This window comes from Symphalangus syndactylus, chromosome 13, assembly GCF_028878055.3.
Source record: "Symphalangus syndactylus isolate Jambi chromosome 13, NHGRI_mSymSyn1-v2.1_pri, whole genome shotgun sequence".
Taxonomy (NCBI): Eukaryota; Metazoa; Chordata; class Mammalia; order Primates; family Hylobatidae; genus Symphalangus; species Symphalangus syndactylus.
Window position 1 is genome coordinate 71,487,044 of NC_072435.2, and position 558,128 is coordinate 72,045,171.

The 558,128-nt window shown below is 39.3% G+C and overlaps 2 protein-coding genes, 1 long non-coding RNA gene, 1 other non-coding gene and 4 pseudogenes across 14 annotated transcripts; 5 read left to right on the forward strand and 3 right to left on the reverse strand.

Moving 5' to 3' along the window:
* Window positions 1-8,344: 8,344 nt before the first annotated feature.
* On the forward strand, window positions 8,345-9,649 carry LOC129460242 (reticulon-4-interacting protein 1, mitochondrial-like; annotated as a pseudogene).
* A 928-nt stretch (window positions 9,650-10,577) lies between these two features.
* On the forward strand, window positions 10,578-10,682 carry LOC129461296 (U6 spliceosomal RNA). The gene has a single exon (XR_008650454.1). It is a non-coding gene; the product is annotated as a U6 spliceosomal RNA (small nuclear RNA).
* Window positions 10,683-204,544: 193,862 nt separating this feature from the next.
* On the reverse strand, window positions 204,545-208,612 carry BBS10 (Bardet-Biedl syndrome 10). 2 transcript variants are annotated; one of them, XM_063615090.1, is made up of 2 exons: window positions 208,132-208,612; window positions 204,545-207,669 (listed from the first exon to the last, which is right to left on the reverse strand). In XM_063615090.1, the coding sequence occupies exons 1-2, from the start codon at window positions 208,326-208,328 to the stop codon at window positions 205,779-205,781; spliced, it is 2,088 nt and encodes a 695-aa protein (XP_063471160.1). In that variant the 5' UTR covers window positions 208,329-208,612; the 3' UTR covers window positions 204,545-205,778. The 2 variants fall into 2 exon arrangements, with proteins under 2 accessions (XP_063471160.1, XP_055095446.1); XM_055239471.2 differs by having other exon boundaries at window positions 204,545-207,756.
* A 3,112-nt stretch (window positions 208,613-211,724) lies between these two features.
* Window positions 211,725-433,596, reverse strand: OSBPL8 (oxysterol binding protein like 8). Of its 10 annotated transcripts, none has more exons than XM_055239472.2 (24): window positions 433,153-433,596; window positions 359,248-359,356; window positions 332,400-332,436; window positions 323,001-323,138; window positions 282,330-282,400; window positions 274,465-274,542; window positions 271,615-271,716; window positions 269,425-269,628; window positions 266,386-266,470; window positions 264,352-264,523; window positions 262,186-262,423; window positions 261,410-261,594; window positions 258,336-258,417; window positions 257,914-258,012; window positions 255,996-256,092; window positions 244,031-244,129; window positions 240,612-240,709; window positions 238,706-238,795; window positions 236,805-236,941; window positions 234,997-235,182; window positions 234,571-234,658; window positions 218,631-218,736; window positions 216,551-216,653; window positions 211,725-215,953 (listed from the first exon to the last, which is right to left on the reverse strand). In XM_055239472.2, the coding sequence occupies exons 2-24, from the start codon at window positions 359,287-359,289 to the stop codon at window positions 215,821-215,823; spliced, it is 2,670 nt and encodes an 889-aa protein (XP_055095447.1). In that variant the 5' UTR covers window positions 359,290-359,356; window positions 433,153-433,596; the 3' UTR covers window positions 211,725-215,820. The 10 variants fall into 10 exon arrangements, with proteins under 10 accessions (XP_055095447.1, XP_055095450.1, XP_055095448.1 ...); XM_055239475.2 differs by having other exon boundaries at window positions 323,001-323,129; window positions 433,153-433,571; XM_055239473.2 differs by having other exon boundaries at window positions 264,352-264,519; window positions 266,382-266,470; window positions 433,153-433,556.
* Window positions 287,968-288,591, reverse strand: LOC134732195 (large ribosomal subunit protein uL11-like; annotated as a pseudogene).
* Window positions 433,597-433,640: 44 nt separating the features above from the next.
* LOC134732196 (uncharacterized) lies at window positions 433,641-445,031 on the forward strand. The gene is made up of 4 exons (XR_010115102.1): window positions 433,641-433,846; window positions 436,008-436,071; window positions 440,912-441,025; window positions 444,925-445,031. It is a non-coding gene; the product is annotated as an uncharacterized lncRNA (long non-coding RNA).
* A 36,015-nt stretch (window positions 445,032-481,046) lies between these two features.
* On the forward strand, window positions 481,047-481,999 carry LOC129460434 (large ribosomal subunit protein eL8-like; annotated as a pseudogene).
* A 5,656-nt stretch (window positions 482,000-487,655) lies between these two features.
* On the forward strand, window positions 487,656-501,653 carry LOC129460243 (14-3-3 protein theta-like; annotated as a pseudogene).
* Window positions 501,654-558,128: the final 56,475 nt, after the last annotated feature.

Below are 558,128 nucleotides of genomic sequence, written 5' to 3' on the forward strand. Positions count from 1 at the left end.
ATACAGCAAATTTGGGTCATGAAGGTAGATTGCCAGCTGTTTCCAAGAATAGTTTAATTTTCATTTTTAAACACTTCTTCTTTCCAACTTTTAGGTTCAAGGGGTACATGTGCAGGTTTGTTAAATGGGTAAATTGTGTGTTGCAGGGGTTTGATATACAGATGATTTTGTCACCCAGGTAATCAGCATAATACCCAATAGGTAGTTTTTCAATCCTCACCTTCTTGTCACCCTCCACCCTCAAACAGGCCCCAGTGTCTATTGTTCCCTTCTTTGTGTCCATGTGGATTCAATGTTTAACTCCCAGTTATGATAAGAGAACATGTGGTATTTGGTTTTCTGTTCCTGCTTTAATTTGCTTAAGATAATGGCCTCCAGCTCCATCTATGTTTCTGCAAAGATCATGAGCTCATTTTTTATAGCTGTGTAATATTCCATGGTGTATATGTATACCACAGTTTCTTTATTCAGTCCACCACTGATGAGCATCTAGGTTAACTTCATGTCTGTGCTATTGTGAATAGTGTTGCAATGAACATACACGTGCATGTGTCTTTATGGTAGAATGATTTATATTCCTTTGGGTATATACCCAGCAGTGGAATTGCTGGGTCGAATAGTAGTTCTCTTTTAAGTTCTTTGAGAAATCTCCAGACTGCTTTCCACAGTGGCTGAACTAATTTACATTCCCATCAGCAGTGTATAAGCATTCTCTTTTCTCCCTGTAACCTTGCCAACATCTGTTATTTTTTGACTTTTTAATAATAGCCATCAAAAATAGTTTTCAATTTAAAAAAACTAGCAATGGTCATTGTTTTCTTTGAAACATGGGAAACTTTCATTGGATATCTTTCATATTATTTTTTCTTCTCATGTTGAAAAATGCATTTTAGATGCTTCTGATTGATTCTGCCTTTCCAGATTGGTTGGTGTTGCAATGACTATGCAGATGTCAGTGAAAGTGTGGGTGGTCCATAAGCCCTGGAACATGATGTGAAGTCATTACTTGCTTTTTGTGTTGTTGTTGTTTGTTTGTTTGTTTTTGAGAGGGTGTCTTGCTGTCACCCAGGCTGGAGTGCAGTGGCGTGATCTCAGCTCACCGCAACCTCTGCGTCCCAGGTTCAAGCGATTCTCCTGCTTTAGCCTCCCAAGCAGCTGGGACTACAGGCGGCTGCCACCATACCCAGCTAATTTTTGTATTTTTAGTAGAGACGGAGTTTCACCATGTTGGTCAGGCTGGTCGTGAACTCCTGACCACAGACGATCCACCCACCTTGGCTTCCCACAGTGCTGGAATTACAGGCACAAGCCACCGCGCCCAGCTGCATTACTTGTTTTTGATGCTCAGCTGTATCGCTTCCCATCTGAAAGGAAAACTCCTGTTTCCTCTGTACTTTACTCTCAACACTCACCCCACTTCACTGCTGACATCAAATGTACTTTGCTGCTGTTGTTGTTGTCGTAGTTTTCCCACACCAACTGATTCTCCAACTGTCTGGACACCAACTAGGTGTCCCACAATTCAAATAAATTCTGACACTACTCCCTGAGCTTAGCCCAAACTCTTCAGAAGAAGGGCTCAGTCCTGCAAGACTGCCCCTACTTCCTACACCAATTCCAAATCAGCTGTGCTTCTGACTGACCAGCTATTAATTGGAAGTTCCCACAACCCCTACCCCCGTGCCAACCTCAGTTTTAATAGTTTGCTAGAACTGGCCGGGCATGGTGGCTCACGCCTGTAATCCCAGCACTTTGAAAAGCCAAGGTGGTGGATCACCTGAGGTCAGGAGTGCAAGAGCAGCCTAGCCAACGTGGTGAAACCTGGTCTCTACTAAAAACATAAAAATTAGCTGGGCATGGTGGTGCTCGCCTGTAATCCCAGCTACTTGGGAGGCTGAGGCACACGAATTGCTTGACCGCAGGAGGCAGAGGTTGCAGTGAGCCGAGATCACGCCATTGCACTCCAGCCTAGGCAACAGAGTGAGACTCTGTCCCCTCCCCACAAAAAAAAAATGCTACAACAGCTGGAAGAACTCAGGAAAAAGTTTACTTACCGAATTACCAGTTTACCATAAAAGGATACAACTCAGGAACAGCCAGATGGAAGAGACACATAGGGCCAGGTACGCTAGAAAGGGTGTGCAGTTTCCATTCCCTCTTCAAGCACACCATGCTCCCAACACCTCCCCGGGTTCCACAACCTGGAAGCTGTCTGTGAACCCTGTCCTTTTGGGGTTTTACTGAGGCCTCATTCTGTAGGCATGATTGATTAAGTCATTGACCATTGGTGGTTAAGTCAATCTTCAATCCCTCTCTCCTACCGCATGTAGGGGTTAGGGGGGCTAAAAGTTCAAACCCTCTAACCACATGGTTAGTCCCCCTGGCAACCAGCCCCCATCCTGAGGCTATCTAGAAGCCCCCAGCTGCCAGTCATTCATTAGCATACACAAAGACATTTATCACTTCAGTGATCCCAGTGATTTTAGGATTATGGATTTCTGAATTAGTTTGTTCTTGCATTGCTATAAAGAAATACCCGAGTCTTGGCAATTTATAAAGAAAAGAGATTTAGGCTGGGCTCGGTGGCTCATGCCTATAATCTTGGCACTTTAGGAGGCCGAAGTGGGTGGATTGCTTGAGCTCAGGAGTTTGAGATCAGCCTGCGCAGCATGGTGAAATCCCATCTCTACCAAAAATACAAAAACTAGATAAGCTTGGTGGCTCATATCTGTAGTCCCAGCTACTCAAGAGGCTGAGGTGGGAGGATCGCTTAAGCCTGGGAGGTTGAGGTTGCAGTGAGCTGTGATCACACTCCTGCATTCCTACCTGGGTGACAGAGTGAGACCCTGTCTCAAAAAAAAAAAAAAAAAAAAAAAGAAGAAGAAGAAGAAAAGAAAAGAGTTTTAATTGGCTCACGATTCCACAGGCTGTACAGGAAGCATGATACTGGCATCTGCTCAGCTTCCGGGGAGACCTCAGAAGACTTACAATCATGGTGGAAGGTAAAGCAGGAGCAGGCATGTCTTACATGACAGGAGCAGGAATAAAAGAGAAAGGGGAAGTATCATACACTTTTAAACAACCAGATCTTGTAAGAACTCACTCACTATCATGAGAACAGCACCAAGGAAATGGTACTAAACCATTAATTCATGTGAAATCTGCCCCATGATCCAATCACCTCCCACCAGGCTCACCTCCAACATTGAGAATTACAATTCAACATGATATTTGGTAGGGACACAGATCCAGAGCATATCAAGCTGTGTGCCAAGGGAGTGAAAGGAAAGTGACCAAATATATATTTCTTCTTATTATTATTTTTAAAAAATAGAGATGGGGGTCTCATTATGTTACCCAGGCTGGTCTTGAACTCCTAGGCTCAAGCAATCCACCTGCTTTGGCCTCCCAAAGTGCTAAAATTACAGGCATGAACCACCACGCCCCACCTATGTCTTTTTCTTTTACAGCATCCCATACTCATTAGATTACATGAGAAAGTCCAATATGGAAATAGTTAAGTTGCTCCTCTCTTCTTCCCAAGAAAAGTATCAAAACCACATTATTGCACAGGGGAATTCTACCAAATCTTTAAAATGCAAATAATTCCAGTTTCATTTAAACTATTCTGGAGCCTAAAAAAAGAAGAAAAGCTTCCTAATTATTTTTATGAAGGGAATATAAAATACATAACTGACAAAGACTACAAAATTTACAAAAGCTAAGGCCAGGTGTGGTGGTTCATGACTGTAATACCAGCACTTTGAGAGGCCGAGGTGGGAGGATCACTTCAGCCCAGGGGTTCAAAACCAGCCTGGGCAATCGAGGCAGACCTTGTCTTTACAAAAATTTTTTTTTAATTAGCCAGGCACAGTTATGTGTGCCTGTAATCCCAGCTACTTGGAAGGCTGAGGCAGGATGCTTACGTGAGTCCAGGAGTTGGAGGTTGCCATGAGCTATGATCATGCCATTCCACTCCATCCTGGACAACAGTGTGAGACTCTGTCTCAAAGAAACAGAAAAGATACAAAGTCATAGACTAGTCTTTCCATTAATATCAATACTAAATAAATTATTTATAAGCAGAATCCAATGGCAATTTATAACTATGAAGGTTTTTTTTCTCCTATGAATATATGGATGGCTCAACTCTAGAAAAATCTAATAATATTTATTGTCTATCAAATGATCATCTCCATGGATGCTGAAAAGGAATGTGACAAAATTCAACAATGATCCTAGATAATAAAGAAACTTTCAATAAAAGAAGTGTTGACCATAAAGCCAAACTTCATAAAATATTTAAAGAAGTTTATTCTGAGCCAATATGAATGGCCATGGCTCAGGTTACAGTTTGGTTTTAGACACTGGGGAGTGGGGAATGCTTGAGTGAAGACAAGGTGGGTTGTGGAAGCCAAGGTTCTTGTTTTGTAGATGGAGCCTCCAGGTAGCTGCCTTACAGAGAATAGAATGTATATATCTCTTTTCAGAACATAACGGTGTCAGATTCTCATTTAATCTCTCCTAGATCTGGGAAAGACCTAGAAACAGAAGGATATTCTTTGCAGATACAAATTTCCCCACAAAAGACAGGTTTGCAGGCCATTTCAAAATATTTTAAGAAAATATATTTTGGGGTAAAATATTTTTATTGCCTTGAGGATCTGCTATCTGTTATGTGATGCTATATCAGAGTTGGGTTGGAATTTGCTATTTTATTGCCAAAGCATCTGTTTTATCAGTCTTATGCTCTGTATTTTAACAGTAATGCTGGTCAGTTAAGCCCGAACTCCAAAAGAAAAGGGGGTATAATGAGGCATGTCCAACCTCCCTTCCCCTTCATAGCCTGAAATTTAGTTTAGTTTGTTGTTGTTGTTTTGAGATAAGGTCTCATTCTGTCACCCAGGCTGGAGTGCAGTGGTGATCATGGCTCACTTCAGCCTTGAACTCCCAGGCTCTAGTGATCCTCCGGCCTCAACCTCTGGAGTAGCTAGGACTACAGGCATGTGCCACCACACCCAGCTAATTTTTAAAAATTTTTTGTAGAGTTGGAATCTTGCTCCATTGTCCAGGCTGGTCTCAAACTCCTGGCCTCAAGCTATCCTCCCACTTTGGCCTCTCAAAGTGTTGGGATTACATGTGTGAGCCACCCTGCCCAGACAAATATCTAAATTATTTGACAAAAAATTTGATTACTATGAAACCACAAAAATTCTAGAAGATCCAAGGGCAGAATTTTTTTGTAACCTTGGAGAAACAAAAACTTTCCACTAAAAACTTATAGAACATTTAACTATATGATAGAGTAAATTTCCTGAAGACTATAAAATACCAAATTGATTTAAGAAGAGCTAGAATCTGACTAGAGCAATAATCATTAAATAATTGAAAAGGCACTGAGCACTTATGGGGGCCAGCCTACGAGATGCTCTCAAATAAACTTTTGCCTCCTACTATCAGGCCCTATGTAGCCCCCTCTCTGAATCAGGGCTAAATCAGAGCTGGCCCAGTGACCAATAGAATAAGAAAAAAAGTGACAGTGTGTGACTTCCAAGCATAGGTCATTAAAAGACATTGTGCTCTTTTTAACTGCTTACTCTAGGGCAAGCTTGTTCAACCTGCAGCCTATGGGCGCATGTGGCCCAGAATGGCTTTGAATATGGCCAACACAAATTCATAAACTTTCTTAAAACATTATGAGATTTTTTTCTTTTTTTTTTTTTAGCTCATCAGCTATCATTAGTGCTAGTGTATTTTATGTGTTGCCTAAGACAATTCTTCTACTTCCAATGTGGCCCAGGGAAGCCAAAAGATGTCTTCCCTGCAGTCTAGGGGAAGCCAGGCACCATGCTATGAGGACACTCAAGCAGTCCTATGGAGAGACCTATGAGAAAAGGAACAGAGGTTCCTGGCCAATAGCCAGCGCTGACTTGCCAGTCATGTTAGTGAGACATTTTGATCCACCAGCCCCAAAAAAGCTTTCTGATCGCTGTGGCCCCAAGCCAATATCTAAGTGCAACCTCGTGAGAAACTTTAAGCCAGAACCACGTAACTGAGCTGCTCCCAAATTCCTGACTCACAGACTCAATGAGATAATGAATGGTTATTGTTGTTTTAAGCCATTGAGTTTCGGGATAATTTCTAACACAGCAATAGATAAACAATACAGAACTCTACCTCTAAAAAAGGCACTAAACCAATACAGCTTTAATAAACTTCTTTTGGGCCTTCAAGAAATTGACCAAATTTATGCTACTTAAACTCTTCTAGGGCAAAAAAAAAAAAAAGTATTTCTAATGCATTCTGTGAAATAAACATAACTCTGCTATCAAAACCAGACGAGGTATAGAATCCAGACAAGTAACCACATAGAGAGATAGCCAGAAACCCAGAGAGACAAGCAATCAAACATTTAAGCTATCTCAGTTATGACAATACGTACAGGTATCTTAATTAAAATATTTGTAAAGTTGATCCAGCAGTGTATTAAGATAACAAAACATTATAATTAGAGTTTGGTTGAATTATTTCATCACTCGAAAAATGTATCATTGTAACTCACTACATTAGAATATCAATAAAGTTTATAACAATATCAATAGATGGTAAAATAAAATCACTTGATAAAATTCAGCAGCAATTACATTGACCACATCTTAGTAAACTAAGATTAGAAATAAACCTGGAAAAGGGTGAAAGCAGAAACTCAATAAGTCCAACGCATAATGTGAATCATTCAAAGAATTCCTATTTAAATTAGAAGAAAATCAAATATTTCCTCTAACAATATTATTATTGAAAAATTGTCCTTGAAATTTTACCCAATTTAATTAACTGAGAAAAAGGGAAATATTAAGAAGGAAGAAACAAAACTGACTTTGAGAGTATAGAGTTGAAACTATAGAACTAAGTCTATAGGTAAAATTAATCAAAAAAAGCAAAAGAGAGAGAGGTTAAGGGAGTTTAATATGGTGTCTCAATATAAGGTCAATGTACAAAAATTAAAGAAATAATAAATTTGGAAATAACATACAAAAAGTCTCATTTACAACAGCAGAAAAGTATAAAACACTTAGGAATAGAGATAACAATAAGTGAGTACACTTGTACTAAGAAAACTAGAGTGGCTGGGGGCAGTGGCTAATGCCTGTAATCTCAGTACTTTGGGAGGCCAAGACAGGAGGACTGCTTAAGGTTAGGAGTTTAAGACCAGTCTGGGCAACAAAGCAAGACCCTGTCTCTATGGAAAATAAAAATAAATTTTACAAAAATAAAAATAAATAAAAGTCAGGAAACAACAGGTGCTGGAGAGGATGTGGAGAAATAGGAACACTTTTACACTGTTGGTGGGACTGTAAACTAGTTCAACCATTGTGGAAGTCAGTGTGGAGATTCCTCAGGGATCTAGAACTAGAAATACCATTTGACGCAGCCATCCCATTACTGGGTATATACCCAACAGATTATAAAACATGCTGCTATAAAGACACATGCACACATATGTTTACCGCGGCACTATTCACAATAGCAAAGACTTGGAACCAACCCAATTGTCCAACAATGATAGACTGGATTAAGAAAATGTGGCACATATACACCATGGAATACTATGCAGCCATAAAAAATGATGAGTTCATGTCCTTTGTAGGGACATGGATGAAGCTGGAAACCATCATCCTCAGCAAACTATCGCAAGGACGAAAAACCAAACACCTCATGTTCTCACTCATAGGTGAGTATTGAACAATGAGAACACATGGACACAGGAAGGGGAACATCACACTCCGGGGACTGTTGTGGGATGGGGGAAGGGGGGAGGGATAGCACTGGGAGATATACCTAATGTTAAATGAAGAGTTAATGGGTTCAGCACACCAACATGGCACATATATACATATGTAACAAACCTGCACATTGTGCACATGTACCCTAAAACTTAAAGTATAATAAAAAAAATTTTTGAAAAGGAAAACTAGAAAACTGTTTTCAAAGATATAAAAGACATGAGTAAATTAAGAGAGACATAAGTTTCTGGAATGGACAAACAAACTATGCAAAGACTTTACATCTTTCAAATTAAGGTATAAATTCAATATAATTCCAAACAAAATCTTACCAATTTTTTGCAATGACAAGCCAACTTGAAAGTTTATATGCAGGCAAAGAGATTCTGGGCCAAGGTCGTGGCAGCAGTCGGCAAGCGTTCGATTCTCTGGCATTGGATTGCAAGTGGTGTCTGCTTGTTCCACCGAGGGCTCCCAGGACAGGTCTGTCCATTAGTTTAACTTCATTTTCGAATGCTCCATTTTGCATGCTCAATTTTGAAACTAGCCCGTGTGTTTGGCAGAATTGGACTGAATTCAGGGGTGAGAGTTTGATGCAGTCCAAGTGTATTTGAATTTGAGCATGCAGTTCAACCAGTGTTTACAATGGAATCTGAAGACTTGTGTACTTAGAAGAAACGCAGATACGTGGTTTGCTTCTGGAGAAGCAAAGTTGTCCAAAAGCCTTCCATTAGAAGGATTTGTACTACCTCTCCAAGGAGCACTGTCATGCCTGCTTGGGTGATAGATAAGTATGGGAAGAATGAAGTACTTCAATTCACTCAGAACATGATGATACCTATCATACACTATCCAAATGAAGTCATTGTGAAAGTTCACGCTGCCCGTGTAAATCCTATAGACGTCAATATGGAAGTGGTTATGGAGCTACAGCTTTAAATAACGAAGCTTAATCCTTTATACATGAAAATCAAAGGAGAAGAATTTCCTCTGACTCTTGTTTGGGATGTCTCTGGCATGGTGATGGAATGTGGGCTTTATGTGAAGTACTTCAAGCCTGGAGAGGAGGTCTGGGCTGCAGTTCCTCCTTGGAAACAAGGCACTCTTTCAGAGTTTGTTGTAGTCAGTGGAAATGAGGTCTCTCACAAACCCAAATCACTCACTCATATATCAAGCTGCCTCTTTGCCATATGTGGCTTTCGCAGCCTGGTCTGCCATAAACAAAGTTGGTGGCTTGAATGACAAGAATTGCACAGGAAAACGTGTTCTAATCTTAGGCGCTTCAGGCGGAGTTGGTACTTTTGCTATACAGGTGATGAAAGCATGGGATGCTCATGTGACAGCAGTTTGCGCTCAAGATGCCAGTGAATTTATAAAGAAGCTTGGGGCAGATGATGTAATTGGTTACAAATCTGGAAGTGTGGAAGAGCAGTTGAAATCCTTAAAACTGTTTGATTTCATCCTTGATAATGTTGGCAGATCCACTGAAACATGGGCTCCAAATTTTCTCAATAAATGGTCAGGAGCCACCTATGTGACTTTGGTGAGTCCTTTCCTCCTGAACATGGACCGATTGGGCATAGCAGATGGCATGTTGCAGGCAGGAGTCACTGTAGGTTCGAAGTCATTAAAGCATTTCTGGAAAGGAGTCCATTATCGCTGAGTGTTTTTCATGGCCAGTGGTCCATGTTTAGGTGACGTTGCAGAACTGGTGGATGCGGGAAAAATTTGGCCAGTTATTGAACAAACCTTTCCTTTTTCTAAAGTTCCAGAAGCCTTCCTGAAGGTGGAAAGAGGACCCACATGAGGAAAGACTGTAATTAATGTTGTTTAAATAAAAATGCAGTTTAGTGATTTAAAAAAAAGCAACTTTATATGAAAGAGAAATTGGTTGGTAAAAGCTGCCTATTTTCGGAAATTAAAAAAAAAATGGAGAAGGGAACCTTGTCCTACCAGATAATAAAACATGCTATAAAGCTATAGTAATTAAAACAGTGTGGTATCAGTGCAGAAGAATAGTATCAACAAATAGTATCAATGTAACAGTAAGTTCAGAATAGACATATGTTTAAATCATAATCCTGTTTATAATACAGGAAACATTTCAAACAAACAAAAAATGAACTATTAAATAAATTGGTATTGAAATCATTGGAGATTCATCCAGAAAGAAAACTATACTAACATCCTTGCCTCAAAGTATGCTATAAATGTTAAAAACAGAACTGTGAAGAAAATATGGGGAATACTGTATATTCATAATCTTGGGTGAGGAAGACCAAGAAAAAGATATGCACTTGACCACATAAAAATTTAAAATTTTGATACTAAGAAAGAGATCATAAATGATTTTTTTTTTTTTTTTGAGATAAGGTCTTGCTCTGTCACCCAGGCTGGAGTGGCACAATCATGGCTCACTGCAGCCTGGACCTCCCAGGCTCAAGCAATCCTTCCACCTCAGCCTCCCAAGTAACTGGAACTACAGGCATGCACCAACATGCCTGGCTTATTAGTGTACTTTTTGTACAGACAGGGTCTTACTTTGTTGCCCAGGCTGGTCTCAAACTCTTGAGCTCAAGCGATCCTTCACACATAGCCTCCTAAAGTGCTAGGATTACAGGCATGAGCCACCATGCCCAGCCCATAAATAAAATTAATAGACAAATGACATGCTAGGAAGAAAAGAATTTGCAACATATTTCATAGACAAATATTAATATTCCTATTATACAAAAAGTTTCTATAAATCAAAAAGAAATATTTACCATCCTAGTTTAAAATATGAACAAAAGGGTGCTCATTTTGATAACATACATACTAAAATTGGAATGATACAGAGAAGATTAACATGGCCCTGCACAAAAATGACTACAAATGCATGAAGTGTTCCATATTTTTTCACTTATTTCTAAAATTCTAAGGAGCATAAATTGCTTGAATCTTTAAAATTGAGCCAGAGGTAATTATATATCATATTATTATATTATACATATAGATAGATATAGATATACATATAGATATAGATATAGATATAGCTATAGATATAGATATAGATATTTGAGATGGAATCTCTCTCTGTTGCCCGGGCTGCAGTGCAATGGTGCAATCTTGGCTCACTGCAACTTTCGCCTCCCTGGTTCAAGCAATTCTCCTGCCTCAGCCTCCCGAATAGCTGGGATTACAGGCACTCGCCACCATACCCGGCTAATTTTTGTATTTTTAGTAGAGACAGTGTTTCACTATGTTGATCAGGTTGGTCTTGAACTCCTGACCTCAAGTGATCCACCTGCTTCAGCCTCCCAAAGTGCTGGGATTACAGGTGTGAGCCACCGTGCCCGGCCTATATTTTTATATTATAAAAACATTAATAATAACAACACACTGATGTTTAAAGGGAAAAATAAATATAACTTAAAATGTAAAGTTATTTCCATTACCTTTTTCTCCAGATTCCCTAAAACAGTGATTTCTCCCACATGACCCCAACTTCCTGTTTTGAGCAATGGAAACTTTCTTCAAACAAAAGCTCGTGCAGGATGTCTCTGTGAAATGCTGATGAGTGGCCAGGCTCGGTGGCTCACACCTGTAATCCCAGCACTTTGGGAGGCCAAGGCAGGTGAATCACCTGAGGTCAGGAGTTTGAGACCAGCCTGGCCAACATGGCGAAACCCCGTCTCTACTAAAAATGCAAAAATTAGCTGGATGTGGTGGCATGCACCTGTAATCCTAGCTACTGGGGAGGCTGAGGCAGGAGAATTGCTTGAACCCACGAGGTGGAGTTTGCAGTGAGCCAAGATCATGCCATTGCACTCCAGCCTGGGCAACAGAGAGACTCCATCTCAAAAAAAGAAAAAAAGTAATGCTGATGGAGTGAGGAGCTGATCTGGTTGAAACAGGAAACCTTCCTACCTTACTGCCTTGAAACTCCTACAACTCAGCTAAACGTTTTTGCTAACCCTCACCAGAGAATTCCCTTGGTTCTTTCAACTACTGAAACCCGGGCTTGCAACAGATTTTCATTCAAGTTTAATTTAGAGGAGAACACACAATAATCCACCATCTGTTAATGTCAAGATATTGGTATACAGTCGACCCTTGAACAACACTGGTTTGAGTTGCACAGTTCCACTTAGATGTAGATTTTCTTCCCCACTGCCATCCCTGAGACAGCTAGACCAACCCTTTTTCTTCCTCCTCAGTCTACTCAAGGTGAAGACAACAAAGATGAAGAAGAACTTTATGATGATTCACTTCCATTTAATGAATAGTAAATGTATTTTCTCTTCCTTTTGATTTTCTTAATAACATTTTCTCTAGCTTACTTTATTGTAAGATAACAGTACATAATCCATATAACATACAAAATATATGTTAACTGTGTGTGTTATTGGTAAGGCTTCTGGTCAACAGCAGGCTATCAGTAGTTAAGTTTTGGGGGAGTTTAAAGGTATGTTTGCCTTTTTCCTTTTTGAGACAGAGTCTCGCTCTGTTGCCCAGGCTGTAGTGCAGTGGCTTGATCTTGGCTCACTGCAACTTCTGCCTCCTGGGTTCAAGTGATTCTCCCACCTCAGCCTCCCAAGTAGCTGGTTACAGGTGTGTGCCACCATGCCTGGCTAATTTTTTTTTTTTTTTTTTAGTAGAGATGAGGTTTCACCATGTTGGCCAAGCTGGTCTGGAACTCCTAGCCTCAAGTGATCTGCCTATCTTGGCCTCCCAAAGTGCTGGGATTACAGGTGTGAGCCACTGCACCCGGCTTAAAAGTTATATTTGAACTTTTGATCGTGTAGGGGTTGGTGCCTACACAATCCCCTAGATACTTGATTGTGTATCATGTATCACAGGTATCTACTGTATCTACTGTATTTTATAGGTATCAAAGCAACAATGCAATTTATTTATTAATTTATCAAATACTTTGTGTCTTCTATAAACCAGGCTGTTACAAATACAATGGCAAACAAAACTGGCAAGATCCTTGCTAATAAATAAGTGAATAAACAAATTAGTAGCAACAAAAACAGTAAGAAATAAATAACAAGATAATTTAAAATCATAGGCTGGGTGCAGTGGGGCATGCCTGTAATGCCAGCACTTTGGGAGGCCATGGTGGGAGGGTCACTTGAGCCCAGGAGTTCGAGACCAGCCTGGGCAATATAATGAGACCCCATCTCAACTTTGTATTAAAAAATAAAAAATAAAATAAAATAATAGTAAGTGCAATTAAAGAAATAAAGTCGTATGATATTAGAGATGTCCATGAAAAAAATGAAATAAAGTAAGAAATTAAAATAGGAAAGTAAGAAAATGACATTGGATTTGAGTAATTATTATCAAATAATAAACCATTAATTTATAAAAACATATATATGGGCAAAGAGCAAATACACACAATAAAGAAGAAATTAAAAAGAACAGTATAAAGAGATTCTCCACTTCACCAGTGGCAGGGAAATGCAAACAAAAATATTATAAACTACTGCATGCTTACTTTAGAGGAAGCATAGAACAGTTCAGAAGGCTGCTCTTGTTTCTGACACTAATTGCATTCTGACCCAAAACAATAATGGCCACGGTTTGGTTCACCTGGGTAGCACCTGCTACTCATAGAAGGATTTCTATCAATCACCCCTGCTGTCACTGTTTCAGTTTGTGAGGCATGTTGTGACCAGGGCCAGCTCCTTGGGCAATCTGTTTCACACAATCACAGCAAATTGAGAGGCACTGGGCAATCGGAGACACGGGCTGAGATTTAATTCTCATTGGTATTCAGGTGAGCTGGGTGAGCCCTGTTCAAATCTGCACTCTTTGTTCTTCAAATACAGAACAAGAGTGGTAGGACAGTAGTTGGCAAAGCTCATTAGGATGTGTCACAAAACCTGAAGTATCGCCCTTTCTCTTGAAAACTGGAAAACGGTATCTGGTCACAAGGCCAGCAATTAATGTCAATCTGCAGAAACAAACAGCCAAAAACAAAAACAACAATGTAACAACAAACAAAAAACAACAAAGAACAGAGGCAGAGAAACTGATAATCACACCTTCCCCAATTAATGTTGTCTACATGCTAATTTTTTTCAATTAAATTTATCCTCTAATTCAAATTGACAATTAAAAGGTAAATCACCGTTAGCCATCCTACTGGTACACATTGTAATTCAAATACTATCTACAAATCAATGTTTAAAGAAAAAAGTGATCTTTTATTTATTTTAATTTTAATTTTTTCTTGAGACAGAGTTTCGCTCTGTCACCCAGGCTGGAGTGCAGTGGTGTGATCTCAGCTCACTGCAACCTCCGCCTCCCAGGTTCAAGCGATTCTCCTACTTCAGCCTCCCAAGTAACAGGGATTAAAGTGCACGCTGCCACACCTGGCTAATATTTGTTTATGTTTTAAAGCTCTCTTGAGAAGTGAGGAAACATATACTACTGATTTTTTTTTTCAGAATGAAGGAAACAGGCTAAATGCATGACAGCATTCTATTTCTAGACTCTCCCATGTCCCTGCTCCCTTCTCCCAGAAATTCTTAAACATGCACAAAGGAGATACATACAATGATGTTCACTAAAGCACTATTCATAATAGTGAAAATGAGGAGATAACTGCCCATCAGAATGGAAAAAAAGGTTTAATCATACAGATTATTATTTAGCAGTTTTTCAGAATCACAACAATTAAAAAGGGCTTGCCATGTGCCCTGCCCTGATGTGAGAACCTTATGTATATTCAGTCATTTTATAAGAGCTAATGAACTCGAAAGTATCAAATGCTTAAAACTGTGCCTGGTCCATAGTAAGCACTTAGAAAATCTCAGCTGGCGGTTTTTACCTTGTTTTTAATGCACTTTTTTTTGTACAATATCATCATTGTAATACCACCTGCATATTGTTATCCCAATTGAGAGAAAGGAAAAGTAGGACACAAAGAGGTTAAGCTACTTGCCCAAAGCATTTGCTTTCTTGGGGTTCAAAAGCAGACAAGAAATCTCCAGCCCAGAAGCTTCCTGCCAGAAAGCCACAGGCCAGAAGGCAGCACCTCCTCCGAAAGTTCAAGAAGGGCCAAAAAGCTGCAGCCCAGAAAGCTCCTGCTCCAAAGTCACGTGGCAAAAAAGCATAAGAGGTGATTATAAAAGTAAATGAAGGTTCTTTTTGGCATGCCGGCAAAAAAAGAAACAAACAAACAACAACAAAGCCATGATAGAAATCCTTGGTTCTGAGATTATCAGTATCCTCTCCATGCATACTATCTTTTTACATTCTTCTTCCTTTCTTCAGCTTTCCCATGACCAATGATAAAGCACAGATTTTGGATAGTAGTCAAATAAACTGGACAGAAAGTAATAAAGTTCTTTCTGCCATCATCTCCCAGAAGAGTGAAGAAATGAGGAAAACACAGTGAAACCTCATTATACAGCATCTTCCTACAGATGTAGTGGAACCAATCCCCTCCCCACATGCATAGCACCCCCTGTTATAGCACAGAGCAGAGATCCCCCCGGCATTCTATCAGAGTTCAGATGGATGTATTTTTCTGAAGGATGTCTAGGCAGTGTGACTTTGCATTCTGCCCAGGGAGTGAGGAATGTGTGTGTGTGTGTGTGTGTGTGTGTGTGTACATGCATTTGAAGAAGTTTCCCCAGATGATTCTGACCTCCCTGCAATAGACTATAGGATCAAGAAGCCATAGCTTTCAAAAAGTGTAAAATCACATTTACAGAAGCATCACACTCCAGGAAAGGAATGTCATTTCTGATTTGCAAAGCTCACAGGAAGGGAGAGAAGACTTTCATCTGTCATTCCTTCAGATTCTGAGGCAAGGGACCTTGCTACATCTGCTGAGAGAAAGCCACTTTGTTCATCTTGAATTTCCATCACCATCACAGACAAGCTGTAGGCCAAACTTGTTCTTTCATTCCCCTATCATCAGATAAAATAATCTAAATTAAACACAAAGATGTTAAATGTAAATATTCATACTCCCAAGCCAACAATGTAATGTGATTTGTGAAAAGAGCTATTCTATATTGATCATAAGCCTCTAGGTGAGGCCTGTGAGGAGGGCATGGGCTTGGGGCCGGGGTACAAGCAATGGTTTTCATATCACGGAGAACTGGGATGCCATTAATCGTGTAAAATAATCATTCCAAGTGAATGTATGGTAGGCCTGCATTAGGAGTTAGAGACCAGTCTGGGCAACATAGTGAAACCCCGTCTCTGTTAACAAAAAATAGAAAAGGTAGCTGGGCATGGTGGCATGCGCCTGTAATCCCAGCTACTCTGGAAGCTGAGGCAGGAGAATTGCATGAACCCAGGAGGCAGAGGTTGCAGTGAGCTGAGATTGTGCCACTGCACTCCAGCCTGGGTGACAGAGCGAGACTCTGTCTCAAAAAAAAATTAACAAATAAAAATAAAGATGCTAAACAAAATTAAAGATAAGTTACAAAAAAAAATAATGAATTCCTTTGGTCAGGTAAAGTTCTCTCATTCATGAATTATTAATAATGATATCTAAAAATGTTTTTATCTCCAGTGCCCAAAGCACTGAGCAGTTGAATTCCAGTTTCTCCTCAGACTGCCTTGTTTTAATAGACAGAAGATACTATAGAGCATCCATTTCCCACACAGAGAAATAAAGGCACTTGTACGTATCACCTTTTTTGTCACCATTTGAACCACTAAAATGCTGTTCGAAAATTTAGTGATGATCAGAATCTTTTCAAGGGAAACCTTACAAAATATGGATGCCCAGGCATCACCCATCTCCCAGCTATGTGTTCAGACATGGTGGGAATGAAAACCCACAGCCTATGAAGATGGGGTTAGGCTTATTCTTCGCTCTTTGTGGATGTATCATGTCTAGATTTGCTCAAGTTTTCAGCATTCTTAGGGGCACTAACCTAAAAATCTCTTGGAAGTTTGCAGAGGTTATAAGGTTGAACTCAGTGTAGCTGTCCTCCAAGTTGCATACCCCAGAGGGAAATTTATAAGTCCATATAACAGCATCAGAGAAAAAAGGAAGTTGGTCATTTGGTGAACACTCCATTAACGACCGTTATTAACTTCTTACTATATGTTCTAGATTGTAATAGGAACTGGGAAACATGGAAGAAAACTCTCAGGCCATTACTTAAACAAGTACAATTAGAAAATAAGATATTAAAAAATCATCTCAAGCTTCTTGATTTCTGTATTGCTAAGGGTAGAAACCCACCAGAAGGATTACTTTGTTAAGAAAACATCATGGAGGCCAGGTGCAGTGGCTTGCGCCTGTAATCCCAGCACTTTGGGAGGGCAAGGTGGGTGGATCACTTGAGGTCAGGAGTTTGAGACCAGCCTGACCAACATGATGAAACCCTGTCTCTACTAAACATACAAAAATTAGCTGGGTGTGGTGGTGAGCACCTGTAGTCACAGCTACTCAGGAGGCTGAGGCAGGAGAATCGCTTGAACTTGGGAGGCAGAGGTTGCAGTGAGCCAAGATAGCTCCACTGCACTCGAGCCTGGATGACAGAGTGAGACTTTGTCTCAAAAAAAAAAAGAAAGAAAGAAAGAAAAAGGAAAAGAAAAGAAAATCATGGAATTTTTTATAAACCAATGAGTTACTCTTAATGGGAAAGACTGTGACAGGAGATCTAAACTACACTGCATATTCAAAGATTGGGAAGCTTTGGTTTTCTCAGGATCGCCTACAGGCTGAGAGGCTTAGGAATCTTGGGATTTAAAGAAGAGTTGAGAAAAAGTTTCTAGGATGCTGTTATGTATGGCCCTAAAGCAAAATAACCAAAGAGAATTTCAGGGGCAGGAATGGCTGAAGAAATTCAAAAACTGTGGTAGCTAAAATCTGTGTGCTGTGACATCCTGCTCTACAATAGGCCTGTGTGAGTGGTGCTTAGTACCTGATGGAGGGGGGACTATGTCAGCAATATTGAGAAGACAGCAGCTGGATCAGGAACAGGAGAGGAAGGGCTAAGGATTGAGTTTATTTGATGTTAAGATTAATATTCACTAGGACCATGAATCCTTTTAAATATTTCTGCTAATGTTTTAGAGTGAATGACCTGAATTTTTAAAAAGGTTACCATTAAACTGACACCTAACTATGTATGTTTCTAATATGAATTTTTATAATATCAGATTCTAGAATAAAGTATAATATATCCAGGAGGAGAGGTAATTGAGGCCGTGGACTCTAAACTGAAGCAGACCTGGGTTGAAATTCTGGCTCTTGGCCTTCATTTTCTCATCCATTCACTGTTGTGAGAATGGAATGAGAGGTTCTAAGTTTCAGCGCTAGCACGGCTGGGGCATGGTAAGCACTCAATAATGGGAATCATCATTATTACCTTTAATGGGTTCATGAGAAATTTCCTTGGATCCAATTCTGAGACATTGCAAGAATTCCTTTGTCAAGATGTTTATACCATCAGAAAGATAATTATTTTTTCTTAAAAATATTGTTTTATATTAAAAACTTATAACTAGTGTCAGGGCTTTTCTGATTGCAAGTAACAGAAACCTGAACTTAAACAAGCTTAAGGGAAAAGGGAATTTATTGATTTTAACAAGGAAAACACCAGGGGCCTTCAATCTCATTGGATAAATGAGTTCAAAAATGTCAAGAATCCCTCCCTCTCTCTCTCTCTCTGTTTCTCTCTCTCCCACTCTCTCTCAGTTCTACCATTTTCTGTTGGAATTTGGCATCAGACTGACCCTACCCATGTCATGGTCACTGTCACTGTCAGGCTTAGATTGCCCAAACTTGATATTTAGGAGAAAGAGACCTTCTCCCATTTGTTCTCACAAAAGTTTCATAATTGAGTCTCATTGACATCAAATGAATCATGAACCCATCACTGAACCCACCCATGGGCTAGAATAGTGGGATACCCTGACTGAGTAGGCCTGGGACACATGCCCACCCTTGGAGCTAAGGGGAGGTGACTTACTCATAACACATGGATGGAGAGTGAGAAGGGAGTGGGAATGAAGGTAAAATTTTTTTACCCTAAAAAAATTCAAGTATTATCACAAGAAAAATGAGAAATGGATGCTGTGCAGACAAAAACACAGACATTCACAAAAACCTTGAATGGCACTGGTCTTAGAGGAGAAGGACAACATTATGTACCACAAGCACATAATGAATAGGACTTGACAATGGACCAAATCTGTGTTGTGGAAGGCACTTAATAATGGCATTTTTAGGTGGGGCACGGTGGCTCACACCTGTAATCCCAGCACTTTGGGGGGCCGAGGCAGGCGGATCACAAGGTCAGCAGATGAGACCATCCTGGCTAACACGGTGAAACCCCATCTCTACTAAAAATACAAAAAATTAGCCAGGTGTGGTGGCAGGTGCCTGTAGTCTCAGCTACTTGGGAGGCTGGGGCAGGAGAATGGTGTGAACCCAGGAGGAAGAGCTTGCAGTGAGCTGAGATCGCACCACTGCCCTCCAGCCTGGGCAACGGAGCGAGACCCCATCTCAAAAAAAAAAATGGCATTTTTAGCCATCCATGTTACTGTAACTAATCTTTTAAAGAGAAGATGCATCAATATGCACTCAGTACATAGCCTATTATATCCACTATATAATAAATGTTTTTTCTAGGTTTCTTAGTATGTCCTGTTTTTTGTTTTGTTTTGCTTTTTTGTCTTAGTCCATTTTATGGTGCTATAATAGAATACCACAGACTGGTTAATTTATAAACAATGGAAGTTTATTTGGCTCACAGTTCTGGAGGGTTGGAAGTCCAAGAATGAAAGGCTGCATCTGGTGAGGGCCTTCTTGCTGCGTCATAACACGGTAACAGGTACCACATGGTAAGAGAGCATGTGAGAGCAAGCAAGAGAGGGCCAAACTTTTATAACAACCCACTTTTTATAACCTGCATTTATAACAAATTCACTCTTAAAATAACAAACCCATTTCTGCGATAATGGCATTAATTTATTCATGAGGGAAGCATCCTCATGACCTAATCATCTCTTAAAGGTCCCATCTCTCAACACTGATGTATTGGGGGTTAAGTTTCTAGCATATGAACTTTGGGGGACACATTCAAAGCTAGCAGCGTCTTACCTTTGTATTTATTTTTACTTACGCTATTCTAGTAGGAAAATTTTTTTTGTGTCTCTCCACATGAAGGATAAATATTTTTAGAGGCAGCTAAAATAATTTTCTCCCCTTGAAGCACAGATTTATTTCCTTTTTAACCTCTTTTTGCCTTCACTTTTCGTATCTCCATGTATTCTCTCAAGACTCATATATTCAACGTGTGGTAAGAAAGATACCACTAAGAAAAGATAAACTGCATCTAGTTATTATGGCTGACAGATCTATGAAATTATAGAATGTTGAGCACATTACAGTTGAGGAAAGCCACAGAATGTTGGTAGAATTCAAGACAGGAGCGTATTGGTGTGTTTGGAATGTATATTATTTTATTCTGTGATGGCATAATTCTCTGTGCATTTGTTAACAATTTCTTTTTTTAAGCTCAGTGGCAAGAAGAGTTTCTTGTTATACGGTCATAATGTTGAAAATTGTAATATATGCTGCAAGAATGCCATTCCAGTACTGTGGAAAGAATTCCTCTTTCTTTTGAAGTTTTCAGGAATCACAGTTCAAGGAGAACAGAGAAAGGTGAATAAGGAAGCAAACCGAGCCGACATATTTCCTTCAGCTCAGGACTGGCCAACATGTTTACCTGGTACAAAGAACAGTGCCAGATGACAATCCTACAGAGGAATTTGAAAGAAAATCTCCAGGGAAGGGTGAGATTTGAAATGCAGTCAGTGAGCCAACTTCTGATAGCCCAGGCGGCCAGGTCAACTACAACGCCTACAGGTGAGGTTGGGCTTCACTAATAATACCTAAGCCATCAAAATCACCTGGAGGAAAATTAAAAAGTAGACTCCTGGTTCCACTGCAGATGCATTGAATCCAAATGCGGATGAGGCAATGAGTCTGTGCCAAGCACTGTTCTAGGCACTTTTATTATTCTGGACACTATTATTATCATAGTCCCTATTATTTTATTAATTCAACCATTGCATTTGTCAGGTATTGGCCCCTTTCTATAGGTGAAGAAGCTGAGGCTCAGAGAGGTTGAGTAACTGGCATCGAGTCACAGAGCTGTGACTCCAACCAAAGTCAGCTTCTAGTGCATTTGTAACCCTTGCACTCTGCCAGAACCGCAAATGAGGCAATGGAGACATACTCAAACTTGTAGTTGTGTTATTTTTAAAATAATAAATATTATTATTTAGTGCCCAGAAACATGTATTCTTTTTATGATGCCATTTATTGCACATGTAACCTTTTTAGAAATAAACTTTATTTTTAGAGCAGTTTTAGATTTTCAGAAAAATGCAAAAAATTGTACAGATAGCTAGGTCCCATACATACTGCACCCAGTTTCCCCATTGTTAACATCTAACATTAGTATATTTGTTACCATTAATGAATCAACATTATTTAGAGTCAGCAGAACTGTATGCAAGACTCAAGGTTACCTCTTATGGCTTGAGTGGTCTTGGAAAAGAAACATAAGCTGTTGAATCTTAATTTACTCATCTCTAAAATAGAAGTAATAATAATAAAGATTTTGGCCAGGTGTTGTGGCTCACACCTGTAATCCCAGCACTTTGGGAGGCCAAGGCAGGCAGATCATTTGGGGTCAGGAGTTCAAGACCTGCCTGTCCAACATGGTAAACCCTGTCTCTACCAGAAATACAAAAAATTAGCTAGATGTGGTGGCATGCACCTGTAATCCCAGCTACTGGGGAGGAGAATCACTTGAACCGAGGAGGCCAAGGTTGCAATGAGCCGAGACTGTGCCACCGCACTCCAGCCTGGGTGACAGAATGAGACTCCACCTCAAATAATAATAATAATTTCACAGGGATATGTTGGTATATTTGAGGAGAGTCCCATACCCACACTCTTCTCTTGCCTACCTCCTGTAGAGGCTGAATTAGCTCCATTAGGATTCCTAAATCTGATAAAGAAAAATGTGGCTATCTGCAGGGAAGTGGTTTTATAATACCGAATTCCAACAAGAAACATATTGGCACGATGAGGCACAAAGGCCAGACAATAACAGGGAGCACAGAGGAACAGTGAGCATGTGCTTCAGCCAGAAACTTTCTAGAAGCAGCAGCAAGGAAGGAGTGGGGCTCCACATGGCCAGTGTCCTCTTCAAAGCTCATCAATCTGTTAGAGTCCCTCCCCTTTCCTAAGGAGAGGAGCTGGATGGGGGGCAGAGGCTGGGAGCTCAATGCTAATGGTGATTGGACACCCCTAGTAGTTAGATTTACACTTAGGAATTGACCTACATGTGTGCACTCAAATGAATGTGTCTGGTACAAGTATTCACCAGAAAGGCACTTGCTCCAAATAACTCCTTCTACAACAGGTACTCATTTTTATTTTTCATCAAAGACTGCTATATTTGTTTCAGAAATAGTCCAGTTGCTAACAGTGAGTAGGCATTTGTGTAAGGTTGTAAAAAAAATGTTTTGAAATGAATCTCTATTATGACTACAGAAAAGACAATCAGATTAATTGTGTTCATGGACGGCATTTTACTGATAGTGATTTCCAAAACTGGTTCATCAACAGAGTCATCTTTTTGAAAACAGAGTCCTGGACGGGTGTGGTGGCACACGCCTGTAATCCTAGCACTTTGGGAGGCCAAGGCAGGTGTTCAAAACCAGCCTGACCAACATGGTGAAACCCTGTCTCTACTAAAAGTAAAAAAAAAAAAAAAATCAGCTGGGCATGGTGGCGGGCACCTGTAATCCCAGCTACTCAGGAGGCTGAGGCAGGAGAATCGCTTGAACCTGGGAGGTGGAGGGAGGTTGGAGGTTGCAGTGAGCCGAGATTGCGCCACTGCACTCCAGCTTGGGCAACAAGAGCGAAACTCTGTCTCAAAAAAAAAAAGGAAGAAAGAAAATACAGAGTCCTATGTTCCACTGGGTCAGAACATCCATAAGTGAGGCTGAGGTCGCTAGAGAAATTGTTGAAAAGTGCCTTAGGAACGCTGATAATCAGAGTTTGGGACTCATTGGTGCAGACTGTGTAGAGGGACATTTAATACTGAAATTTGATTTTGGGTGAAAAAAGTAATTTTTCTTCCCCTAAAAACCATAGTCTTGAGTTATTAAAATGTACAAAAAGATTTTATTTATTTTATAAGCTTTTCTGACTTTGAAAGTCTTTTCAAATGAGTAAAATATTTTAATCTCAGCAAAACTATTATATTCTATACTTTGGCTATTAAGCATTAACAGACAAGCTGCTAGAAAAGTTAAATCTTTAAAAAGTTTGCGATTTGTGCTGCAAATGCTAAACCTATGTTTTTATCTTCCCTATATATACTGATGTTTTCATCCTGCTTCCTGAGAAGGTATACTGTTTGAACAGACAAAAATACAGTTATTGCCTAGCCAACATTAAAAATAGGAACATGTCTGAAATTCACATACTCATATGCCTCCGTGCACTTCCTGTACCCACCTACTGCTTTCTCTAGTTTCTATCCCTGGCTGCGGAACCAGCCCATCCCTTTCCTAAAGAGGCTTCTCTGTTGCTACATATCAATGCAGAAACCATTGATGCTGCTTCTGTGTCAGCAATAATGCTCTGTCTTTCCTACCTCATTCAAGGATCCCAGGATTCTTTTTGAACAAGAAAGAAAGGTTAGTCCTCCCCACACTTCAGTGGGGCAAGGAGTCAGTATTATTTTGAATGAGGCCCAGCATGAACTCAGCAGATTCATAGAGCTGGTCAGAGTGGCAGGTGAATCAAAAGTTGAGTTACAGGCCAGGTGTGGTGGCTCATGCCTGTAATCCCAGCCCTTTGGGAGGCTGAAGTGGGAGGATTGCTTGAGTCCAGGAGTTAGAGACCAGCCTGGACAACATAGTGAAACTTGTCTCTAAAACAACAACAACAAAAATAAAAAAATTAGCTGAGCATGGTGGCACTTACCTGTAGTCTTAGCTACTCAGGAGGCTGAGGTGGGAGGATTGCTTGAGCCCAGGAGGTTGAGGCTGCAGTGAGCCATGCTCACACCACTGCAGAGTGAGATTGTGTCTCAAAAAATAAATAAATAAAAGTTGAGTTACAAATTTGTTTCTATTGCTTTTTTTTTTTTTTTTTTAGACGGAGTTTCCCTCTTGTTGCCCAGGCTGGAGTGCAATGGCACGGTCTCGGCTCACCTCAACCTCCACCTCCCAGGTTCAAGCAATTCTCCTGCCTCAGCCTCCCGAGTAGCTAGGATTACAGGCATGCACAACCATGCCCGGCTAATTGTATATTTTCAGTAGAGATGGGGTTTCTCCATGTTGGTCAGGCTGGTCTCCAACTCCCGACCTCAGGTGATGTGCCTGCCTCAGCCTCCCAAAGTGCTGGGATTACAGGCATGAGCCACTGTGCCTGGCCTCTATTGCTTTTTTTATTTAATTTTTTTTTTAATTCAAGAAGAAAAATCAGCCTTATGTCTGCCAGTTTCTATTCTATTTAGCAGATTTCTCTTTGCTTTGTTCTAAATATACATAATTACTTTTTCATTTTCATACTCATTCTGAGAAATCTGAATTAATAATTATTTACTGAGTGCTATATCAGCTAGCTATTGCTGCATAACAAATTTAGCTGGTTAAAACAGCAAGTACTTATTTCACTCATAATTCTGCAGGCTGGTTGTGTAGTTTTTCTCTAGGTTTGCTTTCCTGTTCTTTGCTGGGCTTGCTTATATTGTCTGTGGTCAGCTGGAGATTTGACTGGAAGCTGGATGGTCTAGGATGGCCTTGCTCACATATCTGGTAATTGGCAGGTTGTTGGTTAGGAGCTGGCTGGCAAGGACACTTCATACTTTCTCCTTTTATCTTTCAGCATGCCAGTTTGGGCTCCTCCACGTGGAGATCTCAGGATTTTAACCACAGCAAAAGAGAACAAGGCATAATGTGCAAGTCTCTGCTTGCTTCTTATTTGCTAGTCTCATTTTCTAAATCAAGTCACACAGCCAAGCCCAGATGCAAGGTATGGTGAAATAGAATCTACCTCTTGGTGGGAGGAGATTCAAATTCACATCGTAAAGAGGTATGCTTACAGAGATGGGAAAAAATTGTGGTTATTTTTGCAATCTACCACCAGTACATAGTTTGTATGAACCTTAACATTTTAGAAATATAGACAAAGCATCTGCCATTGTTTAATGGCTGGATTGTGTGTGTGTGTGTATATATATTATATATAATATATAATTTATATACGTATTATATATAATATATAATTTATATATGTATTATATATTATATATAATTTATATATGTATTATATATTATATATAATTTATATATGTATTATATATTATATATAATTTATATATGTATTATATATTATATATAATTTTTATATGTATTATATATTATATATAATTTTTATATATTATATATAATTTTATATTATATATAATTTCTATATTATATATTATATATAATTTTTATATTATATATAAATTATAAATTATATATATTTATATTTAATTTATATATAATTTATATATAACATATTTATATATAATATAATATATTATATTATATATAATTTATATAACATATATTATATACACACACACACACACACACACACACACACTTTTTTTTTTTTGAGACTGAGTCTCACTCTGACACCAAGGCTGGAGTGCAGTGGTGTGATTTTGGCTCACTGCAACCTCCACTTCCCAGGTTCCAGCTTCTGCCTCAGCCTTCTGAGTAACTGGGATTACAGGCACTCACCACCGCGCCCAGTTAATTTTTGTATTTTTAGTAGAGACAGGTCTTCACCATATTGACCAGGCTGGTCTCAAACTCCTGACCTCAAGTGATTCGCCCGCCTCAGCCTCCCAAAGTGCTGGGATTGCAGGCATGCACCACCATGCCTGGCCTGGATTGTATATTTTATTTTAGCCTTACCTGCTGATTGAGTTGCAAATCAGGCAAGTCGAAAAAAAAATCCCATTCGACAACACAAATCCTACTTTTTTTTTCATGATTTTAGTTTTCAGATTACCTGTAGAACTTGATGCCACACAGAGCAGTTGCAGTTGGACCAAAGTGTGGTGATTATAGATGGGGTTGGGGTGAGGAAAGGCTGTCCGTGGGCTGTCAGAGTAGGCTTCTCAAGTTTTAAGCTTCCATGATGCCACCATGGACTAAAAGTTTGCAGAAACAGAAGGAAAACAGCAAAAATGCTTTATTTTTCTATGAGAGCAAATAGATCTGGCCTCGCTGGGCAAAAAAAACATGTATGAATAATTTAGTGAATGGGCATCTTTGGTGACTGATGGAAAAGGGATTTAGCTGAGACCCAATCCCTGGGTGAGAGACAGAGAGTAGTGAGTCAAAACCTCTAGAGAACAGTCACAAAGAGAGCTCATTCTCCATGTAATAATGTCTGAGAATCCTTCAGTGTGAGGAAGGTAGTAATTCTTTTTTATTTTTCTGAGACAGGGTCTATGTTGCCCAGGCTAATCTCAAACTACTGGCCTCAAGGGATCCTCCTACCTCAGCCTCCTGAATCACTGGGACTACAGGAAGGTAGTAAGTCTACCACTGTGCCCAGAAAAGTAGTAAGTCTAATAAACCTGGACATTATGCAGCATGATCCTGTTTTTACTTTCGTCGTTTATAATGGGGGAGAATCAGGTTGTGCTAGGGACGTTTTCTCCCTACCTCGTCCCTTCCTCCTCACCCATGAACAGGTTCTATGGATCATGATTCTTAGATAATATTCCTCACTTTCCCAAATGGCCTGCTCATGGTTATCTCTTCCCATAAGGCAATGAAGTGAAAATAGACATTAGCTGTCAGCTGTCAATCATTTTTTATGAAGACCCCCAAGATGAGCACTGAAGAAATACTCCCCTTTCTGAAATACAGTAATATTCAGCTTTGCTTGGTATCTTCTGAGCCAAAACATGGCTTAAGTGACAAATAAGTAACAGGGTGTTGCCTGAATTTTCCATATGCCTCACATTTTGGAAAAGCCTAGGAGAGAGGAAATAACTGTTAAAACATAAACATTGAGAGGGAACTTACAGTAATGTGGATCAGTGCCCTAAGCTTATAAAGGGGCCTTGGCCACTATTGGTTCCAAGTGGAAAAGCAAGACCAAAAAGTTAGGCCCAGGCCAGGCATGGTGGCTCACTCCTGTAATCCCAGCACTTTGGGAGGCCAAGGTGGGTGGATCACCTGAGGTCGGGAGTTCGAGACCAGCCTGGCCAACATGGTGATACCCCATCTCTACTAAAAATACAAAAATTAGCTGGGCGTGGTGGCACATGCTTGTAATCCCAGCTACTCGGGAGGCTGAGGCAGGAGAATCACATGAACCTGGGATGTGGAGGTTTCAGTGACTAGAGATCACGCCACTGCACTCCAGCCTGGGCAACAGAGCAAGATTCTGTCTCAAAAAAAAAAAAAAAGTTAGGTTTTGGGCCCCTCGGCCCCTCCTCCACCAGAGCTCTCGTATCTGTTATCTGTTTTACACATTGGGATTTTGCAAAATGTTTCTTGTGATGAAAGGTTCCTAATGCTAAGACATCATTTTGTAGATGAGGAACTGGAGGCCCAGCAAAATGTGGTGACTTGCTCAAGGTCACAGCAGTTGTCATTTGCTGAGCTGAGGGCGGAACTCAAATCTCAATCTCTAGTCCAACGTACTTTGTTCTATAGCATGCCATGTTCCACTTCTTCATATCTAAGCTGGGCAACTTCCTTTTAGTAGATTCTCACTCACAAGATATTAAGGATATTGCCAAAATGCATAGCACAAATCAGAAGATGAAAACTGTCATTTCTTTTTTGAATGATTGCTACAATATGATCTGGGTCCTGGCTTAGAGTTCTTACTTTGCCTTTCAGAAGCTGGGTGACATAATATTTCTCTGTTGCTCTTTTCTCCCTATAAAATAGAGACACTGAAGTTCAAGTGAGTTACTGCTCAGTTTTTTTGTAAGCAAGAAGATAATAAATATAGAACATTGCAGTGATGATTGATTTATTGCTTTAATTGTACACAAAAACCCCACTTAATATTCATGGATTGTAAAGGCCTTCACCGAAATGAGCACTTCTGGAAAAACTGAATATAAGCATCAAAACAGTCACCATTTATCTGGTACATAGCTTGAGTTAATTAGACAATGATCAAAGGATTCATGTTCTGTCTGCAAACCATGCACTCAGAGGTGCAATGAGAATTAAGGAATGAGCCTTAAGAAGTCATTCAACCGTTCCGAATCTTACAAAGCCTGCAGTACTAAAGGAGTACTAGAGAAGAATCCACTGGTTGTCTTTTAAGTGGTAAAGCAACACAAGAACCAAGAACTTCAGTTGGTCCTGAAATTCTCTGCTTCCATTTAAGAGCTGCTTCTAAATGTGGCAGCTCTCCCACTGCCTAATTAAAATGCCTTCCCAGAACAGCTTCAAATCTGACAAGGGTGAATAGTTGCCAAATGGGCTTCTTTCTTTGCTGGATCTGTAGGTAATTTGCCTCCAGCTAACAAGAATTGGCACTAAACACCAAAAGTGGGATAATGAAGGCCTTTGGACGCTGGGTAAGGACTGTTCTATGATGCTCAAGTGTGGAATGAGCACTGTAGTGTGAGCCCAGATTATTTTGTCCATAAACTCGGCAACTGCATGTTGGGCAATTCTATGTTACAAGGTAGCCCGAATGTTACTCAGATGAACAGTACTCTAGTGTGTGCGATGGTTTCTAGTTTATTTTGTGATGATGTACAACATCCAGATTATGTTTCCATTTGTAGATCAAGAAGAAAAAATAACCATGGGGCAAAGGACTAGTGTTGGGAGATTTGTGTTCAGGTTCTGGCCCAGTTATTGGTTCTCTTTTCTGGATTAAACTTTGGGCTCCTGTTTCCTTGTCTGTGAAATAAATGGTGGGAGACAAAGATAAATTAAGGATTTCTAAAGTACATTTCCAGTTCCAACAGCTTCTTACTTTATAGCTAAAGGTAGGAAGAACCAACAACTTTCACTCTTTGGATTAAAGTACTCTACGTATCAAATCCCAGTGGGTTTTAAAATTATACTGAATCTAGGCCAGGCACAGTGGCTCATGTTTGTAATCCCAGCACTTAGGGAGGCCGAAGTGAGAGGATTGGTTGAGGCCAGGAGTTCGAGACAAGCCTGGGCAACAAAGTGAGATCCCATCTCTACAAAAAATTAAAAAATTAGCCAACCTGGTGGGCTCCCTTAGCCTCAGCTACTTGGGAGGCTGAGGTGGGAGATTGCTTGAACCTGAGACGCGCAGGCTGCAGTGAGCCAAGATGACATCACTGCACTCCAGCCTGGGTGACAGAGCAAGACTCCACCACATACACACACACACACACACACACACACACACACACACACACAATCAGCAAACTTTGAGTAAAGCAGATTCCCCCTCCATTCCTCCATTCCCTCTATTATGTCAGTGGGCCTCATCCAATCAGTAGAAAGGCCTTAGTAGAAAAAGACTGTGGTCTCTCGAGGAAGAAGGGAATCTGCTGCTAGACTGCATTCGGACTCACAACTGCAACAACTCTCCTCTAGGTCTCCAGCCTGTCAGCCTACCCTGCAGATTTTGGATTTTCCAGCCTCCACAATTGTGTGAGCCAATTTCTTAAAATAGATCTCTCTCCATCTCTTTCTCTCTCTCTCTCTCTGTGTGTGTGTGTATGTGTATATATATATATATATAAAAATATGAGGAACCTGTCTAATAAAAATATATATATAGTTAAGGAGCTTGTTCATTAAATACAGGTATTATGTATTAGAGAGAGATTTATTTTAATGAATTGGCTCACACAATTATGGAGAAACCAACAAGATGTGTGTGTGTATATTTATATATAGGTTTTAGTTTGTGTACTATATATATCATATATAGTATGTGTATATATATATAATGTGTATATATTATATATACTATGTTGTGTATACATACTCTGTGTAATATATACCATATATATGTGCCACGTAAACATGAATTCTCTTTTTCTCCCAACACAGCCTTAGGAGGTAGATATGAGGAAACCGGTTCACAGAGGTTAAGGAGCTTGTCCAAGTGTACACAGCTAGCAAGAGGTAGATGCAGAATCATAAGAACCACGCTGTCTCCGTAACACATGTGAAGACTCTTAGTTTATGCCCAGAACAGAGAAGTTGCTCAATATTAATTCTCTTCCATTTTCCTCTTCCACTGCCTTTTGTCTGATTACTCAGCTGTTTCTGCTAATGTCAGAGCCAGTGAAAGCCACAAAGTGTCGTACCATTCAACTTATAGCTCTTGTGCCATCAGGAATCTGCTCCAAGGTGATTCATGCTGTGACATTCTAGCCAGAAACTGAATCTGAAAGCAGCGACTACCTGTTCCACCACAGGATCTTGGGTTGTCTCAGTTTTCACGCCTACTAGCGGTCAGTTATGGGAGTGTGGTGATCCACTGAACACGGCCACAGCCTACACTGCTGAATTCATCCCCAGAGCCAACCACAAGCCTGTGCGTTGGAATGCACACCTCATTGCCTCCACTTTCATGGTGTAATTTAGAAGTGAGAAGGAAGAGTGGGTAGTGGTCTGAACCTTCCTTTCTGGCTTGGTGCTGCTCAGAGAGGAAGCTGTCTTTCTCATTTGGTTGTCTTGGTTTGGGAGCCGTAAGAAGTGGCACAAGAACCAGCCTCTCTGTGTTCCTTCTCTCTTCTCCTTTGAAACCACGGAAGAGATCTGTTCCATTAGCACAAAGAATGCATTTATGCATTTTAAGTGGTTCTTTGGCAAACCAGAGAGCTGTTCTATGACAGGCTACAGACATTGTCTGCAGCTATTCATCAGATTGATAGGTGTCCTTATAATATCGATATCCCCGAATGTAACTTCATCTCCTTGTAAATTCATCGCAGTGGGGATGCTAATGTTGGCACCAAGCTATTCTATAATTTTAGGGGAAGAGGTTTTGAGAGTCCTCTGCAGTTGGCATAACACATGTTATATCCATGCTTGGATTTTGATATACTGAAATAATTTAAAATTTGAGATAATTCTACAAAGACTGGTTTATTTCAAGTTGATTACTTCCAGGCTTCCAGTATGTAACATAGGCACCATTATCTTTTTAATTAAGCTGTTGCTGTAAAACATATTTTAAAAAGGCTATTTAAAACTTTAAGACTTGTATTACACATTTTTATGGTCTGATGCAATGAACAATGTTTGGCATCTGTTATATTGTATCTGCAAACACGGTGTATAGCATGGACAAAGTTACAAACATTGGGGCTTTAACTCCTTTCCCGTCTCCTGTCCCTCCATTCTTCCTAAATGATACCAAATTCTTTTCTAGTCCACAAACATGTCATTCTCTTTCATGTCTTGCATGTGCTGTCTCCTTGGTCTACAACAATCCTTCCATCCTTCATCCCCCTCCTCCTACTACACTTCACAAATTGCTGCTCACCCTTTGACACTCAGATTAAATGTCACCTCCTGCAGGAAGCCTCTTATGATTTCCTACACTACTTCCTTGGAGCTTAATATCTATTTCCTATAATTTTCCAAAGGCATATAAATTCAAATAAAGTTATCCCTAAACTGTCTACCAAGCAATCTTAGAAGACATGTAGAGAGCTTGAATGAAATCTGTGCCTGCAAGAAGGAAGGATGTGATGAGCATAGACAGTTCTATTCAAAGCCTTGAGGACAAAACAATATCCTCCAGGATTCTGCTTTCCCCTAATACCCAGATGGCAGGACAAATACCAGACTCTTGGAAGAGGATTTGGAAAGTGCTGGAAAACAGAAAAACAAAATTACCCTTGATCCAATTATCCAGTAATAACCTTTGTTGATGTTTAGTAAATTTCTTTGTGTTTTGTTTTGTTTTCTATATATGTGTCTACAGACACTTTGGTTCTCTCTATTCCTGAGGCCACAGGACAAATACCCACTTCAATCAAGCTCATTGGGCCTTGTCTTTTTTTAGTAAAGTTTTTACTGAAGTGTAACTTACATACACAAAAATTCACACACAAATCCAGTGTACAGATCGATTACTTTCTTTTTTTTTTTTTTTTTTTTTGAGACAGAGTCTCGCTCTGTCGCCCGGGCTGGAGTGCAGTGGCGCAATCTCGGCTCACTGCAAGCTCCGCCTCCCGGGTTCACACCATTCTCCTGCCTCAGCCTCCGAGTAGCTGGGACTACAGGCGCCCGCCACCGCGCCCGGCTATTTTTTTGTATTTTTTAGTAGAGACGGGGTTTCACCGTGGTCTCGATCTCCTGACCTCGTGATCCGCCCGCCTCGGCCTCCCAAAGTGCTGGGATTACAAGCGTGAGCCACCGCGCCCGGCCCAGATCGATTACTTTCTACAAAAATAACATACCTACGCAACCAGCACCTGGATGAAAAAATAGTGTTTTACTGATGGCCTAGAAGTCTTCCTTGAGCATACTTTCAGTTATTACCTTCCCTCCAAAGGTAAGCATATGCATACTTCTCACACTAGGTTATATTTTTGCCTATTTTGGAACTTTGCACAAATGTAATCATCCAGTATATGTTTTTTTATTTGTTGGGCTTCTTTTGCTCAATGGTAAGTTTATGCAATTCATCTATGTTGCTGCAGGAAGCAATAGATAGTGTATCCTCAGGTAGTATTACATTTTGTGAATATACTACAATTTGTCCATTCATTCTACTGTTGCTTGCATTTGGGTTGTTTTCAACTTTTGGCTACTATTGAGACAGCAGGCTAGTTGATTCCCTATTTTAAGACAATCTGGAAGAAAAGGACAAAAGCCCCTAACTCAAGCTGTAGCTTATCTAACTCTCAGCCAGTCAGTAACAAAAGACCCAAGAAGCTATTAATGTCAAGCTCCTATTTCAGGGGGCTAGGGACTTCCTCAGAGCCCTGCATGTGCAGTTAGGCTTAAAACTCTAACCTAAAGTTACCCCTTCCTCATTTTAATGCTAAAACTCATGCCTAGAGGTGGAAATTTAAAATGTTAATGCTACATACAATGTATGAAGCAGCATGCTGAGCCACTGCACACGTACTAGAAAAAACCCTCCTATACATGTCCTGATGGAAGCCCTACTTATAGAAAGATGATATAAAACTAACCTACACACCACCCTGGGGAGCAGCCCATTCCTTTTCCCTTATCAGTGCTGGCTCCCTTGTGCAGAAGCTGAAATAAACTTTCCTTTGCTGTAATGTTTGGTGATTTCTCTTGATTTCTATTCTGGGAGATTGCAAGAATCCAGGGCGGTGGTAACATGACAGTTAGTACTTCTCTAAAAATTCTTGAACATGTTTCTTAATGCATATATATATATATATATATATATATATATATATATATATATATGCATTTCTATTAATACCTAGGAGTAGAACTGCAGGGTCATAGAATATGTTTATGTTCACCTTTTAGTAGATTCTGACAAATAGTTTTCCATTGTATCCATTTATGCTCCCATTAGAAAATCAATTGCTCCACATTCTCTCCAACACTTCATATCTTTTTGACGTTAACAATTCAGGTGAGATGTATTTCATCCCAGTGTAAATGCATTTCTCTGATGTCTTTTCTTATGTCTATTGAACACTTGATTATTTTCTTTTGTGAAGTTACTATCCAAATTTGTGGACCATTTTTCTATTGGATTATCTATCTTTTCATCATTTTTTACTAGTAATTTGCTGGATGTAAGTATATCAAATATCAAGGCTGGGCACGGTGGCTCAAGCCTGTAATTCCAGCACTTTGGGAGGCTGACGCAGGTGGATCACCTGAGGTCAGGTGTTCGACACCAGCCTGACCAACGTGGAGAAACCCCGTCTCTACTAAAGATACAAAAATTAGCCGGGCATGGTGGCACATGCCTGTAATCCCAGCTACTCGGGAGGCTGAGGCAGGAGAATTGATTGAACCTGGGAGGCAGAGGTTGCAGTGAGCCGAGATCATGCCATTGCACTCCAGCCTGGGCAAGAAGAGCGAAACTCTGTCTCAAAAAAAAAAAAAAGTATATTAAATATCTTCTGTTACACTATGACCTGCCTCTTCACTCTCTTAGTGGTATCTTTTAATGAACTGAATTTAATAATTTAAATAAAACCCAATTTATCAATTTTTTGCTTTATGATTAATAGTTTTGTGTCATATTTTAAAAATCTCAGCTCTCCTCAAGGATATGATCATATTCTGTTTTTTTTCCTAAAATCTTTGGTGTTTTGTTTTTCACTACTTTTGTTTTTTATCTTTTGTTTTTGAGATGGAGTCCCACTCTGTCACCCAGGCTGCAGTGCAGTGGCATAATCTTTGCTCACTGCAACCTCTGCCTCCTGGGTTCAAGCAATCCTCCGGCCTCAGCCTCCCAAGTAGCTGGGATTACAGGCGTATACCACCACATCTGGATAATTTTTGTATTTTTAGTAGAGATGGGGTTTCACCATGTTGCTCAGGCTGGCCTTGAACTCCTGACCTCAAGTGACCCACCTGCCTCAGCCTCCCAAAATGCTGGGATTACAGGCATGGGCACCACGCCCAGCCCTTTCACATTTAGATCTGCAATCCAATTCAAATGATTTTTATATATGGTATGATGTAGGAGTCAATATTTATTACTTCCACATGAATATTTAGTTGACCAGACCATTTACTAAAATGTTTTCCCTTTCCCCGCTACACTCAATGTCATACTGACTATAAATGAGTGATCCTGTATGTGTGGACCAAGACAATGTCTTTTAAGCAACCCCCTCGCAAATATGCATCTGCCTGAGATTTCTCAAATGTTTGGCCAGCTCAGAGCAAGGAATTGGGTCCCTAAATCTGTTTCCTTCCCTGTGCTCTGGTAATAGTTAATAATATAGAATCATTTTTTAAATATCCTGAACTTAAGACACTAAAACTGTCAGCTTAGCCTACTAGGAAGAAATCGAAGCGGCACCTAGTAAAGTCTTCACATATGTAGCTATTATTATCACTGTAATAACCAACTTGGTTTCTCCATAATCCCAAAACCATCTCAGTCTCCTACAAATGATTCTTTGTCCCAGGCCTACTCTACTCATATTCACCTAGACTGATTTTTAATTAATACTAGATAAGTAGCTATTCACTTTCCTATGATTTGTTCCCTAAAATTATACATCTAATCCATATCCATAAAACACTAAAATTTCACATTCCCTGATAAAATAGAACCATCAAATTAAGGATGTTTGTCATGACCAATCTGATTTCAGATTGAGGAAGGAAATACAGGTATCTACTGGGGTAAGGCAGATGGCAGGTTATTGTTCACACCTAAATATGTCCAAGGTATAGGAGATCACTCATTTCTTTCATGTAAAGTGTGCTAGGGTCTGTGATCACAATGTAAGTCCCGCTATAACCTTTGGGATTGCCTCAGGGATGGTGGCTTCCCACAGGATCAAGCAGTGAGAAATAACGGACAATTCTCTTTGGCTCAAATTAAGATCAAAATGTAACTCTTTTTAAAATAAAATACAAGACTAACCCAATCAAATTATCATTATTATTTTATTATACTCTAGGTTTTGGGGATACATGTGCAGAACATGCAGGTTTGTTACACAGGTATACACATGCCATGGTGGTTTGCTGCACCCATTAACCCATTATCTACATTAGGTATTTCTCCTAATGCTATCCCTCCCCTAGCCCCCCATGCCCCGACAGGCCAGTGTGTGATGTTCCCCTCCCTGTGCCCATGTGTTCTCACTGTTCAACTCCCATTTATGAGTGAGAACATGCAGTGTTTGATTTTCTGTTGCTGTGTTAGTTTGCTGAGAATGATGGTTTCCAGCTTCATCCATGTCCCTGCAAAGGACATGAACTCATCCTTTTTATGGCTGCATAGTATTCCATGGTGTATATGTGTCACATTTTCTTTATCCAGTCTATCATTGATGGGCATTTGGGTTGGTTCCAAGTCTTTGCTATTGTGAACAGTGCTGCAATAAACATATGTGTGCATGTGTCTTTATAGTAGAATGATTTATAATCCTTTGGGTATATACCCAGTAATGGGATTGCTGGGTCAAATGGTATTTCTGGTTCTAGATCCTTGAGGAATCACCACACTGTCTTCCAAAATGGTTGAACTAATTTACACTCCCACCAACAGTGTAAAAGCATTCCTATTTCTCCACATCGTCTCCAGCATCTGTTGTTTCCTGACTTTTTAATAATTGCCATTCTAACTGGCATGAGATGGTATCTCATCGTAGTTTTGATTTGCATTTCTCTAATTACCAGTGATGATGAGTTTTTTTTCGTATGTTTATGGGCTGCATAAATGTCTTCTTTTGAGAAGTGTCTGTTCATATCCTTTGCCCACTTTTTGATGGGGTTGTTTTTTCTTGTAAATTTGTTTAAGTTCCTTGTAGTTTCTGGATATTAGCTCTTTGTCAGATGGATAGATTGCAAAAATTTTCTCCCATTCTGTAGGCTGCCTGTTCACTCTAATGAATAGAATCTTTTGCAGTGCAGAAGCTCTTTAGTTTAATTAGATCCCATTTGTCAATTTTGGCTTTTGTTGCCATTGCTTTTGTTGTTTTAGTCATGAAGTCTTTGCCCACGCCTATGTCCTGAATGGTATTTCATAGGTTTTCTTCTAGAGTTTTTATGATTTTAGGTCTTACATTTAAATCTTTAATCCATCTTGAGTTAATTTTTGTATAAGGTGTAAGGAAGGGGTCCAGTTTCAGTTTTTTGCATACGGCTAGCCAGTTTTCCTAACACTATTTATTAAATATGGAATCCTTTCCCCATTACTTGTTTTTGTCAGGTTTGTCAAACATAAGATGGTTGTAGACATGTGGTGTTATTTCTGAGGCCCCTGTTCTGTTCCATTGGTCTATATATCTGTTTTGGTACCAGTACCATGCTGTTTTGGTTACTGTAGACTTGCAGTATAGTTTGAAATCAGGTAGCGTGATGCCTCCAGCTTTGGTCTTTTTGCTTAGAATTGTCTTGGCTATATGGGCTCTTTTTTGGTTCCATATGAAATTTAAAGTAGTTTTTTTCTAATTCTGTGAAGAAAGTCAATGGTAGCTTGATGGGGATAGCATTGAATGTATAAATTACTTTGGGCAGTATGGCCATTTTTATGATATTGATTCTTCCTATCCATGAGCATGGAATGTTTTTCCATTTGTTTGTGTCCTCTCTTATTTCCTTGAGCAGTGGTTTGTAGTTCTCCTCGAAGAGGTCCTTCACATCCCTTGTAAGTTTTATTCCTAGGTATTTTATTCTCTTTGTAGCTATTGTGAACGGGAGTTCACTCACGATTTGACTCTGTGTTTGTCTGTTATTGGTGTATAGGAATGCTTGTGATTTTTGCACATTGATTTTGTATCCTGAGACTTTGCTGAAGTTGCTTATCAGCTTAAGGAGATTTGGGGCTGAGACAATGGGGTTTTCTCAATATAAAATCATGTCATCTGCAAAGAGAGACAATTTGACTTCCTCTTTTCCTATCTGAATATGCTTTATTCCTTTCTCTTGCCTGATTGCCCTGGCCACAACTTCCAAAACTATGTTGAATAGGAGTGGTGAGAGAGGACATCCTTGTCTTGTGTCAGTTTTCAAAGGGAATGCTTCCAGTTTTTGCCCATTCAGTATGATACTGGCTGTGGGTTTGTCATAAACAGCTCTTATTATTTTGAGGATATGTTCCATCAATACCTAGTTTACTGAGAGTTTTTAGCATGAAGGAGTGTTAAATTTTATCGAAGGCTTTTGTGCATCTATTGAGATAATGATGTGGTTTCTGTCATTGGTTCTGTTTATGTGATGGATTATGTTTATTGATTTGTGTATGTTGAAAGAGCCTTGCATTCCAGGGATGAAGCTGACTTGATTGTGGTGGATAAGCTTTTCGACGTGCTGCTGGATTCGGTTTGCCAATACTTTATTGAGGATTTTCACATTGATGTTCATCAGGGATACTGGCCTGAAATTTTCTTTTTTTGTTGTATCTCCACCAGGTTTTGGTATCAGGATGATGCTGGCCTCATAAAATGAGTTAGGGAGGAGTCTCTCTTTTTCTATTGTTTGGAATAGTTTCAGAAGGAATGGTACCAGCTCCTCTTTGTACCTCTGGTAGAATTTGGCTGTGAATCTGTCTGGTCCTGGGCTTTTTTTGGTTGGTAGGCTATTAATTACTGCTTCAATTTCAGAACTTGTTATTGGTCTGTTTGGGGATTCGACTTCTTCCTGGTTTAGTCTTGGGAGGGTGGATGTGTCCAGGAATTTATCCATTTCTTCTAGATTTTCTAGTTTATTTGCACAGAGGTGTTTATGATGTTCTCTGATGGTAGTTTGTATTTCTGCAGGATCAGTGGTTATCTCCCCTTTATCATTTTTTATTGTGCTGTTTGATTCTTCTCTCTTTTCTTCTTTGTTAGTCTGGTTAGTGGTCTATATATCTTGTTGATCTTTTCAAAAAAGCCAGCTCCTGGATTCATTGATTTTTTGAAGGGTTTTTCATGTCTCTATCTCCTGCAGTTCTGCTCTGATCTTGGTTATTTCTTGTCTTCTGCTAGCTTTTGAATTTGTTTGCTCTTTCTTCTCTAGTTCTTTTTATTGTTATATTAGGGTGTCAATTTTAGATCTTTCCCGCTTTCTTCTGTGGGCATTTAATGCTATAAATTTCCCTCCAAACACTGTGTCCCAGAGATTCTGTGTCCCAGAGATTAGCTGTGTCCCAGAGATTCTGGTACGTTGTGTTTTTGTCATGGATTTCAAAGAACTTATTTATTTCTGCCTTAAATTCATTATTTACCCAGTAGTCATTCAGGAGCAGGTTGTTCAGTTTCCGTGTAGTTGTGTGGTTTTGAGTGAGTTTCTTAATCCTGAGTTCTAATTTGATTGCATTATGGTCTGAGAGACTGTTTATTATGATTTCCATTCTTTTGAATTTGCTGAGGAGTGTTTTACTTCCAATTATGTGGTCAGTTTTAGAATAAGTGTGATATGGTGCTGAGAAGAATGTATATTCTGCTGATTTGGGGTAGAGAGTTCTATAGATGTCTATTAGGTCTGCTTGGTCTAGAGCTGAGTTCAAGTCCTGAAAATTCTTGTTAATTTTCTGTCTCATTGATCAGTGGGGTGTTAAATTCTCCCACTATTATTTTGTGGGTGTCTAAGTCTCTTTGTAGGTCTCTAAGAACTTGCTTTATGAATCTGAGTGCTCCTGTATTGGATGCATATATATTTAGGATAGTTAGCTCTTCCTGTTGCATTGATCCCTTTACCATTATGTAATGCCCTTCTTTGTGTTTTTTCATCTGTGTTGGCTTAAAGTCTATTTTATCAGATACCAGGATTGCAACCCCTGCTTTTTTTTTTTGCTTTCTATTTGCTTGGTAAATATTCCTCCATCCCTTTATTTTAGCCTATGTGTGTCTTTACATGTGAGATGGGTCCCCTGAATACAGCACACCAATGGGTCTTGACTTTTTATCCAATTTGCCAGTCTGTTTCTTTTAATTGGGGCATTTAGCCCCTTTACATTTAAAGTTAATATTGTTATGTGTGAATTTGATCCTGTCATTATGATGCTAGCTGGTTATTTTGCCCATTAGTTGATGCAGTTTCTTCACAGTATAGACGTTCTTTACAATTTGGTATGTTTTTGTGGTGGCTGCTACCGGTTTTTCCTTCCATATTTAGTGCTTCCTTCAGGAGCTCTTTTAGAGCAGGCCTGGTGGTGACAAAATCTCTCAGCATTTGCTTGTCTGTAAAGGATTTATTTCTCCTTTGCTTATGAAGCTTAGTTTGGCTGGATATGAAATTCTGGGTTGAAAATTCTCTTCTTTAAGAATGTTGAATATTGGCCCCCACTCTCTTCCGGTTTGTAGGGTTTCTGCAGAGACATCCACTGTTAGTCTGATGAGCTTCCCTTTGTGGGTAATCCGACCTTTCTCTCTGGCTGCCCTTAACATTTTTTCCTTCATTTCAACCTTGGTGAATCTGACGATTATGTGTCTTGGGGTTGCTCTTCTCGATGAGTATCTTTGTGGTGTTCTCTGCATTTCCTGAATTTAAATGTTTGCCTGTCTTGCTAGGTTGACGAAGTTCTCCTGGATAATATCCTGAGGAGTGTTTTCCAACTTGGTTCCATTCTCCCCGTCACTTTCAGGTACACCAATCTAACATAGGTTTGGTCTTTTCACATAGTCCCATATATCTTGGAGGCTTTGTTCATTCCTTTTTCTCTAATCTTGTCTTCATGCTTTATTTCATTAAGTTGATCTTCAATCTCTGATAACCTTTCTTCTGCTTGATCGATTTGGCTATTGATACTTGTGTATGCTTCACAAAGTTCTCGTGCTGTGTTTTTCAGCTCCATCAGGTCATTTACGTTCTTCTCTAAACTGGTTATTCTAGTTAGCAGTGCCTCTAACCTTTTGTCAAGTTTCTTAGCTTCCTTGCTTTGAGTTAGAACATGCTCCTTTAGCTCGGAGGAGGCTTCTGAAGCCTACTTCTGTTCATTCATCAAACTCATTATCTGTCCACTTTTGTTGCCTTGCTGGGGAGGAGTTGTGATCCTTTGGAGGAGAAGAGGCGTTCTGGTTTTTGGAAATTTCAGGCTTTTTGCACTGGTTTTTCCTTATCTTTGTGGATTTATCTATCTTTGGTCTTTGATGTTGGTGACCTTTGGATGGGGTTTCTGTGTGGACTTCCTTTTTGTTGATGTTGATGCTACTCCTTTCTGTTTGTTAGTTTTCCTTCTATCAGTCAGGCCTCTCTGCTGCAGGTCTGCTGGAGTTTGCTGGAGGTCCATTCCAGACACTGTTTGCCTGGGTATCACCAGTAGAGGCTGCAGAACAGCACAGATTGCTGCCTATTCCTTCCTCTGGAAGCTTCATTCCAGAGGGGCACTTGCCAGATGCCAGCCAGAGCTCTCCTGTATGAGGTGTCTGTCAACCCCTGCTGGGAGGTGTCTCCCAGTCAGGAGGCACAGGGGTCAGGGACCCACTTGAGGAGGCAGTCTGTCCCTTAGTAGAGCTTGAGCACTGTGCTGGGAGATCTTCTGCCCTCTTCAAAGCAAGCAGGCAGGAATGTTTATTAAGTCTGCCGAAGCTGTGCCTTCAGCCGCCCCTTTCCCCAGGGAGATGGGAGTTTTATCTATAAAACTCCCTTTCTTTCAGAGGCGGCCTGCCCTGAGAGTAGGAATCTAGAGAGGCAGTCTGGCTACAGCGGCTTTGCTGAGCTGCGGTGGGCTCCACCCAGTTCGAACTTTGTTTACACTGTGAGGGGAAAACTGTCTACTCAAGCCTCAATAATGGTGGACGCCCCTCCCCCCACCAAGCTCAAGCATCCCAGGTCGACTTCAGACTGCTGTACTGGCAGTGAGAATTTCAAGCCAGTGGATCTTAGCTTGCTGGACTCCATGGGGGTGAGAGCCACTGAGCTAGACCACTTGGCTCCCTGGCTTCAGCCCCGTTTCCAGGGAAGTGAACGGTTCTGTCTCACTGGCATTACAGGTGCCGCTGGAATATGAAAAAAAAAACAACCCTGCAGCTAGCTCAGTGTCTGCCCAAATGGCTGCCCAGTTTTGTGCATGAAACCCAGGGACCTGGTGGTGTAGGCATCCAAGGGAATCTCCTGGTCGGCTAGTTGCAAAGACTGTGGGAAAAGTGTAGTATCTGGGCCAGAATGCACCATTCCTTACAGCACAGTCCCTCACGGCTTTCCTTGGCGAGGGGAGGGAGTTGCCTGACCCCTTGTGCTTCCGGGGTGAGGCAATGCCCCACTCTACTTTGGCTCATCCTCAGTGGGCTGCACCCACTGTCTAACCAGTCCCAGTGAGATGAGCCATGTACCTCAGTTGGAAATGTAGAAATCACCTGCCTTCTGGGTCAATCTTGCTGGGAGCTGTAGACCGGAGCTGTTCCTATTTGGCCATCTTGCCAGCCCAGATCCAACCAAATTATTTTAAGTATGAGAGAGGGCTCAGCCTCCTGGAAAAATTCTAGATCTGGGTGTGTTGAATACATTTTCCTGTGCCAGAAACTATAGACCCATGGATTTCATGAAGTAGATCTATTTCTAAAAGGAAAGATGAAGACAAATTCAGTAAAAACAGCTAACTTTTATTACCCATCTCTCATATATGCCAGACACTGGTGTGTATACATCAACTGCTTTATATAAATGTATCATGCAGTCCTCAGGCATACCCTAAAAGGTAGATCTTATTGTCCCCATATTACAGTTGAGGAAACTAAGGCGACTCCACAGATCCAGATCACCCATACAGGAATGGAACTAGTTGGTGAGTTGGTCAAAGAAGGATTCTCAAAGGAGAGTTCTTAAGAATAACAAGACAGTGAGATCAGAGAATCTGAGGGTCTACTCGACAAGAGTGATTATTTCTCTGAAACTGGGTAGGAATGGATTTAATTCAACCAAGTAATGTGGAGTGGAGCAGATCTCCTCAAGGAAAATAGTCCATGTTGGTAGAAGCCTATATAGGACCCCAGTGCTAGATTTGAGGATGGAAATGGTGTTGCAATCTTGTAGGGATTCTCATCCCCCAGAGTGGCATCCAACTCTCCTCTGGAGGGATGAACAAAATATCTTAGTAACTTAGCCAGTGTCCCTGGCATAAAGGCTTTCCTTAGCATACTGGAGAGCCTCATGTCCTATGAGCAGACAGACAGACAAAGAAGAGAGTTGAGAGCAGCCACTGCACAGGAGACCCATGGTGTCCACCTGCCAAGAAGGGAAGGAAACCATCTTTGGGAGAATGATGAATCCAAGCTGGCTTAACGTGGAGCCAAGACGCTGGCTGCAGATTCTGTGCTTTGAAACTTCCTGTAAATATTTATTGAGAGATTTGTCAGCATCTCACCAGATCAGGCTTGGAGACCCTCTACCAGGAGAATCCCTTCCAAGGTTCAACTTCTCCTGGGCAGGCAGCTGGAATAGTTTTCCCCCAAATTTCTCATATAAGAACCAGATGGTAAGGGATATTAACAAGCAGCATTGTTCCAGCATATCAAATATTCCAACTGCAAAATAGGACTTGTTTCTCTGGAGACAATGAATTGAGTTCACCCAATCTTCTATAATAAGGTTCTGTGGAGAACCATCCCTAATAAATCAGGAATACTGATGAAGTGGCCCAACAGGCTGATGCTAGGAAAACTGGTAGGGAAGGATGGCTTTCATTCTTCCATGTTCATAAAGCAAACTCTTCCAGTGTTTACATTCCTGACTCCCCTCTTTCTGAACATCACAAATACAGGTGGGGAAGTGGGAGTGGAGGATGGGTGAGAGGGAAACAATGGGACGAACAGGAGAGAGAGAGGGAGCAGGAGATGAGAGCAAACAGGGTAAAATTCCAAATAAAAGAGAAATTTCATGGCTAAATAATGCTTAAATCTGTCAGTTAAGTTAAAAATAAGCCATTAACAAATTAAAAAGAAATTATGAGATAAATGATGCTTATTTTAAAATTAGATTTGAAAAGGAATATCGAAAAACTGAAAGCAGCAATTCAAAAGAGAGTAAAGACTAGACCTAAATATTCTAAATTAAGATTTGAATTTGCAAAAGCAAAATAAAATAAATATTTATAATTTTTTAAAAGGCTGAGGGCTAGAGAAATGAGATGAAATCTTTGAAATGGAAAGCTATACCATTAAGATGGAGCTAAAACCCAAATTTTTTTTAAAAAGAAAAAAATTTGTCTAAATTTAATTTTAGAAGTGAAAGAAAGTTAAAAAAAAAAAAAAAGGAACTTATAAAAACGAAAGCTCAAAACAACAACAACCTGCCCAGCGAGGTCAGACAAGAGAAGCTAGGAAAGAGGAAATTCTTTGGACAGCCAGACTTTCCTCATAAAAAATTTTCCTGAGGCACATCCCTGGTGGTTGGTTTATTTTTGGCTGGTTATGTCTTCATTTATGCATACCTCCATTCATTCATTCCATAAATATTTATTGTGCCAAGACCTGGGAATTCAATGTAAGTAAAGCAGTAAACTTTGCCCCCCATGAAACCTATGGTCCAGTAGCAACATTTTGTGATGGGAGAGAAGACAGACATTACACAAATGATTACACAGGCAAATTATTAATTACAACCTGTAGTGAGAGTTATGAAGAAACAACCCAGGGGGCTCTAGGGAGTAACTGGCCTGGCTATTGATTGTATGTAGGTTAGGGATGCTCAGGGAATGTGTAGATAGGCGGACACCAAGAAAGTCTCTCTGCAAACATATTTGTCCTGAGATCTGAAAGATACATGAGGAATTAACTGAGGCAAAATAGGGGTGGAGCTGGCCAACATATGTCAAGGGACTGAAACAGGAAGGCTTTGGTGCATTTGAGGAACTAAAAGAAGGCTGTGGGCCGGGTGCGGTGGCTCATGCCTGTAATCCCAGCACTTTGGGAGGCCCGGGTGGGCGGATCATGAGGTCAAGAGATTGAGACCATACTGGCCAACATGGTGAAACCCCGTCTCTACTAAAAATACAAAAATTAGCTGGGCACGGTGGTGCGTGCCTGTAATCCCAGCTACTCGGGAGTCTGAGGCAGAATTGCTTGAACCCGGGAGGCAGAGGTTACAGTAAGCCGAGATCGCGCCACTGCACTCTAGCCTGGCGACAGAGAGTGACTCCATCTAAAAAAAAAAAAAAAAGGCTGTGGCTGGAACAGACAGACCTAGCAAGGAAGAAGTGTAAGATGTGGTTGAAATGGATGGTAAGGGCCATATTAAGAATTTGGTCTTTATAGGATAATGAGAAACCATTTGTTTGTTTCCTTCATGGCACTAAAACAACTAAAAAATGTTTCATTTATTTGTCTGTTTACTTTTTTGGAGGGGTGGGTGGGGAGTCCCCTTCCTTAGGGGCAGAGACCATATCTGTCTTGAGCATCATTGTATTCCCAGCTCCTACACAGTGGAGAAGCAGTAAATATCTTGAATAAATTAATAGGAAGTAATTTTGGAAGGGCCATGACCAAAGTCCAAGTCTCCTCCAAAGCCTATGCTGCTTTCAGGATGCTTATTACTACCTTAATAGTTTGCTTTGGGTCTATCTGCTTATAAAAATGGTACATGTTGGATGTCTCAACACTTTTGCTATTATTAACATTGCAGGTGGCTGGACGGGGTGGCTCATGCCTGTAATCCCAGCGCTTTAGGAGGCAGAGGCGGGCAGATCACCTGAGGTCGGGAGTTTGAGACCAGCCTGACCAACATGGGGAAACCCCGTCTCTAATAAAAATACAAAAAATATTATCCAGGCATGGTGGCACATGCCTGTAATTCCAGCTACTTGGGAGGCTGAGGCAGGAGAATCGCTTCAACCCAGGAAGTGGAGGTTGCAGTGAGCTGAGATCGCACCATTGCACTCCAGCCTGGGCAACAAGAACAAAACTGCGCCTCAAAACGAAAACAAAAACAAAAAACATTGCATGTAGGTTAGCCTCTGAAGTATTGGTTACTTTTACAAGTTTTGAGAATTACTAACAATTAATGACAGCCTTCCATGATAGTAGACGGCTGTCATTGCTGGTTATTGGTGACAGATTGTACAAGTGGAGGAAGGAGTTGATTGTTGGCTGTTCATGTGCCCTGACATTCTGTTCCTGAAGAACTAACACATGCGGTGATCAACTGCTTTCCCACCAACAGTTTTCAACAAGTCTCAGAGAAATCTTAGTAACACTTTGAGTCTTATTAAATTTTCCCCCAGGCAGTGGCGCACCTAGTGGATCTGACACCTGGAACAGATCAGTTTTTAACACCTTCACATTGTATAAAGCAAGGTTATTTTTAGTAATAGTCATGTAATAATCAGGAATGTTACTTTTTTCTTGAGTTTTTCTTTAATTTTGAAATAAATAACAATGTTAAAAGAAGAATAAATTTCAGTTTTGGAAACATTATTTTAAATTAAATAAACTATGTCGTGCATTGAACTAAAATTTGCACTTACCAAACAAAAATATCACACTTTGCATTTTGCACTCTTTATCACTATTTTGAAGTTTTTTTTTTTTTGTAACAGAGTCTTGCTCTGTCACCCAGGCTGGAGTGCAGTACTGTGATCTCAGCTCGCTGCAACCTCTGCCTCCCTGGTTCAAGCGATTCTCCCGCCTCAGCCTCCTGAGTAGCTGGGATTACAGGTGCCCAACACTACACCTGGCTAATTTTTTTTTTTTTTTTCAGTAGAGATAGGGTTTCACCATGTTGGCCAGGCTGGTCTCGAATTCCTGACTTCAAGTGATCTGCCCGCCTTGGCCTCCCAAAGTTCTGGGACTACAAGCACGAGCCACCACACCCAATTTGAATTTTAGATAGAAGTAAAAAATTCAGCGTGGTCACAGAGAATGTCAGAATTGAAGTCAGTCAGGTCTGGTTTCATTATTTTTAAATTCTTTATACTATGATTGTTTGTTTCAAATCTACTTGTTTAAATGAGGAATACGTAGTAACACAGGGGTTGAGGATTCTAATTGCCTCTGAAATAAGCTCAAATTATTCTGAGCTGTTAGGAATGTACTCTCACAAAGCTCTTTGTAGCTGATTCTATGTGGAGTAGGGAGTGTTGGGTAGGTGGGGAGCTGTAGGTGTAGGGTTGGGGTGGGGCATGTGGAGATGGGCAGCAGCTGTGAGTTGCTGTGGATTAACTTTCATATAAAATACAATGCTATGAAAGGATAAGTATGCTAATTTGAAACTGACATACATTTAAACTTCACAGTAGCCACAGCAATTGTTTAAAACTTAAACAAACAAAATATTTTTTTGGGGAAAAAGTATTTTATCGCTGACACTGTTTAGAATTGCTGATAGGTGATCATAAAAAACAGACCAACTTTTTGAATTTATTATTCAAATTATTATTCTCATTAAATCCTCTGTACAGAAAATGTACTCTTTTACTGCTTCAGGAAGACTGCCCCATTGTGAGGCCGTTGGTATGCCACTACCCCCAAAGACTATAAACAGTTAAAACATATGCCAGGTTTGGCAGCTCACACCTATAATCCCAGCACTTTTGGAGGCCAAGGCAGGAGGATCGCTTGAGGCCAGGAGTTCAAGACCAGCCTGGGCAACATAGCGGGACCCTGTCTCTAAAAAAATTTTAAAAATTAGCCAGGTGTCATGGCACGTGCCTGTAGTCCCAGCTACTTGAAAGGCTGAGGCAGAAGGATCACTTGAGTCCATGAGATTGAGGCTGCAATGAGCCATTATCAGGCCTACAGCCTGGGTGACAAAGTAAGACCTTGTTTGGAACACAAAAACAAAATAAAACAAAAAACCCAAAACCAGTTAACACAACAACAAAGTTCCATCAAAAATGTCACATGTTATTTGAAAAGTAAAGAGCTTTCCCAACGTCCACTCTGGCTTTTAACAGTTTCTAAAATGAAGCCTGCCCTCTGTAGAAACTGCTCAGCTTCCCCCAAAATAACTTAACATTCTATGTATTTCCTGAATAAAACTAATAAATCAAATACCAAACAAACAAACAAAAAAAGAAAATATTTTTTTTTGTTTTCTTTTAATTGTTTTTTTTTGTACTTTGGAAAATAATGGAAAATCTCCAATAATTATCTATGTATGTATGTATGTATGTATGTATGTATGTATGTATGTATGTATTTAGAGATAGAGTCTCTGTAGCCCAGGCTGGAGTGCAGTGGTGCAATCTTGACTCACTGCAACCTCTGCCTTCCCGGTAGCTGGGACCACAGGCGTGCACCACCACACCCAGCTAATTTTTGTATTTTTAGTAGACACGGGGTTTCACCATGTTTTCCAGGCTGGTCTTGAACTCCTGACCTCAAGTAATCCTCCTGTCTTGGCCTCCCAAAGTGCTAGGATTACAGGCATAAGCCACTTCACCCGGCCCGGTCCTCTATTTTTAAAAAGCACTTTGACAAACATCTTTATGTGCTTATTCACTTATTTCTTAAAGACAAACTCTTAAATGTGGAATTGCTGGGTCAAAGTACACACATTTTTTAGCCTGGTGTGATGGCTCACACCTGTAATCCCAGCACTTTGGGAGGCTGAGGCAGGTGGATCACCTAAGGTCAGGAGTTCAAGACCACCCTGGCCAACATGGTGAAACCCTGTCTCTACTAAAAATACAAAAATTAGCCAGGGGTGGTGGTGCACACCTGTAGTCCCAGCTACTCACGAGGCTGAGGCAGGAGAATTGCTTGAACCTGGGAGGCGGAGGTTGCAGTGAGCCGAGATGGCGCCACTGCACTCCAGCCAGGGTGACAGAGTGAGACTCCATCTCAAAAAAAAAAAAAAAAAAAAAAGTACTCTCTATTAACAGGACCTCAAACTCAAACTAATACATTGGTTTCATGATATTATGGATTAAATAGTGGCTTAATGTGAACTTCAGGTTATATATTATATATAATACTATATAAAATATATAAATTTCAGCTTATATATATATGAAGCTGTGAATTTCAGCTTTATATTTATATTTATGCATGCAAATAATATGGTTTACATGGAGAAACATAAGTCCTACATAACCAAGTTTTCAATAAATAACCAAAACAACTGAAAAACCAAATAAATGCCAGAATCCATACAAAGGGCTTAGAACAGTACCTAGCATAGTAAGAGCTGAAGAAATGCCAGCTATTTTTATGCTTGGCTATCATCACAGTTATGATTACAAGTCTCATTGCAAAGGTCATGGGCACAGGGAGGTCATTTACTGGGGCCATCCATGCAATGTATCATCAATGACCCTAGTAGTTTGGAATTCTTTAGGACTGCTATCTGGAATAAACATGGGATTCTCTTGCTAAGGAGGACAGGGAGAATGGACACTGGAGCTGTCAGCTAGTGACGCTGCCACATCAGGGCTTGCACCACTGGTGAGGACTTAGGCGTTTTGCCTCTGGGACAGGCAGAGCTGCTGTGAATAAGACTTCTCACCCGTGGTGTGTACCTAGGTGGTACCTTATTTTACTTTCTAAGCCTTGGTTTTCTCACATGCAAATAGAGATAATAATAATGCTTGGTTCTTCATAGTGTTGTTGTGAGAATTAAATGAGACACAAGGCAGCTTAGCATGGCACCTGGCCCATAGCAGGGACCCAGAAAATATTGGTAATTATTATGCATCCAGTTGGGCTGATCTTCTTGGCATTTATTTTTTGCCCAGATTAACCGATTTATCTTTCCCACAATTTACAAAAAAGGAACATGCCCTAGAAACAGGTCAGCTCATGGTGAGGCACAATTATCTAAGAAGGTCACCTTTAAAGGTATTTGAATAAAACTTGGTATCTGTAGGTACAGAGACTGGTCTTTTGCCATCTGTCTCCATAGCTGTCATTTATTTTTTCCCCCTTTTGTATAACTGGGCTACTTCATTAGACTTAATGCCCACTGAAAGTGACAGCTGCCAAGTGCTATTGTTGCTTCACATGGTTCTTGACAGCATTGTGAGCTCATTTTTTCACCTGCTGCCAAGCTAAAGAATGATCAGAATTCGCTTTTTGTTTTGTTCCGGCTTTGGTGTTCATAAATATGAAAAGAGGCGTAGTGTAGATTCAGGGCGAAGTCAGTTTTTTAAATGATGTGAAGGCTGACTTTGCATGCACATGAGAAATGGTGGGCGGGATGCCTGGCAAAGGAGGCCAGGCAGGGAGGTGTCACCTCTGGCTTGGTTGCCTGGTCCTGTGAAACACCTCTGTCCATAAGTAAGCTCTTGGGTATCTGACACCCTCAGACAATACCCCTAACATCTAGGAACTCAGCAAGGAAGAACTTACAGAGCCCAGGTCTGTAAGAAGTCAACCATCTCCTAGTTCTGCTCTGACTTTAGGTACTGGCTCTAGCAATGTAACTGAGTCCTAATATTACACCCCTGACCTTAGATCTCTGATATTCCAGTTCTTCTTCCAAGATTGAGTGCTGGCCAGGGCCCTATCCCTTCAAACAGGGACTGGGATCCTACTCGACTGTCAGCTCTGTGGCTGGGACCCTGCTAATTCATGCCAGAATTTTCTGATGCCACCAGTGGTTTGCCACAAAATTCTGTGTTATTGTATTCTTCCTAATTTCCTGAATCTACACCTCTTGCTGACTGGTTTAGGTAACCGCCCATCACCTGTCTCTTCCTTACACTCACTGGAGCTGTGTTTAGCCAGCCTGCCTCAAAGCCCATTCCAATTCGGTTCAGCACCATGGACCAGGAGTAGTTACAGGTCCTGGACTCTCTAGAATTTTTTTTGCCAGTGCGTATCAAGTGTCAATTTTGACATGGGCCCCTACCCAAGTCTGTCACTAGTTATATGACTCTGGATAAATATCATAACCGAGAAGCCACACCCCATGTTACCTATAGGGACCAGGTGATAAGATAGATCAGTCAAACTGGCTGGGGATCTGGGTGCAGTGGCTCACACCTGTAGTCCCACATACTCTGGAGGCAGAGATGGGAGAATCACTTGAGCCCAGGAGTTCAAGGTTGCAGTGAGCTCTGATCACATCACTGCACTCCAGCCTGGGCCATAGAGCAAGACCCTGTCTCTAAAATAAAAAACAAATGAATAAAGTAAAAAATAAAAGCCAAACTGGCTGGGTATGGGACACAATAAACTAGATTGTCATCTTCATTAAACCGGATGGTTATTGTGACGCCTCTTGTTGCCAGGTCTCCAGATTTTCAAAAGAAGGTAGAAAACCAAGTGCACACATGTGTGTGCATGTGTGCATGCATGCCATCTTCTGTTTTTTCAGTCTTCACAATGAATTCATACTCTAACTGAGACTGTACAGGCCAAGTTTGGCCTGTGAGTTGCCAGTCTGCAAGTGATTCATCATGACCTCTCTGTGCCACAGATCCTCCTCTGTGAAAAAAAGGATGCTTTTCTGCATAAAATGTAGGATTCCCTCCAGCTCTGACATCTCTGTGATTCAGTGACTCCTCTCCTTGACTTATCTCTAGCCCTTTGGGGACTTCCCTGGCATGGGTGTTCCTTTGGAAATTGGTAATATACTGCCATACTAGGTCACTGTCTCCCTTCTCCTCTCTCTGTCCATTCTCCCTGCAGCTCCTGAATGCCTCAGGAAGATTTCTAAAAAGCTGTTCTAGTCGCAGCTTGGTAATGGATACTCTAAAAGTTGTTCTCCATGGCTTGGTAGTCCAGTTTACTTAATGCACTTGCTTTTTTATGAAAAACTCTTGGGTTTGTTCCAGGTGACTCTGTTCTATTTCATGAACACAGAATGCATTCTTCTCTCCCCAGCCACATTTCTAATGCTGTCTGTTGAGAGGAAGAGTCTGAACAGCACAAATCAATCATAGCGACCAGGGTAACCACTGAACATAGTTTTGAGAATTGAGATGACTCACTTTTCTGGGTTCTGGCCTGTGGGATTAAGGCATTGAGCTCTATGGTCGCTAGTGTAAAAGAAAAACCTGGAGACACTTCAGAATGAGAGGACGTTAGAATGGAACTCTTCCTGCCTCTGTTTCAATGGAGGGGACGCTGTGATAGACGTCAGATACCACAGTGAGTGAGACAGGCACTCCCTCTCCTAATTAGAACATGTAAGAGGAAATGTCTTCAAGAATCTGTTCCACAGTCCTTGAACTGCTACAAAAGATCAAGACAGAGAGAAAGGCTGGGGTGGGGTGGGTGTAGTGGATATTGCTGAATCCCCTTCAGAGCACTTTGACCAGTGGCCCCACCGTCTCCCACCCACCAGCTCCTGAGAGTTTGTCTCCTACAATTCTCAGCCACCCCCTTCATTGGAGAATTGCCCATTGTCAGACAACTTTGGCCTGCAAACCTTAACCCTATTCGCAGGAGGAAATAAACTGAATTCCTTGCCCCAAAGTGGGACTGTGTTTGTCATGTGCTTTGGGCTGCAGAATTTTCCCTGTAGAATGAGACTGAAGCTAGTCTCTAGCTGCGGTCTTGCTTGGTCTGCAAGTGCTGGACCCCCCCGCTCCCCGCCACCTTCCCCCCCACTTTATCCTTTTCCTCACCGCACTTCTAATGAGAACACTTCCTCAGTAAGTCACTTAAACAAGAATCCTAACTTCAAGCTCTGCTTCTAGAGAGACTGACCTAAGACAGAGGAGGTGCACCTCCTGCAGAGTGGCTGTATACGTTGAAGACAGGGACTTCATGGCAACTACAGGCAGTGCTTTAAGTGCTCCCTGCAACCAAGAGAGAAAAACGGCTAGTGCCTCACTCAGGCTTGAGGAAGGAAAAGTGAACTGTGAATGGTATCTTGAAGCTCTAGAGGCAACTGCCTCAATGGTGGAACCAGCAGCGTGCTGCTGCCTAGAGATGGGCCTGATTCCATATGGTAGGGAGATAAGGGATCCAGGAGTGTCTCATGGGCCAGTGTGGGCCAAGAAGAGCAGTATGGGGTGTTAAAACATTATTCATGACACTTGGTAGAGATGGTAAGGAAGACTGTATTTAAGGGAGGTGACTGTATTTAAGGGAGGATAGCGACATGGATCAGGACCACAGAAATGGGGTCTTGCAGTGGGGGAGAGAGAATGGACTTGACTTCCCTTCCTCCCTTCCTTCCTTCCTTCCTCCCTTCCTCCCTTCCTCCCTTCCTCCCTTCCTCCCTTCCTCCCTTCCTTCCTTCCTTCCTTCCTCCCTTCCTTCCTTCCTTCCTTCCTTCCTTCTTTCCTTCTTTCCTTCCTCTCTCTCTCTTTTCTCTTTTTCTCTTTCTCTCTCTCTCTCTTTCTCCCTTTCTCTTTTTCTTTCTCCTTTCCTTCCTTTCTCTTTTCTTCTCTTCTCTCTTCTCTTCTCTTCTCTTCTCTTCTCTTCTCTTCTCTTCTCTTTTTCTTTTCTTTTTCCTTTTGACAGAGTCTTGTTCTGTTGCCCAGACTAGAGGGCAGTGGCGAGATCATGACTCACTGCAGCCTCGAACTCCCCAGGCTCAGGTGATCCTCCCACCTCAGCCTCCTGAGTAGCTGTGACTACAGGTGCATGCCATCACTCCTGGCTAATTTTTGTGGATATGGGGTTTGGCTATATTGCCCAGGCTGGTTCCAAACTCCTGGGCTCAAGCGATTCACCTGCCTTAGCCTCCTAAAGTGCTGGGATTACAAGCATGAGCCACTGAGCCCAGACTTGGGCTTGACTTTAATTCCAACAAGGACAAGTGGGGATTTATAGCCACGGAGCAGGATAGGAGTTAGTGGATGGAAAGTGACTAAGAGGAAAGATTAGGTTTAAGGGAGATTCTTGCTAGATGGACTCAATAGAATTCTTGCTGAAGGTATGCTGGGTGCAGTGGCTCCCGCCTATAGTCTCACCTATTTGGGAGTCTGAGGATTAAGGATCACTTGAGGCCAGGAGTTCAAGACTGTATTGTGCCATGATTACACCTATGCATAGCCACTACATCCCAGCCTGGGCAACATAGAGAGACCCTGTCTTAAAAAAGAAAAAGAAAAAAAATTATTCTTGCTGAAGGCAGGCCAGGGTAAGATATTGAAGGTGGTCAGATACTCAGTGTGGAGAATTTTCACTAACCTGACTTGGCAGGATTCTTGCTCTAACTGGATTCTACAAAGACAGAGAAGGAAACCCAAGGTCTGGCCTAGTCAGAAAAGACCCAAAGGAGCCTGACTCAAGCTTGGCCAAAGAAGAGAGCCTTTGTCGGGAGCTCTTTTTGGTCGACTAGGCTGCCTGGAGGAGCCTATGTATCTTAAGGTGAAGAAAGTGTCACAAATGGCCATTGAAAGAGTTCAGAAAGTGCTGCCCCAAAATACGTGACATTGGCATATTAATTATTTTGAACTAAAGGCAACTGAGAACCAGCCAACAAAGGAAAAGCCCTTTACTTTCCCCTCAGCTGCCTAAACTAAAGCATAGGTTTTCTCATTTAAAGGAATTTTATTTTATTTTTTGAGACAGTCTCACTCTGTTGCCTAGGCTGGAGTGCAGTAGCGTGATCTCAGCTCACTGCAACCTCTGCTTCCCAGGTTCTAGCGATTCTACTGCCTCAGCCTCCCAAGTAGCTGGGATTACAGGTGCCTGCCACCACACCTGGCTAATTTTTGTATTTTTAGTGGAGACAGGGTTTCATCATGTTGGCCAGGCTGTTCTTGAACTCCTGACCTCAAGTGACCTGCCCGCCTCAGCCTCCCAAAGTGCTGGGATTACAGGCATGAGCCACCACACCAAGCCTAAAGGAATTTTCTAAAGACATTTTTATTACTAAAGATATCAGTACCAGAAGGAGAGCTACTCCTAGACGACTTTTCTCACCCGAGAGATGCTTATCTGCACCACACAACAACCTTTATTCACCATACATTTCCTCTCCTCTTCCCATAATTTGTCTCCATCCGTCTTCCCACCCAGAAATTCTAACCCCTATTCCTCTCTGTAGCTCCTGATAATATATGAGTTTCAATCATCTGACCCCTTCCTTGAGTCTTATATTTTTGTGGGTCTCCTGTGTGTGCAGACACAATTCAATTTTTTTTCACCTGTTATTCTGTCTTATTTCAGTTAAATTCTTGGACCAGTCACAGATTCTAGAAGGGTAGAAGAAAGTATTTTTCCTTCCTTGCACCACCCAAAGAAGAACACTATCAGCCCAGGTCAAGGGAAGAGCAAGAAACTCTAAAGAACCCATAAAATCTCCCACGAGAAAAGAATCAACTGCTACCCTCTCTTGGTCTCATCTAAGGATTCCCACTTTAACCATTACCAAGTTCAGCCAAGTAACAGTATCATATTTCCTTCCTTTTCCTCCCTCTGCCTATTTTGACCCCAGCCAGAGAGAAATCACAGGTGGCACAGCTGAGCTGGGAGAAAAGAGAGAACAGAAGGATCACAAACTCCTTCCACATGCAGGCTTTCGACACAAGCCCAGGCTGGAGAAGAGGTGATGGTTTAATCCTGATTTCACGTTTGGATTTTTTATTATTATGTGAGACCAACTATATTAACTTTCTAAAATAGGATTGTTTTACAACTAGAAGTGACTAACACTGAGAGTGGCCCAAGACTCTCCATGAACAAGAGTTGTCTCCACTGATCAGAGTTTAAAATGATGGAGCAAGACAAATATAGTGTTTGGATCACATTCTATGGGTCATGCTTGTACAACATATGGTTACATAAGCACAGAGCAGCAGCGACTTCCCACCGCTTCCCTAAGAGAAGCCCTGTACTGATTCTGTCAGCTGCATTCTCAGCCTTGGCTCCTGGGATAAAAATGTCCATTGGATGAGGATCTGAAACATCAGGTTCTGAAACTATTTGTCTGGGAAAGTGCCAGGTGACTCAGAGCTGTGTAATGTAATGAAATGAGTCAGCTCATCTCTCAATGTGCTCTAAATGAATCTGCTGCCTTTAAAATGGTGGCAGCCTTTCTCCATGTTCCTGCTTTGGAAAAAAGTATGTTCATTCATTCATTCATTTTTGAGCAGCTATCGGGTACTGAAGATTTAAAAAACCATGAAACACAGGCATAAGCTGCAATGATACAATCTGCTTTGTGCTCTTCTTTTAGTGCAGAGGAGGAAATGACTCTAACAGAGATGGTGATTAAAATGAGGCTTCATCAGGAACTGCTAAAATTGGTAGATCTCAACCTCACTGGTGCGTTTGGAATCACCTGAGGTTCCTTGAAAATACCATGTTCCTTGAAAATACCCTTGAGAGATTCTGATTCATTGGTCTGGGCTTCTGCCTGGGCATTAAAATTTATTTAAAAAATTCCCCAGATAATTCTAATGTGCAGTCAAGATTGTGAACCCTGCCCACATAAACATAACAAATCTAAGTACCAAGGTGCCAAGACGATAATAGGTGTATTAACATTTTATTTTTATATGAATTAGACATTTTCAGCTTACGAAATGAAAGCCAGGGATAAATATTTTAATGTGTGCATGAGCCTTTGAGAATCTTTTGTATCCCTCTTCGGATATCTAATTTATTAATAAAAGAAACACTAGCATATGTTACCACCTATCAGAGAGCACATTTTTTCCAATGATCCTTATAGATTATCATTTTTCACTTTTCTGTGAAATCTATTTTTACTAATAGACTCTGGTTTTGAACTAGTCTATAAAAACAAAGCTCATACATTAAAATGTTGAGTAGAATAGTAATAAGACATATCTATTAGTTCATAAGAAACGATCTTTTAACTTTTCTTGGAGGCTTCAGTATCTCTGATGCAATAGTAGAGGCTGCCTTAAAAACTAAAATAATATTCACTTCTGCTGGATCTTTGAGTAAAATATAAAATAAAAAAAAGAAAAAAGAAAATCAAATAATAATATACAAGATGCCAAAACATTCAAATTAATTCCCCAGCTTGCTCCTGGGTGTCATAGAAAGAAAAGATGAAAAAAATTCCAAGATTTTATACAAGTTTACTATATGTTTTTGTTTTAAAAATCATATTAGAACTAAAGGTGAAAATTAGTCAGTTGTAACTTCTGGGTCCATCACTAGCCCTGTAACTTGTTTTACACTCTGAAGGCAAATGTCCAGTGTGAAATAATACCAGGAACTTACCTCAGGTAACTTCAATTGTTTAAAAACACCCACACTCACATGCACCAGCGTCCATGTGGCAGCCACATGTGGGAGTGATTTTTGCCTATTCCGTCAGTAACATTTAGAAGGGGTAGAAAATTGATTTTTTGCCTTTTTATATCATCATGTACATTGTCTTTAACCTATTTTTTAAGTTCCTTAAATCAATTTTTTCTCCCCATCTCTCTAATTGGTGTTTTCTTTCTGATTTTTTGTTTCCCAGTCTCCCTTCCTTTCCCTCCCCTCCCCTTCCTTCCTTCTCTCCCTCTTTCTCTTTCTTTCTTTTCTTTCTTTCTTTCTTTCTTTTCTTTTCTCTCTCTCTCTCTCTTTCTCTCTCTCTTTCTCTCTTCCTCCCTCCCTCCCTCCCTCTTCTTTCTCTTTCTTTCCTTTCTTTCTTCCTTCCTTTCTTTCTTTCTTTCTTTCTTTCTTTCTTTCTTTCTTTCTTTCTTTCTTTCTTTCTTTCTTTCTTTCTTTCTTTCTTTCTTTTGAGTCTCACTCTGTCACCCAGGCTGGAGTGCAGTGGCACCATCTCAGCTCACTGCAACCTCTGCCTCCTGGGTTCAAGCAATTCTCGTGCCTCAGCCTCCCAAGTAGCTGGGACCACAGGCGTGCACCACCGCGCCTGGCTAATTTTTGTATTTTTAGTAGAGATGGGGTTTCACCATGTTGGCCATGCTGGTGTTGAACTCCTGACCTCAGGTGATCTACCTGCCTCGGCCTTCCAAAGTGCTGGGATTATAGGCGTGAGCCACTGTACCTGGCTCCCAGTCTTTCTTTCTATTAATCAAACTGTATTTTCAGTGATAATAGTGGCTCCATCCACTCACTTAGTCCAATCTTTCATTCATTAATCCACTATTTGTGATATGACAATTAATTCTATTATAATCAAGTGTCCTGCTGCAGATAATGGCTTGTGACATCAAAATTTTGGAAAGAAAAAACTTGTTGATTTCTTTACTGATAGATTGAGTATCTTGCTTCATATTCCAACTCTCTTTGAGCAGAGTTTAATCAACAGGGTAACTTCTAGGTATATAACAAAACCCGACACTAGCGTCCCTGGGCAGTCTCTCTTCACACCTGCCACCTTCTCTTCACCCCTACTTCTCACTAGTCCCTTTCACCAGGTGGCTGGGAACCTGTGATAAACCAGAGTAAAATGCTTAACTACGTTAGGAGGTTGGAGATTCCGCATCATAAACTGTTCCTCTGTTTTCAGCAGGTATTTCTTTTTAAAATTCTTTCCTCCATTCTTTTTTGCCTTCCCCTCTTTACTCCCATTGTCTTATTCTTCTGTATATGTTTTTTTTTCTTTTCTTCCTTCCTCTTTCATCCATCTCCTGTACCAACCTATGTCACAGCCAGAGATCTTCGGGCATTATTGACCGTCACCGGTAGCCCCAATGCCTTCTGAGAAGTCCCTCGCCTGTCAATTCTTTCAGCACAGAATAATGGAGGGCTGAGACACTTAAAGAGGTAAGTCCTGAAAGTCACAGGGGTGCCAGGGGGAAGCTATGCTCTGTGAAATGTGACCATAAAAGGATGCAATGGATTTTCGTCACAGTGGTTTCTGAGACTGTTTCAAACGTGAATATCCCAGAATGTTTGAGGTATTGGTATAAAGGCCACTATTTTGAAATAGACAGTTCGAATTTGCATGTATGTCAGAAGGAAAATAATTAATGTGCGGAGGTTCCCTGTCATTCCCTTTCATCTTGTGCCAAAGTGAATTCTGAGTTTTTCTATTTGGCTTTCTGCCCCATCCCCGAGGTACATCTAAGATCTTTTTCTGATGGAGAACAGGGAGATAAGGGGAAAGAGAAGAGAAACACTACCTCAGAGAAGAGTTTTCCTAGGAATTGATAAGACGTGAAGCAGTAGCTTCTGCAATGAGGGAGGAAGTACAGGAGAGGGGAGGAGGATGACGATGGGCGATGTTCATATCTCCCTTTGTGGTCTTGGTATCTCCTTCAAAGTATTCAGGAAATGCAAGTAAAGAATGTAAATTATTAAAAAATTTCTTTGACTGTGACACTGCCCTGAGGCTGAGCAGAGTGATGGCTCCATAAATTGCATAGATCTTTGCTAAACCAACTAAATAACCATGATTTCTAGTCTGGTTGATGAAATCCAGTCTTGTTCCATTATCATTACACCTTGTATATAACATGGGTGACACAAGCTACAGCTCATCAGACCAAGGACAGACATTTCAGGTCTTTGGTTGATTCTTGTCCTTGAAGTCTTCAGGACATAGGGTGCTCCTTGCTATTTCTTACTTGCCACAAGTGGAAATGGTTTCTTAATAATTATTCCAGAAAATTCTCACAATCCCATAAATGAAGAGTAATATTGATACAATTTCACTCATCTATCACCATTATGTGTGCTAAAAAATAAAAGAAAGTTTTAAACCATGACTGTCACAAACCTCTTTTGTCATTAAAAAAGCACTGTTATGAAAATCAACATTGTATATCATGTTCTTCAGTCCAATGCTTTGTCACTGGAAGGCAGTTGCCAGCCTGGGCAACATAGCAAGACCCCATCTCTGCAAAAAATACAAAAATTAGGCAGGCCTGGGAGGCTGAGGTGTGGGGATCACTTGAGCCTGGGAAACTGAGGTGCAGTTAGCTATGATTGTGCCTGTGATTGTGAATGGGCGACACACAAACCTGGGCAACACAGCAAGACCCTGTCCCTGTCTCAAAAAAAGAAAAAAGAAAAGAAAGGCAGTTGCCAAAATATTTACCATAGCGTGGCAATAAAATAATGCAAGTGTTCTCTACCATGGGAGTGAGTTGGTGAGATATCTAATGCTGGTAAAGTAGATTCCAGATTGTCCCTAACAAGTGTCCTCCCTCTCCTCACCTCTGTCTCCCCAGGATTCAGGCGAGTCTGGAGGCCTAGTGGGGTCTAGTTTTATAAGTGACCAAGGAACTCCCGAGGTCGAAAGAACTCATCCTAAGGCAACAAAGAGGCAGACAAGCTGGATTTAAGGACAACAGCAAGTCAGAGGAGAGGGGTGATTCTGAGTCTCACACAGGATCTGTCATTTAGATTTTACTTTAGATTCCTATCTGATCCCTAGAGTAAGAGAAGATTGAAAAAAAAGTGAGTAATCCACTAAAAGAGCTTTTGAGCAGATGCAGCATCCTCATGTAGTTTCTATTGTTTTGGCCACAGCAGGAGGCAGCACCTTTAGCTCACACAACAGGGTCCTTGACATCTGGCACTGCTGTAGGCTTTTTTGGAGACCAGGAGCACTGCTAATACCTTTGTCTTTTTGGTGGAGGCAGCAAAGAGAGGACCCATCACACAGCAAGCCGCTGGAAAATAAGGAGGAAATGGCTGGGCGTGATGTTCACACCTGTAATTCCAGCACTTTGGGAGGCCGAGGTAGGCAGATCACCTGAGGTCAGGAGTTCAAGACCAGCCTGGCCAACATGGCAAAACCCCATCTCTACTAAAAAATGCAAAAATTAGCTGGGTGTGGTGGCGGGCTCCTGTAATCCCAGCTACTCGGGAGGCTGAGGCAGGGAGAATTGCTGAACCTGGGAGGTGGAGGTTGCAGTGAGCCAAGATCATGCCACTGCACTCCAGCCTGGGCGACAGAGTAAAACTCCATCTCAACAAACAAACAAATAAACAAAAACCCCGGAGGAAATGATGGATGAGTTGAGAAGCAGAAGGAACAATTCCCCTCAGAAAAACACTTCAAAAACCCTGGAGTCACCCTGGAGCCTCTTTCTCTTGCACCCCATACCCAACTCACCAGTACACCCTGTTAGATTTCCTTTAAAACATATTCAGAATCTGACCACTTCTCAATACCCTGCTGTACTGGACCACCCTTGATGAAGGCACCATCATCTCATTGAACTGTTGTAGCAACCTCCTAACTGGTCTCCCTGCTGGCACCCTCACCCCACTCTGGTTTATTCTCGCACGGTAGTCAGAGTGATTCTATTGAAACAGAAGTCAGTCCAAGTCACTCATCTACTCAAAACACTCCAGTGGATTCCTATCTCACTGTCAAGGAAAGGCAAAGTCATGAATGACCTTCAAGTCACTACAGTGCTCTTCAAGGGCCTACAGAATATTCTTATCCCCTCTCTCCTGCCTACCCTTCTGAATTCTAACCTCTATCCTCTTACCTACTTTGCTCCAGCTACACTGACCTCCTTAATGTTCTTCAAACAGGCCATGTGTGTTCCAGCCCCAGGGCCTTTGCATTTATTGTTCCATTTGCTAGATCAATTTCCTATTAGATATCCACATGGCTTAGTTGCTCCATTATTTCCTTTCTATATTTGCCTAAGAATCACCTTCTCTATGAGATTTTTACTGGCTGTCCTATTTAAAACTGCAAAGCCCCCAAAATTCACACTGCCTGTATCCCCCTTCCTGGCTTTATTTTTAACCATAGCATTCATCACCATGTATATGGTGCATATGTGTGTGTATGTGTGTGTGTATATATATATATATATATATATATATATATATATATATATATAATTTTTTTTTTTTTTGAGACAGTCTCACTCTGTCTCCCAGGCTGGAGTGCAGTGGTGCCATCTCGGCTCACTGCAACCTCTGCCTCCTGGGTTCAAGAGATTCTCATGCCTCAGCCTCTCAAGTAGCTGGGATTACAAGCGTGCACCAGCACGCCCGGCTAATTTTTGTATTTTTAGTAGAGATGGGGTTTTTGCCATGTTGGCCAGGCTGGTCTCAAACTCCTGACCTCAGGTGATCCACCCACCTTGGACTCCCAAAGTGCTTGGATTATAGGCGAGAGGCACTGTGCCCGGCTGCATTCTATATATTTTAGCTATTTGCTTTGTTTTTTCCTTCTTCTCTCCCACTGAAATGAAAGCTGGCAAGAATTTTCTTTTCTGCTTATTGTTATAGCCCTTGTCCCAGAAAAGCCTATAATATGTAATTGAATGAACAATAATAATAATGCAAATTGGGTTCTTATTCTATGCCAGGCACTCTGCTCATTTATACATTATTTTATTTAATCCTTACAACAATCTTACTAAATGGGTTGGACACATCAGTCCAACCTTTGCCTTGTCTTCGCGTGGTCTTCTTCACTATGTCTCTCTGTGTCTTCTCTATTGCTAGACAGGGGTAATAGGCAAGGTTCACACAGAACAATGCAACTTACTGTAGGTATTTCAAGCAGAAATAAATTAACACAAGGGATTCCTAATTTGGCACCCACTGTGGCTGCCTGACCTCCTTCATGCTCTGGAGCTCCACTGACACATCATCAAGGTAATGTCATTTCCCATTCTTGGAAGAAGAGCTCTGATTTCCCTGACTCACACTCTCCAGCTTGGTTTTAGTGACAATCAAGAACAATCCCTACAAGGGAGCTGTCACTTCTACTCAGACATTTCTCCCAAAGAGTGACAACTTAACTGTGGGTTCTTTCCCCTCTTGCTTGTGAATTCTAGGCACAATGGTACATATTTTAAGGAAGGGAAAAAGCAGAAATCCGAGCAGAAACTAAATGGGTTGTGGTAAAGATTAAATAAAATAATGTATAAATGAACAGAGTGCCTGGAGTGTCAGGAGTCCTCAAACCAAACCAATTTCAGTGATTCACTAGGAGTACACACAAGACTCAGGATACAGTCTTACTCAAGGCTAAGATTTATTACAGTAGAGAGTACAAAGTAAAATCAGCAAAGAGAAAAAGCACATGGCATAAAGTCTGGAGGAAATCAGGTGCAAGCTTCAAAAGTCCTGAGTCACGTAGGATGAGCTTAATTCCTCCAGCAACTTATTGTGACAACACGTGTGAAATGTTGTCTATCAGGGAAGCTCATTAGGGCCTCAGAGCACAGGGTTTTTACCAGGGGCTGGTCATGTGGGCACTCTCTGTCTAGCATGTACTAAAATGCCAGACTCCCCAAAGAAAAACAGGTGTTCAGCATAAATTGCAATTTTACAAACAGTCTAGGCATGATAAGCCTCCCTTATCATTTAGGGAATAGTAGGAACCCTCATCAAATCTAAGTTACCAGACACCAGGCAAGAGTAAACCCTGCCATCAGGCCTTTCTGAGAATAGTAGTCTTGGGCCTGCTGTGTAAACTTCCGCACAGTAGGTACGCTGTTATCCTCACTTTGTAGATGAAGACAAAGGAGGCTTAGAGTAGTCAGCTAGTTACTTAGCTGGCAAATGGTGGCACTGAGATGTAAACACAGGTTTATCTGACTCCCAAGCCTGTGCAATCATCTGTGAATTGTAATACACTGAAATTTTATTTAAAAAATTTGAGAGTTACTACATTTCAGTCAAATAAGTAGGTATCTTCAGAGAAGTGAGGTGCTTTTTCTTTTCTTTTCTTTTTTTTTTTTTTTTGTTGTTGTTGAGACAGAATCTCACTCTGTCACCCAGGCTGGAGTGCAGTGGCATGATCTCAGCTCACTGCAACCTCCACCTCCGGGGTTCAAGTGATTTTCCTGCCTCAGCCTCATGAGTAGCTGGGACTACAGGCACACACCACCATGCCCGGCTAATTTTTGTATTTTTAGTAGAGACAGGGTTTCACTTTATTGGCCAGGCTGGTCTCAAACTCCTGACCTCATGATCTGCCTGCCTCAGCCTCCCAAAGTGCTGGGATTATGGGAGTGAGCCAATGTGCCCGGCCTTTTTTCTTTAAGTCATTGTTTGAACTTCTTTTTAACTTAGGCTTGGTAAGCCTAGGAAATGCAAATCATATTTAATGAATGCAGGAAACTTTGTCGTGAATGAGGAAAGAATAAAGAAACCAGTGTGCTATGGGTATGAATCCTTAGAAAATATCTAAAAATTGGCCAGGCGCGGTGGCTCATGCCTGTAATCCCAGCACTTTGGGAGGCTGAGGAGGGTGGATCACCTGAGGTCAGTAGTTTGAGACCAGCCTGGCCAACATGGTGAAACCCCCATCTCTACTAAAAATACAAAAAATTTAGCCAGGCGTGGTGGTGGGTGTCTGTAATCCCAGCTACTTGGGAGGCTTAGGCAGGAGAATCACTTGAACCCGGGAGGTGGAGGTTACAGTAAGCCGAGATCACACCATTGCACTCCAGCCTGGGTGACAAGAGTGAGATTCCATCTCCAAAAAAAAAAAAAAAAAAAAAAAAGAAAAGAAAAAAAGAAAATGTCTAAAAATTACAAGAGATCAGGGAGACATTATTTGTCCCAGATCCTGGAGGTAATAGACAAGGTTCACACAGAACAATGCAACCTACTATAGGTATTTCAAGCAGAAAGAAATCAACACAAGGGATTCCTCGTTTGGCACCCACAGTGGCTGCCTGACCTCTCTCATGCTCTGGGGCTCCACTGGCACATCCTCAAGGTAATGTCATTTCCCATTCTTGGAAGAGCTCTGATTTCCCTAACTCTCTCTCCTCAGCTTGGCTTTAGTGACAATCAAGAACAACCCCTACAAGGGAGCTGTCACTTCCACTCAGACATTTCTCCCAGACAGTGACAATTTGGCTGTGGCTTCTTTCCCCCTCTTGCTTGTGAATTCTAGGCACAATGGTATATATTTTACGGGAGGGGGAAAAGCAGAAATCCTAGCAGAAATATGAGCTATATTCTCTTCCCTCTGGGTTTCATCTGTTCAGTGTTAGTCCAGAATCTGGTAATGAGAATGAAAGAAAGGACAAGATGAACCATGCAGAGTGCAGCAACACCTTCTTGTTCTCAAGTCACAGATGAAAAAAAAAAAGAAAAAAAAACCGTTCTGATGAGAGGTTCGCGTAGACTTGAAAGGTCTTCACTAGATTCACTTTGTGCTGCTTTCCCACAGCCCCACTGTATGATGCTTCTGTCATTGTAGTCACCAATGGAGCTTACAGGAACCAATTTTCCCGGCCCTGAGCTTCTCTTCCTCTTCTTACCTCCAGTCTTTTGTTCGTTTTGCTACTTTTAGGTCCACAACAGCTTAAGTCCCCTAAATTTTCTACATGTCAAACATAAAATTGTAAATGACACAAAATTTAATAAGGAACAAAGTGAAAAACAGAAGTATAACATTAAAATTTAGTGTTCTCTGCTGGGTCTGGTGGCTCATGCCTATAATCCCAGCACTTTGGGAGGCTGAGGAGGGTGTATCACCTGAGGTCAGGAGTTCGAGACCAGCCTGGCCAACATGGCGAAAACTTATCTCTACAAAAATACAAAAATTAGCCAGGCGTGGTGGTGCATGCCTGTAATCCCAGCTACTCGGGAGGCCAAGGCAGGAGAATTACTTGAACCTGGGAGGTAGAGGTTGCAGTGAGCCAAGATCATGCCATTGCACTCCAGCCTGGGTGAAAAGAATGAAATGCTGTCTCAAAAAAATAAATACATACATACATAAAAATAAAATTTTGTGTTCTCTGTGGATTTAGTATACTCCTTAAAATACAAAAACTGTATCTCAAAGTTAATGAAATATTTGTATAATCACTGGCTCCAAGGGCCATATTGAAGACTGAGTGGGTAACCTTCATCACAATCTCCAAGCCCCTCAAGCTGCCTCCTTTGTCCTCAAGATGCCTAATATATTTTTTTCTTGCTGCAATAAGTTGATTTGCTTCTCCCCAGAAGATATGTCTAAGTACTAACCCCTGATACCTATGAATGTACTCTTATCTGAAGAAAGAGTCCTCATAGATATATTAAGTTACAAATCTCAAGATGAGATCATCCTGGATTTAGGGTGGGCCCTTATAAGAAATAATTCAATGGCAGGTCCTTATAAGAGAGAGCAATGAAGAAGACACAAAGAGACACAGGGAAGAAGACCATGTGAAGAAAAGGTGGAGGTTGGACTGGGGCATCTACAAACCAAGGAATTGCAAGCATCGCTGGCAGCCCCCAGAAGCTGGGAGAGAGGCATGGAATTGATTCTCCCTGAGAATCTCCAGAGAGAAACAACCCTGCTGACACCTTAAATTTGGACTGACTTCTTAGAGTTTGAGAGAATAGAGTTCTGGGGTTTTCTCTCTCTCTCTCTCTTTTTTTTTTCTTTTTTTTTTTTTTTTTTGAGACAGAGTCTCACTCTGTCGCCTAGGCTGGAGTGCAAAGGCATGATCTTGGCTCACTGCAACCTCCACTTCCCAGGGTTCAAGTGATTCTCCTGCCTCAGCCTCCCAAGTAGCTGGGATTACAGGTGCACACCACTACGCCAGGCTAATTTTTTTGTATTTTAGTAGAGACGGGGTTTCACCGTGTTGTCCAGGCTAGTCTCAAACTCCTGAGCTCAGGCAATCCACCTGCCTCGGCCTCCCAAAGTGTTAGTATTACAGGCATGAGCCACCACACCCGGCCGAAGTTCTGTTGTTTTAAGCCATCTAGTTTGTGATAATTTGTTAAGGAAGCCCTAGTGTGGCAATGGAAAGGAAACCTAGCATGACTGTCTCCATTTTGCTCCTAACCACTTCCACTTCCCCACCTGCAGTGACATCTTTTAGGTTAATTGCTTTTGCTTATCTCTGCACATAGGCCAAGCTAACTATGGGAAGAATTTAGTTTCTTATTTAACTTGAAAGTAGTACAATAATAGTCCCATTCGAAAATTAACCCCCAAAGAGATAAGAAGAGTATATACACAAGTCACAATGTTGTGTTAAAGATTTATAGGAGCATTGTAACTTGACCAAGGACAAAAAAGCTTCACAAACTCCCCTTGGACTTTCAGTGCTGCCCAGATGTCTGTGGTCATCAGTCACCTCTTGACCTCAAACCTCTCCCTCTTTTCCCTTTCCCTAACATAAAAGGAGCCTAAAATTCTATTAACTTAAGATGGTCCACCATCTTCTTGGTTTTCTGGCTCTCCAAATGGTCACTTTCCTTGCCCCAACACCTGCTCTCTTGATTTATTGGCTGTCATACAGTGAGTAGCACGAGCTTCGAACTTGGATACACAGGAAACGAGTACGCTTGGTCATCTTTGCTGTTTTTCTATTGTTAGAGCCCACTCTGTACACCCATTATTACTGCTGCAGTTTCATTATAATAGGGGTTGGCATGCTTTTTTTGTAAAGGGCCAAATAGTGAATATTTATGCTTTGTGTGCCATTATCTGTCACAATTTCCCAGTTTTGCAGTTGTAGTGCAAAAGTAGCCACAGACAATATATAAATGAATGGGTGTGGCTGTTTCCCAATAAAACTTTATTTACAAAACAGGTGGTAGGCCAAATTTACTGATCCCTTAAAGGAAAAACTCTTCCGTCTACACTCTGAACACTTCTGACACCATATTTGTGAGGGTTTTCCCCATGCCAACCAATTCTCCAACTCTCTTGACACCAACTAGGTGTCCTACAAATAAATTATGACAGTACTACCTGGAGTTAATGCAAACCTCACAGGTTAAGAGCTCAGTCCCACAAAAGTGCCCCCCACTTCAGATGCCAGTCGCAGGTCCCAGGTTGTCACTCATACTTTTGACCAATTGGCTGTAGATCAGGAGTTCCCACACCTCCTCTTCTGGTTTGATAATTTAGTATAATGGTTCACAGAACTCAGGGAAACACTTACTTATGTTTACTAGTTTGTTATAGAGAATACAATAAAGGATACAGATGAACAGCACAAAGTGGGAGGTTCCAAAGGGTCCCAAGTACATGAGCCCTATCCCTGTGGATCTAGGGTGTGCCACCCTTCTGGCACATGGATGTGTTCACCAACCCAGAAACGCTCTGTATCCTGTCTTTTAGGAATTTTTTTGATGGCCTTGCTACTGGAAAGAGGCCTCCATTCAGACCCAAAGAGAGGTACTTGGACCTTGTGCAAGAAAGAATTCAGGGTGAGTCTGTAGAGTGAAGGGAAAGCAAGTTTATTAAGAAAGTAAAGGAATTAAAAAATTGCTACAAAAAAGAATAGGCAGAACAGTAGCATGGGCTGCTCAACTGATTATACTTGTAGTTGTTTCTTGATTATATGCTAAACAAGGGGTGGATTATTAATGAGTTTTCTGAGAAAGGGGTGGACAATTCCAGGAGCTGAGGGTTCCTCCTATTTTTAAACTATATAGGGTAAATTCCTGACGTTGCCATGGCATCTGTAAACTGTCATGGCACTGGTAGGAGTGCCTTTTAGCATGCTAATACATTATAATTAGCATATAGTGAGCAGTGAGGACAATCAGAGGTCACCTTCATCACCATCTTGGTTTTGGTGGGATTTGGCTGGTGTCTTTACCACATGCTATTTTATCAGCAAGGTCTTTGTAACCTGTATCTTGACCTCCTATTTCATCCTGTGACTTAGAATGTCTAACCTCCTAGGAATGCAGCCCAGTAAGTCTCAGCCTCATTTTACCCACTCCCTATTCAAGATGGAGTCGCTCTGGTTCAAATGCCTCTGACAGCTTCATCACATAGGCCCAATCAATTATTAACTCAGTGTCTAGCCCCTCTCTCCTTCCCGGAGGATGAGGAGTAGGACTGAAAATTCCAAGCTTCTAATAATGGCTTGGTTTTTCTGGTGGCCAGCCCTCATCTTGAAGCTACTCAGGAGCCAACCAAGAGTTGCTTCATTAGAACGACAGATATTCCTATTACCTAAGATATGTAAACAGATTTAGGAACTCTATGTCAGGAACCAGAGGCAGAGACCAAATATTAGAACACAAAATGCTCCTAGCACCTCTATTACTCAGGAAATGCAAGGGTTTTAGGAGCTCTGTGCACTAAAACTATGTTACAGCCCTGAATTGTAATGTTTTAGCCTGAGATCTTGGTGGCCCATCTCTTAGCAGTCCTCCTAGAGTCCTCTGTGTACCATTGTAACCATAATAAGTTCATTGCCTGATGCACATGGCAAGTCAATATACTGTGACACAAGCAGAGAAAGAGGTTTAATCTCAGGGCCACAGAACAAGGAGATGAGAAAGAACCTCAAATGCATCTCCCAGAGGAGTTTGGGACTAGGGTTTTTAAGGGTTTTGGAGTGAGCTAAAATCATTGTTTAGTCAATGAGTGCAGGGTGAAGTCATGGGACAGGGAGATGAAGAAGCTATATTCTCATGCTGATCCCATTCCTCTGGGGGGTCTTCAAACTGGCTACTGGAATTTGGGGTCTGAAAAACATCTTAAGCAATCCTTAAACAAAAGCCTTATGATTCTAATGTCAGAGAACCTGTCTATAGGAATAACAGGGATGAAATCAATTCTTAAACAGTCTTAAGACCCTAATGTCAGAAATCCTACCTATAGAAACAATGGGCATTCAAATGGTCAGTATCTAGTGCTATGGTGACTTTTAGTACCAAGGAAGTGGGCCAGAGTACAGCCTGACTAATGCTTAAGTATAACTATATTTCTGTCCAGAAACTGGTATGCAATTTTTATCAACCCTGTGGGGATGGTTTTACCATTTCTCCCTGAAGGATTAAGAAGTCTTCATGTAAAAGAATTTCTGATGGCTTGTTTTGATTTCCCAAATTCTCTGATATAGATTTGCTTTGAGTTCCTATTTTCACCACTGGTTATCTTAAAATAATCATCTGACCCACTTTATTTCCTATTTCTCAGTTAAAAAAATTTCAGTCACGAAATATCCTTTTCTTTTTCTTCTTACATCCTACAGACCCTTTTTCATAGTGGATTTGTGGAACTAATGATAGACGTATTTGTGACTGGCATTTGATTGCACTGAGCTGTCAGCTGCCATGAAGTATGCTTCAAAGTGTGTGGGTGGCTTCAAACACTCAGGCAAGCAGCCTTGCAGCTCCACACTGCTGAGTGGAGGAAATGACAAGAAAAGAAAGAAGGAGCTGTTTATTTTACGTAACTTTTATTTTAAGATCAAGAACAATGGGAGTGGGGAGGGGAGAGAGACACAGAGAGAGATGGAGTCTTCCAAAACAATAAATGATTATTCGGAGGCAGGGGGAACAATGCAAAACATAGTAACAAAGAAAACAGAATTTTGTACCAGTAAACCAAAATCAGTTATTTGGTCTGTATAGGACAGTGGAGCTTTAAAACACAAGTGTCAATGTGAGAGAAGAAGATTTGTTTGAATTCAGAAAGAAGTATTTGGGGTTGAAATGGAAAGTGAGCTAGAACCCTTCACCAAAAATCTGAGACAAATAGATAGACTCTGATCTACACAGTTCATCCTCTCTTTGATTGTCTAGTTTAGCTCCTATATTAATTTCCTATGGCTGCTATAACAAATTACCACAAACTTGATGCTTTAAGACAATAGAAATTTATTCCTTTATTCTCTCATGGTTCTGGAGTCCAAAAGTCCAAAATAAATATCACTGGGCTGAAATCAAGGTGTCTACAGGGTTATACTTCCTTTGGAAGCTATAGGGGAGAATCTGTCCTTGCATCTTCCAGCTTTAGTGGCTGTTGGTGTTTTTTGACTTGGGGCCACATTACTCCAATTTCTGCCTCTAAGGTCACACTACGTTCTCCTCTTCTGCCTTCCCCTCTTCTGATTATGTCAAATCTCCCTCTGCCTCCCTCTTGTAAGGGTATATGTGATGGTGAAACTGCCTTCATAAAATTAATAAAAAGCTGCAAATTAAAATTATGGTAGGGCCCCAAATTTTGCTATTTTTCTTTCTCTCTGACATTTTCCTCCCTCATACATTATTGCTTGCATATAACCATTTCAATAAACAATAGCCACTAATAATTGATTATCTTCCTATCCTAGCCCCCAGCCAGGAGGTCTGCAATATTAATGAACTTGTTTTTCACTTAAAGAACAATGATCCTTAGCTCATGCAGACCACCTCAATGACTTCCAAAAGCTGGATTGGCTGAGGGGTTGAGCAGCTTTGACCACTGGGTATCTCATCTCCTGAAAACCTTTCTGCTAAGGTATATGATATCCCACCATTGTTTCCTAGCTTGCTTTTCTATAGTAACTGGCAGTCACAAATGCTATTGTGAAACCTAAGACGGGTCTTCAAGATATTTTTCAGACTTTGCACACAAGTGAACCAACTGATACCAACTGGACCAGTTGCCCTTGACCCCAACCAAGGAAGTGATTTGATTGGTCCTGTTATTCCCCTGCCTTCCTGAACTGACTCCATGCATGAAGACAGTTTCAATTTCATCCCCAGTGCATCAGCAGCACCCATTCCCTAGCCCCCTGCCTGCCAATCCATCCTTAAAAATTCTAGCCTCTGAATTCTTGAGGAGGTGGCTTTGAGAAATATCTTCCATCCTCCTTGCTCAGTTGTCTTGTGATAATTAAACTCTTTCTTTACTACAACACCTGCTGTCTCAGTGTTTGGCTCTATCTGTGCAGTGGACAAGAACCCTGTCAGGTGCAACAATGGCCGGGAAGGCCCACCCAGTTAAAGGCTAAAGACTTTTTTTTTTTCCTTTGGCCATATAAGATAACATTCCCAGGTTATAGGGATTAGGATGTGCCTATCTTTTAGAGGACTATTTGTTCATCCCACGACAGCCCCCAAATTTATACTCACCACCATCAACAACAACAACAACAAAAGACAAAAGCAGTGCAGCTCAGACTCAACTTCCTCAGAGAGCAGCAAAGCAAGCCCCTTTGAGCAGGGTAAGAGAGCAGAGGAAAGACAGTTGGCTCAGTTTACCAAATATTTCAACCACATACAGTGTGTCAGCCCATCCGTATAGACTGGCTGCCCAGACATTACATGGTTGGCCTTTTCTTTAATCAGGCTCCTATAAAGGAGTGCTTATGAAAATGACCTAAGAAATGCAAAGGTTGGGTCATATTTCAAATAGGCAGAAAGTCAGAAAAATTTTTTACATGAACGTGTTTCTAAGAAAATAATTGTTTTATGAGAGGCCGAGGCAGGCGGATCACGAGATCAGGAGATCGAGACCACAGTGAAACCCCATCTCTACTAAAAATACAAAAAAAAATTAGCCGGGCGTGGTGGCGGGCGCCTGTAGTCCCAGCTACTCAGAGAGGCTGAGGCAGGAGAATGGCGTGAACCCGGGAGGCAGAGCTTGCAGTGAGCCGAGATTGCGCCACTGCACTGCAGCCTGGGTGACAGAGCAAGACTCCGTCTCGAAAAAAAAAAAAGAAAATAATTGTTTTAAAATATGGTCACTGGAGACCCTGGATTCAAGGCATAGGGCTCATGGTACTGATACATATCCACTCATTCCTCTTGATTTAAACATACTTATAAAATTATACAAAACCAGGAAGCACTTTAAACTACTCCTTGAACACTTCCACATGAATATCCTGTCACATGCACCTCAACCTCATTATGTCCAAAACAGGACACAATACCTTTCACCAGGAACTTGTTTGTCTTTTTTATTCCTTGTTATATCTTGACAGCAGCTGTGTTAACCTGAGATAAATTAGCTTTGAAATTGAAAACCCTATGAAACTGTGTAAAAACTTTAGTATATGTGCACTTGTGCCTTTTTCAGGGGAGATTTCCATAGCCTTCATCAGATTCTCCCTGGAATCTTTGGCCTCAAAACAGAAATGAAAGCCAGCTGTGGCATGGCACTCAGCCAAGTCTGAATAAACATTCGCTGCATAGTGCTGGACATTCTCAGTAGAGAATGTCCACTGCTTTATTTGCATGCATTTGTGTATTGTCATAAATTTTCAGGATGGCTGATCAGGGCTTAGGGTTCAGTAAGTCACTGTAAGACAAATTCTGTCACCAAGTCTTTCCCGCTAAGTAGAGGTACATGTCTAGGATCAAGTATAAAAGCAAGGTCTTTACCTCTCTGAGGAAATGAATTTTGCCCTTGAGAATAAGGGAGCAAAGGACCATACTGAGCATCTTTTCTGTATTTAAGGATTACTTTGATATGCCAACATCTATCTAATAGACCTTCTTATTCTTGGAATGGCTTGTCCCATCCCCTCCAACTTTGCTTAATTCATCCTTCAGGTATCAGCTTAAATAAATACTTCTTCCCCAGTAAAAGATTTCCCTGATCAACAACCCTGGGAAAAGACCACAAACTCAAATTTTGAAATATGGGTCTGGTTTTTTACTGAAGATCTCCATGCAGGAAAGTGAACTGGATCACCAGCTAGAAGCTGGGGACTTGGAGGCTATCACACTTTGCTCTTGACTCTGGAAGACTCCAGTATTTCCCTCCAATCCCATCCCTGCTCGGAATCACTTTGGCATCCACAGGGAAGGGAAGGCTGGTGCTTAGCAGCAAATAAATTTCAATAGTTTATTACATTTGAAAAAGAGATTAAAATGGACATTTTGAAAACAAAAACAGTCACAGTACTCCTTAGGAAAACTAAGGAAGACTAAGGACACTATATCATTGAAAACCATCATGATAAATGTTTAAGGGAATAAAACATTAAGGATTTTCTCCCCACTGAATTTTTAATTTTTAGAAACTATAAAGTTCTATTGATTTGGAGGAACTGGTTTCCCCTTCACAATATATTCTTATATCAGTTCATATTTTTTGCTTATGGCATTTATTACAATTATAATTAAATAACACATTTATATAATTTTATGTTTAGTGACTTTCTTTTGTTCTTGTGCATAGCTTGGTAAGAGCAAGAAATGTCTATCTTTCGTATTGCCTGACAGTGCCATGCACATAGTGGATGCCAATAAATATTTGATAGATGTAATGGAAGGATTAATTAATATAGAATTATGATTGTTTCTCTTTCCCACTGAGAGCTGTCCTTTGACCATACCAGTTAATTATTGAATATGATTTCTTTTTTAAAATTTAGTCCTGGGTGTTTCAAATGAATATGATTCTTGAAATGGGATTATTCTACATAGCTCTTCCTAAAGCAGGGCTTCTCAATCTCAGCACAATTGTCATTTTAGACAGGATAATTCTTTGTTGTGGGTGTCTGTCCTGTGCATTGTAAGATGTTTAGAAGTGTCTCTGACCTCTATCTACTAAATGCCACTAGCACCACCTCCCCCAAGTTGTGACAACCTAAAGTGTCTCCAAACATTGCCACATGTCCCCTGGGGGGCAGAATTGCTCCCCACCCCCACCGAGTAGAAAATCACTTATTAAAGAAAGAAGAGATATTTCTGAATCTGGGACACAATTCCCCTGGCATGACGTAAAAGGGGAAAATGAAACTGTAGCTGAATGCCCTAAAATCGAGGCATCTGAGGCAATCTTTGCCTAGGTGTTTTGTTTTGCTTTGCTTCCATTTACTGTAATACATCTGTACTCCAAAAAATTATTGGTTTTTATACTTTGGTGTGTTTTTTTAAAGTATTATTTCTTAGTTTCTTTCTGCAAATACCTCTAGAAAAATTCCAGTTTTACCTCTGTTGAACTAAGAGGAAGAAGAATTTTATTTTTTAGAAATTCAGCAGGACAGTTACTTGACCCTGAGACAGATGGAAACCCAGAAAAGATCACAGAATAGGGGGCAGCTAGGATGTGGTTTCTGAGATGTCTGAGCCACTCTGCACAGTGTGGTTAGGGATTGCTTCTGACAGCCTCCTTTGGACAAGCAACAAACCACATGGAAAGGTGACTGGAGCTACCAAGAGTCACATTCTTCAGAGGGTAGATGCTAGAGGTTACTTAGTAATATCTGAGTTTTGTGTTTTATCAGTTCTGGGTCTTTCTAAACAAAGCATCAAAGAAAGGGAGAATTTAGAGGGAATAATTTTTTTGGTTGTTTTTGCTTTAAAAATTAATGACAGCCGTTTCTGCATCCTGAGGAGCTATAAAACTCCTCTCCATAGAAAATCTGTTCAATTCTTTTTTTTAGGAATACATGAGGAATAAAGTTGCAAACTGAACACATGCTACAACTCAAAGGTAGAAAGACATGTAACTTTAAGACAGTTATTTAGTTTCCAACAGCTGGAAGTCAAAAGCAGGATATTGATTTCTCCCTCCTCTTTGCATTTCCTCCTGCTACAAACCTAATTCTCCCAAAGGCAAGCAGATACCTCTGGGAGAACAGAGAAGAGGCCATGTATAAAATGATAAAAGATAAAAGTGGAAGTTATCATATTAATTGTAAAAAGCACAAAATCAATCCTTGTTATTTCCATTTCACTCATTAATGAGCCTTTTAGCTGTGAAAGGCAAGGCCTACAGACAATATTGTACATTCAGGAGGATCGGACAAGGTTCAGCATCATAAAGTTGAAGCGCTTCCTCCTGGGGTAAGGAAATTTTTTTAATGTAAAACAACTTCTATCCTCATCTGGATAGATACAAAAAGTGGAACTTACATGAAAGAGGAAATGGGAAATGAAAACCTGGGGAGTGAGGGATGTTGTTAAAGAATTCATTTGAGCAAACAGCAACTCATGAATTGGGCAGCACCAAATTGCAAGTGGTGTAGGCTCCACTGAAGGGGCCTAGGGGGAAAGTGCAAGAAGCAGATGGCAGGGGGGCTTTTATAAGGTGAACACAGAAGCAAGGCAGAGAAAATATTTGATTGATTAAACTAGAACAGTAGCCTTAAAGTCCCTAGTTAGAGGTTAGTTGGTGGTTTCTAACTGGTTAGACTTACATTTCATTTTATTGTTTTCACCAACTTGGGTTTTGGTTTCTTTAGTAGCAACCAAAGGCACTGGAGCCATCTCAGCATAATGGCCTCCCAATTAAATCTTCTTTAACAGGGGAATCCTTAACAATTTGGTGGGAGAGCAGGCCTGAGGGAGAGGATGACTACCAACAGGGCAGTCTTCATGGGAGTGAAGACTAGACTACAGGAATTGGGGTGTCTGATGTCTGACTCCCCACTGCTGACTCTCCATTGTCACCCTGTGGCAGTACTACTGTAGAACATAAGGGTACAACTATGGTCCTGTTTGAGGATAAAGTAGACCAGAAGGAAATGGAGATTTTGTGATAAAATGACCAGAGGCCACTGAGAAGAATCTGGGAGCAGGAGTTTGGGGTGAGAGCTGACAGGTAATGACTAGGACGGGTGTCTTCCCCAACACCAATCCAGATCCAGGTCCTTCCAGGTCTATGTGAAGGAGATATAATTTTCTCATGTTAAATGTGAGTGTGGTAGATTCAAAATGGACCCAAATTCTTTGTCACTCCCCACATTGAGAAGGGGTGTTTATTTTCCACAGTCTTGAATCTAGTCTGGCCCTGTGACTGCTCTAACCAAGAGAATGTGGTGGAGTAATGCTGGGCCAATACTGAGCCTAAGCCTTGAGAGGTCTGGCACCTTCTGCTTTGTAGAACCCTGTGTCACCACGTGGCTATGGTTCTAGAAAGAACACATGAAAAACCACATAGAGGCCAGGTGACAGTGTGAGGCTCTGAGGTGGGATGGGGTTCAGGACACAGTGCTCCAAAATATGACTGGAGGAGGCAAAAATGCCACCACAGATATGCTTCTTTGGCATGAGGATTATTTTGAGCTGATTATTTTGAGAAACTGTGGACACAGGGGAAGCTCTGAAAATAAGGGTAAAAGTACCCCTGTGTAAGAAAAATTTACCTCTCTAAACAAAATCTCCATTTGAAAGGGTATCTCCAGAGGGATCATGGTGATGGAAGGCAGAACTAGATTGCAGCTCTGACTCGAATGGACAGAGCAGTGTGTGGAGGCTCACATCAAGAATTTTTGCTCCAGAATGACTGCAGGAATGAATCAGGAAACCCGGAGGACCCATAGACCCTCTGAAGGATGCTGATTGCTCCTGTGGGACCCAGGAGACACCCCAAATACTGTGCTGTTATTAACAGCTGAGAGACCCACAGACAGTTCACATCACAGGACTCTGTGCAGACAACCTTCCCTGCCCCCTGCCAGGCCCAGAGCCTGGTAGACTTGCTGGGTGGCTAGATCCAGAAGAGAGATAACAATCACTAGAGCTTGGCTTCCAGGACGCCACATCCAGAGGAAAAGGGGAAGAGTACTACATCAAGGGAACACCCTGTGAGACAAAAGAATCTGAAGAACAGCCTTCGGCCCTAGACCTTCCCTCTGACAGAGTCTACCCAAATGAGAAGGAACCAGAAAACCAACTTGTAATATGAAAGGGTGTCTGCCTCTGTACCATGAAGAGAAGGATGACTCGGAATCACTAGAAACCCAATGGAGAAAGCACCAACTTAAATCTGCATAACAAACCTAACCCTTGTTTACTATGCTTTTCCTGGGCATCTCCTCATTGCTGCCCCCTACACACACACACACACACACACACACACACACACCTTCTACAAAACAAACTTCTACTATTTTTTCTGTTGTTAATCTGTCTTGTTACAGGGGTCTGTCTCAACTAAGAACCATGAAGGATAGAGGAAAAATTATTTTTCCTGTCCTACAGATGACATAGAGAAAAAGAGTAACCTGTACAAATCCAGCCTTCAATCCATCCTTGCCAAGGTGCCAGACATGTGAGTGAACCATTGGTTATTGCAGCCTGCTATGGTTTGAATGTGTCCCCTCCAAAATCCAGGGGTTGAAACCTAATAACCAATGTGATCGTATTGAGAGGTGGGTCCTTTAGTAAGTGATTAGGTCATGAGGGCTTCTTCCTACGTGAATGTAATTAAGGCTCTTATAAAAGAGGCTTCATGCAGCATTAGACTCTTTTGCTCTTCTATCTTCTACCAGGTGAAGACATATTGGTCCTCCTCTCTGGAGGATGCAGGAACAAGGAACCATCTTGGAAACATACACCAATTATGCCAACACCTGGATCTCGGACTTCCCAGCTTCCAGAACTGTGAGAAAATATATATTTCTGTTCTTTATAAAGTACCCAGTCTCAGGTATTTTGTTATTGCACTGCAAACAAACAAAGACCATAATCTCATTGCACCTGCATGAGACTCCAAAAGAGATCAGCAGAAGACCTCCTGGATGACCTCCATCAATCCACAGAAGTATGAGATAGTGGTTGTTTTAGGCCACTACGTGTTGGGGTGCTGTGTTACCAGCTGAAACAGTGGGATAGGGCTAAGGTTATTTTACTTGGATTATGGGGGCAGGGAAAGAGAGCATGGAGTATGGTGCCCCAACTCTTACATACCTCCATCTAGAAGTGACAGGCAAATTTTCCACTCGTATTTCATTAGCCAGAACAAGGCACCTTGCCACACCTAACTTCAAGGAAATTATGCCCAGGAAGAGAAGAACATGGTGGGTATGAGTGATATCTACCATGTCATCTGTAGCAGCAAAGGAGAATAGGGAAAGGCGTAGGTTTGTAATGATTTGTTGTGCCCAGTCATGATTCATTACCTAGGGCTGGGCACATTGCAGCCCTGAACACAATCAGGATTCTTCATTGAGGATAAAGGCAGGAATAGATACTGGGTTTACGCCAAGGTAGAGCTGGGGTGAGTAACAAAGAGGTTGCAATGGCTATCACCTGTACCTTCAACCCCACTGACCCTCATCTACCAATTTTGAGCTCTCTCAGCCCTTTACTTTCAGTCCATATATTTGGAATTTGAGTTTGGGATGAGTCTGGATGGGGAAAAAGGGAAAAGAGAGAGGAGAAAGGAAAAGGGTAAGAAAAGAGATGTGCTCAGGAGTAAAATAAGAGACAGCTTGAGTGCTCCAGACTCTGACTTCAGCACTTTCAGAACCACTTAAAGGAGAAAATAATTAATGTTTACACAAAAATGTCAAACTGAAAGACAAAAGGAAGAAAATGTTTTCAAAGAGGTAAGAAAAGTGTGGCAGTCTGGGTGGTCTGGTTGAAAGAGGAAAAACAATGTTTTTGTCAAGTTGTGCTTTGAAGGAGTCCTGGTGGAATGGAGTGGAACATTCTGATCCAAGGCTCAGACAGTGCACGCCCCACTCCTTATCCAGTATTCTAACGTACTTGATAGCTTTGTTCTTTTCCGTCTTTCTTCTGAAGTTCCCAACTCAGTCCACAAATTCTTCCTTTTTAGTTAAAATTAAGTCCAAAATAACAACTCCCCTTGTCATTTCTATATTAAGCAGAAAATGACATTCTAGAAAAATGCTTACTCATTTTCAAAAGTCTTCTCATTTATTGTCCTCACAAGAACTTTATTTATTATCCTTATTTTACTTGCTAGGAAATCAAGGCTTATAGAGGTAAATTTATCCAAGGTCACAACATATCTGAAACTAGAACTGTTCACCTTTATGGTCCACTGGTTAACCACGATGATATTTTGACTTCCAAGGATTTATTGGATGCATCGCTCTTAATTGAACCTGGGATCTAGAAATTTTCTGGCTAGCTCGGACAGCATTTGTTGTCTGATTGGGGAATACAACCTCTGTTTCCTACTTCTAATGGAACTGCCTTTAGCATCCTCCCACAACTATGTCATTTTTGCTTTCTCTCTACTTTTATCCTTATCCAAATGTTCTCCACTGCACTCCCACCTAACAGTTACGGGTTTCCACATATGTGGATATCTTCTCGACATACAGCGTTAATCTCTTTCCTCTCCACTCTAGCCTGTTTCTTTTGATAAGTTATACCCATCCGTGGCCAAGTGCACTATGATGATTCTACTCATTCAGCTCTGTGATACCTATTAGGTATATTTCCTTCCTTATACTAAAGCTTCAAGGTCACCTAGTTTTTACCCCCGTTCTGCTGTCTCTCCCACTCTAACCTCTCCACATAAATCAGATTACCCGCAATGCCTGCCCTGGGCTTGAGTCAAATCTGGATGCAATTCATCCTCACCCCTCCTTGATTGTCAAATCCATTGCTTTTGTATTTGCCGGTGCCTCTGGGCTCTTAACCTAACTCGTTTTCTGTCTAGCTCTCTTGATTAGTGACTCAGAGTTGCTCTCCTAATTTTGTCTATTCTATAATAACGAAGGCTTCACTGAAGCATTTGATGGTAATGAGAACTGCCATTAGTTATGAGTCTACCATGTGTCAGCCTCTGGGCTAAGTACTTTGCAGGTATTATTGCATTTACTCCTCCTGAGAAAATTGGGGTTATTTCCTTCATTTTCTAGAAAGAAACAGGCAGTATCAGTGCTATAGGATATCCTTTACGTTTTAATGACTGCTCTAATGTGGATATCTAGAACTTGCTAGGACCTTTACCTTTAGTATTTCTTTTTTTTTTTTTTTTTTTTTTTGAGACGGAGTCTCACTCTGTCACCCAGGCTGGAGTGCAGTGGCGCAATCTCGGCTCACTGCAAGCTCTGCCTCCCGGGTTCACACCATTCTCCTGCCTCAGCCTCTCCGAGTAGCTGGGACTACAGGCACCCGCCACCACGCCCGGCTAATTTTTTTTTTTGTATTTTTTAGTAGAGATGGGGTTTCACCGTGGTCTCGATCTCCTGACCTCGTGATCCGCCCGCCTCGGCCTCCCAAAGTGCTGGGATTACAAGCGTGAGCCACCGCGCCTGGCCAGTATTTCATTTGATCTTCCCAACAGTCCTGCAAACTATCTAGGCCTCCTTATCTCTACTTTTTCAGAGGGAACTGAGGAGGCTCGAGGAGCTGAGGTCGATTGTGAAGCAGGACTAGATTTAAACTCAGGTCTTCTCTCCAGCCATGCTGGCTGGCTTGCTGGTCCCATTTCAGGACCTTTGTTCCAGCTGTTCCCTCTGCCTAAACACTCTTCTCCCATATCCACAGAACTCCACTCCCTTTCTCATCTCCACCATGTATTTGCTCAAATGTCACCTTCTCAGTGAGGCCTTCCCTAAACACCCTATTAAAATTGCACCCCACCCACCTCTCTTCCTCACTTCTTCATCACTTTATTTTTCTCCATAGCACTTATCACTATCTGACATACCACACATTTGACTTACTAGAATGCAAGTTTAGAAATTGTAGGACTTTTTGTTAGTTTTTTTCACTAGCATGTGTACATTCTCAATAAGTATTTGTTAGATGAATGAATAAAAACTGGTCTAATCCCAAAGCCCATTCCCTTATCACCATAATATACTCAGATCCTTTGTGTCCATCGTATCTTTTTTTACCTTTGTGGTACTTTGTAATGCTAAATAACTTTTTAAAGTAAAGGCTTAAATTCAAGCTTATCTTAGAAAAGAAAAAACCAAGTCCAACTTATACTGAGCTTGGAAACTCTGCTAGCAACAGTTCTTGTCTTTATCAAAGAATGTTTATTATGTGTCCTCCTGTATGTAATGCTTTGCTGTGTACTGTACAGAAAAATTAAACTGGATTGTTCATCTCTGGCTCCACCTCACCCTCCAGTTGGCTGCTCACTGGGAGAGTCAGCACTGGTACAGATGAACAAGTAGAGTACACATTTTACATACAACACAAACCCAAATCACAGGTAATTAGGAGCCAATATGTGTAGGGCAATCAGAGAGAAAAGTCATGAGAGTTTTATTAGTAGACAGGATGAGGTTTACAGAAGTCATCCAAAAAGAACTTTTCCATCCAAAATGTTTCTCAAGTGGACATTGCTGAGAAGCAGTTTATCTCACAAACATCAGCTTCTTCTAAAAATTTATAGTTTAGTTCCTGGATACAAACATTTTTTGACTGATGAAGCTACAATAACCATGGAGCTGGACGGAGAAATTGTGCCATCCTTTGTCCTTGGGAAAAAAAACCATCGTCTGTGGTACCACCATCACGTCCTGATTCCTCTGATCATGAGATTATGAGAGCCATGTGGGTGGAGAGAGAAGGAAGGCTCTGGGGCCAGTGACCCTGAGGCAAACTATCATGTCCTTACCCTACAGGAAAGAGGAAAGAGAGAAATGAATACAAGGCAAGAAGTTCTGCGCTTAGAGACTTAAGGAAGGTATAAGATGCTGTGAAAAATTTTTGGTCCTAACTCCCTTATCCTCCTGGTCTACCATATCAGTGTTCTTTGAGAAAAGGAATGGGTTCATCCAGAAGAAATTTATTCTAAAATAAATTCCTTAGGTTCTAGTTCTAGATTTTTAACAGTTATAGCCAAAAGCTAATAATTATGGCCATCACAGTTCTTCTTGCACCAAAGTCATAATACTCTAAAAGTGAGTTTGCCCAATTACTTGTGGGTCAGAACTAAAGCCAATAAAGGTTTTGAAAAATGATGTTTTCAAATAAAAAATACTTGAGCTGTAAACTATTTCCTCATGATTTCACCAAAGAAATGAAGACAAACTATAACATATTTAAATTACAGCCTAGTATTAGGGCAAGAGAAAGCAGTCACTGAGTGTTGTCCAGACAAGCATTCAGAGAGCAGTGATAGTGTTATTTATTTATTCTTATTTTGCTACCTATTGAGAGAAAGATGTGTCAATTTTCATGTCATAAATAAGTTATTGAGGCTGGATGCAGTGGCTCAGGCCTGTAATCCCAACACTTTGGGAGGCCGAGGTGGGCAGCCTTGAGCCCAGAAGTTCAAGACCAGCCTGGGCAACATGGAGAAACCCCATCTCTACAAAAGATAAAAAATTAGCCAGGCCTGGTGGTGTGTGCTTGTAGTCCCAGCTACTAGGAAGGCTAAGGCAGGAGGATCACTTGAGCCTGGGAGATTGTGTCTGCAGTGAGCCATGACCCTACCACTGCACTACTGCCTGGGCAACACACATACACACACACACACACAAAAAAAAAAAAAAAAAAAAGAAAAGAAAAAGGAAAAAGAAAGAACAAGAAATTTAGCATAAAATACACATTATTGTATCTGAGCAGAACTTTGAGAGCAAAAGATCTCTTATAGCCTAATTACAATGAGACCAGTTATGCCTCTTGACCCCCACATTAGTTATGATCTTCAACTTACGTGGCCACTTGTAACCCCAACATATGTAACTAATTTAACCCAATATTAGTTACTTTTTTGCATAACAACCACCTGTAAACTACTAAGCTACTGGCTTAACACAACAACCTTTAATTAGGTTCACAATTCCTTGGGTCAGCAATTTCAGCTGGGCTCAGCCGAGCAGTTCTACTGGTCTTGGCTGGGCTCACTCATGATGAGTATGTGGTCATCTACTGGGTAGGCTAAGTGGCTCCACTTCTGAGGCTGAGTTTGTCTAGGTTAACTTTAGCTGGGACTGCTCATTTCTGTCATACATTGTCGTGTGACTGTGAGCAAGCTGCTTAACCTCTCTGGTTCTCTGCTGGATCATTCACATCAGCATACAAATATGCTGTTATTTCTCTCTCATCGCCACCCCGCCGCCCCAAAAGCCCACTCTGATCATTTTTATAGCAAAATCCTTTTTTTTCCTAAGCAAATTAACACTGGAGCAAAACTCTTTTTAAAAGGGGTCCGTACTCACTGACTTCAATTCTGTTTTTCCCATTCTTAGTAAAACCCACTCCAAAAGGTTTTAGCCCCCATTACCCTGCCCAAACTGCTTTAGTCAAGGCCACCAGTAACTTTTCATTGTTAAATCTAGCAATCCATTCCCTATTCTCATCTTTCCTGACCCATCAGCAGCTTTTGACATGTGTCATCACTCCCTTCTCCTTGAAACACTTTCTTTACCTGGCTTCCATACAGCACATCCGCCAGGTTGCTTTCCTACACGACCAGCTTCTCCTTCTAGGTCTCCTTCGCTGTTTCCTTTTCATCTTCCTGATCTCTCAATATCAAAGCCTTCCAGAACCGTTTTCACACTTTTCCCCTCCCCTCCTCCTCTTCTCTTCTCCTCTCCTTACAACTTCCTTGGTGAGCTCATCCAGTCTTCTGGTTTTAAGAATCATCAGTATGCTGATAACTCCCAAATTTGTATCTCTAACCCAGAACTCTACCCAAAATCCAGACTTGTATATCCAATTACCCATCAGGTATCTCCACTTGGATGTTGTATTTTCCTATTGTTGTTGCAACAAATTGTCACAAACTTAGTGGATTAAAACACACATTTATTATCTTATAATTCTAGAGGTCAGAAGTCCAAAATCGATCTCACTGAGCTAAAGTCAAGATATCAGTAGGTCTGCATTCCTTTCTTGAGGCTCAAGGGGAGAATACATTTTCTTTTCAGCTTCTAGAGGCTGCCTGCAGTCCTTCACATGTAGCACCCTCCATCTTGAAAGCCAACGGTGGCCGGCCAAGTCTTTCTCACATTGCATCTCTCAGAGATACCAACTTCCCTGTCTCCCTCTTCCACATTTAAAGACTTGCGATTACATTGGGATATACCTGAATAATTCAGGAAAAATCTGCTGATTTTAAAGTCGGCTAATTAATTCTATCTTAATTCTATCTGCTATGTTAACTCCTCTTTGCCATGCAGCCAAACATATTTACAGGTTTCAGGGATTAGGACCTTGAATGGCCCCTTTGGGGGCCATTATTCTGCCTGTCACAGACTTCTTATAGTCCTGTCAAATGCAACATGTTGAAACTGAATTCCTGATTCTACTAAGCCTGCTCCTCTTTAAGTCTTCCTCTTCAGTTAATGCCAACCTCACTCTTCCTGTTGGTCATTGGTCATCCTTACTCTTATCTTTCTATCTCATGTCTAGTCTATTAGCAAATCCTATGGACTTTACCTCCAAAATATAACCAGAATCTGATGGTTCTCATCACTTCCAGTGCAACTATCCTGGCTCAAGACCCTCTCATTGCTCTCCCAAATATTAACAGTTTCCAGAGCTCTCAGGTTATGGTAATAGCCTCTGTATTAGGCTGTTCCTGCATTGCTGTAAAGAAATACCTGAGACTGGGTAATTTATAAAGAAAAGAGGTTTAACGGGCTCATAGTTCTGCAGGCTGTACAGGAAGCATAGCGACATATGCTTCTAGGGAGGCCTCAGGAAGCTTCCAATTGTGGTGGAAGGTGAAGGAGGAGCAGGTGCATCACATGGTAAAACCAAGAGCAAGAGAATGAGGGGGGAGGTGCTACATACTTTTAAATGACTAGATCTCATGAGAACTCAGTCATTATTGCGTGGACAGTACTAAGAGAAATGGTGCTAAATCACTCACAAGAAACCGCCCCCATGATCCAATCACTTCCGACCAGGCCCCTCTTCCAACACTGGGGATTATACTTTAATATGAGTTTGGGCGGGGCACGCATCCAAACTATAACAGCCTCCTAAACCATCGCTCTGGTTTCTACCCTAGCCTACCAGCATCTCATCCCCAGTCCACCAAAATATCATCTATTCTCAATATAATCCAGATAATGTTATATATTCATACATACACACACGCATATGTGTGTGTGTGTGTGTGTGTGTTTGTGTATATACATATGTATTTTTTTTTTTGAGGCAGAGTTTCACTGTATCGCCCAGGCTGGAGTGCAGAGGCATGATCTTGGCTCACTGCAACCTCTGCTTCCTGGGTTCAAGCGATTCTTCTGCCTCAGCCTCCCAAGTAGCTGGGACTACAGGCACCCACCACTGCACCTGGCTAATGTTTGTATTTTTGGTAGAGACGGGGTTTCACCATGTTGGCCAGGCTGCTCTCAAACTCCTGACCTCAGGTTATCCTCCCGCCTTGGCCTTCTGAAGTGCTGGGATTACAGGCATGAGCCACCACGCCCGGCCCCAGATAATATTTTTACAATAAAAGTCAGATCATATTATGTCTCTGTTCAAAAACTTACCAATAAAAATATTTGCTAAAGATACATGTGATAAAGGACTGTTATCCAAAATATAAACAGAAATTTAAAACTCAGAAATAAGAAAACAAGCAGCCCAATTTAAAAATGAGCCAAAGACCTTAAAAGACACCTCACCAAAGAAGACATATGGATGGCAAATAAGCATATGAAAAGATGCTCTACATCATATGTATTATAAGGAAATGAAAATTAAAATGACAAATCAGATACCACTACATATTATTAGGTTGGCCAAAATTCAGAACATGGACAACACCAAATGCTGGCAAGGATGTGCAGCAACAGGATATATTTTTCTCTACATCACTCGTCACTTTCTAACTTATCAAATAATCCCCACAATCATTCATTGCTTGTGGGAATGCAAAATGATGCAGCCATTTTGGAAGACAGTTTGGCAGTCTCTTAGAAAACTAAACACACTCTTTACCATGAAATCCGGCAATCACACTTCTTGATATTTACCCAAAGTTGAAAACGTATGTTCACACAAAAACCTACACACAGATTTTTATAGCAGCTCTATTCATAATTGCCAAAACATAGAAGCAAACAAGATGTCCTTCAATCGGTGAATGGATAAATAAACTGTGATACATCCAGACAATGAATATCATTCAGTCCTAAAAAGAAATGAGCTATCAAGCCATGAAAAGATATGGAGGAAACTTAAGTGCACATTAATAAATAAAAGAAGCCCATCTGAAAAGGCTACAAACTGTATAATTCCAATTATATGGCATTTTGAAAAAGGCAAACTATGAAGCCAATAAAAGATCAGTGATTGCCAGGGATTTGTCGGGAGGGATGATTGAAGAGGCAGAACACAGAAGATTTTTAGGGCGGTTAAAATACTGTGTTTGACATAACGTGATGGACTACATGTCATTTTTCCAGACCCATAGAGTGTACAACACCAAGAATAAGACCTCATATAAACTATGAACTTAGGGTGCTAATGATGTGTCAATGTAGGTTCATCAATTATAACAAATGTGCCAGTCTGGTAGGGGGTTGTGATATAGGGAGGCTATGTAGGTGCAAGGGCAGATAGCCTGTGGAAAATCTCTGTACCCTCCTCTCAATTTTGCTGTGAACCTAAAACTGCTAAAACAACAATAACCCCTCCCAAGACTTCTCAGTTTCGTGAAAGCTGACGTCTGCCAGGACCACAGGATCTGGCTCTTCCTCCTATGCCTCTGACCTCTTCTCAGGCTCCCCAGATCCATGCTTACTTCCTTCCACCCACAGGGGCCTCCACACTGTCTGCAAAACTCCAGGTACCTCCTCAGGGTTTCTGCACTTGGCTGTTTGCTCTTGTTGCCATATTCTCTGGCCAGGCATTTGTGTGGGTCTCTCTCTCCTCTCCCTCGACCTTTCCTGAGAAATCACCTTCTCAGTGAGGCTTGCTCTGTCCATCATCCTATGTTTGAAATTGCACCTCGACACAAGCACATTCACAGAACCCTCTCATTCTTTATTGCTTTACTTTTCTCTATTACTTATCACTTTCTAACTTTTCATATAATTGATGTATTTATATTTTTTTTGTCTCCTTAGGAGATCAGAATATACCACCCCAAAATATGCCTCTCTAGCATACAGATTATTTTAAGCTGATTATTTTGAGAAACAGCAGACACAAGAGGAGCTATAAAAACAGAGTAGAAGTTACCCTTTTATAAAGAAGATTTACATCTATAAAGGAAACCTCCATTTCTGAGGGTGTCTCTCTCTGTACCATGAAGAGAAGAGTGACTCTAAACCACTAGAGATTCTTATCAATGGAAAAGGCACCAACAAACCTGACTCTTGTTTACTGTGCTTTTCCTGGTTACCCCTCCATAATGGCTCCCCCAACTCCCTTATTTCTTCGTTCCAGCAGACAATGACATTTAATTCTGAATTCAAAGGTACCTCTGTGAGACTTGCTCATTTCTCTAGGAATTTCCCATGCATATACAAGATATACAAGTTGGCCAGGTGCAGTGGCTCACACTTGTAATCTCAACACTTTGGAAGGCCAAAGTGAGAGGATGCTTGAGCCCAGGAATTTGAGACCAGCCTGGGCAACATACTGAGCAATATATTACTATATGGGCAACATATTACTAAAAAAAAATAATAAAAAATTAGCCAGTCATGGTGGCAGGTACCTATAGTTCCAGCTACTCAGAGGTCTGAGCTGGGAAGACCACTTGAGCCTGTGCATTCGAGGCTGCAGTGAACTATGGTCACACCGGTGTACTCCAGCCTGGGCAACAGAGTGACACCCTATCTCAAAACAAAACAAAACAAGCCAAAAAACCCCCCCACAACCCCACCAGTTAATAAACTTACTTATTTTTTTCTCTTGTTAACCAAGAGTTTGCCCCAACTAGGAATATAAAGGGTAGAAATAAAAATTATTTTTTTCCTACCCTACATCTCTCACCACTACATGGTAAATTCCATGAAGGCAAAGAAGTTTTGATTATTCTTAGTTCTTAGGCCAGTAGTAGACACTTAGTAAATATCGGTTAAATAAATGACTGTATTAGTTTGCTAAGAGCTGTCTTTAGAAAGCACCAAACACTAAATGGCTTCAATAAGAGAAATGTATTTTCTCACAGCTCTGGAAGCTAGAAGTCCAAGGTCAAGGTGTTGGCATGGTTTGTTCCTCCTGATGCCTCTCTACTCCTTGGCTTATAGATAGCCATTTTTTCCCGATGTCTTCACATGGTTTTTCCTCTGTACATGTCTGGTCCAAATGTCCTCTTCAGGCCGGGCATGGTGACTCATACCTGTAATCCCAGCACTTTGGAGGGCCAAGGTGGGCAGATCACCTGAGGTCAGGAGTTTGAAACCAGGTTGGCCAAAATGGTGAAATCCCATCTCTACTAAAAATACAAAAATTAACCAGGCATGGTGATGGGTGCCTGTAATCCCAGCTACTTGGGAGGTTGAGACAGGAGAATCATTCGAACCCGGGAGGCAGAGGTTGCAGTGAGCCGAGACAGCACCACTGCACTTCAGCCTGAGCAACAAGAGCTAAACTCCGTCTCAAAAAATAAATAAATAAATAAAAATAAAATAACCGAAAAAACTCAAATATCCTCTTCTTATAAGGACACCAGTCATATTGGATTAGGGACTACCCTAATTATCTCATTTTAAATTAATTATCTCTTTAAAGATCCTATCTCCAAATACAGTCACATTCTGAGGTACTAGGGATTAGAATTTCAACATAAGAATTTTGAAGGTGTACAATTTAGCCCATAACAATAACCCTGCCTCAGTTTCTTCATCAGTAAAATGGGAATGATAGGAATAGTAACTACATCATAGGGTTGTTAGGAGAATTCATGTATGTAAAGTGCTTATCAGAGCCTGCACAAAGCACTAAATAGATGTTTGCCATCATAATCTCTACCATTGTTGCTGGTTCCTCTTTTTTTTTTTTTTTTTGAGGCAGAGTCTCACTCTGTTACCCAGGCTGGAGTGCAATGGCGTGATCTCGGCTCACTGCAACCTCCGCCTCCCGGGTTCAAGCAATTTTCCTACCTCACCCTCCTGAGTAGCTGGGATTACAGGCACCCGCCATTATGCCCAGCTAATTTTTGTATTTTTGTAGAGATGGGGTTTCACCATGTTGGCCAGGCTGGTCTTGAACTCCTGACCTCAGGTGATCTGCTCGCGTCGGCCTCCCAAAGTGCTGGGATTATAGGAGTGAGCCACCGCGCCTGGCCTGGTTCTTCTCTTGTTACTCAATGAGCACCAAACATTACCCCTCTTAAAGTTACAATAATATTATAATAATACATTGAGAATATGCTGTGGTCTAGCAATGAAGACTTATGTAAACACTTGCCTCTTTATATACTGTAAAAAGGCCCTCAGTGAGTTAGGGTCTTGCATTTATTGCTACTGAACTCTCCAGGTATGTATGTTGATCATAGAATGTACTTTCCTTCATTATGCTTATTTTTATTTTAGATGCACACATGGTAATGTGGACAAAGGAACTAAGTTTTAGACACTCATGTGCTCAAAACTAACCACAAAGGGCAGACATAGATTAGCTAAATCCTCATGACTGACAGGGTTTCACATTCCATTGTCATTTGTTGTTGGATTTAGGTAATGACCTTCAAGTCTAAAAATGACACCATTCTTTACCAGTTTGAATATTGACACAACTGCAGACCATCGTAATCTTATTTCAGGATGTTAAAATCCCAGTATTCAGAGCATTTGAAGCTGTGCAAATGTCTTTCTGGGGCACATAAAAATATCAAAGTATTATCATTGGTTTTATTCCCTCACTGCCTTGTAGCATATACAAACTGAATCTCAGAGATGCCAGTAAACTTATTTCCATTTCTATATCAGTGAGGCCAAAAGAGAAAAAGAGTTATTATCTGGAAGTACACAGTTGGGGGGGCAAACCTCAGACTTACACATCTATGAAAATTAAAGTGTCTCTTGACAAGATAGGTCAAATATCAATGATGTGTGGCTACTTAGTGGTCAATCTAATTCACTCACTAATAAATATGAAGCACCCCATAGTCAGTTTTACAATAAACGGAGTCACAGCTGACTGTTTGTCTTTGATTAAGTATCATCTTTGCTATTTAATTCAGTTATTTCAGAAAGAGTTTTGACATTTGACTCTAAATAACACACTTTATTTTGTTGTTTTTTGAAAAATAAAGGTCTCTCAATGTCTATCTCCTTCCATTTCAACCCTTTAATTTATAAAAATATGGTATTTCATAGATGTGACTTCTCTTGATCTTAGCAACAGTCATCTTATTAGTAATACTATGTGTTCTACATTGCTTACTCCTATGTTGACTGTGTTTTGTAAACAGAGAGCTATAATAGGTATTATGAGGAATATTAGAACGGTGCTGTCCAGTAGAATGTAGTAGTGAGATAACCTTCTCTCTTCCCTCTGGAGGTATAATAACTGAGTCTGTTGAAATAAACTGACAGTAGATTGACAGGAGAAAAGGTATACAAGTTTATTACATGCACAGTGACATCACAGGAACGTGACTGTCCAATAATCCAATGAGATTCAGAAGCTTAAATAACCTTCTTAATACGGGAGAGGGAAGTGCGGGCTGTAGGCATTTTAGAGAAAAAGTTAAGTGATTTTCAGGGGAGATGAATGAGCCCAAAGAACAGACAATAGCCTAGGAAAACATTCCTCTGGGCTCTAGGTCTGGTGTTATAACTAGTCTTCTTCCCTGTTCAATGAGGTTATAGGGAGGGGGCTCAAGACAATTGCATTCCTTCTGAGGGAGCTTTCCTTCGTCAGATAAAGAAACTTCAGAGAAAGCTTGTCCCTGTGGGATGGCCTGGAGGGCAGGAGGAGTTCAGAGAGACCTTGGTTCTGAAGCTACTTTTTAGTTTAAAGTACTCACCATGTCAAAGTGCCATGCTTTGGGGTATGATTTTCTGAGCCCCAACAAGAACCCTCTGCAATGACAGAAATATTTTGTATCTATACTGTCTAACATGATAGCAACTAGCCACATGTGGCTATTGAGCACTTGAAATCTGGTTAATGCAAATGAGAAACTGAATCTTTTTTTTTTTTAGACGGAATCTCACTGTGTTGCCCAGGCTGGAGTGCAGTGGCACAATTTTGGCTCACTGCAAGCTCCGCCTCCCGGGTTCACGCCATTCTCCTGCCTCAGCCTCCTGAGTAGCTGGGACTACAGGTGCCCGCCACCACGCCCAGCTAATTTGTTGTATTTTGTTTAGTACAGACGGGGTTTCACCATGTTAGCCAGGATGGTCTTGATCTCCTGACCTCGTGATCCACCTGCCTCAGCCTCCCAAAGTGCTGGAATTACAGGCGTGAGCCACCGCGCCTGGCTGAAACTGAATTCTTAATTTTATTTAATGCTAATTTATCTTGTTTGTTTGCTTATTTATTTTGAGATGAAGTCTCGCTCTGTTGCCCAGGCTGGAGTACAGTGGCACAATCTTGGCCCACTGCAACCTCCGCCTCCGAGTTCAAGCGATTCTCCTGCCTCAGTCTTCTTAGTACCTGGGATCACAGGTGCCTGCCACCATGCCTGGCTAATTTTTGTATTTTTAGAAGAGATAAGTTTTTGCCTGTTGACCAGGCTGCTCTTGAACTCCTGGCTCAGGTGATTCTCCCACCTAGGCCTCCCTAAGTGCTGGGATTACGGGCGTTAGCTACCGTGCCTGGCCAGCTTACTTTATTTAGTGTTAATTATTTAAATTTTAAATATTTGAAATTAAATAGTTAATGGCTACTGTACTGGGCATTGCAGTTCTAGAACAAAAGTAGCCACTAGTTTTCTGCCAGAACTTAGAATCCAAATGGATTGTGTGCAGAAGTGGGTGGCCGTCAAGGAGCATGGTTTGAGAACAACTGCAAACTATTGAGTAAAATTTAAAATCATACTAAATATATATAAAAGTTGATATTATCTAATGGAGTGAATTGAGGGAGATGAGGTTAATTCGAGGAAAACTTGCAGAGAAAATGGGATTTCAGGAACTGCTATGACAGAGGAGGAGCAGACAGAAATGAAGAAGGGGCTAACAGGTGTGGAAGATATGAACCAATAAGGAACAGTCGATGAGAGAGAGGGAGGAGGTTCACACCCATACTCATGGAAGACTCTGAGGCACAAGCAAAGCAAATGTGGTTACTGACCCTGACTGAAGCCATTCTTGGATAGTGTGGACACTGTAAGGGAAAGGTGACTGGAGAAGAAGAAAATAAACCAGAGAGAAAAACATCACGTAAAAAGTAATGTTCAAGTGCTTTGACGTGCCACAGCTTTCATTGTTTCCTGTATTTCCTAAAAATGGTTTCAAGTGATAATAGAAGATTAGCCTGTTTATACATAGAAATGTTTTATTTTAGGCCATATTATCTTCTGATATTTAACTAATAGCTTTAAAATAAAACAAATCATTTGAAGTTGATAATCTTTAAGGATATAAGATTTTGTTTGAAAAGAACTTTTAATTTGTTTTCTTATTTTCTTGCGGTCTTATAAATACTCAAAGGTGTCAACGTTTCCAATGGACTCTTGGATTCAAATAAAAATATATTGGAGGCTGCGCCCAGTGGCTCACATCTGTAATCTCAGCACTTTGGAAGGCCATGGCAGGTGGATCACTTGAGATCAGGAGTTCGAGACCAGCCTGACCAACATGGCGAAACCCCATCTCTACTAAAAATACAAAAACTAGCTGGGTGTGGTGGCAGGCACCTGTAATCTCAGCTACTCAGGAGGCTGAGGCAGCAGAATCGCTTGAACCCGGGAAGCAGAGGTTGCAGTGAGCAGGGATCACGCCATTGCACTCCAGCCTGGGCTACAGAGCGAGACTACATCTCAAAATAAATGAATAAATAAAAATATAGTTTGGGCACGGTGGCTCACTCCTGTAATCCCAGCACTTTGAGAGGCAAAGGCAGGTGTAACATTTGAGGTCAGGAGTTCGAGACCAGACTGACCAACATGGTGAAACCCTGTCTCTACTAAAAATACAAAAAAAAGTAGCTGGGCCTGGTGGCTAATGCCTGTAGTCCCACCTACTTGGGAGGCTGAGGCAAGAGAATCACTTGAACCCAGGAGGCAGAGGTTGCAGTGAGCCGAGATCACGCCCCTGCACTCCAGCCTGGGCGGCAGAGCAAAACTCCTTATTTTTTATATATATGTGTGTGCGTATATATATATATATGTGTGTGTGTGTGTGTATGTGTATATATATGTATGTGTATATATAGATGTGTATATGTGTGTGTGTGTATATATATGTGTGTGTGTATGTATGTATGTGTATATATAGATGTGTATATGTGTGTGTGTGTATATATGTATGTGTATATATAGATGTGTATATATGTGTGTGTGTGTATATATATGTATGTGTATATATAGATGTGTATATATATGTGTGTGTGTATATATATATATGTACATATATATGACCTCCCCAAATGAATATTTAGGAATATTGATCACTAACACCCAAAGTTCATCTGTTTCATGTGTTTCCTGTTAAGAACATTCTTTTTATTTTTATTTTATTTTAGTTTTTGTTCATTTTGCTTTTTTGTTAGTCAATAATCTTAAGTATGTGTAGAACACTGTAATGGGCACCTGGGAAGATAAAAAATATATAGAAGACATAGTCTATAATGAGATTTTAAAAACCATTTACTTATCTGCATATCTTTTTATTCTTGAATAAAATTTTACAAGACAGATATAGCCCTATGCTTATAACATTATAGTATGTTGGCACACACAAAAAATTGAGCTAACAGGAAATGATTGAGTTTTCACAAACATCAATGTTTTACTGTGCACACGAAGACACTGAAAAAGAAATATCCGGCCAAGAGAGAGGTGAGAAAAATCAGTGTTTAACATTGCAAAGGATTTGCAAATGTGCAAAAGTTTAAATTTTTGCAAATTAAAAACATGAGAACACAACCTGCTTAAAGTTTTCCTTACAAAAATTCCCTCATTTGAAATTCCCTTTCTTCCTCTAAATTTTAGGCCAAAGGTAAAGTCATAATAGAAACAAATGCAGATACATATCATTTAGGAATAAAAATATGGAGGGAAAAAAGTATAAAATGAAGCTTGAAGGCGGTTGGAATTTATTTTCCCCTCATCCCTTAAAATGTTGAAGACATTGCATTCTATTTCAATATAATGTATTTAGTGTATTAACATCTTCACCAATTACACTAAGCAATCTGACCTGATCTCTAGTTAAGATAAATGCTTTTATGGTGATTTCCTAATGTCATTACTATTATATACAACACAAAAAACAAATGTGGTGGTTATTCTTGATTGGATCCTAGATTTAAAAAACAGAAAACAAAAAAACCCTCAACAGGGCATTTTAAAGACAATGGAGAAGATTTGAACATTGGCTAGATATTAGATACTTTTATTATATTAACGTAAAACCTCTTTGGTGTGATAATAGAAGTGTGATTATAAAAAAGAATGTCCTTTCTCTTAGAAGACACATGGTGAAGTACTTGGAGATGAAGTCTCCTGATGTCTGCAATATACTTTCAAGTGGCTCAGTTTTATTTATTTATTTACTCGAGACAGGGTCTCACTCTGTCACTCAGGCTGGAGTGCAGTGGCACAACCATGGCTCCCTGTAGCCTAGACCTCCCAAACTCGAGTGATCCTCCTGTCTCAGCCTCCTGAGTAGCTGGGACCACAGATGTGTGCCACCACACCCAGCTCATTTTTCAATTTTTTGTGGAGACAAGGTCTCACTATGTTGCCCAGGTTGGTCTCCAACTCCTAGGCTCAAGTAATCCTCCCACCTTGGGCCCCCACAGTGTTGAGATTATAGGCATGAGCCACTGCACCTGGCTAGGCTCAGCTTTAAAAAGAGGCACATTGCTATGTAGGCAGATAGGAGGCAGACAGACGGATAGACAGACAGACAGAGAGAGAAAGCAAATGTGGCAAATGCTGACAATTATTGTATGCAATTAGTGTATCCAAGCCATCCTGTCCTAACTCTTGCCATGGTTGGGACAAAAATGCAAATGAAGACTATTCAGCCACGTGCCTAAATACTTAAAGTTTTATAAGGCAAGTTAACAAAATAAAAAAAGATATACTAACTGTTACTTCGACCACATATCTTCATAATAACTTAGAAGCCAAGATCATATTTAAAATTTGCAAACTCCTGTAAGATTTATGCTAGCACACAGCAATGCAAGGAGAGCCAGCCTCCAGTCATCTGGCCAGGAGCTGGGTTTCCCTTCTCCTCCTAGCCCTCAGTCCATCCTGCACATGTGTGTGGACACCCCAGTTCATGTGTTCAAACACCATCCATACTACAGTTCCCCACTCCCACTCCCACTCCCACAGTTGGTCCTTGGCCACCTTTTGGTCTAGGAGTGTGCATAGCGAATATGGTCTAACCTCAGGTAAGCAGACTCCAAAAAGATGAAAGTAGCAGGGATTCTATACTCTAGGATATCTGAATCATGAAATAAAAATAACAAGGAGAGGTGGGAGATAGGCCCCAGATGGACATGCCTGTCAGCCAGAATATTCCCCAGCCTTTGGCGATGGGCAAAGCTGAGGACAAGCAAAGGAGATCTGTAAAGTGTGGGGCAGTACTGGATTTAGGTGAAGTGATATGGATTTTTGTTGAATGTATTCTTTCAATTTTTTTCCAGGTTTATTGAGGTATAATTGACAAATAAAAATTATATATATTTAAGCATACAGTGTAATATTTTGATATGTGTATATATTGTAAATGCGTGCCACAATCAAGCTAATTACCTCACATCGCGCGCGCGCGTGTGTGTGTGTGTGTGTGTGTGTGGTGAGAACACTTAAGATCTACTCTTGAGGGCGTGGTGGCTCACGCCTGTAATTCTAGCACTTTGGGAGGCCAAGGCAGGTGAGTCCCAGGAGTTCCTTGAGTCCTTGGCAGGTGAGTCCCAGGAGTCCTTGAGCCCAGGAGTTCCAAACCAGCTGGGCAACATTGTGAAATCCTCTCTCTACAAAAATTAGCCACGTGGCATGTCTGTAGTCCTAGCTACTCAGGAGGCTGAGGTAGGAATATCGCTTGAGCAGGGGTGGTCATAGATGCACCGAGCTGTGATGGCACAACAGCGCTATAGCCTGGGCGACAGAGCAGGACCCTGTCTTAAAAAAAAAGCATACAATGCAATATTATTTGCCATAGTCATCACGCTGTACATTAGACCTCCAGAACTTACTCATCTTAGAGCTGAAACTCTGTACTCTCACCAGCATCTCCCCATTTCCCCATCCCTCAGTGCCTGGCAACCACCATTCTGCTCTGCTTTTGTAAGTTTGACATTTTTAGATTCCATATATAAGTGAGATTATGCAGTATTTATTTTTCTTTCTCTGCCTGGCTTATTTCACTTAACATAATGTCCTCCACATTCACCCATGTTATCCTAAATGACAGGATTTCCTTCCTTTTTAAGGCTGAATCATATTTCATTGTATTATACACACACACACACACACACACACACACATATATATACCACATTTTCTTCATTCATTCACAGATGGATGCTTAGCTTGCTTTCAAATCTTGGTTATTGTAAATAATGCTGCAATAAACACAAAAGTGCAGATATCTCTTCAACATACTGATTTCATTTCCTCTGGATATATACCCAGAAGTGAGATTGCTAGCTCATATGGTAATTCTATTTTAAATTTTTTGAGGAACTTCTATACTATTTTCTATAATAGCTATACCAGTTTACATTTCCACTACCTGTATACAAGTATTCCCTTTTCTTCACATCCTTGCTAACACTTGTTATTTGATAATAGCCATTCTAACAGGTGTGAGGTAATATCTCATTGTGGTTTCGATTTGCATTCTCCTGATAATTAGTGATGATGAGCAGTTTTTTATATTCCCCTTGGCTATTTGTATGTCTTCTTTTGAGAAATCCCTATTCAGTTCTTTTGCCCATTTTTTAAACTAGTCATTTGTTTTCTTGCTTGTGGAGTTGTTTGAATGCCTTATATATTTTGGTTATTAACCCATTATCAGATATATGGTTTGCAAATATTTTATCCTATTTCATAGGTTGTCTCTACTTTCTGTTGATTGCTTCCTTTGCTGTGCAGAAGCTTCCAAGTTTGATGCAATTTCATTTACCTAAAAATAGGTAAATTTACCAATAAATTTTTATTGTCTAGGATTTTGAGGTCAGATCCATATGGTTTTGTTCATATCATTATCCAAACCAATATTCATATGCTTTTATTCATATCATTGTCCAAACCAATGTCAGCTTTCCACTCATGTTTTCTTCTAGTGGTTTTACAGTTTCAGGTCTTATGTTTAACTTTTTAATATATTTTGAGTTAATTTTTGCATGTGGTGTGAGATAAGGGTCCAATTTTATTTTTCTGCATGTAGATATTCAGTTTTCCCATGACCATTTATTGAAGATGCTCTCTTTTCCCCATTGTGTGTTCTTGGCACCTTTGTCAAAGATCAATTGACCACAAATATATGGATTTATTTCTGGGCTTTTTATTCTGTTTCATTGGTCTGGATGTCTGTTTTTATTCCAGTACCATACTATTTGGATTACTATAGCTTTGTAGTCTATTTTGAAATCAGGTAGTGTAATGTCTCTTGCTTCATTCTTCTTCCTCAAAATTCCTTTGACTACGAATTTTAGGATTGTTTTTTATATTTCTTTGGAAAATACTATTAGAATTTTTTATAGAGATTAGATTGAATCTGTCTTATTTTAGGTAGAATGGACTTTTTAACATATTAATTTTTCAATCTATGATCATGGAATAGCCTTCCATTTATTTATGTCTTCTTCATTTTCATACATATTTTATAGTTTTCAGTGTACTCTCTTTCATTTTGGTTAAATTTATTTCTAAATGGTTTTGTTTGGTTGGTTGGTTGGATTTTGTTTTGAGACAGAGTCTTGTTCTGTCACCCAGGCTAGAGTGTAGTGGTGTGATCATAGCTCACTGCAGCGTTGAACTCCTGGGCTCAAGCAATCTTTTTGCCTCAGCCTCCCAATTATCTGGGACTATAGGCAGGGTCTTGCTCTGTTGCCCAGGCTAGAGTGTAGTGGCACAAACATGGCTCGCTGCAGCCTGAACCTCCTAGGTTCAAGCAATCTTCCCTCCTCAGCTTCCTGAGTAGATGGGACTATGGGTGTGCACCACCATGCCCAGCAAATTTATTTTTATTTTTTGTAGAGATGAGGGTTTTACTATGTTGGCCAGGCTGGTCTTGAACTCCCAGGCTCAAGCAATCCTCCCACCTCAGCCTTCCAAAGTGCTGGGATTATGGACTTGGGGATTCTTTTCTTAATTTCTTTTTTGAATAGCTCTGGTTAGTGTACAGAAATGCAACTACTTTCTGTATGTTGATTTTGTATCCTGTAGCTTTACTGATTTTGTTTATTCTAACAGGTTTTTTGATGGAGGAGTTTTCAGGGCTTTTTCTATATATATTATCAGGTTGTCTGCAAATAAAGACCATTTTGTTCTTTATTTCCAATTTGGATGTCTTTTTTTTTTATTGAATAGAAGTGCTGAAAGTGAATATCCTTGTCTTCTTCCTGATCATAAAGAAAAGCTTCTAGATTTTTAACATTGGGTATAATATTAGCTATGTGCTTGTCATATATGGTCTTTATTATGTTGAGGTATGTTCCTGCTACACCTAATTTGTTGATTTTTGTAATTTTTAAAAATTTTTATATAGAAATGGGGTTTCCCCATGTTGCCCAGGTTGGTCACGGACTCCCAGGCTCAAGTGATCCACCCACCTTGGCCTCCCAAAGTGGTGGGACTATAGGTGTGAGCCACCACGCCCAGCCCCATAATTTGCTGAGATACCTTTATCACGAAAAGATGTTGAGTGCTCTCCAGTGGTTTTTCTCTACTGAGATGATAATAGGATTTTTGTGCTTCGTTCTGTTAACATGGCATATCACATTTATTGATTTGTATCTTTGCATCCCAGGGATAAATCTCACCTGATTATGGTGTATGATTCTTTTTACTGTGCTGTTGAATTTGTTTTGCTAGTATTTTGTTGAGACTGTTTATCAGGGTTATTGATGTGCAATTTTCTTTTCTTGTATCTTTTTCTAGCTTTGGTATCAGGGTAATTCCGGCCTCATGACTTGACAGAAGTACTTCCTCATTTTCAATTTTTTGGAAAAGTTTGATAAAGAATGGTGGTAACCGTTCTTTAAATGCTTGGTAGGGCCAGGCATAGTGGCTCACACCTGTAGTTTCAGCTCTTGGGGAGGCCAAGGCAGGAGGATGGCTTGAGGCCAGGAGTTTCAACCCAGCCTGGGCAACATAGTAAGACCCTGTCTCTATAAAAAATACATATATATATACTTTAATTAATTAATTAATTTTATTTATTTATTTTTGAGATAGAGTCACGCTTTGTCACCCAGGCTGGAGTGCAGTGATGCGATCTCGGCTCACTGCAAGCTCCTCTTCCTGGGTTCAGGCCATTCTCCTCCCTCAGCCTCCCGAGTAGCTGGGACTACACGTGCCCACCACCATGCCCGACTAATTTTTTTTTTTTTTTAGTAGAGACGGGTTTTCACTGTGTTAGCCAGGATGGTTTCGATCTCTTGACCTCGGGATCTGCCCGCCTCAGCCTCCCAAAGTGCTGGGATTACAGGTGTGAGCCACCGTGCCCAGCCAAAAAATTAAAAAAATTGTTAAATACTTGATAGAATTAATCAGTGAAGCTATCAGGACCTGAGTTTTTCTTTGTTGTGAGGGTTATTGATTACTGATTCAGTCTCCTTTCTTGTTACTGGTCTGTTCAGATTTTTACTTTTTCATGATTTAGTCTTGGTAGGTTGTATGTTTCTAGGAATTTATTCAGTTCTCCTAGGTTATCCAATTTGTTCAAATATAATTGTTCAGAGTAGTTGCTTATGATACTTTGTTTTTCAGGGGTATCAGTTGCAATGTTTTCTTTTATTTTTAATTTATTTGAGTCTTCTCTGTTTTTAATTAGTCTAGTGAAAGGTTTATTTATTTTATCTTCAAAGAAAACCAACTCTTAGTTATGTTTATCTTTTCTATTGTTTTCTAGTTTCTCATTTATTTCTGCTCTAATCTTTATTATTTCCTCCTTTCTGCTAACTTTGGTCTTAGTTTGTTCTTTTTTTAGTTTCTCTTGAGGTGTAAAGTTAGGTTGTTAATCTTAATGTAAGCATTAATTGTTATATACTTCCTTCTTCAAAATACTTTTGTTGCATTCTTCGTATACAACTTTTGGTATGTTTTGTTTCTTTCATTTTTGTTTGCCTCAAGATTTGTTTGTTGTTGTTGTTATTGTTTTGTTGTTATTGTTTTGTTGTTGTTGTTGTTTGAGACAGGGTCTCACTCTACCACTCAGGCTGGAGATTAGTGCAGCCTTGACCTTCTGGGCTCAAGTGATCCTCCCACCTCAGCTTCCCTAGTAGCTGGAACTATAGGTGCACACCCCGCAACACCCAGCTCATTTTTTTTCTAATTTTTTGTAGAGATCGAGTCTCAGTATGTTGCCAGGCTGGTCTGGAACTCCTGGGCGCAAGTGATCCTTCCACCTTGGCCTCCCAAAGTGCTGGGATTACAGGAGTGAGCCATCGAGCCTGGCCTCAAGATAAATATTTTAATTTCTTCTTTTACTCACTGGATGTTCAAGAGTGTGTAGTTTAATTTCCATATATTTGTAAATTTTCAAATTTTCCTCCTGTTAGTGATTTCTGGTTTTATACCATTGTGGTCAGAAATGATACTTAATGTGATTTCAGTCTTCTTAAAATTTGTTAAGATTTATTTTGTGGCCTAACATATGATCTATCTTGGAGAATATTTCATGTGTGCTTCAAAAGAATGTATATTCTGCTGCTGTTGGGTAGAACATTCTGTATATGTCTTTTAGGTCCATTTCGTCTATGTTGTTGTTCAAGTCTGCTGTTTCTTTACTGAGTTTCAGTCTGGATGATCTACTCATTGTTAAAAGTGGGGTATTAAAGTCCTCTACTATTATTGTATTTCTGTCTATTTCTCCCTTCCATTCTGTTAATATTTGCTTTCTATATTTAGGTGCTCCAATATTGAGTGTATACACCTTTTAATTATTTTATCTTCTTGATGAATTGACCACTTTATCATATCATAACCATCTTTCTCTGTTGTAATAGTTTTTGACTTAAAATCTATTTTGTTTAATATAAGCATAACAACCCTGCTATCTTTTGGTTACCATTTATATAGAATACCTTTTTCCATCCTTTCACTTTCACCCTATATATGTCCTTAAAGTTAAAGTGAGTCTGTTGTAGGCATTATACCATTGAGTCTTGGTTTTTTATGCATTCATCCATCCTCTCCGTCTTTTGCTTGAAGAATTTACTGCATTTACATTTAAAATAATTATTAATAGGTAAGGGCCTACTACCACTTTGTTAATTGATTTCTGCCATTTTGTTAATTGTTTTATAGTTCTTTTGTTCCTTTCTTCCTCTTGTGCTATCTTCCTTTGTGATTTTTTTTGAGTTTTTGCTGGAGTCCTTGGCTGGACTGGCCTGGTGCTTGGAGCTTGAGTCCTCTGAAGCAGGACTGGAGCTTGAGTCCTCTGAACCAGGCCTGGAGCTTGAATCCATGTGGTTGGTCAGTGTGGAGCTTGGCACTACTGGTGCTAGTCTGGAGCCTAGGGCCTTGGGATCAGCATGGAGCCTGGGGCCATGGGGGCTGGCCTGGCACTGGGGCAGCTTGAAACCTGGGTACACAGGGGCAGGCCTGAAGCCTGGGTTTGAGGGGCCAAGCATGGGACCAGGGGACACAGGGGCTGGGCTGGACACTCAGGCTATGGCAGCCAGCATGGTGCATGGGGCCATGAGAGCCTAGAGCCTCAGTTCAAGGACAAAGCTGATGCTAGGACAGGCTTGTACCCTGGGTCCATGGCGAGGGGGCAGTCACTTAGTGACAGGGTTCATGAGGGCAGGCCTGGTGCTGGGGTCAATGGCAAAGCTAAGCGCTCACTTCACTCTCCTTCCCCCACGCAGAAGGTATCTCCCTTCACTCAATGCTGCATGGGCTTGGGGAAGGGGTAATGTGAGAAACTGTTTTTCCTACTCTCTTCAGAGCATGTTTTCTTATTTCTGTGCTCTGCTCTGGTGCTGTGGTCTCTCATCTGCATTCCTTAGCTCTTGTGAAGGTGTTTCTGAGCATGAATAGTTGTTTGAATTTACCTTTCTATGAGGGTTGAGCACTGGAAACTCCTATTCCATCGTTCTGCTGATGTTACTCTGGAACCTGTCTATTCTTTCCATTTTTAACCTTAACATTTTGGGATATTTTTTCTAGTCCTTTTTCTACCTTTCTAAAAACCCATTTTGCATTACTTAAAATTAAAAAAAATTTGTATTATGTTTTTTTCACTTAGTTTAACAATAATCACTTATCACATGATCAAAATCTCTTTGCAAGTGTTATTTTTCATATTCATAATATCTACTGCTGTGAGAGTACCAGTATATTGTTTTTAATTTCTACCAAGATATTGTTTCTAGTTTTTTGCTTCAATTATTAATGCCATAATAAATATGTTTGTATTGTTTACTTCCAAAAATCGAGCCTTTCACATGCAAGCATGTCAAGGCTCTTGACATATAATGACAAAGTGCTTTCTAGAAATCTGTTTATGATATTTACATAATGTTTAAAAGCATCTGTTTCAGGAAGTATTATGGCAATCACTGTGGATGGTCTTAACAACCATCTTAACTACTCAGTGGTATGCTGGCTCTTCCTCCTTTCCCTCCCAAAATCCTTGCTTTGTAGCTTTTGCCAATATCTGCAGTATAAAAGCTCCCACTATGGCTGATTTCAAACTACTAAAGTGGACACCACTAAACATGGATTTGAGGACAGAGACTAACATTTGGCTTTTGAGAGCTGATAGAAGCTGGCTGTAGCAGGCCATTGAACTTCTTTTTCTAAAAACCCACATATCATATCTCACACTCTATTGAAGCTACAGTGCCACTAATCATTTCCATGTAGGTGAGACTTCGGTGGAGAACCGTTACATGCCATCTACTTGACAGCACAGATGGTGGCAGAACAGGGTGGTTCTGCAGCCAGTGATTTCCTGATTTGGCATCTTACTATACCTGTATTGAGGATAACAGGAGTGGTAAAATTGTTTCTGCAGTCAGCAGTACCAACAGCAGCTTCCTGATTTAACATTTGTGGAGGCTGCAGCAGTGGCTTTCCCGTTCAGGCATAGGGAGCTTCTGGGGCCTGGATTTTGTTCCTGCCTGCTCAGCCTAAGGACCAGTGACTACTTTACAGGCTTTCCTAGAACCCAATCCCCTATGTTAAATTCTCTCATATAGAGTGAATTATATTGTGTGCAATTGAATCCTGTTCAATACAAGTCCCAGTCTATGCATGTTTTACCACTTCCGGATGTCCAAAATTGTACTCAGTTTAAAATAGCCTAGAAAAACTTTCTGTAGGAGAAAACTTATAATTTCTATACAATAACTTGAATTTTTAATTTCAATTAAAAATGAATTGGTCCCAAGGCACTAGGCACCAGACTAGCACCAGTAGTGCCAAGCTCCACACTGACCAACTACATGGATTCAAGCTCCAGGCCTGCTTCAGAGGACTCAAGCTCCAAGCACCAGGCCAGTCCAGCCAAGGACTCCAGCAAAAACTCAAAACATCACAAAGGAAGATAGCACAAGAGGAAGAAAGGAGCAAAGGAACTATAAAACAATTAAAATGGCAGAAATCGATTAGCAAAGTGGTAGTAGGCCCTTACCTATCAATAATTATTTTATTTTTGTAGAGACAGGGTCTCTTTATTAGTCTGTTCTCATCCGAGACTGGGTAATTTATAAAGGAAAGAGATTTAATGGACTCACAGTTCCACATGGCTGGGGACGTCTCACAATCAGGGTGGAAAATGAAGAAAGAGCAAAGGGACTTCTTACATGGCAGAGGGCAAGAGAGAGCTTGTGCAGGGGAACTCCCATTTATAATACCATCAGATCTCGTGAGACTTATATTCACTACAACAAGAATAGCGCCGGAAAGACCTGCCCCTGTCATTCAATTACTTCCCACTGGGACCCTCCTATGACATGTGGGAATTATAGTAGCTACAATTCAAGATGAGCTTTGGGTAGGATCACAGCCAAACCATATCGGTCTCCTTGTCTTATCCAGGCTGGTCTTGAACTCCTGGCCTCAAGTTATCCTCCCACCTGGGCCTCCCAAAGTGCTGGGATCACAGGCATAAGCCACCATGCCCAGCCACAACTTGAATTTTTTAAAGTAATATTATATTGAATAATAATACTTAAGATTTTTGCCTTCTTTTTAAAGAATACCATGAAATATAGATAGTAATAAATATGAATTTTTAATGTACAAAAGTCTTCAGAGATAAGAGTCCAACATATTTCAAAGTGTATTCTTTAAATTGTCTAATTTAGAATTACTGAGGCTTTTGTCCAATGAACCCAAATCTCTAGAGGTGGAGTCCAGGAATATCAATTCTTATAACACTCGGAGATGTGCATCTGAAAGTTTGAGACCCATTAATCTAGTCTAATTTTTATCCTAGTCAGAAAATGTATCAGCAACATCTTCCAACAGATATCCCAAGCGAACCATCCCAACCCAGCATCCCGGAGCAAGTCAATCTCTACTTAAACACTTCAGTAAGGCAGATCATGAAAGAATACTCATTCTATTTTCAGATGACTCTAAATTCTAGAAAGTTCTTTCTTAATATTCTGTACCTCCAAACAGAATATTGGAGCCCTGAGTCCCTGGCCAAATGCCATCTCTCATACTTTTTCACACAATACCCCTCCAACCTCGATCAGTGCCTTCACCATCTGAAAGATCAAGAACTACAAGCCTTGGGAACCCACCTTCCTCCTCATCAGGCCTAAGCCTGAGATGGAATGGCTGCTGGCCTCAGCCGCTGCCTCTGTTTCTGCTTTAGAGAAGCTGATATTTCTACAGCCTATGTTCAGGCTGACTTCGGAGACCAAAAATTTTATTCCAGGAGATTTTTGTTAATCTAAGCAGCTAGCAAGAATAACTCCTAGCCTGGGCAACATGGTGAAACCCCGTCTCTACAAAAAAATACAAAAATTAGCCAGGCATGGAGGTGTGTGCCTGTATTCCCAGCTATTTGGGAGGCTGAGGTGGAAGGATTGCTTAAGCCAGGGAAGTGGAGGCTGCAGTGAACTGAGGTCACACCACTGCACTCCAGCCTGGGTGACAGCAAGACTTTATCTCAAAAAAAAAAAAGGCAAGAATAGCTTGTAATCCCAGCACTTTTGGAGGCTAAGGAAGGAGGATCGCTTGAGACCAAACTGGGCAACAAAGCGAAACCCTATCTCAACAAAAAATAAAAATAAAAAATTAGCAGGTCATACTGGCATGTACCTGTAGTCCCAGCTACTTGGGAGGCTGAGGCAGGAGGATTGCTGAGCCCAGGAGTTTGAGGCTGCAGTGTGCCGTGATTTCATTCCAGCCTGTGTGACAGGGCAAGACCCTGTCTCAAAAAACAAAATGAAACAAAAACAAAACACAGACACACACACACACACACACACACGTGTAAGTGCTCCCTTATCAAACTAGGCTAATAGACCTCTCAGGGTGAGAAGCTGAACATTTAACACAGAGGCAGAAACCACAGGCCCACTTTTTTTGAGAGCTTAAACGGGGAAGGGTCTGCCAAAAAATCATTTCGTTCCAGCCATATCCTCAGTTTTGGGGAAAAATGGAAGAGGAGTGTAATTCTGAGCATTCTGAGGTAGTTCTAGATGCAGTTACTTCTGCTACTGTAATAAATAAATCCCCAAATTTCAGTGACTTAACATAGTAACTCTTACCTTCATGGAGGGCAAGGGCTATCGGGGTGGGGCATAGTCACTCTGGAACTCAGGCTAACGGAGGCCCCACTCTCTGAAAACACATTGCTTCCAAGGTCACCATGAATATTAGCATTCAGCTAGCAGATAGAATGAGCCAGTGGTAGACAATTTTTAGGTTCATCCTCGAACATGCAGTAAACTCATGCATCACTTAATGATGGGGACATGTTCTGAGAAATCACCTTAGGTGACTGCATCATTGTGCTTACACAAACCTAGGTGGCACAGCCTACTACACACCTAGGCTAGATGGTATGGCCTGCTGCTCCTAGGCTGCAAAACTGTACGGCATTTGACTGTACTGTGTAGGCATTGTAACACAGTGGTAAGCATTTGTGTATCTAAACACAGAAAAGGTACAGTAAAAATATAGTATTATCATCTGATGAAACCACTGCTGTATATGCATCCCCCCATTGACTGAAACGTCATTATGCAGTGCATGACGGTACATCACTTTTGCCTCTGTACAATTCATGGAACTCAGGCATGTGGCCACACCTGGCTTCTAGAAGAACTGGGAAATGCAGTCTGTTTGCCAAGTAGGAAAGGAAAATAATGTGACTCAACCTCTCCAAGCTTCCATCTACTATCAGACAGGCATCTGCAGGTTGTGTGAGTAATTATGGTGCCAGCCAGTCAGTAGACAAAAGCAAGAGGCCTCTAGCGTCTTTATTTCCTGGAGTGCTCTATGAAACTCTATTCTGCCAAATGTGCCCACGGATCTCTTAGACCCTTCCTTTGGTCTTCAACCTCCATAAATTCCTGAGACAAACTGAACACTTTTTTGAGGAATTGGTATTGCTGCCAATCCCTTTCAAAAGTACTTCATGACATCAATTGTTATTGTTAGACCCTGCGTTTAAGCCAGTTTTATGGTATTCGCTGTGTACGTGTCTGGGACTGTCAGATACACATCTTCCTGAATCCCAAGACACGAGGGCGGAGTCCCTTACTGTCTTCGTAAGGGAAGCCTTAGTGAAATCAGGTGTCTGATCCTCTCTGTCTAGGAAAGCCCTGGGGTAAGGTACCAGACCTTCTGCATTTCCTCAGCACTTATCTCAGCACTGTCACTTAGCAGGCACCCAATATAAGTATGTTATGTTGAATTCTATTAAATTGCTTCGAGGTTTAACAAGAGTCATTTAATTCTGTAACTCTCTCCAAGTGAGACAGGTTCTCGCTCTGTCACCAACGCTGAAGTATAGTGGCGCAATCACAGCTCACAGCAGCCTCAACCTCCCAGGCCCAAGCGATCCTCCCATCTCCACCTCCTGAGTAGCTGGGACTACAGGTGTGTCACCCCACCCGGCTAGTTTTAAAATTTTTTGTAGGGGCTGGGTCTTGCTATGTTTCTCAGGCTGGTTTCAAACTCCTGGCCTCAAGCTGTCCTCCCACCTTAGCCTCCCAAAGTGCTGAGATTACAGGTATGAGCCGCCATGCTTAGCCTCTCTCCAATTTTTTAATTGTAATTTTTATTGAGATAGTTGCAGGTTCACATGCAGAAATAATGTAGAAAATCCCTTGTGTATTTGCTTTGTTTCCTCCAGTGGTAACATTTTGCAAAACTATAGTATACAGACAATCAGGATACTGACATAGATACAATCCACCAGTCTTATTCATATTCCCTTAGTTTTACTTGTACATGTGTGTGTGAAAGTGCTCTGCAATTTTATCACCTGTGTAGGTTTGCACGTCCACCACCATAACCAAGATGTGAAATAGTTTCAATGCCATAAGGATCTCTAGCATTGTCCTTTTCTTTTCTTTTTCTTTCTTTTTATTTATTTATTTTTGAGATGGAGTCTCGCTCTATTGCCCAGGCTGGAGTGCAGTGGCACGATCTCGGCTCACTACAACCTCTGCCTCCCAGGTTCAAGCAATTTTCCTGCCTCAGCCTCCTGAGTAGCTGGGACTACAGGCGTCTGCCACCAAGCCCAGCTAATTTTTTTTTTTTTTTTTTGTATTTTTAGTAGAGACAGAGTTTCACCATGTTGGTCAGGCTGGTCTCGAACTCCAGGCCTCAAATGATCTGCCGACCTTGGCCTCCCAAAGTGCTGGGATTACAGGCATGCGCCATCTTGCCCGGCCCATTGCCCTTTTCTAACCAAACTCACCTCCTTCCCACCCTTTCACCAAATCCTTAGCTCCTGGCAAACACTAATTTGCCCACCATCTGTAACATGTTACCTTGTAAAAATGTTGTATAAATAGAATTATACAGTATGTAACCTTTTGGAATTTTTTTTTTACTCAGTAATTCCCTGGTGAGTCAACCAAGTTGTTCTGTGTACTAATAGTTGGCTCTTTTTTTTCTATTGCTGAGTATGCTATGCTATGTATGAACCACAGCTGGTTTAACCACTCATCTGTTGAAAGACATCTGAGCTGATTATAGTTTTGAACTATTACAAATAAGGCTACATATTCATGTACAGGTTTCTTCTATTTTTTATAGTTCTAGTTTTTAGGGAAATATTGTGACTGAAACTATCCATCAACCCTCATAGTCTGAAAAGTCCTGGTGCCCTCAGTAATAGCTACCTCTCCTTCCCTTTGCCACCGCCCCGCCGCCTTTTTTTTGGCAGCGCCTTCACTCCACCCCAGCATAGAGTTTAACCTCTCTGGCTTTATCTTCTTCATATGTCTTTTGTTGTGAAACGTTTATTTAGTAGTCCAGTTTTACTTTGTACCTAATAGACTTCGATTTGAACTTTATATCTCCTTTCTCTTGCTCACTGCTTTTTTTCTGGATCCTGAAACTTTTTTGCCCCACCCACTCTCACACTGAGCTCCCTGTGGGCCCCCGAGGTCCTCACTCTGGGCTAGGCCTCACCAAGGGAAAGAAGGTCAGATACATTCTTGCATTTACCTCATTATTACCAGGCAGAAACTCCTACTTTAGCCTGTTCATGGACACTCAGGAGACACCACTTTGCATAAGCCACTAGGTCAAGATTTACTCAGTTTACCAATATTATTTTGTACCTGTACTTATGGAATACCATAGTTTACTTTGGAAGTAGAGCTGAATTCTGCATGTGCACAAAAAGACCATGATAGAGCAAATATTACCTGTCTTAGTTCATTGGGGCTACTGTGGCAAAATACCATAAACTGAATAGCTTATAAACAACTGAAATTTACTTCTCATAGTTCTAGAGGTTGGGAAGCCCAAGATTAAAGTGCCAGCAGATTTGATGTCTAGTGAGGCCTTATTTCCTGGTTCCATAGATTGTGTCTTCTTGGCGTATCTTCAAATGGTGGAAGAGCAAAGGAGCTCCCTGGGGTGTCTTTTGTCAGGGCACTAATCTCATTCATGAAGACCTTGCTCTCATAACTTAATCATCTCCCAAGAGGGCCCAGTTCCTAAAACCATTACACTGGGGGTCAGGTTTCAACATATGAATCTGCGGGGAGGGTGGGGGGGGCAGGTAGGGAGGGAGACACAAACTTTCACACCATAGCAATACCTAAAGTATATAATTAATACTAATAAAGGCTGGGCTCAGTGGCTCACACCTGTAATCCCAGCATTTTGGGAGGCCAAGGTAGGGGACTTGCTTGAGCCCAGGAGTTTGCAACCAGCCTGGGCCATCACATGGCAAAACTCTCTCTACTAAAAATACAAAAAAACTAAGCCAGGTGTTAGTTGTGGCATACACCTGTATTCCCAGCTACTTGGGAGGCTGAGATGGGAGGCTCACCTGAGCCTGTTCGTCAGAGGCTGCAGTGATCCATGATGGTGCCACTGCACACCAGCCTGAGCAACAGAGTGAGACCCTGACTCCAAAAAAAATATTTTTTCTAGTACTAATGTAAAGGAAGGCTCTAGGGATGTTCCATAGTCTCTATTCTTGTTTTTATACAGGATATAATTCACTTAGTTGCCTATATGAAAACCTAGAAGGTAAGGTTACTGAGGGACACCCTGATAGGACAAGATTGTTCTTACCACCAAAATAACGCAGGGATCTGATGTCCAAGCTATGGTGAGAGCCCTGCTCATGTGTCTGCCCGCCTAGTGCATACTGCCAGTCGTTATTGCTGGCCTTCATGTATATATGCTTGCTGGTAGAAGAGCTAAGACTGGCTTGTCTGTCATAATATAAAAGAGTCTTGGAAAACGGTCAGGGTCCGGGGTCTAAAACCCCTCGTGGCCTTTGGAACACCAAGCTCTGTGCCAAAGGGTGGAAGGCTGCCCTGCCGCACCACAAATCTAAGCCCAGAGCATAAAACCCCTCGTGGCTTGGATGGAATCCAGGGCTCACGACATAAAGCCCCTTGCGGCCTCTGGAATGTGCACAGACTTGCTGGTTGCTCTCCCAGGCTCATAAACATGTTCTCCACTGTTTCAAGCAGCAGAGCATATTCTATATGCGTCAAAGAAAACGCTAAACCATCACAGCTACACTTGATGCACTACTACCTTTCTACCCCCACATCCTCACGTCCTCACCACCTGCTTCTTTGTTTGATCACCAATAAATAGTGTGGGCTCCCAGAGCTTGGGGCCTTCACAGCCTCCATACCAGCGTTGGTCCCCTGGACCCACCTTATGTACTCTTAACCTGTCTTTTCTCATTCCTTTGACTCTGCCAGACTTCGAAGCCCCCATGGCCTGGTGTTGGGTCTGATCACCCCAACTTTAGCTTACCTAAGAAATATTATAATTGTTTCAGATGGCCCCTGCATTACATGAGGAGGTAGGGCAAGAAAGAACAGTGCATACCTACTTTCCCTAAGCTACCTCCAATGATTCACTCAACACCCAGCAGTAGAATTCTCTCCTTCAGGATAGATGTGAAGGCTGGATGCAGTGGTGATAACCCAGCTGGCTCCAGCTTCAGTTGCTTGTTCAATGGGAAAGACCAAGGCATGAAGGTGGCCTCACAGTATCAGATTACCAAGCAGGACGTGCACCCCAGCAGCCCAGCCTGTGGCCAGGGCCATGTCCTTCTGCTGATCAAGTGAGAGATGGATATAATATTCTAAAGATCTGAAGTCAGAGATGCTGAAATTAAGAATAAAAAATGTGAAAGTATAGAATAGGAGTCTTGTGGCTTGAGAGCAATTCACATGAAAAAGATCTAGGGCTTTTTGTTAACAAAAAGTCCAATATGAACAAATAAAAATTTAAAATTATAATAGTTCTGAATAGAAATGAATTCTCTTGGTCCAGGATGGAAGGCTTCAGCTCAGTCTTGAAGGAAAAATAACATAAGACTTAAATATCTAGACAAAGATGAACAGAGACAGCACTCCCAGTGGAGGGAATGACATGACTAAGCTGTGGTGGGATGCCTCTGACATAGACAGGAAAACATAAGAGATCCGCTTGACCAGTTAAGGAAATATCTTCTGGCTATTACCTCCCTCTGTAACAGATAAGAAAATGGAAATAAACTATTCTCACTGCTATGGTCTGAATGTTTGAATATCCCCCTGTTCCATGCCTCCTCCCCCAAATTCATATGTTGAAACTTTATCCATAATGGGATAATATTAAGGGTGGAGTCTTTGGGAGGTGATTAGGTCATGAGGGCTCCACCCCCATAAATGGGTTTACTGCCCTTCTAAAAGGGGCACGAAGCTGGGCGTGGTGGCTCACACCTGTAATCCTAGCACTATATAATATATATATATAATATATATATGTATTTTAAACAAAACAAAAAGAGGCACGAGGGAGCTTGTTCCCTATCTTCTACTATGTAAGGACACATAGGAGGCACCATCTGTGAGGAAGGGGTCCTCACCAGACACTCAATCTTTTGGCACCTTGGTCTTGAACTTCCCAGCCTCCAGAACTGTGAGTAGTAAATTTCTATTGTTTATAAATTACCCATTATAAGCTATTTTGTTTAAAAAAGCCCAAATAGATTGAGACATTCACTACTGAAGGGTCCCTAAACTTGTAGAAATTATTTCCCAATAGTTTCTCCGCATTTCAAAAAATAATGAAATTCTTACAAAAGAGATCCAAGTTGCTTATTTTAGTTTAAACTCACAGTGTTATTTTTATGGCTACAGCAGAGTGACTGTGTGCTTATTCATTAAAATTCCCAGAAAACCTTAAGCCTTGATAAATTTATACTTCAGGTCTTTGGATTTCTCTTTTCTTGCCTTGATTTTAGGTATTGACTGAATGTCAATATCTAAATGTCAAGTTGAATATCAGTCAGAGTTGGGGAACATTAAGTTGCTGTCATGCTAAAGGCCTTAGGCTGGGAGAGGGGGGATTAAAAGATGATTTTAGATTATAGGATAGGGGTTCATGAAAGCATCTCTGAAAAAAAGTCCAAATCACCAAAAGCTGGATTATCCGTAAGGAAATCTCATTAGAAATGATTTTAGCTGGTGAGTCTAGCAGTTAGGATAGTTGCCAAGTTATTTGCTTCCATGAGCAAGGAATTTGAAAAATTGACTTTAGATGGTTAGTCAGTCACTGATGCTAATACAGGGATCTGCCAAAGAATCTTTGAGGCACAGAGAGCCACATGGCTGCAGAAGGCCTCAATCCAAATTCTCAAAATGTTAGGAAAATACATGAATAGGACTAGTAAATATACTGTTTATATTCCTTAGAGGTAATATTAACTATTTTTTTTCTGTTGCTTTAGGAAAAGGCAAAAATAAAAGAGATGCCAGAAATGTATTACTGTAAATAAACACCACTACTGTTTGTGAAAAGATCAATCATTCACTCAACAAGCATTTATTAAGCATCATCGTTAAGTTCTGGAGACACAAAGATGAATAAACCAAAGTTTTTGCCCTCAAACAGCTCATAGCTTAGAGCAGAAGACAATAATTGCAAAACCTTTTATAGGGCAGCAGCCCCCAACCTTGTTGGCACTAGGAACTGGTTTCCTGGAAGACAATTTCTACATAAAAGAATTAGGGGGGAAGGGGTTTGGGGATGAAACTGTTCCACCTTAGATCATCAGGCACTGGATTCTCATAAAGAGAATGCAACTGGCTGGGTGTGGTGGCTCATGCCTGTAATCCCAGCACTTTGGGAGGCCAAGGCAGGTGGATCGCCTGAAGTCAGGAGTTCAAGACCAGCCTGGCCAACATGGTGAAACCTTATCTCTACTAAAAATACAAAAATTAGCTGGGCATGGTGGCCTATGCCTGTAATCCCAGCTACCCAGGAGGCTGAGGTAGGAGAATCACTGGAACCCGGGAGGCAAAGGCTGCAGTGAGCTGAGATCTCACCACTGCACTCCAGCCTGGGCGACAGAGCAAGACTCCATCTCAAAAAAAAAAAAAAAGAGAGAGAATGCAACCTAGATCCCTTACATGCACAGTTCACAATAGGGTTCCCACTCCTATGAGAATCTAATGCCACTGCTTATCTGACAGGAGGCAGAGCTCAGGCCGTAATGCTCCCTTGTGTGCCCCTCACCTCCTGCTGCACAGCCCAGCTCCTAACCGGCCATGGACCTGTGCCCAGCTGCAGCCTGGGTGTTGGGAATCCCTGTAATATAGGGGCTATCATGGAGCCGAGCATAAAGCATGGAGAAGGCACAGAGAAGGAAACAAGGTTGGAGAGGATAGTCAGGGAAGGATTGATAGAAAAGACCTTTGGACTGCATCTCAGAAGATGAAGAGGAGTCAGCCAGTGCAAGCAGTGCATTCTGAACAGGGGAAAAGCATCCCGAAGCATCCCAGAGCATGAAGGTATGCAACCAATTTCACAACAATTCAGTTAATAAGCTCTACATAGCATAACTTTTTTTATTTAGATGTTTCCTTTTTTAAATTTACTTTTCTTAATGTTTCAGAGAAAGTGTGTGGGAGTAGGGTTGGGGTGTTACTCAATGGACGGCCAAAGCAATCTACCATTATGGAGTCTAAAGTACTCGCAATGAGATCTTCTGAATGTAATCTGCCAACCTTGTTTCCCTAAGGGAATCTTTGGCAGAACTATATAAATTAGATCATGACCATTAGAAAAATAGCATTTTAAACTCTGGTCTTTATATCAAAGAAAAAAATATTCTTTTTGAAAATCACATAGTCAACTTTTGACTATTCAGAGAAATCAGGCTGAAAATTAGGATGATGAAACCAGGAAAAACAGGGAAAAGGAAAAAGGAAACAACAGATAAATTTTTTAAAAAATTAGAATAAAGTAGAAGAATTAAAATCAAGCATTTTTTTACATTAACTGTGAATGGACTGAATTTGCCAATTAAAGTCAGAACTGAGTGAATTTAAGAAATTAAAACTGACCTGGCCAGGTGCGGTGGCTCACACCTGTAATCCCAGCACTTAGGGAGGCTGAGGTGGGTGGATCATGAGGTCATGAGATTGAGACCATCCAGGCTAATACCGTGAACCTCCATCTCTACTAAAAAAAAAAAAAAAAAAAAAAACACAAAAAATTAGCCGGACATGGTGGCACACTCCTGCAGTCCCAGCTACTCGGGAGGCTGAGGCAGGAGAACCGTTTGAACCTGTGAGGCGAAGGTGGCAGTGAGCAGAGATCGTGCCACTGCACTCCAGCCTGGGTGACAGAGCAAGACTCCATCTCAACAACAACAACAACAAAAAAAAAAAAAAAAAAAAAAAAAAAAAAACGACCTAAATGCTATTCCTAAGAAATATTTGAAACACAAGGACACAAAGGAAGTTGGATATTAATTGAAATGTGTAAGTTATCTCAGAATGCACATTTGCTCATAATTTTAACTTCTTTCCTCCATCAAACTTCTTGCTTAAAATGAAGTTATAAAAATCAAATTAGTAGTTATAAGTACTACTAATATTCATCTACAACAAAATTCTCTAACAGAAATATAAAGAGTATGTCTTATAGTCAGGGTTTATTGAGGAATATAGAAATTACATTTGATAGTTCTACAGAGAAAATTTAATACAAGAAATTGGTTACACAAGTGTTGGAGGGATGAAAGAACAATAAGAGATCAATGAAGTGACGGAGATAATAATGGCAGGAAACAGCTGCCACTACTATGGTTGGGGAAGCAAGAAAAAAGTTGGGGATCTCAGAATCTACACGTTTGGAAAAGAGATCATGGCCTTGGGTCTTGGAAAGGGAGTGCTGCCCAGCTGGTGCTGATGCCTCACAAGGGTTGAAAGGTAGTTGATTCTGGGCATACCAGAAAAAAGCTAGACTCTGTAACCAGCTGTCCCTGCTGGGATTAAGGGCTGTTTCTGGAGTGATACTGATGAATAGAGCAAACCTAACAGGAAGAAGGAATTCCCTTTTCCTTGTTTTAGTTCATTTGCACTATTATAACAAAATACCCAAGACTGGGTAATTGATAAAGCACAGAACTTTATTTTCTTGCAGTTCTGGAGGCTGGGACATCCAAGTTCAAGGCACAAGCAGGTTCAGTGTCCAGTGAGAGCCCAGTCTATGCTTCCAGAATGACACTTTCTTGCTGCATCCTCTGGAGAGAGGAATGCTGTGTCCCTACATGGCAGAAAGTGGAAGAGCAAAGCATGAAGCCTCTTTTATAAGGTCCTTAGCCCATTCACAAAGCAGGGTAGGCCTCATGACCTAATCTCCTCTTAAAGGACCCGTCTCTTAATTCTATCATGTTGAACATTAAGTTTCAACACCTGTATTTGGAGGGGCACATTCAAATCATAGCACCCCTCTTTCCACCCTTTTTTATAACATCTTCTCTTGGCAGAGCCCAACAAGAAGCCAGCTAGTAAAGAAGGGTGGATTTGGAGTTGAGTTATTATAGGTAAATTACCAGTACCGTCCATCCCTATATGTGTTCACACATGAAAACAGATACTCCTCTGTATGTTTGAACTTACAAATCTCGCCACTAACATCTTTATGCTTCTGCCTGACAAGATGCAAGTACACTTGGTACAAATGAAGACGCTCCAACACCCGTCTCCTCCCCAAAAAAGAGGGCACGAAGTTACAGGAGTCATGATATTCATTTATGGCAGAGGACCACAGTATTTCTGAAGGTTGTTAATTCTACTTCAGTCATAATCGCGCCTGCCTGTAGAGCATAATATAAAGACTGTATTATAAAGTTAACCAGTAAGAGGAAAAAAGGAGGAATAAACAAAGAAATCAGCCAGGAAGAAAATGTACAGAGCTGTGACAATCTTCATTCCTGTGTCTTCTCCAAATTCGTCGTCGATATTTTTACCTTATGAAGTGGCCCACATTTACTCTCAAAGATCTGAATCCTCCATTGTCCTTTCTTTATTTGATTGCAGCTGTGTTTTTCATCAGCTTTTACTATTGGATAAGGTCTAAGGGGAGCCCCTAGAGACGCCTCTGGCTTCCAGACATAGGCGTCTCTGCCTCCCTGCATGGCAGCAACCCAATTTCTCCTGCATAGTTAGGATCCATCACCCCAGCCAGTTAGGTAACTTCTTTGCCTGTTGACCTAAGATTTTTGAACACTTAATCCGCTGCTAGTCAAGAATTAAATGTGTGAAATTTTACTCTATTTACAAGCTAACAAGTTAGCTTACCACAGTTTTGTGGATACTAGCAGAATAAAAGTCTCCTTGATCAGACACAAAGGATTGTAATAAGCAAAGGATTGTTTATTACTCAGAGGAATAGCAGTGGCCAGAGCATCCAGCATTTTTCACCAGTTCTCTGAGCCCTAATTCCCACAGAACAGTATGAAGAAGGCCAAATGACACACGCACACAAAGTGGGTTTCGTTACAGGAGAGGAACCCTGCATTTAGGTAATTTGAATCTTTTCTAATAGCCAGTGAGCATGTTCTTTGTTCTGAAGAAAGACACTATCTCTGTTTTCCAAAGCTGTAAAAAAATGTGATGTTTAGGTCAGGCGCAGTGGCTCACGCCTGTAATCCCAGCACGTTAGGAGGCCAAGGTGGGTGGATCACCTGAGGTCAGGAGTTCAAGACCAGCCTGACCAACATGGTGAAACTCCGTCTCTACTAAAAATACAAAATTAGCCAGGCATGGTGGCGGGCGCCTGTAATCCCAGGTACTGGGGAGGCTGAGGCAGGAGAATCACTTGAACCCGGGAGGCGGAGGTTGCAGTGAGCTGAGATTGCACCACTGCACTCCAGCCCGGGCAACAAGAGTGAAACTCGATTTCAAAAAAAAAAAAAAGTGATGTTTCTTCAAAGGCAGAAACTATATCTTCCAACTGTTCACTATATAATCACACTTGAGAAGATGGTCTAGAGCAAAGGGCAGTCAGTGCCTAACTTGCAATACCTGCAGAAACCAAGAGAACTTTGAAGGATTACAGCTCAGCACTGCTTACTTTATATCACTGTTTGGCTCAGGACACGCCACCCTAGAATGTCCTCTTTGGCATATTGATTATTAGCTGTTTATTTTGAGAAACTGTAGATAGCAGAGTAGCTCTGAAAAGCTGCCTTTCTGTAAAATAAATTTACATCTACAAAGGAAATTTCTCTGAGTCAAGGTATCTCTATCAGGAAGAGATTATTTAACCCAAGCTTGTCCAACCCACAGCCCAGGATGGCTTTGAATCCAGCTCAACAGAAATTCATAAACTTTCTTAAAACATTATGAGATTTTTTTGCAATTTTTTTTAGCTCATTAGCTATTTTTAGTGTTAGTGTATTTTATGTGTGGCCCAAGACAATTCTTTTTCTTCCAATGTGGCCCAGGGAAGCCAAAAGATTAGACACCCTGATGTAACCTATATCAGGTTACTCTGGAGACAACATTTATTACCTGAGATCTTTTTCTGCATAACAAGGCAAGCTTTATTCACCATGCATTTCTTACCCTCACTCTCCTGTAACCTATTTCCACCACCCAGTAGAAATCCCAAGCTCCTGTTCCTTTCTGTAGGTCAGATTGTTTTATTATATAAGCTTCAATTATCTAATCCTTCGAGTCTCATGTCTCTGTGTGATTCTCATGCATACGTAATATAATTGAAATTGTTTTTCTCCTATTAATCTGTCTTATGTCAATTTAATTTGTAGCCCAAAGAACCTGGAAAGGTAGGGAGATGCCATTCTCCCAACCCCAGCTACATTAGGAAACAGATACATAATAGACTTGCTCCAAGAAAATTCACTCTGTTCATTACCGTAGGTTTATCCTTAACCCTAATTGTTTCCTGGTGAAAATAATGGACCACATGGAACTACAGGGTCTTCTTTATCCTAGAGAAAGTGTCTCTAAGTCTTACAACACTAAAACTTGGCCAAGTAGCCTTCTTTGCACCATCCCTTTAGGACCACACCAAAATTGTAGGTATGGCAAATAGGATGAGGCAAAAACAAAACAAAACAAAGTCCCCCAAAAATCTAACCCAAAAAAGAAAAGAAAGGAATGGAGTAGACCTGCCCAGAGCCAAATCAAAGCCACTTCTCGTCACTCCTTAGAAATCAACAACCATAACCTTCTAGTTGGCCATCAGCACTATCTCCTCCCTAGAGAAGACATTTGTGGTTTCTGTACCACTTTTCCTAAACTCCAGATATTAGAAAATAATCTCCATTTACCCAAATCAGGAAGAGGAAAACATCACCTTATAGAAGAATAAAAGCTTCTTCTATCAGTCATTTTTCACCTTGTAGTTCAAGGAGCTTCACTGAAAATAGGACTTCTATCATGTTGCTGAGAGAACATCTGGAGAGATAATTTAAAACTGGGATTGTCAAGATAACACCACCCATGCATGTACCCTTTTGGACAGGGTATTAATTCATTGTGGTTGGTCTGAACCCGCTGGGAGCTGAGTTCTACATCGAAAGGCATAATAAGATTGCCTGACTTTCTATGTGCCTGTGTCATCAATCAACTCTGTGGTTGATGAAATTACATAAAATAATCAGATAAGCCTCTGATGCAAAGATCACAGTGAGAAAAAGTAGTGAAATGAAATAGAGCTAGCACAAATTCATTCCTTTGTATAAACTTTAACCCAGAGAGCTTGTGAACCCAGGGCATTGTCATCCAATATCGGGATTTAACATTTATAAACAAACACTGGATTATAGCCATGCTAAAAGGTAAATATTCCAAGAGTCTCACAACGTAGAGTCACCTTAAACATAATTAGTTTCAGGGGTCACAAACTGACGATGGGCCGTGTAGTATGTAGACACATTGTGGGGCCTGCAGTTTGGATTATTTTTTTCAAATGGAATTTGATAGCATGTTTAAGAACCAGAAGGTTTTAGGGGGATGGGGGAGGGATAGCATTAGGAGAAATACCTAATGTAAATGATGAGTTAATGGGTGCAGCAAACCAACATGGCACATATATACATATGTAACAAACCTGCACGTTGTGCACATGTACCCTAGAACTTAAAGTATAATAAAAAAAGAAAAATAAATAAACTTACATACATACATACAAAAAAAAGAATCAGAAGGTTTTACATAAAAAATGAAGATTTCTACCTTCTCTTGAAAAATCAAAAGATTTTTCAACACAGGACTCACATTCCCGCATGAAAACTGCCTATTGGTCTGGGTAACAATGCTGCTCTTTAGAAGAAATATGCACAGACTCGCCTCCTCCCTCTTGTGTCTCCAATGCAGAGGCCGAATGCCAGCCACTATTTGTCATGATACCGTCACTATTTTCCTAGAGCTAGGGGGGAAATGAAGGGCTTCTTACACTTGGCCTGTTCTCTCATGCATATTTTTTTTGCCCTGCCTCTGTAGGCATCTGAGTGTAGGGCCTGATTTGGTTGACAGTACCCCATCTTGATGTGGTTGACAGTACCCCATCTTGATGTGCGGGTCCCCATATAACATCTCCAAGTACCCCATCTTGATGCGTGGGTCCCCATGTAACATCTCCAATCTATGCTTAATGACAGGCACTTCGCCGTTCCTGAGGCAGCCACCTGCATCTTTAGTTAGCTGTGAACATGAGAGAATTCTTCATATTGAACTCAAATGTGTCTTCCTCTAGCTTCCCGTGGTCCTAGTACTCTTCCTGGAGCCATACACCGTAGAGAGCACTAACAAATAACAAATACTGTATTAAAGTTTGTAAAGGACCTAGCTCAGTGCCTGGCATGCCATAGGTGCTCCATGAATGTTGTTGCCTTCCCTGCTTCTTTTTTTTTTTTTTTTCCATTTCGCAACTTTTCAAAGAACATTTTTTGAGTGCCTATCAGCCGTGTGCAAGACATTGTACTGGGAGCTACAGATAAAAAAAGATGAATAAAACACAGTCCCTGAATCCTAGACATTTATAATCTAGTAGACTGAGACTGATCACAGTGCATTCTCCTACGATGCTGAGCAAAATAGATGCACAGGACAGGACTCCCAAACTAGGATGGGACATGCTACTCGATTTTTAGAACTTATTTAGTTACATTTATTGTGGGGAAGCAGGGGAGTCCAGGTGTGCAGTATGAATACAGTCTAGTACCTAAAGGCTGGTGTGTCCTTTGGGAAAAGAATCACACCTGCCCATGGCTCAGTGAAGATAAATAATCAATTTGGCTTTGTATTAGGGGATTAAGACTAAAGAGACTTGGTATCAGTTGGAACACACCTTCTCTACTACTTTCATTTGGAAATCTTAGGAATGTGATACATTCTGAGATGGTAGCAAGCATAGTGAGAAAAAGGACAAAGAGAAAAGGGCCCCGACCCTTTTTTAGTTTTGGTAGTTTACAAATAACATGGAAGGTGGTTTCGAGGGTAGAGAGGCACCAGAGGCAGAGGCCGAACTTGGGGCCAGAGGTCAATGCGCCCGCTGAGTGGGGTCCACGTTGCCCCTCCCCCACCCCAGGCGACCTTGTTTCCTATTAGCTGGGGCCTGGAGGGTGACCTCAGTTTGTGACCTGGGCAACTAGAGAATGTTTAAGGTAAGGTAATTCACTTTAAAAGGGGGAATTCTGAGAAGTGGAGGGGATACGAGGGTTTTTGTGGGGGTGTTTATGTCTGTTTTGTCTTTTGTTTTTGTTCTGTTTTGTTTTTGAAACGGAGTCTTGCTCTATCACCCAGGCTGGAGTGCAGTGGCGCGATCTCGGCTCACTGCAGCCTCTGCCTCCCGAGTTCAAGCTATTCTCCTGTCTCAGCCACCTGAGTAGCTGGGATTACAGGCATGCCCTACCACCCCTGGCTAATTTTTGTATTTTTAGTAGAGACGGGGTTTTGCCTGACATCAGGTGATCCACCCATTTTGGCCTACCAAAGTGCTGGGATTACAGACGTGAGCCACCATGTCTGGCTTTGTGTTTTGTTTTTTTTTTTCATAACTCCGTAGAGAGTGCCTCTGCTCCACTTTACAGGAGGAGAGGAGGAAGCCTCTTGTTTTACTCTGCCCCAATTACCCTTGCCAAAGATTTCTGGCAAAGGACACAAAAGAGGGCAAGAGCACAGCCAATCTGAGGAGCAGCACTAGGCAGATGAGCTTCCTGGCGTCGCAGAGGGAGAACCCAGACCAGGCCAGGTGCCACAGCCACACGCTGCACCCAAGGCTGTTTCCCAAAGTGGCACCTGCAAGGCTGCGGGTCCTGGACTGCTGGGCTGTTGAAGGACATTCGTGCACTGATAGAATGACACCTTCAAAGGAACAGAGCTGAGCATGCAGGCAGGGGTAGATTGTGTGTCCGTGTGCACACTCTGTCTCCTGCACTCCACCTTTCCATCCTGGATACCTATACCGCATAAAATGGGTAAGTTTTTGAATTTAAAAGTCAAGGTCACAGACTTGCCTAGTCCTAAGTATTTTGTTCCGTATCTTTTCAGGGTGGATAAACTGCCCAACCTTTGTATTTGAACCATTAAGAAAAATGCATCTCAGGTCTTTTTAGAAATATATATAATTTCAAGAGTCAGGATTAAACTATGAATAAGATTGATGCCCACAAAGTGAACACAAATCTTAGTCATCTCTAAATAAACTAGATTCTACATTTGGATCTAGAACAGGGAAAGCGAGGAGTCTGGTTAACCACATCTTATCCAAACTCCTCTAGAAGCTTATGTTCAAGTGCTACACTTGAAGAGGCATTTTAACTATTATTATTTTTCTTATATCTCTTCCTTTTCCAAATAGGAAAATTTGAGTTACTAATCAAACTGAAACTTGTTTCAAAGCTGGTAAACAGAATAGTGAATTTGCCCAAAACATGTCATGTGGAAAAGGAATGGAAATTTGTTGGTCTTTGTCCTAGGAAGCATATCCTATAAATCTCTCTCACACAACTAAAAGCACAAGCACATGAAGATATATGTACTAGGATATTTTCTGAAGCATTATTTTTTTCTTCTGTTAAAACTGTTAGGCCCGGTGTGGTGGCTCATGCCTGTAATCCCAGCACTTTAGGAGGCCGAGGCAGGCAGATCACCTGAGGTCAGGAGTTCAAGACCAGCCTGGCCAACATGGTGAAACTCCGTCTGTACTAAAAATACAAAAATTAGCCAGGTGTGGTGGCGAGAACCTGTAATCCCAGCTACTTGGGAGGCTGAGGCGGGAGAATCACTTGAACCCAGGAGGCGGAGATTGCAGTGAGCTGAGATTGCGCCACTGCACTCCAGCCTGGGTGACAGAGCAAGGCTCATCTCAAAAAAAAAAAAAATTATTACATCTGTACATTTCCATAATCAATATATAGTATTATTTTATATGCTTAATTTTTATATAGTATATAATTTTATTCTGTATATTTTTCACTCAAGATTTTTAATATTGAAACATGTTACATATACATCTAGCCTGTCAGTTTAATGATGGTTTTCCATTATATGACATCACAGTTTACTGATTGATTCTTATAGCATGAAGCATTGTCTTTAATAGCAAAGAACTGAAAAAAGCATGTCTGCAAACAAAGATTATTGAATAAATAATGATATATCTATATCAGAATATATGCAGCTATTATAAAGAATGAGGGAAAGGCATTAACTTGGAAAGATGTCCATAATAAATTGCTAAGTATATATATTTTTTGTTAAAAAATCTAAAAACTAGAACCTATATTATATACTATATATGCATATGAGTTCATATAAACATGGAAAAACATTCCCAATGGACAGCCAGTAAAGTGAATACTAACAGATTTACACGGCAGTGGATCTGGACGTGGGAGGAGGAGACCATACCATGTTACTCTGTATACTTCCCTATCAGCAGTCCCCAACCTTTTTGGCACTAGGGACCAGTTTCGTGGAAGACAGTTTTTCCATGGGGAGGGGGCAGTTTGGGGATGAAACTGTTCCACCTCAGATCATCAGGCATTGGTTAGATTCTCATAAGGAAAAGTACAAAAATTAGCCAGGTGTGGTGGTAGGTGCCTGTAATCCCAGCTACTCGGGAGGCTAAGGCAGGAGAATCACTTAAACCCAGGAGGCAGAGGTTTCAGTGAGCCGAGATTGTGCCATTGCGTCCAGCCTGGGAGACAAGAGCGAGACTCCGTCTCAAAAAACAAAAAAGGTTCTCATAAGGAGCACAACCTAGATCCCTCGCATGCACAGTTCACAACAAGGCTTGTGCTCCTATGAGAATTAAATGCCACTGCTGATCTGACAGGAGGTGGAGCTCAGAAGGTGATGCTTGCTTGCCTACTGCTCACCTCTTGCTGTTCACTTCCTGCTGTGTGGCCAGTTCCTAACAGGCCATGCACTGGTACCAGTCCATAGCCTGGGGGTTGGGGACCCCATTCTATATTGTTCAATTTAACATGTATTACTTTTATAGTTTAAAACAGCAATAATAATAAAGCATTAAATTAAAAAAATTGTGAACAATTTTTACTTCAGATTCTTCTTTGTAGATGATTAGTCTTAACATAGCATCTCCCAAACATTCCTTCCTTCCCATGCCTGCAAAAGTTCCAAGCTAATTCCCCATTCTTGTGCCAGATAATAAACTAATTTACACTAATGTGTGAATGGTTGACGTCATCTTCACTGTTACTCTTCACAGGGACATTTGAATTTTTTAAACTGCTGTTGACAGGATGTAAGCTGTAACTTCCTTCATCTGAATGCTTCTCTAATTTCAGACAGAGTTGAGAGACTGGGGGAGCAGCTTTAGGGAAAGGAGTCCTTCTGGTAGCCCTCACTCTTGGACACATCACTGAACACATACTCCAAGTACATGTGTCCAGTGTCCATCAGGGGAAAGAGTCCCTGTACAGTTCCTTATGATTACAATTTCAGGGGTCCCCGTTTTTTTCCATGTCGAAAAATTAAAAAGAATTTCTACAGGTGCATCATCCTGTTCCAATGGAATCATCCAAACAGATTCTAAGAGGACATATTTCATTTTTTGGGCAGCAAAGGCAGGAAGAGGATTTCATTTCTGTTTTCTTCCCCCTCGCTACACATAAAGTTCCTGAATCTAGAGAGAAATCGATGATTGCATTTTTACCTTTCTCCTAGTGGACGGGCCACCTGGATTTATTCTGTGAAAATAGAACTGCTTGGACCATTCTCAACAAGCTGGGGCAAAGTGTCTATTAATAATGTTGGCAATATCTCCTAAGCTGATGTTCATGTCACTGCTAATCCCTCGAAAAGGCCCTGACATCCCAGGTCCTGCTTCTGATGGTAATGGTAGTTACAGGCATGCATTGAGACAGTTGCACATTCACCATGCCCAAGAACTGCTCCTGGAAATGTTTCTGTTGATAGGTTGGTGTTTTTCAGCAGACTCATTTGGGTACTTTGAGTTGTGGTGAAGATGTGTGAAAAAGATTTCATCTACATTTCAGGATTACTTTAAATTCTGGGAGGAAGTGCCACCAGCAAGATTCTCGTCCCCACCTCACCTTACTGAGACCCTCACTTAAGGTCAAGAAGGCATCTGGTTGGCCCGAGCTGGATCCAGGGATTTGTTCTTATTTCCCTTGAGCTCAGTGCTGTCTTTGACTCCTCACTGAATGTTGCTGCTTTGTGGATGTCCCCACAACAGAAACCCATTTAACAAAAAGAGAGAGCCAAGAATATGAGGGTCATCACAGCACTCTTCACCTATGTCCTTTAGAACAGTGTTCTCATCTAGAGCCAATTTTGTCCCCCAGAGAACATTTGGCAATGTCTGGAGACATTTTTGGTCATCAGCACTGGGAGGTGGAGGAGCCTGCTGCTGATATTTGTAAATAGAGGTCAGGAATGCTGCTAAACATCCTACAACGTGAGGACAGCTCCCCACAGCCAAGAACTATCCAGCCCCAAATGTCAACGATGACAAAGTCGAGACACTCTGCTTTGATTCAGTCTATTGCTGGGGTGTAAGTCAAGTCTCCAGGGGTACTAGAGATTTTCATCTCCATTCCAGAAACTAAATGGAACTGACTGTCTCTTGAGTTCTATGATACCAAATTAGCATTAGAATAAAATCTTTCACAAGCATTAGATACATCACCTTCAGAGAATATAAATGAGACATTTCTGAATCTGAATAAAGACATCCCTTTTGGTGTTATTGCAGCATTGGACTAAACAAGGTAGAACAGTGTCACAACTTCTCTCAAGGGTTATTTCCTCCTTTCAAGGAGTAATCTGTGGGCCACTTGAATTAGAGTCACCTGGAATGCTTATTAAAAATGCTGACTCCCGAGCCCTATCCTCCACCTACTATATCAGAATCTGAGAGTTCTACATTCTCTCCACCCTCACTTCATCAGCCTCCACCACATAGGAATGAGCAAATGCCTATGTGGTTCTTAGAACACTGCCTGACATCCAACAAATGTTAACGATTAATATTATTTTATTTACCATGATCATTGTTGGAGTATAATAAAAAATAAATATGTGGTCTTTATTCCTTCCTAAAATCCTTGGCATTTACTGTTGCTTGTATGCTACTTAGATGACTGCAGAGGCAACCTAATTAGCTTCAGGATTGGGGCTGGTTGCCAGAAAAACTAACTTTTTGATTAGAAGGTTAGAACTTTCGGCCCCATCCCCCCTCACACCTCTACGCACAGGAAAGGGGTTGGAAATTGAGTGCAATTATGAACAGTCAATGATTTAATCAACTATGCCTACATGATGTGTGGTGGACATGGAAGGTGATGAGCCTGCCCAGAAAAGACATGGACTCTCAGCATCCCAAGCCTCTATACCTTACCCTAATTATCATCTCTCTCATTTGGCTTTTCCTGAATTGTACCCTTTATAAGTAAAGAATTTTCCTGAGTTCTCTGAGTCACTCTAGCAAATTACCAAACCCCAGTTGGTGGCGGGGAGTGTCATAGGAATCCCCAAACCAGTAGTCAGTTGGCCAGAAGTGTGGGTAGCCCTGGGACTTCATTTGTGGCTGACATCTAAAACGGGAGTAGGCTTGTGGTCCTGAGCCCTCAACCTATGAGGTCTGTGCTAACTCTGGGCAGTTAGTGTCAGAACTGGATTGAACTGTTGGGCACTGAGTTGGTGCTGGAGAATTGGAGAATTTGCTGTGTTGAAATGACATATTTGATGTCAGAAACACACACACACACACATAACTATCTTAGCCTAAGTTACAAAGAAACCATGGGAAGAGAGAATAAATCAGATACCAAGATAATAATATAATAAAATCTTTAATAATTTATAATATTAATAAAATCTTAATAGGATAACTTTTCAATAATATCTTCAGCAAGTTACATCTGTGTGGTGGCTCACATCTGTAATCCCAGCACTTTGGGAGGTCAAGTTGGAAGGACTACTTGAGCCCAGGATTTCAAGACTAGCCTGAGTAGTATAGTACGATATGCTCTCGCCACAAAAAATTAAAAAATAAGCTGTGCATGGTGGTACATGCCTGTGGACCCAGGCTGAGATCCCAGGTTGAGGATGCAGTGACACTGCCTCAGAAAAAAAAGAAAGAAGAAGAAAGAATTTTCTTCTTCTTTTTTTTTTTTTGGTGGAGTCTTGCTCCGTCGCCCAGGCTGGAGTGTAGTGGCGCAATCTCGGCTCACTGCAAGCTCTGCCTCCCAGGTTCATGCCATTCTCCTGCCTCAGCCTCCCGAGTAGCTGGGACTACAGGCGCCCACCACCACGCCAGCTAACTTTTTTGTATTTTTAGTAGAGACGGGGTTTCACCGTGTTAGCCAAGACAGTCTCGATCCCCTGACCTCATGATCCGCCACCTTGGCCTCCCAAAGTGCTAGGATTACAGGCATGAGCCACCGCATCTGGCCCTTTTTTTTTTTTTTTTTTTCATGAGGTCTCATTATGTTGGCCAGGCTGGTCTCAAACTCCTGGGCTCAAGTGATCCTCCCACTTTGCCCTCCCAAAGTGCTGAGATTACAGGTATGAGCCACCATACCCAGCTCTCTTTTATTCTAATTTCTGATTCCATATTGATATTGTGCTTAGATATATCAACTGTAGAGACCCTATACTCAAAGCAAGATATTTTTAAAATGCCAACCTCCCCCAAAATGTTCCAAGATATTAAAAGAGACGTTAACTCAGAATCTTTATTTTATCATGAAAAATTTCTTCTATAAACAGTAATAGTAACTCCCAAGGGCTGTCACTGTTACAATACTAAGAATATTGCCTCTGCAGAAATAAATGAATAACACATTTTTAGATGTTGGAATGATGTTATCTGCACATTATCTGTGGGAGAACAGAAGAGTCTCCATAGTCTCTACTTTACACATCATTTGCTGCTGCTTCTTTTTTTCTTTTTTGAGATGGAGTTTCCCTCTTGTCACCCAGGCTGGAGTGCAGCAGCACAATTTCAGCTCACTGCAACCTCTGCCTCCTGGGTTCAAGTGATTCTCCTGCCTCAGACTCCCAAGTAGCTGGGATTACAGGTTCCCACCACTATATCCAGCTAATTTTTGTGTTTTTAGTAGAGATGGGGTTTCACTATGTTGGCCAGGTTGGTCTTGAACTCCTGATCCACCCGCCTCAGCCTCCCAAAGTTCTGGGATTACAGGTGTGAGCCACCACGCCTGGCCATCATTTGCTTCTCAATGGCAGAACAACAATATGTGAACAGCAAGAGAGAAAATGTAAGACTAATTGCTTCAGGAAAGATAACTTTGGTACTGAAAATTTAGCCATGAGGGACAAGTCTTAGTGGATAGCTTGCTCTTCATCCATCAGAAGACTGTGGTCATCCGTTCATTCTCTTCTTTCTTCTCTGTGGATGAAGTTTTCCATCATTGTCTTCACACTACCTTGGCTTTCTCTGGATTCTACTGACTTAGATTACTGGCTCCTAGTGGACCACTGCATCTGAGCAAATGCTTACTCCCATTTAATTGTACCTGTCTTTACCTATTTATTCAGAAGAGCCAGCTGCCCTGGACCCCATCCCAATCTCTGTCAAAGGTCACTCTACTTACCAACCCAACATATCCCACATTCCTAGAAGACAGAGGCTAGGGAGAGATTAGAAGAGAGAGATTAGGATGCCAGGATTAAAAGGCAGCTTGTTTTCTTCTTTTTCACAAGTCAAACTATTAAGTGCCATCAGGCCGACTCACTTCCCAGCATGTGACAAGGACACTGCTGGCAGGGAACATCTCCTTTCTCCTTTCTCTGACCCTCTTTTGCTCTTCTTAATCCTCAAATATTGAAGTTTTTATCTTCAGCAAATGAAGAGGTAATTTAAACTGCTTACAGAGAGAAACTGAATGGGGGAAAGGATATATGTTGTCAGTAACCCCCCACAGTTTAAGTGTTTTGCATTGTACATATAGGTTTTCTGTTAGAAAATGACTAGAATTTTCTAAGGCAGCACTGCCTAATAGAAATATAGTGCGAGCCACATAATATTATTTTTAAATTTTTAGTAGTCATTAAAACAAGTAGAAAGATACCAGTGGAATTTTAATAACTATTTCTATACTGCTGCTCCTTCTATTGAATCTAACTTAAAATCCCATGTAACCCTCACATGTGGGTATGAAAAACATTAACAGGAAATACTAATATAGGGAGTCAGTGAAGCTGAGGTAGGAAATTGATGGTGTGATACCGGAAGTGATCTGGCAGGGCTTTAAAGTAATGCCAGAGGTCCTTCCAGGCAGTTCTCAACTTGCTCCTTGGCTGTTCTCCTGACAGTTAAGTCAGAGCATTCTGTAGCTGTATTTTACAGAACTGTAATTGCACAGATTGTTCCTCTTACAAGAGAAATATCCAGAGCTCTAGGAAAACAATTGATAAAAATGGTATGTACCCATTTAAGAAAATCTGCCCTCGAGATATGATGTTATGATTTATTTGAATCTTACTGTGAATTAAAGCACTATCTCAGAAGGGTTTGCATTTAGATAATGACTGTGATTGTCATTTGCTGGCTTGAAGAAATTCAAGAAATTTAAGCCATTTTTGAGCAGAGGAGGAATTAATTTGGGGGGAAGAGTATCTTCCTGTTTCTCTGTTTGCTCTGGTAGGGGCCACACAGGTCATTGCATAAGGTAAACACTAACCGTGGGGCCCATGTGATTTGTTTGGCTTTAGAAAAATAATAAAGGGGCACAGTGAAGCAGAGGTGTGGTGCTGAGCACAGGTGATAGGGTAGAGGATGACAGAGAACAATATTTCAACAAATTGAATTTAAAGATCTCATTAGCTTTTATCAGCAGTTATGAGTTGGTCAGCATCCCATTCATGAAATGGAAAGACATTCCTCCAGGGTTGGCAGAACAGTCGATTTCTGTAAGGTAGCTTAAGCAAGAAGGAAATGGTGTTGTGCCAAAAGTGGGTTGGTTAACATCAGATGGCTTCAGTTAACTTTCCTTGTATGGGTTAAAGCAGAGGGGCCTTTCATGTTATGTCAGCTCAGGTTGACTTGGTGGCTTTGGATTGGTTGCTGAGAATCGCCTAGATTTTTTTTTTTTTTAACTGGCCCATTTCTAAATTCAGTTTAATTATGTGGAACCTAGAACTTACTTCATTCTTATTTGGTCCCGGCTGATGGAGCCTAGTGCAGGAATCAGTCCAAAACAGTGGCCTCCCATATTTCTTTTTTCCTTTTTTTTAGACTGAGTCTCACTCTGTCACCCAGGCTAGAGTGCAGTGGCATGATCTTGGCTCACTGCAATCTTCACCTCCCAGGTTCAAGCAATTCTCCTGCCTCAGCCTCCCAAGTAGCTGGGACTACAGGTTTATACCACCATGCCTGGCTAATTTTTGTATTTTTAGTAGAGACGGGGTTTCACCACATTGGCCAGGATGATCTTGAACTTCCCAGCCTCCAGAACTGTGAGCAACAACTTTCTACTGTTTATAAATTACCCAGTATATGCTATTTTGTAATAACAGCCCAAATAGACTGAGTCATTCACTTTTTTTTTTTTTTTTTGAGACAGTCTTGCTCTGTTGTCCAGGCAGGAGTGCAGTGGTGCAATCTTGGCTCACTGCAACCTCTGCCTCCCGGGTTCAAGTGATCCTCCTGCCTCAGCCTCATGAGTAGCTGGGACTACAGATGCCTGCCACCATATCTGGCTAATTTTTGTATTTTTAGTAGAGACGGGGTTTCACCATGTTGGCCAGGCTGGTCTTGAACTCCTGACCTCAAATGAGCCACCCACCTCAGCCTCCCAAAGTGCTGGGATTACAGGCGTGAGCCACTGTGCTCATTCAGCTTCAATTTCCCACCCCTTTGCCTTGCATAGTGATAGGAGTGGTGGATGGGGCTGAAAGTTCTAACCTTCTAATCAAAAAGGGCTGGGATTACAGGAACTTTTTGATTAGAGGTGCCTGGACCCATAAACATTATTTAACAATGGTAACTATGGTAGGCAAACATCAAAGCACACTGTTGCATTTTTTGGAGATTCTCTAGGTAGGCATCCAACTCTGGGAAAACAGAGGAATACCATCATCATCATCAGAAAATAAATGTTCTAAAAAGCTGTCTCTGAGAAGTGTTGCTCTTTGTCCCTTGCTCTCCATGCTGGAGTTAATGAGTGTAAAGTCCTTGGAGAGTTACCTGTGCAGTGGAAATGGAAGGAGGAAAGTGCTCATTTACCTTTAAGGGGACAAAAGTGGAGCTCCACAAACAGATGCAAAGCAGCTGGAAGAGGGATAGGGAGGAGGACTTTTGTTTAGTTTCCTTTTTCCAGATCTACTTTCATTTAAGTCTTTAATCCATTTGGAGTTGATTTTTATATATGGTATGAGATAAGGATCTAATTTCATTCTTCTGCATGTGGATATGCAGTTTTTCTAGCACTATTTATTGAAGAGACTCTTCTTTTCCTATTGTGTATTCTTGGCACCATTGTTAAAAATCAGTCAACTGTAAATACATGAATTTACTTCTGGGATCTCTGTTTCACTGGTCTACATGTCTGTATTTGTGCCAATACCATGCTATTTGGATTACTATAGCTTTGTAGTGTATTTTGATATCAAATAGTATGATGCTTCCAGCTTTTTTTTTTTTTTCTCTCAATATTGCTTTGGCTACTCAGGGTCATTAAGGGTCCCATATGAATTTTAGAATTATTTTTTCTATTTCTGTAAAAAACACTGGAGTTTTGATAGAGATTGCATTGAATCTGTAGATTGCTTTATGTAGATAGTATAAACATTTTAACAATTCTTCCAATCTGTAAACATAGGGTATCTTTCCATTATTTGTGTCTTCAATTTCTTTCATCAGTGTTTTATAATTTTAACTGTACAGATCTTTCATGTCAGTTAAATTTATTCCTAAGTGTTTATTTTTATTTTTATTTTTTTGAGACAGGATCTTGCTCTGTTACCCAGGCTGGAATGAAGTGGTGCAATCACAGCTCACGCAGCCTCAATTTCCTGGGCTCAAGCAATCCTCCCACCTCAGCTCCCCAAGAAGCTGTATCTACAAGTGTACACCATCACATCTGGCCAAATTTTAAAATTTTTGTAGAGACAAGATCTCAGTGTGTTGCCCAGGCTGGTCTCCTGGGCTCAAGCAATCCTCCTGCCTCAGCCTCCCAAAGTGCTGAGATTACAGGTGTGACCCACTCCACCCAGTACTAAGTTTTTTTTTGTGTTTTTTTTTTTAAGGCTATTGTAAACGGGATTGTTTTCTTGATTTCATTTTCAGATAGGCTGTTAGTGTATAGAAATGCAGCTAATTTCTTTATGTTGATTTTGTGTCCTGCAACTTTACTAAATTTATGTATTGGTTCTTACAGATTTTTGGTGGAGTCTTTAGGGTTTTCTATATATATATATATATAAGATCGTGTTATCCGCAGAGGCAATTTCACTTTAATGGAAAAGACCAAAGTAATTTTTACTCTTCCTAACCTTTCATAGTAATAAATGACATTTATCGAGAGCCCACCACACAGCAGGCACTGTTCTAAGCACTTCACAAGGATCATCACATCAAATCCCCACAATAACCTTTGCGGTTAGCACTGCCATTATTATCATTTTGGAGGTGAGGATTGCCCACCACTCCACCAGCAAGTGGCAGATCTAGAGTAGACAGGAGTGCTGTATTTGGAAGAGCACGTTCCGGGGTAAGAGTCACGGTCCTGCCTTGTTCCTGACTAGTAAATGAGACTCTGAGGACCTGGATGACTTCACACAAAAGTACAGAGTAGGCTGAGGGCAGAAATGTAGTCATAGTTGAGATATTCTAGACCCCTTTCGTCCAGTTCTTAAAAGCCCTCACTCTCCTTAGAATAAAAGGAGTTTAAAGGGAGAAACAAGCAATAGAAATATTCTTCCTCCCATTTTTCTAAAATTTTATTATTTTCTAGATCAATAGTCCTATAATCTCAACTCTTTTAAGGAAAGAGGTTATAGGATATTTTGTCTAGGTCAACAATCTCTTGTCAGAAACGTTTTTGGCTGGATAATTCATAATTTAGAATTTTAGAAATTTTTAGAAAGGTTATACATTCATATATTATATTTTACATAATACCAGCAGTGGAGTCTGCGGATGATATGGACTGAATTGTGTCCCCTCAAAATTCATATGTTGAAGCCCTGAACTCCTGTAATGGTTAATTTTATGGGTCAAACTGACTAGGCCACGGGTGCCCAGATTAAACATTACTTCTGGGTGTGTCTGTGAGAGTGTTTTCAGATGAGATTAGCATTTGAATTGGTGGACTCAGGAAAGTAGATTGCCCTTGTCAATGTGGGCAGGCCTCATTCAAGCCGTTGAAAGCTTGATAGAACAAAAGCAGAGGAAGGGATTTGTCCCCTTCCTGCCTGCATGTTAAAGCGGGAACGTCGGTCTTCTCTCTTTGGACTGGGATTCACAGGATCATAAGAAATGATATGGATAAAAAAATTTTTTTTTATAAAATTAAATAAAAACCAAACTTTCTCCTGTCATTTGTTTTATTAACATGGATTTTTATCTAAACAATTTCTGTTTGAGTAAATGTCAACAATCTTTCCATCATCATTGAAAGCATATTACTCCAGGCTAGCTATAAACTACCTCACATTAAGTAACATCACCAGATCATCTGCGGTGTTTTTTTCACCTATATTTATAATATCATCATCATTATCTTCTGTTATCCTCACGCTTACTATATTTGCAACATTTCAGCAATCTCCCCATCACTGAAAATATACAACTACATCACTATCAATGATCAGTATTTCTTTACTATCAGCTTCTTCTAACAACTTCAGCCAATAAAAACTTAGTGTAATAATAAAGATTTTCATCAATAGCCCCATATATTTTTAAGTCTGTGTCAGTGGTTTTATTTTCCAACATTGGAGTAGCAAAATTCTGTGCCTAGCATTTGTTAATGTTGATTTAATAATATCATTCTGAGCATTGGCAGCTCTGTAAATGGTATCCTTGAGAATAACCGCTTTTAGGAAGTCTTAGATTCCTGGCTTCTGTTCACTGAAGCAAACATAGAGTTTGGAAAGAAGTGCTCAGACTTGCTTTTCACTCTCTAAAGCTCTTTGGCTCCAAGGCTACACTCCTGATGTCATGTTGCAAGGAAAAGAAAAACTGAAAACATTACGCAAGAAGTTCAAGAGGAGGGTTTGTAAAGCCATGGTCCAGGAGTAACAGAACTTACATTTTTCTTCTACATCAGCTTGCTGGTAATAAGCCCATATTGATGGTACAAAGTGGCCATTGAATCATCATAAAGTAGTTCTCTGATTACTCATACTTTCTTATTTGCGCAGATAATTTGCATATACCTTTCAAATTTCTTGGGTGTAGGCTTTCCTCAGGTACTGTCAATTTTGTCTTGTTTTAAAAACACAGTGCTGGCCAGGCACGGTGGCTCACACCTGTAATCCCAGCACTTTGGGAGGCCAAGGCGGGTGGATCCCAAGGTCAGGAGTTCAAGACCAGCCTGACCAACATAGTGAAATTCCATCTCAACTAAAAATACAAAAATTAGCTGGGCGTGGTGGCACGTGCCTGTAGTCCCAGCTGCTTGGGAGGCTGAGGCAGGAGAATTGCTTGAACCTGGGAGACAGAGGTTGCAGTGAGCAGAGATCGTGCCACTGCACTCCAGCCTGGATGACAGAGTGAGACTGTCTCAAAAACAAAAACAAAACACAGTGCTGCATGCCAAGCACAGTCCATCTGAGTTTAGTGTCATTAAAACCTATAGAAGCTTTCTCATGAGTCAGTACCATGGAAAAACAGTACCAGTATAGAGCTTTAATATCCAATTTAATATCAAAATTATAAATAGGTTCGGGACTAAGGTTTACATCAGACACTATTTTAACAAGTTTATCAAGATTTTGGTTGTTTCTAAGATATGTTAGTTCTGAATAAAAAAGAACTATAAACTATCAAATAATTAATAAATTATTAAATAATATTTAAATTATTAAAATTAAATTAATTAATAATTTATTAATACATTTAATTAAATAAATTTTAGTATTTAATAATTTATTAATAAATACTAAATTTATTTAATAAATGCATTTGATAAATTTATTTATTTAAATAATTAAAATTATTTAATTTTAATAATTTAATAATTAAAAAAATATCTTTAATTTGTTTCAACATCATCAGGAGTAATTTTATTACATATTTGTAAGACATTTTACACCAGGATGCTCTTAAATTCTGTGTCTTTTTTTCTATTTTAGTCTATTAGCATTAAAGCTCTTAAATTCTGTAGGCAGCTGTGATAGTTAAATTTTTGTGTGTCAGATTGGCTAGACCATGACCATGACCACGATCATTGGCATGACCATTTGTTTGGACAAATACCAGTCTAGATGTCGATGTGTGGTATTTTGTAGATGCAGTTAAGATATACCACCAGTTGACTTCAAGTAAAGGAGATTACCCTTCATATTGTTGGTGGACCTCAAACAATTAGTTGAGGGCCTTAACAGCAAAAATAGATTGTTTTGGAGAAGGATTTCTACCTTAAGACTGTAACATAGAAACCCTGCCTGAATTTCCAACCTATGGAATTGCCCTACAGATTTCAGATTTACCAGCCCCCCACCACCACAGCCTTCTAAATATTCACATTATTTTCAATGTTCAATTTTTGCAGTGTATAATAGCTTGCTTCATAACTAACAAACTAGTAGTATGTGTTCGCTTCATTGTCAAATCCACATAATTAATACATCATCATGATTTGCATTCTTTGCCCTTTGCAGTGTTTTCCTATTTTTCATTAGTTCTTAGTCATTGTTGCACAGGAAATCTTCTACAAGTTGCCATTCTGTTTTTTTGTTGTTGTTGTTGCTGTTGTTGTTTTTGAGACGGAGTCTCGCTCTGTCGCCCAGGCTGGAGTACAGTGGTGCAATCTCGGCTCACTGCAAGCTCCGCCTCCCGGGTTCATGCCATTCTCCTGCCTCAGCCTCTCCAAGTAGCTGGGACTACAGGCGCCCGCCACCACGCCCGGCTAATTTTTTTGTATTTTTAGTAGAGACGGGGTTTCACCGTGGTCTCGATCTCCTGACCTCGTGATCCGCCCGCCTCGTCCTCCCAAAGTGCTGGGATTACATGCGTGAGCCACCGCGCCCAGCCCATTCTGTTTTTTAAGTCATATATTGTTTTGATTCTGATACTGTATTTTTCAAGACAGATAGCAGGATCTATCTTCTGTAGTAACTTTACTTATTATATTATTGATTTCAACAGGCACTTCCTTTTCTTCCTTTCCCTTTCTTCATTGTTACCTATAAGGGCAGCTTTAACTCTTCTCAAAGAGTGAAATTAACTCCAAATTTCAAAATAACAAAAATGTACACAGTAGACATGATGGTGCTGGGTAGGGGCTCTGAGACATAACCAATGGTCAAAACGGTTTCTGCCGCTGTGTGAGGTTTTTTCCCACACTGACAAAAGAGCTTCTGTTTTTCAGAGCCTTTTAAATTTTATAATTGTAGAGAAAGGATTATGAATCTGTACCTGTCTCCTGCTAAAATGTCACACATTTTGAAATGTACTTGTCCTTGTTTGACTAAGCATTAAGACAAAGTGTTCTCTGAAACGAGAGCTCTTCTTGCCACCCACTTGTGTTACACATAGTACATTAATGAGGTGACTGTGATCTCATCCTCCTGGCTTGCCTTCCTTGGCTTAGATTCCAGAGAAGCAGCCATCAGGGCCTCCAGATCCTTTGGGCTGAGCTGACTGATGAGCTTACCATGGAACTCACAGCTCCTTGCTGCTCCAACATTTTAAGTTCTGGATAAGCTAGTACCCAAAAGGAGTCCTTTTTACTACCAATACCAAATCCTCCAAGAGCTTCCCTCACTCTCTTAGGGCCTCTACTGCCCAAATGCTGGTCCCCAGTGAATATGCCTTCTCAGTCCCCAACTCTATGCCAACTGGTAGGAATATAGGGAGCTGAAGGGATTTATGACTAAGGGATCCTGCACACTTGAATTCCATCTGTCCTGCAGTAAACGATATACACAGAAAAGGATGGTGGGCAAAGAGGCATGTTCTATTTAATTGGGCTCTGGCTCAAGCCCCATTGTAGACTCTTGTGAAATGGAGTAGACCACATGCAACTTGGTGAATGTATTTTGCCTACACCAGGCTGAGCTGTTAGGCTTTTGTCTCAGGCTCTGGCCCTGCAAAAGAAAAGGCATCCTGAAGCCTACAGCATGGCCACACCCTTCCCTGTTGGGAGTGAAATGAGAGGAAGTGGAGGGAGCAGGAGGAGCTGCTAAAATCTTGTCAACTGCGTCTCTGTTGTTTATCTTTGACCCATTGGTCAATAGGCTTAACATCCAGGTCCATCTTCTCTGACCTCTTAGGATAAAAAGTGCCCAAAGAGTCAGTGTCAGCAGAGCATTTTTCCACGAACTGACTGGTTTAACGTTTTCCACTAAGATTGTAAACCCCAAGAAGGGTTCAGTGACCCTTCTTGCCCTTGATGGTGTTCTTGAGGGAAGAGAAAATGTAACAGGAATGTGGAACTCTGAGCTGCTTATGGCCAACCTAGGGGATGCTTTATGAAGTGATGGTTGAATAAATTAAAATGGAACAAGACTTCCTATAATCACAATCATCCTCTACCTCAGAATGTAGCACAAAAGATACCACTGAAGTCATTTGCTTCCTTGCTACCTTGGAGGAGAAACAAAAATCTCTCTAGCTTTGAGCTATGGCTAACTGAGGCAGTAAGAGGTGTAAATGCTGTCTTTGGAAACCTGGGATCCAAATAAATCCCAGCTTCCTTTTCACTTGTGTTCCCTTCTCTACTTTGGGAAGCAAATCAGAGACATTGAAGATGGTGGCACTGCCAAATATATCAGACCTCAACATGTACTCTGTAGTAAAGGCTACCCTTCAACAAAAAAGAGCACTACCACAAGATACTTATTCTCATCTTACTCTCTGAATTAAAATCCTGACCTGAGGCACTTCTCTGTCTGCATTATTTTCAGAAGAGTCTAGATCTGAAATCTAATTATATTGCATACTAGAACACCAATATCGATGTTATTCCATCAAGCCCTGTCATACTTTGCAGGCCATTCTTTGGCCCCGATTTGTCTTCATTCGTGTTACTTGAATCATCTTGATGAAATGCTCTGAATCTGTCTGGGAGAAAGTTTATTTTGATATGTGATCTAATCCAGACCTATTCTCAAGTCTCTTTGGAAACATACTTTGCAGGTCATTCTTTTGGCCCCGATTTGTCTTCATTCATGTTACTTGAATCATCTTGATGAAATGCTCTGAATCTGTCTGGGAGAAAGTTTATTTTGATATGTGATCTGATCCAGACCTATTCTCAAGTCTCTTTGGAAACTCACTGGTAGTATGCAGTCATTTGCTAATTGAAATTTGATCAATAGTTAGCCAAGGATATTCTTTTGTTCAATTACCTTATGATAGCTGGCCAGATGCAATGGCTCACGCCTGTAACCCTAGCACTCTGGGAGGCCAAGGCAGGCAGATCACTTGAGCCCAGAAGTTCAAGACCAGCCTAGGCAACACGGCAAGACCCTGTCTCAAAACCCCCCAAAAAACAAAAACTTGTGATAGTAGTCTGAAAAGCCACCTCTATGTTATTAATACAAAATCTATTTTTGGTATTGGTGTAAGTAAAGGTTTAATACCTTCTGTGAATTACAAGTTCAAGCAAGAGATGCTTTAATTTCAGCTCTTTATCTGGATGCCAAGAAATTGCCAGAATTTTCTCAAGTCTAATTTGATATTATTAATCCCATTTTACAGATGAAGAAACTAAGGCACAAATAGGTACAACACAAGGCTCAAATTTATGTAAATATTAAAGCTAGTATTTGAACTTAGAGAACTCACTGGTGGAAACTATGTTCTTAACCACTGTGCAAAATTGCTTCTCACTAAAACCCTACCTCGCCAAGGGCTCTGAGGCCTTCCACAATCCGACCCCTCACATTTCTCTGGTCTCATTTTCTTCTAAGCTCACTCTGTTCCAGTTGAACTGGACTCCTTGCAGTTCCTTGAATATTTCCAATACACCCCTACTCCAGGCCTCTGAAACTACTGTCTTCTCCTCTCCTTATCACCAGATATCCTCACGACATCTTTCTCACCTCTTCTGGTGTCTAATCAAATGTCACCTCAACAAAGTGGCCTTCCCTGACCTCTCCAATCCATAAATGAATCCTTTTTTCCCCTGCTTCCTCACCCGCTACTCTTTTAAACTGCATTATTTACCTTCATAGCACTTATTAAATATTACGTACTTACTGATCTATTTGTTTATTGTTTAGACCAGACAATGAACCCACAGTGAAATTTGGTTTGGGCGGAGAATTTGACTGTTGTTTTCACTGCTGTGTTACCAGCTCCTAGAACAAACCTAGCACATAGTAAGCACTCAATAAGTGCTTATTAACTATTCATTTGCTTGATGAAAGAGGGGAGGAAGAAAGGAAAGGAAAAATAGAGTGAGAGTAAGGAGAATTAATTAATTAATGAAGATTATAATATTGGTTGGGTAATCAGTAAGTATTTCCAACCCCAATCACATTAGCATGCAACTTTCATGATTTTCTTACCTGTACCTCAAAAGATTTCCTATGTCATTTCCTGAAGTGGCTATGGATTCTAGCTCTTCCAAAGTGCCTGGGGATAGGGACAATATGAGTTAGTTATTTGTTGCTACACTCACAAACTTTAGTATTTTTTAAGCACTTAACAGGGCCCATGCACTCAGCTGAGCACTTTTCCTGGCTTATCTCACTTTACTGCCACCTTAGGGCATTTGAATTTTAATAGGAAAGAAGTAAGGACAGTGTCTATATATGTGAGCCCTGGAGTCAGCCTGCCCAAACTTAAATCCTGGATGCACCATTGGGTTACTGTATGGCTCCTCTCTGTTTATCATCTATAAAGAAGATATATTAACTATTCATATGTAACAGAGTGGTTCTGAGATTTAAATGAGATTGTGCAGGTGAAGCACTTGGCATAGAGTCTGGCACATGGCAAACAGTAAAAAATCTCAGTGCCGGGCGCGGTGGCTCACGCTTGTAATCCCAGCACTTTGGGAGGCCGAGGCGGGTGGATCACGAGGTCAGGAGGTTGAGACCACGGTGAAACCCCGTCTCTACTAAAAATACAAAAAAAAAAATTAGCCGGGCGTGGTGGCGGGCCCCTGTAGTCCCAGCTACTCGGAGAGGCTGAGGCAGGAGAATGGCGTGAACCCGGGAGGCGGAGCTTGCAGTGAGCCAAGATTGCGCCACTGCACTCCAGCCTGGGTGACAGAGCAAGACTCCATCTCAAAAAAAAAAAAAAAAAAAAAAAATCTCAGCTACCGTTATGACCACTTTCCAGAGCAGAAACCAAGGCTGAAAGCCAGTATACGCCTTGTCCTAGGTCACAAAAAACTGAAAAATAGGACTGGGATTTAAACCTGCTGTTGTTTAATACCAAAGTTTTTTTTGTTTTGTTTTTTGACTAGACTGCTGTTCTCTTTTTTAGTCCAGCTCTTTGTTCAAAAGGCCTCCAGGGAAGTTAGTACAGTGTAGAAAATGATATCTGTCACTCAGGCAAACACGTGAATAATGTGAGGCAAACACAGCTCACTGGTGCAGCCTCAACCTCCCGGGCTCAAGTGATCTTTGTGCCTCAGCCTCCCGAGTAGCTGGGACTACAGGTGTACCACCATCCCCGACTAATTTTTTATGTTTGTAGAGACAGGGTCTCTCCATGTTGCCCAGGCTGGTCTTGAACTCCTAGCCTTAAGCAATCCACCTGCCTCAGTCTCCCACAATGCTGAGGTTATAGGCATGAGCCACCATGTCTGGCCAACTTTCTTGACTAGTATTCTCTTTTAAGATATTAGAGGCAAGTGTTAAGAGGTTACACAGGGGATTGTTATAGATTTGCAAAACTAGGCTGGATGATGGTAACTTTGAGATCTGTAAATATTTACACAGCTGTCTCAAAAAAATCACTTTTTCTCACATGATGAATTGATTATCTAAATGTGAAAGGGAAAATAATTCTTCTAGAAGAAAATTTAGGAGAACACCTTTATGATTTGGAGCTAGGCAAAGATTTCTTAGGACACAAAGAACATTAGCCATAAATAAAATAAGTTGGACTTTATAAAATTAACAGCTTGTTTTCACCAAAAGATATCATTAAGAGAATGAAAAGGGAAGCCACAGAATAGGAAAAGATATTTATGGCCAGGAGCGGTGACTCACGCCTGTATTCCCAGCACTTTGGGAGGCTGAGGTGGGCAAATCACTTGAGGCCAGGAGTTCAAGACTAGCCTGGTCAACATGATGAAATCCCATCTCTACTAAAAAAAAAAAAAAAAGAAAGAAAGAAAGAAAAATTAGCCACGCATGGTGGTGCATGCCTGTGATCCCAGCTACACAGGAGGCTGAAGCATGAGAATTGCTTAAACCCAGGTGGCAGAGGCTGCAATGAGCCGAGATCATGCCACTGCACTCTAGCCTACGTAACAGAGCAAGATCCTGTCTCAAAAAAAAAAAAAAAAAAAAGGAAAAGATATTTGCAACACTCACAACCAACAAAGGTGTCTTAGCCACAATCTATAAAGAAGAAACCCACAAGTCAATAAGAAAAAGCCAGGTGACTCAATAGAAAAATAGACAAAAGACAGACATATACTTCACAAAAGAGCTCATTAGGATGACCAGTAAACACAATGGTTATTTGTTTTTATTTCCATCAAGCATGTAGAATTCTCAACTAACATCCAAGTTTCAAAAAATCCAGAAAAGTCAATACTGTGCTGATGCTGTCAGATAATCAACTGTAGACGAGACAGTATTCATGCCTGCAAGGATCAGCCTATTGAAAGATAATGCAATCAAGTGCAAGGCATTAGCGTAAAGACAAGGTTTAAAGCACATGGTAGTAACATAGCTTCATTCAGAATAAAGGAACAAGGAGTCCACAGAGGAGGTGACAAATGAGCTGTGCCCTGACAGATGGGCATGAGTGGGCTGACAATGTGTACCTCCAGGCATGAGGGGCCTTGCAGGTGGCAGAAGTGGAAGGAGGACAATAGAAGCAAGTCTGACAGTCCTCCCAAAGTGGCACTTTCTCAATGATGGGTAAGATGCGGGGCTAGAAACATCAGGGGGTCACTCTGACAGCACTCAAAGAGAAAAGAGATGGAAAGATATTTCCCCTGTCATGAACTTACTCCATCCCCCGGTGGGAACAGACCCCACCCCTGTTCTGACTCTTGCTCTCCCGTCTCTTCTCCCTCCCCTCCGTTTCCAGCTGAAATAGAGACCCCTCTCGATTGTTGTACATTTTCTTCAGGGGTCGGGGTTGAGCTGCTACTACTACAGCCTGTTTGAGCTTCCTTCTTACTATTTCAGTGAATTCACCTCTGTAGGTCATCAGCCTTTAGCCCCTGGGAACCTCAGGACAGGTAGAATATGCACAATTTCAGCTAATTTATCCTGCCAGTGAGACACAACTGCAGCTTCATTAAAAGATCTGTGTCAGGCTTCACAGAAATAATGAAAATACTGTCAACCAGTTGGCAAGAATTTCAAAGCAGCCCTTTTATGTCTGGCGGCGAGGGCACCCGAGGTTGGCCTCCTTTGCTGTCAGCCACTCAGTTCAAGACAAAGAGCATGACTGTTCTTCTCTAGAAATCAGCAAAACTCTCCTGGAGCCATTTAGTAACAGGATTTCTTTAAAAAACATTGTGTGATTTTCCAGTAGAAATAAACAATTTCCTAGCAAGTCTTAAATGGAATGCAGGGACACTCAACACAGAACCAAGCACAGGTATGAGACACTCACTAATGTGTTTTGTTCCAGTTCATCTTGGACTGTAAGGATTTGGGTGGGCCATTTTTTTTTCTGTTGTTATTTCTTTACTTTTTCTTTCTTTATAACTTATTTTCTGAATCATTATGAATTGTAAATAACAGAAACTTCCTTTTCTAAAATTTCATTATGGTCTTACAGAGAGTAGTGGGTAACAGGGGACAACTACAAGAATTAATAAAAATTTGTATTGGATTTTTGAGGAAAAAAAAACTGAAAAAGTTCAAGAAAGTGGTCTAAGTTCTTCAACAAACAACAAACTTTATTTTTTTTAGATGGAGTCTCACTCTATCACCCAGGATGGAATGCAGTGGCCCACGACCACACCAGCTAATTTTTGTACTTTTAGTAGAATCAAGGGGTTTCGCCATGTTGGCCAGGTTGGTCTCGAACTCCTGGCCTCAAGTGATCTGCCTGCCTCAGCCTCCCAAAATGCTGGGATTACAGGCATGAGCCACTGCACCTGGCCAACAAACTTTCAAAGCAGGTTACACTACACCATATGGGAAATATTCATGGATATCTGCAATATTAATATTTGCATGAATGATAATTTAGCCTTCATTTTTGCCTCTAGCCTGTGTGCACATTCTTTAGATGCATAGCTTCAGGCTGTGTTCTATGGGTCCCTAAGGTTTTCCTGGGATTTCATGGATACAGAGGTATGCTGTGGTACTGAACTCAGGCCATCACCTAGGCTCTGAACTCCTATCTTCCACTTCAACCACAACACCTGTGCTAGTATCTGCTTTAATATTGGTGTTTAGAGTAAGATATATTTTTAAAATATATTTAAGTCAGAGAGAGAGTGGTTGGAAATCTTTATTATGGATTATTTCCCTAAACATCTTCACAGAGTCTCTCAAATGAACCTGCGGCTCTTGAACTCACTGCTCCTTCAAACTGCCAGTACCATTCTTAGACTGGAACAAGTAGGGCACCTATCTAAGGCCTTGAAGCAAAAGCAGGCCTTGTGTTTCAGAGTGCTTTCCTCAACACTTTCTTTCTTTTTTCTTTTTTTCTTTTTTTTATTTTTTGAGATAAGGTCTCACTCTGTCACCCAGGCCGGAGTGGAGTGGCACAATTATAGCTCACTGCAGCCACAACCTCCTGGACTCAAGTGATCCTTCTGCCCCAGCCTCTCAAGTAGTTGGGACTACAGCACATGCCATCATGCCCAGCTAATTTTTGATTTCTTGTAGAGACAAGGTCTCACTATGTTGCCTGGGCTGGTCTCAAACTCCTGAGCTCAAGTGATCCCCCTGCCTCAACCTCCCAAAGTGCTGGGATTACAGGCATGAGCCCCTACATTTGGCCCACTCCTCGATGTTTTCTAAGTTCTCTCCAGTGTCTGGGACTGGCTGGTCTTTCAGTGGCATCCAGACAGGCCACTCCAGCCCACATGGTTCCTGGTCCTTGTTTCGCTTCTTCAGAGTGTTCCCTGAAACTCTACCTGACATACATGGTCAACCAGTTGCCCCAAGGAACTCTGAACCATGCTTCTGTGGGGTTGTTCTGGGGTCCTGTGGCTGGGCCCCTGTTCCAGGAGGGAAGCAGATTGCTCCTACTGGCCAGTGTGACATACATGGGCCTGTGCATTGGCACTTGTTACCTTGCAATGCCATCTCTGGTCTCTAGCACCCAAGGGTAAGGAGAGTTTTAACAGAATCTTTCACTACCAGCCCCAGGCCATGGGCACCCAAGGTGGTCATGCCACACCTTTTACAGGCTAGGATAACACATGTCAGGAAGTCCTCTGGGGTGACCCCAGGTCTGTTGCTTCTGAGAGCTTCTGAGGCTGTTGCTGCACAGTGTTGCCTCTGATGGATTGATACGGTGATGCTGTGCTCTCCCAGGTTGGTCTTAAGGTCTGAGAGATGATAGATATTCCTTGGATGAATGGGATTGTACTTTTCCTGCCAAGCCTAGACGTTCCTTTCCTCTCTTCCCTACAGAAAGCAGCGTGGGAGGCAGGATTGTGTCCAAAATTAAAAGAGATGACATTCTAGGAGTGCAACGATTATGGCCTCAAGAGTTCAAAAGAAAACATGATTGGAGTATGTGTTAATTTACATTTGTGGTATAAAAGTCTGAACAATAAATTTAACATGAGCAGAAAATCAGATTATTGCTCACATTTTCCTGCATGCCCTGGGTAACAGGTGCATTTGTGGTCATCATCAAGGAAGCACCATAACAACCTCTGAGAGAGTCACTGGAAATCAGCATTCACAGGCAACTTGATGGATGATGGCATGTCATGAGTAAGAATGTAACCAGCACAAAATAACTGGTACTAGGAAACTGCAAGAGGAAAAAGATCTACATTGTTTCTATACAAATAGCTTGCAAAGAGCCATGCCATTGTGAGTAATAACTACAGTGCTACTTTTTTCTTTCAGTGGGAGATATAAATTAGCCAGGAACAGCATATTTAACAATAAAGAGTATGAGGAGATAGTTCCTAGACCTGAACAGGAGCTGATGGCGCCTGGACATTATGAAGAATCTTTCAATGCACTGATTGGATAGAAAATGGCTATGTGTACCCTCTACCCATTTTCTAAATCTTTATCAGTTAATCACCTTTCATAGGTTCATAAATTTTATAGTACATTTCAAGTCAAATTGATTATACAGACATGCCTCCTCCACCAGACTCCAAATTTGCCCATAGACTGACACACCCTAGGGGTGTGGGACATGCTGAGCTAAGACCTTCACCATGTCTTGCTTAATCTTTGGTCCTAACTGGTCTACCTCCTTCCTAATCTCTTCACTTTCTACTGTATTTCCCAAACTGCCAGAGTGTTCTTTCTAAAATGCAAATCTGATCAAGTTTTCCCTGCTTATAACCCTTCAATGTCTAGGAAACCAAACTGAAATTCCTTAGGTTGGAATGTAATTTTCCTCATGACCTGGCCCCTCCTTGTCTGTTTTGCCTGACCGTACACAATACCCCAGTAGTTACTCTATGTTCTAACCCTACAACAGGAAGTTTTCCACATCCTTAGTGTTCTTTTTTTTTTTTTTTGGAGACAGAGTCTCGCTCTGTCGCCCAGGCTGGAGTGCAGTGGCGCAATCTCGGCTCACTGCAAGCTCCACCTCCTGGGTTCATGCCATTCTCCTGCCTCAGCCTCTCCAATCCTCAGTGTTCTTAAACATTCTTCCCTCTCTTAGATTCCCTTACCATTACTTGTCTTCCTAAATGATTCCTACATGTCGGGGAATATTCAGATTCCCAGCACCACCTCCCTGAATGTCTTCTTCCAGCCCACAAAAGGAAAGCAAAAGAAGTCAGTATTGCCAGAGAGAGGGGAGGGAGGAAGGGAAGGTGGAGTTGAGGTCAGAGGGTGTGGGGTGCAGTTCACAGAATCCCTGAAAGGATTATATTCTGGGTGAGGTAGAAACACATTTGGTGTCTGCAACGAATTGAGCCTCCCCAAATCCACATGGTTACGTAGTCCTTTCCTAACTCCTAGTCGAGGCTGGCTCTATGACCCACTTAACCAACAGAACAACACAGAATTGGTGGAGATGTGCCTGTCTGGGGCCTAAGTCATCAGAAGCCATGACAGTTTTTGCTTTTGTGCTTTGGAGATCCCTGGGTGCTGTATAAGATGTTCAGCTACCCTGCTAGAGAGACCCTGTGAGGAGGCCATATGGAAGAGGAGAGGCCATGAGACTACACAGTGAGAGCGAGAGACTCAGTTGTTAGCAGCCCAGCTGAGCGCAGCTTTCAGCTCTCTTTGCCAAGGGCCAGATTCAGGAATGAAGCATCTTGGTTGTTCCAGACCCATTCACAGCTGCATAAGAGTCCTGTGAGACATCCATCTGAGCCCAGTCAACCCATGGAATCATGAAAAATAATAAAGTTTATATCAAGCTACTAAGCTAACTGATGATAACTGAACCAGGACTCAACAGGTGGAGGATGTGCAGGAACTACTATTTGCAAACTCCAGTCTGGCATCATAAAGCAGGACTCAGAAACTGGATGGACAGGCAGAGTGCACCACTACCAGGCATCCAGCATGACATTACACATGCTTCTTTGTTGACCTAGACAAACTCTCCCACTCCCTGATCCATTCTCACCCTTGATTGAGAGAGATGAGAAGAGAGCTGAAAGATGAACACGTTCGGTGTGACATCTACCCATAGCTGGGACAGGCAGTAAGGCAAGGCGACCATCCAGCTGGCAAGAAGGCTGAGGACAAGAAGCCAATATCTGATTAGATGTTACAGCAGAAATGGCCGAAACTGATTACCAGTTACTCCTTTGCTCTTCTGGTCAAGGGCACAGATCCCATCCCGGTTAATTTGGCTTTAGTCCATGGCCACAGACTGAACCTTTAACCCAGCCAGCTGTCCTAATTGGATGTCCTCCCTTAGTCTGGGAAAGATAGGACAAGACACAATGTCTTTTGTCGGGGAAAGGCTGTGTGAGTGGGTTTGTCTGTAACAGTAGCATCATCAAAAAATAACCGGGTTCTAAAATGCATCCACTCATCTCCTTCCTCCCCACCTCCCCACAGGCCAGTCTAAATTGGCTCATTTATTTGAATTCCCTATTTCTGTTCATAGGACCAGCAGTCTTTCCCCAGTCCCTTAGGTTTAAAACTTTGACATCACTTTTGAAGTCTCTCTTCTCTCTGTCCCCTACACCCAAGCTAAACTAATATGGTTCACTTCTGCAACATCTCTTAGCTCTTTCCCTCTTTTCTATTTTCACAGTTCTAGTTAAGCTATGTATGACTCTTAAATGGAGTCTTTCAGTGCTTCTTAACTAGTATTGCAGCTTCTACCCTTTTTTCTCCTTTCTCCAATCCAGCTTTCACATCCCTGCCTAAAATACCTTCTGATAATGTCATTTTCCAACACTCAGTTCATCAGTGTTTTTCTAATACCTGCAGCAGGCTTGCAAACTGGAAGACCGTCAGGTGATTTAAATGTGAGACACGACTGAGCGTAAGACACTAGGGTGCTGAGTATCTCCTCCGGCAGGTGCAGAGTGTGAATCCTGCTGAAGGCATTTCCTGTCCGTATTTTTATAGCTAGTGTTCTGACCAGACAAACCACAAAATTCCACAAAATAAAGGCCAAATTCTTCAGTCTAACATTTAAAGCTTTCCATGATTAGATTCCAACTTACTTTTCCAGACACAGAACTTTTAACGTCAGTACGTAGCTCAGAGATGGTATGTATAGGGTACATGTGCCACCACACTTCCATCCCTGGTCCATGGAAGATATTCCCACTAATCGTAGGACCACTAATCATGGTCCTCTTTCCTGTTGGGCTCAGATACAGCCTCCAGATCATCCCCAAGAGAGCAGCTATGAGCCAGAGGTGCTTAACGTATCCATTAAAACCTATTTGCCATTGTGTACAAGCTCACATCTGATCACCTTCAGCCCATGCCGAATTCCCTCGGTCCACTGTACTGTGCTTGTCATGCAGACCAGAGGACTTCAGCATTTTGAAATAAACACCTCGGTTAGTTGGTTCTCTCTGACCCACTCTCAGCTACCACACAGGCTGCTCTGCTGTAGGCTCAGACCCGTTTTAGGTGAGTTGCCCCCTGGTCGCTTCAGGTCATGGCAGGAGACTGATCCTGATAGTTTGCTCCAGAGAGAGAGGCTTGGATGAGGGTCTTATCTTAGCTAAGGCAGATTTCATGACAAGCCTCCCATCCCTGTACCCCTCTTCCAACCCCTGCAGTGGTAAATGCTGAGGGCCGATCTCAGGGAGACCCTACCCCACTGACGCTACCGTTTTAGATGAACCAATGCACAAAACAACTGGTGCAGAACATCCAGTCTGTTCATGGCCATTGGTGAACGTCATTTGCTTGTGTGTTCAAGCTCCCTAAAAGCCTCATAATCTAGGCTGCTGCTTGGGCTTGGCACAGTAGTGTGTGTGGCTGTGGGAGATGTGCATGCTATACAAAATGCCCAAATGTCCACGCCACACAGAGTGAGTGGCAGGATTTCCCTTTGAGGAGCTCTATGTGCATTCCTTCAACGACTGGGGGTCTACTTCACTTTTTCCTATTCCACTGGGGCCTGCACATTCCAAAGAGCCTAGTTCTCCTCTCTGTTTGGCAAGACTTATTCTTTCTCCTAAAGTAACCGACTGTCTTATTTGTTTTAAAAGAGCAAGTAAGACAGATGCTAATAATGTCACATAAACTAACTCAAAAACTCAAGGAAGGGGAAGAAGGGAAAAGAACCATTTATTTTATAGTGGATGGAGTCAGTTTGTCTTATGATCCTATCAAGAGTTCTGCAGCCTGGTACCTGCCATGTTGGCTATGACACCTGCTTTGTGTGGATATCATGCATTAAAGACAGGCTTGAATATGGCAAAAATTTAATATGATGGAGGTCTCCTTTATGTGCCACCCTAAATGCTACTCTGATTGCCTACATAGGTTAACATGCCAACATGCGTCTTGCAAAGCCTTAGAATGATTGAGTCACTGGAGCAACCATGGCTAGTCATGCAGTAGGTGTGATAGTTAATTTTTGGTGTTATCAAATGCTGCACCACAGCTGGCAGCCCTGATCTCACAGACCTCTATGGTCTTAGCCTACTGAGTATCTTTCATCTTTTCAGAATTTCTGGGGTTGATTTTTTTTTAACTTAGGAATAAATTCTGCTATGGACTGAATGTTTGCCCCCTCCCCCGCCAAATTCATACGCTGAAGCCCTAATCGCCGATGCAATGGTATCTGGAGGTGGAGCCTGTGGAACATAATTAGATCATGAGCGTGGATCCCTCATGAATGGGATCAGTGCCCGATAAGCGACATGAGAGAGATGATCTCTGTCTCCATCATGTGAGGATACAGCAAGAAGGTGGCCATCTGCAAATCAGGAAGACAACCCTCATCAGACCCCACATCTGCCAGAACTTTGATCTTGAACTTCCAGCTTCCAAAACTGTGAGAAATAAATTGAGTATAAGCCACCCGGTCCATAGTAATTTGTTATAGCAGGCCAAAACTGACTAAAAGTTTCACACAAGAATTAGTTACATTTGAAGAGAAAGAAAGAGATAAAACCTGTGCTAAGGACTGGTTTTCCAGGAAGAGTGATTATTTCCATCCATACAGAGGTAGAGGGAGGGCATTATATGCATGACAATTCCCCCTTAGAATGAGGTGTTACTGTTGATATTTATCTTTAGCAAAGACAAAGACATTAGTGAGATGGTGTTTGCAACTGACGTGGCTTCATGGAAAAGGCAGAACTTAGTGGGAAAGAACCTCTTTTCACTACAAGCTTGTTCATCATTGAGGATTCACCTCAACTGCACTTGTACGGTCAATTCCAGCCTCAGGTAGCCAAGGCCTCTCATCTGATTCCTGCCCTGGCTCAGGACACATGCACTTTCCCCTGGGCTAGGGCCAGGTGGAAGGCGCTCATTTGCCTTGATGTCCCCAGAGTGCAGAGGATTGCATTTTATAAAACTAATGAAGGATTTAAACTAATATACTAATGAACTAATGGAGGATATAGAACTAATGAGGGATCTGATCCCTGCCCTGTCTCAGGACACATGCACTTTCCCCTGGGCTAGGGCCGGGTGGAAGGTGCTCATTAGCCTTGATGCCCCCAGAGTGCAAAGGATTGCATTTTATAAAACTAATGAAGGATTTAAAGACATTTTTTCATTATTTTTCTCTATTTAATTGATATAATCACTTTTTTTGTGAAGAAAATACAGTTTAACCAAAGGAAGACACTATGTCACCCCTACACCTCTACAACTGTTTGATCACCCATAGGGTAATTCAGTTAATGTAACACAGCAGCAGGAAGCAGTCATGCCTGAAACAGCCTCTCAGCCGAGGCTTTGTGGGCTAAAGGAGGGGGACAATGGCTGGTGAGGGGGAGACAGATTTGTGCTATTTAACAAGATGTTAGCAAAACAATGATCTAGTAAATACATTGGAAACTTACAAAATTATGTTCCTCTCCTGATCATTGCAGGGATTTTAGGGTGTTTTTTTAAACAGTTAAAATTTTATTAGGAAATAGGAATATTCAGAAAAGACTGAAAAAAGATCACAAAATATTATGAAGAATTAATTAGGAAAAAGCCTAGCGAGAAGGCTGTAACATAACAGACATAGAGCGGACCCGGGAACAACTCGGGTTTGAATGTGCGGGACCACTTAGACGCAGATTTTCTTCCACCTCTGCCACTCCTGGGCCAAGACCAACTCCTTCTTCCTCCTCCTCCTCCTTAGCCTGCTCAACGTGAAGACGAGAATGAAGAACTTTCTGATGATTACTTCCATTTAATAAACAGTAAATATATTCCCTTTTTCTGATTTTTTAATATTTTCTTTCTCTTGCTTATCTTATTGTAAGAATTCAGTATATACTACATATAACATAAAAATGTGTGTTGTTTATGTTATCAGTAAGACTTCTTGTCAACAGTAGACTATTAGTAGTCAAGTTTTGGGGGAGTCAAGTTATCTGTGGATTTTCAAGGGCTCAGGGGGTCAGTGCCCCGAATCCCCATGTTGTTAAAGGCTCAATTATCATTTATTTCATGGCATCAGTAGTCAATCTCTTGATACTTCTAGTTTTCTCAAAGCCACCTTTTATGTTCATCATTGTTCAATTTATTTCTCAGCAAATATTTAAGTTTCTTATTTATTGCCATATATAAAGTTACAGTGCATCTCCTGTGTTCTGTCTTATCCTTCATCCCCCTAAATGCTGCTTTAAATGGCAGGCCAGGGTGTAGGGCGTTTGATGCTCTCTGAGTTAGCATGAGTTCTGAGCTGTAAATAAATCATAAATGTACTACGTAATTCATGAATTATTTATTTTTGCTTGTGCTTTCTATAGAACACTATGTAACAAAATCAAATTCAAAGTACTTTAATCTTAGGTGATTTCTGATCATTAAAATAACTGGCTATCCAGCCTTGCAGGAAAGTTTTTTTTTAAATCTATGTCTCCATAAAGGTTCTGACCAGCTAGAAGAAGTAGCAGTCTTCCCCACATTTACTTATGCCACAGAGGTGATGGATCAGCCACAGAGAACATGAGGAACTTAAAGAAATCGAGTCCTGATCAGGCGCAGTGGCTCACGTCTGTAATCCCAGCACTTTGGGAGGCCAAGGCAGGTGGATCACCTGAGGTCAGGAGTTCAAGACCAGCCTGGACATCATGGTGAAACCTCATCTCTACTAAAAATACAAAAATTAGCTGGGTGTGGTGGCACACACATGTAATCCCAGCTACTTGGGAGGCTGAGGCAGGAGAATTGCTTGAACCGAGGAGTCAGAGGTTGCAGTGAGCCGAGATCACATCACTGCACTCCAGCCTGGGTGATACAGCAAGACTCCGTCTAAAAATAAAAATAAGGGAAAATATTCTCCTGCTCTCTGTGTTCCATTAATATCTGACTTTTTTAAACGTTAGTTTCAAAAAATTGACATAAAATGTTAGGTACTTATATACAGCTTTAAATCAAAGTTTCTCTCTTCTCCGATACCCTAGGAAACAATACCTCCTGCTATGGTAGCATTTTCTAATAGTCCTTGCTGCGTGTAAAGAAGTGAAAGTTGACCCGGAATTAAAGACTCCTGTCTTCTTTACCACCTTCTCTTTCTCTCTTGCTTTCTAAGTTGTTTCTAAACGTAAAGATCTTAGAGAAGCCTGATACACAGAGAACTCCAGTAAGACCCACCTATGCTTTATAGGAACAGGTTCTCATATCCTCTCTGATGTTTGTCCCTTGGTGGGTTTGTGTTGCAATGTACCTGCTGTTCTGTAGGTGGGAGTCTGGGGGTAGGGGGTACCCTAAGGTCTGGAGGATCGGGAAAATGTGGAGGTGGGATAGGAGTTACCCCAGGCAGCCTGGATTAACCCTGCAGATACAGAGACCTCAAACATTTCATTCATTCATTTATTTGTTCTGTTTAGTGATGGACCACCTGCTACATGCTGAGAATTGTGCTCAGCTCTGAGGGATACAAAAAAGAAAGACCTGGTCCTCTGGTAAGTAAGGAACAATACTGTGGGAAGATGGCCATGCAAATGAACAATCACACATTAAATGCATTTTTATAAAGGAAATCTATACATGAAAGCAAGGATCTAGAAATCCTTCATTCTGTTCAGTCATTGTTTTTGTATCGTGGGGAAGGGGGAGGAATTGGTATGAAATTTTATTTTGAGACGAGGCAAATTGTAGCCAGAAACACACCAGGATTCTAGTCCCAGGGCAAGATATTCTACTCTTTGGTCTCCAATTTCCTCATCCTAACATGATGGCATTGACCAACGCACTTCTGGGGTCATGGTCAGGAAGGAGGGAAGTTAGCCAAACTGACTGAGTCCTTGGCCTGAGTCCTAACCCTGGCCTTTTATTGGGCCTCAGTTTGTCCATCTTTCCTGGGCCACCATTCTCTGACTGTTAAATGGGAAGAATATCTACCTCTCAGGATTGATGGGGGATAAAGAAGGAATGTATGTTCTCTTTCCTCCTTCTCCTTTTCGTTCTTACCTATGATTCTATGCATATGCTACTCCATCATTATGTTTCATGACTCAGAATTGTATACATTTTAGAACAGTAACATGGTGCATATACTGCATTTAAAATAGCATACCCAACTGTGTCTGCACCCCATAATCAAAACTTTTATATTTTAGTATCAAAGCATATAAATATTCAATTAGATGGGATAAGTAAAGGTCTTAGGTAACCTCGTATCATTTTAGGTCAGATTTTGCCACCACATGTGGTTTTTTGCAAACTCATAAGCAATTTTTTTTGACGGCTCTTTGGATTTTGATAAAGAATTATGGACTTGTAATAATAATTTGGTTCACAAAATAATTTTGCGGGAGAAATAACTCTTTCGTTTATGTTTACTTCCAAATGAATGGCTTCCCGTTAATCACTCTTGGCCCTCCCTTTATGGCCCTGCACACAGCCCGTGAGAAGGGCATGTGGAGGATGGTGATTACCCAGATTGGCAACCTTGACAAAAAATAAACCAGGCATGTTCCCCTCAGCTTCACCGACTTTACTCTTGGAAGGAAATTGGTCATTGGCTCTGCTGTGACTCTCTGCCTAATTTAGTTACAAATCCCTATTCGTGCCTCAGAATTTATTATTACTGGTAATAACAATCATGATATTTTGGCCTCTTTCTGTCACCCTTTGTTTTATTTCTCAGTTAAGAACTCAGATGAGAAGAGGCCTGACTCTGAGCAATTTCATTGTCCACTCAGCATTTAACTGAGCAAATAAAACAGTGGAATTTTGATTGAAAGAAATATTGTACACCTGTAGAGAGGATTTTGGAGACTTTGGGGCTTGGACTTGGGTGTGTGAGCAGGGCCTTCAATTGTGGCCCTTTGTAGTGGTTTGTATTAGGCCAGGCAAGTTATTACAGCTATGCATTTCACCATGGCAGGCAGGGCAAGGAGGGAAGGAAGGAAAAGAGGAAGAGAGGAAGAAGGGAAGGGAGGGAGGAAGGGAGGGAAAGAAGAAGGGATATAATTCATATAGTACCTAGCATTAGAATAGGAGTTTTCTTATTATCAGTAGAAGAAGTAGAAACTTTCAAAATAATATAAAACAACCACTACCTCATGAAGGGTAAACAAATGAACAACCTCAGCTATCTTTAGATACAGCCAACTGACTCAACCTGGAAGTTGTCGTGTCGATATATAGTTGGTCTACTGGCAGTCTCACCCTTAGAGCCAGACCAACAGGGCCTTGACTCAAAGGATCCTAGAATATGGAACTTCTTCCTTGAATTTTCAGTTTACTTCTGGTGATTGGGGCCAGCCAGAGCTGGCAGTGACATCTGGACAGGGTACAGCGAACCTGCACTAGACTCTCACCTATGGGGACAAGTGGAACGCTCTGGCCTGGCCTCTATGCCAGAAGGGCAGCTTGGCCAGCAGATGTTTCTTTCATAGGATCACATGAGATTGGTCCACCAGAATGATGCTGACATGTTGATTTGGAGTGGCTCCAATTCTTAATATAGACAAGAGCTCTGCAAAAAATATATATTTGTGTAGTTCCACACACAATTACGGTCACCTGCCTACTGGTTCTGTTCTTGCATGATTCTAGTATTCCCAAGAAAGAAGACACAGGAAAGTCTACACATTCAGCCAAGGAAGGAATTACTGAAATAAAGGTACCATCTTTCACGGAGAACATTAAAGGATTGAAAAAGTATATCTCAATTTGGAGCAAAAAGAATTCTGAAATTTTGCAGGGAAAGTATTACCTGAGTTGTAGAGTACATCTGAGATCAATCTTGGCCAGACTGTGACCGATTTGGAGAGAAACTTGAGAGACAACTTGCAAAATTTTCCTAAAAATGGAAACTTAGGACTCTGGTTGACTGAATAAAACTGTGGTCTCAATGAGTAGGAAGTGGGAGAAATAGAAGGCAGAATAAAGAAAAAAGAGTTTAAAAATCAGGAACTAGCAGGGAACAAATATGTCATTGTTCTGGGAAGATGTGCTGTCAGGAAGGGTAGGAAGTGGAAATTGGGGGCTTCAGTGGTTTTGTTACAAGTAGACAAACAGCCCTGGACCCAAGACCTCTCCATAGCGTCTCTGCCTGTGAGGAGAGCACAGCCTACAGGGGCTCCCAAGTTTGAGAGGGGGGTGGCTTGTTGGAAATGGAAATGCCAGGGTCCCAGTGCCTCAGTCCGGATTGGTAGATTCTCAGGGGCCCAGTAACCTGCCTTTAAACAAGCTCTCCAGCTGATTCTGACACAGATGGTCTATGGACCACACGCAGAGAACACAGGCATAAAGTCAGAATTCTTTTCTAATGATTACAATAAACACTTGTTGCAAATGCAAACACAAGCGCTTTCTCTGGTCACAAGGTTAAGTTCCAGGCTCCTGCAGAGTCTGCCTTTGGGCCCCATCCACCACTCTCTGCCCAGGCCTGCAACCTAAAGTCTCAACCCTCCTCTTTGATGGGTCCCCAATGCCTCAAGCTGCCTGGTTGGTAACGAAGCCTGTCTTTGGGTGGAAAGCCTATTTTTTCTCATGCTCTTCTAGAACACTGTGTTGTTGTTTTTTTTTCCACCAAGGAAGGGTAGGAAATATATGAAACGTCTTGGTTCAGAAAGGCAGAAAGTACCAGAAAGTTGACGAGCACTTGAGTATAAGAAGCAGCTTCATTTTTGTACATACACTGCAAAAGATGTTTTAAAAATACCTCCCCCAAGCAGTCAAAATGTCATTCCTTATATACCAGTGTTTGCCTATAACAAACTAAAATGATTATGAAAAGTCCTATAATAATTTTCCTATCATCCTTCCTTCCATCCCTTGTCTTGAATGTGGAGGCATCCCAGGAAAAGGGAACAGTAGTATCAACTGTTCCATGGAGATGGAAAAGCTTTGAGATGGAAGAGTCAGTGGGAAATAATGGTATAGAAGCAGTTTACTGTTGTCATCCATAGAAGGTGCTATATGGATACTGGAGATGAGAAATGAAATTGGGTGAGGCTTGAACGTGAGTCGAGATTTGTATTTACCTTGGTAGTGACAGGAAAACATTGGCAGTTTTTAAGGAGTCACATAACATGATCAGAGCTGAGCTTTCAAAAAAAATTAACCTGGTGAGATACGGAAATGGGATGGATAGAAGGAGAGAATGATTGAGATGGGACAGGAAAGCAAGATGTCATCGCAGTAATCCAGGTGAGGGGCTATGAAGGCTGTGATGGAGAATTGGCGGTGGCCGTGGATGGTAGGAAAGACTGTGAAGGAAATTAGGGAGTGGGAGGAAATTAGGGAGTGGCTCCTACAGGGCTTAGACCTGCATGGATGTGAGACAAGAGAGATTTCCGAGGGTCAAGCCTCACTGACTGGGGAGATCATAACGCCATTGTAGAAATGGGAAATAGTGGAAGAGGAGCTAGTTTAAGATTGACAAGTTCTAAACTTGAAGTTCAACTTGATATCTGGATTTGCAACTAGATAGCTGTGTCAGGATAGAGGAAGGGCCCAGAGATAAGGGGCAAAGTTGCCTATTTCCATTGCTTGGACTGTCCTTTAGTGGAGATCTCAGAAGGTTAAGGGAGGAGGGAGTGGCTGGGCCGTGCCAACAGAGACAGAGAACTGGAGTGTAGAGGGAGGCAGATAATGTGGTTCAGCCCAGATACAAAATCTGAAAAGAACAGGGTTTGAAGAATTTTCTGGTTTACCTGGGACTTTTACCATTTTCTCCAGTACTCTCTTGAGCACTAGGCCACCATATCTTTCCCAGGACCTTTCAAGGTTCCCATCCCATGAACTTTTCTCAAAAACAGGAAGGTGTGCATTTGAGAGCCATGTAAATATCCTGAAATATTCTAGATTTGGAGATACTTTAGACTTGGCTGATTTGGGCAGCATTTCTTAATCCTTCTTGGTCTCAGTTTTGTAGAAAGAAAGAAAGGGAAGGAAGGGAGGGAGGGAGGGATGGAGGAGGAAAGAAGAAAAAGAGGAAGGAAGGAGAGAGAAAGAAAGGAAATTAAGAGCCACTTCATAGGGTTTTGTGTGCATGTGTGTGCAGAGGAGAAATGAGATAATGCATAATAAAGCATCCGTACAATGACTCATAAATATTAAGTCTTCAACAATTATTAGTTTCCTTTTCCTCTGCCCTGCATGTGTCAATAGCAATTCCCAGTAGAAATGGGAAACTCTTGGTAGACCAGCACCGAGCTAGAGTGTGAGGGTCTGCTTTCCAGCCTTGTGCCAGCTATTGAGTAGGTTATGACCTTGGGCTAGTTCCTCAGCTAGGGCATTCTGTCTCAGTTTCCACACCACTAAAATGAGAGAGCTGGCCTAGATTAGTGTATGCTAATTTCTACCACCAAGTAGTTTTTTTAAAAAAAATAGTATATATTTAAGGTGTACAACATGATGTCTTGACAAACATACATAATGAAATGGTCACTACAGACAAGCAAGCAAATTAGCATATTCATCATCTCACATAGTTACTTTTTTAGTGTGGGTGGCAAAAGTACATAAGGTCTACTTTCAGTGAATTTTCAGTATAAAATACAATTCTATTAACTATAGGATAGTTATGTTATACACTGGATCTCCAGATTTCTTCATCCCACATAACTAACTTTTTACCCTTTGACTTCTGTCTCTTCATCTCCCCACCCCTGTTCTATTCTGTTTCTATGCATTTGAGCTTTGTTTTTCTTTTTAGATTGCACATAAGTGAGACCATACAGTACTTTTCTTTCCATGTCTGGCTTATTTCACTTAGCATAACGTCCTCTAGGTTCAACCATGTCACAAATGGCAAGATCTCTCTTTTTTAAGGCTGAATCATATTCCATTGTAGACATGTACCATAAATTCTTTATTCATTCATCATTAGACACTTAGGTTGTTTCCATATCTTGGATAGTTTCCAGATCTTGGATATTGTGAATTATGCTGCAATAAATTATGCTGCATAATTATAATGCATAAACATGGGGGCAGTAATTTCATTTCCTTTGGTTATGCACCCATAGATAGATTGCTGGATATATGGTATTTCTATTTTTAGCTTTGAGGAGCCTCTGTACTGTTTTCCATATTGATTATACTAATTTACATTCCCACCAACCATGTACAAAAGTCTCCTTTTCTCCACACTGTTGCCAAAAATTGCCTCATCTTTTTGATAACAGCTATTTTAAATAGGCGTGAGGTGATATTGCACTGTGGTTTTGACTTGTATACCCTTGGTGATTAGTGATGTTACCACCAAGGAATGCTTTTATCCTTTCTCATACTTGCTATCTTTTGAAATAATTTTTTTAACCAACCGGAAGTTGTTAAATAACTGATTGATTTCTTATGTGATCCCCAGTGTTACTAAACCGGATTAATATAACTATTGCCCAAAGAAGCTTGTACAGACTTTATATAAGAAAATATGCAACAGCTATTAGGGGCTTATATTAAGAAAAACAGCATGCGGACACTATTATAACCATATTGCAATGTTAAATTCTAGGTTGAACACCACTAGACAAGTCAGTCTTAAGCTTCCCTCTAACACTCTCTGAACCCATAAGGTATTATAGAGTTTCTACCGTATGCCTTTTGGAGGATTCAGTAATTTGTTTTGCCCTTAAAGGTAGCAATTTAATGTAGTTAGGAAGATAAAGCTAAGACAGGAAGTAATTAGAGACCTATTAAGCGCAAAACTGAGCATCAGAATATTTAATACAATAAGCAATCAGAAAAGAGATTTAGTGTGGGCTGGGGTAGTCAGACTCAATCAATGTTGAGAAGAGATAGACTTTCTCTGATTCTTTAATGATAATCACATTTTAAATAACCTGAAAGGGCAAATGAGGGCATTTAAGGATTGGATAAGAGAAGGACTTTATCATAGGACACAAAGAAGAGAAGCCAACAGAAGAGAATGAATGCTCTAATTTTTCCTATCTTTTTTTTCCAAGAAAAAAAGTGTCTATTTCTTCGCCCTTACTTCTGGACTCAGAGGATAAAACCCAAAGTGTTTTATGATTTAAGTCATTCTTTCCTCTCTAGTTTCATTTCCAGCCACACCCTCTCCCAAACTCCATACTCCAGTCATCTCAGAAGATGGTACCTGATCCACCAAGTTTCTCAAGCCCCAAACCCTAAGCGTCTTCTTGATTCCTTCCTTCCCCTCACTCTCCTCTCCTCACCAGCCAATCTTCCAAAGACACCTGTAGACTGCATCTCTAAATTTCCACATTGTCTTTATAAAGTGCAAATCCTATTGCCACTTCTCTGCTTAAAATATTTAATGGCCCTTCATAAGCTACAGAATAAAGTCAAAACCTCTTATGGTGTCATAGCAACTCTTGATTATCTAGTCCCTGATTACTTTTCTAATCTCATCGCCATTGGTTTCCTTCCTCCAAGGCTTGATGGAATGTGTAGGAATTCAGCTGCTAGAGAAATCATCGGAGGCAGCAAGACCAAGCATTAGAGGATAAGAGCTTAAATTAAGGCAATAAGAATGGGGATAGTAATAAGGATATGGATTTGAGAAACATTGAGTAGAACAGAGACAACTTAGTGACTAGTTAAATGTAAGGATAAAAAGAGGCAAAGCTGAGATGATGATGATGACAACAATGATGGTAATAAGTAAATGACACCAAACATTTTTCTGTGCAGTTACAACATATAAAGCTTTGTTTTTGAGTGTTTAGATGTGTTAACACATTAAAATTTCAAAACAATCCTATGGGATAGAAGCTGTATTTATCCACATTTTACATATAGGAAAACTGAGGCACATAAGTTTAATAGCTCGTCAAAATGCACACTGGGTACTTTCATACAGTCTAGGTTTAAAACCATGCATGATTAAGCACAACACAAAACTGCCTCCTTTGCCTTGTCAAACTGATTGCCATCTCCTGAACATACCATACTCCTTTGAAACCGTTGCCTTCCCATTCCTTCTGTGTCAAATTCCCTTATCCTTTCCTTTGGATGGCAACCTTCTTTACGATACATCAAATGTTACCTCCTCTGGGAAGTCCTCTCTGTGCCTTTCTCCAGCAGAGTTCTTTACCCCCTATTCTGTTTATATTATGCCATTTGCATGGTTCTACTGGGGAATATATTATGCTATGTGCAGATTGGGGACATATAATACACTATGTGCCCATTACTTCTTAGCACATCTATTCCCACCCATGAACTAGACGATGAGCTCTAAAAAGACAGAATCTGTGTCTCATTTATCTCTCAAGCCCCAGGATCTAGCATATTTCCTGAGCCATAGGAGGTACTCAATGCTTATTGAATGAATGAATGAGTGAATAAATGAATAAAAATATGGCCGGGCACAGTGGTTCACACTTGTAATCCCAGCACTTTGGGAGGCCAAAGAGGGTGGATCACTTGAGGACAGGAGTTCAAGACTAGCCTGACCAACATAGTGAAACTCCATCTCTACTAAAAATACAAAAAAATTAGCCAGGCATGGTGGTGCGCACCTGTAGTCCCAGCTACTCAGGAGGCTGAGGCATGAGAATTGCTTGAACCCAGGAAGTGGAGGTTGCAGTGAGCCAAGATCGCACCACTGCACTCCAGCCTGTGGAGCAACAGAGCAAGACTATCTCAAAAAAATGAATAAAAATATGGAGGTGGGAATTATCCACTCTGCCATGTTACTAATGGTGATGATGTGAGTTCTTAATGCAGGATTGAGACATGAACATCAGCGGAGGGACCAGAAGAATCAAGTCGACAGGTTAGAGATAAACTTGAGACTGGCATGACTGAGGAGGTTAGCAAAATGACACCCAGAATAGCCAAGTAGGGGATGTCAAAAGTCTGAGGATGTAACTGTGGAAGATAGATGCAATAGGAACGTCTTAAGATCAGATCTGAAAGGAGTAACAAACAGATGTTACTCTTATTTCTGGGCACTGGTTTCAACAATTCCCCTGCCATTAAATTCCTGGAATATGGCTGCTGTTGACTTATTTCCCTTTTCCTAGAATTTCAGAAAATATGTGAATTGGAGAATAGACACCATTACCAAAGAGTTTTCTGGAAAAGAAACCAATATTTGCAAGTAGCATGCAACAAAGATCAAGTCAATGTTTTTGTAGAAGTCAAAATTGCTTGAACCCCAAAATGTTATCTGAATACTTATCCCGTTCACATGGCTGATCTTTACCCTCCATGTCTCCTCACCCACCATTTATGGAGGGACCTCCCCTGTGTGCTTGGTTGCTGGACTTATTTTGTAATCTGCTTCTTACAGATTCCAGCCTTCTAATAAAGGGAATGGGTTGGCTTCTTTTCTCTCCAGGTGTCAATATCATCTTCCTTTGTCTTTACAGATTTTTATGTGCTGGCTGAGAACCACTTTGGTTTTTTGTTTTTTCTTTTGGTTTGTTTGTTGTTTGTTTTCTGACACAGGGTCTAGCTCTGTCACCCAAGCTGGAATGCAGTGGTGCAATCACAGCTCACTGCAGCCTCAACCTCATGGGTGTCAGGCCTCTGAGCCCAAGCCCGCACGTATACATCCAGATGGGCTGAAGCAAGTGAAGAATCACAATGAAAGTGAACATGGCTGGTTCCTGCCTTAACTGATGACATTCCACCACCGTGATTTGTTCCTGCCCCACCTTAACTGAGTGATTAACCTTGTGAAATTCCTTTCCTGGCTCAGAAGCTCCCCAACTGAGCACCTTGTGACCCCCGCCCCTGCCCATAAGAGAGCAACCCCCTTTGACTATAATTGTCCACTACCCACCCAAATGCTATAAAACAGACCCGCCCCTATCTCCCTTCGCTGACTCTCTTTTTGGACTCAGCCCACCTGCACCCGGGTGAAATAAACAGCCTTGTTGCTCACACAAAGCCTGTTTGGTCGTCTCTTCACACAGACGTGCATGACAATGGGCTCAAGTCATCCTCCCACCTCAGCTTCCTGAATAGCTAGGGACTACAGGCATGCACCACCATGCCTGGCTAATTTTTGTATTTTTTGTAGAGAAAGAGTTTCACCATGTTTCCCAGGCTGGTCTTGAACTCTTGAGCTCAAGCGATCTGTCTGCCTTGGTCTCCCAAAATGCTGCGATTACAGGCATGAGCCACCATGCCCGGCCTTGAATAGCCACTTTGGATCCCCATTTGAAACTCCCTTCTGTTGGAATTCCAATAACTTTTCTGCACAGTCCTCTACCCAAATGCCCTTGTGTAATATACATCTCTGTGTTACAGTCTTGTTGCAGACAAAGTGCAAATACTAGGGTTCAGGTGAGGCCATTCCAAATTATTTTCAAGGAATGAGGTTTGCTTGTAAAGGTGCCTGTTTGAGATGATTCAGAGCCCACCTTCCTAAAGATGTATATCGGTATCTGATACTATAAACTTTGATGTATACTCATTGATCCAGTACTTAAAGATGGACTATTATTGAATGTTATTGAGGACAGAAACGACATTATAGAAGTCTAGAGTTCACCTAGTATGCCAACATGACTATAGCAGTTGTTAGAATTTTGACATACTGCTGACCCTTGAACAATGCAGGGGTTAGGAGTGCTGAGCCTCATGTAGTCAAAAATATGCATATAACTTTTGATCCTCCCAAATCTTAATAGCCTGCTGTTAACCAAAAGTCTCACTGATAACATAGTAATATGTGTTAATAATAATTTTTTTTTTTTTTGAGATGGAGTCTCACTCTGTCACCCAGGCTGGAGTGCAGTGGTGCAATCTCCACTCACTGCAACCTCCACCTCCCAGATAAAAGCGATTCTTGTCCTTCAGCCTCCCAAGTAGCTGGGATTATAGGCACTCACCACCATGTCTAGCTAATTTTTGTATTTTTAGTAGAGATGAGGTTTCACCATGTTGGCCAGGCTGGTTTTGAACCTCTGACCTCAGGTGATCCACCTGCCTTGCCCTTTCAAAATGCTGGGATTACAGGTGTGAGCCACCACGTCAGGCCTGCGTTAATAATAATTAAGACATATTTTATATGTTATATAGATCATATACTGTATTATTACAACAAAGTAAACTAGATAAAATCAAATATTATTAAGAAAATTATGGGCCAGTGGCTCACATACCAGTTGTTGCCATACCAGTTGTTGGTTTTTTGGAATGTCATTCCTGCAGACGTGTGCTCTGGGAAAATTTTTCTGGCAGCAGTGTCTAAGGGGTTAGAGAAGGGAAGACCCCAGAGTCAAATAATTCAGCAACAAGTCTGTTGTCTTAATCAGGAGGTCAGGTGGTAAGCGCTTGGTCTAATGTGACAGAGGAGAGAATTAACCTGAGCTGCCTGTCATCTTAAGAGGAACAAAGCCTTCTCCAGTGTGTTTTAGGACTCAGCCTCTGGAAAGCATGGACAGGCAGAAACCTAGTTCCACTCCCAGGGTAACAAGGCCAGAACAGGACCACCGGCAACATCAGCTTATTACTGAGTTAGAAAATTTATAAATTCAGAAAATTTGTAAATTGTCTAGTTCAGTCCAGTCTGGGATGAATTTGAGCCAACAAGTGAGCCCTTAGAGGGCAAAAGGGATATGAGATCACAGAGTGAAGAGGGTGCAAGGAAAGGAACCAGCAGGGGAAAGGGTGGGGGATTAAACCAGGAAAGGACAGTCATCAGGCAAATTATAATAGAATGTCATCAAGAAGAATGAAGACTGGAAATAATTATACATTTTTTGATTGGGGGTGACTAGAAGTGTCACTGTAGGGATTAAGATGAGAATGGATGAAGAAGAAAATGCATAGTATGTACTATGGACTACTAACTCCAAATGACCAGGACTGGGAAACACTAACCCATGAGCTGGCTCAAAAACAGCAGAAACCTATGGTGTGGTTTGGTGGCCGTGGTTCTGTGCAAATGAAAACTCAAGAGAACCCACACTGGGCTGTGACCAGACCTTCTGTTTTGTACTTATGTTCTTGATGATCATCTTTTATAATTATTGACAGCTGGAGGGCAGGGAGAGAATTCTTGCTTTCGTGTCAGAAAACATTAAACATGGAATAGGAGCGGCACTTCATCTGGACGTTAAACCTCTGGTTAAGGATTCCATGCAACAACTGGGCTCAACTCTGAATATATCCCGGATATATTAAATATATATTAAAATATATTAAAAATATATATTTAATATATATCAGGATCTCAGCCTCCTCCTGAGTGAGGCATCGGAAATGTCTGATCCAGTAAGCAGGCATTGTGTCACAGCAGTTGTCACACCGGGACTTCCCCAGCAGGAACAGAATTCCTAAGGGATTATCTCAGAATCACAGAAGTTTGAATTATATGGGACCTGAAGTTACTCTCCCTCATTCCTGGAAAATTTTAGGTCCAGGTTTACTAGTTCTGTCTCTCCAGCTCTAGTCATGATTCTTGGGGGTTTTAGTGTCCATGAAGATGATTCTTCTAGTTCCCTGGCCTTTAAAATTTCCTCAACTTCTTCACCTTTAATGATTTTGTCCTCCACTCCTTAGCCACCCACTTACTCCCTTAGTCATATACATGTCTCGACTTCACGAATGGCAAGAATTGTATCTACTCCATAGTCTTTAAAATTTTTTTAAGAGACAGCAGGGCCTTGCTCTGTCATCCAGGCTGGAGTGCTGTGGTACGGTCATAGCTCATTGCAGCCGTGAACTCCTGGGCGAAAGCAATACTCCTGCCTCAGCCTCCCAAGTAGGTGGGACTACAGGCATGAGCCACTGTGTCCAGCTGATTTTTTATTTTTTATAAAGATAAGGTTTCATTATGTTGCTCACATTTACTCCATAGTCTTATACTCAAACATCTAAATCTTAAACTATCTCATATTTCTGAGTCACTTCCTCTAGTACTCCAATTTTAATAATTCTTCAACCCAATGAGGACCTCTAAACTACTGATCCTATTACCTTTTTACTCCCCCAAATCCCCTGTGTCCTCACTTCCATGGCCAAGACTAGAGTGAGACAAGGGAGAGCCTAGGGTGCAGCCTCTAAAGAGACACACACTCTCAGGGTCCTGCGAGAGCAGGTAGGCACTCGCAAATTTTGTCTCCTTAAATGGTGCACCCTAGGCACCTGGCCTGTGCCTCACACTAGCCCCAGTCTAGCTTACTTCTTACCTAAGCTAGACAGCATAATCCATTATAATAAATACCCAGTGCCTCTCTCCTGTTTATCTGGCAAAACACCACTCTGGTTAAATCCATACCAGCACCTGAGACATTGCACATGGCTGGAGAAAAACAGCCACCCTTGCTCATGGTTCTCATGGACACTAATCTCACAAGCACCTCTCATGCTCCTCAGGAATCTCTCCACATTTCCTAGTCCAGCGGTTCTCAAAGTGAGGTTCCTGGCCCAGCAGCATCAATATCGCCATGTATTAGTCTATTTCCACACTGCTATAATCAATACTACCTGAGACTGGGTCATTTATAAAGAAAGGAGGTTTAGTTGACTCACAGTTTCAAATGGCTGGGAAGGCCTCAGGAAACTTACAATTATGGTGGAAGGCAAAGGAGAAGCAGGCACTTTCTTCACAAGGCAGCAGGAGGAAAGTGAGAAGAACCAAACCATATCACACCAGGAGCTTGTTAGAAAAGCAAATTCTCAGGCTCTACCTCAGACCTCCTGAATTAAAAACTCAGAAGGCAGGGCCTGTCAGTCTGCTTTATCAAGTCCTCCAGGTGATGCTGATATGCCCTCAAGTTTGACAGCCACTTCCCTAGTCAACTTATTCTCTTCGTCTTGAGACAATTTCATACTTCTCTCCTCTAAATTCAGATGACCCTTCCCCTGTGACACCCACAACTTCCTATCTGAATTTTTTTTTTTTTTTAGTTAGGGTCTTGCTCTGTCACCCAGGCTGGAGTGCAGTGGTAAAGTTCACTGCAGCCTCGACCTTCCAGGCTCAAGTGATCCTCCCACCTCAGCCTTCTGAGTAGCTGAGACTATAGACACACACCACCACACCTGGTTAATTTTTTTTTTTTTACATTTTTTGCAGACAGGGGCTTGCTATGTTGCTCAGTTTGGTCTTGAACTTCCGGCCTCAAGCGATTCTCTTGCCTAGGCCTCCCCAAAGTGCTGGGATTACAGGTGTGAGCCACTGTGCCTAGCCTCAAATTCTTAATTTACTGAGAAAATCAGAAGATAACCTTCACCTGCTTCCACCACGGATTCTCCTGAGGAGGCTGTGCCTATGCCTCACACCTGGCCTTCAACCTTCCTGCCACTTGGGCTCTCCTTAAAGTCCTGTGAAGTGGGTCCCAGCCCCTCTCACCTATTCAAGCACTCAGCTCCTGCAGTTGTGCCCTCTTCCTTCCTACTGGGTAATTCCCATCAGTATTTCATATCTCTTCATCTTTTTTTTAAAAAGAAAGAAAGAAAAAAAAGAGAAATATTCCCTTAAATCCATATCTTCTTTAAGCTACCACCCAATTTCCCTGATCTCCTTTAAGCCAAACTTCACGAGCCCTATCTTTAGTTTCTGTCTCCAGCTCCTCTCATGGGTCATTCTCTCATGGATCTACTCCAGCCAGGCCATGATGCCCACAATTTCACTGACAGTGCTATTACCATGTGCTTCCAATTGTTGAGCCCTATGGTCAATGGTCAATTATGAGCACTCATCTCACCTCCTTGGGGCCCTTTCTGCAATTTCCCTTTGGGGCATTGGCATGCTTTGGCTACATTCACTTCCAAATCTCATCTCGAATTGTAATCTCCACATGTCAAGGGAGAGACCTGGTGGGAGGTGATTGCATCATAGGGGCTGTTTCCCCCATGCTATCCTCATGATCGTGAAGGAGTTCTCACGAGATGTGTTTTTTTGTTTGTTTTTTTTTTGGTTTGTTTTTGTTTGTTTTTTTTTTTTTAAGTGTCTGGAGTTTCCCCTATGGACTCTCTCCTGCCACCATGTAAGTCTTGCCTCGCTTTTTGCCTTCCACCATGATTGTAAGTTTCCTGAGGCTTCCCCAGCTATGTGGAACCGTGAATCAATTGAACCTCTTTTGTTTATAAATGATCTTTATCACAGTGTGAAAGTGGACTGATACAGATGTCATGCCACTTTGAGTTCCCCTCTTACTTCATTGGCTGCTTCCTCTCAAACTCCTTTGGTCTGCATCTTCCTGCCATCTGAATGTGGAGCTCCCAGAGCTCCAGCCTTGGCCAGTCTCCCATTCTGGCTATACTCACTTCCTAGGGATCTCATCCAAGCCCATGGCTTTAAATGCTATTTATATACTAATGACTTAGCCCTCCCATGAGCTGTATAGTCACTCACTCTGCAACATGGCATTGCCAATATATCTACAAATGAGCTCAATATTCCTTGCCCCACCACCCCAACCCATTCATTCTCCAGCCCTATGCAGCTCTGTCAATGGCAATGCCACCCTTTTAGTGGCTCAGGACAAATCTCTGAAGTCATCTTGGATCCCTCTACTTCTCTCACATCCTACATGCATTCCTTTAAGTGCTTTTGGCTCCATCAAAAAAAATGTGTCTGGAGCCTGACCACTTGTCCCCACCTCCACAACACCTCCACACCCAAGCCACCAATGTCTCTGTCCTAGATTATTTCAGTAGCCTCTGAATGAGCCTCTCAGTCTTCACTCTTACCCCCACAGGCTATTTTTCACACAGCAGCTGAAATAATCCTTATAAAGTATAAACTAGATCGTATTACTTTTCTGCTTGAAGCCCTCTAGTGACACATCAGCTCAGAATCAATCCAACTGCTTGGCTATGGCTGATAATGGGCATCACTTCCTTTCACTCTCTGAGACCTCTGGCACCTTGCAGTGTCTGGATGGGCTTGGTACTTGTATTACCAGAAAGAGGTCCTGATTTAGATCCAAGAGAGGGCTCTTGGACCTCATGCAAGAAATAATTCAGGGCAAGTTCATAAAGTGAAAGCAAGTTTATTAAGAGAGTAAAGAAAGAATGGCTATTCCATAGGCAGAACAGTGGCCTGGGCTGCTCAGCTGAGCATACTTATAGTTATTTCTTGATTATATGCTACACAAGGGGTAGATTAATCATGAGTTTTCTGGGAAAGGGGTGGGCAATTCCCGGAACTGAGGGTTCCTCTCCTTTTTAGACCATAGGGTTAACTTCTTGACGTTGCCATGGCATTTGTAAACTGTCGTGGTGCTGGTGAGAATATCTTTCAGCATGCTAATGCCTGATAATTAGAGCATAGTAAGCAGTGAGGATGACCAGAAGTCACTTTCATCACCATCTTGGTTATGGTGGGTTTTAGCCATCTTCTTTACCACATCCTGTTTTATCAGCAAGGTCTTTCTGACTTGCACCTTGTGGCCAACCTCCTATCTTATCCCATAACTAAGCAAGCCTGACCTCCTGAGAATGCAGCCCAGTAGGTCTCAGCCTTTTTTTACCCAGACACTTTTCAAGATGGGGTCTGTTTGGTTTAAATGCCTCTGACATTTGTCGTTCCCTGTGCTGGAATATTCTTACTCAGATACCCACGCAGCTGCCTTCAAGTCTCTGTTCAAATCGTATTTCATGAGAAAAGCCTTTCACTCCCTTTTAGACAAAAGAGCGCCACCCCAGGGAGGAATGCCAGGGTCCCATAGAGGGAGACCGACAGTGAAGTGGAGCCTGCCATGAATTCACCAAAGGCCATTCTCCCTTTCTTCCAGAGGAATAGCATTTAGCTGGGCCTATAGCTACCTACCTAAAGACTGCACCTCTTAGTCACCCTTGTGGCTAGGTGTGGCCACATGACAATGGAATGTAAGTGGAAGTGATGTATGCAACTTGCGTTCATTGGCTTTAAAAAAATATGACTGCCCTACATTTCCACTCTTTGTCTTATCTGTGAATGGGAACATGGCTGTGTCTGCAGCCCAACTTTGTGCAGCAAAGGACAAGGCCCTAGGGTAAGGTGGAGAAACAAGATGGAACAACTTGGACCCAACAACTTGGATCCCTATGTGGCCATGTGGAGTCATCTCACCCACCTGGGCCACTTACCCGGAAGACTGTTGTGTGAGGGTGAAATAAACTTCTGTATCACTAGCCCCTGCATTTCAGAAATTCTTTGTCATGGCAGTTTTGCCTTTATCCTAACACAGACAGCAAAGTATCTTCTGTGGCCCCATGACTAATGTTGTTTAAACTCATTATAAAAACTATATAAATAAAATATTAAAAATCAAATAAAATAGCAAGATAACCCTGAGTAACTATCTAGTTTTAGATGTTATTACCTTTTTGGCATATTTACCTCATCCATTTTCTCCAAGGGTTTTTTAAGAAGAGTCATGCTTGTTATTTTAAATTATCTTCTGTGCTCCTTGGCCTTGTAAAACTATGGGTTATTTCAAACTTTGGTAAATGTTTGATACACATGAACTTCTTGCATTGTTGAGGAAATCAGAGAAAAATGATGCTGTTTTTCCCTTGTAAGTTGACAATGGATGGAGATGAAACCACTTTTGCAAAATTACAGCAATAAGAGAAATCGGACATGGCAGACTCCATCTTGCTTTTAGCCTCACGGGTTGGCTGTCTTGGCTCATTCCTGGGCATGAGCCAAGCTAACTTTGGCAGAAATTTAGTTTCTAGTGTAAATGATAATAGCCTTTCCCCAAAACTAAACTACCCTTGTAAAATTAATGAAAAGCCACCAAGTTAGGAGGATGAGAAGGGCCTGAATTCAGCCATTATTCTGGAAGTCACAAGATGTGCAACCTCCCCAGTTACTCCGGTAAATAACTTCAGTATTGTAGAACCTAAGATTGGCCTTTTGACAGCCTTTTGCATTTCTGACAACTGGATGGCCCCACGCAGACCCGTGACTCAACCAGTCTTATAGCCTTCATCCAGAAATGGACTCAGTGCATGAGGACTGTTTTCCACACCCCTATGATTGCATCCCAAACCAATCAGCAGCACCCATACCCTATCCCCTGTGCACCAAACTATCTTTGAGAAACTCCTAACCTCTGAGCCTTTGGTAAGATTGATTTAAGTAATAACTCTGTCTCCCACATGGTGTGGCTGGCCTAGTGTCAATTAAACTCTTTCTTTACTGCAATGCCATGGTCTCCATGAATTGATTTTGTTTTGCAGTGGGCAGTAAGAACCCGTTGGACAGTAACAGAGAGAAGAGAAGAACCATAAGAAGTGGAATGTGAGGTGGATTGAGAGTTTAGTGGGACCAGGAAATCTAAGCAGGAGTGACCCCAGCAACAGAGGCACCTTAGAGTTTGCAGAAATCATGGGAAAGGCACTGAACTTTCCACAGTATGTAGGATAAGGACTTGAATCTTTTTTTTTTTTTTTTTTTTTGAGACATTGAGACAAGGTCTCTTTGTCACTCAGGCTGGAGTGCAGTGGCATAATCATGGTTCACTGCAGCCTCAACTTCCTGTGCTCAAGTGATCTTCCTGCTTCAGCCTCCCAAGTAGCTGGGATGACAGGCAGGTACTACTGTTCCCAGCTGGGTTTTTCTGTTTTTTTTTGTTTTTGTTTTTGAGATGGAGTCTTGCTCTTTTGCCCAGGCTGGAGTACGGTGGCATCATCTTGGCTCACTTCAACCTCTGCCTCTTGGGTTCAAGCGATTCTCCTACCTCAGCCTCCCAAGTAGCTGGGATTACATGCACCCGCCACCACGCCCGGCTAAATTTTTGTATTTTTAGTAGAGATGGAGTTTCGCCATTTTGGCCAGGCTGGTCTCAAACTCCTGACCTCAAGTGATCCACCTGCCTCGGCCTCCCAAAGTGCTGGGATTACAAGGGTGAACCACCACACCCAGCCCATGCCCAGCTAATTAAAAACAATTTTTTTTGGTAGAGATGGAGTCTAACTATGTTGCCAAGGTTGGTCTCTCAAATTCTTGGGCTCAAATGATCCTCCTGCCTCAGTCTTCCAAGGTGCTGAGATAACAAGCATGAGCCACCACACCTGGCTGCCATTTTTATTTTAACATTAAATGTATACATATACTACCCAAGGCTGGAAGACATAGGGACACCAAGATGACAGTTAGTGTGTGCTTCGTATATGTAGGTATGCCTCAGGGATATTACAGGTTTGGGTCCAGACTACTGCAATAAAGCAGATATCACAATAAAGTGAGTCACAAGAATATTTTTGTTTCCTTGTGCATTAAGATTGTGTTTATTCTACACTGTAGTCTATTAAGTGTGCAATAGCATTATGTCTTTAAAAAACAATGTATATACCTTAATTAAAAAAATGGTTTATTGCTGAAAAATTTTCATGATCATCTGAGCCTTCAATGACTTCAGTAATCTTTTTGTGGGTAGAGTCTTGCCTTGATGTTGATGGCTGCTGACTACTCAGGGTGGTGGTTGCCAAAGGATGGGGTGGGTGTGGCAATTTCTTAAAATAAGGCAGCAATGAAGTTCACCGCATCAATTGACTCTTCCTTTCATGAAAGATCTCTCCATAGAATGGAATGCTGTTTGATAGCATTTTATCCACCATAGAAGTTCTTTCAAAATTGGAGACAATCCTCTCAAACCTGCTACTGCTTTCTGCTTTATCAACTAAGTTGATGTTATCTTCTAAATCTTTCGTTGTCATTTCAACATTGTACATGGCATCGTCACCAGGAGTAGATACCCTCTCCAGAAAGCACTTTCTTTGCTCATCCATAAGAAGCAACTCCTTGTCCATTCAGGTTTTACCTTGAGATGGCAGCATTCAGTCACATCTTCAGACTCCACTTTTGATTCTAATTTTATTGCTATTTCTACCTCATCTGCCATGATTTCCTCCAGTGAAGTCTTGAACCTCTGCAAGTCATCCATGAGGGTTGGAATCAACTTATTCCAAACTCCTGTTCATGTTGGTATTTTGACCTCTTCCTATGAATCACAAATATTCTTAGTGGCAACCAGAATGGTAAATTCTTTCCAGAATGTTTTCAATATACATTGCCCAGATCCATCAGAGGAATCCTTACATGTGGCAGTTATAGCCTTAAGAAATGTTTTTCTTAAAGAATAAGTTTTTAAAGTTGAAACTACTCCTTGATCCATGTGCTACAGAATGGATATTATGTTAGCAAGCATGAAACATTAATCTCTTAGTACATCTCCATCAGAACTCTTGGGTGATCAGATGCAGTTAATGAGCAGAAATATTTTGAAAGAAACCTTTATCTGAGCAATAGGTCTTAAAGGGTGGGCTTGACCAGGCACGATGGATCACACTTGTAACCCAATTATTTCAGGAGGCTGAGGTGAGAGGATCACTTGAGCTCAGGAGTTCAAGATCAGCCTGGGCAACATAGGGAGACCCCATCTCTACAGAAAACTAAAAAGTAATAAAACTTTTTTAAACTAAAAAAAGAGTCAGCTTAAAATATTCAGTAAAAAATGCTGTAAACAGATGTGCTGTCATGCAGGCTCTGTTGTTTCATTTAGAGCATACAGGTAGAGTAGATTTAGCATCATTCTGAAGGACCCTAGGATTTTTTGAACGGTCAATGAGCATTGGCTTCAACTTCAAATCCCCAGCAGCATTATCCCCTAACAAGAGAGCCCATCCTTTAAAACTTGGAAACCAGGCATTAACTTCTCTCCAGCTATGGAAGTTCTAGGTGGCATGTTCTTCCAATAGAAGGCTGTTTCATCTGCATTGAAAACCTGTTGTTTAAAGTAGCCACCTTCATCAATGATCTTAGCTAGATCTTTTGGATAACTTGCGGCAGCTTCTGCTATTGGAGAAAGTGCTTCACCTTGCACTTTGATGTTACAGAGATGGCTTCTTTCCTTAAACCTCATGAACCAACCTCTGCTGGCTTCAAACCTTTCTTCTGCAGCTTCCTCACCTCTCCCAGCCTTCATGGAATGGAAGAGAGTTAGGGCCCTGCTCTGAATTAGGCTTTGGCTTAAGGGAATGTTGTGGCAAGTTTGATCTTTTATCCTACCACTAAAACTTTCTCCATATCAGCAAGAAGGCTGTTTCGCTTTCTTATGATTTGTGTGTTCACTGGAGTGGCACTTTTAATTTCCTTCAAGAACATTTTCTTTGCATTCACAACTTCACCAACCGGTGCAAGAGGCCTAGCTTTTGGCCTATCTCAGCTTTAGACATGCCTTCCTCACTAAGCTTAATCATCTCCAGCTTTTGTTTAAAGTGAAAGACAAGTAACTATTCCTTTCAGCTGAAAACTTGGAGGCCTTTGTAGGGTTATTAATTGACCTAACTTCAACACTGCTATGTCTCGGAATAGGAGACCCAAGGTCAAGGAGAGAGACAGGGAAACAGCCAGTCGGCGGAGCAGTCAGAACACGTATCATATTTATAAATTAAGTTCACTATCTTCTACGAGCATGGATCATGGTGCCCCGAAACAATTACAATAGTTACATCAAAAATCATTGATCAAAGGCTGGACATAGTGGCTCATACCTGTAATCCCAGCACTTTGGGAGGCTGAGGCAAGAGGATTACCTAAGCCCAGGAGTTCAAGATCAGCCTGGGCAATATGGTGAGACCCCATCTCTACAAAAAAAGCTAAAAAATTAGCCAGGCATGGTGATGTTCACCTGTGGTCCCAGCTATTCGGGAGGCTGAGGGGAGGCTCTCCTGAGCCCAGGAAGTCAAGGCTGCAGTGAGCTGTGTTCATGTCACTATACTCCAGCCTGGATGACAGAGTAAGACCTTGTCTCAAAAATAAATAAATAAATAAATACATAAATAAATAACTGATCACAGATCTCCATGTATATATAATAATAATGCAAAAGTTAAAAATACTGTCTAATCACCAAAATGTGACACAGAGACACGAAGTGAGCACGTGCTGTTGAAAATGGAACTGACAGGCTTGCTTAACACAGAGCTACCACAAACCTTCCTTGTTTTTTTGTTTGTTTGTTTGTTTTTTGTTTTTTTGAGATGGAGTTTTGCTCTTGTTGCCCAGGCCGGAGTGCAATTGCACGATCTCAGCTCACCGCAACCTCCGCCTCCCAGGTTCAATCAGTTCTTCTACCTCACCCTCCTGAGCAGCTGGGATTACAGGCATGCACCACCAAGCCCAGCTAATTTTGTATTTTTAGTAAAGACGGAGTTTCTCCATGTTGGGCAGGCTGGTCTTGAACTCCCGACCTCAGGTGATCCGCCCGCCTTGGCCTCCCAAAGTGCTGGGATTACAGGCGGGAGCCACCGCGCCCAGCCAAACCTTCCATTTTTTAAAAATGCAGTATCTGAGAAGTGCAATAAAGTGAAAAACAGTAAAACAAGGTATGCCTGTATGTGAATGAAGAAATGGATAAAAGAATGAACCTAGACTGTACTACCAGGTACAATATCAACTTTGGTATTTAAACCACAGGGGAGCATCCCAAACCATGCCAAATAAATGAGTCATGCTCTATCGACAACAATAAGAATCTTTAGACTTGCTCCAGAATTGTAAGTCTACAGTGGCACTCCCTCACTTGGGCCTGTGCTGATCCTTCCTTTGGCTTTGGCTTTGCAGTTACTGACTCTCAGGCTCTGTGTCCACCTCTTTCACAGCTATGAATGGGGAAACTATCCAAGGCTGATTCTCTACTTGCTTGTGAGGTGTTCAATTTGCTTTATTTGACCATTTTTTTCTCTTAGTAAGAAGCTAGAAAATCCACCATAAGCTCTGAGGAACAATCGCACCAGACTGAGCATTTTTATTTCTCGAGCCTTTGCCTAAGGAAGAGTGTGGATCATATTTTCTAATACAAACAGTCGGGATGGAATATCAAAATGTAAGTATATCATGTCCAAGCAGCAGGTGGGGGCCCCATAACAGAGGTGCTGGTTTAAAAGTCCCTCATGATTTTCAGATTTTCCTAATTGGGGCTACGAGTTCATATTCAGATGTTGTGTTTCCTCTGATTTTGGAATCTGTAAACCTTCCCCCTCTCCCTGCAGAAGCCCTAGTTTTTGCAACAGCTCTCCATCTGCACATGCATCTCATTGTGGGGTGCAAAGGGCTGGTGGCGAGATTTTCCAGTGTGCCTGGCTAACCTGTCATAACTAAAACTTATGGGGCAAACAAGAAATGTAAGTGGTTATTGTGTTGTCACAATGACCGTGAATTGAGTTGGGGGAGTGTATGAAAATAGAGGAATACTCTTGGTTTGATGGAAATGTACAGTGTATTTTCCGGCAATTTCTCAAATTCAGTTATTCAAATCTCACATCTATTTAAGCCAGTCTATGGATCCTGTGTAGCAGATCAAATTGCACAGATTGAATTCTTGACAAAACTTCTGGAAAAAGGACCCTTTCAGGGTTATCAAATTCTACATGGGTCTGTGTCTTTCATTGTCCTTGACTATTTTGCAAATCTGTAGAAATTGAAGTTAAGTGGTGGAAGGTTGGTGGTGATGTACATGATTCCTGTTCTTAGAAATACGAATGACTTTTGTCCAGTGAAGGTGTATTGATTTCCACTCTATGGAAGAGGCTAGTTTTGCATCTATAGGCAAAATTAATTCAATATTTCTGATTGCCTATATATGTGTTTTGTCCTCGAATTCTCCTTTCAATCAATTTTTACTTCTTACTGGTTTCCTTATTAAATAATAAGTGAAATAGGCCGGGCGAGGTGGCTCACGCCTGTAATCCCAGCACTTTGGGAGGCCGAGGCAGGAGGATCACGAAGTCAGGAGATCGAGACCATCGTGGCTAACATGGTGAAACCCTGTTTCTACCAAAAATACAAAAAATTAGCCAGGTGTGGTGGCAGGCGCCTGTAATCCCAGCTACTTGGGAGGCTGAGGCAGGAGAATGGCATGAACCCAGGAGGGAGAGCTTGCTGTGAGCAGAGATCATGCCACTGCACTCCAGCCTGGGCGACAGAGCGAGACTCCGTCTCAAAAAAAATAAATAAGTAAAAATTAAATAAATAATAAGTGAAACAACATTTTTGGCATTGTATAATTGCATGTGTTTTTTAAAAATTACTCTTCAACACCCTGATTCTCCAGCAACTTATTCATTCCCAGAAGTGAGGGTGGCATTGAATGAGAGAAGAATCCTGCGATTCTGACTCATCATTTACCCAGAAGAGAGCGAGTTGACAGAGCTATGTGAAAGGACAAGATAATGTTTACCCTTATTCCTGGACACAGAGGCTCTAAATTCGAATTTCTTTCAGTATACAGTTATAACATTACGTTTGCACAGCCACATTTGAAGATGTTGTGGTTCTCCTTTTTTTAATCTTACATTTTTAACTAATTTACTTACATAACCAAAAATGGGAAGAACAGGGAAGAATACTGGTCTTAGAGAAGCAAGATGGAAAATTAAACACGAGAGGATCTGTCTGTCTCTCCCTCTACCACTTATTTCTTAACCTGTTTGCACGTTAATTTCATTCTCCCAGACTGGCTTCTCCACAAGCTGTAGACCTGCTGCTAGCATCTCAACATCTTTTAACTCATATCCTCTGTGGAAAAAACCAAGAGCACCATTAGCATAAGCCTTTCAGTAATGCCGGCGTGAAAAGGAGCGTTCTAACTTGGGAAGGAGGGTGGAATTTTTATAGGGCTTCAGCAGGCAGGGTCAGCTCAAGTTCACTTTGTTTTAAGAACAAAGATGGTTCCTAGAAAAGGAAGGAATTTTCTTCAGCAATTAGCGGTCACTGTTTGGACAACTTGGATTTTACCAAGAGGAGTGGGAGGAACACTCCGGTCATGTGTGAGTGGTGGGGGTGGGGAGGAACAGCTACAGTGGGCAAGGACATGGAGGCCCACAGTGGAAAATTTTCATTTCTTCAGAGTCTCTTACATCTTACAATCTCAGGACCTGTGAGAGCCTTCTCCCCATTTCAGTCATCTGACTTGCTTATCCCCGGACCACTTACTGTGGTCAAGGAGGCAGAGTCAAAGAGACTGTTTCTGCTCAGACCGGAAGGCTAGAACAGGGGGAGGAGCCGCTCTTTATAAAGAGGGAGCAGCAGGCCGGGCTCGGTGGCTCACGCCTGTCATCGCAGCACTTTGGGAGGCCGAGGCGGGTGGATCACGAGGTCAAGAGATCGAGACCATCCTGGCTAACACGGTGAAACCCCGTCTCTACTAAAAATACAAAAAATTAGTCGGGCGTGGTGGCGGGAGCCTGTAGTCCCAGCTACTCGGGAGGCTGAGGCAGGAGAATGGCGTGAACCCGGGAGGCGGAGCTTGCAGTGAGCCGAGATCGCGCCACTGCGCTCCAGCCTGGGCGACAGAGCGAGACTCCTCTCAAAAAAAAAAAAAAAAAAAAAAAAGAGGGAGCAGCCCAGACCTGGCTGATGAGGGCATCTCAGTAACAGGGCAGCCCTCGCCTTCCTCCCCATTTGTGTCTACGAAACCCTTCTTTTTCTCCTTCCAGGTGAAAGGCTCAATGCTGCCTGTCAGGAACACTGCTTCGGGGAGACCGATTCAGAGAACTTTCAGCCTAGGGAGTACGGAGGGCAAACCCAGCTGAGGTGAAAGTCTCATTGGGGAGCAGCTCCCAGCACAAACTGCTGAAAGGCTGGCCGCAGCCCTGCTGCCCAGATTTCTTCTTCAGAACTCTCTAACTCCCTAGAGCTTTTAAAATGACCCCTGTGGTCACTCCGTGTACCAGGGAAGACAAACGGGTTTGGCTTCATCCCTGCATTGGCAGTGCTGGGTGCCTCTTCATCCTTTTCTCTTTCCTCTTTTTGGCAGAAAAACCCTTTTCAAATATCCAAGCCCCTTCTTCTCTATAAAAAATAAGACAGATGTGAGCTATGAACATAGTTACTGGTGAAAAAAATAAGATTTAGGAAAGGAAATACCTGTCCTCATCATTTTGCCTGAAGAGCAGAGTAGTTACAGTCATGGACTTTAGAGTCAAAATCCACAGAATTTGAGTCCTGGCTTCCCACTTACTGGTTCCGTGACCTTGGACAAATACTTAACCTCAGTAAGCCCCAGCTTCTTCTTTAGGAAATGGGGAATAATATGTACCTCAAAATTTAGGGGAATAATGCACGTAAAGAATATGCCATTGTGTCTGACATATATTAAAATCCAAAATTACAGTAATTTTTGTGATTATAAAAATGATGGTGATAACATGAAAGTAATAAACTAAATAAAATTATGTATTTTAAAAATATAAAAATAAGTTTTTACCACCATCACCACTCCCAATATTAGCATTTTTACAATAGAATTTTACAATTAAGACCTCAGATGCTCTCAGGTGGTGGTCAAGCTGTCACTTCTCTAAAGTGGCCTCAATTGCTGCAGGGCCAGAAAGTAGGAAAATTGGAACATAGGAGCACTGGGCGTGATGTCTCATCCCTGTGATCCCAGCACTTTGGGAGGCTGAGGTGGGCAGATCACTTGAGGTCAGGAGTTCCAGACCAGCCTGGCCAAAATGGTAAAACCCTGTCTCTACTAAAAATACAAAAATTAGCTGGGGCGTGGTGGCAGGTGCCTGTAATCCCAGCTACTTGGGAGGCTGAAGCAGGAGAATTGCTTGAACCAGGGAGGCAGAGGTTGCAGTGAGCCGAGATCGTGCCACTGCACTCCAGCCTGGGCAACAGAGCGAGACTCCATCTCAAAAAATAAAAAATAAAAGAAAGAAAGAGAAAAAAAGAAACACAGGAAACCTCTGCCCTGAAGAATGGGGTAAGTAGACCAGGGACCAGGTCCCCTCATTTCAGTGTTACATCCAGGCTCTGTGTGTGTGTATGTGTGTGTGTGTGTGTGTGTGTGTGTGTATGTGAAGGCAGGGGTGGGGTGAGCATGTGTGCACGTGGGGGTGTGTATGTGTGTGCATCCATGTGCATCTGTGTGCCTGGATCTGTGTATGTTCATGGGATGTGATGATTAAACGGTATGTGACATCAGAAATTATCAACATTGACACTGATTACAGATGCTGGCAAATTAGCAGTGTAGAAAGGGGAAATGAAATTTGGCTTAGCTGTGAAAAAGTAATACTAATTACAGTCATTTACATGAGCCCCTTACCATTTATGCTTAATTACCATACAGCACAATCATAATCGTGTATCATTAAATATGTGCCCAGTTAACTTTCGTGTACGTTGTCTTGATTAGAATGATGGGCTCTGCTCTACTTACATGCTCTGCTCAGACTTTACAGTACGTGGAGTGCGCAGCTTGGACACTCATCCACAGAGACATTGCTTAAAGTCCCTGCTACTCCAGGGGCTATCAAGAGGGACCTGGCTCCCCAGATTCCAGAACTGCTTGCCAGGCTGTTTCGACAGGTACTGTAGTTTGAGAAAGCCCTCTCAACCGCATCCCAATGCATGGAGGCAGAAAGGATTGGACTCTCTCCCTTTTCTTCCTCTCCCATCCCCAGAGGATATCAGAGGGCCCACGGAGCTCACCTCCCACAGCTAAGGAGACACACATAGCTAAAAGGACAGGACACGCCTGTACACAATCGCTGCCCCTCCCCCCTCCGACAACCCCACACACACATAATAAGATAGTAGCAGAGAGATACAGAGAGAAATAGACATGCAAGCCAAGAGACATGGAGAGAGCAAAAAAGAGATGTAAGAGGCGTCAAGAGAGGCAGACAGAAGCAGAGACAAGTAGAGAGGCACGCAGACAGAGAGAAAGATATAAAAAGTGGGAGATGTGAGGGCGATCTGGCTGTGACATCTGTCACTCCATTGATTGCCAGCATTGATTCGGCTGATATGGCAGTCTGGGTGGGTGTCCCCTTCCTCCCTCATGGCTCCATGTGTGTCCCTTCTGAAGCTGCATGCTCCCTGGAAGAGGACGACCATCCCTGATAGACCAGTCTTCGGTCAAGGCCAAGAGTAGCTGTGCTCCCCTGCTAGCACCTCCAAACAAGCTCCCCAAAAGTTGGATAGAGACACAGCCACAGAGGGAGCCAGTTCAGAGGCCTTGAGAGACCTGGTTGTTTTTCTCTGATGCTCCATGAGATAAAATAATTCCCACAAGCCAACCCAGCGAATTGTAGGGTCCCTCCTTATCCCGAATACTGACGAAAAAGAAAGTGGGGGATGAAAAGACAAGGGGAGGAAGGAGAAGATAAGGAGCTAGAGCAACAGAAAGACAGAGACAGAGACAAAGAGAGATCAAGAACAGAGAAGAGGGTCTTAGGCAGGTGAGTGGATCTGCAGGATCCTTGGTCAGGACCCACCTAGTTAAAGACTATGGAAACAGAAAAGAAATGTGGTGATATATCCATGTTCCCTCTTTGCTATGATAAAATGTCCAAGTCCTTTATGGGTTGTGTAGATATGAAACTTTATTGGGCACTTACCATGTACCTGGACCCAGGCTAAATGCTTTCACGTATTTGACTCATTCAATTCTCAGAACGACCCTGTCTTGCAGGTACTATCATGGTGCTCATTTTATGGGGGGGAGAAAAAAAAAACTAGGTGGTAACTTGCAAGTAACTTGCCCAAAGTCACCCAGGCGGTAAATGAGATCAAAATCCTGCAATCTGGCTCCAGAGCCCGTGTTCTCCACTATAACACAATATGCTATAACTCTAGCAAAGCCTGTTATGTAATAACTGACAGTTCAGGGATCTATGATTTCAAAGCATTCTTGTTTAACTATAGTTTATTTCAAATTAATGTAATATGCAATTTAATCAACATTCCCAGGATAAATAATTTTCATTTCAATCAAGACTCTACCTTGTCAGCTCAGCAAGGGCAGCGGGGGCAGGATTCTCGTGTTGTGGTTAGCAACAGAGAAATGGATGCCCCGCGGGGTTTAGTTACTCTTTATGACTGTCACACAGTGTGGCTGGCAGACTCCAGTCTTCCACCTCTGTGGTCCCACTCGCTGCCGTGAGTTTGGGTTCTGTTACTTTTCAGCTGAAAGACCTTGAAGAGATTGGGATTTGGTTCTTCAGTAACTCCAATTTCCCCTATGGAAGCTTATGCAAAACTCTCCATCAGCTTTCTAATCTATTAATAAATAATGATAGTTTTTAAAAGAATTCACTTGGTTACCATCCTTGGAGATTAATTACATGATTAATTTAGGTAAGTGCTTATGAAATATAAAGTGCTTCATAAGTCCTAAGGATTTATGCTCCAGCATTCTCGTTAGGCCTGGAGGACAGAAATTCTCTGCTGCTTCTCCTTCTCCTCCTCCTATCTTTTTCTTCTTTAATAAAAATAGATTTCACAAAGATTGCTCAAACTGGATCATAGACTTAAATATAAAATGCAATACTATAAAACTTCTCAAAGAAATCATAAGAGAAAACCTGTGTCCTTGGGTTTGGTGATGAGTTTTTAGATATAACATCAAAAACACCATCAAGAAAAAAAGAATAAATTAGAGTTTATTAATAAAAACTTGAGCTCTGCAAAAGACATTATTAAGAGAATCAAAACACAAGCTACAGACTGGGAAAAAGTATTGGCAAAACACATATCATATAAAAGACTTTATCCAAAATATAAAAAGACCTTTTAAAACTCAAAAATCAGAAAGCAAAGAACCCAATTAAAAAAATAGAAGTAGTGTGTACACATGTTGACTCGGGGCTTAACATTTATCCAAGGTTTCTGGGCTTTCTCAGTCAACCGAGTCCCTCTACTTTCTCTCCTCCAGCTCTTCCTTACATGTTTGGCACTCTGAAGACCTTTTCCTAGTCTCCTTTTCCTCGTCTCCAATGAGTTTTCAATGCTATTTATTTATCACTTTAAAATTATTTCTGTCTTTTCAATGGGATCTTGGGAGGGAGAGCAGGTTGATGTATTCCCTGTCTGACATCTTGAACATCTTCAACTTGAAACCTGTTGTATTTATGTTATATTTACAATTCAAAAGAGCTATGAGTTTATGACTTAAAGAACTATAGAAGCAACTTTACAAGAGCCTGAGAGCACCTGCCCACGTATAAACAAGGTCACAGAATATAAAATCTACAAGGAAAATTGATTATACCGGGAGGTAGTCATTCTCTTGCAAGTTTTGCAGGTGCAGTTCCAGGGCCTTTTATTTAACCAGTATAGTTCCTGGGCTCCTGGCTACTAAATTTTAAAGCTGCCAATTTAAGACTGGGAGAGGACATACATTTGTGGTTATACATCTGCAGCTATACATTTGAGGTATACATCTGCAGTTTCTTCAACTGCAGGCTAGCTAAAACATATCTGGTGCTAACACAGGTTAAGGGGAGGGATCACTAAGATAAGAGATGACAAAAGCTGGTGATGAGCCTTTGGAGGAGAAAACGCCATCCACCAGCACATTGCCTGTCCCTTGCCCATCAGCAATAACGTTCCTCTGTGCTTGCACTTCTCTGTGTGAGAAACACCCGTGCACTGGCAGGACATCCCAGGAATGGAAAGTGAGATCCCATACCCTACCCTTGCAAGTATGGTACTGACATGAAAGGAGGGCTCTTATACCTATCCAAGTTGGAACTGGGCCAAATCAGCTCAGGGTCTCCTGTGGAAGAATGAGCTGTGGCTATTCCGAATGGAACACCACCACTTGTTACATGGCATTGTGCCCAGAACTCAATGTATATCACCTCCTTTCATCACCCCAAGAATGTATGAAACAATTGCAATTATTATCACCATTGTACGGGTAAGGGAGGTTAAGCAACTCTCCTAGGATCACTGAGCGGGCATTAGAGCCAGGACTGTTTGATATCAGGTCCTCTGCTTCCACCTCCTTTCCCCTGCATCATTGTTCTTTCAGCAAAATGAGAAGCTGAATATCAATGCCTCTCGTCAGTGCTGACTCTCATCATATTGCACCAACTACCCCTTAGAGAACTTACTGGGAACACAGATGATCGTCATGGACATTTTTACTCCCCAGACTGGAACTCAAGGCACTGAACTGAAAATCCAAAGGAACTGGCAAGGAAGAGAATTCAGTTCTCTGGTTACTGAGTTATAGGTCATCCATGCACCACATTAATTTTCAGTAGGGGGAGGCTTTTGGGGGCAATGAGGGCGCAAAGGGCTTCTTATGGTCCATGGAACCCTTGCCAGCCCAAGAGTCTAGTGGATATTGGTGAGACTTAAGCCTATGCTTCCTTTCTACAGCTACTGATTTTTGAACATATTTAGTAATATTAAAAAGGGTAGATGACAGTACAAGTTAGTGATAAAGTGCATGACTTTGGAGTCCTACAGTCTGGGTTTGAATCTGGCATAGCTGTTCATACATAGCTACATGTATGACATCGGGCAAGTCACTTCCCCTTGCTGAGCCTGGGTTTCCTATAAAATAATTCCACTAGTATCTCATTCATTGGGCCTATTCCTTGCTTAAATGAGATGTTTGATAAGTGCCTGCCACACAGATGCACAATAGATTCAATCTATGTGTCTATGTATCTATCTTTCTATCTAATCTATTTATCTGTCTCCCTACATCATCTCTCTCTGTTCCTCTGTGAGTGTGCGTGTGTGTGTGTGTGTGTGCGTATGTGTTGGTCTTAATCTGTCATTATCATCATGATCATTATTATCATCAACATTTTTGTTGCTGGTTAATTTTTTTTTTTTTTTGAGACGGAGTCTTGCTCTGTTGCCCAGGCTGAAGTGCAGTGGCGTTATCTCGGCTCACTGCAACCTCCGCCTCCCAGGTTCAAGCAATTCTCCTGCCTCAGCCTCCCGAGTAGCTGGGACTACAGGCACATGCCACCATGCCTGGCTAATGTTTTGTATTTTTAATAGAGACGGGGTTTCACTGTGTTAGCCAGGATGGTCTCGATCTCCTGACCTCGTGATCCGTCTGCCTCAGCCTCCCAAAGTGCTGGGATTACAGGCATGAGCTCGGCCTTTTGTTGCTGTTTTTAATATCAGGTATAGTTTTTGATGTCCAATCTCCAATTTGATCACTCCTGAGAATACTTAAGTTCCATTCAGCAAGTGTCAGGACCTTCAAGGTTCCTGCCCTCGACATCTAATTGCCACCGTCAAGTCATTTAACATCGTACACAGCCTACTCTGATCTCTTACGCCAGTGTCCAGGCCTCACCGTACAGACGCTGTCTTCAGTGGCTACCTTGTTTCCCACCTGGTCCCTGCTGTCCCTCCAGCCTTGCCTTGTTCCTCTCCCCACCCCACTCCAAGTCTGCATACTTCCGCTTGTCCAAATCTCCTTCCACACAGACTCCTAAGAGCCTGCCTGCAAGAAGTTGCTGTGCCAAGCGATTATTTCCAGATAGACCCAGATGCTGGGCCATGTGTGTTCCACATCTGGCCTGTCCTGCCACCTAAGCCACAAGCATTTTTTTGAGAATTTATCATGCCCCAATTCCTGTAGAAAATCCACATTTACTCCACACTTACTGACCTCACATATTGGACAAATGCACTGAGGGGCCACCATGTACCCAGAGGTAGGCTGCTGAATTGTGAGTGATACAGTAGAAAAATCATGGATTTTTTTCTTCATTTGGATCTGGATCTGAATCCTGACTGCATCACTTATTACCAGAATGATTTCAAAAATTCCTTGCCCTCTGTGAACCTGAGCTTCATCTTGTGTAAAATGGAAATAAAATACTTCCTTTATAGGAATTGTGGGATTATTTTTATTTTTATTTTATTTATTTATTTATTTAAAAAAATAGAGATGGGTCTCATTATGTTGCCCAGGCTGGTCTCAAACTCCTGGACTCAAGCCATCCTCCCACTTTGGCCTCCCAAAGTGTGAGAATTACAGGCATGAGCCACCTCGCCTGGCTGTGATTATTTTTTAAAAAATTTATAAGAGGGCCGGGCGCAGTGGCTCACGCCTGTAATCCTAGCACTTTGGGAGGCCGAGGCGGGCGCATCACGAGATCAGGAGTTCGAGACCAGCCTGACCAACATGGTGAAACCCCGTCTCTACTAAAAATACAAAAATTAGCTGGGCGTGGTGGTGCGCGACTGTGTCCCAGCTACTTAGGAGGCTGGGGCAGGAGAATCGCTTAAACCCAGGAGGTGGAGGTGCAGTCCAGCCTGGGCAACAGAGCTAGACTCCATCTCAAAAAAAAAAAAAAAATTGTATAAGAACACCAAGCTCCAAGCTCCATAAAGGATAGTTCCTTCTTTTCTCCTTCCTGAAGTGAGACTCATCTATTTTCACAGCTTTAACTATTATTTCTATGCAGATAACTCCTAAATTCAATGGATATTTATTGCATTAGAAATGACTATGCCAGGGGGTTTAGAGAACTTGGTGGTTGCAGTCAACGGAAGGGTGGACCCCAAAAATATGTCCACACCCGAATCTTTAGAACCTGTGATTATTACCTTATATAGCAAAACATGTGATTAAATTAAGGATTTTTGAGAGGATAATCTTAGCCTGGACTATCCAGGTAGGCTCTAAATCCAGTGACAAGCGTCCTCATGAGGGTGAGGTCAAGGAAGATTTGACAGGAGAGGACGACGAGGCGACGTGGCCATAGAGACAGAGCTGGACGTGATATGACCACAAACTAAGCTGCTCCTGGAGGCCCCAGAAGCTGGGAGAGGTAAACAGATTTTCCTCAAGAGCCTTCTGAGGGAGAGCAGCCCTCCAATGCCTTCACTGAGACTTCTGGGCTTCAGAACTGTGAGAGAATAAGTTTGCGTTGTTTTAAGCCATCCAGTGTGTGATCATTTGCTTTTTCGTTTTGGCGGAGGGTGGGGTCTCACTATGTTGCCCAGGGTGGTCTTGAACTCCTGGGCTCAAGCAATTCTCCGGCCTCAGCCTCCCACATAGCTGAAATTACAGGCATGTGCCATCACGCCTGGCCTGAAGATTTGTTAAGCAGTCGCAGGAAACAAATACAGTGATAGGGAGGACCCTGAGATAACTGCTAATTTGGGGTTTGAGTGATTACAGTAGGAGATGGCGCCCTTTACCAAGTGTGGAAATAGAAGAACAGGTTGAAGGAAGAAGCTGGTGACTTCAGTTTTGGACATGCTGCATGTTGGATGGGTCTCTTGTGATCCTTTACATCTGAATATGCTAAGAATGCAAGGCCTTGACAACTCTTTTGTTTTGTTTTGGTTTGGTTTTGAGACAGGGTCTCACTGCCACACAGGCTGGAGTGCAGTGGTACGATCTCAGCTCACTGCAACATCTTCCTCCTGTGTTCAAGTGATTCTTGCACCTCAGCCTCCTGAGAAGCTGGGATTACAGTTGCCCACCCCCACGCCTAGCTAATTTTTGCATTTTTAATAGAGATGGGGTTTCACCATGTTGGCCAGGCTGGGCTCAAACTCCTGACCTCAAATGATCCGCCTGCCTTGGCCTCCCAAAGTGCTGGGATTACAGGCGTGAGCCACTGTGCCCAGCTGCACTTGATCACTCTTTACCTGGGCCATATCTCAGCCTTCTTTTTGCAGTGAGCAACCTTGAAGGACTCCTTCCAGAACAGGCAGCAGGATTGCTCATTGCCTGCTATAAAACAGTAGGTTCCTCCAGCTTCCTGTCCTTTCTTGTAACACAATCAACTGCATGTGCAGGCCTCCATCTGGCCCCCCAATTCATCTTCATGGGATTTGGGGTGCAAGGGTCATTGATGCCAGCATGCTAATTCTCATGCTGCTTGCTGTGCTGTGAGTAAAAAGGACCTTTGTCTTTGAATCAGTTTCTTCTGCCTGCATCCATAAAATAGTAACAGGCTAACTTATTTGCTTGAAAGTAGTATAAAATCAAAAGTCAACTGGACCCTGAGTTGAGGGGCCTTGGGGTCTTCCTGTTTCCTGGAAACACCAACTAAGGAGTTGAATAAATAGGTCTGCAGCTCACCAGAGACATTTGGACTAGAGATAACAGATTTGGAAATTATCAGCTGAGCAGTCATAGTCAAAGCCATGAATTTAAATCCTGCTACCCAGGAAAATTTTATTAAGTGAAAAGAGAAGAAGAGAAGAGGAAGAGAAGAGGAAGAGAAGAGAAGAGGAGAGGAGAGGAGAGGAGAGGAGAGGAGAGGAGAGGAGAGGAGAGGAGAGGAGAGGAGAGGAGAGGAGAGGAGAGAAAGAGAGAAAGAGAGAAAAAGAGAAAAAGAGAAAGAAGAGAAGAGAAGAGAAGAGAAGAGAAAGAAGAGAAGAGAAGAGAAGAGAAGAGAAGAGAAGAGAAGAGAAGAGAAGAGAAGAGAAGAGAAGGCTAAAGAAACCTGAGGAACACTGACATTTGCAGGGCAAAAAGAAGAACTCAAAAATTAGACAAAAATGATTCAAATATTTTCCTACTGACTCAGCTTTTGTATGTCAGAAATCCTTCACTTACTGACTTTGACTCCTTCCCCTGCATCTAATCAGTGTCAATTCCAGCTAATCGTTGAGTCACACTTTGTCCCACGCCCATCCCTTCTTCCCATTCCTAGCTGACATTCTAGTTTATACTCCACATCTATTGCATCAGTTCTTTGCCATAACCTCTTAATAGGTCTCCTTGCTTCCTGTTAATACCCACTACAATCCATCCCATACAGTTCTACCAGGTTAATTTTCTTAAAATATTCCTTGGGTTGACTCACTCTTCCTTGTTAGAAACGGTCAATAGTTCCCTGGTATGTCATGATTCCTATTCTGTCTTTCTGTACCCATTGACCCTGATTCTTAATGAAAAACAGGAACTGGCATCATAGGGAATAAAATTGAACTGTGAAAGACAAGAAAAAGGACAGGGGAAGGATAAAAAAGAAAAGGAGAACTTAGGTTGTGAGGAGAGATTGACTTTGTTGGGGCTATTGGAAATAAGTCTTGTTCAGGGATACGCAAACTAGGCCTGTGGGTCAAATGCAGCCTGCCACCTATTATTGCTAATAAAGTTTTATTGCAACACAGCCATATCCATCATTAACATATTGTCTATGGCTGCTTTTGTGGCTACAGCTGCAGAGTGAAATAATTACAGCAGATCCTATCCGGCCCGCAAAGACTAAAATATTTACTGTCTGGTTCTTTACAGAAAAAATTTGCCAACCCTTGGTCTAGTTATAGCTGCAATATGTAAGAGATATTAAACCTCAAGAAATGTAGAAAAGGATATTATAGGAAATTATGCTTGGGATTACCAATTGGATAGATCCCTGTGGACAGCCTTTGAAAGATTCCAGCAAAGATTTGAATTACTTTTAATTGCTGGACTGTTTCTTTGAATACATTTTCTCAGACTGCGCCATGAGGCAATCCCAATTAAATGTCCTTTGTGTGTTGATCCCTTAGCATCTTTATTTACATTATTTCTCTCTCTTGAAATTTCCCCTCTAGCTTACTTTCATGTCTAGCTTATTCCTTTAAATCCTTTCCTTCAAATTCCAGCTCAAGTTTACTTTCCTTTGATAAGCTTTCTCTGTCCTTTATTGCCCACAGTAAGCTCTCACCTCACATGATAAAAGCTGCATTTAATCAGCACTCCCCCATTCAACCTTTACATACTGCTATGTATTTTTGGTTAATCTTTTCATGGCGTGAGGCTTTCTCCCTATGAAATCACAAGCTTATTGAAGTCAAGAACTGTGTCTTATGTATCTTTTCATCCCCCACAGCTTCTGGCAAAGGGAATTGCATAAAATTGTGCTTGATAAATTTACTTATAATTAGTGAAAGCAGGAGAAATACAAGGAAACAGATTTTCCAACTTCCAAGCCCTATAGAAGTGCTATGCCCCAACACTGTCACATATTAATGTCTGGCTCAGTTTTTAAGCAACTGAATTTGTTATGTAAAAGTCCCAAATCTTATAACGAGAACATGAAGGTGATTGGGCTATGATGTCTGTCACCTTGTTGGTTGCTAGGCTTGATTTTGTGCTCCATTGCTCCTGAACCTCTCCTGAAGCTGCCTGCCCAAAGAGAGGGGTAGGGGGTCTCCCATACAAGTGGCTAACAGGTATATTTAAAACTGCTGCACATCACTAATCATCAAGGAAATGCAAATTAAAACTATAAGCATATATCACTTCTCACCTGTTAGAGTGGCTACTATCAAAAAGACAAACGTTAACAAGCGTTGACAAGAATATGGAAAAAAGGCAACTTTTGTACACAATTGGTGGGAATGTAGATTAGTACAGCCATTATGAAAAACGGTGTGGAGATGTTTCAAAAAATTAAAAATAGAACTTCTATATGTTTCAGTAATCCCACTACTGGGTACATATACGAAGGAAATGAAATCAACATGTTGAGGGGATGGTGGCACTTCCATGTTTACTGCAGCACTATTCACAATTGCCGGGATTTGGAATCCACCTAAGTGTACATCAATACATGAATGAATGAAGATAAATGTGATATACGTACACAACTGAATACTATTCAGCCATAAAAAAGAAGAAATCCTGACATTTGTGACAACATGGATGAACCTGGAAGACATGATGTTAAACGAAATAAGCCAGACAGAGGAAGACAAATACTGCATGGTCTCATTTAGACGCGGAGTCTACTTCTATGTAATCTCATAGAAGTAGCCAGTAGAATGATGGTTACCAAGGAATAAGGTGGTTGGGAATAAGTTGAAAGCATCTATTGTACAACTGGACGACTATAGTTAATCACATATTGCATTCCTGAAAAATGCTGAGAGTGGTTGTCAAGTGTTATCCCAAAAATAGCTCTGTAAGGTAATGCATATGTTAATTAGCTAGATTTAATCATTTCACAATGTATATATACTTCACATCATGTAGTACACAGTAAATACATACAATTTTATCTGTTAATTTAAAAAATTTAAAAAATAACCAAAGAGGGGCATCTGCTCAGATAGGACAGTTCTGTTGTCAAGTGTATAGCAGCCTTTTGTTAGAGCAATCAGTGATGATGAAAAGTGTAGGCTAATGTCCTAATTTTCTGTTTTACAACACAGTCTTCTGCTATTGTGCCATATATTTCTTTTTCATTTAAAAAAACCTTTCTGTTGAAGTGTAACATACCTATATATAAATGCAAATAAGTGTACAGCTCGATGAATAACAAACTGAACACATTTATATAACCAGCTCCCAGATAAAGAAATAGAACATTATCCATACCAAGAAATCCACATCATGCTCTCTTTCAGTCACTAGATCCCCTCGCTGCCCTGCAAGGGGACTGTTGCACTGGCTTGCAATAGCATCGACTAGCTTTTCCAGGTTTGATGCTTTACATAGGTGAAACCATACAGTATATACTTTTGTACCTGCCTTCTTTTGTTTGTGAGGTCAATTCACAATATTGTGTATAGTTGTAGGCTGTCATTCCCATTGCTTTGTAATGAATAAATCAATGGTGGCATATTTATATAGTGGAATACTATACGTTTCATTTTCATTAACAACATCTTACGTTGAAAACGTTGAGAGTTCAGCTGTTGAAGTCCAATGCTACAATGATCAATGTTCTTCTCAAATCTTTAATTTCACAAAAGCTTAATGGCATCAGTGTAGTGCCTAAGGATAATATCTCAAGTACTATATCAGCTTCTGAGTTAGGAAAACCTGTTTTGCTTTATATCTGTTAAGGGTTTTGTAACAAAATAATAATCTTTTAAATTCCATTGTTAAGCATCACTGTTATCTTAGAATCGTATTTATACAACAACCTTTTCAGAATAAAAACAGAGCAATCAAAAAAGAGCATTTATACTATATAGTCACTTGATTCATTACCTCTAAAATGTTCCTTTCCTTTGCGTTTTGCAAAGTTATGAAAACTTGTTATTTTAATACCAAAAACTCTACTAAATTTAATTTACTTTGAGATGTGTTTATCTCTCCCACCAAAACACACACACACACACACACAGCTCACTATCACTGACTGGGAGGTTTTACTTACAGATAACCACTGGACAGGTTAAGCCTCGTGATGACAGTCTTCTTTTGATGTGACAGGAATTACACCTGTTTGGATGAAATCCAAAACCCGTATCATAGAAAAATTCACTATGTTATGGTACCCGTCTGTTAAAGTGCCTGCATAAAAGTGTCTTTTTTTTTTTTTTAAAAAGGTCCAGTTTATTGAGGCATAATTTACTTATAGTAAAATTCATCCTGTTCAGTCCACAGTTCTATAAGTTCTGATGAACACTTACAGTTTTGTAGCCATCACCACAATCAAGATACACAACAGCCCATCATCCCCCAAAGTCCATTCATTCCCCTTCATAGTCAATCCCTACCCCAGACTCTATTCCCTGGCAACCACTGATTTCACATAAGCATATAAAATGTTTTCTTCTCTTCCTTTATTAGAGACAGATGAGTAGGGTGAGGTCTGACTCCTTGTTCCCTCTTGATAGGGTTTGGCTGCGTCCTCACCCAAATCTCAACTTAAATTGTATCTCCCAGAATTCCCACTTGTTGTGGGAGGGACCCAGGGGGAGGTAATTGAATCATAGGGGCCAGTTTTTCCTGTGCTATTCTCCTGGTAGTGAATAAGCCTCATGAGACTTGATGGGTTTATCAGGGGGTTTCTACCTTTGCTTCTTCTTCATTTTTCTCTTGCTGCCACCATGTTAGAAGCGCCTTTTGCCTCCCGCCATGCTTCTGAGGCCTCCCCAGGCATATGGAACTGTAAGTCCAATTAAACCTCTTTTTCTTCCTAGTCTTGGGTATATCTTTATCAGCAGCGTGAAAACGGACTAATACACCTCTCCTACATCCAAGTGCAGCCTCCCCTGCCCCAGCCATGCTGGCCTCCTCAGTGCCTTGTCTTCTCCACGCCTCCACCCACAAGTCTCATGTCTGTCGCATATTTCACCTAGAACTCTCTTCTCTTCCTTCTGCACCTCATCAACTCTTACTCAACCCTGAGCTCTCAGTGTCAACATAGTTTCCTCAGTGAAACTTTGCTGATTAGATCAAATCCCTCTACTGTGTACGATGCATATATCGAAGCAGCAATTTTACATTTGTTTATGTAACATTTGATTCATGTCAATCTTCCCCATTAAACTGTGAGCCTCATGAGGGCAGGAATTCTGTGAGTTTTGCTCATTGTTTAATCGTGAGTGCGCAGCCCAGGAGGGTACTCAATGAAGACTCAGTAAATGTATATATGTTTCCAAGCCAGCATGGTTCTTGATGTTTACCTTTGACCCTTTAAAGTGTAAGATAAGGTTGATATTATTGTTTCTGTTTTACTGACTTAATGATTTTAAACCACATCCATAAATTCTTCGACACTCCTCCCTCTAATAAGGAGTGGAGCCTAACTCCCCTCACCTAGAGTGTGAGCTGACTCTGTGACTCACTTCTCATGAATTGAATGCAGCAGGAGTGACGTTAAAAGTCACTGTTCTTCTCCGGGCTCGGTGGCTCACGCCTGCAATCCCAGCACTTTGGGAGGCCAAGGCAGGTGCATGACCTGAGGACAGGAGTTCGAGGCCAGCCTGCCCAACATAGTGAAATCCTGTCTCTAGTAAAAATACAAAAATTAGCCGGGCGTGGTGGCACGTGCCTGTAATCACAGCTATTCCAGGAGGCCGAGGCAGGAGAATCGTTTGAACCCAGGAGGTGGAGGTTGCAGTGAGCTGATATTGTGCCACTGCACTCCAGCCTGGGCAACAGAACTATACACTGTCTCAAAAAAAAAAAAAAAAAAAAAAAAAGCACTATTCTCAGCCAGTCACAGTGGCTCACGCCTATAATCCTAGCACTTTGGGAGGCTGAGGCGGGCGGATCACCTGAGGCCAGGAGTTTAAGACCAGCCTGGCCAACGTGGTGAAACCCTGTCTCTACTACAAATACAAAAATTAGCTGGGTGTGGTGGCGGGTGCCTGTAATCCCAGTTACTCGGGAGGCTGAGGCAGGAGAATCGCTTGAACCTGGGAGACAGAGGTTGCAGTGAGCCGAGATTGCGCCACTGCACTCCAGCCTAGGTGACAGTAAAACTCTGTCTAAAAAACAAAACAAAATAGACATTGTTCTCTCCTGGGTCAGTCACTCTGGGGAAAGCTGGCTGCCATGTCATGTGAACACATCAAGCAGTCCTATGGAGATGCCCACAGAGTGAGGGACTGAAGCTTCCTGCCAGCAGCTATGTGAGTGAAGTGGATCCTTCAGCCTCTCAGGTCTTCAGTATTTTGACTGCAACCTTATGAAAATCCTTGAGCCAGAACCACCCAGTGAAGTCATTCTCAGATTCCTGACCCACAGAAACTATGTGGGAGAATAAACGTTTGCTATTTCAAGCCACTAAATTTGGGGATAATTTGTTACACAACATAGAACTGGAAGAACCAATGAGGGAAGTATGGCACATTTGAGAAACTTATTTAAGGTCCCACAACTAGTAAATGGCAAATCTAGGATCCAAACACCAAGTCAGTGTGTCTCTAAAGCCCATGTTCTCTGTACCATGCCATACTTATGTTTTACTTAGTATGGCAGTACTAAGTATGGCATACTAAAGATGCTTAGTACGGCAAATGTAAAAGTCATTTCACTGTGCTATTATAAAATCTTTGCAGATTGGTTCATGTTACAGTGCCAGGAGGTTGCTTTCTGTATTTCCAAAGAAGCTGCTGACTGGAGGAATTTCTGAGAGAATGGTGAGTAAAACGGCAATTCTAATGAAGAATTTTAATTGTGCTTTACTATTTAAAGCATTTCCATGAAGATGTTTTGTTGGAAGAATAGATCAAATCAAGTTTGTTATGAGTTAGAAAAGAGATAACTTGAATGTGACTTTTTTCTTCAGTTCATCATTATGGCATCGTAAGATAGTTTTCATAGTGTGAATGGATTATGCTAGATTTCTCAGTTTTACATATATTTAATATTTATATGCATTAATATTATATATTATTTTAAAATATATTTAAGTACTTGTATTTTGCATTTATGAAGAAATTGCCAAAATTCAGTATTTTTCTGAGATTTTTAGTTACCATTTCAGAGGCCCAAACTTTGAAGTAGTCAAAGATTTCTTAAACAAAACACAAGAAACAGCAAACTTAAAACTTGTATTCTCTACTACTACTTAGATCATACATGCCCTTTTTTGGACATATTCAATCGTAATGGAACCTGGCAGCATTTAACTAATGAGTGTTTTGATGTAGCTTCCAGTCATACCTAATTAGCCATTGTAAGATATTTATATGCTTGGTGCTTAGTGGTTTTCTAATCTACCCTAATTAGACCTAATGTCTTCATCCCATCACCCTGGAATAACTCATTTCCACTTTCTTTCCCTCTGTTTACCTAATCAAATTCATAAAACATTCCTTCCATCTAATCTTTCCATCTTTTTACTTTCTTTATTAAAGCATTTTCACTGGTTTCCTTTCTTACAAGTATTAGACTCTTTGAGGTAACTTAAGTAGAGGAATTTCATGGCACCCAAAAGCGGGAATATTGCTGGGCCTTGACAAGCTTCGGGATTGCAACCTGAAGACACTGTCTCTGATTTCATCTTTCTATATGTGCAGTAGGTTTAATCAAGGAGTTTTTATTCAGTGGCACAGAACATGGAACACTGGTTCTTTCAATAATTTGGCTTTTTTAGAGTCTCAACTCATCCTGGAGTTGGAAAAAAATTACTATTATGCCAGATAACAGCATTTGGGTCTCTTTGGCTAAATTAAGCCCATACCAGTGACTGCTTTTAAAACTGGGTTGTTGGCTGGCTGCAGCTCACACTTGAGGCCAGGAGTCTGAGGCCAGGCTAGAAAACATGGTGAGACCCTCATCTCTACAAAGAATTAAAAAATTAGCTAGACATGGTGGTGTGCACTGAGGTGGAGGATCACTTGAGCCCAGAATTTCAGCCTGCAGTTCAGCCGTGTTTGCACTCCACTGCACTACAGGCTAGGTGACAGAGTCAGACCCTGTCTCAAAATTAAGGCTGGTGGTGTCTGTTGATTATGGGGTTTTAGAGGAACCAATAAATAACTGTACTCCCACTGGGAGGCAGAGAGGGGAGTCAAACTGAGGGACTTGGAAAAACTACAGTAACTCCGGATAATGCTTATGCTGAATAGCAGGCCTTAGAGTGCTAAATCGAACATGCTGGTCCATGCTCCATCTCTAAGTCAGACCAAATGCATTCATGGTCCCCAACAGCACTGACTCCTTTTCCAGTCCTATGACAGTAAAGCTGACCATGCTTCCCTTCTTTAACTAAGAGAAAGAAAGTGAATGTTGAGCCAAGCATGTGCTGTCCTCCACCCAACCCAACAAGTAAGTCCCTTTGCCTTCCCTGGGGGGCAGTGAGTGTGACAAGAAGCAAAGAGGAATCTCAACCAAGTAGGGCAAAAACAATCCAAATAAACATATATGAATATGTACGCACATGCTTGTATATGATTTTATAAGCAGCATAGTGAAATGTAAGGAACAACACCAGGTAGGTATTTCACAGGATTACTTGGGTTAGGTGGTGGTGGCTGGGGCCCAATGTGAAGGGAGGAGCATAAAAGAGTGGGGAGATAAGCACAAAGGCAAAAGAAAACAAAGCACTGAAAAGTAGAATGTGTGGCATGATCACATAAATGTATGTATTACACACATACACGTGTGTGCACACACACACACCGTATTAAGGAATGATACTCCAAATCCTTAAACCAGTATGGGATGTCTAATACTTCATCAGAGTGGACACCGAAGAACTGAGGCAGAATCCCTGGAAGTCCCTCTATTGAGCCAGGCATCAACCTGAGTTGTGGGGTAGCCCAAAGGGTATGGGGAGAGGAGCTATAAGGCCAGGATGGCAGGAAAAGATGTGGGAAAGGATGGTGGCACTTGGGAGGCTCAAGACAGTAGCTATTTACAAAACCAATTCAGAAGTATGTCAATGTTTTCACAACATGTGCCGCTCTCTCTGTGCATTCCAGCTGAATAACATACTTGCTGACTTACTCATAAGGTCAAATTCTTAAAATATAACAGGAAAGTTTTCTTCTTGTACTAATATAATTATTTTAGGTGGGGATAGGCAGAATTCACATGAAGAAAACCTATAAATTCTGGGTGTTGGAGGAGCCACTTCAAGGACTCACTCAAATGACTAGAAAGTTGGTGCTTGGATATTGGTTGGAAATGTTGCCAGGACTGTGAATTGGGACCTTGGTTCCTCTCTACATGGGCCTCTCCTTGGGCTGCTTGAACTTGCTTACAGCATGGTGGTTGGGTTCCAAAAGTAAGAGGTCAAGAGACTCAGGAGGTTCAATATTCCCATTCATAATCTAAATTACACAGTGTCACTTTCATTATAGTCTAATTGGGCAAGGCTATCTCAAGGGCTCGTTCAGGTTTAACAGAAGGGGACATAGACTCCACTGCTCTATGGGAGGAGTGTCTAGGTCATATTGTTCAGAAGACCATGGTGGCAAGGGAAATATGGAGGAAAATAGTCTGCCAGAACACATTTCTCTGACAACTGTAACATCCATAGTCCATGCTGGCATGGATCTCAAAGGTTTCTACTATTCCCATGATGCCACACTTGGGGCACAGACTAGCTAGTGTAACAAAGACTGGAGGAAGAGGGGGTAAAGTTAAAAAAGTATAGTCAACCAAAGGAAGAAATAAAGCTAATATTAAGCTCTTAATAATGTGGCAGGCATTGTGCGAGGCACTTTGTATTAGAGTTCTCCAAGAGGCACAGAGCTAATAGGAGATTTTATATATATATATATATATATATATATATATATATGAATAGATATAAAGGGGAGTTTTAGATATATACATACACACACACACACACACACACACATATATATATATATAAAGGGGAATTTATTAAATATTGACTTACATGTTCACAAGGTCCCACAATAGGCTGTCTGCAAGCTGAGGAGCAAGGAGAGCCAGTCCGAGTCCCAAAACTGAAGAACTTGGAGTCTGAGGCTCAAGGGTAGGAAGCATCCAGCATGCGAGAAAGATGTAGGCTGGGAGGCTGGGCCTGTCTCTGCTTTTCCCATTTTTCTGCCTGCTTTACATTTGCTGGGAGCTGATTAGATTGTGTCCATCAGATTAAGGGTGGATCTGCTTTCCCCAGCCCACTGACTCAAATGTTAATCTCTTGGCAACACCCACACAGACATACCCAGGATTAATACTTTGTATCCTTCAATCCAACCAAGTTGACACTCAGTATTAATCATCATACACTTCTTATAAGATATCTTCATTAAATCTTCACCACAGGTATGTAAGGTAGGTACTACCATTGCCATTTCACAGATGAGGAAATAAAGGCAGAAGTATTTAGTAACTTGTCCAAAGCTAGGCAACTGGTAACTGGTAGAGCCAGGATGGCAACACTGATCTGTTTGACTTCAAAGACTGTGTTTTTTTCACTATACCATGCTTCAAAGCGTAGAAGATAAACACAATCTGTAAAATGTCCCTCTTTTAACTATGCAGTTCATTCTATTTCCTCCGATACATATATAAAAGATCTCTCTCTCTCTCTCTCTCACTTCTCAAAAGGGTTAGAGTAAAATATTGCAAATAATAGAAATTTATTCCCCCAAATAACCAACAAAGTCTTTTCAAGGAGCACATTAGACAACTCCCTTCTCAATTCATGCCCAAGTTATCACTGGTTAATGCTCACGTAGGAATTACTATCTGGAAGATTGGGTAAGAACCTTAAACTAATTATTAAGACTAACATTGCAAATTAAATTGTAAGACATATAATACAAATTAGAAGAATTCAGTATGGGAGCTTATTAAGTAAAAAAAATATCGGTAAATTGTGAAGAAAAAACAAGTGAACTCTCAAGAAGTCTGCATAAATGCACTCTTCAGAAATGTATGATGATTAAATATACCATGGGCGCTCCTTGCTTAAAGAAAATAGACATTTCTCGCTAGCGGTCTATTTTGTTGATCTTTTCAAAAAACCAGCTCCTGGATTCATTAATTTTTTGAAGGGTTTTTTGTGTCTCTATTTCCTTCAGTTCTGCTCTGATTTTAGTTATTTCTAGCCTTCTGCTCGCTTTTGAATGTGTTTGCTCTTGCTTTTCTAGTTCTTTTAATTGTGATGTTAGGGTGTCAATTTTGGATCTTCCCTGCTTTCTCTTGTGGGCATTTAGTGCTATAAATTTCCCTCTACACACTGCTTTGAACGTGTCCCAGAGATTCTGGTATGTTGTGTCTTTGTTCTCGTTGGTTTCAAAGAACATCTTTATTTCTGCCTTCATTTCATTATGTACCCAATAGTCATTCAGGAGCAGGTTGTTCAGTTTCCATGTAGTTGAGCAGTTTTGACTGAGTTTCTTAATCCTGAGTTCTAGTTTGATTGCACTGTGGTCTGAGAGACAGTTTGTTATAATCTCTGTTCTTTTACATTTGCTGAGAAGAGCTTTACTTCCAACTATGTGGTCAATTTTGGAATAGGTGTGGTGTGGTGCTGAAAAAAATGTATATTCTGTTGATTTGGGGTGGAGAGTTCTGTAGATGTCAATTAGGTCTACTTTATGTAGAGCTGAGTTCAATTCCTGGATATCCTTGTTAACTTTCTGTCTCGTTGATCTGTCTAATGCTGACAGTGGGGTGTTAAAATCTCCCATTATTATTGTGTAGGAGTTTAAGTCCCTTTGTAGGTCACTGAGGACTTGCTTTATGAATCTGGGTGCTCCTGTGTTGGGTGCATATATATTTAGGATAGTTAGCTCTTCTTGTTGAATTGATCCCTTTACCATTATGTAATGGCCTTCTTTGTCTCTTTTGATCTTTGTTGGTTTAAAGTCTATTTTATCAGAGACTAGGATTGCAACCCCTGCCTTTTTTTGTTTTCCAGTTGCTTGATAGATCTTCCTCCATCCCTTTATTTTGAGTCTATGTGTGTCTCTGCACGTGAGATGGGTTTCCTGAATACAGCACACTGATGGGTCCTGACTCCTTATCCAGTTTGCCAGTCTGTGTCTTTTGATTGGAGCATTTAGCCCATTTACATTTAACGTGAATATTGTTACGTGTGAATCTGATCCTGTCATTATGATGTTAGTTGGTTATTTTGCTCGTTAGTTGCTATAGTTTCTTCCTAGCCTGGATGGTCTTTACAATTTGGCATGTTTTTGCAGGGGCTGGTACCGGTTGTTCCTTTCCATGTTTAGTGCTTCCTTCAGGAGCTCTTTTAGGGCAGGCCTGGTGGTGACAAAATCACTCAGCGTTTGCTTGTCTGTAAAGTATTTTATTTCTCCTTCACTTATGAAGCTTAGTTTGGCGGGATAGGAAATTCTGGGTTGAAAATTCTTTTCTTTAAGAATGTTGAATATCGGCCCCCACTCTCTTCTGGCTTGTAGAGTTTCTGCTGAGAGATCAGCCGTTAGTCTGATGGGCTTCCCTTTGTGGGTAACCCGACCTTTCTCTCTGGCTGCCCTTAACATTTTTTCCTTCATTTCAACTTTGGTGAATCTGACAATTATGTGTCTTGGAGTTGCCCTTCTCGAGGAGTATCTTTGTGGCGTTCTCTGTATTTCCTGAATCTGAATGCTGGCCTGCCTTGCTAGATTGGGGAAGTTCTCCTGGATAATATCTTGCAGAGTGTTTTCCAACTTGGTTCCATTCTCCCCATCATTTTCAGGTACACCAATCAGACGTAGGTTTAGTCTTTTCACATAGTCCCAAATTTCTTGGAGGCTTTGTTCATTTCTTTTTATTCTTTTTTCTCTAAACTTCCCTTCTCTCTTCATTTCATTCATTTCATCTTCTATCAGCGATACCCTTTCTTCCAGTTGATCGCATCTGCTACTGAGGCTTCTGCATTCTTCGCGTAGTTCTCGAAACTTGGCTTTCAGCTCCATCATCTCCTTTAAGCCCTTCTCTCCATTGGTTATTCTAGTTATCCATTCTTCTAAATTTTTTTCAAAGTTTTTAACTTCTTTGCTATTGTTTTGAATTTCCTCTCGTAGCTCAGAGTAGTTTGATCGTCTGAAGCCTTCTTCTCTCAACTCATCAAAGTCATCCTCCATCCAGCTTTGTTCCGTTGCTGGTGAGGAACTGCATTCCTTTGGAGGAGGAGAGGTGCTCTGTTTTTTAGAGTTTCCAGTTTTTTTGGTCTGTTTTTTCCCCATCTTTGTGGTTTTGTCTACTTTTTGTCTTCGATGATGGTGATGTACAGATGGGTTTTTGGTGTGGATGTCCTTTCTGTTTGTTAATTTTCCTTCTACCAGACAAGACCCTCAGCTGCAGGTCTATTGGAGTTTACTAGAGGTCCACTCCAGACCCTGTTTAGCTGGGTGTCAGCACTGGTGGCTGCAGAACAGTGGATTTTCATGAGACCACAAATTCAGCTGTCTGATAGTTCCTCTGAAAGTTTTGTCTCAGAGGAGTACCTGGTTGAATGAGGTGTCAGTCTGTCCCTACTGGGGGGGTGCCTTCCAGTTAGGCTGCTCAGGGGTGAGGGACCCACTTTAGGAGGCAGTCTGTCCATTCTCAGATCTCCAGCTGCGTGCTGGGAGAACCACTACTCTCTTCAAAGCTGTCAGTCAGACAGGGACATTTAAGGCTGTGGAGGTTCTGGCTGAGTTTTTGGTTGTCTGTGCCCTGCCCCCAGAGGTGGAGCCTACAGAGGCAGGCGGGCCTCCTTGAGCTGTGGTGGGCTCCACCCAGTTCGAGCTTCCTGGCTGCTTTGTTTACCTAAGCAAGCCTGGGCAATGGCGGGCGCCCCTCCCCCAGCCTCGCTGCCGCCTTGCAGCGTGATCTCAGACTGCTGTGCTAGCAATCAGCGAGACTCCGTGGGCATAGGACCCTCCGAGCCAGGTGTGGGACACAATCTCCTAGTGTGCCGTTTTCCAGGCCCGTTGGAAAAGCGCAGTATTAGGACGGGACTGACCCGATATTCCAGGTGCCGTCTGTTTCCCCTTTCTTTGACTAGGAAAGGGAACTCCCTGACCCCTTGCGCTTCCCGAGTGAGGCAATGCCTCGCCCTGCTTCGGCTCGCGCACAGTGCGCTTCACCGACTGTCCTGAACCCACTGTTAGGCACTCCCTAGTGAGATGAAACCGGTACCTCAAGCAGAAATGCAGAAATCACCCGTCTTCTGTGTCGCTGGGGCTGGGAGCTGGAGACCGGAGCTGTTCCTATTCGGCCATCTTGGCTCCACTATTCGAAATAAGGTATTATTTTAGATTGGGTGTCAAGGAAGGCACTGCTAAGAATGTGATACTTAAGCAGAGATAGCTGCCTAAAGTGAGGAAGAGAGCCATACAAAGATCAGAGCTAAAAAAGAGTTCGAAGCTGACAGAACAGGAAGCGGCAAGTTCAGAGGCTGGAATAAACTTGTGTGTTCAGGGAACAGAAAGGCCAGTTTGGCGTTTGTGTGTTTTGTTTGCCAAATGTTCTGGTTCTGTGTCCTTCTGGGCACAATATAGGATCGCACCACTGGTTCTTCTGTGGATGTATATAGGACCATGTGACTAGTTCTGGACAGAGTCATAAGCGAAATAATATGTTCCACTTACAGACAGAGCCAATGTAAGACGTTCTAGAGCTCTTTTTCCCTCTCTGGTACGATCGATGATTGCTAATGTGTGATAGTGGCTGCTCCATCAGCCTAGATCTAGCAGTAAGGAAGGAAACAGAATCACCACTTGTCTTCTAGTAGGCATGTAATTTGAGTAAGAACTGTTTGTATTGTGGTTGTTTTAGTTTTGTTTTGTTTGGAAATGGGCTCTCGCTTTGTTGCTTAGGTTGGACTCAAAATTCCTGGGCTCAGGAGATCCTCCTGCTTCAGCCTCTTGAGTAGCTGAGACTACCGGCACACACCACCATGCCTGACTGTATTGTTTTAAGCCTGTGAGATTTGGCGATATTTCAGTATGGTGTAACCTATCCAGACAGACACAGTAAGTGTAACTGGTGGAATGTAAGCTAGAGGGAGACTGGTAGACTATGAGATCTAAGGAATAGGTGGGGGTCAGGTCACACTAAGCCTTGTAGATTATGACAAATTTGGATTGCATTCTGTGTGAGGGAAAATCATTGGAGGACTTTGAGCAGGGGAATATGACATGATTTGCCTTTCAAAAGAATCACTCGTGTAGGGGAAACTTCTTATTCATAGGAAACACATACTGAGGTATTGAAAGATAAAGTATAATGCTTTCTACAACTTACTTTCAATTGGTTCAGTAAAATGTGTGTGTGTGCATGTGTGTACATGCAGAAAGGGGGTAAAATATTATTTGGTGAATCTAGATGAAGGTTTCATTGTACTCTTTCACTTTTTTGTGGGTTTAAATTTTTAAATAAAGTTTGGGTGAATCAGTCTAGAGAACTGTAAGGCCATTATGAGCTAGTGCAGGTGAGATGAAGTGGTTTGGGCTGGAGTGGCAATGGTGGCAGTGGTGAGAAATGGGTGGATCTGAAACCCGTTTTGTATTTGAAGCCAGCAGGATTTGCTGATAGATTGGTTGTGGAGCATGAAGACAGGTCAATGTGTTTCTTAGATTTTTGTCCTGAGCAGGTGGGAGGTGGGTGGTACCATTAACTGACATGGGGCGACAGTGGGAGGGCTAGGGTTAGGACATGGGAAATAGCAGTTCTATTTTGGGCACGTTAAGGGTGAGCATCCAAGTGGAGACTGGGTTGGCAGGTGGATAAATGAGTTGAGAATTCAAAGAGGTCTAGGCTGGAAATATATAATTTGGGATTATCAGCATCTATTGGCACCCAAGCCATGGATGGATAGGCTCTCCTAGGAAGCAGGTATAGGTAGAGGAGGGCCAGGACTATGCCATGGGGAACTGGAGCATGAATGGACTGGAAAGAGGACCATACATTTCATTTGATTTCTCTTGTTCTGATTCCACGCTTACTGAGCAAGCACCTGATTATTGTTTGACTTCCCATAGAGATCCACACATAAAGGAAAGATTGGCCATATGGACTTGGAATATTCTAGTTCCTGGTAGAGTTCTCACTGTAAATAAATTTATCACATTCACAAGCTTAGTGTGAGTTAGCCCCTGAGACAAAGCCATAATCAGTGTGCTGACAAAAATCTGATGGTGAGTCTGCATAAGGGAGAGCCAGACCCTGCACTGTGGAAATTCCCCCGAGAACGAAGCACTGCTTGCTGGCACTCTTCCACAGCTCACATCTCTTTGCAGCCTGCCAAGTGAGAATGTTCTCATATTTCCAGAACTGGTGAGACAACCCTAAGCCAGGTGTAGCTAAGAGAATATTCCTTTTTTTTAGGTGTATATCTTTTATTGTCAAAGTTCTACTTATTTGTCAGGGTGTCTCTCACAGTTTTTTTTTCCACGCTGATCTTGCATTTCCTTAGATCAGGGTCCTTATTACTTAATTACTATTTGGAGAGTATTCTCTATGTGCTTGCACTAGATCTATTTTAAAATTTTATTTCATTTTTATATAGGTAATATTCAATTGGTTCAAAAATCAAAATGACAGTGAGAAATCTTCCTACCTCCTCCTGATTGATTGGTATCTCTTCCCCCACTCCTCCAAATCATTGCCTCTATCTCTTTGTGAATCCATCTAGCTTTTAGGCTGTTAGCAATCTTTTGCTATGACAAAGTTGCAATTAATAACTATATATACATACATATACATGGTTTGTGAGCTGTAGTTTTTGTTTTCTCTGCTAAGCTGTGATGATGAGAAAGACATATTCTACTTCTTTTGGGAGGGGATGGGCAATTTTTGATAAAAGTTCAGGCTCAAACTGCATTCTTCTTCCCCTTCCCTTTTAGTCTGAAATGTGGATAACATGGCAATTCCTGTACAACATGATTAAATAGCATCCCTGGCTGAATCAGTTCAAGGATGTTCAAGTTTAACTATTTAGTGTCTACTGCTTTGAAAATAAAAATGGCTCATGCTGGCCCAATGAGAAAAAATAAGAAGGTCTATAAAGGTTATTGGAGAAAATGTGTTTGTGGGAGGTGGATAGACATGTAACTTAATAACAAAAAGAAATGCAGCTGAGAAGTTAATGCGTATTTGTCTTTTCCCTCCCATGGTGTAGCAGATTGTATTTTCCAAAGATAGCTGCCTCAACATATCCCATCCCACATGCTCTTATGATGTGACACTGACACTGTTCCCATTGAGTGGTGGGGCCTGCATTCTTCTCCTTTGAACCTCAGGTGATGCTTATGACTGTTCAAACAATAGAATGCAGTGGAAGTTGTCCAGTTAAGCCCAGTCGACCCCCAGAACCACAAGTAAATAACATAATGATACAAAAAACTAAGTTTTGGGATTATTCATTATGCAGCAGTAAAAAATAGAAACATGATCTTGATTTTAACTTGTCTTTACATTTTCCTTGGTCTTGATTCTTTAATTTTCATTCAGATTTTACTGTAATTTTGTCTGTTCCTTTTCTTGGGTGGGGATGGTCTGTTCTTATTGCAGGTCACTTCACATCCTTTGTGATAGAGGGTATAAGTATAATGTAATTACATTTTTAAAAGTGCTTTCCTTTCTAACTCAGTGATGTAAACTCTCTAGTGTTATTCTGTAAATAAGGATAAATCCATGAAAGTTTTACCACTATTTTTGAGGGGTTTCTTTTAATGAAAAGAAAAAGGATTACTTTGCGTAGATCTGTTCTACACTTTCTGCTCCTCCCCAAAATAGATCCTTTGCCCATGAAAGTTTATAGAAATTATAATCTCATCTATGAGGACAAAATGACTGATTCATTCAACAAATAGGCCCTCAATAGGCATCTATTGTGTGTAAGATATTAGACCAAGTGCCAAACATACAAAGACCCAATCCTGCCTCAACAGGGCTCCTGGACTAGTGACTATTTCTATTAAATGCTTATCATATACAAAGCACTGGGCATGTCTGGAAGTCATTAAATGCTTACAGTAATGGAGGAGTGTTTAAAACAACCACAAAAAAAGCAAAGTGACCAAATGACCTGAAAGACAACTTAAAAAAATGAAAAAAATTGTGCAGCAGTTTTAAGGTTCATTCATCCATGAATTCAGCAAAAGAGCTAATTTATTCTCTCCATATTCACAGAAACAAAATAATGCATCATATAGCATAAATGTTTAAAAAACCAGAATTATATTTAATACAAAAAATCGTGATATTACAGTTTTTAAAATACATTAGTCAACACTTATTCAACTGTAATTAAAGTTTTTTTTCTTCAGTCAATCCCAAGTAAGAATCTGTTGAATAAGTAAATTGGAAACATGTATTTAGAGGAATGAATTAAAGATAACACTGTTTTATTCAACAAGCACTTCTGAATACTTGGAGTAAATACAGCACTGTTTTGGGTATTACAGAGAACTGATAAAGGTAGAAAACACTGTCCTTGTCCATGATAAGATGCATCATATTATTTACACTGATAAGCTTTTAAAATACGAACATTTGTAAATGAAATAAATTAGAAATAAAAATTAAGACAGAAATAAACATTAGAAATAAAAATTGTCAAATTATTTGTTACTGTGGAACTCTGGCTATGCACTAGATACAAGAAAAACCAGTAAATACATGAAATATCCTTACAAGCTCTTGGGGTCAGGAGAAAATGAAAGTATTAATTGTATATCCTTTCTAGTATTAATCTTTTACTACAGAAATGAAAGAGTTCACAATGCACAGTTATATTTCAGGTAACATATATTCAAAGGTATATCGAAGGTGAAAATCTATCTAAGGTTTTCCAAATGAAGTGGCAATAAACCAATGACTACATAAAAGTAAAAATTAATTTTATGCTTTTTGAAAAAAAATTTGAGCCTTTTACTCACTGCTAATTTAATTTTATGCTTTTTGAAAAAATAATTTGAGCCTTTTACTCACAGCTTTACAAAGTATGAGTAGGGAAAATTAATGCAAATAATGTATTCAATGTTAAAAACAATTAGAATAAGCCCACCCAAACCAGAGATTAAATGATTCTATGAACTAAACATGTAACGATGAAGGAGGGCTGGAGTGAAAAAGATACAGAAGAGTAAAAAGGAGCTATAAAGAAACACCCTCCCCTAAACACACAGGCGAACACAGAGCTGAGACACAGAGGCATAAAATAGGGAAAAAGCAGACACACTTAGCCAAATCTTGGCTTCCCCTCTAGATTTGTTCCATAAAGTAATTTAATATTTGCATCTGGTCTGGTGACCTTAGTATGCTTCTTCTAAAGACTTTTAAAGTTACACTATTTTCCTAAGTAGACTGAAGTGACTTTAGAACCAGTGGTCACATGCCTGCTTTTACTTGGCTTGAGTTAGATAAAAAGTTTGGTTAATTAAAAACTTCTGATGTTATAGTTCATCTTCTGAATCTTGATTGTGAACTTTCTGAGGGTGTCTTTTAACACTGATTACCATGTCAATGGTTAATATTTTTGTCAAACACTGAAGAACTGAAGTTAGTAGCTGGTATTTACCTGTTACTGATTCCAAACCTGTCTGACTGCTTACCAAGGGTTTATTGGTTTGTAGTGCATGGACAGCTCTTATATATGTATGTGGAAAGCTGTACTTTCCTGTTTTAGATTTATAAAGGACTTTGGGAATGCCTAAAAGTGCATTAGCTATTATCATACTAACCATGGTTTCTTCTGATTGATGGCATTTTTTGGCATAATTGAGAAGATAGTAATGTAACAAGATCTCAAAATTACCACCTACTGGCAAAACACAACCAGCTGGCATAGATGAGGAAAGGTAAATCCGGGAAGTACCCATATTCTGTAACTTACAGCTCACTGGTAACATGCTTCCCTTTCCAGTAATATTTGTGACCTGTAAATTTTTGTAAGAAATTTCTATTCTATTGTTTCCCCTTGTTGAATAAGCAGTGGAATCGTTCTTGAGTAATGGTTCATAATCATCAGTTAGCCTGTTTCTTTCCAAAGACGAACATTTCAGCGTTTCATCTGTTTGGAATGTATCTGTTGGTGTCAGTGTGGGGGTTGAATACGGAATATATGTTTCTAATTCTACATCTGAAATTACCAAATTAGAATGTACTTTTAAATATGTTTGAGTTTTTTCCAATTCATCTTTGTTCTCTACAACTGTGTCCTGATAAGGCCTTTGTATTGAGCCATTACCAGTATCTGGTGCTTGATAACTTTCTCCACTGTTCTTATAAATAAAAAGACTTGAAGTGCCATTTTGGTCATTGGTTTGTGTCATGTAATTTAGATCAAGGTCTTTAAATAATTGCCGAAGCATTTTAAATGCTCCATGTAAAGCATCCTTATGTTGTTCAATGAGACCCTGCACTGGTCCACAAAGAACTATAGAGTGTGGTATAAATGCACACGTGCTTATCAAGCCTAGATGAACATATCTTTTGGATCTAAGGATAAGAGGTTTACAAAATTTCACCAAAGCAGTGTTAGGTATTTCACACTGTGAAAAGGCCTGTGGTGGTACAAATGGAGAAAGACCAATGATCCTCCGGATAAGAGAAACTTCTTCTGATGATAAACACTCAACCACTGATATGCCATTCACCCCTGCATAATAAATAACTAAATCTGGTTGTTTCACACTAGATATGAGCAATTTTACATTCTGACTATGCAGATGTTTCATTATTGCTTTTGTCTTTTCCATAATCCAAAATTGAGATGTCTGAAACTGTGCTTCTGAATTTAGAATAAACTCTGATCCAGAAGTGGAAAAAAGAGGCTGAATGGTTTCTGTTACTATCACCATTCCTATGTCACCATCTGCTGGGCAGTACACAGAAAAATCTTTCTGAAGCACAAGACCAGCTATGATCCTGGAATCTGAAACAGGAAGGCCAGTGACACCAACATTCAACTCTACGAAATAGTCATCCACTAACTCAAATACACCAATCCCACTTTTACAAGTCATACACTTGAAAAAGTAGTCACACATCAACTGTGAAATAAATTTGTGATTATTTCTTCCCACTCTTCCACAAAAGTATGCTTCTAAGAGCAACTCTAAAGAGCTCCTACACAATGTTCTCTCTTTAGCAGACGAAAAGATAGACAAAAAGTGTCTACTTAGGTACTGGTCCATAATACCGTCTAATATTTGTGTCTGAAACGTTAGGAGAGCCTGGGAAATACACTTCCACTGACAACAATTTTTCCAATGCCTTCCATGGGTTTGAATGTTTTCACACATCAAAGGATCCTTTTCTCTGTCTGTGATTGCATGAAGTCCTCTAAGCAAATGGCAAAGAAAGATAATAAATGTTTTTGCACCATCTCCTGTTTTTTTGAGATGACTGGAAACACAGTCCACTATCATCCTGTACAAAAAAGAAATAAAGCAACTCATTTTCAGAAGGCTGGCTTCTCACATCTTAAAACCATGTTTACACAGCCATAAGCATAAAATGAGAATATTGTTCCTTTGATACATCCTTAGTTTTTTCCTTTCTTGGAAAAAACTCTGCCCTATTCCAAGATTCTACGGTTGGGTGGAGTGGGGAGAAGTGGTCTTGGGAATTGATAAGATCTGGGGTGCAGGAGTGTTCCCTTGGGCAGGGCTCTAATTCCAAGCATACAGCGGTTTCACCCGAGGCCAGTCTTTCCTAAGTACGTATCACCTCAGGATGGGACAAGAGCTCCACAGAGGCTGCCTGGGGTGCCCGGCTACGGGGTAGCGTGTAGGACGCGGGTACCTGGCTATGGGATGCTCTAAGTGTAGCGCCTCCAGGAGGCGGCCTCCATTCCGGCTGAGAAGCACCTCGCCAGTGGGCTTCGTACACAAAACTTGCCGTCCCTCGGGCCCCACGCAGCAGCTCACGATGGCTTCCAGCACCTCGGCCACCTGCAACGCCGCCTTCACAGACCCTGCGGCGGCCACAGAACTTAACATCTGGGCCGCCTCCCCTTTTTGACCAGCTTGCAGAACACCGGGGCCGACCGAAAACAGGGGTGGGAACGGCCGGAAACGGAATAGGCGGGGAGAAAACCCGGAAGCCAGGTGCCGAAGCGGGGATAGCACGGCTTCTTGGTTGGGCGATAGGGCTGCCCTTCTGTCTGCTTGGTGGAAAAGCCCTGCAGCTTTGCCAGGTGGGGTGAGCTGGCCCGTTGTCCGCGAAGACAGAAAAAAAAGACTAGGATTTCCAGCAGCTGTGCCTGGAGTGGCAACCCTAAGCCCTTCTCTGGCTCCCTAGGTGAATTCATTTCCCTCTAGTGGCGTCCGCTGCCCGCAAATTCCTTAGTCTCCCGAGAAACTTTCTTCCTAAGTCCACACGGTAGTGGGGCCTGCGTGAAGGAGAGGGCACCCCGGTTGGAACTCTGCTGGCTTTCATCCCCTGCCAGAAGCTGCTTGTTCCGGGGCAAAACTTCTGCCTTGGATTCACGCATGTTCTGTACACATTCTCCACGAGTTGCTCTCCTTACCATAACGGAAATAATTTGTAGATGCAGGACAGGTGAGGACAGCCTGGCCACAGCCATGAATTGCAGGCCTTATGTCTGCTGCAGAGGCTTTACCACATTTCCTAGACTCAGGTATCACAATAAAACTCTATAGACACCACAAATATATTAAGCAGAAATGATGCGAAGACTCTATTTTTTGAGATGGACTCTCTCCGTCGCCCAGGCTAGAGTGCAGTGGCGCAATCTCAGCTGACTGCAACCTCCGCCTCCCGGGTTCAAGCGATTCCCGTGCCTCAGCCTCCCAGGTAGCTGGGATTACAGGCATACACCACTGTGCCCGGCCAATATTTGTATTTTTAGTAGAGATGGGGATGTCATCATGTTGACCAGGCTGGTCTTGAACTCCTGACCTGAATGATCCACCTGCCATGGCCTTTCAGTGTTGGGATTACAGGCATGAGCCGCCGCGCCGGGCCGATGTGAAGACTTAAATCCATTAATCACATTGGTGATCAACAGTATGCTTTAAAACACATGGCCAAGGATTATTGTATATAATCCAAAAACAGAAAATACCGTCTCTTATATTACAACTTTTTTTTTTTTTTTTTTTAAGTGATGAAGTTTCACTCTGCCGCCCAGGCTGGAGTGCAGTGGCACGATCATAGCTCACTGCAGCTCCGCATTCCTGAGCTGATGATCCTCCTGTCTTAGACTTCAAGTCGCTTTGTGCCTCACTACGCCTGGTTATTTTCTCTTTTAGTAGAGACAGGGTCTCCCTATGTTGCCCAGGCTGATCTTGAATTCCTGGCCTCAAGTGATCCTCCCGACTTGGCCTTCCAAAGTTTTAGGATTACAGGCATGAGCCACCTTGCCTGGCCTAAAACACAGGCACTTTTGAGTATGGGCTTTGGATTCAGACCTGGGTTTGCTGTCATTTCCTTACCTGTGGCATTCACCAAGTAACCTCTTTGATCTCTGCTTTTCTCATCTTTAAAAACAATGGGCCTGGCGCAGTGGCTCATGGCTGTAATTCCAGGACTTTGGGAGGCCGAGGTGGGCGATCACAGGAGGCCAAGAGATAAAGACCAGCATGGCCAACATAGCAAAATCACGTCTCTACTAAAAATACAAAAGTTAGCTGGGCATGGTGGACCATGCTTGTAATCCCAGCTACTCTGGAGGCTGAGGCATGAGAATTGCTTGAACTCGGGAAGGGAGGTTGCAGTGAGCCGAGATAGCACCACTGCACTCCAGCCTGGGCAACAGAGCGAGACCTTGTCTCAAAACAAAACAATCCCCGCCAAAAAAACCAGTGGAGATAACATATATAAAATAAAAATCTCAAAAGGTTTTGAGGAGGTGGAGAATGTTCACTAAACACTTTGCATAGTGCCTGGCATAGTTAGCACTAAACAAATATTTATATTACACCTGTTACAGGAAAAGGGTCCCAATCCAGACCCCAAGAGAGGGTTCTTGGATCCCATGCAAGAAAGGATTCAGGGCGAGTCCATAAAGTGAAAGCAAGTTTATTAAGAAAGAGGAATAAAAGAGTGGTTACTCCATAGGCAGAAAAGCCCCAAGGGCTGCTGGTTGCCGATTTTTATGCTTATTTCTTGATGATATGCTAAACAAGAGGTGGATTATTCATGCCTCCCCTTTTTAGACCATATAGGGTAACTTCCTGACGTTGCCATGGCATTTGTAAACTGTCTTTGGTGATAGTGGGAGTATAGCAGTGAGGACAACCAGAGGTCACTCTCGTGGCCATCTTGGTTTTGGTGGGTTTTGGCTGGCTTCTTTACTGCAACCTGTTTTATCAGCAAGGTCTTTATGACCTGTATCTTGTGCCAACCTCCTATCTCATCCTGTGACTTAGAATGCCTTAATCATCTGGGAATGCAGCCTAGTAGATCTTAGCCTCATTTTACCCAGCTCCTATTCAGGATGGAGTTGCTCTGGTTCAGATGCCTCTGACATACCCACCCAATTACTGTGGTAGGTCACCACTCTCTGGTTTATTATTCCAAGTGATATTTTGTGAGATGCAGAAGATGCAACTAGCATAATAGCACAACATACATCATGTAGAGTCAAAGCATGCCAATATTAGCAAGAAAATGATCTTGTAGATATTTCATGAGGTTGGACAATGAGGGGCCGTTTTCCTTAATCCTTATTGCTATGAACAAGATAGGAGGAACCGGCAGGCCCTCCCATCTTTTTCTCTCCAATTAATAAAACCAAACCAAATGGCAGCCAGAAGCAACTGGACCCTGAGCAGAGAGCAAGAATGGGAAGAAAGGAGGGTGGGGGAAAACCAGAGAGGAGTCATGTCTCGGAACTCATCTGATGTTGACTCAGTATGGACTAATAGGTGATCTGAGGGGGGGGAAAACCCTTTCATATGGATTTCATATATGTTTAATAGTAGGGTTTTTCTGTGGTGCTACTCATAACAAGGGAGTTACATTATTCAATATAGATTCAAGCAGTGGATTATATTACTGACATTTAGAAGTGAAGTGCTATTAGAGTTCTATTTAAGTGGACCATGGAGATACAGGTTCAAACTTGTGCTTTTAAAGTAAGAGTCGGCTATCACTCTTACTCTGTAGCTTTTGGAGACTTTCAACCTCTCTGAGCCTCAGCATCTTCATGTATAAAATCTGGCTAACTTCCACTTAAGGTTCTCATAGAGGATTCGAGAAGACTGAATATAAGGCACCAAGCAAAGCATACTTCAGGGATTCTCACTGTTGAATCCCTTTCAAGCCCTTTGCCATCCTTTGCAGCTATCCCTATCCCTCCAAAAGGGGGGATTAAAACAAATTAGCACTAATTTAGTCATCGTATTGTATTAAAAGTCACTTGATCACTGTTTGCTCTTTTTAAAAATTTTATTTAGAAGCCTACTTGTAGAAGTTAGCATAATTTTACAGATTATTAGAAAAATTCTTTTCTTTCTGCAAACAATTATAATAGGTTAGGAATAACAGATTAGAAAGGTACTACATTACAAAACAGTGGCCTATAACTATCTGTACATTTACTGTGCACCTTAAGGAAAAGAATTTGACAGTGTGCTGTACTTACACTGCAGGTAACATATTTTTATTCTATCACACAAAACTGACCAGTGGTAGTGCTTGAATTTATGAATGGCCATTAAACAGAATATTTAAACTCAGATGTATATTTAGCATGCTAAAAAATGAAAAAAATTTCAACTGAAGTTCTGTGGCTCATCAGTTCAAATGTTTCATGGCATTTTTTTCTTTAAATGAAAAATTTTGATACTGTAAAACAATTTTACATAATAAATGCAAAAAGATAACATTTTCTAAATTTTTAGAAAGAATATTCACATTCATTTTGTCATGGGTTTCGTGTGGCTCTTCTAAATATATTAATCATATTAATAAGACACTGGTCCTATACAGTTTTAACAGTCCATCTTCAATTAAAAACTGTAACAAAAATAAACAGTATGTAAAGAGTAACAAAAAGTAAATTAAACATACTAAACTCACAAAACAGGTAGAATAAAATGAAACCAAATTACATAATGGCAGGTTATATATTTTAAAGAATCTCCTTCCACTTAGTCAAATAAGATAGAAATTGAAATGTAAACTTACTGATTTCTGTGGGATTTTCCCCACTGGTTCAAACTGGAAAATTTGATATAAATCTAATATTTTATTTCTGTAGATTTAATATGATTCAATATAATCTGCAGTCTCATGTATGGCTTATCAATAATACCATCATCACTGTATATCAAACAACCTCACTGCTTACTAGAAATGCTAAACACTGGAAAAAATGGAATTTTATACATTTGTTTTCTTAAATTTTGACAGATATTCTTCAGAAAGTTAAAACTGCCTTCCACAAAATTTTGTGTGTATATGGCACAAGGTGACAGCCAAAAAGTGTGAATTCCGTCAAAAAGGCACTGTTAACAATACTCAGAATAATCTGACAAGTCTACATCAATGTCTGAGTGAAGAATAGGTAAATAGACAAACTCCTATAAAAGACAGCATTATTGTTTAAATATACTATAGCTATATAAAAAGAAAGTGACACACAGAAATGACCCTTTTATGACAAGCCTATAAACACCTTGAATCACATTATAGTTCTGTAACACAAAAAATGACAAAAAAATATTTTCTTAAAGGCACAAAAGCATGAATATTAAATGAGAGTTGTATTTTACGAGGCCAACTTTTCAATGGAATGCAGTTACCAACTGAGCTGTGACAAAGAGTACACTGTACCTTTATAAGTGATATAAAACAAAAAAGTACTAACATGAAATACAAGTAAAATATCTATTGCTGTAACTTAACATTTCACATGCCCTATTTATTGTTGTTGTTGTTGTTTTTTTTTTACATGTCCTGGGCCAGCTACATCTTACTAAATGGTGGATGATGGCATAGTACATTTAACTGCTAAAAAGAAAATGCACATGTGAATAATTATTACTCAATTAAATTTTCATGTAGGAAAATAAAATCTTGGTAAATGAAAAAAACTGGTCATAAGGTCATAAATCCTAGAAACCCTCATGAGGCTTTCAGACAACTGGGAACCATAAATCACATTATGAATCCATGTGTGAAGGAAGATTAATTTCAGGTAAATAACATTCAAAGTCAATTACATATATGGCTACAAAGTTAGTAATTATGTGTTATAAAGATTCATATAACTAAGCCTAGTACAAGCACTGATCTAAAATTAAGCCACCAATTCCTGAGTTTTGTGTTCAGTTCATAGAAAGAAACTCATACAACTAAAAGCATAATAAGAGGACTATTAGATTAGATGCATGCTTTTAGTGTATAAAGAACAGTCATTAATAACCCTGCTCTTTCTTAAGAAATAGTTTTTGACTCTTTGGGTAAGAACCCATAACATTTCCTCTAAAAAGAAATTTTAAAAATAAAGAACATAACTACCTATTTAGTCTTAGAAGATACCCATACAAATAAAATATTATTTGGACCAAATGAAAACAACATACACATGGATAAGACCAAAGTCCTAAGAGGTGGGTCACTAATACAAAATGTTAACAAGGTTTAATGATGATTTTTGTGATAAGCCAATTTGTATGTAATTAACTAATTTAAACCATAAAAAAGATCAAATTTTACAATATTTACAGAATATCATATATCAATGAATAGGCAAAGTGTAACAGAATGTGAATACAAAAATTATATTGACAAATATAAAATATAACCAAAAATCCATTTGTTCTAATATCATGAAAATACTGGGTATAGGTAGATCTTATTTATGCTTTTATCAATTTAAAACATCATTTCACATGTACATATGGAATACAGCATTATTTTGCCAACAAAACACGGGAAATGGTTCTTCATAGAAACCTAAGGATACTTAAGATAGCTATATTGGTTAGGAAAAAAAGCAGGCTCTTTTTATCATTTTGATTCTCATAATTTACCAATCAATGTATTTATTTACCAATCTTGTATTTATCACGGCATAAACAATTGTAATTTTACTATTTCACAGCCTCCTCCTACTGAAAGGCAAATGTGGTCAGGGCAATTATTCTCTCTGACCATTTTCATTAAAAAACATTTCAAAATCTATACTTTCAGGATTCCAAGACATATTTTAGAACAACATATTCCTAAACTTAACTACCTTGGCAAAAATTGCTTTCAAGGAATATAAATATTTATGTAAAAACATAAAGTCAAAATATTAAACTGAAGAAACAAACAAAAAAAGTTTGCCTTAGCCTGAACAACAGGAATCTTAAAGAATTGTGGTTTTGCCACAGAAAGAAGTTACTAAGAAGAGAGGAGGATAATAAAAAAATTAAACTTCAGAACTTGATACTCTTCATAGATACTCAACTTATTGCACGTTTTACAGAAACCAATTTTAATGTACACATAAAGGCCATCACAAAGTGTCTTTTCTTATTGCCTTTCTCTTTTTGGCTTTTGAAGTAAAATACTGGTTATAATTTTTTATATTCTACTTATTCACTGAACACACTAGCGTCTAAAGCTAAAATAAGTTTTCATAATGAAAAAACATGAATTATCAGCACTTCAAATGCCCTATAAACACCTCTAGAATTTGGCCTATGTTATGAACCAGCTGACTTAAGAAAAACAAAAATAAGACAAAAGGACAGCAATCAATTTTGACCACACTTTTTTCAGCAAGTGCTTAAGGTGGTATTATAATCAATCCAATTAATTGCACACCAGTGTTTTTATACTGATATACACGTAAGTATATATATTTACCTGGATCTATAAATATCAAATTCTAGGGGTTAAAAAAAATCTTCTGTAAACTTTTAAAAAAGCAATTTGCCATTTATCTCTCTCAATGTATTCATTTTGACCATTCATACTTTTTCTTTCTTTCTAAAAGATAATTGAGCTGAGTGCTTTGCAAATGGTTTTAACAGTAGTGTATTGAATTAATTATGCCTATTATTCCATCATTTCTCAATCTGTAATTCCTTACTGATAAAAGTTTTGTGCCTGTTTTATGAAGAAAACAGATTACACATAATTATAACATTGATAGCATTTTTTGTTATGAACAATGTTAACATTATATCTCAGAACATACTATAGAATACAAAGACTACTGTCAGGTAAGAGTACATAAGAGACAACTGTGTATACACGTGGGTTTATTATACTCACATGTAGACACATTCTCACAAAAGCTAGAAATGTCCTGGCACTTAACACGTAGCTCACTTTAATAATCAAATAGGATAGCTCTTGTTTCAATGTGAAGATAAAAGATACAAAAAGTCAATACCTCTACATTTATCTCCTAGTTTTTTTTGTTTTCGGAATATTGTGATTTTTAATAAAGACCAAACCAACTTGAACACTGGTCCCAGGCCAAATCAGATCTTTCTAGTTCACTGATTCAATGGTAGAGAACTTCTACTTGAACATGAAGTTTATTATGACTTGAAGCAAAATCAGGAGGAAAATGATGAAGTAGTCTTTTTGTTGCAGAAAATAATCCGTGGCAGGTGTGCTTGAAACTAAATGATTTCGAAGAGCCATAATATTTCTACAAAAATAAGCAACAACAAATTTTATAATGATTTGCCAGAAATGTTGGCATAGAGCCCACAATTTGATATTAAACAGTCACAGAGCATTTAATGTTAATAATTTTTAGTTGCTGGGTCATGGGGTGGTATGTGGAGGGGGGGGATCTGGGACTGCAAAGAGGAATACTTAAGGGCTCAGGGAGTGGATATTTACCCACTGTTATGGATGTATTTCAATATTTCAACTGATGCATTCCAATGAAATAACAGCCATGCACAGAGGGGACTATAGAGGCCTTTGTTAACTGACTTTCTCAGAAACAATCCCACCTCCACACGCAACCCAGCTACATTCCTAGCATGCTACAGGAGTAAAATAAAGTGATTTTCCAATTCTACCCTCACAGAGAAAAAACAACCTCTCCTTCCTTCCCAAGTATTGTAGTGCTGGAGGAATTTCATAAGTGTCAAACATCAGGTGATAGAGACTAACATTCTATTTTAGCTTAGCTAAATGTTATAAAAATATGAAGTTTGCATATGATTTCCCATATAACAGGATTCTTAACTACTCCTTGGTCTCAAATGAATAGTCACTGTCATTATATTATTACCTTTTAATTTCTTCCTGTGTTTGTTTTATAGATTCGATGGAACTCTGAATGTCTCCCAGTTCTATTCCTTTCTTTCTTCTTGTACTTGGTTTTACTGATTGAGCTAAAAAGACATTTAGAATGAAGTTGAAACTATAAAAATAATCTACAGTTCAATTTAATGTGTCTCATGTAATAAAAATTTTCCTGGGCATTTGTTTTTGTAGCCTAGAGATTAGCATAGTAGTAATATGAATATTCTGCACTTTTGAAGTTTCAAACACATCACTGCAATACTAGAACACTACAAATATATTTAAAGTAGTACACATTAGTTGAATTTTGGATGGCACCAGTTTTATTTTTTAACTAATTAAAACAGAAATAATTCATTAGAAAATATATATTAACTTGAGGAAGGTATTACTCTCTTCTGTTCCTTGCCCATTTGCCTACCTCTGAAGTCAGCTTCTTGAGCCCTTTTTTCAATTTTTTATTGTTAGTGTTTAGTTACCCAAACTTTAAATCCCTTTCGACACCACTTCTGCAAATTTTTACTGCCAATCAGCAAGCTGTACATGTTTTTCCAAATTCCCTCTCATATGCATTCTTTCCTTTCCATTTTTGTTCAGATCCTACTTAACCTCTCTACAAGTCTTAGCTTTCTCATTTTAAAAATAGGGATAATAATACCAAGCTTCACAGGGTTGTTGTAAGGTGTATTTAACATACAGTCTGGCACAAATTAATTACTCAATAAATGTCTGCTGATACATTATAGTAATGTAGTAAAGTGGATGACACGGTGAATTAAGGAGCCAAAAAATCTGCATATATAACATACATATACCTACCTACATGGTATGTGACCTTAGGCAGGTTAACTTGTGTCTCAGTTTCTTTTCTCATAAAATGGTAATAACAATACAACCAATACTCTCTTCTAACACACTGGTATGCCACGTGACTCCTGCTTTTAACCCTTTATTCGTTTCATTCCTCTAACTACTCTAGTATGTTACCCCTGTCCCACTCCCTAAGCCTAGATTGCTATAATCCATTAGAAATCCTAATAATTCATGAGGATTCTAAGAACTTTCCCTCAAACTGAATTGAGCTCCCTCTCCTTTAAACTCTTTATCACTTGTCATCTAATTTCTTAGTAATCTACCATTTATTCACCTCTAGTGTTATCTTTATAGGTTAAAATGAGCTCCCTAGTTCAGTGTAAACTCAGTAGAGATTATGGCTTAAAGTTTTTTTTTTGTCATAATGTCACAAACATCACTTTAATCCTTTCATGACTATATCTCATTGTAGTTCAAGATAGTTTACACGTTATCTGACTCGAATAAGAATGGAGTACAATTTAATCTAGCAGGTCCTAAGTTTTATATTTTTATTGTCTGTCACTTCCAAACACTACAGTAATTTATTCTGGAAATGAAAAACATTTTTGAAGCATGGAACTGAGCTCAAAGCTCAACAAACGCTTCTGAATTCAGTCTAGGGAACCATCAGCAATTTTTCAAAGGTTAACAAGGCATAAGAGGTAGCTACTACTAGAGTGTGGTTTTTTTTTTTTTTTTAAGACAGGGTCTCACTTTGTCACCCAGGCTGGAGTGCAGTAGTGCGATCTCGGCTCAGTACATCTTCTGCCTCCTGGGTTCAAGCAATTCTCGTGTCTCAGCCTCCCAAGTAGCTGGGATTACAGGTGTGCACCACCGCACGTGGCTAATTTTTTCATATTTTTAGTAGAGATGGGGTTTCGCCATGTTGGCCAGGCTGGTCTTGAACTTTTGGCCTCAAGTGATCTGCCCACCTCGGCGTCCCAAAGTACTGGGATTACAGACGTGAGCCACCATGCCCTGCCTAGAGTGTGGTTTTTATTTAGATGTCTCCCCTTTTTCATTTTCTGTTTCTTTACCTTGAGCCCTGGTCTCACAACTTATCTATGATCTAGAATTGCTTTTATACCTCAACCCTGCCCTGACCAAAACTCACATAACTTCTTGAGTTAATATGAAAAACCATATTCATATCAAATTGTGTAGTAATTTAAAAAATTAGACTCTCATTAGTCTGCAATAAATATTTTTACCTTCACTTCCAGAGGAGTCTTGAATGTCAGGTTCTGGGGAGGAATAGCCTTTTGCCACTTTCTTCTGTTGCCTGGTTGGCTTATGTTTCATTTTGGGGACGCTAACCTAAAGAAAAAAATAACTATTTTGTGAATTTGCACTGTATTTTGGACTAAAGACCAGTTGTGTACAACTGTCAAAATTATCTGCACATAGACATGATATTCAGAAATAAAGACAATGATGAAATAGTCTAACTCAAATTTAACAAATGTGATGTACTTATGCAATCAAATGATCTTATTTTAATAGGAAGAACTTTGGCACTAATGTCAAAAAGTAAAATACACAATGAAGAGTATACCCAGTCTCTTTCCCACTAAATAGGTACCCATCACTATTAGTTTATATCCAGGGATATTTTTATGTATACATAAACAAATATGAATATAGATCCCCCTACCTCTGACTGAACCAGCCAGTATCTCTGGTAGAATGTTAAATAATAGTGTGTATAAATCATATTTATCTTGTTCCCAATGTCAGAAAAATTCCCATTGAACAATGCTGGGTTTCCAGTAAAACTGTTTATTTACTTTTAATCACATCTGGGTAGTACAGAAAGTATCTTATAATAAATAAAAATGATACCATTATTTTGTAGAGCATTATTTAAACTTACTGAAAGCATTTAAGTGGATGCACAAGATTCAAAAGTATATGAAACCATCAACTATGACTAAATTTTCCTTAGAATAATAAACTTTGGACTCTATCCTATTAATAGATTTGTAATTTTGGTGTTCAGTATTAAACTTAAAAACCTAAATGCAAGAGAAGAAACTAGAATCAGAAAGATAAGATGTATTAGTCTGTTTTTATGCTCCTGATAAAGACATTCCCGAGACCAGGATGAAAGGGAGGTTTAATTTGACTTACAGTTCCACATGTCTGCGGAGGTTGCAAAATCATGGCAGATGGCAAAAGGCACTTCTTACATGGTGGCAGCAAGAGAGAATGAGGAAGATGCAAAAGTGGAAACCTCTGATAAAACTATCAGATCTTGTGAGACTTATTCACTACCACGAGAACAATATGGGGGAAACTGCCCCCATGATTCAAATGATCTCCCACTAAGTCCCTCCCACAACACGTGGGAATTATGGGAGTACAATTCAAGCTGAGATCCCACCAAGTCCCTCCCACAACACGTGGGAATTATGGGAGTACAATTTAAGATGAGGTTTGGGTGAGGACACAGAGCCAAATCATATCATTCTACCCCTGGCCCCTCCAAATCTCATGTCCTCACATTTCAAAACCAATCATGCCTTCCCAACAGTCCCCCAAAGTCTTAATTCATTTCAGCATTAACCCAAAAGTCCACAGTCCAAAGTCTCATCTGAGACAAGGTAAGTCCCTTCTGCCTATGAGCCTGTAAAATGAAAAGCAAGCTAGTTACTTTCTAGATACAGTGGGGGTACAGGCATTGGGTAAATACAACTGTTCCAAATGGGAGAAATTTGGAAACAAAGGGGTCATAGGGCCCATGCAAGTCTGAGATCCAGCAGGGCAGTCAAATTTTAAAGCTCCAAAATTTTAAAGCTCCAAAATGATCTCCTCTGACTCCATGTTCCATATTCAGATAATGCTGATACAAGAGGTAGGTTCCCATAGTCTTGGGCAGCTCCACCCTTGTGGCTCTGCAGGGTATCCCCTCCTGGCTGCTTTCACGGGCTGGGGCTGAGTGTCTGCGGCTTTTCCAGGTGCACAGTGCAAGCTGTTGGTGGATCTACCATTCTGGGGTCTAGAGGACGGTGGCCCGCTTCTCACAGCTCCACTAGGCAGTACCCCAGTAGGGACTCTGTTTGGGGGCTCCAACCCCACATTTCCCTTCCGCACTGCGTTAGCAGAGGTTCTTCATGAGGGCCCCGCCCCTGCAGCAATCTTTTTCCTGGGCATCCAGGCGTTTCCATACGTCTTCTGAAATCTAGGTGGAGGTTCCCAAACTTCAATTCTTGACTTCTGTGCACCACAGGCTCAACACCATGTGGAAGCTGCCAAGCTTTGGGGCTTGCACCCTCTGTAACTATGGGCAGAGCTGTAACTTGGCCCTTTTTAGCAATGGCTGAAGCGGCTGGGACGTAGGGCACCAAGTCCCTAGGCTGCACACAGCATGGGAACCCTGGGCCCAGCCCATGAAACCATTTTTCCCTCCTAGGCTTCCAGGTCGGTGAAGGGTGGGGCTGCCATGAAGACCTGTGACATGCCCTGGAGACATTTTCCCCATTTTCTTGGGGATTAACATTCGGCTCCTTGTTACTTATGCAAATTTCTGCAGCCAGCTGAATTTCTCCTGAAAAAATAGGTTTTTCTTTTCTACTGCATCGTCACGCTGCAAATTTTCCAAACTTTTATGTTCTGTTTCCCTTTTAAAACAGACTGCCTTTAACAGCACCCAAATCACCTCTTCAATGTCTTGCTGCTTAGAAATTTCTTCTGCCAGATACCCTAAATCATCTCCTTCAGGTTCAAAGTTCCACAAATCTCTATGTCAGGGACAAAATGTCAGCAGTCTCTTTGCTAAAGCATAACAAGAGTCACCTTTGCTCCGGTTCCCAACAAGTTCCTCATCTCCATCTGAGACCATCTGAGCCTGGACCTTGTTTTTCACATCACTATCAACATTTTTGTCAAAGCCATTCAACAAGTCTCTAGGAGGTTCCAAACTTTCCCACATTTTCCTGTTTTCTTCTGAGTCCTCCAAACTGTTCCAAACTCTGCCTGATACCCAGTTCCAAAGTTGATTCCACATTTCTGGGTATCTTTTTAGCAGCGCCCCACTCTACTTTACTGTATTAGTCCATATTTATGCTGCTGATAAAGACATACCCGAGATGGGAAGAAAAGGAGGCTTAATTTGACGTTCAGTTCCACATGGCTCGGGAGGTCTATAATCATGGCAGAGGGCGAAAGGCCCCCTTTCTTACATGGCAGCGGCAAAAGAGAATGAGAAAGATGCAAAAGCGGAAACCTCTGATAAAACCATCAGATCTCATGAGACTTATTCACTACCATGAGAACAGCATGGGGGAAACCGTCCCCTTGATTCAATTATCTCCCTCTGGGTCCCTCCCACAGCATGTGGAAATTATGGGAGTACAATTCAAGATGAGATTTGGATGGGAACATAGAGCCAAACCCTATCACAAGGTAATGTTCATGCTTGGAAAAACAGAGAACCAGTGGTCAACAACTCGGTTCTTTCTTGTTCACCATTGTAACAGGAAGTATTCTCAATTACTTATTTCTTGAAATAATTTTGCAAAATCTTATTCAGGTATTTAAAATTAAAATTTCTATAATATGTAATAAGCAAGCAGGTTTGGCCCATACTCCTACTTCAAATGCTGGAGGCTTAAAATTTTATAACATTTAAAATAGAAATCCACATTTCTAGAGTAGGTTCAAATTGGAGACTGATGAACACTGTGAGAAGCTTATTTAAAATAACAAGGGAAGTCAGAAATACAACTAGAGATATACAAAGATTTACTGTGATCAGTAAAGTATACCTTTAGGAGAAAATACAGATGCCTTGTGTGTCTCTATCATGGTAGGGTTGTTAAAAGAAGAAATATAATTTTTAAAGTTTTTGAATTTTAAAATTTTGTGAGATACATAAAATAAACCATATCATTTTAACCATTTTAAAGTGTACAATTTAGTGGTATTAATTATATTCACAATGTTATGCATCCATCACAATTCCAAAACATTTTTATCATCATCAAGAAAGATTCTGTAGCAATTAAGCATTTCCTTTTCCTCTTGTTCTGGTAACCATTTCTAATCTTTCTGTCTCTAGGAGTCTGCTATCCTATATATTTTACATAAGTGGAATCACACAATATTGGTCCTTTTGTGTTTGGCTTATTTCACTTGGCATAATATTTTCAATGTTAATCCATGTTGTAGCATGTAACAAAACTTTATTCCTGTGTCTGAATAATATTTCATCGTATATATATACTACATTTCCTTTATGCATTCATCTGCTGATGGACACATGGATTGTTTTGATGTTCTGGTTATTATGAATAATGCTGCTATGAACATTGCTGCACTTGAATCAATTTGAGTACCCGTTTTTAATTCTTTTGGAGTAGAATTGCTGGGTCATGTGGTCATCCTATATTTAGCTCATATCCAGAATATATAAAGAACTCCTGACTTTAAAAGACAACCCAATTTAAAAGTGGGCAAAGGACTTTTGATATTTCTCCAAAGAAGATATACAAATGGCCAACAAACACATGAAAAGATGTTCAATATCATTAGTAAGAAGGCAAATGCAAATCCAAACCACAATTAGGTACTACTTCTTACCTACTAGAGGGGTAATAATTTTTAAAAAGAGGAAAATAACAAAGTGTTGGTGAGGATGTGGAGAAATTAGAACCCTTGTACATTACTGGTGGGAATGGGAAATAGTGCAGTCGCTGTGGAAAATTGTTTGACAGTTCCTCAAAAACTAAATTAAGAAATAATTTGCAAATATTTTCTCTCATTCTGTAGGTTGACTCTTCACTTACTTGATGGTGTCCCTTTGATGCATGAAGTTTTAAATTTTCATGAAGTCCAATTTATCTCTTTGTATTGTTGTTACTTGTGCTTTTAGTGTCATATCTAAGAATGCATTGCCAAATACAAGGTCATAACAATTTACTCCAGTTTTCTTCTAAGAGTTTTATGGTTTTAGCTGCGATTTTGGGTTGTAGATCCATTTTAAGTTAACTTTCTGAGTTAATTTTTACATATAGTGTCTAAGGTCCAACTTCATTCTTTCGTATGTGGGAATCCAGTTATCCCAGCACTATTTGTTGAAGACTGTTCTTTTCCCACTGGGTGGACTTGATATCTTTGTAAAAAATAAATTGGTGGCTGGCAAGATGGCTGAATAGGAACAGCTCCAGTCTGCAGCTCCCAGCAAGATCAACACAGAAGGGGGGTGATTTCTGCATTTCCAACTGAGGTGTCTGGCTCATCTCATTAGGACTGGTTAGACAGTGGGTGCAGCCCACAGAGAGTGAACCAAAGCAAGGTCGGGTGTTGCCTCACCCAGGAAGTGCAAGGGGTCAGGAAACTCCCTCCCCTAGCCAAGGGAAGCAGTGAGGGACTGTGCTGTGAAGAACAGTGCATTCTGGCCCAGATACTGTGCTTTTCCCATGGTCTTTGCAAACCACAGCCCATGAGATTCCCTCAGGTACCTACACCACAAGAGCCCTGGGTTTCAAGCACAAAACTGAGTGGCCATTTGGGCAGACACCGAGCTAGCTGCAGATTTTTTTCATACCCCGCTGGCGTATGGAATGCCAGCGAGACAGAAGCATTCACTCCCCTGGAAACGGGGCTGAAGCCAGGGAGCCAAGTGGTCTAGCTCAGCATATCCCACCCCAACAGAGCCCAGCAAGCTAAGATCCACTGGGTTGAAATACTCGCTGCCAGCACAGCAGTCTGAAGTTGACCTGGGACTCTTGAGCTTGGTGCGGGGAGGGGCGTCCGCCATTACTGAGGCTTGAGTAGGCGGGTTTTCTCCCTCACAGTGTAAACAAAGCCACTGTGAAATTCGAACTGGGCAGGGCCCACCACAGCTCAGCAATGCCACTGTAGCCAGACTGCCTCTAGATTCCTCCTCTCTGGGCAGGGCATCTCTGAAAGAAAGGCAGCAGCTCCAGTCAGGGGCTTATAGCTAAAACTCCCATCTCTCTGGGTCAGAGCACCTGGGGGAAGATGCGGCTGTGGGTGCAGCTTCAGCAGACTTAAAACGTTCCTGCCTGCTGGCTCTGAAGAGAGCAGTGGATCTCCCAACACAGCACTCAAGCTCTGCTAAGGAACAGATTGCCTCCTCAAGTGGGTCCCTGACCCCTGTGCCTCCTGACTGGGAGACACCTCCCAGCAGGGGTCAACAGACACCTCATACAGGAGAGCTCTGGCTGGCATCTGGCAGGTGCCTCTCTGGGACGAAGCTTCCAGAGGAAGGAACAGGCAGCAATCTTTGCTGTTCTGCAGCCTCCGCTGGTGATACCCAGGCAAACAGGGTGGAGTAAACCTCCAGCAAACTCCAGCAGACCTGCAGCAGAGGGGCCTGACTGTTGGAAGGAAAAATTACAAACAGCAATAGCATCAACATTAACAAAAATGACGTCCACACAAAAACCCCATCCAAAGGTCACCAACATTAAAGACCAAAGGTAGATAAATCCACAAAGATGAGGAAAAACCAGTGCAAAAAGGCTGAAAACTCCAAAAACCAGAATGCCTCTTCTTCTCCAAAGGATCACAACTCCTTGCCAGCAAGGGAACAAAACTGGACGGAAAATGAGTCTGACAAATTGACAGAAGTCGGCTTCAGAAGGTGGGTATTAACAAACTCCTCTGAGCTAAAGGAGCACGTTCTAACCCAATGCAAGGAAGCTAAGAGCCTTGAAAAAAGATTAGAAGAATTGCTAACCAGAATAACCAGTATAGAGAAGAATATAAATGACCTGATGGAGCTGAAAAACACAGCATTAGAACTTTATGAAACATACAGAAGTGTCAATAGCCGAGTCAATCAAGCGGACGAAAGGATATCAGAGATTGAAGATCAACTTAATGAAATAAAGTGTGAAGACAAGATTAGAGAAAAAAGAATGAAAAGGAACGAATACAGCCTCCAAAAAACATAGGACTATGTGAAAAGACCAGACCTATGTTTGATTGGTGTACTGAATGTGATGGGGAGAATGCAACTAAGTTGGAAAACACTCTTCAGGATATCATCCAGGAGAACTTCCCCAACCTAACAAGATAGGACAACATTCAAATTCAGGAAATACATAGAACACCACAAAGATACTCCTTGAGAAGGGCAACCCCAAGACACATAATCGTCAGATTCACCAAGGTTGAAATGAAGGAAAAAATGTTAAAGGCAGTCACAGAGAAAGGTCAGGTTACCCACAAAGGGAAACTCATCAGACTAAGAGCAGTCTAACAGTGGGTCTCTCTGCAGAAACCATACAAGCCAGAAGAGAGTGGGGGCCAATATTCAACATTCTTAAAGAAAAGAATTTTCAACCCAGAATTTCATATCCAGCCAAACTAGGCTTCATAAATGAAGGAGAAATAAAATCCTTTACAGGCAAGCACATGCTGAGAGATTATGTCACCATCAGGCCTGCCTTAAAAGAGCTCCTCAAGGAAGCACTAAATATGGAAAGGAAAAACTGGTACCAGCCACTGCAAAAATATACCAAGTTGTAAAGACCATCGATACTATGAAGAAACTGCATCAACTAATGGGCAAAATAACCAGCTAGCATCATGACAGGATCAAATTCATACATAACAATATTAACCTTAAATGTAAAGGGGCTAAATGCCCGAAGTAAAAGACACAGACTGGCAAATTGGATAAAGAGTCAAGAAGACCCATAGGTGTGCTGTATTCAGGAGACTCATCTCATGAGAAAAGATACACGTGGGCTCAAAATAAAGGGATGGAGGAATACTTACCAAGCAAATGGAAAGAAAAAAAAAAAGCAGGGTTGTAATCCTAGTCTCTGATAAAACAGACTTTACACCAACCCAGATCAAAAAACACAAAGAAGGGCACTACATAATGGTAAAGGGATCAACACAACAAGAACTAACTATCCTAAATAAATACACACCCAATACGGGAGCACCCAGATTCATAAAGCACATTCTTAGAGACCTACGAAGAGACTTGGACTCCCACACAATAATAGTGGGAGACTTTAACACCCGACTGTCAATATTAGATCAACGAGACAGAAAATTAACAAGGATATTTAGGACTTGAACTCAGCTCTGGATCAAGCAGCCTTAATAGACATCTACGTAACTCTCCACCCCAAATCAACAGAATATACATTCTTCTCAGCACCACATCGCACATATTCTAAAATTGACCATGTAATTGGAAGTAAAACACTCCTCAGCAAATGCAAAAGAACAGAAATCATAACAGAAAGTCTCTCAGACCACAGTGCAATCAAATTAGAACTCAGGATTAAGAAAGTCACTCAAAACCACACAACCACATGGAAACTGAACAACCTGCTCTTGAATGACTACTGAGTAAATAACGGAATTAAGGCAGAAATAAATAAGTTCTTTGAAACCAATGAGAACAAAGACACAACGTACCAGAATCTCTGGGACATAGCTAAAGCAGTGTTTAGAAGGAAATTTATAGCACTAAATGCCCACAGGAGAAAGTGAGAAAGATCTAAAATCGATACCCTAACATCACAATAAAAAGAACTAGAGAAGCAAAAGCAAACAAATTCAAAACCTAGCAGAAGACAAGCAATAACTAAGATCAGAGCAAAACTGAAGGAGATAGAGACACGAAAAACCCTTCAAAAAAAATCAATGAATCCAAGAGCTGGTTTTTTGAAAAGATTAACAAAACAGACCACTAGCCAGACTAATAAAGAAGAAAAGAGAGAAGAATCAAATAGCACAATAAAAAATGATAAAGGGGAGGTCACCACTAATCCCACAGAAATACAAACTACCATCAGAAAATACTGTAAACACCTCTACGCAAATAAACTAGAAAATCTGGAAGAAAGAATAAATTCCTGGACACATACACCCTCCCAAGACTAAACCAGGAAGAAGTCGAATCCCTGAGTAGACCAATAACAAGTTCTGAAAATGAGGCAGCAATTAATAGCCTACCAACCAAAAATAAGCCCAGGACCAGATGGATTCACAGCTGAATTCTATCGGAGGTACAAAGAGGAGCTGGTACCATTCCTTCTGAAATTATTCCAAACCAAAAGAAAAAGAGGGACTCCTCCACAACTCATTTTATAAGGCCAGCACAATCCTGATACCAAAACCTGGCAGAGATGCAAAAAAAATTTCAGGCCAATATCCCTGATGAACATTGATGCAAAAATCCTCAATAAAATACTGTCAAACCGAATCCAGAAGCACATCAAAAAGCTGATCCACCAAGATCAAGTCGGTTTCATCCTTGGGATGCAAAGTGGGTTCAACATATGCAAATCAATAAACATAATCCATCACATAAACAGAACCAATGACAAAAACCACATGATTATCTCAACAGATGCCAAAAAGGCCTTTAATAAAATTCAACACCCCTTCATGCTAAAAACTCTCAGTAAACTAGGTATCTATGGAACGTATCTCAAAATAATAAGAGCTATTTATGACAAACCCACAGCCAATATCATACTGAGTGGGCAAAAGCTGGAAGCACTCTCTTTGAAAACCAGCACAAGACAAGGATGCCCTCTCTCACCACTCCTACTCAACATAGTACTGGAAGTTCTGGCCAGGGCAATCAGGCAAGGGAAAGAAATAAAGGGTATTCAAATAGGAAAAGAGGAAGTCAAATTGTCTCTGTTTGCAGATGACATGATTGTATATTTAGAAAACCCCATCGTCTCAGCCCAAAATCTGCTTAAGCTGATAAGCAACTTCAGCAAAGTCTCAGGATACAAAAAAATCAATGTGCAAAAATCACAAGCATTCTTATACACCAATAATAGACAGAAAGCCAAATCATGAGTGAACTCCCATTCACAATTGCTACAAACAGAATAAAATACCTAGGACTACAACTTACAAGGGATGTGAAGGACCTGTTCAAGGATAACTACAAACCAGTACTCAGGGAAATAAGAGAGGACACAAACAAATGGAAAAATATTCCATGCTCATGGATAGGAAGAATCAATATCGTGAAAATGGCCACACGGCCCTAAGTAATTTATAGGTTCAGTGCTATACCCATCACGCTACCACTGACTTTCTTCACAGAATTAGAAAAAACTACTTTAAATTTCACATGGAACCAAAAAAGAGCCCATATAGCCAAGACAATCCTAAGCAAAAAGAACAAAGCTGGAGGCAGCATGCTACCTGACTTCAAACTATACTACAAGGCTACATTAGCCAAAACAGATATATATAGACCAATGGAACAGAACAGAGGCCTCAGAAATAACACCACACATCTACAACCATCTGATCTTGGACAAACCTGACACAAACAAACAATGGGGAAAGGATTCCCTATTTAATAAATCATGTTGGGAAAACTGGCTAGCCATATGCAGAAAACTGAAACTGGTCTCCTTCCTTACACCTTATACAAAAATTATCTCAAGATGGATTAAAGACTTAAACATAAGACCTAAAACCATAAAAACCCAGAAGAAAACCTAGGAAATGCCATTCAGGACACAGGCATGGGCAAAGACTTCATGACTATAACACCAAAAGCAATGGCAACAAAAGTTAAAATTGACAAATGGGATCTAATTAAACTAAAGAGCTTCTGCACAGCAAAAGAGTCTGTCATCAGAGTAAACAGGCAACCTACAGAATGGGAGAAAATTTTCGCCATCTATCCATCTGACAAAGGCTAATATCCAGAATCTACAAGGAACTTAAACAAATTTATGAGAAAAAAACAAACAACCCCATCGATAAGTGGGCAAAGGATATGAACAGACACTTTTCAAAAGAAGACATTTATGCGGGCAACAAACACATGAAAAAAATCATCACTGGTCATTAGAGAAATGCAAATCAAATGATGCACAATGAGATACCATCTCATGCCAGTTAGAATGGCAATTATTAAAAAGTCAGGAAACAACAGATGCTGGAGAGGATGTGGAGAAATAGGAACGCTTTTACACTGTTGGTGGGAGTGTAAATTAGTTCAACCACAGTAGAAGACAGTGTGGTGATTCCTCAAGGATCTAGAACTAGAAATACCATTTGACCCAGTGATCCCATTACTGGGTATATACCAAAGGATTATAAATCATTCTACTATAAAGACACATGCACACATATGTTTATTTGGGCACTATTCACAATAGCAAAGACTTGGAACCAACCCAAATGCCCATCAGTGATAGACTGGATAAAGAAAATCTGGCATATATACACCATGGAATACTATGCAGCCATAAAAAAGGATGAGTTAATGTCCTTTGCAGGGACATGGATGAAGCTGGAAACCATCATTCTCAGGAAACTAACTCAGGAACAGAAAACCAAATACCGCATGTTCTTACCCATAAGTGGGAGGTGAACAATGAGAACACATGGACACAGGGAGGGGAACATCACACACTGGGACCTGTTGGTGGGTGAGAGGCTAGGGGAGGGATAGCATTAGGAGAAATACCTAATGTAGATGACGGGTTGATGGGTGCAGCAAACCACCATGGCACGTGTGTACCTATGTAACAAACCTGCACATTCTGTGCTTGTATCCCAGAACTTAAAGAATAATTAAAATAAATAAATTAATTAATTGACCATGGATGTCTGGCTTGACATTTAGACACTCAATTCTACTCCATTGGTCAATATGCCTGTTCTTACATAAGTACCACATTCCTTTGATTACTGTAGCTTTATAATAAGTTTTGAAATCGAAAAGTGAGAGTCCTCTTTATACTTCTTTTTCAAAATTGTTTTGGCTATTTGTGGCCCCTTGCAATTCCATGTGAATTTGAAAATCTGCTTTCCCATTTTTGCAAAAAAAGGCTTGGAATATTGACATGGATTGTGGTGAATCTGTAGGTTGCTTTTAGTAGTACTGTTATGTTCTTATTTTTTTGAGACAAGGTCTCACTCTGTCACCCAGGCTGGAGTATAGTAGTGCCGTTACGACACTGCAGCCTTGACCTCTCTGGGCTCAGGTAATCCTCCCACTTCAGCTTCCCAAGTAGCTGAGACTACAGGCGTGTGCCACCATGCCCAGCTAATTTTTCTATTTTTTTGTAGAGACATTGTTTTGCCATGTTGTCCAGTCTGGTCTCAAACTCCTGGGCTCAAGCAATCCCTCTGCCTCGGCCTCCCAAAGTGCTGAGGTTACAGGCATGAGCCACTGCGCCTGGCCAAAATCTTAACAATATTAACCTTTTCTACCTGAGAACATGAGGTGGTGTCTTTCCCTTTATTTAGATGTTCTTTAATTTCTTTAGCATTGTTCTATAGTTTTCACTGTAGAAGTCTTTCAGCTTCTTGGTTAAATTTGTTCTTTTAGATGCTATTATTGAATTGCTTTTTTAATTTCGAGAGTGTTTACTGTTAGAAACACAACTGATTTTTGTGTGTTGATCTTATACCCTGCAATTTTTCTTAAGTTCATTAGCTCTAGTAGCTTTCTATGGATTCTTTGGGATTTTCTATATATAGGATAATGTCACCTGTTAATTAGAGATAGTTTTACTTCCTTGTTTCCAATTTTGATGACTTCTCTCTTTTTTCTTGCTATGGCTAGAACTTCCAGTACAATGGTAAATAGGAGTGGTGAAAGTGGGAATGTTTGTCTTGTTTCTGATGTTACGGGGAAGGTTTTCAACCTGTCACCACTGAGTCTACTATTGGTGGGTTTTTCATAAATGCCCTTAATCATGTTGAGGAAGTCTCTTCTCTTCCTAGTTTTATGAGGTCTTTCTTTTGATTATGAATGGGTAATGGATTTTGTCAAATGCCTTTTCTATGCCAATTGAGATGACCATGTGATATTCCCCCTTCTTAATGTGATATATTACACTGATTTTCTTACATGGAACCAACCTTGCATTTCTGGAATAAATTCCACTTGGTCATGGGGTATAATCTTTCTAATATGCTACTGAATTTTGTTTGCTAGTATTTTGTTAAGGATGTATGAATCTTATTTATAAAGGTTATTGTTTGTAACTTTATTTTCTTGTGATATCTTTATCTGGCTTTGGCATAAGGGCAATGTTAGCCTCAGAGAATAAGTTAGGAAATGTTCCCATCTCTTCTATTTTTTAGAGTTTGAAAAGGATTTGTGCTTGTTCTTTAAAGTTTTGTAGAATTCACCAGTGCAGCCACCTGATCTTGAATTTTTCTTTGGAGGTTTTTGGTTACTGATTCAATCTCTTTATTGTTACAGCTCTATTGAGATTTTCTATTTCTTTTTGAGTCAGTTTATATAATTTGTGAGTTTCTAGGGATTTGTTGGCATACAATTATTCATTCATAGTATTCTCTCATAATCCTATTTCTTTATGATTGGTAGTAACATCCCCACTTTAATTTCTGATTTTAGTCATTTGTGTCTTCTTTCTTGCTTCCTTAGCCTAGCTGATGGTTTATCGATTTTGTTGATTTTTATCAAAGAGCAACTTTTGGTTTGGTTTCACAAATTCTATTTTTTTATACTCTATTTTATTTATCTAAACTCTAATCTTCATTATTTTCTTCTTCTGCTAGCTTTGGGTTTAGTTTTTTCTTCTTTTTCCAGTTTCTCATGGTATGAAGTAAGGTTATTGATTTGAGATCTCTTTTAATATAGATGTTCACAGATATATATTTTCCTTACCTTTGCTGCATCTCGTAAGTTTTGTTATACTATATTTTTGTTTTCACTTATCTAAGTATTATCTAATTTCCCTTGTGTTTTTCTTTGACCCATTGAGTTTTTTGGTTTTTTTTTGTTGTTGTTTTGTTTGTTTCTGAGACAAAGTCTCACTCTGTTGCCCAGGCTGGAGTGCAATGGTGTGATCTCGGCTCACTACAACCTCCGTCTCGCAGGTTCACATGATTCCCATGCCTCAACCACCTGAGTAGCTGGGATTTACTGAGACATGTTATATGGTGTAACATACGGTCTATCCTGGAGAATGTTCTACGTACACTTGAGAAGAATGTGTATTCTTCCATGGTTGGGTGGATTGTTCTATGTGTCTGCTAGGTCAAGTTGGTTTACAGTGTGGTTCAAGTTAATCCGTTTCCTCCTTATTGATCTTCTATCTAGAGGTTCTACCCATTATTAAAAGTAGTTTACTGAATTCTTCATCTATTCTTATACAGCTGTTTCTATCTTCCAATTCTGTCAGTTTGCTTTGTATATTTTGGGGCTCTGTTGATTGGTGTGTGTATATATATATATATATGAATTGACCCTTTTATCAATACGCCATGTTCTTTTTGTCTCTTCTAACAATTTTTGACTTAAAGTCTATTTAGTCTGACATCAGTATAACCACCTCAGTTTTCCTTTGGTTACTATTGGCCACCTCAGTTTTCCTTTGGTTACTATTTGCACATAATGTTTTTTTCCAATCTTTCATTTTACTCTATTTCTGCCTATGGATCTAAAGTGAATCTCTTGTACACAGCACATAGTTGGGTCATGTTTATTTTAATCAATTTTTACAATCTGTCTTTTGCTCAGAGAGTTTATTTACATTTTAAAGTAACTACTGATAAGAACTTACTTCTGATTTTGCTATTTTCTATATGTCATACACGTTTTTTGTTTCTTATTTACTCCATTACTGCCTGCTTTTGTGGTTGCTTCCTGTGTAAACTGTTTGAATTCCCTTCTCATTTTCTTTTGTGTGTATTTTTTTAAATATTTTATTTGTGGTTACTATGGGGATGACATTTACACCTACCTTTAAACAATCTAGTTTGAGTTGATACCAACTTAACTTCAGTAGTACATAGAAACTTTCCTCCTATACAGCTCCATCCTCTCTGCTTTTATGTTGCAACAAACTGTATCCTTATACACTGTATGTCTGATAACAAAGATATGTAATTAAATTATTTTTCATTCATTTATTTTTTAAGTCCTGTAGGAAATAAAAAGTGGACTTACAAACTAAAATTACAATAGCACTAGCTTTTATATTTGTCCAACTATTTACTGAAAATCTTTATTTCTTCATACAGCTTTGAGTTTCATTTTACTACATATTTCCCTTGGTTTTTTTTTGTAGGGCAGGTCTAGTGGTAATGAACTCCCCCAGCTTCTATCTGGGAATGTCTTAATTTCTCCCCCATTTTCGAATGACAGTTTTGCCAGATACAGAATTCTTGATTGACAAGTTTTTCCTTCTACCACTTTAAATATGTCATCTCATTGCCTTCTGGTCTCCATGGTTTCTATGAGAAATCGGTTGCTAATCCTATGGATGATCCCCAGTGTATGTGATAAGTTGCTTCTCTCTGCTGATTTTAAGACTCTCTTTGGCTTTTGACAGTTTGTTGTGGTGTGGGTCTCTCTGAGATCATCCTACTTGGAGTTCGTTGAGCTTCTTGAATTTGTAGATTTATATCTTCCACCAAATTTGGGGATTGGGGGGTCTTCTTTCCTTAAATATTCTTCATTCATTTCTCTGTCTTCTCTTTGTGGAACTCCCATAATGCAATGATAACCCACTTGATGGTGTCCCACGGGTCCTTTAGGCTCTGTTCACGTCACTTCATTCATTTTTCCTTCTCTACTTCAGACTGGATAATTTCTATGGTCTTATATCTAAGTTTCCTGATTCTGTCTTATGCTTGCTCATATCTGCTTTTGAATATCTCTAGTGAATTTTCATTTTTGTTACACTTTTCAGCTCCAGAATTTGTTTGGCTCCCTTGAATAATTTGTCTTTATTGATTTTCTCAGAGATGAGTGCCTGTTTAAGTCCTTCAGGTAGTATCCTGACAGGTTAGGACAGACATAAACAATTGTGCATGAGGTCCACTCTGCTCCTTCTGGAACTAGGGACTTACACTAGCAACGCAGGGGCTCTTCAAGACTGCTACTGCACTGGGATGGACCTGGGGCAAGGGCAGGTAAAATGCCACAAAGCTTTCCTCCCTTTGCACTTTCTTGACCAGTGTTCACTTGGTTGCTGAACACCTCTGACTGTTTTCCAGAGTTCTGGCAAATTGAGTTGACAGTCTTTGCTTGTTTTCTGATGTTTCTTTGGGGCAAGAAGAGTTTGGAGCTGCCTATTTTGCTCACCCAAAATTTTAAATTTTGAAACCAAATTTTAAATGTTGGTTGCTATAGATACTAAAGATTTAACAGATTTATATACCTAGTGTATCTAGTTTTTTATTACATACCATTGGAGTACGATGTTTCACTTTGGTCTGAATAACACCATCTTTTTCAAACTGTATCATATCATTAAGTGGGTCCCATGGTCGGGTACTACATAAATGAAAAAAAAAAAAAAAACATTTGCTCAATGACTAAACAAAGAACTTTAAAACTTTCTATTCTATGATTCAATTTTATTAATAATTATATACATAGTTCTAATAATGAGATTTCCCCATATCTAATCTTCAGATCCTCAACTTATTTTATAGGCTAACTTCTATCATAAGAGTCAAGCTTATAATGAATGCAAAACCAAGTTTAAAAATCTCACACTAATATACATAGTTTAATTAAATAAAAACTACTCCAGCAACAAATATTCTAGAAATAAAGGCCACAAACCATGCTAATATATTGTTTGAAATAAACTATTTTAAGTTACTTACTCTGCAAACTTGTAATGCCATTCTCCTGTGAGTGGATCAAGTTCAAATAATTTGCAAGACCACTCTTCATTTTTTGTTTTCCGATCCCTGGCAGCTTGTCTTTGAGCTTCTTCCAAAACATACTTCTCTTGGGTGGCTTCAGTTTGGTCTTTGGCATTTATGGCTCGAGTTACCCGTTGCCAGAGTCTAATACATGTGCAAAAATAGTATTAAAAATGCAACAGAAAGTAAAATCTATATAGAATAGTCTTCAAATCCCTTGTAGAGAAAATAATGCTCACATGAATTGCTGGCTTTGACAACACTTAACGCTCATGGGCTTAGAAATGAGTCAAGATATAAATCCAGTCCCTTGAGTAGAGAGAGACCTGCTCATAAGTGGAGACTAATTTTTTTTTACTTGGCAAAAGAGAAACTTACTACATAGACTCTTAAACTCATGGTAGTAAGTGTTGCTGGCTCAAGATGACAGGAATGTAATGAAGGTAAAGCTCAGGAATCTACGCTTTTAGCAAGCTTCCTAGATGCGTCTTACACTGTTTAAGATCCACTGGCTTCATAAAGATCCATTAATGTAATGCAGTGCTTCTCAAGTTTGGATCCATGAATTATCAGAGAATTTTTATAATCAGAATCTCTGGGGTCAGGCCCAAGTATTGATATATTTTTTAAATGTTTCCCCAAAATATTTTAATGTATTGCCAGTGTTGAGAACCACTGGTTTAACAGAAAAGACTGCTGAGGTAAAATGATTTCCCCTACTAGTTCTTTCTTCTGTTAAATAAAAGTATATCTATATCCTACCCATCTAGAAAGGCAGCATGTTAAAACCAGAAAAGGCTTTGGGATCAGATAGATTTGAGTCAAGTCCTAGAGCTGCCACTTCTTAGCTGGTGCACTTAAAGTTACTTATCCTAAGTCTCATTTCCTCACCTTCAAATATGCTGAATTATATACTCTCACGAATTATCATATGTATGCCTTGGCAAAGCTTATCTCTGGATAAAGAACATCAAATGGTTATAGCTGAGACAGAATTTTTAGAACTAGTACATATACATTCTTCCATCTTTGACAACCTCAATTTTGAGTGTAGAAGGGAAGGTACACACAGACTTGAATTCCCATGAGAGAGAATGATATGTATGTGCGAACATGTAGGGAGGACAAAGTTGCATAATGAGTATTAAGTGCCTAGCAAAATATCTTTTATACATAAGTCTCCTTCTCTTAACACAAAGATATAATAACAATAAAATGGGGAACGTGTATACAATATTTGATTCAAAAATATAAGCCATCTAGCAAGAAGTTCATGACTTACGAACAGAAATGACAGCCTTAATTATTACTCAACTAGTAAGTCCTATAGAAGCCAGTCCATCCAGTAACTTTGTTTTTGTTTCAGAGAATGGAACAGTAGATTCTGCACCACTCCCTTTACCTAGAGTTCCAATGCCTAAACCAGGTTAGAAAACAGTTGCCAGGTAGAAACTAAGAGTCACTAATTAGTCCTGTAATCTTATTTAAACAAAAACGTTCTTTTCTTTCTTTCTTTTTTTTAAGGTGATGGAGCAGTTGAGAAAGAAAAAAATGAGTAGTTTTGAGCTACAGAAAAGCAAGACGATTTATATTATATTTGATATTCATATACACAAAAACAGAATACTGTCACATTCCACAAATGATAAACTATTTTGCTGAATTAAGATATGATAGAAGAAAGGTAACAAAATGACCATATCATTAAGGAATTGAAAAACTACTCTCTGATCCTTATGAAGTTAGCTGTAAAACAGTATACTTACTTCTCTGATTCAAAATCTCCCTGTTCTTCAAATTTTACAGTGTGCCTTATTAATCTCCATTGCTTAATGTCAGGTGTTGGATTCCAGAAAACCTCTGAATTATCAGTCTTTTTATCAGTAATATAAACTTCACTATCCTATATTTAAAGAAATTCAAAATTAATGTAGAGAATTATATTTAGAAGGCAATTATATAGTATAATAATATGATGGTGATCATTTCTTCTGGTTAATCCTCCAGTTAAAAGCATTTTTAAAACAAATATAACTAGCACTTTTCCAAAAACTCCAAGTTTATCATTTGTATAAAAACATTAAGATTGAATACGTAATACTAGTTAATTAAAAAGAATTTGGTTGAATATCCAGTTTGTGAAATTTCATGTTTTACTTAATAAATTTCAAACATTACATGCAAAGCCTCAATAACCATCTCCAAACTGTCCAAATAGAGCATAGTATTTGTTGCAGCTACAATGAGATGCTGTTGACTATCCATGGATTCAATATACTCAAACATACACACACACGTCCCTCTGAAAGAGCCTTTCCTAGCATTAAAAATTTGAGGTCTATCTCTATCGAATAATCTTTCTATCTAAGACATGGACGGTCTTGCTCTCTTGTGTAGGCTGGAGTGCAGCGGTGCTATCTACCTTATCTATCTAATCTATTTTACCTATCTAATTTATCTACCTGTGTATCCATCCTTCTCCTTCTCTTTCTCTCTCTCTGTCATCTCTCGCTCTCATCTCTGTCTTATCTATCTGTCTGAGACAGGGTCTTGCTCTCTAGCCCAGGCTGGAGTGCAGTAGCACAATCATGGCTCACTGCAGCTTCCACCTCCCAGGCTCAAGCAATCTTCCTGCCTTAGCTTCCTGAGTAGCTGGGACAGGCATGTGCCATCATGCCCATCTAATTTTTTTATTTTTATTTTTAGTAGAGAAGAGGTCTCGTTATGTCACCCAGGCTGATCTCAAACTCCTGAGCTTCCCAAAGTGCTGGAATTATAGGTGTGAGCCACCTCACCCAGACAGAAATTTCATTTTTTAAAAATGACTGCTGCTTTATCTTTTTTCCAGAAGACGCTCAGATTTAAGGCAGTTAAAAAAAATTTTCAGAGTGTATGTGGCCACTTAGCGGAGTCCCTAAATACAGTTTCACTTTCTCATATTTCTCAACATTTTCTGCTTACTGCATGCAGAAAGGAGCATATACTCAGTGCTCATAGTATGGTATATCCATGCAGTACCATGATTCTTTTTATTCATTTAAGCGTCTCTTAACAAAATTACATAAATATGAATTTAGGTTAGCAGAGAAGTAAATAAAAGCCATTGCTCTCACACACCACTATATCCTTTCCATGTTCCACTGAAAGGAATATAACTCTAATTGGAACTATGCCTCTTTCTTCTATGTGAGTAGAGTGCTGTGCAAAAAAGCACAGCCCTGGGGCCAGGGTTCCTGGGCTTTAATTCTTGTTCCACCACCTACTTTGAGCAAATTATGTGAACTCTCTGTGCCTCAGTGTCTTCTTCTGTAAAATGGGGACGATAATAAACAATAATAAAATGAGCATGGCACCTATATACTCACCTCATAGGGTTATATGTTATAAATATTAAATCAGTTAATATGAGTAACATTCTTAAATAATGCAGTAAGTCATATATAAGTGTTAGCTATTTCTACTGATTTTAAAGTCTTGGAAATAAAATATTACAAAAAATTAATTATTGTTGATAACAGATCAACACCAAAATATCTGCTATTAAGATGAAGCTTATGTTAAATAGTGATGTTTTCAGCAACGGAATAAGTTTTAAATTTTAATGTGATTATTTTTTTTTCCCACAGAATACAATTCTTTTTGTAAAGCTCATATACACAATACTTACCCAATGACCTTCCAAAGTAGCTAGGACTTCTTTTCCCAGTTTAAGTTTCCCTGATATTTGATTAACACAGTCACTACTCCCTAGGAATGGCTTTTAAACGAGAAAATGTTAAACATTTTACTTTTCACTTATATTTACATATAATGTAAAACCAGAACAAAAAAAAACCAACAAAAATTACTTGTATAGTTACAGTACTCTTGAATGCACAAGCAGTAAAAAATACCGACTCAAATTTTAGTTAGAAATGTTTAATAAGAAATCTGAATTGCTGCTATGAAAAAATAGGATAAAACAAGCAGACTATATTAAATCAAAATAAACATATTAAGAAAGATCACACTGATATAACTGACTCATGTTCCATGTATGCTCAAATCCTGTGTCCTCCCCTAACTGTCAAGACTGTGCCGTATCAATGTGATGTTATCTTAAGCAATAACAACTCAGTCAACCTAAGGGAATTAATGATCCATTGAAATAAATAACACCCCTTCCTTAAAAAACAAACAAACAAAAGTAAAATACATAGCTAAAAAAAAGCCTCCAAAAATAAAATTAGAAGGAATATATTTTGAGTTACTATAATGCCTTACTAACATCTCTCCTTAGACAAAATTTTGATGCTCCAATGTAATACTTAAAGGCGTCATATATACTTAAGAACTCATTCATCATGATCTTCAAACATTATCATCACCATACAAGCAAAATTTTGCCAAGGTGAAAGAAAAATAAAACAAAAGACATTGCATCAAATAATACTTAAGAGGTCTTTTTTATCAGAGCAAAATTGCTTGTCAGCTGGATATCAACATAGCAGCAATTTAGTAATAAATATTACATAGTTCACAGAAATATTTTTATCTGAATATACTATTGTTCAAGAACAATTAATTCACATTAAGTTCTCAAATTTCCCTTTCATTTTGAGGCAGACAAAAATTTCCAAAGATGGCCTTGACAATACGTACCCTCTCCCCTTCAGCCCACATACTCTTCCTCAAGGAGACCTTGCCACTCTCCCAATGAGAAGTGGGGTCTATATTTCTTCTCCTTGAATTTGGATGCTCTTACAATTCTCCAAATAATAGAAGATAGTCGAAGTGATATAATTTGGCTTCTCAGGCTAGGTCATGGAAAGCAAATGCAGCTTCTGCCTTGCTCACTGGGGCACTTACACTTTGAAACCCTCAACTGCCAAGTAAGATGTCTACTTTGAGGCTGTCACGATGTCAGGAAACCAAGTCACATGGAAAGGCCATGTATACAGGTGCTCAGATTAGCAGTCCTAGTCCTTCAGTCACCCTAGACCAGGTATCAAATATGTAAGTGATAAGCCTTCGGGTGATTACAGTCCCTAACTACTGAGTCACCCATGGCCATGACGCAGAGATAAGCTATCCCCACTATACCCTGTCCAAATTTTTGACCCACAGAACTCATGAGGAACAGCACATAGTTATTAAGTCTGTGAGTTTTAGAGTAATTTATTACACAGAAACAGTGACTAATTCAACTGTGCCTTGGTTTACACACAGCTAGACTGCAAGATGACACATATCTTCTGGTATTTGGTAAAAACAATCCTTTAATTTACTAAGAAATTTCTATCCAATCACTTCTTAAATCTCATCTTCTATATAATAACCACAGTTTTATTAATTAAGATGAAAAACAAAAAATGTCTTTGTGTTAATTTGAATTTTCCAAGGTTGCTATCTTAGGCTATCCGAAGATATTCACCCAGCCTTGCCCTTATTCCTTAGATGCACTTATCCTTGACATGACATAAATTGTGTTTTTACATTTAGTCCTTAATTAGGAAATACATGGTGCCCTTTATTCAATATTTATTGTATGGCTCTCCTTTAGCTAGGTGATACCTACTATATTGTCTACTAACCTTTAATTTAAATTCAAGTATTGCACTGTATCCAGTTTTTTGACATGTAATATTGACTGTTCCACCAAGCTCCAGTGTCATTGTACCATAAAGAATTCCTAAAGGAAAAAGATTTGACAAAAAATTGGAGAGAGAGTATAGTATATGGCTCACAATAAACAGTTTAGTAATCTAATCTCCTTTTAGGAGAAACATAATTCAAAATCACTCTGTTCCACTCAAATGAAAATCTATAATATGGACATAAAGTTGGTTCTGTAGGATATAAATAGATAACAGCTGATTCACATTATGTGCAGATTTCATATCTGTAAATTCACCTACTCAGTAAAATATCAATACCCACAGTGCTTCTGTAGTCATTTGGAGACATGTGCAGAGTAGCAAAAAATTTGAGTCACCCAATGCACACATTCTGAGCTGAGGCTGAGCAAGGCAAACACTCTTGTTTCAGCTCCCACATTGTCAAAAAAAAAGTGTCCTCTTTGCAGTGTATTTAGTATCATGTTTTCACATTTTGTGCTTTTCATTGGTGGTTTTGCTGTTTAAAATAGACCCACAGGTAGTGTTGCAGTGCTGTCTAGTGTTCCTAAGTGCAAGAAAGCTATACTGTATCTTATGGGGAAAATGTGTGTTAAAAGCTACGTTTAGGCTTTAGTTCTGTTGGCTGTTAGTTCAATGTTAATGAATCAGTAATATGTAATTAATGTTATAATTACATCAGGTTTCTTTAAATAGAAGCATACATAAAACAAGGTTATGTACTGATTAATTGGCTGATGAAAATGTTAGGACAAGAGGCTCACAGGAATCCAATCTCATACTCCCCCAGGAGCAATGGCTCAGTCTTTGCTAACTCCGTGGTGACTTTATGTAACATAACTACTACAAATAACAAGAATCAAATGCATAAGCAAAGCGAACAAAAAACTACAAAATCAGTTCTGTGGTTAAAAGCTGGGGAAACTCTGGGTTTAACAAAGCTAAACAGGTTGTGCGTGTATCTGCTGTTGGTCTAAGATGTTAAGGCAGCCTTTAACATGCAATGTACAATATTATCTTTTGAGAGGGGAACAGACTATGCAATATTTCTCATACTTATTTGGCTATGCAACTCCTATTTTACAAAACAATTTGTGAGACTAGTGACTTGGGGGAACACACCTTAGAAAACATACACGGTGAAACACTGTCTCTACTAAAAATACAAAAAAAAAAAATTAGCCGGGCGTGGTGGTGGGCGCCTGTAGTCCCAGCTACTAGGAGAGGCTGAGGCAGGAGAATGGCGTGAACCCGGGAGGCGGAGCTTGCAGTGAGCCGAGATTGCGCCACTGCACTCCAGCCTGGGCGACAGAGCGAGACTCCGTCTCAAAAAAAAAAAGAAAACATACAGGGTGAAACCATCTTATAAAAATCATTTCATATGCTCATTCACAAGCGGTTATAACTTCTTTTCTTTTTCCATGCATTGCTATAGAAAATTTTCCCTATTGTTAGCTAAGTAGGGCATGGATATCTACATGGAATATAATTTTATTTTTTCTAAATGATAGAAAATTTAAAAATATGTGTTCTTATCAATTCATAATTAAAGATATTTCACTCCATGCTTACTTCAAGAACTATACTTGAAGCTCTAAGAATAATCTAGACTGAGGCCATAAGTTAGCCTCTTTTGTACATGCTGGGTTGGCCTTCAGTAAGATTCAACCCTCCGAGGTTTCTCAACTGTCAAATAAGGCCATATCAAATAATTCCTTTTTTTAAAAATTATACTTTAAGTTCTGGGATACATGTGCAGAACGTGCAGCTTTGTTATATAGGTATACACGTGCCATGGTGGTTTGCTGCACTTATCAATCCATCATCTACATTAGGTATTTCTCCTAATGCTATCCCTTCCCTTGCCCCCCACCTCCCAATAGGTCCCAGTGTATGATGTTCCCCTCCCTGTGCCCATGTGTTCTCATTGTTCAACTCCCACTTATGAGTGAGATCATGTGGTGTTTGGTTTTCTGTTTCTGTGTTAGTTTGCTGAGAATGGTTTCCAGCTTCATCCATGTCCCTGCAAAGGACATAAACTCATCCTTTTTTATGGCTGCATAGTATTCCATGGTGTGTATGTGCCACATTTTCTTTATCCAGTTTATCACTGATGGGCATTTGGGGTGGTTCCAAGTCTTTGCTATTGTGAATAGTGCTGCAATAAACATACATGTGCATGTGTCTTTATAGCAGAATAATTTATAACCCTTTGGGTATATACCCAGTAATGTGATTGCTGGGTCAAATGGTATTTCTAGCTCTAGATCCTTGAGGGATTGCCACACTGTCTTCCACAATAGTTGAACTAATTTACACTCCCACCAACAATGTAAAAGCGTTCCTATTTCTGCTTTTTTTATGTTACTTCCTGACTTTTTAATGATCACCATTCTAACTGGCATGAGATGCTATCTCATTGTGGTTTGATTTGCATTTCTCTAATGACCAGTGATAATGAGCTTTTTTTCATGTTGGTCACATAAATGTCTTCTTTTGAAAAGTGTCTGTTCGTATCCTTTGCCCACTTTTCATATTGAATAATTTCTATGTTTTCATGAATCAGTTCCCAAAATAAAGGATAATTACCAAAAAAGTTATTTTTAAGATTTTAAGAAACCGGTTGGAAGGGAGGATACACATCATGACCACACTAAACTGATGCAAAATAGCTGAAAGTTCAGAGTGCAGAGGTAAACCACCTGGGTTCAGATCCTGACTTGCCACATTTTAGCTGTGTGATCTCAGGCACATTAACCTCTCTGTGCTTCATTTTTCCTCTTCTAAAAAAAGGGAAATAATAATATTTCTATTTTATAGGAGCTGCTGAAATGATTAAATAAATGCATTGAACAGTTGGGTGCCTAGCATGTTGTAATGTTGTAGACGACAATTATGTAATACCCTTATCTGTATTTTAAATAATGGGGCAAAAAGCATAATACATTAATAAATTGCCAAATAAGGGTGAGAAAAATCTTTTAAAAACTTGGTACATTAAAAAATAGTAAATTAAAATTGTAAAAAAGCATGGTGGTTCAAAAAGATGAAAATCATCTTTACAGATTCTGAAATAATAGACAGTTTTGTCAAATTTGAAAATTTGCACATCAGGCAAGTGCAAAGAAATTCCATTATGATAAATCAGTCTCTTCTGACTAAAGTACATATCACAAAAAGTCCATTACAGGTGAATTAATTCACCACAGAAATAGTCAGCAAATGATAGCAATAATCTTAAATATCTGTAAACCAAGGATGCTTTCAAACAAAATTTAAGTCTGACTCCATCAATCACAAAGTGTAACAAATCACAGCTACATACATTTACTTAAAAGGAAAGCTTAATATCTTTTTCAAGTATAGAAAATATTTACCTTTACAATGAGCGTATGGCATTGTCATTACATAATCTTCACCTCTATTCAAGAAAGTTAACCGTGCTTCTCCCTCTAATATTGCAGATAATGAGTTTCCTGAAATAAATTGTTGTTTATTAAATTTCACAAAACTTATTCAACCAATTCAAAACAAAATATATTTAGAACACCTACCAGACATCTGCAGTGGAAATTCTTAAAAATGTCTCAATCTCAATGTGCCCAAACATGTATTCATTACCTTATATCCAAAACATATTTCATCCATATTCTCATTTTTACATAATGACTACTTTTAAAAGATACAGTTATGTGCTTTTTTTTTTTTTTTTTTTTTTGAGATGGAGTCTCTGTCACTCTGTTGCCTAGGCTGGAGTGCAGTGGAGTGATCTCGACTCACTGCAATCTCCACCTCCAGGGTTCAGCAATTCTCCTGTCTCAGCCTCCCGAGTGGCTGGGATTATAGGCGTGCACCACCATACCCAGCTAATTTTTATATCTGCAGTAGAGACAGGGTTTCCCCATGTTGGCCAAGCTGGTTTTAACTCCTGACCTTGGGTGATCTGCCCACCTCGGCCTCCCAAAGTGCTGGGATTACAGGCATGAGCCACTGCACCCGGCCTGTTTTATGAGAGTTATAAGAAAATGAGAAAACATGTAGAATAGTTAATATTAATAAAACACTGTTTCACTGTATAGCCTAATTTTCTTTTTTGAATAAAACCATTATTTTTTAGCTGTAAGTCACATTATTTACAAATCTCAAGCTTTAAATGCTTATAATTAATCCTATAGACAACTTGGAAAAATAAAAAATATGTATAAAGCACCAAAATGCAGTCAACGATAAAATACTATGGTAATTTCTTCTAAGTTTTCTCCTGTATGCATTTTCTCTCCTTCTATTCTCAGCTTTACTGAAGTATAAATTTACATACAGTAACCAACCCATTTTAAGTGTGAAATTTGAGTTTTGGAAATTGCAGAGTCATATAACCACCACCACAATCAAGATACAGAATTTCCCATTATCCCCCAAAAAGTTCCTCCTTGCCCCTGAGCAGTCAATCCTTTCCCTTAGCCCCAGGACACCAATGGTCCATTTTAAATCACTGGCTTTACCTATTCTAGAATTCTGTACAGATGGCATTATAGAATATGTAGCTTGCTGTGTTTTACTTCCTTCAATTAGCACAATGTCTTTCAGGTTCATCCACATTGTTGTATAAGAATTCTATTCCTTTTTATTGCTAGTTAGCATTCTGTAGTTGTGATTATTTCCTTACTAGTTGATGGTCCTTAGGTTTTGTTTAGTCCTGAATTGTTATGAATAATGTTGTGTATACTTAAGAACATTTATGTACAAGACTTTATGTAGACATCTATTTTCATTTTTCAAGGGTAAATACCTAGGAGTGGAATTTCTGAGTTTATGGTAAATGTATGTTTAACTATGGACAATCATTTCTCCCATGTCAAAAAACATTTGACCATGTGTACAGGTCTACATCTGAACTCTATTCCATCCCATTAATTTATATATCTACCATTACGTCAATTCCACACTGTAATGATTACCTTAGCTTTATACTAAAATCAGGCAATGAAAGACCTATCTTGTTCTTTTTCAAAATTGTTTGGCTGTTTTGGGTCCTTGACTTTTCAACGTAATTTTAGAGCCAACTTGCCAATATCTTCAAAAAAGCCTGCTAAGATTATGATTAGGATTGCACTGAGTCTATGGCTCAATTAAGGGAGCTCCATTATCTTAGCACTATTAAATATCTCAATATATAAACATAGCCTATCTGTCCATTTATTTGGATCTTCTTTAATTCTCCTCAGCAATGTTTTAGTCTTCAGTATACAGGACTTACATATCTTTTATTAAATTTATTTTTAAATATATTATTTGGATGCTATTATAATTGGAGTTGTTTTTAAATTTCATTCTGAGCCAGGTATGGTGATGGGTGCCTGTAATCCCAGCTACTCAGGAGGCTGAGTTGAGAGGATTCCTTGAGCTCAGGAGTTTGAGACCAGCGACATAGTGAGACACTGTCTCAAAAAAAAAAAAAAAAATCTCTCTGCAAGTATTCATTTCTAGTATATAGAAACACAACTGATTTTTCTTTTTTGACCATGCATCTTGAGACCTTACTAAATTCACTTATTAGTTATATGAGCTTTTTCTGTAGATTCTTGAAGATTTTCTGTGTAATCTGGTATATAAATAGCTTATCTTCTTCCTTTCAATCTGTATGCTATTTTTCCCTTTAATTTGCCTACTGCATTGGCTAGGACCTCTAATACAATTTTGTACAGAAGCAATGAGAGTAAACATCCTTGCCTTGTTCTTGATCTTAGGTAGAAATTATTCAATTTTCACCTTAAAAGTATGAAGTTGGCTATATATTTTTCATAGATGCCTTTAATCTAGTCCTAGTTCCTTGAGGACTAAGAAATAAATAGGTGTTGAATTCTGTCAAATCATTTTTCCATACTTATAGAAATCACACTTTTCTTCTCTCTTATTCTATTAATATGGTAAATTACATTGTTTATCAGATGATAAACCAACCTTGTATTCCTGAGATAAAATCCATTTCATCATATTATTCTTTTAATATACTGATCATGACACCTTTATTTATATGTATATGTCCATATATTATCTTCCCATATGTTGATTTGTTACTACTTAAGAATTTTTACATGTATATTCATAAAGGATATTAGATCTGTAGTTTATTTTCTTGTAATCTCTGGTTTGGGGATCAGGATAATCCTGGCCTCATAAAGTGATCTGAGGAGTGTTTTTTCTTCTTCTATTTTCTGCCAAAAATTGTGTAGAACTGTTATTTCTGCCTTAAATCTTTAGAAGAACTCAAGACATCTGGGCCTGGAGTATATCCTTGAAGAAAGATTTTAAATTACTAAATCAATTTATCTGATATAAGGCTATTACAATTTTACACCACTTCTTGGGTCAGCTGTGGTAATTTGTGTCTCTTAAGAAATTTGCCCATTTCAAATTTCTGTCTCTTTTAATTCTATTTTTGCTTCACTGAAGTTCTGTGATTAGGTACACAGGCATTTACGATTATTATGTTATCCTGATGTACTGAACCTTTTTATTTCATTATGAAATGTCCTTTATCTCTATTAACACTTTTTGTTTTGAAATCTATTTTATTAAAATACTCACTCAACCCTACTTGTACTTAATACTTGCATAGTTTAGCTTTTAGCTTTTACTTTCCATTTACTTTCTCTTTTTTTTCCTTTCTTGAGACAGAGTCTTGCTCTTGTTGCCCAGGCTGGAGTGCAGTGGCATGATCTCAGCTCATTGCAACCTCTGCCTCCCAGGTTCAAGTGATTCTCCTGCCTTAGCACTCCAAGTAGCTGGGATTACAGGTGTACACCACCATGCCCAGCTAATTTTTGTATTTTTAGTAGAGACAGGGTTTCACCATTTTGGCCCGGCTAGTATCGAACTCCTGACCTCAGGTGATCTACCCACCTTGGTCTCCCAAAGTGCTGGGATTACAGGCCTGAGCCACCATGCGCGGCCTACTTTCCATTTACTTTCAACTTATTTGTGTGTCTACATTTAAGGTATGTTGGTCCTTGCTGTTTTAGCTAATCTGATAATCACTGTCTTTAAATGAGATTATTTGGGCCATTAAGACTGATACAATCATATTATTGGGTTTTGGTCTATCATTTTGCTATGTGTTTTCTATCTGTCCCCTCTGATTTTTGTTCCTTGATTGGGCTTTCCTGTTTCTTTTATACATTATTTAAATTATTATTTAAATTTTTTAAAGAATTTCATTTTAATTTTCTTACTGACTTTTTACCTATACTTTTTGGTGGCAATTTTTCTTTGTGTGTGTGTGTGTTTGCCTTAGTGTAGGGCTTCTCAATGGTAGCACTACTGACATTTAGGGGACTGGATAATTATTTGTTGTAGGGGGTTGTCCTGTGCATTGCAGGATGTTTAAGCAGCATTCCTGGCATCTACCTACTGGATCTCGCAACTGTGAGAACCCAAAAGGTTTCAGACATTGTCAAATGTCTCCTGAGGAGAACCACTGCTTTAGGGATTACAATATTTATCTTTAAAATGTCACAGTCGGCTGGGTGCAGAGGCTCACGCCTGTAATCCCAGCACTTTGGGAGGCTGAGGCGGGTGGATCACTTGAGGTCAGGAGTTCGAGACCAGCCTGACCAACATGGTGAAACCCCATCTCTACTAAAAATACAAAAATTAGCTGGGTGTGGTGGTGGGCACCTGTAATCCCAAGTACTTGGGAGGCTGAGGCAGGAGAATCGCTTGAACCCAAGAGGCAGAGGTTGCAGTGAGCCAAGATTGTGCCATTGCACTCACTTACAGTTAATCTTTTACCACTTTATATAGAATAGAAAATTTTGCTATCTCTGGGTCCATTCTCTTCCAGGGTTGTGTACTCTAGTTACATGTGTTAAATCTACATATGTTATAAAACTCACAAGATAATGCTGACATTTCTGTTTTGAACGGTTACATGTATTAAAAGGAAAAAATAAGAAAAAACGTCTTTTGAATTTACCCATATGTTTACCAATTCTGACGATCTTAAATTCATTCTGGATTTAATAGATTTTTTTCATATTATAAAGGAACAGATAGCTCTGATGTATATAAATTGTACTATAACACAGAAAAAAGGCCCACTGAGGAAGTAACCCCAGAAAGTGAGCTATGCACCTCGTACTCAACAAAAATTTCTATAAGGGTAGAACACACACTCAAAAAAGCCATTTATACTATAGTCAGGGTAGAAGAATGGAGGGATGAAAGGTGAAGTAGGTAAGAAATATATCAAATATGAAATATATATAAACTTAAGGGGAAAAAAACAAGCAATCACCATCTTAAACGAAACAAGGTAAAAAAAAAAAAAAAAAACCCAAAACCAAGCCAAAACGATCAAGGGAAATAAAAGACACCTTGAAGAAATATAACAATACACACCAGGTTCCTGATCAAAAACTACTCTTAGATATCCCTGTCGCAGACTTAACTATGACTCACCACACGCTCAGGTAACCAGACCTTGGATTTCTGTTTACATACTTTATTTTTCCTTTTTTATCATAATGACTTTTTTCACTCAGGTTTAAAATTCTTTGGTTGAAATTTAATTGTTCTTCTTCATTTAAATATATATTTTTTTTATTATACTTTAGGGTTTTAGGGTACATGTGCACAATGTGCAGGTTTGTTACATATGTATCCATGTGCCATGTTGATTTCCTGCACCCATTAACTCGTCATTTAGCATTAGGTGTATCTCCTAATGCTGTCCCTCCCCCCTCCCCCCACCCCACAACAGTCCCCGGAGCGTGATGTTCCCCTTCCTGTGTCCATGAGTTCTCATTGTTCAATTCCCACCTATCAGTGAGAACATGCGGTGTTTGGTTTTTTGTCCTTGCGATAGTTTACTGAGAATGATGTTTTCCAGTTTCATCCATGTCCCTACAAAGGACACGAACTCATCATTTTTTATGGCTGCATAGTATTCCATGGTGTATATGTGCCACATTTTCTTAATCCAGTCTATCGTTGTTGGACATTTGGGTTGGTTCCAACTCTTTGCTATTGTGAATAGTGCCGCAATAAACATACGTGTGCATGTGTCTTTATAGCAGCATGATTTATAGTCCTTTGGGTATATACCCAGTAATGGGATGGCTGGGTCAAATGGTATTTCTAGTTCTAGATCCCTGAGGAATCGCCACACTGACTTCCACAATGGTTGAACTAGTTTACAGTCCCACCAACAGTGTAAAAGTGTTCCTATTTCTCCACATCCTCTCCAGCACCTGTTGTTTCCTGATTTTTTAATGATGGCCATTCTAACTGGTGTGAGATGGTATCTCACTGTGGTTTTGATTTACATTTCTCTGATGGCCAGTGATGAGGAGCATTTCTTCATGTGTTTTTTGGCTGCATAAATGTCTTCTTTTGAGAAGTGTCTGTTCATGTCCTCTGCCCACTTTTTGATGGGGTTGTTTGTTTTTTTCTTGTAAATTTGTTTGAGTTCATTGTAGATTCTGGATATTAGCCCTTTGTCAGATGAGTAGGTTGCAAAAATTTTCTCCCATTGTGTAGGTTGCCTGTTCACTCTGATGATAGTTTCTTTTGCTGTGCAGAAGCTCTTTAGTTTAATGAGATCCCATTTGTCGATTTTGGCTTTTGTTGCCATTGCTTTTGGTGTTTTAGACATGAAGTCCTTGCCCACGCCTATGTCCTGAATGGTATTGCCTAGGTTTTCTTGTAGGATTTTAATGGTTTTAGGTCTAACATATAAGTCTTTAATCCATCTTGAATTAATTTTTGTATAAGGTGTAAGGAAGGGATCCAGTTGCAGCTTTCTACATATGGCTAGCCAGTTTTCCCAGCACCATTTATTAAATAGGGAATCCTTTCCCCATTTCTTGTTTTTGTCAGGTTTGTCAAAGATCAGATAGTTGTAGCTATGCGGCATCATTTCTGAGGGCTCTGTTCTGTTCCATTGATCTATGTCTCTGTTGTGGTACCAGTACCATGCTGTTTTGGTTACTGTAGCCTTGTAGTATAGTTTAAAGTCAGGTAGCGTGATGCCTCCAGCTTTGTTCTTTTGGCTTAGGATTGACTTGGCGATGCGGGCTCTTTTTTGGTTCCATATGAACTTTAAAGTAGTTTTTTCCAATTCTGTGAAGAAAGTCATTGGTAGCTTGATGGGGATGGCATTGAATCTATAAATTACCTTGGGCAGTATGGCCATTTTCACGATATTGATTCTTCCAACCCATGAGCATGGAATGTTCTTCCATTTGTTTGTATCCTCTTTTATTTCATTGAGCAGTGGTTTGTAGTTCTCCTTGAAGAGGTCCTTCACATCCCTTGTAAGTTGGATTCCTAGGTATTTTATTCTCTTTGAAGCAATTGTGAATGGGAGTTCACTCATGATTTGGCTCTCTGTCTGTTATTGGTGTACAAGAATGCTTGTGATTTTTGTACATTAATTTTGTATCCTCAGACTTTGCTGAAGTTGCTAATCAGCTTAAGGAGATTTTGGGCTGAGACAATGGGGTTTTCTAGATATACAATCATGTTATCTGCAAACAGGGACAATTTGACTTCCTCTTTTCCTAATTGAATACCCTTTATTTCCTTCTCCTGCCTGATTGCTCTGGCCAGAACTTCCAGCACTATGTTGAATAGGAGCGGTGAGAGAGGGCATCCCTGTCTTGTGCCAGTTTTCAGAGGGAATGCTTCCAGTTTTTGCCCATTCAGTATGATATTGGCTGTGGGTTTGTTGTAGATAGCTCTTATTATTTTGAGATACGTCCCATCAATACCTAATTTATTGAGAGTTTTTAGCACGAAGGGTTGTTGAATTTTGTCAAAGGCCTTTTCTGCATCTATTGAGATAATCATGTGGTTTTTGTCTTTGGTTCTGTTTATATGCTGGATTACATTTATTGATTTGCGTATGTTGAACCAGCCTTGCATCCCAGGGATGAAGCCCACTTGATCATAGTGGATAAGCTTTTTGATGTGCTGCTGGATTCGGTTTGCCAGTATTTTATTGAGGATTTTTGCATCAATGTTCATCAAGGATATTGGTCTGAAATTCTCTTTTTTGGTTATGTCTCTGCCAGGTTTTGGTATCAGGACGATGCTGGCTTCGTAAAATGTGTTAGGGAGGATTCCCTCTTTTTCTATCGATTGGAATAGTTTCAGAAGGAATGGTACCAGTTCCTCCTTGTACCTCTGGTAGAATTCAGCTGTGAATCCATCAGGTCCTGGACTCTTTTTGGTTGGTAAGCTATTGATTATTGCCACAATTTCAGAACCTGTTATTGGTCTATTCAGAGATTCAACTTCTTCCTGGTTTAGTCTTGGGAGGGTGTATTTGTCGAGGAATTTATCCATTTCTTCTAGATTTTCTAGTTTATTTGCATAGAGGTGTTTGTAGTATTCTCTGATGGTAGATTGTATTTCTGTGGGATCGGTGGTGATATCCCCTTTTTCGTTTTTTATTGCATCTATTTGATTCTTCTCTCTTTTCTTATTAGTCTTGCTAGCGGTCCATCAATTTTGTTGATCTTTTCAAAAAACCAGCTCCTGGATTCATTAATTTTTTGAAGGGTTTTTTGTGTCTCTATTTCCTTCAGTTCTGCTCTGATTTTAGTTATTTCTAGCCTTCTGCTAGCTTTTGAATGTGTTTGCTCTTGCTTTTCTAGTTCTTTTAATTGTGATGTTAGGGTGTCAATTTTGGATCTTTCCTGCTTTCTCTTGTGGGCATTTAGGGCTATAAATTTCCCTCTACACACTGCTTTGAACGTGTCCCAGAGATTCTGGTATGTTGTGTCTTTGTTCTCGTTGGTTTCAAAGAACATCTTTATTTCTGCCTTCATTTCATTATGTACCCAATAGTCATTCAGGAGCAGGTTGTTCAGTTTCCATGTAGTTGAGTGGTTTTGACTGAGTTTCTTAATCCTGAGTTCTAGTTTGATTGCACTGTGGTCTGAGAGACAGTTTGTTATAATCTCTGTTCTTTTACATTTGCTGAGAAGAGCTTTACTTCCAACTATGTGGTCAATTTTGGAATAGGTGTGGTGTGGTGCTGAAAAAAATGTATATTCTGTTGATTTGGGGTGGAGAGTTCTGTAGATGTCTATTAGGTCCACTTTATGTAGAGCTGAGTTCAATTCCTGGATATCCTTGTTAACTTTCTGTCTCGTTGATCTGTCTAATGCTGACAGTGGGGTGTTAAAATCTCCCATTATTATTGTGTAGGAGTTTAAGTCCCTTTGTAGGTCACTGAGGACTTGCTTTATGAATCTGGGTGCTCCTGTGTTGGGTGCATATATATTTAGGATAGTTAGCTCTTCTTGTTGAATTGATCCCTTTACCATTATGTAATGGCCTTCTTTGTCTCTTTTGATCTTTGTTGGTTTAAAGTCTATTTTATCAGAGACTAGGATTGTAACCCCTGCCTTTTTTTGTTTTCCAATTGCTTGATAGATCTTCCTCCATCCCTTTATTTTGAGTCTATGTGTGTCTCTGCACGTGAGATGGGTTTCCTGAATACAGCACACTGATGGGTCCTGACTCCTTATCCAGTTTGCCAGTCTGTGTCTTTTGATTGGAGCATTTAGCCCATTTACATTTAACGTGAATATTGTTATGTGTGAATCTGATCCCGTCATTATGATGTTAGTTGGATATTTTGCTCGTTAGTTGCTATAGTTTCTTCCTAGCCTCGATGGTCTTTACAATTTGGCGTGTTTTTGCAGTGGCTGGTACCGGTTGTTCCTTTCCATGTTTAGTGCTTCCTTCAGGAGCTCTTTTAGGGCAGGCCTGGTGGTGACAAAATCACTCAGCGTTTGCTTGTCTGTAAAGTATTTTATTTCTCCTTCACTTATGAAGCTTAGTTTGGCGGGATAGGAAATTCTGGGCTGAAAATTCTTTTCTTTAAGAATGTTGAATATCGGCCCCCACTCTCTTCTGGCTTGTAGAGTTTCTGCTGAGAGATCAGCTGTTAGTCTGATGGGCTTCCCTTTGTGGGTAACCCGACCTTTCTCTCTGGCTGCCCTTAACATTTTTTCCTTCATTTCAACTTTGGTGAATCTGACAATTATGTGTCTTGGAGTTGCCCTTCTCGAGGAGTATCTTTGTGGCGTTCTCTGTATTTCCTGAATCTGAATGCTGGCCTGCCTTGCTAGATTGGGGAAGTTCTCCTGGATAATATCTTGCAGAGTGTTTTCCAACTTGGTTCCATTCTCCCCATCATTTTCAGGTACACCAATCAGACGTAGGTTTAGTCTTTTCACATAGTCCCAAATTTCTTGGAGGCTTTGTTCATTTCTTTTTATTCTTTTTTCTCTAAACTTCCCTTCTCTCTTCATTTCATTCATTTCATCTTCCATCAGCGATACCCTTTCTTCCAGTTGATCGCATCTGCTACTGAGGCTTCTGCATTCTTCGCGTAGTTCTCGAAACTTGGCTTTCAGCTCCATCAGCTCCTTTAAGCCCTTCTCTCCATTGGTTATTCTAGTTATCCATTCTTCTAATTTTTTTTCAAAGTTTTTAACTTCTTTGCTATTGTTTTGAATTTCCTCTCGTAGCTCAGAGTAGTTTGATCGTCTGAAGGCTTCTTCTCTCAACTCATCAAAGTCATCCTCCATCCAGCTTTGTTCCGTTGCTGGTGAGGAACTGCGTTCCTTTGGAGGAGGAGAGGTGCTCTGTTTTTTAGAGTTTCCAGTTTTTTTGGTCTGTTTTTTCCCCATCTTTGTGGTTTTGTCTACTTTTTGTCTTCGAGGATGGTGATGTACAGATGGGTTTTTGGTGTGGATGTCCTTTCTGTTTGTTAATTTTCCTTCTACCAGACAAGACCCTCAGCTGCAGGTCTATTGGAGTTTACTAGAGGTCCACTCCAGACCCTGTTTGGCTGGGTGTCAGCACCGGTGGCTGCAGAACAGCGGATTTTCGTGAGACCACAAATTCAGCTGTCTGATAGTTCCTCTGAAAGTTTTGTCTCAGAGGAGTACCCGGTTGAATGAGGTGTCAGTCTGTCCCTACTGGGGGGGTGCCTCCCAGTTAGGCTGCTCAGGGGTGAGGGACCCACTTTAGGAGGCAGTCTGTCCGTTCTCAGATCTCCAGCTGCGTGCTGGGAGAACCACTACTCTCTTCAAAGCTGTCAGTCAGACAGGGACATTTAAGGCTGTGGAGGTTCTCGCTGAGTTTTTGGTTTTCTGTGCCCTGCCCCCAGAGGTGGAGCCTACAGAGGCAGGCAGGCCTCCTTGAGCTGTGGTGGGCTCCACCCAGTTCGAGCTTCCTGGCTGCTTTGTTTACCTAAGCAAGCCTGGGCAATGGCGGGCGCCCCTCCCCCAGCCTCGTTGCCGCCTTGCAGCGTGATCTCAGACTGCTGTGCTAGCAATCAGCAAGACTCTGTGGGCATAGGACCCTCCGAGCCAGGTGCGGGACACAATCTCCTAGTGTGCCGTTTTCCAGGCCCGTTGGAAAAGCGCAGTATTAGGACGGGACTGACCCGATATTCCAGGTGCCGTCTGTTTCCCCTTTCTTTGACTAGGAAAGGGAACTCCCTGACCCCTTGCGCTTCCCGAGTGAGGCAATGCCTCGCCCTGCTTCGGCTCGTGCACAGTGCGCTTCACCGACTGTCCTGAACCCACTGTTAGGCACTCCCTAGTGAGATGAAACCGGTACCTCAAGCAGAAATGCAGAAATCACCAGTCTTCTGTGTCGCTGGGGCTGGGAGCTGGAGACCGGAGCTGTTCCTATTCGGCCATCTTGGCTCCACCCCCCTCATTTAAATATTTTTAAAAACTATATAAAAGCATTTTAAGGTTATATATGTTTTACTGGTATATAGCTTTGGCAATGATTTGTTTGAACTGTCAAAGTTTTTATATTAATGTTTCCTACTATAACCATTTCTCTATTTTCTCTTGTACTTGCAAACAGCTTTTTTGGTATGTTATTTAGTCCAAAGTTAAATATATTTACTGATTGACCCTGGGCCAGGTATCATAACCATACTTGGATTCTTCCTCTCTGTTCAAAGACTAAAACAGAAAGACTAATCCCTTAGATACATTGAGATGAAACACAAAAACTGGCCAGACTAAAGGCAAAAGAAACATTTTATGCACTAAAGGGGATAATGGGCAATCACTCTGTCTTTTCATAAGTAATGTTTGTGATATATTTACATATATGTGATGAATACATAAGCCATGACTTTATTTATGAGTGGGCAGAAAAAAGCCATTATTCAAGGAAAGATGATACTTAAAATGACAAACTCCTTGTTGAAAATAGCCCATGACACTGCCTAAATAAAAGCTCACCAGAAAATAATACCTCCCAGGAGAGGGTGCAAGTTGGGACGGGAAAACTCACCATAAAACTTGGACTTAGCCAGGATACTACCGCTAAGGCAAAATCCATCTTTTCGATTACTAACATAAAAGGCAGATATTGGTGGATGATGGGACACCTATTAAACATAAGAAAAAACATGCATATATAAAATATAAAAACATGTTTACATAAAATATAAAAAGACAGGCATATTATTGTGCCATTATCAAAAGTTCAAGTCTTATAATGAGTAAGAAAAAACATTTAAATAAGTAATAAAATTAAATACTGATGGTTATAGTAACCAGCCTCCTGTCTGCTAATAAGACCCACCCTCCTGGTAGTCACATAGGCCCCTCTTATATTGTACTGAAGTTGGTTTGTGTGGAAGTGACACTATGTACTTTCTGAGATTAGGTTACAAAGCACCTTCCATGTTGGGGGCTGTCTCTCTGCCTATCTCTCAATCATTAGTTCTGAAAAGCCAGCTTTGAGAGTGTGAAAAACCCTACAGAGAGGCCTATGTGGTGAGGAATTGAGTTCTTTTGTCAACAGCCAGGTGATGAACCTAGACGTGAATCTTCCAGCCCAGTCAAGCCTGTAGATGACTGCAAAGCTGGCTGACAGTTTGACTGCAAGCTCATTAGAAATCCTGAGCCGGAACCACCCAGCTACGCAGCTCTCAGATTCCTGAACCTCATCATATGAGATAATAAATACTGCTTTAACCCATTCAGTTTTGGCACTAATTTTTTAGACAGCAATGGATAACTAATACAGTGATTAGTCTTCATATGGATTACTGAATGACTATAGGAAACAAAAACAAAAAACATGTTATTTAATAATCTAATGCCTTCAACAATATATTTACTTCTTATGTTCTCTTACATGAGACAAACTAAAATTAGCATTTCAAGCTTCTTAATTTCATGAAGAATTAAATCATTGAGTTTTAAAAAATTAATATAGATAAGTGGTTTTGACTTGAGGGGGTTATCAAAACCTCTAGGAAAGGGTTTTTCAAAGAACACACAATCTTCTCATTCTCCTTACACTCAAAGTGAGAATTACTATAATAAGGAGCCACTGTTATTGAAAGAGAATGTCATATTCCTCAGGTTTATGCAGACAGAAGACTGAAAATCATGATTATGGATGTATATGAGTTCAAATTAATGAAAGTTTAAAAACTAAAATATTTTCTGTCTGTATACAACAAAAAGAGAGGTATCATAGGGGAGAAGAGGGAATTAAGCTAACAATTCAATTAGAAAAACAAATATTCTGTAAAAAGGTAAACGATACAAATGTTAAAATAATAGCTTAATGGATAATCACAAAAAACAATACAGAAGTTTGAGAAGGGAAAAATCACTGGGAGCTGCAGTCATGTGCATCATGAAGGATAAGCGGGTCAGGCTTTGTTTAGATAAAGAACAGCTAAGAAGAAATACTGGAGTGCGAGAATAAAATTTAAAAATGAGGAAAGAAAGTGCTAGATCAGGTTACCTAGTCATGAACTGCACAGGTTTGACTACTGTGGAGAACTAGAAAGGTATTAATTTGAGATAAATTTGGAAAAGATATAGAGGACTTTGAATGCCAGACAAATGAATGCCACACCACTGAATAATTTTGAGCATGATCAAAAGTTGTTCAGGAAATACGAGCTCGGACAAAAAAAAAAAAAATTAAAGAAAGGGCAGGTGGTATAGCAAAGGAAAAATAAAGATTTATTTTTGGTCAAAGGATTCCAAGACTGTAATAATAATACCTATGAATATGATATTTAATAGTACTTTAGTAGTATTTAATACTAACAGGTTAAATGTTTACCAAATGTTCACAAATAAGAAAGGCTAAATAATATTGAGTTTACTGGGTAAATATTTTCTATAAAAATATTCCAATAACTTCCAGATCAGTTTTGTTTCCATACATGCATTTCTAATACCTGTTCAGCAATATAAAAAGTTTTGCTGTTTGTTCTGGGATGAATCCATAAACAACGGAAAGTCTCGCCAAGTATAGGATTATAAGGTTTCTTCAGTCCCTTGTAAAAAAAAAAAAAAAAAAAAAAAAAATGCAATTTCAAATTACAAATACAAAGGATTCAAAATAGTTTAAACTAGTCAAAATGGGTTTAACTGTACAATCTGGGAACCATCCTTATAAAATTTCAAAGTAAATAAAATTTACAATAAATAAAATTAAATGACTGCAATCATAATACAGGTCTAAATGATCAGGTATTTTGCAATTTTGCTAAGTCAAAGAAGCCCAGTAATGTAACTGTTAACAAACAATCTACACATTACATAAAATATAAAGAACTCATAAAACACTAAAAGACAATAAAATACAAACAAACATTACCTTTGGCTTTTTATAGAATCCTGACAAATACCATTTCACTACTTTCTTCAAACGGAAATAAGGATTTTCTTCAAGAGCTGCCCTAAAACACAAAATAGTAAACAAAAATTTTTAAAAATGTATCACAAATTATCTCTCACATTTATTAACGAATAACCCAGTATGAAACATGACTGGAAAACATAATTCTTATTTTAAATGGATGACAAAACAACCATGTAATCAATTTTCAACCATGTAAATCAACTTCTGTTTTTCTTAACCTGGTCACATTTTCCCCCATCTTCCTATTCTTTGATACACTGCCCAGGTCTTTGCTAAAGTAGTTTTTGGAAACTCTCCAAACCAAGGTTTCTGAATTGGGATTCTGCAGAACCTGAGATGTTGTTAGGGGCTCTGTGAAAATTGTGATTGAAAAAAATAAACATGGATTTTGGATTCATGCACTGTGTGATTTCTAGCATTTGCAATGTTAGGCAGTGGCCAAGCAGCCTCATTAACAATTCTGTTAGAAGTCTTCAGCCTCATATGTCACTGAAGGACCAATATTTACTTGGTTGAGTCCACTCTCAGTTGTTGATGTTAGAGGAGATCAATGGTAAACTGGTAGATGCTGTAGTACATGGAGGGGAGAACATAGGTTGACGACAGCCTCTTTTGTGCAAAGTACCTATCTAAATATAGGATTTTATGGGTATGCAGTCCTTAGTACAAAACACAGAAGTTTCAAATTACAAATATGATGCAGAGTCAAAATAATTAAATCAATACAGAAAGTTTTAACCTATTTTTATTCTTCAATCTGCTCTTGTGTGCTATCAACTGATTTTCCAGAATTAATAAAAACTCAACCAGAATAATGGATAATCAAAGAGTAATTTTCATTTTAAAGAAGAAATTTGTAGGAGCCATGACTCAGCTGCCCCCCATACAATTCTGCTGTTGTTGCAATCATTGCAAAAATCTGATTGTGTATGTCTGAAGTAAATTTTACTGAGAAGTTGTTTTTTGTTATTGTTGTTTTCTGTTTGTAATGTAGCTACTATGCCCTTTATTTACAAAAAGGCATTTACGTTTCACAAGCATGTCTGACAGTCCAATGTGGTGACTTTTTAAGATGAGATGTGAGACAGAAGAGCACAGACCTAGGCTTATTGACAGTTGTGCTAAGTTGAAACCTTGTGCTTTTCTGGAGTAACAACCCTCTGATTGCTCTCGTTCCATCTTGGTTTAAATTCCCTCACTATGCAATTTTATTTTAAAATTAAATATATATAGTTCAAAAGTCAAAGCAATATAAAGAGGTACACATGTCTTGTTACTGCCCCGTCTCTCCACACTGTTCCTACTTACCTTCTATAGGTAACTTTTTAAAAAAGCTTCCTTTTAAGTTTTCTTTAGGCATAAACAAGCATATATAAATAAACAGTCCTGTTTTTCTTAAAACAGGGTTGCAAACTATACATACTCTTCTGTATACCTTGCTTTTTTCACACACAATTCTGGAGGTCCCTCCAGATAAGTTTATGGAATTCTTCTTTATATGGGTGGATGTGTCACACATTGTTTAATCAGTACACTGTGCTGGACACTGGAGTTACATCTAATGTTTTATTATTACAAACCTTGCTGCAACAATCTTGTATATATGCCATTCTGTATATGTGGCATTATATCTGTAGGAGTTATTCCCAGAAGTGAGATTAGTGGATCAAATGATGAATGCATCTGTACTTTTGGTAAATACTGCCAGATTACCTTCAGGGTGCTGTGCTACTCTGCACTGCCCATGGCGGTGTATGATAGTCCCTGGTTGCCAACAGAATCTTGGCAACAGTGTGTAATGCCAGAAAAGTAAAATCTTTCTATTTGAGACGGGGGGCATCTCTCAAGAAAATCTTGTGATTCACAGGAATTTGCCTTACATTCTGAGAGAAATGAATTTCCAGACAGATAAAAGTGCAGAAGATATTAGAACTAGGATATAAAAGCTTTTTGACTTTTTGTCAAAGTGGTGGATAAACAACAATAACTTACTATAATTCAAATGTACATTTTCCTTATTTTGCATGAGGTTTTTACATGTCTAAGGACTGTTCCTATTTCTTCATTTTCCAACTGCCCAGTAATTTCTTCCACTCCTTTTTCTATAAGTTTCCTTTTCTATAGAATCATTTTCATTCAATTTTTAAGAGCTTTTTTTAGAGAGGTTAACATTTTGTCTATGATGAAATTTGCAAAAATTTCCCAGTTTACCAATTATCTTTTGACTCAGCTTATTATTTTTTTCAGTGTTCGCTCATGCCATTTATAGACAAAAACTGAAAATAAGTCTTGATAAAGATTCTAAAAATCAGGTCGCAGGGCCAGATATCAGTGGCACAGAAAGCACAGTGCCTTGAAACACCATTATTGCTGGAATAGGGGCAGCAGGTAAGAATTGGAAGCATGGACACAAAGTTGCTGCTCCTTGCAAAGTTTACTGGTTTTCCGAGAAATTGCTGGGACAGAGGTGGATAGCACCTCCTCTGCCTCCTTTAGGTGTGCCTTCTTCAAAATTACACCCAGGACCAGCTGGCAGCTTCAGAAGAAAAGCAAAGAAAATAAGGACTTGTTCCAAAAGCTAGCAACTGGCAGAGCATTCTAGTTCTGGTAAGCCGTACATACCTCTCAAGCATGCAGACAGATAAGTATGAGCAAAAACAGAGGCCCCAGGATGGGACTGAACAAGGGCTTTTGCAGAGGAGAACAAATGATGCTAATCACCTCTCTCTCTCTGTTAGGTTAGTGAACTGAGGTTAAGGAGCCTATAACAGCAGTGTTGTTGAGTAAAGGGTACAATTCTTGTTTTCCTCAGGCTTATGATATCTCAATTCAACTTCATAAACGGCAACATTATAGCAAAGTATTAAATATGCTTCTTACTAAGGGTCAACCACAGAAGTGGTAGAGAACAGAGAGGGATGTCTCATTAGAGCCTGATTTTGGAAAGGAACGATAATTGAGAATAGCATTCTTGAGAATTTCTAAAATCATGAAGTATTGTCTATTTTAAGAAATAAGAATCTACTTACTCAGATAGGAAATCTGCATGATAGTAGTAATCTGAAAGTTTATCCAGGAAAGAACGGGGTTCCAAAATAAATGTAGGCAGAACCACCTTGGATAGGTCCATGCCAGGACGGACTTGTTTCAATAGTGTCCAGATAAGGCTTTTGTTTTCTTCAGATACAGTTTCTGTTTGAGAAGCCTCACCTGCCTTTATCAATTAATGAAAATTACCAAAACGTTATATTTATTTCAGACAGATATGTAAATAAGCCAGCTAATGTTGAAAATATGAACTCTTTTCAGGACTACTCCAAGCATTTTTTAAATGTGGAAACAAAAAATAATAAATAAAATTTACAGCTATAAAACTCAGGTAAAAAAGGGTAGCTGAAAAAGACATCAAAGTGAACAACATATACAAGAGATCCACTACAAAAATATTATAGCCTATTACTTTACACTACATTTACTTCTATGATGCACTGGCAATAACAAAGTTATAAACTCATGTTTCCTTGCAACTTTGCACCTGGCAATGACATCAAGCAATATGTTACTTCAAAATCAAGCTTGAAGAAAATGTAAAGTTTAAATTTAATAGAATATATTGGTATTTATGTGAGTATATGTGTTTAGTTGTTTGTAAATCCTAATACATTTCACATGTATGCAACTTTTAAAATATCACATTCTATCAGAGAAAAATAGGCAATAGATCAAGCAAATAATATCTTCAATTTCATTTAAGAATTCCCAAGAAAATGAAAATCCAGAATCTCTAAAAATAGCAGACTTTTACCTCTCCAAGTTCTTCATGGCTCTGTTCAGTGTAGGTAGTCTCCTTTAAAGGCTCAACAGGCTCAGGTTCGATATATGAGTCATCTTGTCTTTCTGATGTATCTGTGTCACTTTCTTCACTTTTCCCCATCACCTCATTATCAGACTCATCATGTTCTTGATCATTTTCTTTATCAGATTTATCAGAATACATATCTTGGTCCTTAAAATGTTGTCGTTCGATTTCACTATCATTTAACCTTAAGGGAAAGAATTTTTAGGAGGAAGAATAAACAATGTTAAGAATGCTCAATTCATAAATAATAATTATATATAACATTTATTGAGAATTTACTATGTGCCAGACAGTGTTCTAAGTGTTTTACATAGTGTTAATTCACTTAATCTTCAAAATAACCCTATGAGATAGGTACTATTATTATTCTCATTTTACAGATTAGTAAACAGAGGCATAGAAAAATTAAAAACCTGGAGAAATGCGAAAAGATGACACTCTGGGCTCTTTGCCTCTCTACCACTTGGGGCTAAAATCCTCCAAAATCAAAATTTTAGACTTCTTGTTAGACATTTTTCTTAGTTTTTCTAACAGCATCATTTGCATCAATCTCACTGTCACTTATGGTATGAAGAAAAAATGCAGGTCCAGATAATCAGATTCTCAACTGAACTCAAATAAATTATGACTTTCCACCTGTATATGAAGGTTTCCAAAGTCACCTCACGTGAGTCCAAGAAAAATATATGAAAATGGTAAATGATAAACAATTATATTAAATTCTATTCGTCTGAAAGGTTTAATCCTGAGCCAAAATCCACAGAGAATTAAAAATGAAAATTTCAGCTGAAGGAAATTAACCTACGGACTAAAATCAAGTAAGTTTTGCTTAATCTACCCTATTCTCACTTAAAGTGATTAGGGTAAATAATCTGTACAAAAGGGGGAAAGTCTTGGAAAGAAGTTCCAACAAATACCCATTCCTCTATCAGTAGCCCACCCCATTCCGTCCTATCTCATTCAGGCACCAGGTACTTGGGATTAAGATAAAGCTCCAGATCGTGGGTCTACAAAGAAATAACATAAAAGGTCAGGTAATGGAGATTTTAAAGAGAGTGGGGAAAAAAAAAAACCTGGGCAACATAGTGAGACTATGTCTCAATAAATAAATAAATAGATAAGCCAGCCAGCCAGCCCAGTGTGGTAATACAGGCCTGTAGTTCTAGCTACTGGGCAGGGTGAGACTGCTTGAGCTCAGGAGAGATGCATTTGAGATGGCTTGAGCCCAGGAGTTACAGGTTACAGTGAGCTATGATTGTGCCACTGCACTGCAGACTGGGCAACAGAGTGAGACCCTGGCTCTAAAAAATTTTTTAAAGTAATACAGAGAGAAAAAAAGAGAAACAGGCAAAAGGATAGGAAAGAAATGTCTAAATCAGGCTATATGAAGAAGAGGAGAATAGCAGTCTAACTTTGAGAAGAGCAACTTCAATGCTGATGAAAGTGGCTACAGAGCAGAAGCCAAGGGGTGGGGAAAGGGAGAAAATAGAAAAGTCTAACGTTTTTCCTGCAAAGCAACAAAAAGACCTGAATCTCAAGAAAATCTTTGCACTACTGCCCAGTTTCCTTGGACAAATGCTTTTTTAGTGTTAACTACAATAAATGCTTCAGGGAATAAAACCACAAATAGGATACAGTTCCATTCCAAATAGGATATAAACGAATTTCACAAATACCAGGTAGAGTAAGTCCAGTGCCATTACTAAAAACATGTTAACTCTATAGAAAGACAGATTATGTCTCATAGTTGTAAGGTTTCACACTGATGTAATATTTGAGACTGATCTTGAAGAATATATAGACAAAAGAGCAAGGAGTAGGAGGCAGAAATCATTCTTAATAGAAGGGACATCATGCACAGACAAGGTGAATAATTAGCATGGCTATATTTGGGAAAGATAAAGTAAATCATGTTGGCTGGAATGAAGGAAATACATTTCCACAACTGATTATAGCAGCTAAACAAATTTTAAGCCAGTTCTTAGGCCATATAATGGGAAGATATGCAAATTTCAGTCCTAGTTACACTACTAAAATTTTAGGTCTGCCAACTAATTTTGTGAGCAGTATGGTCTCTGAAACATTACCAATTCAGTGGCAATATATACTTACTGGAAGTTGTCACCACTGTGGAGATTGTTAGCACGTAGTAAGCCATAGAAAGTCACATGTGTGCTATCTGATGAAACGCTCAGGTCATGTTCCTTTCCTTCTCTGATCATTGTACGTTTAAGAAGACTAGAACATTTCAAAGCCAATTCCAAAGCATCCATCCAGCACCTTCCTAAAAGAACACAGATTCATAAGCAGTATAATTTTTAAAATTATGAAACTAGCATGCATCTTAACTTACCCTGTTACCACTATTTCTTTGAGAAACATGCACTGGAAAAGTTAATCTGAACATAACTTCTTGCTAGAATTTCTTAATGAAATCTTTCAGTTTTTCAAATGCTTTTCACATACTAAGCAGCTAGAAACCACTGATAAATGAATAGTATACAGCATGCGTTACAAAGTATACCCAATCTAAAATAAGCATATTTTATTTTTCAAATCTTAGAACATTAACATGCAGTATAATTTGAAGGTATCAAGCAAGGTACATAAAATATACTTGAGGATTTATGATTCTACTATAAACAAATTATCTGAAGTAACTGTTTTTGTTAATAGGAGGTCTATCCTCAAGATTAAGATCCATTCTACTTGTATGTAAGAAACTTTTTAAGTCAGGAAAATGCCTATATAATGCTACCACTAACTGCCATATTAGTTAAGAGAAACATTAATAGTTTTATTTTTTAAATAAAAATTTAAAAGTGAATTAGCAGAAAACTTTTCATTTATATTTGTTTAGGGCTCTTAATTTTCATATATATCACTTCAAGATTTGCTGGGAATATCAGCCAAGTAAAGCATTTTCATATTGAAAGCTCATACCTATATTTTAATTTAAAAAAATCATCGACCGGGCACGGTGGCTCATGCTTGTAATCCCAGCACTTTGGGAAGCCAAGGCGGGCGGATCACAAGGTCAGGATATCGAGACCATCCTGGCTAACACAGTGAAACCCCATCTCTACTGAAAATACAAAAAAATTAGCCAGGCGTGGTGGCAGGTGCCTGTAGTCCCAGGCTGAGGCAGGAGAATGGCGTGAACCCAGGAGGTGGAGCTTGCAGTGAGCCGAGATTGCACCACTGCACTCCAGCCTGGGCAACAGAGCGAGACTCCATCTCAAAAAAAAATCATCTGAGGCCAGGTGTGGTGGCTCACGCTTGTAATCCCAGCACTTTTGGAGGCCGAGGCAAGCGAATCATGAGGTCAAGAGTGTGAGACCAGCCTGGGCAACATGGTGAAACCCCATCTCTACTACAAAAATTAGCTGGGCATGGTTGCGTGTGCCTGTAATCTCAGCTACTCGGGAGGCTGAGGCAGGAGAATTGCTTGTACCAGGGAGTCGGAGGTTGCAGTGAGCCGAGATCGTGCCACTGCACTCCAGCCTGGCAACAGAGTGAGACTCCATTTCAAAAAAACAAAAACAAAACAAAATCAGATAAAAGTAAACTTTGGAAGGTTACAAGATTCCCTATACCAACCTTGTCTAAACTACGAAACATGAGAGCATGAAAGTGAGGACAAAATCCGTTATTAAGATTTTAAAGTTACCTTGATATCATTTAAGTTTTTCTCTCCCCATATTTGCTTCATGAATTAAGTGTTAAAGGAAGAATAAAAAAGGTTGTACTCGAATGTCTTATGTAAAAAAAAAAAAAAAAAACCAAAACAATATATATGTCTCATAAATGGTAACATTTAGTAGTAAAATATAAAAAGTATTAAATGTATCTTTAAGAGTACCATAAAGACCACTAACAAATAAAAAGGTGTTAATATGTCCATGGAGGATGAAGAAGAAAACTCTGAACTGCTAACTCATCAGTAAATCATACAATGCTTCCTTTCTATCAGATTTTTGTCTATTATGTTACTCATATATTTAGCATTCAAAACAATTTATGATTACCATGCTTCTGCTGCAAATGCCATACTAAAAATATATTTCCCCAGAATAATACAAAGTGGCATTAAAAAAACTCTTAAAAATGAAGACCAAAATCCAATCCATCAAAAACTATACTTGCCATCTGACTCTGAAGTAGCTCGGATGATCAAATAACTGCTAGGTAAGGGTTGAGTAATGGATCCAACCGCTTCACCTTTTGGACCCTTAGTAACAAAATAAATGGTATAGAGTAAGTATTATGAGATCTCAGCTTTATACTATCCAATATTATCTGTAATAATCTAAATCAGGTATGGATTATAATCTAAAAGCAAACAAGCTTAAATTTCACCGTTCTTGAGAATGCAAACGTTAAGTATTAAGAAAAAGTTTCTAACAAATATATCTCCTTAGCAGAAAACTGAACAAATGAATTATCACTTAAATATTATCTCTACATATTGCTTACATACTAAAGAGAACCTAAAGTTTACCATATTAAACCAAATTTTAACTTAACAATGTCCATCCCATGGATACAACTAATGAGATAAAAAATATTAAATTTCTAGAAGGCTAAAGAAAGCATGTGGAAATAGAATTATAATTCAAAAAAAAGAGAAATGAATTTTAACTGGGTCTAGGAAAAATAAATCTCCACTTTATAACCAATGACACATGCCTGTTTTTAAACACCAACTATATAAGCTGATTTTATTTTTCCAGAAACATGAAAAAGAAATTCTGTTGTTGTTGTTGGCTAGGGTTGTTTTAGAAGTATATAATACCAACACTAATTAGTATCACCAATGCTAAACTTAGGTAGACACGAATCTGGAAAGGAAACTAAGTATTGAATTTAAAGTATAATTTTGATACAAAAGCTTAATTTTTAAGTTGTTTTCAAAGGTTCTTTAAAGTTATCAGGTCAAAAAACAAAATAAATTTCCAAAAAGCATAAAACATTAGAAAGTAAAGATGTAGTTTCAAAATGAAAACAGAAAAAAAATGAATATGGCTTTAACAAATACCGTAATATTCTGCATTTTCAAATAGCTTTACAATTTATGGGCCAGTTCCTAAAACCAGTATATAGTGGGACATGGAATCAGACTGCCTGGGTTCCAATCATGGCTCCGTGCTAGAAAAACAGGGTTCAATCTCTTTATGTGTACAATGGGAAGAAACTGTATCCTCCTTATAGGTATAAGAATAAATGATTTCATGGAAAATACTCAAGTACCTGACACAAAGAACTCATAGCTGCTACTATTTCTTAATCACAAACACTGGCTTCTAAAATATTTAAACAATATCCTAAGTAGGTTTTGCTTGTGGGAAGTATTTATATAATTACACAGATTTCTCTCTTCTTCCAATATTAAGAATTAAATATTATAAATTTGACATTAAAATCATTAATGGCTTAAAAATTTATTTTAATGCTTGCAATTCCTAAGAGTAGTAGAATACTATATATATATACACGTATATGTGTGTATATATAGTATTTTTGTATATGTGTATATATGGTATTTATATACATATGTTTATATATATATTTTTTGTTTAAAAAGGTTTTGAAAGTCATTTTCTCCACTTGAGAATCACTTAATATATAAATGTCAGAGGTTCAGGGGGTTAAATTCTTTCCCCTGCAAGAAGCACCTAACCTCAGAATGGAACTAACTTGGTAATCCCAAATTTATTCTCGCTGTGACTCCAGACTACTGAAATAAAGATTAAAAAGTCCAAATCTTTTCCTAGGTGTATGTGTATTACGTTATTAAGCAATACCCTCCCCGCCCAAGAAAAAAGGATTAAGCTACTTTTAGTTAACCGTAATCTCAATTAGGTGGTTTTCCCTAAAGGAGAAATTCTAACTTCTTTATTCTATGATAACTGGCCTTCTTAGAAACTAAAGCAATGATCATTTTGTAAAAACTTAAACTAGGCTAGGCATGGTGGCTCACATTTGTAATCCCAGCACTTTGGGAGGCTGAGACAGGAGGGCCCAGGAATTCAAGACCAGCCTGGGCAACACAGAAAGACCCCATCTCTACAAAAAATGTTTTAAAAAATTAGCTGAGCATGGTGGTACATGCCTGTGGTCCTAGCTACCTGGGGGGCTGCGGTGGCAGAACTGCTTAAGCACAGGAGGTTGAGGCTGCAGTGAGCAATGATCATGCCACTGCAGTCCAACCTAGGTGACAGTAAAACCTTGCCTAAAAAACACACATACATACACAAAACCACTTAAACTTGATTCATTTATTCAGTTAGTATAATGCTTTTTTTGTTTGTTTTTTTTGAGACAGGGTCTTGCTCTGTTGCCCAGGCTGAAGTGCAGTGGCATGCTCATGGCTCACTGAAGCCTCCTCGACCTCCCAAGCTTAAGTGATCCTCCCACTGCAGACTCCTGAATAGCTGGGACTACAGGTACATGCCACCATACTCGGCTAATTTTTGTATTTTTTGTAGAGACGGGGTTTCGCTATGTTGCCCAGGCTGGTCTCAAACTCCTGAGCTCAAGCGATCCAACTGCCCTGGCCTACCAAAGTGCTGGGATTACAGGAATGAGCCACTGCACTCAGCCACAGTAATGCTTTTCAGTTATAAAAAACATTAATGCTTCATCTTTAAAGAAACCTGCCTCTTTCTCAAGAGTAAGTAATTAAAAAGAAAATTTTTTTTTGAGTAAGTAAGATTGCTTCTGCTTATAGGCTTCCCATCACACCTTTACATCACTACAGGAAAGACCACAAAAATAAATGGCAGTTTCTGTTCCAGGGAATCCTACTTACCATTCTGACAAAGAGAAAAATAACAGGGGGGTGGGGGAGGGGGGGCAGGTGGGTGGGAAAAAAAAACCAACAACAATAAATATAATACAATGTTACAAAGCCGAGTTAGTAATTACAAACGGAAAAAAACATAGTACAAATTGAATCCCCAAGGGCAAAAGAGATAAAAAGATGCAATATAAAAAGACCTCAAAGGTAAAGCTTTTTGGTGCACATTTTGTTGTGGGTAGAGGCAGAATGGGAAATAATGCACTGGAAAGCGGAACAGATTTACAAGTCCTGGCAGAGGACTAAACTCATTTGATTGATGTGTCTCAGTTCTATTCATGGATTATCATCTTTACCTTTCACCTATATAACAAGGGCTTACATACCTTCACTGCCCAAATAGATTGCTCCAAAGGATGGAAAAGTTTGAAACAAAAGCCATCCTTTTTTGATGGACGTTCAATGATTTCACAGGCATTCAGAAGAACTGTTCCTACCCACTGACCATTTTTTTGGGTTTTATAGATCAGTAGCACCCCAGGTTTCAACACACACCATAACTTGGTCCAGCTCTTTAGAGTACCACGAATCTACAGAAAGATAAATTTATTTTAAAAAGGAAGATCTGTTCTCCAAGGTCCAAACTAAATAACTGCAAATAAGATGTTTTAATCTAAAATTTCCATAACATGTACACTTTAAATATTTTATTTAAAAGCTACTACATGGCAAGCACAGCAAACAAGACATGACAATGACATGGCTCTTGTTTCTAAGAAACTTAAATTTTAGTGGGAGACAGGCCAACAGTTTCAAAGTAGTGCAATAAGTAGGATAATTTTCCTAATCTCCCTGACCAGGTCACGGGCCATTAAAATATACTTTCCTAGTATTGATATTCTTCTTTTTGTAACATTGATCACGGCTGTAATCTTATTTGTGTGTATATGATGATTCTGCTTAAAACAATTTTTCCCCTTCACCACATCAACAGTGCTGAAAACACTGCTGGCACACACTAGGCATTCCCTAAGTATTTGGTGAGTGGTAGGAAGAGAAAATAACTTCCTCCTAGCCCCTAAAATTACCTTATTCAAATTACTTTGTTCCTAGTAATTACATAAAGTATGCCATTTAAATTTATTGGAGGATATTTTAAAATCAAGTTACATGAATCCCTATACTTTCATAAAATGTTCTTCATCCTAGGGTTTAATGTTATGTCAATAGTAAGTCTAAAACTACTTTTTCTATAAATTTCTATTTCCATCATCTACTAAAACTGTGTCTATGCAATTCAGTGAATTCAAAATAGTGAAAGGATGTTAATATTTAGATCAAAAATAAGAATTATACTTTTATTTACTGTAAAACATCTGTTATTTCAATGTGCCTACATGAAGTACGAAATAATACGGGATTCCCTAATCCCTCAAATAGGCATATCACAGTAACTCTCAACAAGAAACATTTAGAAAGAAGGAGTCTGGAGCCAGGCATGAAGAAAAGAGAAAATCTAAGATGTGTACATGTAAAAGAATGGTAAGACAAGAGAGGCGAAAGGAAGATAGGTACCCTGAAATAACATTTTGGATCATGGAGATTCAACAGAACACGGAGGACAAATTATTAGAAGGAAGGGAAGGCATAGAAAGTCAGCCAGGCAATGTGTTGGGGACTTAACAGAGGGCAGCTTTAACTCTGAAAAACCTAAGTGAGATCTTGAGCTAATGCACTTCTAAGTAGAGTCAAAACAAGTTGGAAGGTGTTATTAGCACAAGATCAAAAACCCTAGAATTAGTTAACTGAATTGTCAGGGAAACTATCACTAGACTCTCATTTTAGTGAGGGGAGTCCTATGACAGATTTCATAAGGATTATGAGGGCAGAGGCTTTAGTAAGTCTTGGCAAAAGTGGAAAGCTTTCAGGGTTGGGGTGATTCTCAGGTACAAGCCAAGTACTAAAATTTTCTGTGAGTCAGAGTCCTACGAGATCACTCTTAAACTTAGGATTCCTACAGCTGTCTTTCAAATAAGAATGAGAAAGAGGATAGAGTAAACAGGATGAAAGAAAAGGAAATAAAAATAACCAGAGGCCAAAAGAATAGGGTCTGGAAACAGCAATGTGTACTTGTCTGATAATTAATAATTTTCATTTTTTAAAAATGTATTATGTATCCAACTGATTATTTTAAAATAGCTTTTATATTAAGTTTGTCTCATCTTTTCAATGATATACCAAGTATACGGTAATATTTAATAATTGGAATAGCAATCAACGTATTTTTTACAGCATATTGTATTAGACAACATATCACACAAACCAAAAAGCTTTTTTAAAAGAACTGCTATACTGTATGTAATTGATGCTATTGTTAAGAGAGACATTAAGATTCCTTCTCTTCATTAAGATGGGAACACAGAACCTCCGGGAATACAATAATAGTTTCTTTGCCAGTGAAAAACAATCATTTTAGGAGTTGTTTTTGTCTTGTAGGCTTTAGGTATACTCCAGGCTTTTCCATTCCAGTAGGTAAACATCCAGCAATCTGAATTCATGATTCAAAACACACTGACCTTTAACCAGTCAGCCATAACAATAACAGAAGGATCTGTGATTGTACTGAGCAGCTCCTTTGTGGCTCTTTTCTTTTCTTCTCGGTAATTTTTCTTTTGTACCTGTTTTATAGAAATAATAGAAAAGCTAAAAACAACAGAAATGAGCAATTTATTTTAAGTTCAGGGGTACAAATGCAGGTTTGTTATATAGGTAAACCTGTGTCATGGGGGTTTGTTGTATATATTTTATCACTCAGGTATTAAGCCTAGTACCCATTAGTTACTTTTCCTGATCCTCTCCCTCCTCCCACCCTCACCCTCTGAAAGGCTCCAGGGTGTGTTGTTTCCCTCTGTGTGTCCATGTGTTCTCATCATTTTGCTTCCACTTCTAAGTGAGAACATGCAGTATTGGTTTCTGAGTTAGTATGCTAAGGATAATGCCCTCCAGCTCCATCCATGTCTCTGTAAAAGACATGTTGTCATTCTTTATTATGGCTACATAGTATTCCATGGTGTACCACGTTTTCTTTATCCAGTCTCTCACTGATGGGCATTTAGGCTGATTCCATGTCTTTGCTATTGTGAACAGTGCTGCAATGAACATACACATGCATGTGTCTTTATAACAGAATGATTACATTCCCTAGCGTATATACCCAGTAATGGGATTGCTAGGTCGAATGGTAGTTCTGTCCTTAGGTCTTCATGGAATCACCACACTGTCTTTTATCCTAATCTAGTATTCTAAAGAGGTTTAGAATTTCATACTATAATGGTGGGAGTATAAAAGTCTAAACCAGTTTAGAATTCCAGAATCTTTTTATTTTTTTTAATTTTTTTTTTTAGAATTCCAGAATCTTACAATAAAAATACTATATATTTTTTTTGAGCAGGAGTTAGTCTTAGACACGAAGGTTAGAATCTAGTTTTTCTGATCACTAGTCCAGTTCTACATATCTTTTAAATAATTTTACCTTTTTTTTTTTTTTTTTTTGAGATAGTTTCACTCTGTAACCCAGGCTGGAGTGCAGTGGCGGAATCTCAGCTCACTACAACCTCCACCTCCTGGGTTAAAGCAATTCTTGTGCCTCAGCCTCCCAAGCAGCTGGGATTACAGGCATATGCCACCATGCCCGGCTAAGTTTTGTATTTTTTGTAGAGATGGGGTTTCACTATGTTGGCCAGAATGGTCTTGAATTCCTGGCCTCAAGTGATCCACCCGCCTCTCAAAGTGCTGGGATTACAGGCGTGACCACACCTGGCCAATTTTACCTCTTTTTAATTACACAATGCATTAACACAGCCTCACAATAAAAATTTCAAATATAAAGCTAGAAGCCATTTTTATTATACCCCCATCCTATTCCAATCCTCTGAATTGATGACTGTTAACCTTCTGGAAAACACTGTCTTTTCAGACCTTTTCTAAGTAACAACCTATAGAAACATGTAGATTTTGTGTTTAGCATGCAAAAAGTTCCCCCAATAAACATTTTTTGAAGAGTATTCATGTCTGTATCATTCTCATTATTTTAAATGTTACATAGGATTCCTACTGCAAATTAAAATAATAAGAGCACTAACACTGAGGGCATTCTGTGAATCAGCCAAAGTTCTAAGCACTTTACTTGCATTATCATTACCTCATTTAATCCTCACAACAACCTTGTGAAGTAGAAGTATTATTATCCTTATTTTACAGACAAGAAAACTGAGGCAGAGAGAGTAACCTGCTCAGAATCACACATTTAATAAATTGTAGAGTCAGGATTCAAACAGGGGCAGATTAGCTCCCAAAGCTATTCTTTTAACCACTGGCCCATACTGCTTCTATAATATTTATTAATATATTCTCTTACTGATAGAAACCTTCTCTGTTACCAATTTTTTCAGATAACAAAGAATGCCACAACTGTTTGCAACCGGAAGTTTTGCTCTCTTTCCCAATAATAATACGTAAGTTATAAATAATTAAGAAACCATAACTATAAAATTAAGTTATCCAAAATATCAAAGTTTCACTTTCATGAGTTAATTCTGATAATTTGGGGAATCAGCAGTGGACTAATGAGGTCTTATTGTTGCTTTGTTATAATTTGGATGGGAGAAAAGTGATGATAACCTATTAGTGACTACGTTTTTAAAAACTAACAAAATCTTCCACCAGAAAAGTTGCATTTAATGATAAACAGACTAGACATAATACAATTTTAATAATTCTATACCCCCAAAACTTTAGATTTTGGTCTTTATTAATCTATCTGATTTAATATGGGATGCAAATACAAATATATATAGGACCAGGCATGGAACACAAATGGTAAAATAGACTAGTCAAGAACCAGAGCCAGTTGAAAAGCATGTGTTTCTTAAGCTCCAGATTCTATGGCCACTCAGGAAGGTAAGCCCAGTGCTACATATTTCTCAGAGAAATTGGAAATCTGGACTTTTAATCAACTGTTGGGTCAAAATTTTAAAACATTATGCAGGTCAAGTTCAGGCCATGACCCAGGAGTTAGCAATCTCTAATTTCAATGGGTGCCAGAGTTCCCATTAGGAATTCCACAACATAGTGATGATATACCTAGTTTGGATACAGCTGTGTAGAGATAATAAGTCCTCAGCCTCTGCAGTTGCCATTTGAGGCCTGAAGCAGTCTGCTCTGTGACAGTCATCAATCAGTCATATCAGTTGACCACAGTGTACCATACAAATATTAACATTTTCTATGTGTGCCTGCCTGTCTGTACCACTGGATGTTTTTTCTTTCTTTAGGAACACATATATGTATTTATCTTATTAGTCTACTTCCAAACACACATGCAAAGCACAATGTAAATTACCTTTCAGAAATAACTGGAAACTAACCTTAAGAGATTCTTTTTTTGTGAGTTTGCTTGAAGTTGAACTGTCCTTCTCTGAGCCATTATAAAGTTTAGATTCAGACTGAAATCATACAGAAACAGAAGAGAAATAATTAAATCCTTCAGGTTTTCTACACGTCGCATAAAAATTAATGTTAAAACTATGTGACATTTTTCTCATTTATTGCTATGATTTAAGCAAATGTCAATTTTCAAATAGAATTTTTCCCTGTCTTTAAAAATGAATCCATGTTAAATCCATAAATATAAAAAGTTAAAACTAATCAGTATACAAACCTACAATGTGAAGTTAAATAAGATCATCTGTACATTTTACATCCTGCTTTTTTAAGAGTATTTCTAAGAACATATATAATTATTTAGTTATTCTTAGGACAAAAGTAGCCAAAGCAATGTTATCCTTTAACAGTTGAAATATTCTAAAAACAAACAAACAAAAAGACACAAATTCTAACAAGCTGATGCACATATTGCCCCACTTCTACTCCTCCTTCAATAGGAAGAAATATAAACACCTTTAGAAACTAGTATTAAGCCATTCTATCTAATCTGTACAGCGTGTAAACACCAATATTTCTAGGATCTACTACTTCCTACCTATCGAGTGAGTAGGATTTCCTCACTAAATTATTCATGTCTTAAATTTCTTTCCAGACTTTGTTTATACTTCACATTTTTATTTAATCTTCACAAGAATCTTGAAAAAGAGGCACAACAGATTGTTTTATCTCCATTTTACAAATCATGAAAGGGAGGCTCAGGAAGGTTGATTTTCCAAACTAACAATCATTAACAGTGCGGAGATCAGAACTCAGGTTTCCTAATGCAATGCTTGTTTAAAGAGACCACATAGGTTTACCAGAGTAGAAAAGCACAAAAGTTAAAAGCTCTATTTATTTTGGAAAAACAAAATTAAACATACTCCTTCAATGTCCAGAAGTTTTATTTTTAACTATTGTTAGACATAGGAGAAGGCACTAAAGTTCTTAGCAGTACTCCTAAGCAGTGCCAAGAAAGTATACAGAACTTGATCCAAATGGTGGCTTTCAAATGTTGAGCGGCCAGATGTGCATACTATCACTAGATATCATCGAGGATACACACCTTTGTATACAACTCCCTCAATTTTGAGATTAATAAGAACAGATAACACATTTATTTGTCAATGATACCCAGTGTGTATCACCCGAAGAAAAGAAATAACTTAGTAAATATCTAATGAATTAATAAAATGAAAATAAAATAGGTACTTGCAGCTCATTTCTCTCATCTCTCCTAAAAACACTTCTGCTACTTGGTATGAAAGATGGGCTATTAAGGTGATGGTATTAACTGGCTGAACCAGAAGGGAAATGCAAACAATACTCAATGTAGAAATCAATCTAGTTAAACTTTTGGGAAAGTTACTCCTTTAAGAACTGGAGTTGAAACATCACATTAATTACTCCAATGATGATGGCATATATTGTGATACCAGAACAATTTCATAACATTCCTCAAGCCAAACAGGTTTCTGTCTTCTCCTTGGCCCTGGGAACACAAAATGCCATGGCTATTGTCAGAGGAATATGATGGCTTAAAATTATTAGGAGATTCTACTTCCCACAACTTAATAAGACAATGTTTATAGTAGTGTACTTTTTAGAAACTATTAAATAAAAAATACTAATAGTATTAGCTTAAAAGTTAATGAACATTCATGGTTGTTTACTATTTACCAAGTACAGTTAACTCTTGAACAACACAGGTATGAACTGCGTGGGTCCATTTATAGGCAGATTGTTTTTCTACAGAAGTTACACTGAGTGTACCTGCCTTTCTTGCTTCCCCTACCACCTCCTCCGCCTCTTCTGCCTCTGCTACCTGAGACAGCAAGACTAACTCTTCCTTGTCAGTCTACTCAATGTGAAGATAACAAAGACAGACCTTTCTGATGATCCACTTGCACTTAATAAATAGTAAATATATTTTCTCTTATGATTTTTTAAATAGCATATTCTTTCCTCTAGCTTACTTTATTCTAAGAATACAGTATACAATACATACACAAAACATGTGTTAATTGACTATGTTATCAGTAAGGCTTCTGGTCAACAGTACACAATTATAGTAGTTAAGTTTTTAGGGAGTCAAAAGTTATACGCAGATTTTTATATGCACAGGGGAGAGCAGGGTCAGTGCCCTTAACTTTCATGTTGTTCAAGGATCAACTGTATATATTAAATATTTATATACTCAAAGCAAACTTAGGAGATAGTAGTTGTATCCCTCTTTTACTAATGAGGACACTAAAACTAACAGATTATGTATCTTTCCAAAATCACAAAGCTACAAAGTGGATGAGCTGGGGATTTGTACCCTAGTCTAATTCCCAGCTTCATGTTCTTAGTTATTTCACTATATTAATTTCTTATCTTTTAAAACTGTTCATATGGTATCTTAAAGTCAAGATCTATCTTTATGAACAAGGAGAAATCTGTGGCCAGGCGTGGTGACTCATGCTGGTAATCTCAGCACTTCAGGAGGCTAAGGCAGGAGGACTGCTTGAACCCAAGAGTTCAAAACCAGCCTGGGCAACACGGTGAGACACCATCTCTATGAAAAATATAAAAATTAGCTGGGCATAGTGGCGTGTCCCTGTAGTCCCAGCTATTCGGGAGGTTGAGGCAGGAGAATCACCCAAGCCTAGGAGTTTGAAGCTGCAGTGAGTAGTGATTGCACCACTGCACTCCAGCCTAGATGATAAAGTGAGACCTTGTCTTAAAAAAAATCAAATTTGTTTCCCTAACAATTCTATATGATAAGCTCTAGCGTGGTTATTCCTAAAAGATTACTGTACATAGGGGACCGGCAGGCCAGAAGTGTGTCACATGAGCTTGGTAAACTGACCTCAAGGAATCTTTAACTCACATATCTCAAGGAATCTCTGCCATAACGTGCAGTCTAGTTCTGCAATACAAAAAGGAATGATCAAGTTCCACAGTCTTTTCTAAATTACTACCTCGGTTTTCTGAATCAAAACACCTTTCAAATGCCAAAAATGTAAATGATTTTTTTGTTGGGGATATTTTACTAAACTGAGTTTCCCTTCCTTCATAAATTTTATTGACCACTCTCCTAATGATGACCATCAAGATAGGCAGGTTTAACGTATATTACTGCTTGCCTCTTTGTTAAATGGCATTAGAATGCTTAGCATGTTTTATATTTTTACTTCTTTCCTTCTCTTTTTCTTCTTTCTTTTCCCCTTTAACTGCTGTCCCCTTATAGGCTCTGTGACTTGGAGAAGTTAATTTAATCTGTCAGTCTTAGTTTCTTCATCTGTAAAATGAAGATACTACTACTAATTTATAGGGTTGCTTTGAGGGTTAAATGATACTTAAAGTGTTTAACTTAATACTTGGTAATATATTGTTTCAGGTTTATGACTATATCTCAGATTGCGGGTGCTATCAAAAATCTGACCTTTAGAGATTTAAATAATGGGGCATTTATTTATGAAAATACTTTGCAATTTGCTTTGAAAATTACAAAATGCTACAGATACAAGGAACAACAAGGATAATGATAAGTTACTGTGATCACATCAGACATTTTGGTTTAGAAAGGTTTGTTAACTAACCAGGTAAATGTATATTTTAAAGCAAATAATAGATGATTTAGCAAACCTACAAGGCAAATAGTTAAATGGTTGAAAAATCAACTTAAAGAGATGTGAGCTCAAAAACTCCTTATCCTTTTAACAGAATTCCTTTTATCCCGCTAGACACATTAGTTATGTTGTAATTCCTTTTGTTGAGATGGATAATTAAAAATTCATTTTAAAATGCTACTTTGGGATAATCTGATTAACCGACATTTCCAATTCACTCATTCATACAATGAAAAAGCCTAGGAAAAGGTGCATGAGAAAGAGGACCTGCCTTATTTTATTTTTTGAGACAGGTCTCACTCTGTCACCCAGTCTGGAGTGCAGTGGTGTGATCATAGCTCACTGCAGCCTCCAACTCCTGGGCTCAAGTGATCCTCCCACCTTAGCTTCCCAAGTAGCTGGGACCACAGGAACATGCCACCACGTCTGGCTAATTTTTTGATTTGTAGAGTCAAGGTCTCGCTAGGTTGCCCAGGCTGGTCTCGAACTCCTGGGCTCACGCAATCCTCCCACCTCAGCCTCCCAAAATGCCGGGATTACAGGCATAAGCCACTGTGCCGAGCTCCTTTATTTTTAAATAATGTCTTGGGGATGAGGCAGGTGTAATTCATTGTGTTAATCAGGCTCAATTATGAATTTTAAGGAATAACATTTAACCTAAAATCCTGTGACCAAAATGAGAGTATTCATATTTTTTGCATCAAGTTGGGAAAAGTTAAAATTGTTTGATGTTCTCAGTTACACAACTCAATCATGAAAGGAATAATAAATCTTGTTTTCCAAAATTACTCAGATAAGAATAAAAATCTTCAGAATTCCACAAGTATGAGGTTTAATGATAAATGTATAAATTTTATGACTGTTCTGAAAAACAAGAGAGTTGGTTGCATGCTCATATATATACACAAATTTATATATTTGAGACAAGGTCTCACTTTGTCTCTCAGGCCAGAGTGCAGTGGCGCAAACACGGCTCACTTGCAGCGTCAGCCTCCTGGGCTCAAGCATCTCCTGCCTTAGCCCCCCCAGGTAGCTGGGATCACAGGCAGGTGCCACCACACCCAGCTAATTTTTGTATTTTTTGTAGAGACAGGGTCTTGTCATGTCCAGGGTTGTCTTAAACTCCTGAGCTTAAGCAATCTTCCCATCTCAGCCTCCCCAAGTGCTGGGATTATGGGCATGAAACACTGCACCCAGCCGAACGTTAAAATATTTAAAGACAATGTAGCAACTATAGACATCTTAAGCTAACAGAATAAACTAAGATTAAATCTAAATTATGAGAAAATCAGTAAGTTTCAGCTCTTGGAAAATAATATGATGAGCATAATTTTACTTATGTACCAAATAGTTATGTTAAGAACCCCATTCATTCACTCTAATGCTTTATTCATAAGAAAATAAATTCTTAACTATCTACTGTTAACCAGCTACTTTGTCAGGTACTTTCTGCACCACAATCTGGGAGGTAAGCATCTTACCTCCCTTGAACAAAAAAGAAAACTGAAGCCACTGTGAATTCTAGTTTTAAGACTTACTATTTTGAGTCTTGGGGAATTAATTTGTCTGAGCCTCAGTTTGTTCATTCATAAAATGGAGCCAATAATACCTGTCTTCTAGTATTGTTATGAATGTTAAAATGGCCCAAGTAAACTCTCAACAAAAAGTAGTTATTACGTTGGGCATGACGGCAATGTGCCTGCAGTCCCAGCTACTTGGGAGGCTGAGGTGGGAGGACTGATTGAGCCCAGGGGTTCGAATCCAGTTTGGGCAATATAGTGAGGCCCTCATCTCTTAAAAAAAAAAAAAAAAAAAAGTATCTATTAATGGCCGGGCACGGTGGCTCACGCCTGTAATCCCAGCACTCTGGGAGGCCGAGGCAGGCGGATCACAAGGTCAAGAGATCGAGACCATCCTGGCTAACACAGTGAAACCCCGTCACTACTAAAAATACAAAAAAATTAGCCAGCTGTGGTGGCAGGCGCCTGTAGTCCCAGCTACTCGGGAGGCTGAGGCAGGAGAATGGTGTGAACCTAGAAGGCAGAGCTTGCAGTGAGCCGAGATCACACCACTGCACTCCAGCCTGGGTGACAGAGCAAGACTCCGTCTCAAAAAAACAAAAAAAGTAGCTATTAATATCATTGTAACTAGCAGCTAAAAACTTATAGGTAATAGGAGAGTCAAGATTCAAATTGACTTTTCACTTTAAAGCAGTGCTGTCCAGTAGAACGTTCTAAATGACAGACATCCTATATCTGAGCTGTCCAGTGTGGCAGTCACTAGCCATATGTGGTTACCGAGCATTTGAGGTGTGGCTAGTATAATTGAGGAGCTGGATTTCCAATTTTATTTAATTTTAATTAATTTGAAGATCCACGTATGACTAGATGCTACTGTACCCAAAGCATAGTTCTAAAGCTTGTGGGTTCCCCCCTGCCCCATTAAGGCACACAGCTTCATCTAAGGTATGCAAAGTTCCTTTTCAGGCCTCCCCCCTTAAAGGGTACATATAAATGGCAAATAGGTAGCTGTGGTATGTAGGTCTTTGTGTTCAGGTGTTTAGGCTTTTGAGTAGGAATACCATTATACCATGTATTCACCAATTCTGGTATTAATTGCTTGAAAATAGGTCTATTTAAAAAAAAAACAACTCTAAATCTCATTGTATTTCTAGCTGTGGCAGACCTAAGATAAATTATTTCCTACTTTCTTTAATAATACAGATCATGTAAAATGATTGACAGGGCTCAAAACTCACTACCCCCAAAATATAGGGGCATACTGACTCTTTTAAGCTGAAGGAAACTGAGAAAACTTGAAAAGCAGAAAGGTCACTCTCTGACCTTCTGCCTTTCTGCTCTGAAGCAGGCCACAATATAATTCTCTGACCTTCCCCTGAAGCAGGTGCTCTACCTATCCTTAGAAGAATCCAAACACACAGAGATACCAAGAAGAAGCTGAACAAATAGGCCTTGTTAAATTCCCCTCAGTGTATTAGCATCATATAATACTCCCCAACCTTTGTCCAATCATACTTCTGTGACTGCTCTTCATCAAACCAAAGCATAAAAATACACAGATTTCCCTGTTCTTTTGGGTCTTCATTTCTGAAAGCTCCTGTGTCACACAGAACTTATATTAAATAAATGTGTATGCTTTTCTCTTGTTCATCATTCTTTTGTTATGGGGATTTCAGCCATGAGCCTTGCAATGGAGAAAGAAATATTTTCTCCCATTGGTGATCCAGGCATTTCTCATATATGTTATATAAATACAAAGTACCTTTAAACTTCTAGCCTAAGTACTTTACACTAATACGACAGATGAACTTTTGTGTAATCTATACATGAAAAGTGGGAATAATATTTGTGTAAAATCATACGTAAAAACGTACTGTGCAATCCTCTCAACCACTCTCAAGAACAGGAGCAAAAAATGTGGGTTGTAAGAGCAAGCCCAACTGCTGAGAATAACAGAGAATTCAGTCTTTAGAAACAGTTATCTTACAGTCATTGAAGTTTGATTCCATAAACATAAAAGCTCCCCTGCTACTATATCTTACCAGAAAAAACAGCCAAAAGTTGAATCCCTTCACAAATTATAGAAAATCTAGTGAACTATAAACCCATAGGGAAACTGGTTACTGCATCACATGGTGTTTCTCAAATCTGAATTTTCTTAAAGAAAAAAAATGCTTAACAGGCCTAAGAATGTGTCTAAGTATCCCAGTTTCAGAAATACTGATTCATAAACTATGTCTTATTCTAAGAAAATGTCTTTCAATAGTAGGCAATTACTACTGCAAAGATCTGGCTTTTAACTGGTAAAATATATGTATTTTGATTGTCATCTGAATGAACTCAAAACACTTAAGAATTTTTTTTTAAAGCCATAAACTCTGAGAATATATCTGAATGCAATCCTCAGACTCAAGTTTGAGAAGTGCTGCTATAGCAGAGATACCAGAAACAGTATTACTCTGGCAGGAAAACTGGTTACCGATCAGCTGTATTTCTGAGTAACCAACAATACTTAATTAGCCCCAATGGAACTTCACTCTTTTAATACACACTACATGGTTTAGATGTATCAACATAAAAATATCACGTAAAAGCTTCATAGGATTTCAGTGTTAGTTCCTTCATCTCAAATATTATGGAAATGTCATAATCATGTATTTGCTTATATATGCTTACCTTGCTCTTTGACATAGAAAGTGAAGATTCATCTTTATTTTGAGAAATATCTTCCTTCCCTCTTTCAAAACCTTAAAAAAAATAGTCAGTATATCAGTATTACTACTTTTGAACATGTATAATAAGTCGTTCATTTTCAAATATAGGCTATATTTGATATAAATCAGTGCAGGAAGCCTGTACATACAGCTTTAAACTATTAAAGATCTCTAAAAGGTCATATCTAGTATAATCCTTAGAATTAAGGCTTAGAAACAATGAAGTATTTCCCTGAACCCACCAGCATCGTGAAATATCTATTTTCTTTGCTCCTGCAGAATTTTGCATAAATTCAGTGCTCATAGAGCTTTTATTCTAGTGAGCTGGTTTCCGGCAACGAATTCTAACTCACGGAACCAACCCAACATACTTTTCATACCTCTGGTCAAAATGGAAAACAATTTCAGACGAGTTGATGAAAGACTGGGGAAATAAATCTGGATTGACTTTTTAAAAATCTTATAATGTGCGTATGGTGAGAATTAGATGAAGATACATACAAAGCACTTAGCATAGTGTTTTTGCACATAGCATACATTCAATTAATGTTCACCTTTATTATCATCATTTTCTATTCTTATTCTAAAAGGATGAATCTAAAATACAAGAGTGCAGTGGGACAAACATGCATATACTCCTGCAATCATATAACACTTTAATATAGCACTATGCCTAAACCAATTAACAAATTACTATTATAATTGTACAATTATATTGAGACTTGTGTGGCAGGTATAAAAGGAGCAGTACACATTTTAATTTTAATGAGGTTTTTCTACTTTTGAGGACAGGTACTATTAACTCTTCCCTATAATTATTTGTTCAGAGTCCAATAAAAGCCTACATTAAAAAATATGTATAATCATTCATAAAGCAGCATTTTTTAAAAAGTCAAGTAGTACCAGTACCTAAAGTATTTTAAAATCACTTCTAGCACATCAAGGATAATACCATTGATTCTGTATTTGGTTTATTAATGTAACAGCTAAAAAAACTGTTCCATTTTCTTAACCCAGATATTTTACTGAAAATTTTATATGATATAAAAAAGGGATCTTTTTTCCCTCTGTGGTAAGAAAAAAGATCACTCAATCTCAATACTAAAAATAAAATGTAAAAAAAAATGAAACTTTCATAAATGCAACATGGAATTTTAAATGAAACTAGTTAGTGATTTCGGGTAGTGGTCTCTTCCAACTATCCTCCCCACTCCTACAATGAGACAGAAACCTACATCCCTATTAGAATGGTTAAAATTAAAAGGACTAACACCATCCAGGTACAGGTGAAAACATGGAGCAACTGAAACTCTGTTCACTACTGGTGAGAACACAAAGTGGCATAACAACTTTGAAAAACTACTTGACTGTATCTATTAAAGTTAAATGTACACACATTCTAACACAGAGGAATTCTAATCCTAGACATACCCAACAGAAATGAGTGTGTACATCCATCAAAAGAGAGGCACAAGAATGTTCATAGAAGCTTTATTCATAATAGCCAAAATCTGAAACCACTTCAAATGGCTATTAAGAGTAAAATTAATGAATACATTATAGTATGGTCACACAATGGAAAATTAGACAGCAACAAAAAAGAACAACAAATATTGAGTGAGAGAAGCCAACTCTCCCCATTAAAAAAAAGTACATACCATATGATTCTATTTACAAACTTAATCTATGGTTTTAGAGGTTGGAACAGTAGTTTACCTTTTGGAGGACATACTGACTCAGAGGGGTGTGAGATCCTTCTGCTATGGGAAGTGATTACACATGTCTATACATAACTAAAAATTCAAAAGCTGCACACTTAATTATATGTAAGTTATATCTCAATAAAAATAATTTTAAAATACACCCTTTCCCTATTCTTCCATTTTATTGCATTTCTCTTGCTTTGACATCCTATCCCACCTTGTCTATATCCCTTTAACTTGTTCTGTATCTGGCTAATTCTGATTCATTTATCAGCAATAATGATATTTATAGTAATTAACACAATAATATTAATAAAAGCAATAATAAAGCAACCAATACCTATTTGTGAGAACCTGAGTGTAACACACTATGCTACAGGTTTCATTTTTTTCTAATCTTTAAAACAATGCCACACACACAAAAAAAATTAACCATATTTTACAGTTGAAAAAACTAAAGCTCACAGAGAAATTATGTTGACCAACATCAACAAGTGAGTATCAGAGCTGATTTAAACTTAGGTCTACATTTAAAACTCATGCTGTGTCTACAATGCCATGGTGCCTCTCAAGACGCAAGGCCTCCCTTTGAGGGAGGCCTTGTTTTGACTTTGCAGGCATAGTTAGCTGTTCCTTTCTATGACACAAACAGCACTTCACACATACTTGTACTACAGTATTTACTGCAGTATAGTCCAATTATCTTTATGCTCATGTTGACTGTGAGTTCCTGAAAAGGGTCTAATCCTTGTATATTCTCTGAAATATTTCATAAATTAATCAAACATTTAATAGAAAGAACTCCATTTTTACTTCTAAAGGTTTTAGAAAATGTGAAATACAGCACATCTTCAGAAAAATGCCTAAAACATAAATGTATAACAGAGAGAATAATTACTTAACAACCACCCAAATCAAGAAATAGAGAATTGCTAACATTTCATAAGATTCCTCCTCAGTGCAATTCTTAATCATAATACACCTTTTCTCCTCATAAGTAATTTGACTTGTGCAATAATTATTTACTAGCATGTCACAGCAGGTACTTCATTCGTTTTCGCTGCTGATTAGAATCCTACTGCATGACTATACCACTATTTATCCATTCCACCATTATCAGACACTTGGATTCTTCCTAATATTCTCCTGATGAACAATAGTGCTATGAATATTCCTGGAAATGTATCATGGTAGACACCTCTAAGTTTCTCTAAGGTTTAAATCTAGAAGGAGGAATCCTGGGTCACAGAGCATGTGTAACTTAAACTTTATACCAAACTACGCAAAAGTTCTCTTTTCTCCATAACCGTAGTAACTTCAGTATTGAAAAACTTTTAATATTTTTGGCAGTCTGGTGGATGCACAGTAGTTTGTCAGTGAAGTTTTAGTTTGTCTGTCCCTGATTACTAACAGTGTTCAGAATTTTCTCGTGTTAATTGGCTAATTTCCTCTTTGTGAAGTACGTCTTCAGATGTTTTGTACATTAAAAAAAAAATCGTCTATCTTTTCTTATTATATAAGAATTCTTGATATAGTCTAGATACTAGTCCTTTGCCAAATGTATTTGTTGCCAACAGCTCCTTATTCTGTGGCTTTTTATAGGCTATATGGTTTCTTTTGGTGAAGAGCTTTTAATTTTCATGTAGTTAAATTTAGCAATCTCTTTCTTTAAAGGTTAATACTTTTGGGTCTTAAGAAATTCTTCCCTAAATCTGCAGTCATAAAAGTATTTTCCAATAATGTAGTTTTACTTTTTGCATCTACATCTACAATCCACCTGGAATTGACATTTGAGTACAGTGTGATACACGGGCACAATTTCACTTTCTTTGCATTTAGACACCAACTGAGCTGCCACTGTTTATTGAAAAGAACTTCTTTTATCCATATGTGTCAAATGTTCACATACGCGTAGGTCTGTTTCTGTGCACCCTATCTGTTCTATTCATCTAGCACTTAAAGTACAATAGTGCCTAGAAATGGTGAATGCAGGCATTCTTGCTTGTTTCTAATCTCAAAACTGTCAATATTTAACCATTAAGTATAATGTTTAATGTAGATTTTTGATATATTTTTATACATATTTGGATATAGGTATTGATATTGGTATATATATTAATATATATATTTAAGGAACAGGGTTTATTTTTCTGTTTTTTGCTTTGTTTTGTTTTCTTTGTTTTTTTTTCTTTTTTTTTTTTTTTGAGACAGGGTCTTGCTCCGTTGCCTAGGCTGGAGTGCAGTGGTGTGATCTCAGCTCACTGCAGCCTCGACCTCCCGTAACAGGCAATCCTTCAACCTCAGCCTCCTGAGTAGCTGAGACAAGAGACACATGTCACTAGGCCTGATTTTTTTTTTTTTTTTTTTTTTTTGTAGAGATGAGGTCTCACCATGTTGCCCAGGCTGGTCTTCAAATCCTGGGCTCAAGCAATCCTCCCACCTCAACCTCCCAAAGTGCTGGAATTATAGGTATGAGCCACCATGTCCAGCTGGAACAGGTACTGATACAGATATTTAAGGAAGTTCACTCCTTCTAGTTTTCTAAGAGTTAACAGAATGAAATTTGGATTTCATCAAAACTTTTCCCACATCTATTAAGATAATCATATTATTTTTTCTGCTTTTAATCTGTTAGTGTAGTGAACCACATTTATTTCTAATGTTAAGTCAATCCTGCTTTCTTAGATTTTCATCCAACTTAGTCATAACGCATTGCCCTATTTATAAAAAGATATTGCTACTACCATTAAGGAGTGTTGTAATCCATATTCATTACTGATTGGAAAAATTATAGGACAATCTCTTTCAGTTGAATTTCATGTCAAAGTTATACTAATACTAGTGTTCTTCCCACTCTCCACTTCCATCCTCTGAAAGCAGTTGTGCAAGACTGGACTTACTCTTTCATTTAATGGTTGGCAGAACTTGGTATCTACTTGAATCTGGAGTTTTCTAGTTTAATTTCTGTTTTTCTTTTTTTTCTTCCCCCCCCCCCTTTTTTTTTGAGATGGAGTCTCGCTCTGTCACCCAGGCTGCTGGAGTGCAGTGGCACAATCTCGGCTCACTGCAACCTCTGCCTCCTGGGTTCAAGCGATTCTCCTGCCTCAGCCTCCTGAGTAGCTGGGATTACAGGTGCATGCCACCATGCCTGGCTAATTTTTTGTATTTTTAGTAAAGACGGGGTTTCACCATGTTGGCCAGGCTGGTCTCGAACTCCTGACCTCAAGTGATCCACCAGCCTTGGCCTCCCAAAGTCCTGGGATTACTGACATGAGCCACCGCACCCAGCCTCTGATTTAATTTCTTAATTGTTATTAGGACTATTCAGATATTCCGTTTCTTTTAAAAACAATTTTAGTAAACTATATTTACTAAGAATTTATTTCATTTGAACTTTTGAGTACATCAGCATACAAATGTTCACAATATTCTCTTACATGTTTAATACATGGCTCCAACTACAGTTGTATCTCTTTATTTTTGATACTGGCTAATTGTATCAGAGTTACAGTTTTAAAAAAACACCTTTTGTCTACTGATTTGCAGTGATACTGTTTTTCATCATCAATCGTACCACAGGTTTGTCTATTAGTCTTTTTCCAAGAATTTTAGGCTTTATTGAAACTCTCTAGTATGTGTATTTTCTGTTGCATTAATTCTTAGTCTTACCTTTATTATAGTCTTTTTTTCTTTTTGGAGATTTTGCTCTTTTTTTTTGAACTTAAGAAAGATACTTAGCTTATTAATTTTTATTCTCCCTTCTGTTTCTAAAATATGCACTTAAGGTTAAACATTTCCCCTTAATCACTATTTTAAAGCTATATTCCACAAATTTCGATATGTAATGCTTTCATAATTGTTCAAGTCAGTTATTTTTTCTTTTTTTTTTTTTTCCACCAGTTGTCAAACGATCCTTTATTTAAATATTTTCCTTTGTGCTTAACTGGCTGGGCATTCCACAGCACCACTGTTGATGTCATCTATGATGTCATGAGGGTGGCGGCCATCAACATTACAGCCCACAGACTGGTCAGTCCCCAAGATCTCTTTAATGGTTCCAGAGAGTTTTCTGGCTAAGGATCAGTGCCGCATCTGTCGAGCAATGTTGACGATCTCATCAAAAGTAATATTCCCACTGTGTTTAATGTTTTTCTGTTTCTTTCTGTCTCTTGGTGGTTCCTCGAGGGCTTTGATGATCAGGGCAGAGGCAGAAGGCACCACCTCAATCTGGGCCTGTCTGTTCTGAATGGTCAGTTTCACTGTAATCCTCAGGCCCTTCCAGTCACCTGTTGCCTTGGCAATGTCATCACCAACCTTTTTTGGAGACAGACCCAGGGGGCCGATCTTGGGGGCCAGGGCAGAAGTGGCACCGACTTCACCTCCAGTGCACCTCAGGTACACGACTTTGATCTCGTTGGGGTCGAACTTCGGCGGCATGATGGAGGCCGCTGGTGTCGGATGAACCCGGATTCGGGACGACCGAAGAAAGTTGCACCTTGGCCTCCTCTGAGCCGAAAACCGAGAGCCAAGTCAGTTATTTTTTCAATTCCTATTTTGATTTCTTCTTTGATCCACGAGGCATTTAGAAATATATTTCTGAATTTTAAACATAACAGAATTTTTACTGAACTTCTTGTTATAGATTTCTAACATAAAAAATAAGGTCAGATAATATGTTCTGAATACTTTTAATAATTTAATTTGTTGAAACTTTATGGCACAGCATATGAGCAATTTTTATAAATATACCATATGTATTAGATAAGAAGGTATATTCTACAGTTGTTGAGTATAAAGGTCTACATTTGTCCATTAACACAAATTTCTTAGTAGAGAAGTTCTATTTTGATATGTATTTACTGACTTTTGTCCTTTCCTCTCTCAATTACAAAGAGAAGAATATAAGTACAGATTTGTCTAGTTTCCATGTTGTTTACTATAAAATTTCCTTATATATTTTGAGGGCATATAATGTACTTATGCTTTTTGCCTCAAAATTTATTCTGTCTGGTATCAAAAGATACAGCAACTTTCTTTTCAGTAGTGTTTGCAGTGCTTTTTATCCCTAGTCCTTCCCTACCCCAACTTTTCTTTATTCTTTTATATATAGATATGTCACTTGTAACAGCACAGTACTGGATTTTTTTAAATACTAATCTTTAGATCATTAGTACTCAATATAATTGCTGACTTATCTAGATTTATATTTATCTTATTTTGGACTTTCTATTAGTTCCTCCCATACTCTATTGTCCTCTACTATCTTGTCTTCTATTTATTATAAACTAGTCAAGATTAAAAAACATAAATTAATCACTGTGTTTAGTGGTTACACTCAGAAATTAAAATATGTATACTTAACTTTTCAAAGTTTAAAATTAATTATTAATTTACCCTCCTCTGGGAAATTCAAAGGCCTTGGAAGAACTTATTTACCTCCCTTCCAGCTTATATACAATAACTGTCATATATTGCAAACCTCTCTCTCTTCTTAACTCCAAAAGACATTATTTGTATTGGCTTTAGAATCAGTGTGCATTAAATTTGCCCATATAGCCCTTGCTATTTGTTTATCCTTACAACTTAAGACTTTCCATCTGAAATCACTCTCCTTTTGCCTGAAGTACACCTGTAGCTTCTACTGTTTCAGTGAAGAAGTCAAACAGGTGTGAGTTTAACTGCTGTTATTCTTGTGAAGGAAATCTGGGTGTTTTCACCCTCTGTCTTTGATGGTCTGTAGTTTCACTATGATGTGTTTAGGTTTAAGTTTCCTTTTAATTTGTTTTCTTGAGAATTTGTGGTTAGTATCTTTGATCAGTTCAATTATAGCCATTATACGTAAAGACTGTTTTTATCCTATTTTCTCTATTTCTTTTATTTATGACCAAAAAAAGACAGCTTTTTTCCTTTTATTCTGCATGTCTCAATTTCTTTATTTTTCATCTTTTCCCTCCCTGCTGTATCCTGAATAATTCTTCTGACTTACCTTCCTCTTCACGAATTCTATCTTCATCTGTATGTCCAATCTGCTACTAGTATGTACACTGAGTTTTAAATTTTGGTTATGTTTAATTTCACTTCTAAAATTTATATCCTAATATTTCACAAATCTACAGGCTATTTTAAATAATTCAGTTTTGAAAGTTTGCATTTATGTTTTTAAAAACCATAAACAGAGCTTTAAAAACATTAGTTTGTATCTGATCACTCTAATATCCAAGAAGCCTTACCGGCCTCTTTCTACTGTCTGTTGTTTCAGTTACTTCTCATTCATGTCATATTTTCTTATATATCTGGCCATCTTTGACTTATGTACTAATTGCTGACTTTGAAAAAATTATTTGTAATAATAATTAGAGACCTGGAATGAAAAACCCTGTCTCCAGAAAATTGTATGATTTTCACTACTTTTTTTTTTTTTTTGAGCCCAGGCTGGAGTGCAATGGCACAATCTCAGCTCACCACAACCTCCATCTCCCGGGTTCAAGCAATTAGCCTCTCAAGCAGCTGGGATTACAGGCCCACACCACCACGTTTGACTCATTTTTTATTTTTAGTAAAGATGGGATTTCTCCATGTTGGTCAGGTTGGTCTCGAACTCTCAACCTCGGGTGATCTGCCCACCTCGGCCTCCCAAAGTGCTGGGATTACAGGTGTGAGCCACTGTGCCAGGCTGATTTTCACTACTTTCTTAATAGCCTTTCTCCAAAATATTCTGTCTCTTGTTTAACTTACATAAAGTAATAAGAGTATCTCTGGGGTACTTTATTGGAGACAAATTCCTTCCAAATGGTCATTAAGTAGCTAAGTGAGGATTAGAAACCAGGTAGTCTTGCTCCATTTTCACTCTGCAACATACATCCAGGCTGACTTCCACATTTTCTGAGGTTATAGAACCTATAACAATAGCACATATTCAGGTCAGGCGAGGTGGCTCATGCCTGTAATCTCAGTGCTTCGGGAGGCTGAAGCGGGCAGATCACTCGAAGTCAGGAGTTCGAGACCAGCCTGGCCAACATGGTGAAACCCCATCTCTACTAAAAATACAAAAATTAGCCGGGTGTGGTAGCACACACCTGTAATCCCAGCTACTTGGGAGGCTGAAGTGAGAGGATCACTTGAACCCAGGAGGCAGAGGTTGCTGCGAGCCAAGATGGTGCCTCTGTGCTCCAGCCTGGGCGACAGAGTGAGACTCCATCTCAAAACAAAAACAAACAAAAAAGCAGATATTCAGAATGATGACTATTTAGATTGACAGATGGCAATCCTTTCAATCAATTAAGAAATAATAATGGATTCACCTCTTATAAATATAAATATTAGGCTGGGCATGATGGCTCATGCCTATAATACCAGAACTTTGGGAGACCGAGGCAGGCAGATCACTTGAGGCCAGGAATTTGAGACCAGCCTGGCTAACATGGTGAAACCCTGTCTCTACTAAAAATACAAAAATTAGCTGGGCGTGGTGATACATGCCTGTAGTCTTGGCTAGTTGGGAGGTGAAAGCAGGTGAATCCCTTGAACCCGGGAAGCGGAGGCTGCAGTGCGCCGAGATCGCACCACTGCACTCCAGCCTGGGAGACAGAGCGAGACTCCATCTCAAAACAAAAACAAGAACAAAATATATATATATATATATACATAAAATATAAATACTTATAGTGTACCTACCTGTTACATAACACATTGCATTTAGGGATAAAAACATGAAAAGACATTGTTCCCTATCATTCCTTTCTTTTAAAAAGGCTATTGTCTAGAGAGAAGCCAGGTATTCAAATAAAAATTATAATACAGTAAAATAACTGCTTATAATGAAGGCAGAGGGATACCTGAGAATAAGCTATGAGGTCAGACTATCTGTCAACCCTGGCGCCACCATTTACTAGCTGTATGACACTGGGCACGATACTTAACTTCCAATGGTTCAGTTTCTCTAATGGGGAAAGGCTTGAAAGTGATAAAGTACTTAAGACTGAAGCAAGAGAGTGCTATAATATTCTCTTCATATGAAAAGAAAAAAACACAGTAATGCATTTCAGAAATGCTTTTAGCCATCAAAGCAAATAAAAAAGAATTTCCTAAAGCTCAACCCCAAAACAAAAACTAATGACATTCAAACCTGGTTGAAAAAAGTCTGTCATATCTTTCTTCTAATCTTTTCGTTTTGGAAGTAGTCACAGACTCACAATAATTCCAGTGAATATAATAACTCTTCCATCAAGTAATTATATAACCATGGTAAGTTCCTTGAATTCCAGGGGCTTCAGTTTCCCATCTACAGTAAATTTTACATTAGACGATCTCTAGTTTAAGTACATAGGTTTACTTTCTCCTGCTAATGCAATGGAATATTATTCCTGAATAAACTAGCATTCTTCCCTTAACCTCTAATTTGTCCACATTATCTTTTTGATATACCTGGTTCATTAATACTGTGATATAATACAGCAAATTTTATGTTGCTTCAGTCTTATTAAAATGAAATTACATAAACAAATCTACAAATAAAGGTTTTATAAGTATCTACAAAACAAATACAGAATTGCTACATTAACTATATTGAATACAGCCAAGAGCCAAGAAAAAAATCTGAGAAGTCAAAATATACAAAACAACTATGTACTAAAATGTACAATCTATAGCTGTCTATAGATGCTTTCTTTGTTCAAAGTTTATTTACTCCAATTTGTAGGTACCGTTCTAGAGATTAGTAAAACGAGCATACCTAGAAGTAACAGCTGAGATCAAGAGATAGATAATCAGATATGAACTAAATAAAACAAACACATTGCATCATGGCATCACTATGGGTACAGGGGTAGGAGTGTCACATCCATGTTATAGCTAATTATAAAGAAAAACGTTATGCTGACATATTTATTAAGGCAGAAGTGGCTAAAAGAAAGAAATATTTTTTTCAGGAAAATTAAAATTAAATAAGGGTTATGCTCAAAGCAGTACGAAAAAGTTATCTTTAAATATCACCAATGAAGAACAAATCTTTCTTTCTCTAATTTTGTCAGATAAAAGCAAATGCTCTAAAATAATTCTTTCAATACAACAATGAAGTATATCAGGAGATATTATATGTACTTTTTACTTTTACCTTAAGTCACAACAAAAAGCCACTTCTTTGAAGTACTTAATTCCATTCTACTTCTTAGTTGATAAAAGCAGATATTTTATAGAGCTTTTTATCACAGCTGGTTGTATTAAGGAGATGATGGAATCATTCCTATGAATATGATTTTCTCTATTTCAAGAATTAGAAAACAAAGCAAACCATTTACTTTCCTATAAAAACAAATCCATCCAAGATGGCTTTTAATATTTCTTTGATAAGATAAACTGACAATTTTGCCTTGAACTGCCTAATTAAATAAGTACCAAACTTAAAAACTAAGTTTTCTATTGTTCATCAAGGTCACATGATTATTCTGTAAAGCTAAGTGGACTTGCAGCATGAAGGTCAGCAAACAATATATACTAGCAAGCTTGTTGGCTTAAAAAAATGCAAACAAAGAGAAACAAATACAGAAATGAAACTCATTTTAAAATAAAAAATATTTAACATTAAAAAATCTCAGTATTTTGTATTTGCACAGCCACTTCTGAATGACAACCGACTAAAATTTACACCATTTAAAACATAAGAAAGACGCATGAGAGTAACTATGCTACACTAAGAAGACTTAATATGGATTATGAGTGCTATTTAAAGCTTATGCTACTCAGGGAGAGTTCAGGACTATGGTTTCCAATTCTTTTGTGAAACACTGTTAGAAAAGAACGAAATCAGTCAATTTATAATTTATTTAATTGCCCAGGTGAACACTTTCTATGAGGCGTTTCACTATCTCAAAAGAACACATATACCACTTATCAACGTGAATATTCAGAAAGCCAAGAAGAAAGGTTATTGTGAAAATAGGGAATTTAATTCAACAAAATCTAAGTGTCAGAAAAAATATATAAATGCAAGTATCAGTTTCAGTCAATATTTCTTTGCTATCATTATTAAATAATACTTTCATTTTAAAAAATATAACCTTAAAAGAGTAGATATAATTATATAGTGTTTAAAAATCTGAAAGGAAAAATTATTTAAACATATTCAAATATTTGCTACAATTTCAAACAATAAAAGATCAATTTATGTCTACATCTCATTGACCAATTGTTTAATGCCTAAATCATAGCTGTCAAATGCCTAATTTAATAAATATAACACTAAAAATATCATAAATTTTCATGATAAAAATTAATCACACACAAATACATCTAACAACAAGAAGAAACTAAGGTATTTCAAAAACTATGAGTAGAAAGCTTCACTTTAGTCAGAATTTAAGATAAATTTAAGAGTTTAAGATAAAAAGATTAAGATAATAAAGTGGTAAGATTAAGGCTTACATTAAACATCAACTTTAATATAGTTACCATTCTGCAAAAAATGAACAAATATCGATATTAATATCTGGGTTTCATTTGGTAAACCCTCAGAGCAACGTGTTTATTTATATAATTTTGTGTTTATCTCAAGTCTAGAAGGGCTTTAATTTTATCAAAGGGTCATAATATTTCTATAATTAAAGCAAAAATTTATGCCGTAAGCACTCAAGATTCCTACTTTACTGAATCATTATTTCTGAAGTTTTAACTGAAGAGACTCTAAGAGAAAATATGGAAAAGCCAAGCTGTTTAGCAGCAGTTACTGAAACCTAAGCTTTCACTACAGAATTGTTTTGTTTAAATGAAAGCAGCTTTAAAATGTTAAAATGCCTGGTTTATTTTAATTAAAAGTCTGCAAGAAATTAGGAATGCAAGATTAAACACACAAACCTGGCAATGAAGGAGAAAGTTCATTGTATCCTCCAAATGAAGCATTCCGAACAAGCTTTCGGCCATCAATCCGTGGAGGAAATAAAACAGGCGAAACCCCAGTACATGAAGAAAATCTACGTTGTTGTGAGCTCTCTTCTTTCATAGCTCAGAAGGTCTATTTAATGTATATGCTCACCCAGAGGCTAATTAGACCAATATGGCAAAGACAGGCTTTTCTCTCACATCCAACTGTAGCAAAACCCACCAGCACAAACAAAGAACACACACATTTAACAGCAAAGGAGAAGGACCAAAGACTGTCAAATCAGCAATAAACAGATAAAGAAAGCCTGACAGAAAAAGCATTAAACCATGCTGCTGGTTTTTTAAAAAAAGGAACTGACAAACACGGAAGGCTATTCTACTAATGTTTTACCTTTTTATCAAACCACCAAAGCAGCACTGAATCGCTGCTTTAGGAAAACAAAGCAAGATCAATACTTAGCAATTCAAGATGAAGTAATAGTCATTTTCTCTTCTCAGAAATGCAATCCGTTTATCATATCCATTATGTTTTTGTAGTATCCGGCCACACTTCCCACCTCTTCGGACTCCTTCCTTCCCAGCTTTTACTTACTTCAAAGATGGATATAAACATAATGCTTTTTATCTTCCCTGAAGCTTCTAGATTTATATCTAATCTACAGCTTGCCTCAGCCATGATTAAAAATTCATAAGGAAAGATACTGTTTCAAGCACAACGTTGATGGATTCCAACAGTTAAAGCAGAGAATAAACATTTAAGTTTTGCCTCCAGCAGGGATATATGAGTCATTAAGACAGTGTTAGTGCAAACCAATCAACAGAGGAGATTAAAACGACACCATAATGCTGTATGCTCTAACATGTTCCTTGAAGCAAGTATGAGCTGCTACTGTTCCTCTTAATTACATTTAAACTGTTCAAAATTTAATTTGAAGAGTTTAATTATATTTAAACTGTTCATAATCTATCAATGAGTCTTTCCTGCTTAAAAAAAATTTTTTTAAAAAGCAACTTTATTATCACAGTGACAAATGTACTATGTTTAAAACTAAGTGACTAGTATTGACTCCACGTCATTAAATCTAACAGGTACTTTCTTATCCTTATAATGATACCATCTGTTTATATCTAATCTTTAAAATTCCAAAGAATTCTCTCCCAATTATACTAAAATCCATATACCTTACCCTACCTTAATTCAGATTTAAAAACTCTAGTCAGTTGCTCTCTATATATGCTGTAGATTGATTTTTTTGGTTATAATTCTTTCTTTCAATTCGAAAATACACCCACTCATCTGGACAATAACCAACTGGGTTAAAATTTATTAGTGGCTCATTTTTATAGTTATCTTACCATTACTATGCATACACTTCAAGGCTGGTTCTCTATTCATGCACAACATCTCATACAATCTAAGACTTTGTCCTTACTAGAAAGGACACACGAAAAAACAAAACTCAATTTCTTTTTTTTTTTTTTTTTGAGATGGCATCTCACTGTCGCCCAGGCTAGAGTGCAGTGGCACAATCTCGGCTCACTGCCACCTCTACCTCCCGGGTTCAAGTGATTCTCCTGCCTCAGCCTCCCAAGTAGCTGGAACTACAGGCGCCTGCCACCGTGCCCGGCTAATTTTTGTATTTTTAGTAGAGATGGGGTTTTGCCATGTTGGGCAGACTGGTCTCAAACTCCTGACCTCACGTGATCCGCCCACCTTGGTGTCCCAAAGTGCCAGGATTGTAGGTGTGAGCCACTGCATCAGGCAAAACTCAGTTTCTTGTATGTGACATATTCTTTCTTGTGCGAAGGCATTTCAAAATCAATTAGTGGAGAGTAAGTTTACCACTAATACCCATAATTGCAACAAGTTTGTGGGTTTTAGGGGTTGGTTTGGTTACTATTTTTTGCTTTTCTCCATATCATAAAATGTACATTATTATTAACTGTAGACAACAAATAATTATAATTCATGTAATGGCACTTGCCTTTAAAGGCATAAAGAACATCACAAACAGCATTATACTAGTATAATAGTTAAGCAGAATTTGAAATTAAACTGCATTCAAATCTCTGTTTTATCTTTCCTAGAAATACTTAAACAGTTTAATTTCTCTGGGTTTTTGTTTTCTCACCTATACAATGCTAATAGTAGTACTGATATTATAGGATTGTTATGAGGATTAAATCAGATGATACACAAAGTCTTAAGAGAGTCTAAGTTAAAATGGCAAAATGAAGATACTGAACAAATGTGTTCCCTCATAAAACTCAAGTAAAATCAAGAAAAGGAGTATTTTAAAAAAATAAACAAATACGTATATAGATCCCAAAAGTACGTATCCAGGAGAAGATATATTAACAACATAAATTTGACATTGCAAAGCTTGAGATGAACAAGTAGTCATGGTCTTGCAGATCCAAGAAAGCCAAATCACAACCAGCAGTAGTAAAAACTGAGAGTCAACACTATTTACACCAAAGAACCCTTCTGCACATAATTCACAGCACCAAGTTCCTCCGGATCACGAATCAGATAGGCTACATCAACAACAATACTGGAAGCAGGCCAAAAATATAACCAATATCTTCAAAATATGAAAGAAAACAAGTTTCAATTTAGAATTCCATACACAGCCACACTATCAATTACATATTAGAGTAAAATAAAGATATCTTTAGACATGCAAGGTCTCAAAATTTTACTATGTACCTTTTAAAATAATTTACTATAGTAGCCCTTCTCAGCTGGGGTTCTGCAATAGAATTAAGCCTAATGTACTAAGGCATCCATTGTTCAAGATGAATAAAATTTATCTCCCATGCATCTATAATGTTTCCAACTATACACTATATCTTTGAGAAACAGAGAAAATATTCCTATAGGGCTTACTTCTGCCATGAGACTCCAGTTAAGAAAGTCTGCACTAGAAGATAAAACTGTACCAAAACGTGATAAATCAAGAATGCATGGGGTACAGAAACAGGACATCCAATATAAAAGAGGTGTCATTACCAAAAAGTCCCCCTGCCACTGCACCATCTTTTTTGACACATGGGCAAACTGCTTGGGTGAGCTTTGCCCAAGTTCTTTGTTGACACTGGCTTGTCTGTCTGACTGTATAAACTGATAAAACTTCTCTGTTCTTCCAAGCTGATGTTTGGATCAGCTGAGAATACTTCCAAAACAATGAAGCATTCTACTTTTTACCTATTCCTGGTTGAACATGGTGAGCTAAAAGGCAGAATATACCTCTCCTGGTCATATTCCTGCCAGGTATCCAATAATTAAACCACAAGCAATAATGAATCTGTGTTTCCCAAGACCCACTAATTATTTTGCCGAATGCTTTCTTCAGTTGTTAAACTCTCAAAGAAATCATAACCAAACTATGGCTCAGAGACTCTTGCTCAGTTTATCTTCCAGCAATGTTGCCCTTTCCTTACCCAACTAAGTTTATGTTTGCTACTGTTAAATAAGCAGGAGGCCAATGGCCTGTGGCTATCTCTGTACTTTAGTTCTAATAATGAACTGCAAGCCAACTTTGGTACGTAAATGAACAGAAACCTAACTTAGGAGTCTAATACTTGTAACAAATAGGCTGATCTCAGCCAATCGCAAGCAGCTGAGCTTCAGACAATCACAGGCAACAAACTAATCAGATCATGTTCAAATAAGGCAGAAGCCCAGCTGTAGCCAATCATGCTACTTCTGTATTTCTGAGTTCTGTCTATAAATATTCACTGCTTATGTTTCAGAGTGGTGCTCTCTGGACCTCTTCTGGTTTTGAGTGTTGCCCAATCCATGAATTGTTCTCACTCAAATAAACTCTGTTAAATTTAATTTGTCAAAAGTTTTTCTTCAAACACACTCTAAATAGTGTTTAAAGAAATAACCATAAATTGTCTAGATATGCATACATGATGGTAACATTACCAGAAAAAAAGAAAAGGCACACAAAAGTGAGGATTCTGGTTACCTGGAGCATGTAGAAGGCATATAAAGGGGAAGAGATAAGGATCAGGAGATATATATAAGAACTTCTAAAGTACTAGCAACGATCTCTTCTAAACCTGGGATGCTGGGTACATAAGTATTGGTTTTATTATTATTATATTAACTGTAAATGCATTTTATATACTCTTCAGACTGCATGAAACATTTCACAGTACACATACATGTAAATGTTTTTTTCTTAAAACAAAGTTCTCAGATTGTTGCCGGACACATAGAAAACATTTCATTGTAAGCTATTATTATGTCCAGGATCTTAATTCAACAGTTCAGAAAAGGCAGATAAGAAAAACAAAATATTACTAAATACCATAATAGCAGGATTTATTTTCCCTTCCCTGTTAGCCACCTGTTACCACTTTATCCTTCCTTCTACTCTTTGAGTAATCCTAACTCAAACCAGTCATCTGTACTCCTTCTCCCACAAGATGTAATCACTGGTGTTTAATTATTTAGAAATTCAAATAAGAAGGCCATCTTTCCTACTTCATCTGAATGGTGGTAAAATAAATGTGGTTTAGCCAAAGATGTACCATAGTTACACCAACTTCATAAAGCTTCCATTAACATTCTTTATGTTAAAGGTTTTAAAATATTTGGTAAGCTCAAAATACCTGGGAAACTACTTGGCAAACTAAAAAAGTATTATTTTCAAGAGAAGCAGTGGAAACAACATTATATGATAGAGTATTTCTGGATCCTAAATCTGCTCAATTATTCTCTACAACCTACCTTGCCTATACATCACAGACTCATGAGGATGAAATTATATATGTATACTCACACATAAGTGTATATGTGTATTGTTTTGATCAATTTGGTCATTTATGTTACATAAATGTAAAGTAGTAATAAAATAATAACGTTACATTTCACATCTATAATTAAAAGAAAACCATTATGTTACAATAATCTCAAGACAGGATGTAACTGCTATAGACTAATTTCACAAGGGAAACACAAATACTCTTTTCTTCAATAATTAAAAAAAAAACTACTAAAAATTTTAATGGCAATTGTTCCTTCAAAACCAAAATCTAGATTACTCTAAAAAGCTAAAGATGTATTTTTAAAACATTATATATACCTTTGTGATTTCAATTTAATTTCAGAATTACTTATAATCACTACAGATTTTTGTAATTTTAAAGTAATACTAAGGACAAAAGAGCATCAGTGTTGCAAGATCATCATGATAGTTTTAAGTTATGTGAGGCATTTATGTTAGAAACAGATTCTGGTCTATGGATAAACATATACTTATTTAAAAGTGTTTTTCAGGATACAAGTCACCACACATTATTAAGTTGAAAAATCAATTTGGTGGGTCACAAACAGTGCTTCTAAAAATTAAATAGGTCAGCATAGAAAATATCAAAGTGCATCCTACTCTGACATTAAAGGGCAAGTTGTTTCATGTTGTTTTAGGCTTTTTACATAACTATTTAATATGTTTTGGGTAGTGATATAAAATGTATTTCTTACAACAGATCATGGTCCAAATTAGAAAACACTGATATAAATGATATCTTTCTTCTGAAATTCCTTAATATTAAAAAATAAATAATTATAAAATGTTATTACCACCTTGCCACTGAAGAGACCAACTACATATATCATATATGGTCTAGTGGCTCTTTCCATTTGAAAATGGTAGACAAATGGAGGCAAATACCATGAAAGGTCATAAGAGTCTCTGGAATCTGCTAAATGCCCAGAGAAAATGCCCAGCCTACATTTCTTTCTATTGAGATAAAAGATTCAGACTGGGGAAGATACCTCATTGGAAAATTAGAATTTTAATGAGTTGTCTGGACAAATTCTAGACCATCTCTATTTAAGAAAAAAAAAATGAATGGCAAACATAGCTGATATTCTGAAATAACCTAATTAGTATTTGGAAAAACCCCTTTAAATTCTATAAAATTCTATGTGCACACTCATGTAAAAAACACTGAATTTCATTAGGATGAAAGCACTGTAAGAGTTACACATTTTATCTTGAATCTCAAGATAATAAACCTAGGCTTTAAGAGATTTTAAAATCCTTAAAGCAGCAGGATGAGTTTGAGAAAGATCAAAACATTAAGAACAAAAGTCAACCAACACGAATTTAAGAAAGTACTCTGTCCAGACACATAGAGAACCACTACTCTATGAAATGAGTATCTGAAGACAATTTCAGCAGTAAGTTTCCTTATAGAACATGTGAGTCAAATAAGAATATAGTTGACACATTAGAGCAGCTCAGGCTTAGTAAACAAATCTATTCATAACATTAAAATTATCTATAAATCAAGACGGAGCACATAAACCAAAATGGGGGCATATAAATCAAGATGGGACATAATGAACTTTGCTTCAAAATAGAAAACACAACGATTAGGCTCTCTGTCAATTTTTATCCTCTAATAGAGCAAAGTAGTTTCTTAGCTGTAGTTAGCAAAATCTTACTAATCTTACTAATAATTACATGGCTGAAAATTATACCAAGCAATCTTATTATCCTACATTTCCTCAGAAAACATTGCTGTAGATTCTCCATTATCAGCATTAAATATGTCTCAACATGAAAGCACATGTAAATACACATACAAATAAAAGGATAGCTTAAAACAATTTTAGATTAGATAGCATTCTTGTTCATGTACATATATTCATTGCAAGAAGTATAAGACCATACTTTCCTCTGGATAAAAAGTTCTTTATAATTTCATATAATTAAAATCATCCAATAAAAACTTAGTGAGCACCTACTATGTGTTGGGAACTATGTTAGGCACAGCTATGTTAGGCACCTTAGTTTCCGCTCCTACTGAGCTTTCAATATGAATGAGTACATGTTCATTATATGTTGACTGAAACACAGAGACATTATTCCCACAAAGTATTAAATGTTATACGAAATGCTTAGGTTTCATATAACAACAATCTATTCACAGGTTTGTGAATAGACTATTCACAAAAATCTATTTAACTAAAAATGTACTAAACTAATAGTACTTATCCATGTAACCATCACAATACTACCTCATAATTAAATAATATAATTTTATAATTTTCATGAGTGTTTCTGTGTATGTTCTCAATAAATTCAAACAACAATGTGACATACAAAAGGAGTATTCTTGTTTTATGTATAATCTGGATGAGAGGCACATATTCAAGGTCACACAGTAAATGAGCAACAGAGGCAAGATTAGAATTCAGCCATGGGAATAGTGCTTACTGACTCTCTCCTTTCCTTAAGTCAGCCAACACAAATGCCAGCATCAAGCATTTTTTTGTAAGGTGAGACTCACAGACAAGGGTTTAAAAAAAAAAAAAAAAAAAAAAGATGGTACCAGCTGTGACCTGGCTGTAGCCTTACTGATTCATGGTCTAGAGGGAGTCATGCCTGCTCAGAAACTCACTTGGTAGAAACCATGCCCACTAGCACCCCTGGTAACAGGCCTGCTGACTTCCAACACAACTACAGCTCCTCAAACAGCCATGACCCAGCTCCAGCCCCACTCTAGACCTCAAAGACAATCCTGTCCAATGAGTGACCTCTCTGGTGAACACAGTGGTGATACACCCAGCCACATTCCTCTTAATGGACCTACCATCTACAGAATTGACTGAGGCCCTTCTGAATGTGGCCCTATATCGTGATTCCAGCCCTGCTCAACTGCAGTTCAGAGATAGGCTTGTTTGACCAAGAACCGGGCAGGAACCACATCCACCAATGCCCCAGGAAACAGGCTCACAAATAGCAGATCCGACAGAACCAGTTCCAGTCCCACTCAATCACAATGTCAGAGGTAGTATCATGGGTCCAGAAAAATGGCAAAAGGAGGTCTTTATCTGTTGAATTCAGCCTCTAAGGACAGAGGAGGTATTTGCTCCTTCAAATGCAGACGCTAACATAAGTCTACATGAATCACAAAGAATCAGAAAAACAGGACATCACCAACAGAGGCAAATAAAGCTCTGTAACTAATTCTAAATAAACATCATGAACTGCTTCACAAATAATTCAAAATGATTTTCTTAAAGAAGCTCAATGAGCTACAAGAGAATACAGATAGAAAACCTAACTAAATCAGGAAAATCTTACACTGTAAGACTATCTACAACATTTTTCAATGGAAACCTTGTAGGCCAGAAGAGAGTAGAATGATATATTCAATGTACTGAAAGAAAATGTTGTCAGCCAAGAACACTTTAAAATGTGAAACTGTCCTTTAAGAATGAAAGGTAAAGACTTTCCTAGACAAACAAAAAATGAGGGGAGCTCATCCCCACTAGACCTGCCTTACAGTAAGTGCAAAGAGTTCTTCAAGTTAGAATGAGAAGATGCTAAACAACAACATAAAAGCATATGAAAGTATAAATCTGAATGCTAAAGGTAAACATAAAGACAAACACAGAACATTATAATTCTGTAATGGTAGTAAATAAATCACTTTTATTACTAGTATATAAATTAGAAGACAGAAGTAGTCAGAATAACTATAAAGACATAAACTTATTGATAGGAACACAATACAGAAAGTAAAATGTGACATCAATTACATAAGTATGAGGTGAGGGGAGGTAAAATGTGGAGTATCTAAAGACAGCTGAAGTTTGTAATCAGCTTAAAATAGACTGCTATAACTATAAAATGTTTTAGGTGAATACCACAATAATCACCCACAAAAAATGCACAACAGATTAAAAAGCTAAAGAGAAAAGAAAGCACACCACTGCCAAAAGAGAAAAAGAAAACAAAAACAAAAACAAAAAAACCCACAAAGAAAGAAAATGAGAGAAAGGAAGGAAGAAGAGAACTACAAAACACACAGAAATCAATGAACAATATGGCAAGAATAAGTTCTTACTTATCAATAATTATTTTAAAGTTAAATGGACTAAACTTCCTAATCAAAAGAAATAGAGTCACTGAATGAATAAAAAACAAGACCCAACTATATGCTGTTTACAAGAAAATCAATTTAGATTTTAAAATATGCATGGGCTTTCTGAAAGGGCAGTGGTGGAGAAAGATATTCTATGCAAAGAGTAGAAGTGGCTATATATGTATCAGGAAAAATGGACTATTAAGTCAAAAACTGTCACAAGAGACAAAGGGCATTATAATAAAATGGCTAATTCAATAGGAAGACAGAACAACTACACATATATATGCACCCAACTTCAAAACACCTAAATATATAAAGCAAACATGGACAGATCTGAAGAAAGAAATAGACAGCAATACGATAATAGCAATTCAATACCCCACTTTTTTTAGTGGATAGATCAACCAAACAGAAAATAAAAAGAAAAGAAGTGAACAACATTACAGACCAAATGGACCCAACAGACACAGAATTTCCCCAACAGCAGAAGAATTCATATTCTTCTCAAGTGAAAATGAAACATTCAGGATAGATCCCATGTTAGGTAACAAAAAAAGTCTTAAAAAATTTAAAAGATCAAAATAATATCAACTATCTTTATCACAAAGGAATGAAACAGTAAGTAATCAAGTAAAAGTATCAACTATTTACTGTTAAGTAATCAATAACAGTAAGAAAACAAAAATCACAAATGATAAAAATTAAACACACTCGAACAATCATTAGGTCAAAAAGGAATTAAAAGAGAAATTTTAAAAACATCTCAAGACAAAAAACAGAACTTACTAAAATTTGTGGAATGTAGCAAGAGCAGTACAAAAAGGGAAGTTCACGGTGATAATGCCTACATTTAAAAAGGAATACACTGGCTGGGTGCAGTGGCTTATGACTATAATCCCAGCACTTTGGGAGGCAGGAGAATTGCTTGAGCTCAGGAGTTCAAAATCGGCCAGGGCAACCCAGCAGGACCGTGTGTCTACAAAAAAATTTTAAAAATTAGCCAGGTGTGGTGGCACACGCCTGTAGTCTCAGCTACTTGGGATGTTGAAGCAGAAAGAGTGCTTGATCCCAGGAGTTTAAAGAAGCAGTGAGACGTGATCATGCCACTGCATTCCAGCCTGGGCAACAGAATGAGACCTTGTCTTAAAAAAAAAGAAAAAGAAAGAAAACTCAAATAACCTACCATTATACTTCAAGTAACTAGAAAAAGAACAACAAACTAAGCCCAAAATTAGCAGAAGGAAAGAATAAAAATTAGAGCAGAAATAAATAAAAGGGAGAATAGAAAAACAATACAAAAAGGAGTTTTTTGAAAAGATAAAATCAACGAACTCTTAGCTAGACTAAGAAAAAAGAAGATTCACATAAAATCAGAAAAAATAGATATTACAACTATGAACGACTATACACATGATGTATACCTAATAAAATATTGGCAAACAGAATTCAACAGCACACTGAAAGAATCATACACTATGGTCAAATGGCATGCAAGGATGGTTCAACATACACAAATCAATCAACAGGATGAAAGATAAAACCACATGATCACTTTAGTAAATGCGGAAAAAGCATCCGAAAAAATTCAACATCTATTCATAACAAAAACTCTCAACAAAATAGGTATAGAAGAAACTTATGTAAACACAATAAAGACCACATATGAAATGCCCACTGCTAACATAATAAGCAATAGAGAAAAGCCAAAAACATTTTCCCTAAGATCCAGAACAAGGCAAGGATGCCCACTCTCATCACTTCCATTCAACCTAGTATTGGAAGTCCTAGCCAGAAGAATTAGAAAGAAAAAGAAATAAAAGGTGTCCAACAGGAAAGGAAAAAATAAAACTCTCCCTGTTTGCAGATGACATAATCATACATGTAGAAAATCCTACAGGTTCCACAAAAAAGTTATAGAGCTAATAAACAAATTCAGTAAAGCTGCAGCATACAAAAATTAGTGGTGTTTCTATACAGAATGAGCTACTCAAAAAGGAAATTATAAAAACAATATCATTTGCTACAGCAAAAAAAAAGAATACTTAGAAATAAAAAGAGGTGAAAGATTTATACACTGAAAATTAATAGTGATGAAGGAAATGAAAGAAGACACAGATAAATGGAAAGACATCCCATTTTTGTGGATCAGAAGAATTAATATTGTTAAAATGTCCATCCTATCCAAAAGATCTACAGATTCAAAGCCATCACTATCAAAATCCCAATGCCATTCCTTAAAAAAATACCAAAAATGGCTGGGCATGGTGGCTCACACCTGTAATCCCAGCCCTTTGGGAGGCCAAGGCGGGTGGCTCATGAGGTCAGGAGTTCGAGACCAGCCTGACCAACATCGTGAAATGCCATCTCTACTAAAAATACAAAAAAAATTAGCCAGGCCTAGTGGCGTGCACCTGTAATCCAGCTACTCAGGAGGCTGACACAAGATAATCGCTTGAACCCAGGAGGCAGAGGTTGCAGTGAGCCAAGATCAGGCCACTGCACTCCAGCCTAGGCGACAGAGTGAGACCCCATCTCAAAAAAAAAAAAAAAAAAAAATCCTAAAACTCATATGAAATCACAAAGACCCAGAATAGCTAAAGAAATCTTGATCAAGAAGAAGAAAGAACAAAGCTGGAGGTATCACATTTGCTTATTTCAAAATATATTACAAAACAACAGTAATCAAAACGGTATAGCATTGGCATACAGACAGACATATCAACCAATGGAACAGAATAGAGAGCCCAGAAATAAGCCCACACATTATGGTCAACTGATCTTCAACCAGTGTGCCAAGAACATACAATGAGGAAAAGATATTCTCTTCAATAAATGGTGGTGGGCAAACTGGATACCCACATGCAGAAGAAAGAAATTTGTCCCTTATCTCACACCATATGCAGAAGTCAACTCAAAATGAATCAAAGACTTAAATGTAAGAGCTCAAACCATAAAACTACCAGAAGAAAAAAGGAAAAAAGGCTTAATGACATTGGTCAGGGCAATGACTTTTGGGATATGAACCAAAAGCCAAGGCAACAAAAGCAAAAATAGATAAGACTGCATCAATCTAGAAAGATTCTGCACAGCAAAGGAAACAATCAACATAGTGAAATGGCAACTGACATAACAGAAGAAAATATTTACAAACCATGTATCTAATATGGGGCTAATATACAAAATATATTAAAACCTCAATAACAAAAATTAAAAAAATGAAAACAAACAAAATAACCTAATTAAAAAGTGAGCAAGAGACCTGAACAGGCATTTCTCAAAAGAAGATATACAAATGGCCATTAGGTATATAAAAAATGTTCAACATCACTGATCACCAGGGAAACACAAGTCAAAACCTCAATGAGATATCACTTCATACCTGCCAAAATGGCCATTATCAATAAGATGTAAGTTAACTTTTCACTAGGATGCAGGGAAAAAGGGACTCTTTGTACACAGCTGGTGGGAAAATAAATTGGTACATCTATTATGGAAAGCAGTATGAAGGTTCTTCAAAAGATGCAAAATAGAATTACTGTATGATCCAACAATACCACTTCAGAGTATATATCCAAAGGAAATGAAACCTGTATCTCAAAGAGATATCTGCACTCCCATGCTCACTATAGCATTACTCACAATAGCGAAGATATGGAAACAACCTAAATGTCCGCTGACAGAGAATGGATAAACTGAAGTGTTTGTGTATATATGTGTGTGTGTGTGTATACATATATATATATATATATATATATGTATACACACACACACACACAATAGAATATTATTCAGCCTTGAAAAAGAAGGAAATCTTGCCATTTGTGACAACACAGACAATGCTGGAGGACGTTACGCTAAGTGAAATAAGCCAGACAGACATGGAAAGACAAATACTGCATGATCTCTCTTATATGTAGAATTTAAAATAGTTGAACTCATAGATGCACAGAATTAGAATGGTGGTTGCTAGAGGTTGGGGAGTGGAGGAAATGGGGAGATATTAGTCAAAGGGTACAAGTTTCAGGTACGCAGTATGAATAAGTTCTGGGGATCTAATGTATGCATAGTTAATACTGTATTAAATACTTGAAATTTGCTTAGAGGGGAGATGTTAACTGATCTCACAACACATGCCAAAATATGGTAATGGTGAGGTGATAGAAATGTTAAGTAGCTTGATTGTGGTGATAATTTCACAAAACACCAAGTTGTATAAGAAATATATATTATTTATATTTGTCAATTACATGCCAATAAAGCTAAAAAATAAAAAGATCGTTCCAGGCAACAATATGATCTGTGGTGGGAAGGGAAAAAAATGAGTGACATCACAATGATAGTAAAGAAAGGAGAGCCTATAGAACCTAAATCACCCTAGTGGGTCTTCCTTTACATATAAGGGCAGTTTGCAAATCAGGGACTCAACTCAAAACTTTCAAAACATCATTGTTTAAAGAATTCTACCACTAGAGATCTATGCAAATATCATATTAGAAAGGGCCTACTACTCTTTCCAGGCACTATTTTTCTCTATAACTAAGCTCTCAAAACATAAAGAAAATCTTACTCCCCACCATACATATTCAAATGCTCCAAAGGTAACTGGAGTCTTGCAGCCATTCTCTCTAAGCATGAAAACCAAGCTATGAGAGAATATTGACAGAATATTGCTTATTCTAGAATGGCAAGCCTGAATGCTGGTGTCTCCACTCCCTTTCCTAGCTGATGTTTATATATTGGTGCCAATGCTTGCATCTTTTTACTTACCCACCAGAGACTCCATCCAACCTTATGGGCTTTGTATTTGGATATAAATTACTGGCTGCCACACTCCAGAAATTTCCTGAATGATGAGCCTAACATTGTCCTTAAGAAGCTCTTTTGGATCCATGATTGTAACCATGTTTCAAACTAACTTCATGGTTCATTACTTCATATAAAAATGTAAGAATTTTCACATCTTTCTCATGTACCCACAATCCTCTCATATGGTAAATAACATAAACCAGCGGTCCCTTAATTTTGAAATTTGTGGACCAGTAAAATTCCGCCCCCCCGCCCAATAGCTATCTGGATTTTCGTCTTGATAAGGCACATTCAAAAAAAAAAAAAAAAAAAAACACCTGTAACTCATAATCTCCATCAATTCATAAAGGGACATTAAATACCATACATTGGAAAAACTATAATCTTATAACAAAGGACAATGTTTTGAATTGAAGGAATTTAACTTAATAAAAAAACTCATGGTAGTATACTCATTTTTTTCATCTAGTTACAGAACTAGGAAAACACGACAGAAACCAGTAACAGTCCACAAACTATACCTTTAAAAAGAAAGAATAAACGTTTATTTTAAATATGATATACACAAGTTTATATAACACGTGTATTATAAATACCTCCCTCTCTTCCAGCCAGAGTTCACCATTATCCCCAATTCTGTTTACTCATTCCACTGTTTTATCACATATCTATCCCTATTGCCTATAATGCATCGGTAAGTTTTACTTGTTTTTAAACTTTACATAAATGTCTTAACTTTAATTTGTTTCATAAATTCTTCCATGTTGATTCCTGTAGCTTTAAGGCATTCATTTCATTACTGTATGGTATTCTATTGTATGAATATATTGTAATATTTATTCATTCCACTCATGACAAACACTTAGGTTTTTTCAGGTGTTTTTCTTCTATTACCAACAATTCTGCTGGTACATGTGTGAGAGTATTCCTAGAAGCATAAAAGCAAAGGATTAGAGTTTAACTTTGCTACATAATGCCAAACTATTTTTCAAAAATGGTTCTACCAATTATGCTTCCATCCATTGTAAATGGGAATTCATATGGTTTCATATCCTTACTGACACCTGTAATTATCAGACTTGAAAAATTTTTTTGATGTGGTGGGTGGGTATGAAATAGCAATTCATTACTATTTGGTGATTAACTACATTTGGCGATTCTTAATGATGTTGAGCATCATTTCACATTTATTGGCCATCCGTGTTACCTCTTCTGTGAGGTATCTATTCATGTCTTTTGGACATCTTTCTGGTGAACTTTTTAGTCTTTTTGGTTAATCACAGGAGTACTTAACTTTCTCTGGATATTAATCCTTTGTTAGTTACATGCACTGCAACGCATCTCTACTCCCACCCTTGCCTGGTTCTGCTTTTCTTCAGGAGTATCTTGACGCTTCTTTGCTCTTCGCTTTCCCTAGAGAGTTAAGAATGGTCTTATCAAGTACTTTGAAAAAAATCCTGTTGAGATATGGATTCAAAATGCATTGAACCTATAAAATCAATGAGGTGATGTTACGTTGGAATAATGCTGAATTTTCCTATTGTAAACATGGTCTATTTATTTAGAATACATAATCTTAGTGTTACACTTTCCCACATAAGATAATTTCATGTCTCTTATTAGACTTACTGTTGTGTATCTTATTTTCTGTTACTTTAAGTAGTGTATCTTGAATCACATTTTGCTAACCACTTGTTATGGGTTAACACATATCCAGTAACTTCTTAATAATTTTTTTTTTTTTTTTTTGAGGCAGGGTCTCACTCTGTTGCTCACGCTGGAGGGCAGTGGTGCGATTATGGCTCACTGCAACATCGACCTTCCTGTACTCAAGCAATTCTCCCACCTTAGCCTCCCAAGTAGCTGAGACTACAGGTGTGCGCCACCATGCCCGGCTAACTTCTTAATAATTTTAATGATTTCTATGTCAATTAGGGGGTCCGTATAGAACAGTTATTAGTTTGTGTCTTCCTTTACTTTTTATTCACTGGCTAAATTTGAAATATTTGAGATGAAGTGTAAACAGTCCACATCTTTTTCTTATTCTAGATTCTAACTTCACATGGTTAGGAAAGATCACGTCTATTCCTAGTTTGCTAAGAGTTTTTATCGTGAGAAGATGCTAAAATTTTCAAATATGTTTTCTTTATTAGTAGGATGATAACAGTTTTCCTTCTTTGTTAAAGTGTTAAGTGGAAATCATAGATTTTCTATATCAAACCCATCCCTGTGCTCCTGGAACAACTCTGATGTGAGTACAATGTTTACCTTGCTAGACTCAGTTTGCTAATAATTTTTGAATTTCTGCATCTAGGTTCATGAACAAGAAATGTCTTATAATGTTTTTCTCTTGCAACATCCTTATCTGCTTCTCATATAAAAGCCTGATTTAAGGAATGTTTCTTTTTTCATTTTATCAGTTCTAAGATGTCACCAACTACAGGCTATATTCCTGACTTCAGAGAGGTCATAAAATACAGGGGGAGGTGGAGAGATTGATGGCAATTATAAGATATATAGCACATAGGCAGGACGCAGTGACTCACGCCTGTAATCCTAGTACTTTGGGAGGCCGAGGTGTGCAGATCATGAGGTCAAGAGTTTGAGACCAGCCTGGCCAGTATGGTGAAACCCCATCTTTACTAAAAATACAAAAATTAGCCGGGCATGGTGGCGCACACCTGTAATCCCAGCTACTCAGGAGGCTGAGGCTGGAGAATCGCTTGAACCCGGGAGGCGGAGGTTGCAGTGAGCCGAGATCGTGCCACTGCACTCCAGCCTGGGCGACACAGTGAGACTCTGTCTCAAAAAAAAAAAAAAAAAAAAAAGATATACAGCACACATTCCAAACTCAGAATGATTTAAAAAAAACAGTGTTTAACAATGACAATGACCAAGAGAGATTGTAAAACACTATCAATTTGAGATTCAACTCAATTTCAGAGATGACAGAATATGTATGTGCTGGGGGGGAGAGTGTTTTTATAATCAATGAAATGCAGTACTAATGTGAAATTAAACTTTTTTTTTTCCCTAAAGGCTTGGTAGGATTTGTTTGTAAACCTGAGTTTCATGTTTTCTTTGTAAAAGTAATCTGTATTACTAATTAGGTTACTTTAAAGATTATAAAAATCACTAGAATTTTCTAATTATGGAGTCAGTTTTGGGAAATCATCTTTCCAGAAATTTGTTCATTTCATTAAATTTTTGAAATTTATTGGCTTAAAGTTGTTTATAATATCTTTTAAACATCTACTTGTATTTTTAGTTGTGTCCCCTTTCATTCCTAATATTTCTTTTTCCCCTTAAGCTTGCCAAAGGTTTGACAATTTTATTAGCCTTTGCAAACAACCATCATCTTTCCTAATCTCAACTGTGTCTTGCCTTCTATTTAATTACCTTATTATCTTTATTATTATTTCCTTCCCTGTTTACTTTGGGTTTATTCTATTATTCTTTTTCTAGTTCATTACTTCTGAGACTTTCTTCTTGCCAAATATCAGCATTAAGGCTATTATTTTTTAGATTTCCTGCTTGGGAATTGTGGGGCCTCCTTAATCAGACAGTTGTTGTCTTTCAAGAATTCTGAAAGATCCTCAGCATTATCTCTTTTAAAAATAACTCTCACCCATTAAATTTCATTCTGCAACTGACAGTTCCAACTGATGCAGACTTTACACAGCTGCACAGTAGGTACTTCATGTGGATTCTCTCTGATAATGGTTCGTTATCCCACGTGTTGATGATTTTTTTTTTCACATCACCGCCAGCATCTGGTGCTGACAGTATTTTAGATTTTAAGCTATTCTTTCTTATAGGTGCACAATGGCATCTCATTTTAATTTTTTATTGATTTTAAATTATGAGCTCATATATACTTCTTTGAAGTCTGTGTTTAAAATACTCTTCTCTAAAGAAGATTTGTGTCAGTTCTTCCAGGCACTTGTGTATACTAATAACCCAAATTGTTTTAAACTAAACTGAAGGGTGTTTTTGCCACAGAGATAATACGGATTTTGACCCCAAACTCATATAAATATGTGCTTGTGTTTAGAATTTCTCAAGGAAGACTCTCCCCTCCCATCATTTCACCTAGAATCAAGACCAAAACAGGCAAATATAGTCTTCGTCTGTGGGTATGTTTTCCAGTTCATTAACTAAGTACGTTACCTCAGGACCTCTAATTTTATGAGGAGAAATCTTCAATCCAAATTTCCATCACGAATGGGCCACAGTCTTTTACTCCTTTCTCTTGCTAAAACTCAAGCTTTAGACCTTCAGAAATTAGCAGATGCTGGCTCCAGAGCTCATCACCTCTGGAGTCCCACTTTCTCAATAATTCTGCCCCTCCTGTTAATTCCCTTATTTTACTGACAATTCACATTTTAAATTTCTAAGACATTTTACCTAGTATTTTGATGTTCTTACTAGAAGGATTTTCTCTGAACATCTACTTTGCTATGTTACTGGAACTGAAAGTTCACTTACATTAAGCTTTCATATTTCCTTACAATGTTTCCCTACTTCTTTCCCCTATATTTCCTAATTACAAATTAAACTCATGTGGGCAGGAGCGGCAAAAATCATCTTTGCACTTGCTTTCTACTACAGGACTATTTACAAGCAGGCTAAATGAAAGCCAGCTTGATAGAGGAGACTCCAAAAATACTGAATTCCCCAGGGGATATTGGGCCATCTGTCAAAAACATTCTTCCTTTACCTGGAAAGAGACCAACTTGCTAAGATTTCATTGTTTCATTCATAAATAAAATTTATATATGTTCAAAGTTACAACAACCAAAAAAAAGAAAAAAATTCTACGAAGCTGTTTACTTTCTCTCAAAAATTATACGAATATTACTTAACAATTCTACTGATATTACTTGGCTGTATATTTATTAAAAATACAGAAAGTCCTCTCTAGGCCTCAGTTAAGAAAAACAAAATTGTAGTAGTCAACTCTACAGATAAAACTTTTACCACTCTTGCTAAAAAGGAGATTTCAATCTGTCCAACTTGCAAAACATAGAAGGCTAAGTCCCAACAGAAAAGAGCTGAGAAACGAGTACAGGTAATAGTTGATCATTTTTTAATGTTATATTAAGTTAAAAAATATATAAAGGAACTTTTTTCAAGGAAAAAATACTCCTTATTTGTGACATCTTAAAATCAAAACGATTGAACCCATGGAGATACCGAGTAGAAGGATGGTTACTGAAGGCTGGGAAGTGTAGTGAGAGGGTGGGGTTGGGGGAGCTGGGGACACTTAATAGGTACAAAAAAAATAGCATGAATGAATATGGCCTAGTATTTGATAGCACAACAGGGTGACTATATTAAATAATAATTTAATTGTACATTTTAAAGTAACTAAAAGAATATAATTGTCTGTAATACAAAGGATAAATGCTTGAGGAAATGCCTAACATATTTTCCATGATGTGATTATTAGGCACTGCATGCCTGTATAAAAACATCTAATGTACTCCATAAATATTTATACCTACTGTGTACCCACAAAAATTAAAAATTATAAAAAAAATTCTTTGGTGTTCTTAATGTTCACCTTTCTGCTTTGTTAAAGAAGCAATTAATAAGGCCCAGCAAGAATAAGACAGCTGCCCCCCATCTTTGTAAAGGTACTTAAAGCTGAATTATTCATTCTTACTTTTCAATAAATGCTTTCAAAGTATTTCAGTTTCTCCTGTAGGAATATAGGGACAGTTGAACAAAGATACCATAACATTTTATAAGAGATTTTTTAAAAGATTTTATTTTTATATCCTAAATTTGCCAAATATTATATTCTCTTTCATTATTCAATAGGTATTTTCATAGTTCTATGAAGCAACTACCCAAAGACAAGGAACTTCAAAACAGAAAACAACCTATTTTAAAAAACAACTTGAAATCTAAATTATAGATATTTAATGCATTAAGGATTTTAAAACTCAGAAGAAAATTAGCATAATCTGTAATTATACTATTTCTAAAGAAAACCTCTGGCTACAAACCAAAGCACAGCATTCTGGGGGGAAATTAAAGATAATGGAGGGGTGGGTCTAACTACAAGCCCTCTTTCAGGTAAAACAATTTTCCAAAATATAACACATTCAAGAACACACTTGTTATATGTGTACAGTCCCACATATGTTCAGAACTGATACTAGAAATGTCTTAACAAGACAGGAGGAACTGCTTCAATTCATGGAGGAAAGTGATTTCTAGGTCTTTCTTATCTGTGAACCACTTAAATGAAAGTACTCCATGTTAGTCACCTGATACCAGTAATGTGTAACGCTGTCACCCTGGGGAATCTGGTACGGTATCTTCACATTAGTAAATTGTATGAAAGAAAACCTCCTTTGAAGTTTTCTATGAAGTAGTGGATATTGACTTATATTTTTAGTGCTGCTAGAGCATTTAAAGTGAAGAGACTTTGCAGATTTAAGAGAACATACTAAGGGATAAGAGACCCAAAACTAAAAATAGATATTTTAATTCAAGCCTAGCTAAACCAAGCATAGTCTGTTAATTTTGATAAAACTGTTTAAGCAGGTTAAAGTTTTTGTTTTAAAAGTTTTAAAATTTTAAACATTTAAAAATTAGTTTGAAATGGACTCATTTAAGTTTTAGTAAAGCAATATTATATATTCTCTCACAAAGCACTATAACTGAAAGATGGTTTTTTAAAAATAAAAACATACAAAATAGCTTTTTACAACCAAGAATGAGAGTAGCTACAAGGTAAGTTATAGTGTTTCATGAAGCTTTGATAATAATCTCAAACGTGACACAGAAGAAATTGCCTATTTGCCCATGAGATGAGCTATAATTTAGTCTCCAGGCTCCTTTGGCATTGTCGTTAGTTAAAAGCAGAGGAGGAAAGGGTGAAAGCGAGCCTAATTAATCTACATTTCTGTCTTCTTTTTTAGTTTTTTGAGACAGAGTCTTGCTCTGTCACCCAGGCTGGAGTGCAGTGGCACGATCTTCACTCACTGCAACCTCTGCCTCCCAAGTTCAAGTGATTCTCGTTCCTCAGCCTCCCCAGTAGCTGGGACTATGGGCATAAACCATCATGCCCGGCTAATTTTAATATTTTTAGTAGAGATGGTTTCACCATGTTGGCCAGGCTGGTCTCAAATTCCTGACCTCAGGTGATCTGCCTGCCTCGGCCTCCCAAAGTTCTGCTATTATAGGCATGAGACACTGCACCCGGCCCTTACATATCTGTCTTTCTTAATAAACAATTGAAATATGTTTGGCTCATATCAATCAAAACAAATACCATCCTCTTTAAGAGACTATAATTTTACTGAAGGTAAAATTATTTTAAAGTAAACTGATACTAAGCCTTTGAATAAGGAACACAATCTGGAAAATACACAATTTTTTGAATAATCTAATTCACCATAATCTAAACATATAACAAACAAAAATGTATTTTGATGTGTGTGGGGTAAGGAGAGTCAGTCTCCCCAGCTCTTAAAAAAATCCTAAAATGACAGAACAAAACCAGAGTGCAAAAAACTTTAGAACTGCTTTTAAAGAATGATGAGCTACATTAAGTTGGTATGAGTCAATATACATAATAGAGATTCAGCGAGAAACATGAATGAGAATAGATGAAATTCTTAAATTGATGGTAAGCAATCATTCACTTATTATGCATGTAATTTAAGGCATTTAACTCTCTTTACAACACTGCTTGAAGAAATCAAACATACCTATTATAATAACAATATAAAGCAGCACATTGTGAAATCCCCAAAGCAGTGATACAAGAATTTTGAAAACTGAGATAACAGTATCACCTAAGAAAGCCTTACAAAAGAGAACAGATTTAAACTACACCTCAAGAATGAGAAGTATTTGGATAAGCAAGTAGAAAGGAGAAGCATATTCCACAATAGAAGACCAGCACAAATAAAAGTACAGTCTCACTGGGAAACAGCGAAGAAAGCTATCTAGCTGGGTCCATGATGATGAAAAACACAAGATGAAATTGGAAGAGTACAGTAACATCAGACATACTAAGAACCTTGACTACCAAAGATTATGGAAGCCTAAATTTATGTTCTCAATTGCTGGTTTCCACTTGCTGGTCCAAATGTTGCTACATCAGACACACTTGGAGAGCTTTATAAACACATTATGTTACTGAGCCTCACCCTTAAGAGATTCTGAAAGAGTGGAGTGAAATCTATAGCTAAGCAAAGCTTCCAGATGACTCAGATACAGCCAGATTTAGGTGCTACTGCTCTAAGCAACAGTAAGCCACTGCCTTTTTGAGAATGAGAGGGACATAAATGTAGCCATCTCGCTAGTTTTTTATAGTTAAAAGCTTTAATAATAAAAAGTGGTACTTTCACTTAAAATTTTGTATTTCTCTTTTATTCATATTATTTCCCTCAGAGATCTACTTCATAGGATCCATGTGTTCTCTGGTCACACACACCTATAAGAACCCTGAACCCATCATAATCTCACCAAAATATGTAAAAAATAATTTTTTGTTCGGTTGTTTTGTTAAGAAAGATGAACTGGTATGTTGGAGGGCAAGGTTCTAACAGCAGTTAGGAGGCTGTGGTACTACTCAGTAATGCAGGCATAAAATGATAGAGATCTAACCAAGATGGTAAAAGTAAGAACAAAAATCAAGAGATAAATCAGAGCCTTGACACTTTATAACTTCCAAAAGAAAACACAGAAAGTATCCTTTGCAACTTTAGAGTAGGCAAAACTTTAATAGGAAAAAAGTTTGAATCATAGAAAAAACTGATAAGTTGGACATTAATGAAATTAAAAACATCTGCTCTTAGAAAGAAAGCATTAAGAAAATAAGAAAGCATGCCAAGACTGGAAGAAAGTACTCTCAATACACATGGCTATCAAAATGATATTAAAATGTATTAAAGAATCTTTAAAACATAATAATACAAACAAGACAATTTTCAAATGGGCAAACATATGAAATGATACTTTGCAAAAAGAAGATGTAAAAGATGGCCAATGAGCATATGAGATGCTCAACATCATGAGTTCCCTCAACATCATGAGGGAAATGTAAACTGAAACCACAATATACCACTAAACACCAACTGGAATGACTAAAATAAAAAAGATCAAGGATGTAGAGCCACGGGACTGCTCACACACTGCCTAAGAGGAATGTAAGAATGGTCCAACTACTTTGGAAAATGGCTTGGCCATTTCTTATAAAGTAAAACAAGCACTCGCCGTATGATTCAGCAATTGCACTCCTAGGTACTACCCCCCAAAAAATATATCTCCAAAGCATTGTATACATAATGGAATTCTATCAAAATACTCAAGTCAAAGTTTGAAAAATTTGAACCTCCAAAAATATGACAAAATTGACTGGAACTTAAAAAATTTGACTTTTATCTAAGTTCAAATTTTAGCTCTATTACATACTATGTAGACTTGTAAACCTTACCAACTGCTCAGTTTCCTCATTTGTAAAATGGGGGGAATAATGATTTATACACCATAAAGTCCTCGTAAGAATTCCATGAGCTAATGCATATAAACGCCCTCAGAGACATGAGGACCTTTAAATGTTATGCACTATATTATCAATAAGCTTTTGGAACTCTAATTCTTTCCATTCAGAAGCTAAAATGCTGATCATGAGTACTTGAGATAAGGCAGATACATCAGAGGTTTTCTGGACATTGGTTTATTTTCTCCAGCAGTTAATCTTCACCATGACCAAAAGCTAACAGATAATCTTATTTCAAACAAACCTCCTACACATGAAAACTGTGATAGGGAATTTCAGTGGATAAACCAGAGGAAGGTATTTTGCTTTACAAAAAGCCAATGGGTTGACTTTAACAAAGAAGTAAATCTATTATATAGTTTACTCTAAAAATATTAATTTATTCATAAACTTACCTAGGAACATTTAAGTGCAAATAAAGATATGACTAACACCGTGGCTGCTTTAAATGCAAAAATTAGAGGGTTATACATGGGCCATCCATACTAAAAGAAGTTCTAAATGAGCCTCTAAAAGATACTGAAGTATAGCAAAGCCTAAAATGTCAGCCTTCAATCCAAATGGAATCATTTTTTATTTAAAATACTGATGACAGTAATGATAATACTTGTTATTATTATTATATCAGCTATCATGAGTGGTTATCATCTACCAGGTGCTAGGCTTTATATACATATTAATTCATTTTAAACCTTAATAAAATCCTGTGTGCTAAATACTATTATCTTCACTTTACCAATGACTGAAACATAATGAATGTATTAAAATCCACGAGCTCCTCATGATATTAAAAAAATTTAAAAGGCAAAAAGAATTTGTCACCACTGGAAGTAGACTTCACATTACGCCTTCAATCAAAAAATTAATACTTTGCAGTAAACAAATACCCACACAGCCTACCTTTTCTGTAGGAACTAACTATATTTCACATTTACCAAGTAACCCTAAGTGATGATCTCGTCTTTAAAGAAAAATTTCATTAACACGTATAAAAAGAATGACAGAATTATAAAATCGCCATTTTTCAACTCCTAATATTGTAACTGATTCAGTTAATGATCATCAAAGGATTCAAACATCTTTCAGTAAAAAGTTGATGGGGGACATGATTTTTGCAGGGTGCCAAATATATCATCTTTATCTTCACTTTCAAGTCATAAGGAATGAAAAGATGCAACTTTCAATGAACAGAATCAGGCTACCCTCACCTAAATCTACCAATCTTGTATCACTAGCAGCAAGACAATCAGATATTAAGTGAATTCTTGTGATGCATCATGAAGTACTACACACTCCCTACAAAGTATTCTTGCCAAAAATGCTCTAGCTAGATATAATCGAGCCTTTGCATTTAACTTCTAGTTTACAGAAAATATAGAAGACAGAGAAACAAATTAAGTAATACCACAAAGATGTAATCAAACAAACCTAAAAAAGTCAAACACTCTATAGGACATTGGCCTAGATCCATTTTTTTTTTTTTTTTTCCTGAGATGGAGTTTCACTCTTATTGCCCAGGCTGGAGTGCAATGGCACGATCTCAGCTCACTGCAACCTCTGCCTCCTGGGTTCAAGTGATTCTCCTGCCTCAGCCTCTCGAGTAGCTAGGATTACAGGTGCCCGCCACCATGCCCGGCTAATTTTTTTGTATTTTTAGTAGAGATGGGGTTTCACCATGTTGGCCAGGCTGGTCTCGAACTCCTGACCTCAGGTAATCCACCTGCCTCGGCCTCCCAAGTGCTGGGATTACAGGCATGAGCCACTGCGCCCGGTCACCCAAGTTTCTTAAAACCGTCAAAGACACAAAAGAAAACAAAAGTAAACAAGGAGACTCTTTAGGATTAAGGACGTAATGACATAACCAAATAAGATGTATGGACTTTATTTGGTTTCAGCAAGCCTACTGTAGCAACATTTGGGGAAAACTGGGCGAAATTTAAATACAGACCAGGTGTTAGGTTATGTTAAGTAATTATTATCAGTTTTGTTAGATGTAATAAAGGTTTTATGGTTATATAAGAAAATGTGCTCATTTTTTAGAGATACACTAAGTATTTTGGGGTACACCATGAAGTCTGTAATTTACTCTAAATATTCATGCTGTACCCCAAATAAATGAAACAAACAAAACAAAAGGTTAATAACTGTTTACACCTACACAATGGGTATATTAGTGTTCACTGTACTCTTTATTTAACTTCCCTGTTTGCCTGAAAACATTCATAATAAATATAAACAAGTGTAGTTTTAATTATTAGTAACTAACCCTTTTGTTGGTTCATTAACTCCTAAGTTAAAGAATTCCTCTAAATATTCTAGTGCACAGATACATGAATCAGAGAAACCATTATCTATTATAGCCAAAATTCTGGTGCACAGTGCAAAAAAAAAAAAAAACCAGGTCGGTTGCATTGTTTCAGAATTTTATCTTAATGAAGCTTATTTATACCAGAGTGTGTATCATATATCGTTTTTCAGGTCTTCCAAAAAGCATTTTGGTAACAAAAATGCTACCTTTTCAAAAATACAATCGACAACTAAGCAATATATGTTATAGTAATTATTTTCATCTTGTTACATAAATTTTTATAGTTCCTATAATGCTATATGAAAGTGTTTCCATCTAATATATGACTAGAAAAACATTTTCTATTGAAATAAAGTAGAGGCCGGGTGTGGTGGCTCATGCCTGTAATCCCAGCACATTGGGAGGCCGAGGTGGGCAGATCACAAGGTCAAGAGATCAAGACCATCCAGGCCAACATGGTGAAATCCCGTCTCTACTAAAAATACAAAAATTAGCTGGGCATGGTGGCATGCGCCTGTAATCCCAGCTACTCAGGAGGCTGAGGCAGGAGAATCGCTTGAACCCTGGAGACGGAGGTTGCAGTGAGCTGAGATTGCGCCACTGCACTCTAGCGTGGCGACAGAGCAAGACTCTGTCTCAAAAAATAAAGAAATAAAGTAGAAAATGATCATGTAACTTACTATTTACAAGGTAGTACTCATTTAAAAAGTTACTAAAGCCCAATTTCAAAAGATAATTCATAAAGTTACAACATCAAACCTGACTAATTACAAAGTATGATAGAACTCTAAATTTAATTTTTAAAAATACTCAATAACCTAAGTATACATTAACTTTCAAAACAACAAATTTCATTTCTCAATTTTAAAAGCAGAAGTGCTTCCACCACAGCTATGAGTAGTACCACAGGAGATTTCTGTACATTTGATTAAATAAACTTCAGCTGAGGAGCAGAATCCATTATACAAAACTTATTAATTATGAATTAGAAACTGTGATCCCTGAACTTCTGGGAGTACCCAAAGACCCTTCTACAGGGTCTGCAAGGTGAAAACTAGTTTCATAATACTTTTTCATTATGTTGCCATTTTCATTGATGGCACAAAAGCAATGTTGGGTAAAACTGCTGGCAACTTAGCACAAATCAAGGCAGAGGCACCAAACTGGAGTAGTAGGCACTGAATTCTTCAGTCATGCACTCACAGAAGAATGACAGTTTCACTTACAGATGTCCTTGATGAAGAAGTAAAAATTATTGCTCTTGAACCTTTAGTAGGTAAGATTTTAATATTCTGTGCAACAGAATGAGAAGTGTACATAAAGCCCTTCTCTGTACTATATTTTTTAATGTGTGAACACTTGGAAGATCTGCATAATTCAGTAAGCAAATATTTTCCAAATGACTAATGCATGATGTTACAAAACCATGCATGAGTAAAGAGCCATTCAAAATTCAAGAGTGAATTTTAACAGAGTATGGAAAGTGTACTGATAGCGTTTCAGATTCCAGATTGCAATTAACATTAAGAAAATTACTACTAGTCAAGTTTTGGCATATTATCAAAGAATATCTCTAATTATGTATAAACCCTCTCTCTCTCTCTCTCTCTCTCTCTCTCTCTATATATATATATATATATATATATGCGTGAGACCAGATTTTATTCATATACTTCAATCAGATCATCACATCACAAGACTGCAGAAGCAGATACAAAAATGCAGGTGTCTTTTAAGCTAGACATTAAAGTGATTTGCAAAAACTGCCAAAAAGCAGTTCTTAATCATGGATGATTTTGTCCCTCAAGGGATACTTGGCAACATCTGGAAACATTTCTGGTTGTCACAACTGGGGAAACTGCTATTGACATCTACTGGGTAGAGGCCAGGGATACTGCTAAACATCATATAATGCATAGGACAGCTCTCCACAACAAAGAACTGTCCGGCCCAAAACAGTGCCAAGGTTGAGAAATCCTGAAAATAGTTCTAAGGTTGAGAAGTCCCGGGATAAACCAATACCAACCTTCTCAATCAACTTTTTGGGGAGTAGAGGGAAAGAAAACATTGTAATTCTTAATAAAAATGTTACTTATATTAACATGTAATGGGTTTATTACTTTAAATGAATTAAATTTTTAAATTTCTAGTTTTAATTTATAATATAATAAATACAAATAGACATAACTCACATAAACAAAAGCACTTCACAGTCTTCAATAATTTTTAAGACTACAAAGGAACCATGAGACCATAAAGTGTAAGAATCACCAAATTAGATGAATGATATAACTAACGAAGTATGTTGGAGAATATTTAAAAAATTAAAAGTCTAAAGGAAAGTGTACTCATTTCAAGAGTATTATAGATGACCTAAACAAAACAAACAAAACCCCTTACAAAACCAAATAGTTAAAAAGAAAAAATATGATAGTCCCCAAATGTCATTCTCCCCCCTTCTCCCCTCCAAAAACAAAAACAAAAACAAGACAAAACATGAAAACCACAACTTCCTACCCTGGCTGTGAGGACTTGCTGGACTAAGAGATGGCTGATGCAAATCTTTGGTTGGCGTTGGATAAGCTTCTTTTCCTTGGCGCTGACTCATCTTTCCTGGTGTCAGAAGTTGAGATTCGTCACTGTTTGCTACAACAGCTCAAGGAGAGAAGAGAAAAATAATTAGTACTAAAGTCATAGATTTACATAATAGTATACTTAATAACATGGAATAAGATCATAACTGAAATGGCCTTGGTGGTTATATTCATTTTACCAACTCAATACTTTAATAAATTCTCATAGTCATCTTGTTTTCATGTTGGTTTGTTACTGATCCAAGAAGAATTGACAGGTATGTTTCAGTCAGATATACAAATTATAGACATTATAATAATGAAAATACATATCCAACTGATAATGAAAGGCCTAAGGTTTACTGTGTGCCTTTCATTGTGCTATTTACTCTTTATATTTACCAACAAAACAATAAGCAAAAGACAGTCATTTCCCCAAAAAAAAATACAAATCGTCAATAAACACATAAAGATACCCAGCCTCATTAGTAATCAGAAAAACTACAAATTACTAGCAGTATAAAATAATACTTGACATTCACTAGAATTTCTACTCTAATTTCTGATTTTCATGAAAAGTCGGTATGATAACTGTTTTAGAGAGGAAGAAACTTGAGGGTCAGAGATTGCCTTGCCTGAGGCTAAACAGTAATAGAGGCAAGATTCTAACTCAGAACCATTTGGTTCCAAAGTCTGTCTCTTAAAGCTTGCTGCCACAATAACCAATTTAAGTAGTACTTTGAAGTTGCTTCTCACCCATTTGGCCCTCCTACTATCTATCACTCAGTGATAGCGAGCCATGCCCAGTTTCAGAGAGCAGAAACAAAGTGAAAACACTCAATGAAGAAACAGGACAAACCGCCAAGTCCAAAGTACCTGAGGATCTCCACGTTCTTTCATTTTATATTCCTGTGCTTTCAGCCTATAAAAACTCGAGTTTCATCTTAAGAAAGGACAATTTACTAGCACTTTGGAAAGTCGAGATAGGTGGATCACCTGAGGTCAGGAGTGCGAGACCATCCTGGCCAATGTGGCGAAACCCCGTCTCTACTAAAAATACAAAAATTAGGCAGACGTGTTGGCGCGCCTGTAATCCCGGCTACTAGGGAGGCTGAGGCAGGAGAATCGCTTGAACCCAGGGGGCAGAGGTTGCAGTGAGCAGAGATCATGCCATTGCACTCCAGCCTGGGCAACAAGAGCGAAACTCCATCTCAAAAAAAAAAAAAAGACGATTTAGTCTCCACCATAGGTTTTATTTTTCAACAGACATTCAGAATTTCACATTCATCTTTTTCTCATCACGTCCTTTAAATCTAATTGGCTTAAAATGTTTTCCATTGCGATAGTTTTCAAAATTTTATTTCAGCTCCTTAGATTCCAAAGTAAAAATACAAAAACACTTGCACTTTTCATCCAAAATATAAAAAATTGTTTTTCCAAGTCAGTTAAAAAAATCTATAGACTGATGACTCCCAACTTCATATCTCCCCCTAAACTCAAACTTACATACCCAACTGCCTGCCTTATAATCACCTCTTAATTATTTACAGGCATCTCAAATTTATCTAGAATATAATTTTTGATTCTGCTCATCCTTCAAACCTGCCTCTCCCCAATCTCAGTTCGTGCCATCACTACTCCCCTCCCACTACTTTCTCAGGCCAAAACCTTAGATGTGTTTTTATTTTTCTCTTTCTCTTACCGAGCAATCTTTTAAAATCATAAATTAGATTTCCACTATGCGGAAATATCCTCACTGGCTTCCCATTACATTTGCAATAGAATTCATAACCTGGAAATTCAACACAGTCTGGCCTGCTACTTGTTCCAACCTCATTCTCTACCACTTCCCTGTCACTCACTTGGCTCCTGCCGTAAATAGTCTTCTTGGTATTTCCTCAAGAAAGGCCATCTTTTGCCCAGTCACAGGGCTTTTATCTCTTGCTCTTTCTACCTGGAATATTCCTACCCCAGATCATCACATTATTAGCTCCTCTCCTTTGTTGTCTGGGCTCAAATGTCATCTCTTCAGAAAAGCCCTTTGGTTTCTTCATGGTGCTTTTTGATACGTTCTTAATTTCAACATAGCACAATTTGGCTTTTTTTTTTTTAGGGTTAGTACCCACCACTTCACAGTTATACTCTATCACTTTACCTTACATGATTTTCATTGTAGCTCCTATCATTATCTGAAACAATATAGTTTATTGCTTGTCTTCCTCCATTAGACATTAAATTCCGTGAGAGAAGGAAGTTTTGTCTGCCTTATTTTCCCATAAATTATCAGGTCCTGGTAAACTTCCTGCCCTATTAAAGGTGCTGCTTCCTACCATACTAAAGATGTTCGATAAATTTATGCTGAGTCAATAAACCAACTTTATATTTTTATAAAACATCATAAAGTATATGGTGTCTCTTTCAGTTACTAAATCCAAGATTCATTTGATTCCTAAAAATAATTATTAAAAAATAATTTTAAATGTATGGTACTGATGCAGAGAGATAAATTGACCTAAAGAACATAGCAGATAGCTTTCAGAAACAGACACATACATACATGGAGCTCAGATATACAATAGAAATAGGGAAAATAAATTACTCAGTTAACAATATGAGGTTATCAACTGCTCATCAATATTGGAAAAGTAGAGAAACTCTACTTCTTACCACACACAAAGAATAGTTCTATGAAGACTACAGACATAATGTAAAAAGCAAAACTGGAAAATCTTTAGAATAAGAGAATATCTTCATAAACTTGGGACAGATATTCCTTTAAAAAGACACAAAAAAGCACTAACCCAAAAATTAAAAAATCAGTAAGTTCAATATTAAAAGTATAAATTTATTTAAAGGTATCATAAACTGAAAAGGCACAAAATAAGATATTTGCAACACCCATAATTAACACAAGGTTGGTATCTAGAATGTTCTTAAAAAAAAAACTTCCATAAATCAATAGAAAAAGAACATCATCAAATAGCAAAATAGGGCAAAGACTTGAACAGTGATTCACAGAAGAAAAATGCAAAGGGGCAATAAATGTGTGAAAAGATGTCCATCCTTTTTTAGTAATGAGGCAAATACAAATCAAAATAATAAATATTTTATACTCAGTGAAATTAACAAAAATTAGCATCTGATAATACCAAATACTGATGAGGATGGGATCATCGAGATGTCTTAAGCATTGTTAGTGGAGTATAAGTTGATACGAGCACTTTGGAAAACAATGTGAGCTTCTTATATAAAACTGAATATCCTGTGGGTCCAACAATTCCACTCTTGGATCTAGAAAAACTCTTACAGGTATGTACCAAGGGACAAGAATAAGAATGTTCATACCAACACTGTTCATAATAGCAAAAACCAAAACAACATATTCATCAATTGAAAAATGAATTTTAATAAATTGTGGCATATGCATATAATGAAATAGTATATAGCACTAAAAAGGAATGATCTAGTTCTATAACAAACAACATGATTGAATATTAAAAGTAAAATGTTAATTACAGCCAGGCACAACGGCTTGCATCCATAATCCCAGCTACTCAGGAGGCTGAGGTGGGAGGATTGCTTGAGGCCAGGAGTTCAAGACCAGCCTACGCAACATAGCAAGACCTATCTCTAAAAGAAATAAAAATTAAAAAAAGTTAGCTGGGTGTGGTAGCTTACACTGTAATCCTAGCATGACAAGCATCTGTAGTCCCAGCTACTAGGAAGGCTGAGGTGGGAGCATCACTTGAGCCCAGGTGTTCAAAGCTGCAGTAAGCTGTGATAAAGCCAATGCACCCCAGTGTGGGCAACAGAGCAAGACCCTGTCTCTTTAAAAAATTTAAAAAAAAAAAAAGGTAACTACAAACAGCAAGTCCTAGAAAATTATATAAACCATGACACCATTCTTTTAAAATTGAAAACCAAGCAAAATCTAGTGATACATATGTGAGTAAAAAACAACAACAAAAAAGACTTTTTAAAAAGCAAAGAATAATAAAAAGAAAAAATACAACCTAGTCATGCCCTCTTGGGGCAGGCTCAGGGATAAAAATCCAGCAGAGGCCAGGCGCGGTGGCTCACGCCTGTAATTCCAGCACTTTGGGAGGCCGAGGCAGGCGGATCATGAGGTCAGGAGATTGAGACCATCCTGGCTAACAGGGTGAAACCCTGTCTCCACTAAAAAATACCAAAAAAAAAAAAAAAAAAAAAAAAAAAAAAAAATTAGCCGGGCGTGGTGGCCGGCGCCTGTAGTCCCAGCTACTTCAGAGGCTGAGGCAGGAGAATGGCGTGAACCCGGGAGGCGGAGCTTGCAGTGAGCCGAGATCGCACCACTGTACTCCAGCCTGGGCGACAGACAGAGACCCCGTCTCAAAAAAAAAAAAAAAAAAAAAGGCAGCAGAAAAACCGAAGGTACATGGAAGATTCTAGTTCTTAAGCTGAGTGATAGGTCAATAAGGGCTCATTGTATAATTATGCTCTCATTTACATATGACACATATTCTTTTGTATGTATCAGACAGAACATTTAATGCTAATTTAAAATACTTTGTAAGAACCACTAGCAGAATTAATGTAGGTTTTAGTATTCTGTCAGTAAAACATAGGTGTCTATGTCTTGGATCACTTTAAAACAGCCTGAACTGTAAAGTTAGCTCTATTCACCCTTTCTAATCCATTTTCAATGGAAGTATTACTGCCTGATTTTGATAACCGTGAAGTAACAGAGTATGCAGAAACAGCGATACACCTAGTGCACCTCTTTACCAAAAAAAAATCAGAAAGCCCATGTTTCTATTTATTTTCCCTGACCCCATTCACAAGCATTAACAACTATATAGACAAAAGAGGCTAGGGAATATAAAAATCATTATGATTTCCTACATCAGTTACATAACAGTAGACCATTCAAACATAAGTTTAAGAGGGACAGTGACTTTTTTTCTGTATCCCTTGGCACATAACTGATACTCACTAAATACTCTCTAAATGACTGAATAGATATTTGGCAAATGAATCATTGTGTGATTCCAGTGCAGTTTCACTGTCTCACCTACCAAAGATAACATTACAGTGCCCTCTGCTGTTTCTACTTCAAGTGGAAGTAAAGCAACCTGCTTTGCTAGTCACATTACTCATCTTTAGTAGAAATCACACTGAAACAGTTAATATAATTAACATATCTGCTGCATCTAAGGAGAACATGAATCAAAAACTAACATTTTTACCTTCTGAATTCAACTCATCAATATAAAATTTGAAGAATTTTACAAGTTTTGAAAGTTTGCCTTTAAGTGGAAGCTAAAATAAGATGAAGTAATTTTTTAAAGTCATAAATAATAATCTGTATGTAAATCCTATGTCTCCTTTTCTTCTAAGGTATACATTTCTTAAATACTCCAATAATTTAAATGTCAGTATAGATCACATAGTTTTTTCATTCAATAGTACATGATCCTAATCAAGTACCATGAAATTACAGTTGACGTTTAAGCAGTCAAAAATGTGTATTTAGGGACTGGGAGTGGTGGCTCACACCTGTAATCCCAGCACTTTGGGAGGCAGGCAGATCATTTGGGGTCAGGAGTTTGAGACTAGCCTGGCCAACATGGTGAAACCCCATCTCTACTAAAAATACAAAATTAGCTGGGCATGGTGGTGCATGCCTGTAATCCCAGCTACTCAGGAGGCTGAGGCAGGAAAATTGCTTGAACCCGGGAGGCAGAGGCTGCAGTGAGCCAAGGTTGCGTCCCTGCACTAGGTGACAGAGCGAGACTCCATGTCAAAAAAAAAAAAAAAAGTGCATTTAACTTTTGACCCTCCAAAAACTTAAGTACTAATAGCCTACTGTTCACTGTTGACTGGAAGCCTTATACATAATACAAATCATTAACACATATTGTATATGTTGTATGTATTACATATTGTATTATGTAATACCATATATACATAAGCTAAAGAAAATGTTATTAAGAAAATCATAAGAGAAAATACAATTACAGTACTATACTGTATTTATTGATACCATAAGTTTATGCCATCTGTTTACAAGATGAATCATCAGTTTGAAAAAGCAGCAACCACAGCTGCAGACCTCAATCTAGAGCTAAATATTAAGCAATTAAACTTTTTCTTGTAATGTCATGGCCTTTGTCTGCTTCTTGGGAGCAACTGAAGCATCAACAGTGGTACTTCACATGGGTCCCATAGTGTTATTCAAGGTTTACAATATTGCACGAAACATGATGAAAATAGGCAAGAATGGTGATAAATGACTTTCTAAAGCAATATGCAACTTACTGGAGCAAAGAACTTCACACAGACATGATTAGCATCACACAGCAGTTTAAGTAGATATTCGCAACACCTGAGCTCATTGTAATAACAGGAAGTGGCTAGAAAATTATTACAGTAGTACAGTATGTACTAGTTAATGTTATGTAGTTACGATTTAATACTGTATCTTTATGTTTGTTTACATTTTTCTCAACTGGGAATGGCAACATGTACAGTGTGTGTGAAAAGTTTTGATAAATTTTTACTTTTGTAATAGATTTGTGAATATTTTAAAGTAGTAAGAAAATAAACTAGTACCTACTTATATTTTATGCATTCATGATATACCTAACCTTTCCTTTATTTTTTCTGTGTTTCTAAGGTACAGTTCATCTGTGAGTTTTAAATTGTCACAAACCTCAGAAAAATTTTCCAATATATCTATTTTTAAAAATACACATAGAAGTGGACTCGTGCAGTCAAAAGTTGTCTTGTTCAAGGGTCAACTGTACTTCACTTTAAAAGATATATGGTCTCTAACAAATGATTATACAGACCCAGCCTTTTAATACTTGGCAGAGTACATTATAAAGTCATCTCTAATATTCTGTTGTATATTTTTATTTATATATGCTTGAAATATATAACCTTAAGTAAATTTCTTCTATTCCAAGTAAAAAAGATCTCCATTTGTAAAAACCCAGTTCCTAAGATAAAATATTTCAGTTAATATTTAAAATGCTATTCTATTTATAAAGCTCAGCAGTGCCATTTAGTTCACCTGAGTCCATGTCTAAATACATGAGCTAACTAAAGAAACTGAAGAATCCATTGAAATTATATGCCAAGTAAGTATCACAAAGCTGAACAACAAAACATAAAAATATTTTGAAGCTTGGTGCAGTGGCTCACACCTGCAATGTCAGCATTTTGGGAAGCCAAGGCAGAAGGACCGCTTGAGTCCAGGAGTTTTTGACCAGCCTTGGCAATGTAGGAAAACCCTGTGTCTACAAAAAATAACAATAAAAAAAATTTACTGGGCACATGCTTGTAGTCCCAGCTACTCAGGAGGCTGAGGTGGGAAGATCGCTTGAGTCTAGAAGTTGTGGCTGCAGCAAGCTGTGATTGTGCCACTGCACTCCAGCCTGGGTATCAGAGTAAAACTCTGTCTCAAGAAAATGAAAAACAACATTTTGAGATTTGTGTTCTTTTTTCTATTTTTAAGATTTCTACCTCCTAATGATGACTGTATAATAAATAATATTTATAAAATATTTTGAGTTATTGCATTTAAGAATGAAAAAAGGGCTAGGCACGGTGGCTCACACCTGTAATCCCAACATTCTGGGAGGCCAAGGCGGGAGGATCACTTGAGACCAGGAGTTCAAGACCAGCCTGGGCAACACAGTGAGACCACATCTTTACAAAAAATTTTAAAAATTAATTGGGTGTGGTGGCACAAGCCTGGAGTCCTAGCTACTCAGGTGGCAGGAAGATCCCTTGAGCCCAGAAGTTCAAGGTTGCATGAGTTATGATTGTGCTCCTGTACTCCAGCCTGAGTGACAGAGTGAGTCCCCTGTCTCTAAAAAATAAGAATTAAAAAAAAAAAAAAGGATTTAGCATATTACTTTAAATCCTCTCTTTTTAGAAAAAAAAAAATACATACATACTATAACCAGTTAGAGATAAACAGCAACTCATCTAGACTAAAAAAGTTTATAGTTAGAAGAAAACCTTTACCATTATCTCATTAAGTTCCTTTCCTAGGTCAATGAAATATAAGTCCCAGAACAGTAAACTGACTTGCAATAATCAGATAATTGTTTAGGAATCAATAATAAAACTTCCTAAATCAATATAATTTTCTATATTATTCATCAATAAAGTTAAAATCTTCATCTATGATGCAGTAAAATTTTAACTGTTTAGTTATACTTGAATGCAGCAAACAGTTTCCTTCTATCTTTGAATAACAGTAGAAGGAAGACACACTGGACTAGTAACCAATTCTAACTTCTCGGATATTTGTGCTATCTTAACTTCAGGCTCTCCTCTATAAAATTAATGCTTTATTAGATAATTTCTGAAGTTCCTTTCACCTCAGCAATTCTATGATTTTTAATATAAAAATTGCCCCTCTTACTCCCTAGCTAGACTATACAAATTTTTAGGGGCAGGCATCATGTTTTATTCATTATGTACCTCCAAAAGTTGGCAGTGGCCGGGCGTGGTGGCTCAAGCCTGTAATCCCAGCACTTTGGGAGGCCGAGGCGGGCGGATCACAAGGTCAGGAGATCGAGACCATCCTGGCTAACACGGTGAAACCCCGTCTCTACTAAAAATACAAAAAATTAGCCGGGTGTGGTGGCGGGTGCCTGTAATCCCAGCTACTCGGGAGGCTGAAGCAGGAGAATGGCGTGAACCCGGGAGGCGGAGCTTGCAGTGAGCCGAGATCGCGCCAGTGCACTCTAGCCTGGGGGACAGAGAAAGACTCCGTCTCAAAAAAAAAAAAAAAAAAAAAAGTTGGCAGTGTCTGCCACTCCCTGCCCCAAAAAACTCTTCAATAAAATGTGTTGAGGTGAATTGGATATAATTTTCAAGGATACATCTTCTAAATCCCTAAGGTAAAATATGTTTCACTTATACCCAAAGTATAAAACAATTTTCATAATCAAATTATTATGTAAAAATTCTGACAAAATAAAAGCTTTTCTCCCTTTCATATGGAAGTGAAATCCTTGTGCTAGATCTATGCCTTGTGATAACTGTAGAAAGAAATACTATGAAGAAGAGGTCCCAAATTATCAGTTAGATAATTAACTAAATAATGCATCTTCAGATAATCAAGATGTAAATATACAAACACTGCCTATGAATCTCAGATGGACAATGAGAACAGAAGGGGCACTGGGTACTAAATGACCATTTATATTCTTTATATTTCAATTCCTGGAAAGAAAAGTAGAAGACTTAATAATTCAAAATTGAAACACCATTTGCCTTTCATAATAATTACACATCAAAATATTATCATGTCCCCAAACATGCCGTTCAAGCTTCAGCTACTTACTTGATGGCCCAAGGACATCTTTGCTATCACCAAGAAGCTTTTAAGGCAGGGTAATTGAGCAGCAAACAAATATAGTCCAAATCAGGAAGAAGCAAAACGCATCAGGATGGAAACAGCAGTGAAACAAAAGGACAAGGAAAATAGCATTAGTTTATAAGTAGAAAGCACATGCACATCAATAGTAATAACCGTAATAATTTACAAGAAATTTCCTTTTCCACACACAAAAAAAGATCTTAGATTAAGCAGTATCAAATATTTGTTTTGTTTTTAGAAAATGAAGGTGGTAAGAGAAAAATGGATCACCTACGTATTTTGTTTTGAAAATTAAGTCAAAAATTACTTTCAAATTCAAGATATAAGTTAGTAAAGGTAAAAATTACATAGAAATTTAAGAGACAGACAAGTTATGCATTCCCTAAATTTAAGGTGGTTTAAAACTATATAACACCCATGCACTATTAAAGATTAGTTCTGCATGCCATGAAAGCACGTAACACTACAAAGAGATTTAGTATGTTTCTTCTACAAAAGAATAAGGAACATTTACTGAGTGCTTGTTACATGCCAAGCATTGTGTGAAGAGCATCTACAGAGGCATCAACAAAGTAGAACAAATTTTTTCTCAAATGCCAAAAAAAAAAAAAAAAAAATAGAAACATTAATCAGAAAGAAGTTTTATTAAGTCAGACAAAATTTTCTTAGGGCCCACTAAAAATCAAGCATAATATTTGGAGCTACTGGTCTTTGGGAAGTCACAAGACCCAACCCTTGAGTGAAGAACTTGCAATCAACTAAAAGAAACAGGAAAAAGTCTGCTGACCTTTTGTTTAGTAACTATTTTAACATAAATTACTCTAAATGTTGCCTATGGACAAGTGCTTTGGTTCTGGTAGAAACAGAGTTCTCAGCTCTCCTTCATTTTAAATACCAAATGCAGTAACATACCAAAACAAATGCAGTAACAGAAATAAAAAATTCCCAATAATTACATTATTTGTTGGTCTTAAAGAGACTTGAGGATCTTAATTGGCTGTGACAAAACAAGTTAGCAGTTGTTTGCTTTGGGCTTTTGTCACCTCCTTGAATAAAATCTTGGACCTATTCCTTCCGTAAGTGATGGCTTTTTGCAATACTTGAAATGATCTTCTAATGCCTTGAAGGCATTTGCTCTATTCATGTTTGTGCAGTTTCCCATTTAATCTCATTCTTCTGGTTTTACAAACAAACTAAAGTTGGCAAAGTTATATTCTCCTGGGCTGAAGCAATCCTCCAGCCTCTGCCTCCCAAAATGCTGGAATTACTGATGTGAGCCATCACACCAGGCCCTAAATCACTTCTAATGAACAGAATACAGCCAAAGTGATGGGATGTCTCTTCTAGGATTAGATTATAAAGAGACTTTATAGATGCATCCCATCTTGCATGCAGTTTCTCAATCTCTTGTAGATAGATTACCCTGGGGAAAGCCAACTGTCACTTTGTATGTCAGCCTTGTAGAGAGGCCCACTAGGTGAAAGAACTATGGTGTTAGTGAGGTCGGCAAACACCACTAAGTGAACTTGGAAGCAGATCTCCCACTCCACCCTCCATCCCCAGTCAGTCTTTTGTTTTTTTGTTTTTTGAGGTAGAGTCTCACTGTGTTGCCCAGGCTGGAGTGCAGTGGTGTGATCTCGGCTCATTGCAATCTCCGCCTCCCGGGTTCAAGCGATTCTTCTGCCTCAGCCTCCTGAGTAGCTGGGTCTACAGGCACGTGTCACCACACCCAACTAATTTTTATATTTTTAGTAGAGACGGGGTTTCACCATGTTAGCCAGGCCAGTCTGGAACTCCTGACCTTCTGATCTGCCCATCTCAGCCTCCCAAAGTGCTGGGATTACAGGCATGAGCCACCGCGCCCGGCATAGTCAGTCTTTCAGTTGAGACTGCAGCAATACCCAATCCCCACTATCCTGACTGCAACCACAGGAGAGACTGAGTGAGAGACCTCTAGCTAAGCTACTCTTGGATTTTGATCCATGGAAATCTGAGATAATAAATACTTGTTGTTTTATGCCACTTAATTTTTAGATAGTTTGTTGTGTACCAATAAATAACGTAACACTGGAAAACTGGAAAAAAGTTAAGCTGACAGAAACAACTGTGGCAAACTTTACAAATGCTTCATAGACATCTTCTAAGATCTTCCTGAATTGATATAAATGATTGCATCGTTTCCCTAGATTTATCAGTAACTTGCAAAAGGAAAGCAGTGGTTCTAATCTTATGTATACACAGCTGAGAGTATTTAATTTCACAAGGCCAGTCATGTTTGAAGGTTTTATAGTTCATCTTCTATTTAAAGATTAATCAGCTCAACTTTCATTGTACAGTTCTGTTATATTCTCATATTTTGTCAATTAACAGCACCATGTCAACTGCTATACAACCGTACTCCTTACCTTTTTACTCCCAGGAAATAATCCTTAGCATATACAACTACTACTAAATATTTGCTCCAAAAATGTCCAGGCATGGTTAGTCTCGACATTATCCTCAAGCATGTCTGTGTTATATAAATCTGATTCTACTGGATCAATCCTGTTTTTTTCAAGTTGAGGCACTGAACAATAAATAATCAAAACAAACATCATCTTTTCCAATCATCTATTCATCCATTTAACAAATATTTACTTAGTAACTACTGCTGACATACATCACTTAGACACCAAGGGACATAGCAGTAAGCAAAATAGACAAAAATCCTGCCCCTGGTACTCATGTCCTAGTAAGAGAGATGAACAGTAACATAAAAAATGTTAAGTAAAAATTCATGGTATAATATATAGCATAAGTAACAAATGGGGACATAAATGGGGAAATAAGTAACAAATGGGGACATAAAAAATATTAGGGAAAGGGAGTTAAAATTTTAGATAGGGTGGCCTAAGAAGGCTTCAATACAGAGTTGACTGAATAAGATGAAGGAACTTGGCATAACAACACACACAGGGTGAAAGTATTAAAGACAGAGGGAAGAGCAAGTGTACAGGATTATGATGCAAGCAAGTCTGGAGTGTTTATGGAAGAGTACGAAGGCCAGTGAGGCTGGAATGCAATGAAAAATAGGAAAGTAGTAGGAGATGAGGTCAGAGGGGTAAACAGATGTCAGGGTGTATAGGACTTTGTAGGTTCTAGTCAAAACTTTGGTTTTATTTTGAATAAGATGGGGAACCACTGGATGGTTTTGAGAAGAGAATTGACACAGTCTGATTATGTTTTAACAGAATCACTCTGATTGCTATGTTGATAACAGACTAGAGAGACAAGGGTATAATCACTTAGGAGGTTACTGCTATAATCTAGGAGAGAGGGGGAATCGTGGACCAAAAGTGTTAGCAGTGAAGGTGATGAGAAGTAGCTGAGTTCCAAATATATTTTGAAAATAGAGCAAACAAGATTTCCAAATAGACCAAATGTGAGATAAAAAAGGCAGGAACAAAATAATGTCAAGTCTTGGGGTTTGAGCACCTGGAAGGATGGGACTGCCATTATCTGAGACAGAAAAGATAGTGAGAGCAGCTAGTTTACAGGGAGAAATATAAGGAGCTCAGTTTGGGTCAAATTAAGTTTGAAATACATGTCAGACATTCATCCAAGTGGAAATGTCAAGTAAGCAGTTGGATATATAAATCTGTACAGGGAAAGGTTCAGGCTGGTAAGAAAAATATAAATTATGTATGAGAGTTACGTTATATGACCTGAATGGCTTAATCATAAGAGATTGAAAAATGCCATGGGATAAAAGAACAGGCCCTAGAAAAACATGTATCATAATGGACAACACAACTAAGAATCACACTCAAACACTGCAAATGCAAAGCTGAAACACAATGAAAAATAAGCATGGCTTCAGAAAATTTCATCAAAAGGATATGGATATAAAAGCACTGAACTGGGAGTCAAGTGAAATCATCCTTCCAGAGTTGCTTGTAAGTGATGCCAATGGGAAACAGGATGTAAGTAATTGAGGATTACATATCAAATTTACAAAGTAACGTATAACACTGAAGTCTTCTGCACATGGCTAAACTGCACACTACTAATTTCTTATTCTTACCACTTCTAGGACCTGGGTCAAATTTGTACAGTACCATGTTGTATAACACATGAATAAAAACAATGTGAAATTATTGATGTGGAACCATTCTACACAATTACCTTGTACAATATTTTAAAAGCAAAATGCTAGGCGTTCTTCTTGGTTTTTGTTAAAGAACCTAAATAGAGCTAGAGTCTCAGAGAATCCAAGAACAGCTTCTCAGTTTATTCAGAAAAAGGTCATCATGGGTGCCTTGTAGCCCCAGCTACATGGGAGGCTGAGGCAGGAGGACTGCTTGAGCCCAGGAGTTCAAGGCTGCAGTGTACCATGATTGCACCTGTGAACAGCCACTGCACTCCAGCCTGAGCAATATAGAGACCCTGTCTCTAAAAAGCAACAGTTTCTCTAATTGACTCTATTTGAGTATCTTATTGTTTACCATTGTCCCACAGACAATGTCCACGCAGTTATCTCACTAATTTTGTTATATCAATAAGATATATCAATAATAAAAGTTTCAGACATACTATCAAAGTATTTAAAAGCATGAAATATTTATAGCCATTACCCAAATATTTACTAATTTTAGTCTATAAATCTCAGAAATAGTGCACAATGCAAAAAAAATTGATTTTATTTTATTGTATGTCTAAATATTTGCCACCTCATCTATAATGAGCATTAAACAAGCAATCTTTAGGGTACATAAACATCTTCATCCTGGGAAACTTCTCAGTCTGAAATAAACCACGATGGAAGGCCACCCTAATAATAAAGAAGTAATCCCACGCAATCTATAGCTTTGATTCCATTCCCTTCGGCACAACACTTCCCTGTTAATATACATCATGGCTTGATTTAAGTCATCTGACTCATGACAAAGAGCTCATCAAGCACTGATGTAGCTGGTGGCACCTCTTCACCCAATAAAGTTGATCAAGTTGTTACAGAAGCAATCCTACAGCAGCTGGCTCCAAGAAACTACAATTCAGAAAGAGTATACAAAACATCTGAAGAGTGCTCTATTTAGCGTTATCATAGGCCCTTAGAATAAAAAACTTTAGAGAGAGCTATATAGTGCAGCTGAGAACTGTCTGTTCTTTGAACAGGAGTTATCACTCTACACTTAGCTGAATTTTTAATATTCCTGTAATCACCTGCAAAATATACTTGTGCACATTTTACCCTTGAGTTTCATGGGTGAGATTTTAAACGAGTATTTGTCTCGGAACTACAGCTTATCACTGTTGGATAAAGAATATTATCTGGCCTGCCAAGCAGATATTTAAAAATAACCTAATCGCACTTTTGATCCAGCAATTCCCCTTCTAGGAATATTAATAAGGAGATCATACAAAATGTTCAAAAAAGATGTGTCTGGCCGGGTGCAGTGGCTCACACCTGTAAACCCAGCACTTTGGGAGGCTGAGGTGGGCGGTTCACAAGGTTAGGAGATTCAGACTTTTCTGGCTAACACGGTGAAACCCCGTCTCTACTAAAAATACAAAAAATTAGCCAGGCGTGGTGGTGGGCGCCTGTAGTCCTAGCTACTCAGGAGGCTTAGGCAGAAGAATGGCATGAACCCGGGAGGCGGAGCTTGCAGTGAGCCGAGATCGCGCCACTACACTCCAGCCTGGGCGATAGAGCGAGACTCTGCCTCAAAAATAAAAATAAAATAAAAAATAAAAAGATGTGTCCACGGATATTTACCACAACATCATTTACAGTAATCTAAAGAAGTAACCTGTTTTAAACTGGGTAATAAAATACCTTCACACAATGAAATAGCATGTAGTCATTAAAGTTTCTTTTTCCAGCTGGGCACAGTGGCTCACACCTGTAATCCCAGGACTTTGGGAGGCCAAGGCGGGAGGATCACTTGAGGTCAAGAGTTTGAGACCGGCCTGGCCAACATGGTGAAACCCCGTCTCTACTAAAAATATAAAAATTAGCCGGGTGTGGTGGTACATGCCTGTAATCCCAGATACTCTGGAGGCTGAGGCAGGAGAATTGCTTGAACCCAGGAGGTGAAGGTTGCAGTAAGCCGAGATCACAGCACTGCACTCCTGGGCGAAAAAGCAAGACTCCGTCTCAAAAAAGAAAAAAAAAAGGTTCCACCTACTAAAAAAATCCATTATATATTGGCTTTTAAAAGTAGGTCATAAAGAAGCTTATTTGATATGACCCTACTTTTATAAATTTTCTCATACACATATAAACTTAGGAAAGATGCCACCAAAATATCAACAGTAGTTAACTTTAGGAGGCAGGATTTTACTTATATTTTTCTGTATTTTTTAAATATGGTATACTAGTATGCATTATTTTTACAGTCAAAAAAAGAATTTATTTACATTTTGGAAAAAAATATAAACAGTTTTTAACTGATATTTTTCAATCTACACTAGCTTATTTCTTATTATGACATAATTATCTATGATTAAGTATAGTGGGAAGTACATTTTAAGAATCCAACTTGAAATCCTAAAAAGATGCAAAAATGTTAACATGTCCCACATGTTACTCACTGTCCCACAGCACCACATATTACTCACTGTCCCTTGAACTTCAGCAACTTCTGAATATGGCAATATCTAAAAAGAAAACAAATTTTCTCGGGAGTGATTTAATCTCATATACTTAAATCTGAATCTAGAGAGCAATTTATCAAATAAATTAAGTGGTGCAATAATCTTTTAAGTAATAGTTATTTTTCAAATGGTGCGATATGACTTCTGAAAATGGAACCCTTTTTTAAAAATCTTTTTCCAGGCTGGGCGCGGTGGCTCATGCCTGTAATCCCAGCACTTTGGAATGCCGAAGCAGGTGGATCATTTGAGGTCAGGAGTTCGAGACCAGCCTGGCCAACATGGTGAAACGCCGTCTCTACTAAAAACACAAAAAATTAGCCAGGCATGGTGGCAGGTACCTGTAATCCCAGCTACTTGGGAGGCTGAGGCAGGAGAATCACTTGAACCCGGGGGGCGGAGGTTGCAGTGAGCCAAGATTGCGCCATTGCACTCCAGCCTGGACAAGAACGAAACTCTGCCTCAAAAAAAAAAAAAAAAAAAAAATCTTCTTTTAATCCTGCGTCATCTGGAAATTACAGTTAATTTGCCAACCTGTGGAGTCCTCTCTGGCATTGGCCTGGTAGTTTTTCACCCTTTATATCCTTCCTTTATGTATTTAAGTCTATCAGTCTTCTCATGTAAGCCTCTTTTGGTTTCTAAGAATACTCCTCTGCTCTGGCTTCTCTCCTATTTTCCTGCCTCCACACTTTGTCCTCCCATTCAATAAGTGAATGGCCATTACCAGTGCTCAGCTTCAACTATTTGTTGTTCTTCCTCTACCTGCTCTTTTCCTGCAGGTTCCACTGATGCTCAAGGCTCATTTATCACCTATATTCAGATAACTTCCTAGTTTCTTCTTCATACCTAGCATATCTCCAAAACTTCAAAACATTTCTACCTATATGTTTGGACATTATTGTATATTAACTTCTAGTTCTAAAATTATGTTAACAAAGTAAAGGCTTTACATCTTTGTATCAGAGATAGTACTCAGCTTTCTCTCAGAAACCAGCTTCCACACTGATTTGCCCATCTTTCCTTCAAACACTCAGGCATAAACCCTTGATTCATCTGAGACATTTCCCCCAACATCTGATTAAATTATTAAATTCTGATTTTTTTTTGCCTCTATGGTGCCTATTTCACATGCAGTCTTTTTTTTTCACTTCCCATTAGTGCCCCCTATGTTAGACCCACATTACCTCATGTGTCAACTTCTGCATCTCCCTTTCGGTAGATGTCCCTGCATGCAGTCTCAGTCCACTCATTCATTTACTATGCTACATACCAGAATTCAAAAACATGATAAAAACACAGTCCCTACTGCCAAGATCACCATACACAGAAGACAGTATGTATTATGGTTTATTCAACACTAAGAAAAGTGATCTCCAGTCTACCCAACATTACTCATTCTTCAGGCTATCCCACCATTAGCATGCCACTTAACTTCCTTCTGTGAGGTTTCTTTTTCTCCTTTGTTAATGCACTAATTATTAAACCTTACAAATTTCTAGAATTGTTATGAGGCTTAATAATAGTTTACCTGAGTATTGTGTATAAATTTGTTTTGAAAATCAGTATATAAACATAAAGTAGAATTACTTATTAAAACAAATGACAAAGACTAAGAAAGGACCCAGAAAAAAGTGATTAATTTACCAACTTAATTTTCTAGGCAGTCACTCTCGCCTCATTTCTCCTCCACTAAAGAACATCTGGTGGCACCCTATTCTTTTAAAAATAAGCCCCAAACACTGATAGTTAACATATTTTACAATTTGGCCCAATTACTCATCCCACAGAAATAATGATTTCCTACGAGATAGTCTCATATCTCCACTTAACTCAAACTCCACTTAGCTAAAATTCTGTCTAGTAAAACTGATTGCTTAAAGTGATCTGTAATTTTCTCCCTACTTTGTTTTTGCTTCCCTACTCAATAGCTTGAAATTTTTATATGTATTTTCTGTCTTTCTCCACTCAAATGTTAGCTCCACTGGAGTGGGAATTTTGTCTATTTTGTTCACTGCTATATCTCTTAAAACTAGAACAGAGCTTGGCGCCATAGCAGACACTCAACAAACCCCTCACCTTGAGAGCTCAAATTGCCAATTCTGCTACCTATGTTCAAGCTGAAGTTATCGTTCTCCAACTCTGACTTTCTAATGTGAATTCTTTGATAATTCATAATTATCTCACAGTGTATCTCTCTTGCCATATAAATAAATAAATTGTTATTTAACTTTTCTCCACCATTATAATGGTCTAGTATAGTGCTGTCAAACAGAACTTTCTACGACGACGGAAATAGTGTGTATCTGTAATGTCCAACAGGGTAGCTACTACCTACACGTAGCTATTGAAATCTTGAAATGTGGCTAGTAAAACTAAGGAACAACTTTTAATTTAATTAGGTTAACTTTAAATTAGTCACATGTGGGAAGTGGCTACACTATCAGACAACTCAGGTCTAGCACAACCTTATCTTTCCCTAGCTCACCTAACACTGACCACTCCTCTAGCATTTGCCACTGCTGACCACTCCTTTTCTGAAAACTCTGCCCTTTCTTAGTTTCCAACCTATTTTCTCTTTCTCCTCCCTTTCTCTGCATCCTAGAATCTCTTATTTCCATTCAACATTATTTCCCCATATGATTCCATTGACTTGATTTTTTAAAGAGCTCAGTTCACTAACTCCCCAAATCAGTTTCCTACCTTACCCACTCCTGAGCTGCAGCCCCTCAAGGCCATTCCAGTGATTCTCCTGGTGAATTCATTCTTCTTATATAAAGCATGACATCCTTGATAAGGGATTTCCTGACCTCCCACTGCAGGCATAACAAATAGATATTCCATCTGTCTTGTCACTGCATCCTTCTATTATCAGGTCGGATTGCAGGGGAGAGCCCCCAGAGCTCCATGTGTTCCTAGCAACACTGACCCTGTACCTCCACCTTCCTGAGTAGGAGGAAAGACCCTTCACTCACCCTTTCCCACAACCCCGAATGCTTACAAACTAACCACCACTGTCTGCCCAATAGATATGCAAGCTTTACACTTAGTTCTTATTTTTGCCTAGAAAACTTCCTTTAGGATTCTGCTCAAAAGCTACTTCATCAGAATACTTCCATAATATTCCCGAAACAGTGCTCATCCCCTATTTTGTTACTCTCTATCCTTCTTACCCTGCTTTATTTTTCATCACAGCAATCATCTCGTAACACAGTTCATATTTATATATTTTTTCTTTCTCTACTGAAATGTTAGCTCCACTGGAATGGGAATTTTGTCTATTTTGTTCACTGCTATATCCCTTAAAACTAGAGCAGAGCCTGGCACCATTGTGGACACTCAACAAATACTGAATAAATAAAGACAAGAAAAGAAAAAAAAAAAAAAGGCTTAGTGATTATAACCCTAATACTTAGCAAAGTCTCTGGCCATCTGATAAGCCCAAATTCCATCACTAAGAATTCCCTCATTCTTTTCCTTAAATAGTTCTGTCCTGCATAAAATAACGTTGTTACAGATTCACTATCAGTTTTTGGTAATGACACATGAATTACATTTCTTCTGGCACTGGTGGTCTCTTGCCATGATTAATCCAACCTCCTTTATCAAGGTCTTCACATACAAGAGAAGCTCAAAATTAACCAGTATGATTTTCACTTGTAACTAATGGCATGCATCTGGTGAGACTGCTGGCGGACTCTGTGGTTAGGAAACCAGAAAAACTTTACTGCCCACGAAAAGAATTAAAGGCATAACCTTCAGCTTTGACTTCATTAACATTTTCCTCTAAATCTGGCCTAACGAGCCACAGTTGCCTGAAAAGGTTATGAAATAGCACAACCGAAACCATATTATCACATCACAATCATGCCAGGTGATATGAGAACTGGTTATATGAGACAGCATATACATTAAACATTTCAGTGTCAGATGCTTCATCTTATGACCTGTTTTACGCATTTCATTTGTCAATCTGAAATAAAAGCTTATGTTACTTGAAATTTCATTTTGGCCAATTCTTCGCATTCTTACATAGATATGTGAGCCTACATTCTAGATTAAATCATGACTGAGATCTAAATTAAGACATAAGAGCTGCAAAAAAATACCTTCATTCCTTCTAGATTTCTATTCCATTTCTAACAAATCACTGATTAGTATATCACACTGCACAGCATCAAGCCACGGGCAAGACTGCTAATAATAACATGGAAACGTCAACTCCCATGACTCATCAATCTACCACACATAAGAATGCAGTTAGCAACTGTTCCTCATGTCTCTGCAACTACATGGTGCTCAAATGTCAAAATATTCAGCCTAGATAGAAAAGTCAAAATTATTAATAGTTACAGGAAAATAAAGCTTTGGATTAAATATCCAAAGATGCTTAAAAGTCTAGGTGTAATATAGATGAGTTTATAACCAAAAAAATCCCTTTCTTTCGATAAGAATAAGAGAATTAGAATATTTACATTTAGATCCTAGTGCTGCCCACTGTCTAGCTAACTGACTTTATGCAAATTACCCTTTCAGAGCTTCGGTTTCTTCATCTCTTAAAAACAGAGTAACATCTACCTTACAGTATTATAGAAAGGAGTAAATGAGAAACTATATGGGACACCAAGCCTCTGTACACCTCCACTTGGATATACATCTCAAACTCAGTATGTCCAAAACTGACTTCATCTTCCCTTTCTCTGCCCCTGCTCTTCTTCCTATATTTTCTCCCTTAATGAATGGTACCTCCCACCAAATCACACAACACAGAAACCTGTTAAGTCGCTCTAAATTTCTCCTTCACTTTTATTTTCCTCATCTATATTCTCCTCCACTCCTCATATTAAGTCCAGGACAAGGTCCTAAAGTTCTACATAGTCTCTCATATTTATCCTTTATTTCTCATGTCCACAGTTACTGCTACTACCTGCCACCTGAATTTCTTACACTTAAGCAATTTATCTTCCATACCGATATCATAGAGAGCCTTCTAAAGTTGTTCAACAACATGGTTGAACCACTTCAATAATTCTGCACTTGGTAGGCTCCCACAGCCTACCAAAATTGGAGAGAAAAACATTTAACCCCATCTTCAAGGCTCTTCACAATTTTGTCAATTTTATGTCATGCATTCCTCCAAACACCCATCAATCCTACACTTCACAAATGTGACAAACTGAAAATGACTTTCACTTCTTCAAACATACCATGTTGCTGAACAATTTACTTGTTACTCTCACAGCTCCTTTTGCCTACAATGCCATTCTCACCTTCACCAGGCAAATACCTAAGTTCCTTTCAACACTCAGATTAAGCATTACCTAGTCTAAAAAAACTTTTTTGATACTGCCTTTCAACTCCACTAAAATAACTGACTCTTCTGATACCCTCTGCATCATATATGGTCATCTATAACAATGTTATCTCATCCAGTATGAATTAATGCTAAACACATTAATGCCCTAAAACTCATAGGAAGAAAATGTAATTCGATATGCAAAGGCCTGAGTTCAAGTCCTGACTCCATTGTCTACTTGTCGTATAGCTCGGGAAAAGCTATATAATTTCTCTTTATCTCAGTTTCTGCATCTGTAAGATGAGGATACCACCATCTTAACATCATTTTTAAGATTCTACATGTTTAATATATGTAAAATTGGTCTTTAGTATCTTCCTGAAACCACACATCCAATCAATCACCAGGTCCTGCTGATTTGCATCTCTAATTCCTTTCACATATTTTCTATTCTGCTACCACTACTGTAGGGACCAGCCCCACAGGGTTGGTGGGTTTTTCTCCTCATGTGCAGAGACAAGAGATTGTAGAAATAAGCACACTAGACAAAGAGATAAGAGAAAAGACAGCTGAGCCCGGGGGACCACTACCACCAAGACGCAGAGACCAGTAGTGGCCCCGAATGCCAGGCTGTGCTGATATTTATTGGATACAAGACAAAGGGGCAGGGTAAGGAGTGTGAGCCATCTCCAGTGATAGGTAAGGTCATGTGGGTCATGTGTCCACCGGACAGGGGGCCCTTCCCTGCCTGGCAGCTGAGGCAGAGAGAGACAGGCAGAGAGAGAGACAGCTTACGCCATTATTTCTGTGTATCAGAGACTTTTAGTACTTTCACTAATTTTGCTACTATTATCCAAAAGGCAGAGCCAGGTGTACAGGATGGAACATGAAAGTGGACTAGGAGCGTGACCACTGAAGCACAGCATCACAGGGAGACGGTTAGGCCTCCGGATAACTGCGGGTGGGCCTGACATCAGTCAGGCCCTCCACAAGAGGTGGAGGAGTAGAGTCTTCTCTAAACTCCCCTGGGGAAAGGGAGACTCCCTTTCCCGGTCTGCTAAGTAGCGGGTGTTTTTCCTTGACATTGACGCTACTGCTAGACCACCGTCTGCTTGGCATGCAATGGGCGCTTCCCAGATGCTGGCGTTACCCCTAGACCAAGGAGCCCTCTGGTGGCCCTGTCCAGGCATAACAGAAGGCTCACACTCTTGTCTTCTGGTCACTTCTCACTATGTCTCCTCAGCTCCTATCTCTGTATGGCCTGGTTTTTCCTAGGTTATGATTATAGAGCGAGGATTATTATAATATTGGAATAAAGAGTAATTGCTACAAACTAATGATTAATGATATTCATATAATTATGTCTACGATCTAGATCTAGTATAACTCTTGTTTTATATAGTTTATTATACTGGAACAGCTTCATGCCCTCGGTCTCTTGCCTAGGCACCTAGGTGGCTTGCCACCCACACACTACCATATAAGTTTTAATTGCCTTTTATCTAGATTTCACAACAGCATGCTAACTTGTTCCCTGAACTAACCACCTCTATTTCTATGGTTTTCAACCTTAGTTGCACATCGAAATCAACTAAGGGACTTTAAAAGGTACTAATATACGCAACTCACCCTCTGAGATTCTAATTCAATTGAACAGGAATGTAGCTGTACATCAGTTTTTCAAAACATCCCAGATAACTCTAATGTTCAACTGGTTGCCCCCACGAATACTCCACAATTTTGCCATGCTGATATTCCTAAACCACAACTCTGAACAGGTTGGTTCCCTGCTCCAAAATCTTCAACAATTTGATACTGTGTTAACAACAAAGATCCCAAACAGTAATAGTAGTATTCAAGGCCCTGTATGATCTGATTCAAAGAGACGCAGTATAGGAAAGTGATTAAAGGTTCACACCTGGAGCCAAAATGTATCCCAGCTCTGCCGCTTACTAGGTGTGTACCCTTGTCTTTCTATCCTTGTAATTCTATCTATCTCATAGGGTTATTTTAAAGATTAAATGAGTTTATGGGCAAGGCATTTTGAATAGCTGGTGGCACACAGTAGAAATTTAATAAACATTAGTCATTATTCATTTCTAATAGCTTTATTTTCTACTAATTCCTCTAATGCAGCCAACAGTTTTACCCATAAGACCTAAATAAAACCTGCTCTAAACACAGTATAGGCATGAACCTAGGAAGGTACTATGTGTAGAATGTGCTTAATGAAGGTAGGTTAGTTTGCTGAACCCAATAAATGTTTAAATAAAATAAAACAAATTTAAAAAACATAAAAAATTTTTAAGTATTTTGATCTAAAGCCCAACCAAATCTCCACTTGTCTGTCTAGTGACAGTAGAACAATGAAGGGATTTTTATCCATACCTCAACTTAGTAGGTTTTCATGAACTTGTGACTGCTTCAGAAGTCAACTTGAGTTTAATATGGTGAAAACAGCAGCAATGGAGCAAGAGCAAGCTTGGGATGGGGGGATAAATTTATATACATGCATTTGTGTATGTACACACATACATGTATACATAAAATTTAATTTTGTGTATATATGTATAAAAATAATATTAAATTTTTTGGGGGGAGGCAGAGTCTCACTCTGTTGCCCAAGCTGGAGTGCAGTGGCATGATCTTGGCTCACTGCAGCCTCAACCGCCAGGGCTCTAGTGATTCTGCCACCTCAGCCTCTTGAGTAGCTGGGACCACAGGCACATGCCACCACGACTGGCTAATATTTTTTATTATTTGTAGAAACAAGGTCTCACTATGTTGCCCAGGCTAGTCTTGAACTCCCAGGCTCAAGCAATCCTCCTGCCTCAGCCTCCCAAAGTGCTGGGATTACAGGCGTGAGCCACTGCACCCAGCCCAAAATTAAATTTTATGTCTATATGTGTGTACATAGACAAACACATGCATATAAATTCATCACCCAATCCCCAAGCTTGCTCTTGCTCCATTGCTGCTATTTTCACCCTATTAAACTTAAGTTGACTTCTGAACCAGTGACTTCTGAAGCAGTCACAACTTAATGAAAACCTACTAAGCTGAGGTATGGATAAAAATCTCTTTATTGTTCTACTGCCACCAGAAAGACAGGTAGAGATTTGGTTGGACTTTTAACCAAATTTTATCTTCACATATCTCCAATATGCTAAAATTTGAATCCTTCACATTTCTTTCTGAGGTTTTATGGGACTCCCATGAATTTTTTTTATTTTAATCTTAAATTTAAGATTCTTAACATACACCGTTTTAATTAAGAGTTAAATGTGGAGCTGTGGGTGTCTAAGCTTTAATTATAACCTACTTACGAGAAGCTCTGGCATGTCTTAAAACTTGGGAGAAAAAGCAAATGACAATACTTTTAAAAAATCTTCATATGTTTAAAAGCTGAGTAGTTGCATTATTTATGGATACTGAAAGAAATAATAAGTATTTAAAGCCAGTTCTCCTCCCAAAGTCTAGATTAGCAAAACAAATAACTTTGTCTATTCTTCTGTTAAATAATTTCACTGTCTACACTGAGTAAATGACACAGTCTGTTTTTTCAGGTGGTCCCTTAATAGTTCTATTTTTCAATTTTTAAACTGTGTATCACATGTGACAAATATCTTAATATGAATTAACTGTGCAACAGTTCTGCTGTTCTTTTAAATCCCTGGTCCACTTTCAGCCTCTCTACACAGAGAATGCAAAGCCAATAAGAAGAAGCCAATTGCTTTTGCAAGTAAGAACTAAATTACTAATGAACTAACAAGTCCCCACCCCACCCTAGCCCCTGAATCTGTCCCTGGAGATGGAGAAAGTGGAATATCACAGATAAAGGAAAAGCCTGGAGAAGGCAACAGGAGGAAGAGTTGGAAGCCAGCCATCTTTCTATGCTCTTTTCTCTCTAATCATTGAACACCCTGTTTTTACTATGAGCACAAAACATGATTTAATTCCAAACAGAGGCATTAAACACAGTCCTAAGTAAGCATTTTTGCTTTTAAACTCTGCATGTACACACATGCAGTACTGTTGCAGTACACACATACCAAATGCAGGCAGAGAGGCCAACTACTACCGTCCACTGCGCTTTCTCTCAAATGGGCTGTTTACAACTAAGGAGACAGTTTATGGATAAGAAGTGTGCTCAGAACAGAGACACAGAAAAGTTCCCTAAGAAACAGAACATATAAGCAACTGGGGAAATGAGGTGGAAGCTATGATTTTAATAAAAAAGATTCTCTACCCTAAGACATGTATTCTCTAGATTGACCAAAATGGTGAAAACTAGTCCCTGGGCTCTTACCCGTCTATGTAGGACAGTATCAGACAAGGTGAATAGCTAGTCCCTGGGCTCTTACCTTTCTATGTAGGACAGTATCAGACAAGGCAGTAATATTCCCAGAAGTATATTATTAAGAGAATATAAGCTCACAAACAAAAATAATATTCTAAGGAGCCCAAGCGCTGTGAAAGACAACAAACTGAACAATCTTGGTGAAAGAAAAGAAAATCAGTGAACCAAACTCAACAAAAACTTAATAAACATGTTTAAAAAGATAAAGGAGGATATTATAAAAGTGAAGCATGAACAAGCAAATGTTTTTAAAGCTGATAATACTGGGTATAAAAATATTATAGAGAAATAAAATATAGTAGGCTTGAACAGCAAAATGAATATGATTCAATAATAAATTAATAAGCTAGAAGAATGATCAAGTAATTCAAAAAGAAGTCATCAGGAAGAAAAAAGATGGAAAATATACATAAGTTAAGCAAGATGAAAGAATGAAACAGAAGTGCCACATTCACAAAATAAGAGATGCAAAAGGAAGGCATAAAAGATTTAAACAGTAACAACACTAAATTTTAAATAATTTTGAAAACCTACACAGAATGAATACTTTTCTAGAAAAGACTCCCCAAGTCTCATCGCCAGACATACATTCATAAAACCACAGCCTCAACTGTATAAGGAATGGAAGACAAAGGGAAAAAAAACCTATTATTTGCAGATGATATGAATCAGACAAAATATTAAAACTAATGAAAAGTAAGCAGACATTCAACAAATATCTGTTAAATGACCAAATGAGAAAAGAAAGAAACAAAGTCAAAAAACTGCTGAAAGGTAGAGGTCCTGTCTCAACATAAAGCAGAGTTATAAAAAAGCCAGAGTTTATCTTGATATCACTCCCTTATTCTTAAAGGCCCTGTCAATTCTTTCTTCTACTCTCCCACCCCCAAACCTCATCTTCTTGGTTTCTTTTGTCATATCAGGCAGCTGTCAATTATTCTTTCTTTTTTTTTTTTTTTTTTTGAGACGGAGTCTCGCTCTTTCACCCAGGCTGGAGTGCAGTGGCGCAATCTCAGCTCACTGCAGGCTCCGCCCCCCGGGGTTCACGCCATTCTCCTGCCTCAGCCTCCCGAGTAGCTGGGACTACAGGCGCCCGCCACCTCGCCCGGCCAATTTTTTGTATTTTTAGTAGAGAGGGGGTTTCACCGTGTTAGCCAGGATGGTCTCGATCTCCTGACCTCGTGATCCGCCCACCTCGGCCTCCCAACAATTATTCTTTCTTAAAGTGTTAGTTGCTTAAGGCTTAGATAAGCAACTCAAACTTTTGGGTCTTGAGATTCCTTTATACTCTTAGAAACTGTTGAAGACTCCAAAGAGCTATTGTATATGTGGATTATGCCTAGTAATATTTTCTGAATTAAAAACAAATTTAATGGGAAATTTACTAACCACCTCAGCCAGGTGATCATGGTCAACGGCAAAAATAAGTTATGCTGACAGAATATACCCTTGGTATGACGTGATGAAAACAGCACTTTAGGGCTGGGCGCGGTGGCTCACGCTTGTAATCCCAGCACTTTGGGAGGCCGAGGCGGGCGGATCACGAGGTCAGGAGATCGAGACCATGGTGAAACCCCATCTCTACTAAAAATATAAAAAAAATTAGCCAGGCATGGTGGCGGGTGCCTGTAGTCCCAGCTACTCGGAGAGGCTGAGGCAGGAGAATGGTGTGAACCCAGGAGGCGGAGCTTGCAGTGAGCCGAGATTGCGCCACTGCACTCCAGCCTGGGTGACAGAGCGAGACTCCATCTCAAAAAAAAGAAAAAAAAAAAAAGAAAACAGCACTTTATCTCTGTGGTCTTCCTTCTCAAAATCCATTAAACTTAGTCTAATCATGAAAAACATATCAAACAAATTCCAGTTCAGGGATACTATGTAAAATAACTAACCAGTAGCCCTCAAAACGGTCAAGATTCATTCAAAACAAAGAAAAAGAAAGTGTGACACACGGTCATAACCAAGAAGAACATGAGGAAACACAAGAACTAAATGTAACGTGATGTCCTGAATTGCATCCTGGAACATAAAAAGGACATTACCTAAAAACTAAATAAATCTGAATCAAGTATGGATTTCTGTTAATAATGTATCAACATGAATTCATCAATTATATCACATGTACCACACTAATACAAGATGTTCCTAATAGGCGAAGGGGGGGGGGGTACAACATATATGGGAACTCTATTATCTTTACAATTTTTCCGTAAACCTAATACTGTTCTAAAACAAAGTTTATTTAAAAAAAAATACCTCAGGCCGGGCGCAGTGGCTCACGCTTGTAATCCCAGCACTTTGGGAGGCCGAGGCGGGCGGATCACGAGGTCAGGAGATCGAGACCACGGTGAAACCCCGTCTCTACTAAAAATACAAAAAAATTAGCCGGGCGTAGTGGTGGGCGCCTGTAGTCCCAGCTACTCTGAGAGGCTGAGGCAGGAGAATAGCGTGAACCCGGGAGGCGGAGCTTGCAGTGAGCCAAGCGAGATTGCGTCACTGCACTCCAGCCCGGGCGACAGAGCGAGACTCTGTCTCAAAAAAAAAAAAAAAAAAAAATACCTCTTAGAAAAAATTAAACTAAAAAAAAAAAAATTGAAAACAAAAGAATTCATGGCCGGGCGCAGTGGCTCACACCTATAATCCCAGCATTTTGGGAGGCTGAGGAGGGTGGATCACCTGAGGTCAGGAGTTTGGGATCAGCCTGGCCAACATGGTGAAACTCCATCTCTACTAAAAATACAAAACTTAGCCAGGCATGGTGGTGCGCCTGTAATCCCAGCTACTCCAGAGGCTGAGGTGGAAGAATTGCTTGAACCTGGGAGGCAGAGGCTTCAGTGAGCTGAGATTGTGCCTCTGCACTCCAGCCTAGGCAACAGAGCGAGACTCCATCTAAAAAAAAAAGAATTCACAAGCACACTCTCCAGTAGCCACCAGAGCAATGACATCATGTTTTATGTGGTCTCTGGAAAGTTCTACTGTGCCCTTATGAGGATAAAAAAAGACAAATAATATAAAGTACCATGGTATTATTACAAAAAAAAAAAAAAAAAAATTTACCCCTCACAGATTCTCTGAGAGTCTCAGAGTCCTGGGAACCCACTTTAAGAAGATCTCCAAGAATAATAGAAACACAAAAGATGTGTGGCTGGGAATTCTGCTGTTATATTCTGTATGCCACTGGTTATTTCTCTTTCTTTTAAAAAGCTAACGCTTTCTCCAACTAGGCTCCCCAAATTTATTACAGAGTCCAATTATATACCTGAATGATTTTTACATTATTCAAGCCTCTAACAAGAATAACCATCTAATAAGGTAAGAAAAAAAAAAAAGAAAAACGATATAATGAGATGGAATCTTTCGTACTCACACAACAGGTAATACTGAGCAATATATTCCCACTGAGGAAGTTCAATTACAAATATTGAAGTACTGCTAACAAAACTTTCAGAAGTTAAAGTAATGGAGATGTAAACAAAGTGTTGAACAGGCCAGGCATGGTGGCTCACGCCTGTAATCCCAGCACTTTGGGAGGCCGAGGCGGGTGGATCACGAGGTCAGGAGATCGAGACCATCCTGGCTAACAGGGTGAAACTCCGTCTCTACTAAAAATACAAAAAATTAGCCGGGTGTGGTGGCAGGCGCCTGTAGTCCCAGCTGCTCGGGAGCCTGAGGCAGGAGAATGGCGTGAACCCGGGATCGTGCCACTGCACTCCAGCCTGGGCGACAGAGCGAGACCCCATCTCAGTATAACAACGTATACCTATCAAATTATTTTGACCTTTTGTAAATATCTCCCTTTAATAGAAGTTTCAATAAAGCTATAAAGTGGCAAAAGACAAAATACCTAACAAAATGTAGGTTGGACTGTACATTTTAAAATAACTAAACAAGTATAATTGGATTGTAACACAAAGGAGAATAATTTAAGGGGATGGATACCCATCTTCCATGTGATCATTATGCACTACACGCCTGTATCAAAACATCTCATATACCCCACAAATATATCCACCCACTACATGCACACAAAATTTTTTTAAAAAATAAAAGATTTTTATTGCATTAAAAAAATGTATGTTGATTGGTTTGCTTGCTCAAAGGTACAGACTAGTCATAATCATTCCTTCCAGCCTCCACTTTTCTAACCCAATTAGAATTCTAATGTATACCCCTATCGAACTAACAGATCTAGGCAATGATCATCAATGGTTGCTATTACCACATAAAGAGAGAGAACCAGACATTATGTGCCTCCTGACGGTTACATACAACACCATTTATACATCATTATTGTCAAAAAAAATTTGAACCTTGATCTGTGCAAGCCTCTAATTCTAACAACCAACTTGCAGGAAATATAAGGGACTGATGAACACCTTAAACATCACCATGAGGGGAAAACTCATATTGTAGAAAACTCCACAGAATAAACTATCTTGTTTTTTCAATAAATTGAAAGGTAAAAATTAACAGATATAGGAGAGATTTAAAAGATTCAAAAAGACTTGTGACTTATCAACTAAGTCCAACACAACAACCTACTATAAAAAGAATATGAGAGGCTGGGCGCGGTGGCTCATGCCTGTAATCCTAGCACTTTGGGAAGCCGAGGCTGGCGGATCACCTGAGATCGGGAGTTCAAGACCAGCATAACCAACACAGAGAAACCCTGTCTCTACTAAAAATACAAAAATTAGCTGGGCATGGTGGCGCATGCCTGTAATCCCAGCTACTCGGAAGGCTGAGGCAGGAGAATCGCTTGAACCCGGGAGGCAGAGGTTGCAGTGAGCCGAGATCGTGCCATTGCACTCCAGCCTGGGCAACAAGAGCGAAACTCCATCTCAAAAAGAAAAAAAAAGAATATGAGAGAACTAGGGAAGGGTAGACACTGAATATCTGACTAAAGAGTTATTAATTTTTAGGAATAATGTATTTGTGATCAAAGTTTTAAAGTCTTTATATTTTGGAGATATATACAGACAGTAAATACTTATGAATACAGTGATTTATCTAAGATTTGTTCAAAAACTCTGGCTTAGGAAGGTGGGAGTATAGATGAAACGATGTCGACCCAAGTTGATAATTGTTGAAGATGAGTAATGGGTACATTGGGATACATTCTACTACTCCATTTCAGTTCAAGAATAACTTATATTAACAATCTTGTATGTATGATTAATACAAACTGTTAGAGTTGGCAAGCAGCTGTTGGGAAGATGAAATTATTTTAACATGAGAAAATAAGAATGTAAGTAATAAACTGGTGACTAAAATCTTCACAGTTATTTTAACTTTACATAAAGAGATCCCTGCAACCTAAGAATTTTCATTATTTAGGACTTCAGTCTAGCTGGCAACTCCTCAGGTGAGATGCCTGGGCAGACCACAGACTTTGGGTTATCCAACAACAGGACCCACTTCCAACAGGTTAGGTTACTCCAGAGGTTAATACTGGCTCTGGAGGAAAGAATAATGGCCTCCCAAATATGTCCACACCCTAATCCCTGGAAGCTGTTAATGTTACCTTCTACAGTGAAAGGGGCTCTGCAGATGTGATTAGGTTAAGGATCTTGATATAGGGCAGTTACCTGATTTTCTGAGTGGGTTATGTAACTGAGCTCAATGTAGTCATAAGTGTCCTTATAAGGAGGAAACAGGAGGGCCTAAATGAGCAGCAGGGTATGTGATAACAAAAGACAAAGGTTGAAGTGATACAAGGAAGGGGCCATGAGCCAAAAAAATGAATGCATTCTCTAGATACTGATAAAAGCAAGAAAATGGATTCTTCCCTCAGAGTCTTCAGAAGGAAAACAACCCTGCTAACACTCTGCTTTTAGATTTCTGACTTCCAGAACTGCTAAGAGAATAAATTTGTGTTGTTTTGAGCCTCTAAATCTGTGGCAATTTGTTACAGTCGCAATAGGATAAGAGCACAATGACCAACGGTAAAATTTAAAGAAGTGCTATTGTACAACAATACTTTCAGAGGATTAGTAATTGGCATATGGATAAATTATCATTAAACTTGAATGCACAAATGCCTTAGAGGCCAATTAGTGGGAAGTTGTACATAAAAAACTACTGTTGTTACAGCCTGGGAAACACAGCAAGACCCTGTGTCTATTAAAAAAAAATTTAGAAATTAGCCAGACAGAGTGGGGCAGGCCTATAGTCCAAGCTACTCTGGAGGCTGAGACAGGAGAATGGTGTGAACCCGGGAGGCGGAGGTTGCAGTGAGCCGATTGTGCCACTGCACTCCAGCCTGGGTGACAGAGCGAGACTCTTTCTCAAAAAATATATATAGTATTGGCCGGCTACAGTGGCTCATGCCTGTAATCCTAGCACTTTGGGAGGCCGAGGCGGATGGATCGCCTGAGGTCAGGAGTGCGAGACCATCTGGCCAACATGGTGAAACCCCATCTCTACTAAAAATACAAAAAAATTAGCCTGGCGTGGTGGCATGCACCTGTCATCCCAGCTACTCGGGAGGCTGAGGCAGGAGAACTGCTTGAATCAGGGAGATGGAGGTTCCAGTGAGCTGAGACCATGCCATTGCACTCCAACCTGGGCAACAGAGCGAGACTCTGTCTCAAAAAAAAAAAAAAAAATTGTATTATGTGCAAGAAGGAAAGCAAATGAATAATAAAGTCAGATTTTTTTCACAACCTCACCCTAAGATCACTGTAATACTTTATTTTTTTTTTATTTTTTTATTTTTGAGATAGCGTTTCACTCTTGTCGCCCAGGCTGGAGTGCAATGGCATGATCTCAGCTAACTGCAACCTCAGCTTCCTGACTTCAGACAATTCTCATGTCTCAGCCTCCTGGGTAGCTGGGATTACAGGTGCCCGCCACCCCACCTGGCTAATTTTTGTATTTTTAGTAGAGACGGGGTTTCACCATGTTGGCCAGGCTGGTTTTGAACTCCTGACCTTAGGTGATCTGTACGCCTCGGCCTCCTGAACTGCTGAGATTACAGGCGTGAGCCACTGAGCCCGACCTTGTAATACTCTCTTAATATTCACTCCTCCAAATCATTTTATACACTGCTTTCAGATTCATCTACATAAAAATACTAAATGACAAACCATTACTTGCAGAATCAAATCCAAAATCCCTGGTCTAGCACTCAAAGCCTTCCGTAAATTTGGTCTCTATCTGGCATATCCATCATTATTCCTCTAAACATCACTCACTTCCTTCCATCCTGCCTTAATATTTTTTACTAATTATACCCTGAATAAACTGAGCAATTAATTCCCTATTTAGCCTTGCCTCTTGCTATTCTCTCACCTGGCATGCTTTCCTTGCTCATTTTCAATCCTATGATCCCTACGTTCATGTGCAATTCAAAGTTTATGTTCTCTTAAGAAAGCTTCTCCAACTACTCTAGTGTGGAGCAATCACTGAATCTTCACAGGCTTCTCCTGACTTTTAATTATTTATCTTTTTGTAGAGAAGGCTTAATATTAATAGTTATAATAACAATAAAAATAGTTGCTTTTATTTAATGGATGTTTACATATGTGTAGCCTTGTAATAGGCACTTTATAGACATATTTTCGCAATTAATATTGAAAATAACTTTGGGAGGTAGATATTACAATTATCTCTATTTATAAGGAAACTAGAAACCTGGAGAATTTACTACCCAGGTCATACAACTAAGTGACAGGGCTCAGATTTTAACATGTAGCTAAATGTCTTACAGAGCTCATGTTCTGATCCACTTCTCCCAGATCTAAACAGTAACTAGCTTAGACCAAGCAGTTCAAAGGTGATTATTTTATAGCTAACTCAAAAGTGGACCTCAACGTTAGTTTCAAATACAGAATATTTCAGTAGTTTACACTGAAATTATTGGTATTATTTTCTCTAAATATTAGCGATAATATTTCACAGAAGGAACCTAATGAATAAGAAAAGAAAAACTGTTCTCACTACTTGTTTTTTTACTATTTTTTTGAGATGGAGTTTTGCTCTTCTTGCCCAGGCTAGAATGTAGTGGCGCGATCTCAGCTCACTGCAACCTCTGCCTCCCAGGTTCAAGCAATTCTCCTGCCTCAGCCTCCTCAGTAGCTGGGATTACAGGTGCCTGCCACCACATCCGGCTAATTTTTTTGTATTTTTAGTAGGGACAGGGTTTCATCGTGCTGGCCAGGCTGGTCTCGAACTCCTGACCTCAGGTGATCCACCCGCCTCGGCCTCCCGAAGTGCTGGAATTACAGGTGTGACGTACCGTGCCCGGCCTCTCACTACTTTTTAAACAACTTTTAACTGCTCAATATCAACAAAATTTGGAATAGTGACTAAGTGACTAAGGCCGGGCACGGTAGGTCAGCACTTTGGAAGGCTGAGGCAGGTGGAGCATCTGAAGTTGGGAGTTTGAGACCATCCTGACCAACATGGAGAAACCCCGTCCCTATTAAAAATACAAAAAATTAGCCAAGCGTGGTGGCACTTGCCTGTAATCCCAGCTACTCAGGAGGCTGAGGTAGGAGAATCGCCTGAACTAGGAGGTGGAGGTTGCGGTGAGCAGAGATCACGCCACTGCACTCCAAAAATGACTAAAACTTTATTACTTTAGCCAAAGGAGTCTGGTAATAAAATGTAATAACATTTACTTGGATACATACTTTGAAAGGTAACAACAAAATTTTAAGACACTCTATTCAGAAATATAGGTATGTAGTCAACATCTTAGTAGTAAAGTACTCAGAGACAGACAGATTTCAGTTCTATCACTTAAGCTGTGAACTCTTAGAGAAGATAATTAACCTCTCTGAGCCTATTTCCCTACCTCTAAAAGTGAGGATAAACAAATATCTACCTTTAATAGCTGTTATGAGGACAGTCTAACAAAGTATACACTTAAAAACAGCAACTGATATTTTTAATATCACTAAAAGACCAAAAGCATTTGAGTTGAAAGAATCTAAGAAAGTCCATTAGATATAAAAAAAAAAGGTAAAGTTTATGATAAAACAAACATAAGTTGTACAGACAAGGCTTAATATTAACTTTTCTTCTGAAATTATAGTAAAAATAAAGTAACTTACCATCCGTTTTTCATTTAAATCAATGTGACAACAGCCTTCTTCATAAGCCAAGTTATTTCCACACCCATTTTCTTCTCTACTAACAACTTATTTTAAAGTTTAACTTTTTTTGATCATTTAAGAACCCCAAACAAGACTGAACCAGAAATTCAAGAAAGTCTGGGACCAAGTTAATACAAGTCAGCAAAACTGCATTTTGCTATCAATCATTAGACTGTTCCTACACTGGAGCCTGAACAAAGGACATTCACTAAACTAAAATTTACAAACACCTCAATCTAAAAGTGACTCACAATTCCATAGTAATATAAAAGACAGAAAAGTTGGGCTCTACCTTATTCCAACAATGTAAATTTGTTAAAGAATCTATCACCTAACTAATGATAAAGCTACGAGCTGACTACTCCTTACTGAAGGAGGCACCTTTACTTTAGGTAACAGAAACATTTCTAAGAGTCTATACATCAATACATAATGGAGTCTCTCAAAATGCAATAAGATAATTGAAAATGAAATTATTCTGGAGTAAAATCTTTTTGTACAGTGAGAAAAAAATGACAAATCATCATTTAGTCCATCCTACTAGTGATTTTTTTTTTAATGTATTGGGTAAGGTATACTTTTCCTGCTACCCACTACTTGTTTAATTTCAGAATATAATTCAATTATGATCACAGGGCAGAAATGTTTATTAAATCTTTATATTTTTATAAAAAGAATATATATGGCAATTGCTCTTAATTATTTTAACTGTTTCATTCCCGCTATTACTCATAGCTGCATGTGATTTGAGATTTGGAGGCATTTAATTTCCTCAAATGTTAACATTCTCTTGATTTCACTTAAGACAGGTTTTGGGAGAAAACAAATTATTCTATCAGTATGTCTTTCACTATATGGCTGGAAGGATAGGTAAAATAAGAGGAGGAGGATGGAGCAGAAATATCAGAAAACTGGTGTGCTCCAACAAGCTTTAAGCTATTTGTAATTTTTGTTGTTTTTTTTTTAGAGACAGAGTCTGACTTTGTCACCCAGGCTGGAGTGCAGAGGTGCTATCTTGGCTTACTGCAACCTCCACCTCCCAAGTTCAAGCAATTCCCATGCCTCAGCCTCCCAAGTAACTGGGACTACAGGCATGTGCCACCACACCTGGCTAATTTTTGTATTTTTAGTAGAGACAGGGTTTCGCCATGTTGCCCAGGCTGGTCTTGAACTCCTGAGCTCAGGTAATCCACCCGTCTCAGCCTCCCAAAGTTCTAGGATTACAGGTGTGAGCCACCATGCCCAGCTAGCTATCTGTAATTTTCATATCATTTAAAGTATCTGTAATTCTCAAGGAGTTAAAGCATTGTTTTAAAACATAGTTTTTAAAAGTTTGTTTTTAATATATTTTAAAAACAAAACCCGAGCTTACATCAAACACTTCACAGTTACAGATGATAGAACCTATGTCGTATTTGAACTACTCACCGAAGTTCGATCAGGTTCTCCATCTGCCAAACCTCCCTCCATAATGAAAGAAGATAGGTTTATGCTTCTCTTTCCATTAATGCGCAGCCATCCTATTAATCTGCAAATCCTAAAATAAGAAAATCATATTTATTAAGACTGGTATAAAACTGTGACAAGTAGAAATAAAGCAATGAGTTTATTAGGAGTGAAAAGTCATTTTAGTCTGAGGTTATTCGGAAACTCAATAATTAAAAAAAAAATTTTTGACATGGGCTTGAAGAATGGTAAAGGTTCAGAGAAAAATGAAAGAAGAAAAAAATATTCCAAGTGAAGAAAAATAGTAAGAGCAAGGTTAAACATGAGATTGCCTAAAATTTGAAAGGATGCATAAATCTACTTACAACTAATGAAATAAATTTGTTTTTCATTATTACATTGGTAAAAACTAAAAAGTATGCTAAAATCCATCATGGGAGAGAATGTGGGGAAACAGATATTCTCACGTACTGGTGTTATGAGAATATAAATCAGGACAATTTTTTGAAGGACAATTAAAAATATGTATGTTTTAATCCAGCAATTTCAAGACTAGAAATTTTCCCACAGATATACAAATGCACAGAAATATATAAATAAACAATTCCAACACAGTAATCTGATGAAAAAAACTAGAAACAACTTTAATGTTGATGGCTAGAAGCTTCCTTAAATTATATTACAGACATACAATAGAATATCATGCAGCAATTTTAAAAAATGAAGTAGATCTATATATACTAAACTGGAAAGACGATCACAACACATGAGGTGGGAAATGTGAGTGATGGAACATTACATATATAAGATACTCTTTGTTCTTCTGTATATTTCCATTTTTACCATGAATATGTATGCCTACAGGCATGGCTTGTTTTAATGTGTTTCGCTTTACTGCACAAAGAGATACTGCCTTTTTTACAAAATAAAGGTTGGTGACAACCTTGCAGCAAGCAAGTCTATCGGTATCACTTTTCCAACAGCATGTGCTCACTTTGTGTCTCTGTGTCATAGTTTGGTAACTCTCAAATATTTCAAAACTTTTCATTAAAATATCTGTTCAGCAATCTGTGATCAATAATCCTTGATATTACTATTGTAATCATTTTGGGGCACCACAAACTGCAGCCATATAAAACAAGTAACTGAACTGATAAATGTATGCGGTTTTGACTGTTCTACCCATCTGCCATTCTCCCATTTTCTCTTTCTCCTGGCTCTTCTCTATCCCATCAGACACAATAATATTGAAATTAGTCCAATTAATAACACTACGAAGGCCTCTAAGTGTTCAAGGAAAAGGAAGACCCACATATTTCACTTTAAATCAAAAGCTAAAAATGATTAAGCTTAGTGAGGAAGACATGTCAAAAGCCAGAAGCATGGCCTCTTACACCAAACAGCCATGTCGTGAATGCAAAGTAAAAGTTCTTGGAAGAAATTAAAAGTCCTATTCCAATGAACACACAAATGATAAGAAAGCAAAACAGCCTTATTGCTGATATACAGCAAGTTTGAGTGGTCTGGATAGAAGATCAAGCTAATTATATAGGCAAGGGCCTAACTCTCTTCAATTCTATACAGGCTGAGAGAGGTGAGAAAGCTGCAGAAGAGAAGTCTGAAGCCAGCAGAGGTTGGTTCATGAGGTTTAAGGATAGAAGCCATCTCTATAACATCAAAATGCAAGGTAAAGTAGCAAGTGCTACTTGGAGAAACTGCAGTAAGTTATCCAAAAGATCTAGCTAAGATCATTGATGAACATGGCTACACTAAACAACAGGTTTTCAACATAGATGAAATAGCCTTCTATTAGAAGATGCCATTAAGGACTTTCATATCTAGAGAAAAGAAGTCAATGTCAGACTTCAAAGCTGCAAAGGACAAACTGACTCTCTTGTTCGGGGCTAATGCAGCTGGTGACTTGACGTTGAAGTCAATGTTCATTTACCACTCCAAAAATTCTAGGGCCCTTTCAAGAATTATGCTACAACTACTCTGCCTGTGCACTATAAATAAAACAACAAAGCCTGTATGATAGCACATCTGCTTACAGCATGGTTTACTAAAATTTTAAGCTCACTGTTGAGACTACTGCTTAGAAACAATATTCCTTTCAAAATATTACCACTCACTGACAATGCACTTGGTCACCCAAAAGTTCTGGTGGAGATGTACAAAAAGATTAATGTTGTTTTCATCTCTGCTAACACAACATCTATTCCGCAGCCCATGAATCAAGGAGTAATTTTAACTTCTATGTCTTATTATTTAAGAAACACATTCAGTAAGACCATAAGCTGCCAGAGACAGTGATTCCTCTGGTGGATCTGGGCAAAGTTTGAAAACCTAATGGAAAAGATTCACCATTCTAAATGTCACTAAGTACACTTGTGAGTCACAGGAGGAGGTCAAAATACCAACATTCGCAAGAATTTGGAAGAAGTTGATTCCAACCCTTATGGATGACTTTGTGGATTTCGAGACCTCAGTGCAGGCAGTCGCTACTGATGTGGTGAAGATAGCAAGAGAACCAGAATTAGAAGTGGAGTCTGAAGATGTAACTGAATGGCTGCAATCTCAAGACAAAACTTGAATGAATGAGGACTTACTTCTTATGGATGAACAAAGAAAGTGGTTTCTGAAGATAGAATCTACTCCTGGTGAAGATGCTGTGAACACTGCTGAAATTGACAGGGACAGGGGACAGAGAAATTCTAGGCAGAAAACGGCGGGTCCCTGGCAAAAGCCCCACCCTCAAGCCGAAAAGCATGAAACGGCAGACCAAAATAAGAACTTATATCCCTGTTTTCCCGCTCAAACGTTGCCTTTTCCTAAAACACCCATGGCCCTGTCCTGCCCAACCCCACCCTATGCCTACAAAAACCCCAGACTCAGCCCAAAGAGAGAAGAAGCTGCTGGACATCGGGGACTATGGCTGGACGTTGGAGAGAAGCAGCTTGACTTCAGAGGGACAGCCTGATGGCATAACTTCAGAGAAGAATCCGATCGGAGAAGGCTGGGCTTCAGGGAAAGATTACCTACCTGTCCCATTCCCTTTTCAGCTCCCCTTCTCGTTGAGAGCCACTTTCATGGCAATCAAATCCCCCACATTTACCATCTTTCAATTTGTTCATGTAACCTCATTTTTTTTCCCGGACACTGGACAAGAGCTTGGGAGCCACAAGTGTGGATACAAAAGGTTGTCACACTGGCCCCTTGCCCTCATTGGCAGAAGGCAGACGTCTCATGCAAAAAGGTAGAGGTCCCACTGAATTGTTGTTAACACTTAAGCCATCCACAGACAGCAGAGCTAAATGAGCACTGTAATATGCCCTCTGGGGCTTCAGGAGTCACAGGCACCCCGCCTGGACGCTGCCACAGAGCCTGCACAGAGTTCGCTCCTGCCAGAGCCCAAAAGCACTCGCTCTGGCTCCTGCACCTGCTCACCTACACACTCCCTCCTGCAAGGGGTGGAACACAGCAGGTCCAAGTGAGTGGAGTTTGATCCTGATGACACTGAAATGGCCACCCAGTTCCAGTGCTCATGCACTCCAGTTCCCACGCTGTTCATTCACGCACTCCCTCTCATGAGGAGTGGAGAGTAGCAAGCCGAGTAAATGAGGCATCCCTGTCATGAGTCCCATGAAGGGGTCAGGGAAATACCCTACTTCAAAAAGAAAAAAAAAGATTTAGAATACTACAAAAATTTAGTTGATAAAACAGCGGCAGGGTTCGAGAGGACTGACTTTTTCACTAACAAAACCTACAACCTGAACTCTCATAGTAACTATAAATATTCAGAGGTCTCTAATAACCTCTCTAACAATTATTCCTTCAAACAGATAACAAAGCCAAAACCAATAAAATCAGTAGACTTCTAATCATTTTCTTGGAGTTTCAAAAACATTTTCTTATTTCTACAAGTATAAAAGGCCTTACTGAAATATAATGGCTGGTGAAAACATTACTTAATTGGACTCTGTAAGGTTGGCATTTGGTTCCTTTGATATAATCAATACAGTAGCCCAAGAGACTACTCTTTCAATTTAGAAACATTATATAAACTTTCCTTGACTACATGTATTATAATATATTGTAATTATTTGTTCCCATGAGCCAATTCTCTTCAAGGACAGAGGCTATTTTACTGATCTGTTTTTCCAGTGCTATGCATGGTAGACATTTCATTAACAGTTGTTGCACTTAACTAATACTGTCAACTCAATTATCTAAGTGAATAAATGAGAATCCAAAACAGCAGATGATACAAAAATTATGTCTATGGGATGCACACTGATATTTGTATTTGAATACTGCATTATTATATTCTAAAAATTTGCAATATTAACAATAAAATAACAAAACATCATAAGCAGCTTTTACTTCAAAAAATATTTTACTGATTTTTTTCATCCTATCCATTCAATTTTAGGGATCCATCTATTCCTAGGTATTATACTGACCACTTTGAATACATCAATTTGCAAAGCAAACAAACCCTGCCCTCATGGAGCTTATATTCTGGAAGGGGAAGACAAACAATAAAAATAATAAATTAATAAATTATATATTAGAAGATAGTAAGTGCTATGGGAAAAAGTAAAACAGGCTAAGACTACCCAGGGATTAAAGGGTTACAATTTTTTTTTTTTTATTAACCACTTTTTTTTTTTTTATTTTTTTTTATTATACTTTAGGTTTTAGGGTACATGTGCACAATGTGCAGGTTTGTTACATATGTATCCATGTGCCATGTTGATTTCCTGCACCCATTAACTCGTCATTTAGCATTAGGTATATCTCCTAATGCTGTCCCTCCCCCCTCCCCCAACCCCACAACAGTCCCCGGAGTGTGATGTTCCCCTTCCTGTGTCCATGAGTTCTCATTGTTCAATTCCCACCTATGAGCGAGAACATGCAGTGTTTGGTTTTTTGTCCTTGCGATAGTTTACTGAGAATGATGTTTTCCAGTTTCATCCATGTCCCTACAAAGGACATGAACTCATCATTTTTTATGGCTGCATAGTATTCCATGGTGTATATGTGCCACATTTTCTTAATCCAGTCTATCATTGTTGGACATTTGGGTTGGTTCCAACTCTTTGCTATTGTGAATAGTGCCGCAATAAACATACGTGTGCATGTGTCTTTATAGCAGCATGATTTATAGTCCTTTGGGTATATACCCAGTAATGGGATGGCTGGGTCAAATGGTATTTCTAGTTCGAGATCCCTGAGGAATCGCCACACTGACTTCCACAATGGTTGAACTAGTTTATAGTCCCACCAACAGTGTAAAAGTGTTCCTGTTTCTCCACATCCTCTCCAGCACCTGTTGTTTCCTGCTTTTTTAATGATGGCCATTCTAACTGGTGTGAGATGGTATCTCACTGTGGTTTTGATTTGCATTTCTCTGATGGCCAGTGATGATGAGCATTTCTTCATGTGTTTTTTGGCTGCATAAATGTCTTCTTTTGAGAAGTGTCTGTTCATGTCCTTTGCCCATATCGTTCATTGTTCATTTAGAAAATGTGGGTTCATAGAATTCTGCGGACCTAGAAAGCTCAAAGCTTATCATGGCAACAAATATTATGAGTTGATTTTCCTAAAGTGGCAGATTCATTTTGTTCATTTCTGAAAATATTCTTGCTAAACAACTCAGTATAATTAACCATACCTTGTTTGTCAGTCATTCTTTTTAGGTAAAAAATAGTGAAAAATTGCTGTCAGTCCAGCTTGCAGCTCAAGTATTGCACAATTATATTTTGGTATTCAGCAAAAGCAAAAGTGTTTTACACATACTCTGCATTCATCATACAAAATATGCCAAAATTGACAAATGGGATCTAATTAAACTAAAGAGCTTCTGCACAGCAAAAGAAACCACCATCAGAGTGAACAGGCAACCTACAGAATGGGAGAAAATTTTTGCAACCTACTCATCTGACAAAGGGCTAATATCCAGAATCTACAATGAACTCAAACAAATTTACAAGAAAAAAACAAAACAAACAACCCCATCAAAAAGGGTTATAATTTTAAATAGGATGGCCATAGTAGGTGTCATTGAAAAGGTGACATGTGAGCAATGATCTGAAGTAGGGAGGAAATTAGCTGTGCAGATATCTGAGGGAAGAGTCTGCAGGTAAGAAGAAGCTGCCAGTGCCAAGGTCCTAAGGCAGAAGTTTGAGGAATAGGAACAAAGCAATGTAGCTAGAACACATGTGAACGAAGGGAAAAGCAGAAAATGTTTCCCCACAGAGGTAAGGAAACAAAGTATAAGTAAATCATATTTGGTCCTGTGGGCCAGGTGTTCCCAATACATGGGCCACAGACTGATACGGGTCTGTGGACTGTTAGGACCTGGGCCACACAGCAGGAAGTGAAAGGCAGGTGAGTGAGTGAAGCTTCATCTGTATCTACAGCCACTCCCCATAATTTGCATTACCACATGAGCTCCGCCTCCTGTCAGATCAGTGGCAGCATCAGATTCTCATAGGAGCACAAACACTATTGTGAACTGTGCACACGAAGAATCTAGGTTATCTGCTCCTTATGAGAATCTAATGCGTGATGGTCTGTAACTGTCTCCCATACCCTCAAGATGGACCATCTAGCTGCAGGAAAACAAGCCCAGGGCTCCTACATTATGGTGAGTTGTATAATTATTAAACAGAGTACACAATAACTGTAAATGAGCTTGAATCATCCTGAAACCATCACCGGTCTCCTGGTAGTGCAAAACCTGTCTGCCACAAAACCAGTCCCTGATGCTATAGGATAAATCTTTTTTTTTATTTCATTGTGTGTATGTGCACACGTGTACATTCTGGGTCAAAATTTAAAATGCACTTCTTCCTCTAAGTTGCAGTCAAAATAGTCGGAAACCACTGGTACAGTGCATTTGGAGTAGAATCTCCACTCTGCCACCCTATCATTTTCCACCAGCACGGCTGTGAGCAAGTCCATTATCTTCTCTGAGTCTTTGTTTTCTCATTTGCAAATAGAGAATATTATGTGCTCTACATACTTCACAGGATTGTTGAGAGGACCCCAGTAACATAATGTGTGTATAAGCTTTATACCAAAGCTCCAGACCATCAAAATTTGCTTCACAGACCAGAAAGAGCTCTACAAGTATCCTCAATGACAGCGTTTTACTGGTGAGTTTTATAATTTATATGTTTTCATGTTACTAATTAGCATCCTTTCATTTCAGTTTGAAGAATTCTCTTTCATTTTTTTGTAAGGCAGGTTTAGTGGTGGTTAACTCCCTCTGCTTTTCTTTTCTGGGAAAGTCTTCATACCTCCTTAATTTCTGAAGAACAGCTTTGTCAGATAAAGTATTCTTGGTTTACAATTTTTTTCTTTCAGCACTTTAAATAAACACATTATTCCATTCTCTCTAGACCTGCAAAGTTTCTGCTGAGAAATTCACTGATAGGCTAAAGGAGTTCCCTTGCATGTGAGAATCATTTTTTATCTTGCTGCTTTTAAAATTCTCTTTGACTTTTGACAATTTGATCAGATATGTCTTCTTTGGGTTGAATCCAGTTGGAGACCTTTGAGATTCCCGTGCCTGGGTGTTTCTCTCTTTTCCAAGATTAGAGAAGTTTTCAGACATTAAATCTTTAAATAAGCTTTCTGTCTCTCTCTATTCTCCTTGAATTCTACAAATGTTAGCTCTTTTGATGATGTCCCTAAATCTGTAGGCTTTTCACTCCTTTTCATTCTTTTTCTTTTCTGATCAAATATTTCCAAATATCCAGTGTTTGAGTTTACCAGTTCTTTCTTATGCTTGATCAGTTCTGCTGTTAACAGTCTCTATTGCGCTGTTCTTTTTAATTATTCCAACCTCTCTGTTAAACTTCTAGTTTTGTTTGTATTGTTTTTCTGATTTCATTGAGTTGTCTGTGTTCTCCTGTAGTTCACTAAGCTTCCTTAAAATAATTATTTTGATTTTTCTTTGACAGGCAATTCATAGATCTCCATTTGGGGAGGGTTGATTATTGGAAAATTATTGCATTCCTTTGGTGCAATAATTTTTTCATGTTTCTTATTGCATTATGTTAAGGTGTGTTCATTGTATGGAGTAATCATCTCTTTCAGACTTTATAGTGGTTTTGGTAGGAAAAGGCCCTACCCTATGGCTACATTCTAGGGCACTGGCTAGGTGGGAGGATATGACATATCTTAGGCCTTTTACTCTAAGTGATATGAGAACCCACTGGAGGGTTCTGAGCAAGGAATAACATGATCTGAGATTTTTAGTTTCTCTGTATTGACAATTATAGTGAGAGAAGGGGAGAAACTGGGAATTCAGTTAAAAGGTTACTGCATTAATCTAGAAGAGAGAATATGATACAAGAATGAAAATGAGAGCTATAAAGATACTGAGAAGAAGCAGAATTCTACATTAATTTTGCAGGTAGAAGCAACAGGATTTCCTGAAAAACTGAATATGGAGTGAGAATGAGAAAAGATACAAGATGACCTAGACTTTTGGCTCGAATGACTAGAAGGATGGTGATCATTAAATGAGATGGGAAAGACAGCAAGAGGAGTAAGGTTATCTTCTTTGGGAAAGCAGGGCAGAGGATAACCAAAAATTAGAAGTTTAGTTTTAGGAATATTAAGTTTGATATGTCTATTCCATATTCGTGTGGGCCTGTTAAGCAGGCAGTTGGATGTAAGAGTTTGCAGCTCAAAAAAGAGATCTGAGCTGGAGATAAAATTTGGGGAGTTAACATATTGATGGCATTTAAAGCCATGAGACTGAATCAGACCACCAGGGAGTAGATACCAAAGGATGGATTTCAGAACTTCTTAGGTTTATGAGTCTACTTCTTAAGCTTAGGGTCCACTAATTAAATTAAAAATAAAAAGGTCATTACCAGTGTTACCTGCCTCAACAGAGCTGCCTTCTCTCTATTCCAACTTGTTGGCTGATAAGACATCTGCAGAGCAGATAACAACATATTTAATTTCATTTTGGGTCCAATAATTAAATTTAAAATAAAAAGGTCATTACTAGTATTACCTGCCTCAATATTCTAGCTATTTCCTTGGATTGTCTATAAACCAGTTATCTTCCAGTTCCTGTATGCTGTATGTTATATGCAAAAGACATTAACAAAATATACAAATTCAGCAACATTAGGAAGAACATGGTCAGTAAACAATAGTGCAGCATCATTTGACACATTTTTACTAAATGCCTCCCAAAGGAATTCAGTCCAATAAAAGAGGTCTAGCAAATAAATTACTATACACGTGCTATATAACACATTTGGACAATGTACTGTGGTAGTTCAGACTAGTCCAAAGTGTTTGGGGGAAACTGCATAGTACTGAAGTCTGCTGCTGCCAAATGATTGGCATTTTAAAATACAGAACTATAACCAAACAAGAATACCAAAATATTATGCAAGTCTGATACTATATCTCTATTCTCCAGACCTTGGAAAAATCATTCATAAAAGGCAAAGGACAATGACACCTACTCTACACAGTTAAACAAGAAGAAAAACCACTGAATGATTTACATATTACTCTTCCATCACCATTAAAATGTCCAAGAATTTAGTTATGACATCACACAAGGATCTGTCTAGGCAAGGTTCATCTTGATTAATCCTGTTGGCTCTAAAAGAGTTCTTTTCGGTCTGAAGACCTATCTTTCTCCAGTTCAGGGAAGTTTCTTCTGATTTTTTGTTAACTATTTCTTCCTTTCTAGTCTCTGTTCTTTCTTGCTAAAATTTGTATTAGAAAAATGTTGGACCTCTATGTTTCTTGATTTCAGTGTGATATTTAACATTCCATTTATTTTTGTGTACTTCCTGAAGTATCTTATCAACTTTATTTCCCAGATCACCAACGCACATTCTACCAATTTACCATCTTTGGCCCATTTTATTCCTTAGCCTATCCACTGACTTTTAACTTCTGTCTTTTTTTAATGACACATTCTTATTCCCCAAGTACACATTAGTCTGTTCTTGTTTCATGTCTGTAGTATTTTTTTTTTTTTTTTTTGAATCTTTCTAACTACACGGGAATTTAAGTGCTCTGCTGTTTGGTGCTCTTCTGTCCAGGGAATCCTCTCTGTTTCCTCTGAAGTCATTTGTTACTTCTTCTTGACCCTTTCCCTTCTGTGCTGCTGGTTTTCCTCAAGCATCTGGTGATCCTGAGTTGTCTAACATGTTGATGAATAAATGCTGTGTAATTTTTTTTTTTTTTTGACAGCGTCTTGGTTATGCTGTCACCCAGGCTGGAGTGCAGTGGCACAATCACAGCTCACTACAACCTCAAACACCTGGGTGCAAGCAATCTTCTCACCCCAGCCTCCTGGATAGCTGAGACCACAGCAGACATGCACCACCAGACCTGGCTAATACATTGTTTTTTTTTTTTTTTTGAGACAGAGTTTCGTTCTTGTTGCCCAGGCTGGAGTGCAATGGCACAATCTCAGCTCACTGCAACCTCCGCTTTCCAGGTTCAAGTGATTCTCCTGCCTCAGACTCCCGAGTAGCTGGCATTAAAGGAACCTGCCACCACGCCCAGCTAATATTTTGTATTTTTAGTAGAGATGGGGTTTCACCATGTTGGCCAGGCTGGTCTTGAACTCCTGACCTCAGGTGATCCACCCGCCTCAACCTCCCAAAGTATTGGGATTACAGGCGTGAGCCACCGTGCGAGGCCTTGGCTAGTATTTTTAACTTGTGTAGAGATGGGGTGTCACTCTGTTGCTCAGGCTGGTCTTGAACTCCTGGCCTCAATCCTCTCACTTCAGCCTCCCAACATGCTGGGATTACAGACATGAGCCACCACGCCTGGCCCCATCCTTCATTTTTAATAGACAGTATGAATATTGACGCTGTAATACCCTTAAGTGTTTGTACCTGATAAAAGAGACTCAGTTATGTACATTTCAGTGATGTGTTCCCATATTCCACAATACATGAACTAAGTAAGGAAATACTTTTATCAAAATTTTTTTAACTAAAGGGAGATAGATATTGCAGTGTATCTATATAGCTTAGGGTTCAGCAAATTTTTTTTTTTTTTTTGTAAAGGGCCACACAGCAAACAGATTTTACTTTCGACTTTGCAGATGATAGGATTTCTATTGCAACTACTTAGCTCTGATGGTGTAGCATGAAAGCAACCATAGAAAAATGAATATACAAAATGAGCCTGATAAACTGTATTTACAAAAATAGGAGTAGGGCATACTTTGGTGATTCCTGGTGTAGTGTTTCAGGTTAATACCACGTGTAAATAGCACATCTGTATGCATAATAAAGGAATCTTTCCTGGTGACCCCAAATCTTGCCCTCACAGTTTTTCTCCTTTGTTTAACTTCACTTAGACCTACACCTAAACCCTAAAAGTAGCTTCCTTGCTCAGCATGTGTTTCACTACTAACTTTATCACTTTCTGAAGCAGTATGTTCCCTGTATGTTTTAATATTAGCTTCTTCTGAATTCTTCTCTACGTGGTTGTTTTTATCCTTCTGACCAAACAACTTTTTTCTGACCTTTGGTGCCCTTAAAGCCTAGGCAGCTTATGTAAGGGCTTAAGTGCGTAAGGTCCTTTTTTACTGTACCTTTGTAACATGAGGCAAAAGAAGTATAGCTAAGACAGGAGTTTCTTTTGATTCTCTAATAACAGAAGAGACTCTTATGTAACACTTCTCTCCATAACTTGTACGAGCAGTAGTGTGTTAGGATTGGGCATTTTTATATCAAAAATATTAACTAAGGAACATATGAATTTATATAGATTGTTTTTGTTGAACACTTTCAACACTTTTCAACACAAAGCAAGTGTTTTTGTGTCAACACTTTCCTTATCATTCCATTTTAAGGATATGGATGCATTTTCAGTGGCTAGCATGTGATAAATGCCCAATAAATGTTTGTTAGTCAATGAATGACATATAGATATTTCTCAGGCAAATGATTTTTTAAAAATCAGTATTTGGGCTGGGCACGGTGGCTCACACCTGTAACCCTAGCACTTTGGGAGGCCCAGGCAGGCGGATCACCTGAGGTCGTAAGTTCGAGACCAGCCTGGCCAACATGGAGAAACCCTGTCTACGTATATAAAGAAGAGGTCACGCAATGTCAGGAAACTGGCTCTGATTCCTGATTCTGGTCCTTTTTATAGCCAATATTTTAAAAAATCAAAAACTGTACATAACAGTATTAATTTAGGGTTTGTCTTGAAACTATGGATGCAACACTTAAGCAATGACTGATTAGAGCTGAGTAGCAGCCATCCACTTTACAAGGTGCAAGCACCCACCTCTCACACCATGTTTGCATCAGTACTTTCACTGTTTCACTTATTTTTGCTACCTGTCCAGGTTGTGTAAGTATTTGAGTCCTGACAACTGATTTACAGTATCTATATAAGAATCCTTTTTAAAACAAAGAAATGTTCAAATGCTTTGAACACAGAAATTTTATAAGCTCTCATTTGAATTTCTTCTCTATCAGCTACCATCCTTTCTGTGACTAAGTTTTCTATCTATGCTTTTGAGCTAATCCCTCTGGCACTTAATGGTAATAAAAGCCTCCCCACTTCTTTTTTTTTTTTTTTTTTTGAGACAGGGTCACCCAGAATAGAGTGCAGTGGTGCCATCACAGCTCACTGCAGCCTTGACCTCCCAGGCTCAGGTGATCATCTCACCTCAACCTCCAGACTAGCTGGGACTACAGGCACACACCACCATGCCCAGCTAGGTTTATTGTTTTTTGTCTTTTATAAAGATGAAGTTTCACCATTGGGATGGTTAACACTGAGTGTCAACTTGATTGGATTGAAGGATGCAAAGTACTGATCCTGGGTGTTTCTGTGAGGGTGTTGCCAAAGGAGATTAACATTTCAGTCAGTGGACTGGGAAAGGCAGACCCACCCTTAATCTGGTGGGCACAATCTAATCATCTGCCATCGAATATAAGGCAGGCAGAAAAACGTGAAAGGGGAGACTGGCCTAGCCTCCCAGCCTATGTCTTTCTCCAGTGCTGGATGCTTCCTGCCCTTAAAAACTGGACTCCAAGTTCTTCAGTTTTGAGACTCAGGCTGGCTATCCTTGCTCCTCAGCCTGCAGACAGCCTATTGTGGGACCTTGTGATCATGTAAGTTAATACTTAATAAACTCATCTATCTATCATCTATCTATCTATCATCTATCTATCTATCTACCTATCTATCTATCTATATCCTATTAGTTCTGTCCCTCTAGAGAACCCTAATACAGCCATGTTGCCCAGGCTGGTCTTGAATCCCTAGGCTCAAGTGATCAATCGATCCTTCCACCTCGACCTCCCAAAGAGCTGAGATTACAGGCATGAACCAAAGTGCCCAGCCCAGTAAAAGTCGTTACTTCACTATCAGTAATGTGTCAGCCAGGTACAGTAGCTCATGCCTGTAATCCCAGCACTTTGGGAGGCTGAGGTGGGCAGATCACCTGAGGTCAGGAGTTTGAGACCAGCCTGGCCAAAATGTTGAAACCTCGTCTCTACTAAAAATACAAAAATTAGCCGGGCATGGTGGCTAATCCCTACTGTAATCCCAGCTACTTGGGAGGCTGAAGTAGGAGAATCACTTGGACCCGGGAGCGGAGGTTGCAGCGGGCAGAAATCATGCCACTGCACTCCAGCCTGGGTGGCAAAGCGAGACTCCATCTCAAAAAAAAAAATTTGTCCTGTTACTCCTTCCATTACCCATAATGCTCAAGTTTCCCTTACTCTCAATAAGGCCCTTTTCTGTTCTAGTTGCCTTAAAGCTACCCTCCAATGATCCTCTACCTGCCCTGGAAGATTTCTTAAGAGTGTTCAAGCATTCATTTCCTCTATCTTTGCCCCTGCCTTCACACCTACATATCGGTTTTATACCTAGGTTAATCTAATGCACAGAAGTGATCATGTCGACTTAATATCAAAAACTTCAGCAGTTCTTATTAAAGATTTAAGTCCAAATCTTGCCTTGGCATTGGACAGTAACAATCATTTTGCTTATACTTGCCTTTCTCAGTTATTGCTTGCTTTCTCTGACCCTTTGTGTCAGCCAAATTGAGTTATTTGCTATTCTGCATATATACCAGTGCCTTCATAGATCCTATTCTTATGCCATCATATTTCCATGCCTTTGCCTGCATTCTTCCTTCTAGAGAATATTTCTCTTGCAAAACCAAACCCAACCCACCCAGTGAAGTCCACGTCATATATTACCTTCTTCACGAAGGCTTCCTTGATTTCCCCTAACTATAAGTATTCTCTTGATTCTTGAACTTCCAAAGTTCATATATCACTTAATACTATTTAAGTTTTTAAAATGTGTTTATATAAATTTGTTAAAATTGCATATGTTCCTATCTTCCCTATAAGATTATATTTTTAACAATAATGGATTACAACATATTCATTTTATACTTTCCCCAATACTTTTATAGTTTCTTGCCCTGAATGAGTGGAGCCCATCAGTTTTAAAGTACAAATCTTCCTTCAAGGACTACATGCTGAAGGATTTAAAGATTTTCCTTCTTTTTTCTTTTTTTCTTTTTTCTTACGACCAGAATAAGAGAAAAAAAGAATTTCTTAAAAGTATAGATGTTAGAAACAAGCCTCTGCTTTTACAGGTGATCATAAAAACTGATTACCCAGGGCCATATATATGTTTGGAACCATGTTTTACTCAGTCCTCACAAAGTTTGGCAAAGTCATTCTGCTAATGTTTGAATTTACTGACATATAAGCAGTTCAGTTACTACTGTGTACTTAGCCACTTCAAAAATGCCCCTTTATCTGCCAGGTCCTTGTAGGCATCTGAGTTTGTGACAGTAACTTTGGTTAATAAACTTATAAAATGTTAGGTGATTTGTAATTAGTTATTGAGTAACTGTGTATCTTTACACACACACACACAGACACATATACATAAGTGTGTGTTTTTATAATACCTTTGGGTGCTTTATTAATGTTTTCTTAGATTTAAATCCCAATTTATAATTAAAATAAATTCAGTGCCTTCCTCAACCCTCATTATCTGGAAGTGTGTATTCCTTCCCAATACAATTTTCACTTAAATGAATCTTGCATTTTTTAACATGTAAGCCGGGGGTCAGCAAACTATAGCACACAATCTAAGAATGGTTTTTATGTTTTTAAAGGGCTATAAAGAAGGAAAATAGAAGGGAGAGGGGACAGAAGAAAAGGAGAAAATGTGACAGAGACAATATGTAGTCCACAAAGCCTGAAATATTTACTATCTGGGCCTTTATAGTGAAGATATTTGTGTCCCATGTGAATGCTCACCAACAGGTGATCTTAGCAGAGAGGTATTTTAATGATCAAGTAAATAGGAGAGCCCATTCTGTGATACTAGTCAGCCTCTTTCTCCAGCCACTGCTGTCATTCCACAATGGGCTCATGAACAAAGTAGCCATGGTGACAGGGATGGAGGTTATGCATGGCTCAGCAATATGGACTTCCACTCACCAAAGCTGACCTGGCTAGAGCCACTGCTGAGTGCCCAAATGACCAGCGGTAGAGATCAACACCAAGTCCCGAATACAGCACCACTGTGCAGGGTCATTAGCTAGTTGCCCAGTGGCAGGTAAGATTACGTTGAGCTGCTTCCATCATGGAAGGTGCAGCATTTTGTTCCTACTTGAATAAATTTCTTTTCCCTGCATGCAATGCTTCTGCCCGAACTAACATCCATAGACTTAGAGTGCCTCATCTACCATCATAGTAATACATACAGCATTGCTTTGGAAGAAGAAACTCATTTCACGGCAAATGTAGTACAGCAACGAATCCATGCTCAGGGAATCCACTGGCCTTACCATGTTCCCCAACATCATGAAGTAACTGGTTTGACAGAACAGTGGGGTGGCATTTTGAAAACTCAATTATAGCATCAGCTAGGGAGCAATTCATACAGGCTGCAGCATGGATCGTGAGAAGGCTGTATATGCTCTGGGTCAATATGCAACATACAGTGCATTTTCTCCTATAGCCAAGGTTCATGGCTCTGAGAATGAGAGGGAGGAATAGAAGTGACATCATCGACTATTACCCCTATTGATCCACTAATAAAATTTTTGCATCCTGTCCCCATAACCTTATGCTTTGCCAGTCTGGAGGTCTTAATCCAAAGAGAGGAATGCCTTCACCAGGAGACAAAGCAATGATTCCACTGAACTCGAAGTTAAGACTGCCATCTGGACACTTGAAGGTCCCCATGCCTCTGACTCAGCAGGCAAAGACAGGCGGTTACTAGGCTGGCTAAGGTGAGTGATCCTAATTACCATGGAGAAACTGGACTGCTATTCTACAATAGAGGTATGGGAAAGTATGTCTGAAATACAGGAGCTACGATGGGATATCTTTTAGTACTGCATGTTCGGTGATTAAAGTCAACAGAAAATCACAACAATCCAATCTAGACAGGACTAGTAATCGCCTAGACTCTTCAGGAATGAAACTTTGGGTCATCCTACCAGGTCAAAAGCCATGACCAGTTGAGGTACTTGCTGAGGGTAAATGAATACAGAAGGGATAGTGGAAGAAGGTAGTTATAAATTACGTGATCAGTTACAGAGACAAAAATTGTAATTTCTGGGATTATTACTTCCTTATTGTTTTATGAATATGTTTGTGTATCAAATATCTTTGTTTTCTTTCCTCTCTTATTGCTTTATCATATAAGATATACTGACTTTATTTCATAGCATTTAAGTATTGTTAACTCTACATTATAGTATTTCAGTTACAGAATAACAAGAAAAATGAACATCACCCAAGGACTTTACATTCTCTTCGGGGAAAAAGTTAGTACATTTTACGCAAGACAGTTGTACCGTTGGGTGGAAGCATGACTTTGTTATTGTCTTTGTTTGGAGATTAACTATTGTATTAATTTTCTAGCGTTGCCATAATAAAATACGACAAACTGGGTGGCTTAAACAAGAGAACATTATTTCCTCATAGGTCTGGAGGCTAGATGTCCAAGATCAAGGTTTCAGCAGGTTTAGTTTCTTCAGAGACCTTTCTCCTTAGCTTGAGATGGCCATTTTCTCCCAGATTTCACAGTCTTCCCTCTGTACATGTCTGTATCCAAATTTCCTCTTCTTATAAGGAGACCTGTCATACTGAATTCAGGCCCACCCTAGTGACCTCATTTTAACTTAACTATCTCATTAAAGACCCTGTCTCCAAATACTGTCACATTCTGAGGTGCTGAAGTTCATACTTCAATATGCATTTTAAGGGGATACAATTCAGCTTATAACAAGTATGTTTTTTGTTTGTTTGTTTGTTTTTGAGATGGAGTCTCGCTCTGTCACTCAGGCTGGAGTGCAGTGGCACGATCTCGGCTCACTGCAAGCTCCGCCTCCTGGGTTCATGCCATTCTCCTGCCTCAGCCTCCCAAGTAGATGGGACTACAGGTGCCCACCACCACACCTGGCTAATTTTTTTTTTTTTTTTTTTGTATTTTTAGTAGAGACTGGGTTTCACCGTGTTAGCCGGGATGGTTTTGATCTCCTGACCTCGTGATCCACCCACCTCGGCCTCCCAAAGTGCTGGGATTACAGGCATGAGCCACCGTTCCTGGCCTATAACAAGTATGTTTTTAAAGAGATATGGTGGGTGCCAATGTAACAAGGCGTAGACTATAATGGTTCATTTTATGTGTCAATTTGGCTAAGCTATGAGACTCAGTTGTTTGGTTAAACACCAGTATAGATGTTGCTGTGAAGACATTTTTTTTTTAGATGTGTTTAACATTTAGATCAGTAGACTTTGAGAAAAGCAGGTTACCCTCAATATGTGGGTGGATCTCATCCAACCACTTAAAGGCAAAAAAAAAAACAAAAACCTGAGGTCTTAAAAAGAAATTCTGCCTCCAGACTGCCTTCAGACTCAAGACTGCAACATCAGCAATTTGGTGGGCTTCCAACCTGTTGACCTACCCTGCAAATTTCATACTTACTAGTCCCCATTTTGTGTGTGTATGTGTGTGTCCCCACATACTGTTGGTACTGTTTTTCTAGAGTACCCTGACTAATCCAATGTATATGTATATATTCGTATCTTATTAATAAAGGTATAAATAAATTTATTTTATCATTCATTCTGTGCTCTCCTCTGTATCATAGAAGCTAAAAGCATGGAAACCACATTTTGCAAATGTCTTTGCCTTGGGGATTATAGATGTGACTTACATTCAGCCAATGCAATGCATTTCCACAGTATTTGGAAGGTGGAAGAAAGACATAAACCAGACCATTCCTCTTCTGATGGTGAAACTGCCTTTGCAAAAATTTTAACAGTGAGAAAATTATGACAATGAAAGGGATCTGACCTAACCAACTCCATCTTGCCTTTAGCCTCCAAACTGCCCTTGGTCATTTCTGGGCATGGGCCAAGATAACTTTGGGAGAAATTTAGTTTATAGTTTAAATTATGATAGCCCTTTCCAAAAGTAAACTGCCTTTGTAAAACTAATGAAAGGTCACCAGGTTAGGAGTATGAGTGGCCTGAATTCTTATAAGATGCCAGCTACTGTTCCAGAGGTCACAAGATTTGCAACTTCCTCAATTACTTCTGAAATAACATTATTATTACAGAACCTAAGATTGGCTTTTTGAGATGTCTTTTCAGGCTTCTGCATTTCTGGTGACTGGATGGCCTCACCTGGATCTCCTTCGTGGCTCTCACCCAGGCGTGGACTCAGCACATGAGGACTATTTTCCCACACCCCATGACTGCATTCCCCAACCAATCACAGCATTCCCCATTCCCTAGCATCCTGCCTACCAAACTGTTCTTCAAAAACCCCAGCCTCCAATAGAGGAGGCTGATCTGAGTAATAATACAACTCCAGTCTCTCATTTAACCAGCTCTGTGTATATTAAATTCTTTCTCTTTTGCAATTTCCCTGTGTTGATAAATTGGGTTCATCTGGGCAGTCGGCAGGAAGAACCCATTGGGCAATTACAATGGCAGTACGCTTTGACAGACCTGAGGCTTTACAGTGATCACCAAGTATGCCGCTGCCATCTACCCATATTAGTACTAACAGGCAGGTACAATGATAAGCAGCAATGACTAACCTGAAAGCTAGGAATAGCTATCCATATTCATGCCTCCAGCTTTTCCAATAAATTTATCACCATCTAATTCCCCTTGTTAATTTTCTTTTTGCTTGAAGTACCTGTAGTAATTTATTTTCCTCAATGAACCTGACAATTTTTTAAAATTAAACAATTAAAATACATTGTGTATTATAATAGATACTAGAATAAAAAATAGGAAAGGAGGAGTTGTCTGATATGTCACAAAAACAAGGTAAAATTTTTTGATAGGATTGCCTGGAAAGGCCTTTAGGCTTCATTGAAATGACTCTGAGTCAAGATCTCAGTAACATGAGGGGGTGAGCAATCCAAATGACTAGAAGACCCTTCCAAGCAGAAAAGGAATAAGCAAGCACAACGACTGAATCAGGAGCATGGGGCATATCTAAAGAATAGCAAAGAGACTACTGTCGCAAGTGGAATAGGGAACAGTAGTGAGCAAAGAGAACAGAAAGGTAACTAAGCTGCAAATCACAGAGACCTCAAAGAACAGAAGGACTTCAATTTTTTTACTCTGAATGAGATGGGAAGCTACCACTGAAAGGAAAGCTGAGAAATGATAGGTTTTTACTTAAGTAGGATCATTTGGACTAATTGAGAAGAGATTACAAAGTAGAATGCTATCACTACAATGCAGGCAACAGACAATGATGGCTTGCACCGCAAGAGTAGTAGGAGATGTGATGAATAATGCCAAATTCTTTCTATACTGTGAATATGTAGCCAAAAGAATTTATTGATGTATCAGATATAAGGTGTAAATTTTTTAAAAAAGAGAGGCAGGAACTTAAGCAGGGTTTGTGCCCAAAGCAATTGAGAAAATGAAGGGGCCATTAGCAGGTATGCAATATATTGTGGGAAGACTTGGGGAAGAAAGGGATAGATATCAGGAGCTCCTTTTGGACTTGTTAACTTTGGGATACCAGTTAGAGATCTGAATACAGATATCAAGGAGGCAGCTGAACATGCAGATGTGAGGCTGAGGGGGAGAGGTCAGGCCAAAAAATGTAAAGTAGGAGTTAGCATACGGAGGGAATTTAAAACCATAAATATTGAATGAGATAATTTTGGAAATCTTTGTAGACAGAAAAGAACCCAAGATCAGACTGCTGAGGTGCTCCAATATTAAAGAAATCAATGAACAAATTAATGAATCCTGATTGTTTGTTTTCAACTTTCAGAATTACTCTATATATCCATGTAAAAAGAGAGGTACTCTATATGAAAAACAAGACACACACAAAATAAAAATTATAAAATCACTAATTAAAAAAGGAAGCAAGATGACAAAAGGTAGAATTAATGATAAATGCCCTAAATTCCTCACCTTTGATAACAGTTAAGAAACACTGTTAATAACAAAAAATCCTGGAAGGGGAAAGTGGCTGGGGGCTTAAAGTATAAGTACACCAATCTCTTCATCCTTTAGAAGTCAAAGTCAAAAACATTTAAATGATAATAAATCTGAGAATAGGGAAGCATTTTTTAAAAGCTAAAACAGTAATTAAAAGCAAACTTAATGGCAGCAGGCTCTAAGGAATAGGCTTCGAGAGAAGAAAGGTAGTCTTCTCTGCTGTTTTAAGTATTTCAGACAGCGTATATTGCTTCTGCTTATTTTTTAAAACTCAAATAACTTTTCTGTAAAAGAATATGGCATTTGACAACCATATTGACTCATTTCTCAAAACTGCCAAACTAAAGCCAGGCCTGCATCCTAATTTAAATATAATTACTAGTTGAATTCAAAGCATAAAGAAGACAACATTCTCTCTATTGTTCCTTTTATTATCAGTACTCTAGAAGCTGGGGAACTGGTAGCTCACTGCCTATACTTACCCTAACAAAGTTCCTAGAGAAAGTAATTTTTATAAAGCTTATTCTCTATTTGGGATTTACAAATAGTTATTTCAGTCACAGGAAAAAGGAAGGAGCACCTAATAGGCAAGGTTAATGGCTTTAATACATGTCTAATCATAACAACCTTATAATAATGATTGAATATTGAACATTCAATTATTCAGTAATGAATAATGGCTCTTATGGCAACAAGTTGTTGCCATAAATTTGTGACTTCCTATCTCCCAGGATGTCCCAGGAGCTTTTCTGTTTTATTACACTCATATGTAACAAAAAAAGGATTCTCAAAAGCAAAAATGTGCCGGGTGTGGTGGCTCACACCTGTAATCCCAGCAGTTTGGGAGGCCTAGGCAGGTGGATCACCTGAGGTCAGGAGTTTGAGACCAGCCTGGCCAACATGGCGAAACCCCATCTCTACCAAAAATACAAAAAAAACTTAGCTGGGCGTGGTGGTGCATGCCTGTAATCCCAGCTACTCAGGAGGCTGAGGCAGAATAAATCACTTGAACCCAGGAGGCAGAGGTTGCAGTGAGCCAAGATCATGCCACTGCTCTGCAGCCTGGGCAATAGAGCAAGACTCAATCTCAAAAAAAGACAAAAATGCTGAGCCACGAATACACTGCACATTTAAAGAAGAATATTACCAGAAGATGGCTGGGCGTGGTGGCTCATGCCTGAAATCCCAGCACTCTGGGAGGCTGAGGCGGGCAGATCATCTGAGATAGGAGTTTGAGACCAGCCTGACCAACGTGGTGAAACCCTGTCTCTACTAAAAATACAAAAATTAGCTGGGCGTGGTGGCGGGTGCCTGTAATCCCAGCTACTCGCAAGGCTGAGGCAGGGGAATTGCTTGAACCTGGGAGGCGGAGGTTGCAGTGAGCCGAGATCGCGCCATCACACTCCAGCCTGGGCGAGAGAGCAAGACTCCGTCTCAAAAAAAATAATAATAATATTACTGGAAGGCAACACTATATTCACATCACTTACCTTAATTTCACTCTGCAATTTTGACTAAAAAAAGAAGTCAGATTGTAAATAAGAACAAACTTGTTTAGCTAGTCTGAACTAATCTACACTATAGTAGTCATCGGCCATACCATATAAGGATGTCACAGTCAAGAACAGACTGCATGTATGACAGTGGTCTCATTAAGATTTACTATGCGCCTGTAATCCCGGCACTTTGGGAGGCTGAGGTGGGTGGATCACGAGGTCAGGAGTTCGAGACCAGCCTGGCCAATATGGTGAAATTCATCTCTACTATAAATACAAAAATTAGCCGGGCATGGTGGTGCGTGCCTGTAGTCCCAGCTACTCAGGAGGCTGAGGCAGGAGAATCGCTTGAACCCGGGAGGCGGAGGTTGCAGTGAGCCGAGATTGCGCCACTGTACTCTAGCTGGGGCAACAGAGTGAGACGCTGTCTCAAAAAAAAAAGATTTACTATGAAGCTGAAAATTTCCCATTGCCTATTGACATCACAGCCATGGTGACATTGTCAGTGGCGTTTGAACCAAAGCGACTCCATCTTGAATAGGGACTGGGTAAAATAAGGCTGAGACCTACTGGGCTGCATTCCCAGGAGGTGAGGCATTCTAAGTCACAGAATGAGATAGGAGGTCTGCACAACATACAGGTGATAAAGACCTTGCAGATAAAACAGGTTGTGATAAAAGAAGCTGGCCAAATCCCACCAAAATCAAAATGGCAATGAAAATAACCTCTGGTCATCCTCACTGTTTATTATATGCTAATTATAGTATAATGTATTAGCACACTAAAGATACTCTCACCAGTGCCTGACAGTTTACAAATGCCATGGCAACATCAGCAAGTTACCCTATATGGTCCAAAAAGGGAGGAACTCTCAGTTCTGGGAATTGCCCACCGCTTTCCCAGAAAACTCATTAATAATCCACCCCCTGTTTAGCATATAATCAAGAAGTAACAATAAGTATAAGCAGATGAGCAGCCCATGCTGCTGCTCTGCCTATGGAGTAGCCATTCTTTATTCCTTTACTTTCTTAATAAACTTGTTTCACTTTACTCTATGAATTCACCTCAAATTCTTTCTTTGTGTGAGATCCAAGAACCCTCTCTTGGGGTCTGGATCAGGACCCCTTTCCAAAAACAAGGTCAACAGTGCAAAGCAGTACCTTTTCTATGCTTAGTCATGTTTAGACACAGAAATACCATTGTATTACAATTACCTACAATATTCTGTATAGTAAAACATGTTGTACAGATTTGTAGCCTAGGACCAATGGGCTATAGCATATAGCCTAGGTGTGTAGTAGGCTATACCACCTAGGTTTGTGTATTAATAAGTACACTCTCTGATACTCACATGACAAAATTGCCTAACGATACATTTCTCAAAATGTATGCCTGTTAAGTGACCCATCACTGTAGCTACAGTAGATTAAATCCTGAAAGAAAATCTGTTATGAGAGATTATATACATGTGACAGTTTCCGAATATCAAGCTAGTACCAACATCCTATTCACACGTATTTTGAAAGAAAAAAAATCTAAGTGAATTGCTTGATTAAAGCAGTCTATTCCAAATGGCTTTCATCAAAATTATTTCAAAATGGTATAGTACATATGCTTCCTAGAGTATACTAATATTTTGGCACCTATGAATTATGTTAATATTTCTTCCATTCTAATACTACCACAATAGTAAGAAAAATAGAAAAAATAATGATGATGATAATAATGGAAGACTGGGAGGCAAACAAAAAGTTGGACACTGATGGACAAGAAGGAAGTGGATTAGAGGTGTGCCGTACAAGCTATCCCACTGTGTACAACTTTAGGAAGATGGATGAGGAAGACATGCAATGGGTGAGCAGAAGAAACAAACTGAACTAATAATATCAACTATCAGAGAGAAGGGGAAAAAGCACAGTAAGTTACCTAAAAATATAAGGTAAAAGGAGAGCAAAAAATCTAGACAATTCCCTTTATCTTGATTACTCTGGAGCACAAAGGTAGGTAGACATTCCCCAAAACACTGCCTCTTCCCAAAAAAACTTCATAAAAAGCCACTTTTTTCATAGACATTAAATACATACTATTGTGCTTATAGGTGTCTATTTCAAATTCATCATAATTTAGTTTCCATTTATTTAATAACTGCCTAACAGCACATTAAAGCCCAATAAATTACTTAAATTCAGAACTAGAAGGGTGTCCAAATACTTTTTATATCTCCAGATCTGGCAAATCTTATGAAAAACTTAAAACAGAGGTATTGTTTTAGACAGATATATATGTATATACCAATCATCCAACCCAGTGACAAGTTACTAATAAAATCCACAAAGAAAAATGTACTAAAGGTTTTCTTGATCTATTGTTTTATAAATACCTACTACTTACGTAGAGTCCAGGCAAAACTGTATCATCAGCATTTTGCCCCAAGGAAACCAGAATACTAATATAAGTTCAATAAAAAACAAGAAATCATTACTACCAAAATTCTCAAGGTACAAAAGAAATTTCATTTCCCATTATCTCTGAACCAACCATTCATAAAATTTACGGTTTATAGACCGTAATACCTATTACTGCTTCACTGTCGGTTATATGTCCTTTGCAGAACTCAAAACACATTCATCAAATATTATTTATGGCTGGGTGCAGTGGCTCACACCTGTAATCCCAGCACTTTGGGAGGCTGAGGCAGGCAGATTACCTGAGGTTGGGAGTTCAAGACCAGCCTGAGCAACATGGAGAAACCCCATCTCTACTAAAAAATACAAAAATTAGCCAGGTGTACTGGCGCATGCCTGTAATCAGGAGGCTGAGGCAGGAGAATCACTTGACCCCGGGAGCTGGAGGTTGTGGTGAGCCGAGATCACGCCATTGCACTCCAGCCTGGGCAACAAGAGTGAAACCCCATCTCAAAAATATATATATATATTATTTACCTCTTGCCATATAAGAGGCACTGTTCTAGATTCTGGACATACAGAAAACAAACATCATTGCTGTCCTCCAGGAACTTAGTGTATAGCCAAGAGAAAATGAAGTAAACTGATTAGTATAATATACAGTGTAATGTCCCTTAAACAAAGGTATGTACATGATGTTACCTAAACCAGTACATAGGGATATTAAATCCAGACTTCTGAGGGTGGTAGAGTGAGATTCAAAACATTTAGGCAGATTAGGCATTTAGGTTGATTCTGTGTCTTCGCCATTATGAACAGCACTGCAAAGAACTTTCACATGCATGTGTCTTTATGGTAGAGTGACTGATATTCCTCTGGGTATATAACCAGTAATGGGATTGCTGGGCCAAATAGTAGTTCTGCTTTTAGCTCTTTGAGGACTCGCCATATTGCTTTCCACATGGCTGAACTAATTTACACTCCCACCAATAGTGTATAAGTGTTCCCTTTTCTCTGCAACCTCAGCACCCGTTATTTTTTGACTTTTTAATAAGAGCCATTCTGACTGGTGTGAGATGATTTTGATTTGCATTTCTCTAATGATCAGTGATACTGAGCTTTTTTTCATATGCTTGTGGGCCACAGGTATGTCTTCTTTTGAAAAGTGTTCATGTCTTTTGCTCACTTTTTAATAGGGTTGTTTTTCTCTTGTAAATTTATTTAAGTTCCTTATTGATGCTGGATATTAGACCTTTGTCAGGTGCATAGTTAGCAAATATTTTCTCCCATTCTATAGGTTGTGTTTACTCTGCTGACAATTTCTTTTGCTGTGCAGAAGCTCTTAAGCTTAATTAGATCCCACTTGTCAATTTTTGCTTTTGCTGCGATTGCTTCTGATGTCTTTGTCGTAAAATCTTTGCCCGTTCCTATGTCCTGGATGGTATTACCTAGGTTGTCTGCCAGGGTTTATAGTTTTCGGTTTTACATTTAAGTCTTTAATTCACCTTGAGTTCATTTTTATATATGGTGTAGGGGGTCCAGCTCGAATCTTCTGCATATGGCTAGCCAGTTATCCCAGCATCATTTAACTTGTTAAATTTATTATTTTAGGTTTGCTGGTACATGTGAAGGTTTGTTACATAGATGAATACATGTCATAGGAGTTCATTGTACATATTATTACATCACCCAGGTATTAAGTTCAGTACCCAATAGTTATCTTTTCTGCTCCTCTACCTCATATAACCCTCTCCCCTCAAGTAGACCCCAGTGTCTGTTGTTTCCTTCTTTGTGTTCACAAGTTCTTATCCTTTAACTCCAACTTATAAGGGAGAACATGCAGTATCTGGTTTTCTGTTCCTTAGTTTGCTAAAGAAGAAAGCCTCCAGCTCCACCCATGTTCTCACAAAAGACATGATCTAGTTCTTTTTTATGGCTGTACAATATTCCATGGTGTATATGTACCACATTTTCTTTTTTCAGTCTGTCATTGATGGGCATTTAGGTTGATTCCATATCTTTGTTATTGTGAACAGCCCAGCACAATTTATTGAATATAAAGTCTTTTTCCCTTTGCTTGTTTTTGTCAGCTTTGTCAAAGACCAGATGGTTGTAGGTATGCAGCCTTATTTCTGGGCTCTCTATTCTGTTCCATTGGTCTATGTATCTGTTTTTCTACAGGTTCCATACTGTTTTTGTTACTGTAACCCTGTAGCGTAGCTTGAAGTCAGGTAATGTGATGCCTCCAGCTTTGTTCTTTTTGCTTAGGATAGCTTTGGCTGCTGGGCTCTTTTTTGGTTCCACATGAATTTTAAAATAGTTTTTTTCTAGTTCTGTGAAGAATACTGATAGTAGTTTGATAGAAATAGCAATGAATCTGTAAATTGCTTTGGGCAGTATGGCCATTTCAATGATATTGATTCTTCCTATCCATGAGCATGGGAGGTTTTTCCATTTGTCTGCATCTTCCCTGATTTCTTTGAGCAGTGTTTTATAATTCTCATTATATAGATCTTTCGCCTCCCTAGTTAGCTATATTCCTAGGTATCATTTTTCTTTTTATGGCAATTGTGAATGACACTGATGTGGCTCTTGGCTTGGCTGTTTTGGGTGTATAGGAATGTCAGTGATATTTGTATATTGGTTTTGCATCCTTAAACTTTGCTGAAGTTGTTTATCAGCTGAAGAAGCTTTTGGGCCAAGGTTACAGGGTTTTCTAGATATAGAATCATGTTGACTGTTAACAAAGATAGTTTGACTTCCTCTCTTCCTGTTTGGATTCCCTTTATTTCTTTTGCTTTAATTTCATTACTTACCCAAAAGTCATTCAGTAGCATGCTCTTTAATTTTCATGTAATTGAATGGTTTTGAGGATTTTCTTAGTCTTGACTTCTATTTGTATTGCACTGTGGTCCAAGAGTGTGTTTGGTATGATTTTGGTTCGTTTGCATTTGCTGAGGATTGTTTTATATCCAATTATGTGATTGCTTTTGGAGTACGTTCCATGTAGAGATGAGAAGAATGTGTATTCTGTTGCTTTAAGGTGGAAAGTTCTATAGAGGCCTGTCAGATCCATTTGATCTAATGTTGAGTTCAGGTCCTGAATATTTTTAACTTTCTGCCTCGATGACTTGTCTAATACTGTCAGTGGAGTGTTGAAGTCTCCCACTATTATCATGTGGGAGTTTACAGCTTTTTGTAGGTCTCTAAGAACTTGCTTGATAAATCTGGGTGCTCCTGTGTTGGGTGCATATAAATTTAGGATAGTTAGGTCTTGCTCGGTTGAACCCTTTACTAGTAATGCCCTTCTTTTTTTTTTTTAATCTTTGTTGGTTTGAAGTCTGTTTTGTCTGAAATTAGGATTCTAACCCCTGGGTTTTTTTTTTTTTTTTTTTTCCGGTTTTCTGTTTGTTTGGTAGATTCTCCTCCATCCCTTTATTTTGAGCCTATGGGTGTCATTACATGTGAGGTGAGTCTCTTGAAGACAGCATACCACTGGGTCTTGCTTTTTTATCCAGTTTGTTGCTTTGTGCCTTTTAAGTGGGGCATTGAAGGTTAGTATTAATATGCGTGGATTTGATCCTGTCATTGTGTTGTTGGCTGGTTATTATGTTGGCTTGTTTGTGTGGTTGTCTTATAGTGTCACTAGTCTGTGTGTTTAAGTATGTTTTTGTATTAGCTGGTAGTGGTCTTTCCTTTCTATATTTAGTGCTCCTTTCAAGATCTCTTGTAACGCAGGCCTGGTGGTTAACAAACACCCTCAACATTTGCTTGTCTGAAAAGGATCTTTTTTTTTTTTTTTTTTGAGATAGAGTCTCACTCTTTCACCCAGGCCGGACTGCAGTGGCGCGATCTCGGCTCACTGCAACCCTGTCTCCCAGGTTCAAGCAATTCTCCTGCCGCAGCCTCCCAAGTAGCTGGAACTACAGCTGCCTGCCACCACGCCCAGCTATTTTTTTTTTTTTTTTTTGTATTTTTAGTAGAGACAGGTTTCACCACATTGGCCAAGCTGGTCTTGAACTCTTGACCCTGTGATCTACCCACCTCAGCCTCCCAAAGTGCTGGGATTACAAGCATGAGCTGGCTAGAAATGAAATTCTTTGTTGAAGAATTTTTTCTTTAAGAAGGTTGTAGGCCCTCCTCCATCTCTTCTGGCTTGTAGTGTTTCAGCTGAGAGATCTGCTGTTAGCCTGATGGGGTTGCCTTTGTAGGTGACCTACCTTTAACATATTTTCTTTCGTTTCAATCTTGGAAAATCTGATGATTATGTGTCTTGGGGATGATCTTCTTGTATAGAGTCTTTCAGGAGTTCTCCGCATTTCCTGAATTTGACTGTTGGCCTCTCTAGCAAAGCTGGGGAAGTTTTCATGGAAAATATCCTGAAATATGTCCTCTACGTCATATGCTTTCTGTCCCTCCCTTTCAAAGACACCAGTGATTCATAGATTTAGCCTCTTTACATAATCCCATACTTCTCGAAGGTTTTGTTCATTCCTTTTTATTCTTTTTTATGTTTGTCTATCTTATTTCAGACAGCCAGTCTTCAAGATCTGAGATTCTTTCCTCAGCTTGGTTTATTCTGTTGTTAATACTTGTGATTGCACTGTGAAATTCTTATATGGTGTTATTCAGCTCTGTCAGATTAATTAGGTTCTTTTTTATACCAGCAATTTTGTCCTTCAATTCCTGTATTGTTTTATTGTGATTCTTAGTTTCCTTGGATTGGATTTTTCTGTACTCCTGAATCTCAATGATATTCATTCCCATCCATGTTCTGAATTCTACTTCTGTCATTTCAGCCAGTTCAGCCTTGTTAAGAATTATTGTTGCAGAAGTGGTACAGTCACTCGCAGGACACTGTGGCCATTTACTGGAGTTCTTGAGTTACTGGAGTTCTTGTATTGGTTCTTTCTCATCTCTGCATATGGGTGTTCCTTTAACTGTAGTGTAGATTAAGTAGTCAATAGACTTCTCTTTCAGACATTTTCACAGGGCCGAGGTTTTGTGCAGGATCTTTATTTTATAGAAGCTGATTTCTTGTCTTTGGTTTCAGAGGGGTATGTTAGAGAGGTATTTTTAGGGTTGAAGTTGTGGAGTGTGATCCAGCAGGTGGCACTCAGGTGTACTGGTCAGTTGGTAGACTCTTGCTCAGATGCGTGGCTCCACAATTTCCTCACAATTGCAGCCACGTTCCCTCTCAACGCTCTGAAAGTATGGGTTCCTCTTCCCTTTGAGTGCTGGCTGTAGATTGCAGCTTTGCACTCCTGGGCTGCCCACTGCAGTTCTGGGGTGATCTCAGTGTTTATGTTCCTTCCTCAGCAAATTCCCTGAGTGGGGGAGGTTCCCCTGCCTCTGTGTCGCTTCTGGGTGGGCCTTCATCCTGTCTTGCTTTTCTCCATTCTCCATGGGTAGAGTTGTTTCCTTGATTAGTCTTGATGCATGTACTTGGATGATTCAACTATTTACTCGCCCCTTCCATTCCTCCCTGTGAGAGCCACACATATTAGCTGCTTCTAGTCAGCCATCTTGACGACCCCCCCACTCCCACAATGTGTTCTACAATTAAGAAATACACTTCTAAATAACCTATGGATTGAAGAAGTAATCACAGTGGCAATTAAAAAAATCAAAATATTAGCGAAATGATAATGAAATACTATAAGAACTGAGGTACGCAAAGAAAATACATAGCTATAAAAGACAAGAAAATCAAATGGCTAATCATCCATTTCAAAAAATCTGAAAAAGCAGTGGAGAAGTTCAGGACTGCCACCCCAAAATATACTGCTATGGAATATTGATTACTTTGAGCTAAAGGTACTCTGACCTTCCTTTTTCTTCCTGAAAGCAGGAGATGAAACTCCCATGTGAAAAGTGCCCTCCTTGTGCCAGAGGAAACAAAGACATTTTTAACACCAGGGATGAAAAATCAAGACCAAGAGAAATCTGCACACATAAACCTTAATAAACTAACCTTACCTTCCTAGCCTCTTCTCCACAATTAACTGTTCTAGTCAAAACTCTATATTCTTTTCACATTTTCATAATCTAATGCTCTTTGTGCTTCCTCGTATTATAAGTATTCAGCTCTAACTGCTTTTTTGTGTCTTTGTTTTTCTGGCATAAGACAGACTAACCAGAGAAAAGTGTATGATGACCCTAGAAGGGTGGAGGAAAACTTTGCCTCCCTAAAGCAGCAAATTAAACCCCAAAAAAGTAAAAGAAAGGACACAGAGAGCAGTAATAAATGTCAAAGAACACTAAAACACAAAAGAGAACAAGCCAAAAGTTAGTTCTTTGAAAAGAATACAATTAATGAATACCAAGTGAAATTTAAAAAAGGTAAAAACAGACAGCAGAAATAACCAATAATATGGTTGATGAAGGAAACATAACAAATCCTCTGAACATTATGCCATCAATGTCAATGTCCCATTTCTTTTTTTTTTTTTTTTTTTTGAGATGGAGACTAGCTGTGTTGTTCAGGCTGGAGTGCAGTGGCAAAGTATCGGCTCACCATAACCTATACCTCCTGGGTTCAAGTGATTCTCCTGTCTCAGCCTCCTGAGTAGCTGGGATTACAGCATATGCCACAGCACCCAGCTAATTTTTGTACTTTTAGTAGAGATGGGGTTTCACCATGTTAGCCAGGCTGGTCTCGAACTCCTGACCTCAAGTGATCTGCCTGCCTCAGCCTCCCAAAGTGCTGGGATTACAGGCATGAGCCACCACGCCAGCCCAATGTTCCATTTCTTGATCTCATGGGTGCTTATATAAGGGTTGGCTTTGTGATGATACACCAAACTCCATATTTATGTATTGTACACATGTTTAAATATGTTCTCTTTACAATTAAAAAATGTAATCATTCTATAGCAAAAATAAACAAGAGGTGGGGGGTGTGGAGGTAAGAGCCCTTTTAGAGGACTCAAACTCCAAAAAATTTCAGACAAGGTCCTGAAAAATTTTTTATTACCTACTGTAAAGAAATTTTTACTTATAAAGATAAACTAATAGTGTTTCAACAACTGTGGTTTCACCATCTATGACTAATATTAAACATAAATGTTTATTAATGTATTCATTAATAAATTTATTTTAAGAATGGTAACTAATATCTCATACTTATATATATATAAAACAAACAGGCTATAATTTGCTAAAATAGATGACAATGATAAATTTTAAATACTTGGTTTTAAGAGCCTAAAAAAATCAAAATTCCGTATGTTCTAGTCCAGCTTTGCATTGCTATGAAGAAATGAGGCTGGGTGATTTATAAAGAAAAAAGGGTTAATTGGGTTCATGGTTCTACTGGTGGTACAGAAGCATGGCACTGGCATATGCTCAGCTTCTGATGAGGCTTCACTGAGCTTTTACTCATGGTGGAAAGCAAAATGGGAATGGGCACATCACATGGCAAGAGTAGGAGCAAGAGAGAGAGGTGGGGAGGTGCCATACTCTTTCAAACAACCAGGTCTCATGTGAACTCAGATCAAGAGCTCTCATTACCTAGGGGATAACACTAAGCCATTCATGAGTGATCGGCCCCCATAATCCCATACTTCCCAACAGGCCCTACCTCCAACATTGGAGATCACATTTCAACATGAGATGTGGAGGGGACAAACATCTAAACCATATCATTCTGCTGGCCCCACTAATCTCATGTCCTACTCACACTGCAAAATACAATCATCCCTTCCCAATAGTCTCCCAAAGTCTTAAGTCATGCCGGCATCAACTCAATCAAAAGTCTGAAGTCTTATCCGAGACTCAAGTCAAATTCCTTCCACCTATGAGCCTGTAAAATCAAAACAAGTAACTTGATACATCAAAACAAGATACATTGGTGGTTCAGGTATTAATCGGCCAAAAGAAAGGGGCAACAGGCCACAAGCAAGTCCAAAACCCAGCAGGGCAGACATTAAACCTTAAAACTCCAATACAATCCTTGACTTCATGTCCAGCAACCCTGAGTGAGGGGTGGGCTCCCAAGGCCTTGGGCAGCTCTACCACTGTGGCTTTGCAGGGTACAGCTCCCATGGCTGCTCTCACAGGTTGGACTTGAGTGCCTGCAGCTTTTCCAGGCTCAGGGTACAAGCTAACAGTAGATCTACCATTCTGGGGTCTGGAGGGTGGTGGCCCACTTTCCATAGTTCCACTAGGCAGCGCCCTAGAGGGGACTCTGTGTGGGAACTCCAACCCCACATTTCCCCTCCACACTGCCCTAGTAGAGGTTCTCTGTGAGGGTTCTACCCCTGAGGCAGGCTTACCCTGGACACCCAGGCTTTCTCATACATCCTCTGAAATCAAGGGGGAAGCTGCCAAGCCTCCTTCATACTTGCCCTCTTAACACCACATGGAAGCCACTAAAGCTTATGGCTTGCATCCTCCAGAGAAGCAGCCCAAGCTATACCTGGGCCCCTTTGAGCCGAGGCTGGAGCTGGAGCAGCTAGGATGTGGGGAGGAGTGTCCTGATGCTGAGCAGGACAGTGGCACCCTGGGACAGGTCCCTGAAACCATTCTTCCCTTCTAGGCCTCTGGGCCTGTGATGGGAGAGGCTGCTTCTAAGATCTCTGGAAAACGCTTTCAAGCTCTTTTTCCCATTGTCTTGGAGATTAGCACTTGGCTCCCTTTTAGTCATGCTAATCACTCTAGCAAGTGGTTGCTCCACTGCCTGCTTGGATTCTTTCTCTGTCACAGGGCCAAACTCTAAATTTTCCAAATTTTTATGCTCTGCTACCCTTTAAAATAAGTTCCAACTTTAAGTTATTTCTTTGTTCCTGTATCTGATCACAGGCTGTTAGAAGCAGCCAAGCCATGTCTTGAATGCTTAGAAATGTCTTCCACCAGATACCTTAAGTCATTATTCTTAAATTCGACCTTCCACAGAACCCTAGGATTTGGACACAATGCAGCCAGGCTCTTTGCTGGGGTGCATAAAGGTGACCTTTACTCCAGTTCCCAATAAGTTCCTCATTTCCATCTGAGAACGCATCAGGCTAGCCTTCGCTGTCCATATTTCTATCAGTATTTTGGTCACAACCGTTTATCCAGTCTCTAAGAAATTCCAAACTTTCCCCCGTCTTCCTGTCTTCTTCTGAGCCCACCAAACACTTCCAATCACAGCCCATTACCCAGTTCCAAAGCTACTTCCACATCTTCAGGTATCTTTACAGCAATGCCCCACTCCTCAGTACCAATTTTTTGTAATAGACTGTTCTTGCAGTGCTATAAATACATACCTGAATCTGGGTAATTTATAAAGAAAATATGTTTATTTTGGCTTATGGTTCCGCAGGCTGTACAGGAAGAATGGTGACCACATCTGCTTTTGGTGAGGGCCTCAGGAAGGTTACATCATGCGGAAGGCAAAGGGGAGCAGCATATCACATGGTGAGTAAGGGAACGGGTTAGGGGGAATGTCCCAGACTCTTTTAAACAACCAAATCTGCAAGAACTGAGAAAGAACTCACTCATCACCAAGGAGATGGCGCTAAGCCATTCATGAGGAATCTGCCCCGGTGATCCAATCACTTTCTACCAGGCTCCACTTCCAACACTGGGAATCACATTTCAACATGAGATTTGGAGAGTACAAACATCCAAACCATATCAGCACAGAAGGAGCTTATTTAGTAAAACCATCAGAAAGAAGAACAGCAGTTTCCCCTCTCACCTACCTCCCAGAAACCCTCCTATAAAATATCTCAGAGACCAGAGATTATAACAACTTTGAATAAAAGGCTACAAAACCCAAAATAATGGTAACGTAATTGTTTTGAAAAGCTTTGTTATAAACTTGCATAAATACTCTAAATGCCTTTACGTGAATGAATGAACTTAAAAATGTATACTGCTATCACGCTAGTTCTTTAAAAAAAAAAAAAAAAAAGAAACGAGAATATGGACTCCATTTCTTCTCTAGTGCAGAGTTCTTTCTTCCTTGGCATGCAAAGTACTTCCAGTACAGAACTGGTCACACTGTATTTCTAAATATTTGTTTATCTATCTGCCTCCCCCCATTAGATCCAAGTCTCCATGATGAAAATCAGTTTACACAAATTAATGTGAGCCTGGTATGTGTCAAGCACTACACTATTTTCTGGAGAATCAAAGTGTACAACACACACATGATTTATGACCTCACGGACCTTACATGAGGTTACAGGACGCTTCTCATAGGAAGTGATATTTAAGTTGAGACCTAAAGGTTAACTGGCAGTTAGCCAAACAAAGTATAGCAAGAAACACATTCCAAGCAGAGAATACAAGTAAGTCATAAGGTGGGAGGTCACTCCTATATCCTTTATTTCCACTAGCACTACACATTGCATAGTAAATGTGTTCCATTAGAGATAATGAGATGATGGGGAAAGGTGTGACAAGATGCAAGAATGAAAGAAAAAAAAATTAAGTCAATATAGGAGCAGGCCTATTATATCCAAGTTTGTGTGTTTTAGATTGACAATTTGCATTTAAATATGCTATTTAATTAGGCCTTTATAAAAATGAAAAATAACCACTAATCAAGGGTCCACCCAGTAGCTACTTCCCATGACACTCTAAAGTACTGTGGAAGAGAAGCAATTTGAGCAGGTAAAATTTTGACATTCCTCTGCTCTACAAGAAAGTGCTCAAAAGAATAATGTATCAGATAGAGCAAAGTATCTATTTCCATCACCTTACTTATCCAGCCATTTTCTTCCTAAAAGCACTTCTTGTATTTTAAGAATCCAACAGCAGGGTCCAAATCTTTCTTACACCCACTAACTCATCACTCAGCATAGTGTGAATAATAATACTCTCAACTGTTCAAAACACATACCTTGGGTTTTCATAACAGTCAAAACTCAATTCCTAATTATGCAAACATATTGTGACTATAAAGGGGCATAAATAACAAGACTAATGTTTCTCCCTACCAAAATAAGTGTATTAAAAAGTGATGTATGCTATGTGGAGAAACCAGAACTTGTGTGCCCTGCAGGTGGGAATGTAAAATGGTACAGCCACTGTGGAAAACAGTATGACGGTTCCTCAAAAGATTAAAAAACAGAATTACTATATGATCCAGCAATTCCACTTCTAGGTAAGTAAACAAAAGAAATGAAAGTAGAGTCTTGAAGAGATATTTGTACACCCATGTTCACAGCAGAATTATTCACAATAACTAAAATGTGGAAACAACCCACCAACAAATGAATGCACAAGCAAAATGTGGTATATACATACAATGGAATATCGTTCAGCCTTTAAAAGAAAGGAGATTCTGACATATGCTATACCATGAATGCACATTGAGGACATTATGCTAAGTGAAATAAGCCAGTCACAAAAAGGCAAATACTCTATGATTCCACTTTTATGATGTATCTACAATAGCCAAAATTGTAGAGACAGAAAGCAGAATGATGATCGCCAGGGACAGGGGGAGAAGACAATGGAGAGTTGTTGTTTAATGGACATATAGTTTCAATTCTGCAAGACAAAGAGTTCTGGAAATGGATGATACTGATGTTTGTACAATATAAATGTACACAATACCAATGAACTTTACAATGAAGAATGGTTAAGATGATTTAAGATGATTTATTTTACCAAAATAAAATAATTGGGGAAAAAAGTAAATTTTTTCTGTCTAGAAATACACAATTAGAGATCAAACTGAGGACATTATCAACTTGCCTCAAACACAACAAATTGGTCTGGTGCCATTTAGAATGAAATCAATTTTAACACTGTGATCCCCTTCCATGATGTGCTGATTATTCACATTGAGTCACTTAAAAATTAATGCTCTCATCTCATTTGTGAATAAATGAACCTGTCTTTCCTTCTAATAGGTTAATCTTTGAAGTAAAATAGACTACAAGGACAACTCATGAATTAACTAGTGCTAGAACTCAAAGTTTTAAAAGAGAAAAAAGGTGCTTCAATAAAATCCAAAAAATGGAAAAAAAAAAAAAAAAAGTGATATGGTGCTATGGTTTAGATATGGTTTGCCTGTCCCTACCAAATCCTATTTTGAAATTTGATCCCTAGTGTGGTGGTGTTGAGAGGTGGTCCCGGTGGGAGGTGTTAGGATCACGGGGGCAGATTCCTCATGAATGTCTTGGTGGCGTTCTCTCAGTAATGAGTTCTCACTCTGGCAAGATGGGATGAGTTCTCAAGGGAATAAGTCAGTTCCCAGTAAAGTGGGTTGCTATAAAGCCAGGACACCCTTTAGGTTTGGTATCTCTTCACATGTGCCTGCTTTCCCTTTGACCTTCTCTGTCATGTTCTGATGCGGCACCAAAGCTCTCACCAGAAGTTAAGCAGATGTCAATGCCATGCTTCTTGTACAGCCTGAAGAATAATGAGCTAAACAAACCTCTTTTCTTTATAAATCACCCAGCCTCAAGTATTCTTTTAGAGAAACACAAAATGAACTAAGACATATGATAAACAGACAAGGTCCTAAGCCAATAGTATTAAAAGTACTAAAATATAGTAAATTCCTATCTTTATTTATTTAGAGGCAAGATGTCACTGTCACCCAGATTGGAGTGCAATGGTGTGATCTCAGCTCACTGCGAATGAGCTCAAGTGATCTTCCTATCTCAGCCTGCCAAGTAGCTGTGACTACAGGCGCATACCATCACGCCTGGCTAATTTTTGTATTTTTTGTAGAGACGGGGTCTTGCCCTGTTTCCCTGGCTAGTCTTGAACTCCCGGGATAAAGTGATCTGTCTGCCTCAGCCTCCCAAAGTGATAAGATTACAGGCATGAGCCACCATGCCCAGCCAGGTTCCCATCTAGAGTTTCCAGTAAGAAATTGTTATTTCTACTGTGTTAACCTGTATTATCTGCTCAAAAATTAACCATAAACTTATTTTTATATTTTTTAGAGGAAAACAAAATTTAAAGGAGAGTAGGGAAGGAAAGCTTACTGTTTTGTTCTTTCCACATTTCTAAAGTATTCTTCTTCCCTGAAACCAAGGCTAATGGAAGAATAAGGGTGGAGTTCACAGAGAATGTAGCAGCTATCCACAGAGTCAAAGGGAAAATTTAGAGCACTTAAACAACAGGTATTTTATAAAAAGCCAATTCCTCATTGCTATGAACTTGAATATTTATGTCCTCTCCAGTATTTGTATCTTCTCCAAGATTCACATGTTGAAATCCTAATCCCCAATGTGATGACATGTGGAGATAGGGCCTTGGAGAGGTAATCATGTCATGAGGGTGGAGCCTTCATGCTGGGATTAGTGCCCTTATAAGAAGAGATACAAGAGAGCTTGCTTCCCCTCTCTGTTTCCACCATGTGAGGACTCAGCAAGATGACACCTGTCTGCAAGCCAGGAAGAGGGCCCTCACTGGAACCTGACCATGCTGGCACCCTGCTCTCAGACTTTCCAGCCCCTAGAACTGTAGAAAATAAATGTGTTGTTTAAGCCATCTAGTCTATAGTATTTTATTACAGCAGCCCAAGCAGACTTAGACATCCATGTACTCACTTCCAAGAAAAAGAAAACTTGAATAGCAATAAAGGCCAACATAAGTCTTCATTTCACTCAGAAAACAAAGAAATTATGAATATGACAAATCTTCTCAATGGCAAAGCATAACTTCCCCTTAAAAGACTATGATGACTATAAAACAATATGGAAAAGAGATTATGATATGTTAACTTTTTTGGAAAACAAAATACTGTATATAAGTACTATGAATTAGAATCATTTAAAGTACATACATAAAGAATGGAGGAAAGAGAAAAATGGCACTAAGATGAATGAATCCTTTAATGTTGTTAAGACTGTTCTCATAATAAATAAAATTGGAGCTAAATAAGATATAGGAATAAAAATGTCCATAAGCACCAAACTATAACCCTAAATTAAAAACTGTCTATGAAAGCAATATAATAGTAGGCATAAAAATTTCATAGAAAAAACTATGTACAAATTTAAATCTTTAGAAGATTATAAGTTATTTGTTAGGAGGTGATAATTTCAACTCTGCTGGCCTTTTAGCATCCTATAACTACTGACAGTACAACTAAAAATTTAACTTGGAAAACCAAGTAAGAGTAGTAAGAGCAATTAAATTTTTTTTTTAAATGGCAGGGCCTTTCCCAGATGTTTTCCATATACCATCACTGATCTTCACACAAATCCTGAAAAATGGGTATAACAATTGGAAAGTGCTGCTTTTGTTTTAAAAACAAAGAAAGGACAACCAAGTATTACACACTTCCTGATATAAAGTATATACCACTGTGAAGTTTTTTTTGGCAAAAAGAAAAAAGAAAAGAAAATCAAAATTAATTCATATCAAGACTAGAGATCTAATTACTTTTTTTTTTTTTTTATATAGAGTCTTGCTTTGTTGCCCAGGCTGGAGTGCAGTGGCACAATCCTGGCTTACTGCAACCTCCGCCTCCCAGGTTCAAGTGATTCTCCTGCCTCAGCCTCCTGAGTAGCTGGGATTACAGGTGCACACTACCACGCCCAGCTAATTTTTATATTTTTAGTAGAGATGGGGTTTCGTCATGTTGGCCAGGCTGCTCTCGAACTCCTGACCTTAGGTGATCCGCCCACCTCAGCCTCCCAAAGTGCTGGGATTACAGGCGTCAGCCACTGCGCCCAGCCATAATTACAATTTTAAGTGACACACGGTGATCAATTTGCAAACTCCAGGCTGTGGTAAACTACAAAACAACTAGGCTTCTTTAACAAATGAACTGCAAAGGGGGGTAAAAACAGGGGAAATCTATGGCTTAAAAGATACTTGAAAGGCATACTAATCACTGAGGTGTATAGACCTAGTTTGAATCCTGATACGAATAAATTTTTTAAAATTTCTCAATCAGAATTATTTGAACATTTGCTGGATATTTTATGTCATTAAGAAATTTTCCTGATATTGTAGAGGATAATATTTAGACAAAGTTTATATATGAAAAAGAGTAAACAGAAAAATATACACATAAAGTAACACAATCTCTGAAGGTCTTTTTAAAAAAGTAAGGAAAAAGAATATGTGATATTTTTACCAAATATTTATTTGACATGATCATTACTTATATAATAAGTCAAAGAATGCTCAAAACTAAATGTGAGGTTAATTACTGGTGTGTGACACAGAATATAAGTAATTTGAGGGAAGAGCAATATTCATTATGCATAAATGGTAACACTGTAGATAGATATGCTCTTAACAACTGATAATTGATTTATTTGAACTTTAAAACGTCTACTCTCAAATTGGGGGAAAAAAACTTCAGATCACAACAAAATTAACTGCAGATCAAATATGACAAATATTTTAACTTCGAATTACTGGAGAAAGGAACTGAAAATTGAATATTTACCTAATACATGAAGAAATAACTTATCTTTGAGGGAGCATAAAAAATAAAAGAAAAATGTCCCCAAATGTAATAACATTTTAAACATTTACAAAAATAAAGAGAAAACTACAAAGGTAAAAACTGTAATGTACAAAGAATCCATTCAATTATGTAAGATATTAAGACTTCATTTATTTCACTGAACTAATATTTTTGAATACCTACCACATGCCAACCATTGTGCTAGTTGCTTATCCCTGAAGAGAGAGTTACTACAAGGGAGCACAGGAGAGTCTACTGGGGTGCTGGAAATCGTCTATATCTTCACTTGAATAGTGGTTACTTGGATACATACATAGTTAATAGTTGTGGACTTCAGTGTAAGTTGTACATGAAAAGTTCATTTGTGCTGCTTTCCATTTCTGCTAACTTCTTATACACACTACTTCAATTTTAATTCACAGAACCTTGAAACAAATTTCTACATAGAATATTACATGTTGTCTTATGACAGATGTTTTACACAATCCAGGAGGAGAAAACAGATGTATACATTTAAAAAAATGTTTCCATTAATAGAAAATAATTACATCAGTGGGTTCAATTTATTGATATATATATATCACAAAAGTATTAATTGAACGTTTTTCAAATGTTTATTTCTCCATCAGCCACATACTTTAATTATGCTGCCAGTTATAAATTTAATGTTTCCCCCATATCAACATTTCTCAGTAGTCAGTGTACCAATTTCATAATTTTTGCTATGCACTACTAGTATACAGTTACTTAATTTTTTTTACTGGCCTTTAACTTTGATTAGCCTCAACTAATAAAATCTATGAATTTACTGGCTTAAGTCAAAAGTTGCATATTTTCTAATATATAATATATAACTATAAAAATTACATGAGGAGATACACAAATATTATACTTGCTATCAGTAAATCTTTTTTTTTTTTTTTTTTTTTTGAGACAGGGTCTCACTGTCACCCAGGCTGGAGTGCAACGGTGCGATCTCGGCTCACCGCAACCTCCGCCTCCTGGGTTCCAGCAACTCTCTTGCCTCAGTCTCTCAAGCAGCTGGGATTACAGGCGTGCACTACCATGCTCAGCTAATTTTTGTATTTTTAGTAGAGACAGGGTTTCACCATGTTGGCCAGGCTGGTCTTGAACTCCTGACCTCAGGTGATCCACCGTCTCAGCCTCCCAAAGTGCTGGGATTACAGGTGTGAGCCACCATGTCTGGCCAGTAAATCTCATTTTTAAGTCCAGAGCTCTATTGAGAACTAGTTGTGGACCACTTTACACCTCTGGACCTCAGTTCCTCATTAGTAAAATTATGAGGCTAAAATGTCAATTATTGAGACTCCTTAAAATTCTAATATTCTACAATCTAACAGCCAGCAGTTTTACCTGCTATCTATATATTGCTGACATAATCACTGCAATGCAAAAGAATGTAAGGTATACAGTACCACCTCAACTTTAAGGTCCATATTAGGACCTGTCTTTAGAGTAATAAATTAAGGAGGGTGGTGGGCCAGGGTGGGGGGAATTGTGCAACATGAGGCAACTTACAATAATCACAACCAATCAATAAAGCACATTAATTACAGTTTTCTAAGGTTTTTCAACTTCAATTAAAACCTTTTGATCCTACCTAATCAGCAAAAAGTCAGCTCTTCAAAAGAAAAATCAGTTCAAGTAGGAAACCAAAACAACATGTTAAATATTTTATTACAGCTGAAATACACATATATCTCCAATCTTTTGATGGAAAGCCTTATCATCGAGTATAAATCTGTCAATTAGAATTACATATCTTCCTTGCTTAAACCACAGCTATAATACATGGGTCTGAGAGCTCTACGGGTAGTTCTTTAAAGTGAAGTAAAATTTAAAACATTTGTAAAGCCATCAGTTTGGAGAATCCTACATGTTCCAATTACTTTCCTACCTTTTCTAGTTATCGAATTATCTTATCCATATCAAGACAGGCCCAGGGAAATGCCTACAAAAAACATTGAGTTGCAATACAGAAGAGTCCTGAGCTTAGAGAACCCAAATATTTTATAATGGACAGCAAGAATGCCTGCCTTTTCTTTTCCTAAGGAGCAAAATACTATGATTATCTTCCAAGGCTGCTCACTAGATAAACATTCTTGAAAAGATAGTCTAGAGTAACAGGCAGTCAGTGCTTTACTTGCAAGAGATGCAGAAATCCAAGAAATCAATAGAGTTGTCTTCCAACTGTCTGTTTATCCCTGTCTACTTAACTGCTACCAAATACAACCCCCTGTAGCATTTCACCTTCTAATATATGAGTATTATTGTTGGCCGGGCACGGTGGCTCACACCTGTAATCCCAGCACTTTGGGAAGCCGAGGCGGGCGGATCACGAGGTCAGGAGTTCAAGACCAGCCTGACCAACATGGAGAAACTCCAATTCTACTAAAAATACAAAAATTAGCTGGGCATGGTGGCTCATGCCTGTAATCTCAGCTACTTGGGATGCTGAAGCAGGAGAGTTGCTTGAACTGGGACCCAGGAGGCGGAGGCTGCAGTGAGCCAAGATCATGCCACTGTACTCCAGGCTGGGCTACATGTAGAGTGAGACTCCATCTCAAAAAAAAAAAGTATTATTATTAATAACAGAAGATGAAATCATGATTCACGAGCCATTTCTAAGAAACTTCACTCTTATAAATGAGAGTTAGTTGTGATTACTAGAATTTTTTCTATGTGCTTTTGGACAATTTGAACAATCCTTTTATATATAAATCATGCCTTGTTGAGTCCAGTCTTAATAACCAAATGCCTCTGCAATGAAGTTAATCATCACCCAAAAAGCTTCAGAAAGTAAATGAATCAAGTGAGTACTGTAGAAAGGGTACATCCTAAAATAAAAGATAGTTGTCACATCAACACAGAAAGCCAAAAAAGACAAGGAAGTGTAATGGAATCACACACACACACACACACACACATGCACACGCACAACGATACAGCTATAGTATTAGCTATAGCTTTAGCTATAGACAGCTACTAGGGAAGGCTGAGGTGGGACGATCACTTGAGCCCAGAAGGCAGAGGTTGCAGTGAGCTATAATGTCGCCACTACCCTCCAGCCTGGACAACAGAGGAAGACCCTGTCTCAAAAAAAATAAATAAATAAAAATAAGTAAAGTATAGCAACTTTAAAATTTCATCAAATTTTTCACTTCTCCCAACCTCCTCTCAAGCTATAACACAATCTTATGCCAGAATTAACCACGGACACCAAAGTCCAAAACGGGTAGTGTGGTCTACCTCTGAAAAAGCAATACGAAGTTATTATGTCACTACTTCATTTCAATCTTAGTTTTTTTTTAACTATGACAAAGCTAAAATATCATTATGAATTTCAAATGTGAGAAACATTAAGGATTTAAGCTGTTTCTTATACTAAGGGCTTCTGCTTAGGAACAACAATTACTTAAAGCATTATGAACTAACAATCAGAAACTGAACTAGGATATTAAGGTGCAACCAAATATCCTAGTTTCCTTGTAGTATTATAAGGAAAATACAAGATAATGCTAAAGCTTCAGAAAAATAAATGTAAGAAAACTGGAATCCTTGCTGTTTTTCCCTTCTTGGGCACTTGTTACTATCCCCTTCCAAAAACAAATCAGTTGGTGAGTGGATTTGTAGAAACCTAATCAAAGCTTAGAAGGTATGTCAGATTACGAAACCCAGCTGAAACGTTTTGAGCCTCTGAACCATGAAGCAACTAACCATTTGTACTTGCCTTAGAATAGCAGTGTCATGCCAGCTCTGGATTAGCTACCTGCTACTACCAAACAGAAAAAAATATATATATATATATTATTTAAGCCACTGTTCATTTGACTTTCTGTTAAAACAGCAGATCTGTATCTGAATACATCGTTGAAACCCTTTCTGTGAAGAACTGAAGAAGCTGGTGGGGGAAGAAGACTCGAGATGAGAATAGGTTCATTATTCAAAGGCCAGCATGGCTAAAGTATAGTAAGCAATGAGGAGAACTATCTGAGATAAAGCTCTAGAGACAGTAGGGTCTGGATTTTATTCACTGTGAAAGAGGAAACCAATGAAAAGCCTACGCAAGGCAGGAACATGATCCACTTTATATTCGAAGACACATTACTAGTTGCTTTAAATGCATTATTACATCATGTAGTCATCACATAAATCCTATAAAGCAAGTAATTTTTCACTATAGCCCCATTTTCAAAATGAAAACACTAAGGCTCACAGTAGTGAAGTAACATGCTGATTGCTCATTCTGCACCATCCACAAAAGCCTCTATATGATATTCCTTTAACATGTCAAGCAGATTTCCACATTTTTTTTTTCTTTTCTTTTTAGACACAGGGTCTCATTCTGTTGCCCAGTCAGGAGTGTGGTGGCAAGATCATAGTTCACTATAATCTCAAACTATTGGAAACAAGGGATCCTCAGCCTTGCTCAGCCTCCCATGTAGTAAGAACTATAGGCATGTGCCACCAGGCCTGGCTTTTTTTTTTTTTTTTTTTTTTGTAGAGAAGTCTATGTTGCCAAGGCTAGTTTTGAACTCCTGGCCTCAAGCAATCCTCCCTCCTCAGCCATCCAAAGTGCTAGGATTACAGCTGTGAGCCACCACACCCAGCCTCTACAAGGTTTTTGTATCTGCTGTTCTTTGCCTAAAACACTCTTCCTTATGGTTCACTCTCTCACTTCTTGCAGGTTTCTTTGTTTAAATGCCATTTTATCAAACAGATCTTCCCTGACCATCCTAGCTACATATAGCAAAATAGCAACTTGCCTCCTCCCATTCTTTTATTCATCTTTTTACCAACTACTTTTTTCTCCAAGACACTTAACACCTGACATACACATTTGTTTATATCCCCACATATAAGTATAGTATATTATATCCCCAAATAGAAGTGCTCCATAAGTAGTTTGTTTTGTTCAGTGAGGTATTCCCAATACCTAGAAGAGTGCCTACCACAGGAGGTGCCTATTACAGTAGGTGCTCCTTAGACACTTAAGAATTGTGGACTGGCAGAGATAAGGAGCTAACTTTATCATCAAGCAAACAGATTCTTTATAGTATAATAAAGCAATAAAGGCATGAAGGCTTAATTCACTTCCCCGAAGACATAACTAACAAAGGAGTATTAGACTGAAGATCTTCCACTTCCAGAAACAACATAAGTTCTCATCAATGAACTACATAAATGAACCCAACTACAGACATAATAAATTGCCATCACTATTATTTTTATTAAATGTTATAGTACCATTGTATTAGTCCATTCTCACACTGCTATAAAGAACTGCCCGAGACTGGGTGATTTATAAAGAAAAGAGGTTTAACTGACTCACAGTTCCACATGGCTGAGGAGGCCTCAGGAAACTTACAATCATGGCAGAAGGCAAAGGGGAAGCAGGGACCTTCTTCACATGGTGGCAGGAGAGAAAAGAGTGAGCAAGAGCAGGGAAAATTGCCGTATAAAACCATCAGAAGTGCTTTTTAAAGTCATTGTATCACCTTTTATCACTCACTTAGTATCATAAAACAAGCACAAAGAAAAACAAGTTGTGTTACTTAAGTGACACCATTCTCCTTTTCTTAGCTTCCAAGCAGATCAGCAATCTAAATGACTTTCAGTATTCAACGGTAATAAAGTATTCCCTCCATCATTCAAGTTAGGTCCAACTCAGGTTATAAAAACTAGTCCCTTCAGACCAATTGCTTGTACATTTCTACAGGCACCTTTTTGGCAAACCCACATGGATTTTAAGAAATGGAGAATGAGGAGACAGGAAAATATTAATGAGATGTGTCAAACTGTGACAATATGTGAAGAGTATTGTGTATATACAAACAGGAAACAACTGAAAGCTTTCAACATGTGTGGGTGGGGGGAGGGATAACTGAATTAACAGGCCATGTAGTAAAACTTAAAATCAAATCCAGTAGTCTTGAAGGTATAGTAATTGAGTACTGTGCACTAAAAAAAAAACTGACCAAAAGGCCGAATGCGGTGGCTCATGCCTGTAATCCCAGCACTTTGGCAGGCTGAGGCAGGCAGATGACAAGGTCAGGAGATCGAGACCATCCTGGCTAACACGGTGAAACTCCATCTCTACTAAATATACAACAAATTAGTCTGTAGTCCCAGCTACTCAGGTGGCTGAGGCAGGAGAATGGCGTGAACCCAGGAGGCAGAGCTTGCAGTGAGCCAAGATCGCGTCACTGCACTCCAGCCTGGGCAATACAGCAAGACTCTGTCTAAAAAAAAAAAAAAACAAAAAAAACTGACCAAAAAATACACAGAAATTGACAAATCTGTTCCTTAAAATTTTTCTTTTCTGAACAAAAATTTTTGTTGTGGACTGTATCTGAGGCACTATATTCTCTAAGAGAAAAAAAACTGTGTTCCTTAAGCTGAAATAACATTCTAATTTCTCTGATATTCACCCTAATTAAACTAGGTGGTATCAGAAAATGAAAAGCACTTAATATATTTAAGAAAACACCATAGTGAAAAGAAATCACTATAAATTATCTATTTTAAGCAAAACTATTTGATGTTGCTCAAACAACATAGCAAAACTAGATTATTTCACTTTATTATTTGTTGAAAATCATCTCCCTTCGTCACACACTGAATCTATGAAGTAATTAATAATGAATACAATGAATGCTTATATGTATTATGATTATGACAAATCTATAAAGGCTGAAAGGCTTGGGTTCAGCCAATGAAGTTAATATTGTATTATAAGATTTCTAAAAATGTTATATCCACCTAGAAACTACAGCAGTATTGGATTTTTGTTTTAACCTGTCCAGACCCATTTCCCCTTCCTCTGATAACATCCACCTTGATCTTCTTTTGGGAAAGGAACATCCCTCCTCCAACATATGCAATCTTGGTACTCCACGCTCTCCTAGCAAAAAGAGTGGACAAAAAAAAAAGCCAGACCAATTAGTCCATGCCTGTCTCTCTCTCTCTCTGATAAATGTGAATCACAAGCAGAGTGATCACGTGAATGAAAAACAATCACAAAAAAAACCATCCTAATGGGGGCTCCACAAAGATTGTTGCTTTCTGCTCTCTCGATCCCTAAAGCTGTTCAAATGTCTATTATTTCTAAAACTCCATTCTTCATCTTTGAAGAAAATGAGCTTATCATCCTAGTAAATCATTTAAGTTACCCAAAGCTTTCTATTACTTGAACCGAAAAACCCTAAATTGATATAGGTACTATTTCAGACATTTGTCATCAAAATAGTCTACCTTTGAACAAGGAAATAAAATAAAAATTAACTTCAAAATATTTTTAAATGAATTTACAAAAGTGAAATCAATGTCAGACCTAGAACATTTTAAAACACCATATATCCTAAGAAAAAAATACAATTGCATAGTATTCATTTATGTGTTTCTGGCTAGGTTTTTAAACTCCATTACATAAGACCTATCCTATAACCATATGCAAGACCAGGTTTTTTTTTAAGACCAGGTTTTGATAATAATCATAAGGAGAAAAAAATGTTTACTCAGGAATGTAATCTCTTCTTCAATTTTCATTTGGATCCTACTACTCAAGGTGCCTTCTCTGGAACTCCTGCTTCATTTCTTCTTACCCACTATCAAATGAAGGATTTGTGGTAAACTTCATGATTAGGACTAAGAAGAAAAACATTTCTAAAAATATCTCTTTGAGCAGCTGACTGATATTTCCATTTGTCTGACTGATCCTGCAATCCACTGAAGTCTTTATGAGGCAAATACAAGAGTAGATACAAACGAGTGATGACCAGCCCTCCAAAAGCACTTGACCACGATCAGTCTATATCAACAACTTAAAGGGGAGAAACTCAAGCGCTCATAAATGAGATTATTAACCTCATCTCCACCTCATTACCTACCGGTTTTCCAAAATTCTAAGCTGTTATCAAGTGTAAAGCTTAGAAATGTCTTTCAAAGGAGAAATGTGATTTCAATAGGAGAAAAAAATACATCTATATTCCTACTATAGCCTGGGACTTACAATTCATCAAAACAAGTTAATTCAAATGCATAACCAACATCTATCATCATTTCCAGTATGTGAGAAATGAGGCAAAATAAACAGAAGATAAAATCCCTAAATTTAATTGGAAAGACCAAAAATACACATGAAATAAAACACTCATATATAATCAATATTATAATTGAATATATTTTACCTTTTCTCCTAATATTTTTACTGTAAACTAAAGTGGTTTAAGAAGGGGAAAATACCTGAGTCCTATTTTGAAACCAAGAACTGTATTCATTAATGAGATTTTTAAAATGTTCATTTATATGTAGTTAGAAACAAAATTAAATGCAATTTTTATCTAACATTTTCAATTCAACATGTTCCCAATTAGCACACACTATAGTTTGGCAACTGCCATTACAGTACCTCAAATGTTCCTGTAAAAGACTGCTTCAGGCAAGGATAGGAATGTTTCTGTTAAAGAATGGGAGAGGAAGGAAAAGAAATACAATTTTAAATTGAAAAGTGTTACAATTTCATTTCCTGTCAAGTATCAGACTTGGTATTTAAACACAGGGCTTCTGGTACACACTTTTGTTGCTGCAACCCCAATTTACTGACTTTGTCAAAAATCATATACTATTGGAATCTAGAGTTGCTTACTACCATTAATGGGCTAAAGAAGAATACCAATTGTTGTCCAATTCCTTCTGACTAGCTGAAAGTACTTTGCTTCTTCCTCAATATATACAATATCTGCATTGGAAAATAACAAGCAGGAAGTCCCTGGTGGTGGCAACATCTTGGAAAGCAGAAACTCACAAAAAGAAACAAATGAAAAACAAAAATCAGCAACACATACACACGAGCAATGAGGTTATGAGAGTAAACTATGCAAATTTTTTTACTATTTTCAAGATGATGTTGGGTTGGAAGATTTACATTACCTTCAAAACTTACAAAAATAATCAAAATAATGTGGTACTAGCATACCACACATATATCAATGGAATAGAATAAGGAGTCTAGAAATGGACCCATAAACAGAGTCAATTAATTTTCAACAAAACTGCCAAGGAAACCCATTGGGAAAAAGAAAATACTTCCAGTAAAAACTGGATGTTCATTAAAAACAACAAAAACAACCACAGCAGCCTCGCTTTTACACTAAACAAAAATTAACTCAAAATGAATCACAAATCTAAATACAAAAGCCAACATTATGAAACTTCTAGAATAAAAATGGGAAAATAAAAATTTGTAGACAAAAAATTCTTGATATGCAAAAAATACAAACCATGAAAGAAAACAGATATGCTAAATTTCAAAAAATTACTTCTCTTTAAAAACAGTTTTATTTAAAAAAGGCAAGACATAAACTGTTAGAAAATATGAACAACACATATATTAGACAAATGACTCAGATTCTGACTATATAAAGAACCTTAAAATCAATAAGAAAACAATTTTTAAATGAATAAAAGATTTAAACAATTTACAAACAAAATACAAATGGCTAATAAATCCAAGAAAAGATGCTTACTACCATGGTCATCAGTGAAATGCAGATGAAAAACCACAATGTGATACTACTACACAACCACTAGAATGTTAATTAAATTTTAACTGAAAATGTAAATGTTGATGAGAAGGGGAGCAACTGGAACTCTCATACATTGCTGGTGAGATGCAAAATGGTACAGCTACTCTTAAGTATTTGCCAAAGAAAAATGGAAACATGTCCACTCAAAAATTTGTACATGGATGTTCACAGTAGCTTCATTTACAATAACCGAAAATTACAAACGAGTCAAATGTCTATCAAAAGGTGAATGGATAAACAAATTGGATATTCATTACAATACTGTAATAGTATTCCTATACCATGGAATATTATCCCAAAATAAAAAGGAATAATCTCAAAAATATGCAGGGCGAAATAAACCAGACAAGAGTACATACTCTATGATTCCATTCATATGAAATCTTAGAACAGACAAAAGCAATCCACAGTAACAGAACCCGAATCAGTCATTGTCTGACATAGAGTAGGAAAGGGAAACATTAAGTTCAAGGGGGACAAGAGAATTTTGGGGACTGATGGAAAGTTCTATATCTATTGTGGTAGCAGTAACATGGGTATATACATTTGTCAAAATGAATCAAACTATGTACTTAAAATGGGCTCATTTTGTTCAGGTGTAAATTATACCTGAATAAAGTAGTTTGGGTTTTTTTTAGTATTTTTTTAAGTGATATTGGTGGGGTGAGAGGTGGAAAGCGTGAAAGACTACAGAAGTAGAGAAAGGCAAAATGATGCTGTTTAAGTAGCAATGTTTAAAATCAGAAAAAACGTAAAAAATCTAGCACAACTAGGACTGGCGCGGTGGCTCACACCTGTAATCCTAGCTCTGTGGGAGGCCTAGTCGGGCAGATCACCTGAGGTCAAGAGTTAGAGACCTGCCTGGCCAACATGGTGAAACTAAAAATACCAAATACTAAATACTAAAAATACTAAATACTAAAATATCAAATACTAAAAATACCAAAAACAAAAATCTAGCCCAACTAAAACTAAGAGTGTAACTGAGATAATTAATTTTGTCTGTAAAATGGGAATAACTCACAGGGTAGCTGTAAAAAATAGATGAGATAGTTAATCTTATCACTGTACTACTTAACACTATGTATGCTGGTAAATTACAGCAACACAATTCACGTTAGTTGAATTTGTATCTACCCACGGTAAGTGTTAAGGTGAAGCAAAGAAAATAAGTAAAAGTAACATGGATTAAATCCAGAAAGAATTTCTAGAGGAAATTATCTTAAGATGCCACTTTTGAAAAGAGAAAAGGAAATGGGTTGAAAGGAAGGAGAGACCTACAGGTGAAGGGAATGGTAATGTGCAGAAGAACGGAGGCGGAAAGGAGCAAGTCATATGTATGAGATGGCAAAATTAGCATGCCTGTGGCAGCAAATCCATATATAGGAGTATCAAAAAAAAAAAACGAGTAATCTTCCCATCTGACGCAAACACTCATTTAAATGTTACAGTAGGACCCAGAAATGTAACTTCATCCAGTGGATGCTATGATACATGATAAATATATTCAACCGTTTAAAACAGTGAAAAATAAAAAGTTCTATCTTTGTGTTTAAAAAATGAGAATGCTTACAATTACCAGCTTCAGTCTCTTGGAGGTTAGCCACAGTTCTTCCCAAAAGAAAAAAAATTATAATTATTAAAATATAATTATAGCCAAGCAACATATGGACTTGCTGTGCAGCTGTCCCTGTGCTTCTGAAACTATGAAAGCCTTTACATTTTGCAAAGTCTGATTTCTATAAATGGTATTTGGAAAATAAGACACAAGAAAATCTGCTCAAATAACTAATCAGCTACAACAAGAATTATTTCATAGCATACTACTTAAAAGGTATCAAGACACTAAAATTGTATTTCAACAGACATAGTATGACCAAGATCAGGATTCCTGGACATTTATAATTTTAAACTGTTTTTACATTTATACATTTAAACGTGTTTAATTAAAGAATGCAGGGTTACCATTGTTATGATGTGCAAACTAACTTAAATCTTAAGATTTTGCTTATAGAACAGTGTTTCATGTACAGAACAGAAAAGTATTATTTTCAATGTCTTACCACTGGAAAGAGATAACTAATATAATAGCTATCTTATAGTAATAACTTGAGCAAATTAAGTTCTCTGAATGAGAGACATGTACAGAAATGTACAATGAGAGAGATTCACAATGAGAAATAAAATATTAAAGGACAACAGGCCAGTCACAGTGGCTCACACCTGTAATCCCAACACTTTGGGAGGCTAAGGCAGGTGGATAACTTAAGGTCAGGAGTTCAAGACCAGCCTGGTTAACATGGTAAAACCCCATCTCCACTAAAAATAGAAAAATTAGCTGGGCGTGGTGGTGGGCACCTGTAATCCCAGCTACTCGGGAGGCTGAGGCATGAGAATCACTTGATCCCAGGAGGCGGAGGTTGCAGTGAGCTGAGATCGTGCCACTGCACTCCATCCAGCCTGGGCAACAGAGTGAGACTCCGTGTCTAAAAAATAAATAAATAAAGTAAAATAAATAAAGGACAGTAATGCTGACCTTTAAACGCAGTAGCAGCAATGGAATTTGCTGAGGACAGCAAAGCTACAGGATTAAATTAATTTAAGTCTCTTTATTGAGAAAGGCTGTTATATAGCGGCAGTCAGCTAACTAACAAGGTTTTATCTGCTCCATCTACATCAAGGCCATACCAATTAGAGACCTTGACTCAGAGTAGAGAATGTAGAGGTTAAAGAATAACCTTAACGACTTTTGCTTTTTGAACCCATATATTATACATCGATGTAGTCACTAAAATATTTACAAGCACATAAAAATTTGACGTTATATTGTTCAGAATCGTGAATAATTTTTCTTTTCATGACAGTATTTTACACTATTAAATACTTTTTAAACCAGTAACTATATATTCACTAAAAGTATACATTTATTCCTATTTTAAGAAACACAAATTGGAAAACAATTCTTAATAATAAGATTAGCAATAAAACACTAGTCAAGACCTGTCACTAACTTTTTTTTGTTGTTGAAAGGAGATTTTAGGAATGTGACACAGCTATAGATTATTATTTTTAAATGAGGATTATGAAATATTTTAAATCAAACACCTATAAGAATGATTAAAGGGATGACAGGCAACATGAGAGCAAGCCCTTTAAGTATAGTTCAAAGGCTTTATCATTGTAAATAAACTTATTTAAAGGTAAGAAATTTGTCTATGGGACATCTATATTATTCAGAACTTTGAGGCCCAGTGCAGGGGCTCACACCTGTAATCCCAGCACTTTCGGAGGCCAAGGCGGGCAGATCACCAGAGGTCAGGAGGTTGAGACCAGCCTGGCCAACACGGTGAAACCCCATCTCTACTAAAAATACAAACATTAGCCAGCTGTGGTGGCACATGTCTATAGTCTCAGCTACTCGGGAGGCTGAGGCAGGAGGCTGAACCTGGGAGGCAGAGGCTGCAGTGAGCCAAGATCACACCACTGCACTCCAGCCTGGGTGATACACCAAGACTCTATCTCAAAAAACAAGAGAAAAAGAAAAAAGATTAGAACTTCGAGGATGAAGTTCAAAATTTAAAGGAATAAAAAAGGAATGAGAAGTCCTAAGAGCCTGCTATTAAATAACTGGGGTGGGGGGAGGGGGAGGGTAAGTATCCTGAATCTCTTACTTAAGGTAGGAAGTATATTTTGAACCAGCTACCTTAGAACCATGCCACCCAACAGCCACATAGAGAGAAAAAAAAAGACAGATACCAATTTTTTAAAAAGTAAATTTAAATTAAAGCTCTGCCTAGGGAAGCCATTGTTGGAGTCATTCGTTTTCTCAATATTCTTCTTTATACTTATTTATGTCTCTGTTTTAATAAAACCCTATGCAGAAAAAAAAAGTAAAATTTTTTAAGTGTTTAAGCAAAAAGTCAAAAAGGGCAAATAAATTTAAACATATGTAAAGGTAACAAGAAAATATTAGAAAAATAAATGCCAAAGTTTAAGAGTGTACAAAATGTCAGTGTACTAAGAAGACTATGAACAGGCCAGGCGCGGTGGCTCACGCTTGTAATCCCAGCACTTTGGGAGGCCGAGGCGGGCGGATCATGAGGTCAGGAGATCGAGACCACGGTGAAACCCCGTCTCTACTAAAAATACAAAAAAAAAAAAATTAGCCGGGCATGGTGGCGGGCGCCTGTAGTCCCAGCTACTTGGAGAGGCTGAGGCAGGAGAATGGCGTGAACCCGGGAGGCAGAGCTCGCAGTGAGCTGAGATTGCGCCACTGCACTCCAGCCTGGGCGACAGAGCGACACTCCGTCTCAAAAAAAAAAAAAAAAGAAGACTATGGACAAAGATAAAAACAGATAAAAATAAAAGGCTATACAAATGAAAAACTAAAAGGAAATAACATCAGCAACTTAAGACACTGAAAGCAAGAAAACAAAAGCCATCTTTCAATCAACGTAATATTAATAATGTAGCAATGCTAATTCAAAAAATGAACACCTTTATCCAAAAACTCTTCAAAGACTGCTTTTCCCTCCTAAGTTTTTTTCATGAAAACTTTACTTAGCAAATAATCTCACGATAAAAGCCGAAGAGTGAAGAGCACAGCTCCTGGTCTCATACCAATGGCTACTATCCCTAGTGCTCTGGCTTTTCTAAGACACTTATACAAGAAGATAGCACGATCCCTCAAAGAATGCTGAGCAGGCCATAAGTCCCATTTGTCTAACTTCCCATGAGCAGTCAACGGGTACAACCAAACATAGACCCATACACATCCCACATCCCCTAAAAAAGTAGTCTGGATTTTCAGTCAGAAAACAATCGGCTTCAAGGAAGCTTCTTTTTTTAGGTCATTGTTATCTTAAAAGCAGCAGGCGGCCGGGCGCGGTGGCTCACGCTTGTAATCCCAGCACTTTGGGAGGCCGAGGCGGGCGGATCACGAGGTCAGGAGATCGAGACCACGGTGAAACCCCGTCTCTACTAAAAAAAAGACAAAAAATTAGCCGGGCGTGGTGGCGGGCGCCTGTAGTCCCAGCTACTCGGAGAGGCTGAGGCAGGAGAATGGCGTGAACCCGGGAGGCGGAGCTTGCAGTGAGCCGAGATTGCGCCACTGCACTCCAGCCTGGGCGACAGAGCCAGACTCTGTCTCAAAAAAAAAAAAAAAAAAAAAAAAAAAAAAAAAAAAAAAAAAAAAAAAAAAGCAGCAGGCATGCCTGCTGAGTATACCAGTAAATGATAAGAAATCATCTTTTTGAATCTTGTTTCTAACATCCTTCCTCCCCCGATCATTGTGTTTTTAACTTGGCAAAGCTTATCCCCTTAAGTGTTCACAGCTAGACTGAGATCATTACTTCTCATATAAAATTTTAGAAAACGTCTGCCCTTTGAAATCCTGGCATTCCTTAACAGCATTTTAAAGCTATCAAGACACTTTAAGGCAACTTCTCAATAACCATTAATTTTCGAGATCACAAAATGAACACAAAGGGGTTAAGTGACTACTTGCCCAAGATCCCAGGGCAAGAGACCAGAACCAAGGTCTCTTGAGTCTAAGTCTAATGTTCTAAGAATAAAATACACACAATCAATGGGAGGAATTATTAGGAATCTGACTTTTAGATTTAAGATGTATTGATTGGTAGAAAAACTGCAAAACAACATTACAATAGAATACTAGTTCTGTTTTTAAAAAAATTATATAGTCGTGTGTGTGTGTGTGTGTGTATACAGTGAGAGAAATCTAGAAGAATAACACCAAACTGCTAACAAGGTGGGCTATTTCAGACATAAAGTGGTGGCAACAGAAGCCAACTTAATGAGTTTTTATAGCTGCTGGAATTTATATTGAGCACACATTGATACAATAACCGTATTTTTTCTTTAAAAAAAATAAAAGACAAGCAAACACATTTCACACAGAAAATTATCCCAAAATGGTTTAAGTCTCTCTGTCTCACACACGTACACATGCACACAACTCCAAATATATTATTTGTAATTGAAATTAACCTTGAAATTACTTTTCACATCAAATGTGGTCTTCCCTTAAGAAGAGCAAAACCTTAACATGTTAGAATTATTCTAACAAGTTAGAGTAGTTAAGAAAAGTAAAAGTCTGAATTATAAAATGCATTTAAAAACATTTTTCCTTTAGATACATAATAGTAACAGAAAAAGAAAACACAGCATAGCAAATAATCTCAGGGTAGACCAAAAAGAGCAGAGCTCCTGATGTTTCATACCAACGGCTACTATCCCTAGTGCCCCAGCTTCTCTAAGACACATAACGCAAGAAGATGGCACAATTCCTTACACCATAATAGTAATTCTATAGTAGCAATAGAAAGTATTTGTAATAAATAAGTATTTGCAATTTAAAAATTATTTAGATGTCGTCAGGCATGGTGGCTCATGTCTGTAATCCCAGCACTTTAGGAGGCCGAGGCAGGTGGATCACATGAGGCCAGGAGTTTGAGACCAGCCTGGCCAATATTGTGAACCCCATCTCCACTAAAAACACAAAAATTAGCCAGGTGTGGTGGTGCACGTCTGTAATCCAGGCTACTCAAGAGGCTGAGGCACAAGAATCGCTTGAACCCAGGAGGCAGAGGTTGCAGTGAGTCGACATCGTGCCACTGCACTCCAGCCTGGGTGACACAGAGCAAGACTGTATCAAAAAAAATAGTAATAATAATAATTAAATAATAAAAATTATTTAGATGTAAATGCATACTGCTTCAACAGTTTTTACGACATTAAAAATAGGGCATAGGCCCGTTGAGGTGGCTCACACCTGTAATCCCAGCACTTTGGGAGTCCGAGGTGGGCAGATCACCTGAGGTCAGGAGTTCAAGACCAACCTGACCAACATGGCGAAACCCTGTCTCTACTAAAAATACAAAAATTAGCCGGGCTTGGTGGTGGGTGCCTGTAATCCCAGCTATTCGGGAGGCTGAGGCAGGGAGAACTGTTTGAACCCGGGAGGTGGAGGCTGCAGTGAGCTGAGATCATGCCACTGCACTCCAGCCTGGGCGACATGGCAAGACTCTGTCTCAAAAAATAAAAATAAATAAAAACAGGCAGGGCGCAGTGGCTCACACCTGCAATCCCTGCACTTTGGGAGGCCAAGGCGGGAGGATCACCTGAGGTTGGGAGTTTGAGACCCACCTGGCCAACCTAGAGAAACCCTGTCTCTACTAAAAATACAAAATTAGCCGGGCGTGGTGGCACATGCCTGTAATCCCAGCTACACGGGAGGCTGAGGCAGGAGAATCGCTTGAACCCAGGAGGCAGAGGTTGTGGTGAGCCAAGATCATGCCATTGCACTCCAACCTGGGAAACAAGAGCGAAACTCCATCTCAAAAAAATAAAAATAACCATAAAAAAATAAAGCATAATGCTTACTTCACCACTCCCTCCCTTTAAAGACTCTCCTGAACTTTTAGTTCTTCTGCCTCTTTAATCAATCCTTTGACTCTTTCACTAGCTCTCCCTCTATCTCAGGGTTTCATTCTAGTAGAGATGCTTCTCTTCCTCACACTCTCCACTACCACCTTCAGTGCAGGTACTGTCCATATCACCAGTCTAGAACTTTCTCTTGCATTCAAAAACCATATATCTAATGACCCAGAGCAGAGTTTTAAAAACTTCAGGATGCATCACAATCATCTGGAGGGCTTGTTCCAAAATAGATTTCTGAGACCCACTCCCAAAGTGTCTGATTCTACAGGTCTGGGGTAGAGTCCAGTAATCTGCATTTCTAGTAAGTTCCCGAGTGATGTACTTTTAGAACCACTGGCCTACAGGATTCTCCCCTTGGATGAACCGCAGGTACTCTAAACTGTCTCCGAGCATCTACCCTCATCACCCTCCAAACCACTACTCACTTAGCATCCAGAGAGATCAATCTAAACCTGACCATTTCACTCCTTTGTTTAAAATTCCCTAATCGTTTTCAAGAGATTTGAAGACAAAAAGAAAAATCCTTAACATGGTCTCAGGCCTCACATGATCCAGTCCCTACCTCCTATACCACAATGTTATCTTCCTCATATTTTTTAAAACACTCCAGTCACAGTGAACTCTTTCAGTTCCTAGCAAAGGCCAAGTTCCTTGATCTTCCAAAATCTTTAAACAAGATGTTCTGCGAGAAATATTCTTTTCTCCCTCAGATCATCACCTTCTTTGGCTCCCCTCCCCAACTAAGTCAGCATATTCTTATATTGCCCTATATTTCTTTCTCTCAGCACTTCCCACAATGGTAATTACATAGTGAATTGTGCAATTAGGAGTTTACTGTCGATTTTCTACCACTTCCCATACAAAAGCTCGAAGAGGTCAGCAAGCACATCTGCCTAGCTACTACTGAATTTTCAGCCGCTTACATAGTAACTTGTACTGAAATCTATTGAATTAATGGTCTTGTAACATTAAATTATTCTGGAACCTCAAAGGGGAAAGTATTATTAAAAAGGTCCTAGAGGCATTTTTCAGTATCCTTTAATTTTTACAAATGAGGACACTTCATTAAAGTCCACCATCTGGGAGTTTAAAACAAGAAAAATAATACCTTCAAAACAGAAAATGAAATCTCCCTATCACAAGCTTCTCTGCAACAAGACATATAAATATGTTATTATACATATTATATATATATTTCTTCCTCTCAACACTTCCCACAATGGTAATTACATAGTGAATTGTGCAATTAGGAGTTTACTGTCAATTCTCTACCACTCCCCACACAAGTTTATTATCTACACCAAGTATAGCACTGATATCCAAAAGCTATTCAGTCACATATAATGCTAAGATAATTTTTGCAAAAAAATTTAACTTAGATATAAGCCTGCATCAAAGAGTGCACTCCAATGGAGTAGCTGCCTGGAATGAAACCTAGCCATGGATAACCACAAACTACATAACTATTAATACAACTAATAATTAAATAAGCTAAGATAATTATTTGCAAAAAGTTTAACTTACATGTAAGTCTGCATCAAAGAGTATACTCTGATAGGGTAGCTGCCCAGAATTAAATCTAGCTAGGGATAACCACAAATTACATAATAAATATTCATATAAACCAGAATTAAATAACCATTCAAATCTATGTAAATACTGTTCTATAGATTTTGATCTTCTTTAAAATACGAAGAATAATTCATTCGCCAACACTTTTCTCTACAGCACAGTGCCAAATCACAGTAGCACCAACACGTGGGAAACAGAACAGGTGTAACACTCAGCATATAACTTTAATATAGCAGAATTAACATACAAATAAAGGTCATCTCCATTCAGAGTAGTCACTTTCAGAGACTAGTTTCAAGTTGCCATCCCACAAAACAATTTTGGAACTCCTCTTTTCTAACCACTTTCTTAGCTACCTTATAAATGATAAACGAAGAAAAAGTTTCATCCCTTTGGTCACTGCTTATTTATACTAAAAATGGCCTTCTTCATTTTGATCCTTAATTGTATGTGTGAGACTTGGTTCAGAAAGACTTGCCACCTTTTCCAAATACCAAATAACAAATCCATTCTCAAAAGATGTAATTTGTCACCACAGAATGTAGGTTAAAAGAATGAGGTGAAAGACAGTAAAGAAATGTTAAAAGCATTATTCCAAAAGTGTTTCTTGAACAATAGTGATATTATTGAAATAAGGTAACTTTGAACACACTGACCATCTCTTAGAGAGACACATAAGTTCTAGAATAAGAATTTTAAAACTGGTCATATTTCTACTCTGGCACAACTCATAGACATGCCTGATACCTGACTTCTGATTTTCCTGAATGACACATGCTATAAAGCAAAAGCACATTATAAACTTCAGATTAAGAAATGTAACAAATTTAAGAACAAGATCCAATGGTCTAATATAAACAACATGGCTTGGGTGGCAATATGTTTTACTAAAAAGAACTTAACAGCTATAGAGTGAAATACGCGAAGGTTCAACTTCTCACTTAGCTCCTTAGTAGCGACATGACTGAACATGTTACTTAAACACTGAGTCTAAAAAAAAACAGGAATAATTCCATCTGTAAAACAGTTAGAATAGCATCTATTTATTTCAGAGCTATTACAAGGATTACATAATATACTACCTGATTGTAATTTTAGCCTCTCAAAAGAATCTAAAAGGCCATTGGTTCCAAACTCTCCATTTTACTAGGACCCAGAGAGAGTAAGTGGTTTGCCAAGGTCACACAGTTACTTACTAGGAAAGATAATACTTCTTGCAGGTTTATTTTCCCAGTGCATCTGTTCTCTAAATCAGTCAGTGTTTGTGATACTAGGTCGCACTGTGACAAGGGTGTCTCAAAGAGTAACTCAAGGCCTCTTAAGGATAATGCTTGCAAATATGATACTGGTAACCATATATTAATAATTTAGTCCTATATACTAAATGTCTGTTTTTAAAGTTAGATATTTTAAGTTATAGCTAAAACTACCCCGATTCTATGTAAATTTTGACTGTTTTCTTGAAAGGTTATTTTCTAAGAAAAATATGAACACTGTTCTAAGATACTAGAAAAAAATTAATGAATTTCTCATTTATTAAGTATGATATCTGGTTATAATAAACCAGAAGGGTTTGCCCAGTTTTCTACAAGTAAAAAATCATCCCCATACTTAAGGTGATGGTTCATTACTAAGGATCAAAGCTTGAAATGCAAGATCTAAAGTTAATTCAAGACAGTCTCAAGGAATTTTATTACTGATATTCAATCCCAAAAGCAATTTATTCATATTTCAATACAGACTAAGAATGGCTATCTTGGGCGTAAAACAAAAAGGAGTATCTGAGTGCCTAACTCTGTCCTAGATGCTTCTGGGTTTTGAATTCTAAGTATAAATTACCACAACCAGAGGAGTCATCATCTCTAATTTACAATGTAAGTAACCAAGACACTTAATTACACTTCTCTATGCCAATTCAAACAGGAACTGTGAAAACCAACATAATTTGTGAATTAAGAATAACTACCCAAAAAATGAGAAACTATGGAGCTAACTCTTATATTGAAAGCCTGTTCCTAAAAGACTCTGATCAACATGACAAGGAAAAAATTCTTAGGGATTATTTTTAAAAACATAGAGAGTTGACCCTTGAACGACAAGAGTTTGAACTGCATGGGTCCACTTATACACGGATTTTTTTTTCAGCCAAACAAGGATTGAAAACACTGGATTCGTAAGATGTTAAAACCACATATGTAGAAGGCTGACATTTACAATATGCAGGTTCCACAGGGCCAACTATGGGACTTCTACGCACAGATTTTGTGTTACGTGGGGGGTCCTGGAACCAATTCCCTGCTTATATCAAGAAACATCTATATTTTCTACATAATCAAAATGTCAAGGAAATGCTAATTTCTACTATTTACTATTAACTTCTATTAATGAATTATGAAGCTCCTCCAAAATAACCAAATAAACAAGATCTTGCTAGTTAAAATGCATGTTAAATTTATGTTAAACAATCAACCTCTTAAATGGAGCTCTGTTTTACAGAGAAATCTTCCCTCAGTAATGACAGGGTATTTTTTTAAATTCCTACAACCTAATCATAAATTCTTGGGAAAATAATAAGAGCCATAATTTCCCAAATAATCAAATATTTTAAAATATTCAAAGTATTATCTATATAATGCTGAAGATTCTATTTTCTAGCAGCATTATTAAGGTATTGCTGACATATAAAAAATTATACATATTTAAGGTGTACAATCTGATGTTTGAAGATTCTATTTAAAATTTCAGGGATAGCAAAAAAAGTATCAAAATTATAAACATAATAGAAGGAATAAAGGATTCAATCAGTCAGGAAGAAATTAATCATGACAACTGATATCTGAGAGGGAAAATGCTTAGAATACCTGTAAAAAATAAAGCATGAGATATATAACCACTTGATTCTAAAAGTTCCTTTATCTAAAATCAAGAGTTAGTTTCACAGAATATAGAGAAAGGTAACAAGATCATCAGTAATCAGTCCTCTACATTAGAAAATATTTAAAACTTTGACTTCCTGGACAATGAGCAAATTAAAAAAAAAAAACTGTAAAGGGGCCAATTATTTTCTAAGCTACTTTAAATTTCAAACAAGTACAGTATTTACTATGAAAGTTCTATCATACCTTACATAATCAGGCCAAATTTGGGGATTTAAGCCTTCCAAATCACAACCCCTCTGACAGGATTTTCAACTTCAAAGTAGTCAGCATTTTTAAAATCTGGCGTGTAAAAACTTCTGACTGCAGGAGAATTACAACTTCAAAAGACACACATTCCAATAGTCAAAACCATAGCTGTAGAAGAAAGAACTTCAAAATCTTATGAGAAAAGAATTGAAAACGATTAAACAAGATTAAGAGCAGAATTAAACAAGATTTGCATTCTGCCAATGCAGAAATATCATAGAAGAGAGGGAAATGAGATCAATGTATTTAAATGTATTTACCCAGGTTAATTTACAATAGTATTCTAAGCTCAATCAATATGGAGCCTGAAGATTATGAAAAGGAGTCTGGGAAAAGAAGTAAAAGACAAGTTTAAAACAATGCTAAGAACAAAAAAACAAAAAATACAAAACAATAAAAAAGAATTAAACAATGCTAGCAAATTTTTATGAGTAGAAAATGAAAGAAACAAATGAAAATTAAGGCTTCCAATGAACTTACCAGGCAATCTAAACTCAACATTTAAAGTACCAAAGATAACACAGAAGAGAAGGAAAAGCAATGGAGGAAAAAATATCAACTACTGAACCAAAGTAGCTATCACACATGAGGCAGAGAAGTAAATGAAAAATAACCCCTCACCCATCTAGATACACTTGAGAAACAGAATAAAAGACTTCCAAATAATTAAAATGCCACAAGGGTCATGTGTTTAAAGCTAAAATGCCATTCCCTGGAGCAAAGTCACTATTTTACACACAATTCTAAATAGTCTCATTCAGTTTCCAAGTAGCAAACAAGAAATGGCAAGATAATCAAAACAACATGCAAGTTGGGGTAGGGGACAACGAAAGGGGAAACAGAAAAACTATGAAGCAAGCATGAATGCAGAGTTCAAGTTTTAGGACCAAGTGGCATAAAGGCACAAACAACTATACAAATCAATAGTGAAGGGACATAAGTGTATTTTAACACTGTATCATGATCATAATTTCTATGAATAAATCTGCATTAACAAAAAAATAGTTCAATAGGCTCTGTTTCTTCTGTTTATGAAGCTAGAAGACTTCTAATAAAAGATGGGGCACTAAATATAAACTTTCCCTCCAGTTACTCCAGATACTCCACTGAAATAAAAACAACTCATAAAAGAAAATTGTAAGAGTAAAGAAATTAAAATTGAGGCTAGAAAGAAAATCCAACAAATTTCTGAGAAATGAAAGTATATGTGAGATTGATAGAAATAACAACCGGAAAAAGCCACAGCCTCATTATACCCTTTAAGAGTGACATGGAAAGGATGGGAACCAATACGTCTGACAAGATCCCCAGGAAAACATGATTATAAAGTACAGCAGAGGGTGGAAATAAATAGTAGGGTTAAAAATAAGAGAACTGAGTATTACTTGACTAACTATAAGGGACAGCTATATCTCCCATCCCCTATTTCCAAGCTACATCTAAACAACTGACATTTTACCTCCGGGCAAAAAAACAAGTCAGCTTTTTCCTAAAGAAAGTGAACCACTCTCTAGGGAAAGCTAACTGGAGGTGTGGCACAGAGTAAACACATCTCATCCACCATTTAAAGGGCCCATACATAGCCTAGCAGTTAGCTCCTCTCTCACCCTAAAACAGTCTGCCAAGAGACAGACCCTACTCTGTACTACCTTGCCCCACAAAGTGCTCTGGCCAGAATTCCTACTCAAAGAAAAAAAAAATCTAACAGGGAAAACAGTCCAAGGAACAGGGGAGGGAGGGTGACCAGGAACCTAGTCTGTCTTTCTTAACCACGAATGGACAACCAAGAATTATCAGGCACATAAGGAAAACTGAGCGTGAAAAAAGAATGATTACAAAAACAAACATAAAAACTGACCGGAGGAGAAAAGGAGATAAATTACAGACACAAGGAGACACAAGGTATCTTTAAAAAAATCTAATTTACATATTCTAAGACTCAAGATGATAATACAACATAATGTAAAAATGGTAGGAAAAGGAAAAGAGAACAACAAAACTTACTGATTACCCCCAGGAAAATCAGACAAAATACTAAGGGGAAAAAAATTCCCCTGAACACAGAGCAAAGAGAACCACAAAATATAAAAGATGAGAGAAGGAAGATCAAGACAGAAAGCAACTGCCTACTGAAAAGCAAAAAAGATGATGAAGGGAGGAAATTATTAAAGACAGAGAAGAGTTTCCTGGAATTGGAAAAATAATCTGATTCAGGCTGTAAGAGCAACTGAGTATCTAGACAAACAGCCAAACAAAACAAAAATGACCTATACACCTCATAATGACTTTATAGAAGATACAAAAGAACGGACTCTAAAAGCTTTCAGACAGAATAAAGAACGAATCATCTTAAAAGGATAGTGAATCAGACTGATACATGACTCTTTTTTTTTTTTCTTTTGGGATGGAGTCTCACCCAGGCTGGAGTGCAGTAGTTCGATCTCAGCTCACTGCAACCTCCACCTCCCAGGTTCAAGTGATTCTCCTGCCTCAGCCTCCTGAGTAGCTGGGATTACAAGCACCCGCCACCATGCCCAGCTAATATTTAGCAGAGATAGGGTTTCACTATGTTGGCCAGGCTGGTCTCAAACTCTTGACCTCATGATCCACCCGCCTCAGCCTCCCGAAGTGCTGGGATTACAGGCGTTGATATATGACTTCTAATCAGCATCCTTAGATGCTAGAAGACAACACAGCAATGCTTTCAGGGTTCTAAAGGAAAATTATTTCTAACTAACAATATTGTACCCAGCCAAATTATCAATCATTCGTGAGAATAGAATGAAGACTTTTTTACACAGAATTCGGAAAGTTTGCCTCTCATACATACTTCTTTTTCAAAGAGTTATTTGAAGATGTACTCCAATAAACAGATCAAGCAGATGCAAAAAAAGAAAAAAAAATATGTATAACAGAATGGATCCAATTCAAGAGTAAGGAGAAAGGAAGTTACAAGAAAAGACCTAAAAGAGTCCAAATGGAGGCAGAGTTACAACTACAGATAAATAGAGAACGCAGCACAAAAGGCAGTATGCTGAAGAGTTGGGATGTGGGGGAGCTGGGGTGTAGGGGAGGCTATGATAGACGCATATAGTACAAGAAAAGAGGGCAATTTAAGACATTAAGAAAAACAGGAAGTCCTATTCAAAAAATTTTTTAATTCCAAAGTTAGATTTTGGTCATATCCAAATTTTTTTTAATTCGATGGTCAGAATTGATAAAATAAATAAAATCTACTTAATCCTCTGTATTACCAACATGTTTCTTCTGGCAGCCCAGGGACAGAAAACGAATTATAATCTAAGCACATTATCTGGCTTAGCATTAAATAATACTTACACAGTCATGGTATCAACACTATTTATTGGTTTTCATAATTTAGAGACAACCTGTGGACATGACAGCTGAGATTACAGGGGAAAAAACGTGTATTTGTCTAGGCCAGGGGTGTCCAATCATTTGGCTTCCCTGGACCACACTGGAGGAAGAAGAATTGTCTTGGGCCACCCATAAAATACACTAACAATAGCTGATGAGCTTTAAAAAATAAAAAAATCTCATAATGTTTTAAGAAAGTTTATGAATTTGTGTTGGGCCGCATTCAAAACTGTCCAGGTCAGCGCGCAGCTCGCCAGCCAGAGATTGGACAAGCTTAGTCTAGCCAATAAAAAGTACAGCTTCCGGTTTAGAAGAAATAATGATAAGGTAATAAATGGAAAATTCAAGTAATTTCTAAAGCTGATAAAGAGAAAGGTGAATCAACATTAAGGCTGGGGACTAGGGTTCATGCCTGTAATCCCAACATTTTGGGAGGCAGGAGTTCAAATTCAGCCTATGCAAAATAGCGAAACCCTGTCTGTACAAAAAAAATAAAGTAGCCAGCCACAGTGGCACAAACCTGTAGTCCTAGCTACTGGGGAAGGTGAGGCAGGAGGATCCCTTGAGCTCAGGAATTCTGCACTCCAGCCTGGGTGACAGGAGGAGACTCTGTCACTCAAAAAATAATACAAATATATATATAGTATATCGAGAGAGAGGAAAACACACACACACACTAGAAACTAGGATGTTTCATAAAAACAACATAGCTTCCTTTATTGGATATACAGAAATGAACCGCTCCCCATGAACCTTACCCATCCCCTAAAAGGGGAAAAAGTTATTTAACTAAGGATAATAGTTTCTTTCCATTTAAAATCATTTCTTTCAGTTTCACTCATTCACTCAATCTTTAAAGCAGTAGTTCTCTACTGAGGGTGACCTTGTCCCCAGGGAACATCTGGCAATATCTTGAAACATTTTTCATTGTCACAATTAAGAGAGATGGTACTAGCATCTACTGAGTAGAGGCCAGGGATGGTGCTATACATTCTACAATGCACAGGAACTCACAACAAAGAATTATCCAGCCCAAAATATCAACAGAGTCAAGTTAAGAAACCCTACTTTAAGAAAACTCTTCAGACTTGTATAGATTTTCTCTGTTCCTCATTCTTATCATGGTGACTGGGCATAAGATAAAGCTTTCATGGGCATCTGGTGTATTATAATTAGCCTGAATACAGACCCATGGATTGCCCTGGGGATCCTCACAGGCCTCTGAGGTTTGAATATTGGCCCTCACAGAGTCACAATGGCACATGCTGATGAGTATGTTGGAACAGTATCCAGAGGATCTCCTAACTTGGCCCCACCCACCTCAGCTCCTGCTGGTACGGATATTATTACAGTCTCAACTACCTCCTCTATCAGGTCCCTGGCTTATACTTAAGGCAACACTAGCTGCTTAACAGATAAACCCCAGATTTTCAGTAGCTTCACACAATTAAAATTTCTCATTAATATTACAATCCATTGTGGGTATTCCTGTTTGGTACACAAATTTCTTTCACACGGTAAATTTAGGGACTGTAGAACATTCCAATCTTATGGTTTTACCATCCCTTAAGAGCCTAAACCTCTGCATCTGGCCCTTGAATTAGAAAAGAGAAAGTGAAGAAAGAAGACCCATTTTTTCTGCCACTTCAAACCAGAAGTGACAACAAATTTATTTCTATTCACATTCCACTAGTGAAAAACTAGTGGCAGGCACAGTGGCTCACACCTATAATGCCAGCACTTTGGGAGGCTGAGGTGGGCAGATCGCTTGAACTCAGCAGTTCGAGACCAGCCTGGGCAACATGGTGAAACCCCATCTTTACCAAAAATACAAAAAATTAGCCAGGCACGGTGGCACGTCCCTGTAGTACCAGCTACTCAGAAGGCTAAGGCACAAGAATCACTTGAGCCCAGGAGGCGAAGGTTGCAGTGAGCCAAGATCCTGCCACTGCACTCCAGCCTGAGCAACAGAGTGATACCCCATGTCTCAAAAAAAAAAGAAAAAGTTGCGAGCAAGAGGGAGCACAAATTTTGGTGGGCAATGAAATGAATCTGCCCTTCCCACAACCTCTCTCTACTACATGGTCCCTCCCTCACAATAGCAGCCTAATGACAGGCTTCCTGGCTCTCACTCTAACTTCTATTTCCTTCACTAGGCATATGTGAGAACATCCAGATCTCTTTCAGACCATGTAAGAACCATGGAAAACTCGGAGTGCTATCTCTGGTCCCCTCTCTGCTTAAATATACCATTTTCTTCCCTTTTGGCCACCCCAAGTTAGCATAGGGCCAGGGCAATAGGCTAGTAAGTGGCTGTACCAGTTCTGAACTTTGGCAGTCCGGCTCCAGGGTTCGTGCTATTCCACCTCTCCAGATTTCTAAAATAGGTTATAAGAGACAGCACTTCCATTACTACCAATGGATATTTGTAAAGCACCTACATCTTGCAAAACAGCCTAGGAACTATTACAAACTCCACACTATGATGCACAGCACTGCTTTTCTTTACTTCCAAATTGCTGATCTTACAAGTTATTATAATCATAACAATGTGCAAAATTACACACTAAGCAAAGCTAGTCTCCAGAAGTCCCTCATCCTACTCTCCACTTGAACAATGTACCTGTGCCCTCACATCGAAGGCATCCCACCTCATTACTCTACCCAGTAATAATGTTACTTAGATTGAACTTCTCTCTCTCCAGATCTACCATACTTCCAACCCATCAAAATATACCAACATAGATCCCATAATTTCCACATGGGCCCCAGTCTTCCTTGTAAAAAATTACGTAATCTGACAAACTATTCCTGCTAATATGTAGGCATTTGGCAGCCAAAAAGCAAAAATTACCTTACTGGTGGTCATCTCAACAGGATAGATTTCAACTATACAGATCTGTGTCCCTCAAATATCACTAAATAGGCCTGGCATGGCAGCTCACACCTACAATCCCAGCACTTTGGGAGACCAAGGTGGGAGAAGCATTTGAGGCTAGGGGTTCAAGACCAACCTGGGCAACATAGTGAGACTCTGTTTCTAAAAAAAAAAAAGAAAAAAAACTTAAAAATTAGCCAAGTGTGATGGTGTTCACCTGTAGTCCCAGCTACTTGGGAGGCAGAGACAGGAGGATCACTTGAGCCTGGGAGGTCGATGCTGCAGTGAGCCATGGTAATGTCACTGCACTCCAGCCTAGGTGACAGCTCAAGATCCTGTATCAGAAGGAAAAAAAAAAAAAAAAGGCCAGAAGAGGTAGCTCATGCCTGTAATCCCAACACTTTGGGAAGACAAGGCAGGTGAATCACTTTACGTCAGGAGTTCAAGAATGGCCTGGCCAACATGGTGAAATCCCATCTCTACTAAAAATACAAAAAATTAGCCGGCCATGGTGGCATGCACCTGTAATCCCAGCTACTCAGGAGGCTCAGGCATGAGAATCGCTTGAAACCGGGAGGCAGAAGTTGCAGTGAGCCGAGATCACACCACTGCACTCCAGCCTGGGAGACAGAGTGAGACTCCATCTCAAAAAAAAAAAAAACACTAAAAAAATGCACACCAATTCTGTGAATCAGCCTTATTCTTTAAAACAATTTTTTAATTATAACAACTTAGCTTTAAATACTGTTATCTATTATGTTCTTTAATTTCCAGTTACTCTGAAATTCCCCAGTGAGAAAATGGCAACTGGATGAACAATAAAATAAATATTTGCATTTTTAAGATTTAAAAATAGGATGTCAGTCAAATACAAGTAAAATGAGGGAAAAAAAATCAAGGCTATATTCCATCTTCTTATAAAGTAAAGTGCATTTTATAAATCACACAACCAAAACAGACTCAGGAAGATCACAAGGTCAAGACCTATCAAGAGGAGCAACTGCAAATAAATTATACAAGGCAGTATATAATATGATGGTTAAAAGGACAGGCTCCAAAGTCAAAGGTCAGGTTAAACCTCAAGTTTAAATCCTTTTAGTAGGCTCTATCACCTACTACTTAACTTCTCTATGCCTCAGGTTTAGTTCAAATCCTGGCTCCACCACTTATTTAATCTGTCAGTTGCTCAAGTTTAAAAAAAAGAAAATAGCCTGATTGGGGGGTGGTTGTTAGGATCAAATGTGATGACATGTCAAGTAGTACAGTACCTGGTATATAGCAGTTGACACACATTAGCTATTAATATGACCTATAACAATTTCCCTCTGAATCTATCAAGTTTTCAAAAACTCTAAATCAAAAAGCTTCTCCTTTTTATTTGAAAAAAGTCAAGCTCTGAAACCATTTCCTCTTTTTTTCAGTCCTTTCTGAATATGGAAATTAGTAGGTAACTGGCTTATCATTTGATGATTCTTCTTAGTCTTTGTATAATAAAAAGACTCAAGACTCTGCTTAGTCTTTTTATAATAAAATTCTCTTCCAAATATTATACAAATGACAGGCTGCTCCACGGATCAAAAACACTACAAAGAGTTCACAAAGTATAATGAAATTCTGAGATTCATAAATGAACAAACAGCTACTGGCACAAAAAGCTTAGATACGAAATAATGCAGATGTCTGTTTGTTTGCTCAAGAAATACTGAATTTTATAATACAACACAGAAGGTAGAGATCTTCATGGCTTATAGTCACATCACTAAAAACAGAAAACATTTTTGGTAAATTTTTTCTTAATAACTGGAAAACCTCTTATTTCATCACAATAATGAATAGATAAATGACATTACAGGCAAAGACAATTTCTTCGAAAACAAATTATGTAAAGAAAAAAAGCTTAAAGGCTCAGAATTTCAGCTACACATATCCCTTACTTTGAGCTTCAAAAATTTGAGGCTTCTAACATTCCTTGTGGTCTGTAACATTAAGCAGCAATACAATTAGGCCTCATTTCTATCAGAAAACATTAAACTGACTGAAAGAAAATTATCTAGAATTTTGATTCTGATCAATTTAAACATAATGCCATGAGTCATCTAGATGAGTCAAGCAAATATTAGAGTTCATGATAAACGAATCAAAATATTTTTTAAATATCTGCAGACAAACGTTTTAAATAATTTTGTATTTGCTGAAGTCCTCCTATGTGTGACACATTGAGGTAGGCACATTCATATTGAGGTATGCACTTTCACATGCATTATATAACTCTGTTCTCCCAATGATCATGGATTATTATCCTGATTTTACAAATGAGAAAACTAAGACCAAGTGATTTGCAGATGGAAACGATGCTTGTATAAAATTCAGTCAGAACACCAATTCAAATTTTCTGACCCTCACTGTACTTCCAAAACTCAAGTACTGTCAATCTCTGCTCTTGCAAAGCATGTTAATCTTTTTATTTAGGGAGAGGTGAAAATAGAGATGGGAGAATAAAAATTCTTCATAATGTTACAAAAAAAGACTTACTGTGCTTTATCTGACATAATTTATTCAGTCTGACTTAAATGCTTTGCTGCACGTTGTCTACCCCCTTAGACACCGCTTATCTTCAGATACACAGTCTACACCAAAACCTAACTCAAGAATCACCTCCTCCAAGAAAGTTTCCCAGATTAAATGACCTGTTCCCCTCCTCCCAAGCTAACACCCTTCCTTTATCATTTCGCTGCTTGCATTTAGTTTGGACTACATTATCAGATACTCCTTCTGTTCTCCAGTCATATATCTGGAAGTAGACTTTTTTCATTCATTAACTATTGAGCATTTGGAGATTCAATGGTGAGCAAAACAGACAAGGTCCTTGCTATCATGGAGAATTTACATTATCTGGATCTTCAACAAAGGTAAAAATAACAGGGTATAAGAATATGATGCTCTAGGACTAGGATTTCTTCCCTATAAGGTCTCCGAAAATAGCTCTCTCCCTTGCAAGCTTGATAACACTTTTCAGGAAGAAAAATTCCTTCTATCACACGCCTTCCGCATGAGAATTTTATGACTTTGTGAGAATATGTGAGGGATGGGGACCAAGGTGGGAAGAAAGATCTAAAATCTCTCAGGGGTTTCTCACATACTGCCATGAAATATCCACACAACATGAGTCTAGACATCTCTTCCTGTGTCTCATCACAAGGAAGCTATATTTTGGACACAACTGCTCCAGTAAAGCACTTCTATTAATCTCCTTGTACCCAGCCACCTTCACTAAAAATGGTGTATTTCTCAGAGGCTTTTTTTTTTTTTTTTTTTTTTTTTTGAGACTGAGTCTTGCTCTATTGCCCAGGCTGGAGTGCAGTGGCATGATCTCGGCTCGTTGCAATCTCCATCTCCCAGGTTCAAGCAATTCTCCTGCCTCAGCCTCCCAAGTAGCTGGGATTACAGGCATGCACTGCCACGCCCAGCTAATTTTTTTGTATTTTTAGTAGAGACAGGGTTTCACCATGTCGGCCAGGACGGTCTTAAACTCCTGATCTCAGGTGATCTGCCCACCTCAGCCTCCCAAAGTGCTAGGATTACAGAGGTGAGCCACCGGGCCTGGCCTCTCAAAGGCTTTTTTATTCAAGTTGTGTTTATGTCTTATTTGCAGGTCATTATTTGTAAGATTAAGGAAGGACCTATGTCCTCTTTGAATTGCCTGATGCTCCAAGAACATTGCTATAAATGTTTTTAACTTTCGATATAATACAAACATTACAACATGACATTTCAGGTATTGTTATTAGGATAATATTAGGATAAAAGTTTTCCAAATTAATATTAGAAAACTAGATCTATGTACTGTATCAATTTTTTGTCTTTAATGCCTCAATTCATCTGCTTTTGAAGGATTATTTACAAACCAAAGCTAGTTGAAATGTACTAACACTAGTTAAAATTCTGCAATTCATACTTTTAAACGAAAGATCCGCCAGGCACAGTGGCTCATGCCTGTGATTCCAGCACTCTGGGAGGCTGAGGCGGGCGGATCTTGAGGCCAGGAGTTGGAGACCAGCCTGGCCAATATGGTGAAACCCCATCTCTAATAAAAATACAAAAATTAGCCCGGCATGGTGGCACGCACCTGTAATCCCAGCTACTCGGGAGGCTGAAGCATAAGAATCTCTTGAACCCAGGTGGCAGAGGCTGCAGTGAGCCAAGTTGCACCACTGCATTCCAGCCTGGGATACAGAGTGAGACAGTCTAAAAAAAAAAAAAAAAAATCCTTTTGTAATGCATATTTCACAAATTCATAATTTCATCATTTTTCTTAAAGCAAACTAAAACATAAATTCATTATACACAATTGTACATTTATCCCCAAAGTGTTTTCTAAGGCTTTCAATTTTTAAATGAACCAAGGAACTGAATATTGACAAATGTATAAGTACCCTGAATGTGTTATAAAAAACATATTTGACTGCCTTTAAAATGCAGTAACATTCTAAGGAAAATACAGTAGCATCTTTCCACAGATCAGATTCAATGACTATTAAGATTCAATCGAAGAAAACCATGGCCATTTATAATTAAACAGGCATTTCTAAGCACCTGTGTACACGGTATTGCTGTTCAAACGGTTGACATGGTATGTGACCGCAATAACTTGATGTCCATAATTAAAGACCCAAAAGGTAGCTTAAGTTTCATCTATTCCCTTTCTCAGCCCTTTGAGCAGGCATATTATAGTCACTCCATACATGGTTAATATAAAAAAAAAAAAGTAACAAACATTTGAAATTAGTTGTACTTTTATAGAGAACAGTTTTAAATTGCATGGCCTTACTTTTCCCTTTCCAACCTATTTTTATGAAACTAGCATGATCTTAATAATTTCACTGCAAAACAGGTTCTAGCAAGCATAGAAACTGATCATAGCCTCTCAGCAAAATCAAGTTTAGATGAAACCCTAGGAAATTAGCAAAATTTAACAAAGAATTCACCCATGATTCTCCACAATTCTTGCTCTCTCTAGATACTAAGGGAGGCAAAAACTGTTTTAAATGATTATTTCAAAAGCAGCACTAATTTTGGGAAAAACTTAACTGCCATGCAGGAGACACTGTATTACTACTCAGACGTCATTTAAGTCTTCTAGCAGCAGAAAGGCAAAAACATCATTAAATTTTTTATTTAATGCATATACACTTACATTATCAGTTAAAGTTTACCCATCTGTTTACGTAGTCCAAGTTACCTATTATTTCAGAAAGCATTTAAATAAAATGAAATTAGGTTACGTTCTGCAACGCAGATGTGTCTCATAAAGAAGAGTGTTAAATGACTTTTGTGAATGGAAAATCTGCATATACTGTTGCTTCGCCTCAGCCAGTCTTGAGTGGGTGGTTCAATGAACCTAAAGCATGCTGCATGTGAAGCTCCTTGGAACCTGATTCCACTCTTGAGAGAGGGCTTAGAAACAAACATTAAATTTAAAAGCACAGCAAAGGCTTGGCTTTCCTCCTACGTTACAAGAAGGCTGGGAGAACTGAGGCTTAGAGGAACAACATCGTGTCGCTTGGCTCTGCAAAGGCGGGTGCGGTCTGCGGTGCGCGGCACAGCCTCCTCTGGGGCTGTCACAGGAAAAAAGGAGCCTCGCCTTAACCGCACCGAGCGACAAAGCGCCAGCTCTCCTGGGCGCGGGGGCTCCCAACGAGACCCATGCCATCAACCTATCAAACTTCAGGAGGGACAGACACCCGGGGCGGTCGAAATGCTCCAACAGCCTCCCACCCCCGTTGCCCTGCCGCGGCTTTTGTAAGGCTGCAGATGCACCTACTGTGGGCCCCAAAACACTCTACCCCGCCAGCCTTTCCAATCCCCCTACTCCAAAAGGGAACAAAGGAGCCAAAGAACTCCTCGGCGGGGGTGGCCAAGAGTCCCCGACAGCCCGAGCTCAGAACGTGGCAATAAGGGTGCGCAGTCGCCCTGAGGGGTGCGGACCCAGCACCCCCACCTCAGGAATGGAGCAACACTCACCCGTGCAGAGCTCCCAGAGAGGCGGGACGCAAGGAGCCGGTTCCTCTGAGGTCGCCGCGGCGCCGGGGTCCGGGGCCCCGTACGCGTCTAGTCAGACTCCAACTTCTCTCGGCCGCTGTCGTCGGCGGCAGCTGGGGCGCGAGCCTGGACGAAGGGCACTGCCCAGCTGCCGCGAAGGCACTGCCGGCTCAGCCCCCGAGCGGGGCGAGAACTTTCGGCCCCGAGGTCCACCGGCCAGGGCAGACCCCCACCTTCCCTCCGTCGGCTTGCTACCGGCAGCGGCTACCGCGGCGTCCAAAGCTAACACTACAGCCGCCGCCTGGCCAGGAGCGCGTCGCGGCCTAATGTTGTCATCCGCCGCGTCGCCGCCTTTCTGGGCACCCAGAACCGCCAAGATCCTTCACATTCTAGCGCCCTCCCCCTGCCCCGCCCGCCCCCCGGATCGCGGGCCTCGGCTACGCCCTCTTCCTGTCACGTGACGGTGCGCGGAGGCAGCAGTGGAGTTGCTTCCCCTGCCAGGCGGGCTCGAACCGCACGGGAGCCACTGTCCACCTTGCTTCGTCAGGGCGTTATCGCCAGCCAGTCCCCTTCCGCATGCCCAAGAGCAGCCCCAGGAAGCGAGCCCACCACCATCAGCCCAGCGCCTGTTGATCGGCCAGGCCTTCTGGGCCGGTCGTACTGGGCCCTTCCTAACGTGAGGAGATTGCACAGTAGGGCTCCCTGGTGTGATCAGGGCTCAGTTAGGACCCCTCTCCAGCCTTAGGCTTGGTGAAAGCTTTAGCGAAACACAAAAAAGAACGCATCGTGGTGTAGAATGTACGGCCTAAGAAGCATTCTGTAACTAAACTACTTGTTCCTATTTCTAGTAGCACATTAACCGTGGCATTTAATTTACTGCTTTCCTCATTAGAGGGTTTTTTTTTTTTGAGGAAATGATGTATTTCAATCACGCTGGGATGAACACAGCCTAGCAAACTTTTTTTTGTTCCTTGTTATGTTCAGGATCCTGCTGCCAGTTTTACAGTCATTAAGTTTTACAGTGTGTTAGGTTGGTGACAGTTTAAATGGGTACACAGGAATTTGACAGTTCGTTCCATTTTTAAAATACAGCCTAATTCTTGATTTTTTTTTCTAATGCCTTAATTTTTTTTCCTAATGCCTTAACTCTAGGACTTAACCTTTTGCTTTCTTTTTTAGCCATGATCCAAAGAACCCTCTAGCTGCCTAATGAAATAACTATACAGAAGTAAGGGAGGTGGAATAGAGAAAGATCATACTCAAACCCTGATCACAATGAAGGCAAATGAGAAAGCTTTCTGTAATAATTAAACTGGGGTCATAACTCATTTTCCCTTGTAGCCCAGAACTAAGGATTTTTTCTTAAGCTATTCTCATCTCATTGCATTTTCTTAACAAGAAGTCAGAAGGCATTCTGATAAGCTGGATACATTGAAATGAATAAGCAATAGAGTTTGGCCTATATAATCCTTATTATTAATATATTTCATAGCAGCTCTAAAAAAAACATAGACTTACATTGTTTTATGTTACCCAAGAAAGAAAACAAAGGCTGCCAATGAAACTATGCCATACCACTGATACGTAAGGCACCTTTAAGCCACATCTTTTTTTTTTTTTTTTTGTAAGACAGGGTCTCACTCTGTCTCCCAGACGAGTGCAGTGGCACAATCTCTGCCCACTGCAATTTCCACCTCCCAGGCACAAGCGGTCCTCCTGCCTCAGCCTCCCAAGGAGCTGAGATTACAGGCATACACCACCATGCCCAGCTAATTTTTGTATTTTTAGTAGAGAGGAGGTTTCACCATTTTGGCCAGGCTGGTGTTGAACTCGTGACCTCAAATGATTCACCCGCCCCGACCTCCCAAAATGCTGGGATTACAGGCATGAGTCACCGCGCCCGGCCTGAGACACATCTTGAATTCACAGATGTAAACATGTCGGAAACAACGAATCTTAGAATCTCTGAGATATTGTCATGAACTGGGAAACAACGAGTCTTAGAATCTCTGAGATATTGTCATGAATTGGTGTTCCAAAGAGGAAAAGATTCTACCAGGTTCTGTTCTGAAGCCTGAGAGACTGTAGTACAAATAAATGTGAAGGAAGTTTATTATTCTGTGACATTATTTCAGCAAAGCTAATAACTTTGGAGTTTGTTAACAGATTTACCTGTCTCCTGTTTTCTAGAGGCATGTTTTTCAAACCGCAACTCAAAAATCAATTTTATTTTTATGTGAAATAGGCTAGGATTTAATACAATATAAAATACCAGAGTGCATAATGTCTAGTAAGGGCAAAAATTGCTTCCTGAAACTTTTTGTTTCAAATGTGGTGGAAGGTGAGAGTATGTCCTATGTTGTGATTTAAACAATTTCTTACTGTGAGTTGCAATCAAATAGATTTGGAAAAGAATGTTCCTAGAGCATAGATAACATGCAAAATACACCATCTGGACCCTGTTTTTCTGGTACGTTTCTTTTACTTTGGAAACTGAGACTAAAGATTAGAAAGAGGTGGCAAATTGCCTTGCCTAATTCTCTTCTGCCTCAGCCCCAATTTCATACACTGGCTTTTGAAAATTTGATCATTTGTTGGAAAATGCAATGTAGTGGAAGCAAGGAAGCCTAGGTTACACACTTAGCTAATGAGATGTATGACTAGATAAATTACTCCCTGCATTTCAAGTTCCAATCAAAGTAGGACCACATGCTGTTTGAGAAATGATACTAAACCACCTTTTTTTCCCAATGGATGGCAATCACATTGGAAACAAACAGACATGGTATTCTCAGGATTATGCAAATTACTGACAGCCTGCATTTAACTCCTTTCAGCTCCACTCAAAAAAAAGAAAGTCCTAATGCAAGTAATCGAAAGAGAAGATATTGCAAAACAAATGTAAGTATATCTTTCACAATCTTCTCTACTTCAATTATCACTAGTATAATAGTTACTTGTCATGAATAACTAATGATTTTGACATACTTAACAACTGATTGCAACACAAAAATATATTAATCCACTACAGTTGAAAAATCGTTTTTTCAGATCCTTTCAAATCTGATATTGTGATTCCAGGAAATGATAATTCAATCTAGCACTTTCAATGTAATGACAATATAAACAGAAACTAATATGTGATCCTGCACTGTAACTGAAAAATATTCAGTAACTCCCAGAGACACCCTGCAAGTTTGCTACTCTTACAATGATTTTAAGAATGACATTTTGAAATAAAGCTTTTTTATTATAACGATCCGATTTTAACTCCAATGAGAATTCATCTCTTTTGCCTACTGCTTTATTAATTATACATTTCTAAGAATGGGAAATTCTTTCCAAATTAATTTAAGCACTGACAGGCTTGACAGCCTTTCCCAGAGTATATTTCAACCCTGACCTAGAATGACAGAGATGTGGCTTGAGGTTGTTTGCTTTTTTCCATTTGGCTTATCCCATTAGACACTTATGTTGCTGACAATTACTAATCAGGATTCTAGACTAAAATCCTCATTTTCTGGAAGAGAATTTAGATTAAGAGCAACCTCAGCCATAAATAAGGTATTCAACACAGCTTTGAAGACTTGTATTCTTGTAGCCAGTGCTTTGTGAGCAGATGTTAAATGCTAAATCAAAGCAGAAGCTTTAAATTTGATTGCAAAATTCAGGTCAATCTCTTACTCTTGTGCCACCTGCCATGAGAAAGGTATGTTCCAGATAAGATCTCAGAATAAGAAAATAGATGGAGCAGACCTGAAACTCTCACCCTGTACAGAACTGAAGCAATTGACTTGCAGCTCTTGACATACGGCTACTGATGTGAAACAAGAGTAAAACAAAAATATTTGCTGTTGTGAATCACAAATATTTTTGAGATTGTTTCTTGCATAGCATAATCTTGCAAATCATCTAAAGTGAATTTGAGCCAACAAATTCGTGAGTCAAAGGCTAAATGTACTATGGAACAATAATATTTGTCTATTTAATAAAATAAATAACAGACATCTACAAACTAGTCAACCAGCTATTTGGTAAATATCCACCTAAAATTTATGTTAAGAAGTAGTCTTTATAAAATCTATAGATTTGCATGCAAAATATTTGCATGTAAGATATTTACATACTGATTTTAAATATTTCTGTTTAGTATTATTTGTCTTAAACATCCCTTGAGGAAAATTTGGATAGTAAAGTATAAAGAGAATATAGGATTCTGTTTCTAGAAATATCAAGGACTAGGTCACACTGGTCACACTGAAAACAAAATCCCTGGAAAAAACATTGTTTAAATCTTATTAAATATACTGATTAACTGACAATAAGGTAAGAAATTATTAAGTTAAAAAACTAAATGAAGGCAGGAACATAGAGTTTAGCAGAGTCAGCCAACTTCATCTCAAGGGCATGTGCTAAACCCAGTTACTAGGAGCTTTGGTTTTCATGACCTTGTAAGAAAGACACAAAACCCATGACCTGCATTACACACACACACACACACACACACACACACACACACACACACAACGGCAATTCCAAGGATTATTAATTTGGTGTAAGGATATACTAGAAATAAACTTACCTCTTACTAGCATAGGCACCCATCCCCCAGAGTCTACAAAGACAATTAGCTGTCTTAAACCTTGGCACCTAGTGGACAGGGGAAAAGCAAAATCATATCTGAGAATCTGGAACCGCAATCCAACTCTCACACAAAAATATAGCTTGAATTCATACTAGCTGGGTAATCCCCAAAAACCTCAGGCTAATAATTAAGATTTTTTTTTTTTTTTGGACAGGGATTCTCACTCTATAGCCCTGGCTGGAGTGCAGTGGCACTATCTCAGCTCACTGCAACCTCCACCTCCCAGGTTCAAGCAATTCTCCTGCCTCAGCCTCCCAAGTAGCTGGGACTACAGGCACGTGCCACCACACCCAGCTAATTTTTTTATTTTCAGTAGAGACGGGAGTTTCACCATGTTGGCTAGGCTGGTCTGGAACTCCTGACCTCAGGTAATCCGCCCACCTCCGCCACCCAAAGTGCTGGGATAATAGGCATGAGCCACTGTACCTGGATGTAATTACGAATTTTTGACTGATAATGCTCTCAGACACCTGGCAGAAGCAAATACCAATCCTCTCTGGAGGAACCCACCTTCATCTTAAGCCATAAAGAATGACTATAAATAAAATTTTAAGGAAAATGAGCAGCTCACATTTTAAAAAAAATAACAAGCACTGAATAAGACACCATTCGTGAGAAACAGTACAGACTTAAGACAGCACAAACAAATTCTAAAAGACTTCAGATCCTGGATTTACAAGTCACAGACTGGGCCAGGTGTGGTGGCTCATGCCTGTAATCCCAGCACTTTGGGAGGCCAAGGCAGGCAGATCACTTGAGGTCAGGCGTTTGAGACCAGCCTAGCCAACATGGTGAAACCCCCATCTCTACTAAAAATACAAAAAATTGGCCTGTAATCCCAGCTACTGGGAAGGCTGAGGCAGGAGAATTACTTGAACCTGGGAGGTGAAGGTTGCAGTGAGCCAAGATCGCACCACTGCACTCCGGCCTGGGTGACAGTGAGACTCCACCTCAAAAAAAAAAAAAAAAAAAATGTATAATTAATAAAGCAGTAGGCAAAAGAGATGAATTCTCATTGGAGTTAAAATCGGATCGTTATAATAAAAAAGCTTTATTTTAAACTGTCATTCTTAAAATCATTGTAAGAGTAGCAAACTTGCAGGGTATCTCTGAGAGTTACTGAATATTTTTCAGTTACAGTGCAGGATCACATATTAGTTTCACAGACTGTAAATAACAATATTAAATATGAGTAAAGGAATAAAAGACAAGTTTGAAAATATGTGCAGAGAACAAAAAACTGAAGTAGGAATGAAGATTTTGAAACAAGCAAATAGAACTAAAAGTTAAAAAATATAAATGATTAGAATAAAAACTCAGTGGACAAATTTAGTAGTTCATTTGACACAGCAGAAGTACAAGCCAATGAAATGGAAAATAGAGATGAAGTTATCTCAAATGCAATAAAAAAAGAAAACATAAATTAAAAATATAAAAGAGACTTTAAGTGACATGGAGGACATTGTAAACAGCTCTAAAATCTGATTATGACTTCAGATGAAAAGGAAAGAGCCAGTGGGCCAGAGGCAATATTTGACAAGATAATGGTTGTGAACTTTCCAGAACTGATGAAAGACTCCAACTCACAGACTTAAGAAGCCTCCCAAATCCCAAGCAAGTTAAAGAATAATAAAATCACGCTGAGATACATCACAGTGAAACTGCAGAACACCGAAAACAAAAAAGTAAACCTTAAAAGCAACAAAGAAACAATATAGTTAATCTTCAAAGTGTCAGGTAAATGACTTTGGGAGGCTGAGGCAGGAGGATGACAGGAGCTTGAGACCAGCCTGGACAACATATTGAGATTTTATCTCTACAAAAAATTTAAAAATTAGCTGGGCATGGTAATGTGTGCCTGTGGTCCTGACCCGGGAGGCTGAGGTAGGAGGATTGCTTGAGCCTGGGAGATCAAGGCTGCAGTGAGACATGATCGCACCATTATACTCCAGCCTGGGTGACAGAGAGAGACCCTGTCTCAAAAAAAAAAAAAAAAAAAAAAAAGAAGAAAATCAACCCAAATGGAAGGTCTAAGAGTTGAGAATAAACGAAGAGCATTAAGAGTGGTAGATGTTTGCCTAAATCTAAATACAATGGACAATGCAAACAAACAGTAAGTATTGTTAAAATTATTTTAATGTTTTTTTAAAGAAAAAAATAATCACATATCTAACATTAGAAATAGGCCCAACCAAATTTGCATTTTATGCCTACTATTAAACAGACCTCATTAGACCAAGTATTTTACAAACTAGTACTATTATCTCCGTTTGATACATACCTTTAAAAGCAAAAACATGATACATTTCTTCTTTTCTCATCCATAGAGGCAAATTGTATTAATATACTATTGGTATTCTCTTTTTAAATAACAGCATTTTAAGTGTTTTTCTTCACAATGACATTCTTATTTCAAATTTACATAATGTACCAGTGAAGATGATGTATTATATAATTAGACTAAGAAAGTAGCATATATTTAGGAGATCATGATTTAGAGTAATAAAAAGCAGAATTATATACTATTTTCACTTAACTATGAAGTATTAACGATTCCCTCCATAGAAGTCTATAAATGAAAGTTCATCATAACAAATTATATAATTATGTATTCACAGGTTAAAGACAATTAAGTCTTATTGAAATGCTCTGCCTACCCTTTCCACCCACATTGCCTATTCAAAATTAGGTGCATGCTATGACTTTTAACACCATCTCGGGAAATAGCTAGAAATTTGTGCCCAGGTATGGGATTGACTCCTGAGTTTTAACTCGATTCAGAAGACATCCTAAATTCAAAATAAATTCTAATAATAATAAGAACCCATTTCTTTCTGATAGCTAGTTAGACTACAAATTTCCAATTGTAAATGTGTTTTTCATTTCAATTTTAGAAGAGTGTTTTTAAGTTTATCATGACTATTTAAACATGGGAAGCTTAGAACACATAATCCCTTAGATTTCCAAATCTGTAAGTATAATGCAAATGAATTATACCTTACTTTTTTTAAATCAGAACCTTTCTCTTTTTTCCCCTCAACCACATGAGATTATTCAAAGTATATTTACTTATATATTACTTTGTTTTTGTTTTAGAATCAGGTTCTCATTCTGTCACCCAGGCTGAAGTGCAGTGGCGTACACTGCAGCCTCGAACTCCTGGGATCAAGTGATCTCCCTCCTCAGCCTCCCAAGTCACTGGGATTACAGGTATGAGCCACCACACCCTAGAATATTTTCTTGATAAAACCAAATCTATAATTTTATTGAAGACTGTCCAAATGACTTTTATTTATATCTCTTAATATATGTAAAAGTTTATACATTACTAGTATTCCTATTATCTACTAGATTACTAGCTAATTACAAGATTATTCCAGTTAGTTTTGTCCAGCCTGTATTTATACAAGTATATGAAACTCTTGAGAAGTCACAGTAATTAAATTTTCATAAACCAGGTTGTATATTAATTCTTTCAATTTAATAAGTTATCAGTTTGTACTGGGTCCTATGCTTATTTACAAAAAAAATTATCAAGTATCTGTATGTTGTTCTACTTCTTTCCTGAAATGAGTGTAAAGCTAGCAAGAGTCCTCACCCTATAAACCAGCAGTATTTCAAAACTCATTGTTACTGTTCTGGGAGTGAAGGTGCCATATATTCTTACAGCATTATCAGGTAGCAACCATCTACTCACTCCTCCCAACCACAGGTACTACTTAGATGTCTTTTGCCAGATCTCCCAGGTATTTAGTGCCTCTTTTACCTCTACAGAACAGTGGTACCCAGAAGTGATATGGTGGAAAAAGAAGGCGCCTACCCTATATTCCAATAAAGTCTGTCCACTACATTCCTGTCAGGTTCATTCCTCTGTTCTAGGCCCTGTTGATATTCTCCCCTAGTTGTTTCCAGTCCATTTCTATGGGAGCCTTACTTTTGTTTGGTATTCTTACATGCACAGCTGAGACCAGACTCCCAGTCTCATTCCCTTAATTGTATTCTTTAACCCTTAATCCCTGTAATATCATCCTAGAACTGGAATTGATACACCTCTATTTAAGACTTTATCTTTGAATGTCAGCTCACTTCCAGACATGGCCACCAACTCGACCCCGTGATCCCACATTGTTATACTCCCCACTTCCTTCTGCAGTCAGCAAATAGACTTGGACCTGACATTCTTTGTGTCCTAAGCCCCCCAACCCTTCCTTAAGTTGCTAAAGTAGTATCCCAAAAGAATACAATTATCTGAACTGAGGGCGGGGAAAATTCCAGAGAAAAATGACCTTCTTTGTTCATGCAACAAACAAAGGCAAGAGAGTAAAAGGGAGGGCACTGTTAGAGATTTAAAATAGATTTATCAGATATATCAACCAAGTGCAATATGTGGATCTTTACCTTTATCAGATTCCAACTCAAACAACTTACAAAAAGATATAATGAGACAATCAGGAAAATTTTAATACCAACTACATATTATAGGATATTAAGGAATTATTGTTAATTGTCTTAGCTGTGATAATGATACATGATTGTGGTTTTTGTTTTTTTAATGTCTCATTTCCTAAAGACATTCTAAAATGTTACTGGGTCCATGCTTTAGGAAAGAAAAAAAAAAAAAAAGAAAACTTTCAGAGTATGCTACTTTCTTTTTTATACCTGTTGGTCAATTCCATGGGAAAGTATTACTACTTGTTATTTTCTACCCTTAACCGAATACAGTAATCATTTTCTCCTTATCATATCTATTATTATTTTTTAGTAAAAGTGTTCAAATCAAAAGCAACCCATGCTCCCTACCTGGTATTTGCTCCAAACATCTATTAAACCACTATGAAAGGCCTAACATCATAAGACTGGTGGTAGGCCGGGTGCGGTGGCTCACGCCTGTAATCCCAACACTTTGGGAGGCCGAGGCAGGCGGATCACGAGGTCAGGAGATCGAGACCATCCTGGATAACACGGTGAAACCCCGTCTCTACTAAAAATACAAAAAAATAGCCAGGTGTGGTGGCAGGCGCCTGTAATCCCAGATACTCGGGAGGCTGAGGCAGGAGAATGGTGTGAACCCGGGAGGTGGAGTTTGCAGTGAGCCGAGATCGCGCCATTGCACTCCAGCCTGGGTGATAGAGCGAGACTCTGTCTCAAAAAAAAAAAAAAGACTGGTGGTAAATAAATCTGACTGAGCATGTTAACATGTTCAAATTTATATAAAGCATTCTGCAAATACAGATTACTCTAGAGATGCTAAGAAGCAGATGTACTGATCTTGGCATTGGCATTCACATGATTCAGCTACAAATAGAATTTAAACAGATTCCAAATGCACAACTGTCAAATTCATAAAAAGTAGCAAAAAAATGTCAAATAAAAATTTAGGCTTTGCCTAGAATAACAGTGACTGTGTTTTAAAAAAATCGAAATATTCTGTTAATGTTTTATTTCTTCAGTGCTAATATTTGACAAGAACTAAGTACTTTGATTTCCATTGAATTAGCAGTGATAGCCCAGAAACTGTTATAAGTTAGTATTACTATTGGGTCCACAGAAAACCTCAAAATACATTTTAACCAAAATTACAAAGTTAATACAAATTTGATTCAATGAAGTAGTATAGTGCAGTGTGTTTGAGTTCTAACACTAAAATCAGACAGATCTCAGTTCTAACCCTAGCTTTGTCATTTATCACCAAGCCTGTCATCTGTAAAGTCACCTGTAAAATAGGAGTTTAAAAAAATGCTCTTTTATAATATTATAAGAATTAAAGAACTCAAGAAATATAAACTATTGAGGTCACTACCTTTTGGGAATATTATGTTCTACACAATATTACTAACTATATTTTCACTACACCCAGTTGGAGGAAAATTACACACAGACCATACACTCTACCATCCTCTCATTGATAACAAGGCTTTTATAGCAACTGGCCTGATTCTGAGGTTTATAGAAGATACATAGGCAGGCATGACTTCAGGCCATTATGCAGCTTTATGTAATAACCTACACAACCCCTAATATGTAAGTATCAGGATCTTTCATGTGATGTGAAAATGAAAGCTACTTCCTTAACAACCAGGAAACACTAAATTTCAGAGTTATGTTTTCCATTCAAGTAAATCTCCTACCAGACCTCCTCTTACAATACATGGAGTTAGCATTCCCAGCCAGTCCCCTCTTGCCACACTTATTTCTTAGTATAACAAATTACACACTTTGGGAGGCCGAGGCGGGCGGATCACGAGGTCAGGAGATCGAGACCATCCTGGCTAACACGGTGAAACCCCGTCTCTACTAAAAATACAAAAAATTAGCCGGGCGTGTTGGCGGGCGCCTGTAGTCCCAGCTACTCGGGAGGCTGAGGCAGGAGAATGGCGTGAACCCGGGAGGCGGAGCTTGCAGTGAGCTGAGATTGCGCCACTGCACTCCAGCCTGGGGGACAGAGAAAGACTCTGTCTCAAAAAAAAAAAAAAAAAAAAAAAACAACAACAAAAAACAAATTACAGTAAATAAAACTTATTAGCCAGGCACTGTGTCTCACGCCTACAATCCCAGCAATTTGAGAGCCTGAGGTGGGAGGATCACTTGAGGTCGAGAGTTCAAGATCAGCCTGGGGAACATAGCAAGACCCTGTCTCTACAAAAAATAAAAAAATTAGCCATGTGTGGTGGCACATGCCTGTAATTTCAGCTACTCGGGAGATTGTGGCAGGAGGATCACTTGAGCCCAGGAGTTCAAGGCTACAATGAGCTATGATTGTGCCACTGCATTCTAGCCTGGGCAACAGAGCAAGAGGGGACTGGCTCTAAAAATAAAAAACAGAAACAAAACTTATCTCTAAGGATGATGCAGTAATGCACACATGTCATTATTATTCTTTTGCCTTCACAGTGTTGCTTAGCAACCCAGAACATCTTATCTATGATTTTGGGTGTAAAAATGGCTTTTTGAAATATTTATTTGAAATCTTTCTTTGAAACATGTAAGATAGATATAAAGATTTCAGGTGAATTCAAGTTAAACATTTAGGGCTAGAATACTGATAGGTTATATATTTTTATATAGTATCTTTCATGCTATTTGATTAATGCACAACTATTGATATTTAGACTGACAACTGAATTGATGATATGATGACAGGCTCATCCCTCCACTGTAAACTATGGTAAGTAATTTGTATGGCATTACTTTGATACTACACAGATGTCCAGTTCCCCTTCAAACATAAACCTTATGCTTTAACACTTGTTGAAAACCCTTACATGAGTCAATAATTTCAGTAAGAATTGCAAAACAATTATATCATTCCTTCTACATTCTTTCTTTGGTAACCTAGAGCTTGCCTTTATTACCTGGAACTATTTGGTTACCCTGAAATATAACTCCTGCTGGAAAGGAAAAGTAAATAATAATTCTTTGCTTTTAATTACTAATTTTCAAAGATAAAAATGTATTCACTTGGAAAGGTGAAGATTGTTAATTTAAAAAAGTAAATAGGTTACAAAACCACACATTGAGTATGGTATCATTTTGGTAAAAACATATTTATATATTTATATGCATATATAGGGATAAATAATGAACTGGAAAGATAGACACTGAACTGTTAATCTCTGGAAGGGGGATCGTTTTTATTTGTATTTTGCTGATATGTAGTTTTGTACTTTCTACTTGCTTATGCTGGTTTTATAATAATAAAAGGTTATTTTAAAAAGAAAATCACTATTTTCCACTGAGCCCAGATACAGCTTCTGAATCACCATCAACATAAGACTGGTACATTCCAGCATGGGAGGCTGCCAGGGCACCAGTCCAGCTGGTTACTTCTTCAAAGAAGTAACTACTGATTTCCTTTTGCCTACTGATTTCCATTGCCTATGCATCTTACCCGTGGCTCAAGATTACCTTAGCACTAAATCCAATTAGCCTTTTCACTTTGGCAGCCCTTACCAATTGGCAACTTCTTTGTCTCTTGGTTTGCTTTTAGGCAAAAATTACCTTCTTCTTTAGTTTTTGAATCATTATATCCTCTTGGTTTTCTTCCTACCTTTCTGACTTCTCGGTCTCCTTTGAAAGTTTACAACTTCTTTAATTTCCCCCACAATTCCATACTCAGCCTTCTCTCTTCACTCTCTTTTTCCCAAAAAAGGGAGGAGAGAAGAGAATACATTTTATGTTCTAATTCTTGTTAATCTATCAAATAGATACTTCTAGCCTTGTTCTCTCTCCTGAAGAATATAGTCACATATATAATCACAAATTATTATAATCTCCATTTAGACATTTCACCTGAAAAATATATAAAACATAACTCAATCTCTATGCATTAATTTTTCAATAGTTATTAGTCGTCTTCTGAGCATCAGGTTATGCTAGAAACTGAAATATATACTAACGTGAGTAAAACTGGCATAGCTGGAAATTAAGTTGAAGAAGTAAATAGAGGCCAAATCCTATAGGAGATTTAATGGAATGTGTATTAGTCTGTAATCACACTGCTAATAAAGACATACCCAAGACAGGGTAATTTATAAAAGAAAGAGGTTTAATTGACTCACAGTTCCACATGGCTGGGAGGCCTCACAATCATGGCAGAAAGCTAATGAGGAGCAAAGTCACGTCTTACATGGTGGAAGGCAAGAGAGAGAGCATGTGCAGGGGAACTCCCTTTTAAAAAACCATCAGATCGACCGGGTGTGGTGGCTCACACCTGTAATCCCAGCACTTTGGGATGCCAAGGTGGGCAGATCACCTGAGGTCAGGAGTTCGAGACCAGCCTGGCCAACATGGCGAAACCCTGTCTCTACTAAAAAATGCAAAAATTAGCTGGGTGTGGTGGCGCGCACCTGCAATCCCAGCTACTAGGTATGCTGAGGCAGGAGAATTGCTTGAACCAGGAGGTGGAGGTTGCAGTGAGCCAAGATCGTGCCACCGTACTCCAGCCTGGGCAACAGAGCAAGACCCTGTCTCAAAAAAAAAAAAAAAAAACAGCTGGGCTCAGTGGCTCATGCCCGTAATCCCAGCACTTTGGGAGGTTGAGGCAGGCAGATCAAGGGGTCAGGAGATCAAGACCATCCTCACCAACACAATGAAACCCTGCCTGTACTAAAAATAGAAAAAAATTAGCTGCATGTGGTGGTGCATGACTGTAGTCCCACCTACTCAGAAGGCTGAGGCAGGAGAATCGCTTGAACCCGGGAGACAGAGGTTGCAGTGAGCTGACATGGCGCCACTGCACTCTAGCCTGGGCAACAGAGTGAGACTGTCAAAAAAAAAAAACCAAAAAAACCATCAGATCTTGTGAGACTTATTCATTATCACAAGAACAGCACAGGAAAGACCCACCCCCATGATTCAATTACCTCCCACCAGGTCCCTCCTCCCAAGATGTGTGGAAATTATGGGAGCTATAATTTGAGATGAGATTGGGGTGGGGATGCAGCCAAACCATGTAATTCTACCCTGGCTCCTCCCAAATCTTAAGTCCTCACATTTCAAAACCAATCATGCCTTTCCAACGGTCCCCCCAAAGTCTTAACTCATTTCAGCATTAACTCAAAAGTCCACAATTCAAAGTCTTATCTGGGACAAGGCAAGTCCCTTCTACCCATGAACCTGTAAAATCAAAAGCAAGTTAGTTACTTCCTAGATACAATGGAAGTAAAGGCATTGGGTAAATATATCCATTCCAAATGGGAGGAATTGGCCAAAACTAGGGGACTACAGGCCCCATGCAAATCTGAAATCCAATAGGGCAGTCACTAAACCTTAAAGTTCCAAAATGATCTCCCTTGACTCCATGTCTCACATCCAGGGCACGCTGATGCAAAAGGTGGGCTCCCACGGCCTTGGGTAGGTCTGCCCCTGGCTTTGCAGGATGCAGTCAGTCCCCATCCTGGCTGCTTTCACAGGATGGCATTGAGTTTCTGGCTTTTCCAGGCGCACAGTGCAAGCTATTGGTGGGCCTACCATTCCGGGGTCTGGAAGACAGTGGCCCTTTCTCACAGCTCCAGTAGGCAGTGCCCCAGTGGGGAATCTGTGTGGGGGCTCCCACCCCACATTTCCCTTCCACACTGCCCTTGCAGAGGTTCTCCATGAGATCTCTGCCCCTGTAGCACACCTCTGCCTGGACATCTATGCATTTCCATACACCCTTTGAAATCTAAGTGGAGGTTCGCAAACCTCAATTTTCCCGTGCACCCACAGGCCAAATGCCATGTGTAAGCCACCAGGGCTTGAGGCTTGCACCCTCTGAAGCAATGACGTGAGCTGTACATTGGCCCCTTTTAGCCATGGCTGGGATGCAGGGCACCACGTCCCAAGACTGCACAAAGCAGCAAGCCTCTGGGGCCGGCCCACAAAACCATTTTTTCCCCTTAGGACTCTGGGCCTGTGAGGGGAGGGGCTGCTATGAAGACATCTGACATGCCCTGGAGACATTTTCCCCATTGTCATGGAAATTAACATTTGGTTCCTCGATACTTACACAAATTTCCACAGCCAGTTTGAATTTTTCCTCAGAAAATGGGTCTTTCTTTTATATTGCATCATCAGGCTGCAAATATTCCAAACTTCTATGCTCTGCTTCCCTTCTAAACAGAAGTTCCAATTCCAAACCATATCTTTGTGAATGCAAAACTGAATGCTTTTAACAGCACCCAGATCACCTCTTGAATGCTTTGCTGCTCAGAAATGTCTTCTGTCAGATACCCTAAATCATCCCTTTCAAGTTCAGTGTTCCACAGACCTCTAGGGCAAGGGCAAAATGCCACCAGTCTCTTTGCACAGCAAGAGTGGCCTTTACTCCAGTTCCCAAAAAATTCCTCATCTCAATCTGAAACCACCTCAGCCTGAACTTTATTGTCCATATCACTATCAGCATTTTGGTCAAAACCGTTCAACAAGTCTCTAGGAAGTTCCAAACTTTCCCACATTTCCTGTCTTCCTCTGAGCCCTCCAAACAATTCCAACCTCTACCTATTACCCAGTTCCAAAGTCACTCCCACATTTTCAGGTATCTTTTCAGCAGCACCCCACTCTACTGGTACCAGTTTACTGGATTAGTCTGTTCTCACACTGCCAATAAAGAAATACTTGGGACTGGGTAATTTATAAAGGAAAGAGGTTTCATTGACTCACAGCTCCACATGGCTTGGGAGGCCTTACAATCATGGCAGAAGGCAACACTGCTTCAATACTGGAATACATCTGTACATATATCTAAAATGTTACAATTAGGTTTTGATGTAGGAGGTAAGTGTAATAATAATTTAAATGCAAATAAACTCCTCAATCAAAAGTCATATAGTGGTGAGTGGATTAAAAATGAAGACCTAGCTATACACTGTCCATAAGATACTCACTTTAACCTAAGGACACACATAAACTGCACTGAAAGGATGGAAAGAGATATGCCATGCTAACTGGGCACGGTGGCTCATGCTTGTAATCCTAGCACTTTGGGAGACCGAAGCAGGCAGATCAGTTGAGGCCAGGAGTTTGAGACCAGCCTGGCCAACATGGTGAAATCCTGTCTCTACTAAAAATACAAAAATTAGCCGGGCATGGTGGCAGATGCCTGTAATCTCAGCTACTCAGGAGGCTGAGGCAGGAGAATTGCTTGAACCTGGGAGGCGGAGGGTGCAGGAGCACTGCACTCCAGCCTGGGCAATAGAGTAAGACTCCATCTCAAAAAAAGAAAAAAGAGAAAAAGATATGCCATGCAAATAGTAAACAAGAGAGAGTAGGAGTGATTATATTAAACAAAACAGACTGTAACTAAAAAACTGTCAGAAGAGACAAGGAAGAACATTTGTATTAGGGTTCTCTAGAGGAACAGAACTAATAGGATATATATATATGGATAGATATATATATGGACACACATATATATGGACAGATATATATATGGACACATATATATATGGACAGACATATATATGGACACACATATATATGGACAGACATATATATGGACACACATATATATGGACAGACATATATATGGACAGACATATATATGGACACACATATATATGGACACACATATATATGGACACACATATATATGGACAGATATATATATGGACACACATATATATGGACAGATATATATATGGACACACATATATATGGACAGATATATATATGGACACACATATATGGACAGATATATATATGGACACACATATATATGGACAGATATATATATGGACACACATATATATGGACAGATATATATATGGACACACATATATATGGACAGATATATATATGGACACACATATATATGGACAGATATATATATGGACACACATATATATGGACAGATATATATATGGACACACATATATATGGACACACATATATATGGACAGATATATATATGGACACACATATATATGGACAGATATATATATGGACACACATATATATGGACAGATATATATATGGACACACATATATATGGATAGATATATATATGGACACACATATATATGGATAGATATATGGACATATAATAAACTTCCATATATATATTATTAAGTCACACGATCAAAAGGTCCCACAATAGGGTGTCTACAAGCTGAAGAGTAAGGAAGCCAGTCTGAGTCCCACACCTAAGAACTTGGAGTCTAATGTTCGAGAGCAAGAAGCATCCAGCATGGGTGAAAGATGTAGGCTGGGAGGCTAGTCCAGTCTAACTTTTTCATGATTTTTGCCTGCTTTATATTCACTGGCAGCTGATTAGCTGGTGCCCACCAGATTAAGGATGGGTCTGCCTTCCCCAGCCTACTGACTCAAATGTTAGTCTCCTTTGGCAACACCCTCACAGACACACCCAGGATCAATACTTTGCATCCTTCAATCCAATTAAGTTGACACTCAGTAGTAACCATCACAACATTGTATAATAATAAAAGGGTAATTCACCAGGAATATATAACAATTGTAAATATATATGCACCCAATATCAGAGCATCTAAACACATAAAGCAAACATTGACAGAACTGAAGGGAGAAATAGGGAGCAATATAATAATAGCAGGAGATTTCAATACCCCACTTTCAATAATGGACAGAACATCTGGACAGGAGATTAATAAGGAAACAGGACTTGAACTACAATTTAGATCAAATGGCCATCACAGACGTATACAGAATAGTCCACCTAATAGCAGCAAAGCACACATTCTTCTCAGGCATATATAGATCTTTCTTCAGGATAGATCACGTTAAGTCACTAAACTAAATTTAGCATCATTAAGAAGATTCAGGCTAGCCATGGTGTCTCACACCTGTAATCCCAACACTTTGGGAGGTCAAGGCAGGCGGGTCACTTGAGGTCAGGAGTTTGAGACCAGCCTGGCCAACGTGGTAAAACTCCATCTCTACTAATACAAAAAAATTAGCCAGGTGTGGTGGCATGCACTTGTAATCCCAGCTACTGGGGAGGCTGAGGCACAAGAATCGCTTGAACTCAGGAGGTGGAGGTTGCAGTGAGCCAAGGTCACATCACTGCACTCCAGTCTGGGTGACAGAGTGAGACTGTGTCAAAAAAAAAAAAAAAGATTGAAATCGTATCAAGTATCTTTTCTGAATACAATGAAAACAGATAGAAATCAATAGAAGAAGGAATTTGGAAAATTCATAAACACATGGAAATTAACACACTTCTGAATAACCACTTGGTCAAAGGAGATATCAAAAGTTAAATCAGAAAATTCCTCTAGACAGGCCGGGCGCCATGGCTTATGCCTGTAATCCCAGCACGTTGGCAGGCCGAGGCGGGTGGATCACAAGGTCAGGAATTCAAGACCAGTCTGGCCAAGATGGTGAAACCCCGTCTGTAGTAAAAATGCAATAATTAGCCAGGCGTGGTGGCAGGCACCTGTAATCCCAGCTACTCGGGAAGCTGAGGCAAGGAATTGCTTGAACCCAGGAGGCAGATGTTGCAGTGAGCAAGATCACACCGCTGCACTCTAGCCTGGGCAACAGAGCGAGACTCTGTCTCAAAAAAAAAAAAATTCCTCTAGACAAACAAAAACACAACATATCAAAACTTAAGGGCTGCAGCAAAAGCAGTACTAAGTTCATAGTGATAAACAGGTGCATTAAAAAATTAGCAAAAAGAAGGAAATAACAAACATTAGACTGGGAATAAATGAAACAGAAAATAGAAAAATAATAGAAAAAATCAGCACACCTAAGAGTTGGTTTTTTGAAAAGATAACTAAAATTAAACTCTTAGCTAGACTAAGAAAAAGAAGAGTCAAATAAGTAAAATCAGAAATAAAAGAATAGACATTACAACTGATGCCACAGAAATACAAAACATCGTAAGAGACTACTATGAAAAACTAAAAGCCAACAAACTAGATAAACTGGAAAAAAAATGGATAAATTGCTCATACAACCTACTAAGACTGAATCAGGAAGAAACAGAATGCCTGAACAGACCAATAGCTAGTATGGAGATTGATTCAATAATTAAAAACTTCCCCAAAAAGAAAAGTCCAGGACCAGGCTTCCCTGGTGAACTCTACTTCAAAGACAAATTAATGTCAATCATTTTTGACCTCTTCAGAAAAATTAAAGAGGAGGGAAAGGTTCTAAACTCATGAGGTCAGCTTTATGCTGATACCAAAGACAGACAAAGACACCACAGGAAAACTACAGCTCAATATTCCTAAAGAATATTGATGTAAAAATTTTCAACAAATACTAGCAAAACAAATCCAACAGCACATTAAAAAGATCATATACCATGACCAAGTGTGATTTATGCCTGAGATACAAAGATTTCAATATATGAAATCAACTAATCTGATACAGCATATTAGCAGAATAAAAAATAATCATCACATGATTCTTTCAGTTGATATGTAGGCATTTCACAAAATTCAACATGATAAAAACTCTTTGTTGATGAAAATTTCCAACACATAGTAATAGAAGGAAATGACCTCAACATAATAAAGCATATATGCAAAGCCCACAGGTAACATCATACTCAACAGTAAAAAATTGAAAGTTTTTCCTCTAAGATAATTGAGACATGGGTGCCAACTCTTGCCGCTTTTATTCAACATAGTACTGGAGATTCTAGCGAGAATAGCTAGGCAAGAAAATGACATATAGGCCGGGTGCAGTGGCTCACATCCTATAATCCCAGCACTTTGGGAGGCCGAGGCAGGCGAATCACCTGAGGTCAGGAGTTCAAGAGCAGCCTGGCCAACATGGTGAAACCCCATCTCTACTAAAAATACAAAAATTAGCCGGGCATGGTGGCAGGCACCTGTAATCCCAGCTACTCGGGATGCTGAGGCAGGAGAATCACTTGAACCGAGGAGGCGAAGGTTGCAGTGAGCCAAGATAGCACCACTGCATTCCAGCCTGGGTGACAGAGTGAGACTCTGTCTCAGAAAAAAAAAAAAAGAGGAAAATGAAATATAAGGCTTACAATTAGAAAGGAAGAAGTAAAATTGTCCCTCGTTGCAGATGACATACTCTTATATATAGAAAACCCAAAGACTTCCTTTAAAAAAGGTTAGAACACAATTATGACCATGACTCTGATGTAGAGACAATATCAGCACATTTCAAAAGAAAATACCCAGATAATTTGTCCTCTTTGAGAGCAGGGAACATGTCTTACTCATGTTTGTTTACCCAGTACCTACAAAGAGCCTGAAACAGTAGACAGTGAAGGTAAATGCCTGCTAAGAGAAGGTTGTAATATATTACCATATTGATATATTGTAGTTTCTGAATATTCATGGAAATAAGTGGCATATAGGCCAAGAACTACTATTATATACTTATATTAATGTAAGTTTAAGTAACAAAGCACAGTGTTGATTTAGTTGGTGGTAAATAAAGCTGGCAACTACCTCACAACAAAAAATTTTAAAATTCAAAAATTAAAATTAAAAAGGTCAAAGCAAGTAAACAAAATTCAGTAAAGTAGTAGAATACAAAATCAACAACAAGGATCAATTGCATTTCTATACACTGACAATAAGCTATCTGAAAAGGAAATTAGAAAAACAATCTCATTTACAGTAGCACCAAGAATAATAAAATATATAGGAGCAAACCTACTAAGGAGATGAAAGATTTCTATTCTAAAAACTACAAAACATTGATGAAAAAGGTGCACAAGACACAGGAAAATGGAAAGATATCTCATGTTCATGGATTGGACGACTTAATATTATTAAAATGTTCATTCTTCCTGAAATGATCTGCAGACTCACTGAATTCCTATCAAAATCCCAGTGGCATTTTAAAATAAAAATAGAATAAATAATTCTAAAATTCATATGGAGTTATAAAAGACCACAAATAATCAATCAATCTTGAGAAAGAACAAAACAGGAGGCACTACATTTTCTGATTTCAAAATATATTACAAAGCTGCAGTAATTAATACAGTAGGTACTGGCATAAAGATAAACATAAACCAATGGGACAGGACAGAGAGCCTGAAAATAAACTCACACACACACAATCAACACACCATTCTCCTGCCTCAGCCTCCCGAGTAGCTGGGACTACAGGCGCCCACCACCACGCCCGGCTAATTTTTGTTTGTATTTTTAGTAGAGATGGGGCTTCACCAAGTTAGCCAGGATGGTCTCAATCTCCTGATCTCGTGATCCACCTGCCTTGGCCTCCCAAAGTGTTGGGATTACAGGCGTGAGCCACTGCGCCTGGCCATCTTTATTTATTTTTAATTAATTTATTAATTGTTTTTTTGAGACAGTTTCACTCTGTCACCTAGGCTGGAGTGCAGTGGCACGATCTTGGCTCATTGCAACCTCTGCCTCCCAGGTTCAAGTGGTTCTTCTGCCTCAACCTCTCAAGTAGCTGGGATTACAAGTGCACGCCATCACACACAGCTAATTTTTGTATTTTTACAAAATTAGCTGTAATTTTGTAAAAATACAAAATTACATGAGGTTTTATTATACAGATTACATGGGGTTTTAAATACAAAATTAGATGGGGTTTCGCTATGTTGGCTAGGCTGGTCTTGAACTCCTGACCTCAATTGATCTGCCCACCTTGGCCTCCCAAAGTGCTGGGATTACAGGCATGAGCCACTGTCCCTGGTCTATTTTTAAATTTTTTTTTTAGAGACAGATTCTGACTCTGTTGCTCAGGCTGGAGTACAGCGGCACAATCATGGTTCACTGCAGCCTCAAACTCCCGAGTTCAAGGATCTTTCTGCCTCAGCCTCCCCAGTAACTATAACTACAGCATGCGTCACCAGGTCCAGCTAATTTTTAAATTTTTTTGTGAAGATGGGGTCTGACTATGTTGCTCAGACTGATTTTAAACTCCTGGCCTCAGGTGATCCTCTCTTCTTGGCTTTCCAAAATGGTGGGATTACAGGCATCAGCCACTGTACCTGGCCCAGTCAACAGGTTTTTTACAAGGGTGCCAAGATAACACAATGGGGAATAGATATTATCCTAAACAAATGGTGCTGAGAAAACTGGATATCTATATGCAAAGAATGAAATTGGACCCTACACCTGTAATCCCAGCACTTTGGGAGGCCGAGGCAGGTGGATCATGAGGTCAGGACATTGAGATCATCCTGGCCAACGTGGTGAAACTCCATTTCTACTAAAAATACAAAAATTAGCTGGGCGTGGTGGTGCACGCCTGTAGTCCCAGCTACTTAGGAGGCTGAGACAGGAGAATTGCTTGAACCTGGGAGGTAGAGGTTGCAGTGAGCTGAGATGGCGCCACTGCACTCCAGCCTGGTGACAGAGCAAGACTCTGCCTCAAAAAAAAAAAAAAAAAAGGAGAAAAGAAATTGGACCCTTATCTGACACCATCCACAGAGTAAACTCCAAATATGGCCCAAGTGGTGGTGCCTATAATCTCAGCTTCTTAGAAGGCTATGGCAGGAAGATCATTTGAGTCCAAGAATTCAAGACCAGCCTGGGCAACATAGAAAGACCCAGTCTCTTAAAAAAATAAAAATAGATTAAAAACATCAGACTCAAAATAGTAAAACTCCCAGAAGAAAACAAGGTTAAAAACTTTTGGTCTTGACAGTGATATTATGGATATGACACCAAATGCGCAGGCAACAAAAGCAAAATAAACAACAGTCTGGAAGTTCCTCAAAAAACTGAAAGTAGAACTACCATTTATCCAGCAATCTCCCTTCTAGGTCTTTGTCCAAAAAACTGAAACCAAGATCTTAAAGAGATATTAGCACTCCTATTTTCATTGCAGCACTATTCATAATAACCAAAATGTGGAAATAAACTCAATGTTCATTGACAGATGAATGGATAAAGTGGGTAAATACGTACAATAGAATACTATTCAGCCTTTAAAAAGAAGAATTTCTGCAATATGAGACAACATGGATGAACCTTGAGGACATCATGCTAAGTGAAATAAGCCAGTCACAGAAAGATAAATACTGCATGGTTCCACTTATATGAGATATCTAAAATAATCAAATTCATAGAATCAATGAGTGAAGTGGTAGTTTCCAAGGGCTGGGGGAAAGAGGAAATGGGGAGTTACTAATTAATGGACATAAAGTTTCAGTGAAGCAAGGTAAATAAGCTCTAGAGATCTGCTGTGCAACATTGTACAATTTCAATAATGTATTATTTTCTTAAAAATTTGTTAAAAGAGGCCAGGCGTGGTGGCTCACGCCTGTAATCCCAGCATTTTGGGAGGCTGAGGTAGGCAGATCACGAGGTCAGGAGATCGAGACCATCCTGGCTAACAAGGTGAAACCCCATCTCTACTAAAAAATACAAAAAATTAGCCAGGCATGATGGCACGCGCCCTTAGTCCCAGCTACTTGGGAGGCTGAGGCAGGAGAATCACTTGAACCGGGGAGGCAGAGGTTGCAGTGAGCCGAGATTGTGCCACAGCACTCCAGTCTGGGTGACAGAGCGAGACTCCGTCTAAAAAAAAAAAAAAAAAAAAAAATTTAAAAGAGTAAATCTGCCAGGCGCGGTGGCTCACGCCTGTAATCCCAGCACTTTGGGAAGCTGACGCTAGTGGATCACGAGGTCAGGAGTTCATGACCAGGCTGACCAACATGGTGAAACCCTGTCTCTACTAAAAATACAATAATTAGCTGGGCGTGGTGGCAGGCGCTGGTAGTCCCAGCTACGTGGGAGGCTGAGGCAGGAAAACTGCTTGAACCTGGGAAGCAGAAGTTGCAGTGAGCCGAGATCATGCCACTGCACTCCAGCCTGGGTGACAGAGCAAGACTCTGTCTCAAAAAAAAGAGAGTGGATCTCATGTTGAGTGTTCTTGCCACAAAACATGTTTTAAATATAAAAGGGAGGATAGTGCCTAAATCAAGAAACTTGAATTGACACAACTTATTCCAAAATCCCTGGCAGGTTTCTACTTCTTTAAAAAGAAATGTGCTATCTATAAGGTCACTCTTAGTTGCAAGAGAGACAGGATATTTTTAAGTTTACATTGTCGTCCCAACTTGGATTGGATTTCTGTTACTAAGGAAGAAGCAGAAAATGGATATTAAGTAGGTAATTTGTCATAGTCCATTCATTGGACTGTAAATGGCTTAACACATCATACTGTAAATATATTTTTTGAAATCTGTTTCTTTCCCTAGACTGTAAGATCAGGACTGATTTTTTTGAATGTCTGTATCCCCTCATTTGGCAAAGTATTTTGCACACAGTATGTGCTCAGTATTTACACATGATTTGCCATTGAATGTTTCTTGTGGATCAGTTTATTATGAGTAAAAATTAGGAAAACTTTATTACCAGTAAAAAGTAGGGAGGAAGTTAGGAAAAATTGTCACTAAAAATGTTAGCATATGTGACTTCTTGTTGATACTTTTAATTTTTGTATTAATTGATTTTTAGCATATCATAAAAACCCTATTTCTTATATAATTAAAAAGTAACTTCAGAACACAAAAATTTTCAAGAATATCACAAGTATCTTAGTTCATTCATGCTGCTATAACAAAATACCGTAGTGTGAGTGGCTTATAAACAACAGAGATTTATTTATCAAAGCTCTAGAGGCTAAGAAGTCCAAGATACGATACTGGCAGATGCAGTATCTGGTAAGGGTCCACTTCCTCATAGACAGCTGTCTTCTTATTCTAACCTCACACGGTGGAATGAGGGTTCTCTCTCAGGCCCATTTTATAATGGCAATAATCTTATTAATGAGGGTGGTAACCCTATAATCTAATAATCTCCCAAATGCCCCGCCTCCCAATACCATCATTTTGGAGGTGAGGAGTTCAACATATGAATTTTGGGGGAAGATAAACATTCAGACCATAAGAACAATAATTTATTTGTTTATATTAAAAGGAACCATCTTCTCTGCCTCACAGTTTTCCTACCTGGCTCTTAAAATAGAAATATGCTTCTTTCAGAACTATAGAGTCAAGAGGAAATTCATCTTTCTTTCTGCTACTTTCCCCACGTGGAAGGAGTGTTGTATTTAATTGGTGATTTGGGGAGAAAAACATAAAACCCAAGCCATTTCTTCCCCTCTTTTTCAAATCTTCTCACCCACAAGAAATTATACTCTGCTTAGTTCCTCAATATATGTAATAAACTAAAAACACACGGATCAAGGCCTATGCTTGTCTTCTAGAACAGGCCTGAGGCCTAACTCTCATTCTTTCTACCGTTGATCTCACCAGACATGAAACAGTGATTTTACGTAAGTCTATCCATCTTGCAGACTCAAATTCTCCTATGGTGAGTCATCACCCATTTGGACTTAAGAAGTATTTTATCAGCCTGGCCAACATGGTGAAACCCCGTCTCTACCAAAAATACAAAAATTAGCTGGGCATGGTGGCAGGTGCCTGTAATCCCAGCTACTCGGGAGGCTGAGGCAGGAGAATTGCTTGAACCCAGGAGGCAGATGTTGCAGTGAGCTGAGATCACACCACTGCACTCCAGCCTGGGTGACAGAGTGAGACTTCGTCTCAGAAAAAAAAAAAAAAAAAGAAATATTGAAAAACCTGGTCATGGCTGTATATTGTAATACATCCAATCAGCTTTATCTTAAGAAGCTTTTTTGAAATGAAGTCTCACTCTGTCACCCAGTCTGGAGTGCAATGGCATAATATCACTGCTCACTGCAGCCTCTACCTCCTTGGCTCAAGCGATCCTCCCACCTCAGTCTCCCAAGTAGCTGGGACTACAGACATATGCCACATGCCTGGCTAATTTTTAAAACATTTTGTAGAGATGGAGTCTCCCTATGCTAGGCTGATCTTGAACTCCTGGACTCAAGCAACTCTCCCACTTGGCCTTCTGAAGTGCTGGGCTTACAGTCATGAGCCACCATGCCAAGCCAAGAAGTTGGTATTTTAACTTTTTGGCTTCCTATCAATTGGGTCTGAATTCAGGGAAGAGTTAAGATGTGTGAGCAGCTATCACTGCCTAAGCCCCATTAATGACAGGATAGTAATACATTTTTTAATAGGTAACTCTAACCAAAAATAGTTGTTTAATGAGAACCTAGGTCTAGCAAAAGAAATAAATTTAAGTCTTGCCAGGCTTACAATAAGGGAATACAATATCCCAGAAGCCAGGTGTGGCAGCTTATGTCTGTAATCCCAGTGTTTTGGGAGTCCAACACAGGAGGATTGCTTGAGCCCAGGAGGTCAAGGCCAAAGTGAGCCTTGGTTGTAGCACCATGTTACAGCCTGGGTGACAGAGTGAGACCCTGCCTCAAAAAAAAAAAAAAATTTTGTTTATTTATGAATGCCTACTGTGTGCAAGGCAGTGTTCAGAGGAGAAGTTTAAAGAGTTAGAATACTACTACTTTAAACAAAAGTTACCTGGTACTCTAATTTTATTGTTTGAGTTTTGAATTGCTATAATGATCAAGGCAAAGAAATATCATAATTATAACATTTGAGTGCGTATGGCTTGTCAAATGAGCAGTTTCCTGCAAAACAATATCTGATTGAATCCTCAAAACAACTCTGTGAGACAATACATGAGAATAGTCTAGGTTATGCTGCAGTTGGGAGAAAAAGTAAATGTTTAACAAAAAGTTAGCTCTGGCTGCAGGCAACTGTCCAGGCAACTGTCTTCCATGCAACAACATGATAATCCAGGCAGCTTCAACCTTGTGGTGCTGCCATCTTAAGATGAATCTTTTTCCATGGTTGCCACAGTTGGGAAAGAAGAGAATTTCATATCGACCTTTTACTGCCACATCCTGAAGGTGACACACATAAACTCTACAGTTTTCACTGGCCAGACCAAGTCACATGGCTCCATTCAGTTGCAGGGTTGCTGAGGAGTACAGTCAATCCACTAAGTGGCCAGAAAGGAAAGAGAAGTAAATATTGATTAACAAAGCAATATGTAGCATAAATAGCTATTATGACTGTTGTTTTTATACAGGTGAAGAAATGGAGGCTTAGAAAAATTAAGTTATTCATCCAAAGGTACATATAAGGCAAGTAGGGGAGCCTCATTATGTGGACCTGTCTGACTCCAGAGCTTGTGCTTAACTTCTATCTTCCATTACCTCCCAGCACCACACTGGAAACCTGGCAGAACCTAGCCACCACTAGGGATATTTAATTCAATTCATATATATTCAGTTCAATTCAAATCAGCATATATTTGCTAAATGCTTTCTTTTTGCCAGGCATTGCAGCTGCATCTGGAGGAGGGTTGAGCTATTTCACTGTATAGATCTCCTACAACTTTGAGACTGTGATGTAAAGAAATAGGCAACTGTGATGGTTATTTTATTTGACAACTTGGCTGGGCTGTGGTACCCCGATATTTGGTTAAACGTTATTCTGGATGTTTTGGCGAAGGTGTTTTTTGATAAGATTAACATTTTAACCAGTGGATTTTAAGTAAAGCAGATTACTTTCCATAATATGGACGGGCCTCATCAATCGGTTGAAGGCCTTCATAAATCAAAGACTGACCTCCCCAGAGAAAGAAGGAATTCTGCCAGCAGGTTGCTTTTGGACTCAAGCAGAAACTGAGTCCCCACAATCATGTGTGCTAATTCCTTAAAATAAACATCTATAATATCTATATGTATACACATTGTGTTGGTTTGGTTTCTCTGGACAACCCTAACTAATATAACAAGCTTAAAAATTAGTTCTATGAAACAGGGCTAAGAAATGAAACTTTATTATACTTTAAGAACAAGATCCGAGCCGGGCGCGGTGGCTCACGCTTGTAATCCCAGCACTTTGGGAGGCTGAGGCGGGCGGATCACGAGGTCAGGAGATCGAGACCACGGTGAAACCCCGTCTCTACTAAAAATACAAAAAAATTGGCCGGGCGTGGTGGCAGGCGCCTGTAGTCCCAGCTACTCGGAGAGGCCGAGGCAGGAGAATGGCGTGAACCCGGGAGGTGGAGCCTGCAGTGAGCAGAGATCGGGCCACTGCACTCCAGCCTGGGTGACAGAGCAAGACTCCGTCTCAAAAAAAAAAAAAGAAGATCCTCTGCAATCCCTATTTACTTTTATCTTTGAGTGTTAAGGAAAATAGTAGAATTCTAAAATAACCTACAGAAATAAGTCAAGGTTCATTATATTTTCTATAATACAAGAAGTTTTACAAAGCTATTGATCATAAAATACATAAATTTTTGCAAGGAACCTTGTGGACTGAAAAAACAGCCAAAACAAGTCTGCCACATACAGGCCCCAGAATGTGGTTTTATAATCTGTCTATTTAGGAAACTGTTCCAATTATCTTCACAAATTCAGTATTATGAGAATGTGTCTAGGTGTTAATTATCATTTTAGAAGGAAGTCAGCTCTCCTACACAGCTAAAGAATGCTAACAGTCTCCAATTTTAACGTGTTCTCTTATACGAGATGCTGGTTTGGGAAGTATTTGGTTGCCCCCTGCTGGCCATACACTTGCAGGATTCATTTTTTAAAAAGTTCTCAGTAGATTGCAGATGATAATGATAAACTTCTGAAGAGATGCATTCAACTTTTTCATCAGATGAATTCACAATAGACTTCCAATGCTCAATTGAGATATGTAAGTTAATCCAAAATTATTTTTTTCCCCCACCACCTGGTATAGGGTGAAATGTTCCAGCAGGAAGACTTTAAGCTAGATCAGTGGGAGAACAGGGTGAGATGTAGGAGGAGTGACTGAGGGGCTTCACAGGCTCCCTTTCTTTCTTCTTTAACTTTTGTTTTAGGTTGAGGAGTACATGTGCAGGTTTATTATATAGGTAAGCTCATGTCATGGGGGTTTGTTTTACAGATTATTTTGTTACCCTGGTACTAAGCCTAGTACCCAAAAGTTATTTTTTCTGCTCCTCTCTCTCCCCTCACCCTCCACCCTCAAGTTGGCCCCAGTGTCTGTTTTTCCCCTCTTTGTGTCCATGAGTTCTCGTCATTTAGCTCTCACTTATAAGTGAGAACATGCGGTATTTGGTTTTCTGTTCCTGTGTTAGTTTGGTAAGGCTAATGGCCTCCAGCTCCATCCATGTTCCCCCAAAAGACATGATCTCATTCTTTTTATGGCTGCATAGTATTCCATGGTGTCTCTGTACCACATTTTCTTGATTCAGTCTACCGTTGATGGGCATTTAGATTGATTCCATGTCTTTGCTATTGTGAATAGTGCTGCCCAAAATTCCTAAACACAATTTTCTTTCTATAATACTCACGTCATATTTTATGTCTCTTCATATCCTTTTTAAAACCATGTGGAAATAATTTACCAAATTGAGAGGAAAAAAACACTTGTTCAAGAATCTTAAAAACTATATTTTTATCCTGTCTCTGCTACTACCTCTCAGGCTAATCTTGAGCAAGACTCTTTAACTTTTGGCAGTGATAAATATGTTTACAAATTTTGATTTTCCTTCCCGAAAGTTTCTTCATGCCTTTTTGTAATTTCTTCCTCCTGCCACTCTTGGGACTTTCCCATCCTCAAGTAACCACTGATCCACTCTGTCACTGCAGATTAATTTGCATTTTCTTGAAAAGAAAATTATTTTATTTTATTTATTTATTTTTGTTTTGAAACAGAGTTTTGCTCTTTTTGTCCAGGCTGGAGTGCAATGGTGTGATCTCAGCTCACTGCAACCTCTGCCTCCCAGATTCAAGTGACTCTCCTGCCTCAGCCTCCCAAGTAGCTGGGATTACAGGCATGTGCCAACATGCCTGGCTAATTTTGTATTTTTAGTAGAAACGGGGTTTCATCATGCTGTCCAGGCTGGTCTCAAACTCCTGACCTCAGGTGATCTAATGGCCTCAGCCTCCCAAAGTGCTGCGATTACAGGCATGAGCCACCATGCCTGGCCAAAGAAAATAATTTTTAAGCTTACTAGCTAAGACACTTTATAAAATGAGATATGGAAAAAATGTAAATGCTTTATAAATATTTTTAAAAATTGAGTTTCCCTATCTTGAAACCTGAGGTAGCAGTGTGATGCAGTGGTTAAAAGCTTAACCTTGGGGCCAGGCATGGTGGCTAACACCTGTAATCCCAGCACTTTGGGAGACTGAGGCAGATGGATCACCTGAGTTCAGGAATTAAAGACCAGCCTGGCCAACATGGTGAGACCCCATCTCTACCAAAAATTTAAAAATTAGCCAGGCATGGTGGTGTGTGCCTGCAATCTCAACTACTTGGGAGGCTGAGGCAGAATAATTGCTTGAACCTGGGAGACAGAGGTTGCAGTAAGCTTAGATCGCACCACTGCACTCAGCACTCAAGCTTAAGTGACGGAGCCTCAAAAAAAAAAAAAAGCAAAAAGCTTAACCTTTTAAGCCAGCAGATGCGAGCCTAGGTCTTGGGTCTTGGCTGTGTTATTTACTAGCTGTATGATGTTGGGCAAGTTACTCAACACCCTGAGGTTAACAGTTTCCCCATGCTTAGAGAAACAGATAATAATAGCATCTAGATGGCCGAATAGGAACAGCTCCAGTCTCCAGCTCCCAGCCCCAGCGACACAGAAGACGGGTGATTTCTGCATTTCTGCTTGAGGTACCGGTTTCATCTCACTAGGGAGTGCCTAACAGTGGGTGCAGGACAGTCGGTGAAGCGCACTGTGCGCGAGCCGAAGCAGGGCGAGGCATTGCCTCACTCGGGAAGCGCAAGGGGTCAGGGAGTTCCCTTTCCTAGTCAAAGAAAGGGGAAACAGATGGCACCTGGAATATCGGGTCAGTCCCATCCTAATACTGCGCTTTTCCAATGGGCCTGGAAAATGGCACACTAGGAGATTGTGTCCCGCACCTGGCTTGGAGGGTCCTATGCCCACGGAGTCTCGCTGATTGCTAGCACAGCAGTCTGAGATCAAGCTGCAAGGCGGGAGCGAGGCTGGGGGAGGGGCGCCCGCCATTGCCCAGGCTTGCTTAGGTAAACAAAGCAGCCAGGAAGCTCGAACTGGGTGGAGCCCACCACAGCTCAAGGAGGCCTGCCTGCCTCTGTAGGCTCCACCTCTGGGGGCAGGGCACAGACAAACAAAAAGACAGCAAGAACCTCCACAGACTTAAATGTCCCTGTCTGACTGACAGCTCTGAAGAGAGTAGTGGTTCTCCCAGCACGCAGCTGGAGATCTGAGAATGGACAGACTGCCTCCTAAAGTGGGTCCCTCACCCCTGAGCAGCCTAACTGGAAGGCACCCCCCCAGTAGGGACAGACTGACACCTCATTCAGCCGGGTACTCCTCTGAGACAAAACTTTCAGAGGAACTATCAGACAGCTGAATTTGTGGTCTCACGAAAATCCGCTGTTCTGCAGCCACTGCTGCTGACACCCAGCCAAACAGGGTCTGGAGTGGACCTCTAGTAAACTCCAACAGACCTGCAGCTGAGGGTCCTGTCTGGTAGAAGGAAAACTAACAAACAGAAAGGACATCCCCACCAAAAACCCATCTGTACATCACCATCATCAAAGACAAAAAGTAGATAAAACCACAAAGATGGGGAAAAAACAGAGCAAAAAAACTGGAAACTCCAAAAAACAGAGCACCTCTCCTCCTCCAAAGGAACGCAGTTCTTCACCAGCAACGGAACAAAGCTGGATGGAGGATGACTTTGATGAGTTGAGAGAAGAAGGCTTCAGACGATCAAACTACTCTGAGCTACGAGAGGAAATTCAAAACAATAGCAAAGAAGTTAAAAACTTTGAAAAAAAATTAGAAGAATGGATAACTAGAATAACCAATGGAGAGAAGGGCTTAAAGGAGCTGATGGAGCTGAAAGCCAAGTTTCGAGAACTACGCGAAGATTGCAGAAGCCTCAGTAGCAGATGCGATCAACTGGAAGAAAGGGTATCGCTGATGGAAGATGAAATGAATGAAATGAAGAGAGAAGGGAAGTTTAGAGAAAAAAGAATAAAAAGAAATGAACAAAGCCTCCAAGAAATTTGGGACTATGTGAAAAGACCAAACCTACGTCTGATTGGTGTACCTGAAAATGATGGGGAGAATGGAACCAAGTTGGAAAACACTCTGCAAGATATTATCCAGGAGAACTTCCCCAATCTAGCAAGGCAGGCCAGCATTCAGATTCAGGAAATACAGAGAACGCCACAAAGATACTCCTCGAGAAGAGCAACTCCAAGACACATAATTGTCAGATTCACCAAAGTTGAAATGAAGGAAAAAATGTTAAGGGCAGCCAGAGAGAAAGGTCGGGTTACCCACAAAGGGAAGCCCATCAGACTAACGGCTGATCTCTCAGCAGAAACTCTACAAGCCAGAAGAGAGTGGGGGCCGATATTCAACATTCTTAAAGAAAAGAATTTTCAACCCAGAATTTCCTATCCCGCCAAACTAAGCTTCATAAGTGAAGGAGAAATAAAATACTTTACAGACAAGCAAACGCTGAGTGATTTTGTCACCACCAGGCCTGCCCTAAAAGAGCTCCTGAAGGAAGTACTAAACATGGAAAGGAACAACCGGTACCAGCCACTGCAAAAACATGCCAAATTGTAAAGACCATCGAGGCTAGGAAGAAACTATAGCAACTAACGAGCAAAATAACCAACTAACATCATAATGACAGGATCAGATTCACACATAACAATATTCACGTTAAATGTAAATGGGCTAAATGCTCCAATCAAAAGACACAGACTGGCAAACTGGATAAGGAGTCAGGACCCATCAGTGTGCTGTATTCAGGAAACCCATCTCACGTGCAGAGACACACATAGACTCAAAATAAAGGGATGGAGGAAGATCTATCAAGCAACTGGAAAACAAAAAAAGGCAGGGGTTGCAATCCTAGTCTCTGATAAAATAGACTTTAAACCAACAAAGATCAAACGAGACAAAGAAGGCCATTACATAATGGTAAAGGGATCAATTCAACAAGAAGAGCTAACTATCCTAAATATATATGCACCCAACACAGGAGCACCCAGATTCATAAAGCAAGTCCTCAGTGACCTACAAAGGGACTTAAACTCCCACACAATAATAATGGGAGATTTTAACACCCCACTGTCAACATTAGACAGATCAACGAGACAGAAAGTTAAGAAGGATATCCAGGAATTGAACTCAGCTCTACATAAAGTGGACCTAATAGACATCTACAGAACTCTCCACCCCAAGTCAACAGAATATACATTTTTTTCAGCACCACACCACACCTATTCCAAAATTGACCACATAGTTGGAAGTAAAGCTCTCCTCAGCAAATGTAAAAGAACAGAAATTATAACAAACTGTCTCTCAGACCACAGTGCAATCAAACTAGAACTCAGGATTAAGAAACTCAGTCAAAACCGCTCAACTACATGGAAACTGAACAACCTGCTCCTGAATGACTATTGGGTACATAATGAAATGAAGGCAGAAATAAAGATGTTCTTTGAAACCAATGAGAACAAAGACACAACATACCAGAATCTCTGGGACACATTCAAAGCTGTATGTAGAGGGAAATTTATAGCACTAAATGCCCACAAGAGAAAGCAGGAAAGATCCAAAATTGACACCTTAACATCACAATTAAAAGAACTAGAAAAGCAAGAGCAAACACATTCAAAAGCTAGCAGAAGGCTAGAAATAATTAAAATCAGAGCAGAACTGAAGGAAATAGAGACATAAAAAACCCTTCAAAAAATTAATGAATCCAGGAGCTGGTTTTTTGAAAAGATCAACAAAATTGATGGACCGCTAGCAAGACTAATAAAGAAGAAAAGAGAGAAGAATCAAATAGATGCAATAAAAAATGAAAAAGGGGATATCACGACCGATCCCACAGAAATACAATCTACCATCAGAGAATACTACAAACACCTCTATGCAAATAAACTAGAAAATCTAGAAGAAATGGATAAATTCCTCGACAAATACACCCTCCCAAGACTAAACCAGGAAGAAGTTGAATCTCTGAATAGACCAATAACAGGTTCTGAAATTGTGGCAATAATCAATAGCTTACCAACCAAAAAGAGTCCAGGACCTGATGGATTCACAGCTGAATTCTACCAGAGGTACAAGGAGGAACTCGTACCATTCCTTCTGAAACTATTCCAATCGATAGAAAAAGAGGGAATCCTCCCTAACACATTTTACGAAGCCAGCATTGTCCTGATACCAAAACCTGGCAGAGACATAATCAAAAAAGAGAATTTCAGACCAATATCCTTGATGAACATTGATGCAAAAATCCTCAATAAAATACTGGCAAACCGAATCCAGCAGCACATCAAAAAGCTTATCCACCATGATCAAGTGGGCTTCATCCCTGGGATGCAAGGCTGGTTCAACATACGCAAATCAATAAATGTAATCTAGCATATAAACAGAACCAAAGACAAAAACCACATGATTATCTCCATAGATGCAGAAACGGCCTTTGACAAAATTCAACAACCCTTCATGCTAAAAACTCTCAATAAATTAGGTATCGATGGGACGTATCTCAAAATAATAAGAGCTATCTACGACAAACCCACAGCCAATATCATACTGAATGGGCAAAAACTGGAAGCATTCCCTCTGAAAACTGGCACAAGACAGGGATGCCCTCTCTCACCACTCCTATTCAACATAGTGCTGGAAGTTCTGGCCAGAGCAATCAGGCGGGAGAAGGAAATAAAGGGTATTCAATTAGGAAAAGAGGAGGTCAAATTGTCCCTGTTTGCAGATGACATGATTGTATATCTAGAAAACCCCATTGTCTCAGCCCAAAATCTCCTTAAGCTGATTAGCAACTTCAGCAAAGTCTGAGGATACAAAATTAATGTACAAAAATCACAAGCATTCTTGTACACCAATAACAGACAAACAGAGAGCCAAATCATGAGTGAACTCCCATTCACAATTGCTTCAAAGAGAATAAAATACCTAGGAATCCAACTTACAAGGGATGTGAAGGACCTCTTCAAGGAGAACTACAAACCACTGCTCAATGAAATAAAAGAGGATACAAACAAATGGAAGAACATTCCGTGCTCATGGGTTGGAAGAATCAATATCGTGAAAATGGCTATACTGCCCAAGGTAATTTATAGATTCAATGCCATCCCCATCAAGCTACCAATGACTTTCTTCACAGAATTGGATAAAACTACTTTAAAGTTCATATGGAACCAAAACAGAGCCCGCATCACCAAGTCAATCCTAAGCCAAAAGAACAAAGCTGGAGGCATCACGCTACCTGACTTTAAACTATACTACAAGGCTACAGTAACCAAAACAGCATGGTACTGGTACCACAACAGAGACATAGATCAATGGAACAGAACAGAGCCCTCAGAAATGATGCCACATATCTACAACTATCTGATCTTTGACAAACCTGACAAAAACAAGAAATGGGGAAAGGATTCCCTATTTAATAAGTGGTGCTGGGAAAACTGGCTAGCCATATGTAGAAAGCTGAAACTGGATCCCTTCCTTACACCTTATACAAAAATTAATTCAAGATGGATTAAAGACTTATATGTTAGACCTAAAACCATTAAAATCCTACAAGAAAACCTAGGCAATACCATTCAGGACATAGGTGTGGGCAAGGACTTCATGTCTAAAACACCAAAAGCAATGGCAACAAAAGCCAAAATGGACAAATGGGATCTCATTAAACTAAAGAGCTTCTGCACAGCAAAAGAAACTACCATCAGAGTGAACAGGCAACCTACAGAATGGGAGAAAATTTTTGCAACCTACTCATCTGACAAAGGGCTAATATCCAGAATCTACAATGAACTCAAACAAATTTACAAGAAAAAAGCAAACAACCCCATCAAAAAGTGGGCAGAGGACATGAACAGACACTTCTCAAAAGAAGACATTTATGCAGCCAAAAAACACATGAAGAAATGCTCATCATCACTGGCCATCAGAGAAATGCAAATCAAAACCACAGTGAGATACCATCTCACACCAGTTAGAATGGCCATCATTAAAAAATCAGGAAACAACAGGTGCTGGAGAGGATGTGGAGAAACAGGAACACTTTTACACTGTTGGTGGGACTGTAAACTAGTTCAACCATTGTGGAAGTCAGTGTGGTGATTCCTCAGGGATCTCGAACTAGAAATACCATTTGACCCAGCCATCCCATTACTGGGTATATACCCAAAGGACTATAAATCATGCTGCTATAAAGACACATGCACACGTATGTTTATTGCGGCACTATTCACAATAGCAAAGACTTGGAACCAACCCAAATGTCCAACAATGATAGACTGGATTAAGAAAATGTGGCACATATACACCATGGAATACTATGCAGCCATAAAAAATGATGAGTTCGTGTCCTTTGTAGGGACATGGATGAAACTGGAAAACATCATTCTCAGTAAACTATCGCAAGGACAAAAAACCAAACACCGCATGTTCTCACTCATAGGTGGGAATTGAACAATGAGAACTCATGGACACAGGAAGGGGAACATCACACTCCGGGGACTGTTGTGGGGTGGGGGGAGGGGGGAGGGACAGCATTAGGAGATACACCTAATGCTAAATGATGAGTTAATGGGTGCAGGAAATCAACATGGCACACGGATACATATGTAACAAACCTGCACATTGTGCACATGTACCCTAAAACCCTAAAGTATAATAAAAAAAAAAAAACAGTGCAAAAAAAAAAAAATAATAGCATCTATCCTCGTAAAGATGTTGTGCAATTGCATACAAAACACTTAGCTCAGTGCTGGGCCTGTACATACAAGAAAACCTTAGTTGGGTTTTCTACTTTGGGGTCTCTCCAGGCTACAGTGAAGATGTTGGCTGGACCATGTTCCCATCCGAAAGCCTGAAGAAAGAAGAATCTTCTTCCAAACTCTCTCAGGTTGTTGGGAGAATTCATTTCCTTAATAGCACGTGGTCCTCTCCAATAGGCAGTTCATAAAGTAACAACTTGCTTCTTCAAGACCAGCAGGAAAGTGAGAGAGTGAGTCGGCTATCAAGACAGATTCTTACATAATATAACATAATCATGGGAGTGATATCCCATCACATTTGTCATATATTGTAATGCATGTATTACATTACATCATGGAAGTAACATCCTATCACCTTTGCCTTATTCTTCTGGCTGGAAGCAGTTCACAAATTCTACCCAGTCTTAGGGTGAGGGGCATAAACTCAGAGGTGCTGCTGGCTTAAAAGTTTAAGAACTCAGAGGTGGCTTGTAGAAGCTGAGAGCCAGCAGAAAACCCATTGGTAGTCAGGGTTGACTACCAATGGTAGTCATCTATCTTTAGACATTTCAAAGAGCATCAGCTTAATTCTAAGAAAAGGAAATGAGAACCCTGGCCATGCAGCCAGTGCAATCCTAAGGCAATCATTTTAGAAATATTTTGTGAGGATTATCGTAGTTCACCGTGTCAGACATGGTATCCAGCTGACTCTGACTCAAGTCCTTTTCTTAAGTACCCCATTGGTTTTCTTTCCTCATAACTCTTTCTCCAAGTGTCATGGTATCCCTTTCTTTGTAATTCCATTCCTCCCCCTCAAACATGTGACCTGACAGTCATCTCATTTCACCTTTGTGATTTGACATATAACTTGGCCAGGTAGAGTGATAGTCATCACTTGAGATGGCAGGCATGGTGGAAATAGAGATAATTGAAGAAACAAGGCTTATTTGTGAAAAATGTTCTTTAATAGTTTTATCCCTTGTATTCAAGTACTTCTTGAATACTTGAGTACTTCAAGCCTCAAAAAAAAAAAAAAAAAAAAGCAAAAAGCTTAACCTTTTAAGCCAGCAGATGCGAGCCTAGGTCTTGGGTCTTGGCTCTGTTATTTACTAGCTGTATGATGTTGGGCAAGTTACTCAACACCCTGAGGTTAACAGTTTCCTCTTTTTTGAGCTAAAGTTCTCTCCCTACAATGGAAACTACTTGAACCCCACTTGCCAGCCTAGCCCAATTTAGTATCTTGGGCCAATTCTAATTTTATGAAAGAGAGAGTTAAGATGCTGTATCTTGAAATTTGTATAGAGAAAGCACCTTTAGCATGCTTTCTTCCATGAACTTTTAGCACTGCCTCATTATAGTCTAGAGAAATATATGGGTAGGGGGTAATTAATTTCTGAGGAGGAGAACCACCTGCCTACCATCCCTCCTAACTTGTAGCATACCATTTATACAAGTTTATTCTCTTCTGTTATCTTAGCCTGGCTTCTTCCCTGAAATCGGAGTCTGAGACAATAACTTATGTGCGGATAGTTGATTTTGGGAAGAGATCCCAGTGAATAGGAGTGAGGGGCTAGGAAAATTAAGACATGAAAGGAAGGAAAGCTAACTCAAGAATACATTAATCAATCTGAACATTGTTGTAGGTAACTCAGGCTCATTTCTCTGGATCTTTGAATATCTACCTAGAATTGTCTGCCTTCCCCCAATGTGGCAGACATATCCTAAGGTAACCCCCAGTGATCTCTGCCTTCTGGTATTAATGACCTTCTTTATGCCCCTCACCCTAAGACTGGGTAGAACTTGTGAACTGCTTCCAGCCAGAAGAATAAGGCAAAGGTGATAGGATGTTACTCCCATGATGTAATGTAATACATGCATTACAATATATGACAAATGTGATGGGATATCACTCCCATGATTATGTTATATTATGTAAGAATCTGTCTTGATAGCCGACTCACTCTCTCACTTTCCTGCTCGTCTTGAAGAAGCAAGTTGTTACGTTATGAACTGCCTATCGGAGAGGACCACGTGGCAAAGAACTCAGAGGTGGCTTGTAGAAGCTGAGAGCCAGCAGAAACAAAACAAAACAAAATCCTGAAGTTCTCAGTCCTATGACTGTAAGGAAATGAATTCTCCCAACAACCTGAGAGAGTTTAGAAGAAGATTCTTTTTTCTTCAGGCTTTCGGATGGGAACATGGTCCAGCCAACACCTTCACTGTAGCCTAGAGAGACCCCAAAGTAGAAAACCCAACTAAGGTGTATCTGGACTCCTGACCTACAGAAAGAGAGATAGTAAATGTGTGTTATTTTAATCTGCTCAATTTTTGTTAATTTGTTACATCGAATTGGAAAACTAATAGAGATTTTGGTGCCTAGAGGTAGAATGCTGCTGTAATAAATATGTAAAAATATGTCTGTGGCTTTGAAACTGATCAGTGGACAGAGACTAGAAGAATGCTTGAAAAGTATGATAGACAAAGCCCAAATCACTGCGAACAAACTGTCAGTAGAAATGTGGATATTGAAGACTGCTGTTGAGGACTCAGAAGGAAGTAAGGAACATGCTATAGGAAACTGGAAGAAGGGAGATCTTGTTATGTACTGGCATAAAGCTTAGTGAAATTATTTCTTGCAATTATGTTGAAAGCAGAACTTGTAAATGGATGAATTTGGTTATATAGTTAAGGAGATTTCCAAGCAAAGTGTTGAAGGTTACAACTGTTTTCTTCTTGCTACGTATAGGAAAATGCACGAAAAGAGACAAATTGAGAAAAGAACTATTAAGCAAAAAGGAATCAGGACTTGATAATTTAAAAAATCCTCATCCTCCCCAGGTGGCAAAAAATATTAACAGTTGGAGATGGCTTTTGGGCACTGTCAGAAAAGCCTACTCTAGAGAAAATGCCCTGAAGTTATTCTATAATCTTTTTTAAAGCCCCAAAAAGATCAAAGGTCAGAGTACTCAGGGGTATTTCAAGAGATGGCCCTTAGATTTGAAAAGATCTAAGGGTATGCCTCAGATCCTCTCAATCAAACTTTTGAGCCTCTAGGAAGCTTAAAGGAGATGGAATTATTTTTGAAACAATCTGTAGATGTGGCCTTTGTCTGATAAGAGTGAATGCCACTGAAATACAGAAAGAACCACAATATTCTTGAGAAAATTATTTCTGCAGAAACAGTGCCAACTTGGAATAAGACAGACAAAAAGACTAGAAAATGAAAAGAGGCTGTCAGACCTCCAAAATTTTACTGGCAGAAAGCAGGCTGATAAAACTACTCATCTGCAAACACATGCTACCTTCCATGAAAAAGGAAGAATGACTCAGATGGTGGAACCAAGAACCCAGAAAGCAGAGCCAAGAGCCATGAAGAATCATTCCCAAGCCTAGAAACTTGATTAAGGAACTTCCAATAAATCCAGTTGTATTTCAAAACTGCTATAGACCAGTGACTCCTTTTTACTACCCATTTCCCCTATTTTTAAACTGGAATGTCTATAGCTGTTATCCTGTGTCTGTCCCACCATTGTATGTTGGAGGCAGATAATTCATTTCCTTGGTTTCACAGGTCCATAGTTAGAGAATAATTGTGTCCAGGAGCTTTACTTAACAGGTTATATGTAGGAGGCTCATCTGCACCTGGACTTGATTCACATGATGAAATTTTAGAATTTGAGCTGGTGCTATAATGAATGAAACTCTTGGGAACTGATATGGTTTGGCTGTCCCCACCCAAATCTCATCTTGAATTGTACTCCCACAATTCCCATGGGTTGTGGGAGGGGCCCTGGTGGGAGATAATTTGAATCGTGGGGGAGGTTCCCCCATACTGTTCTCATGGTAGCAAATAAGTCTCACAAGATCTGATGGTTTTATCAGGGGTTTCCACTTCTGCATCTTCTTCATTTTCTCTTGCTGCCGCCATGTAAGAAGTGCCTTTCACCTCTCACCATGATTCTGAGGCCTCCCTAGCCATGTAAGTCCAATTAAACCTCTTTTTCTTCCCAGTCTCGGGTATGTCTTTATCAGCAGTGTGAAAATGGACTAATACAGGAATCTTGGAAGGGGAGAAACCATATATTTCATATGGGAGGGCCTGAGGAAAGACTGGCAGACAGAACCTAGGCTGACTCTCCAATGACCCCCACTTTCTGGTATCGATGCCCCTGTTAATTACATCCCATGAATATGGTAGGAATCTGTGAAGCATCTAACTTATAGAATATGGCAAAGGTGACAGAATGGCATTCTTATGATAACATTATGTTATGTAAGACTTCGTATTGCTAGTAGACTCTTCTGCTGACCATGAAGAAGCAAACTACTATGTTGCTGCCTATGGAGTAGACCACATGGCAGGCAACTTGAATGGACTCTAGGAGCTAATGGCATCGTCCAGCTGACAGCCAACCAGCACACTAAAGCTTTCAGTCCTATATCCTCAATGAAATAAATTCGTTCAGCAAGCCATATGAGCTTGGGAGCAGATGAGCTTCCCAATGAGAACACAGCCCACCTGATGCATTGACTCTAGCCTGGAGAGACCTGGAAGCAGAAAATCCAAATAAGCTGTGTCTGTACTCTTGACCACAGAAACTGGGATATAATACATGTTATTGTTTTAGGCTGCTAGATTTGGTAACTTGTTATGTAGCAATAGATTACAAGTGCAGTCAAAGATTGTCCCAGAGAGTGTTAACTTCTTTACTCTTCCGGATTGTACATGCCCAAGCACAGAGTGGGTTCTCATTGGCATCCATGCCATATCATCAGAGCAGCACAGGTTTTGAAATGATAAATATGTGGTACAGTTGCACAAAACTGGTTGCCATAGCAATAGCTGGTATAAAATGTAGGCTGAAAGGATGTGAAAAAGATTATTCTAGTTTGTCTCATCCTGGCTAGCATTTCAGGGAGTCTGTGTTGCTTGACTGGGTGGGGGCAACCAGATCATCATCTCTGAAGGGTCTGAACTCTAATTCTCGCTCTTCAGTGAGTCTTAATTATTACAATTACCCATTTATACTTATCACCAGACATGGAGCACCAAGAGATAACTCAGTGAATCCTATGTGTTCCATGCATCGGACTTCCTGTCTCCATTGGGTAGCAGCAACTCTTTCATATGGGTAATCAAGGTCAGTTATCACCACCAAGATAGTAAGTGTTTTCATTGATGGTCCACTGACACAAGTTATCTAAAATGATCATGTGGTAGTTATAGTTTCCAGTTCAATGGAGACTTCATGTGTGCCCTCATAGAAGTCCCCTTCATACCAAACAAGTGCTTCTAATCCTGAAAAGCCTAAGAATGCACAGATAGGAAGCCCAAATTCTGCAGAGGGGTCAATGGGAGTGTTGGTGAGAGCCATTCCTACAACCACCCTTTGGTTCCTGGACCTGTATATTCTGGCTATTGGAAACATACCACTATAAATCAGCTGTACTTTTTTTTTTTTTTTGAGATGGAGTCTCGCTCTGTCGCTTAGGTCGGAGTGCAGTGGTGCAATCTCAGCTCACTGCAGCCTCTGCCTCCCGGGTTCCAGCAATTCTCCTGCCTCAGCCTCCTGGGTAACTGGGATTACAAGCACACGCCACCGCACCCAGCTAATTTTTGTATTCTTAGTAGAGACGAGGTTTCACCATGTTGGCCAGGCCGGTCTCAAACTCCTCGCCTCAGGTGATCCGTCCACCTTGGCCTCCCAAAGTGCTAGAATTACAGGCGTGAGCCACTCTGCCCAGCCATCAGCTATACATTTAATGCACCTATCTTATTCTTGAGAACAATACCTTATCCCTTTGAAGTGTTAGTCCTGAGTGGGTTCCTTAGCTAAGTCTTTATTAGATTATTTCATTGTTCCATTAGGATGGCCAATTTCATGTTTATGCCCCATTATTACACCTATTTTATCATAAAATGGGCCCTTTGATATAAAAAAATTAAGTAGAATTCAATGCCAGTAAATCAGGCATTCTCTAAGTTCTTGTATGGTGGGTGGTGCTGACAAAGACACCTACAATAGTGAAGAAAAATGCATACCCATAATAGGTATCAATTCTGATAAGTACAATTTGCTATCCCCTCCAGGGTTGAAAGAGTGCAGTATAATCAATTTCCCACTGAATGGTTGACTAGCCTTCTTAAGGGATGGTGCTATAATGAAGACTTAGCATTTATCTTTGCTATTAATAGACTGGACAAGCAGCAGTGGCCCAGGAGAGAGAGAGTTCATGCTATTGGATCATTCACAGCCTTTATCTCTGCCACCATGGCCATGCAATTATCATGGGCCCATTGTGTAAACATAGATATTGCTGAGAAGAGAGACTGAATGATTTCTACTAGACAAGTCCTGTCTACTTGGTTGTTTAGTGCTTTCTCTGCAGTATAGGCTCTCTGATAGGCATTGATGTAGCACATAAATTTCTGCACACTTTGAGCCTACTCCAGTGGTCTGCCCATACATTTATTCCTTGGACATTTTTATTTCCCATCTTCCAGTCTTTCTCCTCTAGGCCCTTCTGACTAACCAAACAAGCCAACTGCCGTCATTCAAAGGTCCATGTACACTTATACATCAGGCCTTTTCTTCCTTTATAGAAAGTAATTGATCAGGTACACTGCTTACGGATCTGCAGTTGAGAGAATTTCCCTTCAGGAATACCCTTAAGTAGGGTGGTTGTGTAGCAGCAGTCCATTTGGAGTTAGCACCAACATAGCACCAACAGACTGAGATGACCTTTCTGTGATTAAGCTTCCATGCGCTATTTTGCAACATCATGCATTTAGTCATTTGGAAAATAGTGCTTCATTGAGTTATGCATATCTTCCAAGTGCTGACAGATTTCATGTTGAAATACCCAAAAAAATCACATGTATTATTCTCACAACTGATCTCATCAGAAAATTTTTGAAGAATCAAGAAGCTGCCAAATTCACAGAGGTAGATATGAGTTTTAAAAAATTCTAAATTTTGTTTGAAAGCTCAAATGTTATCATCGGCAACAAACGCTGTGTGTTGTTTTCCTTGAAGTGACGGGCTCACTTATTTTTGAGAAAAGTTCTGACACATACCTAAGTCTGAATAACTATAGTTTATCTGTCTGTCATTCTTTCAAGTAAAGATAATTTTCCATGTAAAATAGTGGCTTGTTTAACTCACAACTCAAGCACAAAAATCATTTTCTTTGAGATAACCTTAGAACTTTGGTGTGCAACAGGAATACATTATTCATTTTGTCTCACAGAATTTTAAAAAATACACAATCAAGGGTTGAGATTTAATAAAATTAATCATGCTATTTTATCAAGAATAATATTAAATGAAACTGTCTTGTTTTTCTGGGATATAGCAGTAAAGAATTCAATGTCTACTAGTACACTTTTGGTACTACTGCCTTAATTTCTGTTAAAGCACCAACAATTTTACCCACCATTGCCTTTGTTTCACAGTGCAAATGTCAACTCACTGAGAAAGCCAAGTAATGTCTTAGGATTATTGTAAAAATAGTTTGGATCTTGTACGGACTTGAAAGGATCTTGGAAATACCCTGGGGTCTGCAGACCACATTTTGTGAACCATGGTCAAGAGAAAAATCTGAGTCCTATGTGGTAGCAATCCACTTTTCACACAATTTGCCCCTCTGAGAAGAGTCTGTGCTGTTTTCACCAATCCTGGCTTTGACGCCTCTCTCATTGGCCTTTTCTGCTTGCTGATATCATGACCATCATATTCCATTCTCGGTTCTAGTTCCGTTTCCCATGTCTAACCATTTATTCTTGTCATCAAAGTAAAGATTCTTTGCCTCTCTTTTTATCTACTTGATCAAATCTCACACAAATCTTTTAATGATTCTATTTTAATCCTTGATCTTTTGTTACCAAACAGGCCCTTCAGGATAGAACTTAATTTCATTCATTATTCTTTTATTCATACATTATTTATTTATTAAAAAAATTTTATGCAGACCTACTATGTCATTTCCCAGAGAAATGGCATTTGCTTTCGGCCTTAAAGGGTGACATTATTTGAACAGGTTAAATGAGTTTAAGCTTTTCAAAATATAATAAATAATACCAGATTTATAGAGGTAAAAACAACGACGATAATAGGGAGATTGCTTAGGGAAGCTCAAAGAGAATGCACACAGTGAGTAATTAAAGACAAAGCCAGAAAGGCATTGCAGCGTCATCTCATGAAGTATGTTGAATGCTTGAAGTTTATTTTGGTAAGCAATAGGGAGCTGCTGGAGATATTTGAGCAGAAGCAGAAGTGATGGTGTAAAACGGGCTCAATATCAGAATTTGCTTAAGATTTATACGGAGGAAGAATTTGGTGGGAAAAAATAAACTTGAAGCAAGAAAACCAGGTTGGAGGCCTGAACTAGGTGGGTAGGCACAGAAATGGAGATGGATGGAGTTAGATTTTGAGTGCAAGTAAGATCAGTAGGCAGTGGTGAAGGAGACGTTTTTGTCAAAAATAATTACAGTTTCAAGCATGAATTACTAGGAGAATGGTGAACTATTAATAGAAATCAGATAATCAGAAAAAGGAACAGTTTGTGTGAGACAAGATGATGAGTTCAGTTCTCTACCTGTTAGGTATATAAGTGGCTATACTCAGCGGGGGCCTATTTGTAAATTTTATACCATTTACAAGAACTGGAACCTAACAGATATTAGAAGATTGTGGTTATAGTTACACTGGCTTTATATGTCTCTTTGCAATATAAATATATTAAAGTGCAGTTGTTATTTTAATTTCCTGTAGAGTTTTTCTCTGGACAAATGTAGCAGGGATATATAGCTCTTCTGTGGTTCATACGTCACAAAGATTGCTCTTATAAAATGACATATACTTATTGAGTGAGTGTATATGTCAGTTATTATGCTAAATTTTACGTATTTTACATCACCTAATCTTTACATCAGCTCTTTGGTATCAGTATGTGGATTTTTATAGGAGAAATCAAGATGCAAAGAGGTTAAGTAACTTTCCCAGGGTCAAACAGGAAGCAATGTAATGACATTTGAACCCAGGCTCTGAATGGCCCTTCTCTTTTGACTCTATAGGATAAAGTACCTATTTGCCTCCTTCCCTTTTCCTTTTCATGGAATGAAAGGACATAGTGCCTGTTAGCACAGACTATTGGTCTTTACTCTATGATTGTATCCAGGGATTCATTTAGTGCCTGCTTAGGAGATCTGTCTTAGGAAGGGCTTGTGATCAGTGGTTCTTCTTGGGGCAATGACTTTCCTGAGAGAGATATTAAGTAATAAAATTATTTAACTAAAAAGTCACCCCTTAAAAAGAGCAAATAAAACAGTTTTGAATTATAAGTATACTAAAGTCATTAAAAAATAATAAAAAGCTACATAAGGTCCTTTGAAACCACTTTAAATTTAGACAAACAGCAGAGAATGCCCTTAATCGCAAGTCTGAAGATCTAAGTGTGGAACTCTTCCTAAAGGAAACACAGAGGATGAAGAGTCTGGAGATTAATGTTGCGGTTGGCTGATACTCCAACACAGAGTGCAGTGAGCAGAGATTCACCAAGAGGAAAGATACATCTGTGCTACAAGCTTTACATTGCACTGCCTGGCACTTGGTGAATTCTTAATATATATAAGTTCCTGTCTTTCTCCCCTTTTGTATGTTACAAAATGTTTTTCCACATCTCATTGTATTTACTCTATATAGTAAAAAGAAAACCCTGAGGAATAAACTGTTATTCCCATTACAGAGGTACATAAGCCTTTACTTGTTGAAGCTGAGAATGGCTGGATAATTCTGCAGCGCAATCTCTCCAACCTGAGTGTTCTGGTTTTCACTCTCCCTGTAGGACTTTATCATTTGTTCTCCGACCATTGGGCTGTTAACAAAGAGTGAAGGTTTTTCCGGTAGGAGGGGTCTTTCTGGTTGGAGTCCGAACTGAACATAGATCCCACATAAGTAAAGGCCCATGACACTTTTTGTGTAACACAATTAAACTTCCTTCATGCAGTAGCTGAGGGCATTACTGTTAATCCCTTGATGTCTAGGGCTGTGTGGGTGACATCTTTTACAGCAAAGAAATACTAGTTGTTTTACTCCACAGAATTATCAAATAAAGCCTCATGGAAAGTCTCAGACATGAGGTAGAGCTTTAAGGACTGGTAGGATTTATATAAACCACAGAAGCTCTGAAGGTTTGTCAGACATGAAGAAAAGCAAAAGTGTGGTGTGATCATGTTCCACAAAGGAGACCTATCTGCCAACAGCATGAAGGGAAACTAAGAGGAGATAAGATTAACTAGATCTTCGAAGTTCAAATGATGGAAGATGTTGACCACGAAAATTTTAAATTTTGGCTATAATCCAGCAATCTCCAATGTTTTTGGCACCAGGGACTAGTTTTGTGGAAGACAATTTTTCCATGGACTGGGGTTGGGGGGATGGTTTTGGGATGATTCAAGCACATTACATTTATTGTGTACTTTATTTCTATTATTATTACATTGTAATATTTAATGAAATAATTATGCAACTCACCATCATGTAGAATCAGTGGAAGCCCTGAGCTTGCTTTCCTGCAACTAGATGGTCCAATCTGGGGCTGATGGGAGACAGTGACAGATCATCAGGCACTAGATTCTTATAAGGAATGTACATCCTAGATTCCTCACATGCACAGTTCACAATAGGGTTCCTGCTCCTGTGAGAATCTAATGCCGCCACTGATCTGACAGGAGGTGGAACTCAGGTGATAATGTGAGTAATGAGGGGCAGCTATCAATACAGATGAAGCTTCTCTCACTCACCCACTGCTCACTTCCCACTATGCGGCCCAGTTCCTAACAGGCCATAGACCTGTATCAGCCTCGGGGTTGGGGACCTCTGCTGTAACCTTTTTTTTTTTTTGGAGGTGCAGTTTCGCTCTTGTTGCCTAGGCTGGAGTGCAATGGCGCGATTTCGGCTAAGCACAACCTCCGCCTCCTGGGTTCAAGCAATTCTCCTGCCTCAGCCTCCCTAGTAGCTGGGATTGCAGGCATGCACCACCACACCCGGCTAATTTTTTTTTTTTTTTTTTTTTTAGTAGAGACACGGTTTCTCCATGTTGGTCAGGCTGGTCTCAAACTCCCATCCTCAGGTGACCCGCCCACCTCGGCCTCCCGAAGTGCTGGGATTACAGGCATAAGCCACTACGCCTGGCCTGCTGTAACCTATTTAAGAAGCATTTGGTCCCCTCCCACCACCCAAGATGCCGAAAGGAAAGAAGACCAAGGGGAAGAAGGTGGCCCCAGCCCCTGCTGTTGTGAAGAAGCAGGAGGCCAAGAAAGTGGTGAATTCCCTGTTTGAGAAAAGGCCTAAGAGTTCTGGCACCGGAGAGGACATCTAGCCCCAAAAGGTACCACACCTGCTTTGTCAAATGGCCCCACTATATCAGGTTGCAGCAGCAAAGAGCTAACCTCTATAAGCAGCTGAAAGTGCCTCCTACAATTAACCAATTCACCCAGGCCTTGGATCACCACATAGCTACTCGGCTGCTTAAGCGGGCCCACAAGTACAGACCAGAAACAAAGCAAGAGAAGAAGCAGAGACTGTTGGCCCAGGCTGAGAAGAAAGCTGCCAGCAAAGGGGACGTCCCCCACTAAGAGATCACCTGTCCTTCGAGCAGGAGTTAACGCCATCACCACCTTGGTGGAGTGCAAGATGGCTCAGCTGGTGGTGATGGCACATAACGTGGATCCCATTAAGCTGGTTGTCTTCCTGCCTGCCCTATGTCATAAAATGGGGTTCCTCCACTGCATTATCAAGGGGAAGGCAAGACTGGGACGTTTAGTCCACAGGAAGACCTCCACCACTGTCACCTTCACAGAGGTTAACTCAGAAGACAAAGGAGCTTTGGCTAAGCTGGTGGAAGCTATCAGGACCAATTCCAGCGACAGATATGATGAGATCCATTGTCACTGGGGAGGCAATGTCCTGGGTCCCAAATCTGTGGCTCACATTGCCAAGCTGGAAAAGGCAAAGATGAATGAACTTGCCATTAAACTGGGTTAAGTGTGCACTGTTGAGCTTTCTGTACATAAAAATAATAAAAATACTACAAATTCTCCTTCAAAAAAAGAAAAGAAACATTTGGTTCTTAAGAGGGGGAGAAATATTTACAAGTAAAGCCACATTACCTTGCCCAAGACATGTTCCTGCATCTTTATTTCAGGCTCCTTTATTCTGCAAAAGGAGAGGTGAGGGAAGCACAATGACTGAGTAACACGAAACCACAGGCCTCAAATTTTCTAAAAGAGTGTAGCGAGCAGAGCCCCTAAAACAGTACAGGTGAATTTTTCGTCCCTCCAACAGTGTCTGACAAGAATCCTAGAAACAGGAAAATTTTCTTACTGTATTGAATTCAAACCCTAACAAAATGAGAAGACTATATGCATTAGTCTGCTTAGGCTGCCATTAAAAAAAAAAAATACCATAGACTGTGTGGCTTAAATAACAGAAGTTTATTTTCTCACAGTCTGGAGGCTGGAAGTCTGAGATTAGTGTGCCTGAATGATCGGTTTCCAGTGAGAGTTCTCCCCTTGGGTTGAAGAAGGCTGCCTTCTTCCTTATATATTTGCTCGCATGACCTGTTCTTTGTTCAAATATGGAGAGAGAGGGAGTAAGCTCTCTGGTATCTCTTGTTATAAAGGCACCATGTAATCCTAATGTCCTCCTTAAGGCCCCATTTCCAAATAACATCACATTCGGTGTTAGGACTTCAACAAATGAATTTTGGGGGAAACACAGATGTTCAGTCTATAACACCATATAGCATGAAATGATTGAATAGTGCCTCCTAATCTCTGTCATAATCACCAATAAAAAACATGATGAGGCTGGGCATGGTGGCTCATGGCTATAATCCCAGTGCTTTGGGAGGCCAAGACAAGAGGATCACTTGAGCCTAGGAGTTCAAGACCAGCCTGAGCAACATAGCAAGACCTTGTATCTATAAAAATTTAAAAAATTAGCAGTGCATGGTGGTACTTACTGGTAGTCCCAGCTACTCGGGAGGCTGAGGTGGGAGGATCCCTTGGACCTGGGAGGTGGAGGTTCCACTGATCCCTGATTGTACCTCTGTACTCTAGCCTGGGAAACAGAGTGAGACTCTGTCTCAAAAAAAAAAACAAAAACAAAAACAAAAAAAACCAAATATCTTTTGAGATTTTATGCTAGGTGTAGGAGATACAAGAATGGCTATCTCAAGGAAGTGAAAGTTCTATCCGCCTGTGAAGGCATTCCATTAGTAAAACTTTTCCATTTTTCACCCTTAATGTCTAATAATGCTGTCTCCTTTGCCTTCTAAAATAATCTCACCTGAATCCCCTTTCTGTTAGCATCCCTGTTTACCTCTCATTCCACTTGCAGCAATTATAGAATACCATCATCTCTTATTATTGAAGGCTATCAAAGGAACCTGTGGGTTTTTCCATGGAAAGGAATTTCTCTGCCATATTGTATCTCAGCTGACATGAAATAGGCCCACTCATTTCTGCTTCAGAAAGCAGACAGCTGCATTTTCTTTGACCTGAGCCTTTATGAAATCACTTGTGAAAACTAATCCACTCCCTTAATAACCCATTAATCCATTAATCTATTAATTTGTGAAAGGATTAATTCATTAATGAGGTCAGAGCCCTCATGACCCAATCACCTCCAAAAGGTCCCACCTCCTAATACTGTTGCACTAGGGACCAAGTTTCCAACACATGAACTTTGGGGAAACACATTCAAACCATAGAATACCCATAAAGCTTAAAAATCCTGTTTTAGAATATGGCATGGTAGAGAACTGAACAAAGACCCTGATCCAATAGCTTTTGGTCTAAGACTTGTCTTTAAGTGTTAATAAGAGATTTGTGTTTAAAAAAACGAATTCAGGCTGGGCACGGTGGCTCATGCCTGTAATCCCAGCACTTTGGGAGGCCGAGGCGGGCAGATCACCTGAGGTTGGGAGTTCGAGACCAGCCTGACCAACATGGAGAAACCCCATCTCTACTAAAAATACAAAAAATTAGTGGGCATGGTGGTGCATGCCCATAATCCCAGATACTTGGGAGGCTGAGGCAGGAGAATTGTTTGAACCCAGGGGGCGGAGGTTGTGGTGAGCTGAGATCAGGCCATTGCACTCCAGCCTGGGCAACAAGAGTGAAACTCTGTCTCAAAAAAAAAAAAAAAAAAAGAACAAAAAAACAAACAAACAAATTCGGCCGGGCACAGGTGGCTCATGCTTATAACCCTAGCACTTTGGAAGGCCAAGACAGGCGGATTGCTTGAGTCCAGGAGTTCAAGGCCAGCCTGGGCAACATGGCAAAACCCTGTCTCTACAAAAAATACAAAAATTAGCCGGGCATGGTGGTGCGCATCTGTAATCCCAGCTACCTGTGGGGCTGAGGTAGGAGGATTGCTTGAACCTGGGATGTCGAGGCTGCAATGAGCCAAGATCGCACCACTGCATTCCACCGTGGGTGAAAAGTGAGACCCCATCTCAAAAAAAATTTAATTAAAAAATTTTAAAAATTAAAAAATGAATTCCCTCACATTTATAGCTTAGGTCCCTTGAAAACAGTGTAACTAGTTGTAAGGTTGAGCTGATCACACTGTCCTTAAAAAACATCAGAGGGACTATTTCTGAGTAATCAGACAAATATGATAAGAACTTACACTTCTTGAGTTTGCCCCTCTACGAATAGACCAGGTAGGTCTTAAAGCACATATTCCTTCATTGATGTTTATATAGAGCTTTTAGATTCCTGGTGCCAACTTTAGAGCTATATAGTCATTTATAATACCTATAAGCTGAGAGTTATCTTTACCAGAAATCTAAATGCCAGGATTGGTAATGGTTCTACTATAACCCAAATAATTTGAGATATCTTACTTTTATGTAATGGTTTTAATAATAAATAACATATACATTCAACCTGGAGTCCTCCAACTAAAAAGGAAGATGTAAAACTCAAATAGCATTTCCTAAAAGGTTCCATTTTCCCCAAGTTTGGAAATGAGTACTTAAATAAAATAAATTGGGCTTTTTAGTAAGTATTCCATGAAAACTTTTCTTTTTTAATTGGAGGAATCAAGAGAGAAAAGAGATATAGGTATATATTCTGGTGAACAAAAAAGCACTGATTTGAAGTGTTTGTTGATTTCTGTAGTGTAAATACTCCCACCGTAGCTGATTTCGAGCTATCAACCTGACATCAATGAATGTAGAGTTGGAAAGAGATGCATACATTTGGCTCTCATGGGCTTGTGAAAGCTGGTTCCAGCACTCACTCACTGTTACCGGGGAAAAAAAGAAATATTAACTTATTAGCTGTTAAAGATCCATAAGACTACATCTTTCCTGGATGTAGTTTGTGGATAATCCAGTATTTGGAATTAAACTTATTTTTTAAAATTATGTTTACATACTTAATAAAACTAAAGATTCCTTTGATAAAGTTTATTTTATTTTATTTTAATTATTTTAAGAGACAAGATCTTGCTCTGTTGTCAAGGTTGGAGGGCAGTGGTGCAATCATAGTTCACTGCAGCCCCAAACTTCTGGACTAAAGCAATCCTCCTACCTCAGCCTCGCAAGTAGCTAGGACTACAGGTGCATTTTGTTATTTTTGTTAGATAATTTTTTTGTTTAATTAAATAACAAAATTAACTTAATTCTGTTATTTTTTGTAGAGACAGGGTCTCATTATGTTGCCCAGGCTGGTCTCAAATTCCTGGCCTCAAGCTATCCTCCTGCATCACCCTGATACATCTTTTAAATGTTGCACAACTTTGATGTGATTTAGGTGTAAACATGGCAACAAGCTTTCCCCAGTAAGAAATATAGATAAGGATATAAATGTTTGTTAGTAAGACAATGATACAAAAAAGACTGTGTTTCTCATCTTGGCAGTTTCTGTGCCTTCATTGTTTTCATGCCATCGAATGAGATAGACTTAGAGTATTCTCCATGACCGTCAGCAAGATGGCAGACATTTCACAGTAACCTTACAAATAAGCAATATCTTCTTCATTTCTGCAAAGCTGAACAATAATATTTGAAGATGCTAAAATAAATAAAAAGTGTATTTGATTAAACAACAAAAAATGCAGGAGCACATTTGCAATTTGGATTGAACTTTTTTTTTCACCTCCAGCCCATACCTCTCTTTGGGGTTCCAACTAGTCTTTCCTGATAGTTTCATTCATGGAGACATCTGAATTTGAACATGCTAAAACTAAACCTTTAATCTTTTCCTCCCCTCCATTTGCACTTCTCTTTCTGCCTTTCCTTCCAGCTGCTCACCCCAAAACTTGGGAATCATTCTTGATAATTTCATTTTTCTTATTTTCCATATCTAATCAATCATCAGTCCTCCTAATTCTTATCTATCATTTCTCCTGGGGTGACTGCCATAGCCTCCTAACTCGTCTCCCTTCTATGTTCCACACAACAGATACTGCATTGTTTTAAAAATGTAACTTAAAACATCTTATTTTGTGTAAATCCTTCAATGGCTTCCCTTTTATTTAGGATAAAATCTAGCATCTTTATTTTATTTTTCCATTTTGGGTTTCTTTTTTCTCTTTTAGCAGAATTGTGGCAAGAACTTCAAAAACCTTAATCTTTAAAATAGCCCTGCATAATCTGACCTCTTCCTATCTGGGCAACCTCATCACCAGCCACTCTTGCCTTTGTTTGCTCACCCTAGCCTCACGGAATTATATCAATTCCTCAAAAATAGTCAGTGTCTAGCATAAGGCCTTGCTTAAATTCAAGCCCCTCCCACTACTGACTGCCCTCAAAATCAATTTGTAAAATGAAATCATATATGAAATACTAACATTAGAAAACTTCTAACACCTTAAAGAAACCTTTTTAAAGTATTAATTGACTGTTTTCTTGAAAGTAATTGGCTTTTTACTTACTGTAGCAAGGCCTGAGGGCGAAATAGCAAATGTGAACAGATAGAAGGCAAAACAATAAACTACAGTATTCCACTGGATACAGCTAAATGGCTTTGTACTATAGTGCAGATGTGTTCAACAGAATATGTCATTTTTTTAGTGTCCTCAGGGCAATAATATATGTATGCCATCTACCACAAGAAAATTATCACCTACTTCAGAAATGTTAAAGGTAGATATTATTATTATTATTATTTTTGAGACAGAGTCTCACTCTGTCACCCAGGCCGGAGTGCAGTGGCATGATTTCAGCTCACTGAAACATCCGCCTCCTGGGTTCAAGTGATTCTCCTGACTCAGCCTCCTGAGTAGCTGGGATTACAGGCGTGCACCACCACACCTGGCCAATTTTTTCTATTTTTAGTGGAGATGGGGTTTTACTGTATTGGCCAGGCTAGTCTCAAACTCTTGGACTCAAGTGATCCACCCACTCTAGCCCCCCAAAGTGCTGGGATTACAGGCATGAGCCACCGCACCTGGTCTTATCTTATTTGGAAGGATATAAAAGTTGTTTGGGAGAAATATTTGAAGGGAACTTTGAGATGATGGTTAGGTCTTAAGACAATTAAGTGCTTGTAACTAGAAAATGTTGAGATAAACCTGCCTCACCCTCTCAGGAGAATCCTTCAGTGTTCTGGTATCCATAGCTATATAACAAACCACCTAAACTTAGTAGCAGAGGACAACCGTCTATTTCTTATTATTTTCTCTCATGGATCTAGGGGCCGACTGTCCTCGTGTGGTTTCAGTCAGATTACGGCTGGGGCTGGAGTCACCTTACAGGTATTTTCATCCGCATATGTGTGGGTGGAAGCATGCTGTTGGCTGTGACCTCAGCTAAGGCTTTTGGCTGGAACAGGTACACATGGCCTTTGTATGTGGCTTGGGATTCCTCACAATAACTGATCTATGTGGGAGAATAAAGGTCTAGCCATCATGACCCACGTTGAGACATTTCTGAAGGGCCATTCCAGCTCTAGAGCTCTCTGTGGAGTCAGCCAAATCTGTCCTTGGGACTGGATCACAGCTTGACTTCTCCCGCTGCACAATCCTGCTTCCTTCCCTTCCGTAAGTGCTAATACCAAGGGACTCCTCAATGAGCGTCATGCACACTAAGTTAGTCTTAGAGTCTGCTCTTGGGGAATCTAGCCCACAACAAAACGGGAACTGTAAATTCAGTAGGCAAGGCTAGCTATGGAGACCAAAATAAGCTGGAACCACATGAGGCCAGTCAGTGTTGGTGCCAGAATTCCCACTTGGGGCATTGGGAGCAGCATTCTCCTGTGTATATGTTTGGGGATGGGAGGTGAGAGTGGAATTCACCTTGGGGATTTATTTTGAAGTGGCTTATGTACAAGTATACTATACTTTAGATTATATATTTACTTGTGGACCTGTCTGGGCAGCTTACAGAGATATGGAGATGAGAATAAAAGTCGCATTCTCCCCCACCGAGCCCCAGCCATTCTGAGGATAGCCATCTATGGTTGGCGGAAATAGATGTGGCATTCTCCAGAAAGTCTGAATAACTGAGGCACTTGGCAGAGTAATTGTTTTTTGTGGCCAAAGCAAGAGAATAATCATGGAACAGAGCCAGAGCCTGCAGTGGAGGGCTGATGGAGGGTATAGGAACCACTGCCCTCCTTGCCCAAACTAAGATGTCCCATAGAAAGATTCACCTGAAGACTTTAAAAAGCTTGTTAGGGCCGGGCGCGGTGGCTCACGCTTGTAATCCCAGCACTTTGGGAGGCCGAGGCGGGTGGATCACGAGGTCAGGAGATCGAGACCACGGTGAAACCTCGTCTCTACTAAAAATACAAAAAAATTAGCCGGGCGTGGTGGCGGGCGCCTGTAGTCCCAGCTACTCGGAGAGGCTGAGGCAGGAGAATGGCGTGAACCCAGGAGGCGGAGCTTGCAGTGAGCCGAGATTGCGCCACTGCACTCCAGCCTGGGTGACAGAGAGAGACTCTATCTCAAAAAAAAAAAAAAAAAAAAAAAAAAGCTTGTTAGAGCCTGTCTGGAATCAACTAAAACTCAGTTTCAAAGCCCCTTATCTCTCAAATATTAGCAATGGTGGACTCTCCTTTGGTTTATGTTTTTACCCATGTATCACCTTTCCAAAGAGGCTTCCTTGATTGCTCACTGTGCTTAACCTAGCACCCTTTTCACTCTCTCTTTTTATAATATTTTTTATTTTCCTTTATATTGATTATCGCCATGTGACACAATTTCATGTATTTGTTTATTTGCCATCTCTCCTCCTAGAATGTAATCTCCAGAAAGTCTGAGAGTTTGTCTATTTCATTGATCACTGTATGCCAAGCACCAGGCAATAGCATGAAATTGATACATATTTGTTGCTTGAATGAATGGCCATTTTCTTGGGCAATTTCTCTGATTCTTTGTATTCTGCTAGAAATTCCAAACTCTCCAGATATGGAAAAGCTAGGCAACAGCAACTTTTTACTGAATGTTTCCTAAATGACTTTTATTTCATATTTTTGAAATTAAGAAAATAGATTAATAAGTAGAAGAGAATAGATCACTCAGGTAAAAATTAAACATACATGCTCAAACCTTGGTAAACTGAAAAATGTCTCTTCTCTCTTGATTCCCCTCCTTTCATTCCCCCAATAAAGCAAGAAAAGGTCATTGCTTCTTAGTGTTTATTAGCTTGAAACACTTTTAACTTTTTTAGTGAAGAGTTCATGTGGGTCAGCACGTGAGCCTTTCTTCCAAATCAATCAGTTGAAATGGGAACATGAATTTATTTGAGTGAGGCTATCAATACTGCCTTGAAAATACCAACCGTCACAAATAAGTACTGATAATAAGCCTGAAATATACTGATACAGAGTGATGCAGGATTTTTTGCTCCTTAATTCAGCTAAAATACAGGTTCTTGTCACATGACCACGAAAAATTAGGCACGTGGACACATTGAAAGGTGAGGAGAGTGAAATTTATTAAAAGAAAGCTCTCAGTAAAAAAAAGGGGTCCTGCTAACAGGTGCCCACCTGACAGACTGAATACCAGGCCAGCACACACGAGCTGAAGAGGCTAGGCTCCTCTGCCGTGCACAAGGTGCAAATTCCCAGTGGCCCCACCCCACTCTCCCAGTGCGCAGGTGGTCCCCAGTCCGATGTGGGCATGCCCAGACAAGGCCCTGGGCAGGTTCTCTCATATGCACGAAAAGCATCTGATGTAAACACTTGTGGGGTGAGTTGGAGATTCTCCGGGTACCCTCCCTTATCTGCCTCCTGAATCTATCAAGATTACCTTATATTTCCGATGGAATAGGGTGACTTTATTCATGAAAGGTATAAACGCAGTCAACTAAGGTAGAATCATTTTTTAAAGAATCTGCTTATCAATTAGGCATCCGTAGAACATCTTTTGGACCAAGTCTTCTGACTTCTTAGGACCTGTCCTCTTTCTCTGTGTTCTGGGAATTTGGAGCTTACCTCCTCAATCCATATGAAGATACAGTCTTCCTAAACTGTGACACTATTCTCTCCTCTTAGGGATAGGCATTCATTCTGGGGACATGCTGGGGACCATTCTGGGGACATGCTGGGGACCAAACTGGGCCAATGAGACTCCTTCCTTTGAGACTTGTAATTGAGACCAAAGATTTCAACTCTTTTGAACATAGGAGATATAATCTAGTGTGGGAGTTGTTGATGATGAATACTTTCTGCTCCATGTCCTGGAAAACAGGGAGAGGCAGTGTGCAGAGACTGAAGAATGAAGGAGACTTGGAGGGAAAGCCGAGGCCCGCGAAGGAGGGCCTCTTGGTTTGCTGATGGTGTGTGGGGCCTTGCATCCGGCTGGCCATTGAAGTCCTGCTGTATCTCTGTCTCCTTGGGTTCTGTGAGGCAAACTCATTACTTATTATAAATCCCCCCACTCCCCACCAGTCTAGCTCATTTGGGTCTTGAAGACTAAACTCTTGACTTTTTTTTTTTCTTATATTGCCCAAACTCCTACCTAAGGGGCCTGGGGGAGTCACACCCTGCAAACCATAAAGTCTCATCAGAGAGGTTTTATTTAACCTTCTATAACATGACCTTCTTTCTCACCTGACTCTGGCATAACATCACGTAACAAGGAAATAAATCAAAATATTTTAAACCCCAAGTGTATTTCCTTGTCATATTCTTGAAACGGCTCTGCAAAGTTGTCTCCTGTGGGAAAAATCCACATTCTGTAGAGAACCGCCTTTCCCCGCCCCTTTTTTTTTCTTTCCAGATCCAGGAGATAATCAACTAAGAGTCAGGCACCCTTTTAAATCCGATAAGAAAACATTGTACAGCCTCTTCTCTCTGAAGCCTGCTAGCTAAAAGCTTCCTCTGCACAATAAAACTTTGGTCTCGGGCGGACGCAGTGGCTCACGCCTGTAATCCCAGCACTTTGGGAGGCCGAGGCGGGCGGATCACGAGGTCAGGAGATGGAGACCATCCTGGCTAATATGGTGAAACCCCGTCTCTACTAAAAATACAAAAAAAAAAAAAAAAAATTAGCCGGGCATGGTGGCGGGCGCCTGTAGTCCCAGCTGCTCGGGAGGCTGAGGCAGGAGAATGGCCTGAACCCGGGAGACGGAGCTTGCGGTGAGCCGAGATCGCGCCACTGCACTCCAGCCTGGGAGACAGAGCAAGACTCTGTCTCTCAAAAAAAAAAACAAACAAACAAACAAAAAACTTTGGTCTCTACACTGCCAGGTGCAGTGGCTCACACTGTAATCCCATCACTTTGGGAGGCCAAGGCAGGCAGATCACCTGAGGTCAGGTGTTCGAGACCAGCCTGGAACCCTGTCTCCAATAAAAATACAAAAATCAGCTGGGCATGGTGGCTGGCGCCTGTAGTTTCACTTACCCGGGCAGCTGAGGTGGGAGAATCACTTGAACCCGGGAGGCAGAGGTTGCAGTGAGCTGAGATCTTGCCACTGCACTCTAGCCTGGGCGACAGAGCGAGACCCTATCTCCAAAAAAAAAAAAAAAAAAAACTGTGGTCTCCACAATCCAACCCAAACATTTCCTTTCTACCGATCCCAGGTCCTTAGACAAACTCAACCGTCAATCAGAAAATGTTTAAATTTACCTATAGCCTAGAAGCTCCCCCCAACTCCCTGCCCCCCACCCTGCAACCCTCCAAGTTGTCCCGCCCTTCTGAACCAAACCAATGTACATTTTAAATGTATTTGATTGATGTCTCATGTCTCCCCAAATTGTATAAAACCAGGCTGTGCCCTAACCACTTTGGGCACATGATCTCAGGATCTTCTGAGGGCTGTGTCATAGGCCATGGTCACTCATGTTTGGCCCAGAATAAATCTATTTAAAATATTGTACAGTTTGACTCCTTTTGTCAACAGTCTCTATCACTTGCCATCAAATGTTCTAACAAATATACTTTTTTAAAAGTAAGTTTTAGGCTTCTCGGGCCTGACAATTTCTCTCCAACTGCCTATGAGAAATCTCAGAAAGACAAAGAGGCGGAGGAAGAGGGGGAGTTCTTTCTTCCCTAGCAGAGAAGCAGACACTATTTAGCAGCATTAAGGTATTTCTGATAAAGGGATGAATCAAGGACGTTCACAAAAGTACCAGTCTTAATATTCTGTTCGGTTTAGAGACACTTGTAAAAATGTATAACCCTGTTCTCCTTTCTGTTATTAAAAACTCTCTGTGAAAGATATTTGTACAAAGGAGCCTTTTCAGAGGGGCTATGTCTTCTAAAGTTTCTCTATATCCTCTGGCAGTCTGCAATTCTAATTGGTTATCTTAGTAACTTGTTTCCCTAGTAATTATATTCAAACTGACATCTCCACTATTTAAAAGGCAATTATATGTTTGCCAGATTTCTTTGTTAAACCAGAAGAGAAGTTTAAAATGGCCTTTCCCTCTGCTTTATGGTCAAATGAAGAGCACATTCATGATTCTCTTGGTCTCCTTTTTCAAACAGATAGGTGAGAGTTTTTGTCTCATTAACTAGAATCAGTTGGGGTTGTAACTACTTCCCATTCTTATTGCTTCCCGTCCTATTGCTATCATACAATTTATTTTCATTAACTGATCCCTAATACTGGGAAATGCATTTAAATTCCGTGAATCCTTATTTCCTATTCTTTCCCACACCATATTTAAAAGATGAGTGTTTTTATTTCTGTAACATAGGCTTGCTGTGTATGAGGATTCTCAGGGGCTGGGCATGCGTGCTACTTAAAGAAAAACAAATCTGATTTTTGTGGTCTCTTGGGGAAGTGGAAAACTCTCTGTAAAATTTCATTTTGTGAAGAAAGCACTCATTTTTGGGTGCATGTCCAAATAATATTTATTTTATCTGATATGTTTGAGTGGTATCTTCTGTATTTTAGAGGTTTGCCTGGTTCTAGGGGTTTTTGTATGATACGTAGTCCAGGCCTGGGTAACACCAGGGTTTCTCATGCTAATGCGGGCTCACAGTGATTGAAACTGTAAGAGCAGATTGGAGCAGGGAACAGGGAGGACTAAAGCAGCTGTGGGCTGTGTAGACATTTCTCTCTCTTCACATAGCCTCCGACTTTCTCCATTTGGTCTTTCTGCATCAGTTAGTTTGGGTGTTCTCACATCATCATGGCCTTAGGGTATCTGGATTTCTCATATGGCAGTTCAGGGTTACAAAACAGAGTGTTCCAGCCAAAAGGACAGAAGCTGCATAACGTTTAATGACTCAGCTTCAGAAGTCATATAGTGTCACTTCCACTGCATCCTACTGGTTACAAGCAAGTCATAAGCCTGCCCAGATCTGAGACACTGATGAGGCAAAGTTCTAGGAGTATCAGACAATGTCATATATTTTTTATTTTTGACTGTCATAGATATTTAAAATAACTGAAGAGGAGAAAGTAGACAACTAAATAAACATAATGGACTATTTTCCCTTCTTCATTTCTGAGGTTCCAGGTTTTGCTGTGGTATCATTGTACTCTCATGTGAAGAACTTCTTTTAGTATTCCTTTTAGAGTAGGTGCTCTGGCAAAGAATGCTATAAATTTTGCTTCATCTGAGAATATATCTGTTTTATTGTCATCCCCAAGGTATATTTTCACTTGATTTAGAATTCTGAGTTGACAGTTCTCTTCTTTAACCCCTTTGAAAAACGTCATTCTACTTCCTTCTAGCTTCCATGATTTCTGATGAGAAATATGCAATCATTAAACTTACTGATCCTCCACTTGGATGTATCCTTTTTCCTCTGGCTACTTTCAGCAGCGTGATTATGATGTCTCTAGACATGACTTTTTATTTTTTATTTATTTATTTATTTAATTTAGTTTATCTTGTTTGAGGTTTTCTTAGCTTCCTTTATCCGCACCTTTATATATTTAACCAAATCTAGGAAGTTTTCAACTTCTATTGAAATATTTTTTTTCTGTGTCACACTCTTCCTTCTCTCCTTCTAATATTATAATGATATAAACATTATAACTTTGGTATTGTTTCACAGGTCCTTGAAGTATTGTTTACTTTTTAAAAAAACTTTTCCTCTACATTGTTCAGAGAGGGTAATTTCAATTAACCTATCTTCAAATTCACTGAGTTTTTCCTCTGTCATCTCCATTCTGCTATGGAAGCCATTTAGTGAATTTTAAATTTTATTTTGTTTTTCATATCTAAAATTTCCATTTAGTGTGTTTTTTGATGTGTTTTTATTTTTATATCTTCTATTCCTCTTTGAAGACCTTGTATCTTTCCACTGGTTTAAAGGGAGGGAGTTTATGAATTTGATAAAGAAAATGTGGTACACCATGGAATACTACGCAGACACAAAAAATAATTAAATCATCTTCTTTGCAGCAACATGGATACAGATAGAGGCCATTATCCTAAGCAAATTAATGCAGGAACAGAAAAGCAATTACTGCATATTCTCATTTGTAAGTGGAAGCTCAACAGTGGTACTCATGGACATAAAGAAGGCAACATAGACATTGGGGACTATTAGAGGGGCAAGAGATGGAGGGGGATAAGGGTTGAAAAACTATTGGGTACTATGCTTAGGACTTGGGTGACATGATCAGTTGTATCCTAAACCTCAGTATCACACAGTATATGCAGGTAACAAGCCTACATATGTACCCTCTGAATCTAAAATAAAAGTTGACATTATTTTTTTTTTCAAAGACTGTTTGTCCTCATCTCTTGAAGTGTGGTTATAAAAGCTGTCTGAGAATTCTAACATCTATATAATCTTGGAGTTAACAACTATTCATTGTCTTCTCTCTTGTGAAATGTTGAGATTTTCCTGATTCTTCATGTGCTAAATAATTTTGGATTATATATTGAACATCTTGACTATTAAGTTATGTGACTCTGAATCCTGTTTAAATCACATGAAATAGATTGTTTTTTATTTTTGTAGTTAATTAACCCTTTAAATCCTATGAAATAGATTTTTTAAAAAAAATTTGTAGTTAACCAACCCAGTTAGACTACAAGTTCCTACTATCCTTCTGTGGGTATAGTTCTAATTCAGTTCCATTTTCATATCTTTACAGTGCTATTTGGATTTGTCCCAGGTCTGGGCCACCCCATAGCCAGTCTTGGACTTGTGTAGTGGCCTACCCTATAATTCGGTTATCAAATCCTTTAGTATGCTATTCAGGGTCAGATTTATGCATGTGCACCTTGGGGGTTAGCCCAGAAGTTTGTACAATTTTATAGGATTATTTTCTTGAGCTCTGTTATTTTCACAATCACCTTGATACTTTCAAGCTCCTAGCATACCCCCTTCCTGGTTCACTGGCTAGAAATCCAGGGCTTTTGATTCCTTGCCCTGCCGTGCATGGCATTTCCATTTGGGGCTAAGCAGTGAGGAAATACATAGAGAAAAATAGAGACATAGAGAAATCCAAATATATAGTCTTACACTCTTGAGACCATAGTTCTTTTGATCATAATAAATAATTCTCTTGGAGTTTTAGACACCAGGCTGGCTGCTTCTCTTGTTACAAGATTGCCAGGGTACAAGAATGAAAAATGGGGGCAAAAAAACCAGAAAATTTTCTCTACTATCTCTGACCCATTAAGGGACCCTCTTTTCCACTCTGTGGACCAAAATAGAGGACTCCTCTTGGAGTACTTTCTTTCTGCACCCACTGTGCAGTTCCAGATTTCAGACTGCCTTTGAGTCCAGGACAGGAGATACTGGAGGAGGGATAACAGAAAGCTTACCACCAGTTCGGCAGTACTTCAAGTTCTGGTTTCCTTCTCCAGTCTGTCATGACCATACACTTTCCAGAGTCCTTAGACAACTGCTATGTGCATTCTGTCCAGAGTTTTCAGCTGCATTCAGTGGGAGAGAGAGGATGAAGTGCACTTACTTTACTGTGACACTCTGTTTAATAGCTAATATCTGCTTTCTCTTCTCTTGGGCTTCCTTTTCCTTTCTATTATTATTTGAGTTAGATTTTTAATCTGGCCTATCATCAAAGCTTGTGGAACCAAATGGAATGATTCCATGATTTGTTGTGTTGGTAGTATGTTAACACTACACTGCCATATTGCTGCCAACAATGCTTTTATTTTTAATTGCATTCATAAGGGTTATTCGACATAGTTTTCTCTAGTGAAATAGCAAACAACAATGAAAATAAGAACTTATCTCTTAATCTGCAAAACCAAACCAAGTAAAAAATCTCAAAAGATTCTTGTATCTGTAAACTATCAGTGTTCCTGAGTCTTATTTGGAAACATATAATAATGAGACTGCCTAGATTAAAAAGAAAATTGTATTGGATTTTTATGGTTTGAATTTGTGTCCCTGCCCATATCTCATGTCAAATTGTAATCCTCAGTGTTGGAGGAGGGTCTTGGTGAGAGGCGATTGGATCATGGGGGTGGATTTCCCCTTTGCTGTTCTCATGATAGTGAGTGAGTTCTCATGAGATCTGGTTGTTTAAAAGTGTGCAGCCCCTCACCCTGCTCTCTCATTCTTTTTCTCCAGCTGCATAGGACATGCCTGCTTCCTGTTTGCCTTATGCCATGATTGTAAGTTTCCTGAGGCCTCCCCAGCCATGCTTCCTATACAGCCTGTGGAACCATGGGTCGATTAAACCTCTTTTCATTACAAATTACCCAGTCTCAAGTAGTTCTTTATAGCAATGCAAAAACGGACAAATACATGGATTGTTTTTGGATTCTGGAGATTCATTGCTATGGATTTCACATGAGTTTGGCTATTTTGATTAAAATGTGGCTGTTTGTCTTTCCATCTCTGCTTTGTTTCATATTTCAACCTCTGGCTCTCACTCACTATTTATGTCCCTTTGCCCTTTGAAATCACCCTTCTTGGTCCTGCTGCTATCCCACTACATTCTACCACTCAGTTGGTACTAGGGTGATGGTGGAATCATAGGCCTCCAATGAAGCTCATAAAGCTATCTAATCCAATCTGCTATCTGATGAAATGGCTACTCTCGGAAAAGAAGTCGCTATTATTTAATTGACCTTCTCCTTAAATTTCAATTCATTTTTTAAAAAATGTGAACTCTAGGCCAGGCATGGTGACTTTACGCCTGTAATCCTAGCACTTTGGGAGGCCGAGGCAGGCAGATTGCCTGAGCTCAGGAGTTTGAGACTAGCCTGGGCAACACGGTGAAACCCCGTCTCCACTAAAATACAAAAAGTTAGCTGGGTGTGGCGGCATATGCCTGTAGTCCCAGCTACTTGAGAGGCTGAAGCAGGAGAATCGCTTGAACCTGGGAGGCAGAGGTTGCAGTGAGCCGAGATCATGCCACTGCACTCCAGCCTGGGCAACAGAGCAAGACTCTGTCTCCAAATAAACTAACAAAAAAATGTGAACTCTAACAAGCTTATACAAAATAAGTACACATCACTTATTTTTAATAATCATAAATGTTTTTGCTAAAACTACTATTTTGAGTTTACCCAAAAAACTCAACAATATAATAATAATTATTTTCAGTGAGTTGCTGGTTTAAGTGAAACAATATAACTATACACACAGGAAAAGGACAGGCACAGGTCTATATTCTCAATAAGTGCTGAAGGAAAGGGAAGCCTCGGGAATGGTTAGCCAGAAACCTCTGCTGGGTGATGTAGTCTTTAAGCTTTCCCTTGAAGAGAGTGGCTCAGCTGGAGAGATAGAAGGGAGGGGGTTAGGAGAGGGCCCTTCAGGCAGAAATGGAACAACCAGATCTAGACTCACAATGGAAATAAGAAAAGCATAAATAAGAAATAAGAAAAGCATGAATAACAGAAAGTGAAAGAATGGGAATGAGTGGCACTGAGGTATGTCCTACTCTGAAAGGTAAAAAGACACGGAGTTCCAGTAGCCAAGCTCTACCTTTCCGGAAGATGGAGAAACACATTTGGAAGGAATACAAAGCATATGGGCCTGGGGTTTAGGAATGAGAAAGCATCACATTTTAGGATGGGTGATGGTTAAATGTTCAGCCTTGCCATAGGACCAACCTGGATTTAAAGTTTAGGTCTTCTTCCTGCTGGCTGTGTGACCTCTCTCAGGAAAGGTTGTGTGTTTCCTCTCTAGGAAAGTTATGCCTACCTCATTAAATAACATGTTTGTAAAATACTCAGAGTAATGGCTGGCACAAAGTAAACACTCAGTAAATGGTAGCTCTTCTTCTTATTATTATTTTTATGGAAGCTCTGAAGTGGTTGAAGATAGGCTTGCCCCCCTCATTTCCACAGCAATTCATTAAGGAAATGTTTTCCAACTTGGGAACTTTTGTCTTCATTATTATTACTTTTGTTATCATTATCTTTTGAGACAGGGTCTTTCTCTGTCACCCAGGCTGGAGTGCAGTGGTGCAACCACAGTTCACTGCAACCTTGACCTCCCAGGCTCCAGTGATCCTCCCATCTTAGCCTCCCGAGTAGCTGAGACTACAGGCACTTGCCATCATACCTGGCTAATTTTCATATTTTTTTGTAGAGACAGGGTTTTGGGTTTCTCCATGTTGCTCAGGGTAGTCTCGAACTCCTGGGCTCAAGTGATCCTACTGCTTTAGCCTCCCAAAGTGCTGTGATTACAGGCTTACAGGAGTGAGCCACCATGCCTGGCTTCTTTGTTATGATTAATTAGCATTCATATAACTTTATGTTCCAAATGTTCTGACAAAAATTTGTTTGCAACTTTAATACCACTCCTGACAGAAGGTAGGTGCTACAACAAAAGAGGAGTGAGGAGAACATAATTAAAAGAGCATATTGAGATAAGTAACTTATGACCCAAATTATGGATCTGAACACTGCACCAACCAAGACTGCGTGCTGACGATGTGTCCATTCTTCTAACCCAACTGGTTACCACTAAATCCCCTCACCTGTTGTGCATGGACTGTCCCTTCAGCAGAAGTGCCTGGAATTACTTTGTTTCTACATAAAAATTTTACAGTGTTCAACTGGTATCCTGAAATCTTTGCAAGGAGTTACATGCTGTTTCAAAGATTCATTAAGGAAATTGACTATTTGAATTTAGAAGTGCATTTTCCCATAAAAACTTGATTTAAACAATTTACTTCTGAGGTGAGTCCACCAAATGAATGCATAATGCAACTGAAAAATTAAATATTTTAAAAGAGGCAGTTTAAAAAACTGATATAATAATTGGCTATTAAGCAGAATAGGAAAATAGTGTTTGTCAATGAAACAGTAGCCCCAGGTTCAGTCCTCTGCTCAGCTACTCTCTGGTTGTGTGAATCTGACCAGATCATTTTACTTCTCCATCCCACAGTTTCTTCATCTGTAAATGAAAGCGTAGGAAGACTTTTAAAAAGTCTTTCCTATTCCTATACCCACTAAAAGGAACTGAAAGAAGCTAATTATAGACGGAAACAGTATACAGTGAAACTAAGAAAGGCTCTAACCTCATGCTACTAACTCATCAACATCATCCACAAAGATGATCATCCAAAAGAACATCACGTGAAATGACCTAAAAGAGAAGCAGTGTTCTGATGCAGGACTCCCTTGCTTCTGGACACAATGAAAACTAGAGATGAGACTGAAGCACTTCTAATTCTATCCCGTTTAGAGGAACGAAGTCTTCAAAGAAAGGGTGGGCGTCAGGAAAGACAGCAAACATTCTACTCTGAAACATTCGCCTGCTTAAATTATCTCCAAGAGGCAGTATCTCCAGAAGTCCTATTTAGGTTGGATTTGAGGAGAGATATTTGTTAGAAGCGGGGCCTTAAAGCTGATTTTGCAAAGTACTTTACATCAGACTGAGTGAATGTCAAAGGTCAATATCAAAGAACTGGGGAGAGGGCACTAATAAAATTATGGAGCCAACAGTCCCCAGGTACTCCCTGGCTCCGCCATAGATGGAAATAATGGGACAGGAGGAGGAAGCCTTCAACAAAAGAGAAACTGTTTTCTTCTTTGTAGAAACCACTTGGAGGGCAGTCATTGGGAAAACTCTGAAAGGCCACTGAAGCCCCAAGCTCAAATCAGCTGACAGCTGTGCAGCCCTTTGTGTCTCAGTGTCCCTAGTGTGACAAGACGAGGGGAACTTGAGGCCACAGAAATCCAGCAGTTAATCCATCTCATAGTGCGGAGGAGTGAGACCTACCAGAAGGAATAGAAATGTGTCATGCCCAATTGTTGAGGGAGCCCACATCGGCTACAAACACGGGCCTTTCTTTATAATAAGATCAGGGGAAAATTCCCAGTAGACTGGAGAAAAATGAAGACTCAGGAAAGAGGTCAAGTCAGGCGATCAGCAAATGGCTTCCTGTGAAATAGATTTGGGGCATCAAACAGCAGAGAACTGTAAACAAAATGTTGAACTCTAAATGATCTCTAAATCTCGTTCCAACTCTAATATCGCGAGGGTTGGTGCATAAGAAATCTTTATCACAAATTTGATACTTATAAATCTGAAACACAGATTTAAGTGGAAAAGAATGAAGGTGGTAAGCGAGGACTTTATGGTGATTCTGAGGGGGTCTTTGAGTACTTGCAAACACTTTGGATTCAAGGGTTTTGCTATCACTGATTTTACCTGCAATGTGAAGGCTCTCCTGGCAGGGTGCAGAGCTGTCCAAAGAGGAGCACAACTCACTCTCTGTGGCCTACAAAAACATCGTTGAAGGCTACAGGTCCGCCTGGAGGGTCTCTTGAGCATTGAGCAGAAAACCAAAACCTCTGACAAGAAGTTGCAGCTGATCAAGAACTATTGGGAGTGAGCTTCACATCACTGAGAAAAACCAAAAAACAACAGAAAACTATCAGGAGAAAGTCAAGTCTGAACTGAGATCCATATGCATTACTGTCCTGCAATTTTTGGATAACTATTTACTATCCAATGCAACTAATCTAGAGAGTACGATCTTTTATCAAAAATAAAGGGAGATTACTTCCAGTACCTTTGTTGCATGTGGTGATGGTTGAAACAAATGATAATTCCCAAAGAGTTTCCTAAGAGGCATTTGATATAGTAAAGAGATGTAATCCATATACATGTCTTAATATTTCTGTACTTTACTATGAGATCCTTAATAACCCAGAGCTTGCCTGTGAACTGACTAAAACCACTTTTGATGAGGCCATAGAAGAACTTGATACACTGAGTGAAGATTCAAAGACAGCACCCTTATCATGCAGTTGCTTATAGAGACAACCTAACATTATGGCCATCAGACAGTGCAAGAGAAGAATGTGATGTGGCAGAAGAGACAGAAAAGTAAACGCATACAAGGCATAATCTTTCTTCCCTTCAAGAAACTTTTGTACACATCTTCATTGCCTTTTCCACTTGGATTTCCTGTAGAAAAGAAAGCCATTCATGATGGCCGGGCGCGGTGGCTCATACCTATAATCCCAGCACTTTGGGAGGCTGAGGCAGGCGGATCACGCGGTCAGGAGTTCGAGACCAGCCTGGCCAACATGGTGAAACCCCATCTCTTCTAAAACTACAAAAATTAGCTGGGTGCGGTGGCAGTCACCTGTAATCCCAGCTGCTCGGTAGGCTGAGGCAGGAGAATCGCTCGAACCCGGGCAGCAGAGGTTGCAGTGAGCTGAGATCACGCCACTGCACTCCAGCCTGGGCGACACAGTGAGACTCCATCTCAAAAAAAAAAAAAAAAAAAAAAGAAAGAAATTCATGCGTATGGAATCAACCCCTTTATAGTCTTTTCACAATTCAGCTTTGGGAAAACTCCATTTCTTTCGTTTGTCCTGGCCCTCCTGGTGTACAGTTACTGCTATAGAAAAGTATTAATGGCTTCATTTCATATCAAATATTAGTAACTTCCACTTATATAGTGGACTAAAAATGTACTTGATATTTAAGTAATCTTAACTAATTCTGCAAGCAATTATGTTTTGTACCACCGTAAAGATCTGAAAATATAGTTAATTACAATTCGAGAGTATTCCCTATGTAACTTCTTGATTTCTTTATTCCCTCCCTTACTCTTCTTCAAGGGTTTCCTTTCAGTATGGAACTTTTCTGGCCTTGGGGGAAATTGAAATGTCTCCTATATAATAGTTTATGGAGGTCATGTATATCCATAACAACAAGGTTTTCATTTGCTGCTGTTTAAGTTGATAACTTCCCTTCCCAGTAAAAATTCATGTACACCTCTTGTCTTTTACTTCCAGTATTCATCTTACTATGTAATAGAAGTATCATGTTGCTGTGAGGACACACGCATTGCTTTAGGTAAATTAAAGTGCATATCATTACTTAATACCCTAGAAAGCAGAAATACATTACACAAGTCCAATTCTAAAACTGTAGTACTTTTCCATGCAGATTTGTGCACATGTGAGAGGGTATCCATTTCATCTAGTGACTGCTCCTCAGAGTTGGACCAGCATTTTGTGTTGCTAATGCTCTGTGGTCCCAAAAAAGCCTTGCAAAAATGTTGTGCCCTGTGTAATAGCAGAGGAGCATAAAATAAACTTACACTTTATAAGCCGTTTACTATTGCTTTGTAACAATTGCCTACTCATATTTTAAGGAATAGGTGAGTTCGCTACTTTCTGAAGTTTATCACAGTTCCCTTGTATCTTATGCAAAGTGTGGTAATGATACCCATAGTTCTGCATTGTGATACCCTTATCTAGAGAAACCCAGAGATGTAAAAAATTGTACTACATTTCTCAGAGTGTTTTAACATAGATCAGCATCACAGGCTATCTATTCTTCAGATATAAATTATACATGTTAAGTGTTATATGGAATAAAGTGGACATTTTAAAGCTAGAAATAAAATGGAGTGTATGACAGAATCCTACTCGAAGAAATGATTATAGGGAAGGTACTAGGTCAGACAGTTCCCCATTCTGGTCAGCAGGTGGCACTAGAGTAGCTTGGATGCCAAATGGAACAAAGGGCAAAAATAGATCTGGATCAAAACAACCTTTGGGTGAAAGTGCAGGAGAGGCAGGTGACTGGTTGTTTACATTTCAATATGTCTTATCTCTCTTTCTAAATTGTTCATTGTTTGAAGTGAGGCACACTTCTAGGTACAACTAAAAGTTGTACTGAACCTTTCTGTGCCTTGGACTCTTACCTGAAAATGGATACAATAATAATGCCTACCTCTTAGCATTATTGTGAGCTATTGTGAGAATAATGAATTAATGCATGTCAGTGCAACAGTGCAGATTGCAGAGTAAGTGTTCAATAAATGTCTATTATTATGACTCTGCACAATGACCACGAGTCACACATAGTAGAAATTCAAAAGGTATTAGTGGATGCGGAATTGCATGGGATGCTCATAAGCCTGACGTTTATAACTCAGAGACCACCTAGTATTAAAATATCTGTAAGACAGATTGGTATGGGAATAATTGGGAATAACTACTTACATTAATAATGTGACTGTTTTAAATGTAACCTCAAGAGTTCACTGAAATGCTGTCTCTCTGAGTATCATTTAGTTCACTGAGTCTTTTCAGAGATGTATTGTGAGGGAAATCTAAAACAGTAATAAATATTGCAAAGCTAGGCAAACCTATTCTGGTGTGTTCCTTCAGCAAGAAGTGTCAGTCTCAAACGTGTTCAGCTCAGCCCAGACACAGGAAACGAAGAAAGACCTTCCGCTTTATGAATTCAGTTCCATCATTACCTAGAAAGCCACTGAAGATATACAAAATGTTAGAAGAAAGAGGCTCATATTGGTCATGCTGTTCTAAGCTTAATATTCAGTGGACCAGGGGGAACTCTCGAGTACTTGCTCAGCCATCAAGCTGCACTTTCCCTTGCAAACTTCTGACTCTGCAAGTTCAGATCTTAGAGTAGGGCTTCTATCCAGCTTCCAGGTTTTCATGCCACTTTTTCCTGAGAGTATAGCTCTGCACTCACCACCAGATAGGCCCTTGACAACCTGCCTATCCATTTCTCACCCTCTTATCCTGTTACCTGAACTATGCTACTGTCTGCCATATACTGAATGAGATCCTGCTTCAAACCCCATGGATCCTTCTGGAAAGATTATCACTGCTTCTCTGACTATAAGTACTACTGTTACAGCTTAGATTCACCTGGTATTCCCCATGCCACTTTATTTTCATTTTTTTTGAGACAGGGTCTTGCTCTGTTGCCCAGGCTGGAGGCCAGTGGCATGCTCATAGCTCACTGCAACTTTTGATTCCTGGGCTCAAGCAATCCTCCCACCTCAGCCTCCCAAGTAGCTAAGAATACAGGCAGGCACCACGATGTCTAGCTAATTTTTAATTTTTTTGTAGAAATGGCATCTTGCTATGTTGTCCAGGCTGGTCTCAAACTCTTAGCCTCAAGTGATTATCCTGCCTCAGCCTCCCTAAGTGCTGGAATTAAAGATGTGAGCCACCCTGTACACCCGCCTCCACTCCACTTTAGACCCTCCTGTTGGGACCACTGACCATCCCTAGCAGAGGCAGGCCCAGCTGCTGTCTTTTATAATCCTTCCCTTCCCTGGTCTGTCCCCATATTTACCTTCCTTTGTTTGTTTGTTTTTGTTTTTGTTTGTTTCCCTACTGGCTCAGAAAACCTCATTCATAGCTGATAGGAAGGTAAGATTGGAAGGGAATAAGAAAAAGGCAAATATTACAAGGAAGAGGAGTGATAAGAATACTTTGAGCTCCAGAGATGTAAATACTATGCATAGGAAATAGAAAACAAACAAAATGATTCTGAAATTTCCACATAAGGGAGGAAATATAATTTCATATACAGGCAATATGAAAATAAAATTGGATTTAACTCTGATTCCTGCCTCTTCCACCTACAGGTGATATGACCTTGTGCAAGGTTAAGCCCTCTGAGTCTATTTCCTCACTTATACAATGAGGTTATAAAATGGTTCATTTTGCAGGGTTATTGTGAAGACTAAATACGATGACGCATATGAAAATGCTCCATTTATGCCTGGCAACTGTCCTGCCCATGTCTTAGGTTAGAGGTTGAAAGGTGAAACTATTGGCTGAATTTGGTTCAAAGATATGTTTTGTTTTGCCTTGAGTTAGGGTCCCCAAGACCAGCCCCAGGTTTGATGATTCACTAGGAGGACTTATAGGACTCACATATAGTAATACTCATGATTATGATTGGCAAAAGGATACAAAGCAAAATCAGCAAGGAAAAAGGCACATGGGTCAAAATCCAGGATATACCAGCCACAGACTTTCAAGGGTCATCTTCCATGGAGTTCACACAGGATGTGCTCAATTGCCCCAGTAATGAGTTGTGATAAAACATGTGAAATGATGCCAACCAGGAAATTCGTTACAGACTCAGGGCTCGGGGCTTTTATTGGGGCCTAGTCACACAGGCAGCCTCTGCCTGGCACATACTCAAATTTCAGAGTCCTAGAAGGACTTTGAAGACTTTTTTGTCTACACAAAAAGTTTAGGCACAGCGAGTCACTCTTACCGGTTCTGGGAATGGTGGGAACCCTCCTGAAATCCAAGTTCCCAGATGCCAGCCAAGGGCCGGCTTTGTAAGCAGGCCTTTCCAAGGATAAGCAGTTAGGGCTGCTACCTCAACTTTTTGTTGCACAGATCTGCACAGGGTTTGCCTATGCAGGTTTCTTTGTTTTATTTATATTTTACTTAGTTGCCATTTTTTAAATATTAAGATATTTCACTGAGGATTTCCATCTTCATGTGAAAAATCAAGTGGTTAAAAAATAGATTCATATTCCCACATGGCAACAATCGGTAGTGGTAGTCCCTTTTAGATAAGGCTTCATGTTCCCTCAAATTCCTCCTAGTCTCTGCCACTCCCAATAGTCTTTCCCACATTGAGCACCAACTGCCATTTACATCCTGCTTTTGCGAATCTGGCCTTGGCCGCTTGGACCAGGAATGGCCAATCGACCAGACAAGAGAAAGAAGCAGGCATGTGGAATACCACTGAGTCGTGATAATGAACAATGATGCAAACAGGTCATGGTTAATGAATTCCTGCTGTTGAGGTCACCAGAAATGCCATGAAATCAGAACTCCTCTTTGCCACCCTCTATTATAGCAGTTACTTGTGGGTATTCTTGGGTTGATATGACAACACTTTCATTGCTATATATAATAAGTCCTCTTTATTTAAGCTAACTCCAGTCAGTCTTTTCTCCTGCCCACCTAAAGATCACTGATCGGAAAAGTGTTAATATAAATTAATTATTACATATATTTGCCCGTTAGAACTTTGTAACTTGAAGTCATTGTTATTGTCATCCCCACTAAGACTTGTGATCACAGACTAAAATATGTCAACAGAAAGGTAAATCTTGTTCAAAGGAAATCGATCCATTCAAGTATTTGTATGTATCAATATGCCCTTTTATTTACTAACTCAACTACTGTGTGATCAAATGAAATTTCATCTTCACATTCCTAGCATCTAGAAAAGCACCAGCTATGGAGTTGGATTCAATAAATGTTTCCTAACTTTAGAAAGTTCACCTATAACAAGGTCTAGAAACCCAAGGATAGAAATAATGAAAATCATTATGCTCATGCTAAAAAGGGGAAAATGCAAGTGATATAATTGCAGTAGTGTGCTGCATGCCACCCAACCATATGAATGTTCTAGATGCTTCTTTTCTCATTCCAGTTACAAAACCGGCACAGATACAAGTTCCAGAGAAGGAACTGCAAAGATTCCAATGTTTGTTGATAGGTTTATTCTACTAAAAGCAAAGAATTTGAAAAGTTCTTTACTTGCTTCCTTGATAGTTCCATTTCTCAGACGACTGAGGAAGCAATTAGGGGATTTTATATTCTAGACTTGAGTTTTACTAATAAGAAAAACTGATTAGTAAAGTAACTAGAAACTACAAGAACACCAAGAAAAAGAAGCAGTGTCATGCAGATTGCGTATCCCTTATCCATTGAGGTGCTAATACAAGAATTAGGCATGCTGGGGATTCATTCATTCATTCAACAAATGTTTACTGAATGCTTACTATACGCATGCCTATTTTAGGTTCCAGGTATACGACAGTGAATAATATAGACAAAAATCCATGCTCTGTTGGACCTTACATTCTAGTTGGGGGATGGGGATAATAAACAGCTGTATTAATAAAATATGTAATAGTTCAAATGATGATATGAACTATGAAGGAAAATGTCAGGGAAGAGGAATAGAAATTGCTAGGGAAGAAGGATGCTGTAATTTTATGTAAGGTTATTGGAGAAGGCCTTGAAAAAGGGACGTTTGAGCCAAAGTAGATGGGGGAATGAGCTATGTAGGCACGTGGGAAAAGAAGGAGAGAGAACAGAAGGTATATATGGGTTTGTGCCCTGCTAAGTGAGCTAAGGGAGAGTAGGAGATGAGATTAAAGATTGCAAAATGTCTTGTAGGCTATTGACTTTGGTTTTACTTTGGAGTGATAAGCTGGTAGAGAGTTTGAGCAGGGTAGTGACATAATCTAGCTGACATTTAAAAACGCAGGCGAAAGGGAGGAAGCAGGAGATTAGTGCAATAATCCAGATTAGAGATGTTGCTAGTGTAGACCAAAGTGATAACAGCTGACTTGGTAAAAATAGTCAGATTCTCGATGTATTTTGAAGGCAGGGCTACCATCATTGAATAATGAGAGAGGAAAAGTGACCGAAAGAATTGAGGATGACCCTAAGGTTTTGGCAAGAGTGACTAGAAGGATGGAGATGTGATTAACTGAAATGGAGGAAAACTGTGAAAGGAAGAGTTTTGTAAGAGAAAAGGAGTTCAATTTTTAGACATGTTAAATTTGAGATTCCTTTTACACCTCAAAGTGGAAATGTTGGTAGGCAGTTAAATATATAAGCCTGAAATTTAGGCAAGAGTTCTTGGCTGGAGAGTTATCAGTATATAGGTAATATTTAAAACCATGAGATTGGATGAGATCACTGAAGGAGAGAAAGTATTGGCCAGGTACAGTGGCTCATGCCTGTAGTCCCAGCACTTTGGGAGGCTGAGGCAGGAGCATTGTTTGAGCCTAGAAGTTTAAGACCAGCCTGGGCAACACAGTAAGACCCTGCATAGCAAAACCCTGTCTCTACAATTTTTTTTTAATTAGCTGAGGATGGTGGCACACACCTATAGTCCTAGCTACTCAGGAGGCTAAGGTGGGAGGATCGCTTGAGCCCAAGAGTTAGAGGCTGCAGTGAGCTATGATCACACCATGACACTCCAGTCTGAGCAATGGAGTGAGATTCTGTCTCAAAAAAAAAAAAGGAAGGAAGGAAAAGAAAGGAAGGAAGGAAGAAAGAGAGAAAGAGAAAGAAAGAAGCATTGAAGATAAGAATATAAGAGTTTCAAGAATGAGGTGTTTCAAAGTTTAGATGTGAGGGTGATGATAAGGAATGAGCAAAGGAGGCTGGAGGCTGAGAGAGAAGTAGCAGCTGAAGAGATAGGAGACAATCTGAGAGAATGAGATGTCCTGGCAGCAAAAGGAATAAAGTGCCTGGAGAGGCGAGAGGTCACTGTCAAGTGAAGAGAAGTCAAGAAAAAATAAAGACTTACCTTTGGATTTAACCATGTGGAGGCTTTAACATGGGCAGTTTAAGTGTTGAAAAGGTGAATAAAACACTGTTGGAGTCTGGCCAAGGGACAATCAGAAGAAAAGAATTTGGAGACTGCAAATTTCGCAGCAAAAACACGCGGTCTATTTCTACATGTTTTGCAATAAAAGGGAGCAGAGAAATGGACAGTAAGTAGAAGAAGAATGTTGGGTCAAGAGGTTTTTTTTTAATTGGAGGAATTTGTATGTTGATGGAGTTATCCAATGGAGAGGGGAGGGGAAACTGAGGATGTAGGAGAGTGAAAGCAGAATTGACAGAGCAATGTTCTTGAGGAGGCATGTAAAAACAACAGATGTCTGCTCCAAAAACATATGGGAAATCTTAGAAAGCCCAGATTTTCTAAAAACCGAGTAAAGATAACTGCAGTCCTATGACCAACACCATTAAAAAGGGACAGCAGATGCAGAAGAATGGAAGTGTCGAAGGGGTGGAATTCTGATGGAGGGGAGGATTCTGGCTTGAACCTAAATTTGGTCACCATTGGCATTTATTCAGACACATCTGCCCGTGTAGTGCCAGGGCATGAGTCCTCTGTTTTCATGCATGAGTGGAAGTCTCCTGGGAAAGAATTTCTCCTAAAGAAAGAGAAAGCAGGGCCCTTAAGTTTGGACCAATAACTGGTCAGAGGGGAGGGGTGATTAGCACACTGTGATATCTGTCTCTCAGGTTTGGCCTCTGGTCCAGCCTCCATAAACCCATGTCAGATTACTAAGGAGAGGGACATATAAGAATGGACAGCTTTCGCCGGGCGCGGTGGCTCACGCTTGTAATCCCAGCACTTTGGGAGGCCGAGGCGGGCGGATCACGAGGTCAGAAGATCGAGACCACGGTGAAACCCCGTCTCTACTAAAAATACAAAAAATTAGCCGGGCGTGGTGGCGGGCGCCTGTAGTCCCAGCTACTCGGAGAGGCTGAGGCGGGAGAATGGCGTGAACCCGGGAGGAGGAGGTTGCAGTGAGCCGAGATTGCGCCACTGCACTCCAGCCTGGGCGACAGAGCGAGACTCTGTCTCAAAAAAAAAAAAAAAAAAAAAAAAAGAATGGACAGCTTTGTTTCACTAAGCTATGTAAGATACTAGGATCCTGAAATTATTTTATTTTGCTACTCTTCTGCTCATGATAACACAAAAAGGAGAAAAAGCTTGATCCCACTTAGGTGCAGCACGGCCTCAGTGCATTGAAGACTCCAAAAACCGCCTTCCCCTCAACTTTAATGCTCAGCGGATCTGCAATGGAGACCAGCTCTTATGTCTGTGACCACAATAGAGGCCAGCTCTCATCACATTGCAGCAGTGGAACCAGTTCCAAGAGTGAGAGATTTTAATAGTTTGCAGCTTCAGGACCCATTAGCACGGACACACCACTGTAATGGTGGATACCACCTGCAGCGGCAGTGGTCAGGAACTATCAAATGACTTAATAGCAAGCAGAGCTTTAAGCAGCAGACATCACCAGAGGGGGCCAGAATGCGGGAGAATCATGGCAGACACAGACAATAGCTGCTATAACTTGTTTACAAGCACCTGTTATATAACCTAAGGGCACCTAGAGACAACTGGATGAGACTTTGAGGGTAGCTAGAACCACAGTAGAGGGTTGGGGTAAAACTAATATACAAAACCCTTTATTACTATTAATATGGTTCCATTTTATCCTCAGATTAGTGTGGCTAGGGAAACAGCTTATAAGAAATTACAACACATATAAAGCTGATAAGGAAGACAATACTAAAAGAAACACATGTGGCTGAAAAGAATGAGCCTCTATTGACAGACATGCTGATGACAGAAAGAGGCAAGAACAAATATGAAGGAAAAACCTCAGGAAAGATAAAGCACAGAACCAGCTGAGGTCAAAGATAACAAAAATTGCAGTTTTAAAAAAAAAACAAACTATGTTTGGAGCAAGAAAATGGTGTAATGCGGACAGATGGCAGAGAAAGTATGACTACTTAACCATTACCTTATTTCTTTATTTTTTTTAAATGAAGAAAATGGCCTGCAAAGTGGGAGGTAGAAAACATAACTAAGCAGGAACTAATCTGGACAGTATAATTATGGTAGATCCTCTTTATTATTTCTTTTGTCTTTTTTTTTTAATTAAAAAGAGCATCCACAGACAGTATGTAAACAAATGGACATGGTTATGTTCTTTTTATTTTATTTTATTTTTGAGTGAGAGTCTCACTCTGTTCCCCAGGCTGGAGTGCAGTAGCACACTCTCAGCTCACTGCAACCTCTGCCTCCTATGTTCAAGTGATTCTCCTACCTCAGTCTCCTGAGTAGGTGGGACTACAGGCACGTGCTACCATGCCCGGCTAATTTGTGTATTTTCAGTGGAGATGCAGTTTCACCATGTTGGCCATGCTGGTCTCAAACTCCTGGCCTCTTCAGCCTCCCAAAGTCCTGGGATTACAGATGTGAGCCACTGTGCTAGGCCCACTTTTCTCTATTTTCTAAAAATAGTTTTAGAATGAGTTATTATCATTTTTAGTTTAAAAAGACTCTATTTTATTGAAAAACAGGGAATTACTATTTGACATAAGTAAAATATTAATAAGAGTTCAACTCAATGCCTTAGACGATGCTAAGCCCACAAACCCAGATTAATTACTTCCTAAGGTACTAAGAGAGAATAGATGTGATAGTGGCACAAGTGCTGATCATTTTAAAGGCATGATGGAGAATAAGAAAGTTGCTAGATTATATCTAATAAGTTTTACAGTTTATAAAGCAATGTTATATGACTGATATTAACTAGTATTATCTGCTATGTGCTAGGCATTGTGCTAGACCAGGAGTCTGCAAACTATGGCCCCTCAGGTTAAATTCAGCTTGCTGCTTGTTTTTATGTTAAAAACAGTAAATTAAGTGGTTTAAAAAAATCAAAAGAAAATTTTATGACATGAAAATTAGAAGAAAAATCAAACTTCAGTGTACAGAAATAAAATTTTATTAGAACAGGCTGGGCGTGGTGGCTCATGCCTATAATCCCAGCACTTTGGGAGGCCAAGGCAGGCAGATCACTTGAGGTCAGGAGTTTGGGACCAGCCTGGCCAACACGGTGAAACCCCATCTCTACTAAAAACACAAATATTAGCAGGGCATGGTGGCGGGCACCTGTAATCCCAGCTACCCGGGAGGCTAAGGCAGGAGAATTGCTTGAACCCAGCAGGCAGAGGTTGCAGTGAGCTGAGATCACACCACTGCACTCCAGTCTGGGCGACAAAGTAAGACTCTATCTCTAAATAAATAAATAAATAAAGAAATAATAAAAAGAGCATAACCATGTCCATTTGTTTACATACTGTTTGTGGATGCTTTTGTGCAACTACAGCAGGGTTAGGTAGTTGTAACAGGGACTGTATGACTTACAAAGTCTAAAATACTTAATGTAGTTTTTTATTAAAAAAAAAAAACTTTACCCATTCCTGGGCAAGATGCATATCTGATGTAATCTCTAATCCACAGCAACTGTGAAAGTTTATATTTTATTTCATTATTCTCTCCAGATCCAGCCCAGGGATGTGGGCTGGGAAGCCAGTATTATCCCTGTAATAAAACTGAAGCTCAGCCGGGCGAGGTGGCTCATGCCTGTAATTCCAGCACTTTGGGAGGCCGAGGCGGGCAGATCACAAGGTCAGGAGATGGAGACCATCCTGGCTAACACGGTGAAACCCTGTCTCTACTAAAAACACACACACACAAATTAGCCAGGCGAGGTGGCGGGCGCCTGTAGTCCCAGCTACTCGGGAGGCTGAGGCAGGAGAATGGCGTGAACCTGGGAGGCGGAGTTTGCAGTGAGCCGAGATCGCGCGCCACTGCACTCCAGCCTGGGCCACAGAGGGAGACTCCGTCTCAAAAAAAACAAAAAACAAAAAACACCGAAGCGAAGCTCAGAGCATTTCAGTGACTTATTCAAGGTCACACAGCTCACTTGGGACTCATATTGAAAGTATTCACTAAGTGTAAGTTCCTGCTTTGTGTTTCTATACTATAAAACATTCCATATATTATAAATACATTAAGATATAACACATAAAATTATAAAGAAGGACTCTTATTTTTGTACCATGCTTTACAGTTTATAAAAGCACATTTCACGAACTATTTTCTTTGGGATCTCAGCTCTGCTAGCTTGGCAAGACAGGTATTGTTAGCTCTTTTTGCAAATGAAGCTCGGAAGGGTTAAATGGCTTGTCTAAAGTTATAGAACTAATTAGTGCCAGAGCCAGGACCTGAACCCAGATCTTTTGTCTTCCAATTCAGTGCTAAGGGCATAATAAAATTGCTATTTTTTTGCATTCTTAATATACCAGGAACTGTTCTAAATGCTTTACAGATATTAACTTATTTGAGTTTCACAATGACACTATGAAATATTTACTATTATTATTCCCATTTCACAGATGAAGAAACTGAAGCACAGAGTGGTCCAGTTACTTGCTCAAAACCACAGAGCTTATAGTAGGTGATAGAGGCAGGATCTGAACTAGACCATCTGGCTCTAGAATCAGATCTCTTCACCTCTACAAACTCTGATTTTTCCCAGGGCATCTGACACAGCATCAATGATATTACTTTGAACCAGTTGCAAACCTGTGTGCTAAATGAAAATGCAGTTAGATGATCACGTTGTCAATTAAATAGCAATACTAAGAGTAATGTTTAAAGATCTGCAGTATCCTGAGTGGGAATCCCTCAAAGGAAAGGGGTTGGTAGTAGAGTCTTCAGTAGTTTGTTAGTTTTTGCCTACAGCATTGTGTTGCAGGTTACTAAAGCAAATATGTGGATTTACAGGTTATATTATCTGCTTTTAAGTAAGTAACCCTCTCAAAATGAGAGTATTGCCTAACAGGATCCCTGCAAAGAAACTGTGTATGGTAGGCAGTTTACATTTTCATATGCTAATAATGCAAACACAATCAACAAGATGATGGCAGAGCCACCACCTGTAAATTCAGGGGCACTCACCCGTCACCTGTGCTGAGACAAAAGCGATTGGTAATAATCTAAGCAGATATAACATATGTAGTCTCATTGCTCTCACTAGAAATATAATTAATAATATGCAAAATAATATATAATCATCAATAAAAATAATTTTGCAATCAACAGTTGGAGATCATGTTGTACATATATAAAGTCAAGCTGAATCTATGGATGGGGAGCTGTATCACTGAGTGCAATATATACCAGGAACATTCAGGTAGTTAAAAGTTTGCGGCTTGTTCATATGACATGTTTTGCAAATGTTACAAGCAGAATGTATAATTCGGGTATTGTAACCAACTTCTTTGAAGTTATTTGCAATCATTCTAAAGTAGCAGTTCAGAGTGTAGTTCTAGGACCAGCAGCATTAAGCATCACCTGAGAACTAGTTTAAAATGCAAATTTTTGGACCCCACCAAATGAGAAACTCTGGGGGTGAAGATAAACAATATATGCTTAAGCAAGCCCCCTAACTTATTTTGTTTATAGTTTAAGAATCATGGCTGGGCGCGGTGGCTCACGCTTGTAATCCCAGCACTTTGGGAGGCCGAGGCGGGCAGATCACGAGGTCAGGAGATCGAGACCACGGTGAAACCCCGTCTCTACTAAAAAATACAAAAAATTAGCCGGGCGTGGTGGCGGGCGCCTGTAGTCCCAGCTACTCGGAGAGGCTGAGGCAGGAGAATGGCGTGAACCCGGGAGGCGGAGCTTGCAGTGAGCCAAGATTGCGCCACTGCACTCCAGCCTAGGCGACAGAACGAGACTCCGTCTCAAAAAAAAAAAAAAAAAAAAAAAAGAATCATGCATTGCCCAGGTCTAGAGCAGTTAGTACGAAATAGCTGAAATAATAGGCAGGCATTTCTCAATACTCAATGATAATTAATATTGGATAAAGACCATTTAAAGTGAATCTACATAAGATCACAATTGTACAGTCTTGATATTCAAAGTCCAGAGACTAACAGCATCAGCATTCTTGGGAACTTGTTAGAAATGCAGAATTAAGGATCTTTCTTCTGACCTAATTGAATAACAATCTGTTTTTTGTTTGTTTGTTTTGAGACAAGGGTCATAGCTCACTGCAGCCTTGAACTCCTGGCCTCAAGCAATCCTCCTGCCTTGGCCTCCCAAAGCATTGGGATTACAGGTGTGAGCCACTGTACCGGACCAGAATCTGCATTTTTAACAGGAGTTCCAGGTGATTCTTATGCATATTAACATTTGAGATGTTCAGTTATAGAAAATAATTTTTAAAATGTTTGTTTGGAAATTAACTTTTAAAATGACACTTTGGCTTTTTCTTTTGGACAAAATTGTATGATAGTATGATACAACATTGTTTACCACTTTATGCCTGACTTTTATAGTACTGCCATAACTTTTACAACAAAAATAATTTGAGGGTTTTATTGTTTTCCAAAGGGCTTTATCTTTGATAATCAAATCATTCTCTTTTGAAGTGCCTCATCATCATCTCTGTTTATTTTATCTTAGTAGATGCTCGTCAGGCCTAACTTCCTCATTTGCCAATGGCTTTTATGTGATCCAGTAGTTTTCCAACATTATGTTCACTTATTTCATCAAACATATATTATTTTTCAAAGCTCACAATCCACTTAGAGTCAATTTCCATTATATTTGCAGATATTCATATGCAACATTCAGGAAAGAGCTGACTGACAAGAACATTAACAGGATGGGTGGGGAGGGAAGCCAGTGTTAAGCTGAAGGATGTTTGGGTGGGGATAAATTTGATAAGTGGTCAGGTTGTTAGTGAACATGTCCATAATAGGACGACTATTGCTTTCTTGGGTAACATGATAACTGGGTAGGCAGGCAAATAAAATCCGGATAACAATAACCTAAAAGTGAAGGTGATTATCTCTGGGCAGTAAAAGTCCAGGCAATTTTTATTTCCTTCATTGTGCTTATCTGTAATTTCTAAATTTTCTAGAATGAATGCATGTTATTTTTGCAATCAGAAAAAAAACTCTGTTATTTAACAATTTAAAAAATTGAGATATCATTTACATTCAGTAAAACGCAAAAAGATAAGTATTCAGTTCGAAGAATTTCAACTGTATGCATCCATGTAACCACTCCAAACAAGATATAAAATATTTTCATCCCCAAAAGGTTGCTTTGTGTCCTTTTAAACCAGAAATTACCCTAATACAGCACTCCTTCTATAATTACCCATGGCCTCCAACACTGTCTCACCTCTGAAGTGGTTTCAATGTGCTACTCTGGAATGACACATTATATCTAGATTTCAGCAAATATACTTTTTTTTATATACAGAGGTAGTGGATGCTGCAGTCTGCATTTCTTTCCATATACCCTTCTTTGTGTATTTCTAACTCATACTTTGAGCAGAAAATGGGAAAAAATGTTTTCCTCCTATAATTTCCCCTCCTCCAGGACCATCCTTTTTCTCTTTCCTTCCTGCTTTGAAACAGCTACTGAGCTGCCAGCAGAGGATTCTATTAAGATGAAAGCTTTGTCCTTGCAGAGGCAGACAAAGGGCTCTAAACAGAGCCTGCTCTCCAGTGTCTAGGAGAAGAGGTTACCATTCTGTCACAATGGTCTCTCCCATACCTTGCCCCCAACAACGCCCACATCTACCTCTCAAATATCTCGTTTTTATTGCTCCAGTTTATGGCAACGACAAAAACACTAAAAAAATTACTGATTCAAATATAATAAAGTTGAAAACACACAAATAACTTTTACAAATGTTATCTCATTTTGTGAAGCTGTCTTGGAAAACCCCTCGAGTTCTGTGGGGGAAATACTAGTATTCAATCTTTCTTTTGTTCACTCATACCTAGCACTTTTTTTTTTTTTTAAGACAGAGTTTTGCTCTCATTGCCCAGGCTGGAGCGCAGTGGCGTGATCTTGGCTCACTGCAACTTCCGCCTCCTGGGTTTAAGCGATTCTCCTGCCTCAGCCTCCCAAGTAGCTGGGATTACAGGTATGTGCCACCATGCCCGGCTAATTTTGTATTTTTAGTAGAGATGGGGTTTCTCCGTGTTGGTCAGGCTGGTCTCGAACTCCCGACCTCAGCTGATCCACTCGCCTCGGCCTCCCAAAGTGCTGGGATTACAGGCGTGAGCCACTGCGCCCGGCCCACAGCACATATTTTTATGTGGAGATACTGTGTGCCAAGCAAGATATTAGGCACTAAATAACAATGGCAAAAAAGGAAGTGTTCCTCACAAAGCTTATTGTCTAGCTGGGGAGACAAATGAGTAAGTAGGCAATTATGATTTATTCAGAATGTACCAATTTGGGTATGCACTTATGGAACCCAAGGTCATTGTAATGGTATTCAAAAGTTGGAAACTATCTAACAATAATAAGATGTTAAGTTACTATTATTTTTTAAAGATATATTAGTGATATAATTTTTATTTATTTATTTATTTTTTAGAGAGAGGGTCTTACTCTACAGCCCAGGCTTTGAGTGCAGTGGCATGATCATAGTTCACAGCAGCCTCAAATTCCTGGGCTCAAGTGAACCTCTCATCTCAGCCTCCCGAGCAGCTAGGATTATAAGTACATGCCACCATGTCCAGCTAATATTTTTTAAAAATTTTTGTAGAAACAGGGTCTCACTCTCTTGCCCGGGCTGATCTCAAACTCTTGTTCCCAAGATCTTCCTACCTTGGCCTCCTGAAGTGCTGGAATTACAGGCATAAACCACCACACCTGGCCTTAATGACATAATTTACACTAAATGTTTTGAGAGGGAGGGAGAGAAAAGCTGAAGGCCAGAATGCTAACTTGAAGAAATATATTAAAAAGTTTAAAGGACTTATCTCTGTGAGATGGGATTTTTCTCCTTTTCATGTTTCTGTATTTTCCTAATTTCCTGTTGTGTCCGGAATTGGTGGGTTCTTGGTCTCACTGACTTCAAGAATGAAGCCGCGGACCCTGGCGGTGAGTGTTACAGTTCTAAAGGCGGCGTGTCCGGAGTCTGTTCCTTCTGACGTTCGGATGTGTTCGGAGTTTCTTCCTTCTGGTGGGTTCGTGGTCTCGCTGGCTCAGGAGTGAAGCTGCAGACCTTCGTGGTGAGTGTTACAGCTCTTAAGGTGGCACGTCTGGAGTTGTTCGTTCCTCCTGGTGGGCTGGTGGTCTTGCTGGCTTCAGGAGTGAAGCTGCAGACCTTCGCGGTGAGTGTTACACCTCGTAAAAGCAGTGCGGACCCAAAGAGTGAGCAGTAGCAAGATTTAATGCAAAGAGCGAAAGACCAAAGCTTCCACAGCGTGGAAGGAGACCCGAGCGGGTTGCCGCTGCTGGTTCAGGCAGCCTGCTTTTATTATCTGGCCCCACCGACGTCCTGCTGATTGGTAGAGCCGAGTGGTCTGTTCTAACAGGGCACTGATTGGTGCGTTTACCATCCCTGAGCTAGACATAAAAGTCCTCCACGTCCCCATCAGATCAGTTAGATACAGAGTATCCACACAAAGGTTCTCCAAGGCCCCACCAGAGCAGCTAGATACAGAGTGTTGATTGATGCATTCACAGACCCTGAGCTAGACACAGAGTGCTGATTGGTGTATTTACAATCCCTGAGCTAGACATAAAGGTTCTCCACATCTCCACCAGACTCAGAAGCCCAGCTGGCTTCACCCAGTGGATCCTGCACCAGGGCTGCAGGTGGAGCTGCCTGCCAGTCCTGCGCCGTGCGCTCGCACTCCTCAGCCCTTGGGTGGTCGATGGGACTGGGCGCTGTGAAACAGGGGGTGGCGCTCGTCGGGGAGGCTCGGGCGGCACAGGAGCCCATGGAGGGGGTGGGAGGCTCAGGCATGGCGGGCTGCAGGTCCCGAGCCCTGCCCCGCGGGAAGGCAGCCAAGGCCCGGTGAGAAATCGAGCATAGCGCCGGCAGGCTGGCACTGCTGGGGGACCCAGCACACCCTCCGCAGCCGCCGGCTCGGGCGCCAAGCCCCTCATTGCCCGGGGCCGGCAGGGCCGGCCGGCCGGCCGCTCCGAGTGTGGGGCCCGCCAAGCCCACGCCCACCCGGAACTCCAGCCGGCCGGCAAACGCCGCGCGCAGCCCCGGTTCCCGCTCGCGCCTCTCCCTCCACACCTCCCTGCAAGCTGAGGGAGCCGGCTCCCGCCTTGGCCAGCCCAGAAAGGGGCTCCCACAGTGCAGCGGTGGGCTGAAGGGCTCCTCAAGTGCCACCAAAGTGGGAGCCCAGGCAGAGGGGGCGCCGAGAGCGAGCGAGGGCCGTGAGGACTGCCAGCATGCTGTCACCTCTCACTATGACAAGTATGTGTTACTTTTATAATTAAATTAAAAAATTGTAAGGTGAAAAATGTAAGATTGTTATAAGTATGCTGGCACCCAGTGATGGTAATATTTATCTTCAAATATACCTTAAGCTAAAATGTATCTTTCTAATGAAAGTTTAGTTTTTAAATGTTCCTTTATAACTTTTCTTTCAGTATTTTATCTATAATTAGCTTTCTGGTTTTAAAATTTCACATTTAAGGAAGAACTTTCAAATATGTGCCTATGTATTCAGAGATATTTACAGTGCTTTCGTACATTATGTCATTTAATCTTGACAGTAATCCCGTGAGGTTGGTGTTGTTATCCCCTTTTTACAGAGGAAAACCAAGGTTCAGAGATGTTAAGGAACCAAAATCACTGTTGGTGGGTAGCAGAGACAGAGCTCCAATACAATTTTTTCAAAACTCGAACTGCAGAGTTTCTTGCATTTCACAATGGTGCCTGTTATGTAGCTCTGAAATGATTCCAAACACTTACATAGTTTGCTATGTGTGACATATGTTTTGCTGTGATAAGACCATGGAGTGTAATCCCCCTCCACATGGGAATGTTCCGTTGCAATGTTATAGGACCAACAGACTCATATGCCTGCTGCACAGTGACAGACAGGTACAGACATAGTGGGGTTTGCAGCAGAGAAAGAGTGTAATGATCACAGGGCACCAAGTGAAGGGATGGGAGGAGACCCTTAAATCCATCTCTCCGAGAAGTTTCAAGCTGAGGTTTTTCAGGGGGTCATGGAGGGTGAGGGGCTGGGAAATTGGGGTCGTTGTTTGGTGGGGTAATGGGGATGAAATCATCAGGATGTGGAAACTGCATTCTTTGGTGAGTCAGCTCTTCATGGGGTCCTTCAGACCAGGTGATGTCAGTACTTTCACTGGTATACAAAACCTGAAAGAGCAAATGAAAACCTCAAATGGAAAACTTAACATTTTATAATGTTTACATTATTCTCTGTAGAGCAGTTAAGGGGAACTATAATCTTGTAACAGGGTCTATGTGATTCTAAGGCAAGAGGCACAAAACAACTATGAGGGAGTGGGTCAGAGAGCAGGCTGACCTAGCGATTAATGCTGCATGTGCTGCAAGCTTGGTATATTTTTGTTTCTTCCCCTCGCTTCTTCCATGATTAATTTATAAAGTTTACAGGGACGGTTTCAACACCTTATCAGACTAGATATATGAGTTATTGGCCTCAACTACTAGACTCCAAAATGCATATAAACCCAAGATTTTTAATTAAAAACAATTTTTCTTTGACATAGGGTCTCATTCTTTTGTCCAGGCTGGAGTAGAGTGGCACAATCATGGCTCACTGCAGCCTCTACCTCTTGGGCTTATGTAATCCTCCCCCTTCAGCCTCCCAGGTAGCTTGGACTATAGGCACATGCTGCCACGCCTGGCTAAATTTTGTATTTTTTTGTAGAGACGAGGTTTCACCATGTTTGCCAGGCTGGTGTCAAACTCCTGGGCTCAAGCGATTTGCCCACCTTGGCCTCCCAAAGTGCTGGGATTGCAGGCATGAGCCACCACGCCCAGCCAAACCCAAGATTTTGACAGAAAGATTGAGAGCTTAGGCGATGGGTGCCAGAGCTACTCTCTGCCAACCTCCCCACCAACACCAGCATCACTCACTAGCATTGAGGGGCCTTGTGTGTCACCACGGATTTCCGCCATGTTGGTCAAATCATCTCTTCTGAAAGCCTCCCCTGTAAAGGTATACCTCGAACTTCTTTTTTTTTTTTTTTTTTTGAGATGGAGTCTTGCTCTGTCGCCCAGGCTGGAGTGCAGTGGCGAAATCTCGGCTCACTGCAAGCTCTGCCTCCCGGGTTCAGGCCATTCTCCTGCCTCAGCCTCCCGAGTAGCTGGGACTACAGGCGCCCGCCACCATGCCCGGATCATTTTTTGTACTTTTAGTAGAAACAAGGTTTCACCGTGTTAGCCAGGATGGTCTCGATCTCCTGACCTCATGATCCGCCCACCTCGGCCTCCCAAAGTGCTAGGATTAGAGGCATGAGCCACCGCGCCTGGCCTATACCTCAAACTTCTATTAGACTTTACATCCGCAGAGGCCTGCTTCCATTCTAAGTAATTATATTCTTTTTTTTTTTTTTTTTTCTGAGACGGAGTCCTGCTCTGTCGCCCAGGCTGTAGTGCAGTGGCATGATCTTGGTTCACTACAACCTCCACCTCCTGGGTTCAAGTAATTCTCCTGTTTCAGCCTCCCGAGCAGCTGAGACTACAGGCACAAGCCACCAAGCCCGGCTGATTTTTTCATATTTTTAGTAGAGATGTGGTGTCACCATATTGGTCAGGCTGGTCTTGAACTCCTGACCTCAGGTGATCCACCCACCTTGGCCTCCCAAAATGCTGGGGTTACAGGCATGAGCCACTGCACCCGGCCCCTAAGTAACTAAATTCTAATAATTGGATTCTAAGCAAAATCGGAACTCATTCACTATGTGACTAATGGACTTCATTTATGGAGTGCATTCCTTTGAGATTTGTTGTCATTATTCTCCCCCTCTTTAAGCATTGTAAAAAAAATCTGTTTGTATGTCAGTAACCCATGTGATTCATGAAATCATATTCTGATCCTCTTGTTTTAACCATACAAAGTAGTGCCTTGCTAGCATTATTTATATCCCAATATGCCCTAGACATTTCAATCAAGCAGAGATGTTTGGATCAGCATGGTATAAGTACATGTGTTCTCAAATTTATTTTCACTGTTGCTTCCTATAATTAATTACTGACATAATTTCAAATAGCTAATAGTTGCTTAATATGTAGAAATAATAGTGAATACAACTCACCTCTGCTCTATTTTTTAAATGTATTTTTAGTGTGCATTTTATTTTCTTGATTATAAATGTAACAACTGTTCATGTAGAATTTTTGTTAATTAGGATTATTTTGCCATGCTGATTTTTAAAACATTTTTTTCCCACTTAATGTGGTGGGTCTGTTATAGAATTTTTTTCTAATTTAATATTCAAATTTTTATGAAAATAGGCCAGGTGCAGTGGCTCACACCTGTAGTCTCAACACTTTGGAAGGCTGAGGTGGGCATATCCTTGAGCCCAGGAGTTCAAGAACTGTCTGGGCAACATGGCAAAACCCCATCTCTACAAAAAATATACAGAAACTAGCAGGGCATGGTGACGCATCCTGTAGTCTCAGCTACTCTGGAAACTGAGGTGGGGGAATCCAATGAGCCCAGGTGGTTGAGGGTGCAGTGGGCCACGATTGCACCATCACACTCCAGCCTAGGCAACAGAGCGAGACCCTGTCTCAATAAATAAATAAATACATTTTAATGAAAATAATACATTTATGCAGATTAAAATAGTCAAATAATATGATTAAGTTTATAGTGAAAAGGAGCAGTCCCCTGTACTCTTCCTCCCATTCTAATCCCCACTGTCCCACAGATAACTGCTGTTTTAGTCTATTCAAACTGCTCTAACAAAATACCTTCGACTGGATAATTTATAAACAACAGAAATGTATTGCACAGTTCTGGAGGCTGGAGAGTCCAAGCTCAGGGTGCTGGCAGACTCAGCATCTGGTGAGGGTCCACTTCCTCATAGATGGCGGCTTCTAGCTCTGCCCTTACTTAGTGGAAGGGCAAAGAGGGAAACAAGCTCCCTCACACCACTTTGATAAGGGCACTAATTCCATTCACTAGGGCTCTGCCTTCGTGACCTAACCACCTCCCAAAGATCCCACCTCTTAATATTAACGCATTGGAGATTAGATTTCAACATACAAATTTTGGAGGGACACAAATAGTCAGAGCATAGCAACCACTTTTGAAATATCTTAGCTATTTTGGTGGTATATACCTTGGTAATCTGAAATAACACGGGAATACTGCTGTTTTCTGTTTTGTATTGTTGTCTTTAAAATTTCAGCATCTGCTTTGACATGCTGGTTTCTATGGGAGCCCTTCATTTCTCTGGTCTTATGTTTCCACTTGGGGCAATGATAGCAAAAATAACTCTTTGGGCCTCTCTCTCCATTTCTCATTCCCTCCTCCAGGAAGAAGGGACTTACTTGGCTAGTGAGCAGGCCTGCCTCAGCCTCTTTCTCTTGGATGAAACTGCCTGAGGCAAGGTGCCTTCAGTTTGTCTCTCCCATTTGGTGAGCATATTGAGGCAGTGTCTGCTCTGAACAAGAGGTTAGTGATGAAGGGGCTAAGTCTGCTTAACTCATAGTTGAAATATTAGGAAGCTCACACTCTGTGCTCCAACCCAGCGTTTGTTTAACAGAAGCTATTAATGCTCCCCTCCCAGGCCCCCACCCACCTCTAACTGTAAGCTCACCTGCTGTGGTGTGACAGCTTCTACCCTGCTGACAGCCTCCCACCTCGAGCTCTAGCATCTCTTTACTTCACCACGGTAGGGCTTTCTTTGGCCCGACAGGAGCTCTTAGTTGTATAAGCAGAACGAGAAATGCAGAGGCGTTTGTCTACGCCATCTTCAACCAGTCGACCAGCCTCCCTGTCCTCTTGTGGGACAATGCAAAGGCATGTTCCACCCTGTTTCTCAGAAGGTCCCCAGTGGGACTGAGCTCGTTGACACCTTCTTAATGGCTTTTCTCCTTTTCCTGTCTCTCTTTCCCATACCCTCACTCCACTTCCTAGAATCACTTCCCCCAAAACCTTCCCACACCCAAACCTTGAAGCTGATATTTTGATCTTTATCCATCTGACTCTTATGACCATCTCTCAGTGGATTCTGAACAATCTCCTATGATGAAAGATGAGGATTTAAGTGGGGCGTGGTGGCTCATACCTGTAATCTCAGCACTTTGGGAGGCCATGGCGGGTCAGGAGGTCAGGAGTTCAAGACCAGCCTGGCCAATACGGTGAAACCCCGTCTCTACTAAAAATACAAAAATTAGCCGGGCATGGTGGCACGCACCTGTAATCCCAGCTGCTAGGGAGGCTGAGGAAGGAGAATTGCTTGAACCCGGGAAGCAGAGGTTGCAGTGAGCCGAGATTGCACCACTGTACTCCAGCCTGGGCAAGAAGAGCAAAACTTCCTCTCAAAAAAAAAAGAAAAAAAAAAAGAAAGATGAGGATTTAAGTCTGTTTCTCTCCCCACACTCTCCACTTACATACATGCGTGCTTTTCCAATCTGCATGCCTCAAATATAGTTATACAACCAGTATTGAATTAAATTAGTATTAAATAATTACATGATTATGACCATAAGTACATATCTGATCCACATACGTACTACCTTAAACTTCCTGCATCAACTTTTGTCTATAAAAGTCCTCTGATATGGCCAAACACATCTGACCATCTATCAGTCCCGTTTTTTCTTGGCGATGTTGCTCCTGCCTCCTGCTCCAGCCTGGCCTGGTTGCTGTCCGACCTGCTACCCAGATTCTGACCTTCACCACCATCATGGGATGTCCCCTGGCCTCCTCTGGTGCTGGACCTCCATTTTCCTCTTTCTCAGTTTACTCTCTCATTTTAGTGGAGGCCAATAACTCCCAGGAGCTTTCTGAGAAGGGGATATGGAAGGTAAATTATTTGAGTCCTTGCTTGTCTGAAAAAATCTTTAGCTTTTTGCTTCATGTAGAGTTTAGGCAGACAGAGAATTTTACTTAAAAATCATCTTCTTTTAGAATTTGGAAATTTTAACCAATTATCATCTAGTTTCCAGTGGTTGCTACTAGGAATTTTGATCCCATTTTGATTCCTGATAACTTTGTGACCTTGCTTTGCTTTTCTCTTTCTTTCCTTCTTTCCTTTTCTTTTCCCTCCGTTTCTCTCTTTTCTTTCTTTCTTTTCTTTCTTTCGTCTGTCTTTCTTTCATTTCTTTCTCTTTCTTTTTCTTTCTGTCTTTCTTTCTTTTCTTCTTTCTCACTTTCCTTCTTTTTTTTTTTTTTTTTTTTTTTTTTTTTTTTTTTTTTGGCAGGGTCTCACTGTCACCCAGGCTAGAGTGCAGTGCCAAGATCTCAGCTCACTGCAGCCTTGACCCCCTGGGCTCAAGCAGTCCTTCCACCTCAGCCTTCCGAGTAGCTGAGACTACAGGCATGTGCCACCATTCCTAGTTAATTTTGTATTATTTGTAGAGATGGGGTCTCCCTATGTTGCCCAGGCTGGTCTCAAACCCCTGGGCTCAAGCAATCTGTCTGCCTCAGCCTCCCAAAGTGTTGGGATTACAGGCATGAGCCACTGTGCCCAGACTAATTTTTCCTTTCAAGGAGTTTTCATAGATATGTCTTTTAAAATCTTTTGTCTTTTGAAATTTCATGATGTTGTTCTTTCGTTTAGTTTTTTGACAGGACTGTAACTGAGATGTTTTCATCTGAAAACTCAGGTCCTTAAATTCTGGGAAATTGGTTTGTATGTCTCTAATGCTCTTCCTTACATATTTCATCTGTTTGTGTGTGTGCGTGTTTTGTTTTCTTGTCTTGTTTGTGTGTGTGTGTTTGTTTTCTTTTGTTTTTAAGACAGGGTTTCACTCTGTTGCCTAGGCTGAAGTACAATGGTGCAATCATAGTTCACTGCAGCCTCAAACTTCTGGGCTCAAGCAATCCTCCCTCCTCAGCCTCCTGAGTAGCTGGGACTATAGGCGTGCACCACCATGCCTGGCTTATTTTGCTGTGTTGCCCAGACTGGTTTTGAACTCCTGGCCGCAAGTGATCTGCCCCCGTGGCCTCCCAAAGTGCTGGGATATCAGGCATGAGCCACTGCATCTGGCATCTGTTTATCTTTTTCTTCTTTCTAGGAAATTCACTTGACCATATATTCAAGCTTCCTTTCAATTTTTCATTTCTACCATCTTGTTTTTTAATGTCGAAGACCTTTAGACTATTCTCTAAATATTCCTTTAAAAATAGTGTTCCTGAGATCACAGCCTTTCTGATACAACCATTTGAGAGAACAAATTTCCACTTTTCTGTCAGGGGAGGGAACGGGTAGCCATGTTGAGAGGGATGAAGAGATGGGGAAGTGGGTCATCTCCTACTCCTTTTCAATATTTTTAACCAATCCTTCTGTTTTAGGCCCAATTGTATCCCTATCTGAGCTCTTCTGTGATTCTACAGTTTGCTTCTTATTAGTCCTTTCCATGCAGCCCTCCTTTACTCTGACCTTTTCTCCCCCAATGCAGACTTAAATTTCAATTCTCTAGTCTGCTAAATCAATTACTACTCATACATATGTTTCTAGGAGGTAGAATATTTTTACCATAGAATTGTAAGATGATTGACATATACTTCCAACTACCTCACTAATAATGGCATGACATTTGCATAGTATGTTGTAGTTTCTGTAGTACTTTCACATATGTCATTCCCATGTCATCCTTCCATCAGTCTGGCGAAAAAGGGGTTATTATTCCCGTTATGCAGACTCATTTAGCACTTAGAGCAAGATAGTGCTTGCTGAATGCCAACCACTAATAAGCCAGCTTTACAGATGAAAACTCGTTTAATCCTCAAAACAACTTTATATGGTAGGAAGTATTACTGTCACCATCTTATAGATGGGAAAATTGAGGCACAGAGGTTTAGTAATTTACCCAAGTTCCATTAGCTAGTACATAGTGAAGCTGAGGCTTGACAGTCTGCCTCTAAAGTCCATGATCTTAAATTGTATTTTATGTTGCAAATAAGATGTTAAATAACAGACTCAAAAAAAGTAATTTTCTAGAGTCAGACAGGAGATAAGGGGTTAGAACAAGGACTTGAGCCAATGTTTTTGACTCCCTGCCTAAAATGCTCTCCAAATTACCATTCAAGGTGGTTGTCAACATTGAAATTTATAGTAGAGCAGTAAGTTGCTAGGGATTCTGCTCTTCTTATAGAGCTTGATAAATGCACTTGGTATGTAAATCTTTGATTCTATCTACAACTGGTTTCTTAGAATGGATTTTTAGAAGCTGTATTACTGGATGAAAAATACATGAGGTTCTTGGCACAATGTTTCACACCTGTAATCCCAGCTACTCAGGAGGCTGAAGCAGAAGGATCATTTGAGCCCAGGAGTTCAAGGCTGCAGTAAGTTATGATCATGCCACTGCACTCCAGCCTGGGTGACAGAGTGAGAGCCTGTCTAAAATACAATTAATAGCTGGGCATGGTGGCTCATGCCTGTAATCCCAGCACTTTTGGAGGCTGAGGCAGGCAAATCACTTGAGGCCAGGAATTAGAGACCAGCCTGGCCAACATGGTGAACCCCATCTCTACTGAAAATACAAAAAAAATAAGCTGGGTGTGGTAGCCGGCACCTGCAATCCCAGCTAATTGGGAGGCTGAGGCAGGAGAATTGCTTGAACCTGGGAGTCAGAGGTGGCAGTGATCTGAGATGGTGCCTCTGTACTCCAGCCTGGGCGACAGAGCGAGACTCCATCTCTAAATAAATAGATAAATAAATAAAGGAGAAACTAAAATACACCAGAACAAATACTAAAATGTTTCTCTGGCTCACAGAAAAGGTTTTCTCTTAATTCTGTTTATCTAAAGATTTGTAAGAGAAGTAAAAATGATACAGTGAACACAAAAACACAAAAATACTACATTTCAACTGACCTAAGATTTCCCCTTTTTCTTCTAGCAGAATCCAGTATTCATTAAATACTGAAAATCCATTAAATGAGAGAGGAAATTTCTATGAAATGCTTTTTACTATAATAATTCCTACCAAGTCCTATAAAATTTCTGGACTTCTGCACCACCGATAGAGTTATTAGGTAAAGCCCAGAGTTTATTGATGAAACAATGCTTTAGCAAAACAGCCACAGGCAGCTTAAGTAAAAGGAAGTAAGCACTTGACTTACAAAATTTACCTAAATAATTTCTGGCTGTTTTATAAATAAATAAATAAATAAATGGATTTTCCTAAAAGGAGAGTTCTAAAAGGAGAATTTCTAAGGAGAATATTGCCCACAGGTGAATTCCACTTTTCAGAAACAGTGAACAATTTGAACCTGGCTACTGAGGCCCAAATTTCCTCCCACCCCCAGTGATTTAGTCTACTGGCAGGGTTGGAGTTTCCCAGGCACAACTGCAGCTGCCCAAGCTGCAGCTGCAACCCAGGCACCCCTGTGCTCTTGGGAGCCAGAAGCAGGCAGGAGTCCTGCCCTCCCAGGTGCAGCTGCAGCTGCTCAATCCCTGGCTGTGGACCCAGGCATCTCTGCACTCTCAGGGCCCCGAGAAGGTCCCCCAATCCCCTACAGGCTTAGAAGTGCCTGCTCCCACTGCTTGGCTTCTCTCTGCTCTCAGCACCCAATCCGGTCATGGAGCAAAGTTGAGGCTGAGCCTGGGCACTCTTGCAACCTGGCCGGGTGTGCACATGCTCAGGACAGTGCTGACATGCCAGCCCCCTGCCGCGTTGGGCCCCTCTGGACTTTGGGTGCCGGTGATCGCAGGAGGGAGGCTGAGTTGGGCTGAGGGCAACACTGCGCTGGCCTGCAGGTGCCCCTTTGCACAAATAGCCTGGGCATCATGAATGGCAGCAAGAGGCAGATAGCCTCCTGGGCAGAAGGGGGCAGGTCCCTGGTGAAGCCCCACCTTCAAGCTAGGGAAGGCCTGAGCTTGGGGGACGAGCTGCTGGTCCCATGGACCAGAGTGGAAACTTGTGATGCCTTTTCCGGGCCTGCCCGTGGTTGCCCACGGACAAATCAGTGTGCACTTCCTATTCTCTGGGGCCCATAAAAGCTCTGGACTGAGCCAGACTAGAGGGATGATAGGACCACCAGCTGCAGAGAGAAGCTACCCCCTCTGCTGAGAGCTGAACACTTGTCAAGATGCCCTGCCTGCAGAGAGGAGCTACCCTCTCGGCTAAGAGCTGAACGCTCATCGGGACACCCTGGCTACGGAGAGGAGCTGCCCACTTTGGGTCTCCTCCGAGCTGCTCTACTCCGCAATAAAGCTCCTCTTCATCTTGCCCACCCTCCACATGTCTGCGTACTTCATTCTTCCTGGACACAGGACAAGAACTTGGGACCCCCTGAATGGTGGGGCTAAAAGAGCTGTAACACAAACAGGGCTGAAACACACACCTTACTCACCACATTGAGGGTGACCAGAAGAGAGGAGAGAAGAGCTGCAACCCTTCAGGGAGCCCAGACCTAGGAACTCTGCAAGCCAGGGCTATGACACCCTCTTTAGGGCTCTGCAATTCCTGGTGTCTCCAAGCTTTTAGGCACCACCTCATTCCCCCGTGTAAGCTGTGGAAGCTGCTTATGGTACACCTGTTCTAGCTGCAGCCTGGCAGGGAGCCTGCACCCATGCTAGCACCTGGAGCTGCCCGCCCCAACGCAGCCAGCATGACTGGTTGTGTGCAGTGGTCAGACCCCACACTCACTCACACACCCTTTGCTGCTCCATGCCTGGCTTGGCCTTGGCATGGATGGGATCCAGACCAGTAGCATGAGCCTGGTGCAACCTGCTAGGCCAAGTGGGCAGAATGAGCCCAGTGGGCCAGAGCAAAACTCAGGCAAAGGTGCCACTAGCCATAGAGGTTTCTGGCTGGTGAAGCAACACCCCAAGGATCCCTTAACAATATGATTACTGAAAACTATACCCCTTTAAATACCAAGAGAAAGATGTGAGTGATTCAGGTGACTTCTCAAGAGAAATGTCAAAAATAAATATTTTGTTTGTATCTTTGAACTTAGTAAGTCATAAATCTCAGCTTGTGAATTGCTATCTTAGAGTATACTGCAGGACAGAGAAACTTAAGCAATACTCAAAGCAGCAGTTGAAAATGCTTCCCTGAGAGTGGGTGGTTCTGGTTGCTTCCTTGGAGTACATTGTCAGCGACCAATCATGAAAGAAAAGTCTTTAGAGATTAAACATAATAATATGAATATTTTTTAAAAGACAGCAGAAGCAGGACAAGTTAGCTCTGAGTCAAACTGACAGGGTTAGATACTGCCAAGTCTTGTTCTTTTATTTTGTTATTTTACTCATCCTCATTTAACAGATGGGAAAACAGAGACACTAAGAGGTTGAATAGCTTGCCCAAGGCTACACAACTGCAAACTGGATTTGAACCCAGATGGTCTGACTCCAGAGCTCATGCTGGTAACAACTATGTTATGCTGTACCCAGACCTGGTACTAGCAATTTGTTTTAGTAATAAAGGCAGTTTCATTTAGTGCTAGTAATAAAAGGCAGTTCCATTATTACCTTTGAGCAGTCACTGTCTTGTTGGGGAGAGAAATCTTTTACTTTTATTTTTAATTTTTTTTAAGAGATGGAGTCTCACTATGTTGCCTAGGCTGGTCTTGAACTTCTGGCCTCAAAGGATCCTCCTGCCTCAGCCTCCCAAGTAGCTATTACAGGTTACAGGTGCAAGCCACCATACCTGGTGGGGACAGAAATCTTGCATACAAAAAGATTATTGTGTTAAGTAATACTATTACTTAAACTTGTTGTGAGGATGAAATTACTTAATTCATGTAAAATGCTTCGAATATCACTATCCTTCATAATTTTACATATATACTTGACATATATTATCTTTTGAAGTTCTAAAAACCACTTTATAAATACTTATAAGTACTTGCCTTGTAAGTACTTATAAGTAAATATTATTAACTCCATTTTACAGATGAAAATATCTAAACTTTGGGGCCTGAAACACCTTCATTTGAATTTTACCTGTTAGATGTTTTTCTTTTTCAAGTTAAACAAATTAATAATCCTGAGCTGACATTCAGAAGAATATGCCTACCTCCTATGCTGACTGTTAGAGTTGCATGAGTCAAGGAATGTAAAGCACCTTGCTCCATGCCTGGTGAATGTTAGCAGGACTGCAGCTTTGTCCATCTCTAGAAAGCGTTGTTCACATTATAATGTATATAAATGGAGCCCCAATTTCCTTCCTGATGCAATAATCCTAATTTAATCATATTTACTTCTTTTGAATACTTTAGTAATGAAAAACTTACTTTACTAAGTGGCCTATTATTTTTGAGGATTTTTAATTGTTAGGAAGTTCTTCATTGTGGTGAACTGAAGTCTGTCCTCTTATAACATGGACCCACTGAGATGAGCTCTATTCCTTTCAAAGGCACAAAAGGAGTCTTGTGCAGGGTCCTTACAGTCCTTACACAGGGTGGGTGATGGGGAGGCCTAGGCCAAGAATATCTATGGATACATTTCAAGGGTCTATGAATTTAGTTGGGGAAAATATACAACATCTTCATTTTCACTCATCTCTAAATTTAGATTTCCTTCAATTATTGAATGGAGGCAGCAAACCACAGTAGCATTAGTAGTCTCTATGACTTTGTCAATAACAGGAATCACAGATATTTCTGTATCATATTCCTGTTGTCCTAAAAATCTTAAAATCTCATTTATGCAGGGTAACTGCAATTTCTGAAGTTTTTAGGCCTGCTGCTATACCTTATTATTTGCATTAATAAAAAACATACATGTTGCTATAGCACAAGCTTGTTTAAAAAAAAAATTCAAGGACTGTCTTTCAACATAATTGGTTTCTTTGTAATCCTATGCATTATAGTTTCTACATTTAAAAACATTATTAGAATAATATTTCTATGGAATATGGAAAGGGTCCGTAAGCTTCTCTGGACCACCAAAGGGGTCCATGGCATAAAAAACATTTAGAAACCTTAGTCTAATTCCTTATGTATAGGTCAGGCCTTCAAATATTTGAAAACAGCTTTCTCTTTTTCAGAATAAAGGTCCCTCACATCCTATTTCAGGACAATATTTTTCAGGAAGCTGCAGCCTGGGAAGGGCCAGCCCAGGAATGAGATCCTCCTGCTGGGGAGATGGAGCCGGCATCACAGGACCAGAGCCAGTTGCCCATGCGGGCAGCAATACCGTTCTGCAGCAATGCATGGGTGGTGGAGGGAAGGCTAACAAAAATAGGTGGTATTTCAAGAAAGTAGTCCATGTGCCTGGGTGTGCATGATGGGGGCGGGGGCCGTTAGTGGTGAATGCGATAGTAAGAGAAATTAGCAGAGTCCCATTTAGTGGACAGAGCTCAGAAGCAGAACAGAAATCCCGGGTGTTAGGCATCATGCTAAGGAGTTTATAGGCATTATTGGTTTTATCCTCAAAGTAAACCAGTGGGGTGAATATTATTTCACCTGGTCTCTTTCTGAGCTACCCAAAGTTTAGAAAAAGTTAATTTACCCAAGTTTATCCAGCTATCTAGAAAACTATCAAAGAGCTGGAAAGCCTTTGAGGATATTTGGGTAGCTAGTGAGCATGCTCTGGGGTGTAGTGAGAGGGTTTTTAGCTATATGGGGTTGGGGTTGGGGCTCACAAGAGCCAAGAAAGACCTTCCTCCTAAAGTGACTTGGGGAGTTAGCAAGATACAGAGAAGCACTCCAGTACAGAAATAAAGCAGAAACCACTTATCAGAACCGGTACCTAAAATGGCGCACGAGTCTTTAGAACAAGGGGAAGCGTACACTCACACTTTCACCTCTATGCCTTTGCTCATGGCATTCCTTCTGGCTTATTCACATTACTTCCTCCCCTATGACAGCCAAAGGCCACCCCTTTCTCCTTTAGACAGACCAAATGCCTGTCAATTGATCATCTGTCTCCGGGGAACTCATCTGATTTATAATACTCTTTCTTGCCTTTCAGTTAGATCATTTCCCCTCTCAACCTGGTGTTATTTAACAAAGGCATGCAGAATCAAAGTGTCAGCTTACCTACAGAAACACGATTAAATGGTTTTAGCAAGAGTGCCAATAAGTGTATCTCTAAATCGATCTTTATTCATTTTAGGAAAAATACTGGTATTTAATCTAAAATATTTAACAGAGTTTTTAAACAAGATGAATGTTTCATCATGTACTTTCCCCTGAAGTCTTATAAAACCCATTTGTGCAAGTATTGCTTAAAAATATTGTTTATGCAAAAGATTTATTGGGTGTGCATCGTCAGTGAGCCTGAAATGGTATATAAAAATAGGATGCATTTTACTATTGGTGTTTGGATGCACCATAATATTGACAGAATTCATTTCAATTCAAGAAGCACTTATTGGACAAATGCTATTAACAGAAGCTACTCTGGGAGATTAATCATTGAAGAAGATATACTCTCTGCTTTCAAAGAACTTTTCATTTAATGGCAGGGACTGAAATAATACACCAATGCTTATGGAGAGTTAAACAAAATGTAGCAATAGGAATATCTTCTTTCCTGCCAGAAGTAAGCTTTTGGAGACCAGGATTTGTCTTTTTCTTCCTTCCCTCACTCCTCCTTCATTTTCTTAATTCTTTAAATCATTCATAACATCTAACATTCATGCTTCTTATAAGAGATTTCTAATAAATTTCAGGTAAATATTTGATTTCAAGTATTCTCAAAGTAAACCAGTGTGGTGAATAGTATTTTTCCTATTCTCTTTCTGAGGTACCCAACATTTCAGTTTTGTAGGCTTCTGTATTTCGGCAGTATATAATGTGGGTCTAGGTGAAAGCTATGAGTAATTCTTATAAGTCACTAATTGATTATTTGTTTTTTCCAATTAAAAGATTATCCTTTTAACAATCTCTTGCATTATTATTATTAGATCAGCTTTTACTACAGGCAATATGAGTGTTACAAGTCAGACTGATTTCTCTGAGACTTCGTTTCTCTTATTTTGACAAAGAAGGAATATTTTATTGTATTCATACTCTTTTAAAAACTCACAAAAACCAAACCCACAGGTAGAAGCAAAGAAAGTTTTCCAGCATCTCTGGGATAAGGCATCATATCTTACAGAAACATAAATAATGCAAGAATGAAATTTACAAATTAACATTATCCTTTGCTTCTCCAGTCAAAAAAGGCTATAGAAAAAAACACTTTAAATTGTATTCTAATATAAATTTGTTACACAATCAAACTTCAATTTACTCAAAGAGTTATTTTATTGTAAACTGTAGAAAATAGAGTAGGCATCTAATAATCTGTTCATAATTAACAGTTAAGAGTTAGACACTTGACCCCGTCTCTACTAAAAATACAAAAAAAATTAGCCGGGCGTGGTGGCGGGCACCTGCAGTCCCAGCTACTCGGAGAGGCTGAGGCAGGAGAATGGCGTGAACCCAGGAGGCGGAGCTTGCAGTGAGCCGAGATCGCGCCACCGCACTCCAGCCTGGGCGACAGAGTGAGAATCCGTCTCAAAAAAAAAAAAAAAAAAAGGGTTAGACACTTGAATAAACATAGCATGTATTACTTGTTAAACCTCATATTTATAATGAGCAGATGGTTTATCATTAGTAATAACTGGTTTCTTACATTTTAGGAGAGACCAGATCCAGTAATGGAAGTAGAAACTACTTTAATGAAAACTGATTTTAGAAAAATATTTCCGTGAATCTGAGCTACTATAGTATTTATTACATATTTGGGTCCATTTCAACAGTTTAAAAATGTAGATGCTAACAAACTGAATTTTTTAGGGAGAGAACAAAATAATACATCCTAGAGAAATATTTTTTGTTTACATCCTCTGGGAGTCTAGGTAGCAGGACAGAGCTAGGACACGGTAAACAGAGAATTACAGTGTAATGAATAATTAGCTTCTACCTAAGACTATAGAGGTATTACTATCACTTGGACTAATAAAAGGCAATTTAAAAACATGTTTATAATGAAGAATTGTGAGCCTTAGTTTCAATATCAATGACATTGTTGGGATAGATGATCTCCAAGGTCTCAAACAGTTCTAACATTTTGTGTTTCCTTGACACCTATCAGAAGAGACCCCATTTTCCTTATGTAACCCATCGCTTAGTTTCATAATGGTGATTTGGTTCTATAATAGTCACAAGACCTGTGTAAGGAAGATGTCAAGATGTTTTAAGAAGAACCTTATTATAATATGGTTTAGCATTAAGAAAATTCTGTGTGTGTGTGTGTGTGTGTGTGTGTGTGTGTGTGTTATTGGTCAAATCAAAGTCTCTAAAACATGCTTACATAAAGTAAAAGCTCTCTATAACGTTATTAGCTGATTATGCTGGTAAGCATCCTTTACATAATAATTCTCCTCCCTTGTATTGAATTAAATTAATTCTCCTGCCTATACTGGCATATAAACTTTGGGGTTTTTTTTCTTATTTATTATAGGCTTTAGGGGCATATAAACTTTGAACCACATAAATGAAAATTACTTTAAGTATATTTGAAGATGGAAAGAGGTCCTTAATATTGAAGCAGCCATGCTTTCATCTTCAGAATATTTAAATGTACATTGTTAAAATGTAAATTATGAATGGTTTGAAAACTGAAAGTTCTTTCTTAAAAATCAATTTCTTTGATTTAAAATATTACGTGCTTTGGAATAAAATGGGATATATACTGCATACTTAAAGAGATTTCTTCCTGAAGCTCACAGCACTTCACAAGCACGAAATAATGTGCAAATGCATTAACTCTGGTTATTTATGACAAGTCTCTAAGGGGAAGTAAAAGAATGGTCTCCAAGACATTTTCTCTTTAAAAAATTAAAGTTCTTTAATTATTGATATTGAGAGTTTCAGTTAAGTGCCACATGTCTGGGTTAAACTTTAACCTTTTTTGTAATGCAATTAAATCCAAGAGATAGATATAGGCAAATACAAAGCAGGCCAGCCGAGAAGTGTAATAGTGACTGGGAAGCAATGAGAAGTAAAACTAGGAAGAGAGGAAATGCCCAAGCAACCAAAGCCTTCCTCCTTCCACCCCCAAGTTCCTCTAGTACTTAATCCTTAGGAGCCAGGACAATTCTGATTCAAGAGAATGCACCTAGGATTATCAGTTGCTTACCTGTGCTTGTTAAAGTTTGAAGCTGTAAAATATATACATCTAATGATAACAAGGAAGTGTAATTTACTGAAGTCTGACTATGCCTTAGGCATCATACAAATTTCTAAGCTATAACTCTCTAGCAGGACAATTCTTTACAACTTCCACTTTTGTACCATTTGCTCCTTGTTGTTTTCCAACCAGGCGCCCACAAGAGAAAAGAACCAAAAAAAGTGAAGTGTTGCTTAAATAATACTAATATTCAATCATTATTAGAAAGAATAATAGCTGTTAAATATCAGTGTAATGTTAGGTATTCCAAAGGTACTTGGGAATGCAGTATGAATATCAAACTTTCCCAAAATTTGGAGTCTTGGTAATAACTACATTTATTGTCAATTGAAATAGATAAAATTATCACTAGAATCCCCCACCCTCCACCCCAGCCCCGTGTAGGTCAGGTCTCACTGCTGAGTGTGCTGTAATTATGTACACCAAATGAGCTACAGCTTGAGCTAATAATATCATACTGAGTACTAGGAAGCTGTAATTATACAACAACATAATGTAAGGTTGGCAAGATTTTTAGTATTGGGGAATCTAGTGTCAGACAGCATCTAGCAGAGTTAAAAGCTGAACTTGAGGGTTAGAATAATTGGTCTACACTGAACTGATACAGGACATTGTGGCTCAAGCAGAATGAATTGTATGTCTATTAGATAGCCAAATGCAATGATAGTAAATACACCTAGAAATAGTGCAAAGTCTTAAATCACATATTGCATTACTTTATAACGTAAAGCATTTTAAAGATTGAGCACTGGCTACATGTCTGTGCACCATGCCGAATGCAGGAAATTTTAAAAATCAAAACAAAACCAAGATAGGAAGAGAGAATTCCTGACTGTCAATTGCTCATAGTGGCACATATAATTATGACACAGGGTGAATTTGTGTTATCATAAAGGTAAGTAAAAAGTCCAATGAATTAACAATGCAGTGACAGGTCTGCTACCTTTAATGATAACTTTACAACGAATCACACTTCTATTGGTTTGCAAAAAAAATGTTTCCCTCACCTGGTACAGTGGCTCATACCTGTAATCCTAGCACTTTTGAAGGCCGAGGTGGGTGACTCACTTGAGTCCAGGAGCTCGAAACTGGCCTGGGCAACATAGTGAGACCTTGTTTCTACAAAAAAAAAAAAAAAAAAATTGTTTAAAAATTAGCTTGGTGTGGTGGCACGCCTGTAGTTTCAGCTGCTTGTGAGACTGAGGAAGGAGGATGGCTTGAGCCCAGGAGGTGGAAGCTGCAGTGAGCTATGACCACACCATTGCACCCCAGTCTATGCAACAGAACAAGACCCTGTCTTGAAAAGGGAAGAAGATATTTCCCTTAAACTTCATGTATTTCTCATATTTCCTGATAGAATAATACAGGACCAGCTTCATAAAGTTGTTTCTGTTAGGAATTTCTTCCTCCTTGATAAACCATTGTATTTTACAATGTGTCCTTCCTACTCTAAAAGCAGCAAAGATTATTCCATTGTTACAAACTTGTCTTTCCATCTGCTCTCTTTAACAAGGGTTAATCTTAGTGTCACTTTTCATGCCTTAGCTCTGAATTTCATTTAGCTTACAGAAAGTTTTATGAAAAAATCTGTTTGGTGGTGTTTAAAATACATATGCTCTAATTTTTCCAAGTGCCACACTTTTATTCTGGAAGAAATTACTTGTTGGCTAAGTGATTTCTTAGGTTTTTAAGTAGTGAAGAAATTTTTAGTCCAATCAATTTGATCATTTTCAGGAATTTGTTTCTCTGAAGGCATCTAAATTTCTTGTGAATATTTTGGGAAATGTAGAGTATATACAAGTATATTTTTGCATGGAAACATTGCCTGTTTGTTTATTTATTTTTTAGATGGAGTCTCGCTCTGTTGCTCACGTTGGAGTGCAGTGGCATGATCTCAGCTTACTGCAGCCTCCACCTTCTGGGTTCAAGCCATTCTCCTTTCTCCTGAGTAGCTGGGATCACAGGCACGTGCCACCACACCTGGCTAAGTTTTCTATTTAGACGAGGTTTCTCCATGTTGGTCAGGCTGGTCTCAAACTCCTGACCTCAGGTGATCAGCCCACCTTGTCTTCCTAAAGTGCTGGGATTATAGGCATGAGTTATCATGCCTGGCCATTGCCTGTTTATTCTGATGGAGCATAATTTGATTATGCACATATTGTTCCGTTCAGGAAATGATGTGTATATTTTATGCACAATTAACCTCTTGAAGCTCTTATTAAGCAATAACAATCACTTTGACTTAATTATTTTTGATAGATCATCATTTAGGAAATTACCCAAGAGATCAAGAGATTTTTTTTTCCCCTCTAATACATGTGCTTAAATTTTCTGTTTTTTTATTTTTTATTTTTTTTTTTGGCGGAGTCTTGCTCTGTCACCCAGGCTGGAAGTACAGTGGCATGATCTCGGCTCACTGCAACCTCTGCCTCCCGGGTTCAAGCAAGTCTCCTGCCTCAGCCTCCCCAGTAGCTAGGATTATAGGCACGTACCACTACGCCCAGCTAATTTTTGTATTTTTAGTAGGGATGAAGTTTCACCATGTTGGCCAGGCTGGTCTCAAACTCCTGACCTCATGATCCACCCGCCACGGCCTCCCAAAGTGCTGAGATTACAGGCATGAGCCACCGCATCCAGCCTAAATTTTCTTATTGTGAGTACTGGTGAGAATGTTCAGAGGTTGTTAAGCATGGCTATTCAAAAAAAGCTAAAGAATATTGGTTATTGTTCTGCTTGCTGAGATAAAGTAGTACAAGTGGTTTCACCCATTGTAACATAAAACATTCCTAAAAATTTACAATTATATAGCCAAAAAAGGACTGAGCCTATGAAAAGGAAGCAAAAGGTAATTATAGGTATTTATTTGGCAGAATTGAACAAGCCGATCACTGAAATGCAAAGCAGATACTACCTGTGCCATTAAACTAGACCAGCTGATTATTATAATATGCTCCACAAGGGTTCAATTCACTGTTTCTCTTGCTATATGTAGATCACTAGATTACTGTTTTCTCCTTATCTGTTCCAGAGAAAGTACAGAATTTCTTTTTCCTTTTTTCGTCTTTTTTTCTTTCCCTTTTTCTCTCCCTCTTCCTTTTTTTGCAGATGAGGTAATCCCGACTGAATCAACAGAAAGACTTTAGATTTAATAAGAGAATTCAGCAAGAATGCAAGCTACAAGATCCACTCACAAAAATCAATGTTCCTCTGTATCAACAATAATCAACTAAAAATATAACAGATTCTATAATGTCATTCACAATAGCAATCAAAAGATAAACTATGAATTTAACCAAACAATTCATAAGACCTTTATGAAGAAAAAGTTTTAAATTTATTTAAGGGCTGGAAAGCCTAAATAAATGGAGTGCTATGCCTTGTTCATGGAACAGATGGCAATACTGTAAAACATGGCAATTCTCAAAATTAATCTATAAATGCAAGTCAATGCCAATTAAAATTAGAGAAGGACTTTTAAAAAATGAATTCAATGTACTTATCCTGACATGTATAAGAAGACCAAATATCTTATGAATAATTAAGGCAACTTTGAAAAAGGTCAGAGAAAGAGGGCACCTTACTGCCAGATATCAGACAGTTACAAAACTATGGTAATCAAAAAGTGGGACATTAGCTCAGGAACACATATACCAGTGAAACATGCAACAGAACTCAGTAACAGATGCATGCATATGCACAGGCAGAGAAAGGTTGATAAACTGTTTCATAGGTGGTATTGGTCAAGGTTGCCAGTAGCTGTAGCAAAAAAGTAAAATTTAAAAGAAAAAAATAGTATTGGGAATATGTCACTGTATGAGAAAAACAATGCTGTATTCTTAGCTTATACCAGTGTTTCTCAACCCTTTTCCTTATTATCCTCATAAGAAATCATTTTAGACATTTTCCCCCAATTTTCCTCCTTCTCAATGAAATTTTAATATCACAGGTATACTGTATATCTCTTTATGTACTATGCCACTTGGGAGAGCCATAAACCATTGTAATGCCTACTTTTTTTTTTCTACCCCTAAGAACCAATTTTCACTCCCTTGGGAGTGATATCACCCCCTGCCCATTAAGAATGCATGCTTGTACTATATGCAAGAGTGGAATCCAGTTGGATTAAAGTACTAAATGGAAAAGATAAAACTGAAAAGCTAATGGAAAAGAAAAAAGAAACATGAAGTATTTCTCAGGCTTTCAAGTGTAAAAGGTCTTCTTAAACCAGCTCCTTTTTCTGCACAAACTCTAAGATAAAAAGATGACATTAAAATTAATGGCTCTTTATCAAATGTTATAATAGGCAAAGTTTACATAGAGATCACAGTATGGACAAAGATATTTGAAACAAGTAAAGCCAACAGGGAATAGATATCTACCTTAGAGAAGACATTCCTGTTAATTAAATGAGAAAATGATAAACCCAAAAGAAAAATGGGTAAAGGATATGAATATGGCATTCACATAAAGAGAAACTCAAATACCTAACATACAAACTTTGCAAGTAATTAGAAAATAAAATAGAGGTTAAAACTACTGATGGAAAAGAGGTCATGAAACCAAAAAGCCAGAGTACTAAAAGGATAATGAATATAATGATTTCTTCAGAAAATGAGAGGGAGTAACCTAGAGTTTCTATATAATTGCAATAAGAAAGGGTTATCCAGTGATACAAGCTTTATATATAGAGTATTTAGAAAGAAAAGAGAGAAAATTGTATAGGAGATTTGGGAAACAATCCTTCAGTGGTCTTTTATGTTTATGCAATTCTTATGAGAAGACTGCCTTTGTTCTGAACTACCTTTTCAAGGATGTTTGCATAGAAAACACCTTTGGAAGATGGAGATAATTAAGGGAAGGTTTATTTACTGTTCATTATAATAAAAAATATCTTTCTTTAGGGCAAAGATCAGGCAGGCTTATTAACAATTTAAAGAGATTTAAGCAGGTTGCAGTGGCTCATGCCTGTAATCCCAACACTTTGGGAGGCCAAGGCAGGAGGATCACTTGAGACCAGGAGTTCAAGATCAGCCTGGGCAACATAGTGAGACTCCATCTCTATAAAAAATTTAAAAATTAGTTGGGCTTAAAAGCAATCTACAAATTCAATGCAATTCCCATCAAAATACACCATCATTCTTCACAGAATTAGTAAAAACAATCCTTAAATTCATTTGGAACCAAAAAGGAGCCTGCATAGCCAAAGCAAGACTAAGGAAAAAGAACAAATCAGGAGGCAGCACAAAACCTGACTTCAAACTATACTCTAAAGCCATAGTCACCAAAACAGCATGGTACTGGTATAAAAAATAGGCATATATGCCAGGCGCAGTGGCTCACGCCTATAATCCCAGCACTTGGGAGGCTGAGGTGGGCGGATCACCTGAGGTCAGGAGTTCAAGAGCAGCCTGACCAATATGGTGAAACCCTGTCTCTACTAAAAATACAAAAATTAACCAGGCATGGTGGTGGGAGCCTGTAATCTCAGCTACTCAGGAGGCTGAGACAGGAGAATTGCTTGAACCCAGGAGGCAGAGGTTGCAGTGAGCCAAGATCGCGCCATTGCACTCCAGCTTGGGGGACAGAGCAAGACTCTGTCTCAAAAAAAAAAAAAAAAAAGGCATGTAGACCAATGGAAAAGAATAGAGAACACAGGCAGGAAATCAACATGGCACATGGATACATATGTAACAAAACTGCACATTGTGCACATGTACCCTAAAACCCTAAAGTATAATAAAAAAAAGAAAAAAAAAAAAAAAAAAAGAATAGAGAACACAGAAATAAAGCCAATGCTTACAGCTAACTGATCTTCAACAAAGCAAACAAAAACATAAAGTAGGGAAAGGATGCCCTTTTAAACAAATGGTGCTCAGATAATTGGCAAGCCATATATAGAAAAATGAAAGAAAGAATGAAAGAAAGAATGAAACTAGATCCTCATTTTTCACCTTAAGAAAAAAATCAATCCAAGATGGATCAAAGACTTAAATCTAAGACCTGAAACTATAAAAATTCTAAAAGTGAAAAACCCTTCTGGACATTGGCTTAGGCAAAGACTTCATGACCAAGAACCCAAAAGCAAATGCGACAAAAACAAAGATAAATAGATGAAACTTAATTAAACTAAAAAGCTTCTGCACAGCAAAAGAAACAATCAGTAAACAGAGAACCCACAGTGTGAGAAAATCTTTGCAATCTGTACATCCAACAAATGACTAATATCCAGAATCTACAAGGAACTCAAACAAGTCAACAAGAGAAAAACAACCCCATCAAAAAGTGGGCTAAGGACATGAATAGACAATTCTCAAAAGAAGATATACAAATGGCCAACAAACATGTAAAGAAATGCTCAACATCACTAATGATCAGGGAAATGCAAATCAAAACCACAATGCAATACCACCTCACTCCTGCAAGAATGGCCATAATCAAAAAATCAAAAAATAATAGATGTTGACATGGATGTGGTGAAAAGGGAACACTTTTACATTGCTGGTGGGAATGTAAACTAGTACAACCACTATGGAAAACAGTGTGAGATTCCTTAAAGAACTAAAAGTAGGCCAGGTGTGGTGGCTCACACCTGTAATCCCAGCACTTTGGGAGGCTTGAGGCAGGCAGATCACAAGGTCAGGAGTTCAGGACCAGCCTGGCCAACATGGGGAAACCCCATTTCTACTAAAAATACAAAAATTAGCCAGGCGTGGTGGCACACACCTGTAATCCTAGCTACTCAGGAGGCTGAAGCAGGAGAATTGCTTGAACCCAGGAGACAGAGGTTGCAGTGAGCTGAGATCACACCACTGCACTCCAGCCTAGGGGACAGAGTGAGACTCCATCTCAGAAAAAAAAAAGAACTAAAAGTAAATCTACCACTTGATGCAGCAGTGCCACTACTGGGTCACTACCCAGAGGAAAAGAAGTTATTTTATGAAAAAGATACTTGCAGATGTATGTTTATAGCAGCACAATTCACAATTGCAAAAACATGGAATCAGCCCAAACGCCCATCAGTCAATGAGTGGATAAAGAAAATATGGTATATATATACACCATGGAATGCTACTCAGTCATAAAAAGGAATGAAATAATGGCATTCATAGCAACCTGGATGGATTTGGAGACCGTTATACTAAGTGAAATAACTCAGGAATGGAAAACCAAACACTGTATGTTCTCATTCATAAGCGAGAGTTAAGCTATGAGGATGCAAAGGAATAAGAATGATACAATGGACTTTGGTGACTCAGGGGGAAAGGGTGGGAAGAGGGTGAGAAATAAAATACTACACATTGGGTACAGTGAACACTGCTTGAGTGATGGATGCACCAAAATCTCAGAAATCACCACTAAAAAACTTATTTATGTAACCAAACTCCACCTCTTCCCCAAAAAACTATTGAAATAAAAAAGGAAAATTAAAAGAAATTAGTTGGGCTTGGTGGCATGTGCCTGTAGTCCTAACTACTCAGGAAGCTGAGGTGGGACAATCGCTTGAGCTGAGGAGTTCAAGGCTGCGGTGAGCTATGATTATGCCTCTGTGCTGCAGCCTGAGTGACAGAGAAAGACTTTGTCTCTTAAAAAAAAAATTGTGTTTCCTAAGTTAGGGTGCCTCTCCTATGATGCATCCCATGTATGCAGGTGTCACTTGACCCTCTTTGTGTTGCTCTGTAGAAATTGGGTTTCAAGGAACTGGTCGAGGAAAAATGATACTCTAGCAATTACTGTTTCTATGAGTAATAAACTGTTCTTTGTCTCTGATACAGGAGTCTCATTTCTTCTGCCAGCATCCATGAAATTGTGGCAGGCTTTTAGCTTGTAAGAACAGTAAAATCTCAGTCCCTTCGGAGTTCTTCATATGAAGTTCTTAGGTACCTCCAAACCCCATGTTACAAGGTATGTGGGTAAGAAAAAGCCCTACAATATGTGTAAAATTTGCTCTTCCCAGGCAGACTGTGGTGATTGCATGTGGTGGACGAGGAGGCAGGAATGTTTCCAGAAGCCTACAGGGTTTTGGGAACTCCTCCTTATTCCAGGAGCACAGGATGTTTTCTTCATTTTGACATATGCACCATTGACAATGAAGTTGTAGAGACCAGAGGGGTGGGGGTCCTATCTAAATCACATGGAATTCTGGGTCCTCTGTATTTAGTCCTTTCCCATAATTACTTAACATAAATTTTGAATTTACAAATTACAAATACAGACACAAAATGATACCACATATTTTACAAGGATATAAACATATTCAACAATGTATATTGCTTATACACTGGAATAGGTCCTTATGATAGAGAAAAGAATAGGAGTGAAAATCGAAGATAAGGGAGCAAATTAGAACAAAAGAAGAGAGGATCTTTGCAAAGACTTTGATGACAGTAGCAAGCCATAAGTAACTCAGCTTTCTCCACCTTAGATCCAAAACCAAAATACAATGCAATATAGGTTACATTTTACCATATTTCAGCAAACCACCCAAAATTGGGTAAGAGATGTCAACCTTAATTCCCACCAAATCCAGATACAAGCCTTACTTGAGCTTGACTAACTCCAATTTGAATTCTGGATTCTATATCCTTTTCCAAGGGAGTAGACATTTCCAAGGCTTATACATTAGAATGGACCCCTATGATGGAGAGGAGAATAAGGGTGTGGATCAAGAATGAAGAAAAAAATCAAGTGAAAGAGGGTCCTTGCCCAGACTGATGATGATAGCATGCTATTTTAGGTACAAAAAATTACATATATGTATATATATGCATATAACATTCTGTCAAACAACCTGTAATGGTTTGAGACATGTGAATCCAAATTCCAACTCCAATTTGAATAGGTTTTATTCTTTTACTGAATCTTGAGCTCTGTCATCTTATTCACTGTGTTGCTTCTGCTCTTAGAACTAGGCATTTGACTATCAAACTTGCTTTTCATCTTTACAACTTTTTTTCTTTTCTTTTTTTCTTTTTCTTTTTCTTTTTTTTTTTTTTTTGAGAGAGTCTCATTCTGTTGCCCAGGCTGGAGTGCAGTGGTGTGATCTCGGCTCACTACAATTTCCACCTCTTGGATTCAAAGGATTCTCGTGCCTCAGCCTCCTGAGTAGCTGGAATTACAGGCATGTGCTACCAAGCGCAGCTAATTTTTGTATTTTTAGTAGAGACAGGGTTTCAAATGATTCTCGTGCCTCAGCCTCCTAAGTAGCTGGAATTACAGGCATGTGCTACCAAGCCCAGCTAATTTTTGTATTTTTAGTAGAGACAGGGTTTCACCATTTTGGCCAGGCTGGTCTTGAACTCCTGACCTCGAGTGATCTGCCTGCCTCAGCCTCCCAAAGTGCTAGGATTACAGGCGTGAGCCACCGTGTCTGGCCATCTTTACAAGGTTCTTATTCCCTCAGAATAGGATCCCCATGGTCCTTCAGGGTCCAACAACTTTTGTCCCTCAGCCCACTTGGCTGGCACCATGGTCAGGTTATATTGGACCTTCTGGTGGAACCACACAGAACATAGAATGTGACTTGGTGGATGAGCAGGAGTCTCAGAATTGGTGGGGAATACGAAAGCCTCTGAGGGATATTGTGAGCAACTCTTTCTGTCATAAGACAATGGTGGTGGGTGGGCGATGGGAAGCAGTTGTAGTGTGGGAGACAAAGGATGAAGAGGTTGAGGGAGAAAGATAAAATAGAGAAGAGACAAAGAGGTGACCATGAAAGAAACTAAAGTTAATTTCTTATTACAATTTATCAGTGTTCAGCATAGGATCTGTGAGTTTCAGAGTAAGTGGGATGGGGCCAGTGAGGCAGCCATACTTGAATGATCCGAGAGCATCAGATGGACAGGAAATAGAACATACACCTTCAGCCCTCTTGGAGTTGGACCAATGGATATCTCAATAGTAGTTGAGTGGGCTGTGACAGTAATGAATGTCCAAAGGGAAGGCTCTCCTTTTATTTCACAATTATGAACAAACAAAAAGGCTTAACATATTAGAAATTTAATAGTTTATACAAGGAGCCTGCCAATTTCACATACCAGCTACTGACTTACTGTGATTATTTTTTGTTTGATATTAAACTTCTTCCCATTATCCCTTGTCCAGAGCATTTGCAAGGAATGGCAATTAAGGAAAGAAGACTGGTTGGTGGGTTCCATGGAATGATTTTTTTTTCTTTTTTTTGTGTACCACACACCAGACTAAGTGGCCATCCTCTTATGTTTAATGGTTTGAATGGGATAGAAGTTCATTTCTTCCTCACGTCATAGTTCATGGGGGAGCATTCCAGGGCTGTCATGATGATTCAATGGTGTCAGATCTCAGCCTCCTTTTAGCTGTTTTTTCTACTATATCTAGTGTATGTCCCTTGTCCTTAAAGGTACAGATTGTTCATCCCATATCCCTGATCCAAGTAGCAAGATACAGGATTTGGAGGAAAGAAGGTAATCTCCTTCCCTTCCCTGTCACAAATAAAAAGTTGCATTCAATACTTGGCTGACATCCCAGTGGCCAACACTTCATCTCAATACTATAACTAGCTGCAAAGGGGCTTGCAAAATGTGGTATTATGGGCTAAATGTTTGTGTCCTCCCTCAAATATATGTGCTGAAATCCTTATCCTCTATGTGATGGCATTAGGAAGTGTGGCCTTTGAGAGGGTGATTAGGTCATAAGGGTGGAGCCTCTGTGAATGGGATTAGTGCCTTTACAGGGAGAGACATGAGAGAGCTCTCCACCCTCTTCCTGCCATGTGAGGATACAATGAGAAGTTGAGAGTCTGCAACCTGGAAGTGGGTCCTCACCCAAACTTGACCATGCTGGCACCCCGATCTCAGACTCCCAGCCTCTAGAACTGTAAGAAATGCATTTCTGTTGTTTATAAGCTGCCCAGTTCATGGTATTCTGTTACAGCAGCCTCAACTATGACGTAGTACTTGCAGGGTTGCCATATGTCCACCTAAAATTTTTATTACTCATGAAAAAGTGAAATATAGGAATATTGAGCAGTAACTACCAGTATTAGCCATAGTAAGATATTCACAGAAAATTTGATCTGAGATTTTTTGGGGGGTGCCAGTGATAAGAGCTTATTCTTACAATAATGGCTGGGCATGATGGCTCACACTTATAATTTTAGCGCTTTGGGAGGCCAAGGGGGGCGGATCGCTTGAGTCCAGGAGTTCAAGACAAGCCTGCACAATATGGTGAAACCCTCTCTCCACTAAAAATACAAAAATTAGCCAGGCATGGTGGCATGTGCCTGTAGTCCCAGCTACTTGGGAGATTGAGGCAGGAGGATCACTTGAGTCCAGGAAGTCGAGGCTGCAGTGAGCCAAGAAAAAAAAAAAGAAAGAAAGAAAGAAAGGACTTGCTTACTTTCACAGTAATGGAGACTATCAAGAGTTCACTACAAATAATTTAAATATCTGACATGGCCTGTGGCCTTGAGGAACTTATAGCTTCACCGAGGAGATAGAAATATAAACCAATTATTTCAATAGGAAATAAGATTGAAGATTAAGTATTCACAAAATGCTATGAGAAGACAACCATGGAAAAATTGATCCATATATGAGTTCTTTAAAGATTCCTTTGCTGAACACCAAAGATGAATCAAGTCTCAAAGGAATAAAAATATATAGGATTAAACACAAAGAACTACAGAAATTAAACGTTCAAACAATTTTCAACAATACCTCCTAACTAATAACTGGAGGTTAATTCCTGTGGTGAAGTTATAAAGTTATCAGTAGCCCCGGCAATATCTTCAGTGACCTTTTCAATGGGTCTGCAGCGTCCAAAGAACTGCAGCATATTCCAGTTTTGCTACAGCTGTTCCAAAGCATTCAGGCAACCAGCCCTTGATGGGGTGGATCTCCTTCTGTCCTTTAAAAGAGAAGCAGTTAAGAGGTCTGTTTGCTTGGTTATACACTCCATGAGTAAAACTAGACTTAGGAGAAGAATGCAAGAAATGACCTGGCTTCACTGGCTCTCACTCCCACCCACTGTAGGATCTCAGGATTCTACAAGGACCCTTCCAAACCCAGCTATTTCTAAAGGTCCGCAGGGTGTCTCTCCCATGTGTCCCCAAACAAGGCTAGTCAGTTACCTTAGAGTGACAGTCGTTTTGTTTCCTTTCCTCTCACCCCAACCCTTCTCCCCTTGCTGATTGGTTTTACCTGGAGAAGGAGGGGGATGTGTAAAACCAATCGGCAAGATGATCCTGCCACTTCTCCTGGCTGTGCCTGCTGGACTCTTGTAACTACTCGATGCTTCCAGTACAGTAGATCCCTGGATATGCCAATGTTACGTGCATATTGTCTCTTCTCCTTTTAGAAGCTTACCCATCCAGTGCTGACAGCTTGCTGAGTTTTTGTGAAAGAACTCTTCATTTTTGAGTTTCTGTCTACCATCCATTCCATGCCCTGTGCTGAAATGCGAGTCTTCAGGGTCTGATCTAATGGCAAACCCAAGTTGAGGACATCATGTAGTACTCAGAATTACCCCTCCCCTCCTGCCACTTTGACATATATTCCCTTTTCTCTGGCAAGATTCTCTCCAGAGGGCTCCTCCTTTACTCTTGCAAATAGACTTCTTGAAGGCCCGCCCCTGCTGCTCACCGGGAAAGGCCTGACATGTCTGAATTCCACTTGAGTTCAAAGTGGGACAGCTTGCAACATCAACTTAAGGAAGGAGGAGGTGTGTACTATGCTTCCTCTTTCCTGACATTGCCTCTGAGCCACATCCGCCCCCACCCTCGATCTAACTGTAGAAATCAAGTTTCATTTGAAACCCAGAAGCCCATCTCTTTGGTATTTTGGCACAGAGCAGTCATCCAGAGGAGAAACACTTTTAAGTGCAACAGAGATTTAAGAAATATCTCCTGATGCTGATGTGCTTTCCCTTTTTTTGTAATCTGGTTGTTTTCCCTGCAGCCCCTTTGCTAATTCTAACCCCAGGAAAGAGAGTGTGTGTGTGTGTGTGTGTGTGTGTGTGTGTGTGTGTGTGTGTGTGTGTGTTTTAGTGACAGCTCCTGTCAGATAACAAGGGGAAATAGAAAGCCTCCTCCGTATTGGGTGAGAAGAAGGAAGGAAGCAAAGGTTACGCTATTGGATGGGAGTGTCCAGGCGCAATAAGTTTACTTAGGTGAGCCAAGAAGGGCGTGAAAGAAGTGGATTTCAGAAGGCTTTTTTTTTTTGCATGCTAATGGGCCCTTTGGGTGGCTGGTGGTTACTTCAGCAGTTCTCCGCTGAGATGATTGCCTGTCGTCTTTTATTCTAGCCAAAGCTGTTGGTTGTATCTGGCTCTTGACTGCAGCCTGCTCTAATATCCCTGATGCTAATTTGAGTGAGGTGGAGGTTAGAGGAAATCCACATTAGTTTAACAACATGGATTCATGATTTTCACCAGTGGCATAATTCATGGTGGCAAACAAAAATTACTTCACTTGCTTAGGTGATTTTAGAAGTGAGTTATTGGGAGATTGTCAACTCTAGCTCCCGAGGGTAGCCCATTAACATTGTGTGGAATGACAACAGATGCTAGCAGTAAATTGCAAACAGTGACTATGCAATCAGCTGTGGGCTTTTAGAGCTCAGCATCTGTGGGCATTTAACCGCTTGCACTTCTGCCACATACTCTTTCCAAGGAGGTATTCCACAGCTCATTTAGCTGATCAGGACAACAAGGACCCTTAGCTGGAAAGGAAGTAAATAATGATTTAGGTCATTTGTCTTATTCCTAGTGAAAAAGAAAAGCATTGTGTTAATGAATTCAGCATTTGGACCTGAATACATAATGTCCTTTCGTGGCAACAAAGAGCAATCAGAGCAATTTTACCTGTTTTGAAAGCTTTGCATTTTTCATCCCCTGAGGATTATAGAGAACTGTATTGGATGATTGACCAGATGGGGGAATCTGAATCCTGTAAATACGGAGAAGAAATAATGGTCTCTGAATTTCATCAACGATCTATATTCCCCAAAAAGAATTAGAACTGCTTCCTATATAGAAAAATATATTTGCTAAGTGGAAATTTTATTACCTGGGTATTGAATTCAGTGATACCAAGGGCTTCCCTTTGTAGACAAAGGTCCATCTGCCCAGGCTGGGTTTCTGTCCTTTTACTAACTAAATGCAATTAAACAATGGCTTTGAAGTAGTATTCAATTTTTGGATGGGTTTGATACTTCAGCTTTTTAAAAAATTCCAGTCGAACCATTTCTTTTGGGGTGTTGGATCTTTAATATAAACTTTCCCTTTTTACCCATTAGTGAGCAGACTTAATAAGGGTCCATCATGGAGGCAACCGGGCTTGCACAGATACTTGGGGATGGGGAGTGGTGAGCACAGTAAAGAAGGCTCATCTCATGGATTCTTTTTTCCCCTACTTTGTCACTGCTTCCTCCAACATTTTTCATCACAGCCCAACAAACAGTTATTTTGGAACCTGAAAAACTGGTGAAAGTAAGTCACTTTGGGAGAATGTACTCAGGAAGCAGAAGTTCAGCACCTGCTGCTTCACTTTTTTTTTTTTTGAGACAGAGTCTTGCTCTGTTGCCCAGGCTGGAGTGCAATGGCACGATCTCTGCTCACCACAACCTCCGCCTCCTGGGTTCAGGCAATTCCGCTGCCTCAGCCTTCTGAGCAGTCGGGACTACAGGCGTGTGCCACCACACCTAGCTAATTTTTGTATTTTTAATAGAGACAGGGTTTCACCATCTCGGCCAGGATGGTCGTGATCTCTTGACTTCGTGATCCACCCGCCTCGGCCTCCCAAAGTGCTAGGATTATAGGTGTGAGCCACTGTGCTCAGCCTGCTGCTTCACCTTCTGATGCCTCCTGCCCTCTTCCTTCCCCTCCCACCAGGCAAGCAAGCCCAACTGTCAATCTCTCTCTTTTTTTTTTTTCTGACAGGGTTTCCCTCTGTGGCCCAGACTGGAGTGCAGTGGTGTGATCATGGTTAACTGCAGCCTCAATCCTCCCAGCTCATGAGGTCCTCCTGCCTCAACCTCTGAAGTAGCTGGGAACTACAAGTGCTTGCCACAATGCCCAGCTAATTTTTAAATTTTTTTAGAGATGGAGTCTCACTGTGTTACCCAGGCTGGTCTCAAACTCCTGGGCTTAAGCGATCCTCCAGCCTCGGCCTCCCAAAGTTCTTGGATCTGTCCTTTTCCTAGCATTGGTTTAAACAACTAAATAGATGGTATGATTCACTCTGATTTTGGTTTCATTTCTGTCAAATAATTTTTCCCTAAAGGTACCTATTTTGAACTGCTGTGGGGTAGGGAGAAGATTACTCAATAAGAAATTAATATTTAATGTACATGCTATGGATAAAGTTATAACTGAATTCACAAAACATTTGCATTCCTGTTCAACTAATAACAGATTTCTGATATTTCTTTAACTGCCTGTGCCTTCTTTCCTTTGAGTCTTGATGGGTCATATTTGAAATCCATTTCTTTCATGCCCCTCCTTGCCTTTGTTGCTCACCTAAGTGAACTGGGTATTTTCTCTTACTGAGTCGTTATTATGTCTATTTTGAGGGTTTTCCAAAATTCCCCTCAGAGAGCTTAACATCTAGTCGTTTACATCACTCCTTGACCTTTGTTGGTACTACAAAGCTTTTTATCTTCTTTTTCTTTTCCATGTTTTTCTGTTCCTCCCCTCCCCCAAACATTTTTGTTTTGTTTTGTTTTGTTTTTGTTTTTGTTTTTGTTTTTTGAGACAGGGTCTCGCTCTGTCACCCGAGCTAAAGTGCAGTGGCACAATCATGGCTCACTGCAGCCTTGACCTCCCAGGCTTAAGCAATCCTCCCACCTCAGCCTTCCAAGTAGCAGGGACTATAGGTGCGTGCCACGATGCCCAGCTAAGTTTTGGATTTTTTGTAGAGACAGGGTCTTGCTATGTTGCCCAAGCTGGTCTCAAACTCCTGGGCTCAAGCAGTCCTCCTTCCCCAGCCTCCCAAAGTGCTGGGACTATAATCATGAGCCACCTCACCTAGCTGCTCCCCACTTACCCATAATCTCTTCTCTCAGAATTGCAGACTGCTGCTACTTCCACTGCTTCTTGCCCCTGCATCCTCAACTCTCCTCCCAGGTGTTCTACTGATGATATGGTTTGTCTGTGTCCCCACCCAAATCTCATCTTGAATTGTAGCTCCCACAATTCCCATGTGTTGTGTGAGGAGACCTGATGGCAGGTCATTGAATCTTGGCAGTGGGTCTTTCCCATGCTGTTCTCCTGATAGTGAATAAGTCTCACAAGATCTGATGGTTTTATAAGGGGCAACCCCTTTCACTTGGTTCTCATCTTTTCTCTTGCCTGCTGCCATGTAAGACGTGCCTTTCAACTTTCGCCATGATTGTGAGGCCTCCCTAGCCATGTGGAACTGCAAGTTCATGAAACCTTTTTTCTTTATAAATTACCCAGTCTCGGGTATGTCCTTATCAGCAGCATGAAAACAGACTAAGACAACTGACCTAGGTAACATTCTCCCGGTTGGGTGGAGCTTCTCAGCCATTTCCGGTAGATGGGGCTGCATATTGCTTCAACATGAAACCCTATGATTTGGATAGAAAATGATGAGCGTCTGAGCTGTGTTTCCTCAAACCAGAACTAGCAGTCTAGGTAGAAAAAAGTCTTCCTTCTCTGTAGTTTGCTTGGGCAAAGTGTAATTTTCAAAAATTTAAAAAGAATTCTCAGACACAGGATGGGCAAGTGTCAGTTTCTGAGCTGGGCTTCAGGTAGCTCTCTCAGTGACAGCGTCTCATTGCCAAGGGCCCACGCAGACTGCAGGGTACAGGAGCACAAGGGAAGCCTGTGTGTTGGCTCCTTAAAAAACAGAGGCTTCTGAAGGTGACTAATGGAAAGAAAGCATTATTTTTATAGGACCTACAAAATCCAAATGGCATAAAAGTTTGTTTGCCACATCTACCAGAGTCCTGGACTTAAGAATTCAACAAATACTGATTTCCTTGAGCCAGATGCACCTCAGGACACTTAATTGTGACTTCCAGATACAGTAAGTCGTGTTTCCTTCTGGCAGTAGGGGAGACTAAATGCAGACAGGAAAGGAATTCTGCTCCCTGTCCTCTGCAGTGAATTCTCCTGTGGGTGTTTGGGGTAGAGGAAGACGGCAGGAATGATCTCCCTTCTGGGTTTGGTGCAGCAACTTAACGAGCCAAAATGTGTACACAGCATAGGAGGGGTCTGGTCCCAGAGCTGGAAGTGCCTGTGGGTTTTCTGGTACCACAGTCTGTTTCCAGAACAGGCCTTTGTCAAGTCTGTGCTGGAAGAGGGCTGCTCTTTGTAAGGCTCTGCAGTACCCCAGGAGCTGGGATTGACCTGGCCACAAATAAAACAATAATGCAAGAAGCTGCTGTGATACTCTGGTCTTTGCAGCACATCAAAGAGGTTAAGAATATGGTCTTTGGAATTAGGCAACCCAAGTTCAAATTCCAGTGCCTTTGTTAGGACCTGGAGCCAGAATGTCCAGATTAAAATCCTGGCTCTACTACTGATCAACCCTGTGATCTTGGGCAAGTTCCTGAACTTCTTTGTGCCTCTGTCCATCTGTAAAATGAGGACAATCTGTGACTATCTCATTGGCCTGTTTGTGAGAATTAAATGAGTTAGTACAGTTAAGGCATTTAGATCATGCAGGGCATGAAGTAAATGCTGGATAAATGTTTGGCTTCTCCTTTCTGCCAGCTTAATTTAAACACCTTGTGTAAGTGGCAGAAACCATGCACAGCAAGCTGAAGCAAAAACAAAACAGGTGGTGGTGGTGGTGTTTATTATAAGAATATAGGGATGACTCATGGAAATCTAAGAAGAGGAATGCAGATGGGCCTCGGATGAAGAGACAGGGACTGAGTTGCCATTAGAATGCTTTTCCCCAGATGCCTTGAATTCTCTAAAATGTTGTCTGAACCCATAAGTTTTTAATCTGTAATTGACTTATGTGTGTAATATGATCCAGTAAGATTTTTCTCCATTTGGATTGTCTGAGCACTACTTATTGGATATCTTATTCTCCCACTAAACTATAATACTACCCCTGTGTTATGTTAAAAACATATGCATGTGGGCCAGGAATGGTAGCTCACACCTGTAATTCCAGCACTTTGGGAGGCCCGAGATGGGTGGATCACCTGAGGTCAGGAGTTCAAGACCAGCCTGGCCAATGTGGCAAAACCCCGTCTCTACTAAAAATACAAAACGAAACAAAACAACATATGCATGTGTACCTATGCCTAGGTTTTTAATTTTATTTCATTGATTGTCTATCCCTATCCCAATATCACATTGTCTTAATTTTACTGCTTTATAATAATCTTGATATCAGGGTGGGGTCAGGGTAGGGGGCAAGGTGGCTCACACCTGAAATCCCAGCACCCTGGGAGGCCAAGGTGGGAGAATTGCTTGAGGCCAGGGGTTTGAAACCAGCCTGGGCAACACAGTGAGATCCCATCTCTAAAAAAACTTTTTTTGAAAAATTAGCCAAGTGTGTGGCACATGCCTATAGTCCTAGCTACTTGGGAGGCTGAAGTGGAAAGATCTCTTAAACCCAGAAGTTCAAGGTTGCCATGAGCTATAATCACACTGCTGCACTCCAGCCTTGGTGACAGAGTGAGACTCTGTTTCTAATCATCATCATCATGGTCGTCATCTTGATATCTGGAAGTACAGATTTCCCTAGCTGTTCGTTTTTCAGAAATATCTTAGCTATTATTGGATCCTTATTCTTTGGGATAGTTTAAAATAAGGCTGTAAACTCTGACATTTCTCATTGAGAGATAGGGTCTCTGTCCCTTCCCCTTGTTATGTAGCATTACTTCAACTGTATTGGCTGAAGTAGTCACAAGCCCATTGTTATGAACAGAATTGTTCCCCTCCACCTTTCATATTTTGAAGCCGTAGTCCTCAGTGTAACTGTATTTGGAGATGCAGCCTTTAAGGAGATAATTAAGGTTAAATGAGGTCATCAGGGTGGAACCTTAATCTGATGGGACTGGTGTCCTTATAAGAGAAAGAGACGTTACAGATTCTCTCTCTCTCTCCTTCTGCATGCACGGAGAGGAAAGGCCATGTGAGGACACAGCAGGAAGGTAGCTATCTGCAAGCCAGGAGGGGAGAAGCCTCATCAGAAACCAAGTGTGCTAGAACCTTGATCTTAGACTTTCAAATTCTGGAACTATGAGAAAATAAATTTCTGTTGTTTAACCCACCCAATCTATGGTATTCTGTTATGGCACTCCAAGCTGACTAATGTACCCACCCATGCAATGTGTGATCCTGGACTAAAAAGGGGACATTAGTGGGACACTTGGTAAAATTGAACAAAGTCTGTACATTAATTTAATAAGACTGTATCAATATTAATTTCCTAGTTTTAATCATTGTACTGAGTCTGTAAAATGTTGATATTTGGAGAAATATGAGAACTTTAGAACTCTGATCACCTCCCTCCTGATGTCCATTCATTTTTTTGTTCATCATTTTGTCTATTTTTTAAAAATTTACAAATTAATGAATAATATTTTTATAGACAATATTTGTTTAGATTTACCAGTATAAATATATACTGGTTTATATTTACCACTATAAATACATACTGGTAAATCTAAACAGATATGGTCTATAAAATATATACCAGTATATAAATATATACTGGTAAATACTATATATTTCCCAATTTGTTTGTTTCTCATTCTTTCTTACATCTCAGAATTTCTTTCTAGGATCACTTTCTTCTTTTTAAAGAACATCCTTTAAAAATTCCAGTGGTGTAGAGCACTCATCCCCAGTTTTTATTATCATTGTCTTTATTTCATCCTCATTCTTGAATGATAGTTTTTCTGGGAGCACATTTCTAAGTTAGTAGTTAATTTCTCTCAACATTTAAAAAATGTTTATTATGGCTTTAGTTTTATTGTTGAGATGTCTGTTGTCAGTTTGTCATTTTTCATAGGTTATCTTTTCCCTCTGAGTGCTTTTAAGATCTTCTCTTGGTCTTTGATGTTCTGCAGTTTCATTCCATACAAATTTTCAATTTATCATGTTTAGTTTACATTGTACCTTTGCAATCATATCTTCTCTTTTCTGAAAAAAAATGCAGACATTGTGTCTTTAAAAATTTTTTATTGGCCGGGTGCGGTGGCTCATGCCTGTAATCCCAGCACTTTGGGAGGCTGAGGCGGGTGGATCACAAGGTCGGGAGATCGAGACCATCCTGGCTAACATGGTGAAACCCCATCTCTACTAAAAATACAAAAAATTAACCAGGCGTGGTGGCAGGCGCCTGTAGTCCCAGCTACTCGGGAGGCTGAGGCAGGAGAATAGCGTGAACCCAGGAGGCGCAGCTTGCAGTGAGCCGAGATTGCACCACTGAACTCCAGCCTGGGCGACAGAGTGAGACTCTGTCTCAAAAAAAAAAAAAAATTTATTTTATTTCATTAGTTGTTTTCATTCTCTTTATTCTTACGGAACGTCAAGTGGACACCTCCTTTTGTTGCATATCTTTTACCATCTCTTTACTTTTTTTTCTATCTGCCGTGCTGCATTTTTCAGATATGTCTTTTAATTTATTAATTTTCTTTTGTGCTGTGTATAGCTTCTATTTAGCCCATCCGTTGAGTTTTTTATTGTACAATTTTATGTTTCATGTCTGTTTAGTTCTTTTTCAAATCACTTTTGGAGATTTAGTTCTTGCTCAATTTTGTGACCCCTTTCTAATTTTTTCAAATATTTTATATATGGCTTTTAAATTCCTTGTCTGATATTCAATATATGTAGTTCTTATATTAATATAGTATATTATGATATAATATATTATATATTATAATATTAAAATATTATATTATATTATAATATAATATATTATATATTATAATATTAAAATATTATATTATATTATAATATTAAAATACTATATTACAATATTAAAATACTATATTACAATATTAAAATACTATATTACAATATTAAAATACTATATTACAATATTAAAATATTATATTACAATATTAAAATATTATATTATATTATATTAATATACTATATTATATTAATATATTAATATTATATTATAGTAATATAATATAATAAAATATAAATATGTTATATTATAATAAAATATTATATGATATTATAATATTAATATATTATATTAATTATAATAATATATTATATTATAATATAATAAAATATAATAATATAATTTAATATATTATATTATATTATATAATAATATAATTTAATATATTATATTATATTATATAATAATATAATTTAATATATTATATTATATTATATAATAATATAATTTAATATATTATATTATATTATATAATAATATAATATAATATATTATAATATAATGTGTATTATATTATTATATTATATTAATATGTTATAATATTAATATAATTATATATAATATATAATTATATTAATTAATATATTATTATACTAAATATAATATATATTGATAATTATATTACAATAATATAACATTATTATACTATAATATATATTATATATTATTGTAGCATAATATATATTATATATATTATCTTATGTAGTTATTATATTAGGTCCAATGTATATGTGGTTTCTGCTGACTCTTACTCATGGCGTTGTGTTTATTTTGGGTTTGATGAACCTTATTGTGAGTTAATACTTGAGAGCATACATTGAGGATTTCCCTCAGAGAGGATTTGCAATGTTCTACTTGGGATCCAGGGGAGTTACTTGACCCGATACCGTTCATGTTCCCTTTCAGGGTCTCAGTTTGGCCTGAGAGTCTCAGCTCACTGCTCCTACCTTGCTGCTATTCCACGGCTACTCCCTTGCAGTGCTGATAGTGGCAGGTGCTTTCAGGGTATCTAGGTTTCCTTCTGTAGCAGCTAATCTTATTTGTTGTCTCTCATCTCTGTCATACCCTACAAACCCAAGAGGTCTATTTTTCATGCGGGATCTAGTTGTTTTGTAGAGGGAAGTTCCCTTAGAAAATTGTACTTCTTCATTTTCATTCAAGGGACTTTTCACTACCC

Excerpts from the sequence above, each read along its gene's own strand:
- OSBPL8 (XM_055239472.2), bottom strand. The coding sequence starts at position 359,289 with ATGGAGGGAGGTTTGGCAGATGGAGAACCTGATCGAACTTCG. Across the intron at positions 332,437-359,247 it reads GAGAACCTGATCGAACTTCG|CTTCTTGGTGATAGCAAAGA; the intron begins GTGAGTAGTTCA and ends CTGCCTTAAAAG. Across the intron at positions 258,418-261,409 it reads CATGCAGATTTCCTATCTGA|GGCAGCTCTTGAAGAAAATC; the intron begins GTAAGTAGATTC and ends TTTGTGTTTTAG.
- BBS10 (XM_055239471.2), bottom strand. The coding sequence starts at position 208,328 with ATGTTAAGTTCTGTGGCCGCCGCAGGGTCTGTGAAGGCGGCGTTGCAG. Across the intron at positions 207,757-208,131 it reads TTAGAGCATCCCATAGCCAG|GATGATAGTGGACTGTGTTT; the intron begins GTACCCGCGTCC and ends TTTTTTGTACAG.